Below are 576,716 nucleotides of genomic sequence, written 5' to 3'. Positions count from 1 at the left end.
AAAATTTTCCTCTGATAATCAGGTTGAATTTGTCTAAATATTTGTTTGCAAGCTGCTTGCATGCCCAGCTGAAAACCTTCTCGTAAAAGGCTCCTAATTAATTGCATGCAAGCAAATTGCACAGGAGAAGGAGTTTGAGTGGGGGAAGAAGGTAATGCTGAGGTGGATGTAACTCTTGGGCTTTTGACTGGAAGCAGGGAACACTTGACAATGGCTTCAACCCACTTGTGCGAGCTGATCCAGAGAAAATGAAGGCACTTTTTACTTTCGATGCAGTTCAATGATAGCAACCAAGACTCTGACAAAGAATTCTGTCCTTTGTCGCACTGGCTGCTTGCCAGATTGAAGACGACCTTTATTTCAGAGTACAGGTGGTGAATCACTTCCATGATGTAAGCAACTCCTAAGTCTTTAAGGTCCATGACAGATTGAACATAAGGAATGAACCATAGGAAGGTGCTATTGTGGACACGTATATCCTGACCAATGTCAGATTGGAGTATGCTAGCAAGGCTCTGCATATCTTCATACATATTAGGACAATAGTCTGGGCAAATTGCACTTTTCCACCCAGCTTCCTACAAAGTAATAAGAAAAAAAAAATTACAACCTCTCCTTTAAAAAATGCAATTACCATAATTAGTGAAACTAACCAAATCTTTTCATTTTTGCACACATGTAAAAATCTTAATTTTGACAATAAAATTTCTTGAATCCCAGAACATTATACATTTCCTGAAAGCAAAGGTCCTTTAGAATAAAAAGATGATAGTTGCAAATTTTTATGTTGCAATAATTGAGCGACCATTAAATGCAGATTTTTAGGAAACAAAAATATAATAAAATTAATTTTTAGAGCAAACACACACGCGATAATCTTTTTTTATGAAATATAAAAAAGGTGAGGTTGCATCAAGCAAATATTTACCAAACATGCCACAGCTTAACCACTTGCAGACCGCAATACGTATATATACACGTTGCAGGCTGCAAGTGGTTTACCGTCCCCACCCCGCCCCCCGGAGTGGCTTGGGCTTATCATTTCTGCCAGTTTGCCTGAGAAACAATCTGAACAGTGCAACCGGTTGCCTCCTATAGGCGATCAAAGAGTAGATTACTCTAGCCCCTTTAGGACTGAGCTCTTTCTGAGATTTGTTGTTTACAAGTAAAATCCAGTTTTTTTTGCTAGAAATTACTTAGAACCCCCAAAAACACACATTTTTTTACAACACTGTGGAGAATAAAATAAAATACTTTGTCACACCGTATTTGCGCAGCGGCCTTACATTGTGAAAGATGATTTTATGCTGAGTTAATTGATAGCCAACATCTCACGTTTCAAAATTGCGGTCCGCTGGTGGAATGGCGACAACTTTTACCCTTAAAATCTCCATAGCGGACGTTTAAAAAATTCTACAGGTTGCATGTTTTGAGTTACAGAGGAGGTCTAGGGGCTAAAACGATTGCTCTCACTCTCAACCGATCGCGGCGGGCGGTGGTTTGAACACAGTTTTCATATGCAGGCGCTTCTCACGTATGCGATTGCTTCTGCGCACAAGCTCATTGTAATGGGGCATGTTTAAATTTTTCTTCATCTTATTTTACCTTTTATTTTTACACTGTTCTTTTAAGAAAAATTAAATAAAAACGTGTCACATTTATTCCCATTACAAGGAATGTAAACATCCCTTGTAATAGAAAAAAAAAAAAAAGCATCACAGGACTTCTTGCATATGATATCGAACAGACCTCAGATCTCATATTTACACTAAAATGCAATAATAATAACAAACAGGCCACAAGAAAAATGTCCCTTTAAGAGCTATGGGTGGAAGTGACGTTTTGACGTCACTTCCGCCCTGCAATATGGAGACAGGTGGGGGCCATCTTCCCCTTACTCGTCTCTAATGTCAGGCTAGGGAAAGGATCCGATCACCTCCGCCACTGCCAAAAGCTCCAGTAAGTGGCGGAGGCACCGGAGTGTCTCCCGCTGCCGATAAAAGTGACCTTGTGGCGAACCCGCCGCAAAGACACTGTTATCTTGAAGTGGACCACCTGCTGAAGAAGAGGATAGGGTTATGGCGGGTAGATGCTGCCAGAACAACGATATTCCTCGTTAAAGTACCGACCTATAACTATGGTGGGCGGTCCAGAAATGGCTAGGATTGCCTCTATGGCCTTGGAGAACCAGAGCGACTTCATGGCATTACTTCCTGTCCAGGCTGTAAGTACTTTTTTTAATCATGTTTGGTTTTAAAAAAAAAAAGGTAAAGAGATTTGGGGGAGTTGACCCTAGATCTATCCACAAGAGGACCTGTCATCCTTATTCCTATTACAAGGGATGTTTATATTCCTTGTAATAGGAATAAAAGTGAAAAAAAATAAAAATAAAAATAAATAATAAAAAAAAAAAACACACACACACAAATTCATTTTTAAAAGCGCACCCAACCCTGCGTGCTTGTGCGCAAAACCAATTGCATAGCAAGTAAACTGTTCACACCACAACGCATGGTATCGCCACGAACATTACAGCGAGAACAATAATTCTACCACTAGACCGCCTCTGTAACTTTAACCACTTAATGACCAGTGCACGCCGATGTACGTCCTATTTTTGAAGAGGGATATCTCGGTAACGGCACCATAGGCGGGCGGAAGTGACGTCAAAACGTCACTTCCGCCCATACCTCTTAAAAAGGTATATATTTTTTCAATGTCTTTTTTTTTTTTAAATGACTTTTTTTTTTATTGCATTTAAAGCGGGGTTCCACCCTAAAGTGGAACTTCGGCTCATCGGAACCCTCCCCCCCTCCGGTGTCACAATTGGCACCTTTCAGGGGGGAGGGGGGTGGCAGATACCTGTCAAAGACAGGTATTTACACCCACTTCCGGGCATAGACTCCCACGGGAGTCTATGCCTCTTCCTGTCCCTGTGCACTGTCTGCTGGGACACACGAGTTCCAGAGACAGCGCGGACAATTCCTATTGCGCTGCGTGACTCGCGCATGCGCAGTAGGGAACCGGGAAGTGAAGCCGCAGCGCTTCACTTCCTGATTCCCTCACCTAGAATGGTGGCAGTAGCAGCCAAGAGCCGAGCGATCGATCGACCTCGGCTGCCGACATTTATTAAAAGTCAGAAGCTGCAGTATTTGTAGCTGCTGGCTTTTAATATTTTTTTTCACAGTGAAATCCCTCTTTAAGTCCAAATATGAGATCGAGGACTTTTTGACCCCAGATCTCATATTTAAGAGGACCTGTCATGCTTTTTTCTATTACAAGGGATGTTTACATTCCTTGTAATAGGAACAAAAGTGATCCATTTTTTTTTTTTTTTTTTTTTTAAAGTGTAAAAATAAATCAAATTTTAAACCTGCAACCTGTAGAATTTTTTAAATGTCGCTTATGGAGATTTTTGAGGGTAAAAGTTTGACACCATTCCACGAGCGGGAGCAATTTTGAAGCATGACATGTTGGGTATCAATTTACTCGGCGTAACATTATCTTTCACAATATAAAAAAAATTGGGCTAATTTGACTTTGTCTTATTTTTTTTATTCAAAAAAGTGAATTTTTTTCCAAAAAAAAGTGCGTTTGCAAGACCGCTGCTCAGACACGGTGTGAAAAAAAGTATTGCCACGACCGCCATTTTATTCTCTAGGGTGTTAGGAAACAAAATTAATTATATATATATATATATATATATATATATATATATATATATATAATGTTTGGGGGTTCTAAGTAATTTTCTAGCAAAAAAAAGTCCTTAAGTGGTTAAACAGGTAACCTGTAAAGGCATTTAAAACGTTGCCTATGGAGATTTTGGAGTACCATAGTTTGTCACTATGCCACGAACGTGCAAAATTTTTAAGCATTAAACCTTAGGGACCTTTTTATTCGGCATAACATCTGGGGTATATATTGCATTTTTTTTTTTATTTCATTAACCTCTTACCGACCAGCCACCACAGTTGTACTGTGGCAACATAACTCAGCTGCGTGAATTTACATTGTGTTGCGTCACTCCCTCTGGTGGCCACACGTGCACCCGCAGCTCGATGACCGCTGGGCTCCCACAATCGCTCGTAACACAACGAGAACCGGAATCTGTGTGTAAACACACAGATTCCAGTTCTGAGGGGAGAATTGACAGCTCATCTGTTCATAAAAAGTATGAACAGCGATCTATCACCTCCCCTAGTCAGTCCCCTCTCCCCTTCAGTTAAAACACACACTAGGGAACACAATCCCTTAATAACCCCCTAGTTTAACACCTTTACTGCCAGTGACATTTTTATAGCATTGATTGCTTTATTAATGCCAATTGTCCGATAAATGGGGGGGGGATGTCAATTTTGTTTGGGTGCAACGTTGCACGACCGCGCCATTGTCAGTTAAAGCAGTGCCGAATTTCAAAAAGTGCTCTGGTCAAGAAATCTTTTGGGGTTAAAATGTATTTTTCCCCACATGACATGAAAAATTGCAATGACAGCCATTTTATCCCCTAAGGTCGCTGCTAAAAATATTATTGTGTGGTTACAATTGTGTGTGCCTGTGATATTGCAAGTTTCCCAAAAATCACCATAGGTGACACTGCCCAGTTTTTTTATTTACAGCTCATTATTTAGAGTCAACTAGTAATTAAATTATTACTCTCACCGATATGTCATGTTTGTGGTGCAACGGGGATTATGGCAATGGTTTTAAATACATCATCCCCCCCCCCCCCCATTAAAATTTTACTTGGGAAAAAAAAAAAAAAAAGAAGGATTTTACAGTTGAGCCGTTATAAAAATCCTGTTTTCTTTTCTTACATCAGGGGACACAGAGCCATAGTACTTACTATGTGGGATGTCCCATAGCAATGGCAACTGAAGGGAGGGAGACAACAAAAAAGCAGGGAAAAAAGGAGGCCAGAAGACTCATACTGCAGCACACTACGCCCAAAGGCAATATCCTCATGACCTTTAATATCGATTTGATAAAATCTGATAAACGTAAAATCTGAAGAAAAAAAAAAAAAAGAAAAAAAAAGAAGACCAAGTCGCGGCCTTACAGATCTGAGCCATAGAGGCCCGATGATGCACCACCCAAGAGGCACTAAATCGCCCTGGAAGAGTGCTCTAACATGAGGAGGAAGAATTTTCTTCTTTAAGCCGAAGCGTGAACAAATCAGTTGACAAACCCATTTGGAAAATAGTGGATTTTGATACTGCCTGTCCACATTTTGGACCCTCTGGCAGTACAAACAAAACATCTGTTTTCCGAACCTGAGCGGTCGCCTTTAAATAGACTCTGATCGCTCTTACTACATCAAGAGAAAGTAATGCCTTCTCTTCCCTAGATTGAGGCTCTGGGGAGAAAGGAAGAATAATATCGTGGTTTAAATGAAAACCTGTTACCACTTTTGGTAGGAATTCAGGATGAGGACATAAAACCACCTCATCCTTATACAAGATCAAATACAAGACAGAGCCACTAGTTCCGATACTCTTCTAGCAGAAGAAATGACAACCGGAAAGATTATCTTTCTTGTCAAAAGAACCAAGGGAATTTCTCGCAAAGGCTCAAATGGCTGATTCTGCAAAGCCGATAAAACCAAAATTTAAATCCCAAGGAATTAGAGGTGCCCTGATAGGGGGATTAATCTGTGTTACCCCCTGAATAAGCTATGCACCAAGAGCGGGAAGCAAGAGGCTATTGAGGGGGGGGGGGGGGGGGGGGGAACACTGACAAGGCCGGGATCTGGATAGGATATGATGGAGCTCCATTACACATCCCATTTGCAGGAAATCATGGATCCTGCCTATGACATACTTCCTGGGGTGCCAACCCCTGGTTCTACACCAACAAACATATGCCTTCCAGACTCTATAGTAAAGGATTCTGGAAGCCGGCTTCCTGGCATTAATCAAAGTAGACACTACCGAAGGAGATCACCCACGATCCTTTATAAAGTGGGATTCAACAGTCACACCTGTTAATTTTTTCGTCCGTAAGGTAGGATGGAATACCAGACCTTGTGTGAGAAGGTCTGGCTATAATGGCAGAGTCCGAAGGACTCCTACTGCCATCTTTATGATCTCGGTAAATCAAGATCTGCTGGGGCCACCAGAATCGCCTTCTTCCGTTCCTGCTTGATCCTGCAGAGAAGGCGCGGAAGTAGCAGAACTGGAGGAAATGCATAGATCACTAAAAAAAACTGATCCCATGGGAAGACTAATACGTCTGTTCCGCCTACTAGAGGATCCCTTGTTGACACAAAGTTGTCGAATTTGTTGTTGATTCTGGGCGCAAATAGGTCCACGTCTGGAATACCACTCTCTGACATATCACTAGGAAGATGTCGGGGTGAAGAGACCGATAGGCAAGGAATGTTGTGTTCTGCCCAAGCTAGAACATGATTCACCTCTTTTTGGGCTGCACGACTTCTCGTGCCCCCTTGGTGATTGATGTAAGCCACAGCCGTGGCCTTATCAGACTGAATCCTGACAGGACAGTTCCATAGTCTGACTGTCCAAGATTCTAGGGCCAGACGTACTGCCCGTATCACCAAAATGTTGATATCTCCCCTGGACAGAATCTTCTTCCAGGGCTGCTCCCCAGATTAGAAGGCTGGCATCTGTTACCACTTCCCAGGATACAGGTAGAAAAGATTTTTCCTTTTGCTGGATAACAACCATTTATAGAAATCTTCTTCCATAGGATAAAGTTTGGAGAATTTCTTAGGAGGATAATATAATATGTTTATCCGGATGTTTCCATTCAGAATACATAAGCTTTTTTAGCCATGCATGAATAGGAAAAACATCCCCAGATAGGGGAGGTTCTAATGATCCCAAATTAGAGGTGGGTTCCTCAAGAGCCTGCGCTGCAGGCAGTAAAAAGGTTGAACGAACCAATTTAGTAAGGGAGTGCACAAGCAACCTGTCTTGTGATGCTACCCCTTCTATATTTGGATCCTCGTAAGAGGATAAATAAGTATCTTCCAAATCTTTGGGAATATCTACCTGATCCCCCAGCCTCCTGCACCTCAATAAGAGGGTCCTGAGCACTAGATGTGAATCTGCTATGTTTGGCCCCACTATGGAGAGATATAGCATCAATCTTCTTTCCAATTACAAATGGTAGAAGAAAAAAACTCTTGTGCAATATATACAGGGACTGAAGTGTCACGTGCAGCTGCAACAATAGTTTTTTCTGACGGCTCAATCTGACCAGCCACATCCCTCTCAGAGGATGAAATTCTTTTGGAAATGGATTTAGTTTGTTGTAAAACCACTGACCCTTTAGAACTCTTAGAGAAGCTCCTGGTCCCATTACCATTCATAGCCTGAAGCACAAAGCAAAGGCACTACCAGAAAAAGAATGTACACTGCTAGGCTATAGTCCAGCGCTATAAGCTGCTATTAATACCTAGCCTGGTAAAGTCTAATTTGTCAAAGGGAATGCCTGTGTCACCAACCTGAAACAAGCCATCCTCCTGCTCTGTCCCTCCACAGCCAGCAGCAGCTACACACACAGTGCTTTAACAACTTCCTCCACGTGTGGCCGGCGCCTGATGCAGTTAGCCATGCCCCCGCACTAATTAGGCCCCCGCCCTTTCTTTCAAAAGAAAGTGTCTTCCCACGCGAGCGGCTCCTTGCGAACAGCCGATACAGCGGCAGGGGTTAAATCCACCGACAAGCGGTCTGTTTTGTTTTTAAAGACTGCTTTTGGCGTATAGGTCCCCCGAAGGGGAAAAAAAATATTGGGGGCGCAGGAGGAGAACCAGACCCCCCTTCTTACCAGAGGATCTGCTTGTGGCCGGAGAAGAGGGGAAATGAAGGCTTCTGATACAGCGCTGTGCTCAATACAGCCTCCAGTGGTGACACATAGGCATGACAATATTATAACTTAAAGGAGAAATTCTTAAGAAAATCTCCACTTACCTTTCCTCGCTGCAGGGTTATCTGAGATAAACCCAATCTTCACCCTTCACGGTGAGCTCCAAAACCTTCAGGAACAGGGGAGCCTAGAGGTTACACTCAATCCTGGAGTTGCAACAGCACCCTGCCAGTAAAAAAACTTTATGGCCTTAGTACTAAAAAGTACTGGATCCCAGGATCCAGCTCTATAAAAAGAGAAGCATTCACAAGCAAAACCTTGCTTCTTCGGACACGAGGCCCGGGTACCATTCCTATAGCCCATGAAAGGACATCACAACGGATCCAGTCAGCATGGCTAGCCCCACCAGCGAAGCTTCCAGTGGAGCTCAGCACATCTTTACTTGTGACCAACACCTTAGACACTGGCGAAACTGAGGACTCCCAGTAGTGGGAGGGGTTATATAGGGAGTACATTTCTTGCTTTAAGGCGTGCCAGTGTCCATCACCCATCAGTGGCCCTATAACCCACATAGTAGGTACTATGGCTCTGTGTCCCCTGATGTAAGAAAATACACCATGGTTAATTCCAGTTCCAATGTTTATGTGTGAAATCAAGGCATGGATTTGCCTCAGTTTCACATCGTTCTCCCCTAAAGCCGGTGGTTTTTGTCCCAAGCTACCAGTAAGAGTGAGAAAGCCCGGGAACAAAGGAGAAAGAGGGCAGCACCACAATGCTGGCTCTGTTAAAATGATCGGAAGATAGGGAGCCGCCGCATTACTTTCGCCTTCAAGCAGGGAGCCAGTTGAACAAAAAACAAACACATGGCATAAAATAAACATAAAACATTTCCCAAGATCATATAAGATCTTAGGGGAAGACGTTCAATTAAGGTTATTGTGTATGGCTCATACTTGCTCTTTGTGCATCATCAATATGACAATGCTGCAATTTCCCCTAAAAGCATTGTTCCCTTCCCGGGGGGGGGGGGATCTGAACGGCTGGGGCTACTTCACCACTGCTTTCAGGAAAGCCAGAAAATGTGATACAAAACAGGTAAGTAAAGCAAAAAATATCTACAAAATATAATGTTACATCAGCATGCATCTTTTTAATAATTTTAACAAAACGGGGGAAAGGTCCGCTTTAAGAGTTTTACCTTTTTTACTTTTTCAGTATTAAAACTGTACACGGCTTGGCTACATGTCACAAAGTCATCATCATCTGGATCAGGTTCACACTTTGTCGTCCTAACAGAAAAGCATGACAAGAATTTCAATGTAACAGAAAAGCATGAAAAACGTATTCATAGACCCCGGGAATAGGCTTATATTTTTATGTGACTGGACACTGGCAAAGCTTTTGAACCACAGCTGCTGGGCGCCTACCCATAACACTATCACAATCTGAGTCCTCAGTTTTGTAGCAAGCAATTTAGCGCAACCAAGGCATAGAGGCCAGGGTGTCCTTTACAGTACTCTAAGATATGGAATTTACAGTGCCTTGAAAAAGTATTCATACCCCTTGAAATTTTCCACATTTTGTCATTTTACAACCAAAACCTAAATTAAATTAGTTTTACTGGGATTTTATGTGATAGACCAACACAAAGTGGCACATGGTTGTGAAGTGGAAGGAAAATGATAAATGGTTTTCATTTTTTTTTACAAAAAAAAAAAAAAAAAAAAAATCTAAAAAAACGTGTGGTGTGCATTTGTCAATACTTTGTAGAACAACCTTTTGCTGCAATTACAGCAAGTCTTTTTGAGTATGTCCCTACCAGCTTTGCACATCTAGATTGTAAAATAGCTCAAGCTCTGTCAGATTGGATGGAGCGCGTCTGAACAGCAATTTTCAAGTCTTGCCACAGATTCTCAATTCGATTTAGGCTTGGACTTTGACTGGGCTATTCTAACACATGAATATGCTCTGGTCCAAACCATTCTATTGTAGCTCTACCTATTTGTTTAGGGTCATTGTTCACCTGGAATGTGAACCTCCTCCCCCCCAGTCTCTAACAGACTCACAGGTTTTCTAAGATTGTCCTGTATTTGGCTCCATCCCTCTTCCCATCAACTGACCGGCTTCCTTGTCCCTGCTGAAGAAAAGCATCCCTACAACATGATGCTGCCACCACCATGTTTCAAGGAGAGTATGGTGTGTGTTCAAGGTGATATGCAGTGTTCGTTTTTCACCACATAGCGTTTTGCTTTTAGGGCCACAAAAGGTTCAATTTTGGTCTCATCTGACCAGAGCACCTTCTTCCACATTTGCTTCTCGCAAACAGGGTGTCTTATGGCTTTCTTTCAACAATGGCTTTGTTCAGTGCTCGACTAACAGATGTCCTGTGGACAGATTCTCCCACCTGAGCTGTGGATCTCTACAGCTCATTCAGAGTTACCATGGGCCTCTTAGCTGCTTCTCTGATTAATGCTCTCCTTGCCCGGCCTGTCAGTTTAGGCGGAGGGCAATGCCTTGGTAGGTTTGCAGTTGTGCCATACTCTTTGCATTTTCAGATGATGGATTATACAATGCACCGTGAGATGTTCAAAGCTTGGGCTATTTTTTTATTTCATTTTTTTTTTATAACCTAACCCTGCTTTAAACTTCTCAACTTTATTCCTGACCTGTCTGGGGTGTTCCTTGACCTTTGTGATAAGGATTGTTCACTAAGGATCTCTAAAAAATCTCTGAGGGCTTCACAGAACAGCTGTATTTACACTGAGAATTAAATTACACACAGGTGGACCCTATTTACCAATTAGGTGACTTCTGAAGGCAACTCATAAAAAAAAGGGAAGAATCTGGGAGTTTAAATGAGACACCCGGGAATTAGGGGCCTCCATCCCTATCAGTTGCAAGGGGGGGGGGGGGGGTTGAGACTTTGAGGAGCATGAGTAGAAACAATTGATCAACAAAACTCAAGTTTAGTGGAAATACCCAGGACATAACATATATATGCACAAATGGTTGGTTAAATCATCTTAATAACCAATGGCCCAATGTTGGGTAATAACATGTAGAGGTAATAACATGGAGAAAAGTTGTATGAACATCTTGGGCCGGCTGGCTCCATACAGAATAAGGAGTTGACATTAAAATAGAGTAAATTACATCATATGTAAAAACGATGCATTATGGATAGTCTATTATCTTGACGCATTTCACCGATTATATTGCCTCATCAGGAGAAAATGCATGTGATCTGTAAAAAAGATGTTCACGTATAAGATCCCGTATAATCTACTCATAGCTCCCCTAATAGAAGATAGAAACAAAAGGGAGGGGCAAAAAGGTGACGTGGAAGGTGGAAGTTATCCATTCCCCTACTTACATGCTGGTACCACTATGTACATGTGGTGCTGAACTAGTGAAAACCATTGAGTGTCGCTCCTGGGAGCTGTATTCAGACACAATGGAGATCCCTGTCCCACCCACTCCCCATTGTTTTGGCACGGACTGTTATGAGCTCACACTTTTGTGAAGATTCACTGATCTCTATATCCTAGCCCACAATTTGCCTTTGACACATCCATGGCCACTCTTATGATTTTTTTTTTTTTTTTTTTTTTTTAGAACTAAACCCGCTTTAAAACTTCTCCACAAGTTTATCCCTGACCTGTCTGGTGTGTTCCCTGGCCTTCATGATGTTGTTTGTTCACTAAGGTTCTCCAACATACCTCTGAGGGCTTCACAGAACAGCTGTATTTAAAATGAGATTAAAATGACACACAGATGGACTACTTATTAGAAGACTTATGAATGAAATTGGTTCCACTAGATTTTAGTTAGAGTAAAGAGGGCTGAATACAAATGCACACCGCACTTTTCAAATATTTGTAAAAAACATTTAAAAAACATTTATCATTTTCCTTCCACTTGACAATTATGTGGCACTTTGTGTTAGTCTATCACATAAAATCCCAATAAAATACATTCACATTTTTGGTTGTAACATGGCAAAATGTGGAAGATTTCAAGGAGAGATTACAGATTTTTTATATATATATATACACACACGAATTTGTGTGGGAATGCAGCGTAAATTACTGACCAAAAATGCAGATTACACGCCTGCGTGCACAGGCATATTACAATAAATGGGCTGTATTTTAGGGGAAGAGGAAGAAGAAGAGGAAGAAGAAGAGGAAGAAGAAGAGGAAGAAGAAGAGGAAGAAGAAGAGGAAGAAGAAGAAACTCCTTTGCTGTCCCCTGAAAATAACTTTGTGTGTAACTCGCACCTGCAGTGCGAATTACGCAAATTTTACTTCCTTGAATTCTGTGACACATTCACAATGCCCCATGAACACGCACTGCTTGTGTCACACATTTCAAAGAGGTTGCTATCTGAACTATAAGAGGTACTGAAAGGAGTTTCAGGAAGCAGTCAGTACGGAAAGTCCCTGCACTTTTTTTCTGTGTGAATTTAATGCGAGTCCAGCCACACAACTGTATGGCTGAACTCGCATCTCACAGACATCGCATGTGATCGGCACTGCAGGTGCGAATTACATGTAATATCTGATAACACTGGTGTGAACCCAGGCTTAACCGCTCGCCGACCAGCCGCCGCAGTTTTACTGCTGCAGAATGGCACGGCTGGGTGAAGCGTTACCTTACGTCGCTTTGCCTTTTAGGGGTACGTGCTCGGAGCCGATAGAAGTGCCCGGCAGGCACGATGACTGCCAGGCTCCCGCAATCCCTCGTGACAGAGCGAGAATAGGGATCTTTCAGGGAAGAGGAGACCGATCATGTGTTCATACTATGTATGCACACTGATCTCTCTCTCTCTCCTCCTAGACAGTCCCATCCCCCACACTTAGAAACAAACATAAAGGAACACAGTTAACCCCTTGATTGCCCCCTAGTGATAACCTCTTCCCTACCAGTGACATTAACACAGTAAATCAGTGCATTTACCAAAAATATGTAGAAGAATACATATCAGCCTAAACTGTGAAAAAAAAAAATAGGATATTTATTATAGCAAAAAGAAAAGAGGTTTTCTTCCAAAATTGTTGCTCTTCTTTTGTCTATAGCACAAACAAATGGGATTTTTAAAACAGCTTACCTGTAAAAATCCTTTTCTTGGAGTACATCATAGGACACAGTCTCAAGTAATTACTGGGTGGGTTATAGGCCTACCTTCAGGTGTTGACACTGGTATAACCAATACAGGAAGTTGACTCCCCTATATAACCCCTCCTCCTTCCAGGAGCACTCAGTTTTTGTAGTCAAGCAATATAAGTAATATACTCTCACCCCATAAAATAGAGGGGTGGGAGCTCTGTGTCCTATGATGTACTCAAAGAAAAGGATTTTACAGGTAAGCTGCTTTAAAAATCCTATTTTCTTTATCGTACATCATAGGACACAGAGTCTCAAGTAATTACTTGGTGGGATGTCCCATAGCAATGCTACTTGGGGGGAGGGAGACACAACCCATAGGGTAACCCCCAGACCTGAGGACTTTTACTGCTACCTGCAGCACACTGCGCCCGAAGGAGATATCCGCATTCCATCTTACATGCACTTGATAAAATTATGTATGTACTGAAGGCCAAGTCGCGGCCTTGCAGATTTGAGACCCGGAGGCCTGGTGACGCACTGCCCAAGAAGCACCAACCGCTCTTGTAGAGTGCGCCTTAACTAGAAAAGGGGGAATCTTTCCCTTTAAATCATAATCCCAACCACGACACTACCTGCCTGGAGTTTGCATGTTCTCCCTGTGCCTGCGTGGGTTTCCTCTGGGTACTCCGGTTTCCTCCCACACTCCAAAGACATGCAGGTAGGTAAACTGGCTTCTGTCCAAAATTGGCCCTAGTATATGAATGGGGACCTTAGATTGTGGGCTTCTTGAGGGTAGGAGCCAATGTGAGTGTGTAATGTACAGGGATAGGGGTAGACTCAGGTTGAACTGGATGGACTGGTGTCTTTATTCAACCTTACTAACTATGAAACTATAAGTTTGAATTATAACTTGCCAAATGCACTTGGTGACAGTGGATTTTGACGCTGCCTGTCCCTTCTTAGGACCCTCTGGCAGAAGAAATAAGACATCAGTCTTACGAATCGGAGCAGTTTTCTTAAATACATTTTCACTGCTCTCACTACAAGACAATGTAGTGACCTTTCTTCCCTGGAAAAAGGTCTTGGGAAAAACCCTGGCAGGACAATATCTTCATTCAGATGAAAGCCTGAAACCACTTTTGGCAAAAACCTGGACGAGGGCGTAACACCACTCTGTCCTCATGAATAATCAAATATGACTCCTTACAAGAAAGAGCAGCCAATTCTGCTATATCCTCAGCAAGGAGGATTTCAAACGAAAATATCAGCTTCCCATTTAGAAGGACTAAGGGAACATGCTGCAATGGTTCGAATGGCTGTTTTTGTAACACTGACAAAACAAAATTTAAGTCCCAGGGTCTTAAGAGTGATTTAACTGGCGGATTAATTCGCAGCACTCCTTACACGAACCCCTGGACTAAAGAATGCATAGCAAGCAGTCTTTGAAATAAAAATTGATAAGGCTGAGACTTGGCCCTTAATAGTACTCAGGGCCAACTTCATCTCTACGCTTAATTGTAGAAAGGCAAGAATTCTGCCTATGATTTATCTCCGAGGGTAACAACCCTTGGACTCACACCAGAAAACAGAGCCTGTAAAGCTTATAATATATAGCTCTAGAAGCTGGCTTCCTAGCATTAATCAAAGTAGAGATAACTGACCTGGAAAGCCCACGTTTATTCAGAATGTGGGTCTCAATAGCCAAGCCGTTAAATTTAGCGTTCGTAAAGTAGGATGGAATATCGGCCCCTGAAATAGCAGGTCTGGCCTTAGTGGGAAGAGCACTGGGCCCTCCACTGCCATCCTTACGATCTCTGCGTACCGTGACCTTCTGGGCCATGCTGGTGCTACCAGTATTAATCGATTTTCTTTCCAGCTTGATCCTGCAAAGAACTTGAGGTAGCAACTGAATCGGAGAAAAGTGCATAGATCAGTAAAAACTGATCCCACGGGGTCGCCAACACATCTGTTCCGTATGCGAGTGGGTCCTCTGTCCTGGATGCAAAGTTCTCTTCTGTCCAAGTTAGAATCTGGTTCACCTCTCTCTGAGCTGAGAGAGACTCTTGGTGACCCCTTATGATTGATACATGCCACAGCCGTGGCATTGTCGGACTGGATCCTGGCAGGACAATTCTTTAACCTGGAGGTCCAGGTTTCTAGAGCCAGATACACTGCTGGACTCTCTAGAATGTCGATGGGCAAGGCTCCAACTCCCCAGCCTGAAAGGCTGGCATCTGTCGTTACTACCTTCCAGATAATTGATCTGAAGGACTTTCCCTTCAGCAGGTTCCAAGATAGTAACCACCAACTGAGGCTTTGGGACACTCATGGGGACAGCCACATTGGCAAGTCCAAAGCTTGAATCGTTTTGTTCCAAGCAGACAGAATACTGCTTTCAGTTTCGAATGGAATTGAGCATAGGGAACTGCTTCGAATGAAGCTACCATCTTCCCTAACAACCTCATGCAAAGGCGAAATGAAGGATTTCTCTACAACCTGATCATCCTCACCAGCTCCTGTATGGAGCTGATCCTTGCGGGAGGCAAGAACACCCCTTTTCTAGGCTGTGTCTATGATCAGGCCCAGATACTCCAGCCTTCTTAGTGGCTTTAAGGAGGATTTCTTTAGGTTGAGAATCCAACCCAAACCTTCCAGGTAACTGCTTGTGATGGCTACACCTTGCTTCAAGCAAGCCACTGACTGGTCTATTAATAGATCATCTAAGTAAGCCAAGACAGTTATGCCCTGTGCCCTTAACCTAGAGGTGGGGCTAATACCTTAGCGAATACCCGAGGTGCTGTAGCAAGCCCGAAGGGCAAGGCTATTAACTGAAAATGCTTCTGTTCTACTTTGAACCGCAGAAACCTCTGGTGAGGAGGAAATATATGGACAAGCAGCTATGCATCTCTGATGTCGATGGACACCAAACGTTTTTCTCCTTGCAGGATGGAAATGACTGACTTGATTAACTCCATGCAAATGGAGCAGATTTTCAGGAACTGATTTAGATTACGTAGATCTATACTTGGTCCGATATCCCCATTTGGCTTTGGCACCATAATTAGGTTTGAGTAAAACCTCCAACCTTGCTCTTGTTTGGGAATCTGTCTGATCACCCCTTGAGCCAATAATCGGTCTAATGCTTGCAACAGGGATTGCCTTTTCCCTGGATCCTTGGGAACGTTTGATCTCAGAAAACGAGATGGTGGAAACTCTCAAAGCTCTAGCTTGTATCCTAGAGACACTGTGGAGAGAGTCCATTTGTCCTGAATCTCCCTTTGCCAGACTTCTGAGTACATCAGCAGTCTTCCCCCCCACCTTGGTGAGGGGAGATGCCTCTTCATAAAGAGGTCTTGTATTCTGCTTTGCAGACTTGTAGCCCCAGGTCTTCCTTTATGCCTGTTCTGATGGCAGAGGCTGAACAGTTTAATTGAAAGACGCTTATATTTTCTTTTGACTGGCAAAAGAGTACTATTTCAGCTGGAAATTGTTTGAATGTATTTATCCAAACTATCGTCAAATAATCGTTCTCCCTTAAAGGGGAAACTAGTTAGAAGGTTCTTACAAGGCGTCTTAGCTGACCAACCCTTTAACCAAAGGGTCCTTCGCATATGTACAAGTACAAACGCAAGGCGTGATGCCTGGTGAATAGAATCCTTCATAGCGTCTACAGCAAAGCATAATGCTTTCGGTAGCTCGGCCAGTTCCTGTGCTTGTTGCGCAGGGAGCTCATCAGAGCATCTGTGAACTGGTCCTTTAAGGACTGACAGATGCCTATAGCTGCAATTGCAGGCTGAGCAACAGTACCTGCTAAGAAAGAAAAAAAAAAAAAAAAAAAAAGGACTTTAACAGACCTTCCAACTTCTTATCTGTTGGATCTTTAAGCATAAGCGCATTGTCCACTGGGTAAAAAAAATATACATCATATATATATATATATATATATATATATATATATATATATATATATATATATATATATATATATATTTATTTATTTATTTATTTATTTATTTTTCACATTGGAAATCGCAGCGTCAACTGCTGGAACTTTCCATCTTTTAGTGAATCTTTCTTCTATAGGATAGAGCTTTGCGAGTCTCTTTGGAAGGGAAAAAATGCTTATCCGGATGATCCCATTCGGTATAAATAAGCTTTTCTAGTAATGCGTGGATGGGAAACACATGCAAAGGCTGTAAAGGCTTCAAAGAACCCAAGGAAGAGACCGGCCCTTCAGCTAACTCTAACTCTGTTAGGGGTAGCATTCAAGTAGAGCGAACCATCTTTGCAAGCCTCTGTACTTCAGATTGTGAAGTAGGGATCCTTGGGAACTTCAAGTATTGTTTCCTCCGCAGAGAAATAATCACGTCTTTCCTCCCGATCATCTGAGGGCAATTCCCCATCCTGTCCCCATAATTCTCTTGGACCATCCAATGACTGTAAAGAGTCTAAGGTGGGGGAGGGGGGATCTAGGACGCTTCCTATACACTGGATGGAGGATGCGATTAAAGCTGTTAATCTTCCTTCTAAGCCTTGCAAGGCAGAGGAAAAAGCATCTTCAGTCACTTCTACAGGGGCTGAAGTGTGTGAAGCAGTTGCACCACCGCTAGCTTCCAATGACTCACCCTGGCTTGCCATGTCTGATCGCTCCGAAGAGGAAGACAGTATGGAGGCATAACTGGGATTCCCAGCGCCTGGGGGATGACACCTTAGGTACCTTTACGGTAGGTCTGGAAGACAGTGCAAAGCACAAGCAGAGGTACACACAAAATAACAGTTCTTTTGCTACTAAGTAACAATAGTTTTTCCTGTCTGGAAATGCCTGTTTACACCCTTACGAAAAGGGGCCCCTGGAAGACGTCAATTGTGACGAAACAGCATAGGGAGGAGCGACGTGCTGACGTCACCGCATACTGCGATGGACCTGGAAGACACGGGCAGCGTCTAATTGAGCCGGCCGGCTTGTTTATTTTGAACCTGAACGCGTATGAGAAAGAATATTTAAAGTACAATTCTTTATTTTTAATAAATTGTTATATGTATGAATTACACTATGGAGGCATTCTTGTTTTCCACATGGGGGAGAAACATTGCCTAGAATATCTCAGTGCAACCTGTGACGTCTCTGAGGGAGCCATACTCCAGATCCTGAAAGTGAACCCCTGCCTGTGAAAAGGTTTATACGCCTGTGTAGATCTCCTTAAAAAGAGATCATAAAATCTGGTAAGCGACAGTGTGAATAGAGGTGGAGGATCTCTCTCTTGGAACGGGTCATCACTTTTCAGGTGTACATTTGTTATGCGATGTCACGAGGAAAGGACTTTTAAAGATACAGGCACATTTAAAGGACTTTTTTTCATTTGTTTGATCGGATATTTGGGAATGTGTGTATATAGCCATTTCCTAAATTATAAATTATCTTGGAGAGTGTGTCGTTTCACTGATCGGCCACAAGCATATTTGCAAAAATAACTTTTTTCTTTTTGGTGTCATAAGTTATGTATGAAACATTCTTTCAGCGCAGCTAATAGGTTTTGGAATGGTACTATACACCTCTACAAGGTGGGAGCGGAAGGGGGGGGGGGGGGGGGGGTTCCGTCAGCAGATTTATAGTTTTTTTTTAAACCACAGAAGCATAGGGCAATTCCCAATGTTACTAGGTGGAAGTGCTGGGTTGTAATTAAACCATGCAGCTAAAGCAACTGCGTCAACCAGCCACCGCCCATATAGAAGTTTATACACATCTCTATTAGCAACTGCTGTATTTTTTACCAAATCCTACAAGATCTATTTAAGTAAGAACCCCCTCTGCCGCTGGGACCACACATGTTCTGAGACAGAGCTGCACTAAGATACATCATAGGTAGTGTAAGTTACTCCTTATAGAGGAGACATTTATAAGGCATATAAGGTATATTGAAGGAAAAAAGCAAAGCTTCTTCTCTTACCTTGTCCTCGCTGCAGGATACTGCCGATTTAACAGACAGCTCCAACTTTCACCCATCACGGCGGGCTGCGTTTAAACACGTTCAAACACTGGGGCCCTTTTAAAAGGGGTTCCGCTCCTTTGGGCCTTGTATAGCACCCCTCAGGACAACTTTAGGAAATGTAGCAAGACCAAAAAGAGTCCTGGTTCCTAGGGTCCAGCTCTCAAAGAGAAGCATTACAGGTAAAACCTCGTTCTTGCATCGAGGTCCAGGTACCATCCTATGGCCTCAATGGCGAGGATGGATCCGATTGTGGAGGTTTCTTTAAATCCAGCATGGATCCCTCCTGGAGCTCCGCAGAGCACATCTTCACTCGTGACCAACACCTTAGACACTGGCAAAAAAAAAACTGAGTGCTCCTGGAAGGAGGAGGGGTTATATAGGGGAGTCAACTTTCTGTACTGGTTATACCAGTGTCAACACCTGAAGGTAGGCCTATAACCCACCAAGTAATTACTTGAGACTGTGTCCTATGATGTACGATAAAGAAATAAAACCGCAATGGCGATCAAATACCACCAAAAAAAAAAAAATATATAGCATCGCACGATCACACAATTGTCAGTTAAAACGATGCAGTGCCGAATCGCAAAAAACGGCCTGGTCATTGAGCAGCCAAATCTTCCAGGGCTGAAGCAGTTAAAGACTGCATCAAGTAGAACTAAAGAAAGATGTTCTACCTCCAAAAGGACACTCAGCTAACACTGGCCTTATAGGATCAGCGTTAGAGCCACTATGGGAGGTAAATACTGTCCAATGTCCTTTGAAGGTATATACTGTATAACAACTTCTTAGAGGCAGGGAAACATACACAGAGGCCTAATCTATAATAAATAAAAAGAAAATGCACATGAAACTTCTAAACTCTTAGCCCTAGACCTGGACTGTACAAAGCGCTGCTGAAAATAAATAAATAAAAAGTTCCCCATTATAAAAAAAAAAAAAAAAAACTTACAAGCTGCCATTACCTACCTCCAACAGCTTTTCCTGATGTTTTCAATCTCGCTGTTGTAACTTGGGCTCCCTATGATGGTCTGAAATGCCTGGATGGGATCAATGAGCTGTCCCCATACTTTGGAACCCAATCGATCGAGGATGGTCATGAAGCAGTGAAGAGCGGGCCAAAAGGGGTTTGAGCTTTCATCTAAAATAATTATGACATAACTGTGAAGTTGTACAATACATTAAGCCATTAAAGAATGCAGAAAATTGGCAGTCAATACATCTTTTTGGGTTGAGGTCACAGTTTTTATAAAATTTTGAAAGGCAAGTAGACAAAAACTTGTCAAGTTGTTATGTAAAAATTAAACCTATTACTTTTACAAGAGATGACTGAAGGGTACCTTTAACCACCTCAAAACCACACTCACTCCTTTCCTGCCCAGACCATATTTCAGATTTCCACGCTGTCTCAAGCTGAAGGACAATTAGTCACGCAACGCTACACCCAAAATTAAAGTTTTTATTTTTAAACACTTCTCATCTGGCCTATAGCAGAATTGGGCAGTGGTTCAGTTATCCTGACTGAGCATCATTTGATGTCCAGTAGGATATCACACACCGTGGTGATCAGTGGTGCTGCTGTGTGTGTCAGTCTGACACACTGCAACTCCGATCAAGGTAAAGAGCCTCTGATGGAGGCTCTTTAACGTGTGATCAGCTGTGGCCAATCACAGCTGATCATGGTGTAAACAGGAAAAATTGTATTTTTGTACTCACCGTAAAATCCTTTTCTCTAAAGTTCATTGACGGACACAGCTCCATTAAATCTTGGCCGTGGGGTCATCACGCCACCTTCAGGAGAGGACTAGGCAGAACATGCAATACATGTGAAAACAGCAGAACTGTACAGTTCCGCCCAAGGGGTGGTGGTCCTTCTGGCTATAACCCCTTAGCCTGCTTCCTGCAGCTCAGTATGCCAACAAGCAGTATAAAACGTAAAATAGGAGGGGTGGGTGCTGTGTCTGTCAATGAACTTCAGAGAAAAGGATTTTACAGGGAGTACAAAAATCCTATTTTCTCTTTCGTTCATTGACAGACATGGCTCCATTAAGTCCCCGTAGGGACATCCCCAATCAGTATCAGAACGAGGGGCGGAAACAGCAAAACATAAAATTTCACCCACAACCAGAGGCACGACTCAACAGAGGAGTTTCCATCTGAGACAGCAGCACCAGAACCTGTGGCCAACGTATGCATCAAAAACGCCTCAAAATTTTTACTTTTCTTAAAAGAGAAGAAAAAGGTGTAAAGTGCTACCTTTACACAGCCGCCTGCAAAACTTTGCGGCCAAAACAAGCATCTGAAGATGCGCTCACATCAACTTTGTAGAACTTTGTGAAAGTGTGAACAGAAGTTCCCGCCTTACACACCTGGGAGACAGCCGCTTGATGATGTCGGAAAGCCCAGGAGCCCTTTTTTCGGACCAGCCACCAAAACTAACAGAGTCTGACATCCGGAAGGGAGCCATGGCAGACAGATATACCCTTAGGGCCTGGACTACGTCCAGGGGATAGAGGGCCACCTCCTTAGGATGCGTCATCCTAGGACACAGGGATGGTAACACAATGTTCTCATTGAGATGAAAAGCCAAAACCACCTTTGGAAGAAAAGAAGGTTGCGGATGCAACACCACCTTAGCCTTGTGGAAAACCAGATATGGTGACTTGCAAGACAAGGCCGCCAACTCAGAAACCCTCCTGGCAAATGTAATAGCCAATCAAAGCAACAAATAAGATCATATGCAACATCAATACTCTAAAATATTGCAGCAGCACTCAAAATCTGTCCATTAGAATATTATGAACATTCCATGCCGTATTTCAAACATATATATATAAATGCAGTCCCATAAAAGTCTCAGAATACACAGAGGGAAAAGTGGTTTTATGATTCTTGAAGCTGATCCTTATATTATGGATATGTTCCGTGATTCTTATTCTGAGTTTTCTCTTAGTGCGACCTATATAGAGCAAGCCACAAGGACATCTCAAAGCATAAACCACATGAGTGCTATTGCATGTGATAAATTGGTTTATTGTGAAGCTCTTATTATTTGCTGGAGAAAGAAAATACCAGAAAACGTCTAAAGGCACAGTGCACTTTTTATTCATTGCTCTTAAAAATTTTAAGTTTGGTATGCAGAACTGGATGTGTGGGGGGGTTTATTGTCAATAAAGTAAAATAGATTTACACTATGTGGATGCCCCTGTGTGTTTTGTACATGATGGGAACCCACCCCATGCTTGGCTGACATCTGGTGGAGACAGTCTGAAACAGGGAGAAAGTGGAAAAAGCAAAGATCCTTATATTCAAATGCTTGCATTTTAACAGGGTCTGGTGAGTGCATCCCCATTGGGGGAACTTTGTTACCTCACGTGGTGATATATGGTGGAAGCTTCAGACAAAAAGGCAGCAAGGATCCTTTCACACAAAACCACTTTTCCCTGTGTGTGTTCTGAGACTTTTATGGGACTGCATTTATATATATATGTTTGAAATACGGCACGGAATGTTCATAATATTCTAATGGACAGAATTTGAGCGCTTCTGCAATATTTTAGAGTATTGATGTTGTATATGATTCTCTTATTCATTGCTTTGATTGAAAGTTTTTAAAAAATAAATACAGTAGCTGCTTAGTGATTACTAGTACTTTTGACACTTGAGGTTACTTACATCCATAAGGCGCAGAGAGCTGCTACCTAGGAGGGCGCAGAAAAGGCACCAAACACTTTCGATGTAATAGCTACTAGAAAGACTACTTTCTAAGAAAGTCAATAAGGGAATTTCCCTGATGTTCTCAAACAGGGGTTTCTGAGGCGCCGATAGCACCAGGTTCAGATCCCATGGAGGTAGGGGTGGTCGCACCGAAGGGACTACATGCCAAACCCCTTGCACGAAAGGTGTTTACCAATGAGCGAGACGCCAGGGGTAATTGGAAAAAGACAGCCAAGGCTGATATCTGTCCCTTGATGGTGCTTAACACCAGTTTCTGATCCACTCCTCACTGTAAGAATAGCAGGGTCCTGGAAATGGAATAGGTGTGCAGACGCCACCCAATCTCCTCACACATGGAGATAGAAGCTTTCCACGTACGATGGTATATCTTCAGAGAAGAAGATTTGTGCCCTCAGCATAGTGGAAATCGAGTCCGACAGACCTCGGTTCCTTAGCACCTGGCTTTCAACAGCAATGCCGTTAAACCCAGCGGACCTTGTGACAGAAGGTCGTCTCGCATAGGCAACCACCAAGGAGCATCCACCACCAGGCGTACTAGGTCAGCGTACCAGGGACGCCTGGGGAAAATCTGGGGCGATCAGTATCACTGGAATCCCCTCGGCCTTCACTCTGAAGCAGACGTGGCAACAGTTTGAGCGGAGGGAAGGTGTAAATCAGCCGGTGCTGCTCCCATGGAGCCACCAAAGCATCTGGCGCGTCCGCCCAAGGGTCTCTTGTCCTGGACACGAACCTCCGCATCTTTCGATTGAGCAGAGAGGCCAAGAGATCCACATCTGGTGTACCCCACCGCAGGCAAAGAAGCCTGAACACCTCCGGGTGCGATGACCATTCTCCTGGGTCCAGCATCTGGCGACTTAAGTAGTCCGCCTGCCAGTTTTCTACTCCCAAGATGCATATGGCCGACATGACGCTCTGCCCACTGGAGGATGTGAGTGACCTCTCATGTTGCAGCCAAGCTCCTTGTTCCTACTTGATGGTTGACATATGCCACCACCGTGGCGTTGTCGGACTGGATCCTAATCGGACGCCCTAGTAGCCTCATTGACCATGTGGAGAGACATAGCCTGATCGCTCGAAGCTCGAGCGCGTTGATCTGTAACTGGAATTCCTCCCACGACCTGGGTCAACTGTATGCCCAGCACTCCACCCCAGCCAGTCAGGATGGTGTCTGTTGTGATCACTGTCTAGTGAAGAGGTAAGAACAATCTTCCAGACCGCAGGGCCGGAGACCTCAGCCACCAGAGAAGAGAGTCCCTGACTAACTGGCTCATCCGAATCTGCCGATTCAGGGATAACGGAGATTTGTCCCATTTGGACAGGGTTTACCTCTGCAAGACTCTGGTGTAAAATTAGGCGTACGGTACCACCTCGAAGGAGGCTACCATGAGGCCCAGAACTCGCATGCAGAAATGCAGCGACGACCACCTGCGGGTCATCAACAACTTTACCGCGTCTCGGAGAGTATGCAGTTTGTCTAAAGGAGAAACACTCTTGCTTCCACGGAGTCCAGCAGTAAGCAAAGGTACTCCAGGCGCTGATTCAGCACTAACGCCAACTTCTTTAGGTTCAGCACCCACCCAAACTCCTGTAGGGTTTGCATGGTGATTGCCACATCCTCCCTTAATTCTGAGGCGGAAGCTGCTCTCAGCAGAAGGTAGTCTAGGTAACCCGGGATTGCGATCCCATGTTGCCGCAAGAATTGGATGTACCCCTTTCTTTTTGGGGACTACAGATTGGAGTAGAATCCCTGAAACCTTTCCAGCTTTGGAACAGGTACTATCACCCCACATCTGAGCAGGTCCCTTACTGCCCCAAACAGGGCCTCCCGGCAAGTTAGGAGTAAAGGTATACTGGAGGGAAAAAAATCTGTTTGGTGGCCAAGAGAGGAACTCTATCTTGTAGCCCAACGAAATCAGTTTGCAGACGCATTGGTCAGACAGCAGAGAGGCCCACATGAGCTGCAAACTCTTTAAGGTGACCCCCCCCCCCCCCCCGAGTATTGGGCGGGGGCAAACCTTCATGCGGTAGTACTTTTGCTCGCAGGCTTGAGAGACCATGGATGCTTTTGTCCCTCAGCAGTCACCCTGTTGGACTGGGAGCACTTACCTGACATTCCGGGCAGACGAAAAAGCCTCCGAGCGTAAAAGGTGAGCCCTTGCCTGTGGCGTGGCTCCTTACCCTTCTTGGACTGTGGGAGCAACGTGCTCTTCCCACCTGGGACATTAATGTCATCCAGCAAAGCTCCAAATAGCCGCTCACCAAAGAAGGGCAAATCAGTCAGTTTTTTTTTTTTTTTTTTTTTTTTTTTTTTTAAGATGCCTGGTCCACAGACCAGCATTTCAGCCAGATCAGGCGCCGTAGCACCACTGCCGATACCGATGGTCGGGAGAGCAGGGGAAGTCTATCCAGGGCTGCATCACAGACATACTTTAGGCCATGCACCAGATGGTCTGCTAGTTCTACGCAGACTGGAGGAGACTGTTACTTCTCCAATTCACAGTGCAATATTTTTGCCCAGTCAGTAAGGGTAAGCGACACCAATGCCATGGACAATACCGGTCGTAGCGCTGACCCCACGACCATAAACATGCCACTGCCTTAGCTCTGTCGGTAGGGTCCTTAAATGCAGTAGCCCCTTCTACCGGAATTGTGGACAGAACCCTGGCAACAAACGATTCCAGGACTGCCGAGAAAGCGTCCAAGGGCACTGCACTATTTGCAGACGAGCCGGTTGCAATTGCAGGGAGATCTGGGGAAGAAACGTCAGCTTCTGACGCCATGCTGACCCACCCCGTCTACCACCCTTGGGGACTTAGGACAAGGTACTCAGTCCAACTCTCCTAGCTGCTAACAGACTGAGGGGCCCCACCGCTGGACTCACCACACTGACAGAGTGCTGCACCGTGCTGTTGCTGATTGCTGTCCTGTCAGTCACAAGTGTCCAGGAGTAAAAATCGTGCTGTTCTGAGGCACAGGAACCAGCACTGGGTAGAAAAACCGTGCTGAGGCTACAAGAAAATGGCCACGACCGTTCTTGTATAGGAAAAAAAAAACTCTAGGAAAAAAGCCGCCAGACTTTGAGAAAATGCCAACAGCCATGCTGTACCCAGAGACTAAAACAGTAGCACATGCCGAGCCCACAGACACCAGCAAAGAGACAGATGACAGCACATGGACACAGACAGCCAGCGCAGCCCCAAGCTAAGGGTCAGAGGCCCCCCCCCCCCCCAGGACCCCTGGCCCAGGTACATACACCGCACCACAGCCCAGCCATGGGGGGGGGGGAGGGGAGAGACACCGGGACAGGCAGAGAGAAAAGGGAGCAGGGGGATCCCCTAATCGACCTCCCAGGGAATGTCCAGGTGCTCTATCCTGCCGAGACAGGGAGAGCTGTACCGCCTGGACGAGCTACGAGCTGGAGGCATCCCATCACAGACCCACACCCGAGCAGTACAGGGTGGCTGCTGACCACAGCACACTGTGACAAAGATATCCGCAGTCCGGTCATATAGCAAATCGGCCGCCCCTGGAGCCTGAGAGGCATGTCGTGGCTGATCCAGCACGTAGCTAGGACCTGCTCACGCTCAATGGCCAGGCTGGGGAGACTACAAGGATCTATATTTATCTAGCCCGTCACCCAGCCGGCTGTTGATACCAGACCACCGGATCAATATCTTGCACAAAAAGCAGACACTTTGTATACCAGGCTTGTGGTTCCAGGGGCTTTTGTCCTTCGGGTCGTCCTGTTGGACTGGGAGCGTTTAACCAAAGTCTCGGACGGACGAAAAAAACCTCCTGAGCAGAAAATGAGGGCCCTTGCCTGTGGCGTGGCTCCTTAGCCTTCCTGGCCTGTGGGAGCAAGGTACTCTTCCCACCTGTGGCATTCTTAATAATGTCATCCAAAGAGCCGCTCACCAAGGGTAGATCCATCAAGGCTTTTTTGACGGGAAAAAAAGCCGACTAGAATTTTAGCCAAATCAGGCGCCTGAGCACCACTGCTGACACTGAACCCCTGGATAGCAGAGGAAGCGTATCCAGAGCCGCGTCCCAAGCGTACTTAAGACCGTGCACTAACTGGTCTGCTAGTTCCACGCAGACGGGAGTAGCCTGCTGCTTCTCCAATTCACAATGCAAAAGTTAGCCCATTCAGTAAATGTCTGCGACACAAGTGCTGTGGTCACTACTAGTTGTATTGCTGACCCCCCCCAACCGTAAATAAGGAATGGGCCACTGCCTCGGTTCCTGCCCATGGGGTCCTTAACCACAGGAGCCCCCTCTACCGGGATAGTGGTTACCTTATCTAGCCTGGATACTGGGGGGTCCACGACCGGAGGAGCCGACCATTATTGCAGAATGCTCTCCACAAGGGGGTAACGCACCGCCATGCATTTTGGGACCGAAAGGGTCCATTGCGGTCGCCCCCATTCCTGTATATGAACTTATTGAAATGAGTCAGGTGTTGGCTACAGGGACCACTACTGCAGCAGAAGGACCTGCTGTATCCTGATCTTCAGGGTATCCTGCACAGTTGTGATCAGTGCTCCAACTAGCGCTTCTCCTGCGCGGACCCGGACGGGGATTCATCCTCACTGTCCGATTGGTCCTGGTCAGCATTATCTGAAACGACAGCAGGGGCCACCAGTCTCAGCAGGGCCCGAGTCTGCATTAGAGGTTTCCCTGGAAGATGGGGGGGGTGCTTTCTACCACCTTGCGCCCGCACATGGCCTCCATCCTGGCAAGGAACATTTTCAGGACCCCCGACAAGGCGTCCAAAGGCACTGCACTGTTTGCAGACGAGCCGGTTGCAATTGCAGGGAGTCAAGGAGACCCACCCTGTCTGCCACCTGTTGGGGACTTAGGACAGGTGTATAGTCCCACTCCTAGCTGCTGCAGGCTGAGGGGCCCCAACCACAGGACTCGCCACCCTGACGGAGTTCTGCACCGTTCAGCTAGTCGTGCCTGTGTCAGCTCCCAGGTGTCTGAGAAGAAACCGTGCTGTTCTAAGCCCTCAGGGACCAGCTCTGGGCAAAAAACCCAGCTGGGCTACAAGAAAATGGCCGCCAAGCGTCCAATATAAAAAAGAAGGACATAATCACAGGGAATATGGCCACCGAACTACAGTAAAATGGTTCTTGATCATGCTTCTCCCTGAGTCATACCAAACAACTGTACACAGAGGAGGGACAGTGAGAAGAAGAAGAAGAAAAAAAAAAAAAAAAGACAGAAAATGGCAGCAGAACAGCACTATAGCGATCAGCATGAGCAGACCTCCAGACACCCAGCGGGGAGACAGACAGACACCCAGCACTGCCCCCCACCAAAGGTGAAAGCCCCCCAGGGGACCCCTATCTATATGGCACACACACCGCTCAGCAGCCCATGCAGCATCCCCCACAGGGGGGAGCGGAAAAGAGATATGGACAGGGAGAGATGAGGGAGGAGAGGGACCCCCGAATCAACCTCCCAGGGAATGCCCAGCTGCTGCTCAGCCCCACCGAGGCAGAGAGCTCTACTTAGCATTCCGGACGAGCTGGGGACATTCCATCATAGCTATGGTCTGCAAACGCTCGCTGGCCAGGCTGGGGAGACTACAAAGATAAGGGTATCCAGCCCGTCACCCAGCCGGCTGTTGATAGCAGATCACAGGGTCTTAATCTTGCGCAAAAGACAAACGTCTGCAAAAAAAATCCGGACCGATGAGCCCGCAGGGTCCCTAGGTCCATCTCCTTCACTAGACAGAAAAAAAACTGAGGCTTCAGGAAGTAGGCTGAGGGGTTGTTACTGCTGAAGGGACCGCCCCTGGGGGGGGGGGGGGGGTGGAACTAGAAAGTTCTGTTTTTTGTACATGTTCTGCCTAGTCCTTTCCTGAAGGTGGCATAACAACCCAATGGTCAAGAATAAAGGAGCTGTAAGAGAAACTAATATTACAGCTTAGGCAATGTTGTGGGAAGAGGGCGTGTTTGTATTGTGTAGGAAGAGGAAACACACAATGCATGCTGTTGAATGACTAGAGTAAAGGCAACGATTTAAATAGACTTTACTATGTTATATTAACAATTCCAAAATGCCAGTAATTTTATAGTCTACTATATCGTTTGGTTCAACATTACCTTGTTGTTTTTAAAAAAGTTTTGAAGTTGCTGCTGTTTTCTTTTCTAAGAAACTCAAGACGAGCTAACAATTAGGAATGCAAGTCTGAAGGCAGCAAGGGGGAGGAGTCAAGACGGGCAGTGAAGATTAGTGCAAAATAAAAATAAGGCACGGGCGCTGCGCTGAACAGGCAAGTGAACTAGCACTGCATTAGCTTAAAATGAAGCTAGTTAGCAAATAAAAAAAATTACCTTTACAACCCCTTTAAGGGGGATATGATCAACATGTATAAATACATAAGTGGTTCATATAGTGAACTTTGTGTTGAGTTATTCACTTTAAAAAGTGATACTAAAAAGTTATTTTCTTGGGTCCCTCTTTGGTGCCCCTGGCCATTCCCTCCTGTTAAGTGCCCCTACTGAGTACCCTGTGAATACAATGTGAGAAAAAAAATTCTGTTTACACTTTGGCATTATGGGGTACAGAGTGTTTATTAAGGAGGAAAAAAAAAATGTAATCTGTAGTATCAGGCTGCAATGTAACAAAATTAAAGAAAAAAAAAAAAAAAAAACACGGAAGGGGGCCCGACTTTATTAATGCACCGAGTTAAGTCCTGTATGCAATGATTAAGCACTTTGTGTGAAATGTGGTTGCTGAACAGTGTGGATCCCTTGTGTGTCTTTTTTTAACCTTTGAGTCTACAAAAAACCAACACATTTTTCTTCATTTCTGGATCTGCCACCTTTTCTCTTTGTTGCATGGATTTCCCAGGTTGCGGACCTTGGCAGGCTCCCAGTCTTGCCACAGCAGTATCAAGAAATCTTTAATTTGCAGGCAGCCTTGGAGTGGTGTACATTCTACTTCCCCGAATCCTGTATGGCCCACTGTAGCTGACTACAGGCACTGCATAAAGTGCTGGCATGAGTGCCCGCGCAGGACCCAGTGCTCAAAGCAACATTACAGCCCCAGTTCCACCAATCCTAAATCACTGCTTCTATTGTGGTATTAAAATACAGTGAAGGAATTGAAGATTTTTTTCAGAGAATCCATAGCTAAACCTATTAAAACAAGTTAAGGTAGGAATGTAATTAATCAGTCTTTTTAGTGAATTGGCTAGGTAAAAATCAGGCTAAAAAAGGTAGAAAGGGATAAAAATAGTGAGACGCAGCAGGCTCTATTGCACTACACCCTGCTGCCATTGTGTCTGGTTTTAGGCATTTGATAGTGAAGGAAAGGTATTTAGGCAGCTCTCAAAATAATGAGCAGTGGGAGGATTCCTTTTTTATAGCCCAAATAACAGAAAGGCAACACAAGAAGCTTGGTAAAAAGAACCCAACTTGGCCAATCCCCAGACAACGTCCCTTTATGACGAAATGCGTAGGGTGGGGCCAGTGACGCTGACATCATTACGCTTGTAGGAGATTGATGGACAGCAAAACAGCAGGAAGCCTGTGGAGATGCCGTGATCTCCAGCTTTGATAACATAACGCCTAAGTTATGCTCTGCTTGTAAGTGCATCCTTTTTTGCCTAAATAAATGTATTGTTTGATCAGTAGCCTGGTCATATGTATCCCCCGGAGCATAAAAGCTCACCGACCACCTCTGGAGCTGAGGTACGTCAAGGCCTGCCGAGCCGCAGCTGCGACCTGCACACGCTCAATGGCTGGACTGGGGAGACTACAAGGATAAGTGAACCAGCCTGTCACCCAGCCAGCTGTTGATAGAAGATCGCAGGATCATTCATCTTGCGCAAAAAGCCAAGCTTCTGCAAAAAAAAAAACAAAAAAAAAAAAACGGACCTATGGGCCCGCAGGGTTCCTAGGTGCATCTCCTTCACTAGGCAAAATAAAACTGAGGCTGCTAGGGCAGGCTGTGGGGATTGTAGCCTAGGGACCGCCCCCTGGGCAGAACTAAAAGTTCTGAAGTGTTGCATTACAACTTTGCCTAGTAATCTCCAGTGATAGGGCTGACAACCCATTTTGTTACAGAGAGGAGCTGTGTCAGTTGGTGAATATAAGAGAAACACCAGTTTCTGAAGCCATGCTGACCCTACCCTGTCTGCCACCCGAAGGGGACTTCGGACAGTGACAGTACCACACTCCTTGCTGCCGCTGACTGAGGGGTTCTAACCCGCCGGACTCACCGCCCTGAGGAGTTCTGCGCTGTTTTACAGCAGTGCCTGTAGATCCCTAGCGCTCAAAGATGCAGAGGGGCCAAAGCTGTGTCGGTGGCAGTCCATCAGCACAATTGGTGAACGATTGCTGAGCGATCTGAAACACATGTCCAGATTACACAGAAAGCCTCCCAGCACTCTGTGATGAGCAAACAGGAAGCTGAGGGCACAGGAGCTGCTGCTAGAGCACAAAAAACATGGTCCGGCTTCAAGAAAATGGCCGCCAGTGTCTGAATAGGGAATCACCGGGAAAATGGCCGCCTGAAGCCCAGAAGCATGCTGCCCCTTGCCCACACTGAAAATGGCCGCCAGCCAGCGCTATGAGAGGCAGAAAGAAAAACATGTGGCAGACACAGCGCTGCACCAACACAGGGGCAAACCTCACAGGCACCCTCCGGGATTAAAGCACACAGGACCCAGGCACCCAGCACAGCAAGAACCCGGGTGACAGGCCAGGAGACACACACCGCTCAGTACATGTACAGCCCCCCCCCCCCGCCTAGACAGGGAGAGCTGTACTTACTAGTGCTGAAGAGCTGGGAGACATTCCATTGTAGCCAACTCCTGATCAGTACAGGGAAGTCTACTGGCCTGGCATACTGCGACGCAGACATCAGTAGCACGGTCATATGTATGCCCAGGAGCATAAAAGCTCACGACCACCTCTGGAGCTGAGGCATGTCGTGGCCTGCCGAGCCGTAGCTGCAACCTGCACACGCTCGATGGCTGGACTAGGGAGACTACAAGGATAAGTGAACCATCCTGTCACCCAGCCGGGTGTTGATAGATCACAGGATCATTCATCTTGCGTCAAAAGGCAAGCTTCTGCATCAAAAAAAAAAAAAAAAAAAACCCCACACGGACCTATGGGCCCGCAGGGTTCCTAGGTGTATCTCCTTCACTAGGCAAAATAAAACTGAGGCTGCTAGGGCACACTGTGGGGATTGTAGCCTAGAGACCGCCCCCTGGACGTAACTAAAAGTTTTGAAGCGTTGTATTACAACTTGCCCAGTAATCTCCAGCGTAGGGCTAACAACCCATTTTGTTACAGAGAGGAGCTGTGTCGGGCGGTAAATATAAGAGAGAAAAAAAATGTTAGTTCTCAGAAAATAGAGGAGTGTTTATTCACAGCTACCCATAGAGAAGACAAGGTTCTGTCTGTGTCCGCGCTGCAGAAACTGAGCAGACATGGATGGGTCATCCTCCCACTCTACTCTTTTCAGCAGGGGATCTGTGAGCAGAGCTCCTGCTCACTGGAACACAATCTGCCTCACTTGAAAACACGGTAAACTGGCTTAACAATGATACATGGTAAAACTAACCTTCTGTTTGCTTTTCCATAACGTGAAGAATAGACTGCATAAAATCGTTCTGCTTGTTAGGCCCTAGCAAGAATGAAGCCATGGCCTGTTCTTCAAGTACTGTCAGCAACATGCAAATACCTATAGAGACAAAAAGGCAGAAAGTGATCAATGTGCTAAATTAAACACAAAACATTCTCAAACACTGCAAATCCACAAAAAGTGTATGATGTATACTCCTTGCCACTAAACACTAGGGGTGTTGAATATAATCGCATCACGCTTCAGACCATTTGTGATTCTGCATCAATACTTAACAGTCAGCTTAAATCGATCGCTAATGACGCCATCCAGTGCTCTGCCTCTCCCGGAGAAACACAGATGCAGAGCCGGCCTGGTGAATAAAGCCCCCTCCCTTTCCACCACAGTATGCAGTGAGATGGACACTGGAGCAGAAAGTCACCTGATGAGTTGACGGTCAGTAGAGTTAAGGGGGAGGAGCTTGATGAGACCCCAACATCAGGAAAGGCACCACTGGAGGCACTGGAAGGGGAGAAGAGAGGCAGAGACACACCAAGCATGGAGCAGGGAGAAATCGACACAGAGCAGGTGAGTGTCAGTGTCACAGATTACAACCCCCCCACCACCTTCGCTCTGCATGATCCCATCCCTCTGCCACTTCTATTTTGTGCATTTAGGACAGGAATGCATTTCAGGTCTTTTTGTTAAAATAATCTACTAAGCAGCCCAGAACTAGTTTGTGAGAATATCGGTCTATTCCACATTTTCACAGCTCTTACAGCAAATAAGCCCTGTTTTTCCTCTAGATGTAAAGAATGGCACACTTTGTTCTCTGTAATGAACTGAAAGTGAATACATTTCTAGCCCTCTTTTGGGATGGTTATGAGAGATTTACCCTCCCCAAATAGGATGTTGCGCTAAGAGCAAATAAAAATAAAATGTAATTTTTGGATAAAAACCATGGGCATTAAATCGCGATGCATCAAATTGTTGACAGGATAATCTTAATCGAATCCTGAGACAAGTGAAGATGCACACCCCTAGTAAAGACCCCCATTGCAGTTTTGTTTTATTAAACAACTCTCTATTTGAGAAGCATGACAAAATATACAATATGGCCTATGCAGGTACAACCACAAAAATAAACACTGAGGCTGCATTCACACCTGAGCGTAGCTTTTTCAAGCGTTTACCGCGATTCGCGACGTTTTTTTACCGCGATTCGCTGCGTTTTTTGCTGCGTTTTGTCGCGAATTTGTGCAGGGCAAAAGGTCACCAATGTTAAGCATTGAGCAGATACAGCGTCAAAACGCCCATAGAAACGCTCGTTGTCACGCTAAACGCTCGAATCGAGCGTTTCCATTAGTTTCTATGGGAATGAAAACGCCCAAATCAGCCCGATTCGCGCAACAAAAAAGGGTCCGGAACTTGTTTGAGCTTCAGGCGACTTGGAGTGGAGATGTGAACCATCTCCATTGAGAATAATGTATTTTTTCCCCTCCAGCGTTTTGTAGCTTCAGGCGTAGGGCTACAAAACGCTCAGGTGTGAATGGGGTCTGAAAGTAAAAAAAGTAAAAGTAAACAAAGAATACAGAGTGCATAGCATATAATGTACAAGTATGCAACCACATCTGTAGTTCTTAGGGTGAGTGGCACAAGTGAAAAAACACCCCAGGGGTTCACTGACTGGTGCAGTCTCAGAGCATAACCATAGGTGTATCATTGACAGAACCATGAGTAACACACACACACACACACACACACACACACACACACACACACACACACACCTCCTTACTGTGTTAAATAAAACTTACAGAAGTTATCTACACATCAGCACTATCCGCAACATCTCAGGTAGAAGCATTTTCCAGCCAATTGTCCCATATTTTGTTATGTTCGGCGGGGCACCCTCTGAGCACACAGCATTTTCTTATAAGGTATGGTAGAGTTAGCAGCAGCCATCCATTCACAGATAGTTGGAGGCGACCCTCTAAGCCCCTTTTTGGGAAATTAACATTCTGGCCATAAATAGGGACTCTTGTAGGAAGATGTGAAGGAATTTGTCAATACCAGGAAACATGCTCAATAGGCATTGCTTAGGGCATAATGCGAGAGGAGAGCCAATTTGGTCCTGCAGGAATTCAACTACGTGGTACCAGTAGCCCTGTATAACTGAGCAGTGCCAAATTAAATGATAGAAGGTATCGCTATATTCCCCACTTCTAGGACAGAGTACTGTCATTTGTGCGATATCTGGCTAAGTGGGAAGGGGTCAAGTAGGATCTGTGTAAATATGCAACAGTGTTAGGAGGGCACCCATTGGCTTTTCAATTGATATGCTAAGGTTACAGAAAAATCTGTATTAGAAGACAATTATAGAATGTAGGAGGTAAGACTCCGACCCCAATACTACATGTAGAAGGTACAGTTGTTCACGATTAGGAGTAGAGGTGCCGAATTGAGCGCCCAGCTGAACGTAGCGGAAGAACATTGAGTTAGGAAGCTCAAACTAATCCTAAGGTTTCTGAAATGTTTTATTACCACTACTACCTGTGAAATATATACAACTCCTTTGGATACCCACAACTAATGATCCGTTATAGACCGAAGTGCAGCGAGATGGGGGTTTTCCCACAAAAAGGTGTATAAGCATTCACAGAGGGAATATTAAGCCTATGCCATGACAGACCCCAGATCTTGCAATGATGGAATAACAGACTCCCACAACCACCCAGAACTAAGGGGGGGTCTCGTGTATATCGAAAGAGGAGTTGAAAGGGGTGCGTAATCCTGCGGGATTGAGAGGAGCACACCAAAGCAAGGTAGCGATAACCATCTTCTGGTGCTGCTAGATAATAGATATTTAAGTCCGAGTGTGCAGTTCCCCATAAATGTGTAGGGGTCTTCCAAGCGCCCCAGGTAAATGCGACAAGAATTACCCCATGCAAAAAAAAAAAAAAAAAAAAGAAGGAGGAGTTAAGGATGGAGCTAGAGACTTAAATATGTGCAATGGTAGCTAATCTGGGGCATGCCAGAGGATGTAGAGGAGGTTGGGCAAAAAGTAAAATTTTAATTAGATTAATATGACGCCCAAGGGGAGCCTAGCCCAGACCTGAGTGTTAGATTTCAAAACCGCTTCAAGGTTCTAGATTCAGTTAGACAATCTACCAGGGAAGGAGTGATTAATACTCAAAGATGTTTAATGGAGCCAACATGTACAAGTGGGGAGGTCAACTTGTGAAGCTGTCGGGACTTAAAAAATCTATGGGGAGGATCTGAGATTTGGTCCCATGCACACAGCATGTTTTACAGCCACTTTGAGGAGCGTCAGGGGTTTGTTTTTGCAGCTTAAAAACGCCCCTTCAACAGTACATAGCAGATAATATAGTGCCATTACTGGCTAAATTTAGGAGGAAGAGAAAAGTGTGGAACCGCCTGCCAATATCTGTGGCAGGTCGTTGTAACTTAATTAAAAGGATTTGGATGCCGCAGCTGCTTTATGTATTACATAATTCCCCAATCTGGTTGTATAAAATGTGGTTTCAAAGGATAGACACTGTTCAGGGAATCGATCTGGAAGGGAGCGGGTCGGCAAGAATACAATTGAGCACTTTGCAGCTACAAAAACAGGAAGGAGAAGTAGCGCTTCCGCACCCCTTTAGCTACTTTGTTGCGTCACAACTCCAAACATGGGATGGTGTAACCTAGAAGAGGGAGAGGCTGGGAGAAATATGCTCCTACAAAACACTCCACATGACTCATTAGTGGAAGCTCTGGAGGCAGGAGCCTTTCCACCAGGACTCCCCACCCCAAGTTTAAATGATGAGAGTGTGGGATACAGCGAAGGCTATATTAAAGTATAGAGGGCTCACCGAGTACACCCCCCTATGGGAGAACAGTAAACTGGGAGAACTTCAGAAGACGGGGGCAGTAAGAGAATGGGAGAGATGTGGAATAAAATCTATCGCTTTTTCGCTCTACCAAACAAATCTTTTTACAGGTACCGTATTTAATCGGCGTATAACATGCACCCCAAGTTTAGGAGGTAATTTTAAAAAAAGGGAAAAAACTTTTAGGAGGGAAGTTTAAGGAAAAAAAAAAAAAAAACTTGCATTTAAATGCCCATCAATGCAGCCTCTTGTCAGTGTCATTTGCAGCCTTGTCCATCATTGCACCCTTGTCAGTGTCATTTGCAGCCTTGACATGCAGCTTTGTCCATCATTTGCAGCCTTGTCAATTTAATTCTCAACTTTGCCTTTTAAAACGCCTTTGTCCCTTGAAAGCCGCCCGAGGCTCACAATCAGCGGAGGATCAGCATATAACACGCACCCGCGATTTCCCCCCGATTTTAGTGGGGGGGGGGGGGAGTGCGTGTTATATGCCGATAAATACGGTACTTACAGGTCAGGCACTCACTGGAGGAGCAGTTTAGAGGGAAGGACTCTAGAATGGAGCACAATTCCAGTTCTCCAAAAAATAATTCAATGCAGAACTAGGGAAAGGTTTAATCTCGAAAAAAAAAAAAAAAAAACACATATAAACAATGGGAGAATGGGAGGGACAGAAGCCCCTATGTATAAGAGGAAGTGGGAAAAAGATTTGGGAACCATTTCCGAAACACAGTGGAACAAAATTCTTGAACTTGCTTCACTGGTATCACTCTGCCCCTCTCACCGGATGTCACACCTGTTCCTACTATACAGAACCTATTATACCCCTCTCAAACTTTTTCAGTTTGGCTGGCAGTCGAATGCAAGCTGTCCCCAGTGCGGGGACATAGAGGGGGATATGATTCATATGTTCTGGAGATGCCCAAAGCGGTTTCGCTACTGGACGGAGGTGAAAAGAACCACTTACCGGGTTTTTGAAAACTCCACTAGGTTGGAGGTGAAGCATTCTTTCCTGGTATTAGTTGAAGGAGTGGGAAATTCAGGAGCAGACGACGGTTCGGAGATGCTTATTCCAAGCAAGGAAACGGATTGCCTTGAGATGGCAGTCAGTGTCCCCTCCGTCCAGTAGAGAATGGATAAATAGTATGAAAGTGGTAATCATTAAAGAGATTAATCGGTATATATAAAACAAGGGACTCTAAAGAAATAGGACAAGATGTGGAAACCTTGGTCGGAAGCAAGAGGGATTGACATGTAAACACATAGTGTGGAAAAGTATTTTTATGATGAAAAGTGATCTAACAGAAATTAAATCAAGGAGTAGAATGAAGAGGATGGACGAGTGAGAGGAATGGATGGGGATAAGTGGGAAGTGTGAAGTGTGCAAAACTTAGACTTAAAAAGGTATTTTAGATAGGACTACCCCCACAATACCAATCCCCTCCTAGGCCACCCAAGACATGAACGATTTATTTGTTTGTCATACATACACCCAATAGGGGTGGGGGGTTGAGGGTATGTCTGATTTTGATGTACTTTGTAAAAAAACATAAGAAATACCTTAATAAAGGAAAGGAAAAAAAATAAAAAATAAAAAGCCCCTTCATGTTATTCTTTTTTAAATTGTATTTTTTATTGAAAGTATAAAGATAACAAGATAACAGTACCTTACACTTATAAAATTGCGCAGGGAAACAATATTAACAGCATACATAACAAATCAAAAAGAGGGGAGGGGGGGGGGGGGGTAAGGAAGATCCAATACAATCAGTATGCCATCAAAATAACAGTCATTTACGGCACAGATCACTATAAACCATACGTATATATCCCAGGAGGTAGGGGGTAAGGAAAATTCTCTCCTGCAGGAGGTTATGGAACTGATATGTCAGCTAATTTAAAGGGGTTGTAAAGGTAAATGTTTTTTCACCTTAATGCATTAAGGTGAAAACACATCTGACAGTGCCAGTGCCACCAGCCCACCCATTTTACTTACCTCACCCCTCGAATGTCCCACGCTCGTCCCCCGACGTCCTTTCCACCGTTCAGCCTGGCCGCTGATTGGCTGGAGTGGATGGAAAGCAGTGCAGCCATTGGCTCACGCTGCTGTCAATCACATCCACTGACGCGGAGCGCCGGGGGCGGGCCGCATGATACAGCGAGCGGCTATAGCCGTCGGCTGTATCATGGGAGCGCGCCCGCAGATGCTTCTCACCATGCGAGGGAGCTCGCATGAACATGAGAAGCATCTGAGGGAGGAAGCCGAGACAGCCGCCGAGGGACCCCAGAAGAGCAGGTTCGGGGCCACTCTGTGCAAAACGAGCTGCACAGTGGAGGTAAGTATAACATGTTTGTTATTTTTAAAAGAAAAAAAAAATCACTTTACAATCCCTTTAAGCATTGAACTCTTCCTAAGGGGGCACAGAGTAAGAACCAGGATTAAGTTCAGAGTGATTCCACAGATCCCAAGTCCTAGAGAACTGTGGCATAGTGTCATGGACTATTGCCGTAAGCCGCTCCATACAGCCAATGTATTCTAGATTCTGCAAAACTTGGGAGAGAGCGGATGGAGGAAGGGAAATCTCAAACAGATCCTGGATGAAGGACTGTATTGTAAGCCAGAATGAGCGGATTAAGGGGCAGTCCCAGAAAATAGGGAAATGAGAGCCTGTGTCTCCCTGGCATCTCCAACACACCTTGGGGTCATATTTGTGCATAATTTCGGGCATTTTATACCAAAAGAGTAATATCTTATAGGCCGTTTCTTTCTGTTCCATGCAGCGTGATGACTTGGAGATGGCTGTCCATATTTTCTGCCACTTCGGGAGTAGTATGGGATGTTTCAGCACTTGAGTCCACTTCCGCATGCAAGAATGGGAAGAGTCAGTAATGGGCACTGAGTCGTGGAGTATTCTATATATGTCAGAGATTAAATGGGCCTGATACGGGCCTTGAGCACATAGAAGTTAAAATGGGGTTGGTTTGTCAAAACTTAGGGCGGGGGATTTAGAGGCAAAATAATGTCGGATTTGCAAATAGGAGTGGAAAAGCTGTTTGGGAATCTGGTGCTGCTTCTGTAACTCCGCAAAGGATAGAAGTCTCCTGGTAAGGGGGTTTACTATGTTGCAGAGTTGAAATATAGCAGCCTGGGACCACGGAAGCATTCTATCGTATGCCAGGCTGCCCGGGATATCTAGGTTAAAAAGTATGTTTATCAAAGGAGGGCATTGGGAGGCAAGAGAGAATAATCAAGCACTTCCTCCAGATATCCAAGGAGAACAGCATCGGGGCTAGACATATGCTGCTAAGTGAACCCATTTAGGTTTTAAGGTCTGGCCAAATCATGGTACAAATATGTGCAGGTCTAGTGATGCTAATCTCAATTTCTGCCCACACAGTAGGGACTTTCCTGGACGACCAGGTAAGAATTGGTTTAAGGTGTGTAGCGTAATAATATTTAATCAGATCTGGAGCTCCCAGACCCCCACGCCATCTCAGAGCCAGCATCACCGAACCTGCAACCCTATGGGCCCGATAGTGCCATATAAAATTGAGAAAAATCCTCTGAACAGCCTTCAGTTGGGACATTGGGATGGGAATTGGGAGAATGTCAAAAAGGTAAAAGGAGTCTAGGCATTACAGACATCTTCAGGACATTGATACGGCCCAGAAGCGAGAGGGGAAGTGAATCTCATTGCTTCAAAAATCTATCAATGTCATGAGTGGGGGGTAGTTAGCTTGGTATAGGGTCGAATAAGAAGGAGTTATATTAATCCACAGGTACTTAATCGAGTCTGTGCACCAGTGAAAGGAGTAGTTTTGCAGGATGGCAAGATCAGAAGACTGAAGGTGCACGGACAAGGCTTCCATTTTACTCGTGTTCATTTTATAACCAGATATTGAGCTAAAGTCTTTCAGCAGGGATAGGAGGTTTGGAAGTGAGATGTGGGGTTTAGTCGATGTCAGGAGGATGTCGTCTGCGAACAGGGACATTTTATATTCTCTGTGACTTAAACACACTTCTCCAATGTCTGGATGCGAGCGAATGGCCTCTGCCAGGGGTTCTAGGCAGAGAATAAAAAGAAGGGGCGATAGGGGGCAGCCTTGTCCGGTGCGCCATTGCTCAGGGGGAAGGAGGATGATAAATGAGACGTCAATTTAACCTGGGAAGAGGGGCGGGAGTACAGGGCCTCAAGGACTGCCACAAAAGGCCCGGTAAAACCATATTTAGAAAGAGTGGCGAACATACATGGCCAGCTGAGCCAGTTAGTCAAAGGCCTTTTGTGCGTCAAGACTTAGAATTAGAGCTGGGCGAGAAGTTTTGTGTAATAGATCAAGAAGGTCTATAGTGCGCCTTGTATTGTCTCCTGCATGTCAGGTTTGTACAAAACCCACCTGGTCTCTATGGATGAGTGTAGGAACTATACGAGTCAACCTGTTAGCCAAGATCTTCGTAAATATCTTATAGTCTGAGTTTAATAACGCTATGGGTCTGTAGTTGTCTGGTAGGGAGGGGTCCTTACCAGGTTTTGGAATGACCGAGATATGGGCATGAAGGAATTGGGAGTGTGGAATTGAACCTTGAAGTACAGACGTATAGAGTGAAATCATGTGGGGACTTAGGACAGGTAGGAATGTCTTGTAATAAGAATAAAAAGGTAGCTCGTCTGGGCCCAGAGCTTTGTGGTTGGGGAGCTGTGTAATTACCTCTTCAAGTTCATCGGCAAGATGGTCGAATTCAAGGCTGCAAGATAATCGGCCAGGAGCTTAGGCAATCTTAAGTGTTTAAAAGAGAGATCAAATTTCTCTTGTGTAAAGTCATAGTTTGGGTCTGTCTGCAAGTAGTGATACAAGTTATGATAGAAATCTCAGAAGATCTGCGACATAGTCAAGGGGCAATATGTAGGCGATCCATCGGGATGTCGTAGAAAGTCAGGAGAGGATTGGAAGGGGCGCGGTTTCAACCAGTTTACTAGTAGCTTGTGGGGTTTATTAGAATTCATAAAATTTCTGTTTGGACCATAGGAGAGATTTGTTTATTTTTCTCATGGCTAGGGACCTAAGCCGGTTTCGCAGCGAGACGACCGTCCGGAGCCTGTCCACCATGGGGGAGGCCAATAGCAATCCCTCTGCCGAACCTTCATGTTATTCTACGGGCATGCACACAGGCTTTTAGGAGCTGTAAGTGGCATAGGCATTTTCAAGCTGCAAAAAAAGCCCCAGGGCCACAGCGTTCTGAAGACCAGCATTACAGCTGTAATAACACATGATGCTGCTAAACACTGGATACAGCGTTAATCGGTTCTTTTTGGGCATGTCAAAATCAATGGTTTCCTATAAGAGCCATCTTAACTGATCTGACTTTTAGCCCATTGATTTGAAATTCGCATTGAACTCAGATCATGATCTGACCTGTGGCATGTTACAGGCTCTGAGAGCTTTGAATGGGAACCCTCACACCAAAAAAAAAAAAAAAAAAAAAAAATGGAAAAAAAAATAATGGATTTTTTGTCCTCCCTAAAATCCTTCTCTATAAATTCACCGACTGACACAGCTCCTCTCAGCCATTGGGTTGTTACGCCACCTTTTAGGAGAAGAAGACTAGGCATAACATGTTATGAAAAACACAGAACTTTTAGCTCCGCCCAAGGGGCTGTCCCTTAGGTAAAAACCCCCCAGCCTGCCATGCAGCCCACAGTACGTCAACAAGCAGTATAACGTAAAGATCAATAGGAGGGGCGTGTGCTGTGTCAGTCGGTGAATTACAGAGAAAAGGATTTTACGGTGAGTACAAAAAAAAAAAAAATCCCATTTTCTCTTATATTCACTGGCTGACACAGCTCCTCTCTTAGCCATTGGGACGTCCCCAAGAGTGCCAAAACGAGGGGTGGGAAACAGCATAAAAAAAAAAACCTTCATCCACCATGGCAAGTGGGAACTAGTATAACTTTACCCACAAAAACGACAGTGTGTGGGGGGGGGGGGGGGGGGGGGGGGAACAAACACAAAAAACAGAGTGCTCCTCAACAGAGAGGCACTACCCTCAAACCACACCAAAACTGCAGTAAGAAATGCAACAGGGCATTAACTTAAAAAAAAGGTACTGCGTTTTTACCCAAAAAACAGGGGAAAAAATAAAAATATAAATAAAAAAATAAAATAAAAAAAGGAAAAAAATTTTCATATGCAATTGCAACTATACAGCCGCCTGCAAAACTTTGCGGCCAAAACAGGCATCAGCCAATGCACTGACATCTACCTTGTAGAACTTGGTAAAAGTGAATAGATGACCAGGTTGCCGCTTTACACACTTGATGTCGGAAGGCCCAAGACGTTCCAATTGCCCTTGTGGAGTGGGCCATGACCGGAAAGGGGGGGGGGGGGGGGGGAGGGGGGACCTGCCCCTTCAAGGCGTGGGCTTGTACTACAATCTACCTGATCCACCTGGAAATGGTGGCCCACAAGACCGCCATGCCTTTCTTTGGACCAGCCACCGAAGCAAACAGGGAGTCTGACTTCCGGAAGGGAGCCGTGGCAGACAAATACACCCTCAGAGCCTGAACTACATCCAGGGAAAGGAGGGCTACCTCCTTAGAATGTGTCGACTTAGGACACAGAGATGGTAACACAATGGGGGTTATTTACTAAAGGAAAATCCACTTTGCACTGCAAATGCACTTGGAAGTGCAGTCGCTCTAAATCTAAGGGGTAGATCTGAAATGAGTGGAAGCTCTGCTGATTTTATCATCCAATCATGTGCAAGCTAAAATGCTATTTTTTATTTTCCTTGCATGTCCCCCTCGGATCTAAAGTGACTTTACTTCCAAGTGCACTTTCAGTGCAAAGGGGATTTTCCTTTAGTAAATAACCCCCAATGTCTTAATTGATGTGAAACGCTGAGACCACCTTCGGCAGAAAAGAAGGTTGCAGACGCAACACCACCTTATCCTTGTGGATAACCAGATAGGGCGACTTGCAGGACAAGGCCGACAATTCCAAAACCCTCCTGGCTGATGTAATGGCCACTAGAAAGACCACTTTCTGGGAAAGAGTCAGAGGGATCTCTCTGATATTTTCAAATAGCGTTTTTTGCAGCACCGATAACACCAGGTTCAGATCCCATGGGGGTAACGGTGGATGCACCAGAGAAACTATATATGCTGCACCCCTTGAACAAAAGTGCTCACTAGAGAGTGAGACGCCGGGGAGGGGGGGGGGGACAGCCAAAGCTGATATTTGTCCCTCATGGTGCTCAAAGCCAGTTTCTGGTCTACTCCTTGCTGAAGAAACAGCAGGACCCTGGATATAGCTTTCTCCTCACACATGGAGATGTAGGCCTTCCAGGTACGACGATATATATTCCGGGAAGATTTCCGTGCTCTCAGCACAGTTGGGATCACTGAGTCCGAAAGACCCCGGTTCCTCAACACCTGGCTCTCAATAGCCATGCTGTTAAAGCAAGATAGAGAATCAGACCTGGAGACAGAACGTCTTCTCGTAAAGCCAGTCGCCAGGGAGCGTCTACCCCCAGGCGAACTATGTCTGTGTACCAGGGACGCTGGGGCCAATCTGGGGCAACCAGGATTACTGGAATCCCCTCGGCCTCCACTCTGCGAAGCAGACATTTTAACAGTTTCAGTGGAGGAAAGGCATAGATCAGCTGGTATTGATCCCACGGAGCCACCAGCGCGTCTGACGCATCTTCCCACTGATCTCATCCTGAACACAAATCTTGGCACCTTCCAATTGAGATGGGAGGCCAGAAGATCCACGTCTGGCATACCCCACCGCAGGCACAGTAGCCTGAACACCTCCGGGTGCAACGCCCATTCTCCTGGGTCCAGTATCTGGTGACTTAGATAGTCTGCCTGCCAGTACTCCACTCCCAAGATGTAAATGGCCGACAAGGCCGGTACATGTCGCTCTGCCCACCGAAGTATGTGAACAACCTCCCGTGAGGCGGCCAAGCTTTTTGTTCCTCCTTGGTGACTGACGTATGCCACAGCCGTGGCCTTGTCTGACTGGATCCTGATCGACACCCTCGAAGTCCTATCGACCATGTGGAGAGGCATAGCCTGATCGCTCTCAGTTCGAGCAGATTGATCGGCAATTTGGAGTCCTCCGCCGACCAGAGGCCCTGAGTAGACTGAACTCCCATTACTCCACCCCAGCCGGATAGGCCGACATCCGTTGTGATCACCCTCCATTTCAGAGGCAGGAACGACTTCCCGGATGTAAGTACCAAGGACCTCAGCTACCAGATCAGGGAATCCCTGACTAACTGGCTCATCTGGATCTGTCGATCCAGGAACAACGGAGCTTTGTCCCATTTTGTCAAAATCTTTCTGTGTGGAACTGGGCATATGGTACTGCCTCGAAGGAGGCCACCATGAGTCCCAGGACTCGCATGCAGAAGCGTAGCGACGTCCACTTGTGGTTCATCAGCAGTTTTACCACGGCTTAGAGTCTGCAGCTTATCTGAATATAGACTAAAAGGAAGTTGGGACTTTAGATGAAGCACTAGTGGAGGTGAGTTACAATGTAAAATATTTATTAAATAGCATTGATCCAAAGACTTTAAACCATTATTCATTACATACATATATGTGTGTGTGATAGAGATTATATATATATATATATATATATATATATATATATATATATATATATATATATATATATATATATATATATATATATATATATATATATACACACATACATATACATATACATAGAGTGTAAGCAGGGCCTGGACATGATGAATAGACTAATACATGCATAACAATGCTAACAATGCTAACAATGCTTCCTATTGATGTATTATGCCTCCTCAGCTCCCATGGTGGGTTTGTATCCTCGGCCAGCCCTGCGCCACAGTCACCGCTCTGCATTTGCTGTTAGGGTTGGTGAGTGTGGCTGGTTAACCACCTATACATACATTAACATTTTTGATATTTCTAGAGTATGGTTCATTATATTTTTTTATATACATTCCATAGGAAGGTCTGTTGCATTCGCTGTTACTGATTACAATTTTTGGGTTCGATTATTCGATTTTTTTTTTATCCATTAAATCGACTAATTTCAATTATAAACGCACATACAGATCCAACTACTTTTACCTGATTTCCTTGCATTGCAACTCTGCATTAGTCAGCGGTAAATGTGGTATACACTATATACAAGCACCCAACACTGGTTAGTTTCCACAATCCATGACTTAACTTCACAGTTCGCACAAATATGTTTTAAATTCAAACTGTAGCACTGATGTAAATCATTTTATTTTACACAGTAGTGTGACAATCCCTCCACCTCTGGTCTAATCTCTCTGAACGTATGGCATGAACCTCTGTGCAAACAGGTGGTCATGCAAGCGGGTATCAAAAGGGTTAACACGGACCATAAACTTCTCTCACGTCTCCTTAGATCTCAGCAAGGACACCAGGGTCATGGGTAGAAAGAAAAGATCTAAGTGCTCTCCACTTAAGTATAAGATTACATTTTTGTGTTCAATCACAAACTACTTACATAAAGATGATAAAAACTTAGCATTTAAAGCCGACAATCGTGTTATTTCCGTAGGGCAGGAGCGGGTGATGTCATGCGTAGCTCCTCCCCCGTACGCGTTACGTTCAATCAGAATTTGTCACTGGACTTTTCCCCCCTTTCCCTTCATTAGCAGACAGAGGCACTTGAGGAAGGGGGAGGAGTCCAGTGACATCGATGTCGGTGACGTCACCGGATCTCCAACGGAACTCCCTGAAGACTCGGAAGCCGGTGGAGAGGGGAGTACCGATTAAAAAATAAATAATAATTTATTCGGAGGCGTTAATTTTTAATTTCCACAGCCCCAATTATATATATAATACACATTATATACACACACACACACACACACACACACACACACACACACACACACACACACACACCAGGCTACACGCCCTCAACATGAGGGGGGGGGGGTGCTTTGGCCCCTCCACCCCAAAGATCCCAGCCCCTGAATAAGCATTGTACCCCTATCTATTCACAGCCCCCTCCCCCTCCCAAAAAAAAAAAACAAAAAAAACTGTGAAGTTTAAATAAAAACCAAGAGATGATTTTCACAAGTCCTTTATTAAAAATCTTCAAAGTGTTGTCTTTCTCCAGTCATCTCCCTCCGATGGAGTGTTCTTCCTCCGGTCTTCTACCTCCGCTGCCATCTTCTCCCCAGTCGTCCTGTCGCTGTTCCAGCTCCATTCTCTGCCAGTGCTTATATAGCCATCCGGTGATGTCAACACAAGTTGTCCCTTGTGACATCAAAAGGGGCAGTGTCTCGTGGTGACATCACTGGATGGCCATGCCTCATGGCTATATAAGAACTGGCAGAGAATGAAGTGAGGCAGCAAAGACCTCACCGGAGGGAGAAGACCTGAGGAAGAACACACCAGAGCAAGAAGACACATGGAAGATTTCTTAATAAAAAGGACGTGTGAAAATGGTCTCTTTATTTATACTTCAGTGCCTCTTTTAGGGGGGCAGCAAGTACCTCATACTTATTCACATGGGGGGCGGCATCTGAGGGCCACAATTGTCGGCAAGAGGCGCTTGTCCCCATCGGGCAGGCATATTGGCGTACAGGTACATTCATTTTTATATGCTGCCCTGCCGGTCGGGACCCCCGCGAGTCAGGTCGCGGGTCCCGCGGACTCTATCGCCGCAGGGATACCCGCGATCGTCTCACGGGGCGGCGGAACGGGGAGATGCCTTTGTAAACAGCAGATCGCCGCCATTACTAGTAAAAAAAAAAAAAAAAAAAATTCATAAAAATGCCATAAAAACTATCCCCTATTTTGTAAACGCTATGACTTTTGCGCAAACCAATCAATCGCTTATTGCAATTTTTTTTCCAAAAATATGTAGAATACGTATTGGCCTAAACTGAGGGAATTTTTATATATATATATATATATATATATATATATATTTATTTATTATAACAAAAGGTAAAGAAAATAATGCTTTTTTTCCAAAATTGTCGCTCTATTTTTGTTTATAGTGCAAGTAAAAAAAAAAAACCCAGGGATGGTCAAATATCACCAAAAGAAATTTGTGGGAAAAAAACAAAAACACATCAATTTTGTTTGGGAGCCACGTCACACGACCGCGCAATTGTCAGTTAAAGCGACGCAGTGCCGAATCGCAAAAAGTGGTCTGGTCTTAAGCCAGCAAAATGGTCCGGTCTGAAAGTGGTTAAAAAGGAGAAAACCTACGAGAATTTGAAAAAATTCTTGAGGAGTCTCCCTTACCTTATCCAGCTGCAGGGTTTGAATAACAGACCCAATCTTCACCTCTCACGTTGGGCTCCGGAAAAAAAAACTTCAGAGACTGGGGCCCCCTTGAATAAGGGGATCCGCAGTTCTGAGCCCGTAAAGCACCCTGCCAGGAATATGGCTGAAAAAACTAAATACTGGGTCCCAGGGTCCAGCTCTCTAAAAAGAGAAGCGTTACAGGTAAAACCTTGTTTCTTCGGACACGAGGCCCGTTTACAATCCAATTCGGTCTGGAAAAGACACTTTGAATGGATCCGGTTGCATAGCTGGCCCCAGTAAGGATATTCCAGCGGAGCTCAGCACTGCACTTTTACTTGTGACCAACACCCAAGACACTGGCGAAAAAACTGGGAGGTACCTCCAGTAGGGGGGAGGGGTTATATGGGGGATTGAACTTCCTGTCTAGGGTGTGCCAGTGTCCAATCACCTAGCGATACCCTATAACCCATCAGTAATTACCGAGTCTGTGTCCCGTGATGTACGAGAAAAAAAGCATTTTAAAAAAGGAAAGACCAAATGCACTTTAAACCACTGCATTTTAAAAAGTACCCCCATAACCCAAGGCAAAAAAAAACAAACACACACACACACTTTAATCCTTAAGACCCCTTTCACACTGGGGCGTTTTTCGGGCGTTTTTCAGGCGCTTTAGCGTTAAAAAAAGCGCCTGTATACGAACTGATCCCCAGGGGCGATTTATTTTTTTACACTGTACTGTGCATGGTAGACGGTATCTTATTCTAGCCCTGTATATACCGCCCCCATACTCTGCTGGCCTGGTGTCTGAGGGATTATCTTTCATGGCCCAACACCCGGGCACCCCTGCCGTTTGGCTTGGGGACTTTAACCTTGCCCCTGACCCGAGTATAGACAGGCTGCATGGAGGTTCTACCCCTGCGGCCCAGATGGGATCTAGACTGAGTCGCACCCTCGGGGACTTTTCGCTGACTGATGTGTGGCGACATAGGTACCCCACGACCCGGGCCTTTACATGCTTCTCTGCCACACATTCCACTATGTCCCACATAGACTATGTTTTGGTGTCGGACATTCTCCTTCCCCAGCTGGAGGATGTGGGGTTTCATGCGAGATCTCTATCGGATCATGCTCCATGCTGGGCTACCTTTTTGGTGACCCAGCAGGTGGGACCCCGCGCCTGGCGCCTCAACCCCTTTTGGCTAAAGGCACTGGGGGAGCAGGATGATTTAGCGGATGAATGGCGTCGCTTTTTTGATTTGAACAAAGGGACAGCGTCGGGTGGCAGTGTGTGGGAGACCTTTAAGATATACGCGCGGTCCATTTTGATAAGGCGGATCAATAAATTAAAAGGCTCTTCCAAACTGCTAGTTGATCAGGCGGTGGAACAGTTGGATGCTGCTACCCGTACGTTTGTGGTAGACCCCACGGCAGAAGCTGCCTCGGCTCTCAGGCTCCAGACAAGGGTTTTGGACCAATTGCACTTTGAACAGGCCAGGCGCAAACATTTTTTCTCGCAACAGCGCATATTTGAGCAGGGTGAGAGGGCGGGTAAACTATTGGCGTTCCTCGCCCATCAGGACGCAAGGCCGCCGGTGGTGGTGTCCTTAATGGACGAGAGTGGGGCACTTATATCGGACCCAGGGGGTGGCCGAAATGTTCCGGTCATACTATGAGGACATTTATGCTTCCCGGGTAGAGGCCACCCCACGGGAGACTCAGATGTTCTTACAGGAGGTCCTATTCCCTCAGCTCTCTGCGACTCAGATTGCCGACTTAGAAGCCCCGATCACACTTGAAGACGTTGAGCTGGCACTCTCGTCCTTAACCGCATCCAAGGCCCCGGGACAAGACGGTTTACCACTGGATTTTTACAACGCATACTCCGAGGTGCTGGCCCCCGAGCTGCTAAATTTGTACACATACCTTTTTGAATCTGACACTCTACCGGAAACTTTACGTCAAGCTACGATAGTGGTTATCCCGAAACCGGGTAAAGACCCACACCGCCCTGATTCGTACCGCCCGATCTCACTGCTTCAGGCGGATGTCAAAATTTTGGCCAAAATATTAGCATCCCGATTGAATTCACATGTTTTGTCCCTTATCCACCCGGACCAGACGGGATTCATGCCCGGCAAAAACACGGCAATGAATATCCGCAGACTTCATATGAACCTGCAAGCTTCCCATGAAAATGTGGGCACTAGGGCTGTGGTAACGTTGGATGCGGCTAGGGCATTTGACTCGGTAGAGTGGGAGTATTTGTGGGAGTGCCTTCGGCGATTTGGGTTTGGACCTAACTTTTTGAAATGGGTTAAAATTCTATACTTTTCCCCGGAGGCACGGGTGGCGGTGAATGGGTGGCTGTCGGGTCTCCTTCCTCTGAGGCGGGGGACCAGGCAGGGATGCCCGCTGTCCCCGCTCCTCTATGCCCTGGCGGTGGAGCCGCTGGCTATATCCCTTAGATCCAATGTCCAAATCAGGGGCCTTAGAATAGGGACGTTAGTGGAAACAGTTAGCTTATACGCTGATGATATGCTCCTGTATCTTGAGGATGAGAGGCCATCGCTGGGGGCCGCGCTCTGTAACATCGAGGAATTTGGCAAACAAACATTCAGGCCTTACTATCAACTGGGCTAAGTCGCAGATCCTCCCTATTGATACGTCTACACCGATGCGTGACGCTGCCTCCCTCCTGCTGAGCAGAGTATCATCTGTTCAGTACTTGGGAACCCAGCTCACGAGGGAACCCTCCGACTATATAGCTCATAATATTGAACCCCTGATTTCATATTTGAAGTGCAAAACCCAATCCTGGGCAAGGCTCCCCCTTGGGGTGATGGGAAGGATTAACTTAGTTAAAATGATTCTACTATCCAAATTTCTATATAAATTCTGGCATTCCTCCGTTTTAATCCCACTCAAGTATTTTAAAACCATGGATACCATCCTTAATTCCTTCGTCTGGGGCTCTGGACGACACAAATTAGCCTGGAATACGTTGAAAAACCCTACTAACCTGGGGAGAGCCGCACTGCCTGACCTCCACGCTTATTACATTGCTGCCCAACTTTCCCATTTCTTTCACCTTCATAAAACAGATGCTCCCAGATATAGCGCTCTGATTTGCAGAGCGCCGCATAGCTATACCCACTCTCCCCTTCAGGTTCCGTTTCGGGGTAAAGGGACTAGTAGGCGTGTAGTGGGTTGCGCCCCATTGCTACTCCAGCACAGGCGGGTGTGGGAGATCGCCCTGAGGATGGTGGGGGCGGATTGGGTACATTCCCACACGCCCTTATGGCACAATCCCTGCCTGGGGGAGCTTCGGGGGTGGGTCTCTGGGCCGCCAGGGGGGTGGTGTACCTGTATCAGGTCGTCACCCTGCTGGGGGTGCGCAGCTTCCGGACACTGCAGGGGGAGTTCGGGATTCCTTCGCATATGGTATTTCAATATGCGCAGCTGTCTCACGCCCTCGGGGCCCAATACGGGGAGGGATTCCCTAATCCCCAGGAACTATCACTGGTAGGCATTATTGTTAGTGAGGAGCCCTCCAAACTGATTTCCACTTTATATGGTTCGCTTCGACGTCGCTCTGAGTCCAGAGTGGCTGAGGTAGCAAAACACAGGTGGGAAGAGGAACTGGGCCCGCTTGAGACTGAGGAGTGGGAGGAGGTATTGGAAAATGTTAAACAGGTCTCTCCCAAGATATCTGACAGGCTGACTCAATTGTACATTGTACATAAATCTTATCTTACTCCTGCGCGTATTTGCAGATATAGACCTACTCAAGATCCGGGGTGCCCGCGGTGTAGGGGTCTCCCATGCTCCTATCACTTGCTGTGGTCGTGCCCGAATGTTCAGACCTTCTGGCAGCAAATTATTCAATTCCTTCATGACCGTATGGGTTCCCCGCTACAGGTAGACCCTAAAACCTGCATCCTTGGCCTGATGCAAGTCCCCCTGACCGACCCTTCACATGCTGTTTTTGTACAGGAAACGTTATTTAGTGCTAGAAAGGCAATTGCCAGGCGGTGGATGCGGTCCGATGCCCCGACGTTTGGGGCTTGGGTAGCTGAGGTAAATTCAACGCTGCCCATGAAGAAGGTCATCTACACACATAGGGGATGCCCAAACAAATTTAATAGGATTTGGGATCGATGGCTTACTAACCCAGACACTTGTGTGGACTAGTCCCCCTGGGGAGGGCGGTGCGAGGAGAGATTTGTTCTCCTGGCCTGGGTTCAGGGGATTGGATGAGTTGCTCATTGATGTCCCAGTAGATATAGGGTATGGGCATGCTGGGACAATGGGGGAGCCTATTAACCTATTTGTGTTGAGTGGACTCAAGCTGTGCGGTCTGCCCAAAAGTTTGCACCAGGGATGGGTGGGTACTCGGGATATGTTCTTATGAGGTACTATTTTATCTACACCATACGTTTTACAGTGTATGTGCTCTTCTATACTGCTGCTGTTTTTACTGGATCTGACCTGTATTATTCTATATCAGTGTACTGTTTTTGCTGAATGTTGCCTTACTTTGTCGGATGTACCAAAGATGTTAATACTTTCTTGTCTACTGGCTTGTGTACCAATAAACTCGTTGTTTAAAAAAAAAAAAAAAAAAAAAAGCGCCTGTAAAGCGCTTGAAAGAAGCTGCAACTGCAATCCCAATGTAAAAGCCTGAGTGCTTTCACACCGAGATCCCTTTCACACTGGAGCGTTTTTCAGACGCTTTAGCTTTAAAAAAAAAAGCGCTTGTAAAGCGCCTGAAAGAAGCCGCAACTGCAATCCCAATGTAAAAGCCCGAGTGCTTTCACACTGAGGCGCTGCACTGGCAGGGCATCAAAAAAAAGTCCTGCAAGCAGCTTCTTTGCAGCGCTTTAGGAGCGGTGAATACACCGCTTTTTTTAACGCTAAAGCGCCTGAAAAACACCCCAGTGTGAAAGGGGTCTAAAGGGTTATTTTGAACAGCTGGCTCTATGTATTCTTCTAAGAGCTGCAAGGCTGATATAGAGTAGAGTGCTTTGAAGTGAAGGGTATCTGGTGATGCAAGTTTGTGCACAGGTTCCTGGTCAAAAAATGCACAGTGACTACTATTACAACTACGGCATTGCTAGATGTTGGTTGCACAGATGCCAATTTGTGTAAAAGCAATCTGTTATATTGTGATGGTACAACACAACAAACCAGTTCAAGGTACAATGCTCTCACTCACCCAGCCAGTAGTTCTTGAAATTAGATGTGTCGTACAAATGTGATGGCAGGAGGATCAGCTTTCCATCTTCAAGCTCAGTATACATATAAATGTCAGAGTTTTCAAACAGGCCAAGCTCAATGACCTTAAAAAGGCAGGTGAAAACGTCCTCCAAATCATAGTAATCATCCCGATCCACCTTTCCCTGTGCTCTGGCAGTCAAAATGGCCCAGCGGCGGATCTAAATAATAAGGTACAATGTCAACACCACTTCTGATCTCAAAGATGAACTTACCCAAGTGATTTAATGAAGGATATCTCGCAGCTAGTGGGAAACATGTTCAGACAACAAACACTCTTGAATGGGCAATCAAGGCCTTAATGAGATTTTAATCTAGGGCTGCAACTATCGATTATTTTCATAATCGATTAGTTGGCAGATTGTGTTGATTAATCAGTTAATAACCTTAAAAAAAAAAAAAAAAAAAAGAGAGAGAAGCGTGGTGTATAATTTATTTAATTTGTAAAGTTTAAAAAAAAAACAACAATTTATTCTTAAATATCTGTATGCAGTGGTAAAGATAAATAACCAACTATATGGTTAGTGAGCAAAATATGGAATCCATTCTGAGAATAACAGACAGAAGAGATATACTGTATATACTATTAAAGGGTGAATCTGGTAAATATCATCCAACTCAGAGATCAATTTTTTTTACTTAAAAACAAAGTCTCTTGTCTCTCCTTCAAAAAAGTTTGATTTTCTAATCGTTACTGTGGTTGAAAATTAAAGTCTATTTGACCACACCGACGGTAAAATTTCGAAATAGAAAACTTCTTAGTCAAAGGAATTTTCAGACAGTGTATGTGGTTTTCGTTCAGAAATTACATTCATTTTAAAAACAGAATGTTAAATACAAGTGAAAATTTTCAAACAAAATTCTTTCATTCAGCGAATGTACAAAGATGTTTCGCCTGAATATTCTCTTCTGAACATTTATCTGTGTGGCCAGTATACAGCTCGGTACACACCTATGCAGCTTCCTTTTGATGCGTTTCTGTAGTGCTATTTGCGCACGTGATTTTCTGCGATTTGTGTTTTTGCTTTTTATGGACAATTTGTTGTTGGGCAGATTAAAAAAATAGAATAAAAAAAAAAAAAAAAAAATATATACACAAATTGGTTCAATATACTTCAATTTTTCAGCAAAAAAAAGCACCGTTTTGCATAAAAAAAAAAAAAGTCCCTGACCCTTTCCAAATATGTAGAGGCTGAAAAAAAGCTGTACTGTACTGTAGTGCATTTCTGCAAAAAGCACCAAACACACAGACGTGAACCAGGTCCAAGATGTTTAGTAACATAATGGGTTAAAAAAATTAAAATAAAATAAAAACAGATAATCACTATTGTAAGGGGTTCATTTTTTTACTGTAGACTTGTGAAAGTAATATACAGTAGTGATTTGCTCTTTGTACTACAGAAAGGGCTCATTTTAGTTTTTTTTAACCCCATTATGTTACTGGCCGATTAATCGATTATGAAAATAATAGATTATGAAATTAATTGATTTGTTGTCGATTAATCGATTTGTTGTTTCAGCCCTATTTTAATCTATTGCAAAATAGCACATTTTGGAATGGGTTAAAGCGGAGTTCCACCCTAAAGTGGAACTTCCGCTCATTGGATTCCTCTCCCCCTTCGGTGCCACAATTGGCACCTTTCAGGGGGAGGGGGATGCAGATACCTGGATAATCCAGGTATCTGCACTCACTTCCAGGAATAGCTAGCCGCAGAAGCCCACCACCCCACCCGCAACCCACACAGTTACCAGAACACAACGGGGACCAGTAAAGACGCGCAGTGCGACTCGCGCACGCGCAGTAGGGAAACCAGGCAGTGAAGCCGCAACGCTTCACTTCCTGATTCTCTGACCGAGGATGGCGGCGGTGGCGGCAGCCGAGAGACGAGCGGTTGCTCGTCATCTGCTGCCGACATTGCAGGCACCCTGGACAGGTAAGTGTCCATTTATTAAAAGTCAGCAGCTGTAGTATTTGAAGCTGCTGACTTAATGCATCCAATGAATTAAAAAAAAAAAAAAAGGTGAAAACACATGCCAGTGACCCCCCCCAGGACCACTCTATGCAAAACAAGCTGCACAGTGGAAGTATGTTTGTTATTTTAAATAAAATAACGAGCCTTTACAGTCACTTTAAAAAGTGGTGTCAAACACAGCAGATGTATCATTGTTTAGAATGGGACCCATAGTTTCTGGTTCAATGTTCTGCTTTCTGATCTCAAGTAAAGTCTTGGTCTAGGCAGTGACAGAGGATATCCACCTTTCAACCTTCCACGGCTGAAAAAAAAAAAAATCACTGAACAGTGTTTATATATTTTTATTTTTTTTTGGAGTTCCCCACTGTCAGTGCTAGAAAGCTAGGAAATTCCTTGTCTGGCTTGATAGAAGCCTAAGCAAGTCAAGAGAAAGAGCTTATTTGTTCCAGACTACAGAATATTGTATTGGAAAAAATGAATGGAAAATGGGCAAAGAACAGCCTGGAAGGAAAACCACCACGAGGTCCAGAACTCTCAGAATCTCAGAGGGGTGTCTTTTTGATCTTAAAAGTAACAGTAAAGCTTCGGAATTTTGTGTTTTAAAAAATAAACATGTTATACTTACCTGCTCTGTGCAATGGTTTTGCACAGAGCAGCCCTGATCCTCCTCTTCCCGAATCTTTTTTCCCCAACTCAGCAATTTTGTTTTTGAATAAAAAAAAAAAAAAAATTCCGACATGTTGGCGTTCTATATTTCACTTGGATGTTACAAGTTGCACTGACTAAATATAGCTGGATAATTTAATCATTTGAGGCTACAAAGCAGCAAAATGATTTTAAAAAAGGAGCGGGGGGATCTTTCGTATACCTACTGCTGAAATATATAGAAAATTATAGGACAAATAATAGCACTAGCAGCTTAAAAGTCCAGGTGTGAAGCAGACACCCCACATAGCCCAAATCATCATTTGTGGGCCCCAAAGAACAGGCTCACCAGCCCAGGCGGGGACTGGGTGTCGGCACGGTTTGAATTCTAATTTTCAATATACAATTTTGATGGGAGTTCTGCTCCACATCATTCACTAAAATGCATTGTATTAGCGGTAAGTGTTTATTATACCTGATGAAGCTGCAATGTTAAAACACTGGAGTAGGAAACTCCTCATTACCATACCAGCATTATTTTGTTTATATTGGCTTTTTTCGTATAGCACATTAGTATTTACTGGTTTTTGTCGTGTGACTTGTGGTGCTTTCCCAGTTACAACCCATCATTTTGATTTTACAAAAGTTCCTAACTTAGAATTGGAACTGGAGATTTGAGAAGGACAAAAAGAATCTTTCCTAATTTCAGAACTTTTAGAAGTTCAAGTCTTCTTTTTCTGGGGGAGAAGAGTACTTTTAACCCCTTGATCCTCTGAGCCATGCCAAACAATGGGAGGTACCCATGGCGGAAACAGCATGTTTAAGTATTATATTTTTTTAAGATTATCTGTAATTACCCTTAATAAGTGTTACACTTATCTGTGTGATCTCTTTGCACATATTGAATACAACTGCAAAAACATAAACGATCACATGACTGACAAAACACTACCTCCGATCTCCTTGACACTTATTCAAGGCGTAGGGCCAAGCAAGTGTTTACCTTCAAAAGGCATGTCTTAAATGCTGGCCATAAGGTCTCCCCATATAAGTTTAACATCTTGCCCATGTGGACGGGGGAAAAAAAACTCATCCTAGAAATTTGACGTAGTGAATCCCCCCAAGCTGTTCTCATGGAAGTGCCAGACCACCAGTAAAGAGATCTAACTGAAGACAGCTAAATATATATCCCATGGTGAAGACTAAAAAGGATTCTGTGTGATGTACTGCATGACTTATGCCGTGTACACACGATCAAACTATCCAGCGGACTTAGTCTGGTCAACAAACCGCCGTAAAGTCCGCCGTACTTTCCGAACGAGCGGACCTGCCCACACATGGGACTTTTCTGGCGGACATATCCGCTATACTTTTGAAATGAACGGACTTGCCCACACACACGGAGGAAAGTCAGTTCATTTTGAGCGCGGCTCCAGGTAGTCGGGACTAGCGAAGGAAGTCAATGTTGCTGCCTTCGGTGGCGAGATTGACAAGTACCTGGTATGGACTCAAAGGGGAAACCCTATGCCGGAAAAACGGCGTGGGAGTCCCCCCCAGGTCCATATCAGACCCTTATCCGAGCACGCAGCCCGGCCAGTCTGGAAAGGGCGTGGGAAAGAGCGAGCCCCCCCCCTTCTGAGCCGTACCAGGCCGCATGCCCTCAACATGGGGGGGTGCTTTGGGGAAGGGGGGCCGCATGGCCCCCCCCCAAAGCACCTTGTCCCCATGTTGATGAGGATAAGGACCTCGTCCCGACAACCCTGGCCGTTGGTTGTCGGGGGCTGCAGGCGGGGAGGGGGTCATAGGAATCCGGGAGCCCCCTTTATTAAGGGGGCCCCTGGATACTGGCACCCCACCCTATGTGAATGAGTATGGGGTACAATGTACCCCTACCCATTCACCTGTGAAAAAATAAAAAAATAAAAAATAAAAAGTAAATAAAACACATGGAGGGTTAAAAATAAATAATTGCACAGCTCCGGGGGTCTTCTTCCGTCTTGGGGGGGGGGGGGGTCTTCTCGCCAGAGTCCTCCGCTATCTTCTGTTCTTTTGCTAGCTCTTTTACTAGCGGAGGAGCCCGGCTTTCTTAGTCACCAACGCCGTCCCGGGGTCTTCTTCCGACTTCGGGGGTCTTGTCCCCCTCTTCTGGTCTTCTTGCCGGGCCTCCGCTCCTTCTTCCAGCTTTTTTACTGGCGGTGGCCCCATCTTCTGTCGCCGCCGTCTTCGCCGCCTTCTGTTCTTCTCTTCTTGAGATGTTGACTCGTCGCTGTCTCTGGCTGTAATGACAGGGACGTGTTGCGTGGCGACTTATATAGGGACAATGGGCGGGGTCACCGGGTGATGTCCCCACCCATTATGATGTCACAGTCCAAGCATCCTCTGGGACTGTGACGACATGGGCGGGAAAATCACCCGGCGACGTCCCTATATAAGTCGCCGCACGCCAAGTCCCAAGACAGCGACGAGTCAACATCTCAAGAAGAGAAGGCGGCGAAGACAGCGGCAACAGAAGACCGGGCCACCACCAGTAAAAGAGCTGGAAGAAGGAGCGGAGGCCCGGCAAGAAGAACCGAAGAGGGGGACAAGACCCCCGAATAGGGGGACAAGACCCCCGGACAGCGGTGACGAAGAAGAAAGCCGGGCTCCTCTGCTAGTAAAAGAGCTAGCAAAAGAGCAGAAGATAGCGGAGGAGTCCGGCGAGAATAACCCCCCCCCCCCCCCCCAAGACGCATGGTACCCCCCCTTCCCCATAGCACCCCCCCCCCCATGTTGAGGGCACGCAGCCTGGGTCTGATATGGACCTGGGGGGGGGGGGGGGGGGTTTCGGTGTAGGGCTAAGTCCATACCAGGTGACGGGGCCAGAGACTTCTGTCCCGGCGACCTGGAGCTGCGCTCAAAATGAACGGACTTTTCTCAGTGCAGGAAAAGTCAGTTCATTTAAAAAGTACGGCGGACTAGCACACACACGGCCGTATTGTCCGCCGGACTGCGAGTTCGGCGGACAAATTTTGAGTCAAAACTACTTTCTAAGTCCGCCGGACTTTTGGGTAAAAAAAAAAAAAGTCTGCCGGAGCCCACACATGGGCAGATTGTCCAGCGGACTCGAGTCCGCCGGATAGTTTGAGCGTGTTTACGCGGCATTAGAAAGAAACTGTCCTATGCATATGCACATGAAAAATGTGAGAAACGAGGTAGGATTGTAGAAAACCATCACAGCTGGTAGCAGGTGAGGGTCAAATGGCCTTATGTGCCTAAATTCCCAGTAGGTAGACAGCAAAAACAAAAAAAAAGGAGTACCACAAGGCTGTTTTAAAGCAGCAGAAGCAGCAGGGAGATGCCTCCATTGACTCTATGATGAAAAGGAATGGCACGCCAACCCACAGCAATAACCTCTTCCAAATAAACTAAATAAAAAAAATGGTGGGAACACAGAATGTCATCAAGAGACTACTGTAAAGAAGAAAAAAAAAAAAAAAGGGGAGCAGAGAGTCTGTAAACCATCCTACACGGAATCAGGTTTCGGGGAGGGGGGCACTTTGAATATCCAGCAGGGTCCAGGCAAGGAATGTTGCTCAAGAAAGCTGCAATCAACAGACAAAACTCCGACAGCAACATAGAAAACAGCCTTGATTGAAGGAAAAACCGGTTCTAGCAAAATATTGGCCTCATCACAGCAGAGCTGAAAGAAATAAGTCCATCCTCCTAAGACACTAGCAAAAAACTGAGGCATGCTGGTAGTGAGAGGGGTTATCCCGAGCTAGCTTACATTGGTTTTATTAGCTAGTGTTCAATCCTCCTGTAGGCAGCAGCATAACCTGAAAGTTTAGGGTCTTATTTGTCCCTCAACAAATGGGAAATAAAATTCTCCTACAACAGGCTAGCTTGTGAGCACGTATGGGGATAATAAAGTAGTAATCCAGATCAGGATGGAAGTGTGGCATTGTAATGGAGACTACAGAATTGCAGTTGCTGACAACTCATCACCCTTATTTTACAATTGATGGGAGGGACATCTAAAGAACAACCCTGTAGTTTGAGTTTCCCTTTAGTCTGTTACCCAGCTGTGTGATTCAGCAATAACCTAAGTAACAAACATTGACCAATGAACCTATACTTGTGTGCAGCAATGTAGAGGAATTTAAGTCACTCACCGTCTCATTGGGATGTACTAGAAGTAGGTATACACCAGGAAGTTTTTCGAATACCTGGAATGTGTTGTTAACTTGTTCCATCTTGCACAAGGCCTCAACAGTAAGTTCACCTTAGAATGCAGGAAAGAAAAAAAAAAGCCAATCATAAATCCTGCTTTAGAGACAAACCTTGGACAGACATACAAAAATACCATTAAATATAAATAGAATATAAATGCACTCCACAAAGGGTAATATATATATCATTAGATCTGAACAGGTTTGCACTGAGAGTGAAAAGTAGAGGAAAACTGCCATTGAGGTGCCTCCAGAGCTTTAACCACTTCAGATCCGCGCTATTGCCAAATGACGGCATTAGCGCGGACCTACATTTCCGGGACTACGTCTATTGACGTAGTCCCGGTTACGAGGGGCGCGCGCGGCGCGCTCTGTGATCGGCGAGTCCGTGAGACTCGCCTGATCACCGATCCGTGTAAGGGGTCGATCCCGACCCCTTATCACGTGATCAGCTGTCAGCCAATGACAGCTGATCATGTGATAGAACGGAGCCGGTAATCGGCTATTATTCCTCCTCGCGCTGACAGCGCGAGGAGAGAAAAAAAAAGCCGATCACCAGCGGCCGTGATCGGGACATCAGTCCCGATCACGGCCATCAAGGCAAGGGACCACCTGCCACCTGCCTGTGCCCACCTGCCTCCCGCAGTGCCATCCTGAAATTAAATAAAAGCAAAAGTGCCCCCCGTCAGTGCCCCCCGTCAGTGCCCACAGTGCCACCCACAGTGCCACCCACAGTGCCACCCCACAGTGCCACCCCACAGTGCCACCCCACAGTGCCACCCAATCTGCTCAAAGGTGCTGCACCCCAGTGCCGCCCATCAGTGCCCAGCAGTGCCGCCCATCAGTGCCCAGCAGTGCCGCCCATCAGTGCCACCTATCAGTGCCCATCAGTCCCATCTATCTGTGGTACCTATCAGTGCCCATCCGTGCCACCCATCCGTGCCACTTATCCGTGCCCATCTTTGCCCATCAGTGCCCATCGGTGCCGCCTTATCTGTGCCTATTAGTGCCGCCTTAACTATGCCTATCAGTGCCCACCGGTGCAGCCTATCAGTGCCCACCAATGCAGCCCATCAGTGCCCACCAATGCAGCCCATCAGTGCCCACCAATGCAGCCCATCAGTGCCCACCAATGCAGCCCATCAGTGCCCACCAATGCAGCCTATCAGTGCCGCCTAATCAGCGCACTTCAATGAAGGAGAAAAATGACCCGTTTGCAAAATTTTATAACAAACTATTAAAACATGATTTTTTTTTTTTTTTTTTTGCATCTTTTTTTGTTTGTTTAGCAAAAAATAAAACTCCGAGCTGTAACTAAATACCACCAAAAGAAAGCTCTATTTGTGGGAAAAAAATGATAAAAATTTCATTTGGGTACAGTGTTGTATGCCCGCGTAATTGTCACTCAAAGTGCATCAGCGCTGAAAGCTGAAAATTGGTCTGGGACTGAGGGGGGTTTAAGTGCCCAGTAAGCAAGTGGTTAAGTATGCCCTAAGGATGAAACCTTCCCATGACAACAGCATCTCTCCAACTGCCCATAAGGCTTGCCTGATAGATAAAGTTTCTTCCCAGTCACGTTACTAACTTGAGCTTCTTCAATGATACAAATTTAAAAATGGGAATAAAAAGAAGAAATCATGCATCATGTGATCTGGTTTATAAAATGATTTGATGGTATGTATGGTATATACAGTATCTTAATGTGAAAACACTGAAGAAATGATACTTTGCTTCAATGTAAAGTAGTGAGTGTACAGCTTGTAAATTTGCCACCCCCCTCCAAATAACGCACACAGTCATAAATGTCTAAACCGCTGGCAACAAAAGTGAGTAGGGGGTGCACTGGATCGTCACCGATCCAAATGGTCAACATGTTCAGATCGGCACACCCCATGATCCGCGAAGAGCTCCGCTGCTTCAGCCTAGCTCTGGAGCGGCGGCCATCTTGGTACAGCCAGCAGCCGTTTACAATGTGATCACTCCGTTTACAAGTGAGCGGTCACTTGTAAACAAACCATGTTATGACGCCAGTTCCTCTCTCCCCTCTGTGTACTGATCTGTACAGTGGAGGGGAGAGATCGGATGGAAGCAGCGCTGTGAGCTGCATCTGTAGTGCCCACAGCGCTGCTCTGTGACAATTGCAGTCACATCCATCCATGCTCAGCCATCCGTCCATAATCTGCAATACCCTGCCAATACTCGGCGATACCCAGCCATACTCGGCCAATATTACAGTGGGGGAGAGGACGTGGAAATTACAGTGGGGACTATATGGTCGTGGAATTTTCTCAGGTTTTTGCAAATTCAATTATTTGCTGATCCGAAAAATGATCCGATCCGCAACTCTGATCTGAGGAACGATCTGATCCGATCCGTGAACTGTTTGATGCGTTGCACCCCTAAAAGTGAGTACACCCCTAAGTGAAAGTTACCAAATTGGGCTCAATTAGCCATTTTTCCTCCCCACTGTCACGTGACTCAGTGTTACAAGGTCTCAGGTGTGAATGGGGAGCAGGCGTGTTAAATTTGGTGTTAACGCTTTCACTCTCTCATACTGGTTACTGGAAGTTTAACATGGCACCTCATGGCAAAGAGCTCTCGGAGGATCTGAAAAAAAAAAAAAAAAAAAAAAAAGGAATTGTTGCTCTACATAAAGATGGCCTACCTAGGCTATAAGAAGCTTGCCAAGACACTGAAACTGAGCTGCAGCACTGTGGTCAAGACCATATAGTGGTTTAACAGGACAGGTTCCACGGAGAACAGGCCTCACCATGGTCGACACACGCTTAGTGTCATATCGAGAGATTGTCTTTGGGAAAGACGCATGAGTGCTGCCAAAATTGCTTCAGGAGGTTGGGGGGGGGGGGGGGGTAGTCATCCTGTCAGTGATCAGACCATACACTGCATCAAAGTGGTCTGCATGGCTGTCGCCCCAGAACAAAGCCTCTTCTAAAGATGAACTTATTTGGTTCAGATGGTGTCAAGCGTGTGTGGTGGCAACCAGGCGAGTACAAAAAGACAAGTGTGTCTTTCCTACAGTCAAGCATGGTGGTGGGAGTGTCATGGTCTGGCGCTGCATAAGTGCTGCTGGCACTCAGGAGCTACAGTTCCTTGAGTTCCTTGAGGGAACCATGAATGCCAACATGCTCTGTGACCTACTGAAGCAGAACATGATCCCCTTCTTTCGAAGGCTGGGCCGCAGGGCAGTATTTAAACATAACGACCCAAAACACACCTATAAGACAACCACTGCCTTGCTAAAGAAGCTGTGGGTAAAAGGTGATGGACCGGCCAAGTATGTCTCCAGTTATAAACCCCATTTAGCATCTATGAGGTATCCTCAAATGGGAGGATGAGTGGTGCAAGGTCTCCAACATCCACCAGCTCTGTGATGTCGTCATGGAAGAGGACTACAGTGGCAACCTGTGAAGCTCTGGTGAACTCCTTGCCAAAGAGGGTTAGTGCTGAAAAATGGTGGCCACACAAAATATTGAAACTTTGGCCCCAATTTGGATATTTTCACTTAGGGGTGTACTCACCTTTGTTACCAGCGGTTTAGACATTAAAGTGGAGGTCCACCCTAAAGTGGACCTTCCGCTCATCGGAACCCTCCCCCCCTCCGGCGCCACAATTGGCACCATTCAGGGGGGAGGGGGTGCAGGTACCTGTACAGTACAGGTATCTGCACCCACTTCCGGGATAGCTCTCTGTGGAAAGGGGCGTAGATTACGAAAGTCCCCCGCTGCCTGCTGGGAAACACACAGATCCCAGAGGCAGTGGGTCCATCCTTATTGCGCAGTGCGACTCGCACATGCGCAGTAGGGAACCAGGAAATGAAGCCGAAAGGCTCCACTTCCCGATTCCCATACCCAAGATGGCGGCGGCAGCACCCGAGAGACGATCGAGAGATCGGCTTCGGGTGCCGACATCGCGGGCGCGCTGGACAGGTAAGTGTCACTATCTTAAAAGTCAGCAGCTGCACTATTTGTAGCTGCTGGCTTTTGAGAAAAAAAAAAACACGGAGTCCCGGCGGACTCCCGCTTTAATGGCTGTATGTTGCGTTATTTTGAGGGGACAGAAAGTTTACACTGTAATATAAGCTGTACACTCACTACTTTACATTGTAGCAAAGTGTAATTTCTTCAGTGTTACATGAAAAGATAAAAATATTTGCAAAAATGTGAGGGGTGTACTCACTTTTGTGAGATACTGTATAAGGGTATTTATGTAGGATGATGATGCTTTTAACCTCTTGCTGACTGTACAACATATATGGCGGCAAGGCGGCTCAGCTGCACCAGATCACGTACCTAGTCCCTGATCCGACACTTAAGGATGGGGGGAGGTGCCACCACTGACCCAGCCATGCTGTGATTAAATGCAGCAAACGTCAATCACTGGGTGCCGGCCAATGGATTACCACCGACACCCTGCAATTGTCATGAATTTACACAGGACAAAGCCTTGCCTATCTAAACAAGGCAGAGCCCTGCCCTGTCAGCAGGTGAAGTAATAGATTTTCTTTCCCTACAAAGCAGAGAATAAAATCCATTACTTCCCCTACTAAAAGCATTGCACACATTACACCAAAACAATGGCTAGGCCACACATTTAATCCTTTGATTGTCCCTGATATTTAAACTTCTTTATACACATACATACACTTAATGGGATTTTTTTTACCGAAAACATGTAGCAGAATACATATTGGCCTAAATTTATCAAGAAATTAGATCATTTTTATTCGATTTTTTATAGCAGAATGCAAGTTTTTTTTTTTTAGTTTATAGCGCAAAAAAATAAAAACCAAACAAAAAATAAAACACACCACACACACCCCCATGCAGTGGTGATCAACTAACCCAAAAACAAAAAACAATTTTCATTTGTGGGAAAAAAATTTTTTGAGTACAGTGTCACAAGATCGTGCAATGGTCAGTTAAAGCAACACAGTGCCATATCACAAAAAATTGCCTGGTCCGAAAAGGGGAGGGGGGGGGGGGGTGAATCTTCTGGAAGTCAAGTGGTTAACAGAGTAGTTCTGCTTTCTGTATACTGTAAATAATTTAGAACAAGTCATGACACATCTTGGAATGGCTATGATTTATGTTCACTTGCGCAGACTTTAAGGCTGGGTTCACACTGAAGCGATGCGGGAACGCCGCGAATCCGCGGCGGGTTCCCGCATCGCATGCCTCCTGGCGGCAGTTCACACTGCCCTATGCGAACTGCTGGGAGTGTCAGTGAAACGTTAATGACACCCCCAGATCAGTTCGCATATCGCAGTGCGATCTGAAAACTCGGACAGGAATCGGATCGCATGGTGTGAACACCCATGCGATCCGATTCTGCTGCGGACCAAAAAAAGGGTCCTGTGCGAGTTTGGGGCGGGTGCGATGCTAATTCAGCCATACTATCTGTATGGCTGAACTCGCATCGCACAGAGATCGGATGTGATTTGCACTGCGGTGCGAATCACATCTGGTTCTCCTAGCCGCAGCAGTGTGAACCCAGCCTAAATCCTTTAAAGCTGATTAAACAGCAAGTGAACAGCTAAAATAGATGACGAGAACTGACAAGTTCTGACAGATTAGGCAGTCCCTATACAAGTCTCAGGCATATCAGTGGTCCCCAAACTACAAACCTCTCGGTGATATAGACTTCCCCCTGCAGTGAGAAGACCCTGAATGCAGAGCTCTGGCTGCTTACCCAGGGATCCAGTGTGCAGAGTGGAAACTGAAGCCAGGCACTATAATGCAGTGCAATCCAGGATAGGGAATTTTATGGTTTTCAATTAAAAAATTTCAAATAAAGCCACACAAATAAAAAAAAAAAAATAATAATAATAATAATAAGTGTGTCCAGAGACTAGCCCACAATGAACCAGCACATAAAAACACACGTGTATCTCCAATAACCAATAAAAGTTTGTACTCAACAATGGTCTAGTTTACACAGGTATTAGGGACTGTAAAATGCAAATTGGGCATTTCTTTATGCAGTGGAGGCCACCAGGTGCTGCATACAGACAGACATTCTAAGCCTACTTATATGGTCTACATTTGTAATGGCTCACCCGCACACCTGTCATATCAGGATGAGTGTCTGTGTCCATGCAGCCGAAGCGTTGCCTCAAGACTAGAGGTCGACCGATATGGGTTTTTCTCTGGCCGATGCCGATATTTAGAAATCATGGCGGCTGATAGCCGATATATGATGCCGATTTTTTTGGGCCGATGTGTTAGCCCGATTTTATTTTATTTAATTTATTTTTTTATTTTTTTTAATCCCCCTTGATCTAACACACCTTTCCCACTGGGCGTTTTTCAGGCGCTTTTGGGCTAAAAATAGCGCCTGTAAAGTGCCTGCAAAATGGCTCCCCTGCAGTCTGTGTGAAAGACAGAGTGCTTTCACACTGAAGCGATGCGCTGGCAGGATCTTAAAAAAAAGTCCTGCAAGCAGCACGTTTGGAGTGGTGTATACCGCTCCTCCACCACTCCTGCCCATTGATATGAATGGGCACCACTGCCGAAGCGCATGCAATGCGATTTGGCAGCAGTGCTTCATGGGCGCATTTAACCTCTTCCTTGGCCGCTAGCTGGGTTATATGTGCCCCACTAGCAGCCAAATAGCACCGCTAAAATGATGGTAAAGAGCCGCTAAAACTTGCGTTTTACCATCAACGCCTGCCCGCTCCAGTGTGAAAGCAGTCTTCATAAGTGATACAGAAAATTTCTTACATTTATTAAACAAAACAAACCTCCAATCAGTTTACTTGTATGTATGATTTAGATAAAAAAAAAAAACCTATATATTAAATAAAAACAGGTAGTCAAAACTTTTGGACAAAAAGAAGAAAAAAAAAAAAAAAATAAAATGGGCTAACTTTACTGTTTTTATTTTATTTTTTAAATAGTGTATTTTTTTCCCAAAAAAATGCATTTGAAAGACCTCTGTGCAAATGCCGTGTGACATAAAATATTGCAACAACCGCTATTTTATTCCCTAGGATCTCTGCTAAAAAAATATATATAATTTTTGGGGGGTCTAAGTGATTTTCTGGCAGAAAATACAGGATTTTTACTTGTAAGCAACAAGTGTCAGAAAAGATTTAGTCTTTAAATGGTTAAACTGAGAACTTCTACACATGGAGATGACTTCATTCATTCAAGTGTAAACATTGTATCATTTTGTTCTTTTCTTGGCAGCCTGCCCAGAGAGGAGGAAGACGTTGCTATGACGACTCAGGCAACTTACACTGACTTCTATTACAGAAGTCATTTCAAAGTCCCCCTGTAGTTCTAAATCGGCTTTCGGCCCATGCCGATTATTTAAAAAACGGCATATATCGGTCGACCTCTACTCAAGACCCCATACACACCATTCGATTTTCTGCAGATTTTTGTCTTCAGATTTACCAAAAGCCACGTAGTGCAAGGGCCTCCTTGATTACATACAAATTTAAACTCTTAAGGTTTGACATTGTATTATATGGTTTTGGTAAATCTGAAGACAAAAATCTGTAGAAAATCTAATGCAAAACCTGGCAGCTCCAACAACATAAACCAATAAGCATTTCACACTACATAAATGCAAATGAGGCCCAAAGCTGGAGGAAAAGCCAGGATTGGGGGGGGGGGGGGGAATAACCCAATCTTCACTCATTAAACTGTATATATTAAAAAGTTTAAATGAAAATCCTTTTACTTTGGAGGGAAATAGCACCTGCAATCCGCCCTAAAGAAGCTGCACCATTATGGGTAGTGCGGTGCTCTGGCAGGACGTCAAGGAAAAGTCCTGCCAGCAGCTTCTTTGGAGCGGTGAAGGAGTGGTGTGTTTACCGCTCCTCCACCACTGCTCCCCATCGAAATCAATGGGGCAGCGCTGTAATACTGCTGGCAAAACGCCGCTATTGCAGCGTATTGCCGGCGATTTTAACCCTTTCTCGGCCGCTAGCGGGGGTAAAAACGCCCCGCTAGCGGCCGAAATGCGCCAGAAAATCTGGCGGCCAAAAATAGCGGCTTTTTACCGCCCACGCTATGGGTGGTGTGGTGTGAAAGGGGTCTTAAGGGTAGTAGAATAATGGAAGGTGTTTCCCTGGGCTTAGAAGGCTGGAAGGTATGTGCCCAAGCACATCAACCTTATGACTTCCTTCACATCTGAATGCTGGCATGTGAGCTGTGAAAGTGCTCCATATACCCAGACTCCCTATACCCCTATACGCAAATGCATTAAAATTAAGCTTGGTAAACAAACACCAGAGTGCACCCATTTTGTAAATGACAGGTGTCCTATTTGATGTCTGAACCATAATACACTCCAAAACCATTGGGTATCTTTTGGTATTAATGAGGGATACATTAAGCAGAACCCTACTACTACTACTACTACTACTACTACTACTACTACAGGAGATTAAGTCTATAGCAGGAGCAGAACACTCACGTTGGTCTGCTACGACCAGTTCTGCTATGAAGAATACATATAGAACTGTAAACCTATTGAGTTAGGTATATGGATTAGATAATTTTTGATACTGCATCTTCAGTTAATACTCATATGAACCAAAGTCCTTAAAAAATAAAATAAAAAGTGATTTTATAGCCTTCTTCCAAGGTCATACAACCCTACCGGGTTACAAGCACAGGGAATCCCTCAGGCATGCCTGAATGCGAGGGACTGAATTTTCTGACATCTAAAGTTTCTGCAGCCAGAATTCCTAGCCCCTTCCGTGTTCACGGGAAAATAGGGACCAAAATAAAAGTGATATATGTATAAAATTAATATATCACACATATAAAGATCATAGACCATGTAGTGTATTTCTGAAGTGCAGCTAGATGGACCATCACAGAAATGACACGACATGAACTTCAGAGTCGTGAATTTCAGAAGTGCAACAAGGTATGGCTATATAATAAATATAAAATAGGAAAGACGCAAACAGTCTTCACTGTTGCGTATTCTGATGTGCAGCCAAATGTTAAAAAAATAAATAAATAAAAACACACACACACACACAGAAACTTCTAGTGTTGTGTATTTCTGAAGCGTGGCAAGAAAAGCAATATAAAAAGGGCAGAAGGACACAAACTTCAGTGCTGCGTATTGCTGATGCTCGACAAGGTAGTCGCATAACCAATATGAAAAACAGAAAAAAGGTACCAAGCTCAATGTTGTACCTTTCTGATTAGTAACACGGTGCGGTCATAACAGAAAAGACACTGACAAACTTCAATGCTGTGTGTTTCTAATTAGCAACAGGGTACAGTCGGTCAGCGATATTTCTGGCTCTCAGACTTTAAATGCTGTGCATTTTTGTTTAGCAACCGTGTATAGTCATATGACCAACAGAAATGTCACTAGCAAACTTAAAATGCTGTGCATTTCTGATTAGCAACAGGGTACAGTCCTAAGACCGACAGAAATGTCGCCAACAACTTTCAATATTTTGCATTTGTTAGCAACAGCGTACAGTCCCATAACAGAAAAGTCACTAGCAAGGTTTAAATGCTGTGCATTTTGATTAGAAACAGGATACCGTAATATAAAAATCTACAGAAATGCTGTGCATTTGTGATTAGCAACAGCGTATAGTCATAACCAACAGATGTCACTAGCTACTGCAATGCTATGCAGATCTGGTTAGAAACAGGGTACAGTCTTATAATCAACAGATATGTTGCCAATAACCTTAAACACTTGCCAACAGCCACACACGTCGGCGAATGGCAGCGGTGGGCAAATGGGCATACAGATATGTCCCTTTTAATTTGCGGGCTAGTGAGCACGCGCCCACCATGTACTACGGGTCTCGCGGACTCTATGTCCGCTGGTGTCCCGCGATCGTGTCAGAGCGGCAGAAAGGGGAGATGCCTATGTAAACAAGGCATTTCCCCGTTCTGCCTAGCAACATGATAGATCTACTGCTCCCTGTCACCGGGTGCAGTGATCTCTCATGTTTTACTTGAGCCCACCCTCCCTTCCTCCCCCCCACAAAATAGTGTCAACAGTATCCGCTGCAATGTCACAGTCACAATAAAAAAAAATTATATAATAATAATGCCATAAATCTATACATTTTGTAGACGCTTTAACTTTTGCGCAAACCAATCAATATACGCTTATTGGAATTTTTTTTTACCACAAATATGTAGAAGAATACATATCGGCCTAAACTGAGGGAAAAAAAAAAAATTATTATTATAGCAAAAAATAAAAGAAAAATAGAGTTTTTTTTTTTTTAATTGACGTTTTTTGTTTATAGCGCAAAAAATAAAAACCAGGTGATCAAATGCCACCAAAAGAAAGCTCTATTTGTGGGAAAAAAGGGATGTCAATCCTTCGGGGCTGAAGTGGTTAATGCTATGCATTTTCTGATTACCAACAAAAGTACAGTATCGCTTACTGTTTTGAATTTCTGGTTGATACAACCAGGTGACTGGAATGTAACAAGTTACACATCAAAGCTTTGTAGAACAAAAGCTTGGCTCCTGACCAACGGGTGTGATAAGATTGAAATCCTTGATTAACACTCTTCAAAAAAGGGAGCCACGGCTGAAAGTGGGCTATGTAAGATCAAAGGGCCAACCGTTGATGAAGATGATCCGGGTCACATAACGATGATCCATGGACAATACTGCCCCTAGAGGCCAATACAGCAGGACGGACAGAAATATATTAAAAGAACTGCCTCTTGGCAATATCTCACAGTACAGGAGGCTAATAGGGTGTGGTTATGAGGGGCTCTGAATGCAGTGTACAAGTGCACACAGAAGGGGGGGGGGGGGGATCACTTTTTCCTCTTTTGGCTCTCTTGCTTCTGAGCTTCCTGTCTCTCTGTTACCATAGAGACAGAGACGCGAGAGAGAAAGGGAGGGGGGGGGCGAGAGAGAGGGAGAATCCATAACCAGAAAAGACAAATAACTTCCACGCTGTGCATTTCTGATGTAGCATGATGCCAGAGTCATGGTATATTCAACTGCCCAAAGAAGGGCAAAATCTGCCACAGGCATAGCCTGGACTCTATATACTAAACCTTCAACCACTAGAGGGGAAGCAGGGTAGTTCCAAATAATGGAAGTCTAAGGCAGGGCTCGACAAACCCCGGTCGCCAGGTCGCATTTGCGCCTAGATTTCGTGTCCTGGCGACTGGGGCAACGCTGCTGGGGTATCCTGTCTCCATTTGGACCCCGAACTCCGCCGCGCAATTCCATCGGGCCGCGCCGGCCAGTAATTGAGGCCGCGGCTTTGCGGCCTACTAAAATCTTTCGGTAGTCTGGCGCCATCTTGTGGTGGATGTAGAAATTACACCCTATTCCAATAATGATAATTCCTAATGGAGTGAAGCTCCCTGACTGTTTTTCACTGCCCGCCCATTTCCTTCCCCTAATTAAAATAATTTTTTTTACTTTTTACAAAAAAAAATAATAATAATTAAATATTATATATATATATATATATATATATATATATATATATATATATATATATATATATATATATATATATATATATATATATATATATTATTTAATTATTATTATTTTTTTTTGTAAAAAGTAAAAAAAATTATTTTAATTAAGGGAAAAAAAAAAATATTATTTGTAATCCTCCCTGCTTGACCCCCTGTCTGATCAGGTTCACCTGTCAGTTTTTCAGGCGGACCTGATCTAACCCTTAGCGGGGATATGACGTTAAGAAGCGGGAACATGGCGGAAATAAAAGTCACATTCTTTTGTTAACCACTTCGTGCCCGCGCTATAGACAAAAGATGTCTACAGCACGGACACCAATTGCCGGGAGGGTGTCCCTGGACATCCTCCTGTTTACTTCCCCTCTGAACGCCGCCATGGGCGCACATCGGGGAAGTTCTGTGTTGGCCGTGTCCCTTGGATACAGCAAATCACAGATCATGCTAAATGGCCAATCACAGCGGCCATTTAGCACTCAAGCGGTGTGTCCAATGAGAGGTGATCTCATATGTGGGGGGCTGGAGGCTATCTTCCCCTCACTTGTCTCCATGTCAGGCCAGGGACAGGTCCAGATCGCCGTCACGGACCTGGCTCCTAACTTTTTTAGCTGGCTCCCAGATTCCAAACAAATTTGTCAACCCCTGGTCTAAGGCATGTGAACACCCCACAGTAGTAATAGCTGTTGGTCTACCACTGTCAAAGTATGAGTAGGTATAGTTAGCCAAACACACGTGTGAAAAAGAGTCCAAGCATCTAAGGTTTTAATGAGCACAGACCTAGGAGATCAATTAAGCCAGCCTCAAGAAGGTGGTCACAATCTTAGCCTGGAGGCAGACAGCAATCAGATACAGGTTAGTATATGTAGCTCTTGCATAGAGGTTTGCACCAGAACCTGTCAATTAAGGGTTTCAGGATAATTTAAGCTTCTAATTCCTCAAGGAGTGGGCTGTAGCCCAAACCACAAGAGGTCCCAATTAACTCTTACACACCTACAGATATAACTGCAGTGTAAGGAGGAATAGGTTGGAGCTTGATAAGATATTACACATACCAAGCAAACCTCATAAAAAGAATATGTTCACAAGGGTACCCCTTGCTGTGCCCCCCAACATGGGGAAAAACTAGGCGGCAGGCTTTTAAAAGCAAACAACCTCCAAATGAACCCTCTTGCTGCTACATGCCAGATTCATAGCAGCTGTCCTAATATATTCAGATTACCTGGTGTGCAATGCTATTACTCCTGGAATCACCAGGTACATGTAGACCACTTTGCATCCCTTCAATTAACCCTTTAGGAATGTGTAACTTGTTTAGTGGCAGAATTTGCCTATAAGAGACCATTTGTGTCCAACAGATCTCAACTCTCCACTAAATGTATACTTATTGATAGATTTATAGTGAGAGGCTGGCAACTAAATGGTGCAATAGCCACAGCATTCCTTAAGGCAGGGATATGCAATTAGCGGACCTCCAGCTGTTGCTAAACTACAAGTCCCATCATGCCTCTGCCTCTGACTGCCAGGCTTCTGGATCTAAGAGTCTTGCTATGCCTCATGGGAATTGTAGTTCTGCAACAGCTGGAGGTCCGCTAATTGCATATCCCTGCCCTAAGGTAAAAGGGAGCTGTGGATATTGATCTAGCTAAAGCGTCTGGGCTATTTGTTCCCAGACCCAAGGGCAAGGAAAGCAGCACCCTGTATTGAGGGAGGATGTTCATTTCCCAAGGCAAAAAGTGAAGTACTTACCACTGTCGTCTTTCCCTTTGCCACAGGGTTTGCTTTTCTCTCAAGGCCCCATGAGAAAAGGATAGCGGCCAAAAATCACCCCCTACCAAGTTGCTGTCCCAACCTGGGAGCTTCCATGTTAGGCTGGGGGCACTGCCCCAGTAGAATGCCCTCACACCTCATCTGGGACCCAAACTTTTTTTTCCCCAAAAGGAAGGGGGAGGGGAGGCCAGGGCCATTACTCTCTTTAGGGGGCGAGTTTCTCTGAGTCTACCACCTAAGGTGTGGCTAGATTAAATAGTAGCCAACATTCTTAAGAAAATCTCATTAATCCTGAGGCCTCTTGACCAGTCAGTTTGTTAATATACTATACCTATAACAAAATGGCTTGGTGTGAGATTTAGACACCTTTTCCCTGCAGTTACCACACTTTTTACTAGCACTAGATGTAGAAGGTGGTTTGCCAGACCCCCTGTGCTCCATTGGGGGAATCTGCAAGAGAAGAGGGAATAACCAACGGTCACTCTTCCAGCCCCCTGTATCATGGCTGCAGGCCCCCCATCCCCAGGAGGTGAGAGCATGGGGGTATTACCAGGGATTACATCTTAATCTGTCATCACCCCCCATAGAAGGTAAATGGCAGTTACCCGGCCTGCTCACTCTTGTCTGCAGCCACCTGTGCTGTCTTTCCATCCTCCTTCCATGAGGATGGCTCAGACAGACTTTCAGCTCCTTGCGAGTCTTGGTGAGAAAGGAAAGCTTTAGCCTCTGCAGCCATGCGGTTCCAGTGTCTCCTCCACGCTTTAGGCCCACTTCCTGGGTCGTGAGAATGAGGCTTGGAGCACGCCAAGTCCTCCCCTTGGTGTTGTACATCGTTTGGACCTCAGAAAAATGGCGCCCGTTGCACACACCGGGGAAGACAGGAGACCTGGGCTGCGTGCAATGGCGGGGGGATTGAATGTGCCCAGACCGCCTGCACAAATGCCATTGGGCATGAAAGGTTAGTACAACACCAGCATTCCTAAACCTGGCTCACAGGTGTACCAACTGACTCTCTCTGACCAGAAGACTAAAAAGAAACGTTTTTCTGTGGGAGAAACACAATCAATACTGAGGTACAAGGGCTAAGGTGGGGCCTTTTAAACAGCTGTGAACTGATTGTGTTTCCTGTAAGGAGGAGCCTTTCCATCTCATGCGTTGCCATCCTGGAAGGTGAGGTGAGAAAAAACAATTCTCGTTTTACTTTAAAGTATATCTGGAGCCTTACTTCGTAAAACAACCCAGTTTAACCACTTTCAGACCGGACCATTTTGCTGGTAAATGACCAGAGGTCTTTTTACACTTTGGCACTGCGCTGCTTTAACTGGTAATTGCGCGGTCATGCAATGTTGTACCCAAACAAAATTTGCGTCCTTTTCTTCCCACAAATAGAGCTTTCTTTTGATGGTATTTGATTGCCTCTGCGATTTTTATTTTTTGCGATATAAACGTAAAAAGACCGCAAATTTTGAAAAAAAATGATATTTTCTACTTTTTGTTATTAGAAAAATCCAATAAACTCAATTTTAGTCATACATTTAGGCCAAAATGTATTCAGCTACATGTCTTTGGTAAAAAAAAAGTCAATAATTGTATATTTATTGGTTTGCGCAAAAGTTGTCACATCTACAAACTAAGGTACGTTTTCTGCAATTTACGCAGCTTTTAGTTTACGACTGCCTATCTCATTTCTTGAGGTGCTAAAATGGCAGGGCAGTACAAAACCCCCCCAAATGACCCCATTTTGGAAAGTAGACCCCCTAAGGAAATTGATAAGAGGCATGTTGAGCCCATTGAATATTTTATTTTTTTGCCTCAAGCGATTGAATAATGACAAAAAAAAAAATTTTTTTTTTTTTTTACATAAAGTTGTCACTAAATGATATATTGCTCACACATGCTATGGGCGTATGTGAAATAACACCCCAAAATAAATTCTGCTGCTTCTCCTGAGTACGGGGATACCACATATGTGGGACTTTTTGGGAGCCTAGCCGCGTACGGGGCCCCGAAAACCAAGCACCGCCTTCAGGCTTTCTAAGGGCGTACATTTTTGAGTTCACTTCTCACTACCTATTACAGTTTTGAAGGCCATAAAATGCCAAGATGGCACAAAACCCCCACAAATGACCCCATTTTAGAAAGTAGACACCCCAAGCTATTTGCTGAGAGGCATGTTGAGTTCATGGAATATTTTATATTTTGCCACAAGTTGCGGGAAAATTACAAACTTTTTTTTTTTTTTTTTTTTTTCACAAAGTTGTCACTAAATGATATATTGCTCACACATGCCATGGGCATATGTGAAATGACACCCCAAAATAAATTCTGCTGCTTCTCCTGAGTACGGGGATACCACATATGTGGGACTTTTTGGGAGCCTAGCCGCGTACGGGGCCCCGAAAACCAAGCACCGCCTTCAGGCTTTCTAAGGGCGTAAATTTTTGAGTTCACTTCTCACTACCTATTACAGTTTTGAAGGCCATAAAATGCCAAGATGGCACAAAACCCCCACAAATGACCCCATTTTAGAAAGTAGACACCCCAAGCTATTTGCTGAGAGGCATGTTGAGTCCATGGAATATTTTATATTTTGCCACAAGTTGCGGGAAAATTACAAACTTTTTTTTTTTTTTTTTTTTTTCACAAAGTTGTCACTAAATGATATATTGCTCACGCATGCCATGGGCATATGTGAAATGACACCCCAAAATAAATTCTGCTGCTTCTCCTGAGTACGGGGATACCACATATGTGGGACTTTTTGGGAGCCTAGCCGCGTACGGGGCCCCGAAAACCAAGCACCGCCTTCAGGCTTTCTAAGGGCGTTACAGTTTTGAAGGCCATAAAATGCCAAGATGGCACAAACCCCCCCCAAATGACCCCATTTTGGAAAGTAGACACCCCTAAATTTAGGGGTACACTAGTGAGACTAGGTAATAAATGGCGGGTGCCCTGAAACTATAAAAAAATAACTAACCAACCAGCGTCACCTGTAACAGTTATATGGTGATCACTGGTGAAAGGGTTAACTAGGGGGCAATCAGGGGGCTTTATGCGGTAGTATATGGGGGTCCCTGGCGCTATAAAAAGCTGCGGCGAACCTAAATACCTACCTGCCTAACTAGCGTCACCTGTGACACTAATACAGCGATCAGAAAAACGATCGCTTATTAGGCTGGGTTCACACTGGAGCGATGCGGGAACGCCACGAATGCGCGGCGGGTTCCCGCATCGCATGCCTCCCGGCGGCAGTTCACACTGCCCTATGCGAACTGCTGGGAGTGTCAGTGAAATGTTACTGACACCCCCAGATCAGTTCGCATATCGCAGTGCGATCTGCAAACTCGGATCGCATGGTGTGAACACCCATGCGATCCGATTCTGCTGCGGGCCAAAAAAAGGGTCCCGTGCGAATTTGCGGCGGGTGTGGCGGGTGCGGCGGGTGCGGCGAATGGCTGAACTCGAATCGCACAGAGATCGGATGTGATTTGCACTGCAGTGCGGTGCGAATCACATCCGTTCTCATAAACCGCTGCAATGTGAACCCAGCCTTAGTGACACTGGCGACGGGGGGTGATCACGGGGTTAAACCTTTATTGGGGGGGTTAGGGGGGTACCTTAGAACTAAAGGGGGCTAACCCTAACTGCCCTAACAGTTATTAGTCACAAATGACACCCGCCGGGTGATCAGGGGGTTAAACCTTTATTAGGTAATAAATGGCGGGTGCCCTGAAACTATAAAAAATAACTAACCAACCAGCGTCACCTGTAACAGTTATATGGTGATCACTGGTGAAAGGGTTAACTAGGGGGCAATCAGGGGGCTTTATGCGGTAGTATATGGGGGTCCCTGGCGCTATAAAAAGCTGCGGCGAACCTAAATACCTACCTGCCTAACTAGCGTCACCTGTGACACTAATACGGCGATCAGAAAAATGATCGCTTATTAGGCTGGGTTCACACTGGAGCGATGCGGAAACGCCGCAAATCCGCGGCGGGTTCCCGCATCGCATGCCTCCCGGCGGCAGTTCACACTGCCCTATGCGAACTGCTGGGAGTGTCAGTGAAATGTTACTGACACCCCCAGATCAGTTCGCATATCGCAGTGCGATCTGCAAACTCGGATCGCATGGTGTGAACACCCATGCGATCCGATTCTGCTGCGGGCCAAAAAAAGGGTCCCGTGCGAATTTGCGGTGGGTGCGGCGGGTGTGGCGGGTGCGGCGAATGGCTGAACTCGAATCGCACAGAGATCGGATGTGATTTGCACTGCAGTGCGGTGCGAATCACATTCGTTCTCATAAACCGCTGCAATGTGAACCCAGCCTTAGTGACACTGGCGACGGGGGGTGATCACGGGGTTAAACCTTTATTGGGGGGGTTAGGGGGGTACATTAGAACTAAAGGGGGCTAACTCTAACTGCCCTAACAGTTATTACAGTCACAAATGACACCAATGCAAAAAAAAAAAAAAAAAAAAAAAAAAATGACATTGGTGTCACTGTGACTGGGGGGCAGGGGTAATTGGGGGGGTGATCGGGGGGTAAAGGGGGGGTGTGAGTGTGCCTGGCATGTTCTACTGTGTGTGTAGAGTGTTGGTGCAACTCACCGATCCGCTCTCCTCCGTGTCGGAACGAAAAATACCGACACGGAGGAGAGAATACATCACTTCCTCTCCTGTGTTTACATTACAGGAGAGGAAGTGATGTCACGGGGGATTCCTATTCGTCGGGAGCGATCGCGAGGGGGTGGCCATGAACGAATGGCCGTCCCCTCGTCCGGGATCGCTCCCGCACGAATACCGACCGCCGCAGGCACCGGGCGGGGGCCCGATCGGGCCCCCGACCCGCGGGAGGCAAGGGACGTACATGTACGCCAATATGCCTGCCCGTGCCATGCTATCGACGTACATCGTCGTGCGGCGGTCGGCAACTGGTTAAGTTTGAAAAGGCACAACATTGCCTTGAAAAAGTATTCATACCCCTGGCATTTTTCACATTTTGTCATGTTGCAACCAAAAACTTATTGGGATTTAATGTAATAGACCAACACAAAATGGCACATAATTGTAAAGTGGAAGGAAAAATGATAAATGGTTTTCCAAATAAAATTTGTGAAAAGTGTGGCATGCATTTGTATTCAAACCCCCCCCTGAACAAAACTTTGTAGAACCACCTTTCACGCTGCAAGTGAGAATGGCGTGTCCAGGGTGATGTACAGTGTTATTTTTCCACCACACATAGCATTTTGCTGTTAGGCAAAAAATTCCATTTTGGTCTCCTCTGACCAGAGCACCTTCTTTCACATTTGCTGTGTCCCCCACATGGCTTCTTGCAAACTGCAAACAGGACCTATGGCTTTCAAGGATGACTTTCTTCTTGCAACTCTTCCATTAAGGCCAGATTTGTGGAGTACACGACTAATAGTTGCCCTGTGGACAGATTCTCCCACCTGAGCTGTGGATCTCTGCAGCTCCTCCAGAATTACCATGGGCCTTTTAGCTGCTTCTCCAATTAATGCTATACTTGCCCAGCCTGCCGGTTTAGACAGACAGCCATGTCTTGTTAGGCCTGCAGTTGTGCCATACTCTTTCCATTTTCGAATGATGGATTGTACAGTGCTCCGTCAGATGTTCAACGTTTGGGATTTTTTTTTTTTTTTTTTTTAAATAACCTAATCCTGCTTTAAAATTCTCCCCAAATTTACCACCGGACCTGTCTGGGGTGTTCCTTGGCCTTCATGATGTTGTATGTTCACTAAGGTTCTCTAACAAACCTCTGAGGACTTCACAGAACAGCTGTGCAGTATTTATACTCTGATTAAAATTACAAAAGGACTCTATAGGTGGACTCCATTTACTAATTAGATGACTTCTGAAGGCAATTCGTTCCACTAGATTTTAGTTAGGGGTATCAGAGTAAAGGGGGCTGAACACAAATACACACCACACTTTTCAGATTTTTGTAAAAAAATTGGAAAACCATAAATTTTCCTTCCACTTCATAATTATGTGCCACTTTGTGTTGATCTATCACATAAAATCCCTATAAAATTTAGGTTTTTGGTTGTAACATGACAAAAATGTGGACAATTTTAAAGGTGTATAAATACTTTTTTCAAGGCGCTGTAACCACTTTGGCTCTCTCACCACGTCTGGTAGGTGTCTGTTTATCAATCTATAACTTTGTAATCAAGTATGATAGAGAAACGATACATATATTGTTTTTGGGGGGATAAACGGGCTCTCGTGACCCTAAAGTCCTCTGAGAATTTTTTAATTCATTTGCGTTTTGAAGAAAAAAACAAAATCTGCATACACAATTTTTCGAAGTTTGACCAGTAATCTTTCGAAGTACCATTACTGTGGGATAACATGCACTTTATTCTGCTGCTTATTCCATTTACTGCAACATTAAAATGAACATCTTTGTACCAAAAATTTAAAGTTATTTACAAAATATTTTTTTTTTTTCCCCTTGCATAGATTGAATTTTTCTCATAATGCATCAGTAATTTAAAGTTCTTACTGATGTAAAATAAAATAGATATCCTGAACCAAGTTTTCTCTTCTAAATCCTTTATAATCCTTACAAAACAACAATGTATATATCCGCATTATAAAAATTTTTTCCCCCAAACAAAATAATTTAAAATAGAAAAAGAGAACAAAAAACTGTTAAATAGTGCTAGGTTGAGATGAATGGGTTAAGTAGTAAAATAAGACACGTCCTGGTTAATTAACAGTTAACTCACTCCCTGTGCACACAAACCAGGGGCAGTGAATTAAGATTCAAGGATGTCCGGTAACAAAAAATAAAAGGTTTTTTTGGCATAGGTCCAAATCAAAAGTCTGTTCCATGAAAGATTGTATGTGTCTACGTTCCTTTTTTAACACAAGCCGCGCTCTGGCGCTTTTCTTCCCGTTTCCTCCACACACTCTGGTAATACTCTATAAAATGTAAAACGTCCCCAATAGTGTTCCCCCTACTACAAAAATTTACTGGGTGCACACAACACCTGGCTCCCAGTCAGTGTTGGGCACTCATCTTTCTACAGACACCAGGTCTCACAGGGGAGTGCACAGGAGGGAGCAGGGGAGATGAGAAAATACTGAAGTGCTGAACAGGAAGAGAAAATCTCTAACTGGATGTGCACTTTTCAAGAAAATAGCAAGCTGAAGACAGCAGATATACATGCGAAACTTATGTAAGGGGATTCATTGGAGGCTGTTCACTTCACTGGATATATATATATATATATATATATATATATATATATATATATATATATATATATATATATATATATATATATATATATATATATATATATATATATATGAGGGTACACACACACACACTATTCAAATTATTGTGCACTCTATTCTAAAGTGTTTATTCACATAAAAATAAACAGATCCTATTTCCTTGAAGCATGTTATACAGCACAGTGCTTGTGCTGTGTAATTTGGCTCCTTCTATCACCTTAAAAAAAAAAAAAAAAAAAAAAACCTGCCCGATCCTGCCTGGCTATGCTCTCCCCTCTCTAAACTGATCAGGGTTTATCATGGCTGCTGAGCCCCAACACCGTGGTCAGTTTACATGACTGTCATCCACAGCTCTGCTTTGTCCTCTGTTCTCTCACGTGACTCCTCTACGCTCTCTCTCTCTCCTCTCTACCCCAGCCGACGTCAACGGGAGCGCTTGGCCCCACCCACTGGAGCAAGTAAGCAGCAAGAGCCGCTCGGATATATATATAAAAAAATGCTAATCTGTACCTATATCAGGGAGCAGCTCCTGGCATCCACATGACTCTTTGGCTCTCTCCTCTGCCTGGCTGACAGCTCCAGTGGGCGGGCCAAGCACTCCTGATGAGGTCAGCCAGGGAGGAAGGGAAGAGAGGAGAGAGCAGAGGAGTCACGTGAGCCGCTCTGATATAGGTACAGTTTGGCATATTTTTTTATATAACATAGGCACACATATTGTTAAGTTAGAGGGGGAAAGGAGGTTTTTATAGTAATGGCCTAACAACCACTTTAATTACTTCAGCTTTTTTGGATGTATGAAGTACAGGATAAGCATAGCAGTAACAGCCATCACAAAAAGGAAAATTACCATAACCCCCACTGCACTGCACGCACCCACCCACAAATACAAACCCAGGGTGTGCACGTGCATGTAAACGGCAATCACACCACATATATTAGGCATTCCCGCAGATGGCGTGAGAGCTATAATGCTAGCACCAGAGACCACAGTTATCTCTAATCTGGTGAGTAGGGATAAGCCGAAGAACCCCCCGGTTCGGTTCGCATCCAGAACACGCAAACACCATTAAAGTCTATGGGACACGAACATAAATAATCAAAAGTGCTAATTTTAAAGGCTAATATGCAAGTTGTCATAAAAATAAAAAAAAGTGTTTGGGGACCTGGGTTCTGCCCTAGGGGACATGTATCAATGCAAAAAAAGTTTTTAAAAACGTCCGTTTTTTCGGAAACAGTGATTTTAATAATGCTTAAAGTGACAATAAAAATGTAATTCCTTTCAATTTTGTACCTGGGGGGGTGTCTATAGTATGCCTTCAAAGGGGCACATGTCTCCTGTGTTTAGAACAGTCTGACAGCAAAATGACATTTCTAAAAGAAAAAGAATAAAAGGACTTGTCAAAAACTTGTGTGCTTAACCTTTTTGACACTTTGTGAACTGGTAGGGGTACACCTGTACCCCAATACCAATTCACACAGTGGGGTGGGGCCAGGATTTGGGGGCCCCCTTGCTAAAGGGGGCTTCCAGATTCCGATAAGCCCTCCGCCCGCAGACCCCTATAACCACCGGGCAAAGGTTGTGGGGATGAAGCCCCTCTCCCCATCAACATGGGGACAAGGTGCTTTGGGGGGGGGGGGGGGGTTTCTACCCCAAAGCACCCTCCCAAAGTTGAGGGCATGTGGCCTGGTACGGTTCAAGGGGGGGGGGGCTGCTCTCGTCGTCCCCCCTGTCCTGCCAGGATGCGTGCTCGGATAAGGGTCTGGATCGAGGGGGACCCCCCCCCCTACAAATTTTATTTATTTAACATTTTGGTTTGGGGTTCCCCTGTAGGGAAAATCACATGCCGTTTTTATCAATGAACTTTTATGTGTATTGAACTTTTATGTGCATTTTTGGACTGACAATTCAGCCGCGAGTAGTTTTAAATGACTTTTTCCCTTTATAAATGTAATTTTGCTGTCAGACTGTTATAAACCCAACCCCCCCCCCCCCCCCCCGGTACGAAACTTAAAAGGAATATTACACTTTTATTGTTTCACTTTAAGCATTATTAAAATCACTGCTCCTGAAAAAAAATAGGATTTTTTGTACTCACCGTAAAATCCTTTTCTCTGTAATTCACCGACCGACAAAGCTCCTCTCCAACAAAATGGGTTGTCAGCCCTATCACTGGAGATACTAGGCAAAGTTGTAATACAACACTTCAGAACTTTTAGTTCCGCCCAGGGGGTGGTCCCTTGGCTACAACCCCCACAGCCTGCCCTAGCAGACTGAGTACGTCAACAAGCAGTATAACGTAAAGAGAATAAGGAGGGGCTGGTGCTGTGTCGGTAGGTGAATTACAGAGAAAAGGATTTTACGGCAAGTACAAAAATAAATAAATAAAAAAAATAAAAAAAAATCCTATTTTCTCTTATATTCACCAACCGACACAGCTCCTCTCTAACAAAATGGGACGTCCCCAAGCAGTGCCAAGCGAGGGGTGGGAAAAACAGCATAAAAACTTCATCCACCATGGCAAGTGGGAAGTAGTGAACTAAACCCACAAAAAAACAGCAGTGTGTAGAAAAAAACACCATATAACCAGGTATCCTCAACAGGAGTGATGCCCAAGACCACAACCAATTGCAGAAGTGATGCAACAGTGCATTAACATAACAGTACTGCATTTTTACCGAAAAACCAGGAAAAATATAAAAGGTTGTCTATTTAACCACTTTCAGACCGGACCATTTTGCTGGTAAATGAGCAGAGGTCTTTTTACAATTTGGCACTGCGCTGATTTAACTGGTAATTGCGCGGTCATGCAATGTTGTACCCAAACAAAATTTGCGTCCTTTTCTTCCCACAAATAGAGCTTTCTTTTGATGGTATTTGATTGCCTCTGCGATTTTTATTTTTTGCGATATAAATGGAAAAAGACCGCAAATTTTGAAAAAAAAATGATATTTTCTACTTTTTGTTATTAGAAAAATCCAATAAACTCAATTTTAGTCATACATTTAGGCCAAAATGTATTCAGCCACATGTCTTTGGTAAAAAAAAAAAAAAAAAAGTCAATAACTGTATATTTATTTGTTTGCGCAAAAGTTGTCACATCTACAAACTAAGGTACGTTTTCTGGAATTTACGCAGCTTTTAGTTTACGACTGCCTATCTCATTTCTTGAGGTGCTAAAATGGCAGGGCAGTACAAAACCCCCCCCAAATGACCCCATTTTGGAAAGTAGACCCCCTAAGGAAATTGATAAGTGGCATGTTGAGCCCATTGAATATTTAATTTTTTTGCCTCAAGCGATTGAATAATGACAAAAAATTTTTTTTTTTTTTTTTTTTTTTTTTTTTACACAAAGTTGTCACTAAATGATATATTGCTCACACATGCTATGGGCATATGTGAAATGACACCCCAAAATAAATTCTGCTGCTTCTCCTGAGTACGGGGATACCACATGTGTGGGATTTTTTGGGAGCCTAGCCGTGTACGGGGCCCCGAAAACCAAGCACCGCCTTCAGGTTTTCTAAGGGCGTAAATATTTGACTTCACTCCTCACTACCTATTACAGTTTTGAAGGCCATAAAATGCAAAGATGGCACAAAACCCCCACAAATGACCCCATTTTAGAAAGTAGACACCCCAAGCTATTTGCTGAGAGGCATGTTGAGTCCATGGAATATTTTATATTTTGCCACAAGTTGCGGGAAAATTACAAACTTTTTTTTTTTATTTATTTTTTTCACAAAGTTGTCACTAAATGATATATTGCTCACGCATGCCATGGGCATATGTGAAATGACACCCCAAAATAAATTCTGCTGCTTCTCCTGAGTACGGGGATACCACATATGTGGGACTTTTTGGGAGCCTAGCCGCGTACGGGGCCCCGAAAACCAAGCACCGCCTTCAGGCTTTCTAAGGGCGTTACAGTTTTGAAGGCCATAAAATGCCAAGATGGCACAAACGCCCCCCAAATGACCCCATTTTGGAAAGTAGACACCCCTAAATTTAGGGGTACACTAGTGAGACTAGGTAATAAATGGGGGGTGCCCGGAAACTATAAAAAAATAACTAACCAACCAGCGTCACCTGTAACCGTTATATGGTGATCACTGGTGAAAGGGTTAACTAGGGGGCAATCAGGGGGCTTTATGCGGTAGTATATGGGGGTCCCTGGCGCTATAAAAAGCTGCGGCGAACCTAAATACCTACCTGCCTAACTAGCGTCACCTGTGACACTAATACAGTGATCAGAAAAACGATCGCTTATTAGGCTGGGTTCACACTGGAGCGATGCAGGAACGTCACAAATCCGCGGCGGGTTCCCGCATCGCATGCCTCCCAGCGGCAGTTCACACTGCCCTATGCGAACTGCTGGGAGTGTCAGTGAAATGTTAATGACACCCCCAGATCAGTTTGCATATCGCAGTGCGATCTGCAAACTCGGATCGCATGGTGTGAACACCCATGCAAACCGATTCTGCTGCGGACCAAAAAAAGGGTCCCGTGCGAGTTTGCGGCGGGTGCGACACGAATTCAGCCATACTATCTGTATGGCTGAACTCGAATCGCACAGAGATCGGATGTGATTTGCACTGCAGTGCGGTGCGAATCACATCCGTTCTCATAAACCGCTGCAATGTGAACCCAGCCTTAGTGACACTGGCGACGGGGGGTGATCACGGGGTTAAACCTTTATTGGGGGGGTACCTTAGAACTAAAGGGGGCTAACCCTAACTGCCCTAACAGTTATTAGTCACAAATGACACCAATGCAAAAAAAAAAATGCAATTGGTGTCACTGGGGGGGCAGGGGTAATTGGGGGGGTGATCGGGGGTAAAGGGGGGGTGTGAGTGTGCCTGGCATGTTCTACTGTACGTGTGGTGTGTTGGTGCAACTCACCGATCCTCTCTCCTCGGTGCCGGAACGAAAAATACCGACACGGAGAGGAGAGATTACATCACTTCCTCTCCTGTGAGGAGAGGAAGTGATGTCGTGGAGCATTTCGGGAGCGATCGCGAGGGGGTGGCCATGAATGAATGGCTGCCCCCTCATTCCAGATCGCTCCCGAACGAATGCCGACCGCCGCAGGCACCGGGGGGGGGGCCCGATCGGGCCCCCCACCCGCGGGAAGGCAGGGACTTATATATACGCCCATATGCCTGCCTGTGCCATTCTGCCGACGTATATCGTCGTGCGGCGGTCGGCAAGTGGTTAATTGCAACTACACGACCGCCTGCAAAACTTTGCGGCCAAAACAGGCATCCGCCGATGCACTGACATCTACCTTGTAGAACTTTGTAAACATATGGACAGATGACCAGGTCGCCGCCTTACACACCTGAGCGACTGACGCTTGGTGTCGGAAGGCCCAAGACGTTCTGATTGCCCTCGTAGAGTGGGCCATGACCGGAAAGGGGGGCACCTGCCCCTTTAAGGCGTAAGCTTGTACTACAATCTGTCTGATCCACCTGGAAATGATGGCCGACGAGGCCGCCATGCCCTTCTTTGGACCAGCCACCAAAACAAAACAGTCCATTTTCCAAAAGGGAGCAGTAGCAGACAAAATACACCTTCAGGGCCCTAACCATGTCCAGAGCGTGAAGGGCCACCTCCTTGGGGTGCTTCGGCTTAGGACACAGTGCTGGTAATACAATGTGTCCTCATTGATATGAAAAGATGAGACCACCTTCAGTAGAAAAGATGGTTGCGGACGCAACACCACCTTATCCCTGTGGATGACCAGATAAGGCGATGTGATGGCCACTAGAAAGACCACTTTCTAGGAAAGAGTCAACAAGGGAATCTCCCTGATATTTTCAAACGGCGGTTTTCAAAGCGCCGACAACACCAGGTTCAAATCCCATGGGGGTAACGTGGGCGCACCGGAGGGACTACATGTCGTACCCCCTGAACGAAGGTACCCACTAAGGAGTGCGATGCCAGGCATCATTGGAAAAAAAAATAAATAAATAAATAAAAAAGACAGCCAAAAGCTGAGATTTGCCCCTTGATGGTGCTCAATGCCAATCTCTGGTCTACTCCTTTCTGGAGAAACAGTAGGATCCTTGCTATGGAAAACGAATGCGGATGCCATCCTTTCTCCTCACACATGGAGATGTAAGCCTTCCAGGTACGATGGTATATCTTCCTAGAAGATTTCAGTGCCCTCAACATAATTGGATTCACCAAGTCCAACAGACCCCGGTTCCTCAATACCTGGCTCTCAATAGCCATGCCGTTAAAGCCAGCGATGGTAAAGCAGGATGGAAAATTGGACCTCAAGGATAGGAGGTCCTCTCACAACGGCAGTCGCCAGGGAACGTCTGCCAACAGACGCACCAGATCTGCGTACCAGGGACGCTGAGGCCAATCTGGGGCAACCAGTATTACTGGAATCCCTGCGGCTTCCACTCTGCGAAGCAGACATGGCAACAGTTTCAGTGGAGGAAAGACGTAGATCAGCTGGTACTGATCCCACGGAGCCACCAGCGCATCTGACACGTCTGCCCACGGATCTCTTGTCCTGGACACAAATCTTGGCACCTTCCGATTGAGACGGGAGGCAAGTAGATCCACATCTGGTGTGCCCCACTTCAGGCACAGCAGCCTGAATGTCTCCGGATGCAATGCCCATTCTCCTGGGTCCAGCATCTGTCGACTCAGATAGTCCGCCTGCCAGTTTTCCACTCCCGGGATGTAAATGGCCGACAGGACCGGTACGTGTCGTTCTGCCCACCGAAGTATGTGCGCGACCTCCTGAGCAGCGGCTGAGCTTCTTGTTCCCCCTTGGCGATTTATGTATATCACAGCCGTGGCGTTGTCAGACTGTATCCTGATGGGACCCCCTTGAAGCCTCACCGACAATGTGTGGAGACACAGTCTGATCGCTCTCAATTCGAGCAGATTGATCGGCAACTCTGATTCTTTCGTCGACTGAACCCCCATCACTCCACCCCAGCCGGATAGACTGGCGTCCGTAGTGATCACCGTCCATTTCAGAGGAAGGAACGATTTTCCGGACTGAATCACCGGGGACCTCAAAAACCAGATCAGAAAGTCCCTGACTGGTTGGCTCACCTGGATCTGTCGATCTAGGGACAGCTGAGACTTGTCCCATTTTAACAAGATCTCCTTCTGCAGTATTCTGGTGTGGAACGGGCGTAGGGTACTGCCTGGAAGGAGGCCAACATGAGTCCCAGTACTCGCATGCAAAACCAGAGCGACGACCACTTGCGGTTCATCAGCAGTTTTAACGTGGATCTGAGAGTCTGAAATTTGTCTGAAGGGAGAAAAACTCTTGCTTCCCAACATTAAACCCAGGTACTCCAGATGCACCATCACCGATTTCTTCAGGTTCAGCCACCCAAATTCTTGCAGGGTCTGCATGGTGATCGCCATATCCTCCTCCAATTCTGAGGCAAAAGATGCTCTCAGGAGGAGATAGTCTAGGTAGCCCACGATCGATATCCCACGTTGTCTCAGCAACGCCAATACTGGAGCCAGTACCTTGATAAAGACTCAGGGGGCTGATGCCAGACCAAAAAGGGAAGAGCCACAAATTGGTAAAGGGCTTCCAAGACTGCAAAAACGCAGAAACTTTTGATGCCGAAGGTATATGGGTATGTGCAGGTACGCATCCTGGATGTCTAAGGATGCCAGGGAGTCCCCTTGATGGAGTGCAGCGACTGAGTGAACTGATTTCCATTCTGCACCTCTGCACTTTTACAAAGGGATTGAGGGCTTTCAGGTCCAAGATCGGACGTACCCCTTCCTTCTTGGGAACCACAAACAGATTTGAGTAGAATCCCTGGAAGTGTTCCGATTCCGGAACTGGTACAATCACCCCGCGATCCAGCAAGTCCCTCACCGCCCCCAGCAGGGCCTCCCGGCGAACCGGTATGCTGGAGGGTAAGAATCTGTTTTGCGGCCAAGAGAGCAACTATCTTGTAGCCTGTGGAAATCAGATCGCAGACCCATTGGTCAGATAACCGGGAGGACCACTGGGCTGCAAACTCCCGAAGTCGACCCCCCACCCGAGACATGGGTGGGGGCAAACCTTCATGCAGTAGCATTTTTGTTCACAGGCTTGCGGTTCCAGGGACGTTTTTGACCGTCCGTGGTCATCCTGTCGGGCTGGGGACATTTTGTCGAAGCACCGGGCAGACGAAAGCAGTTTGTGAGCGGAAAGAGAGGGCCCTTGCCTGCGGCGTGGCTGCTTAGCTTTCCTGGCCTGTGGGAGTAGTGTACTCTTACCACCAGTGGCATTTTTTAATAATGTCATCTAACGAGGCTCCAAAGAGCTGGTCGCCAAGGAAAGGAAGATCCATCAAGGCCTTCTTGGATGCCTGGTCAGCAGAGCAGCATTTTAGCCAAATCAGGCGCCTCAGCACCACAGCTGACACTGAAGCCCTGGATAACAGAGGGAGAGTATCCAGGGCCACATCAGACATACTTAAGGCCTTGCACTAGTTGGTCTGCTAGTTCCCACGCAGACAGGGGAGGCCTGTTGCTCTCCCAATTCACGGTGCAAAAGTTTTACCCACTCAGTCAGTGTCTGCGACATAAGTGCGGATGCCAGTACAGGTCGCACAGCTTACCCCACAACTGTAAACAAGGAATGAGCCACCACCTCAGCCTTCCTATCCCTGGGATCCTTGAATGCAGGAGTCCCCTCAACCGGGATCGTGGTTACTTTATTTAGCGTGGATACTGGGGGGTCCACGACCGGAGGAGCCGACCATTTCTTGAGAAGGCTTTCCACAAAAGGGTAACGCACAGCCATGCATTTGGGGACGGGCTATGGGCGACCCCATTCCTTGTAAATGAACTTGTCAAAATAAGTCAGATACGGGAACACCTTAGGTGAACGTGCTGGCTTGCGGGACCCAAAAGGGACCGGTACATCAGCAAAGGGATCTGCTGGCTCCTGAATCTTCAGGGTATCACACACAGCTGTGATACGTGCTCCAACAAGCGCTTTGTCGTGCACGGACCCGAACGGGAACTCATCCTCACTATCCAAATGGTCCTGGTCAGCGTCACCTGACAAGACAGAGCAGGGGTCACCGGCCTCAGCAGGACCCAAGTCTGCGTCAGAGCTCTCCCCAGAGGAGGGGGGGGGGGGGCAGTGGCAGCTTTTTAGCACCTTTCTTCCCACGTACTGCCTCTATCTTGGCAACAAACAAATTGAGGACCGCCGTAAGGGTGTCCATAGGGACCGTGCAGTCCGCAGGTGACCCGGTTGCAATTGCTTGGATTTCGGGGGAAGAAACACCAGTTTCTGAAGCCATGCTGACCCTACCCTGTCTGCCACCCGAAGGGGACTTAGGACAGTGACAGTCCCACCCTCCTGCTGCCGCTGACTGAGGGGTTCTAACCCGCTGGACTCACCGCCTTGAGCAGTTCCACTCTGTATTACAGCAGTGCCTGTAGATCCCCAGCGCTCCCAGATCCAGAGGTACCAAAGCCGCGTCGGTGGCAGGCCATCAGCATGATCGGTGAACGATCGGTGAGCGATCTGAAGCACGTGTCCAGATTCACAGGAAAAGCCTCCCAGCGCTCTGATGACAAAACAGGAAGCTGAAGGCACAGGGGCTGCTGCTAGAGCACAAAAATGCGGTCCGGCTACAAGAAAATGGCCGCCAGTGTTCTAAGAGAATGACTAGGAAAATGGCCGCTTGAAGCCCAAAAGCCTGTCTGACCCTTGCCCACACTTAAAATGGCCGTCAGCCAGCACCATGAGAGGCATAGAGAAAAACATGTGGCAGACACAGCGCCGCACCAAAACAGGGGCAAACCTCACAGGCATCCATCGGGACTAAGCTTCAGGACCCAGGCACCCCAGTACAGCTAACCCCCCGGTGAGAGCCCAGGGCACACGCACACACCGCTCAGTATCACAGCCGGAGGGAAGTCAGGGACAAGGGACAGGGGAGAGAAGAGAGGGGGGTGAGGGGGCCCCTGAATCGACCTCCCAGGGAATGCCCAGCTGCTCCACCCTGTCGAGACAGGGAGAGCTGTACTTGCCAGTCCTGAAGAGCTGGGAGACATTCCAAGGTAGTCAACTCCTGATCAGTACAGGGAAGACTACTGGCCCGGCATACTGTGACGCAGACATCAGTAGCCTGGTTATATGTATGCCCCGGAGCATAAAGCTCACCGACCACCTCTGGAGCTGAGGTACGTCGTGGCCTGCCGAGCCATAGCTGCGACCTGCACACGCTCGATGGCCGGACTGGGCAGACTACAAGGTTAAGTGAATCAGCCTGTCACCCAGCCGGCTGTTGATAGAAGATTACAGGATCATTCGTCTTGCGCAAAAAGCAAACCTTCTGCATCAAAAAACACAGACCTATGGGCCCACAGGGTTCCTAGGTGCATCTCCTTCACTAGGCAAAATAAAACTGAGTCTGCTAGGGCAGGCTGTGGGGGTTGTAGCCTAGGGACCGCCCCCTGGACAGAACTAAAAGTTCTGAAGTGTTGTATTACAACTTTGCCTAGTAAGCTCCAGTGATAAGGCTGACAACCAATTTTGTTACAGAGAAGAGCTGTGTCGGTCGGTGAATATAAGAGAAAAATGGCCGTTTTTAAACTTTCTTTTTTTTTTACATTGATACACGTCCCCTGGGGCAGGACCCAGGTCCCCAAACACTTTTTCCGACAATAACTTGCATACAAGCCTTTAAAATTAGCACTTTTGATTTTTCCCATAGACTTTTAAAGGGTGTTCCGCGGCTCTCGAATTTGCCGCAAAGATCCCAAATTGTTCACTATTCGGCAAACAGCCAATGTTCAACTCGAACATAAAGCCCATCCCTACTGGTGAGTAACTGATTAGGCTTTTAAAGTGTCGCCTAAGGAGATTTTTGGGTACCATAGTCTTTCAATATCACAGGCACGTGGCATTTTAAGACTTGGCATAACAACCCCATATTTTATTTCCTGAAAATATGCATTTGATAAAAGATACAAAATATCGTGCTTTTTGTCTTTTTTATTCTGTAAGGCCTCTGCACAAGCAGTTAACCCATGCAGTGCAGGCACAGTCCCAATGCATGGTATAAATAAAAGGATTTTCCCCGAGTTCAAGAAAACATAATATGTTCTGAAGGTTTTAAATAGTTTTATGGCCAAAAATGCAGTTTCACATAATTGCATAGTTTCCGATGCTGGAAAATAAATAACGACACTAGCCCATCCAGGTCAACCAACAAGATGTGCACAAATGAAAAAAATAAAAATAAATAATAAATTGGTCTAGAACTATTGGTGGTTAAACAAGTAAAAATATTTGGTCAGCTGGTCCATCTAGTTGGAGGACAAGGACTAATTATTATGCAAGCATGTTTGTTATTTTGAGAATGATTAATTTTTGCCTTACCCTTTTTCTTAGGCTAACAAGTATATCTAGTTGGTAGAATTTCTTTGTCTTCTGTCTGCCCAGATAAATTCCCAAATTCTCAAAGTTTATATTTTTTCTGAAATAATACTTACTAACACGTTTGTCAATCAGCAAATATGGAAACTTGAGGATCTCCAATAATGGTACCCGGACATTGCTCTCAAAACTGCAGTCACTGTAGCCATAAAGTTGTTTCTCTCCATCTTCTTCGATTAAGTAGAGTTCATCATCATCCTCAATCTCTTCCCGCATTGCGTTCTCCAACTGTGCAACAAGCCGTGAGGTTTCCAAGGTCCACAGAGACTGATAAAATAATCAAAAAGATATAGCAACAGCAGAAAATATACCTCAAACATTTGGCTTAAATCAGTCAGTAAGATTATTCCAACAATGCAAGTTCACTCTGGGTACAAACATTTTAAATATTCATAGATGCAGAGCCCAAAATCAGAAGGGCAGGGGTCCCAACCATCTCCTCTCAAATTGCACTCCACTGTGATAGATTCTTCCTGCCTCCTCCCGTAGTCCTCTACATTTTGACTGATCTTTACTGCCTCTTCATACACTGCCATACATGATCACCAATTCCTGTTGCTTCCTCTCCCAATCTGTTCTGACATTTTTGATCCCTACTGTCTCCTCTCCCCATTATGTTCTGCCATGATTGAATCACCATGCCTCTTCTCCCATCAATGATCCCACCCTGTCTCCTCTCACATCTTGTTCTGCCATCACCAATCCTCGCAGTCTCCTCCCCATTACATTTTGCCACCATTGATCCCTGCTACCTTCTCTCCTATGGAGGTTTTGCCGTCACTGATCCTTGCTTCCTCTCCCATGCTGCAAGCAGCTTCCGATTATTGTGGTCTCCTCTCGTCCCTGCTGTTACGGTTTTCCACTGCCTTCTTTGCTAGTCTGTTCTGCCAATTTGAAATCCAACTGCTTCCCCTACAATCCTTTTCCATCACTGGGGCCTGCTGCCTCCTCTCCCATCCTCATTTGTCATCACCAATCCCCACAGTCCCATCCTGTTCCTTAATCTCAAAGATCGTAGCTGCAAACCTCTCCCATCCAGTTTCATCACCTTGTTCTACCATCACCAATCCCCACTGCAACCTGCTCTGCCATTATATCCACAGACTCCACTTGAATCCCGTTTTGCATTCGTTAACCATCCTGCTGCTTCCCTCCCCCCCCCCCCCCCTTTCTGAACCCACTCCCTCCTCTGCTCTCCTGCTTTGCCATCACTGATCTCCACTCACTGCTCTCCTATCCTGGTTTTGCTGCCACTGATCCTTGTGACTCTCTCCTATCCTGTCCTGCTGTCACTGATGCCAACAACATACTCGCCTATCCATTCTTGCTGTCGCTGATCTCAGGTACCATTGCTTCCATTATTTTTTTTCTCTTCACGTATCCCCAGTACCCTCCTCTCCCATCCTGTTCTGACATCACCGATACCAACTACCTCCTACCCAATCCCGGTCCACTAAAATTCTAGCTGCCTTACCACCCCATTCATCCATCTTAAAGAGGATTCTCACTCCACTATAACCAAACCCCGCTGCCTCATCTCCCAGTCCAATCCACCACCAGATTCTTACTAGTCCTTTTATATCCTTATCTGCCATCACTGGTCCTACTCCTCAGCAACCATGCCCCACTGTCATCTGACTCTTCTACTGCCATAACTCATCTCTGTTGCCTCCTCTCCCATCAGGTTTTGCATCACAATCCTTGCTTCTTTCTCTACCATCCTGCATTGCCTTCACTAATCACCCCTGCTTCCTCTCCTTTCCTGCTGCAATCACAGATCCCCACTACCTACTCTCCTATTCTGACATTGTCAATACTTGCTGCCTCCCCTTTGGTCCACTTCTACAGATTCAAACTACCTTAGCCCAAACGTCACACACTTCTAGCTCTGATCGCTAACCTATGCAATATCTCACACCATTATAACCAATCCCTGCTGCATGCTACAATCTGCTCCAAAACTATTGAAACACTGGTCCCCTTACATCCCATTCTGTCATAACTGGTCCTCTTCCACTCCAATTATGCCCCACCGTTACCAATTTTTGCTGCCTACTCTTTCATATTGTTTTGCCATCCCTGCGGTCTCCTCTCCTTTTTAGTTCTAATTGCTAATCTCCACTGCCTCATCTACAAAAATTTGATTTGCAGTCACAGACCACAGTGCCTCCTCTTCCATCTTGTTTTCGATTACTAATGCCCACTGCCTCCTCTACTATTCTGTGTTGTGGTCACAGATTTTTCTCCCAACCCATCTCATGCCAAAGAACTATTTTGCCAGATCTGATCTTTGCTGCCTCCCTCCCCTATCCTGACCCACTAGTATATCCTTGCTACTTTGCCTCACATCCCATACTGAACTGTATTGGTCTTCTTATAGTCCATACTTTCATCATTGGTCCGTCTCCTTTCCAACTCTGCTCCACAGTCACCAATTTCTTCAGCTTCTCACCCATTCTACTCCACCATTACTGATCCTATACAAAGAGGTTCTGTATTCACTAAGCACACTGTCACCTCTTCTACCTTCTTATCCCTGCCTCTTCTGTCCTGTTCTACCATCACTCATCTCCACTGTCTTCTCTCCAGTCCTGCTGTACCATCACAAAACCTTTGCTGCTTCTTCTCCCTGTCCCACCACTGCAAATTACTGCTGCCTTCTCTTCTATCCAGTTGTCTCCTAATTTAAAATTTTCTGCACCCACTGATCCGTACTACCTACTCACCTAGATTACCTTGCTAATGCCTGCACAGCCTTCTCGCCAATGTTGGTCCTTTTTAATAGATTTGAGGCGTATTACCCCATGTCCCTTTCTCCCATATCTGATCACCGATAACTTGTGATAACTGAAATCTCATTCCACTACGTATAACCAATCCCTACTGCATTGATCTGAAATTCGCTCCAAAATGAATGATAGTTTCTGGTTCCCCTACAACCCATTGTCATTATGGTTCTGCTGTCACTCATCTCCGCTGCCTCCTCTCCAACCCTGGTTTGCATTTACTGATCACGTTGCCTCCTGTCCCATCTGGTTCTGGCCTTCATAATCCTTGCTGCCTCCTCTCACATCCTGAGATGCCATTATCGTTCCCTGTGCTCTCCTCCCCAATCCTGTTTTGCCATCAATGATCCCCATGGCTGCCAATGCTGATCTCCACTGCCTCCTCTCCATCCTGTTTTACCGTCACTGAACTTGGATGCCTTCTCTCTCAAGCTGGTCTGTCATCATCAATCTCCACTGCCTCCTGTTCCATCGTTGGTGATCATAGCCGACTTCTCTACCAGCCCATCAATGACCTCATCTGCCTACTCTCCAACCTGGTCTGCATTCACGGATCATACTGCCTCCTTTACCATCCCTTTCTGCCATCAAAAATCCCCATTGCCTCCACTCCAATCCTGCTCTACACAAACCGACCATGTCGTTTCCTCTCCCACCTGTTCTAACATCACCAATCCAAGCTCCCTCCTCTCTGATCCTCCTGCTCTGTTATCACCAATTTCTTTTACTTCCTCTGCCATCCTGTTTTGCCATCACTGATCTCTGCTGCCTCCACTCCAAACCTTTTCTACCATCAGATTTCCAATCCCAGTTCACTGTAAGATTCCAGCTGCCTTATCGCATGTGCCATTCTTCCATCCTTGAGCCCCACTACTTCATGTAATATCTCACTCCATTAAAATACCTTCTGCATCTTCTCACAATCCACTCCAAATACTGATACTTGGTAGTCCCCTTACATTCCATTTTCTTATCACTGCTCCTCCTTTCCAACTCCTCTCCACCTTCGCCAATGTCAGATCTCCTCTTTCACCTTGTTCCACCAACAGTAATCCCTGCTGCTTCCTCTCATCCCGTTCTGATTTTAACCCCTACTGTATTCTCTCCCATTCTGTTCTGAAATCACAAATCCCTGCTCCCTCCTGTTCTATTCCATTTTGCAATCACTGATCCCAGGTGCTTCCTATTACCCAGTTCTGCTCTGATCCATGCTGCTTCCTCTATTTTTGCTGACCTCTCTCTTATCCTGTTTTGCTACTTCTGATCCCTGCTGCCTTCTCTCCAATCACCATCACTGAACCCCCTTTTCAACCATGCTAGTCTGTTGTTATCGTCATTGTCAATCACCATTGCCTTCTGTCCATCAGATCACAGCCACCCCCCCCCCCCCCCCACTTTCCCAGCCTGTCCTCCGCACACACACACTGATCGTGCCACCATCTCTCTGATTTTGTCCTGCTGTTACTCATTCCTTTGCTTCCTCTCCCATCCCATTTTGCCATCACTAATCCTTGTTGTTCTCTCTTTTCGACCTGGTCGTGCCATCACCGATCCTTAATGACGCCTCTCCCATCTAGACATCACTGATATCTGCTTCTCCTCTCCAATCCTGGTGCACTGTACTAGATTCAAATTGCCTAACCTCAAAGTCCCCTTCTACCATCTCTGATCCCCACTGCCCCATGCAATAGGCTCACTCCACTTTAACCAAACCAAGGAGTTCCTATGCTGTCCTGCCATCACAGATCACCGGCAACCAAGATCATCCTGCCAATTCAGATCGCTATTGCCTCGTTTCCACTGAGCGTATCGGTTTGGGTTGGTTCAGCATGGTACACTCGAGTGTTTCCATTATGAAAATGGCCCATACAACCTAACCATTCATGGTCCCGCTTCAGATGTGCGACCATAGAAAAATGGTTCAGTACTGTTAGGGTGGAGCTATTGGTGTCACAATACATTCCACTGATTGGCGGACAGAAAAAAAATAAAATAAAAAAAATAAAAAGGCAATGCTCACGTCAAAGGCATTTTTTCAAAACCCCGTATGGCCCCGTCAGTCTGACTTGCAGTGGAAACGCTCCGTTCCGCTCAGTGGAAAATGAGGCATATGCAATCTCCCTGCCATTTCTGCCATTAAACAATTTGCACCATCTCTTTTCCCTTCCTGTTCTGACAACACCAATACCCGCTGCCACCTCTCCAATCCCAGTCAATTAACAGATTATCTGGCATACCTCCTTATCCTATCTCTGATTGCTTCAATCTCATTAAATATGTCAATACATTATAACTAATCCCTGCTGCATCCACTCCACCGCTACTTATTGGTCACTTTACATCCCATTCTGTCATTACTGGTCCACTTCCTCTCCAACTCTGCTCCACTGTCACAATTTCATCTCTCCCACCCTGCTCTGCCAACCTCCACCCCTTAAACCGTACTGCACTGCGACTTATTCACACCATTTCCTGTCTCGTCTCATCTTGCTATCGCTGATCTCAGTTACTTAATCTCCCATCCTGTTCTGGAGTCACTAACCATGCTTCCGCCTCTCCCATGTTCTACTATTATTGATCTCCCTGCCACCTCTCCCTTCGTAATTGACCCTTGCCAATTCACTCCTCTGCCATCACCGATCCCTGCTTTGCCGATTTTGACCACCAATGCCTCTTCTCCAATCCTGTTCTCCCATCACTGATCTCTGCTCTACAATCCCATTTGGTGTTGACCCTTGCCCCTCCTTCGATACTGTTCTTTCATCACTGATCCCTCCTCTCCTGATTTGCCATCAGTGATCCTCACTGCCTCTTCTCCCATCTGGTTCTGCTGTCATTGACTATCGCTGCTTCCTCTCACCCTGCCGTCACTGATCTCTGCTGCATCCTCTCTCATCCCATTTTCAGCTGTCCCATCTCCCATGACTGGTCGCCGCTGCCTCCTCTTCAATTCTTTTTTGCCACCATTGATCCTCACTGCTTCATCTCCCATCCTACTCCGTTGTCAACCCTAGACAATCTACACCGCACCCTGTTCTGCCGCCACTGATCCCTGCTGCCTCCACTCCCATCCTTTCTGCAGTCACTGATCCCTGCTGCCTACCCTATAATCCAGGTCCACTGCAATAGATTCTAGCCACCTTCCTTCAATATTTGATCCCTGCTACTTCACATAATATCACACTCAATTGTCTCCAATCTCTGCTGCATCAATTTCCAATCCACTCTAACCAAACTAGTATTAGTCCTCCTACATCCCCACTCTGTCAAATTCAATTCTGAAGTATCACCACTTCACAAACCATATTCTGACATGACAGGTGCCTACTGTTTCACTTGCATCCCGATCTGCCATCACAGATCTTCAATATCTCTTCTAAATCGTACTCGAGTGTCACAGATTCATGCTTTCACCTTTCTAAACACTTTTTTTTCCTCATCCTGCTTCATTACTCACACTGCTTCCACTCTTCCTATCCTGCTCCACCATCCCCTGTTCAATCCATCACTGAGCTCTACTTAACCATTCTTAAGCCTAGTACACACAATCGGATAAAAAAAAAAAAAAAAAAAAGGATTCTGAAACGATTGTACGTTAATATGATCGTTAGTACACCGCTCTCAAGAGCCAATCACGACAGTTCATGCGACATTACCCGAAGGGACGAACACAAAAATGTTTCCTCGCGCAATACCAGAACAATCTGCATTTTATCAGTACGGCATTCGGCCAAAAGACACCACGAATAACCAAGAACACACATGCTGTGATCGAAGGAACACATTACATCACGTTCGAAGTTGTATTTTGTCATATGAGATTTTTCGTAAATTAAGTAACCTTCATTTTCAAAATGAAACTAGCCTACAAAAATAAGAGATGATCATTCTTCTGATATTTTAATTGTGTGTATGAAGCTTTACTAGATCATTAACGATGCACCACTGATCTCTGCTTCCTTCTCTCTTTGCTCCTTATATTCCCAGCCAGGCAACAGATTCCATTGCCCCTTCAATGCCGGTGTGCTCAGGACACACGAATTCTGACACTATCAACTCCACCAACATCGTTTATACCCCCAGTGCTTAACATTTTTCCCAAGTTTGACTATATTTAGGTTGTGAACTGACTTTACAAAGAAAATTAACAAAAGCTTTCCCATTTATGGCATCCAAAAGTCAAGATGAGATTAGTCAACAGTTATCACACCTCGTGTCCCCTTCTCTACCCAAGCTATTTATGATCTGGGTCTCTTTTCCACAATCTTTATCAGTGGACATGGGATTCCATCTATCAATCCGATTCCTCCTGTGCCTGAATTGAGCATCTTTGCTAGTCTTCAGATAAAAGTGCAATATTGATGCCAAGTGGTAGAAGGCCCCATGTCAAAGATGTTACAATGACATTCGCCTACTTTGAATTATAGAAGCCCAATAACTAAAAATGGTATTTTCTTGAGGTCTCGACATTTTCTACCTTGTGAAGCTGTGGATTTTCATCTCTGGCTCTGTGGTATTCCACCACACACTCCATGCAGTAGGAGAGGTCCTCGTTGGCGCCAATAAAATCCCCATTTTGTAATTCCTTGGCAGCATAGCGCTCAAGCAGTTCTGCTGTGACAGAGCCCCCCGGTGTGCACCAGCGACAGGTGCTCATTATCCTGTCTGCGAAAGACATTGAAAAGTTTGTTGAGACCTATGAATCCTGCAACATTACCAAACGAAACAGTTAAAAACTGGCCTAAGGCAACATCTGGAAGCGGAAAGACAGGAAGCGCCAGAAAAATTCAACAGGGATACAGGCAAGAAACAAAACCAAAATTTTTTTATTTTTTTAGAAGAGTGGGGAAGGGTTAGAATTTCTGCCAAAGTCTGACTTCTTGCCCAGGTAAGGCTCATGCCTCAATTTCTTATGAACACAAGGAAGGAAACGCTCTCCCAAATGGAATTAGAAAAAAACCTGACAAACTCACTCTATGCGACTGTCATCAAGACTAAGAAAAAGCATTTTGGTTGGAGTCAGGGGTATGAGGCTGAAGTGCTAAATACACGGATGAAATACATACTAAGGAATGGGTTTATCTGCCTCAGGATTTGCATTTCTGTCCAGTCCTGAGATTTACACAGCTCTGCCACACAGCATAGCCTTGTTTGTCAGGGCGGGGGACCCAATTTGTTCTGGCTGCAGCTCATTCACAGACATGAGCAACATTGCCACCACCTCCGAGGCTCCATTCACATCTAGCAACTTGAGATCGCTGGCGGAATCACTGCGATTTTGTCCACCATTCCACATCACACTGAAATGCTGGCACTACAATCACGTCACAACTACACCACATCTAGGTGCCATTGAAAATGGATTGCACCCAAACAAGGATGCTGCGTTTTGCCAGCATTGCAGTGCAACTTGGGCTTGCAGCAATTTCAAATCTCTAGATGTGAATGGGGACTGAAAAGCAATGTGCAGTGGACCAATTTTCAGGAGGTAGTCCATGGACAGCTAAGAGATGATAAGTCTCCTCACCGCACGTTTTAACCATATGCAAAGCAACAACGTGCATTGCATGCAGTTGCACTGCAGCCCATTACTTAAAGAGATCACTCTTGGTGGCGTTATTGCCCAATGAATGGGACTTTTGGTCGAAATTTTGCTGCAACGTGAACCAGTATGGCCAACGGTAACTTGTGACTGGGTAATTTAGCACAGGAAGGCAAGATCGCAATGCAACTGCCTATTTTTATGGCCCCTTTAAACTGGATCTTAAAGATTCTGTCCTTCCCCTCAGCATGTGACAGCGAAAGGAGAAACAGCAAAATAACAACGCTCATCTCTCCGACCTCTCCTCTCATCAGCATGCTCCTGCTGTGACTTCTCCCTATCCTCATCTGAGCTCTGTTTAAGGGTCCATGCTCACTGTCTTATGCCCGATTGACACCTATGATACACGGTTTTGATCCATTGAAGTACAAAACTGAAAATGGAAAAACAAAAATAAATAAAATCATTACACCTACGAGAGTTTTGCCTGTAGAAGCAGCTCAATGTTATCCTAGAGGCCTATCTTTTAAAAAAAAAAAAAAAAAAAAAAAAGGAGGCTCTATAGGAGAGTTTATTTTTTCCTGCCAGAGAGCTGGCGTAAGCCCAGTGTGCATGGAGCCTTAGCCCAGGTTCACACTGCAGCAACTTTGAACCCGAATCCCAGAACAACTTTGGCACGACTTGTAAGCGACTTCTTTACCAGAAGTCAATACAAGTCGAATTCAGCTCAAAAGTAGCGCAGAAACCTTTTTTCCAAGTCGCACTGATTAGAACAGTTCCATTGCGCTGAATGGGGGTCCAACTTCAAGTTAGAGCGATTGTCGCAGTAGCGTCAACCGGGCATCATATTGGATTGCTGATCATCATGGCCGATTACATGGCTGGCATTCTTGGAATATATTGTAGGCTGGATTTATGATCAGAGCCACATTCAGGTGTGGCTTTTATATCATTCTGGAGTTCTACACCCCCAAGCGTGCAGTGACTTTTGCATAGCGGGAACAATCATTCCAGCTTGCGATTTTGGCTGCATGCAATTCCATGTGTTGCACGCAGGGCAGCTGGTTTGCTTCATGTGCAGCCCTATACATTTCGTGTCCCGAAAAAGTTCATGCTTTCTTTTTTGGGCAACAAGAACAGCGTATATTTTAGACCTTGCATCTTGCCACGATCGCAGCAGAACTGCATGACGTTTGCGATGATCGATCGTATTGTTAATTCAAAACACTGAAGAATTCTATTTCACAAATGTCAGATTCGGGGGATAGGGGGCCCTGACTATAGGAACTCCGGAGAAGAACGCCGATATGAGAACTCCATGGAAGGCGCCGGGCTGTCCTCTTCTTCTAAATACTGACGGCTGACATCGCAATCCTCCGGCTTCACTGAGCATGTCACCGGCCACCCCTCTATGACCTCCTGGAGGAATGGAAGCCGTCCAGATGTGTAGTCAGGGGAGGAGAAGGTTAGACAGCAGTCAGGACAGGCCTGTGTGGTGCAGACATGAGGAGATCACACATGGGGGATCCTATGAGGACACAGGCTGTAGAGGGGGGACAACCTCCCTCTTGACACTTCCTCTTCATTGCTGCCAGTCATGCAGACCCCTCTGACAACCCCCCCAGTCCGTGCCTTTCCTCAGACTCTCCGCAACACTTTCCCTGGTCCCTCCCCACAGCTCGGCACCTTCCTCTTCCTCTTCCCCTCACCTCCGTGGTGCTCTCAGCAGCTCTCCTCAGCTCTCCTCAGCCCTCCTCCGCCATGGCTAGCCCCCGGCCCTGCAGAGAATACAGACCCGCACACCGTTCAATCGTTCAATCGTTCAACAGTTCACACGAGCACCGCGGAGCTCCTCCCCCCGGAAGTGACCTAACAACGCTGCTCTGTTTATTTGCGGTACAATAATTTTTTTTTTAATTTCTGCCCCGCCTACATCGCGTGTCAGGGCTGAGGTGGAGGCCGCGCCCACCTAGCTGTCCTTTCAATCCCATAATCCCTGCTGTTCCAAACTAAGCGCGGCCATAAAATCCGCATACACTTTACGACCTGATCGTGGGGATGTGTGCTATCAAAATCATGGCAAATACGTGAAAATGAACACCATCAGCTATACATATTCTATAGATAATCTCTGTGATAAAAAAAGATTATTGCGATATCATGTGACAATTGCTTCAATGATATGCAAGGTTTAACCACTTCGGCTGCGGAAGGTTTACCCCCCTTCACGACCAGGCCATTTTTTTGCTATATGGCACTACGTTGCTTTAACTGACAGTTGCATGATCACCGTGTGAACCAAGAAGTGCTGGGAAATGGCATTCCTTGGTCGGTGGCTCTCCCTGTGGGGGGGGGGGGGGGGCCTGTGCTAATAATCGGCACATTGATTAACCGCACAGCCCTGATCAGATGTGCCATTCAGTGCCCGACAGCTGCCAGCTGTGCCCCTTCAATAAAGTCTCAGTGCCCAGCAGGAACACCTGTCCGTACCTCATCATCTGTGCCCATCAGCCCCGCCTATCAGTGCCCATCAGTGCTGCATATCAATGCTGCCTATCGGTGCCCATCAGTGTTGCAAATCAGTGCTGCATATCAGTGCTGCCTATCGGTGCCCATCAGTGCTGCATATCAGTGCTGCCTATCGGTGCCCATCAGTGTTGCATATCAGTGCCGTCTATCAGTGCCCATCAGTAGAGATGGCCTTGCGGTTCGCCCGGCGGTCGGTTCGCAGCAAATTTTGCGTGTTCGCGATTTGCCAAACCGGCAGACTTCTGGCGCTGTTCGCCTGGTGGACATATGCGTTTACATTGTGAAAGAACTTTGACCCATGATGACACATCCATCATGGGGTACAGGACAGCCAATTGAGACATTTCAGCACATGGACAATTGGACATTCCCCCACCTTATAAATAGACCTGATCTGGCGGCCATTTTACATTCTGTCTTTTGTCAGTGTAGGGAAAGGTTGCTGTGTGAAGCAGGGACAGACTGTAGTGACACAAATCGCTAGCTATTAGGTCCACAAAAGTCCTTTTAAGGACTGGTATAGGTGTAGTACGGTATATAGGGTTCAGTGCACTGCTGTGCTGGTGATTGCTGAGTGCACTGCTGACTGACTCTGCAGCTGTCTTTTGTCAGTGTAGGGACAGGACGCTGTGTGGAGCAGGGACAGTCAGTTTCATCACTAGCTATTACTATTAGGTCCACAAAGGTCCTTTTAAGGACTGGTATAGGTGTACAGTATATAGGGTGCTGGTGATTGCCGAGTGCACTGCTGCCCGATTCTGCAGCTGTCTTTTGTCAGTGTAGGGACTGAGGGACAGTCTGCAAATCACTAGCTACTAGGTCCACAAAGGTCCTTTTAAGGACTGGTATAGGTGTACAGTATATAGGGTTGTACACGTATAATATACTTTCTTCCAAATATAGAAAGAATATTATACTTGACTGCTGCCAGATTCTGCCAGATTTTTAATCTGGTAGATTGGCAACACTGGTGGCATATGAGCAGTGTACGACTTACCATTTGTCTTGACTGGCCTCAAGCCCATGGGCCCCCGCCCAATGGGGGGCCCCGCAGGCCCTGCTGAGATACATAGCCGAGTGTACTCGGTTTGGCTCCACTCACAGTCATGCCCAGTCCCACCCTATGATGGACATAATACAGGGACTGGGTGTGACTGTGAGCCGAGCCAAGTACACTCAGCTACTCTCGGCTCCGCTTGGGACTGCGAGAGGACCCGAGAGCCGCCGAGAGGACCCGAGAGCCGCTGAGAGCTGCCAAGAGCCGCCAAGAGGACCCGAGAGCCGCTGAGAGCTACCAAGAGCCACCAAGAGGACCCGAGAGCCACTGAGAGGACCCGAGAGCCGCCGAGATACACAGGACACTGTATCTCGGTGGCGCCATTTTTAAAATTCAAGACTGCAATGACAAGGCTGCAAATGACACTGGGGCAAGGCTGCAAATGACAAGGCTACACTGACAAGGCTGCAATGACACTGGACAAGGCTGCAGATGGATGGACAAGGCTGCAGATGGACATTGATAATTCTGCATTGATGGACATTTAAATGTAAGTTTTTTTCCTTAAACTTCCCTCCTAAAATTGGGGTGCGTGTTATACACCAATAAATCCGGTAATGTATAGAAGGTAGGGCCCGAAAGTGACTCAAGCCCAGGGGCCCCCACCACCCTAAGTCCTGCCCTGCATATGAGGTGTAGCGCTGGAAAAAGCCTCTGCTAAGCGCCTGAAAACTGCCTCCCATTCATTCAAGTATTTAGCGCTCTCAAAATGCCCTTCCTATTGGAATGAATGGGCAGCGCTTCTGATGCGTCTGAAAAGCGATTTGGAAACGCAGCAACACGGGAGTTTGTAACCCCTTCTTTGGGGTTAAAAGTGCCCCACTAGCAGCCAAAAAGCGCAGCTTAAACAGTGGTAAAGCGTTACTAAAACGAGCAAAGCTATACGGCGAACGCGGCCATGGCCACAGTGTGAAGGGGTCTTAAGGAGTTATTTCCACTATCTATTTAAGCAAAAGCCATTTTTCCTTCCAGAGCCAGTCAACTAGTCTCAGAGCCTTACCAGGCTCATCAACCCTCCTCAGACTCTTTCAAAGAAGATGACGTTGAGCATGACTGTATAGATCCTGAAGAAGATTATGTTAAACACAATTGTCACAATTCATTAAGCATGTGGTGAAGACGCTCTAAATGAACTGTTTGAACTCACCTTGTGCAAGGGTCCTCTATTTTGGCAAGGTCCAGTTTAGTTTCCAAAACCAGTACCTGGCCTCACAACTTCCTCAGGCCAACCAACCTTCTTCAGACTCCTCCAAAGAAGATGCAGATGAGGATGACCATTGTCCAGTTTTTGATCCCTCCTTTGTAAGGCTGGTGAGATGCCTCAGGATAGAAGGGACGTTGAAGTTGAAGTATTTCAAGTATCTCCAAAGACGGCTTTGCAATTTCCCTATGGTGACTGAGCAAAAAACATGTTTTCATAGCAGGATGTCAGTTGTGCACATGAAGGTGTCCAGCGTGTGGAGTCTGCTCTTTAGGTCAGTGTGTCCCTTATAGGAATGTCATATCTCCCAACCTTTTGAGACGAAATGAGGGACACCTATTAGCAAAAGTATGTAGGCATAGCACACACCCCCTGCTACTCCCCTTTAAAGGAGAATAAAAACAAATAAAATAAATAAATAAATAAAACAAACAAAAAAACTTAAACCCACAAGTGCTGTGGTGTTTTTTGTTTTGTTTTTTACCACTACTATTCCTTTATACTAGCTTTTTACATTTACAACTGCAGAAGTTTAGAATTTGCATGAAAAGTTCAGCACTGGGAAATACTTTTTGAAAGATAAATAGTGCATTTTATATGCAACTATATAAATAAGACCGAAATAAGGGACACATGAGGAGTAAAGAGAGACAGAGGGACTTTGTTCCAAATCACAACAGTCCCTCAAAATCAGGGACCGTTGGGAGCTATGAAATGGCCAGATACACGATTTTAACATTAGAAGATCATGTGTCCTTCAAGAAAGTACTCATTCACGTCATTGCTTGCTGAAGATAAAGCCTAAATTGACAATAAAGTTCTGTGATTGTGGCTTCCTGCCTCAAGGTAAATGTCTGAGTCATAGGAGACTGCACTGCAATGCCGCGTACACACAATCGGAAATTCAGCCAGCAAAAGACCGATGAGATCTTTTGGTTGGAAAATGCGACTGTGTGTATGCTCCATCAGACTACTGCTGGCCAAATTCCCACCAGCAAAAGATTGAGAGCATGTTCTCAATTTTTCGATCCGAAAAAGTTCAGATCGGAAATTCAGATCGTCTGTAGTAATTCCGATACGCAAACTTCCTACGCATGCTCGGAAACAATTCGACGCATGCTTGGAAGCATTGAATTTCATTTTCTCAGCTCGTTGTAGTGTTGTACGTGTAGAGATGGAATTTTTGCCATGTAAAGCTATGTAGTAAAGCAATGCTACTAAATTGGTATTTGACTCCCTCTAGTGGCATTGCAAGTGACTTAATTAGTCTGAAAGGACTCACTTACCACAGTGCCTCACCTACGTACACAGCTGTGTCAAGCGGGTTGAGGCAAATCATTGGGGGTGGAAGAGCAGAGTACAGGCCCATTCAATTACCAACAACTCCTTCAGGGGTAAGTGCTACATACGTCACAGCGTTCTTGATGGTCGAAAGTTCAGCAAACTTTTGTGTGACCCGTGTATGCAAGCCAAGCTTGAGCGAAATTCCTTCGGGAAAACCATCCAAGATTTTTCTGACGGAAAATCCGCTCGTGTATACGCAGCATAAGAGTCAGTTTCCACTGGAGGTTAGCCTCTGCAGTCCTGGCTGGTGGTACAGGAAAAACTGGAAAGCCAACACATCATCCGGAAGTCAGCAAAGATCTCCATGCAAGGATGCTTCCTGGCATTTGGGAATTGTATCACCCATACATGTCTTGGGGTGCTTTGAAATGGGTACGGCCTTGTTTGCTTGTGCCTTCAGGGACTCCTGACCATCTGACATGCCACATATGGCATGTAATTTTTTTGGGGGGCAAGCGGGTACCTGGTTTTGACCCAGCTCCCACTTCTGCTCATGGCATTGCTGTACCGAGCGGAAGTTCTCCTCTCTCCCTCCCTGAAATCTTCTGCACACGTCACATGTCCCAGAAGATTGCCCGGCCATTCAGAACGTGCAGTGCACACCTGGCTGTGAAGCCACAAGCTGTCACAGCCAGGTACCTACACCTGCAATGTCAGAATTGCGGAGAGGAGAAGGAGAAGAGCGAGGCTTCGGGCAGAAGCATCGCTGGACTGGTGAGTGTCTGTTTATTAACACATTTTGTAGCGGCTGACTTTTAATAAACACAGAAATGGGTGGAACTCTGCTTTAAGGCTATATTTAAAAGGCCACTCATCCTTCTCATCTTAGATCGTGCTACAAGCATTTCTTGCTCCAGCAACAGGGGATGATAATTCCAATCCCAGCAGATGAGGTTTTAGGACAGTTGTGCAGGGTCATCTGACTCCTGCACAGTCCTTCTGTAATTAGAAGCCCAACTAATCATGGTTCAAAGTATGCCTTTCTCTGCTATAGAACATATCGGTGGTAAAGTGTTGAATTGTCCTGGCGTTCCTCTTCACTTGCCAGCACCTTCATGCCTTATGATTATCGGGACCATGGTCTCTCCTGTGCTTGTATTGAGTGACTCAGTGGAGAAGACACCCTTTCCAGAGGTGTTTCTTGCACCAAAGTGGACATGCATCTAGGGCAGGGTTTCTCAACCAGGGTTCCGTTGAACACTTGGGTTCCTCTAGAGGTTGCTAGGGGTTCCCTGAGCAATGGTCAATTTCTGCCTCTCAGGTAAGTTCTCAAGGGCACCATTGATCTTTTTAGTTATCTGTAAGGGGGTAATTCTTCCCAATAATCACAAGTGTAAGAAGCATCCTTTGCATTGACCATCACATTAATGTATGATGAGTTGTAGATTTTCCATTTTTAGCAGGCGTTCCCCAGGACTGGAGAATTATTTCCAGGGTTCCTCTGTGTTGAAAAGGTTGAGAAAGGCTGATCTAGGGTAAGGTGGCCAGATTTTTTAAATGAAATCTGGGGACATATTTTTTTTTTTACTAGTAATGGCTAGGGCTGGGGAAAAAAACAATTTAAATCTTGAATCGAGTTGAGAGGTCAAATCGATTCAAAATTTCAGCAAATCGATTTTTTTTTTGATTTTTTTTCACCAGAACCAGAAAAAAAATCCGCGATTTAAAAAAAAAAAACTCGATTCACGATTCAAATCAAGGTTTTTTTTTTTCATGGACACCGCACCGATCCTGAGTTTAGGCGAGGCCGGATGCCATGGACTAGGCCGAAGCCACGGCCTTGCCTAAAACCTCCTGCCTGCAGCTCCTCATGTCCATCAAAATAAAAAAAAACCTTGAATCGAATCGTGAATCAAGGTTCTTTTTTTTAAATCGCAGATTTTGCTTGAGAAAATCACCCAGCTCTAGTAATGGCAGCAATTAGCGACTCTCTGCCCTTCACCGCCGCCGCCTGCCTCACAGCCTGTCAAGTCTTACTTCCCGGGCCCGGGCTACTACTGGGTGGGGAGCGGAGAAATATCACTCTGCCAGGGAAGGCAAGGAGATGGGCAGGTGGCTGGCCAGGACTGGAACCAAGGCAGAAGAACATGCAAGCAGGAGCTTAACGGGCATGCACCCGAAATGGAAGAAATATTCTCTCTGCTCTGACCAGCACATCAGAAAGGGGCACAGATAATGAAAAAAATACACCCTCACCCCCCCTGTAATTAAGATTTTTTTTTTAAATTCTGCACTGACTGTCTTTGAAATTGCCCCAGCCCCTGTTCTGGGACAGACTTTGTTCAGGGACAGTGTCCTCAATCCGGGAACTGTCCCCGGAAACCAGGGATGTCTGGTCACTCTAATCTAGGGTGACCAGACATTTCCAGAGACAGTCACAAGACTGAGGACACTGTCCCAGGACCAAGTCTGTCCCCAGTTTTTTCCTCGGCAGGCAGGGCCGGGACCAACATAAGGTGGGTTAGGCAGCAAGGATGGCGTGGTGGGGGGGGGGGGGGGAGTAGAGGATTGTGTATAGTTCTGTCAGGCTGCCATCTCCAGTAAAGACGTTGTGATCAGTAGGTAAGGACTGAAGAGGAGAGGCTCTGCTGGGCACTCTCTCTGTGCTGTCACCACACATGTGCTGTCCAGCAGAGCTAGGACAACAGGGTGACAAGGCTGCGGAAGTGGTGACACCTGGGAGGATGAGCATGCAGAGCAAAAAGTGCAGACAAGTGGAGGAGGCTGGGAACTGCACCTTGCAGGATCTGCTCTGACATTAATAGAGTAGTCCTTGGTTCTGCCCTCCGCACAGCTACTCTGGCATTGCAGCATCCAATAACTCCAGCCTATTCAGGTCTTCCATCTTGTCAGGTTGGTACTTTTTCCTCCAGACCTCTACAATGACTGACTCACCGAGGTGGCCATCTATATACAGTATTATTAATCAGTAAGATTGGAGCTAGTGCTGTAGAGGGACAGGGGAGACATTACCAGGAGGGTGAGGACTGGCATGGGACACTCTTCTTACGGGAAGGGGTTGGGGGTGATGCCAGGTATGGTTACACCTTAAGGGGGGTTGGGGGGTTGAGAATAATGCCAGGTATCTTCCTGTGACCCTACCCCCAACCTCTAATATTGCCTTTCTCTTGTTACCCTACCCAGACTTGTCACATTGCCCTTTTCGTGTCATACTACCCCTCTCCTGTCACCCTAGCCCCCTCCTGTCTCCCTGCCACCTATCTTTTTTTTAATCTCATGGACAAAATGTGAGAAATAACTTATATATCATACAACCATTCCATAAGCACATTCCGCTTGCACTGCATATATAATTTGAGGAAAATATGCTTATAAAATAATTTACCATTTGCCAATAAAAAAAATAATAAAAGTCTCAAAATTGCATTTTAAAAATCTGGTCACCTTACAAATATTCATGTCTCAGACACATAGTACAAAATCTTCTCAGTTGCTACATATATTGGATCAGAACCAACCAAGGTCCGATATTATTATTTCTGCCCCTGGTCAAAATGAAAGATTTGAGCATGCATACACTGAAGTAATTACGCTGAAATACCCAGTTCAGAGTATAATACTTTCTGTTTTAATATTTCCTCTTTCCAAGACATACCATTTCGTTAAGATTAAGATACGTCAGATAAGGCTGGTGCATGCAAACCACAAAACAACCACAAAATATATATATTCCATATTCCGACCGTGTGTATGCCCCATCGGCCTTTTTACGTCGAAAATTATGATGGACCTAGAAAGAGAACATGTTATTTATTTTTATGAAGAAACAAATTCCTATCGGAAAAAAACACTTGTCTGTATGCTGTTCCGATGTACCAAAAACAATGCATGCTCTGAAGCAGCTATTGGCTACTGGCTATTGAACTTCCATTTTCTAGTCCCGTCGTACGTGTTGTATGTCACTGCATTCTTGGCGGTTGGAATTTGGTGTGATCGTGTGTTCGCAAGACAGCTTCAGTGGAATTCCTTAGGAATTCCGTCAGAAAAACCTTCAGAGTTTATTCCGACGGGAAACTTGGTCGTGTGTATAGGGCATAAGAAGCGGCGAATGTACACAGACTTGTATCCGTTAACACTCGCCTACCTTCATTCCGATCAGCTAAAAGAGAGAGTAGAGTGGGCTTCATAGAGTAGAGGGGGCTATGTCCATGTCCACTCTGCATTGTGTCATTGTGGCCTGTGACCGGTTACCAAGTCACTTAAGTGGCTCTCGCTCTTCAAAAAGGTTGGGTAACCCTGCCCTTAGAGATGGTTCTTTTCAGTTGGTTCAATTTTCAATGGTTTTTATTTCAAGTTTTCCATAGTAAAATAGAAGTACAAAATAAGTAAAAAGTTTCGTAGTGGTATTTACAGCATCACAATCTATAACAAATATAAACTTTCTATAATATGGTACTGACATTTTGCCTCCTGAGATGTAATTTATGATATTATTGGCTACATTTGTGCTTTTCGAGTGGGGACTATGCCTAGGCTACATTTTTTTTTTATTAACTTTTGTCTTGACATTTATGGCTGGTGTCCTGCTTTAAAGTGGACCTCTACCATCCACCCAAGTCCCAACACCCCCCTTTTTTTTTAATTTTATCAATACTACCTGGTGGTAAGTTCTACTAATTTTAGATACTCACTCACCCAGGAAATCCAAGGCTCTCCAGCTCAGAGACTTATCTTTTCTTGCTTGGTCCCTCTCCACCACGTTTTCCCATGATGTCATAAAAGCAAAGGTCCAACATAGCGTAATATTGTCAAAAAATATTTTTTAATGAATAGGCGTAAAAAAAACCTCACATTTAGAAGAAATAAAAAACGGCATGTACATGAATGGGGAAACAGCGGTGTCTGCAGAGGAGTCCACCGAACGCGTTTCGACTACGGAGTCGTCATCTGGGGTCAGATAGTTCTATGTACGAGATCATCACCCCATCCCTCATTGGATATTAATGAACATCTTGCCTATGTGATGTGGTGGTGCAAGCTGAGGCCGTGGAGTATCCATACCTAGTGGGTGATTTCCATATATAAAGCCTATATGACTTGGGGGGCATACGCCTGACTAAGTCCAAGCCTTTCGGTAAGCCTCCCCCAGTTTCACGGTGGTGGTGGTGATGCATGTTTGAAGAGTACACAATTTTCTTTGGAAGTTGTCTCTTGGAAGGTTGATTCCTCTACAAATACAAAGCCTATATGACTTGGGGGGCATACGCCTGACTAAGTCCAAGCCTTTCGGTAAGCCTCCCCCAGTTTCACGGTGGTGGTGGTGATGCATGTTTGAAGAGTACACAATTTTCTTTGGAAGTTGTCTCTTGGAAGGTTGATTCCTCTACAAATCCACGGTTGGACTTTATTTTGGGACTTACTTAGCACTGGCACATTTTTTGTTAATTATCTATGATTGATTATTATATATAGTTAATATTATATTTTTTTCATTATATTATATATATTGTAATTTATAGGTTCATTATACCGCTTAAAAAGTGGTTTATGCTTTTTCACAATTAGGGAATATGGCCCCTCTTGGTTTAAGATTTATATGGTGATACGTATAATCTTTTAAAACAAATATTTCCTGTTTTTATGCTACAAACTTGGCACACCTATTTTTCTGCAGTTTCTCTCATTCTTTTTTGCAGGATCTTTCAAGCTCCATCAGGTTGGGTTGCATGGGGAGCATCAGTACACAGCCATTTTCAGCCATTTTCAGATCTCTTCGGAAATGTTCAATCAAGTTCAAGTCTGTCTCATAACCACTCCTTTGTTATCTTGGCTGTGTACTTAGGTTCGTTATCCTGTTGGAAGAAGAACCTTTGCCTTAGACCGAGTTCCAGAGGGATACGGAGCAGGATTTCATCAAGCATTTCTGCATTCATCTTTCTGCATTTCTGCATTCATCCTCGATCCTGACTAGTCTCCCAGTTCCTCCAACTGAAAAACATCCCCACAATACCATCCCCATGCTTCACTGTATGGATGGTATTGGCCAGGTGATGAACGATGCCTAGTTTCCTCCAGACATGACACTTGCCATTCAGGCCAAAGAGTTCAATCTTTGTTTCATCAGACCAGATAATTTTGTTTCTCATGGCCTGAGAGTCCTTCTGCTGCCTTTTGGCAAACTTTAGGTGCCTTTTACTGAGGAGTGGCTTCCGTCTGGCCACTCTACTATACAGGCCTGATTGGTGGAGTGCTTCTGAGTGGATGGTTGTTCTTCTGGAAGGTTCTCCTCTCTCCACAGGGAAAGTATGGAGCTCTGTCAGAGTGACCATCGGGTTCTTGGTCACCTCCTTGACTAAAGCCCTTCTCCCCTGATCGTTCAGTTCGTGCATGGGCGGCTCATTCTAGGAAGAGTCCTGGTGGTTCCAAACTTCTTCCATTTACGCCTAAGAAAATTAGAAAGGGGGAAGGATGGATGCATCTTCCCCTGATGAAGTGTCTTCACAGGAAACGTGTTGAGCTCTGATAGGATGCACCTTGCTATAGCCAATCATCATTGCATCTTTTTACTATACTTTTAATCACTCGTTTCCTAATACGGAGTTACCACTCCATACATTGGCAACTGGAATGTGCTGCTATTTCGTTTTCAAGGTTGCACACCTATGAACTACTTGGATTATGTATCTGTATTCTTATTTTATGTGTTCATGAACTGTACTTTAGCCTACTTGTATATATATATATAAATATATATATATATATATATATATATATATATGCAGTGGCTTTTAATGTATTCCATATTGAGTGCGATTTTATACCCTATTTATGCGAAATAAAACTCATTAAGTCACCATTAAGTTACTCTGTCCAATTTGCCGTTTGCCTCACACAAAGTCCCAACTTCCTTTCTTATTCTTCTATTTACAGATGATGGAGGCCACAGCGCTTATTGGGACCTTCAATGCTGCAGACATTTTTCTGTATCCTTCCCCAGATCTGTGCCTGGATATAATCCTGTCTCGGAGGTCTACAGACAATTTCTTGGAGGTCATATCTTGGTTTGTTATCTGACATGCACTGTTAATTGTGGGATCTCATATAGACAGGTGTGTGCCTTTCCAAATCATGTCCAATCAACTGAATTTACCTCAGGTGGACTCCAATCCTTTTGTACAAACATCTCAAGGATGATCAGTGGAAACATAATACACCTGAGCTCAATTTTGATTGTCATGGCAAAGGCTGTGAATTTGTACATGGGATCGTTTTTTATTTTTAATAAAGTTGCAAAGATTTCAAATAAACTTCTTTTACGTTGTCATTATGGGGTATTGTTTGATGGAAAATAATGAAGTTAATTAATTTTGGAATAAGACTATAACATAACAAAATGTGGAAAAAGTGAAGTGCTGTATATACTTTCCAGAGTCACTTTACATATCCTGGGAGTCACAGGGGACAGTGTGCATCATTTGCCAAAGGCGAGTGCATGGGGAGGGGGCAAACGCTATAAAACAAAAGAAAAACCCTATGGGTGGGGTGGAGAGGCGAGATTGTCCTTGAGAGGCTAAAGGTCCGCTTTAACCTCCCCAAGCTGTGTTTTGGGGGGGATGAAGCCGTGCAATTTCTCTCCTTCATGTCAGTCCTGATTTCTGCTGCGATTTCAGATACATCTGTGCAGGTTTCTGCATTTCCTTGTTTACATGTGATCAGCTGTGATTGGACACAGCTGATCACATGAAAAAAGAGCCTTGCCCTCGGCTCTTTACTGAGGTTGGGTCTGTGCCGTGTCCCTGGGACACAACGCAGCATCAATCGCCACTCTGCACGTCCCTGCGGGTGCGCGAACCCGGCGAGACTAGGACAAACGATAAAACCACCCCATCGCCATCATTATACAATACGGTGGGTGGGAGTTAGTTAGTAAACACAGCATGTCAGTGCTGCCGATGAATGCAAGAAGATCACTTCCTTTCTACTCCGGTTGATCAACTCAGTTTGACCAAAACTGAACTGCAGTAAATGGAGTCTAAATCGATTAGAAGGAAAGGTATGGCTTTTTAATTGTTTGCACATTCCGTTGTTTTTTTCAAATTGCATATTTGATAAAATAAACATAAATGTGTGTGTCCACCATTCATTTTTTTTTTTTTAGGCTTTTTTCCCTTTATTTTCACCTGGTGATCCTGCTAGTAAGTCTGGTATTTTTCAACGTACATGAACAGACCAAGCTGTCCAGCAAAAGTAACAGAGGGTTTAAAAAATATTTACTGCCAACATGGATGCTAACAATGGTCAGATTTTATTCATTTGTGTAAAACCTTTATTCCAAAAATAAAAATACTATTGCTGTAACACCTTATAAAGTTCAGCTTCAATTTGTTAGTCAAGTCCATCTAAATCTGCTAGCCTAACGCCGTGTACACATGACTGGACTTTCCGGCAGAGTAGGTCCAACAGAATCAGTCTGTCGGACAATCCAATCGTGTGTGGGCTAATCCGATCGTTTTTTGTAAAAAAAAAATCAGACGGACCTTCAAATCGGATTCAATTCCTATCGGGAAAACTGTTCATCTGTATGCTGGTCCGACGGACCAAATATGACGTAAGGGAAGCTATTGGCTACTGACTATTGAACTTCCTTTTTTTAGTCCAGTCTTACGTCATCACGTTCAAAACGAACGGGCTTAGTCCATTCGTGTGTGGCCAAGTCCGTTTGTTCAGAAAGTCAGTCGGAACTCTGCCGAAAGTCTGCCGGAAAGTCCAGTCGTGTGTACGCAGCCTAACACTCCCCTCACACTGACAATGCTGCTGTCCAAAGGTGTCTCTGTTGCTCCCCTAAGATAAGAAGTGTTTTACTGGCGAGATCACCAGGTGAAAAAAAGCCTGAAGAAAAACGAATGCAGCTACCGCATTTGAGGATTGGTAAACTGCAATATATTACATTTTCGTTTTGACTTTAAAGTAGGCAAATTTTTATTTTATTTTAGATAGCAAGGAAAAGTTACCCCAACACGAGTGGAATTTCCGTCTGAAAAATCTTGCATGGTTTTTCCGATGGAATTCCGCTCAAGCTTGGCTTGCATACACACGGTCACACAAAAGTTCTCTAAACTTTCGAACGTCAAGAATGCGGTGACGTACAACACTACGACGAGCTGAGAAAATGAAGTTCAATGCTTCAGAGCATGTGTCAAATTGTTTCCAAACATGCGTAGGAAGTTTGCATGTCGGAATTGGTACAGACCATCGGAATTTCCGAACGGAACATTTTCAGGCCAGAAAATTGAGAACCTGCTCTCAATCTTTTGCTGGCGGGAAGTCCGATGGAGCATACACACAGTCGGAATTTCCAACCAAAAGCTCACATTGGACTTTTACTGGTGAAATTTCTGATCGTGTGTATGAGGCATAAAGTTTTCTTTTGCCATCGCTGTCCCATTAAGGAGATTTACCTTCACTTCCTGTCCCATAGCCAAACAGGAGGTGAGAGGAATCCCTGCAAATTAAAGTAATTTCTTCGAGAAATAGTTTCCCCGTTGGAAGATTTCCCCTCTATTACGTTTCTGGGGACTTTCTTTTACTTTCCCTTTCAGTGATAAACAGGACAAATAGAGGGTGAATCTTTCTAATGGGAACACAGACCACAAAATAACTGTTAAATGTTCTATATTGCTTCTCCGCTCTATCCAAAGCTAAAAACAAAAAAAAAAAAAGTTTTGCCTTTTTAGTTCTACTTTAATACCACTTTAAGTGTAATGTGTTAAATCGAATTATCACTGTCGAAAACAATAAAACATCCTGTTTATGAAATACTTTGTCTGCATTGACACAATATTTGACTGGGCAGGAAGTTACATTATTTTGTATTCAATCTCTATTCTCACATGTGAGAAAAGATATTGCCAAAATATTCTCTGCTGGTAGGCAGTCAAGGACACCTAAACGACTGGAAGTTACAAAAGGTTGAGATAATGGGGGCTTGGAATAATAAGTGAAAGTACCATGTGTGTTCTCAAGCTCTACATTGACCCTGAAACTAGCCAATCAGAGCCTCAGAATGAATCTTGACACATACCGTGGGGAAAACGTACAAAGAAATGAAGGGTCTATAATTTTTATCATAGGTATATTTTAAATGATAGAGACAGAATTTCAACCAAAAATCCTGAAAAAATACATGATACAAATGTTATAAATGGAGTTGCAGTTTAGTGAGTAAAATAAATATTTGATCCTAAAGAAAAACATGACTTAGTACTTAGTGGAGAAACCCTTGTTGGCAAGCACAGAGGTGAAACATTTCTTGTAGTTGGTTACCAGGTTTGCACACATCTGAGGAGGGATTTTGGTCCATCCTTCTTTACAGATCTTCTCTAAATCCTTAAAAGGATAGCTCACCTTTACAAAAAACCTAATTCAGGTAAGGGATATTTGTAGATTAAAATAAACTGTGCCACTCTGACTAAAGACAAATAATACCCTTGCAAAAGGTGTATGCCATTTTCATACTGTACCTCCTGAAACTTGACTAAAATACCCCCAGGATGCTGCTAAGTACTCCCAGGACATTGCTAAGTGAAGCCTAGTCATCACTGTTCGCCTCCACCATCACAGGAGTGAGCTCTTTCTCTGATCGAAAACCCCCCCACATGCCCTTTCTGTGACTGAAACCCTCTTACATGCCATTTTTCTCTCCTAATGCAGTACCTCTGAGCTCAGAATTTGAGTGCTCTCTCCTTTGATGGTGGAGGTGAGCAGTGATGACTAGGCCTCACTTAGCAAGAGTGCAGAGTCGAGGGGTGAGCTACGTACAGTGCAGTGTTGAGGGATGCGCTAAAGTCAGGTGTGCAGGGTTAAGGGGTGCGTTACGTACAGCGTGCAGGGTTGAGGGGTGCACTACGTATGGAATGCAGGGTTGAGTGGTGCACTACCTGCAGAGGGCAGGGTTGAGAGGTGCATTACGTAAGTAATGCAGAGTTGAGGGCTGCATTATGTAAGGAATGTAGAGTTAAAGGGTGCTCTACATATGGAATGTAGGGTTTAAGGGTGTGCTACATATGGAATGTAGGGTTAAGGGGGGCACTACGTATGGAATGCAGGGTTGAGGGGTGCATTATGTAAGGAATGCAGGGTTGAGGGGTGCACTATGTATGGAATGCAGGGTTGAGGGGTGTGCTACTTGCAGAGTGCAGGGTTCAGCGGGGCACTATGTATTGAATGCTGGGTTGAGGGGTGCTTTTTGTAAAAAGTGCAGAGTTGAGGGGTGCGTTATGTAAGAAGTGCCGGGTTGAGGGGTGCGTTATGTAAGAATTGCAGGGTTGAGGGGTGCACTAAGTATGGAATGCAGAGTTGAGGGGTGTGTTACGTATGGAATGCAGGCTTGAGGGTTGTGCTACGTATGGAATGCAGGCTTGAGGGTTGTGCTACGTATGGAATGCAGGGTTGAGGGGTGCGCTACGTATGGAATGCAGAGTTGAGGGATGCATTACGAATGGAATGCAGGGTTGAGAGGTACATTATGTAAGGAATGTAGGGTTGAAGGGGGCGCTACGTATGGAATGTAGGGTTGAGGGGTGCGCTATGTATGAAATGCAGGGTTGAGGGGTGCGCTACCTGCAGAGTGGAGGGTTGAGATGTGCACTATGTAATGAATGCAGGGTTGAGGGGTATGCTATGTAAAAAGTGCAGGGTTGAGGGGTGCGTTATGCAAGAAGTGCAGGGTTGAGGGGGTGTGCTACGTATGAAATGCAGGGTTGGGGAGTGCATTGTCTAAGGAATGCAGGATTGAGGGGTGTGTTATGTAAGACGTGCAGGGTTGAGGGGTGTGTTATGTAAGACATGCAGGGTTGAGGGGTGCTCTATGTATGGAATGCAGGGTTGAGGGGTGCGATACATATGGAATGCAGGGTTGAGGGGTGTGTTAAGTAAGGAATGCAGATTTGAGGGGTGCGCTATGTGCAAAGTGCAGGGTTGAGAGGTGCGTTATATAAGGAATGCAGAGTTGAAGGGTGCGCTATGTGCAGGGTTGAGGGGCGCATTATGCAAGGAATGCAGGGTTGAAGGATGCGCTATGTGCAAAGTGCAGGGTTCAGGGGTGTGTTCTGTAAGGAAGTAAGAGTTGAAGGGTGTGCTATGTGCAAAGTACAGGGTTGAGGAGTGACCTTTGTATAGAGTGCAGGGTTGAGGGCTTTGTACATCCAAGTTCTCTATCCCCCCAAGTACAAAGCTCTCCCCCCAGATTCCAGTTCAGAGCTTACACCCAGAGCCCCTCCTCCCCCCTCCAGTGTAGAGCTTTTTTCCCGCCCCAAATCCTCTCCCAACATATAGAAAATGTTTGTGCAACTACAGAAGAGTAGCTAAACTTACAGGACATCTGTGCAGGCTGCTGGCTTCACAAGGAGCTTCTGCCTGTGTACATTCCCCCCTCGGCTCTCACTTCTCTGCTCTCTTATAGAGAAGGGTAGAGCAGTGAGGGTTCTGCACGGCCGCCGACAGAGGAGCACTGTCACTTGTAAATACAGAAGCAGCTTGGCAACTCGTTTTTAGATTCCTCCATAAATTATTTATACAATTAAGGTCTGGAGACTGGTTAGGTCACTCCAAGACCTAAATGTGCTTCATCTTGAGCCACTCCTTTGTTGCCTTGGCAGTATGTTTTGGGTCATTGTCATGCTGGAATACCCACCCACAACCCATCTTCAGTGTTCTGGCTGAGGGAAGAAGGTTCTCCGTGTACTTCGTTCTTATTCTTGGAGTATCCCATCACTTCCCTCATCCCTATCCAAGTTCTCCAAAAAAAAAAAGAAGCCCCATCTCCTAGGCCGGTTTTTGGAGAGAACGTGCATGAGCTTGTTGAGTGTCTGGCTGCAGGGCTGAAGCTGGGAAGACCCGGACAAGTAATTCCTGGTACTCTAACGGGAGTAGCGCTACATTCCCATTGTTCTTTCCATAAATATTTTCAGGAGATCGCCTTTTATTATGACCCAGAGAAGCAGAGAGGATGCTAACAGTTCACCATCTTTATATTCTATACAATATGAGCACATTTTGTTTTTGCCTTTTTATCTTCCCTCCCATGTAACCTCTTGTGGTATTTGTACAGGTATTGAAATCACTCTCTTGCCACATCCGTAAATATAACTTAAAGCAAAAAAAAAAAAAAAGGATAAACTACTAGGTCGGACTTTAGAGGAAAATTGGACCAAATTATTTATATAAAATCCATATTTTATTTAAAAACAAGAAAATATAAAAAATGCACATAGAAAAATGCCAATTATAAACATGTATACACTCATCTCAAAGGGTTAGTAAAAAAATATAAACGCAGTGCAAATGCTAAGAATAAAATGACTAAAACAGCGCTAAAAAAAAAAAATCAGAGATTAGTCCAATCATGCAAATCCTCAATAATGTCCCATTTACCTTAAAATCGTAATTGGATGTATAATGAAGTGATATACAGTTCATATGAAGAGTTGGTAAAGACTGGCAAATTCAGGGTTAATACTGAAGGGTGCACCTGTCACCAGATATGCAATTCATCACGTGCGGCACACTCCCCCTGGGGGGCAAACTCAAAGCATTACTCTCTGGATAATCGCAAAATAAAGCATGGAGACATGTATGCATGGGGGAGTTTGCTTTGAATATTAATATTAAATATATTAAAAATGAACGAAATGGCGTTTTTGGTGCTCAGGTGCAGTTTAGTTTCACTTTAATACAAAACTATTGGAAGTTTTGTGAGGTCTCTCCCCCACCTTGCTTTTAATGAACAGGTCGCATGTCTGAGAAAAATAGAAACTATTCAGTAATTTGTGTTGTTGGCTTCGGCCTAGTACACTTTTACAGTCTTTTTTCCATTCCTGCAGGCTGAACTAAAAACAAAAACAACCCCCCCCCCCCCCCCCCCAAAAAAGTCAGGATTGCCGTACTAAGACCGGCCACACATGGAGTGAATTTCTTCCTGCAACCACGGCTTGCAAAAAAGAAATTTGCCAGACTCGCCCAGTAATGCAGACAGTGCTGACAGGGGAAACCCTCCTGTTGGGCCATTGACTTCTTCTGGTGGGGGGAAGCCACCCCCAGCAGGAGACAGTGATTATTGCTAGCAGCTATATCAACCGCTAGCAATAATCGCAGGTAAAAACCTGGCATGCTGGTTGTACCCAAGCTGATAAAAATCGATCAATTTGGTACATTCAGCCACGAACCGTGTATGGCCTGCCTAAATGTTGTTCATGAGGCAATCTCTCCTGCTGTGCTCTTGTGTTTTGCCAGTGGGAAATATTTGTGAAAAATAAAAAAAAGGTGTGTTGTCTCTTTAAAGAAATCTAAAGTGCACAATAATTATAGTGTTCAAATATGGATCAATAAATATGTGCCCAACAAGTGTCCGTTTCTTCGGCGATTCCAAAGTGCATAGATCAGCAAAAAAAATCTTATTAACCCATTCAATTTTTTTTAATTCATAAAAGGTAGTGGTGAAGTGAAAGAATTTATTTAATCAGCAAAAAATTGTGACTCTTCACACTTGCTTCCCCCTGCAGGGGTAAAAGGCCTCTGTCAGGGCTGGCTTAGCCCTTCCTTCTCTGGGCTGGCTGCTCAGCTGTCAGCTGATTGCCAGCTCTCATCTCTCACCAGTTACCAGCTGTTCCTGATCCTACCTATCTGACCTGCCTACTTAAGGCTGTCCAGCTCACTTCATCTCAGCCTTTGCCTTGGTCACAACACAAGAAACCATCTCCTGCAGTTCTGTTTAAAGACCGGCTTGCTGACATCCCTTCTGGCTCCTTACCCTGCTTGCTGTTCCTCCACTTGGATCCCTGACTTCTGGCCTGGCTGATTACCCGATCTGGTTACTAAACTCTGGCTTGGCTGACTACTCGATCCGGTTACTGGACTCTGGCTATGCTTTGACCACGCTTACTCTATTTACCTTTTTATTTTTTATTAATAAACAAGTGTGATTAATTGTACTTCTGTCTCGGTCTGGATCATGGTTTCTGACAGCCTCACAATGAAGTCAGCTCTTTATCCTTCGTTCCCTCTGCTCCATCCATGATTGTTTAAGTAATGTGGTGATTCTGTAAGCTCCTCCCTATGCGTTTTGTCATGCAGACATCAGTGAAATGCATAGGGCAGAACTTACAGCGTCACTACCGGTTTGCTGAGTTCCTGGTCTGTGGAGCAAAAGGCGTCCCAGACGATCTTGTTCAAATCGTGTATCATTGGCACTACTGACAGTGCTTTTTATAACTTTTATGCAATACATCTTTTATTTACCGATGAGGATCCCCTTTTTTTCTTAACCATCTATGTGTGAGTTTAAACGAATGATCATGGACGGTGCAGAGGGAAAGAAGGATAAAGAGCTGACTTCATCGTGAGGCCTTTCACCCCCGCAGGGGCACATCCTTTTGGTGAGTGTGGACCCGAGGGGAAAGCACAGTCACCATTTTTTGCCGATTAAATAAATTCCTTCACCACTACCTTATTAATTAAAAAATGTAATGGATTCATATGAATTTGTTTTGCTGACCTATGCACTTTGGAATCACTGAAGAAATGAAGACTTGGTGGACCCATATTTGAACACTAATTATTGTGTTTGCACATTTGCACTTAGATGTCTTAAAGAGAGACAACACACCTCCCCCGCCCCCCCCAAATATTTTGATGTTCATTCACAATTTTGTCAGTGGTAAAAAAAAACTTTACAGCGCCAATCTTACCCATCTACCAATTTCTCATATTCTTTTAATGAATGAATATATATATATATATATATATATATATATATATGGATATAAACCCTGTCTTATATCCAGTGAAGTGAATAGCCTCAGATCATACACAGACAAAACAAATCTCCTCCCTACATACATTTTACATGTATATCTGCTGTCTTCAGCTTGCTATATTCTTTAATGAGTGCACATTGTGTTGAATTTTTTCTCCCTGTTCCAGGGATGTTGAGTCTGGGCATACACTGTGTGACAGCTGATTGGAGCAAAGGCACACACCCCCCTCCACATAGGCAGAGGAATGAAGATACTTGCAGAGCTGTGCTGTGAATAGACCAGCTCTCTGCTTATCTATAAGTTACCTCCCTAACAAATTTGCAGCTGCTTGGAATACCTGAACTTGGTTGTAAACCTCAGAAATATGAACAAAGAATAACCCTCTATAGTGTGTACTTGTCTCAATTAAGAGCACTAACTGACACTTACTTGTTGCTTCGTTCCTCTGCCATCAGCCCAAGTCACTTCTGACAAGTTTTTGTGACAAGAGAAAAAAAATAATTGACAGGGGAGGGACCTCCAGCTGATTGACACACTCAGCTCTGTTCCTGTGTGCTCTGTGGAGGGGGTGTGCCCCTTCTCTTCAATCAGCTGTCAGAGCTCTGCAGAGCAACTTCAGCTCCCCACCCCCTTTTTCTGATCTCTCAGAAAAGATTTAAAATGCAGCACTTTGAATGGCTGTAAAGCAGAAAGTGCTGTAGCTAAACAGGTACAACGCAGGGAGGAGGCTTTGTTTCATCTCTGTGTAATCACCTGAGGCCAATCACTTCACTGGGTAAAGGTTTACATCCATTTTAACAGCCCTTGTGCCCAAACCTGCGGCCCCAGACAGTATTAAGCATTTTGGTGCCTACTCAAGCAAAGGAAAAAATATTATATTGCGCAAATCTGAGTAATTAGTTTGGCTTATTACATTAAGGAGCGGCGTGCTGATGTCACCGCTATTCTACGCTGATCCCGGAAGCAACGGGCAGCGATTTAGAAGCCGGCCGACTGAAAGTTTTTATTGAAGCGCATTCTGATACACATACTATGCAAGTGCAATCTTTTATTAAATTTATTGGCAATATTATGCTATAGTGGCTCTTTTCTTCTGCTTATATGGTACGAAATGAGCGGTATAATTATTTGAGTGGAGCGCCCTGAAGGATACATCCTCCATGTGGTTTATATCCTCCATGCAGTCTAATATTTATTCGAGTGGCAAGGCACTTGGCAAGCTGTTTGGCGATTTTTAATCTCTTATATGGGATCAAAGGAGCTGGTAAGAGGCAGTAATTTTGGTGGTGGAAGAATCTTTTCCTTTCTTCTTTTGGGGACACTTTTTTCACTGGTGAAGTGTGTCCTATCACGTTGAAGATCAGGAGGAATCATAAAAATCTTTTTGGAGATGGACTATTGTTCACTAAATGTTTGATTCATGCTACCGTATATACTCGAGTATAGGCCGACCCGAATATAAGCCGAGGCCCCCAATTTACCCCAAAAAAACTGGGAAACTTATTGACTCGTGTATAAGCCGAGGGTGAGACATGCCTGTCCATCCCTGTGTGTCCGTCCATCCCTGTGTGTGTGTCCGTCCATCCCTGTGTGTGTGTCCGTCCATCCATCCCTGTGTGTGTGTCCGTCCATCCATCCCTGTGTGTGTGTCCGTCCATCCATCCCTGTGTGTGTGTCCGTCCATCCATCCCTGTGTGTGTGTCCGTCCATCCATCCCTGTGTGTGTGTCCGTCCATCCATCCCTGTGTGTGTGTCCGTCCATCCATCCCTGTGTGTGTGTCCGTCCATCCATCCCTGTGTGTGTGTCCGTCCATCCATCCCTGTGTGTGTGTCCGTCCATCCATCCCTGTGTGTCCGTCCATCCATCCCTGTGTGTGTGTCCATCCATCCCTGTGTGTGTGTCCATCCATCCCTGTATGTGTGTCCGTGCAGCCTTGTGTGTCCAGCCTACCTGTGTCCCGAGCCTCCGTCGTCCCGTGCCTCCTCCGTCCCGTGCCTCCTCCGTCCCGTGCCTTCGTCGTCCCGTGCCTCCGTCCTTCTGCCATGCTTCGTCGGCGCCTCGGCGGCCATTCCTCTGTTCAAAAGCCGCGCTTCCGTCTGTGATAGGCGGAACACTCAATTTCCCAGCAGTCTGTGTTCCGCCCATCACGGAACTCATCCTCTCATCCTCGTCCGTAGTATGAGGATGAGCGGATGTCCGTGATAGGCGGACCACTGACTGCTGGGAAATTGAGTGGTCCGCCTATCACAGACGGAGGCGCGGCTTTTGAATACTAGAATGTCCGCCGTCTGTCTGCTCGACACACTGATCGGGCAGGCAGACGGCGATGACTCGAGTATAAGCCGAGGGGGGCACTTTCAGCCTCAAAAAAGAGGCTGAAAATCTCGGCTTATACTCGAGTATATACGGTATTTAAGGGGTGAAATCAATTCACTTTATAATTAATTTTGCACTATCTGTACCTCACATGATGATGTATTGTCATTTATGGATTAATTTCTTTTGCACTCATATATAATTAACCTGTATAGGTTGAAGTCTACAGCGCAGCTTTTTTGGAAAAGTGTTTGTATTATTGTGGGTATCTCACATTCTAGCTGCAGCTTTGTATACATTTAAAAATTCTTTTTAAGTGTTTAAATTTTCATTTAGCATTGTATGATCATTTATTTGAGACAGCGCTGTATTATACACCTTTTTTAATTACATTAAGACCCATGGAAAGTAAAAATCTTCCCTTGCAGTGGGGTTGCCATGGCATGTTCGTTTAGGTCTAGGGAACAGCAAAAGCCGTTTTACTTTCCAGAGTCTCCTTTCCTACAGAAGCCAGCTATCCCCTTTGCTCCAGTAGTGGACTGTTCCTAAATTCTCAAGTCCACGTCTTGATGATATCAGAGGTCCTACAACCTTTGGATCATAGGGTAGAAGAGGCTATGATGACTTATCTAGCATTGCGCAGGGAGCCTGCGAGAATGGAGGATCGGCTAAGTAAAGCTGCACACAGCCGACAGCTTGCTATGGTGGCAGACACAGAAGAGCCAACAGGGTACTCCAGAAGAGACAGTTCAAGGCTCCACTGCACAGAGCACAATACGTTTATGATTTTTACAACAGCTTTCATTTAAATTTAAAGGAAAGTTTAATAATCTGATTCAACGTGTTATAAAATAAGCATTTGCTAGCCATCCATAAGAACATTAAATTCTTTATTTAAAGCTTTACAGCAAGATTGTATAAAATAACATGTTTTATCAAACCACTTTTCAATACATACAACTGTGGAAAGAGTATATACACAAATGTACATGTCACTTCATATATATTTTAAAAAAAAATGGCACAACAACTCTACCTGAACTTTTTTTTTTTTTACGTTTTGGATAAAGGGGAGGAGGTTTAGAACCTCGGTTAGGTTTTTAACTGCTCTCTGTGGCCGTACCAGGGAGATGTCCTCCAACTACCTCCTAAGTCCATGTACAATATGGACTACACCAGGAAGACTCCAGGTTTGTGTCCTGTTGGAAATGCATCCCCCCATTTCCCCTATAGGTTATCACCAGTAGAAAGAGAGGGGAATCTCCCAAATTAACCAGTTGCCAACAGCCCTATAGCAGTAAAACACGGTGGCCACGCTGTGCAGGGTGACAAATGTACAGATGTGAATGTCTTTAGTCTGGCCACATTTCTACTTAAAGGGGTGTCTGTCATAGAATAAATACAGTACGTTTTCACATTAAAAAAATAAATGTAATTGGACATTGTACATGGCTTCCTTCTCTCGCCCTCCAAATTTATGAATTTTATTAACTGCCATGTTACAGATGCACTTCTCCCTAGGGCATTCATAAGACTTAGTCCTCAACGCAAAATTGTTGGCTTAAATGGTATTTGTCATCTCCGACATATTCCTCAAATATATCTTTGATTAGGAATTCATCCTTCTTTTCTGGCAGCTACAAAGAAAGCACAGGTAAAAGTTTAAACATTAGATTCCTCAATTTTGTGACCCACCCATTCCTCTATATTAATGCATATCAGCCTTTAAAATGTATGTATCGTCAAAGCTTTTTTTTTTTTTTTTTAGTTTATAGAGTAGGTTACAATATGGAAAAGACGCATATGGGAGAGATGAAAGGAGCTGTGCCCCCCGAAAACGAATAACATGGGAGAGCTTTCCCCAGGAGGGGTGGGGGCGGCCTACAAGCCATCCAAATTCTTCTACGGCTCCTACCATTTCTGGTTCTAAGAACATTTATTCCACTTTTGAGCGGTAAATATACTATTATGGCTCATTTAATGTGACGTATGACAACATGCTTTTTTAAATTCTGAATACATGTAATATTTTTTAGATCCCCCTGAAGAGAACATACATAGGTCGAAACAAGTCGGGGCTGTTTCGACCTGTAATGTAATGATGTGCACAAATGTGTTTATTGAATTGTGGAACGTGCATTGTATTATTGGACCAGATGCTATACTGTATACATAGTATCTAACTATACCACAGAGCTTTCTTTTGATGGTATTTGATTGCCTCTGAGATTTTTATTTTTTACAATATAAATGGAAAAAGACTGAAAATTTAAAAAAAAAAAAAAAAAAAAAAAAAGATATTTTCTACTTTTTGTTATAAGAAAAATCGAATAAACTCAATTTTAGTCATACATTTAGGCCAAAATGTATTCAGCCACATGTCTTTAGTAAAAAAAGTCGATAAGCGTATATTTATTGGTTTGCGCAAAAGTTATAGAGTCTACAAACTAGAGTACATTTTCTGGAATTTACACAGCTTTTAATTTATGACTGCCTCAGATCTCATTTCTTGAGGTGCTAAAATGGCAGGGCAGTACAACCCCCCCCCCCCCCCAAATGACCCTATTTTGGAAAGTAGACACCCCAAGGAAATTGCTGAGAGGCATGTATATATTATATATTCTGCTAATTATATATTCAGAATATATTCTAAAATATATTCTGCTGCTTCTCCTGAGTACGGGGATACAATCCTGAAGGCGGTGCTTAGTTTTCGGGGTCCCGTACGCGGCTAGGCTCCCAAAAAGTCCCCCACATGTGGTATCCCCGTACTCAGGAGAAGCAGCAGAATTTATTTTGGGGTATAATTTCACATATGCCCATAGCATGTGTGAGCAATATATTATTTAGTGACAACTTTGTGCAAAAAAAAAAAAAAAGTTTGTAATATTCCCGCAACTTGTGGCAAAATATAAAATAATTTCATGTACTCAACATGCCTCTCAGTAAATAGCTTGGGTGTCTACTTTCCAAAATGGGGTCATTTGGGGGGGTTTTGTGTTATTTTGGCATTTTATGGCCTTCGAAACTGTGATAGGTAGTGAGGAGTGAAAGCAAAAATTTGCACCCTTAGAAACCCTGAAGGCAGTGATTGGTTTCGGGGTGCCGTACGCGGCTAGACTCCCAAAAAGTCCCACACATGTGGTGTCCCCGTACTCAGGAGAAGCAGCAGAATATATTTTATAATATATTCTGAATATATAATTAGCAGAATATATAATATATACATGCCTCTCAGCAATTTCCTTGGGGTGTCTACTTTCCAAAATGGGGTCATTTGGGAGGGGGGGGGGGGGGGGTTGTACTGCCCTGCCATTTTAGCACCTCAAGAAATGAGATAGGCAGTCATAAATTAAAAGCTGTGTAAATTCCAGGAAATTTACTCTAGTTTGTAGACGCTATAACTTTTGCACAAACCAATAAATATACGCTTATTGACATTTTTTTTTTTACTAAAGACATGTGGCTGAATACATTTTGGCCTAAATGTATGACTAAAATTGAGTTTATTCGATTTTTCTTATAACAAAAAGTAGAAAATATCCTTTATTTTTTTTTTTTTTTTTTATTTTCAGTCTTTTTTCATTTATATCGTAAAAAATAAAAATCACAGAGGTAATCAAATACCATGAAAAGAAAGCTCTATTTGTGGGAAGAAAAGGACACAAATTTAGCTTGGGTACAACATTGCATGGCCGCGCAATTACCAGTTAAAGCAGTGCAGTGCCAAATTGTAAAAAGACCTCTGGTCCTTAGGCTGACAATTGGTCCGGGGCTTAAGTGGTTAACCACCTATTCTGGAGAAGCAGCAGGAAGTGAGGGTAAATCTCTACAAAGTTAATGGGAATTCCACCCCCAACAACTGTCACTGGAAGATTTCCTGTCACCTTTTTTGCAGTGACAACTGTAAATTTAGAGATTTAGCTTGCCTTCAGACCAACTTTGAAGACAAACTGTAAGCAGCCCTTTATGAATAATTCATACAAGTAGGAGGAAGGGAAGGTGAGAGGAATCAAGTCACTCAGCTGTACATGAAAAGCCAAGTTATGGCTGATGTCTAAGCAAAACAACCAACTTGTACAGGCAGTGAAAAAGTACTTCACATGGGAATTGCAGATTTTTTATTTTTTTTTTAAACATATTTGAATAGGCAAACATTAGATCTTTGATTAAACATTACCTACAGCTAAAGGCTATATAATGTACTTGAAACAAAGGGCACAAACAATTGACAGTTTGTTCATTCTCATTATCTCAATTACCAAAAAATATCTTAAAGGTATAAATTCCACTTTTATAAGAAAAACAATATATAATAATAATTACACCTCTTTTTACAGGTAAAAAAAAAAGTACATTTTTTTTTTTTTACACTAGAGCCTGTAAAGCATTCGACTCATGATCAGCAGACCAATGTGAGAATCCTGCAGACTCTCGGTACACTGTCTGCCCATACATCTGCTTCAAGCAGGCAGTTACTTATTTGCAGGAAGGATCAATGAACTAGGAGGATGCTCATCAGCACTCTCAGTTCATTGAGAGCTACAAGCCATTGGCCACGGATACCAACGGTAATGGTAGGTAATTCATTCACTGAACTCTGTAAAAGAATGACATAGCCATGTGGGCAGAGCCCACATAGCCACACTATTGTTGAAAAGTGACAGCGGGTGTGGAGAGAGGATACCCGCCCACTGTCAAAGGGAGGGGGTATTGGGGGGAAGAGGATGCAGGAGCTGGAATGGATCGTGTCACATGTTCAAAAGGTGAACTTGGCATTTAAATTGTATAGTCCAGGACATGGGATCTGTAGTTATAGACCATAGGGTGTCACCAGTCCCTAAACAATAAACTGAGGAATGGGCAATATAATATCAAACAATGGACAAACTGGTCCACAAAAAAAATAAAGTCAGCGGACCAGAAACTCTCAGAAATGACAGCTTAAATTGATTGTAAAGGGTCGTTTTTTTAAATAACAAACATATCATATTTACCTCCACTGTTTTGCACAGTGTGGCCCCAAACATCCTCTTCCGGGGTCCCCCGGCAGCTCCCGCGGTCCCTCCCTACATCAGATAACCCACTAGGAGAAGCACTCTCCTGAAGGGTTTACCTTGTGGGCATGCTCCCGAGTCCAGCATTTGCATCCACAGACACGAATGTCAGACTCGACCCTGGCCCCAATCAAGAGTCGGGACCCCGTGGAGAGAGTGACAGCGTGTCCCCGTTGAGGAGATGAAGGGGCTCAGGTAAGTAAAACGGGGGGGGGCGCTTCAATCAACCTAATGCATAGGATGCATTAAGGTGAAAAAAAACACGAGAGTTTACAACCCCTTTAAAGTACCTTACGCCCGACATTCTAGGCAGAGACCTGGAGAGCCACCTGCTACAGAAGAATCGAACAAAAGACCAGGTGCTGGCTTTGCAGACCTGCAAAACAGATGGTTGGTTCTCAGAAGCCCATAAAACATCAACATCAACAGAACTGGTGAGTGCTCCCACAGGGAAGAGGGGGAAGGGGGAGAAACCGCTCTTTGTAAGACTAATCCCAGGAAATTAGCTGCCCAAGTCACCTAGCTATGGTGGAAGAGGAAGCAGGATGAAACATTCTTGGGACCTTCAGGGAGTAAAAAAATGGAATCTGTTTTCGGAAGGAACATGTTGCTGGTAAACCCAAATTGCTCCGACCACATACAGACAAATAAGTGAAATATCCCTGGTGCGTTTCAAAGGGAGCATAAATTCCTCATTGAGATGAAAGGAAGATGCCACCTTGGGAAGAAAGGAGGGTCTGAATCTCATGACCATTTTCTCTTTAGATAAAATATAAGAAAGGGTCCTTTACAAAAAAAGAGTTGCCAGCTTGGAGACACGTCTGCACCTCATGGGGCACAGCACAGGAAACATTTGAACAATTAGACGAATGTGAGCTAGGGCAGTGTGTAGAAATCAGACAAGGCAGAAGCAGCATAGCTAATGGTACGATTAGCTCAAAAAAAACTGGCTGCTTGAGTAGCAGAAGTGTGTCAAGCAGATAAAAGTGATCAGGGCAGGCAGTAAGGGCAAACCGAAGATCATTCCATGCGTCTCTTGCAAATGAGGGCAGATGCAGTAAAGTTTTAAATTGCAGGAAAAAGCACAGAGTGTGCAACAGTCGAAACCTAGCAGGGGGCATCAATGCACAGTTCCTCAGTGTTATCGCCGTCTGTGTTGGCCCCAACAGAAAGCAGGTAACTTAAAGACGCTGTTTGGTCCCAGTAACAGGGTGGCTCCTGCCCTGCTCAAAAAATTAGTCTTCAGGGACAGAGGTTTTAACTCTTCCCCTGCTGTAACTACTAAAAAAAAAAAGAAAGAAAAAAGGAAGCAACTCCTGACTAGCTTTAATATTAAACATTATAGTCTTTTGTGATCACCAAAGGCATTCAGTATTGGTGAAGCTGTGCTGTAAAAATGTAACTGGAATGTTCATGGTACATGTACTAACCATAGGTGGCACTCAAGACACTGTACACGTTGCGATAAAAGAACATATGTCCCCAACGTTTGTAAACTATACAAGAAGTGCCAAATTCTACTTACATCGAATGTATCCTGGGAAGATGCCAGCATCATCCTGGCTTCCAGCTTTGGCAGAACCTCCTGGTACAAATGATCTACAATTTCTAAGTAAATAAAAAATAAAGAAATATAAAAATAGATATAAAAAAAAGCGCTTTAGGTTGGATTAAAATAGCTATAAAAACAGACTGTACGATATTGCACACTTAATTGCTAGACATAAGGCTACTTTCACGCTGCAGATGCCCGAGCGTTGCCACCACTATTTGGGAAGGCGTTAAAAGCACCTGTGATCCGTCGCTTCCAAAGTGCCTGAGGCAGAGGCGGTTGTGTGAGCAGTAGAGATTTTATATATATATATATATATATATATATATATATATATATATATATATATATATACCGTATATACTCGAGTATAAGCCGAGATTTTCAGCCTCTTTTTTGAGGCTGAAAGTGCCCCCCTCGGCTTATACTCGAGTCATCGCTGTCTGCCCGCTCGATCAGCGTGTCGAGCAGACAGACAGCGGGCATTCTATAATTCAAAAGCCGCGCCTCCGGCTCCGCCTTCGCCTGTGATAGGCGGAACACTGAATTTCCCAGCAGCCTGTGTTCCGCCTATCACGGACATCGTATCATCCTCGTACTACGGACGAGGATGATACGATGTCCGTGATAGGCGGAACACAGGCTGCTGGGAAATTCAGTGTTCCGCCTATCACAGGCGAAGGCGGCGGCGCAGCTTTTGAATTTTACAATGGCCGCCGAGGCGCCGACGAAGAGGGCACGGGACGGAGGCAAGGCAAGGCACGGCACGGGACGGGACGGGACGGAGGCAAGGCACGGCGGCAAGGCACGGCACGGGACGGAGGCAAGGAGGCAAGGCACGGGACGGAGGCTCGGGACAAAGGCTCGGGACACAGGTAGGCTGGACACACACACACACACACACACACACACACACAGGGATGGATGGATACACACACACACAGGGATGGATGGATGGATGGAGACACACACACACAGGGATGGATGGATGGAGACACACACACACACAGGGATGGATGGATGGATGGATGGAGACACACACACACACAGGGATGGATGGATGGATGGATGGAGACACACACACACAGGGATGGATGGATGGATGGACACACACACACACAGGGATGGATGGACGGACACACAGGGATGGACGGACACACAGGGATGGACGGACACACAGGGATGGACGGACACACACACAGGGATGGACAGGCATGTCTCAGTTGGCTTATACACGAGTCAATAAGTTTGCCAGTTTTTTTGGGGGTAAATTGGGGGCCTCGGCTTATATTCGGGTCGGCCTATACTCGAGTATATACGGTATATTGTAATGGAAATTTGTAGGTTCTGTATATAATTGTATTCTATTTTATATGTATTGCACGATGCCCTCACTGTGCACACGGCACTAACAATGTTTTCAGTACATGATTACAATTAGCCTGCCTATGTTATGCCCCTTGTTACCATAAACTTACAATTGTAATATTAATGTGATACCTACGTAATCATGTGTATAAAAGCCTTCAAATGCGTCATAATAAAGGAGAACGGTTATTTGGAAAGATGCTGAGCGTATCTTTTGTGTCTGTTCCCTACTGCAGTAGTTATTAATTTGGAACCACTAATCAATATGAGGATAGGAGTTGCCTATCATCAAAATATCCATTTCAGGTGGCGAAGCCAGCCCAGCAGGGGTTATCAGGTGACCCTGAGTATCCGAAACGAGGAGCTTGAGACGATCCGGGAATTTCTGATAATCAGTCGGGTGAGTTAAGCCTTTTGCTTACATTTGAGTTATCAGACTTCCTTGATCGGTAAGGCATTTTCGGGACAAAGGGTACCTATTTTACTCCCCTTAAATCGAACTGTATTGATTAGTGGTTATATGTTATGTTGTCACTGTCTACTGTCCATCAAAGTGTTATAGAGAAAGGGAAGAATAGTGCTGTTCACAGGTATATGTAGTACATCTGCTAGATAAAGTAGTTTAGAGGCAAAAGGGTATAGGCACACGTAGAGAAGACTGGCCAGTCATTATGGGCATTAAATTAAGTAAGGGAATGACGGGTAAGAGACCCTCAAAAATGCCCAGCGCAAGAGGAGTGCTATATATGAACCGAAGGTGCGGTTCCGCCTATACTGAGCCCCTAGATTAATGGTTAAAGTGGACAGGGATCCACAATGGGTAACTGGGTTACCACCAAAGTCCACAGGGACAAAGAATCATGCAGAGTATACAGCTAGAGAAACAGCTATTTATGTGAGCAGGATGGATCAAGAGTGACATTAACACTAGACAGAAAGGGACTTTTTGATGTTAAGTTGTGGGCTGAATTTGGGGTCAGGCACTACAAAACTAGTAAAGTCAAGAAACAGTAATGAGAGTTAAAACAGAATGCTTTATATGTTGTCAGAGAGGGAAGATGGGATGAGCACTATAGCTGCCCGTCTGATCATAGAAGGTACAGTATGTGAAGTATGGAATTACAATACATTGGATGCAAAGGATATCAGAACAAAATAAAGAAAGCAGAAATTTAAGCAAGAAAGTATTAAAAAGCGTTAAAAGAAAGTGAGAGAATGATAGGCATGTGTTGTGTACAAATGGGAATAATGTAAGCGATTTTAGAGATATATTTGAGTATGTTTGTGAATGCTGGAACCTTAAGTTCGCTCGCTTGTGTCATGTACGCAGATGTGACCCCCCTCCTTTGTGCTCTCCTCAAAGAATGTAGCTGGGATGAGAGTTGGTGATAAGCTGGGAGGACACCATGCCAATTTCAGCTTTTTAGACAAAACATTTATAACAAAATGTGCCGGGTTAACGAATCTAATGATAAACAATGTGATCACAATTATTTTTTAATCTGTTTTCCAAACATGGTAAAATGAAGGTTACAAATTAACCGTGTCTTACACAATTTGAATATCCTGTGATAGTGGAAACAGTGCATAAAAAAAAAAAAAAAAAGAGAGAAATTGAGTAAAATTAAGTAATATGTCCCCCTTTAAGGACATTTATCTGTGCATATATATTAGTGTGTGATATTGAAATTATCATATGAGTGTTAATTTCTAATATGAGTTTAACAATTTTATTAATAAATATAGATATATTGAAACTGGTTTAGACAACCTTTGGTTGGAAATGAAATCCAGGTTATTGGGGAAATTGGTAAAAAATTGAATTAGTTTAGATTAAGCTAACAATTTTGTAATTTTACATTTATTGAGTGGAAAGAAAAAAAAAAAAGAGATTAAGATGAGGTTGTTAATTTGAATACAGCTGCCATAATGTTTAACAAAGCCAAGATGAATGGGATACATAAGGAAGTTTTTCTACAGAAATGAAATCTTAAAGTCTGATAATAACTTGATGTGCGGTCCATGATGTGAGAGTAATAAATAAAATGTAAATATAACAGACCCATCACATCAAGTCCACACACCCTGTTAGGATAGCTGCTGCCTGCAGCCAGTTGGTTTATAGTTTTGATGTGGCAGAGCACTTTGTTTTTATGTATTTTTATTTTTGAAATCCAAAGCAGAATGTATTGCTTGTGAAATGATGCGTCCCTTTACCTTGTAAGTGCAGTGGGTATAAGTAGAAGAATATTTTGGATTTATGGACATCTCTGCAGCACTGCAGGGTATTCTTATCATTTATTATAATATTGCCAGGAAAAAGTTGTCTTTTTGAAACATGAAACTGGAGTTCTTACACAAACAGCATGATAGAAAACAAGCCATTGTTATATTTATGCAAGCTGGACCCAGTAATGAAGGGTTCACCCCGATAGATCAGAGCTGTAGCTTTATGCAAAGTTGCTATTAGACAAAGTTACAGATATTATTTTGGTTGAATATTTAATTTTTATTGGTCCGACATTCTGCACAGCAAATATATAGCTAACTAAATGTTTGTCTAATGAAAGGTTCAAAATATGAATTTGTTTTGTGTGTTTATGTACAAATCTAGCAATGAAAAATGTGTACATTTGAATCCAGCCACCTTATTGCCTCTATTGGAGGAGGCTGGAGACAAAGAAAAAGCACATGTGTTAAATTGATGACGTGGGAATCAGCTGCTGTGAGCTCAGTGCAGGACACACTCCCTGAAGATCCGAGTATTTACTTTTTTGTAGTGTTATTCCTGGTTTTATACCGAGGATGAAGTTTATCACCCAGAAGGATTCCCTGTATTCGGAGTCATTGGATCCTTTTTCCCCATCTCAAGAAGCAGAGCTCCATGTTTTAGAAAAGCCTGTGAGCTATAAAAAGAGTATATATTTATATAGATAGTCAAGATATAGAGAGCTTTTGGTTCCATTTGAAGGGCCAGAAGTTTGTTTTTACTTCGGCGGGTAAACCAATCAAGCATGCCAAGTTAATTTGATTGGCTGTTTTCAGCCTTCCAGGTTCTTACTGAGGTAGCCATACTAACAGTAAAACTCACATATGGAAGCAGACCAGGCGACTCTAAGGATGCTGCATTTACAGCCCCGGACACTTGCTGGGTCTGTGCAACTCACAGATTCCACCCTAGTTCTGGCCCAGTATAGCTGGGATTAATAATTCAACTTTAAGGACCTCAGAACGAGAAGCACAAGTGGTCCACAGAGGGCAACTTCTTACGAAACAAGACTTTGGAAAAGGTGATCATTTATGTCTACCAGACACTCTTTTCCCTTCAGCTTGACACGTGGACCGTGTCATCAGTCACAAGTAGTTATGGCTGCCTTAGTAAATGAGCGTGGGATAGAGCCAGGGTTCTCCACAGTTGTTTTTATAACATACCACTTCTTGTTTTACCTGTTACCAAAGGTGTTACCAAAAGCTGAACATCCCTTCCAGAGATAACAAAAAGATATATCCAAATGCCCAAGTCAGGATGTTATGAGTATGTATTTTGGTTGTATGGACATGTTTTATGGATGTCCAGTGGCAAATGCTACTGCAAAGGCCATAGTAAAAAAGTGTTATCAGAAGTAGTTTTTAAGTACAGAGTGCAGAATCTACAGAGAATAACAGAGGAAATCATTTTTATAGGAGAGTCCTTACTAGAAGTTTTGAGGTTTTATTTTTTACACCCCCTACTGTCTACAATGTAGTGGACAAAGTAGAGTAAGAAACTAGAAAACTTTTGCCTGAATGTTTTATTATATTTTATCAAGCCCGTAGGGGGATGTTGGACTCTTTCCCTATGGGATTTGGTTTGGGAGTGTGTTACTCACTTGCTTATATTTTGTCTCAGCAGCTGAAGTCCTCCATTCGGATCTCACAGAGAACGTTGCTGATCTTTTAAGGTTTTTGACAAACTTATTTATGTGTTTTCTCCCCAATTCCAGATCCTAAAAGTTTGGAAGGATCTAAAACTAAAGCCAGTTGACTTGTGGATTGTTAAGAGACATTTATATATATATAAGGAAATGTTTGGAGACTCAATACAGCATCTATTTTATGTACAGTTTTGCAAAACTTGAAGGAAAAGTCACCTGGATCCACACCAGACACTGTAATATGACTAAATGAAAGAAATCTCTGTGTTTGATTTGTTTCCCTCTTGCGATAACAGTCTAGGGTATTTTTTTGTACCTCTTCCATTTTATGTAGAATTGTCTGTGTTTACATATGCTGATAAGTCAGTATACCAGCAATTAAGCTAGAAGGCCATTCTGGCCACAGGAGTGTACAGCCAGTACTCTGTAAATATGTCTTATCAATCATTTGTTTTTCACAGTGAAAAGTCGTTTTGTAATGAAAAAAGCTGCTCAGCTATTATTTTCTCCACAATGGAGTTTTTGCCTCTTTGGCCAGGACTACCTCCACCTAAGCGTGTGGAGGTTCCAGGTTAAAGGTGATAGCAGGTATGGTTAGTGATCAAAATATTGATCAAAAGAGAGGAGACTGTAATGGAAATTTGTAGGTTCTGTATATAATTGTATTCTATTTTATATGTATTGCACGATGCCCTCACTGTGCACACGGCACTAACAATGTTTTCAGTACATGTTTTGCATTCTTTCAAGTCCTGATTAGAATTAGCCTGCCTATGTAATGCCCCTTTTTACCATAAACGTACAATTGTAATATTAATGTGATACCTACGTAATCATGTGTATAAAAGCCTTCAAATGCGTCATAATAAAGGAGAACGGTTATTTGGAAAGATGCTGAGCGTATCTTTTGTGTCTGTTCCCTACTGCAGTAGTTATTAATTTGGAACCACTAATCAATATGAGGATAGGAGTTGCCTATCATCAAAATATCCATTTCAATATATATATATATATATATATATATATATATATACATATATACATATACATATATATACACAAAATTATATTATATTATATATTATACACACACACACACACACACACATATATATATATATACATAGCTCGGAAACTGCCCCAAAAGATGAGTTTTCTAATGTCCTGCAAGCGCACCACCCGAGTGTGAAAGCACTTGGGCTTTCACACTGGGGCTGCAGGTGAGGCAGTTTTCAGGTGCCATTTGTAGCACTAAAATGCCTGAAAACTGCCTAAGTGTAAAACGGGTCAAGACAAACCCTTGGTAGTCAAAGGGTTCAAAGAGGATGCACAGCCATTTTGGATTTGTCAGATATGCACATAAATGAAATTGGCTTAGTCACGTGAGTTTCAGAGCCTTTTCCCAATTATAACTCCCTTGAGTACCAGAGCATTTTCTTCCATTATAACCCTCTCGAATCTCAGAGACTTTTCCTACCTATAACCCTTGAGTCCCAAAACATTTACCTCCCTATAACCCCCTTGAATCCCAGAGCCTTTTCCTGACTATAAACCCCTCAAGTCCCAAAGCATTTTCCTCTCTACGTTTGAATTCCAGAACCTTTTTTCCCTATAAACCCATTGAGTCCCAGAGCCTTTTTCATCCCTATATAACCCCACTGATTCCCAAAGCACAAAAAAAAAAAATTTGGAGAATAATACTTGGCTTTTACTTTCTTTGACAGTTTGGGAGTAGGCAGTTACATTTAAAAAAACACAATATAAAATTGACAAGGGACACCAACATAGTTGTATCTTTGATCTTAAAAACTATAGGATAATGGTGTTATGGTAACTTGCCCAATTAAAAAAAAATTTAATAAAAAAAAGCATAATAATTTTGATATCACTAGAAAAAAAAAGCATTTGAAAATGTGTTTGCAGTAACTCCTTCAGTATCACCAGCAAAGAAGCTTCATTATTATCCCATTAAAGAAGAAGAAGAGAATTGTGCGCTGCATTTCGAGATTTCATAATTTGCCACGTCGCGAATGTTAAGTCTCCATTACGAACACTAGTTTACAAGACCAACTGCTTTTGGTTCATCCTTGCTTCCGAGCGTGTTTGTACTTTGGACTTTTGACCGACAGACTTGTGTACACACGCTCGGAAAATCTGACAACAGACATTTGTCCATGGAAAATTTGAAAAACTGCTATGCAACATTTGTTAGTGGAAAATCCGACAATTGTCCAATGGAGCATACATACGGTCGGATTTTCCAGCAACTGCCTGTCATCACACATTGAAAAAATAAAATAAAAAAAAGTAATAAAGAAAAATATATATATTTAAAAGCGCCCCATCCCCCTTATGCTTGTGTGCAGAAGCGACCGCAAATTTAAACAGTGTTCAAACAAATGAGGCATCAACATGATCGTTAGATGGAGAGCAATAATTATAGCGCTAGAACTCCTCTAGCTCTAAACTGGTAACCTGTAGACATTTTTAAAGCACTGTAGTTTGTCCCCATTCCACGGGTGTGTGCAATTTCAAAGCATAACATGGGAGGGGGGCTGTGTAATGTCAAGGGGTCAAGAAGAGTGGGGACTGGGTAATGTAAAGGGGGCCAGACTATGATCTTCATCTATTAGCAGGTGAATGCCTCCCTCCATGCATTCATATACATTGAATATTAAGTGCAAAAAGGGTTGCTGACTCCTGCTTTAGGAAGGCATATGAGACCGACCATGTGCAAGCAAATGTATACTCAGTGAAAATGGGGTACCTTTAAAATTCAGACTCTGCCAGTCAGGAACATGCCGGGCCTTCAGCTTGTAAACCTTTTGCTGCAAGATGCCTGGAGGAATATTTCTGAAACAGTAAACAACTTTAATGAGTAAGTGGAAAAATCAATACATCAATTGAATTTAAACTTGTCAATATCCTAAAATGGAACTAAAGAAGCATATGTTCGCTTTCCCCGCAAAGTGACATACACAAGCTTCCTTGCTACATCTTTGTCTGGTCTTTTTCTGGGTTTGGTATAATTGTCCATCTTGCTTGGCTAGCCTGAGATGACATTACTCCCGTGCATATACACAATAGTGAATTCATCCCAGCACATAGAACACAAGAAGCTGTCTTTTCTGCAATGAAAGCTTTTCTGCCTGTAAAAGTTTTTGCTTGAAGTTTTACTTTACATTCACTGAAGAGTTTACAGCATAACAATACAGACACCTGTTGGTACCTCCACATAGTTTTAAAGCCTTATTCCAGCCAAAAATCTTTAATTTAATTCTCCTTTAAGAGGACTTAAAGCAATTATAAAGTCTTGCTTTAAAAAAAATAAAAAAAATAAAAATAAATAATTATACTTACCTGCCCTGTTGCAGTGATTTTGCACAGAGCAGCCTGGATCCTCCTCTTTTCGGGTCTCTCTTTGCTGCTCCTGGCCTCTGCCTCCAGACGAGTGCCCCCATAGACCAGCAGCTTGCTATGGGGGCACCCCAGCCGAGTCAGAGCACCATATATCCAATCAGACAAGGGGCCCCGACCCGGCCACCTCTTTTCCCCCATTAGCTAACTGATTTTGAATGATGGCCATGGGAGCCAATGGCGCTGCCCCAGCCAATCAAGAGGAGAGTCCCGGACGGCGGAGGGAACCGTGGACAATGCTGGATAAAGAAGGGGCTCAGGGTAATTATTAGGGGGTGCTGGGGGGCCTGCTACACACAAAAGTTTTTTTTTATCTTAATGCATTAAGATAAATAATATTTTGCCTTAACAACTCCTTTAAGAGGCTACAACATAAAGAAGACAGCTACTGATACCTTCACATACCTTTAAAGCCCAAACCTTGACAAAAATCTTATTTGTTTTTCGATAGTGGTTAGTGTGCAAGAGGTTACAACATACAAAACGCAACATTTGCCATTCAGGCCAACTTTTCCACCTTTTTGCAACTCTGGCTCCTGTACCAAAATTGTAGAAGTTTGCTCAGAGTTATACAGGTTTCAGACTTTGGAGAGGGAAATGTAAGAATTCAGGTATTTTGTCAAGTTTACTTTAAAGCGTTATTAAACCCAAAAACAAAAATTGATAATATATATATATATATATATATTACATTTTTTTTTAAACAAATAAAAAATACAAAAGACGGGACTTGTACTCCGATGTAATCCTTTTTACTGATACTTTAGAAAAATGTACAAATCTACAAGAAAGCCACTGTAAAGTTGCAAGCAACACCGCTCTTCATTAGGCTCATCTGGCTGTGTGTAACGTGCTATACTACCTTTATCCCAAACAAATGGTGTACCCACAGACATGCAACCCATATTATCCAATCAATTACAACCAAAGTTAACTTAACCCCATACAACTACATGAAAAACAAATCAAGAAAACGTGATCAACGAAAGTCTAACTATAAGTTAACAGAGAATAGGAGAGGCATTATATATATATATCTCCCGTATAGAACATTATTATATCTCAAACTGTGAACACCTAACATCCCACTCCTAAGTCACTGTCGGCAATAAGATGTAAATAATTTTCAATATTGCTACATCAAGACATATGATCATCTTCAAAGAAATTTCCCCATTTCAAATCCCGTGTCATTTCCATGTCGTTAACTTTGGTTGTAATTGATTGGATAATTGGGTTGCATGTCTGTGGGGCACACCCTTTGTTTGGGATAAAGGTACGAGTTTTAGTATAGCATGTTACACAGAGCCAGATAAGCTTGATGAAGAGCGGTGTCGCTCGCAGCGGTACAGTGGTTTGCTTGTAGATTTGTACATTTTTATAAAGCATCAGTAAAAAGGATTACATTGAATACGAGTCCAGTCTTGTCTTCAATCTATTATCGGAGGAGGATTGGGAGTCGGTAAACCATTATTTGAATATACACACACATGCACACTAGGGATGCAGCAAAATTTCGGCCGACGAAACATATCGCCCGAAAATGCCCTTTTTGGCATCCGCCCCCGCCCCTGGTGCTGCCCATCATGGGGGTGTCCTATAGCGCAGGAGAGCCACCTCCACCGCCTGTTTGATCACAGCGCCAGGAACATCACAGCTTTAATTTCAATAGCCCTGTGTTCCCGGCCGCGCCGTCACACACAGCCCCTCCCCCTTGTCCGGGCACTTTGATAGACAGATCACCCGCAGGATTGGACGGATGATCTGTCTATCAAAGTGCTCGGAGGGGGAGGGGCTGTGTGTTACGGCGCGGCCGGGAACACACAGCTATTGAAATGAAAGCTGTGATGTTCCCGGCGCTGTGATCAAACAGGCGGCAGAGGTGGCTCTCTTCCCTTCACAGGCTGGCTGCAATGGGGGACACCTCCTGTACCACGTCCCCAGTCTCTGACCATCTCCTGTACCACGTCCCCAGTCTCTGACCATCTCCTGTACCACGTCCCCAGTCTCTGACCATCTCCTGTACCACGTCTCCAGTCTCTGACCATCTCCTATTTAAATTTTTTTTTTTTTTAAATATGTTTAGGTATTGGTGCTGTTTCGGTATCGGTTTTCGGCCTAGTGTATTTTTCATTTTCGGTATCGGTTTCAGCACCAAAAAAACCATTCGGTGCACCCCTAATACACACACATATACACATAAATACACACACACACACACACACACACACACACACACACACAGATAGATAGATGGCGATATCAAACATACACACAAAACTTAAGCTGCCATCCCTTCTAAGAATTAGTAAGCTGCAATATAATAAAAACATTTTCGCTTTTGGGTTTACTACCACTTTAAAGAAAACTTTCCTGAGAGAAAAAGTCTGCTAATGCTAGTAGCATGGGTATTCATCAATAGGGATGAGCACAGGCATGTTTGCATGGACCACGCCAGAAAGTCGGCACAGCGCTGCGCTAATCACAGGCAGTGAGACATTGCCCCGATGTGCTGCTGCAGAGATTGGGAAATGTCTCACTGCCTGCGATTAGCGCAGCGCTGCGCCGACTTCCTGGCGGGCTCAGCACGTGGTCAATGCAAACACGCCTGAGCTCATCCCCATTCATCAATATTTCAGTATCTTAGAAATATGTAATTCTAAGTCAGTAAGCTGTATTGTGCATATACACTCTCAAACAGGGGAGTAGATGAGCAAAAATTATGTTTTTCTCACTTAAATTATTTTTTTGTATAAGTAAGGGAAAAAAGCATGCAGAAACACTTGCTGGCAAAGCTTTCAACTCACAAATAGGCACTTGTTAAAAGGCTAAAGTCCACTTAAAAAAATAAATAAAAATGAACTGGAAAAAAATAGGTGTTTTGACTTGAGCAAGCTTGAACACCTTCAGGGACCTTTAGAAGCAACAAGGCATACCACATCCATATAAATGGAGGGTAATCTCCTCAGGATGTTTCTAAGCAAGAACAAGGTCTTGGTTAAATTGAAAGGAAGAAAATCATCATGGGAAGAAGAGACTGGTATCAAAGGCAAACACCTTCCAAACCATTGAGGATTTCCTTTATTCTAGCCCCAAACCTGTGCCCCACCATGCCAGGGCAAACCAGATTCTGCTGGTCAAGCATATGGGGCAACCCCGAGACTCTTGCTCCATGCCACCAGAAAAATGAGTTGCAACATTCAAGAGTGAAATCGGGCATATGGAACTGCCATGAAGGAGGAGAACATCAGGCCAAGGATTGGCATGCAAAAATGGAGGGAGGGTGGGTTGGCTCCCAGAATGCATGAGTGAACATGGGAGAGGAGAAAAACCTTTGATAAGCCCATATCTAAATTCAGGCCCAGTTACTCCAAGTGATGAGATGGCTCTAAGACTGATTCCTGGAGCTTTAGGATCCACCTGAATCAATGCAGATTCTGCATGGTTCATTGCACATTGACCGAAATGCCTATATTGACTGACTGTTCCCTCAGAAAAAGGTCATCCAGCGATCCCACAATGGGAATGCCCTGAGAGCAAAGCAAAGTGAGAACAAGAGCTGGCTCCATGGTGAAGACCTGAAGTGCAGTGCACATATCAAAAGGGGAAGACAACATATTGGTAATGTTGCATGCCCACAGCAAAAGCAGGTAGTGCCAAGATGATATGTGTACAGAGGCCAGAATGTCTTCTGGACAGAGGGAAACAATGAATGACCCAGCAGTTCCAATATTGAACTCTTGAACCTGAAGGTGTTCAGAAACTTTAGATACAGTATGAGGTAGATACCCCCTTTTGCTTTGAGAACGGTGAACAGGTTTAAATAGAAACCTTAAACATCTAAATTTTCCTGGACATTGGCTTGAGAAAGAAGCTGTGTCAGAGTAACATGAAGGTCCGCCAAAGTTTGTGGGGACATTTTTGACAACCCCTGGGATACACTTTTATGGATACAAATGGCTGAATTGTCTGGGGACAAGATGGAAGCAAAAAGGTAAACACATTTAGGGCCTCCAGGTCCTTGCCTTGGACCTGGAGGCCTAAAAGAAAATAAATTAACTTTTTTTCAGCCTCGGGAGTAGATGATTCCAAGTAGAGATTTTTGTTTTCATTTTCTGGGGCAAAATGAAGACAGGCCACAGACTCTTAATGAAATTCCTGCACTGACGATCCACAAATCAATGTTTGAGCCAAAAAAAAAAAAAAACTTCAGATAAGCACAGAAAAGAGGACCCAAATATTTGGATTATAATATCCACTAACTATTGTGTAGATAAGAGTAGGGTCACAGGCATAAGCTCCAGTTGCCAAAGGACAGAAGGATCCATCAGGATAGATCCAGGATCATGGGAAATAATTTTGGACTGGACAGCTAAAGTCTGGTAGATGGACATGGTTTAAATGGCAGATTGCTGCAAGGGAGAATGAAGCTTTAGAAAGGCCAATCACTATACAGGCCCAGATGCAATTGTGAACACGCTGGAAAAGTCTTAACAGGTTCAGGGCTCTTAGAGAATCCAAGCTAGTTATTATAGGTGTAGCAGATGCAGGCAGCTCCAAATCTAATCCGACTGACAATAATAACCAATGGCCATTAACCTTATGTGTCATGGTTATGCAATAGAGTGCGTCTGCTTACCTGTCTGCATGTGTTCATTTCTAGAGACCAGCCGAGCTTCACCTGACTGCTTTTATTTCCTTCCTCTGGCATGGCTCCACCCTAGCTCCTATCAGACAACTCTATATTAACCTGTGCACTGCTAGCTTATCCTGCTGATCAACCTTTGTGTATTAGCTTCCTGTTTCCTGCCATGTGCTCTGCTACTGTTTTCCGTTACCGACTTGGCGTGTTTTGACTATCCCCGCTTGCCTGTGACCCTGACCTTTTGGCGTGTACCCGACTATTCTTGTCTGCCTGTGGCCCCGACCTTGGCTTTGTCCCTCACTATCCCTATCCTCCTGTTGCCTACTGTGGGTGTGAGCTGGGGGACCCTGGGGGTTCGCGACCTGGAGCCAGTTGCAGCCAAGTCCATCCTCACCACTCGAGGCTCTGGTGAACACCTGCTGGCTCTTAGACTCCGCGCCCTGGGGAATCTTACGCTCTAACCCCAGTGGGATCTGTCCCCCGTCTGCAGCAGTCAGCCGTAGGGTCCACAACCTTGCGGTGCACCCCTAACCCTACGGTGTGCATCTGTCACCTGGGCTCTAGGTGACCTGACATTATGGTTTGGAGTAATTTTTGCAGACTAAAACTCCTTCGTGTAACCAGTCCTCAAAGCAGAATAAAGTCCAAATCATCCTCATCCTCTGCTTACTGAGCAGAAGCAACCGCAGCTTCAGGGAAAACAAAGATATACTTTAAAAAGAACATATTGGGTTATGCTTGCATCCGGAGGCAGCTATCATTTCCAAAAAGACTCAGGGTCAGAAATCTCCTCCCTGGTAAATGCTCAGGAGTGAGCCACTCCTCAAGGAGGTGAGGAAGACTGCAATGAGGAGGTCACCCTCATCAGGGGACAAATGTTAGGATTGTTGGTGTCAGGCCCATGCGAGCTGCCAGAGGTTCAAAATTGGGAGAGCACACTGGATTGCTTGCCACATGATCTGACATACCACTAATGTGTAAAGTGTAGATCCCATGAAGGGTACTCACAGACCACTACAGGAGCAAGGAGGGTCATGTGGTTGTCTGTGTCAAGCAGTGAACCCCAGAGGAAACGTGCTCATGTTCAATGGTGCTGCTTCCAGGGAAGGTAGGATGGCAGTCAGAAAGCAGGCACAACCCAGAAGTAGTGCACATGAAAAGTGAAGTGGTACAGCCAGTGCCCACACAGGCTGAGAGGGCTTCCGGAGGGTATCATTTAAAATGGGTCACGCAGCCTTAGGCAAAACGGCTACTGGGCACCGTGTGTATGTAATGTGCCCCAGTGTCTGACATTGTAAAGTCGCGGCCACAATTCCAATATTAAGCTTTGTAGGGATGCAACCTGGCAAGGCCTTCATTACTGCAATAGTTGACTGGAATGTGCTCCATGGACCCCCGTTTGTGCACAGGATTAGGGAGGGTGTCCCAACAGGCAGGATCCAGGGGAATATTCTCGATGGCAATATCCCCTAAGGGGTTTTTAGGGAGATGGCTTCCCTAGAGGTGTGGGATCAGTCTTGAATCTGTAGAGCACACTGCTGCTACACGTTGCCTATGTAAGCACCGAATGCAGGGTGTATTATTGCCCAAAGAAAACATTACAGACCAGCCCTTCTTTCTGGCAGGGACCAGGTATGTTTGTCTGGGCAAAGCTGAGTAACAGCTAATTTGAGGCTGCAACAATGAGCCCCGGTGGCTGTGCAGCAACCAAAGAATCTTGATATCAGAAAAAAATATCTTGATAAAATATAAAACAGAAAATAGGAAATGGTTTGCATCTCAGAGAGCAGTGTTCAGTCTCCTGAAGCAGTAGCATAACTCAAAGTACCAAAAATACTCATCCTGTGCCCCCAAAATGTATAAGGAATTTTTTCTACCAGTTAGAGAAAATTATGATTTTTGATTCCTCTGGATCAATTGCAGCATTAGAATTTTTTTTTTCCAAGTTAATGTACAAGGTTTTTTTTTTTAAAAGAGAAGTATGGGGATTTTTTTCCTTTTTTTGGTAATCATACTTGGGTGGATGTAGCATCAGTCCCTCTGCACCTCTGAGACTGAGAACCGAGCAAACACTGACAATCGCTCAGTACTCAGATCTCCCCGAGCAGAGAGCTGGTGACTATCAGTCAGCTCACTGGAGCACTCACTTGAGCGCTGGGCTGTAAAGGGTCCGGGGTGGCTGGCTCAGGCTCTCAGCGGCTTGCTGAGAGACTAAGCCAGGTGTCAGTCCAGGCATGTGGGCAGATTCTGACCATATGGTCGCGATCTTTACCGAGCCTGGACCGGCTCTGTGACGCCAGCTGTCTGCTGAAGACCGCTCACAGGAGTGCAGAATGAACTGCATTACTGTGATCCACAGGAGACGTACAGCCAAACGAGCTGTGGCTGTACTTCTCCTTTAACCCAACTATGTAACTTGTACAGACAGGGGCTTATGCTGCATAGTAAATTAAGTGTTCCAACGACAAGACAAGAGTTTTTCTTGTCTCACATCAATCATATATTTGCCCATAAGTTATGCTTTAAAAATCCTTTCAAAATGAAGAGTACACAACTAGAAGTTACTTACCCAATGGCTTTAGCCATTTCCAGCCAATTCACTTGTCCTTTACGTAGTTCGGCCTCATGCAACCTACAAAGTAATCACAAAAAAAAAAAATAGTGTAAATTTATCCCTACAACTCAAAAAAGTAAAACTCCTAGATGTAATAACACTGTCAATACAGAGCATGCAGAACTATGTGTACTTACCATTTCAATGTACATTTATTAGGGGGAAAAAAGGGGGGGGGGGCCCGAAGAGGAAAAGGTGTCATTGCTGGCCTCCTGAAAAAGCTAGTGTCCAATATTTTGGCATCACAAACAAAGCATGTATCAAATGCAAGTAGGAGGAAGGTCACAATTTGTCAGAAAATCACAAACCATTCCCCCCCCCCCCCCCCCCGCATGTGCCTCGGGGTTTTGTCATGTGCTTACAAAATAAGTGTACACAGGACTACAGACTTTCTCTAGGAATGAATGGAGATCACAGTGTGCACGAATAGGAAGAGGAAAGTTTGACCAGTAGATTTTTTTTTTAAATTGGAGGCTGTGAAGTTCTCAGTGTAACAGACAGACAGGTTTTGGGCTTGGAGGCCATACTGGGAGAAGACAACAGAGTCTAAGACATGTAATAAGAGTGGCATCTCTTTGGGTTTTCTGTCATGCGACACCTTTCCTAGCAAATCGCATACCTCAAAACCATGCCAGGTGGAATGGCTACATCCATATTGGGAAAAAAGGTTAGATCCATCCATTGCAACCCATGCAAGGGACCAGTATTCAAAAGGCTGAGAACTCTTCAATTGCTAAAATTACAGAAATGACGCGGTGTACCTTATGAAAAACTTAAATCAGATTTCCACCCAAAAATGAGACTTGTGCTTTAAGTACGGTTGACCCCCTGACATTCCACATTTGGCATGTCATTTTATTAGGGGAGGAGCAGGTACCCTATTTTTACAGGCACCCAGCTCCCACTTCATCCCTGACGCCAGAAGGAAAATCACTTCTCCCCCCTCCCTCAATGCAATCTTCTGGGACACATCAAAGGTCTCAGAAGATTCGCAGTGTGTGCCTGGCTGTGAAGACATAGTTAGAATGCCAGCATGGTGAGAGGAGCGAAGATTCCTGCAACTGCATCGCTGGGTCGTGGTGCAGGTTAGTGTCTGATTATTAAAAGTCAACAGCTACACTTTTTGAAGCTGCTGACTTTTAAATGGGTGGAACTCCGCTTTAAATCAACACCTTAAAAAAAATTCCCTAGTCAAGAAGCTACATATAAAAAAAGGCATTGTACACCTTCCTAAGTGCACCAATCATGTAGTTTCACTTCATTTTTATTGCCCTGTACAAAACGGCGTATAGAAGAGTAAATCTTCACATTCCCGTATCAGCAGTTTCTGTCTGTGTAGAACCTCGAGATATTTGCCATTGCACTGCACGGGTTAATGCATGACATCTGTCTGTAGTGTGAACAACATGTGAAGAATCTATATATGCCACAATCCCTGGGTCTTTTAATCTAGCACTGGGGGAGGTGAGAGCTATACAACAATCAGATCTGATGCAAACACATGCAGACAGAACATTTACAGACACACAGGGAGCTCACCACACCATGCAGCTGGAAGTTTTTTTTCCAAACACATTAGCGCTGCCACATTTGTGCTGGGACACGGCATGCATTGGATGCTGTGTGACCCAGAACAATAAGTTGTCTTGTCACTCTGGGGCAAGCTAGCTAAAGCAATACATGGACATAGGAAAAATCGATCAGCCATGACACTACAAATTGCAGCCATAAACATGTGAGCCTGTCATTACAAAGAAAGGCACGCAAACAGCACAGGGAATAGAACTACACTAATAACTAGTTAAAGCAACAAAAATATTTGTACAATGCCTTTACGTTCCTAACTAACCCTTTGTTAAGTCCGGCATTTAAACCAAAACATAGCGATTTGGCTTATGGAGTTGTGAGTCCTGTGCACTTTATTTATCGAAGCATCAAAGGAGAAATTTAAAACTTAGGTGCAAGCCCTGCTCCTAGTTATTGGCTGCCTTTTGTTTGAAAGAGGACACACTGAATGACTGGCAACCAAAAATCAGTTGACCCTACCTGCCTTTTGTTTAGAAGGCATAGGGCCTCCATTAGTGTAACAATACAGTGGAGTAGCCCACAGCAACTGATTAATTCATCTTCTACTGATCTAACATTGGCTTCTATGGTCTAGTTAAAGTGGAAGTAAACCCCCCTATCGTTTTCAGTCAAGGAAGCTGCCATCTTGGCCTGTAATAATTAAACTGCTATAATGCTGTACACGTGATCAGTTATGACAGCAGCTATTGGATGGTTTGAAAGTTTGGTTGAGAGCACAACCACTGTGAAAGTTATCATTTCCGGCATGCTGGGAATGTGCTTTTTTTTTAAACTGGGTTTACTCCTGCTTTAATTATACACTGCTATAACACTGCATGTCTTAAGGCGGCTGCCTTTTATTGTATACAATGCTGGTTTATAACTGAATTAATGTACAGCAAGTGCAAAATACTTTATATTAAACAATCCTTTTACACTATCTGGCATCGCTTGCATTTTATGACCAATCTGATCGTGGGGTAGATGGAGCTTGGTTTGAGTATCCTGCTTTTGCCCTGTTTGATCTGAGTACACATCTGTAGCTGATGACCCCCGCAAAGATTGCTACATCAAGCCTGTTTGACCCTTCGCAAAAAAAGGGCCCAGGTGGCGGTGTACGCACAAGGTGGAGGGTTTTTTGGCTTCAACTACCCATCAAGGATTTGTGTTTTTCTACAATTGGACGTTAATATGAGCAATTTCATATTTAGCGCATCATTGTTTTCTATATTCTGTTTATTGTGATTTCACTTTTATGGCACATCTGGAAAATGTATACTGTAATAGTGGTAATTCATTTTTATTTATTTTTTACACGTGCGTTATTGTCTTCCTTTATATAAAAAATAAATAACGTTTGGGGGTTCTTAGTAATTTTCTAGTGAAAAATACAGATTTTTACTTGTAAACAAAACAAAAAAAAAGTGTTAGAAGGTCTTCAAGTAGTTAAAACATTAAAGAGTAACTCAACTTTTGTTGAGTAAAAAAACATTCCTGTTTCCTGATCGCAAAGCATTATAACAACCTTTGTTGCAGATTTCTACCCTTTCTTATTCTAAATAAATCCTTGTACATTTGTCTGTGCCTCTGTGCTTAGTGAGTCTAATGCGAGTGGTTTCATAATTATCAGTCTGCTGTGGCAGCTCCAGAGCACTAATGAGGAAAGCGGTTGGGCTTGCATCTCTTTAGACACGTTCCTATTGGAAAAATCTCACAAAAAATTACATTTTTGTTGCAGGGGATGCCTGAAATCTGACTTGTATCTTAGGCAGACTTCTGGGAAAATTGGTGAGAAAATCACACAAGCAGGAAATTAGGTTTCTGGGGTGTGGACAGTAACCATTCCATGTAGCCAGATTGCATTGCATTTATAGAAAATTACAGTGGCTGCAAATTGTAATAACATTCAATTACAATATGACTTGTTTCGCAATTGTACACACTATATTTTTTTCCTTTTCCATTTTTTTCCTCTGCGAAAGTTGAGTTACTCTTTAAGGCTAAAAACAGTTTTAAATAATGAATACACTTCATTATTGTCATACTTACCATTTGATAATGTCTATATTGGCTTGTAAGCCAAAAAATCGCTCACAAGAGCGAATACCATTGTTCATCCGCACTAGAAGAATATCATTCCTATAATAAAAAGAAGAAGAAAAGAAAAGCACAGCCATGTATTATTTTATAGCCTGTATAATTCCCCAAAAAAATGCAAATCCTCTATAAAGCATTACCCTTTAAAACAGGCACAGTGCAAAGTGAACTAGCTCATGCTCAATCAGCTGATGGATTGCGTAGGTTTATACTACTGCCATCCATTTTTCACTTTGATTATGCAATACAACTTGGATGCAATTTGGTTGTGGTTTGTATAATCTGGAGCCAAAATTTCACTGGAATCGCACAAAAAAAATAGGATTTTTATAACAGCTTACCTGTAAAATCCTTTTCTTTGAAGTACATCATGGGACACGGAGCCAAAGTAGTTACTATGTGGGTTACAGTACACCTTCAGGTAATGGACACTGGCATGCATTAAGACAAAAAGTGCACTCCCTATATAACCCATCCCACTACTGGGAGTTCCTTAGTTTTGTAGCAAAGCAATACATGTGTATACCAAATAAGGGAGGGACCTCTGTGTCCTGTAATGTACTTCAAAAGAAAAGTATTTTACAGGTAAGCTGTTATAAAAATCCTATTTTCTTATCGTACGTCACGGGACACAGAGCCATAATAGTTACTATGTGGGATGTTCCATAGCAATGCCAACTGAAAGGAGGGAGACACAACAAAGTAGGGCACTAAGAGAGCAGAGAACTCAAACTGCAGCCTGCAGTACACTGTGACCGAAGGTGATATTCTCATGACCTTTACATCTACCTGATAGAATCTGGTAAATGTATGGACTGAAGACCAAGTTGCAGCCTTGCATATCTGAGCCATGGAGCCTTGGTGATGCACTGCCCAAAAAGCACCAACAGCCCTGATGGAGTGTGCTTTAACATGAAAAGGAGGCATTTTTCCTCTTTAAACCATAAGCTAGAACAATCGCTTGACTAATCCATATAAAAATAGTAGATTTTGGTGCTGCCTGTCCTCTTTTAGGACCATCTGACAACACAAACAAAACCTCTGTTTTACGCATCTGAGTGGTCACTTTCAAATAGACCTTGACCGCTCTCACCACATCAAGAGAATGTAGCAACCATTCTTTCACAGAAGGAGGTTCTGGGAAAAAAATGAAGGCAGAACAATATCCTGGTTCAAATGAAAACCGTACACTACCTTCAGTAGGAAATTAGGATGAGGCCGCAATACAACCTCATTCTAATGAATAATCAAATCTAGCTCTTTACAAAAAAAAGAGCAGCCAACTCTGATACTCTTCTAGCAGAAGATATGGCAACCAAGACAATTATTTTCTTTGTCAAGAGGACCAAGAGAATATCTTGTATTGGATCAAAAGGCTGTTTCTGTAATGCCAACAGGACACAATTCAAGTCCCAAGGGTTCAGGGGTGACCCAACTGGAGGATTAATCCATTTTACCCCTTGAATAAAGTTATGAACCAGAGAGCGTGAAACAAGTGGATGTTGAAAAAAAAAAACACCGATAAGGCCAACACACGGCCCTTGATAGAACTCAAGGCAAGCTTCATTTCTAATCCCATCTGTAGGAATTCAAGGATCATACCTATGACATATTTCCTGGGGTGCCAACCCCTGGATTCACACCAGGAGACATATGCCTTCCAGACTCTATAGTATACGACTCTGGAGGCCAGCTTCCAAGCATTAACCAAAGTAGAAACTACTAAAGCTGACAACCCAGGGGGCGTGGCCAGCGGCAGACATGTAGACAGCACGTTTTGTGAGCTCCTCCAGCACCGAATCATCCTTTACAGCATCCGATTATGCTAGCACTGTCCCAGCCCCGCAGACGCTGCCAGAACACCCGCTGCTTTCCCGGGGAGCCGTTAAAATGGGTCGGAACGGCCCGGCGAGTCAGAAATCCGCCGCAGAGCGGGCGGCCATGCAGGCGGGGAACAAGGCCAAAGATGGCGCCGGCGCATCCTACTCTATGGGTAGATCGTCCAAAAGCAAGCCGCAATCGAAAAATGATTCCGGACCCTCGGCTGGTACACAAGCGTCCTCCGGTAATCCTGGTAAGCCTAAACCCCCGACGACCATTAGAGAGCACTTTGCGGACTCCCCACTCAGTCAGCATACCCCTCCACCGGTGTCGCCGCATGCGGAGGAGGCCGTGGAGCCATGGGAGGAGGACGAGGCATGGGAGAAGGACAGTGACCCTGGAGATCCCATACCACGGGCGGACCGGGGGATGGAGGCGGAGGGGGCGATGGAGGGTGAGGAAGAGCTTACTTTGAAGCATGTTATGGAGGCTATCCATCAATGCCAGACCACACTGACCGCACAGATTGAAACAGTCAGACTGGATTTATCCATTGTTAAGCATGACATGCAGAAGATTCGCTCTAGGATTTCTACTGCAGAGCAAAGAATCAGTGATATGGAGGACAATATGCAACCTATGTCTGCTACTATCCGCACACATCAACAGGAGCTTAAAGAGCATGCCACTAAGTTGGGGGACCTTGAGGACCGAATGCGCAGGAACAATCTGCGTTTTGTGGGATTCCCAGAAGGCGCAGAGGGCAAGGACACAGAGCAGTTCCTGGAGCAATGGCTGAGTACCTTACTGGGACGGGAAGCCCTATCACCCTTGTTTGCGATTGAACGGGCCCATAGGGTGCCCATGCGCCCTATGCCCCCTGGAGCCCCTCCGCGCCCCATTTTGGCCAAGCTGCTCCACTTTCGAGATAAAGAATGCATTATGTGTACTGCCCGGAACCTACAAGATATACAATATAATGGAAAGAGGATCTCCATTTTCCCGGATTTTTCTGCTACCACCCAAAGGCAAAGAGCAGCTTTCCTCCATGTTAAGAAGTGCCTTCGGGAGAAACATCTTCCCTACAGTATGATGTATCCGGCCAAGCTACGAGTAGTTAATGAAGGCAGAGTGCAATTTTTTCTTTCACCCACCGAGGCTTCGGAATGGTTGGATGGACTGTAATAATCCCATTTTTCTATGGCTTCATATGACCGTCGCGGAGATTGACTTTACAAATTATTATGGCTGGAATCCCTGATTATGGGTGAGGACGAACGTTATATGAGGTATTTTCATGTTATTTTTGGGTTATCCTACCCGGGAACCGTGGTTATTGCTGTACTACCCTTATGTTCAGCTGGCGGACCTAGACTTGGCGCCTACACTCAACCTGGGATGTGCACCTCTTTATTTGGTTACTTCATCAAGTGCCTTATATGTGCCATGTTTTGCCGGGGGATGCACAAGATTCCCCTTTACTGACCTGACAAGGTTTTTTCTTTACTGACTGAAGCTGGGAGCTACGTCTGGTCACTCCCTGGACTGAACTGTTTTCCTTTTTGTTTTTTTGGGATGAAGCTCGTTATAGTTGGGGTTAATGAGCAGGGAGGGGGGAGGGGAGAACCTAGATGGTTGGGGTGGGGTTGTTTGTTTTTGTTCTTTTTTTCTTGCATAAGTGATGCACGCACGAACTGGCAACGAAAGTACTGGTGGGAGGCTCAATTCTTATATTCTATGCATAATGTATGTAATATGTTGGTAGGTGGGGGGAGATGGGAACTAGGCTTCTTCTGGCCTGTCCTCTCTCCCCTTCTCTGTGGTATGGATCCTGCATCACATCGATGAGTTTTAACTGTATTACTTGGAATGTCAGGGGACTAAACTCAAAGATTAAGAGGTCACTAGTCTTTGATTACTTAAAACGTACTAAGGCGCAAATACTTTTGCTCCAAGAAACTCACCTGGTGGGATCGAGGGTCACGGCCCTAAAAAAGAGATATATTGCACATGCTTTTCATGCTACTTACTCGACCTACTCTAGAGGGGTATCTATACTTATACTACGATCCTTACCTGTCCAGATACTGGAAGTTAGGACTGACCCACAGGGATGCTATGTCGTGGTTATATTGCAATACCTGGGAGTGTTATATACTTTAGTAAATCTGTATATGCCGCCACCGTTTGATTTACAAAGATTGAGGGCCTGTATGGCGGTGGTGCTTCCTATGTTACGAGGTCACCTTCTTATAGGAGGAGATTTTAACCAGGTCATGAATGCTGATCGGGATAGGCTACGTTGCACTAGACCATCGACCGCAGTGTTGAGTGACTGGGCCGCGTCCTATGACCTCAAGGAGGTATGGCGTTGGAAGCACCCGGAGGCGCGGGAGTTCTATTGTGCATCGGCATCCTATAGATCGCTTTCTAGACTAGACATGTTCTTTCTCTCTGGGGCTGCGCTGCCCGGAGTAGAGGAAATTTCCTATTTACCCAGGGCAATATCGGACCACTCACCTCTGCAATTGACTATGAGAGCGGGTAGTGCCCTGGGTGACCGAGTGTGGAGGATGAGCTCGTATTGGCTGCAGGAGCCCATGGTAACATCTACTTGTAGGGACACAGTGACACACTTTTGGCAGGAAAACAGGGAGGAGGTCCCCGAACTGATAACTTGGGATGCTTTTAAAGCAGTTTCTAGAGGAGCAAATAAGAAGGGGGTACTTGATCTTAGGAGGGCGAATGGGGATTGTCTACGAAAGCTGGCCTCTCAGTTACAGGAGGCAGAGGATTCTTATGTCAGGGATCCCTCTCCCCTCTATTATCAGAAATTGCAGAGTATTAGTAGGGAATATGAACTTGCACTTCTTTCAAAGACCCAAAAGAAAACCTTATACCAACGTCAGCGGATTTTTGAGATGGGCGATAGGAGCGGGAAATTGTTGGCGTTTTTAGCCGCACCGCTCTCTGACCCTATTTTCATCCCTTGTGTCTATGATACCTCAAATACACTTAGGGATACTCAGGATGAGATTATGGAGATTTTTCACAGTTTTTACACGAACTTGTATCGCTCCCAGGCCCACTATACCATTCCCGAACTATATGAATATGTTGATATGATTGACTTCCCGGTGTTGCCCGTAGAACAGAAGATGTCTCTGGAATCACCCATTTCCACCGAGGAGATAACGCTCACCATTAAAAGTTTTGCCAAACACAAAACCCCGGGCCCAGATGGATTCCCCATTGAATGGTATTTAGAATATCAGGATATCCTAGTCCCTAGACTGAGAAAACTTTTTTCAACCATTTTTGCACAAGGCTGCTTACCTCCATCCATGAAAGAAGCACTTATTGTATTAATCCCCAAACCCAATAAAGACCCACAATACTGTGAATCATACAGGCCCATCTCCTTAATTAATACAGACTTAAAAATTTTATCTAAAATTCTAGCAACCCGATTAAATGCTATCATTAGCACCCTCGTTAGCCCAGATGAAACCGGCTTTATCCCTGGAAGATCCACCTATAGTAATATTCGCAGATTATACACCAATCTACAAACCCCCAATTCATTGACAGTCCCCAGAGCAATTGTGTCTCTGGACGCCCACAAAGCATTTGATTCCGTGGAATGGCCTTATCTCATATATATTATGGAGAAATTCGGTTTCGGACATAATGTCATCACCTGGATTAAGATATTGTATGACCAGCCCATGGCCCGCCTTAGGCTTAATGGTATTATTTCTAAACCCTTTAAAATCCATAGGGGAACCCGACAGGGTTGCCCCTTATCACCCCCTCTGTATGCCCTGGCAGTGGAACCTCTGGCGAGGTTGTTGAGGAGTTCCACGGAACTACAGGGCATGTGGATTGGGCCATTGGAGGAGCGTATATCACTATATGCTGATGATATGCTGCTTTATTTGTCAAACCCCAAATGTACGATTCCCAAACTGCTGCAGTTGATTACTGCTTTTGGCGCATATTCAGGGCTGAAGATTCATTGGACTAAATCCACTGTATTCCCCTTGGACTCTGATTCCCCTGCTCACTTACCGCAGAACTGTCCTCTACAGATTGCCACATCGTTTAAATACTTGGGGGTGGTGGTTCGGCTACCAATTTCAACATACATCCCGGATAATCTTCTTCCTTGTATAGCTTCCCTTAAGGTTGAACTTAACAACTGGGTTGACTTGCCCCTTACATTGATGGGGAGAGCTAATTTATTTAAAATGGTGTTTTTCCCCAAATTATTATACGTCCTGGCAAACTGCCCGGTATATGTGCCCAGGACGATTTTTCAAGAGATTGACTCTCTGGTGTCTACATTTTTATGGTCTCCTAAAAACCCACGGATTGCACTGACTACTCTACAATTACCTGTACATAAAGGGGGACTGGCAATACCAAATCTGAGACTGTACTACTACGCCTCACAATTGGTATATGTACATTGGTGGCTATTTCCGCAATTGAATAATGCTGCTACCGCGGCGGAGGCAGCATTGCTCTCCTCCTATGAAGCGCTGTCGAATGTGATCTTTAGGGGAGCAGTTTTTGAGAAGAGGGGTACAGATATGATTAAAGTCTCTCTCAAAATCTTTAAAGTATGTCAGACACTGGTGCCTGAAGCCCACCCTACGATTTCACCTAATCAGCCCATATGGAATAATCCTATCTTTCCACACTTTAGAGATCTCCCTGCCGCTGGCAGTTGGGCTGAAAAGGGTTTAAAATATGTCCACCAAATGTACGAGGAGGGGGGATTTAAAACATTTCCAACGTTACGACAGGAGCTAGGTATACCTGAGTCCTGGAGGTTTAGGTATTTACAATTGAGGCATGCATCCGAGTCCCAATTAGGACTCCGGGATGTTGTCTTTCAGAACTCTACTTTGGAAGGGGCGCTTGCCCAACCGGAACATGTTAAACTTATTACAAAATACTGAATGAACCTAAAATTACTAGATTACAAATTCTGAAACAACAATGGACGAGGGATATACCTGGGCTGTCAGACGATAATTGGGAGGAACTTCTGGATACTTATTTTAGCACTGCTATTTCTGCCAGAGATAAAATGATTCAGATACGTATATTTCATAGGATATACTATACCCCTCTACGCCTTTTCCGTATGCGGAAAATACCTACCCCAATGTGTCATAAGTGTGGTAAAGAAGAGGGTAACCTGTTACATATGTTATGGGAATGTGAACAGATAAGACCATTTTGGTCTCAGGTGACCCACTTTGTGGCGATTACTTTTGACCTCCCCAATATATGTAGTCCTAAATGGTGTCTCCTCTCGGTTTTTGAGGATATAGACATTAGTAACTGTCGGAAACAATTCTTGCGTTTTCTACTATATTATGCTAGGAAGACTGTCCTATTACATTGGACGCAAACCACACTGGTCTCTTTGAACAGATGGAAAGCTTTGATTAATCAGGACATACCAATATATAAAATAACATACGAGACAAGGGGTAGGCCAGGAAAATTTCTCAAAATATGGGGAGACTGGGTGGATAAGATAGAAACGTGTGGATCTGCTGAATCATGACCTGCCATGATATGAGAACGTTGCCATGGGATTATTGTGACCTCGGAGGAATGGTTTGATGTTTTGACCTCATGGCCACCTGGCTGTCTTACTTATGCGTGCATCTGTTATTTGCGGGTTTGTTTATTGTTACTTGGGGGGTGGGGGGAATAAAAGCAAAACCAGTACACACTTTCTGTATAACTGAAGCACAGGGAAATTACTGCTGTAAGATTTGCTACTGTTTACAATGTCTTGTTTGTACTACACAAAGATGTATGCTGTCTATTTTATTTTACCTGTCTGTGCCAATTATTACTAATAAAAAAAGAAGTTTAAAAAAAAAAAAAAAAAAAAAAGCGGACAACCCATGGTCTTTCAGAATGTGGGTCTCAATAGCCAAACCGTTAAAATTTAGCATTTGTAAGGTAGAGGATGAAATAACGAACCATGCAAGAGAAGGTCTGGCCACAGTGGTAGGGGGTCCAAAAGGTCCCCTACCGCCATCTTTATGATCCTGGCAAACCAAGATCTCCTGGGCCACAAAAATCCCCTCCTTTCATTCTTGCTTGATCCTGCGAAGAAGGCGCAGAAGAAGCGGAACAGGGGGGAACGCATAGATCAGAGAAAATTGATTCCATGGAAAAAAACCAAGGTATCTGTTCCGAATGCCATCGGATCCCTTGTCCTTGACACAAAGTTGACGATCTTGTTGTTTAACCTGGACGCAAACAGATCCACGTCCAGGACTCCCCATTTTTTACATATGGACAGAAAGATGTTGGGGTGAAGGGACTATTCTCCCAGGAACAATTGTTGACGACTCAAGTAGTGCCAATTCTCTATCCCTGGAATGAAAATTGCTGATAAGGAATGTTGTTTTCTGTCCGAGAAAGAATATGATTCAACTCTTTGGGCTGCACGACTTCTCTTGCCCTCTTGGTGATTAAAGCGGGAGTCCACCGGGACTCCGCGTTTTTTTTTTTTTTTTTTAAAAGCCAGCAGCTACAAATACTGCAGCTGCTGACTTTTAAATAGTGACACTTACCTGTCCAGCGCGCCCGCGATGTCGGCACCCGAAGCCGATCGCTCGCTCGGCTGCCGGGTCCCGCCGCCATCTTGGGTATGGGAATCAGGAAATGGAGCCTTTCGGCTTCATTTCCCGGTTCCCTACTGCGCATGCGCGAGCCGCGCGGCGCAATCCGGACGGTCCCCGCTGCCTCTGGGAGCTGTGTGTTTCCCAGCAGGCAGCGGGGCACTTGCTGAAGGGGGCGGGCGCTTGCGGAACGGGGGCGTAACCTACGCTCGTTCCGCAGAGAGCTAGCCCGGAAGTGGGTGCAGTTACCTGGATTATCCAGGTAACTGCACCCCCCTCCCCCCTGAAAGGTGCCGATTGTGGCGCCGGAGGGGGGGGGGATTCCGATGAGCGGAGGTCCATTTTAGGGTGGACCTCCGCTTTAATACAAGACACTGCTTTGGCATAGTGGGATTAGATACTGACAGGATAATTCCGTAGTCTGAGAGTCCAGGCCTCTAGGGCCAGGCGTACTGCCGAATCTCTAGAATATTGATGGGCAAGGTCATCTCCCATTTGGACCATTTCCCTTGGACAGACGCTTCTTCCAGGACTGCTCTCCAGCCCAAAAGGCTGGCATCTGTTACCACCTTCCCGGGTAACTGGTAACCAATTGAGGCTCTGACGCACTTCGGGGGATAAACACATTGGGAAATCCAGAGCTTGCACCTTCTTGTTACAAGTTGACAGGATACCATTTTACAGCAGTCTTGAATGAAACTGCATATAAGCAACGGCCTCGAAAGAAGCCACCATCTTTACCAATAACTTCATGCAAAGTCAAATAGAAGAATTCTTCTTTGTTTTGACCAATTGAATCAGTTCCTTTATGGAACTGACCCTTTCCAGGGGCAAAAACACCTTATTCTGAACTGTATCAATGATCAGCCCCAAGTACTGCAATCTCCTTGAAGGTTTTAAAGGAGGATTTCTCTAGGTTGAGAATCCAACCTAGGAATTCCAGGTAGCCAACTGCGATAACCAAACATTGGTTTAAGTGGGCTACCGACTGATCTATCTTGAGTAGATCGTCCAAGTAGGCCAATATCGTTATACCTTGAGCCCATAGCCTGGCTAAAGAAGGAGCCAGGACCTTTGTAAACACTCAAGGTGCAGTAGCTAGACCAAACGGCAGAGCTACAAACTGAAAATGAAGATTTTCTACCTTGAAGCGTAGAAAATTCTGGTGATCTGGGAAACGCGGCACATGGTGATAAGCATCCTTCATGTCAATTGATGCCAGAAATTCTCCCCCTTGTAGGATGGAGATTATTGATCGGATTGACTCCATGCAAAAAGAATGGGTATTCAAAAACCGGCTTAGATCTTTGAGATCTCAAATGGAACTGACATCCCAGTTTGGTTTTGGGACTGTGAAAAGGTTTGAATAAAACCCTAATCCTTGCTCTTCCAAGGGGGCCACCGATATCCCTCTTTGAGACAAGAGATGATCCAAAGCTAGAAAGAGAGACTTCTTTTTCACTGGATCTCTGGAAACGCTTGACCTGAGAAAACAAGGAGACAGGAACTCTCGGAACTCTAGTTTGTAACCTAGAGATATTGAGGAAGCCACCCATCTGTCTTAAAATTGTTCCTGCCAGATCCTTGAAAACTGTAGAAGCCTTCCCCCCACTCGAGCAAGTGGGAGTGCCCCTTCATAAGGAGGCATTAGTATTTTGTTTTGTGGGTTTCTCTTTTGACCCTGGGAATGACCCTGAGGTTTACCTCTTGCGCTTGGGACTTTTCCCATTAGAAATTCTTTGGATATACTTATCCAGATTTTCTCCAAATAACCGATCACTATGAAATGGGAAACTGGCCAAGAGCTTTTTGCATGGCGCTTTGGCTGACCAATTTTTCGACCATAGGATTCTACGCACATGTACCAGCCCTAGCATGAGCCGTGAGGCCTGGAGAATAGAATATTTCATAGCGTCTACTGTAAAACACAACGCTTCTGATATCCCGGCCAAATTTTGGGCCTGCTGATCAGGAATAACCTTGAGTACCTCCATAAAACTGGTCCTTTAAGGCCTGAGATGCTCAGATCGCTGCCAGCGCAGGCTGAACCTGTGAGCAAAATATAGTTCTTTTAAAAAGGAATTCCAACTTATCCTTTAGCATATTTATCTGGGTGCCCCCACTCAAAATACATAAGCTTTTTTTAATTAGGAAAATAGGAAAAAGCATGAACCGATTGAGGAGGCTTTAGTAAACACAAACCAGAAGTGGGCTCATCGACCGACTGTGCTGGTGGCAGTAAAAATGTGGAGCGGACCAATTCAGTGAGAGATTGTACCAACAACCTTTCCTTCGAACCTGATCTTTCCGTATTAGGTTCTTCGGAAGAGACATCAGCCTCTTCCTGGTCACAAGAGAAATTCATCATCTCTTGCCCCTTGTTCCTCAGCATGAGGAACCTTAGCAAATGAACAGGGACTTGTTATGCTTAGTCCCACTCTGGGATGTGATTAAGCATCAATTTTTGCTCCAAACTAAAATGTTGAAGAAAAAAACCTCCTTAGTAATATACACAGGGGCTGCAGTGTTAAGAACAGCTGCAACACTTGCCCCTCATGATGACTCACTCTGACCAGCCATATTACTCTCAAGGAGAGGATGCCAGCTTTACTGAGATGGTTCTAGGCTTCCGTGCGACTCTAGACGTCCTCCCTAGAGCTCCTTTTGAGGTGTTTTTACCCCCCCCTTCTGACCATAGCCCCATGCGCAAAGCAGAGGTACTACCAGAAGGAATGCATTCACTTGCTTGAGCAATAGTCCGCCTCCGTTTCTGCTATTAATGCCCAGCCTGACGCAGCAGTAAATGTGTCAAAAATGACGGTCATCAAACCTTTAATATACCACAAAAAAAAACACTCCTTCCTGCACTGGGCGTTGGAGGACGCCAACTCCGCACTAAGCCCCACCCCCCATCGCCTATGGCCCTTTCCCAATTTTTTTTTTAAAAAGAGCTCAGATCCTATGGGATCCACAGGGAGGGAAGAAGGAATGGTGGGGGGGGTCTGGAAGCCACTGAGCGGCGTACCGTTTTTTGTTTTTTTTATATCTTGTAGTGCTCAGCGCTCTTTCCCCGAGAAGAGGGGAAGGAAAACAGCACAGTGGGTGTCTGGTGGGGAGAGGGAACCTCCCCAGACTTACCGGAGGTCTTGCTGCTGGCTGGAGGAAAAGAAACCTGCTGCTTCCTGGACACAATGTGGGCTCTCTGAGAAGCATGAGACGGTAAGTGCTCAATATAGCTCACAGTGGTGACACATAGGCATGACACCACCTGCTAAATTTAAAGGAGACCTTCATAAGAAAATTTTAAAAATTTCAAGAAAAAAAAAGCCACTTACCTTTCCCCGTCGCAGGGTTTTCTGAAGTAAACCAACAGACCCAATCTTTACCCTTCATGGTGGGTTCCATTAAACCTTCAGGAGCTGGGGATCCTCGAGGAAACCCAAAATCCTGGACCTGCAATAGCACTACCGCCAGTAAAAACTCTATGACCTTAATACCAAAAAGTACTGGATCCTGGGGTCCAGCTCTCTAAAGAGAAGCGTTACAGGCAAGACCTTGTTTCTTTGGATATGAAGCCCGGGTACCATTCAATTCGGCCAAAAAGACACTTTGAATGGATCTGGCTGCATGGCTAGCCCCAGCAAGTATTGCTCCAGGGGAGCTCAGAACAGCACATCTTCACTCGTAACCAACACCTTAGACCAGTGATGGCGAACCTTGGCACTCCAGATGTTTTGGAACTACATTTCCCATGATGCTCAACTACACTGCAGAGTGCATGAGCACCATGGGAAATGTAGTTTCAAAACATCTGGGGTGCCAAGGTTCGTTATCACTGCCTTAGACACTGGCAAAAAAAAAAAAAAAACGAGGAACTCCCAGCAGTGGGAGGGATTATATAGGGAGTACACTTTTTGTCTTAGGGCGTGCCAGTGTCCATCACCTAAGGTGGCCTATAACCGCATAGTAACTACTATGGCTGTGTCCCATGATGTACGATAGGAAAGTAGTGCAGGGCCCTTTTCCAACATTGTGCCGTGTTGATGTGAACAGGCATAATTGAAAACAATGTGCCTCCCATTTTCATGCGATTCTGTGCAACTCAAACTGCTTCTGAAATTCAATGGTGTGAACCAGGCCTAAAGAGATCAGCTTGATGTAAATATTAGCAGTGTGAATATTTCTATCGGTAGGTGTATTCTGATCAGTGCCACATCCCTGATACGTCAACTTGATAAATGTACATACCCCCTATTGGGATTTTTTCAGGCACTCTTGTAACACAGCATACATGTAAATAAAAAAGTATTAATACAAAATCAGAAAGTTTAACCACTTAAGGACCGGGCCTATTTTTCAAACTTGTTGTTTCCGCGTTAAAATCTATAGAAAATGACTTAGAACCCCCAAACATTATAGGATTTTTTTTTCTAACACCCTAGAGAAAAAAATGGCGGTAGTTGCAATATTTTTTGTCACACTGTATTTGTGCAGTGGTCTTACAAGTGCACTTTTTTTGGGGAAAAATACACTTTTTTGAATTAAAAAATAAAACAGTAAAGTTAGCCCAATTATTTTTTTTTTTTATATTGTGAAAGATGATGTCATGCCGAGTAAATTGATACCCAACATGTCAACTTCAAAGTTGCGCCCGCTTGTGGAATGGCGACAAACTTATCCTTAAAAATCTCCATATGCGATGTTTAAAAAATGAAGAGGTCTAGGGCTAGAATTATTGCTCTTGTTCCAACGATTGCGGCGATACCTCACGTGTGGCTTGAACACCGCTTTCCAGGTACCAGGTATTTCTCTTCCTTCTGATGGTGAAGGAGGATTATGAGCTGCTAGAAGGTCTGATGCTAACGTGAACCCACTTGCCCTGCCTGGGCAAGATCTGTCACATATCTGGTTAATTTAGACTTTGTATACAATGAAAAATACTTAAAAGTAGAGGTCACCTTTCATTAAAAAAAAACATATCAATGTCATCCACAGATCACAAACATAGGCAGCTGAAATGAGTCTTGACTTTGCCTGTAAAAGCTAATTTAGGTATCTTTCCACCCTTTGAACAAATTTATTGGTTAGCAAGGCCATATATCACCTGACAGGACCAATAAGGAGGCTTAGACAGACAGTGGTGGTGCCATTTAAAATATAACCTGCTTACCACTTGGATTTACAATGTGTCCAGTTCCTGGTCTTCACCTTTCTCTCTATCTTGGCCCAGGGAATTCCGGCGAACAGCATCTCCTTAGGGACTGTTTGAGGCTCCATTCTGGAGACATTCTCCCCCTTCTTTTTCAGTGAACGCCGAATAAACTTCTTCACAGCCTTAAGAAGCAGGTTTACCTCTTCGACACTCCACTTTCCCCCAGTGAACTCTACAAAGTAGAAACTATATTACTAAAGAATCCTACAACCCCTTGGCTCCATCAGTGAAAACCAGCACTACAGAATTCATTTAGATAAAATCATGTGATCAAATACCAAGGCATAGGTTGGTCATCTTAGGATAGGAGGGAAGAATCAGATTTATTCTATGTCAGAAGTTGGCTTTTACAAATGTGTCACAATATACAGCAAAAAGATAACTGCACCTTCAGTCAAATGTCTATGAATAGTCTCTCAAAGTCTGCCTGAGATGAACATGTTAAGATAAAATAAAATTGCCAATTAACAGGTGATTTTTTTATGGAGCATTCCTGAGTTTTCCCTTACCCAGCAGTCACTGCTTTCCACGTAATTGTTTGTTAGATAAAGTTGTAATGGATGTGGGAATGTCATGATAAAATGTCTATTCCAATATTTATAAGTACATGCTTTATATATCCATCATATATCAGCTTCTGTATATCAACCTTAAAGCGGGAGTCCACCGTGACTCAGCGTTTTTTTTTTTTTTTTTAAAAGCCAGCAGCTACAAATACTGCAGCTGCTGACTTTTAAATAGTGACACTTACCTGTCCAGCGAGCCTGCGATGTCGGCACCCGAAGCCGATCGCTCGCTCGGCTGCCGGGTCCCGCCGCCATCTTGGGTATGGGAATCAGGAAATGGAGCCTTTCGGCTTCATTTCCCGGTTCCCTACTGCGCATGCGCGAGCCGCGCGGCGCAATCCGGACGGTCCCCGCTGCCTCTGGGAGCTGTGTGTTTCCCAGCAGGCAGCGGGGCACTTGCTGAAGGGGGCGGGCGCTTGCGGAACGTACGCCCCGTTCCGCAGAGAGCTAGCCCGGAAGTGGGTGCAGTTCCCTGGATTATCCAGGTAACTGCACCCCCCTCCCCCCTGAAAGGTGCCGATTGTGGCGCCGGAGGGGGGGGGATTCCGATGAGCGGAGGTCCATTTTAGGGTGGACCTCCGCTTTAAAACATATTCGGATATTTGCAAAGCTTATCCCTCCCTTGCTGCTGTGGAACTGAAGAGTTAACAGGAGGACAGTTAATAGAAGGATCGCACCTCTTCTGAGAATACACTCAAAAGTTAACACCAACGTTTCAGAAGAAGCAAGAACTCTGCAAGAACAAAGCTACTTCCTCATATGGGCAACCAAGCTAAAGCCAATACTTTGTCACTATATGTATTTATATATCTGTGGTTGTTTTGTGGTTTCCGTATACCAGCCTTATCTGACGTGACTTAAAGCAAAGGTTGACACAAAAATTGAACCTCCGCCTTTCGGAACACTCCCCCCTCCGCAACGAGCGCATGCGCAGTAGGGAACCAGGAAGTTAAGCCGCAAGGCTTCATTTCCTGATTCCCTTACCGAAGATGGCAGCGGCAGCATCCAAGGACCGAGGGACGGTTCGGCCTTGGGTGTCGACATCGCAGGACCCTGGGACAGGCGAGTGTTCTTATTTTAAAAGTAAAAAAAATTAAAAATAAAATTTGTGGGACTCCGGCTTTAATCTTAACAAAATGGTATTTAAGTTTTGAAAAGAGGAAATATTAAAAATGGAAAGTAATTTGACTCTGAACTAAGTGTCAGCGTGAGTTGCTTGAAGAGTGCACGCTTTATATTCAATAATTTGATCAGGGGCAGATATAAAAATACCAGACCTTGGTTCAGGTTCTGTGAGGAGTCCTCAAGGGTGCCACAGCAACAGCCTGATCTGAGCGATCCATTGTTAGCTCCTGTGCTACAGGAGGGAGAGCGCGCTGTTATCTCCGTTGTATAGAGGAGGCAGAGAGCTCAGCCCACACCTTCCTCTGTCCTACCAACTGATGATGTCATCGGCTGCTAAGGACTTGGCAGAAAGAGTACAGAGGAGCAGAGAGCAGGGGAGGTGCACGGAGAGTTCCCCGTCTCCTCTCTGTACTCTTTCTGGCAGTTGGTAGCACGGGGGCTGGTGGCCAGCTCAGCTTTCGGTTGGCAGGCAAGAGTACAGGGAGCAACAAAGAGCTGGGGTGGAGTGGTAGAGAGCAAAACCCACACCACCTCATGGTTCTCTCCTCTTCTGTTGCAGTCACTACTGTAGGGGCAGAATTTGTGCTAGGAGGAGGAATTTGTACCAGATGCAGTACAGTAACGGGTGCAAAATTGTGCGTTTTCCTGCTCTGCACAACAATGTGCCATCTTTTGCGGATGCTGATGGGTGCCATAGTTCCTAAAGACGCCCCCATGCATCTAGCAAATGCATGTATATTTGAGTCTGCTAAAAATGCATGGTACCTTAGTACCATGTGTTTTGGTGCTGTGCAATCTTAAAAATCATGCTGGCACCCCTTTTGCGTTTCACATGCATAGAGCAGCTCATACAAAAAAAAATGATGTGAGGGAAGGCACAAAAAAGGATGCGACTCCTGGTGTGAACGAGCCCTCAGTCTGGTGTGCAATTCTAAAGGGTGGCTGAAAAAATGTTGAAAAACACCACTCAATCCACACAAGAGGGTGGAAGCATCCCCCCCCTCAAGCCAGGACATTGTATTCTGACAGTGGATCTTGCTGCTGTCAAAATACACTGATCAGCTGCTGCAGCCAATGATTGTAAAACATTTTCCAACCTGGCTGTTTAAAAGAAGTCTTTCCAATGATCCATTTCTGTCAAACAGGGAGGGTCACACACTGATCGAAATTTGACCAGTATCTGCTAAACTGGCTGAATTTGACCAGTATCTGCTAAACTGGCTGAATTTCTGGGTGGCCATTCCTGCAGAGTGCATGTGATGGCGACATCACCGGCTGCATGTACAGTAAATGTCTCCTAAACAGTGCAAGTTTAGGAGATATTTACATTACCAAAAGGCAAGCCTTATTATAGGTTTACCTATAGGTAAAAGTCATGCATGGGAGTTTACTCCCAGTTTAAAAAAAAGTGCATAGTACAACCACTTTTCTTTAGTATTGGATACAGTACGGAAGTGTTAAAAACCCTGTTGGTTTAATTTTTGCTGTTTATGCCCCACTGTGGAGATTTTTCTTCCCATCTTGAGGACACAACAGGCGGTGAAAGGATATTTCTCCAAGGAGAAGGGAATTCCCTTTTGGGTCCTAAACAGTTTCCCTAGTGGAATAGTTACCTTTATTAATTTGGAGATTGTCCACGCTAGTCCTAAAGTTAAATGTGAAGCCCAAACTTTTTTTTGTTTTGGTCTTTTGGAAAGAGGGTAGAAGAGTTAGAACACCTGTCAACTTATTACTCTCTGTGGGAGATTTACTAAAACTGGTGCACACAGAATCTGGTGCCACTGAGCACAGTAACCAATCAGCTTCCAGGTTTTATTGTCAAAGCTTAATTGACCAAGTTGAAGTTAGAAACCTATTGGTTACTATGCGCAGCTGCACCAGATTCAGTTTGCTTCAGTTTTAGAAAATCTCCCCTTCTGTGTCCCTGCTAGGTAGTATATGTCCTGCTGACCACTGTCACTGGGTGATGGGAAATCCAATATTTTACATCTGTCACCAGAACAAGAGGTGAGAGAAAATATCACAATTGGGACATCTGTTTGTTCCAGTACTGTGCAAAATGTTGGACAGGTGTGAAAAATGCTGCAAATTAAGAATGCTTTCAGAAATAGAAGCGTTAATGGTTTATTTTTATCAATTAACAACATGGAAAGTAAATGAACAGAAAAGAATCCAAATCAAATCAATATTTGGCGTAACCACCCTTTTCCTTCAAAGCATCAATTCTTCTAGGTACACTTGCAGTTTTTGAAGGAACTCTGCAGGTAGGTTGTTTCAAACATCTTGGAGAACTAACCACCAATCTTCTGTGAATGTAGGCCGCCTCAAACCCCATCCGTCTCTTAATTTAATCCCAGACAGACTCAATGTTGAGATCAGAGCTCTGTGGGGGCCAAACATCACTTCCAGGACTCCTTGTTCTTTATACTGAATATAGTTCTTAATGACATTGGTTATATGTTTTGGGTTATTGTCCTGCCGCAGAATATATTTGGGGCCAATCACATGCCACCCTGATGGTATGGCATGATGGATAAGTATCTGCTTGTATTTCTCAGCCTTGAGGACACCATTGGATTCTGACCAAATCTCCAACTGCTGCCATTTTTCTGCACCCCAGTTCCTATGTTTTCATGCATAGTTGAGTCGCTTAGCCATGTTTACACATCCGAGGCTTGCTTTTTTGGCCGCAATTCTACCAAGATGACAATTTCTGGCCAGACGTCTCCGGACAGTAGATGGGTATACCTGGGTGCTGAGAAATACAGGCAAATACTTATCCATCATACCATACCATTAGGGAGGTGTGTGATTGATCCAAAATGTATTCTGCAGCAGGACAATGGCCCAAACATACAGCCTAAGCCATTGAGAACTTTCCTCAGCGTAAAGAACAAGTGATGGTTTGGCCCAAATAGAGCCCCGATCTCAACAAAATGCAGTAGTAATGGCGTAATAAGTGTTGTGTGTTTATAAATATTACATTTTTGTGGTTTTCCAAATACAGAAACTAATAGGAACATTCAGGGTAACTTCCTGCTGATCTCAATGCCACGCCTCTGAAGAGACTGAAGTATCTCTAGGAAAATAGATAAGAACAGCAGCGTGCAATCTGAGTGTAATATATTAACAGATTTATTATGGAGAAAAGACAAAATTATTATTATACAGGATTTATAAAGCGCCAGTTTGCACAGCGCTTTACAACATGAGGGCAGACAGTACAGTTACAATACAATTCTATACAGGAGGAATCATTACACCTTACAACCTAGGAGGGAGGGTCAAGTGATACAAAAGGTAATAGCTGTGGGGGATGATCTGATGGAGGAAGTAAAAGTACAGTTGTTAGGTGGGGGCCGGATAGGCTTCTCTGAAGAGGAGAGTTTTCAGGGAGTGTCTAAAGGCAAGCAGAGTAAAAAAATAGTCTGACAGATTGGGATAAGGAGTTCCATAGGTTTGGAGAGGCTCAGGAAAAGTCCTGGAGATGAGCATGGGAGGGGGTGATGAGGGAACTAGAGAGCAGGAGGTCTTGGGAGAAACAAAGGGAACAAGTAGGCTGGTGTTTTGAGACTAGGTTAGTGATGTAGCCAGGGGCCGAGTTGTGGATGGCTTTGTAAGTTATTAGCATTTTGAATTTAATTTGTTGGGTGAGTGGAAGCCAGTGAAGGGATTGACAGAGAGGGGTAGCAGACACTGAGCGGTTGGTAAGGTGGATGAGCCTGGCAGCAGGATTCATGATGGACCTGAGGGGGTGGGGGGTAGCCTGTGTAAAGACATCAGGCTGCATGACAGCTTGGATGAGGAAGTGGAAATAAACAAGATGGTGGAGGGCTTCTTGCGGGATGGGTCTGCTCCGCATCCCACAAGAAGCCCTGCACCATCCTATTGGTTTCCACTTCCTCATCTAAGCGGTCATCCAGCCTGATGTACAGACTTTCCAAGCTGCACGTTTTAGGAAGAGAGAGGCTCCCCAGCCCAGATGTATGAGCTGCCTGCTTTCGGATTATGTACAAAAAAAGCCATTTATTCTTCCATACACCCAGTATTTCTATTCTGGTCTGAGGTTCCCTGTTGTGCGACTGTCCACCAGAAACTCTTACTATGTGATGAACCCGATTTTAACTGTCACAATGCGAGTTGCCATTTGTCTTTTTACCATAATAAATCTGTTAATGTACTACACTCAGTTTGTGCCCTGCTGTTATCTGCTCAACATGGAGTCTGTCTGGGATGACATGAAGAGACAGAAGCATTTGAGGCAGCTTACATCCACAGAAGATCTGTGATTAGTTCTCCAAGATGTCTGGAACAACCTACCTGCTGAATTCCTTCAAAAACTGTGCGCACGTGTACCTAGAAGAATCAATTAGCCAAAGGGTAGTCACACAAAATATTGATTTGATTTAGATTGTTTTTCCGTTCACTTTGCATTTTGTAAATTGATAAAAATTAACAAATAAAAAATATATATATATTATATTTGTAATAGTTACTTTGGTTGAAAAAAAAAAAAAAAAGTCCATCTAGTTTAACCAATAAAAAAGGGGGGAAAAAAATAAAAAATACAATCCTATAGCCATAGTTGATCCAGAGGAAAGTAAAATATCCAGCAAAGCATGATCCAATATGTTCCACCAGTGGAAAAATTCCTTCCTGATCCCCCAAGAGGCAATCCGATATTCCCTGGATCAACTTTACATGTTAGTATCCAGTTATATTACCGTATATACTCGAGTATAAGCCGAGATTTTCAGCCTCTTTTTTGAGGCTGAAAGTGCCCCCCCTCGGCTTATACTCGAGTCATCGCTGTCTGTCTGCCCGATCAGCGTGTCGAGCAGACAGACAGCGGCCATTCTAGGATTCAAAGGCCGCGCCTCCGTCTCCGCCTTCGCCTGTGATAGGCGGAACACTGAATTTCCCAGCAGTCTGTGTTCCGCCTATCACGGACGTCCTCTCATCCTCGTCCGTAGTATGAGGATGAGCGGACGTCCATGATAGGCGGACCACTGACTGCTGGGAAATTGAGTGTTCCGCCTATCACGGACATCCGATAGGCGGAACACTCAATTTCCCAGCAGTCAGTGGGAAATTGAGTGTTCCGCCTATCACCGACGGAGGCGCGGCTTTTGAATCCTAGAATGGCCACCGACGAAGAGCTGCGGGACGGGCCGGGACGCAGGCCGGGACGGGACGCAGGCCGGGACGGGACGCAGGCCGGGACGGGACGCAGGCCGGGACGGGACGCAGGCCGGGACGGGACGCAGGCCGGGACGGGACACAGGCCGGGACGGACACAGGCCGGGACGGACACAGGCTGGACGGACACAGGCAGGCTGGACACAGGTAGGCTGCACGGACACACACACACACACACACACACACACACACGGATGCATGCACACACAGGGATGGATGGACACACACGGATGCATGGACACACACACACACACACACACACACACACACACACACACACGGATGCATGCACACACACAGGGATGGATGGACACACACACACACGGATGCATGGACACACACACACACACACGGATGCATGGACACACACACACACGGATGCATGGACACACACAGGGATGGACGACACACAGGGATGGACAGGCATGTCTCACCCTCGGCTTATACACGAGTCAATAATTTTTTCCAGTTTTTTGGGGGTAAATTGGGGACCTCGGCTTATATTCGGGTCGGCCTATACTCGAGTATATACGGTATGTACATTTAAGAAAGAATTTAGGCCTTTTTAAAGCAATCTACTGAGTTTGGCAGAACCAGCTCTTAAGGGAGTCTATTCCACAACCCTTAGTGTAAAGACACCTTTCCGTATTTGGAGATTAAAGCTCTTTTCCTCTAGACGTGTGCCCCCTTGTCCTCTGTGATGAGCTTAAAAGCGGTTGTATACCCCCCCCCCCCCCCCCAAATAATTTTTTTCTCTACACCTGTAAGGCAAAAGGCATATTGAGCTAGTATACACTGCATACTAGCTCATTATGAAATACTTACCTTAGAACGAGGCGTCGGTAACTCACCTGGTCCACGCCGAGGTAGCCAACATGTTACCTCGGCGTGTCTTCACAGCGCTGGAGCCGCAATGTCGTCACTCATGCACACGCGCGGGAGACTTCTTTCCGGCATCTGCTGGGCTTTCAGCCGAGAATCCCCTGTGCGCATGCATTGCTGAAGTCAGGGGCTGCGAGGGGAATATATCTTAAACCGTACAGGTTTAGGAGATATTCTTTTTACCTACAGGTAAGCCTTATTATAGGCTTACCTGTAGGTTAAAGTTATAAAATTAACTATACAACTACTTTAAAGTGAATCATTTTTGAAAGTATTCTTACTTCACAACATTTCTTCACACTAGTATAAAGCTAGGTTCACACTACTGCGGGTGCAAGAATGCATGTAAATCGCACACGTTCCTGCACCCACAGCCAAAGCATACTGCCGTTTAGCAGTTGCACATTTAATCGCTTCACGCTATAGCCAAAAGACGGCTGCAGCACGGACGCTATCTGCCAGGAGGCCGTCCCTGGACATCCTCCCTTTAAGCTCCCCTCTGTGTGCCGCCGCGGGCGCGCATTGGGGAAGTTCTGTGCTGGCTGTGTCCCCCGGACACAGCCAGTCACAGATCGCTATAAACGGCCAATCACAGCGGCCGTTTACAGCGTGATCGGCGTGTCCAATTAGAGATGATCTCATAAGTAAACATATGAGATCATCTCTCATTGTCGGCTTTCCCTCCTCACACAGACAGCGTGTGAGGAGGGAAGAGATGAACCGCTGCAGAGATGCAGCTGTTAGTGAAAAAAAATAAAATGAAAAGTGCCCATCTGTCCCCAGTGCCACGTTTCATCAGTGCCACGTGTCAGTGCCACCTGTCAGTGTCACGCGCCATCTGTTATCAGTGTCACGTGTCATCAATGCCAGGTATCAGTGTCACGTGTCATCAATGCCAGGTATCAGTGTCACGTGTCATCAATGCCACCTGTATCAGTGCCACGTATTAGTGCCACCTGTCATCAGTGCCACGTATTAGTGCCACCTGTCATCAGTGCCACGTATTAGTGCCACCTGTCATCAGTGCCACGTATTAGTGCCACCTGTCATCAGTGTCACGTATTAGTGCCACCTGTCATCAGTGCCACGTATTAGTGCCACCTGTCACCAGTGACACGTATTAGTGCCATTAGTCCAATGTGAGATGATCTCATATGTAAACATATGAGATCATCTCGCAGAGCCGCTGTCTGTGTGAGGAGGGAGAGATGAACGGCTGCAGTGGCCATAAGTGTGAAAAAAATTAAAAAAGTGCCATCCGCCCCAGTGCCATCCTCCCCCAGTAGCATGCTCCCCCAGTGGCATGCTCCCCCAGTGGCATGCTCCCCCAGTGCCATCCTGCCCCCAGTGCCATCCTGCCCCCCAGTGCCATCCTGCCCCCCAGTGCCACCTGTTAGTGCCATCTGTCCCCAGTGCCACCTGTTGTCAGTGCCATTTGTCCCCAGTGCCACCTGTCGTCAGTGCCACGTATAAGTTCCATCTGTCATCAGTGCCACATAGTGCCATCTGTCATCAGTGCCACATATTAATGCCATCTGTCATCAGTGCCACGTATCAGTGCCATTTGTCATCAGTGCCACCTGTCAGTGTCACGTGCCATCTGTTGTCAGTGTCACATGTCATCAATGCCACTTATCAGTGCCATCTGTCATCAGTGTCACGCGTCATCGGTGCCACGTATTAGTGCCATCTGTCATCAGTGCCACGTATTAGTGCCATCTGTCATCAGTGCCACGTATTAGTGCCATCTGTCATCAGTGCCACGTATTAGTGCCATCTGTCATCAGTGCCACGTATTAGTGCCATCTGTCATCAGTGCCACGTATTAGTGCCATCTGTCATCAGTGCCACGTATCAGTGCCACGTATTAGTGCCATCTGTCATCAGTGCCACGTGTAAGTGTCATCATTGCCACGTATCAGTGCCATCTGTCATCAGTGTCACGTGTCATTGTCCTGGTGCTCCAGGGCCTTCAAAAGTGTAATAGGTAGTCAACAAGTTAGATGTGTAATTTATGCTCCTAGAACATGTGATGGCACTCCCTGCATGTTGGGCCTCTCTATGTGGCCAGGCTGTGGAAAAGTCCCGCATGTGGTACCATAATACTCAGGAGGAGTAGCAGAATTTATTTTGGGACATTATTTGTGGTATACACATGCCACATGAGAGAAATAACCTATTACAATGACAATTTTGTGGAAAAAATGAAAATAAAAAATCTTCATTTTGCAAAGAATTGTGGGAAAAAATTACAACATCAAAAAGATCACCATTCCCTCTTACTAAATACCTTGGAATGTCTACTTTCAAAAAAGGGGTCATTTGGGGAGTATTTATGTATACTTTCCTGGCTTATTCAGGACGCAAGAAATGAGGGGAATAGATTCATGTCTTTTTTATTTATTTTTACTAGTAATGGTGGCGATCTGTGATTTTTATTAGATTGCGGCGGACAGATCGGACACTTAGGAGGAGATCAAGGGGTTAACTGTGTTCCCTATGGGCGTTCCAACTGTGGGGGGGGGGGGAACTGTAGGGGAGGAGAAAGTATAAAACACACGATCTGTCTCCTCTCCTCTGAGAGAACCGGGATTTGTGTGTTTACACACAGGTCCCGGTTCTCGCTCTGCCTCGAGTGACCGCGGGTGCCTGGTGGTCATCGCGTCCGCTGGGTACGCGCATCGGCTCTGGGGAAAATAAGTGACGTACAGCTACAGCGATTTGCGCAGCCATGCCAACCTGCCGCGTGTCGGCTGGTTGGCTAGCGGTTAAAAATAACAGCTTTGGAGTCTCATATAAATGTTGTATGGATGAGCCTCCTTTAAAGCAGGTTACCATTTTAGCTACAGAAATCATACAATAAAAGAGACCATTGTATATTTATGAACAAAGCTTACCATGCCTGAGCTGCGAGGCTTTTAACTGAGTATGTGTATTGTTTCGGCCAACTAATTTTGCAACAGCAGTCCAATTATTCCCGTATTCGGATATCCCTTTCTGCAGTTTTTCCACGTCTTCTTTTGTAAAACTGGAAAAAAACACAGCAGTGGCTAATAGGGCAAATTAGGCAAGATAGCAGCTTCCTTGGCTGTAAAGAATTGAAAGGTTTAGTTCTGCCTTAACCCCTTCCCGTCCCGCCTAAGTGCCGGTACATACTGATGCGAATTTGATGCGTTACAAAAAGCCTAGATTCGCATGTCATTCAAAAAGACATTGTGTGCAATGACGGTTAGTCACATCTGTGCTTTATGATTGCTATGCGAATATCATGCGGCAGCAGTGCGATTTTCCTCTCCATAGACATCAATGGAAACCGACATGAAATTGCATCTCGTGTTCGGATGTGTGCAAATACTTAATTTTCTGTGCAGATTTTTACATAATTACAATCGCACTGTCTTTAGCACAAATTGCAACACAAAATCGCACTGAAAACCAGCAAAAATCTGCATAAGAATTGCACACATTCACATTGCATAAGTGTGAACCCAGACGAAGGGTAAAATAAATGTTAATGCCAGAGCACAACTTTGCCATGTGTTAGTAAAACTGTACATAGTCATATTATCACAACTACTTTGTGCATCCAGGTGGATTATACCTTGTTTTTTCCAGGACAAATTTGAGCTCTAATTTGGTGCTAAATGATAACAGAAATCTCCTGATTTATTATTACCATAAGGAAAAGATGATTAAATAAAAAAAAAAAATAAGTCTTTCGCTATATAGTACTACCATAACCTACTACCAAAAAACCACCCAAAATTGTTTTGCTTTCAAAGATGGCAGCGATACAACAACTAACATGCACCTATGTGGTATGTACCCATAGTACAGCCCAGAACCAATGTGCGCATTTCATTTTTTTAATCCTACCTAAAACACACCGAGACTAGCCATCACCTTTGACCCTTAAACACTAACTTAGATCAAACCTTGTCTTGTCTTAGGTATTTTTTTCTTTTTTCAAAGATTTGTTAATTTTTCTCTGCAAGGATGGAGAGAGCGAGAAAGTGAGAGAGAGAGTGAGAGAGAGAGAGATACAATGCATCTCTCCCTTTCATTCAGAGAGAGATAAAAACAAAAAACTGTAAAAAAACAAACAAAAAAAAAACTAAAAAACAAAGTGACCACCATTCAGAGGCAATCAGATCCTTAATACGGGACCCAGGGCTCCGGGTGAGACCCCAGTCTCTGTGCTGGGTGCTTGCTTTCAGCACAAAGACATATGCAGGCAAAAAAAAAACAGGGGTTGAGTTTATTCTGCTCATTCTCTCTCCCCCCTTTATTTAATCACTTTTATTGCTACCACAAGAAATGCAAACATCTTTTGTGATGTAAACAAAGCACGGCAGGTCCTCTTCATGGAGATGTATGTGCTCTATAAGACCTCAAATCTCTCTCTCCTGTACAATTAAAAGGCTGCTGATCTAGCTGACACATTCTAATTGCTTCGGCTGAAGAGTCCGCCATATAGGCTACCGCGGAGGACAAGGTAGTGGAAGAATAGAATATCTCCTGCTTGGCTGAATCTGCTAACACGTGAGCCTTTAGCGGGTTAACCCAATATTCCAGATTTCTAGCTACGCGTGTCTTAGCCATTGCTGGTTTTAAACTGTTCATGATCGATTGCCAAGATCTATTGAGCAAAAAGATCCATTCGCTTATCTATCGGATCCCCATGTCATGGACCTAGAGACCTGGGAGAAGGCAGCATTGAGCTTGGGGACATTATTCCATATTGCAGAGGAGTCTTCCTCAAAAGGAAATAGTCTCTTGTGGGCTCTTGAAAAAAATAAAATAAAAAATGTCTTCGTTTCTTGCCATTCTTTCTTTATGGAATCTGAAATGACAGAATGTACTGGAAATGTCCGCCCTTTAGGCTCACTTAGACCTGCATACATACGGTCATGCAGTGTTGGCTCCCTTTTTTCTTTGCTTAAGCCAAGGGTAACACGTAAGGCTCTAAGAAGTCCATCAACCTCTTCAAGGGATAGTTTAAATTTGGAGGGTGCCATTTCCGCACCCTCACCCTCCTCCTCCTCCGAACAGTCATTGGAAGGAGTGGGGGACTGTCCCCTAGTGGTAGGATCTTGTGGTAGTGTCTCCAACACTGGGACAGTAGAACCCTGGGAAGACTAAGATGTGGAGGGCTGGCTAGCAACCGGATTGACCAACGAGTCATGGAATGACTGAATCGTGGCATAGTGTTACTTTTTTACTGAGGCAAGCAAGTCATCAGAGACAAAAGCAGATTCCTCCTTGACCAAGGAAGCAATGCAAGTGCTGCATAATGCTTTCTTCTAATATTCCCCCATCTTAGCCTTGCATGAGGGGCATCTCTTTTTGTGCTTGAATCAGAGCTTTTGGCCTAAGAGAGGAAAACGAAACAGGAAAAAACCAGGGGGCCTTTTCTGAGACCCAGTCTCTTCCAGTGGACCACCCAAAGGTGAACTAAGAGGGGTAGAAACAACAATCTCAAGTGCCCAGACAGGCCCCTAGCACCAGGGAAAAAAAAAAAAGGAAGACCCGGAACCCCAAGTAAAGGATCGGGCAGATTTAAGAAACTGCCCCCTACCTGAGACTTGCTGATGCCTGTGACTGTCCCCACTGCTGTAGATTGCACTGCATCCTCCATAGCTGGCGTGCAGCGCTTCAACCGTGGGTTCATACGCCACTCTGGACTTCCATAGTGCCACAGCACCGGACCGGAAGCAAAATTGGCTGCCAGCACAAGCCCTGCATCCTCCCCCTGTGCCCAGCCATCAGAAATTAGGCCAGGCGTCGACACGCTCTTAGGAAATGTCACTTCCGGCGTGGCCGAAACTCTTCCCGGCCACCGAAAAATGGCGGCGGCGCATACACAGCCGCCGCTTTGCAAAACCAGAGTTGGCCAGCCAGATCTACTGTGGCTCTCCACAAGCACTTAAGAGGAAGAGGAGCCGGAGAAGACCTCTGCAGAAGCCCCGGTAAGACGGGAGGGCTAGGGTCTTGAAAAGGAAAAATAAAAAAAAAAGGGGGGGGGGAACTGTAAGGAACCTGTCTCTCAGGAGCACCCAAAAGATCTGGAGGAAGGAGGTGTTTCCTGTGGTCCGGTGGGAGGAGTCACGATCTCTCAGACGCTGTCCTGAAAGACGCTTTGGGAAAATTTCAAGGGGTATGAATAATTTTTCAAGGCACTGTGCGTACTAGGGCCAATTTAGACAGGAGCCAATGAATCTACCAGCATATCTTCGGAGTGTTTTTTTTGTTGAGGGAGGAAGAATAATAGGAAAGGGGCATGCAAGTTTTTTCCCCTGGGAGTGCATAGTAGTGAAAGCATTTAAATAAGTGTGCATATGAAAACTTTTAGGTGTTTAGATTACCTGTTCACCCAACAAACACTGCGGTTCCTTCTGCTGGCTCGTATGTCCTGTAAAGGAAGTCGAGACTGCTGCAGGGAAGAGCAAGTATTCTACACACCTAGAATGGTGTAAGGTGGCAGCTTTTCACTGGCTGCCTCTTCTATTACAGGCCGAGAAGAAAAGGATGGCTGCACACCAAAGGAAAAAGGATCCAATATTTTTTATTTTATTTTTAATAAAAAGGACAGATGAAAGCCAACAAGACAGTGTCACAGAACACAGAAGGTGATGCATTTCACACTGACCACAGCACTTCTACAAACCCTCGTCTGGAGAGGCACAAGAACCCACAAAGAAAGATCTTACTTTGCTCTGTGGACATCTAAACACACATTTGGGGAATTCACAATAGCAGTAAGGAGATAAGAGTTCTATAGCCACTAAAGATACAATGCCCAATTCCAATGCACACATTCCTGGTTAGAAATGGCTGTGTATGTAAGCAGGTGCTGCAGCGACCATTGGCTGGAACTGAGGATAGTCAAAGCAGAAGAAAGTCACCATCACACCATGAATCTTCAATATGGGTCCAAAGTTTTGTTCAGAGATCACAACGTTCCAGCGCCTCACAGGAACACTTCATCAAGCATATCTCATGCCTGATGAAAGGGTCCTACGAGGCTCTGAAACATTGTTCTTGCTGTAACAATGTGAATAAAACTTTGGATCCACATTGGAGAACCACAGTGAGCTGGTGAAGTTTTTCTGCTACACCCACTAGAAACATGCACTTCTTCCAATGTCCTCTGTTGAGATGTTCTCAGTAAACTTAATTTAATGTCCAATGATGGACCAAGCAATTAACATTCTTTATAATTAATTCAGTCAATATAATAATGCGTGCTTGTTAATTAATGCAATAACTTACCGTCCCTTATTTCCAGACAAATCATATAACTTTGATCCTCGATTCTGAACTTCTCTTACAGGACGGGCTAGTCCTATTGCTGGGGAAGAAAATATATTAAGTCATCAAATGGTGAAAATGGTTATGGTCTAGAAATCTATACTCCAGTTGGATATCTGTCCAATTAAAGCCTTACCCCGGACATTTTATAAAAAATTTTTTTAACATTATGGATAGCCAGGGAAAGAGTTTGTGACTCCACTAGGAGAACTTCACTTACTCCCTGCCTCTGGCACATGAGGACCAGAGATCAGTGGAGCGCTGGTCATTGGGGGGGGGGGGGGGAATAAAAGTCTTTTTAAAGCATATTTTATTTGGGCTGTAGGTGCATAGAATCAGTTTAAAAGAGAAGTATGGACTTTTTAAATAATAAACCTTTATCCTCACCTAGATGGATGTATCAATCCGATGCTGCATCTGTACAATAAAAAAGATAGCAGGACCATTCAGAAAGTGTTGTGCGACTCGCACATGCGCAGTAGGAAAACCAGCTGTGAAGCTGCAAGGCTCCACTTCCTATTTCCCTTACTACAGATGACACCACCTGCGCCCGAAGCAGACTGACAAATCGGCTAGGGGTGCTGACACAATGGGATCCCCTGGACAGGTAGGTGTCCTTATAAAAAAAAGTCAACAGCTACAGTATTTATAGCTGCTAACTTTTTAATTTTTATTTTTTTTAACAGACTGGAACAACCGTTTTGATTTTAGACCAACTTTAACCACTTCAGCCTCGGAATATTTGGCTGCTCAATGACCAGGCCATGTTTTGTCGTGCGACCTTGTACCCAAACATAATTGGAGTCCCTTTTTCCCCACAAATAGAGCTTTCTTTTGTACTTTTTGCAATAATAAATATCTCCAATGCTTTTCTTTTTTTTTTTTTTTTTTTTAAAGCAATTTTTTTCCTTAGTTTTGGCCAATATATATTCTTCTACATATTTTTGGTAATTGTGTATTGATTGTTTTGTGCAAAAAAGTTATAGCGTCTACAAAATAGGGGAAAGATTTATAGCATTTTTATTATTATTATTTCTTTACTAGTAATGGCTGTGATCAGCAATTTTTTTTTATCGGGACTGCGACATTATGGCAGACAGATCAGACACTTTTTACACATTTTTGGAACCACAGGCATTTATACAGCGATCAGTGCTATAAATATGCACGATTACTGTGTAAATGTCACTGGCAGAGAAGGGGTTAACACTAGGGGGGGGGATCAAGGGGTTAATTGTGTGTCCTAAGGAGTGATTCTAACTGTGGGGTGATGGGACTGCCTGGGTGAGGAGACTGATCATTGTTCATACTGATCACTCTCCTCACCCCTGACAGCACAGAGATCTCTCTGTTTATAATGATCTCCGTTCTGACTCTGTGTGGAGCGATCATGGGTGCCCAGTCATCGTGACTGCTGGACACTCGCATCAGCTCCAGCGCTGCGCCCCCTAGTGGTCAAAAGGCGAACCGACGTAAGGCGTAAGACAACTGTGGCGACTGGTCAGGAAGGGGTTAAAGCAGAACTTCATGTAAAAATGAAAAACTAAATTTGCAGGCTTCCCATAATTTGTGTATATTACAAACTGTGTAAGCTTAAGATTATCAATACTATCCTGCCATTTCCCTGCTTGTTCCCTTATTTCTAGTGCCAAGCAGACAGACGCTATTCAAATGACTATCCCCCTGGCATTGTCGGTGCCCGGCAGCTGCACTGCTAAATTATGCACTGAACATTTCTGGGCACAGAGTTGCTTTGTTTCGTGTGCCAAGTGCTGTTAGCATCCAAAAGCATTGGTGACGTGAAGGAAGTTTCCTCCAGTGTGCAGGTGTCGTCACTGTCACAATCCACTCTGACATTGCTCAGTCTTAGACCTCATGCACACTGAGCGTTTTTAAATGCTGCTCTTAGGGGCATCTGGCTTTTTTTATTCTGCCGCTTCTAAACGCCCCTGCATTTAAGCCTGTGTGTCCATGAACATACAGCCGTTTAGAAGCCGGGGCAGCTATGTTTTGGCAGAAAACACACTTGACGCATGTAAACATGTCTAAATGCATGTCAAAATTATTCTGGCCAATTAAATGAACGCCCAAGCACATGACACGCCTTAACGTTTCAAGCATTTATTTCTACCAAAATGCTGCTGCCAGGAGGAAAGGCCTCTATGAGAGATAGCAAAATGTTTAGTGTGCAATATTATAATATATACTCTATATATATATATATATATATATATATAAAATTTACACACATTTTACCTTGCCTTTCCAGCTACTATGCAAGGTGCACAGTAATCACGCCTATAGCTCACACAATCATCAGATGGAAACATATATTATACATAGATTACCGATTCGTTGGCGAAAGTGGAATTTTTTCTTTAACTTTTCGATCGTGCGCTTCTCGTCTGGAAACCTATAACTGTGAAAGAGCACCTCGCCTGACTGCAACCCTGCTAACTTCATGAAGGCTTCTACATTTGTCTTGATCAGTTCATCTTCTGTCCTGGAAAATCGTCCAGTTTCAAACATGATTCCTAAAGGAGAAGATACACATTACCACTAATCTCTTTAAAGAGACGCTGCCATGAGACCTAAGTTTGTTAAAGAGGTGAGAGCAACAACATCCTTTTCATTAATCTATCCATAATGGCTTTTCATAAATCGTTATTTACTTAGTTTTTTTCCCTTGTAACATACCCCCATAAGCTCCCCCCCCCCATCTTCATTTGATTGAAATGAGCAGTACACATTATTGAAGTCATGTGCATTGCTCTATGTACACTACAAATCCCATAATCCCTAGCTGAGAGTGAGAGGATGGCTACGTTCTTACATAAAGTGGGACCATGAATTAAATGTAGCCACCTTCTAAACAGGAAGTTGGATTGTAGCAGCAAACAAAAAATAAAATTTTTGGAGGAGGCCAAGACCAAAAGAAGGGACTTTTTTTGTTAAAAATTACAAAATATTATATATACACACACACACACACACACACACACACACACACAGTATCTCACAAGTGAGTACACCCCCTCACATTTAAGTAAATATTTTATTATATCTTTTCATGTGACAACACTGAAGAAATTACACTTGTAAAGTAGTGAGTGTAAAGCTTGTATAACAGTGTAAATGTTCTGTCCCCTGAAAATAACTCAACACACAACCATTAATGTCTAAACCACTGGAAACAAAAGTGAGTAAAAATGAAAGTGAAAATAAGTGAAAATGTCCAAATTGGGTCCAAGGTGTCAATATTTTGTGTGGCTACCATTGTTTTCCAGCACTGCCTTAACCCTCTTGGACATGGAGTTCACCAGAGCTTTACATGTTGCCACTGGAGTCCTCTACCACTCCTACATGATGACATCACAGAGCTGGTGGATGTTAGAGACCTTGCATTCCTCCACCTTACGTTTGAGTATACCCCACAGATGCTCAATAAGGTTTAGGTCTGGAGACATGCTTGGCCAGTCTGTCACCTTTACCCTCAGCTTCTTTAGCAAGGCAGTGGTCATCCTGGAGGTGCATCTGGGGTCATGTTGAAATACTGCCCTGCGGCCCAGTCTCTGAAGGGAGGGGATCATGCTCTGCTTCAGTATGTCACAGTACATGTTGGCATTCATGGTTCCCTCAATAAACTGTAGCTCCCCAGTGCCCGCAGCACTCATGCATCCCCAGACCATGACACTCCCACCACCATCCTTGACTGTAGGCAAGACACACTCTTTGTACTCCTCCCCTGGTTGCCGCCACACATGCTCGACACCATCTAAACCAAATAAGTTTATCTTGGTCTAATCAGACCACAGGACATGGTTCCAGTAATCCATGTCCTTAGTCTGCTTGTCTTCAGCAAATTGTTTGCAGGCTTTCTTGAACATCATCTTTAGAACAGGCTTTCCGGGACAACAGTCATGCAGCTCAATTTGATGCGGTGTAATATCGTAGCATTGACAGGCTGACCCCCCAAACCTTCAACTTCTGCAGCAATGCTGGCAGCACTCATACGTCTATTTCCCAGAGACAACCTCTGACGCCGAGCACGTGCACTTAACTTCTTTGGTCGCCCTTGCCTGGCCTGTTATGAGTGGAGCCCGTCACTTGTCCTGTTAAACTGCTGTATAGTCTTGGCCACCGTGCTGCACCTCAGTTTCAGGGTCTTGGCAATCTTCTTATAGCCTAGGCCATCTTGTTGTAGAGCAACAATTATTTTTTTCAGATTCTCAGAGTTCTTTGCCATGAGGTGCCATGTTCAACTTCCAGTGATCAGGATGAGAGAGCGAGAGCGATAACACCAAATTTTAAAATCATAATGGCAACAGAAACTACCCAAATGCAAAGAAAAACTCACAAATAACTTCAGGTGAAATACAGGGCTCTGAAAACATGTGGTGTGGCTGTTTCAAGATGCACAATAAGGAGGCACTTGAAGAAAGATGGGCTGTATGGTCGAATCGCCAGAAGAAAGCTATTACTACGCAAATGCCAAAAAAGTATGCCGCTTACAATGCGCTAAACAGCACAGAGACAAGCCTCAAACTGTCTGGCACAAAATCATTTGGATTGATGAGACCAAAATTTAGCTTTTTGGACACAACCATAAACACTACATTTGGAGAGGCGCCAACGCCTATGATGAAAGGTACACCATTCCTACTGTGAAACACAGCGGTGGACTGCTTATGTTTTGAGGATGTGCGCGCTACAAACGGCACAGGAAATGTGGTCAAAATTGTTGGCAAGATGAATGCAGTGTGTTATCAAAAAATACTGGCGGAAAATTTACATTCTTCAGCCAGGAAGCTGTGTGTGGGACGTACTTAGACATTCCGACATGACAATGATCCAAAACACAAGACCAAGTTGACCTGTCATTGTCTACAGCAGAATAAAGTGAAGGTTCTGGAGTGGCCATCTAAGTCCCCTGACCTCAATATCATTGAGCCACACTGGGGAGATCTCAAACCTGTAGTTCATGCAAGACAGCCCAAGAATTTACAGGAACTAGAGGCTTTTTGCCAAGAGGAATGGGTAGCTTTACCATCTGAGAACATAAAGAGCCTCATCCACAAATATCACAAAAGACTTCAAGCTGTCATTGGTGTTAAAGGGGGCAATACACAATATTAAGAACTGGGGTATGTAAACTTTTGATCACAGTCATTTGGGTAGTTTCTGTTGCCAATATGATTAAAAAAAAAAAAAAAAAAAAAAAAGTAAACAGTTGATTGATAATAAATGGCGTCGGCCAAACACTGACCATGAGTGAAAGAAAAGTTTGTTTTATCAATTATATTCTCTGGAAAAAAAAAAAAAAAAAAGATATATATATATATTTTTTTTTTATATTATACACACACACACACACACACACACACACACACACACACACACACACACACACACAGTGAGGGATAAGAGTATTTGAGCCCCTGCTGATTTTGTACGTTTGCCCACTAACAAAGAAATAATAAAAAAAATCCATAAAAACACATTTCACAAAAAGTTAAAGAATGGATTTGCATTTTAATGAGTGAAATAAGTATTTGACCCCTTCGCAAAAAACATGACTTGTTTGCAATCACAGAGGTCAGATGTTTCTTGTAGTTGGCCACCAGGTTTGCACATATCTCAGGAGGGATATTGTCCCACTCCTCTTTGCAGATCCTCTCCAAGTCAATAAGGTTCTGAGGCCGACTTTGGTAACTCGAACCCTCAGCTTCCACTACACATTTTCTATGGGATTCGGGTCTGGAGACTGGCTAGGCCACTCGAGGAGCTTAAGGTGCTTCTTCTTGAGCCACTCCTTTACTGCCTTGGTCAAGTATTTTGGGTCACTGGCATGCTGGAAGTCCCAATCCATGACCCATTTTCAATGCCCTGGCTGAGAGAAGGAGATTCTCACCCAAGATTTGATGGTGCATGACTCCGTCCATTGTCTCTTAGATGTGGTGAAGTTGTCCTGGTCCCCTTAGCAGAAAAATCAACCCCAAAGTATAATGTTGCTTCTGTGGACAGGTGTCTTTAATACAGATAGCAAGCTGAGATTAGGAGTACTCCTTTTAAGAGAGTGCTCCTAAACCCAGCTCCTTACCTGTATAAAAGACACCTGGGAGCCAGAAATCTTACCGATTGATAGGGGATCAAATACTTTTTCTGGATATGTTTTTATTTTTCTGGATATGTTATTCTCACTGTTAAAATAAACTTACCATTAAAATGATATAGACTGATCATTTCTTTGTCAGTGGGCAAACATACAAAATCAGCAGGGGAGGACCCAGGCCCTACTAGACTCGTGGCAACAGGGCCTGCATTCATGGTTTGGCAGGTGTAACCTGATCAAGATGTGCATTCTGCCAAAATTCCTATACTTACCGCAAGCACTCCCAATCTCAATCCCCTCACAGTTCTTTAAAAAGGTACACACGCAACTTAATACCTTTATTTGGGCAAACAAGAAACCACGCTTACCCCATGCCCTCTTCTCCCTCCCTAAGTTAAATAGGAGCCTGGCGGTTCCTGATGTGAGGATATACTATCAGGCTGCCCATTTTGCCAGGGTCATTGATTGGTGCCGTCACCAGAAATCTAAATTATGGACACGTCTGGAACAAGCCCAAACACAAGTCCTGTTAGAAAGCGCAATTTGGTGCCGTGAACACCTGCCACCAAATCTGAAGAAGCACCCAACTAAAGGTACAACAATCCCTGTTGGCTCACAAGTATGTTTTACACACTTACTGTCCATGATTGAATCACCACTATTTCCCATCATAGGAAACTCTCAATTCCCTCCTGGGATGGATCCCCAAGTCAGAGATAGGCTTTACACAGCTAACCGCACAAGGGCACAACACTTTTTGACAAATGGATCTTGGGTCTCGATAGAAATGCTTACGGGTACCACAGGTCCATTTAGGCTGCCATTCTGGACCGCTCTCCAATTGAGACACTTCCTCATCTCTATACCTAACCCACAACATTTTAATAGGCCATTAACAACATTTGAAGAACTCTGTACGACAGAGGACACCCTTCCGAAGGTACTGTCAATGTATAGCCTCTTGATCTCTCCAGCGGAGGACATGACGTTGAACTTTATCAGTAAGTGGGAAAAAGACCTGAACTGCACTTTTACATCAGCCCAGGTTCAACGCATAATTATGTTCACCTTAAAATCATCCATCTGTACCAAAGTACAGGAAACAAATTACAAGCTCCTAACAAGGTGGTATCTCACCCCCACATGCTTTACATATCTAATACCCAGAGACGTCGGAAATCTGCTGGAGATGTCTGAGACAGAGGCACGATACTGCATATGTTTTGGTCCTGCCCTAAGCTTACTTCTTTCTGGGCTAAAATTGGAGAAATCATTCAGAAATTTACAGAGTACAATGTCCCAAATGACCCGAACTTTTTCCTACTACACGTTTCTACCATGTCGGCAAAATTATACAAGAAATCGATTGTGCGTCACCTCTTAAATGCTGCCAAAGCATGTATTCCACTCCGCTGGAAAAGCCAAACACCGCCAACAGTGGCAAGCTGGATTCAGAGAGTGGAAGATATCAGTAAGCTAGAAGACCTGGTGCTCTCTGCGAGACACCAACAGAAAAAATATGACAAGACATGGGCAATGTGTAAACAATTCATCCTCTCCCCAGAGGGCACTGCCCTTAGAGCTTCCTAGTGGGACACACACCCAAGTACACTTAAACCCCTGGGCCGTCTTGAGTCAACCAGGGCCCTAACCTGTCCCACCCTAATAATTTACCCCTGCTCTCCCTCCTCATCCCACCCCCCTCCCCACTTTCCACTTTGTCCTCCCCCTTCGTATTTTTCTTTTTTCTCTTTGCTTTCCGTGGTTAATGCAAGCGCACAAATAGTTCACTGGCTGAGGCTAGAGATGGAAAGGGGAAGGCAAAATGTGTAATGTATAAGCAGATGAAAGGACCCTAGGGCTCCTTAACTTATCCCTTTAGACAGATAGAGATAAATACGTAACATTCATAGCAATGTATACTTCATCATTTTATTTAATTTCAGCCTAACAAAATGCAATCCCTGTAATGAAATGGTACGATCAAATGAGCATATGTAACCTGCTATTCTTTCTTTTCACAATGTTGTTTATTATAGTGACTTTGTGTGCTTGTATTGTATTATCTTTGTCCACGTTGGGCGTTAATAAAAAACATTTATACTTGGGGGGGGGGGGGGGGGGGGGAAACAGCAGGGGATCAAATACATAGAGAGGGGAAAAAAGTATGTAGGTACAGTGCTCTGAAAAAGTATTTCCCCCTTCCTAATTGTTTTTTTTTTTTTTTGCATATTTCTCACACTTAAATGATTCAGATCAAACAAATTTTAATATTACACAAAGATAACACGAGTAAATCCAAGATGCAATTTTTAAATTATTATTTCATTTATTAAAGGGAAAAAAGCTGTTCAAACCTGCCTGTGAAAAAGGAATTTCCTCCTCCCATGCTGAACCATGAATGAACTGATTAACCCCTTGCCAACCAGCCGCCGTGATTTTACTGCAGCAGGTCGGTACGATCCCATGAGCCATCGTAGCTATACGTCGGCTCGAGGGATCGGGATAGCAGGCTGTTCTATGAGGAGAGGCGTGATAGATCGCAAGTTCCTATTAACTAGGAACCTCTAGGTCAGTCTCCTCCCCCTACCGTTAGAAGCGCAAACAGTGAACAGTTAACCACTTGCCGCCCGCCCTATAGACAATTGACGGTGGCAAAGTGGTTTCATAATCCTGATCGGACGTCATATGACATGATCAGGATTATGAGCCGCTGCGCGCCCCCGGGGGCGCGCATCGCGGCGATCGTTGTTGCGGGGTGTCAGTCTGACACCCGGCAACTACGATCTCATTAAAGAGTCTCCGACGGAGACTCTTTACCACGTGATCAGCCGTGTCCAATCACGGCTGATCACAGTGTAAATAGGAAGAGCCGGTGATCGGCTTTTCCTCACTCGCGTCTGTCAGACGCAAGTAGAGGAGAGCCGATCGGCTGCTCCTCTGACAGGGGGGGGTCTGCGCTGATCGATTATCAGCACCCCCCCCCCCCCCCCGAGGATGCCCACACTGGACCACCAGGGACGCCACCAGACCACCAGGGATGCCCAGCAAAAGGTAATCCTCCCTAGACCACCAGGGATGCCAGTCAGCACAATGGATGCCAATCAGTGCCCATAATGGATGCCAATCAGTGCCCACAATGGGCATCACTGATTGGCATGCATTGTTGTTTGGCACTCATTGGCATCCATTAGTACAGTATAACACCAATGCCGCCTATGAGTGCCCACCTGTGCCGCCTATGAGTGCCCACCCGTGCCGCCTATGAGTGCCCACCCGTGCCGCCTATCCATGCCCATCTGTGCCGCCCATCCATGCCCATCTGTGCCGCCCATCCATGCCCATCTGTGCCGCCCATCCATGCCCATCTGTGCCGCCCATCCATGCCCATCTGTGCCGCCCATCCATGCCCATCCGTGCCGCCCATCCATGCCCATCCGTGCCAGCTATCAGTGCCAATTTGTGCCCCCTATCAGTGTCCATCCGTGTCGCCTATCAGTGCCACATATCAGTGTCCATCAATTCCACCTCATCAGTGCCACTTCATTGGTGCCACATCATTGGTGCCCATCAGTGCCGCCTTATCAGTGCCCATCAGTGAAGGAGAAAACGTACTTATTTACAAAGTTTTGAAACTGAAACAAAAAAAACTTTTTTTTTTTCAAAATTTTCGGTATTTTTTTATTTGTAGCGCAAAAAATAAAAACCGTAGAGGTGATCAAATACCACCAAAAGAAATCTCTATTTGTGGGAAAAAAATTATAAAAATTTCATTTGGGTACAGTGTAGCATGACTGCGCAATTGTCATTCAAAGTGCGACAGCGCTGAAAGCTCAAAATTGGTCTGGGCAGGAAGGTGTTTAAGTGCCCTGTATTGAAGTGGTTAAACCCTTGATCGCCCCCTAGTGTTAACCCCTTCCCTGCCAGTGACATTTTTACAGTAAATCAGTGCATTTTTATAGCACTGATCGCTGTATAAATGCCAATGGTTCCAAAAATGTTTCAGAAGTGTCCAATGTGTTTGCCATAATGTCGCAGCCCTGATGGAAAAAAAAAAAAACAAAAAAAAAAAAATATTATATATTATAATAATAATAATAATAATAATAATAATAATTCGCAGATCGCCGCCATTACTAGTAAAAAAATAAAAATGCTATAAATCTATCCCCTATTTTGTAGACGTTATAACATTTGCGCAACCCAATCAATATATGCTTATTGCGATTTTTTTTTAACCAAAAATATGTAGAAGAGAACATATCGGCCTAAACTGAGAAAAAAATTTGCTTTAAAAAAAAAAAAAAAAAAAGAAAAAAAAGGGATATTTATTACTGCAAAAAGTACAAAATAATGGCGTTTTTTCAAAAATTTTCTCTATTCTTTTGTTTACAGCGCAAAAAAAAAAAAAAAAAAAAACTGTAAAGGCGATCAAATACCACCAAAAGAAAGCTCTATTTGTGGGAAAAAAAGGATGTCAATTTTGTTTGGGTGCAACGTTGCACAACTGTGCAATTGTCAGTTAAAGCGAAGCAGTGCCGAATCGCAAAAAATGGCCCGTCATTCAGCAGCCAAATCTTCCGGGGCTGAAGTGGTTAAAGCGGAAGTAAAGCCATCCATAAAACTGTTTCCTTTCCGACACATGCCAGAAATGTAACAATCCCATTGGTTGTGCTCTCAACCAAACTGTCAAATCGTCCAGTGGCTGGTGTCATAACTGATCACATGTGCAGCTTCATGGCAGTTGTAGATTAAAACAGAGGCAAAAGATGGCAGCTTCTTTGGCTGAAAACAATGGGGGGGGAGGGGGAGGAGTTACTTACACTTTAACCACAATTTTTTGGAAATCCGTGTTAAATTTCACTTGCCACACCCAGCCCCCATTACTGCCAGACCTGTTGAATCAAGAAATCACATAAATAGAAGCTGTCTGGCAAAGTGAAGCACGCTAACAGATCACAAAAAGCCACACATCATGCCACTATTAAAAAAAAAAAAAAAAAATCAAGAACAGATTAGAAACAAAGTAATGTACTTGTATTGGTCTAGGGAGGGTTTCAAAGCCATTTCTAAGGCTTTGGAACTCCAGTGAACCATGGGGAGAGCCATTATCCACAAATGGAGATAACTTGGAACAGTAGGGAACCTTCCCAGGAGTGGCCGGCCTACAAAAATTACTCAAAGAGCATGACAACGACTCATCTAGGAGGTCATAAAAGAACCCAGAACATCTAAAGTACTGCAGGCCTCACTTGCCTCAGGTAAGATCAGGGTTCATGATTCAACAAAAAAGAGACTGGGCAAAAATGACATCCATGGGAGAGTTCCAAGGCCAAAGCCACTGCTGACTAAAAAGAACGCAAAGGCTCATCTCACATTTACCAAAAACATTTTGATTATCCTCAAGACTTGTAGGAAAATATTCTGTGGAATAATGAGACAAAAAGTTAACTTTTGGAAGGTGTGAGTCCCATTACATCTAGCATAAAACTAATACAGCATTTCACAACAAGAACATCATACAAAGTTAGACATGGTGGTGGTAGAATGGCCTGGGGCTGCTTTGCAGCTTCAGGACCTGGGCGACTTACCAGAATTGATGGAACCATGAAATCTGAGCTGTAACAGAAAATTCTAAATGAGAATGTCCGGCCATCAGTTCGCAACCTCAAGCTCAAGTGCACTTGGGTTATGCAGCAGGACAATGTTCCGAAAAACACAACCTCCCAATGGTTCAAAAAAAGCAAAATCTAGGTTTTGGAGTGGCCTAGTCAAACCCAGACTTAAATCCAATTGAGATGCTGTATCATGGCCTTACACAGGACATTCATGCTGGAAAACCCTCCAATGTGGCTGAATTAAAGCAATTCTGCAAAAGGAGAGTGGGCCAAAATTGCTCCACCGCAATGTGAAAGACTCATTGTAAGTTATCACACACAATTGATTGCAGCTGCCACCAAGGGTGGCACAACCCGTTATTAGGTTTAGGGGGCAATTACTTTTTCACATAAATCCAGCATGTTTGGACAGTTTTTTTGCCTTATTAAACCATAATTTAAAACTGCATTTTGTATTTATTTGGGTTATCTTTGTGTAATAATACAATTTGTTTGATGATCGGAGTCATTTAAGTGTGCAAAATATGCAAAAAAATATATAAAAGTCAGAAAGGGGGAAAATACTTCAATTGGTAATAATTCAGTTAGTTAACCGACTTATGTACAACACTAAACAGTTAGTCAATTAGTTATCACTCACACTGTTTAGGAGAAAAGTCAAGTAGAAAATTCATGATGACATCACTTTATATCAAAAGAAAACAACTTTAGCCGAGTAGAGGAGACGTCACATTCTGCCCTCTCACTCTTCACAGACTACAGTTCCCATCGTGCCACGTGAATGCAGTGTATGTGGGTTGGTACACGGAGCCTGTGTACTCACCCACTTGTACATTAAATCACACCCTCAAATTCTCCAGCCTCACCCTCAGACAAAAGGGCCACATAAATAATACTTATCTTCATGCTGTAGGGTTGCCAGTCTCAGAACATTGGCAGCTGTTTATTCACTTGTGCCTCATGACTTATTCTCTCTCAGCGTCCCTGCGCCCCCCCCCCCCCCCCCCAATGAAAAGGAGAAAAACTCCAGGGAATGCCAACTTATTTCACTCACACAGTGACAAGCAGAGTTGGAGCTGACAAGTTCCCTCAAGCTGTTTAACCCCGTGTATGCTGGGCAACCACACAGGCAGGGGGTAGAGATCTCACTAGTGGACACTAAGAGGGCAATGACAGGCCAGACATCAGTGATCGCCATTAACTCTGCTGATCATCTGAGCGGCTGTAAAGATTTCACTCCATAGCTGCTGGGCAGTGAGTTGAGCCTGTGGCTAATAGGTAACCCCTCAATTGTCAGACAGAAAAGGGTCCTTTCACATGGTCGCTCCGCCCTGCGGACTCCACTTTGCTCAGCGGGGATCAATCTGCTGAACCCCGTCAAGCAGACCAGGTCCGTCTCTGCTCACTGTGCTGAGACAGACCTGTCAGAATCCCGCTCTCCTCTATGGGGAGATTGGACGAAAACGGACCATCCGTCTGGATCGCACGGACAGGATCGGATAGCAGCGGACATGTCAGCGCTGACATCCACCGCTCCATAGGAGTGAATGGAGGCTCCAATCAGGTCCACCTGACAGGCGGATCTGGTCAGGAAAGCCCGTGTGAAAGGGGCGTAAATTAGTTGATGCTTTTAGTATTACAAGGTAAAATGTCAGCTACCACGTTTTATTGCCAAAGCTTAAATGAACAAGCCGAGATTAGAAGCTGACCGGCTATGATGCACGGCTGTACCAGACTCTGAGTGCTTTAGATTTAGTAAATCTCCCTCACAAAGACAGTTCCAGGAGCATGTCTATATTAAGCGGAACTGACCTGCAAAGCAGCTACCCCACCCCCCTTACAAGTGTGGTCGTGATTTCATAGGGAGTAATAAAATTAGTTTCTCGCTACAGAAACAAAATAGAGGGAAAGAAAAATGAAGGCTGGGGCATGATCTAGATTGGGGGAAATTTCCTTAATGCCTGGGCATATCTTTTAATGCATCAAAGACTCAGTTTATTAACCACTTAATCTCCGAAAGGCTTACCCCCCTTCATGACCAGGCAATTTTTAGTGATATGGCACCGTGTTACTTTAACCAGTTCCGGATCGCCCACTTACTGCGGCAGGGCGGCCCGGCTATGCAAAACAACATACCTGTTCGTTGTGGCTTCTTCTGGGGTGCGTGCGCTTGCCCCCAGCGGCCTGCTCCCGATGTGATTGGACACAGCAGAAGCCAATCAGCCTGTCCGGTGGACACAATGTCCGCCGGGACCTGCGGATCATTGAAAGGAGAGTCAGAACGGCGGTCTGCCAATGTAAATAGGACAGACCGCCATTCTGTCAGAGAGGAAGATGGAGATCTTGTGTTTCTGCTAAGCAGGAACACAGATGTCTTCCTCCAGTTAAGCCACCCCCCACAGTTAGAAAGCACTCCCTAGGAGCACACTTAACCCTTTGATCACCCCTGATGTTAACCCTTTCCCGTGCCAGTGTCAATACAGTGAGTGCATTTTTTTTTTTTTTAGCACTGATCACTGTATTAGTGTCACTGATCCCCAGTGTCATTTAGTGTCCGATTTGACAGCTAAAATCCTGCAAAAAATTACTAGTAAATATAAAAAATGCCATAAAAATCTCACAGTTTGCAGATTCAATAACTTTTGCAATTTGTTTTACCAAAAACAGAGCAGAATACATATTGGCCTGAATTGATAAAGAAATTAGATTTTTGAATTTTTTTTTTTATTGGATATGTTTTATAGCGCAAAGTAAAAAAATATTGTTTAAAAAAAAAAAAAATCAGAAAAGCAGAGGTGATCAAATACCACCAAAAGAAAGCTCTATTTGTGGGGGGGGGGGGGGGACGACATACATTTTGTTTGGATACAGCGTTGTATGGACGTGTAATTACCAGTTAACTGCAATAAATGCTCTGGTCAGGAAGGGGGTGGAACCTTCCGGGGCTGAAATGGTTAACTGACAATTGCGCGGTCATGCGATCCTGTACCATAAAATTTGTCCTTTTTTTTTCTACAAATAGACCTTTCTTTTGGTGACATTTCATCATCTCTGCTGTTTTTATTTATTGCGCCATAAATAATTTTTATATTTTTACTTTCTGCTATAAAACACAACCAATAAAACCTTAAAAAAAATAAAATAAATAAAATCATCAATTTAGTCCAATATATAGTCTCCATTTTTGGCAAAAGAAAAAAAAATCGTAATAAAAATGTATATTGATTGGTTTGCGCAAAAGTTATAGCGCCTATAAACTATGGGATATTTTAATCTTTTACTAGTAATGGCAGCGATTAGCAACTTACAGCGGGACTGCGGTATTGCGGCAGACAAATCGGACGCATGACACTTTTTGGGGATCAGTGTCTAAAAACAGACACGGTCACGGTACTGACACTGGCAGGGAAGGGGTTGACACCAGGGGCAAAGGGTTAAATGTATTCCTAGGGAGTTAAACTGTGGGGGAGCTGCTTTCATTGGGGGAAGGTAAAGAGCCATGGTTCTGCCTGACTCCCGAACGATCGGCGGGTCCCTTTGGACATCATGTCCGCTGGATCCGCTAATTGGCTGCCGCTGTGTCCAATCACAGCAGGAGTGGATCACCGGCAGCACGCCCCCCAGACCCAGAAGTGTCAGATCATTTACTAGGTACGTGTCTGGCACAGAGCGGCCACCCTGCTGCGGTATATGTGCACGGGATGGTCTGCAAGCAGTTAAAGAATATGTCACCCTGACTTTTCATATTCCTGATATGTGCCTGCTGTTACCATATACTTGTATGAGAAAGTATCCTGTTCTCTCTGTATTGCTTCCCTTGTGTGAAATCCCTGGTGTTCCTCCAAGTCCCTTTGCTTTACTATTAAAAACTGACTACACTAAGCAGAACACACCATGGTCAGTTCTCTAGCTGCTCTCCTCCAATGATCAAACTTGTCCTGACACCACCACCAACCGACCTTGGGAAGATCGGTGTACTGCTGTTTCTTCTCTCCCCAGCTTTTATGCAGCTGAAAACACAGGGAATGTGATCACTCTTTTATATCAATACACAAATGTCTTACCTTTCATTTCCATTTTAAACTTAATGGGTTGTTTTACAAGGTGATTGTTTATATTGCCCTGTTTCCGCACTAACATACCTTTTGCTTTGGCTTCTTTGATTCTGTGCAGTTCATAGATAATTAAGTCTTCGACAGTCCTCACTGCCCTAGATCTTATCTTGGGGAAATACTCCTCCAGTAGAGCAAGGTCTCTTTCAGGTATGGTACAGAGGATTTCATTGGCCGAATGTATACGTCGTTTAGGCCTTTGAAAACAAAAAAAAACAAAAAAAAGTGTTGCTACAACAAAAGGTTGCTAAAGCTGTGATTAAAACTGAAGTCATTGTTCGACAACGGGTAGACAGGCCAGCAAAGAATTCAAGAGCTGGAAGGTCCAAATTAGGAGTCAGCAGGCAGTCTAAAAAGAGAAAACTTTTTCCAGACACTCACAGAAAAGACAGTTTTGTAATTAAAGTGATAATAAACCCCAAAAAATTACTAGCCTCAGGCAATATGCAGAGATGAAGCAAATCCACCTACATAAGTTGTACCTGTTTATCTGCAGCCCAACCTCCTCAAGAGCCAAAACAAGAAGCAGAGAAGTTTAAAATGATAGTGTTTTATTCCTGCGCTACCACTTGTGATCTATCAAATGTCAGGGGCTGCTGCTACTACCGGAATGGATCACACCGTATCCACTTAATATGAAACTAAAGATATGTTGGTATTGCGCTGCCCCTATATTAAATAACCCTTCGAGGGTATAATGCCTAGTTACACAAATCAATAGTGTAACATAAATATAATATAATATAATATATACATACACACACACACACACACACACACACACTGAATAATATCAAAAAGTGCAAAGTGCTACATTAAATAAAATAAACACACCACAGAGGTGATAGAATCCAAATAAATGAAAATATTGTTTGATAAATGATAAATGATAATGTGCAGAGAAAATGAAAAAAAAATAAAAATAAAAAAATAAAAAGTCAATTGAAAACCTCCACGGAAACACAACTGGAAACACAACTGCTTCAATTCAGTGCAAAGCAAAAAACAGTGAATTGATCATAAAGTGCCAGGTGCGTCTTATAAATGTGCAAGTAAACACTCTCCACAGGTGATATAAGTGAACCACCCTAATAATAAACAAATGATATACAAGAAAATAAGAAAGAGTATACCTAGACCAAAAAGAGGGTACCCTCTCCTGATCACATGGAAATAAACTTTAGAATTAAACAAAAAATATATATAGTAGTAAATGCACTACAGAGCCGGCTGTAACATACGTTATATCAGAATGAATCCGGCCTCTGTAGATTAAATATACATATTGAAATCCATCAAAAAGTAAAAAAATAAAAAGATATAAATATTCAAGTCCATAAATAAACAACGGTCTCCTTTAAGTGCAAGTGCTTTGTGCAAACTTGTGCAAATTCAACTGAGGTGTGGATCTCCCAGTGGTTAATCCCGCTGTGATCACACTTTAGTGGGCAGTGGCCCCTTAGCTATAGCAAGGAGGGATTTGCATAAAGGTATATAAATTTCTTTATATGTCTTCTCTCCTAGTAAATTCGGGTCACCTTCTCCTTTGAATTTTAGTCTGATTGCTCCATAGGACCCAATATATTAATAGAGAGGGAATACCATAGTGTAGTATTTCACAAATAGCATTTATTAAAAAATTTCATACACAGGGTACTCACACATTAATAGATAGAAAAAAGCATTTTTCTAGTAATCAGCAGAAAGTGCATCCACAGTCAGCTTCCTTCCCGTCCCTAAGCGTGACATCACACCACGTGACTTCATCAGGGGATGCTGGGAAGGCATGCTAAATCAGTATTTATAGTCATTTCATCCTTATTCCAGGCGCCATTTTCTTGGTGGTTTACAATACATGTGTATATGGCCGCCATTTTTTCGGAGCCCTAGTAGCGGAGCCTACTATGCACATACACTGTGCATCATTCTACCTCGGTTGTACTCACTCCATAATCCCATGAGGCCACTATAGTGTCATAGGAAGTGGCCATGTTTACTATCATAGGGGCGAGTAATATGCTAATGTGTCTCCCGAACGGGCGCCGCAATTTTGTGGGTTATAATAGAATACATAGGGGCTAATAATATGCTAATGCAGTGCTCGACAAAACCCGGTCGCCAGGTCGCATTGGCGACTAGAATCAGCGACCTTGCGCCTGGGGCAGCATAGCTGGGGTTATCCCGTCTCCGTGGACCCCCCGCGCGCGATCGCGTCGGGCCGCGCCGCAGGTGGCCGGTAATTGAGCCCCCGGCTTTGAGGCCTTCTGTGATCCGATGGTTCCTTCTGGAATCTGGCGCCCTCTTGTGGTGGCTGTTGGAATTACAACCAACAATGCTAATGGGATTGCCTGCCAGTCTTTCTCCATCCCTTTACTTAGAATCCCTAAACAAAAAAAACAAAAAAATATATATATATATATATATATATATATATATATATATATATATATATATATATATATATATATATATATATATATTTATATTATTATATATATATTTTTTTTATTATTTATTATATATATATATATATATATATATATATATATATATATTATATATATATATTTTTTTTTATTATTTATTCTAACACCCTAGAGAGTAAAATGGTGGTCTTGCAATACTGTCTGTCACACCGTATTTGCACAGCGGACTTACAAGCGCACTTTTTTTTGGGGAAAAATTTTTTATTTAATAAAAAAAAAAAGACAACAGTAAAGTTAGCCCAATTTTTTTTTTTTATATTGTGAAAGATAATGTTACGCCGAGTAAATCGATACCCAACATGTCACGCTTCAAAATTGCGCCCGCTCATGGAATGGCGACAAACTTTTACCCTTTAAAATCTCCATAGGCGACGTTTAAAAAATTCTATAGGTTGCACGTTTTGAGTTACAGAGGAGGTCTGGGGCTAGAATTATTGCTCTTACTCTACCGTTCGCAGCGATACCTCACATGTGTGGTTTGAACACCGCTTTCATATATGCGTTCGCTTCTGCACGCAAGCTTGGCGAGACAGGGCGCATTTAAAACATTTTTTTTTCTTATTTTAACTTTTATTTTTAGTTTTTTCACTGTTCTTTAAAAAAAAAAAAAAAAAAATGTGTGTCACTTTTATTCCTATTACAAGGAATGTAAAAATCCCTTGTAATAGAAAAAAGCATGACAGGTCCTCTTATATATGAGATCTGGGGTCAGAGAGACCTCACATCTCATATTTACACTAAAATGCAATTTAAAAATGTCCCTCTAAGAGCTATGGGCAATGACTTGGAGACAGGTGGGGGGCTGGGGGCTATCTTCCCCTCACTCGTCTCCATGTCAGGCCAGGGACAGGTCCAGATCGCCGTCACGGACCTGGCTCCTAACTTTTTTAGCTGGCTCCTAGATTCCAAGCAAATTTGTCAACCCCTGTGCTAATGTGTCGCCCGAACGGGAGGTGCCATTTTGTGGGTTATAATAGAATACATAGGGGCTAATAATATGCCAATGTGTCGCCCGAACGGGAGGCGCCATTTTGTGGGTTATAATAAAATACATAAGTTAAACGGCTGGTTAATATCCTATGCAGAAAAAGAGTAATTAAAACGTATATTTTATTATAGGAAAAGATAAAAATCGGGTGGAAGGACGCCAACTGAGATGCACATTACCTTAAATCACAACAAAAAAGCATCAAAATGTGTATATATTTTATATATATATATATATATATATATATATATATATATATATATATATATATATATATATATATATATACACACACACACACACACACACACACACACACGCACACACGCTAATAAAAAGAAAATTGAAAAAAAAAAATTTGAAAAAAATAATAAAAAATATAATAAAAACTCTATAAAAATCTTTATTAAAAAAGGAGTAAAAAATAAAAAAAATATAAAAATCACCTAATTAGAATTATTGGTATAAAAAAAAAAAAGGGGGGGGGGAGGGTCGGAAATAAGGTTGGTGGAGATTTGTCAAAAAATTATATATCCACCATTAATCTAAATTTATTATTTGGGGTAATTCTTTCAGAAAAAAGGTATCCAGGTATCTACTATCACTCTAGAAATCATTAAGGAAACAGTTCAGATCGAATTCTATATTCATACCTCTAGGTGCAAAAGTGTCTTAAGTGAAGATCCACCTGGACTCTACTTGGCTCAATGTCCTCACCTTGTGACCACCTCGCCAATGTTTAATATATGGCTCTATTCCCCAAAATTTCAAATCCGAGGGGTCTTTATCATGATGTAGAAGAAAGTGCTTGGACACGCTAATCATATCCCTTAAGGATATTTTGAAAGTGCTCTTTTTTAAATAATTCATCTTTATTGAGAAAAATTTTCGGTACAAAATAACAATATGTCCCACATTTCACAGAGATCATCATTTCATACATATATAATACAATGGCGAGGGCGTACCCATACTCACGCCGGGTTTGCCCTACACCCCAATCCCTCCCCAACCCCCCCCCCCCCCCCTCCCTCTTCGAGCACACGCTGCTAATACCAACCCTTCCTATAATGGTTGGCTGATTGGGGTGTAATAAGCACTTATTGGGACACAAGGCAATGAACCGGGGAAGCCGGAGATAGAAATCCGACGCCCCCAGCCCATCAGGCATACACTAACCCACCCTCTCAGTGGGCTCCCCTACGGGATATCCCATGTCGATCAGCCAAGGATTCCATATTGCTCCAAATTTTTTAAGATTGTTTTGTTTAATATACGTTGCTCTCTCACACCAAATGGTGGCGTTAATTGTGTTGACCCATTGTTCGATTGCTGGGGGATGTTTGGCTTGCCAATTTATGGCTATCAGCCGTCTGGCCTGGTACAGACATCTCAGGACAGGTAACTTGGAAAGTGCTCTTTAATACGCACGCTACGTGGTCTTTTGGTCCGTCCTACATACTGTAGACCACAGCTGCACTCTAAAACGTATACTGCTCCTTCTGTATTGCAGCAAATAAAATTATTTATTTCATATGTGTTGCCCGTGCTAGTCGATTTGAATTCAAATTTCTTTTCATTAGGACGTTTTGTTCTTTTACATGCATAACATCTTTTGCAAGGAAAAAAGCCTTTCCTAGAAAAAAAGGTGAAAGGTTTCTTGGGGGGATCTGGTATACTCTTCACTATTTTGTCTCGGAGTGTCGGTGCTCTCTTATATATAAATCTTGGATTCCTTGGTAAAATTGTCACTCAGGTATCCATCAGCTAATAGTATATTCCAATTCCTTCTAATAATCTTTTCAATTTTCCTATGTTGTATATTAAAATCGAAAATTAATGGGAATTCTTTCATATTCGCTTCTTGTTTATTCTTCTCCTTATCTCGGATCAAAACTCCACGGTCCATTTCTTTCACTTCTTCTATCTTTTTCTCAATCAGATCTTTACCGTACCCCTTTGTGATGAACCTTTGTCCAATTGTTTCTGCTTGACTCAAAAATGTTTCGATATTAGAACAGTTCCGTCTAAGTCGCATAAATTGTCCTTTGGGTATATTAAAAATCCAATTCTTATGGTGCCAGCTCTCTACTGGGAGGTAACTATTTCTATCAACATTTTTAAAGTGCTTTGTGTTTTCAATCTTGATCCTTCTTGTAGAATTTCTAGGTCTAGAAATGTTACTTTTTCTTTGCTTATCTCCCATGTCAATTTTATGTTTTTTCTATTCTGATTACATTTTTCCAAAAATAAAGTAAGCTTATCTTGGTCTCCTTTCCAAAATATACAGATATCGTCTATATATCTTTTGCATATTATTAGTTCTGAAGGTTTATCGCTGAACACCATTTCTTTTTCCCAATTTGCCAAAAAGAGGCCTGCTACATTCGGAGCAAATTATTTATTTAATATAGGGGCAGCGCAATACCAACATATCTTTAGTTTCATAAGAAGCAGAGCAGGCAGCCTATCACAGAGGGAGGCACTTTGACCATGGTGATCAGGGTGGAAACAGTTTAGAAACTTTAAACAGTTAAGAGGGGAGCAGATTACACATTACACAGTCCCTATTCTAGAGCCCAGAATATTAATTTAACAAACACTTTAACCACTTACAGACTGCCGGCCGTCATTATACAGCGGTACTTTGAAGTGGGATATCGTTATGGCAGTAGCTAGCTGCCATAACCCTGGTTATTCACTTCTTCACCGGGTGGTCCACTTTCAGATAAAAGTGGTCACTGCGGCGGATTAATCTGTGGCAGGAGGGTACTCCCTCCCAGTGGACTCCACCGCTTACCGAAGCACCCGGCAGTGGCGGAGGCGATCGCATTCTTTTCCGTGTTAGGTGTGGAGCTGAGTGAGGGGGGGGGAAGATGACCCCCTGCTCGGCTCCATACAATTGCAGGGCGGAAGCTACATCAAAACGTCACTTCCGCCCATTGCTCTTAAAAAAAAAAAAAAAAAAAAAAAAAAGGGACCCATTTTTTCCCCAAACAATATATAGTTTTTTTTAAAAGAACAGTGTAAGAATAAAAAAAAAAACAAGTTGCTGCATACATTTTTAACACGCTCCGTACCGCCAAGCTCAGGTGCAGTGGTGAACGCATATGTGAGCAGCTCCGTATAGGAAAACGTGTGTTTGAAAGTGTTCAAACCACATGCTAGTCATCTCCGATCCAAAAAAAAAATATATATATATATATATAACACTTTTAAACAAGTCTGAAAAATAGGCCCTAAAGTGGTTAAATGATTAGTTCACCTTTTTGTAAAAACGCATTCAACTCAAAAACACAGGACTATACAAAAAAAAAAAAATGGACTTGGTGTCCCACCCATTTTCCTCATTAATATACACCAAATTACTTATAAAGTGGTTTACTTTTAATATTATATTAATTTATTAAGTATATACAAACTGCCCAGGCAAAAATCTGGTACTGCGATATGAGAGCTAAGCTCTCTGAGTGGACAGGCAATTTTCTGGGACCTGTGACGTGTCCCAGAAGATATCAGAGAGGGAGGGGCCGCCTAGGTGGCCAGAAGGAGGAAGTGGGACAGGAAGTCCCTCTCAAAACTAGGAACCCACCCTCCCCCCCAAAAAATTACATGCCAAATGTGGCTTGTAAGGGGGCAAGCAATGCTTAAAGCGGAAGATCCACTTTTGGGTAGAATTCTGCTTTAAAGAGCAATATTTTTGTACATATAGGTAAGCCTATAATAAGGCACTATGTATGTGAAGCATACTAGCTCATTATGCCTTTGTCTTGCAGCTTTTGTTTTTTCTTTCTGGAGGTTTACAACCTCTTTAACCTTATGGCATCTGAAAGAGAACTGGCAAGAAACGGCATTTATGTTTTTCCAAGACAATTTTTATGTTGAACGTAGCTGGATTCCTCTATAGTCTAGAGGAGGCAGAATATATCCCCGTTTACGTAATTCATATCACTTCCCTCACACAGATATTATAGCAGAGTGTCTTTAAACTGATGCGTGGAATACTACGAGTCCAGAGGAGGTTTTAAAGGCATGTACACAGTGCCTTGCGAAAATATTCGGCCCCCTTGAACTTTTCAACCTTTTGCCACATTTTAGGCTTCAAACATAAAGATATAAAATTTTTATTTTTTGTGAAGAATCACCAACAAGTGGAACGAAATCTATTGGATTTTTGAAACTTTTTTAACTAATAAAAAAAATGAAAAGTGGGGCGTGCAAAATTATTCGGCCCCCTTGCGTTAATACTTTGTAGAGCCACCTTTTGCTGCGATTACAGCTGCAAGTCGCTTGGGGTATGTCTCTATCAGTTTTGCACATCGAGAGACTGAAATTCTTGCCCATTCTTCCTTGCAAAACAGCTCGAGCTCAGTGAGGTTGGATGGAGAGCGTTTGTGCACAGCAGTTTTCAGCTCTTTCCACAGATTCTCGATTGGATTCAGGTCTGGACTTTGACTTGGCTATTCTAACACCTGGATACGTTAATTTGTGAACCATTCCTTTGTAGATTTTGCTGTATGTTTGGGATCATTGTCTTGTTGGAAGATAAATCTCCGTCCCAGTTTTAGGTCTTTTGCAGACTCCAACAGGTTTTCATCCAGAATGGTCCTGCATTTGGCTGCATCCATCTTCCCCTCAATTTTAACCATCTTCCCTGTCCCTGCTGAAGAAAAGCAGGCCCAAACCATGATGCTGCCACCACCATGTTTGACAGTGGGGATGGTGTGTTGAGGGTGATGAGCTGTGTTGCTTTTACGCCAAACATATCGTTTTGCATTGTGGGCAAAAAGTTTGATTTTGGTTTCATCTGACGAGAGCACCTCCTTCCACATGTTTGGTGTGTCTCCCAGGTGGCTTGTGGCAAACTTTAGACGAGACTTTTTATGGATATCTTTGAGAAATGGCTTTCTTCTTGCCACTCTTCCATAAAGGCCAGATTTGTGCAGTGTACGACTGATTGCTGTCCTATGGACAGACTCTCCCACCTCAGCTGTAGTTCTCTGCAGTTCATCCAGAGTGATCATGGGCCTCTTGGCTGCAGCTCTGATCAGTCTTCTCCTTGCCTGAGCTGAAAGTTTAGAGGGACGGCCAGGTCTTGGTAGATTTGCAGTGGTCTGATACTCCTTCCATTTCAAAATGATCCCTTGCACAGTGCTCCTTGGGATGTTTAAAGCTTGGGAAATCTTTTTGTATCCAAATCCGGCTTTAAACTTCTCCACAACAGTATTACGGACCTGCCTGGTGTGTTTCTTGGCCTTCATGATGCTCTCTGCGCTATAAACAGAACCCTGAGACTATCACAGAGCAGGTGCATTTATACAGAGACTTGATTACACACAGGTGGATTCTATTTATCACCATCAGTCATTTAGGACAACATTGGATCATTCAGAGATCCTCGCTGAACTTCTGGAGTGAGTTTGCTGCACTGAAAGTAAAGGGGCCGAATAATTTTGTACGCACCACTTTTCAGTTTTTGATTTGCTAAAAAAGTTTAAATTATCCAATAGATTTCGTTCCACTTCACAATTGTGTCCCACTTGTTGGTGATTCTTCACAAAAAATAAAAATGTTATATCTTTATGTTTGAAGCCTGAAATGTGGCAAAAGGTTGAAAAGTTCAAGGGGGCCGAATACTTTCCCAAGGCACTGTTGATTTAGTGTAACTCACAATGCAATGTACTCCCTCCCTTGCAAGAGTAACCACTTAACAGGTGTAGCAACAATATCCATTCACCTTTTCAGTGGTGTATGATGTCACACCCATGGACCTTTAGCTTCAGCATACTGTAGCAGCATAGTCAAATATATAATGACCCATATGCAGTGAAGAAGATAAGGCATTAGCAGTATGCAGGATATTATATGTTGAAGTAAAGCATGTTGCAAGTATCTAGGAAACTCTTTAGGCAAACAATATACATCCAGATTTTTACTCTCAGTGCCTGCAGATACTTATGCACAGTGCCACATATGTGGCAATATAGGCATATAAAGTCTTGTGCATTGTGACAAAACGCATTCAAAAATGCTTAGAAGCCCGAGAGGCAGCCAAAATTACCGGTGAAACCGGTCAGGCTCCAGCCCTGCTGCCTACCTCCACTCTTTGAGGATATACCAAGTATGCATCTACCTGAACCTACATGATAAATACTGCTTGTCTATCAACGACTGTTTTGTGTATTACTATTTGCTGGTACTGAGAGAGCTAAAGAAGTTGGATGTTAACCATCTGCTTAACAAACTCTTAAGACATTTTTGAATGCATTTGGTCACAATGCAAAATACTTTAACGTGGAACGATTATTGACAAATTTTGTTTAGGTCTTTTTGCTTGATTCATATATTGTAGTACCAAATTTTTGTCTGGGTAGTTTATCTATACTTGCGAAGTCAATATACCCTATTTATCAGCGTATAACACACACTTTTTCCCCCTTAATTCAGGGGAAAATCATGGGTGCGTGTTTTACTCTGATCCCCCACCGATTGTGAGCCTGTGGGCGGCTTTCGGCCTCTCTCGGTAGCACTCGAAAGCTGCCGAGAACGACCGAAGGCGGCTGAAAGCAGGACACCCGACACTGTATCTCTGGGGTGCTATTTTTAAATGGCAAAGCTGAAAAAGACACTGACAATGCTAAAAATGACCCTGACAAGGCTGCAGATGGACACCGATAAGGCTGCATCGATGGGCATTTAAATGTAATTTTTTTTCCCCTTAAACTTCCCTCCTAAACTTATACGCCGATAAATACGGTAATATAAAAGTATGCACATTTCGATTTTAAAGTAATTTGGCACTGGGACAGCAGGACGTTTTTTCGGATAGTCCTGTGTTTTAAAAGGTGAATGTGTACTAAAAGGTGAATGTGTACCATTTGTGCATTTTAATATACACAGTAGAATAACGATACCTATTTCAATGCAGTTGGGAGTCGTCATGCATCCATCTATATAGATTCCACTCCACCCCCCCCCCCCCCCCCCCCAATTTTACTTGTTCACCAGTATATACAGTTTGCGATTAATACAAAGGGAGGGTTGAGCCCATATCCATATCACAGTTTTTTTGTAGTATTGTATTGTTGTGGAGAGCTCCCTTATCAATTTAGAAGGAATACAGACCCTGCAGTTGTGTTGCTCTGTTGTGTTTTTATATACTCCATATGATTGAGTGGAGCAGTTGGGGAGCAAAAGAAAATGCTGAATGCTGTGGAGAAGGGGGCTGTAAAGGTAAAAGGTTTTTTACCTTAATGCATTCTCTACATTAGGTTAGAAAAACCTTTTACATGCAGCTCCCCTCCGAAGCCCCCCCTAAATACTCACCGAGTCTGAATTCAGCCCAGCGGTACGCACGTTTTCAGCTCCTCCTCTCCCAGCTCTCACAGGCTTGGCCGAGAGCAGCGTGTGCCATTGGCCCCTGCTGATGTCAGTCAAAACCTGTGAGCAGAACGTGGGGGGCAGGACCAAGCTAGAACGAGTGTGCCTATAAGAAGCAGCTTCCTATGGTGGACACTCAGCAGGGGGAGGGGAGCTCTGGGCAGGGGGCCCCTAGAAGAGGAGGATTGGGGCTGCTCTGTGCAAAGCCAATATACAGAGCAGGCGAGTATAACATGTTTTAATGAAAGAAAAAAAAAAAAAAAAAAAAAAAGGGGGAGCTTTAGGATCAGCTGCCCCTTGTTAATATGCCTGCAAAAAATTTAGAACATAAATCTCTTACCTCCAGACACTGGTTTCCGCATCAAGAGAAGTTTCCATCTGATTTCTGTCCGATTCCTCCAACTCTGCAGTCACATCTTGATCCTGGTTTCCTTCTGAAGGCTCGAGCTTTATAGACTTCCTGCGCTTTTCTGGAACACCCGCATTTTCAGCGTCTTCCTCGCCATTTGTTGCCTCTGTGATGTTCTCAGATGTCTCCTCTGCAGTTGCATCTAAATATTTGCCACTCTTCTTTTTAGATCGCTCAGCCACCACAACATCTTCCCCATTTGGTTCTGGACTGGTATATCTTTTGAAAGGTTTACATATACTACTTTCTGTCTGACTATCAACCTCCTTAGTCCTATGCTTTTTCTTCTTCTTTCGCTCAGAACTCTCTAAATCTGTATTTTCATTAAATGACAAGTCTTCTGTCACAGTCACTTTATCAGAATTTCTGACATTTGGGCTTAGGCAGCCATCTGTTCTGGACTCCCTTTCATCACTGAATGTACTATCTTCTCCAGTAGCTCTATGCCTCTTTTTCTTTTTTCTTGCAGATTCACTATAGAGGGCTTCTTCAGAGACAGGCACTTCATCGGTATGACCGTCATACAAGCTGGGTTGGCCAGTATGATCCGTCTCTTCCACAGACACTTCCTTGTTCTTCTGCCGAGGTTTCTTAGAGGCAACCCGACACGGATTGCTTAGTTCAACAGTTTGTTGGATGCCATCTTTCACATTTTCTTTTTCCAAAATGTCATATTGGTGTCTTTTTTTCTTTTTTCTTCCCGAGTTTTCCACATTATTGTCTTCATTTACAGTGACAAGGGGGGATGTTTCCAAAACTTCTTCCTTCAGGCTTCTGGTCTCTGAGGGCCTGTGCTTCTTTTTCTTTTTTCTTACAGATTCACTATGAAGGACTTCCTCAGAAACAGCCACTTCATCGGAATAACCAGGACTATCATACAAGCTTGGTTGGCCAGTATGACCCGTCTCCTCCACAGATACTTTATTTCCCTTTTGCCTAGATTTCTTAGAGACAACTTGAAACGGACTGTTCAGTTCAACTGTTTGTTGGATGCCATGACTAAAATTCTCTTCTTCCAAAAATGTATATTTGTGTTTTTTTTTCTTTTTTCTTACAGGATTTTCCACATCAATATCTAAATTTATAGCGACTTCTGAGGATGTTTGTTGTACGTCCTCTAAAACTTCTTCCTTCAGGCTTCCGGTATCTGAGGGTCTATGTCGCTTTTTTTTTTTTCTTACAGAGTCTCTATGGAGGACTTCTCCAGAAACAGCCACTTCATCGGACATACCGTGACTATCATACAAGCTTGGTTGGCCAGTATGATCTGTCTCCTCTACAGCCTCGTCCACAGGCACTTCTATATGTTTCTTTTTCTTTCTCTTTTTAGGAGACTTCCAAGTGTCGGAATTATAGTCCTGGTTTGACAACACCTGCTCTGAAGTATCCTCTTGCCCTTTAAATTTGGAAGATATGCTGCGGCTGCAAGATGGTGAGAGGTTATCCAAGGAGCTAACGTCCATTAATGTCTCGTCATCTGTACTCCTATGTTTACTTTTCTTCTTCTTCTTCTTCTTCTTCTTCATCTTCTTCTCCTCCTCCTCCTCCTCCTCCTCCTTTTCCTCAGACCCCTCTAACTCAGGGTGTTCGGAATAAAAGACATCTTCTGAGAGTGATAGATCTGGAATTATTAGTAAGAAATTTACTGTTCAGTTCAGGTTTTTGAAAACCCAAAACAATGCATCTTATGACTCTTTACACTGCTGGTGTCAAACCAGGGTTTAAATGCATGTACAGGAGATTTCTAAAACTCTTATGAATGCACATAACATGGCATACAGCACAGGTGTACCTGAGGGCAAAACATGGCTAAACGCATGTAGACACAATTAACCACCTTAATACAGGGCCCTTTCACCCCCTTCCTGCCCAGGCCATTTTTCAGCACTGTCAAATTTTGAATGACTATTGGGTGGTCATCCAACACTGTACCCATATGAATTTTTAATCATTTTATTTTTCACACAAAATAGAGCTTTCTTTTTGTGGTATTTAATTACTGCATTTTTAATTTAATTTTTTGGGGAAAAAGAGGGAAAATTTTGGAAAAAAATAAAGTTTTAGTTACTGTCAGTCAATTTTGTAAATAAGTATTTTTTCTCCTTCACTGATGGGCACTGATGAGTGAATTTAAAGTAAAAGGGCATCCTGTGAAAGATAATGTAAATTCTACTTTTCTGCATCTAACAATCACTATCTGCATACTGCTGCTTCTTTGTTTTTTGCACATTTCCATTACAAATACAGCAAATATTACCTGTTTTGTTTTTCTTTTTTTTAACATGATGATCTGCAGTCAAATAGCCGGACATTTTTTAGAAAGGTGTGTCTTCATGAAGTTTCTCCCAATCCTATGTATACGAGGACTGTATGGACACTCTATTAGAAAATAAAAAGAAATACATATATCATTTTATCTGTAGACAAGCATTTGTGCCTACAATTTGAATATTGCTCACATGAGCAAAGCAAAATCCAAGACACAACGTAAATGTACAATTAAAGCCAAAAACTGGGGGCTCGCTCATCCCATATGAACGTTCACTTGCAGTGTGTTGGGCACCCTAAGAAACAAATAGCATCAGCACATCTGTGTATTGTGGTATGCTAGAGAGCAGGCATGGTTTTAATGTTTATACTTACAGTATATTTGCACTAGTGTGCAATTTAACATCTCACAAGTGGAACTTCCACTTATCCTGGGGTGCCGACATCAAGGGCTCCCTGTCCATCAATTTCAACACACAGAACTCTGCTGTCAGGGGTGATGAAAGTGATCTGTTGTTCATACAAACTATGAACAACGATTGGTCTCTTCACCCAGTCGGTCCCCTCCCCCCCAGTTAGTATCACTCCCCAGGGAACACAGTTAATCCCTTGATTGCCCCTAGTGTTAACCCCTTCCCTGCCAGTGACATTTACACAGTAATCAGTGCATTTTTATAGCACTGATCGCTGAATAAATGCCAATGATCCCAAAAATGTGTCAAAAGCGTACGATCTGTCCGCCATAATGTCGCAGTCATGATAAAAAAAATAAAAACAGTAAAAAAAAAAAAATGATCCCTGATCCCTGCCATTACTAGCAAAAAGAAAAATAATAAAAATGCCATAACTATTCCCCCTATTTTGTAGATGCTATAACTTTTGTGCAAACCAATGGTTAAAGAGACCCAGTTCCATATCGCAAACAATGGCCTGGTCATTGAGCAGCCAAATCTTCCAGGGCTGAAGTGGTTAAGTATGCAAAGCGGCATTAAACCAATAACCAAAAATGTAATATATTGCAGCGTACCAATCATTAGATGTGGTGGCTGCATTCATTTGCTTTGGCTCCTCCCCTTTATCAAAAGCTTGAAAATACACTGACATTAAAACAGTTTTTAAGGGTGAAGTTTTTTTTTTTTTAACTTCATGCATTTACTCTATGCACGAAGGTAAGAAACCTTCTGTGTGCTGCTCCCCTCAAAGCCCCCAATACTTACCTGAGCCCCATCCGATCTAGCCATGTGCAGGAGAGCCTCAGCTGTCCCGAGGACTCCCTCTCCTCATCGGCTGACACAGCAGCAGGAGCCATTGGCTCCCACCGCTGCCAATCACAGCCAGTGAGCCAATAAAGAGAGAGAGAGCAGGGGCAACGCCAAGCCACGGCTCTATGTGTCTTATTGGCACATAGAGCAGGGCTCAGGAGTGAGCATGCACCAATGCCCCCATAAGCAAGTGGCTTGCTATCGGGGGGAACTGGTCGGGAGCCAGGAGTGCCGGTGGGGACCTAAGAAGAGGAGGATCAGAGCTGCTCTGTGCAAAACCGCAGCACAGAGCAAGTAAGTAGAACGTGTTTTTTTTTTAAATGCCAGACCTTTAATACCACTTGAAACTTGAGCCAAAAAAAGGCTTCACAAGCATATCAGTAATGCTAGGGAGTTCCTATGGGTTCACAAAGCGGTCCCCCCGCTGTCAAAGATCACATGCTTGATAATGTCAGTAATAGAGATGTTGTCTGGGGGACAGGCAGAAAGCCAGACAACATCTCTGACAAAGTGTAGGGTGGGGCCTACGACAGTGATGTCATCACGCACGCGATCTTTGAGTGACTGTTGGGGCCGCTTTGTGAAGTTCATAGAAATGCCATAGGGATACAGATATGCCTGTGAAGCTTTTTTGGCTCAAGGTTAATGCAAGTGTACTCCCAAGCTTTTAAGAAATCTTTACACTATACAGTTTAACACTATGAGAGTGCTCTTTATATCATATTTTTGAGCAACTCCAGTATTATATCTCGTACAGCGGGGCATACAGTAATAGAGAGATCAATATCTTCTGGTTAAGAAGCTGTAATATTCTCTGGCTGGGGCAAACCATCCACCTTTGGAGGGATATCACGTAGCTGTCTCTCAGCACAAGGTGTTCTTTACTACAAGTTGAAGATTTTTTTTCATTTTTCATTTGTGGACTATATATGTGGTTTTCCACTAATCTATTGGACTCTCTGATGGAAAGGTTTTTTTGCATGTTAATTTTGTCATTTCTTTGGATGTATTGTGATTTATTAGCGCTGAACCTTACCCATTTATGTATACATCTGAGCTCTTAGTGCTGGTTGCTTCTTTTCACATTTTAGGTTTGATCCAAGCGCAGTGTTTTTTGTTTTTTTTATTATTATAAAAGGTTATTATAATGTATAGCTAATCCCAGGTGGCAGCATGTTATCAAGGATGCACATGCTGCAAGATTCAGCGCATGCGCAGATCACAACTGTACGCACATGGAGGGGAATTTCTGTGCCGAAGGCCACTACAGTTCCCATATACCAAACACTGACAACATTTGCACGTATGAGCAGCAGGTCGCTGCCGGTTCCAAATACATAGTAGAGATCAGTGGCGAATGTGCACAAGCTACGGATATTTGAAAATGTCAGCATAGAAGAGGGGCGGGGGGTGAAGGAGTTGGATTCTGTGGTGGAGTTTTACTGTAAGAATCCATTCACCTTTTCTTGGGCAGAATCGTTGAAATTCTACCTGCGATCTCAAATCGCAATACACATGTTCAAAGTGCCATTAATTTTTTTAATGGCACCTAAAACAGCGGTTTTGCTGCAATTATCACACAAATCATATGGCAACATACGAAGCTTGTTGCCCAAAAGAAGCTTATGCTCCTGTTTGGGTGACCAGCTTTACGAAATTGCTGCGATAATCGCAGCAAAACACCACCGCATTTTAGGTTTCATTTAAAGCAGAACTCCAGGCAAAATCCCCCCATGTCCTTGTTCCTGATCTCCTACCATCACCATGTCACCCATATTCTTCTGAGCTTTGTAGTTCCTCTGCATTAGGCTGCTGAACTAAAAAAAACATTATTGCCTGCTGACTTCTAGTTTGCAAGACTGCTGGCTGCTAGTCCTCCTGTAACCTCAGCCAACGGTCTGACATGCCCCCTTGTAGTTCTCTGTAAAGCAAGCAGGCAGGAAGCAGACATGTAGTGGGTGGAGGGGGGTCTCTCAGCCCCCCAGTCTGTGCCACCCATGGGAGGTCCCCTTCTCCTCCCCCCTCCTCTGCTCCTGCCAGAAATCCACCCCACCACTGTCCCCCAGCCTGCTTTCTAAATGCAGAGTGCGGATTATCAGAAATTACTTGTATGACACAGTGGGGGATCTCCTGCTATGTCAGGTATTGTATATGAGAACACTGATCACTGATGTCCCACCGGTATTATGATTGACAGCCCACTGTTCCTATACCAACGAGGCATCAGCAATCGGTGTTTTCATATACAATATCTGACAGAACGGGAGATCCCCGCTATGTCATACAAGTAATTTCCGATAAAAATCCAGCTCTACACTGGTGGAACAGACATGGTGTTCCCAGACATGCAGCACTGGTGGTCCCCTGACATGCGGCACTGGTGGTCCCATGACATGCGGCACTGGTGGTCCCATGACATGCGGCACTGGTGGTCCCATGACATGCGGCACTGGTGGTCCCATGACATGCGGCACTGGTGGTCCCATGACATGCGGCACTGGTGGTCCCATGACGTGTGGCACTGGTGGTCCCATGACATGTGGCACTGGTGGTCCCATGGTGGACTTTGAAATGTGGCACTGGTGGTCCCCAACATGGGGGTCTTTGACATGCGGGACTGGTGGTGCCTGACAGTCCCTGACATGCGGCATTAGTGGTCCCATGGTGGATCCTGACATGCGGTACTGGTGGTGCCTTACAAATTGCACTGGTTTGCATTTATAAGGTTGTAACCTATCATACATGTGTTACTGGGCAGCATGGCTGCAGAATGAGGGGCGTGATTTATGTTGACCTGGGAGAGTCTACATTTACATGTGCAAGCCTTGTGTATCTCTCACATTCTCTCCAATCCCAAGGATTTATGGGAAATGTAGGCCGATTACAGTTTAGAGAGAGAAGAGGATATGATGTAATCACCATTCTAACACCTCCTCCTTGCCAGAATACAGGCTGCATTTTGCGAATCACAGAGCTGACTTCCTGAAAATTCAGACAGACCTCTCTCTTAAACGGTAAGAAATTTCGCTGGATTATTTTTTGTGCTATAAATTTAAAAAAAAAAAAAAAAAAATACATTTTATTTGTTTCTGTTAGAAAATTTGGCAAATTGGTTAATTTTTCTTCATAAATTTTGGTCAAAAGTTATACCACTACATATCTTTGGTAAAAATAACCTCAAACAATGTAAATTATTTGGTCTGAGTGCCGGTTCACACTTGTTCAACGTCAGACATCGCATGTGATTTGCACCTCAGTGCAGATCACATGCAATATCTATGCAATGCAAATTTAGCCATACAGATTGCATGGCTGAATTCATATCACATTCAGACCAAAATCATGCAGGACCCTTTTGTTGTTGGCACCAGAATCGGATCGCATGGGTGTTCACACCCACGTGATCGGATTCCTGTCCGAATTCACAGATCGCACTGTGATACGAGAACAGATTTGGGGGTGTCATTAACTTTCTATCGACATCCGCAGCGTTTCACAGGTCAGTGTGAACTGCCTTGCGAGTTCTATGCAATGCGGAAACCGGCACTGGCGTGAATCGGCACTGAGGGGTATAGAGCCTACAAGCTATGGTAACAATTAGGGTTGCACCGATACCACTTTTTTAAGACAGAGTACAAGTACCGATTTTATGTACTCACCGATACTTTTTTTTTTAATGTCAAGTGACATTATTCAAAGCACAATATAGACTAACGATATCTTCTTTATAATTATGAAGAACTGTAACTCAAGAGATTATGAAAGAATAAAACGTTTTTATTTGCTTGTCACAAACTTTTCATGGATGGACATTCATATGCAGCAATGAGGGCTGGCAGTTACAGGTGGCACCGATATGTGGCACTGACTGATGAGCACTGATGGCTGGCACCGATATGTGGCCTGCCACTGACTGATAGGCACTGATGGCTGGCATTTATGGGCACCGATATGTGGCACTGACTGATGGACACTCATATGTGAGAATGATGGCTGGCACTTACTGATGGACACTGACTGCTGGTACTTATGGAAATTGGGCACTGATAACAAGTGATGACAAGAGCCCATCTTGATACACCCTGCACTCAGCCTCAGTAAGCCTATTCAGAATGCAGCAGTGGACATCTTGTTACACCCAGCCCATATAGTTAGTGAACTATGTGGGCTGGGTGTAACCAGATGTCCGCTGCCGTCTTGTGACTGCAGGTTACTGAGGCCGAGTTCAGGGTGTAGCCGTGTACAGCCTCTGACGGAGACTTGGGCCATCACTTCTGTTAACGATTCTGACGGACCGGTCACCGATGTACATGGCTGCACCCGCCTGTGAGTGACCCACACCCCTGCCAGGCTTACACAGGCTGCAAGGCTAACCTTCAAAGCTCTGCTGTACTCTGACTGTGCCACACTCTGCTCCGCCTTCTCCCACCCACTGAATTTCGGTATGGGGTAAGGCATTGGGAGCATTTGCCCGAGTAAAAGTACTTAGGCAAATACTCGGTATAAGTGCAATCCTAGTACCAATCGCTGAAAATGTATCACACCTGAAGTACTGATGGCCTATCTCATTTCTTGAGACCCTAACATGCCAGAAAAGTACAAATACCCCCCAAATGACCCTTTTTTTAAAGTAGACATTCCAGGGTATTTAGTACGAGGCATGGTGAATTTTTTTTAAAGTGGAAGTTTAAAGTCCCATGACTCTATTGTACCCCTATGTAAGCCTATACTGTAAATAGCTCCTAAACTTGCACTGTTCAGGAGATATTCTCTGTATATGCATCATCGGCGCGCGGAAGGAACGGCCGCCTGTGCCGTTTCCTCAGAACACTGTGCCGTGACCGGCGGCTCCCCCACGCATTGCGCGGGAGTGACATCACACAGCTGTAGTCCGTGGACCCGTAGGAAAGACGGCTGAAGATGGATGCGGCCTCCAGTGGGAACAACAAGGGCTTTGTTTGCAGGTTTACCACAATGTGCTGTTTGCCCCCATTAGGGAGTTTCACCCTCTATTAGTCCGTTTATCATTTAAAGTGAAAAATAATCCAAAATTTGGGGTCGTCCTCGAGTAATAATAAAGGAGAAATCCTCCACTGGGGAGGCTAGTTCAGGGACTTCCTGTTCTGGCTATGTGACAGGAAGTGAAGGCAAATCACCTCAATGGGGCGCCAATTGCACGAAACTGTACCTTAATGCACCTACATGGATAAAGAAAGTTTTGTCTTTAGTTCCACATTATCCTGCTAGAAAGTTTAAATGCCAGACTCCGCTTTCTGCCTCCCACTGCTGGTCAGTGTGTGGAACTACAAATGACAGCTCGGTCTGCTACAAATGTCTGGACACCTATCTATGTCCAGAGCGCCGACCCTTACAGAACTTTCCTCGGCACAGAGCAGCGCCATCCCGATCCTCTGGTATCCTCTTCATACACTCACCTCTGCACCACACGTGTGTACACTCCGCCCCCCGGAAGTCATCATCACCACCCAGGTGACCGTTCACACGACGCTCTCCGGCACAACAAGCGGCGCTGCTAGGTCACTTCCGGGGGGAGGAGCTCCGCAGTGCTTGTAAGAGTGGAGGTTGTGCGGGGCTGTATTCTCGTGTCATGGGAAAGGCGCGGACTGAGAGGAGGGAGGAGGGAGGTGTCTGCATAACTGACAGCAATAAACAGTTAAACACAGCTCTCAACATTTTGAGCTGGGAATGAGGCACACCTATTAGCAAACGTATGTAGATATACGACACGCCTCCTGCCACAACCCCTTAAAGGAGAAGTAACCAACAAAAAAGTTAATTAAATCCCTAAGTGCTATTTTTTAGCACTACTTTTCCTTTATATTGGCTCTTAAAATGTACAAATGCAGCAATTTAGAAATTGGATGGATGGTTTAGCACTGGGAAACACTTTTTGAAAGATAACAAGTGCATTTTATATACAACTGTATGGATCTGACCAAAATGAGGGATGAATGAGGGGGAAAGAGGGACAGAGGGACATTGCACCAAATCAGGCACAGTCAGGAGCTATGAATGAAGAGGAAGTGTCATGAGGGAGGTTGTCCCCCCTCTCCAGCCTGTGTCCTCATAGGATCCCCCATGTGTGATCTCCTCATGTCTGCACCACACAGGCCTGTCCTGACTGCTGTCTAACCTTCTCCTCCCCTGACTACACATCTGGATGGCTTCCATCCCTCCAGGAGGTCATAGAGGGGTGGCCGGTGACATGCTCGGTGAAGCCGGATGGATCGCAATGACAGCCGTCAGTATTTAGAAGAAGAGAACAACCTGGCGCCTTCCATGGAGTTCTCATATCGGCGTTCTTCTCCGGAGTTCCTATAGTCAGGGCCCCCCATCCCCCGAATCTGACATTTGTGAAATAGAATTCTTCAGTGTATCGGATTAACAATAGGATTTGGGATCGATCACAAACGTCATGCAGTTCTGCTGCGATCACAGCAAGATGCAAGGTTTAAGATACACGCTACTCTTGTTGCCAAAAAAGGAGCATGAACTTTTTCAGGAGACGACACGTATAGGGCTGCCCATGAAGCAAACCTGCTGCCCTGCGTGCGACACATGGAATTGCGTGCAACCAAAATCACAAGCTGGAACTCTTGTGTGAATTCAGCCTTGAGGGGTGTAGAAGGCCATAAAAAAGCTACACATGAATGTGGCTCCGTGACCATAAATACACCCTAAAATATATTCCTAAAATGGCAGCTGTGTGATCAACAAAGGACGGGTTCACGCTGTTGCGACAATCGCTCCAACTTTGGAGCACAAGTTGTATCAGACGTTGCACCCCCATTCAGTGCAATGGAACTGTTCTGATCGACTTGAGTCACTCTGACTTAGAAAAAGATTCCTGCACTACGTTTGGTGTGACTTTGGTAAGACTTGGATTGACTTCTATTGAAGTCGTAGACAAGTCGTGCAGAAGTTGCACTGGATTCAGGTTCAAAGTTGCTACAGTGTGAACCCGGGCTATGGCTCCATGCACACTGGGCTTAACCGGGCCTATTTTTCAAACTTTTTGTTTACAAGTTAAAATCATTTTTTTTTCTAGAAAATTACTTGAAACCCCCAAACATATTATATATATATATATATATATATATATATATATATATATATATATATATGTGTGTTTTCTAAAACCCTAGAGAATAAAATGGCGGTCGTTGCAATACTTTCTGTCACACCGTATTTGCGCAGTGGTCATACAAGTGCACTTTTTTTTACAAATAAAACACTTTTTTGAACTAAAAAATAAGACACCAGTAAAGTTAGCCCAATTATTTTTTTATATATTGCGAAAGATAATATTACGCCAAGTAAATTGATACCCAACATGTCACGCTTCAAAATTGCGCCTGCTTGTGGAATGGTGACAAACTTTTATCCTTAAAAATCTCCATAGGCTACGTTTAAAAAATTCTACAGGTTGCATGTTTTGAGTTACAGAGGAGGTCTAGGGCTAGAATTATTGCTCTCGCTCTAATGGGGTGATACCTCACATGTGTGGTTTAATCACTTGCCACCCGCCATATAGCAAAATGACATGGTTGCAATATCCTGACCGGACGTCATATCACGTGGCTAGGATATCAAGCTGCTGCGTGCCCCCGGGGGCGCGCATCACGGTGATTGTTGTCTGATCAGTGTGTCATCTCCTACTGTGGCTAGAGGGGAGTGGACAGGCATGCTTTATGGTTACAGTAATACCTCAGATTGCGAGTAACGAGGTTAACGAGAGTTTTGCAATAAGAGCTATTACTCTTTTTAAATCCTGACTCGGTTTGCGGGGGGATTTTTTGTAGATTCCAGAGTTAAGTAAACCCAAAAGTGATATTTTCTTTATATATAGGTGGGGTCATCCCCTGGATTCTTAAAGCGGGATTCCACCCTAAAGTGTAACCTCCGCTGATCGGATCCCTCCCCCCCTCCGGTGTCACAATTGACACCTTTCAGGGGGGAGGGGGGTGGAGATACCTGTCAAAGACAGGTATTTTCACCCACTTCCGGGCATAGACTCCCGTGGGAGTCTACGCCATTTCCTGCCCTGCCGCGCTGTCTGCTGGGACACACACGGGTCCCAGTGACAGCGCAGAGATTTCCTATTGCGCGGCGCGGCTCGCGCATGCGCAGTAGGGAACCGGGAAGTGAAGCCGATTCGCTTCACTTCCTGATTCCCTCACCTAGAATGGTGACTACAGCAGCTGAGAGCCGAGCGATCGATCGGCCTCGGCTGCCGGCATCGCTGGAACCCGGGACAGGTGAGTGTCCATTTATTAAAAGTTAGCAGCTGTAGTATTTATAGCTGCTGGCTTTTAATATTTTTTTTTTTGGTGGAATCCCTCTTTAAATATATATTGGGTGCTCCAATAGTAAGATTTCCCAGCCACAATTCCCTTCTCAATCCCTATTAAGGATGAGCAGGGATTTGGTTCTAACTTGGGTTTGGACTGAACTCGGAAGGAAGCTGTCATTTCTGGTTTCTGGGTCACAGGACCAATCAGCACTGTCCAAACAGAGGGTCAGGGGTCATGCAGCCTCATAGGATAGTCAGAGTAGAATGAAAACTCTTCTTACAAGCTTTAACCAGACTCTGATAGAAGTCACAAGACTGATATATACTGCTGATGAGAAAAGGTATTTAGTAGAGCTGCGCAATTCTGGCCAAAATGAGAATCATAATTCTTTTGCTTAGAATGAAGATCACGATTCTTGCGGTGTAACATTATTTTTCACATTATACAACAAAAATTGGGCTAACTTTACTGCTCATTTTTTATTTATTTTTTTATTCATTAAAGTGCATTTATTCCAAAGAAATTGCATTTGAAAAAAAAAAAAAGGTCTCTGATAAAAATATATATATAATGTTGGGGGTTCTAAGTAATTTTCTAACAAAAAATACTGATTTTAACTTGTAAGCAACAAGTGCCAGAAAAAGGTTTAGTCTTTAAGTGGTTAAAATCCCCTCATTTACAGACTGAAGTTCATTTCTTTAAGAACCAAATGATACTCTTTATCTCTTTATCCCCGAACTTGTTTTTTTTTTTTTTTTACACTTTTTCTGAACTCTCTGCACTGAATCAAAAATATGCTGTGTAAGGCCTCTTTCACACGGACGGACCGTTCAGGCCCGCCTGTCAGTTTTTCAGGCGGACCTGAACAGACACTCCATAGAGGTCTATGGAGTGACGGATGTCAGCGGTGACATTCCGCTGATATCTGACCCGCTCCAATCCGAAAAAGTGTGATGGAGGAAAACCCTATTTTTCCATCCGTCTGCGGATCGGGTGAAAACGGACTCTACGATCCGTCCTCATCTGATCCCCCATAGAGGAGAGCGGCGCTCTGACCGGTCGGTCCCTGCACAGTGTGCTGAGATTGACCTGTCTGCTCAGCGAGAATCAACGGAGCGATCCCTGCTGAGAAAAGCAGAGCCCGTACACAGACACGTCCACGCGAAAAAGGGCTCTTAAGATCTTGAAGGGTGTAGAATCGTGCTCTCAATTCTTAAATGATTAATCGTGCAGCTGTAGTATTTATTAGTTTATATTTACTAAAATAATTGCATTTCCATGTTCTGTGGGAGACCAGATAAAGTGAATTCAGGGTCCTGGGTTTAGTAACTCTTCTGTTATAAAAATCTTGCCTGTCAGGGGCCATTGTAAATATGAGTTAAATACCACCTGATAGACATTTCAGTCAAATAAATGCATGCTGTGCCTAGTAAGAATGCAATCTGTCCTACTTTATTCCAGAGCACACCAACCAAACGCATTTGTGTCCATTGAAACAAAAAGATATAAGACAAAATTGGCTTGTCTGTGTGTTGGGACTGCGTTGGGCAACGTTACACTATAGGCCTGGTGTGAACAAACCCTAAAGTGAGTTTAAAAGCACATCCTAAAAAGATTCAGGATCCCCTGCTTTTCCAGGATCTCACAGGAAAGCTAATCCTGCATACACAAGACTGGACTTTGACAGCGAATCCGTCGGACAATTCGATCATGTGTGGGCTCCATTGGACCTATGCTGTCCAAAAATCTGACGGACTTTAGAAATGGAACATGTTTCAAATTTTTCCGCTGGACCCAGTACCTATGGAGAAATCCACTCGCCTGTGTGCTAGTCTGACTGACGAAAACCGACGCTAGGGCAGCTATTGGCTACTGGCTATGAACTTCCTTATTCTAGTCCGGCCGTACATCATCACGCTCAAATCCGTCAGACTTGGTGTGATTGTGTGTGGCAAAGTCCGTTCATTTGGGAAAGTCCATCTGAACTCTGCCGAAAGTCCGTCAGACCTAGTCTATCGGAAAGTCCGGTCGTGTGTATGCGGCATAAGGCCTGGTTCTCACTATTGCAGGTGGTTGCTGGAATCGCAGCGATACCCACAACCATCCGCAAAGGGTGCTGCTGTTTAAAAACTTCCTTCTTAATGACACCCCCATGCATCTCAAACCCCAGCGAGTGTGGGAACCACAAGGAAATTTTCCAGTCACTGCGTTTCCAAATGGTGCATGTACCTTTTTTTCGGCAGGCACGGCAGTCCTTTAAAATGAATGGTGGCTGCCATGCCCGCGCAAATGGGGGCCATAAACCCTGCAATAGTGTGACCCAGGCCTAACAGTGACACTACCAGCACCTGGGTGAAATGGTCATTTTTATTTAACTCTAACTTTAGTATGTGGACTGACTGTGGTCCACTTTGAGTCTCAGGTGTCTATAAAAATTGAGTATCAGTGTTGGGTGATCTGACCCTTACAATGGATGGCAAAACTGGCATTTGATACACAGTATCTGACATTGGGTGATCGAGTACACACAGGATAAAATCAACTGGATGAAAGCATTTTTGGAGGCGTTTCTATGGCTACTGATCATTTTTTACATTTTCTTTAGTTTCCACCTACAGTTTGGTTGTTTTGGACAACATAAAAATATTTAGACAGTTTACTGCACAAGAGACCTGATAGGAAAGGATGATTTAGATCTGACAGGTAACAATCATGATGCAGTTACATCTAGTCTGTACTATGTAGGGGTTAATTCTAACAAATAAAGCCTTGAATACATTTATTTTAGACCTGAATGGTTCATATTAAATAGTGAAAAGGTGAGGACATGATACATGACAATGAGACAGGAAAACTGGTGTTATGCTGCCATCAAGGGCCACATGGTATAATGGTGGCTTTTAACCACTTCAGCCTTGAAAGGATTTACCCTCTTCAGGACCAGGCCCTCTGTTACGATGCGGCACTGCGTCAATTTAACTGACAATTGCGCGGTCATGCAATGCTGTACCAAAACTAAATTGATGTATTTTTTCCCCCAAAAATAGAGCTTTCTTTTGGTGGTATTTGATCACCTCTGCTGTATTTATTTTTTGCACTATAAACAAAATGAGGGACAATTTTGAAAAAAAAAAACAGTATTTTTTACTTTTTGCTATAATATCCCCCAAAAAATCTATTTAGGCCAATATGTATTCTTGTACATATTTTTGGTAAAAAAAATCAATAAAAAAAAATCGCAAGATGCGTATGTTGATTGGTTTCCCCAAAAGTTATAGAGTCTACAAAATAGGGGATATATGTATGGCATTTTTATTATAATTTTTTTTTTACTAGTAATGGTGGTGATCAGCGATTTTTTTACTGGACTGCGACATTGCGGCGGACAGATTGGACACTTGACGCTTTTTTGGGAGCAGTGACATTTATACATCACTCAGAGCTAAAAATAGCCACTGATTACTGTATAAATGTCATTGGCAGGGAAGGGGTTAACACTAGGGGGGCGATCAAGGGGTTAAGTGTGTCCTAGGGAGGTGTTTCTAACTGTGGGGGGAGGGAATAGAGAGAGATCACTGTTCCAGATCACTAGGAACAGCAGATCTCTCTCTACTTCCCTGACAGAACGGGCATCTGTCTGTTTACATTGACAGATCCCTGCTCTGCCTTTCTGAGGAGCGATCGCAGGTGGCCAGCAGACATTGGCTATGACATCGCACCACGGGTGTGTGCACACCCCCATATCTCTTTAGGTGGCCTCCGTACAGATACGCCGATTCGCCCAGCAGTGCCAATCTGCCGACGTATAATGGCGGCTGGTCGGCAAGCAGATAACGTGTAACTAAACTCCCAAGTGAGGAATTGCTAAGCGGTAGAGTTTTATATTTGCATATTTACATAGTGGGTAAGGTTGAACAAAAACACCAGTCTATCCAGTTCAGTGTGTGTGTGTGTGTGTGTTTGTTTATGTCTCTACCATTTCTCATATTCCTATACATTGTGTTTGCTAAGAAACACATCTAAAGCATTTTTTTAATTCATCTACACTCCTCGCTGACACCGCCAACTGTGGAAGGGAGTTCCACATTCATACTGCTCTAACAGTGAGGAACCCCTTACGTAGTTTAAGATTAAACCTCTCGTCCAACTTCATTGTGTGATCGTGTGTCTTCTCAGAGACCTAAGATTAAATAGATACCATATAGATATTTGTATATTGTGATCATATTTCCTCCTAAAGTGGTTCTAAAGGCTCAAAGTTTTTTTACCTTCATGCAGTCTGTTTGAAGGTGAAAAACCTTTACTGTGCAGCAGCCCCTCCAATACTTACTTGACCCCCATCTCGATCCAGCAACGTGTACAAGAAATGAGACTCTCCGGGGACTCGCACTCCTCATTGGCTGAGACTGCAGTGGGAGCTTTTGTCAATCACAGCCAATGAGCCAATGTGGAGAGAGGGGGTGGGGCCAAGCTACTGCTCTGTTTGTGCATGGACACAGAGTTGTGGTTTGGGAACAAGCCAGCTTTGGGTGCCCCCAAGTTTAATGTTTATAGTTGCTCCTCATAACTGAGGTCCTCCAGTCCCCCCATCAGCCCTATCAGTTTTGTCACCCTTCTGTGAACTCTCTCCAGTTGCAGCACATCCTTCCTGAGGATTGCTGACCAGAACTGGATGACATTATCAAGATGTGGCCCAACCAGGGTTTTGTAAAGTGGTAAAATTATAGTTTTATACCCTTCTTAATGCATGCTAATAGTTTGCTAGGCTTTGCTTGCTGCAGCTTGGCATTGCATGCTATTGCTGAACCTGTGATCTACTAGGACCCTCAGATCCTTTTTCATCCTGGATTTGCCCAGAGGTTCTCCCCCTAGCGTGTAACTTGCATTCATAGTTTCAGCTCCCAAATGCATTGCAGAGGAGACAAAAGAAGAAGCCATCCACTGCCAAATTTGGCACCTATTGGGGGGAGGGTGGAGTGGGTACCTGGTTTTGAAGTACACCCCCCCCTTCTTCTTAATCAAGTTTGCGGGGCAGCACCCAATAGCCGATTCAAAAATTTACTTTGGTGAGGACACCGCTGGTTTCCTGGACAGGAAAATGCTCTAATAGTCAGTATTTGTAACTGTTTACTTAAATTTTTTTTCTGAAGGAGCCTGGAGCTCCTCTTTAACCACTTCAATAATGGGCACTTTCACCCCCTTCCTGCCCAGGCCAATTTTCATCTTTCAGTGCCGTTTTCACTTTGAATGACAATTGCGCGGTCATGCAATTCTGTACCCAAATTAAATTTGTATACATTTTCCAGGACAAATAGAGCTTTATTTTGGTGGCATTTAATCAACACTGGGTTTTTTACATTTTTTGCTAAAAAAAAATGAAAAAAAGACTGAAAATGTTGAAAAAAAAAAGTTTATTAGTTTCTGTTACAAAATGTTATAAATAAGTAATTTTTCTCTTTCACTGATGGGCACTGATGGGCTGTGCTAATGGGCACTGATGAGGCGGCATTGATGGGCACTGATTTCCATTCACTTCCTGTCCCATAGCCAAAACAGGAAGTAAGATTAAATCCCTGCAGATTAAGGAAATTCCTTGGGGACCCCCAGGTCACCAGAACTAGTGTCCCCATTGGAAAATTTCCCCTCTATTACTTTTCTGGGGACAACCCAAAATTTGTGAATTTCTTTTACTTTCACTTTCAATGATAATGATAAACGGGACAAAAAGAGAGTGAGGCTCTCCATAATGGGGTCACAGACAGCAATAAAAACTTGGCAGAGGCTCTAATCCCTCTGCACTCTATGCAAAATAAAAAATATGGGGGCCCCGGTGCAAGAAACCATGAAGGGCCCCCTGGCCTCCAACTGGGGCCCTTCCTACTGATCCCAGGCCCTTTACTCCCATTGTGGGACCTTTTATTATGGTCCCGCATCGGCCACCTTCCTGCCATCTTAGGGTCCCTCCACAGTGGCGGAACACCAGGGCCCAGTTGCAAGTGTGACCTTTGCATAGTTACATAATAGGTGAGGTTGAAAAAAGACACCAACCAAAAGTCCAACCTTTCCAAGCCTGTTAGTTACACCACTTGTGTCAGTAGTTTTTCACTTTTGTTGTTTTATTTAATTTTTTTTACCATTTTATTTATTTTTAGAACTGTATATTTTATTCTTTTTAAAAAAAAAAAATTTAGGACCCCATTGGGGTGCTTTGGTGAAAAATCAGGAGTCTAAACAGATATGGAAGGGACCGCTCTCCATTCTGACAGATACCCAGCAGCATCTGGCAGGAGGGGGAAACCGGGCATCACTGCAGGGGGGGGGGGGGGGGGCACACAGGGATCCGGGGCAGTAGGACAGGGATAGGGAGGTGTCGGGACAGCAACACCCAATGTGCAGCCAAAATACTGTAATATATATATATTTATTCCATCACACCACTGTTGGAGCTGTGATGGGGAAACTAGGACTCATATACAGTATGGTGGTCTTGCCCGCAGTCTTATGTTTTTACAACGTAGTAAGAGAAGATCATTATACAGAACAAGACTTCTCTGTGCAGTGTCTAATAAATTGAGCTACTGGCTTTTGATGTGAGCTGCATTTTCCGACTGTTTTCATTGAACACTTTTTTAGTTCCTGCCAATCCATTGATGCTTGTAGGACAGTAAGGAGCTGCACTTCCCTGGAATATACCTCTCTGCTGCCCCCTGCAGGTCTCTACATGTTATAAATGTAGCCACAATAAAGATGAGAGGTAAATAGGTAAAGAAAATATTGGGTGTATAAATAAAAATGACGTCTGCTGACATGTAAGAAAAGTCAGGACGACTGCTGTGTCCTTGACAATCTATACTTTTATTTATGCCGAATGGTACAGCTCCTGCTATTCTTCCGGCCTGCCATGGAACTTCGGCTCTCCTACATAGAAGCGCTAGTGTTGTTTCTCCATCCCTCCTTCCTCTTGTCCTTTCACAGGATATCACATCATATGGTGTTCCTAGAACAGCAAGAGCTAGGAATGCCTTAGTAAAGTCCTAGCAATGACCTGGCAATTTTCTAGCAACAAGGCAGGATGGGATAATGCCATCTCTGGGAGTTTTCACTCAGGCCTTGGGAGGCAGGTGAACGGCCTACACCTAAATCAAGGGTATTTATTCAACTTTAGTCAAAGCTGCACAATTGGTTTGTATCTACAGGTGCTCTTTATCTGCATAGGCAGTTTTTTTGCAAAGGTGAACTATTATTGTCAGAAAGAAGGGGGCAGAGAGTTGAAGTTGTAATCTGCAGAGCTCAGTGAGGACAGCTCTGATAGCTGATTGGAGGGAAGAGACACCCCCCCCCCCTTTCACACAGTGCACAGGAACACAGCTGAGGCTGTCAATTAGCTGGAAGTCCCTCCCCTGTCACCATTTTCCTCTTCTTGTCAGAAGTGATTCATGCTGATAGCAGAGGACTGAAGCAGCAGGCAGAAGTGACACTTAGGGGTTGATTTACTAAAACAGGAGCACACAGAATCTGGTGTAGCTGTGCATGATGGCCAATCAGCTTCTAACTTTGGCTTTGACTATAAGCCCTGGTTCACACTGATGCTACTTTTTGAAGTAGCATAATTTCAAAGTAGCAGGTCAGTGCGATTTCAGGTCCTAATTGAAAGACATCTGTGCGGCTTCATGCACAGATGTATATTGAAGTCACACCTGAAATCGGAAGAAGTAGTACAGGAAGTAGTCTTGGAAATCGTTGTGGCGCCGCAAATTCGGCTTTGCACCTATTTGAACGGTGTAATTGCCGGCAAAAGGCTTCAACTTGTCATGATAAATCGCTTCAATGTGAATGAGGGCTTAAACCTGAAAGCGGAAAGCGGATTGGTCTCTATGCAGAGCAGCACCAGATTTTTACTCTCCAATTTTAGTAAATCAACCCTTTAGCGCTCTGGATTGAGACAAGTACACACTATAGAATGATATGCTTTTCTCATATTTCATGTCTAGGGTTTACAATTGCTTTAACTTTCTTCCTCTTCAGTGATGAGCTCAGGTTTGTCCAGACTTGGATCCAAACCCACCTGTGCAAGCCCGCCAGAAAGCTGTCACCTGTAATTGGCCAATCATTTGCAACCAAGCCAGTCCCCACTCTGCAGACACAAGTACAGTGCCTTGAAAAGTATTCATACCCCTTGAAATTTTCCACAATTTGTCATGTTGCAACCAAAAACGTAAATGTATTTTGATGTGATAGACCAACACAAAGTGGCACATCATTGTGAAGTGAAAGGTAAATAATTTTTTTTTACAAATACATATATGAAAAGTGTGGTGTGCATTTGTATTCAGCCCCCCTGAGTCAATACTTTGTAGAACCACCTTTCTCTGCAATTACAGCTGCAAGTCTTTTTGGTGATGTCTCTACCAGCTTTGCACATCTCTAGAGTGACATTTTTGCCCATTCTTATTTGCAAAATAGCTCAAGCTCTGTCAGATTGGATGGAGAATGTCTGTGAACAGCCATTTTCAAGTCTTGCCACAGATTCTCATTTGGATTTAGGTCTGGACTTTGACTGGACCATTCTAACACATGAATAGGCGTTGATCTAAACCATTCCATTGTAGCTCTGGCTATATGTTTAGGACTGAACTGAACCTCCGCTCCAGTCTCAAGTCTTTTGCAGACTCTAAGGCCGCGTACACACGCGCGGACTGTTCGCCCAACTTTGTCCGTCCAACAGTTTCGGCAAACAGTCCGCTCAAACTTAGCATGGACGGACATGGCCACACACGACGGACGAACAGTTTGCTGAAACCGTGCGCGATGACGTGAACGGCACGTACGACGGGACGAAAAATACGACGTCCTATACACTGCATTATAGCTTTCGGCGTGAAAATCCTTTCTGAGCATGCGCGCAACTTTGTTTGACGAACAAGCCTACACACGGGCGGACTGTTCGCTCAAACAAGGTTTCAGCGGACAGTTTTTCGGAAATTCCGAAAAACCTTGTCCGTCCAACTGTCCGCTGAAACTGTCCGCTGAAAGCCCACACACGAGCGGACTGTCCGCCCAAACACTGTTCAGCGGACAAAGTTGGGCGAACAGTCCGCCCGTGTGTACGCGGCCTAACAGTTTTTTTTCTAAGATTGCCCTGTATTTGGCTCCATCCATGTTCCCATCAACTCCAAACAGCTTCCCTGTCTCTGCTGAAGAAAAGCATCCCCACAGCATGATGCTGCCACCACCATGTTTCATGGTGGGGATGGTGTATTCAGGGTGATTTGAAGTGTTCGTTTTCTACCATACATATCCTTTATGCACCCTATTAGATTGTAAGCTCTTCTGAGCAGGACCCTCTTAATCCTCTTGTATTTTATTGTATTGTAACTGTATTGTCTCCTTTTTATATTGTAAAGCGCTGCGTAAACTGCTGGCGCTATATAAATCCTGAATAATAATAATAATAATAATAATAATAATAATATGCCGCGCGTGGCGGCTCCCGTGCGCATGCACGGGAGTGACGTCATCGCGGCTTCGCCGAATGACAGCGGCGGAGCTGTGAGACCCACCAAGAAGATGGATGCGCCGGACTACAGGGGACAGCAGTGACATCGCTGGCTCCTGTGTCAGGTAAGTGACACATAATGGACTACAATGCGATGCAGGGAATGAAAGAGGTAGTAAACTCATCAGGGTTTACTTCCTCTTTAACACTGATGTGCTATGATGCGTATTGATGGGCATTGCAATGCATGTTAAATTGCATGGCATGATTTGTGTTTTAATGCGTTTTTGTATTATAAAGAAAGCCAGAAATGCACCTCAGGATTTTCCACACTATTTTATGTATTTTTTCATGGACTCTTACTGCCATTGGGGCCAAAAAATGAGCATTGTCACACCCAAAAAACATAATCTGTACCTTTTTTTCCACAGCGCAGTATATATTGTACATTCATATCAGTCCCTGTTCTCAAGAACCTTCCAATCTAAGGTCCCTAACTCACATTTATACACATAATAGGGCCAATTTAGACAGGAGCTAATTATCCTACCTGCACATCCCTGTAGTGTGGGTGGAAACCTGAGAACCAAGTGGAAACCAGGGTTGCCAACCGCCAGTAAATTTACTGACCGTTTGTAAAAATCTGTGTTTTTTTTACAACTGCCAGTAAATATCAGGGGCTGATAATTTCATGCTGTGTTGACCTTTTAAGTGTAAATCAAGCAAATTACTTTGTTATAGGTATTGTCAGTGTTTCCATAGCATGTTTATACTGTTCATCTACTGTGTTAGTTTCCAATAGGAGTTCTGTAATTTCTCCAGTTGCCAGTAAAAAAACCTGCTCCCCCAGTAAATTTTCCATGTTTTGTCAGTAAAAAAATGCTGCGAGAGGTTGACAACCCTGGCAGAAACTCACATATAGGCCTGTGCAGTCTATTTTCTTCAATGCAGATGGCGCTTAACTGCAGTGGCATTGCAGGAGGAGAGGAAGTCAAGAATAATGTGGTTCCTCTATGGCTTCTTGGGTAACTGAGGAAGCTGATTGGATGTTGCCACCCCATGTGACTTAAGCAGCTATTGGGTCAGGCAGAGCCTATTTAATGCCCTGGCTCCCATGCTTGGCGGGAATTTCATGTGTGAGCAGTGTAGGGATGGGTCATCTGTCTGACAGGGACAGTGATTAGCGGCAGGGAGAGGTTCCAGACGAGTAGGGAAAGGATAGGGACATGCTATCTCCCTGGAGACCTCCCTATTTAAGCACAGACCACCCAGGCCACATTCAAGACAGATACTGTTGGCACATCTAGACCTTCTCTGCTACACATTGCTGATATGACCGTGAGTGTTCCCAGACAGGTGCCTTCCCATGGATACATACAATCCAACCTGTGTAAGAACTTTGCCGCTTGTCTGGCCATCCTTTTAGTGGTCCCATATTGTACTTTTTCGGTTCCCAGATTTGTTGTTTTGTTTGGTTGTCTCAGCATACATGGCTCTTGCGGGCAGTTCTAACCCCCTGTCTTCTGATTGGGAGGGGACATCCGGGAGGTAACAGTGGATACTCTGTTTTTAACTTGTGGCGACTTGTCTTTCCTTGTTTTTCCAATGTCTTACAACTGGGTCCCAATTTATATTTAGACACCTCTGAGGAAGAGAACTAAAACCATATCTCGAAACATGTCAGTGGTCTACTTCCTAGTCATTTTGGGCTCCCTGTCAGTATTATAATATTGTGCGGTATTTCATTTGTAATTGCATTAGCTGCTATTTATAATTTCCCTGTTTTTTTTCAGGAAAAAATGCTAACCAACCCTCTTCATACTGCACATGTGCACAACGGTTCTATTCATTCCTAAGCTTAAAGGGGTTGCAAAGGTTTGTTTTTTATTTTCTAAATAGGTTCCTTTAAGCTAGTGCATTGTTGGTTCACTTACCTTTTCCTTCGATTTCCCGTCTAAATGTTTTTTTCTTTGTTTTCTTTCTTTTTCACTTCCTGTTCCTCCTCAGTAAGCTGTTCAGTAAGCTGTTCTGGCTGACTAAACACCGCTCGGATGATGGTGTGAAGTTTACTGAGGAGAAACAGGAAGTGAGAAATTCAGACAAAGAAAAAAAACATTTAGAAGGGAAAACGAAGGAAAAGGTAAGTGAACCAACAATGCACTAGCTTAAAGAAAATCTATTTACAAAATAAAAACGAAGCTTTACAATCCCTTTAAGCTAAACTTTGAGTAACTACTGGAGGTTGCCCTGAGTGGCACCACCCATAGAAATGAATAGGACTGCAGTGCACATGTGCAGTATGAAGAGCAGCCAGCCAGGAACCTGTAGCTTGGTTAGGGTCTAATCAAAACTGTAGCTTGGTTAGGGTCTAATTGTTCTAAATTTTTGACCTCAGCATCAGTCTGACTGGACTGCAGGGTGTTCTGTTGGCCATGGGGGGCACTGTCACTTTTGGCAGGCATGAAACACAGTCTAGTTGGGTGCATTAAGGTTACTTTCTTTCATATCCAGCCCAGTGGGAGTGTCGCTCTTGCTGTGCTTTCTGGGAGGGGGTACTTAAGGTGCGGATGTCACGTGTTTTGGTGTTCCAGTCCAGAAATATGTTCTGACTGCATGGTCTTGGTCCTCCTGACCAGCCCCCAGGACATCCATGTCCTAGGGTGCGGATCCACCCGACGTTACGTCTCGGGGCTGGCAAGCCCGAGGCGAGGAAACTGAAAGGAGGATTTAGAGGTGGTCTGGTGCCGTCTTGGTTAGTGGAGAGGCCCAGCAACTGTGAAGTTATTAAGGGGAGGACTCTTCGGGAGAAGGCCGCGCAAAGGTTGGCTTCTGAACAAGAGCCTGGACAAGCTGAAGGACCTAAGTGAATCCAATCTCATGCGAGAATACTGGTACCATACGAGTGCTCTACAAGCTTTCAAGTTTCCCTCACGTTTTCTATAGCAAAGTCTGTGGCAGAGACTTATTCCTGACTCAACACCCTGTTGGCTGCTAGACCTGGTGAGAGAAGGACTATCCAATTAGGGTGAGGATCCAGTTGTGAATGACTATTCTCTGGATTTATTCAAAGAGAGAGTGTTTCATACTGAATCTATCAACAAGAGTACCTGGACTTTTCACCTAAACCCCTCCGATCCTATGTTGAGAGACTGTGTTGTTAACTATTTTTCGCAAAATAAAAATCCCTTTAAGTGGATCTGTCGTCAATCTCTGCAGTTTTTGGGCCATCTACCTCGGGAAACCCCTAGACACATATGAGGTTAAGAAGGTAAGGGTGAACCTCGGGGGGCGTGGCTTAGCGATGGTGGTGTAATGTGAGCACTGACTTTCCCCTCCAGCGTCCTGCTTGAGAAGCCTATGGCAGCCTGCAGTTTGTGAAGCCTACAGATATATAGCCATTGATCTGCTGAGAAAAGCTATAACCCTCGTTATATCCCCCGCTGGGCGCTCCTGCTGTGTTTCACCGTGTCCATTGTGATCTCGCTGTACCTTTGGCGTCTGTGCTGTTTCTCTCCCCGCTGGCAGCTGATCTGGCTTGTGCTGCGGAGTGGTGCTGCGGGTGGACAGACGGACGGTTTGGCGGTGGGGGAGGCAGAGGAGGGGGCAGAGGAGAAGGAGACGGAGGAGTGGCTGTGAGAGAGAGTGGAGGTGGAATTGGACGCGAGTGTCGCGATGAGAAGCCAGCCCTGGGAGCAACAGGGCTGTTAGTGCTTCGTGCATCTGCCTAGATCCATCCCATCTATCGCTCCCTACCCATCCCATCCACTCTAAAGACATGAGCCCCTGGGAGAAACCGGAGAAAGCTGGGTGATTGATGGACTGCCCCCTGTAATAAAAAAAATGGATTTTGCAGATAAGGAGACACAGAAGTGTAAGAAGTACATGGAAGTATATGGAGAGGTGAGCCTATGTTAAATTGCTGGAGAGTGCTGAATCTTTATTATCTTATATACAGAATTAAGACTGTTAAAGAAGCTTATGGTGAGCTTTTGTTAAACTGTTGGAGAGTGCTGTATCTACACTATCTTATATACAAGACCAAGATTGATATATAGGGCACTGTTTTTTTTTTTTCTTGCCCTGTTTTTCCTCTACTCTCCTTACTATTGATAACTAAATTTGGAATTTGTCTCCTTACCGGGGATGCACAGCACAAGGAGAAGGAGAGAGGAAAAAGCTGTGCAAAAGGAGCTAGTCCAACAGGAGATTAAAGGTTTTTTTCCGCATACATGAGCAGCGACAGGTTATAACTATAATATACACTATAAATATACACTTACTTTGGGCTAAGGAGATAAGGATTGGGATAACTCTAATGGGTAATTAGAATAATAGAAATAAAAGGATACACCTTACAAATCTTTTTTTTTTTTTTTTGGGAAGGGGATGGGGAGAGGAAAGGGTTTTGCCCCTAAATAGTAGGGTAGAGTTTTTGGACTGGCCTGGGGGATATTAGCCAGACCTGAAACAGAATATGTGGCAAGGATATGGGAGAATTGCATGTATTGTGTGTTGTATAATATTAAATAGAGGGAGAGAGAATTGATGAGAAAAAATGGGATTACATTGTTGAGGTTGCCCGAAGGGATGTTAATATAAAGGGACTACCTGGAGGGGAGGTAGTGCTGTACTTGCTCTGTATTTGCTAGCCACCCGCCCATACCTTACACCTATGGGAAACTGAGAACCCTTAGGTAGGTGTGGGGGAAATTTGAAAGATATTCCCCATAGAGGGTCTTCTTCCTTTTTTCTTTTTTCCTTTTTTTTTCTCTCCCCTTTCTTCTGCATCTAGTCTGGACAAAATGGAGGGATTACGTGTAACATCACTTAACACTAGAGGACTTAATGTTCCAGAAAAACGTAAAATGCTATTAAATGATTTAAAACGCTCCAAAACCGATATTGGCATGGTACAAGAAACACATTTGAAGGAGGGAAAATTTCCCTTTCTCCAAAATAGAAACTTTCCAAATGTTTATCATGCCACAAATCAAGAGGCTAAAACTAAGGGAGTGGCTATTTTAATTTCTAATCGTATTACGTGGTCTCTGTTGGATAAATGTCAAGAACCAGGGGGAAGATATTTATTCCTTAAGGGACTTGGAAATGTTAAAGTGACTCTTGCTACAATTTACGCCAAACATACATCAAGATGGGTTTTTGAATAAAGCCTTATCAAAATTAATGGAATATAAGGAAGGACCACTTATTATAGGGGGGGACTTTAATGTCCCCCTAGATCCCAAACTAGATACCTCAAATGGGACATCTTCTGTCTCTGGAAGAATTAGGAAAAATATCCTTCGCAAACTATTTCAACGAACGTTATCGTTAGTACAGGACATATGTATTGGAAATATAACCTGGTCCAACCACGCGCCAGTTACGATCAATATCTCTCTGAAGGAGGCTACACATAAGATGGATTGGAACTGGAAATTAAATGAAAGCCTTTTGCAATGTCCTGAAATTCAAGAAGATGTGGTCAAAGAAATCGACTCGTATTTTAAAATTAATGATAATGGAGAGACTGAAATGGGGATAGTGTGGGAAGCCCATAAAGTAGTAATGAGAGGAATTCTAATAAAACATGGATCCCGAATAAAGAGAGTTAGAGAAGAGGAAACAGGTAGATTATTGGAAAGGATAAGGGAAATAGAGATACAACATAAGAGGTCAATGGAGAAGGATATAGGAATAGAATTAGCGCATCTAAGAAGACAACTATCTGATCTCCTTCGGTATAAGGCAAGGGCTATTTTACAACAAAAGAGGAGAGTAATATATGAATCAGGAGACAAATGTGGTCAAGTGTTAGCAAGGAAATTAAAAAAACAACGACTCCGTTCATATATACCCTATATCAAAACAAAAGGAAATCTTAAATCTTCAATACCGAAAGATATTGCAGAAGAATTTAGACAATATTATACTTCATTGTATAATCTTCCGGTGCCCTCCCATCCCTCTTCATCACTAGAAGAATATCTTGAATCTTCACATCTAGCGAGATTGCCATCTCCGGCGCGAAGAAAACTCGAGTTACCAATAACAACAGAAGAGGTAACTTCGGCAATAAAGATGTTGAGGCATGGAAGGGTACCTGGTCCAGACGGATTCACGCTGCAATATTTTTAAAGTTTTTATTTACAACTAGCCCCTTATATGGTTAAAACATTTAACATACAAGGACAAGCAGCGCCTACACCTGTAGAAGCATTGAAGGCACATATTGTACTTATTCCAAAAGAAGGAAAGGATCAGTCAATATGTAGTAGCTATCGTCCAATATCATTACTAAACACGGATTACAAAATATTAACGAAGATACTCACATCTCGCCTACAGCCGTTTATGACGCAGTTGTTTCATTTGGACCAAGTGGGGTTTATCCCCACACGTGAAGCTAGGGATAGTACAATTAAAGTTTTGAATTTAATTCAATATGCAAACCAAAGGAGGCTGCCGAGTATCTTTGTGAATACAGGCGCAGAAAAGGCCTTTGATAGGGTCGATTGGCCCTTTATGTTAGGAGTTTTAAAACAAATGGGCCTTGGGGACCGAATGTTGGAATGGATAGCAGGGATATATTCAAAGCCACAAGCTTTAGTGAAGGTTAATGGGATAAATTCTAAAAACTTCCCAATATCTAATGGGACGCGTCAGGGATGTCCCTTGTCGCCTTTTTTATTTGCGCTGTCACTGGAACCTTTGTTAAATAGAATTAGACAGAACCCCGATATTAAAGGTATCCCCTTAGCGGATCAGAAATATAAACTTTCAGCATACGCAGATGATTTATTATTTTCACTCTCTAGTCCACAAATATCATTACCCAATTTATTGGAGGAAATAGAGTGTTACAGAGCTCTGTCTAATTTTAAAATAAATTATAGTAAGTCAGAGGCGATGGGGATATCACTGGAGTGTTCCACCCAAAAAAATCTGGAGAACAATTTTAAGTTTAAATGGACAGCTACGGCGCTGAACTACCTAGGGATACAGATCCCACCTAACTTAACAGATGCATATGCATTAAATTTTCCACCCTTATTAAAGGAAATCAGTAAATCAGTATATTGTTGAATGAATGGAGTAAATCCTCACACTCCTGGTTTGGGAGAAGCAATATTTTGAAAATGAATATAGTCCCTAAGTTTATCTATCTGTTCCAGGCGTTACCGATCCGGATTCCACTGGCCTTTTTTAGTAAAATTCGAACAATTTTTATAAAGTTTATTTGGGCAAGTAAGCATCCTAGGATTAATAGGAAGCTGTTAACATTGCCTAAAGAGGCGGGTGGAATTGCGGCACCAGATTTATACAAATATTACCAAGCTTCTCAGCTTGGTAGAATTGTTGATTGGTGCCGTCATAGAGACAGTAAAAGGTGGGTCACTATGGAACAACAAGTAAGCTCCATCCCTTTAGATAGAGCCATGTGGTGCTGCGCAGCTGCACCTCCTATATTAAGAGCCCATCCTTTAATAGGACCTACGCTCCATATAGGAGCTAAAGCCGTGCGGATCCCCAGAATCTCAACAGCAAATTCTCCCTTATTTCCTATCCTGGGGAATCCAGACTTTCCGTCTGGCTTGGAGCCAGGAGTATTTAGGAATTTAAGAGAGAAGGGATGTTTTCAGGCATCGCATTTTTTTTTAGGTCTAAAAAATGGCCATCAATAGGAATGTTAATGCAATCAGGAGGACAATATGAACTACACCTTTGGCAGGCGTTACAGGTTAAACACTTCTTGGATACTCTTGGACCGATTGAGGATTTTGTTTGACCACTTACTAAGTTTGAAGGGTATTGTGAGGAGAAGGAGTCTCTTACCCATATTATTTCTAAGATATATGCCTTATTAATTTCACCTTCGGAGGATATTAATATAATGAGTTTAGATAAGTGGGAAAGGGATCTTAGACAAACTTTCACTCCGGCCCAACGGCAGAAAATAATACATTTAACTTTTAAATCATCCAGATGTATCAAGATACAGGAACTCAATTATAAAGTATTAATGCGTTGGTATTATACCCCATCACGAATGCATACATTCTTTTCAGAGTCATCGGACAGGTGTTGGAGGTGCGGTAAGGAGAGAGGCACTATTGCCCATATTTTTCTGGTATTGCCCAGTAATTAGACAGTTTTGGGAAGAAGTTCACAGAATTTCTCAACTATTTACTGAATATTATGTTATGGAAGATCCAGCCTTTTTTCTATTACAATGTACACATATCCCACTAAAGAGATACAAGAATTCAATGCTATGTCATCTGGTGAATGCAGCTAAAAGCTGCATCACCACTTGCTGGAAGGAAACAGGGGCACCTCGAATTTCGCAATGGTTAAACAAAGTAAGGAAAATTGGGATCATGGAGAAATTGATCCCTATGCCTCCGGAGGAAAGGGAATCTATATTGCAAGTCTGGGCTCCTTGGGAAATATTCTTACAGTCAGAGGAGGGGAAGAGGTTAATTGGAGAGGAACTTGAGGATTAGACTAATTGGTCGAGTGATGCGAACCTTACCCTTTGGGGGGTAGGGTCAATGTACCTCTCTTCTCTCCCTCTTCCCTGTCCTCTTTTTGTCCCCCCCCCTTTTTTTTTTCGTCTCTCCCTCTTTAAGGGAGAAGGGGAGGGAAGGGGATCGCTACGGGGAATTGATATTGTTTTGTTTATAAAATTGGCAGGAATACATTATGTTGTTTCTTTTTTGATGTTGTCTAATAGAACATGTGGTGGTTAGAAAGTGCTCTGTAAATGTAATTATTACTAATAACCTATGTTTTGTATCTCTGCAAAGAAATAAAGAATTTAAAAAGAAGAAGGTAAGGGTAAGCCCAATAAATTCAGCTACTCCTTTGGGAGTAAATGCTACACAAGGATCAGGGTAAGTATAGGATTAGGCTGCCTGTGCTTAGCATTTTGAAGGCATTTAAGGATAATACCACCAAAGGTGAAGTATATCTAAAGCCAAACATTTTGTTAATTTGGACTACATGATTTACTTTGAGTCACTAGACAGATTCACCATCATTTATTCCGGTAACCACTGTCACTGGGACTGCAAGTGAAGGAGCATACAATGGGGACATTTGTTTCAGTGACAACTAAGATGCATCTTCCATCATTTCCGGTTGTGTCTACAGGATAGGAAGTAAAAGGAGATACAGTAACTTGAAAAAGTATTTTTACAGATAAATATGTGAAAAGTGTGGCTTGCATTTGTATTCATCCCCCCTGAGTCAATACTTTGTAGAACCACCTGCATCGGCCCCATATGGATGCACTTGGAGATCTGTGCATTGGACATACAGGCGGCCCCCTAGTTACAAACATCCGACTTGCAAACTACTCCTACTTATAAACGGAGGGAGACAATAAGAAGTGAGAGGAAATCTACCCCCGGGAAGGGAAATTCACTCCTGTAAAAGTTATTATGGGAAAAAGGTGTCTCCCCTGAAGCTATCACCAATCCTTGTTTCCACAACAACCTAAAATTTTCAAAATCCAATTGTCATTGGGACAGAAAGTTCTGAACAAAGGCACAGACAGCAAAACAAATGTTACAGGGGTGTTAACCCTTCCCTATGTTATCCAAAAGCTTAAAAATCTTTTTTTTTTTTTAGCTTGTTTGTAACCTGGGGACTGCCTGTATATGGATGCATTTGGAGATCTGTGCATCGGACCCATATGGATGCACTTAGGGATCTGTGCCTCGGACCCATATGGATGCACTTGGAGATTTGTGCATTGGACCCATATGGAGGCACTTAGAGATCTGTGCATTGGACCCATATGGATGCATTTGGAGATCTGTGCATTGGACAATATATGGATGCATTTGGAAATCTGTGCATCGGACCCATATGGATGCACTTGGAGATCTGTGCATCGGACCCATATGGATGCACTTAGAGATCTGTGCACAGGACTCATATGGATGCACTTGGAGATCTGTGCATTGGACCCATATGGATGCATTTGGAGATCTGTGCATCGGACATATATGGATGCATTTGGAGATCTGTGTGTAGAACTGATGCCCGAAGGAGCGGCTGGTTTTAATTTACTGTTACCTTCTTCACCTCGTAGGCGTCTATGGGTTTCCTGAGGTAGATGGCCCAAGAACTGTAGAGACTGACGACAGATCCACTTAAAGGGATTTTTATTTGCCAAAGTAATCAACAAACAGTCTCTCAGTATAGGATCAGAGAGTTTAGGTGAAAAGTCCAGGTACTCTTATTGTCAAAGTCAATATGAAAAGAAATCTCTTACTTTGCATAAATCCAGAGAATAGCCATTCACAGCTGGATCCTCACCCTAATTGGATAGTCCTTCTCTCACCTGGCCTAGCAGCCAACAAGGTACTTAGATATAAGTCTATGCCACAGACTTTGCTATAGAACACGTGAGGGAAACTTGAAAACTTGTAGAACACTCATGTGATACCAGTATCTTGCAGCCGGTCCGGCGATACCGCATGAGATTGGATTCGCTTAGGTCCTTCAGCTTTTCCAGGCTCTTGTTGAGAAGCCAACCCTTACGCGGCCTTCTCCCGAAGAGTCCTCCCCTGGATAACTTCACAGTTGCTGGGCCTCTCCACTACCTGAGATGGCACCGGACCACCTCGGAATCCTTCTTTCAGTTCCCTCACCTAATACCTAGCCAGCCCTGAGACGCAACGTCGGGTGGATCCACACCGCAGGCCATGGAAGTCCTGGGGGCTGGTCAGGAAGACCAGGACCATACAGTCAGAACATGCTTCTGGACCAGAACCCTGAAAACACATGACATCCGCACCTTAAGTACCCTCTCCCAGAAGGCACAGCAAGAGTGACACTCCTACTGGGCTGGTTCCGAGAGAAAGTAACCTTAATGCACTCAACTAGACTGTGTATCCATGCCTGCCAAAAGTGACAGTGTCCCCTATGGCCAGGCAGAACACCTGACAGTCCAGTCAGACTGATGCCGAGGTCAAAATTTGGAGTAATCAAACACAAACCAAACTGCGATTTAAGGGTAACATTAAATAAAAAAAAAAACACATAGCGCGTGCTACATGTGCATCAGACATATATGGATGCATTTGTAGATCTGTGCGTCGGACTCATATGGAAGCATTTGGAGATCTGTGTGCAGCGGCCATAACCCTCGATAGTGCGGCCTTGACTTTTGGGCTTACCGGTTACCTCCGCTTGGCTTGTTCTTCCACATCTAGGGGTTCCCAGGGTTAGTACCCAACAACTTTGGACACTGACACCATAAAAGTCCTTTAGAAAGGTTTTTTTTTGCAGGGGTATCATCCAACAAACACAGTCTCGTATGGGAACAGAGGGCAAGGGTGAAATAAACTCAGGCACCTTAAACTGCTAATCACCAGAAAGTCTCTAATATGGCCCAGAGAGTAGCCACTCGCAGCTGGGCGCTTCAAGGCTGAACAAATCTCTAGCCAGAGATTATGGCAGTCAGCACTTTGATCCAGAATTTACAAAGTCTTTGACCTTGACTAAAGCTTCAACTGAAAATGAACAGGAACCCTTTCCTCAGTATCCGGAACGTTCTCTGTCTCCTTGGCAGTACTGGAAAAGCATTGATTTGTTAGTGTCCTTGACAACCCAGTAACCAGGCACTTCTTGGGATGCCAGCTTGTTGGCCCTCCTCCGAAGAGTCCTCCTCCGAAGAGTCCTCCTCCGAGCGCTTACACGGACTGCGATGCCCCTCCAAGTTGAGAGCACACCCGGACGCCTTGAATCCTCCTTCAGTTACTGCACCTCAGAACAACTGATTCCGAGCCTCGGGAACAGATGGATCCTTACCCCAGATCATGCGGGTCTAATGGGGCTAGTCACACTGACCATGTTGCAGGGCGGCACACGCTCCCGTGACCGGGACCCCTCGCGGGGCTACCCTGGTCCAGCTCCAGGAACAGGCAGCTATCGCTTCACGAACCAACCTTGAACACGTGACTTCAACATCTTAAATACCCTTCCCCAGACTCCTCAGCGGGACCAGAGTGACGCACCCACTGATTGGCTCCAGGGAATGCCAATACCTAAAACGTCCAACCAGGCATGGTTCTAGGCCTGTCATGTGCACCTAACTGTACACATGACCAGACAGAACTCTAATACAGCCCAGCCAAACTGATGCCAAAGTTAAACCTACATAATCAGCCCTCAGAACCCCTTTACTGTTCTGAGGAAAAAAACTAAATTTATACATGGCAGGCGCCTTGTATAAAGTGTGGCCGCTACATGTGCATCGGACCCATATGGATGCACTTGGAGATCTGTGCATCGGATCCATATGAAAGTATTTGGAGATCTGTGCATCGGATCCATATGGAAGTATTTGGAGATCTGTGCATCGGATCCATATGGAAGTATTTGGAGATCTGTGCATCGGATCCATAAGGATGCACGTGGAGATATGTGCAGTGGCTGCCTGTCATTGATTTCAACAAGTGTCCTGCAAGAGATACCTGTGTGTCCAATGTGGGAGTAGACTGCCCATCACACAGGCGTAAGGATTGGTATGTGAATGAGGCCTTATGCAGCTCTGTAATCATTATATCTGAACTCCAGGGGTGACAGATTTCGCACACCTACACTGGGCCAGCTTATGTAACACTCAGGAGTCATTTAAAAATCAATCACCTCTATTTTACTTCTCACATGACCTTAGTGCCTTTTGCCAAAACCTCCTGATTTTTACTGAAATATTGGAGGAATGAAAACTCAGTCTGGCACACCTTTAGAGGGGGCAGGACATGCTGATACATGTAGTTCCACCATGCAGAAGCTGCCTTTGAGCCATTCCATTCTTCTGTGCTGGATCTGTTTGCTGTGTCATCAGGAGTCCAGGCATGTTGTTCACCTAATACCTCCCCCTTCTGTACATACAGAAGGGGACGCTGTCCCAGTGCCAGCAATGTAAACAATACACACGTGAAGACATTTCCAGGCCTTCCTGTTAGCGTCCTGTCACCCTGGCAACGGAGCGATCCATGTGTTTGCAGGGGGGTGGAGGGACTTTCAGCTCGCTTCCCAGAGTCTGCTAACCACCTGAGATCATTCAGAAAGTGACAGCTTTTCTCCATTAATACTGGCAGCTGCGTGTAGGTGTCATGGAGAGAGGAAATACACTGAGGACACGAGGATCTCCCCCCACTAATGATGGCAGATGGAATAGTCTATGAAGTGTATGGAAGACTGTTGCCTGGAGGCAGAATATTGGGCAGAATATCCCATCATACCCGGACACATTGTACAGACAGGAGGACAGAGCTACCTCTGGACAATGAGCATGGACAATGAGAGGTTTGGGGTGGTCAGAGAGTCAATGAATAACAACCAGCTCCTCCAGAAGGTAAGGATCATCTTCTATTCTAATTTATTATATCTGTATATTACACATCATCATCTACTCTATATATAATGGGGGGGTTTGTATACTCAGCTTTTCTGTAATCGTGCAAAGAAATCATTGACATCCTTGCAGTGTGATCACACACACGCATGTAATGTTAACAACTAATTAATAGTTGAGGCGCTAGCTACAAAGTCATATAATAACATTGGTCTGTGTATGTGCAAATATGCAATTCTGTGCAATCAATAATAATATGATTGTATCAAATATTCCGCAATATAAGGCCTCATGTACACTGCTGCGGGTAATCTTATGTGTACATGTACACAGGGTAGTTTAATGTCGTTTTCAGGCAGTTGAGTTTAGAGGTCTTTTTTTGGAAAGCAAAAAAGATGAGCTCAGACGCTGAGTTTAGAGGCATGTCAATCGCCAAATGATTCTAAACGTGGTAACTCGCATTTAGCCGCGTTTTGTTTACAGGTGTTTATAATTTTTGGCTATTTTGAAATTTATTTTTTTTTTTTTTACTTTTCCAAATGCGGCATGTCAACGCAGCAAAACAGATGATTTAAACGTGGGTTACTATCTGCCAAGTTAAATCGTTCAGGAGAGGCTGTAAAAACGTCCCATGTACATTAAGCCTTATGCCCCGTACACACGATCGGACATTGATCGGACATTTCGACAACAAAATCCATGTATTTTTTCCGATGGATGTTGGCTCAAACTTATCTTGCATACATACGGTCACACAGAGTTGGTCAGCAATTGCGAACACCAAGAACACGGTGACGTACAAGACATACGATGAGCAGAGAAAAATTAAGTTCAATAGCCAGTGCGGCTCTTTCTGCGTGAAACTTTGTGCGTCGGAATTGTGTACACACGATCGGAATTTCCAACAATGGATTTTGTTGTCAGAAAATTTGACATCCAGATCTCAAATTTTGTGTGTCGTACATTCCGATGGAAAATGTCCGATAGAGCCCACACACAGTCGGAATTTCCAACAAAAAACTCCATTTGAACATTTTCCATCGGAAAATGCGACCGTGTGCATTAGTGTTCCAAAAATATATAAAAACCAAAGATACAATCAATTGAAAAAATATATAAAACAAAAAAATTATGTTATGAAATATGACAATGCTAATCTTATATTCCACGTCTTTCTTTATCACCACCAGTGGCGACCCTTCCGTTAGGGATGCCACCCCCCTTATCCATGCTGTTCATTTTCATGCAGGGCGCCGGATGCATGGATTTCAATGTGTGTGTGTGTGTGTGTGTGTGTGTGCGTGTGTGTGTATGTGGGTTTGTGTTTTCTTTTTTTTTTTTTTAAGCATGTGATTAGAGCCTCCAGCTCTAATTGGCTTAAAAAATTATGGGTTCGGGGCGCAGAGCAATGCACCCTGAGCCCACCCACTTGTGTGACATTAGCGAATTGATATTCGCTAATGTCTTCCTGCTTCTCCTCCCAGCCAATCAGAAAGTGGTGTCCTGAGACCTGATTGGCCGGGAGTCTTAGGCCTCCTGTTCTGCTGGAAGGAGAAGCAATGGACCTGGCAGCAACAGCCTCTTCAAAGAGCCCTACTGCGGATTCAGCAGTGTACCACCACCTCGTCTTCCTCCCCGCACCTCTACCACGGTATAAGGTAAGGCCATGGATCGCGTTGGGGGGGGGGCATTCGTGCAAGTGGATCGTCGCCTATCAAGAGCTGTTTGGAGCAGTCGATCAAGAACCGTGTGTGTGTGTGTGGGGGGGGGGGGGGGTGCTATGATCAGTGCAAGTGAGGGAGCCAGGTCTGTTTTCCTGCCTCTCCCAAAATATTGACCACCAGCCACCACTGATTGCCATGTTTGATGGTGACATTTGAATCCTTATATAACGGTGGTCCACTTGAATAATGTGCTCCACCACCTAATATAAGATTACTTTGAGCCACCAGGACCCTCTCCACTTAAAATATTATTCTTTTAGTTGATTATAGATTTGCCATTTCTTAGGTTCTTATCTTTAATTACAACACCTGATTGTTCTCAAAATGAAAGAACATTAACCCCGTGATCATGCAATAACATTTATTAAGAAGCAAATATAGTAAAATCTATATAAAATCCACTCATATTTTGGTGTGCCATGCAGCGGCACACACTTTGTACAGTCTGCTTATTAGACAATCCTCGCCGCCTCTCGTCTTCCTGAGCCGGACATGATGTCAGTGGAGGACTCAGAATTTCCGCAAGTAAACAGACCTTAATGCATTTCACTGGAAGGCATCGTCAGACAACTTCCAGATGATGCCTTCTGGTGAAATGCATTGAGGTCTGCTCACTCGTGGAAATTCAGAGTTTGTAGCTAGCGCCTCAACTGTTAATTATTTGATCACTGGTATTTACCCAAAATCAATGTCAAGAGCTGGCGAGTATTTATAGATTTAAATTAGTACATTAGGGGAGCCATTTATTTCTTTTTGCATGTAATGTTAAAGAGGCACCTGAAATCATGCTGATCTGCTACTTCAAAAACTAGCATCAATGTGAACCACGACTTATAGTCAAAGCTTAATTGAAAAAGCTAAAGTTAGAAGCTAATTGGCTACCATGCACAACTACACCAGATTCTGTGTGCTCCTGTTTTAGTAAATCAGCCCCTAAGTATCATTTCTGCCTGCTGCTTCATTCCTTTCCTATCAGCATGAATCACTTCTGACAAGTTTTCCTGACACCAAGAGAAAAATGGTGTCAGGGTGGAACCTCCAGCTGTTTGACAGCCTCAGTCCTGTTCCTCTGCTCTGTGTGAATGGGGGGGGGGGGGGGGTGTCCCTTCCCTGCAATCAACTCTTAGATCTCTTGCTAAGCTCTGCAGAGTGTAACTTCAGCTCTCCGCCCCCCTTTTTCCTGATAGATAAGTTGTGTAAATTCTGGACTTTGAACTAGAGAAGAGAACGCTGCTGATACACAGGTACAACATTTAAAGGTATAGTTTATCTTTGTCAAAAAAAACTGCCTATGCAGATAAGGGGCACCTGTAAATAAAAACCAACTGTGCATCTTTGACTAAAGGTGAAGAATTATTATTATTATTATATAGGATTTATATTGCGCCAACAGTCTGTGCAGCACTTTACAACATGAGGGCAGACAGTACAGTTACAATGCAACTCAATACAGGAGGAATCAGGGGGCCCCACTCATTGGAGCTTACAATTTACAAGAATTCCCTTGATTTAAGTGTAGGCCATTCACAAACCTCCCAAGGCCTGAGTGAAAACTCCGGGATCATCCCATTCAGCCTTGTTGCTAGGACATTGCCAGGACGTTGCTAGGACTTTACCAAGGCATTCCTAGCCCTTGCTGTTCTAGGAACACCATATATCCTGTGAAAGGACAAGAGGAAGGAGGGATGGAGAAACAACACTAGTGCTTCTATGTAGGAGAGCTGAAGTTCTCATATCCATGGCAGGCTCGAAGAATAGCGCAGCTTTACTATTTGTCACAAATAAAATTATAGATTGTAAAGGACACAGCAGTTATCCTGACATTTTTTACTTGTCAGCAGAGGCAATTTTTGTTTATACACTTATATTTTTGTTTTATACACAATATTTTTTTTTTTTTTTAACTCTTTGAGTTCTGCTTTACCTGCATACTCCTCATCTTTATTGTGGCTACATTTATAACATGTAGAGACCTGCAGGGGGCAGCAGAGAGGTATATTCCAGAGAAATGCGGCTCCTTACTGTTCTACAAGCATCAATGGATTGGCAGAAACGAGAAAATGTTCAATGAAAACAGTCGGAAAATGCAGCTCACATCAAAAGCCAGTAGCTCAATTCATTGGACACTGCACAGAGAAGTCTTGTTCTGTATATCGATCTTCTATTTCTATGTTGTAAAAACATAAGACCGGGGGCAAGACCATCATACTGTATATGAGGAACAGTCCTAGTTTCCCCATCACAGCCCCAACAGTGGTGTGATGGAATAAATATATATATATATATATATATATATATATATATATATATATATATATATTACAGTATTTTGGTTGATGGAAGTCAGCACAGTGTACTATATTTGAAGAACAGTCCCGGTTTCCCAATCACAGCTCCAACAGTGGTGTGATGGGGAAAAAAAAAAAAAAATGATATATATAAAAAAAAAAAAAAATAGTATCTCAGAAAAGTGAGTACATTCCTCACATTTTTGTAAATATTTATTGTATCTTTTCATGTGACAACACTGAAGAAATGACACTTTGCTACAATGTAAAGTAGTGAGTGTACAGCTTGTATAACAGTGTAAATTTGATGTCCCCTCAAAATAACTCAACACACAGCCATTAATGTCGAAACCACTGGTGACAAAAGTGAGTACACCCTTAAGTGAAAATGTCCAAATTGGGCTCAAAGTATAAATATTTTGTGTGACCACCATTACTTTCCAGCACTGCCTTAACCCTCGTGGGCATGGAGCTCACCAGAGCTTCAGAGGTTGCCACTTGAATCATCTTCCACTCCTCCATGATGACATCACAGAGCTGGTGGATGTTAGAGACCTTGCGCTCCTACACCTTTCGTTTGAGGATACCCCACATATGCTCAATAGGGTTTAGGTCTGAAGACATGCTTGGTCAGTCAATCAATTTTACCCTTAGCATCTTTAGCTAGGCAGTGGTCATCTTGGAGTTGTGTTTGGGGTCGTTATGTTGGTATACTGCCCTGCGGCCCAGCCTCCGTAGGGAGGGTATCATGCTCTGCTTCAGTATGTCACAGTTCATGTTGGCATTCATGGTTCCCTCGATGAACTGTAGCTTCCCAGTGCCGGCAGCACTCATGCAGCCTCAGACAATGACACCCCCACCACCATGCTTGTCTGTAGGCAAGACACACTTGTCTTTGTACTGCTCACCTGGTTGCCACCTAGGGTCGCCACCTTTTCTTCAAGCCAAACCCGAACATTTTAGTGGTGCACGGCCCTGCGCTTGCTTAACTCAACCCATTCACCTGAATGGGGCTGCATTATAACCGTGTTCAATGCACATGGCTACAGCACAATGGCAAGGGGTTTTAGGGATTTAAAACAGGTGATGAGGAGGCAACATAACTCTTCTTTACCACCTGTCAAATACCTTCAAAACACGATCCGCTATGGATCACTCTTCAGAGTGCTTTAGGACTCTGTTTACACTTGTGGTTGGGGGTAAAATTTAGAGGTTGAGCTGTGTTTTAACTGCTACCAACCATTCCCCTTAAGCTGAAAAGGCAGCAGAGGGGGATGTATACCCGCCGGCTGCCACAGCCAAAATGTTTTGCATCAAAGTGCGGCAAAACATGTCTGCACTGCTGGGATCAGTGAGCAGTATTGCCTGCCAAATGTGGACCATTCAAGTGAATGGGGGCTTCCCGCTTCCATGTGTAATGCATTAAATTGGGGGGCGATGCTGTGGGGTTTAAACAGGTGGCGAGGAGGTGATATAACGCCTCCTCCCTGCCTGCCAAATGCCATCTGAAGAACAATACAAATGTGGATTGCTCTTCAGAGGGCACCACATATGCAAATGAGCCATAAGGCTGTTCAGCCATTCCAGTATATTCTGTGGAATCAGCTGGCGGCCAGGGGAAGGAACAGGACTGTTTAACCCCTGGGCTCAAGCACTTACCTTCTATTGCTCTGCACTATTCCATGTTTATCAGGCACCAGCGGTCTAATGTTTGTGAAGCGGTTCAGACACCCCAAATGAAAGCCCAAACACACATGGGTGTATGATTATATATATATATATATAGCTAGCAGAGTGACAGGGCGGAGGGGGGCAGGCCGAGTGACATGAAGGGGGGAAGGCAGAGTGACATGGGGGGGCAGGTAGAGTGACATGAAGGGGGGCAGGCAGAGTGACATGGAGGGGGGCAGGCAGAGTGACATGGAGGGGGGCAGGCAGAGTGAAATGGAGGGGGACAGGCAGAGTGACATGGAGGGGGACAGGTAGAGTGACAGGGAGGGGACAGGTAGAGTGACAGGGAGGGGGACAGGCAGAGTGATATGGAGAGGGCAGGTAGAGTGACATGGAGGGGGACAGGCAGAGTGACACGGAGAGGGCAGGCAGAGTGACATGGAGAGGGCAGGCAGAGTGACACGGAGGGGGACAGGCAGAGTGACATGGAGAGGGCAGGTAGAGTGTCAAGGAGAGGGCAGGTAGAGTGACATGGAGAGGGACAGGCAGAGTGACATGGAGGGGGGCAGGCAGAGTGACATGGAGAGGACAGGCAGAGTGACACGGAGAGGGACATGCAGAGTGACACGGAGAGGGCAGGTAGAGTGACATGGAGAGGGCAGGTAGAGTGACATGGAGGGGGCAGGCAGAGTGACACGGAGAGGGACATGCAGAGTGACACGGAGGGGGACAGGCAGAGTGACATGGAGGGGGCAGGCAGAGTGACATGGAGGGAGACAGGCAGAGTGACATGGAGAGGGCAGGCAGAGTGACATGGAGGGGGACAGGCAGAGTGACATGGAGGGGGGCAGGCAGAGTGACATGGAGGGGGGCAGGCAGAGTGACATGCAGGGGGCAGGTAGAGTGACATGGAGGGGGCAGGCAGAGTGACATGGAGGGAGACAGGCAGAGTGACATGGAGGGGGACAGGCAGAGTGACATGGAGGGGGACAGGCAGAGTGACATGGAGGGGGACAGGCAGAGTGACATGGAGGGGGACAGGCAGAGTGACATGGAGGGGGACAGGCAGAGTGACATGGAGGGGGACAGGCAGAGTGACATGGAGGGGGAAGGCAGAGTGACATGGAGGACATGCGGAGGGGACACACTATTCTCGCTCATATACAGGACACTGTATTATACTGGCACCAGCCCTGACTCCCGATCATCACAACACAGAGGTGATAGCAAAGAATCCTAAGAATTCCCCCCTCTCCCCTCTCCCTCCCTCCTCAGATCTGTGTATTTCTTACCCAGCCCAGTAGTGTGGATGGAGCTGATTCTGCTGCTGTTCTCCTGCATGGTCTTTTCCCAGTCAGCTGGGAAAACGACATATTGTAATACTGCTCGGCCGATCATGCAGCTCATATCCCGATCCAGCGCGCTGTCCTCCAATCCTGCACTGACACCCGAACACTGACAGGGCACTGCTGACCAGACTCTTTCGTTCATAGCGGTCTCCTCCTCTGTAAAGTTGTCCGGGTTTGAGTGTCCTCAGTGCCTGCCGGGGCACCTCTTCTGACCTGTGCATTCTCTGACAAAGGCATGTGAGCTGCGGTTCCCGGCAATTACCTTCCCTGGCGGATACTATAGAAGTGGGGTCCACACTGACTAAATTGTCCAAACAGCTGTAGTAGCATAATAACCTGTAGTAATGCTCCTGCCCGGCCCTAGCTGAACAGATGGAGCTCTGAGCCACAGTGCGGTCTGGATCATGTGTCCGGGTTCCAGGCGGCAGGAGCCCCGGACACGTGATTCAAAATTACTCTAAACCCGTACTGTCCGGGTGAATCCCGGACAGGTGGCAACCCTATTGCCACCACACGCTTGACACCATCTGAACCAAATAAGTTTATCTTGTTCTCGTCAGACCACAGGACATGGTTACAGTAATCCATGTCTTTAGTCTGTTTGTCTTCAGGAAACTGTTTGCAGGCTTTCTTGTGCATCATCTTTAGAAGAGGAAGGCCAATTTGATGCAGTGTGTGGCATATGATTTGAGCACTGACAGGCTGATCCCCCACCCCTTCAACCTCTGCAGCAATGCTGGCAGCACTATTTCTCAAAGACAACCTCTGGATATGAGGTTGAGCATATGCACTCAACTTCTTTGGTGGACCATGATGAGGCCTGTTCTGAGTGGAACCTGTCCTGTTAAACCTCTGTATGGTCTTAGCCACCGTGCTGCAGCTCAGTTTCAGGGTCTTGGCAATCTTCTTATTGCCTAGGCCATCTTTATGTAGAGCAACAATTCTTTTTTTCAGATCCTCAGAGAGTTCTTTGCCATGAGGTGCCATGTTGAACTTCCAGTGACCAGTATGAGAGAGTGAGAGCGATAACACCAAATTTACCACACCTGCTCCCCATTCATACCTGAGACCTTGTAACATTAACGAGTCACATGAAACCGGGGAGGGAAAATGGCTAATTGGGCCCAGTTGGACATTTTCACTTAGAAGTGTACTCACTTTTGTTGCTAGCGGTTTAGATATTAATGGCTGTGTGTTGAGTTATTTTGAGGGGGACAGCAAATTTACACTGTTATACAAGCTGTACATATATATGTAGCAAGGTCCGGTCTCCTTCAGTCTAATGAGAACCTCCAGGACCAGAGACCTGACATCGTTCTATATATGGTGGGTTGTGAGGCATAGTGAGTGCAAAGCAGTTAAAGTCATTAGGCGTCAGACATTTCTTGAATGCAGAAGAGATTTTATTTCTCTTAACAAAAATTTGGGAGAGAGGATTAGGGGCAGAAAACTCTTAGGCAGTTGCAAGATTAATTGGCAGACTCCAAGCCTTTAACAGGAGGACAGCCATGCAGGGAAAGGCACCCAGCCAGACACCACATCTGCATGTGTAGAATTGCTGTCTCCTATGGCAACAGTCTTTAACAGTTCCTAACATAAGTTGTAACAGTTCCTTCACTTCCACTAAAATCACTTCTTGTAGTTCTTCAACCCATTGAGCTCCCAGTCTCTCTCACTAAACTAGATGATTCACTGCCACTGAATCCCTTGAGCTCCTCCAATCTTCACTGTAGTATCTTCCTCAAGAGTCACCCCCTCCTCTCTGCTCGCTCCCTGGCTTGACACACAAGGCTGCTCTGCAAGTGTCACCTACGCTGGCTGGGTCCCTGGCTTGATACCCACAGAAGTTTCCCCATTCTTCACTGTCCCCTTTTGGTGAGAATACTGCTCTGGTACTTGCTTCAGCTACTCACTGTGGCCCCTGGTAATAAGATGTCCCTTAGTGGTGACAGCTTACCCTCTACCTCCGACTATGGCCAGCAGAACCCTCACTTCTGGTTGGACTGCAAGCTGCAATCCCAACCCTGCGTTGCTCTCTTGCTTTTGGATAGGCCCTCAGAAAGCCTAGCAGCCAGATGTGTCAGGGATAGGCCCAATCTCCGGCCTAGCAGCCCGGGCAGAACAACACATGTCCACCCAGACAGCTGTCTAGGTGGCACAGAACACAGATCACCTGACTTCACCCAGATATATAGGCTCTCCCAGGAGGCCAAGGGATTTAAGCAAACCCCTGCCCATTGGCTGAATTACTTCATATACCCATAATCTGACCTTGCATTGCCCTTCTCGTATCTAATGCCACCAGGTACCCGGCCACCTAGTGGCAGAACAGAAAAGTGCAGCAATTGCAGACTTATGCCCCGTACACACAAGCGGATTTTCCATCTCAAAAAATGTGGATGTTTTTTCCGATTTTCCGCTTAAGCTTCGCTTGCATACACACAGTCACACAAAAGTTCTCTAAACTTTCGACCGTCGAGAATGCGGTGATATAAAACACTACGACGAGCTGAGAAAATTAAGTTCAATGCTTCCAAGCATGCACAGGAATTTTGCGCGTCGGAATTTGCGATCTGAACTTTTTTCGACCGAAAAAGAGAGAACCTGCTCTCAATCTTTTGCTGGCTGAAGTTCTGCAAGCAAAAGTCTGATGGAGCATACACACGGTTGGAATTTCTGACCAAAAGCTCACATCCGACATTTACTGGCAGATCGTGTGTATGGGGCTTTAGAGTGGAATCAATTGATCCCCAACAATTAGCCAAGGTAGCTTCACCTGACAGGTAAATTTAACAGCAACCCTGCCTAAACACCAGGGTGATAGAATATATATATATATATATATATATATATATATATATATATATATATATATATATACAGTGTTTTGGTTGATGGAAGTCGTCAGCACAGTTTCACCTCATTCATTAAGCTACGTGAAAAAAACAGGCTGCTGAGTCACAGTTTTACCACCTCTCCAAACCTACCTAATGTTTAAAATACAGCATAAGGAGCCTGTTCATATGCCACAGCTGCAGCATGCCAAGTTGACAAGCACTACCCTCTGTCAAACTCAGCCTTTCAAGTTAATGGAGCCGTATCTCGCTAATAAAAGGCTTGGCTCACACTTATGCATCATTAGCCCCAGGGCCATTGTGACCCAGCCCCATGCATACAGGGGGTCTGTGCGCCCCCCTGTATGCCTGGACAGGAGGGTGATAGGGGCGGCAGCCTGTAGAAGAACCAATCCATCCATGTAGTTGCTGAGTGCCCGCTTCTTCTCCTCTCCCTCCTGAAGACATTTAGCAGCTGCAGAAGAAAAATTAAGGGCATTGGTTCCGGCACATGCTGTCCTGCCACCTCCCTATCCCTGTCCTACTGCCCCAAAACCCCTATGACCCCCCCCCGTAGCGCTGGGGGGGGTGTTGGTTGCTGCAGGGGATCAGTCAGAATGGAGATCGGCCCCCTCCATGTCTTAATGATGATGAGTGAGTGATCTTTTTTTGCTTATTCCTTCATATCTGAGGCATAGTAAACTGTGCTCACTATGCCTCAATTTTATGCAGCTGAGGCTGCAGAGAAAGGGACTGATGAATCTGTCCTCAGTCGTTTTCTCTGTCTCAAAAGTAGGACATCAGGGGTCTGTTTAGACCCCTGATATTTCACCAAAGCCCCCCCCCCCCAATGGTGGTCCTAAAAAAAAATGTAAAAAAACAAATAAATACCATTGTTAAAAAATTCTAAATAATAAAATGGTAAAAAAAAAGATAAAACAACAAAAATAAAAAACTACTGACACAAGTGGTGGAACCAGGGTTTAAAAGGTCACACTTGCATCTTGTGGGGGGACCCCAAAACAGGAGGAACATAGCTGCTGTGAAACCCTAATAAAGGGTCCCACGATGGGAGTAAAGGGCCCCGGGATCAGTAGGAAGGGCCAGGAGGACCCCTCATGGTTTCTTGCATTGGGTCCCTGAAGGTTCTGGTTACGCCTCTGTCCTGATATAATTGCTTTTTAGAGCATGGACTATTGTAAACCTAGCCAATGTAAGGCTGTATGTTAACACCGTCCACTAAGCTATTGGATGGTCCACTGCTGGCTATGAGGGATAATCTCCAAGGGTTCATACTGACACACTCTGTAAAGAATTGCACTTTTTTGTCACTTCTTTTGCATGCAGTTTTTTTTAGACTTCATACATTGGCTGTTTTTTTTTTTTTTTACCCTTTCTTCTTTTTTTTCCACTGGTGCCATTTGTACAACCCCGCCCCCATCAGCTTTTTTTTTCTCTAAATTTTCATCATAATTTTTCTTGATTTCATACCAAATTGGTGACATTACTTGAGTTTTTTTTCCATGATACCCTTACCGAGGTCATTAAGCGCCGTTTTAGCCATTTCTTTTTGTTGAATTAGTTTGACTTGCTGTCCTGCCACCTCCCTATCCCTGTCCTACTGCCCCAAAACCCCTATGACCCCCCCCCCCTGAAGCGCTGGGGGGGGTGTTGGTTGCTGCAGGGATCAGTCAGAATGGAGATCGGCCCCCTCCATGTCTTAATGATGATGAGTGAGTGATCTTTTTTTGCTTATTCCTTCATATCTGAGGCATAGTAAACTGTGCTCACTATGGCTCAATTTATGCAGCTGAGGCTGCAGAGAAAGGGACTGATGAATCTGTCCTCAGTCGTTTTCTCTGTCTCAAAAGTAGGACATCAGGGCCCCCCCCCCCCCCCAATGGTGGTCCTAAAAAAAAAAATGTAAAAAAACAAATAAATACCATTGTTAAAAAATTCAAAATAATAAAATGGTAAAAAAAAAAAAGATAAAACAACAAAAATAAAAAACTACTGACACAAGTGGTGGAACCAGGGTTTAAAAGGTCACACTTGCATCTTGTGGGGGGACCCCAAAACAGGAGGAACATAGCTGCTGTGAAACCCTAACAAAGGGTCCCACGATGGAAGTAAATGGCCCCGGGATCAGTAGGAAGGGCCAGGAGGACCCCTGGTTTCTTGCATTGGGTCCCTGAAGGTTCTGGTTACGCCTCTCTGTCCTGATATAATTGCTTTTTAGAGCATGGACTATTGTAAACCTAGCCAATGTAATGCCGCATACACACGGGCGGACTGTATGGCCTACTTAGTCCGCCGAAACACATTTCAGTGGACAGTCCGCTCGTGTGTGGGCTTCAGCGGACTTTTTCAGCGTGCAGTACGGCGGACTAAGTATTTCAGAATGTTCGAAATACTGTCCGTCGTACTCGCATTTCGGCGGACAATCCGCCCGTGTGTATGCCAGTCCGCCGTACTTTTGAAATGAGCAGACTTTTCCCGCCTGGAGAAAAGTCCGCACATTTCGAGCGGGTATCCAGGTAGGCGGGGCCCGCGAAGGAGACGTCGCTGGCCCCGCCGCCTGGTATGGACTTAAAGGGGAACCCCAACGCCGAAAAAAATCGGCGTGGGGGTCCCCCCCAAGTCCACAACAGACCCTTGTCCGAGCACGCTACCCGGCCGGCCAGGAAAGGGGGGCGAGCAAGCGCCCCCCCCCTCCTAAACCGTACCAGGCCGCGTGCCCTCAACATGGGGGGGTGCCTTGGGGAAGGGGGGGCCGCGCGCCCCCCCCACCCCAAAGCACCTTGTCCCCGTGTTGATGAGGACAAGGGCCTCTTCCCGACAACCCTGGCCGTTGGTTGTCGGGGTCTGCGGGCGGGGGGCTTATCGGAATCCGGGAGCCCCTTTAATAAGGAGGCCCCTGGATACCGGCCCCCCACCCTATTTGAATGAGTATGGGGTACAATGTACCCCTACCCATTCACCTGTAAAATAAAAGTACCAAAAAAAACACAACACACGAGATAAAATACTTTATTGCACAGCTCCGGGGGCCTTCCGTCTTCGGGGGTCTTCTCGCCGGACTCCTCCGCTATCTTCTTGTAGCTCTTTTGCTAGCGGAGGAGTCCGGCTTTCTTCCTCGCCGCCGGCCTCTTCTCCCGACTTCGGGGGTCTTGTCCCCCTCTTCGGTTCTTCTGCCGGGCCACCGCGCCTTCTTATAGCTCTTTTACAGGCGGTGGCCCGGTCTTCTGTCACCGCCGTCGCCGCCGCCGCCGCCTTCCGTTCTTCTTCTTCTTCTTCTCCAGGAGATGTTGCCTCGGCGATCTCTCCGGCCGGAATGCCAGGGACGCACTGCGAGGCCACTTATATAGGGACAAGGGGCGGTGTCACATGGCTTTATGTCACATGGGTTGGTCACATGGGTTGATGTCACATGGGGACTATGACATCGTAAGGGGGCGGGGTCACCATGTGACACCAACCCATGTGACATAAAGCCATGTGACACCACCCCTTGTCCCTATATAAGTGGCCGCGCAGTGCGTCCCTGGCATTCCGACCGGAGAGATCGTTGAGGCAACATCTCCTGGAGAAGAAGAAGAAGAAGAACGGAAGGCGGCGGCGACAGATAGCGGATAGCGGATAGCGGAGGAGTCCGGCGAGAAGACCCCCGAAGACGGAAGACCCCCGGAGCTGTGCAATAAAGTATTTTATCTCGTGTGTTGTGTTTTTTTTGGTACTTTTATTTTACAGGTGAATGGGTAGGGGTACATTGTACCCCATACTCATTCACATAGGGTGGGGGGGCGGTATCCGGGGGCCCCCTTATTAAAGGGGGCTCCCGGATTCCGATAAGCCCCCCGCCCGCAGACCCCGACAACCAACGGCCAGGGTTGTCGGGAAGAGGCCCTTGTCCTCATCAACATGGGGACAAGGTGCTTTGGGGTGGGGGGGGCCGCGCGGCCCCCCCTTCCCCAAGGCACCCCCCCCATTTTGAGGGCATGTTGGGGTTCCCCTTTAAGTCCATACCAGGCGGCGGGGTCAGCGACGTCTCCTTCGCGGGCCCCGCCTACCTGGAGACGCGCTCGAAATGAGCGGACTTTCCTCCGCGTGTGTGGGCGAGTCCGTTCATTTCAAAAGTAGGGCGGATAGTATGGCGGACTTAGTACGCCATATTAGTCCGCTCAAAAAGTGGTGTGTGTGGTCAAGTCCGTTCATTCGAAAGTATGACGGACTGTCCGTCGGATTGTCTGACGGACTAAGTTGGCCAGACAGTCCGCCCGTGTGTACGCGGCTTAAGGCTGTATGTTAACACCGTCCACTAAGCTATTGGATGGTCCACTGCTGGCTATGAGGGATAGTCTCCAAGGGTTCATACTGACACACTCCCAAAGCCCGGTATAAATCCAAGGGTGATCGGAGATTCGCTGTCCAAGGGCCTCGGCTATGGAATGCTCTACCAATCAACATCCGCCTGGAAGAAAATCACCTGGCTTTTAGGAAAAAACTCAAGACCTTCCTCTTTTAGCAGATGATCAAAGCTCGCCACAGCGCCTAGAGGCGATTCAGTTCGCATTGTGCGCTATATAAGTATTTCATTCATTCATTCATTCACACTCTGTAAAGAATTGCACTTTTTTGTCACTTCTTTTGCATGCAGTTTTTTTTAGACTTCATACATTGGCTGTTTTTTTTTTTTACCCTTTCTTCTTTTTTTTCCACTGGTGCCATTTGTACAACCCCGCCCCCATCAGCTTTTTTTTTTTTCTAAATTTTCATCATCATTTTTCTTGATTTCATACCAAATTGGTGACATTACTTGAGTTTTTTTTCCATGATACTCTTACCGAGGTCATTAAGCGCCGTTTTAGCCATTTCTTTTTGTTGAATTCGTTTGACTTGTCCTGTGACATTTTTATGATCAAATATACTCTTCATGGTCTTGTAACGTTTGGCCTGTCACTCCCCTTGGATGTTACCTGTGGTGCTGCCAACTAGAGCCTTTCATATACGATATACTATATATACGATACTATACTTCAGTATGGTTAATATCCTGACTCTGTGAGATCAATGTACATGGTGCCTTCTACCTCCTCCATATCTCAATACTTTCTGACCCGTAACACGTATCCAGCCAACAAATTCAGACTGAAGTCAGCTGCGGTGTGTGGAGTTAATTAAGTGTCATGATTTTGTGCAGGGTGTTGTAACATTACATTGTACCACTTCTGGTCGCCCCCACACCATGCACACATGTGGTAATATGAGGGTTTAATGCAAAGTGTTGTGGTGAACAGCAGTGATGGATATACCCAATCATTTTTTTTGTGTAATCATATATCACTCTAAATATAACTTTGAGTATGGCAATGGTGTGTGTTTTACCCTTATAAACTCTGCTACAATATGTCCCTCTTTTCCATCTCAGATGTTTAGCAGAGCACACATGAAATACATTTTTTTTTTTAAATCGACTTTGTGGGGTAATATATTCACTACAGGATATAGCAACTTAAAGTGGTTGAAAACCTCAGACAGGAAATATGAACTAAGCATTTCCCTCTATAATATTCCTCTGCTATCAGTGTGAGTCACATCTGACAAGTTTTCCTGACACCAAGAGAAATATGGGGACAGGGGAGGGACCTCCAGCTGATTGACAGTTTCAGCTCAGTTCCTGTGTGCTGTGTGAAGGGGGCGTGTTTCTTCCCTCCAATCAGCTCTCAGATCTCTCCTCACTGAGCTCTGCAGAGTGTAACTTCAGCTCTCCGCCCCCTTTTTCCTGAACTATCAGACTAGTTTTATAAATTCTGGAATCTGAATTGCTGTAAAGAAGAGAAGATTGCAGATAAACAGGTACGGTATAACTTATGTAGGATGATTTGTTTCATCTCTGTGTATTGCAGGCCAGTCACTTCACTGGGCATATGTATGTAAGGGTTTACAACCACTCAGCCACCTCCAGCCCGCCGTATAGACAAATTACGGTGACGGGGTGGGTCTCTTGTTCTGGAAAGACGTCATATGATGTCATCCCACTCTCGCCGGGCTTATGCGACCGCTGGGGTTTGCGCACTTTAGCGGTGCACTGTGTCCCTGCATTCTCGATCTCAGTAAAGAGTTGATGATGCAGCTCTTTACCCATGTGATCAGCTGGGTCCAATCACAACCGATCACATGTAAACAAGGAAATTATGGTTATTGGCTTTCCTCTCTTCACACTGACACAGTCAGAGTTGGTCAGTGGCATTTCCTCACAGGGAAGACCTGCACAGATAATTGAGGCACTGGGAAAATCAAGTATGGAAAAGGATCTGAGGGTCCTAGTAGATCACGGACTCAGCAAAAGCATGCAATGCCAAGCTGCAGCAAGAAGGGCCTAGTGGACTATTAGCATGCATTAAGAAGAGTATAAAACTATACTTCTACCACTTCACAAAACGCTGATTCGACCACATCGGGAGTATTCCATCCAGTTCTGGTCACCAATCCTCAGGAAGGATGTGGTGGAACTGGGGAGAGTCCAGAGAAGGGGGAAACAAAGCTGATGGGGAGACTGGAGGACCACAGTTATGAGGAGCAACTATAATCCACTAAATATATTCTCTCTGGAGAGGAGACACTTAAAGTGATATTAAAGGCTTTCTTTTAAAAAAAAGGAAAAAAAAACAAACAAACATATTATACTTACCTGCTCTTTGCAGTAATTTTGCACAGAGCACCCCTGATCAACCTCTTCTCGGGTCCCTCGACGGCGCTCTTGTCACCTCCCTCCTGCCATGTGCCCCCACAGCAAATAGCTTGCAATATGGGCACCCAAGCAGATTTGTTCCCGTGCCATGGCTCTGCGTGTCTATTCACACACAGAGCTGCGGTTCAGCCCCGTCCCCTCTTTCTCCTCATTGACTCACTGACTGTGATTGGCCCATAGCTCCCGCTGCTGTCTCAGCCAATAAAGAGCGAGTCCCTAGAGAGCCGAGGCTATTGTGCACATCACTGGATTGAGATGAGGCTCACAGAAGCTTTTATACCTCATGCATAGAATGCATGAAAATAAAAAACCTTGAGCCTTTAGAACCACTTTAGGAGGAAATATTATCACAATATACAAATATCTGTATGGTATCTGTTCAATCTTAGGTCTCTAAGAATACACACGATCACACAATGAAGTTGGACAAGAGGTTTAACCTTAAAGTATAACTAAAGGTAAAACCTTCTTTTTAGTTTTGGATGGAGTGGAGATGGATTAGAACCCCTGTCAGTTTTTATTGCGGTATGTGCCCCCGCTAGGGAGATTCCCCCTCTCCAATTGTCCTGCTTACCATTATTATTGAAAGTGAAAGTAAAAGAAAATCCCAAATTTTGGTTTGTTCCCAAAAAAGTAATAGAGGGGAAATATTCCAATGCAATATTCCAATCCAATCTTTGCAATGGGGCGCAAAAAAATCTGACAGGGGTTATAACCCTCCCTTACTATATCCAAAATGAAAAAAAAGTTTTGCCTATAGTTCTACAAACCCCCTGTTAGAACAGCAAGGACATGGTACTCCCTTCCACAGTTTGGTGTCAGCGAGGAGTGTAGATGAAGTCAAATTTTTTTTTAGATGTGCTTCTTAGCAAACACAATGTATAGGGATGTGGGAAATGGTAGAGACATACACAAACACAACACACACACACACACACACACACACACACACACACACACACACACACACACACACACACACACACACACACACACACACACACAGAACTGGATAGACTGAAGTTTTTATTCAAACTTACCCACTATGTAACTATGTAAATATCCAAATCTTAAACTCTACCTTCTACCAATTCCTCACTTGGGACTTTAGTTATGCTATGAAGCCACCATTATACAATGTGGCCACTTGATGGCAGCATAACACCAGTTTTCTTGTCTCATTGTCATTTACCATTTACTCAACTTCTCATTATTTTATATGAACCATTCAGGTCTAGACAAAATGTATTAAAGGCTTTATTTTTTTTAGAATTAAAGCGGTTCTGCACCTAAAAAAAAAAATATTAAAAGCCAGCAACTACTAATATTGCAGCTGCTGACTTAATAAATTGACACTTACCTGTACCAGGGTCCAGCGATGTCGGCGGCAGATGACGAGCGATCGCTCATCCCTCTGCTGCCCCCGCCACCATCCTCTGTCAGGGAATCAGGAAGTGAAGCTTTGCGGCTTCACTGCCCGGTTCCCTACTGCGCATGCGCGAGTCGGGGGCGGCATCTGTGGCGGTCTGTTCCGGAAGTGGGTGCAGATACCTGTGTTATCAGATTAGCGTAACTTCCACTTTAGGGTGGAGAACCGCTTTAACCCCTACAGACTAGATGTAACTGCATCATGATTGTTACCTGTCAGATCTACATCATCCTTCCTATCAGGTCTCTTGTTCGGTAAACTGTTTAAATATTAATATAACAACCAAAATAGGTGGGAACTGAAGAAAATTAAAAAAAATTATCAGTAGTCATGGAAACGCCCCCCCAAAAATGCTTTTATCCAGTTGATTTTTTCCTGTGTGTATTTGATCACCCAATGTCAGATTCTGTGTATCAAGTGAGAGTTTTGCTATCTACAGTACCTTGAAAAAGTATTCATACCCCTTGAAATTTTCCACATTTTGTCATATTACAACCAAAAATGTAACTGTATTTTATTGGGATTTAATGTGATAGACCAACACAAAGTAGCACATAATTGTGAAGTGGTAGGAAAATGATAAATGGCTTTCAATTTTTTTTACAAATAAATATCTGAAAAGTGTGGTGTGTATTTGTATTCAGCCCGCTTTACTCTGATACCCCTGAGGCCGCGTACACACGCGGGGACTGTTCGCTCAACATTGTCCGCTGAACAGTGTTTCAGCGGACAGTCCGCTCGTGTGTGGGCTTTCAGCGGACAGTTTCAGCGAACAGTCTGCTGAACAAAGTTTTTCGAAATTTCCGAAAAACTGTCCGCTGAAACTTTGTTTCAGCGAACAGTCCCCTCGTGTGTAGGCTTGTTCGTCAAACTAAGTTCCGTGCATGCTCAGAAAGGATTTACACGCCGAAGGTTGCATTGCAGTGTATAGGACGTCGTTTTCTAGTCCCGTCGTACGTGCCGTTCACGTCATCGCGCACGGTTTCAGCGGACTGTTCGTTCATCGTGTGTGGGCAAGTCCGTCCATGCTAAGTTTGAGCGGACTGTCCGCTGAAACTGTTTGACAAACAAAGTTGAGCGAACAGTCCCCGCGTGTGTACGCGGCCTAACTAAAATCTAGTGGAACCAATTGCCTTCAGAAGTCACCTTTTTAGTAAATAGTGTCCACCTGTGTGTAATTTAATCTCAGTATAAGCACAGCTGTTTTGTGAAGCCCCCCAGGGTTTGTTAGAGAAGCTTAGTGAACAAACTGCATTATGAAGGCCAAGACAGGTCAGGGATAAAGTTGTAGAGAGTTTTAAAGCAGGGTTAGGTTATAAAAAAATATCCCAAGCTTTAAACATCTCACGGAGCATTGTTCAATCCATCATCTGAAAATGGAAAGAGTATGGCACAACTGCAAACTTACCAAGACATGGCTGCCCACCTCAACTGACAGATCGGGCAAGAAGAGCATTAATCAGAGAAGCAGCTAAGAGGTCCATGTCTGGAGGAGCTGCAGAGATCCACAGCTCAGGTGGGAGAATCTGTCCACAGGATAACTTTTAGTCGTGGACTCCACAAATCTGCCCTTTATGGAAGCTTGGCAAGAAGAAAGCCATTGTAGAAAGAAAGCCATAAGAATTCCCGTTTGCAGATTGTGAAAAGCCATGTAGGAGGCACATCAAACATGTGAAAGAAGGTGCTCTGGTCAGATGAGACCAAAATTTTAATTTTTGGCCTAAAAGCAAAACGCTATGTGTTGCAGAAGACTAACACTGCACATCACCCTGAACACACCATCCACACCGTGAAACTTGGTGGTGGCAGCATCTTGTGGAGATGCTTTTCTTCAGCAGGGACAGGGAAGCTGGTCAGAGTTGATGGTAAGATGGATGGAGTCACATACAGGGCAATCTTAGAAGAAAATGTGTTAGGCCGCGTACACACGCGCGGACTGTTTGCCCAACCTTGTTCGTCAAACAGTTTCGGCAAACAGTCCGCTCAAAATTTGCATGAGCGGACTTGCCCACACACGAGCGGACTGTTTGACGAACAAGGTTGGGCAAACAGTTCGCTCAACTTTTGAAATGAACGGACTCGCCCACGTAAGGCGGAGGCAAATCCGCCCATTTCGAGCGCGTGTACAGGTAGGCGGGGCCCGCGAAGGAGACGTCGCGGGCTCCGCCGCCTGGAATGGGCTTAAAGGGGAACCCCAACGCCGAAAAAAATCGGCGTGGGGGTTCCCCCAAAGTCCACACCAGACCCTTGTCCGAGCACGCTACCCGGCCGGCCAGGAAAGGGGGGCGAGCGAGCGCGCCCCCCCTCCTGAGCCGTACCAGGCCGCGTGCCCTCAACATGGGGGGGTGCCTTGGGGAAGGGGGGGCCGCGCGGCCCCCCCACCCCAAAGCACCTTGTCCCCATGTTGATGAGGACAAGGGCCTCTTCCCGACAACCCTGGCCGTTGGTTGTCGGGGTCTGCGGGCGGGGGGCTTATCGGAATCCGGGAGCCCCCTTTAAGAAGGGGGCCCCCGGATACCGGCCCCCCACCCTATGTGAATGAGTATGGGGTACAATGTACCCCTACCCATTCACCTGTGAAATAAAGTACAAAAAAAAACACAACACAGGGGAAAAAATATTTTATTGCACAGCTCCGGGGGTCTTCCGTCTTCGGGGGTCTTCTCGCCGGACTCCTCCGCTATCTGTGTGTAGCTCTTTTACTAGCGGAGGAGTCCGGCTTTCTTCCTCCCCGCCGCCGGCCTCTTCTCCCGACTTCGGGGGTCTTGTCCCCCTCTTCGGTTCTTCTGCCGGGCCACCGCGCCTTCTTGTAGCTCTTTTACAGGCGGTGGCCCGGTCTTCTGTCGCCGCTGTCGTCGTCGCCGCCGCCGCCGCCGCCGCCGCCGCCTTTCGTTCTTGTTCTTCTTCTTGTTCTTCTTCTTCTCCTGGAGATGTTGACTCGACGATCTCTCCGGCCGGAATGCCAGGGACACGCTCCGCTGCCACTTATATAGTGACAATGGGGCGGTGTCACATGGTATATGTCACATGGGTTGGTCACATGGGTTGATGTCACATGGGGACTATGACATCGTAAGGGGGCGGGGTCACCATGTGACCAACCCATGTGACATATACCATGTGACACCGCCCCATTGTCACTATATAAGTGACCGCACAGCGCGGCTCTGGCATTCCGGCCGGAGAGATCGTCGAGTCAACATCTCCAGGAGAAGAAGAAGAAGAACAAGAAGAAGAACAAGAACGGAAGGCGGCGGCGGCGGCGGCGACGACGACAGCGGCGACAGAAGACCGGGCCACCGCCTGTAAAAGAGCTACAAGAAGGCGCGGTGGCCCGGCAGAAGAACCGAAGAGGGGGACAAGACCCCCGAAGTCGGGAGAAGAGGCCGGCGGCGGGGAGGAAGAAAGCCGGACTCCTCCGCTAGTAAAAGAGCTACACACAGATAGCGGAGGAGTCCGGCGAGAAGACCCCCGAAGACGGAAGACCCCCGGAGCTGTGCAATAAAATATTTTTTCCCCTGTGTTGTGTTTTTTTTTGTACTTTATTTCACAGGTGAATGGGTAGGGGTACATTGTACCCCATACTCATTCACATAGGGTGGGGGGCCGGTATCCGGGGGCCCCCTTCTTAAAGGGGGCTCCCGGATTCCGATAAGCCCCCCGCCCGCAGACCCCGACAACCAACGGCCAGGGTTGTCGGGAAGAGGCCCTTGTCCTCATCAACATGGGGACAAGGTGCTTTGGGGTGGGGGGGCCGCGCGGCCCCCCCCTTCCCCAAGGCACCCCCCATGTTGAGGGCACGCGGCCTGGTACGGCTCAGGAGGGGGGGCGCGCTCGCTCGCCCCCCTTTCCTGGCCGGCCGGGTAGCGTGCTCGGACAAGGGTCTGGTGTGGACTTTGGGGGAACCCCCACGCCGATTTTTTTCGGCGTTGGGGTTCCCCTTTAAGCCCATTCCAGGCGGCGGAGCCCGCGACGTCTCCTTCGCGGGCCCCGCCTACCTGTACACGCGCTCGAAATGGGCGGACTTTCCGAGCGGGAACAGTCCGCTCATTTCGAAAGTACAGCGGACAAGCCCACACACGGGCGGACTGTTCGCTCAAACACAGTTTCAGCGGACAGTTTTTCGGAATTTCCGAAAGACTTTGTCCGTCCAACTGTCCGCTGAAACTGTCCGCTGAAAGCCCACACACGAGCGGACTGTCCGCCCAAACACTGTTCAGCGGACAAGGTTGGGCGAACAGTCCGCCCGTGTGTACGCGGCCTTAGAGTCTGCAAAAAACTTGAGACTAGGGCGGAGGTTCACATTGCAGCAGGACAACAACCCTAAACATACAACTGGAGCTACAATGGAATGGTTTAGATCAGGGATATGCAATCAGCGGACCTCCAGCTGTTGCAGAACTACAAGTCCCATGAGGCATAGCAAGACTCTGACAGCCACAAGCATGATACCCAGAGGCAGATGCATGATAGAAATTGTAGTTTTGCAACAGCTGGAAGTCAGCTAATTGCATATCCCTGGTTTAGATCAAAGCATATTCATGTGTTAGAATGGCCCATTCAAGGTCCAGACCTAAATTCAATTGAGAATCCGTGGCAAGACTTGAAAATTGCTGTTCACAGACGCTCTCCATCCAATCTGCCAGAACTTGAGCTATTTTACAAAGAAGAATGGACAAATATTTCACTCTCTAGATGTGCAAAGCTGGTAGAGACATCCCCAAAAAGACTTTTGTCTATTTTAGTTTAGTCTATTTTTATAGACACCTGAGACTTAAAGTGGACCACAGTCCGCATACTAAATTGTTAAAATTAAAAAAAAAAGACCCTTTCACCCAGGTGCCGGTAGTGTCACTGTTAGGCCTGGGTCACACTATTGCGGGTTTGCAGCCCGCGTTTCCATGGGCATGGCAGCCCCCATTCATTTTAAAGGACTTCCGTGCCTGCGTTTCCTTCAGAAAAAAAGGTACATGCACCATTTTGGAAAAACAGCGACTGGAAAATGTCCTTGCCTTCCTTGAGATGCATGGGGGTGTCATTGAGAATTACGTTTTTAAACAGCAGCACCCTTTGCAGGTGGTTACGGGTATCGCTGCGATTCCAGCACCCGCCATCACCTGCAATAGTGAGAACCGAGCCTTAGCCTTCCTGTGAGATCCTGGAAAAGCAGGGGATCCTGAATCTTCTTAGGATGTGATTTTGAACCCACTTTAGGGTTTGTTCACACCAGGCCTATAGCGTAGCGTTTCCCAACGCAGTCCCAATACACAGATGAGTTTGGTTGGTGTGCTCTGGAATAAAGTAGGACAGATTGCATTCTTACTAGGCACAGTGTGCATTTATTTGACTGAAATGTCTTTCAAGTGATATTTAACTCATATTTACAACGGCCCCTGACAGGCAAGGTTTTTATAACAGAAGAGTTACTAAACCCAGGACCCTGATTTCACTATATCTGGTCTCCCACAGAACATGGAAATGCAATTATTTTAATAACTATAAACTTCTAAATACCTTTTCTCATCAGCGTGGTTTCTATCAGTGTCTGGTTAAAGCTTGTAGGAGGAGTTTTCATTCTACTCTGACTGTCCTATGAGGCTGCATGACCCTCGGTTTGGACAGTGCTAATTGGTCCTGTGACTGGAAGTGACAGTTTCCTTCCGAGTTCAGTCCAAACCCAAGTTAGAACCAAATCCCTGCTCATCCTTAACAGGGAGGGAGAAGGGAATTGTGGCCGGGAGATCTTACTATTGGAGCACCCAATATATATTTAAGAATCCAAGGACAACCCCACCGATATATAAAGAAAATATCACTTTTGGGTGGACTTAACCTTTAATCACTTAAGGACCAAGCCTCTTTTTGACACTTAAAATCAGTTGGTTTTTTTTTTGCTAGAAAATTACTTAGAACCCCCCAACATTATATATATATATTTTTTTTTTCAGGCACCCTCGAGAATAAAACGGCGGTCGTTGCAATACTTTATGTCACATCGTATTTGCGCAGCGGTCTTACACGCGTTTTTTTGGGGGAAAAATACACTTTTTTGACTTAAAATATAAGAAAACAGTAAAATTTGTCCAATTTTTTTTATATTGTGAAAGATACTGTTATGCCAAGTAAATTGATACGCAAAATGTCACGCTTGCGCCTGCTTGTGGAATGGCGACAAACTTTGACCCTTAAAAATCTCGATAGGCGATGTTAAAAAATGTCTACAGGTTACATGTTTAGAGTTACAGTGGAAGTCTAGTGCTAGAATTATTGATCTCGCTTTAACGATCGTGGCGATACCTCATGTGTAGTTTGAACACCTTTTTCACATGCGGGTGCGACTTACGCACTAGCTCTTTTATTGTTTACTTTTTATTTTTACACTGTCCTTTAAAAAAAAAAATTGGGTCACTTTTATTTCTATTATAAGGAATGTAAAAAATGTAGAAAAAAAGCACGACAGGACCTCTTAAATGTAAGATCTGGGGTCAAAAAGACCTCAGATCTCATATTTACACAAAAATGCAATACATTTTTTTAAAAATATTTTTGCAAAAAAAAAAAATCCACTTTTTAAGACCATTGGGCATGGTTAAATTTCTTCTTCTTTTTTTTTTTTTTCTTGAGCTGCTGTTTGTTTCTTGCTCATTGTGCATTTTAGGTGTCCTTGGATGTGTTCACGGTGAATGGTAATGCCTATTGTGGTCAGATTTTAAACTGCTCCATTATTCCTCTAAACGCCTATATTATATAGATTCATTACACACAGAGTGATATATTTCAAGCATTTCTTTCTTTTCATTTTGATGATTACAGCTAGAGCTGCACAATTCTGGCTAAAATGAGAATCACAATTTTTTTGTTTAGAAGATAGATCACTATTCTCGCGGCGTAACATCATCTTTCACATTAAAACAAATAAAATTGGGCTAACTTTACTGTTTCATTTTTTCTTTTTATTCACTGTATGTATTCACTAAAGTGTATTTTTTCCCAAAAAATTGCATTTGAAAGTCCACTGGGCAAATACAGTGTGACATAAAATATTGCAGCAATTGACATTTTATTGCCTAGGGTCTCTGCTAAAATATATATAATGTTCGGGGGTTCCAAGTAATTTTTTAGCAAAAAATATATTGATTTTAACTTAAGAAAGAAGTGTCAGAGAAAGATTTAGACTTTAAGTGGTTAAAGTTCCTGCATTTACAGTTGTTAAAAACTTGGCAGACTGCCTGGATTTTTTCTTTACACACAGTTTAGCCCTTTGATCTAAGAAGGAAGAGTTAGTTACAGTGTTTCATGTTAAAAACTTGGCAGACTGCCCTGATGTTTTCTTTTGACAACTGAGTGAGCAGATAAGTCTCTCCACTTGTTATATGAAAGAATCTGCAAACTCTGCAATAGAGATCTCAGGGGGGTTGAATTGAGATCACAATTTTTTTAGGATTAATGATTGTGCAGCTCTACTTACAGCTAGTAAAAACCCACAATTCAGTATCTCAAAATATTAGAATATTACATAAGACCAATGAAAAAAAATGATTTTAATACAGAAATGTTGGCTTACTAAAAAGTATATCCATGTACAGTATAGTATGCACTCAATACTTGGTCGGGGGTCCTTTTGTATGAATTTCTGCATCAATGCGGCTTGGCATGAAGGCAATCAGCCTGTGACACTGCCAAGGTGTTATGGGAGCCCGGAATTCTTTAAAACGGCTTTCATCTCATCTGCATTGTTGGGTCTGGTGTCAATCATCTTCCTCACGGACTGTGGAAAATTTTACATTTAATTTGGAATTCGAGGTCCCAGAGTCTGGAGGAAGAGTGGAGTGGAGTGGCACAGAATCCAAGTTGCATGAGGTCCAGTGTGAAGTTTTTATAGTCCGTGATGATTTGGGGAACCATGTCATCTGCTGGTGTTGGTCCACTGTGTGTCCAAAGTCAGCGTAGCCCTCTACCAGGAAATTCTAGAGCACTTCATGCATCCCTCTGCTGACCAGCTTCCTGGAGATGCTGATTTAATTTTCCAGCAGAACTTGGCATCTGCCCACACTGCCAAAAGTACCAATATCTGGTTTAATGATTATGGTATCACTGTGCACTGACCTTAAGCCCATAGAGAATCTGTGGGGTATTCTCAAGAGGAAGATGAGAGACACCAGACTCAACAATGCAGACGAGCTGAAAGCAACCTGGGCTTCCATAACACCACAGCAGTGCCACAGGCTGATGACCTCCATGCCATGCTGCATTGATGCAGAAATGCATGCAAAAGAAGCTCCGACCAAGTATTGAGGGCATACTATACTGTACATGCACATACTTTTCAGTAAGACAACATTTCTGTATTAAAAATTATTTTTTTTATTGGTTTTATGCAATATTCACATTTTCAGAGATACAGAATTTTGGGTTTTCCCTAGCTGTAAGCCACAATCATCAAAATCAAAAAAAAAATACTTGAAATATATTACTGTGTGTAATACATCTATTTAAAATATGAGTTTCACTTTTTGAATTGAATTACTGTAAAAAATAACTTTTTGATAGTATTCTAATTTTATGAGATGCACCTGTATGTTTTGTCTTGTCATTTGTGGTTGAAGTTCTTTTTTAAGATCTCTGCCACAGTTATAGACCCACACATAGGTCAACAATCGTGCCAGTTTGGTCAGATGACAGTTAGATATTGGTCTTTGATTTCAGTTGAGGGAGGAACCTGGAGTCATCTCAAATAAAAACAGCAAAACATGAACACCCAATGCTGGAAGGGACTAAGGCCCTGGTGACCAACCTGCGGTCCGAGGGCCACATGCAGCTCTTTGGTATATGATATGCAGTGGTCGGGTCTCAGCAGTCTGTAGTGGGAACATTGATTAGGGTAATAGCATTGATCTCTACTACTCTCATGTAACATCGACCCAGTTTTGTATTGTCTTCTGCATGGCACTCTCGGACCCTCATTTCCTCTATTAGGCGTTGTTGCTATCTTTGTAAGGTGACCTTGAGTGTTCTGATTATTATTATTATTATTATTATTATTATTGTTATTAGTATGTCTATTATGGCTGCATTTTCTGACAGTCCTCTCAATTGCATTACATACAATGAACATTATGTGTGCCCTTTGGTGACATCAGGGGCCACATTTGAGGCCCCCTTTTGCCCATAAGTTGTCAATCACTGGTGTAAGGTGAGATTAAAAAAAAAATGTTAAGGATGCACTGACATATCGACTGAAAAAACAAGTGCCGATAGTGTCATGCTGCTTCCAATTGACTTCAATGCAAAAACGCCCCCCATTGACTTATATTCAGAATCGTGTCCCTTTGATTTTAATTCAAAATCGAGTCTCATTGACTTCAATGCAAAAACGCCCCTATTGACTTTTTTTTTTTTTGCAAATCTGTTTATTGGAATTTAGACAGTGAACAAGCAACCAAAAGCAAAACAAAACAGACAAAAACAAAAACACAGACATTGGTCACGATTAGTGTTACAGGCGTGACGTGTAAAGAGTTGCAATATAAGACAGTGCGTTACATACAAAACATGTCGGAGAATTCAAGGCATCTCACCGGCCACAGAGGGCCGTCTCCATGTGCAGTAGGACGACTCAGGACTAAACCACGCTACTCAGATATACAACCTTTCCACTAGTGCATATTCCTATTTATTAACAAACGAAAATGCGTTAAGTAGGCTGTGGGTCTGAGGCCGTGGAGGCATCCGCCAGCCAGCTGGACCAGACCTTGTTATATTTTTGCGGGCAACCTCTATTAACATAGCAGGCCTTGTATAGAGGCAGGCTTTCGTTCACCAATTTTTTCCACAGGGAGAGAGGGGGAGGAGTGGGCTTACGCCAGCTGAGCGCAATGGCCTTGCGGGCATAGAAGAGAAGTAGCCCAGCTAGGGTGCGCCGCGCCACAGTGGGAATTAGATGATCTAGCAGGCCCAGTATGCAGGTTTCTATAGAGAGTGGGAGCGATATGGAGGTGACCTGTGTAATGACCCCTAGTATCTCCTTCCAATAGTCAACAATGGCTGGGCAGGTCCAAAAAATATGAATGAAGTCCCCTGGTAATGTCCCACAACGCCAACATCCCGGGGGGGAGGCGGGGTTCATTTTGTGCAGTCTGTATGGGGTGAAATATGCTCGGTGGGCCATCTTAAACTGTATCAGCCGATCTCTCAGGGAGACCAGGGATCTGAAGGGGAAGTCCCACATGTCATCCCAATCATCGTTATCAAAGGTGGGAATGTCTCGCACCCACTTATCTCTAAGTTTTCCCAAAGTAGGGAGGGAGGTCATTATCAAATGGGAGTAAAGTGTTGAGGTGGGCTTAGTGTCACAGCTGGACTTGAGGAGGCCCTCCAGTGCGGATTGGACAACCTGGGGGGGAGAGCCGGAGAACTGGCACCTGAAGGCATGGGAGAGTTGTAGATACCTAAAAAAATAACTCTGCGGGACGTTGAAATCAGAAATCAACTTGGGGAGTGGAGCCAGCGATTGGTCAGAAATCACCTGGTCCACTGTTCTAATATTGAATTTAGTCCAAGCATGGGGTTCAGGCAGCTTGTAAAACTGCTCCAGGGTGGGGTTTCGCCACAAGGGGGCAGCTGGGGAAAGTGCATTGGTAGGGTATTTTTCAATTTTAAGTCCTACCCTCCATGCATGTAACGTGGTGCGCATGGAGGGGGTCAGTGGGTACGGGGCCTTCGGGCCACGATAGAGTAAAAATTTCAACGCCTCCAGCGACCCCAACACCGCCGCTTCAACCAAGGTGGCAGGGTTTGTCTTATCAGGAGTGAGCCACCAAGCTGCTGTAACCAGCTGGGTGGCTAGGAAATATTTGTACAGGTCAGGGCACGCCAGTCCTCCCTGGGAGGACGGACGCGTAATTGTTGACCATCCATACCTGGGGGACTGGCCTCCCCAGATGAAGGAGGCAAACAGACTATGCAGACGGGAGAAAAAGGATTTGGGAATCCAATGTGGAGATTGGCGGAGTAGGTAGATAAATTTAGGTAGGATTTTCATTTTTATCAGGTTTATCCGCCCTAGCAATGATAGGGGTAGTGACTCCCATGCCTTCAGACGCAGCCGTGTCTCATGAACCACTGGGGATAGATTTAGGGGTACGAAGTCCGAAGCCTGCCTCGAGACCACAACCCCAAGGTACCTGAAGGTCTCCACCCACTGTAGGGGTAAATCAGGGGGGGCAGTGTCGCGAGCCGCTGGGTCTATGGGGAACAGAAGCGACTTCGACCAGTTAACCCTAAGGCCCGTGATCGTGGAGAATGAGTCAAGAATTTGTAATGCCCCTCTGAGTGAGGAGTCTGCATCGTTAAGGAAGAGAAGGAGGTCGTCCGCATACAGGGCGACCCTCTCCTCCAGCCAGCCAACACGCAGGCCCCTGACATGCAGGGAGGTACGTAAGGCCTCCGCCAGTGGCTCCATTGCAATGGCGAATAGGGCCGGAGAAAGAGGGCAGCCCTGTCTCGTGCCCCTGGACAAAGGGAAGGACCGCGAAAGACTCCCCCCCAACTTAATGGCCGACGTGGGGTGCCTATAGAGCGCCTGAAGCCACTTAATAAATACCAAGGGGAACCCCATTTTGCGGAGGACCTCCCACAGAAAAGGCCACTCTACAGTGTCGAAGGCCTTCTCTATGTCTAGGGAGGCCACCACCCTGGACCCCCTATTGACTTTAATGCAAAATCATGTCCCATTGACTTCAATGCAAAAACGCAAGCCCCATTAACCATTTCCCGCCCGCCATATAGGAGAATGCCGCAAAGTGGTTAGGTTATCCTGACTGGGCGTCATATGACTTCCAGCAGGATAAGCCGCTCGTGCCAATCAGTGCCCATTAGAGATGCCAAGAAGTGCCTTCAGTAATACCTGTCAGTGCCTCCTCATCAGTGCTGCCTATCAGTGTTAGCTATCACTGCCCATCAGTGCCACCTATAAATGCCCATCAGTGCGGCTTATTAGTGCCACCTATGAGTGCCCAGGAGTGCTGCTTATAAGTGCCACCTATCAGTGCCCATCAGTGCTGCATATTAGTGCCTCATCATCAGTGCCACCTCATCAGTGCCCGTCAATGAAGGAGAAAACTTACTTATTTACAAAATCTTACAACAGAAACAAAAAAAGGTATTTTTTTTCAAAATTTTCGGTCTTTTTTTATTTGTTTAGCAAAAAATAGAAAAAAGCCAGTGGTAATCAAAAACCATGAAAAGAAAGCTCTATTTGTGGGGAAAAAAATTATAAAAATGTGTTTGGGTACAGTGTTGCATGACTGTGCAATTGTCATTCAAAATGCAACAGCGCTGAAAGCTGAAAATTGGCCTGGGCAGGAAGGGGGTATAAATGCCCTGTGTTGAAGTGGTTAATTAAATGGAAAATATTTTCTTTAAAACTGTCCGTTTCGGTTTTTGCATCCTAGATTTTAATTTCAGTGCATCACTAAAACCTATACTGAGAAAGTATAACATAAAAATACAAACAGATATTATAAATATTATACCAAAAAAATAAAAGAATAAAAATTTGATATACAGTGGTGTGAAAAAGTGTTTGCCCCCCTTCCTCATTTCCTGTTCCTTTGCATGTTTGTCACACTTAAGTGTTTCGGAACATCAAACCAATTTAAACAATAGTCAAGGACAACACAAGTAAACACAAAATGCAATTTGTAAATGAAGGTGTTTATTATTAAAGGTGAAAAAAAATCCAAACCATCATGGCCCTGTGTGAAAAAGTGATTGCCCCCTAAACCTAATAACTGGTTGGGCCACCCTTAGCAGCAACAACTGCAACCAAGCGTTTGCGATAACGTGCAATGAGGCTTTTACTGCGTCCTCGAGGAATTTTGGCCCACTCATCTTTGCAGAATTGTCCTAATTCAGTTACATTAGAGGGTTTTCGAGCATGAACGGCCTTTTTAAGGTCATACCACAACATCTCAATAGGATTCAGGTCAGGACTTTGGCTAGGCCACTCCAAAGTCTTCATTTTGTTTTTCTTCAGCCATTCGGTGGTGGACTTGCTGGTGTGTTTAGGATCATTGTCCTGCTGCAGAACCCAAGTTCGTTTCAGCTTGAGTACACGAATAGATGGTCGGACATTCTCCTTCAGGATCTCTTGGTAGACAGCAGAATTCATAGTTCCTTTTATCACGGCAAGTCTTCCAGGTCCTGAAGCAGCAAAACAGCCCCAGACCATCACACTACCACCACCATATTTTACTATTGGTATAATGTTCTTTTTCTGAAATGCAGTGTTCCTTCTACGCCAGATATACTTGGACACACACCTTCCAAAGAGTTCCACTTTTGTCTCATCGGTCCACAGAATTTTGTCCCAAAAGTCTTGGGGATCATCAAGATGTGTTGTGGAGAAATTGAGACGAGCTTTGATGTTCTTTTTGCTCAGCAGTGGTTTTCTCCTTGGAACTCTGCCATGCAGGCCATTTTTGCCCAGTCTTTTCCTGATGGTGGAGGCATGAACGCTGACCTTAACTGAGGCAAGTGAGGCCTGCAGTTCCTTGGACGTTGTTGTGGGGTCTTTTGTGACCTCTTGGATGAGTCGTCGCTGCGCTCTTGGGGTAATTTTGGGCGGCCGGCCACTCCTGGGAAGGTTCACCACTGTTCCATGTCTTCGCCATTTGTGGATAATGGCTCTCACTGTGGTTCGCTGGATTCCCAAAGCTTTGGAAATGGCTTTATAACCCTTTCCAGACTGATAGATCTCAATTACTTTCTTTCTCAATTGTTCCTGAATTTCTTTGTGTCTCGGCATGATGTGTAGCTTTTAAGGATCTTCTGGTGGACCTTACTGTGTCAAGCAGCTCCTATTTAAGTGATGCCTTGATTGTGAACAGGTGTGGCAATAATCAGGCCTGGGTGTGGCTAGAGAAATTGAACTCAGGTGTGGACAACCACAGTTATAGTATGTTTTAACAAGGGGGGCAATCACTTTTTCACACAGGGCCATGATGGTTTGGATTTTTTTTCACCTTTAATAATAAACACCTTCATTTACAAATTGCATTTTGTGTTTACTTGTGTTGTCCTTGACTATTGTTAAAAATTGGTTTGATGTTCCGAAACACTTAAGTGTGACAAACATGCAAAGGAACAGGAAATGAGGAAGGGGGCAAACACTTTTTCACACCACTGTATATAGTGTGTGTGTGCGTGTGTGTGTGTGCGTGTGTGTGTGTGTGTGTGTGTGTGTGTGTGTGTGTGTGTGTGTGTGTGTGTGTGTGTGTGTGTGTGTGTGTGTGTGTGTGTGTGTTTACCAAAAGTATTGGGACGCCTGCTTTTCTACACACTTTTTAATGGCTTCCCAGTCTTAGTCCGTAGGGTCCAATATTGAGCTGGCCCACCCTTTGGAACTATAACAGCTTCAACTCTTCTGGGAAGGCTGTCCACAAGGTTTAGGAGTGTCTATGGGAACGTTTGACCATTCTTCCAGGAGCGCATTTGTGAGGTCAGGCACTTGTGTGAACGAGAAGATGAGAAGACCTGGCTTGCAATCTCTACTCTAAGTCATCCCAAAGGTTTTCTATTGGGTTGAGTTCAGGACTCTGTACAGGCCAGTCAAGTTCCTCCACCCCAAACTTGCTCATCTATGTTTTTATAGACCTTGCTTTGTGCAATGGTGCATAGTCATGTTGGAACAGGAAGGGGCCGTCCCCAAACTGTTCCCACAAAGTTGGGAGCATGAAATTGTCCAAAATGTCTTGGTATGCTGATGTCTTAAGAGTTTCCTTCACTGAAACTAAGGAGCCAAGCCCAACCCGGAAAAACAACCCCCCGCCATAACACCCCTCCACCAAATGATTTAGACCACTGCACAAAGCATGGTCCATAAAGACATGGATGAGTGAGTTTGGGGTGGAGGAACTTGACTGGCCTGCACAGAGTCCTCCCTAACCCGATAGAACACCTTTGAGATGAATTAGGCAGGCGTCCCAATATTTTTAGTAGTATAGTGTATGTATGTATGTGTGTGTATATATATTGCCCTCATATTGTAAAGCGCTGTGCAAACTGTTGGCGCTATATAAATCCTGAATAATAATAATAATATTATATATATATATATATATATATATATATATATATATATATATATATATATATCTGAAAGGCTGCCATTGCTGGCATTCCTTCAGAAAATGACAGCTGTCTTCCTCCCTTGCTTATCCAGTCACTGCCATGTTTTCTGAGCCACTGACCCACAACAAATCTGCAGCTTAGGAGTCCTGATTTCACTGGCTACATGCTTGTTTCAAAATAGTCACTCAGAAAACAGTAAAGCTCTTGAATCAGTATGATAGCCAGGAGAAGAGAACTTCAGAAGGGTCAGCAATGGCAGCTGGCCCCAGTGCTGGAAAGGCAGATTGCTGATCATTTAGGCACCATGCTGCTCTCTATATCAGTCACTCTAATATGATTTCCATACAATAAATCTCATGTGTAACATTGGATCAGAGGGAAGGCCTCTGACTTGCCCATAGAAGATGACAGCTGATTGGATGCTATGAACAATAATGATCTCTTTAATCAAATCTGCCCTTGTGTATCCGCTCGTTCTGCGTCCAAGAATCCTGACACTCAATAATTCATTTCATTAACGAATAGGTTTTTGGCCCGTTCCATGTGATAATTATGAGAATGGGATCTCCGTTTTTTGAACAAGTCTCTAAATTTACAGTACTTACAGCTCAGCAGGAGCTCATTTATGATTTTTTATTCATAAATCATTTCCTAAAGCATTAAGACAGAATTCTTTAACTCAGAATCAGCAGCCATCAAAACCAATAGAGTTTCAGCTTAAAGTCTATTTCCACTTTTGCAGTCAAGTTTCAGAACCTCGCAACCCCCCCCCCCCCCCTTCGCCATTATACGTTTTTTATGGGTTTCCATTCACATAGCAGACCTAAAAAAATGTTTTATTAAAAATATTCTTATCTTCGTGGGTGTATCTTTGGAGCAGGTTTATAGGACTCCATAGGCAGCTTGTATTCATCAGAATAATTTGCAATGTGCAATTTGAGATTTAGGGAGAGGTTTATAATTTTTTTTTTAAAGTACATTAAAGTGTTACTAAACCGAGGACCCTGCATTTACTATATCTGGTCTCCCACAGTACACAGAACATGGAAATTTACTTATTTTAGTAAATATAAACTGCTAAATACCTTTTCTTATCAGCAGTATACAGCAGTCTTGTGACTTCTATAAGTGTCTGGCTGAGCACTGGTTAAGGCTTGTAGGAGGAGCTTTCATTCTGCTCTGAGAAGGTCCCCCCCCCCCTGACCCGCTGTCTAGACAGTTCTGATTGGCCCCGTGCTGATCACATGCCCCCTTCCAAAAAACAACAACTCTCTAGCAATACACACCAAACTGAGCATGTTCTGAGTGCCCCCTAGGCTCTGCATTATCAGCAGATGAATTGGGGACAGTAAAAGAAGGGGAAGATCAGAGAGGAGAGGAGCCTTTTTACACATTGCAGAAGTTTCACCCCTTAGATCCCACAGTGAGTATAACAAGCATGCTTTACTGCAAATATTGACTGATTTTACTGCTGTGGGTTTAGTAACATTTTAACCACTTAAAGTGGTGGTAAACCCTTTTAAACCCCCCCCCCCCCCCAAAAAAAAAACCTGCAAGACAAAGGCATAATGAGCTAGTATGCATAGCTCATAATGAATTGCTTACCTGAGATCGAAGCCCCCGCAGCGATCCTCGTTCACCGCTCCAGCGGCTGACATCTCTCCCGGGGGTTACTTCCAGGTATCGCGGCTTCTGCGCTGTAATTGGCCAGTGCTGCAATGACATCACTCCCACGGGAGCCGCCAGTAACAGCACAGTACAACTGAAGCAACGGCATGTACGTGCCATTGCTTCAGTTTGCTTAAGTGCGCATGTACTCGATGACGTCGGCACATGCAAATACAGGGATATCTCCTAAACCGTGCAGGTTTAGGAGATATCCAGTGTAGTTACAGGTAAGTCTAATAGGCTTGCCTGTAGTATAAATGGTTGTAAAGGGTTTACAACCACTTTAAGGACCGCCTCATGTACATTGACTGTGGCAGGGTGGCCCTTAAGTACAAAATCACATACCTGTACGTAACTCATGTTGTTGGCTCTGGGGTGCATGTCATGATGGCTGCCGGGACCCGCCGATCATTCATAGGAGAGACAGAACAGCAGTCTGTAAACAAGGCAGACCGCTGTTTTGTCACAGAGGGAGAGATCTTGTGTACTTGCTAATCAGGAACAGAGGTGTCTCTGTCCACCCCCCCACACAGTAAGAAAGTACACCCAGGGAACACAGTTAACCCTTTGATTGCCCCTGATGTTAACCCCTTCCCTGCCAGTGTCATTTATACTGTGACCGTAGCACTGATCACTGTATTGGTGTCACTGGTCCCAAAAAAGTGTCACTTAGTGTAAGATTTGTCCACCGCAATGTCGCAGTCCCACTAAAAATCACTGATCGCCGGCATTACTAGTAAAAACAATAAAAAAAGAAATAAAAAGTCCATACATCTATACCATAGTTTTGTAGACGCTATAACTTTTGCACAAACCAATCAATATACGCTTTTTCGTATTTTTTTTCTACCAAAAATATGCAGCAGAACACAAATTGGCCTAAATTGATGAACTAATTTGATTTTTTAAATTTTTTTATTGGATATGTTTTATAGCAGAAAGTAAATATAGTTTATTTTTTTTCAAAGTTGTCGTCCTTTTTTTTTTGTTTATAGCGCAAAAAATAAAAACCGCAGAGGTGACATACCACCAAAAGAAAGTTTTATTTGTGGGAAAAAAGGATATCAATTTTATTTGTGTAGAGCATCGTACGACGCTGTGGCGCAATGCGATTTTTTACATTTTTTTTTCTTATTGGATATTATAGCAGAAAGTAAATATAGTTTTTATTTTTTTATTTTTTATTTTTCAAAATTGTCGGTCTTTTTTTTGTTTTTTTAAAATTTTTTGGAACATAACTCCCCAGTCATTGTTCTAGGAGCTTCAGCAGAGTGCTACAATATTATTTTTTAGTTTTTGATTTAATAAAGATTGCTATTCAACTCCTAATAATCTCTGGATTGGTTTAACTATGCCACTTGCTGACCTTTTCTGGCACTTTTTGCTTACATGTTAAAATCAGTATTTTTTGCTAGAAAATTACTTATAACCCCCAAACATTCTATATTCTATTCTAGGGAATAAAATGGCAATCGTTGCATGTCACACAGTATTTGCGCAGTGGTTTTTCAAACGCAATTATTTTGGAAAAAATACATTTTAATGAATTAAAAAAAAAACACAATATATACCCCGATTTTTAATTTTTTTTGTATAACATGAAAGATGTTTAGGGCCGTCTTTAATTTTGATTGGGCCCTGGGCAAACATTTTCTTGGGGCTCCCCCTCCATTCTGAGACATACAAAAAATAGCAGGTAGACTCAAAATCAGTTTACTGCAGCAGATCACGCAGTGATTGCAATTGTTTTCCAGAGTTTACAGCCTATCCTTACTGCTCGCTGGCTGGTTGCTAGAGGTTACAACACATAATTTCTGCTTGCCGATTGGTTGCTAAAGGTTAATGCACATCATTACCACTTACTGATTGGCTGCTAGAGATTAAAGCAGATCACTACTGTTCGCTGATTGGTTGCTACAGGCTAATACACATTATTACCTCTCACTAAACAGTGGAGCAATCCTAAATAATTGAGCAAGTAAATGGGCACATTAATACACATACTACAGGAGAGTGTCAGAGAGTGCAGACATACTACAGGAGAGGTTCAGAGACTGCAGACATACTACAGGAGACAATCAGAGACTGTGGACATACTGCAGGAGACAATCAAAGACTGCGGACATACTGCAGGAGACAATCAGAGACTGCGGACATACGGCAGGAGACAATCAGAGACTGCGGACATACTGCAGGAGACAATCAGAGACTGGCGACATACTGCAGGCGACAGAGACTGGGGACATACTACAGGAGACAATCAGAGACTGCGAACATACTGCAGAAGACAGAGACTGCGAACATACTGCAGGAGACAATCAGAGACTGCGGACATATTGCAGGATACAATCAGAGACTGCGGACATACTGCAGGAGACAATCAAAGACTTCGGACATACTGCAGGAGACAATCAAAGACTGCGGACATACTGCAGGAGACAATAAGAGACTGCAGACATACTGCAGGAGACAATCAGAGACTGCGGACATACTGCAGGAGACAATCAGAGACTGCGGACATACTACAGGAGACAATCAGAGACTGCGGACATACAGCAGGAGACAATCAGAGACTGCGGACATACTACAGGAGACAATCAGAGACTGCAGACATACTGCAGGAGACAAGCAAAGACTGCGGACATACTGCAGGAGACAATCAGAGACTGCGGACATACTGCAGGAGACAATCAGAGACTGCGGACATACTACAGGAGACAATCAGAGACTGCGGACATACAGCAGGAGACAATCAGAGACTGCGGACATACTACAGGAGACAATCAGAGACTGCAGACATACTGCAGGAGACAAGCAAAGACTGCGGACATACTGCAGGAGACAATCAGAGACTGCGGACATACTGCAGGAGACAATCAAAGACTGCGGACATACTGCAGGAGACAATCAAAGACTGCGGACATACTGCAGGAGACAATCAGAGACTGCGGACATACTGCAGGAGACAATCAGAGACTGCGGACATACTGCAGGAGACAATCAGAGACTGCAGACATACTACAGGAGACAATCAGAGACTGCAGACATACTGCAGGAGACAGAGACTGGGGACATACTACAGGAGACAATCAGAGACTGCGAACATACTGCAGGAGACAATCAGAGACTGTGAACATACTGCAGGAGACAATCAGAGACTGGGGACATACTGCAGGAGACAATCAGAGACTGCAAACATATTGCAGGAGACAATCAGAGACTGCGAACATACTGCAGGAGACAATCAAAGACTGCGGACATACTGCAGGAGACAAGCAAAGACTGCAGACATACTGCAGGAGACAATCAGAGACTGCGGACATACTGCAGGAGACAATCAGAGACTGCGGACATACTGCAGGAGACAATCAAAGACTGCGGACATACTGCAGGAGACAATCAAAGACTGTGGACATACTGCAGGAGACAATCAAAGACTGCGGACATACTGCAGGAGACAATCAGAGACTGCGGACATACTGCAGGAGACAATCAGAGACTGCGGACATACTGCAGGAGACAATCAGAGACTGCGGACATACTGCAGGAGACAATCAGAGACTGCGGACATACTGCAGGAGACAATCAAAGACTGCGGACATACTGCAGGAGACAATCAAAGACTGCGGACATACTGCAGGAGACAATCAGAGACTGCGGACATACTGCAGGAGACAATCAGAGACTGCGGACATACTGCAGGAGACAATCAGAGACTGCAGACATACTACAGGAGACAATCAGAGACTGCAGACATACTGCAGGAGACAGAGACTGGGGACATACTACAGGAGACAATCAGAGACTGCGAACATACTGCAGGAGACAATCAGAGACTGTGAACATACTGCAGGAGACAATCAGAGACTGGGGACATACTGCAGGAGACAATCAGAGACTGCAAACATATTGCAGGAGACAATCAGAGACTGCGAACATACTGCAGGAGACAATCAAAGACTGCGGACATACTGCAGGAGACAATCAAAGACTGCGGACATACTGCAGGAGACAAGCAAAGACTGCAGACATACTGCAGGAGACAATCAGAGACTGCGGACATACTGCAGGAGACAATCAGAGACTGCGGACATACTGCAGGAGACAATCAAAGACTGCGGACATACTGCAGGAGACAATCAAAGACTGCGGACATACTGCAGGAGACAATCAAAGACTGCGGACATACTGCAGGAGACAATCAGAGACTGCGGACATACTACAGGAGACAATCAGAGACTGCAGACATACTGCAGGAGACAATCAGAGACTGCGGACATACTGCAGGAGACAATCAGAGACTGCGGACATACTGCAGGAGACAATCAGAGACTGCAGACATACTACAGGAGACAATCAGAGACTGGCGACATACTGCAGGAGACAGAGACTGGGGACATACTACAGGAGACAATCAGAGACTGCGAACATACTGCAGGAGACAATCAGAGACTGTGAACATACTGCAGGAGACAATCAGAGACTGGGGACATACTGCAGGAGACAATCAGAGACTGCAAACATATTGCAGGAGACAATCAGAGACTGCGAACATACTGCAGGAGACAATCAAAGACTGCGGACATACTGCAGGAGACAATCAAAGACTGCGGACATACTGCAGGAGACAAGCAAAGACTGCAGACATACTGCAGGAGACAATCAGAGACTGCGGACATACTGCAGGAGACAATCAGAGACTGCGGACATACTGCAGGAGACAATCAAAGACTGCGGACATACTGCAGGAGACAATCAAAGACTGCGGACATACTGCAGGAGACAATCAAAGACTGCGGACATACTGCAGGAGACAATCAGAGACTGCGGACATACTGCAGGAGACAATCAGAGACTGCGGACATACTGCAGGAGACAATCAAAGACTGCGGACATACTGCAGGAGACAATCAAAGACTGCGGACATACTGCAGGAGACAATCAAAGACTGCGGACATACTGCAGGAGACAATCAGAGACTGCGGACATACTGCAGGAGACAATCAGAGACTGCGGACATACTGCAGGAGACATCCAAAGACTGCGGACATACTGCAGGAGACAATCAAAGACTGCGGACATACTGCAGGAGACAATCAGAGACTGGGGACATACTGCAGGAGACAATCAAAGACTGCGGACATACTGCAGGAGACAAGCAAAGACTGCAGACATACTGCAGGAGACAATCAAAGACTGCGGACATACTGCAGGAGACAAGCAAAGACTGCAGACATACTGCAGGAGACAATCAGAGACTGCGGACATACTGCAGGAGACAATCAGAGACTGCGGACATACTGCAGGAGACAATCAAAGACTGCGGACATACTGCAGGAGACAATCAAAGACTGCGGACATACTGCAGGAGACAATCAAAGACTGCGGACATACTGCAGGAGACAATCAGAGACTGCGGACATACTGCAGGAGACAATCAGAGACTGCGGACATACTGCAGGAGACAATCAAAGACTGCGGACATACTGCAGGAGACAATCAAAGACTGCGGACATACTGCAGGAGACAATCAAAGACTGCGGACATACTGCAGGAGACAATCAGAGACTGCGGACATACTGCAGGAGACAATCAGAGACTGCGGACATACTGCAGGAGACATCCAAAGACTGCGGACATACTGCAGGAGACAATCAAAGACTGCGGACATACTGCAGGAGACAATCAGAGACTGGGGACATACTGCAGGAGACAATCAAAGACTGCGGACATACTGCAGGAGACAAGCAAAGACTGCAGACATACTGCAGGAGACAATCAGAGACTGCGGACATACTGCAGGAGACAAGCAAAGACTGCAGACATACTGCAGGAGACAATCAGAGACTGCGGACATACTGCAGGAGACAATCAGAGACTGCGGACATACTGCAGGAGACAATCAGAGACTGCGGACATACTGCAGGAGACAATCAAAGACTGCGGACATACTGCAGGAGACAATCAAAGACTGCGGACATACTGCAGGAGACAATCAGAGACTGCGGACATACTGCAGGAGACAATCAGAGACTGCGGACATACTGCAGGAGACATCCAAGGACTGCGGACATACTGCAGGAGACAATCAAAGACTGCGGACATACTGCAGGAGACAATCAGAGACTCCGGACATACTGCAGGAGACAATCAGAGACTGCGGACATACTGCAGGAGACATCCAAAGACTGCGGACATACTGCAGGAGACAATCAAAGACTGCGGACATACTGCAGGAGACAATCAGAGACTGCGGACATACTGCAGGAGACAATCAGAGACTGCGGACATACTGCAGGAGACAATCAAAGACTGCGGACATACTGCAGGAGACAATCAGAGACTGCGGACATACTGCAGGAGATAATCAGAGACTGCGGACATACTGCAGGAGACAATCAAAGACTGCGGACATACTGCAGGAGACAATCAGAGACTGCGGACATGCTACAGGTGAAGGTCAGAGAACTTTTAACAACGACAGTTGAATAACACAGCTCAGGGTTTAAGCAGTCAGGCATTTTATGGGTGCAAGGACATACCTGGGCAGCCAAACACACTACATACATTTAGAGGTATGTGGGCGGGGCTTCCATTCTCTGATCTCACTATAACAGCCAGCAGCTCCACTGATGCTTTGTAGGGGGGCCCCGTTACCCGTGAATTGGGGCCCCATGAAGGTTTTGCAGAGTGCACAGAGGACATGGGAGGCTGTATTCCCGCGCTAGCCAGCTGAGAGGGGGCGGGGCCGGGAGCTCCACTGACGCTCTGACCCCGCCCCCGTGCAGCCCGTATGCTCGGAACAGAGTGGCTGTAGTGAGAGCCAGTGATCGGAGTGGGAGCGTCAGTGGAGCTCCCGGCCCCGCCCCTCTATACTGGCTGGGGAATACAGAGGTCCGGGGGCGGGGCCGGGAGCTCCACTGATGCTCCCACTCCGATCACTGGCTCTCACTACAGCCGCTCTGTTCTGAGCATACAGGCTGCACGGGGGCGGGGTCAGAGCGTCAGTGGAGCTCCCGGCCCTGCCCCCTCTCAGCTGGCTAGCACGGGAATACAGCCTCCCGTCCCGTGTCCTCTGCGCACTCTGCAAAACCTTCATTGGGGCCCCAATTCGCGGGTAGCAATGCGGGCCCCCCTACAAACATTGGGCCCAGGGCAGGTGCCCCGTTTGCCCTGCGCTAAAGACGGCCCTGAAGATGTTATTCTGAGTAAATAGATACCCAACATGTTGTGCTTTGAAAATATACTCGCTCGTGGAAAAAATCAGGTTACCTGTTTAGAGTTACAGACAGGGCCGTCTTTAGCACAGGGCAAATGGGGCACCTGCCCTGGGCCCAATGTTTGTAGGGGGGCCCGCATTTCTACCCGCGAATTGGGGCCCCAATGAAGGTTTTTCAGAGTGCGCAGAGGACACGGGACGGGAGGCTGTATTCCCGTGCTAGCCAGCTGAGAGGGGGCAGGGCCGGGAGCTCCACTGACGCTCTGACCCCGCCCCCGTGCAGCCTGTATGCTCAGAACAGAGCGGCTGTAGTGAGAGCCAGTGATCGGAGTGGGAGCGTCAGTGGAGCTCCCGGCCCCGCCCCCGGACCTCTGTATTCCCCAGCCAGTATAGAGGGGGCGGGGCCGGGAGCTCCACTGACGCTCTCACTCCGATCACTGGCTCTTACTACAGCCGCTCTGTTCCGAGCATACAGGCTGCACGGGGGCGGGGTCAGAGCGTCAGTAGAGCTCCCGGCCCCGCCCCCTCTCAGCTGGCTAGCGCAGGAATACAGCCTCCCGTGTCCTCTGTGCACTCTGCAAAACCTTCATGGGGCCCCAATTCACGAGTAACGGGGCCCCCCTACAAAGCATCAGTGGAGCTCCCGGCTGTTATAGTGAGATCAGAGAATGGAAGCCCGCCCACATACCTCTAAATGTATGTAGTGTGTTTGGCTGCCCAGGTATGTCCTTGCACCCATAAAATGCCTGACTGCTTAAACCCTGAGCTGTGTTATTCAACTGTCGTTGTTTAAAGTTCTCTGACCATCACCTGTAGCATGTACGCAGTCTCTGATTGTCTCCTGCAGTATGTCCGCAGTCTCTGATTGTCTCCTGCAGTATGTCCGCAGTCTCTGATTGTCTCCTGCAGTATGTCCGCAGTCTCTGATCGTCTCCTGCCGTATGTCCGCAGTCTCTGATTGTCTCCTGCCGTATGTCCGCAGTCTCTGATTGTCTCCTGCAGTATGTCCGCAGTCTCTGATTGTCTCCTGTAGTATGTCCCCAGTCTCTGTCTCCTGCAGTATGTCGCCAGTCTCTGATTGTCTCCTGCAGTATCTCACCAGTCTCTGATTGTCTCCTGCAGTATGTCGCCAGTCTCTGATCGTCTCCTGCCATATGTCCGCAGTCTCTGATTGTCTCCTGCCGTATGTCCGCAGTCTCTGATTGCCTCCTGCAGTATGTCTGCAGTCTCTGATTGTCTCCTGCAGTATGTCCGCAATCTCTGATTGTCTCCTGTAGTATGTCTGCAGTCTCTGAACCTCTCCTGTAGTATGTCTGCACTCTCTGACACTCTCCTGTAGTATGTTTCGGCAAGCAGAAATTATGTGTTGTAACCTCTAGCAACCAGCCAGCGAGCAGTAAGGATAGGCTGTAACCTCTGGCAAACAATTGCAATCACTGCGTGATCTGCTGCAGTAAACAGATTTTGAGTCTACCTGCTATTTTTTGTATGTCTCAGAATGGAGGGGGGGCCCAAGAAAATGTTTGCCCAGGGCCCAATCAAAATTAAAGATGGCCCTGGTTACAGAGGAGGTTTGGCATTAGACTAATTGCTCTCGCCCTAATATGCACGGCAATACCTTACATGTGTGGTCTGAACACTGTTTATATATCCGTGCGCAACTTGCGTATGCGTCCGCTTCTGCGCGTGAGCACGGAGGGATGGGGACACTTTAAATTTTTAATTTTTTTTCTTATTTATTTATTTATTTATTTACACTGTCCTGTTTTTTTTTTTCTTTTATCACTTTTATTAGTATTACAAGAAATGTAAACATCCCTTGTAATATAAATAAGCATAACAGGCAGGGTGAATCAAAAAAAATCTGATTTAAATCGGATCTTTTTGATTTTTTTTAAATCAAATTTATTTTATCAAATATGCTTTTGGAGTAAAAATCTATCTAAAGATAGTTTTCTATTTAACATACATTAATAATTTTGTTTATTCAGCATGAAATGGAGCTTACTGTTACTGTATGTAGCACGAGGCTATATATTTTGCAATATTTAAATTTTGCACTGCAAAATTTGCACTACATTGATGCATTTACACAATGTCACAGTAATCATGAGATAATACAAAGTCCAGGAATATTCCTTTATCCCATTGTTTTGCAAATCTACACTACAAACTGTATGATTGAATCAGTTCTGATATCGTTGTTTTACTAACCTGACAGCTTATTATTCTAAATAGGAAACCTTCATTTTGTTTTCAAAAATTAAAGATTCTAACTACCAGCAAGACTAAGTCCTTACAGTTAAAGAGCACCTGTCATTTTAGGTCCATCATGGCAGAGCCTGTTTAAATTGACTTGATTTAAATCAAATCCACCCTGATGACAGGTCCTCTTTATGAAGAAATCTCTCCTTTACCTTTAAAAGCAAAAGATTTTTTTTTATCTTTTGCGTAAAAAAACAAAAATGTTTACTTCTTCCCTAGACCGGAAGTGACGTCGCTCCGGTAGTGACGTTGCTCCGGTCCTCCAAGGCCATAGAGGCAATCAGAGATGATCTAGTCTCTCAATGCCTCTGTAACCAGCTGGACGCACCGCTGGATTGTTTCTCGGGTCTGCTGGTGGAAACAGTAAGTGATCCAGTGGCTAATGAGCCACTCGGGTCACTTTCATGAGAAAGCCAGCTGAAAAAAATGATACTGTGGTTATGGCTGAAAGCTTTAGTCATAACACTGGTAAACCACTTGCAAACCACAACATACTGTACATATGTATGTATTGTGGTTGGAAAGTGGTTAAAAATAGAATTCCAGGTATGATATATTTTTTTACATAGTTACATTGTTCAAGGTTGGACCAATGTAACTACATTATCACTTTACATTACTATTACTACAAATACCACAAAATATGTGGCCAATTGCCGCTGGAAGCTGGAAATCCCTGAAGTAGACATCGCTACTCCAGGGATCTCCACTTGTTTCCGGGTCCCAATCTGAGTGTCTGGCACTATGTATTATGAACATAGGAGCTTGGCCGCTCAGCACTGGGGCCATGTATAGAATGCTTTGTGTTCTCTGTATGAATGCAAAGCATTCTCTGATTGGATGAGGTGGAGAGCGTGAGGTCACTGACCCACCTCTCTATGAGGAGAAAATGCGCTGCACTTTTGCAAACATGCGAGGGTGCCAATAATTGATAGTCGCAGTCTTGTGCATTGCACGCAGTGAGCGGCTCCATACCCCTGTATGGGTCACAGAAAGGGACAGGGAGTAAAATTCCCATTGCGGCATGCATACACCCCCGGCCGCTGCTTCTGCAGCTGAAGAGGGAACGGTTAAAGGTGGTAAAAATGCAGCTTAACCGCAGGGTTTTACTGCCTGTCAACTGATAGTGTGAACAAGTTCTTGAAGGGTTGAGACCAGGGGTGGCCCATCCATTAGGGGCACCCAGGCGCCGCCCCCTCTCTCCAGGCTACCCCCTATATGAAATGGATAGATTCATGCATAGCATGAATCTATCCATGGCCGCCGCTGCCACCCACTATTCATGCATCCGGCCCATTTCAGACTAATTCATTTTTTTTTCTTTTTTTTTTTCGAAGCACCTGATTAGAGCCAAGGAATGTGACTGGAGCCCACCCAGGTGTGTTAAAACAGTGAATGAATATTCGCTGTTGAAAAAGTGATCCTCAATCTGGCCAATCAGAAGCGGCTGTGAGAACCGTTTTCCAATTGTCCGAAAGGACAGGTGATCCTATTAGACGCCTAGCAGAAGGGAGGAGGATCATGCTAGGACACGCTGTGGCCACCCATAGGGCACACTGCCTGCTTGCCCATCTGCTACGTTGATGGGGTAAGTGCCGGGCTCACCCTGTCTGTCTGACCGTGCATGCGCGCGGGGGTCGTGGGTGCTGCTGACAGACTGGGGGGGGGGGGGTGGTTGTTTGCCGTGCGACACAAAAAAACACCAGCCGCCACTGGTTGAGACAAACCATTAAACGCTGACGGTGGTACTTAGTCAGGTTTTATTCATTCATATAAAACCTTTATCCCAAAAAGATAAAACCCTTGCTATATTAATAAAGTGATAGCTGCGGCTCTTAATTTGTGGGTGCATCAAAATCTACAAGTCAATCTAAGTAAGACTACTCTCTTCACAGGTTGGCAATAGGGTTGGTTTACTAAAACTAGTGCAAAATCAGGTGAAGCTGTGCATGGTAGCCAATCAGCTTCTGACTACAATAAAATCTGGAAGCTGATTGGTTTCTATGCAGAGCTGCACCAGATTTTGCACTCTCCCGTTTTTAGTAAATCAATCCCAATGACGTTGTCCAAAGGTATCAGTGTTATCTAACATTTATGAACACACCCACCTACCAGTGGTGGCCCATCCATTAGGGGAGCAGAGACGCCGCCACCCATCCATGCATTTGGCCCCCTAATCTACATGCCGGGCGCCGGACGCTTGGATTCCAATGGGTTTTCAATGGGTGATTAGAGCCAGCAGCTCTAATAGGCTTCAAAAAAGGGTGAGCTCAGGGCGCAGAGCACTGCGACCTGAGCCCACCCAGTTGCATGACAATATCGAAAGAAAATTTGCTATTGTCACACTGATTGTCCTCCCAGCCAACCAGGAAGCAGATCTTGAGACCCATTTCTTGATTGGTCAAAAGTAGAAGCAATCCTATTGGCCAGGGAGGAGGAGGAAGGAGACACATGGCCGACATGAGGAGACGCACGAGAAGCCACAGCACGGAGGGGAGCACTGCCCACTTGATGGGGTAAGTGTCAGTCCGGGGATGGATGTGGGTGCATTGTTTGCCGCCCCCCCACTACAAAAAGAAACCCACCATTGCCACGTACCTACATTTAAAGCCAGCCATAGATGATACCATTTTTTCCCTGCAACCCGTGGAAACTGTTGATGCCCCATCAACACTGACTCCTGCAGAGCTATTGTCTTCTCCCAACGGGAGGGGTGCATGGAGCCATCCCTGCCAGGAGAACACACCGTGATTATTGCTAGTGGCTATAGCCATTGACAATAATGGCATCCTAAAAATCCAATATGCTAGTTGTATCCAAGTCGATCGATCGATGGATGGACTCAGCCAGCCCATAATTGGTTTGAATCGCAGCTGGTTCCTGCTGAACCAGCTGAGATTCGAACCGTCTATGGCCGGCTTTACTCTCTGCAGTTTGTTTAATCTGATATCCCCGCACTTCTGCTTCACAGTATAGCAGAAAAGAGGTTCTGCTCTTGCCACCTTCTGGCTGCAGGTCTTACTTATGCAATAAATATATATATATTTTTTAACATGTTTATTTATTGATTTTTTTGTCCCCAAAAAATATTTTACAGGCACATATAAATGGTTACATGTCATGGATAAATCACATAAACAGTAGCTGAATAGGGCTTACTAGTAATGACCAAGTGTTTTAAATCCTGATTCGGAGGAAAATGTAACCTAAAGATATAACGGGTTAATATATGTGGACCACATAGTGCCCAGCTACAGTACATCCTAGTGCAATAAGCAGTAAAGGTGCAATCATTTTCCAATACATCCACACACATACACACACACACACACACACACACACATACACTGAACCACTGCAGGTGGAAACGCTATTCCATCCCCAATCCACCTCCCCCCACGAGCGCGCGCCCCCGACCAGGCTACAGGAGCACAGAGCTTACAATAGGGCTCTCAACAGCCTACAGACACTGCAGTCCCTTCAGAGGAGGGGGCAGAAGCCCCCTATTGCTGAGAGAGTGGGTATCATTCCAGAAGGAATCAGCTATGTCAAGCCAAGGTTGCCAGATCTTAGTAAACTTTTTGGGACAGGCCCTTCCATTATAAATGAGTTTAAAGATAGGTATAATCTTATTTATCATACGGTACAACATTTGAACACTTGGAGCAGATACCTTTTTCCATTGTAGCAAAATAAATTTCCTAGCATAAAACAATACTATGCGAGCTAGAGTTCGAGTATGGGTCTTGTGTAGGAAGTCGTTTAGCACACCCAACAGTCCATCTTGTGTAGGAAGTCGTTTAGCACACCCAACAGTCCGACTTCTGGAGTGTGAGCTACTGGTAAATGTAAGGTGTCTTCAAAAAAGAGAATAAGTCTTTCTAGAATGTTGACAAGGCTGGGCAGGACCAAAACATATGCATGTATCTGGCATCACTAGAGCCACACCTGAAACAGGAGGCAGCAGAAGCATAACCCATATGAGTGAGCCTGGCAAGAGTATAGTGCAACTGGTGTATACATTTAAACGGTACATATTGGTCATTAGACCCAATAAGATCCAAAAAGCAGACCTCCAAGGTCTCCTCCCACCCCTCCTTGGACAGCCCGGGAATTTCCACTTCCCATTTCTGCTGAGCAATCTGGAAGGGTCTAACCCCAGCAGCCTGCAGGCGTGAATAGATAGTCGTGACCAGTTTTTCAATGTCCGGGTATGACAGTAGCACCTCCATAGGTAATTTAGTGAGCTCCTGGGTCAGACCATTGAATTGTGCCCGGATGGCATGACGTACTAAAAGATATTTAGAAAAGAATGTTTTTCACTCCACACCGTGCCTTCAAGTCTTCGAAGGAAATTAATGCATTGTTAACTAAAATATGGGAGGCGTGGGTGACACCAAGTCGTGTCCACCACAAGGAATCTGGGTGACCCAGGAGCTCTAAGAAGTTAGGATTGTGCCATAAGGGGGCTTTGGGGGACACCCACAGAGTTTATGATCACCTTATTTCCTTCATGCCAGGCTAGCCAGCTAACTTCTAATGGAGAGCCACGGGAGCGTTTCAGTATAGATCTATGTAGTATGTCAATAAGTGAGGCCCCGGAGCCAGAAAGAGCAGTCAATAGAGCGGTGGAACAGGACGAGGAGGCCTCCAGGAACCAGTCATAAATGTATGCAAGCTGTGATGCTATAAAGTAGTGTCGTAGGTTGGGGCAGGCTAACCCCCCATCAAACTTAGCGACCTGAAGGGCGGCCCTAGCAATTCTTGGGTTTGACCCCTGCAAGAGAAAAAATTAGGTTTTGTTAAAAAGTTTTTTAAACAAAAAGACTGAGGATGCCCGGAAAATATAAAGAAATTTAGGTAAGTATATCATTTTAAAAATGTTCACACAATCAATTAAATTTAGTGGTAGGGAGGCCCAGGTACGTAATCTGGTCTCCATGTTATAATCGTGGTAATGTTAAGGGATTCAAAAATAGATACGTCTGCGTTAATATAAATCCCCAAATGTTTAAATATGGGTTGGATGGTCAATTTGGATTGAGATAGGTAGGTATAGTCAAGTTTGGGGCCACTCATGCAATATTTACATACAATATATCATATTTATTTAAAAAAAATATTTAAAAGAAAAAACTTATGTATGTGTGTATGTATATACAGTGTGTGTGTGTGTATATGTGTGTATATATGTATGTGTGTATATATGTATGTGTGTATATATATATATATATATATATATATATATATATATAACTATGTTAACTTTAAATCTGTACTAATAAAATAATCTCCAAGCACTAGACATGAAAAGCACAGTTCTACTCACAGTTAGTTAGCATTTAGATTGGGTTGGGATAGAATGGGGGGGCTCCCAAAAGCCGATCTCACAGTGCAACAAGAGGGATTAATTTCCTTAACCAACACGGCTGATCTGGTCTATCTCATTACCCTTCTCTTGTCAGTCCCGATGTTCGATGTGATTGAAGATTAGACCATTTAGGCTTTCTCCATTACTTTCTAGTGAAAGCGCCAGCAATGGAAGAGTCCTTCCTTAGCCGCTCTTCCCAGCAGCCAACGCTCGGCCGCCTGAGCCTATAATTCTGCTTCATTTAAACTTCATCAACTCTTCCAGCCAAGTGGAAGGATCTGAAATAGACTTTGTAAGCTGCCAGGCCGTCTTATCCCTTTGTTAGTTAATGTATTCCGTCTCCAGTCCTTTATTTTGCTCCTATCTTTTTTTTTTTTATCCTTCTCTCTTTTTTTTTTTTCACGTTCTTTTTTTCCCCTCATGCCCAAAATGAGATTACAGTATTTAAATATCTATGATAATCAATCAAGGGACTTTGGGCAGAGATTGAGGTTAATTTTTCCGAGCAGACCAAAGAGTCCTGAATCCTTCTGGGGATTTCGAGTTCAATTTGTGTTGCACGCTTGTTTCACTGACTTCTGCAGCTCATCCCTTCTTGAAATTGCTGTTTTTACAGGCCTTTTCTAACTGCCAATTCAACGCCTGCTGTTTTTTTCCCCACTCACCAGCTATGGTTCTCTTGAACCCCTTCATGATGCACACTTCTACAAGTATGGTTATATTGCAGCTTACTCGCTGCTTGACTGCGTCTTCTCCGTATTTGTAATGCTGCTTTAAAATCAGCCTTTGCTTTGTCCATGAAGGGTAAGCAACAGGTTCACTTTAAAGCCCAACTGTAGGCACACTTGCATTAAAGCTTAAAGCGGTAGTAAAGCTTCTAAAAACAAAAAAAAAACAAAGATGTTTCCCCCTGCAAGGTATAATCATAATGTGCATCACATACTAGCACGTTATGAAATACCTTAAAACAAAGCCCTCCAGGGCTTCCAACTTCACCCAGTCTTTCTTCCAGGTTCGCGGGCTCTGGCTTTCTGATTGGCTGGGCCCATGGTGACGTCACTCCTGTGCATGCGCGGGAGCCCCAAACGTGGCACAGAGCGACGTCCCTGGCTGCTGGTGACGTGATGGTGACATCACCGGCTGCTGCTCACTGGAATATCTATTTAATGGTGCACGTTTAGGAGATATTAATTTAACCTACAGGTACACTCTAATATAAGATTACCTGAAGGTAAAAATGGCATGCAAGAGTTTACTAATACTTTAGTAGTTTCTGGGAAACCGTTAATTGCTTGTTTAGGTCTAGGGGATATAGAAGAGAAGGCCCACTTCCCCGATCCTCTGCACTGATAGACTGTTCCCCGCAGCCTCTTCTCCCAGTTTAAGGTCCTGACGTCACCATAGCCCTGCATTGAATTGATGACGCCGTGGGACAATCCACCTCCAAAGCATGGGGAAGCCCCATCTTCCGGGAATCAAGGGATCAGGCCAGTTAAAGTGCAAAAACTCTCCCTAGACTAAACAAGTAGGTGTGAGCACGTCCCGACTTCAAGTGATAATTTTTACGTTTCCTGTGGAGTTAGGCTTTAAAGTGCATATAAACCCTAACAACAAACTTTTCCCTTTTGGTCTACTAAATATACCATGGAAAGTGTTTTGTTATTTCTTTTCAATAAGTGCAGAAAATACTTGCTGATCATGTTTGAAACTCAGGCGCGTGTGTGTGTGTGTGGGGGGGGGGGGGGGGGGAATTGGGGTTGGTTAGTTTAGCAAAAGTCAACTGGGAAGGGCTGACACCACTCTATCCACAATTAGCTGAGTGTTGTCAGGCTACAAGAGGACTTAGGGAGCTGAGTGCATTACTGGTAAATCATCTCGTATTTTTCTGTACTTGCAGGGTATTTAACCTCTTCCCGCACAGCCCCGGGATCCCATTAACTAGGTCTTTACACCTGGGGGCAATAAGGACTGCCTGATACCACATCCACTGTGATGGGCTGTCACAGCAGTCACATGATCAGAAGCCAATCCTGCCAGGCTATGTCCTACAAATCAGATTGTGTACATGCAACCTTGAGTGCAGCTCTTGCTGTACTTTCTGGCCACTTTGGATTTAAACACTACAGGTCTCATAGACTCTAGTGCTGTGGTCATATCTCTGCCCCCTTTGTTTCTGACCATATAAAGAACATGGATTCTGGCTCCATTTTTTGATTAGCTAGGGGAAGACGGGAACAGAGACATGACCGCAGTGGGAGCTGTACTAAACCCGGCATATAAACACATTGATTTGTAGGACGTAGAAGTATGCCTGCATGGTGGTAATTGGCTTCTGAGGAAAAAGAATATTTTGCTGCTGGAAACCTGTTAAACTAAGTTTGCCCCGATTTGAGCTTTAAAGCCCAACCTGGACTATTTTTTTACTTCTTTATGAGGAAATCGAACAATACACTCTTCATATTGGTGGCCACGGTACATAACATGTCGCCAAGGTGAATAAACAAGGTCTCCGGTATAAGAAGGACCGTAATAGCATACAAGACATTAAAGAGGTTTCAGAATAGTCAAAGAATTGTAGGTCTCGTTAGCTACTGAGATGTTAACTTGTTAGCTCCTATGGCTTGGATGCAATTGTTCTGAACCATGTTTTTAATACGGTGGGGAAGGGAGTGTAGAGGAATGTAAGTTTAGGGTAGGAGAAGAATGGGGGAAAGCAGGGGGCAACTTTGAAGGCGAGGATTGGTGCAAAATAGGAAGTTGAAGTGCTATAGTAGGGAGAGAAAGGGCAAGGGGAAGACCCGGAGGGAGGAGTAGGTTTTCAAGGTAGGATTTCAGCCCAGGACAGCATATAGGATAAGAACTTCCATTTTTCTGATTTACTCTGTTTAACCAGAAAGAGACTAAGTGGGCAGTTGGGTCTTTCCACCTCATAGGTGATACTCTCACATACCTGATATAAGACTGAAATTTCGAGGTCGGCCTCTCTTGTATCTCCAGCCCGGCCACACTGAAAGTGGAACAGAGGGTTCCCGGGGAAGAGGAGGAACACGAGTGCCTTCAGATGTTGATAGGAGAACTTGCAGCAGGAGATGTGGTGCCAAGGGGACTGGAGAACCAATGGATCAGGAACTTACGCTGTTGGTTCAGGATGTAACGCTTGTCAGAGTTCTCAGCAGACTTGAGGCAGGAACACTGAACGGTGCACAGAGCTGGTACAGCGGACAGCCAAACAGGCACATTAGCAGGACAGGAAGCCAAGATCAGAGACAGAAGTGCAGTCACAGGAATAGCGTCATCAACAAGAGGGCAGCAAGGTACCAAATCATGAGCAAAGTCGAAGTCGGGAACAAGCCAAGTCAGGAATTAACGACAGGTCAGAAGCAGAATCCAAGATCTGATCAGGAGCAAGCTGGGTCGGCAACACGGTAATCTTATAGGATAAATTCAGGACACAGGGAACAGCTAAAGATCAGTCAGCACAGAACATGGGCATGAGCATGCTTTAAATAGCCTGTCTGGTGCCAACAGAAATTGTGCATGTGCGTGCAACGCAAATTCTTGCGTGTAGATTCCTTGACAGATAAAAGCTTTGGCAGGTTTGAATATGTAAACGTTATATGAGTATAGGGGTAGGTGGCACTGCCCGCCACCTGAAGAGTGCTCCTCCGCAATTATAACCAACTTTCATCCTAAACAATTCATCTCAACAGCTATATCATAAGCGTGCAGCATGAGTTAATTGTATCCAAATCATTAATAAACAAAAATAAGTGCAACACATGTGATTTACCCATGCAGGGGTGCAGCGATCTGGTGAGTGGGGAACTGAAAGGGAGCACGGAAGTCTCCTAAATTGCTACATAGGCATGAGTCACTTTTGGACAAGCACAAAGTTACTTGAAACCCTGCTATTTTTTGCACTACTAAAAGACAGAACTTTTTTTTATATATATTTTTTTCACCGAAGAATTCCTTTTAAAAGAATGTGTTAATGCACTTATTTTGTTTATTAATGATTTGGATACAATTAACTCATGCTGCACGTTTATGATATAGCTGTTGAGATGAATTGTTTAGGATGAAATTTGATTATAATTGCTGATTGGGTGAGAACACTCATTATTACACTAAGCACATTCACTTTCACATTGTGGGCTGATACACCAGTTGGCAATTAGCACTATTATTAGGGCTTTATCTGTACAAACTTGCCTTAAACACAGGGTGAGAACATCCGTCATGATATTTATTTTATTTTGAGTTTAGCACTCCCTATTTATTATTTAAAGAGTGATTCACTGTGGAGGATTACCCTTCAGGTGACGGCAGTGTATTTTCACCTATTTTACATTCACCTGGAAAGAGTGACCTATTGCGGAGGAGCACTCTTCAGGTGATGGAGAGCGCCACCTACCCCTATACTCATATAACTTTTGCTATTGGTACTCCAGTTTGGGACCCTTGGGGGAGGCAAAGCACGGAATCTAATAAATATTATAGCTTTGAATATGTGTCTGTAAACAGATTTACGGTATGTTTTCATGGAGATGGAGCTTTTATGTAGGAGAAAGACTAAAGGGTCCTCTGATAGGGAAGAGTCCTCTGTGTGCGGTTGCGGCGTGGTCTCATTGACTTGAATGTGTCAAGTTTGGTGGCAGTACTCCTTGCTTGCTGCAGCCATGACGTATGTATGGCTCTAAGACGCTGCATCCATGTTTAGGTGGACAATCAGTAAGAGCAGCAAATCACGGCTCAACCGCCTACCTATTCTGCTCCCCTAGCCGACTGTGTTAATGAGACCTTATAAATCCTGTTGAAGATGACAAGTTGACATTTTGTATTTTGTGCTTTTTTTGCTTTTGGTTTAATCAGGTCTTGTTCTGTAATGTTTTTTTTTTTTTGCTTCCTAATACAGAACCAACTCTGTATCAGTTTACATAATTTATTTCCTGACTGCAGTGTTAATTAACTGTGCCCCTTTTCCTGTTGCTGGCAATTAGACAGTATTAAGTGGCACTAATGACGACTTGTCCTTGAATCTTAACTCTGAAGAAAGTCAGCCATGGAAAGAATTAGAGGTGAGCTATCAAGGGCCTTTTAGGCTCAGCAATTAAGTGACAGAGATTCGCTGTTTTTTTGCATTTTTGAAGCAGAACTCAAAGCAGAAAAATAGTCAATTTTAATTTCAATTTAAAAAAACTAGTAGTATAAGCACCCTTATTTTTCTTTATATTAGCTTCATGCTGTTCCTTACAAATCAACCAGTCAGGGTTCTATTACATTGCAAAGTGCATTAAGTCTACCTCAGTGGACATGCTTACAGGAAGGGAGAAGACAGGGATGGCTGCTGTTATTGTTTTACAAGTGGGCTGTAGCTGGATCCTTCCTCAATCTCCTGCTTGAAAGCCATTCCTGATATCCCAGTTTTGATGGTTGCTGGTAGGTGGAATTTCATGGTGACTTCTATCTCTGACACTTAATGCCACCAGAATTCCCAAATGGGGAAAGGGGATATGGACCACTGTGTGGATTTTCCAAGAATCAAGTGACCTGTGCCTAGGAGGAAAGAGAGGACAGGAAAGAAAGTACACCTGAATGTTCAAACCCAGGACTGGGTCTGAAAACCCACTCGCACTGGGTCAGCAGACCTATACCAGGCTTCCAGTCTAAAAAATAAATTCATACGTGAAACACATATACCGTAAGTGCATTTTAATTGCCAAGTATTTCTATTGAATCACTTTTGTGATTTCCACACATAACTTGGAGGGCAAAACCATTATATTGTATTACAACTTTCTGATTTCTCTGAAATATGACAGTTGACAGGTCCAATGTAATTGTTGGCTGAAATGCAGTAAAGATAGTTCTGCGTACTTCAACCTTATTGTTAAATAAATCATTTGCCTCCCTTGATGTTCAGTATGCTTACTTAGCTGTCAATGTTCTCAAATCAGTTTGGTGGTTAGAAAACAACGCTGTTTGTACGCCTACCACTGTAGTTTATATAAAATGTTTAATCCGAACCAGAGTTTATATATATATATATAAATTTATCTATATCTATATCTATATATAGATATATATACACGCACATGAATATTAATGCATCCCACAAAGCGCAGTCCATAAAGACATGGATGATGGAGTTTGGGGTGGAGGAACTTGACTGGCCTGCACAGAGTCCTGACCTCAATCCGGTAGAACACCTTTGGGATGAATTAGAGCAGAGACTGCAAGCCAGGCCTTCTCGTCCAACATCAGTGCCTAGCCTCACAAATGCGCTTCTGAAAGAATGGTCAAACATTCCCATAGACACACATGTAACCCTTGTGGACAGCCTTTCCAGAAGAGTTGAAGCTGTTATAGCTGCAAAGGGTGGGCCAACGCAATACTGAACCCTATGGACTGAGACTGGGATGCCATTAAAGGTCATGTGCATATAAGGGCAAGCTTCCCAATACTTATGGTAATATAGTGTGTGTGTGTGTATAGATATATGTGTGTATATATATATATATATATATACACATACAGTTGTGCTCATAAGTTTACATACCCTGGCAGAATTTATGATTTCTTGGCCATTTTTCAGAGAATATGATGATAACACAAAAACATTTATTTCACTTGTGGTTAGTGTTTAGCTAAAGCCATTTATTATCAATCAACTGTGTTTACTCTTTCTTTAAATCTTAATGGCAACAGAAACTACCCCAATGACCCTGATCAAAAGTTTACATACCCTGGTGATTTTGGCCTGATAACATGCACACAAGTTGACAAAAATGGGCTTGAATGGCTATTAAATGTAACCATCCTCACCTGTGATCTGTAAATAGTGTGTGTATAAAAGGTCAATGAGTTTTTGGACTCCTGACAGACCCGAGAAAACCTTTTCACTGACGTTTCTGGATTTTGAGTCACAGGGAAAGCAAAAGAATTGTCAAAGAATCTGCGGGAAAAGGTAGTTGAACTGTATAAAACAGGAAAGGGATATAAAAAGAGCTCCAAGGAATTGAGAATGCCAATCAACAGTGTACAAACTCTAATCAAGAAGTGGAAAATGAGGGGTTCTGTTGAAATCAAACCACGGTCAAGTAGACCAACTAAAATTTCAGCCACAACTGCCAGGAAAATTGTTTGGGATGCAAAGAAAAACCCACAAATAACTTTAGGTGAAATACAGGACTCTCTGAAAACATGTGGTGTGGCTGTTTCAAGATGCACAATAAGGAGGCACTTGAAGAAAGATGGGCTGCATGGTTGAGTTGCTAGAAGTAAGCCATTACTAAGCAAATGCCACAAAGTATCCCACTTATAATACACCAAACAGCACAGAGACAGGCCTTCTGGCACAAAGTAATTTGGAGCTTTTTGGCCACAACCATAAACGCTACATTTGGAGAGGAGTCAACAAGGCCTATGATGAAAGATACACCATTCCTGCTGTGAAACACAGACGCGGATCTCTGATGTTTTGGGGATGTGTGAGCTACAAAGGCACAGGAAATTTGGTCAAAATTGATGGCAAGATTAATGCAGTATGTTATTAAAAAATACTGGAGGAACATTTTGCATTCATCAGCCAGGAAGCTGTGCATGGGACATACTTGGACATTCCACCATGACAATGATCCAAAACACAAGGCCAAGTCGACCTGTCATTGGCTACAACAGAATAAAGTGAAGGTTCCTAAGTGGCCATCTCAGCCTCCTAACCTCAGTATTGTTGAGATCTCAAACATACAGTTCATGCAAGACAGCCCAATAATTTACAGGAACTGGAGGCTTTTTGTCAAGAGGAATGGGCAGCTTTACCATCTGTGAAGATAAAGAGCCTCATCCACAAATACCACAAAAGAGCTATCATTGATGTTAAAGGGGACAATACACGGTATTAAGAACTGGGGTATGTAAACTTTTGATCAGGCTCATTTGGGTAGTTTCTAATGCCATTATGATTTAAAAAGAGTAAACGCAGTTGATTGATAAGAGGGCTGCAAGGGATAGAATACTTTGGGGTTCATTTTAAAAGATTCATTTAGAGTAACTCTATGATCCCAAAACAAAAGAGAAAAGTAGGCTACCTAGAAAAGTCTTGTCTATCCCAACGCATGTGGCACCTATATCTGTTGCTTTGAAGAAAAAGCACTGGTAAAGAAGAGTCTGAGGCTGACACTAATCTGTTGGCCTCTCCATGCTACTACACAAGTGCACATGTTATTAATAACTTAGGGCTGACAGAAGCAACCATAGTGCTTCTTTTTATTAAATTTGTTGGTATAAAGAGATAGAAAACAGATATTGGAAATCTAACTGCATTCCATCAATTAAAGAATGGATTAATACAATTCAGGAGCTTTACAACATGGAGGAATTGGTAGCAACAGCTAATGGATCCATAGAGAAATTTAATAAAATATGGTTACCATGGGTTATATTCAGAAATTCACTAGACTTCGCTCAGGATACAGTCAATTAGATAAGTCTGGACCCTTCTTTAAATCTTCATTTATGAATTTACACTAAATCGCTTATTATCTTTATTATTTTATTATTTTAACTCAGATCTTTCTTTTTTCCTAATTTTTTGTTCTTTTTTAATTCTATATCTTAAATGGTTCATATTAATATACTTTCATATTATTAATATTCATATTAATATACTTTGATTACTAAATGTTAACTTGGCTTTAAATTCATATAACAATGTTGTTTATGTTCAATACGATGTATACGTGTTGTAAAACGTTTGCGGTGGTATGTGAAATACAAAACCTCATGTATGCTTAATATGTTTCAAAAAAATAAATAAAAATGTATTGTACCCAGAAAACAGAGCCATTTGGGCATACCCCAGCCCAACAGGTACATAACACACAGAAAACAAAACAACAACAATCCTATTTCTGTGTGCACTTCTGTCTTGCCAGGAACATCTCTTGGAATGCCAACCCTTGCTCTGCTACAACCAAGATCACCCCCTAACTAAGTTATGGGAGGGGCAGCTGGAATCAGAAGTGTGTGTGTGTGTGTGTGTGTGTGTATGTGTGTGTGTTTGGGGGGGTGGTCCCGTCCAAAAAGCAAACCATGTTTAGTGCTAGGGATATTTTTCTAGTGAGGCATTGGTAGATGGTGAATTAGGCCAGATGTCCCAGACTTTAGAGAATTTCTTGGGGTAACCTTTAAACTAATATGTGAATTTATAAAAAGGTATAGCCGTATTAGCTTGATGCTTTCAAAAGTTCAATGTAGGTGCTGAAAGAGACTTACACTTTAGAATGATAGCTTTCTTGGCATAGTATAAAAGCAGACCTAGTAGTTTTCTGAAGGCCCTACTATGAGCCAAGGGGTTCACCAGGCCCAGGATGGAGATATCAATGCTCTAGGGAACTGGAATGGTGGTTAACATAAATATAAAATGTGTAACTTTGCCCCATAATGCCTGAACCAAAGGATAGTTCCAAAAAAAATGGCTAAAATCAGCCAGATCAGCTGTGCAACCGTTGAGGAGTTAAAGAGGAACTGCACCTTTTAAAAAAAATATGCAGCTGCAGCCCCCCCACCCCCACCAGAACACTACAGTCATGACCCTTCTGTCGGACCGGCTGCCACACGGGGTCGAATGTCGGCCGGTTTCTATTGAACTGCCTGGTGCATTAAATATAGCATGGGAATATAATTGTTCTCTTCGTTCTTCTCAAGACCTTCTGCTCTAAAGGCTCCCTCATCACCTCCTCCCATGCTTGCCTCCAGGACTACTCTATTCGCTTTTAGACTATCCCTCAAAACCCTCCTCTTCAGAGAAGCCTATCCTACCCATACCCAACAACTGTATTTTCATTTTCTCCATCTGATCATCCCACACAGCTATTACCTTTTGTTCCACTTGATGCTCCCTTCTAGATTGTAAGCTCTAACGAGCAGGGCCCTCTGATCCCTCCTATATTGATTTGTAGGGTAACTGTACTGTCTGCCCCCATGTTGTAAAGCGCTGCACAAACTGTTGGCGCAATATAAATCCTGTATAATAATAATAATAATCCTCACCATCAAGCTCTGGAACTTCCTCCCCCCACTGTGAAGGTAACCTATCCATACCTTCATTAATGGAGGGTAATAAGGCTTTGTAGACTGTCCTGCACACTTGGCAACTATGTGCGGAATTTACCACAGGCATGTATCTCCATTTTACTTGTCAGTTGAACCATCATTCAATTCATGCGGGGAACAGCTTTCACCGAAAATAATATTAATCAAACTATCAAAGCATCCGTTTTGTTGAGGAACCATCAAGAGAGCAGAACAACAAAAGGAAAATAAAATAAAAGATTCCCTGTGAGGCCGATGTCAGAGTAGTGTTTGCGCTGCTGACAGTAGCATTTTGCAGGCAGATGCAGCAACCTGACAAAGTGTTTTTCAAAGCCTGCCTGTAAAGCACACGTTTTTACCTCACACATTACTGACAAAGCTCACTTTATCCTTACAAATGACAAGGATTAGAAAGTGCTTCCTTTTAAACTGTGAAATTACCTGACAATCTTTTCTGAACGCATTAGCAGATGAATTTTTTCTTCAATGGGTGATTGCAACTTCGGACCCTTCATTTTAGTAATTTAGTGTACCCCTTCACCTGTTGTCCCAGCTGCCCCATCTCCCCATTTAGTCATTACAGTTTCTATGACTTCAGCAAATAAAAAATATAAGCATATCCACAGACATAAGACATCAGTGAGAAGAAATGAACAGTTGTACATTCTGTATTCACTTGGCCCCCATTCACACTTGTACAACTTAAATTGTTACATAGTTAGTCAGGTTGAAAAAAGACACAAGTTCATCCAGTTCAACCACAAAAAAAAAAATAATAATAATAATATCATACAATCCCATATGCCCAATTCTATACTCACAGTTGATCCAGAGGAAGGAAAAAAACCCGAGCAGAGCATGCTCCAATTTGCTAAATCAGGGGAAAAAATTCCTTCCTGATCCCCCGAGAGGCAATCGAATTTTCCCCGGATCAACTTTACCTATAAATGTTAGTACCCAGTTATATTATGTACACTTAGGAAATAATCCAGGCCCTTCTTAAAGCAATCTACTGAGCTAGCCAGAACCACCTCTGCAGGGAGTCTATTCCACATTTTCACAGCTCTTACTGTGAAGAAACCTTTCCGTATTTGGAGATGAAATCTCTTTTCCTCTAGATGTAAAGAGTACCCCCTTGTCCTCTTTGTTGACTGTAAAGTGAATAACTCGACACCAAGTTCACTATATGGACCCCTTATATATTTGTACATGTTGATCATATCTCCCCCTTAATCTCCTCTTATCAAGAGTGAATAAATTCAGTTCCTCTAATCTTTCCTCATAGCTGAGCTCCTCCATGCCTCTTATCAGTTTGGTTGCCCTTCTCTGCACTTTCTCCAGCTCCCCAATATCCCTTTTGAAAACTGGTGCCCAAAACTGAACTGCATATTCCAGATGAGGTCTTACTAATGATTTGAACAGGGGAAAAATGATATCTCTCTCTCTCTGGAGTCCATACCTCTCTTAATACAGGAAAAGAATTTGCTCGCTTTGGAAACCGCAGCTTGGCATTGCATGCTATTATTGAGCTTATGATCTACCAAAACCACCAGATCCTTCTCCACTATGGATTCCCCTAGTTGTACTCCCCCTAGCATGTATGATGCATGCATATTCTTAGCCCCCAAGTGCATAACTTTACATTTCTCAACATTAAACCTCATCTGCCACATAGTCGCCCAATTTGACAGTGAATTGAGGTAGGCTTGTAAATTGGAGACATCCTGTAAGGACATTATTCCACTGCATAGCTTGGTGTAATCTGCAAAGACGGAAATGTTACTTGATCCCAGACCCAATATCATTTATAAAGATATTAAAAAGTAAGGGTCCCAACACTGAACCTTGGGGTACACCACTGATAACCTTAGACCATTCAGAGTAAGAATCATTAACTACTACTCTCTGAATTCTGTCTTTTAGCCAGTTTCCTATCCATTTACAAACTGATATTTCCAAACCTGTAGACTTTACCTTACACATGAGCCGTGTGTGCGGAACTGTATTGAATGCTTTTGCAAAGTCCAAGTATACCACATCCACCGCCACCCCTCTGTCCAAGGTTTTACTTACCACCTCATAAAAAGAAATCAGGTTTGTCTGACAACTTGTCATGTGATTTGACAGATCAAAGTCGCATGACAAGTTGCACCACATTTCTAACTATGTAACTGTTTAAGTTGGTGAAACTCTAACTTTGAAAAGATTTTTGCACTATTTTTGGTGATTTCATGGGTGATTTGCCTTGACAACTGTGCATGAAATCGCACAGATGTCAGCAAGTCACACATGAAATCACACTGACCGACGGCTTTGAGATCGTGCTGAAGTAGTGTGATTTCAAAGCCACATTCAGTGTGAACCGGGGCTTAAAGGTTGAAGGGATGAGGGTCCAAAATGGAATCAATATGTGGTCAGCAGAGGTGGCCATTAAATTTATGTGCTTCCAAATGGATTCTTCAGGAAAGTAAACCAGTATACACTGGACAGAAAGAATAAATACAGATCCCATTCATTAAAGTGCACCTTTTCCTGATAAAGAGCTGTGAATCTTGTTGATGGTGTGTTTAACCTCTTCTTATGACCAATATACCTTTCTGAAGAATCCATATGGAAGCACCTCTGTTGACCAGGCATTGGTTCCATTTTGGGGTCTTATTCCTTCTACCATTGGTCAGCAGAACTTGATCGCCATCTAGCACAGTGCAGGAATCCAGAAAACCTAGACTAGCATCGCGTATGACCACCCATATTCTGTTTAGAGACATATTCTCCACAGGTGCTGATTTAGGTTGCTTGACCTTACGATGGGAATCAAGCAAACTTATGAATGTGAGTATAAACTTTTTGGCCTGGTGAGACTTCACCCTAAATGGCAGGAAGATGTTCCAGTCATGAATGAGGAAAACTGGGAGTAAATATGGAAATACTTCTTCCTCCAGCTGGTGGCTGTCAGTTAAAATGATTGCATAGCATTTACCTCACACCCCAGTGGTTCAATAGAATTTACTCAGGGGCCTACCCTCATTATTATATATATCGTGGTATATATAATATGTAATATATTATATATAGTGGTATGTATGTAAGTGGTGTGTGTATGTGTATATATATATATATATATATACAGTGCCTTGCGAAAGTATTCGGCCCCCTTGAACTTTTCAACCTTTTGCCACATTTCAGGCTTCAAACATAAAGATATAAAATTTTAATTTTTTGTGAAGAATCACCAACAAGTGGGACACAATTGTGAAGTGGAACGAAATCTATTGGATATTTTAAACTTTTTTAGCAAATAAAAAACTGAAAAGTGGTGCGTGCAAAATTATTCGGCCCCTTTACTTTCAGTGCAGCAAACTCACTCCAGAAGTTCAGCGAGGATCTCTGAATGATCCAATGTTGTCCTAAATGACTGATGGTGATAAATAGAATCCACCTGTGTGTAATCAAGTCTCTGAATAAATGCACCTGCTCTGTGATAGTCTCAGGGTTCTGTTAAAAGCGCAGAGAGCATCATGAAGACCAAGGAACACACCAGGCAGGTCCGTAATACTGTTGTGGAGAAGTTTAAAGCCGGATTTGGATACAAAAAGATTTCCCAAGCTTTAAACATCCCAAGGAGCACTGTGCAAGCGATCATTTTGAAATGGAAGGAGTATCAGACCACTGCAAATCTACCAAGACCTGGCCGTCCCTCTAAACTTTCAGCTCAGACAAGGAGAAGACTGATCAGAGATGCAGCAAAGAGGCCCATGATCACTCTGGATGAACTGCAGAGAACTACAGCTGAGGTGGGAGAGTCTGTCCATAGGACAACAATCAGTCGTACACTGCACAAATCTGGCCTTTATGGAAGAGTGGCAAGAAGAAAGCCATTTCTCAAAGATATCCATAAAAAGTCTTGTCTAAAGTTTGCCACAAGCCACCCGGGACACACACCAAACATGTGGAAGAAGGTGCTCTGGTCAGATGAAACCAAAATCGAACTTTTTGCCCACAATGCAAAACGATATGTTTGGCGTAAAAGCAACACAGCTCATCACCCTCAACACACCATCCCCACTGTCAAACATGGTGGTGGCAGCATTATGGTTTGTGCCTGCTTTTCTTCAGCAGGGACAGGGAAGATGGTTAAAATTGAGGGGAAGATGGATGCAGCCAAATACAGGACCATTCTGGATGAAAGCCTGTTGGAGTCTGCAAAAGAACTGAAACTGGGACGGAGATTTATCTTCCAACAAGACAATGATCCCAAACATACAGCAAAATCTACAAAGGAATGGTTCACAAATAAACGTATCCAGGTGTTAGAATGGCCAAGTCAAAGGCCAGACCTGAATCCAATCGAGAATCTGTGGAAAGAGCTGAAAACTGCTGTTCACAAACGCTCTCCATCCAACCTCACTGAGCTCGAGCTGTTTTGCAAGGAAGAATGGGCAAGAATTTCAGTCTCTCGATGTGCAATACTGATAGAGACATACCCCAAGCGACTTGCAGCTGTAATCGCAGCAAAAGGTGGCTCTACAAAGTATTAACGCAAGGGGGCCGAATAATTTTGCACGCCCCACTTTTCATTTTTTTATTAGTTAAAAAAGTTTCAAAAATCCAATAGATTTCGTTCCACTTCACAATTGTGTCCCACTTGTTGGTGATTCTTCACAAAAAATAAAAATTTTATATCTTTATGTTTGAAGCCTGAAATGTGGCAAAAGGTTGAAAAGTTCAAGGGGGCCGAATACTTTCGCAAGGCACTGTGTATATATATATATATATATATATATATATATATATACATACATATATATATATATATATATATATATATACATACATATATATATATATATATATATATATATATATATATATATATATATATATATATATATATATATATATATATATATATATATATATATATATATATATATATATATACATACACACACACACACACACACCACTTACATACATATTCCACTTACAACAGTGCAAAAGTTGATATCAAAATCATATATAAACAAAACACATAAAATAATATGATTGTATATTGCAAAAACGTCCCAATAAAGGTGTTCTTGTGTTCCAATCCTCTGAAAGGTACAAAGTGCTTCAAAAATTCCACTCTGTGTTTGATACACTCAACTTCTGTGTCCCCACTCACCAGATAAATTAGACCCCTAGCTTTTCAGTCTAAGGCCGCGTACACACGGGCGGATTGTCTGCCCAACTAAGTTCGTCAGACAATCCGACAGACAGTCCGTCCAAATTTTGAATGAACGGACTTGACCACACACGATGAACAGACAGTCCGCTGAAAACTTGCTCGATGACGTGTACAGCACGTACGACGGGACTAGAAAAACAACGTCCAATACACTGCAATGCAACCTTCGGCCGTGTAAATCCTTTCTGAGCATGCGCCATACTTAGTCCGTCCAACTTGCCTACACACGAGCGGACTGTCCGCTGAAACCAAGTTTGGACGGACAAAACCAAGTTTGGACGGACAAAATTACGGAAAGACTAAGTTGGGCAGACAATCCGCCCGTGTGTACGCGGCCTAAGGGTCAAACAAGAGATCTAGCAGTGACTGATGGCTTGAACAAGCCCACAGGAGATCTCCCCCCAGCGTGGTTGTTTAACGTTGATATTCACCAAAATGGAAGGAAAGGGAGCTAATAGTGAAGTTCTATAAAATAGGTGTTTATTGCGCAAAGAAGATTTCTACTTACAAAACACTGAAGTAAAATGGGTATGTATGCAAATACAGGAATACAATTCAGAAATGCCTCATCCAACGTGCGTGCCACTGAAACTGTAAGTGAAGTCGTATGGACTCGGCACCGGAAATTATGTCAACGCATTTAGTCCTCCCAAAAGACGTCATCAAGGACCTCTATTGTATTTGTATTGTATTTTCAGACATAAACTGTTCTGATTAAATGGAAATCATATGCTCTGGTATCGTACAAGACATTTTTTTGTGTTTGCCCCTTTGGACGAAAGCTGTGAAAGACCATTAAAAGAGAAGTATGTGTGTTTTTTTTATTTTTTATTCATACTTACCTAGGTGGAGGCAGCATCGGTCTGATACTGTATCTGTCCCCCAGCGCCTCCACACTGAAAACCGAGTGATCGCACACCGCTGATCGCTCGGTTCTCACAGCTCCCTAAGCAAAGAGCTGGTGACTGTCAGTTACAGCTCTCTGCTCTGCCCCCTCCTCGCTCACTGGAGCACTGAGCTGTGGAGGGGGCAGGAGTGGCAAGCTCAGGCTCTCAGCGGCTCGCTGAGAGGCTGAGCTGAGTGTAGGTCCAGGGATCTAGACAGTAGTCATGATGACTTGGAGCCTGGACCAACTCTGTGACGTCAGCAGAGAGCGGAATTCAGCGTGCTCTCTCCTGAAAATGGGTCACTGGAGTGCAGAACGAAGTGCACTCCTGTGATCCACAGCAGAAGTACAACCAAAAAAGCTTTGGCTGTACTTCTCCTTTAACTTATCCTTTTATACATAAGGTATTCAATGGATGAACACTGCAACAAACAGCTGGAACTTTTTATGTGTTTTTTTTTTTGGGCATTTGGGGGGGGTTACACGTTTTTCTGTTCAGATCCTATTGGAAAGATTTCCCAATACTTTCCTTCTCACCAGGACCAGGACCAGGAATGAGTGGAGTGGTTGTCACCTGCCGCTACAATACCTTTGGCCCCAATAGTGCACTTTTGACTTTTAGCCCACCAAATGGAAGCTTGTGATCTGTGAAGGCCACAGATCCACCTCACTACCCAATACTGCTTTATAGCAGCTTTACCTCAGATTTGGAGAAACTATCTAGCAAATACTGCAGGAAAAAAAAAGCAAAAAATGAAATACGGCGGGTTACTTATTTATAGCTCTTGGTTGCCGCTCGAGTCGGCTGATAGATTTTTCCTGTTTTCTAAAGAAAATGAGTACAAAAGCCAGTACATTTATTTTTGTCAGTCACAGCTTTCTCATCTGCTCTGTTTAACATGCCAGCCCCGAAAATTATCTCTGGTGTTGTCAGGAAAATGGAAGGAGATGATATGAGGAGCTAGTGTTCATTTGTCGAGGACAATCCCTCATAAAGTATGGGAGCGAGAAGATGAAACCATTTATCAGTACAACGAGTAGTCATCATTTGTGGGGACAGGCTTGTTTTGCATCATGAGAACAAAAAAAAAAAAAATATATATATATATATATATATATATATGTATATACACATGGATTTTATTTTCTTGTGGGAACCCATGGAAACTGTAGATATAATCAAACCAGAAAAGCCGTCGGTGATTTGTTTGTCACTGAAAGTTATTTTCTGCTTTGGTTTTGGGTAGTCAATTTATACCGTGGTATTGAGGAATGGGCAAAACAGGGCTTGTTTTCGAAGGTTTTTTTTTTTTTTTTTTAATGAGATCATTCGCGTTAGACAGCAGTGTGTCTGTGTGTTGGTTATATATTGAGTACATTCTTAAAGCTGAACTCCGTGCAAACCACTAAATACGCAGATGAAATACTGAAGATGGGGAAAAATTTGTATTTCTGTCCATTCAGTTCTGACACTAAACCAAATCTACCATGCTATACAACCCTGTCTGGCAGATGAGGCGTGATTTTTCTTTTTAAATACATTTATATGTATGATTGTCAAGATACAGACAACAGTATGAGATAGTATACATGTATGAAAAATACACAAGTAACGATAAAGACCGTGATTACCAATAACACACAGTTATAAATGGACATGGCAGGAGCCTAGACTGATGATATGTAAGGCCATAGACTGGACATAGACTGATGATAGGTATGTAACATATGGTCTGCTATATGCATGTCTGGAGGAAATATTGATCGTGGGTGACATAGTCTACTTCAAGGAGAAGACTTATACACACGATCGGAATTTTGGTTGGAAAAAGCTCTGATGGTTTTCCTGACGGAATTTCTGACGGGATTTCGCTCAAGCTGTCTAGCATTCACACGGTCACACCAAATTCCGACCGTCAAGACCACGGTGATGTACAACATGTACAACGGAACTAGAAAAAGCAAGTTCAATAGCTAGTAGCCAATACTTTCCGTCTCGTAGTTGAATCTGAGCATGCGTGAGTTTTTGCATGTCGGAATTGCATACACACGATCGGAATTTTCGTCTGAAAAATTGAGAACCTGCTTTCAATCTTTTGCTGGCGGCCAGCAAAATTCTGATGGAGCATAGACACGGTTGCATTTTCCAATGTCTTTTACTGACCGAAATTTCGACCGTGTGTAGGCGGCATAAGGGAAGGGTCAAAGAGCCCCCATGATAGGAGAGTAGAGGAGAGTATACGAGAGGAAAAATGCAGTTGTGAATTAGTGAATGAGTTAGGTAGATGAAAAAGAAAAGGTGAAAAATTGGAGAAAAGTAGAGACCAAAGTAAGTCTCATTGTTTAGAGGGAATTGTAGGGGAAGGGGGAATAAGAGAACACTGAGGCTGCCTGAGGAATAACCTAACATAGGCATTGAGAGGGAGATATGATTGCTGATGCTCATGATGCTCATGCACTCTGCAGTTTAGTTGAGCATCATGGGAAATGTAGTTCCAAAACATCTGGGGTGCCAAGGTTCACCATCACTGCTCTAGGGTCTCTGCTAAAAATATATATATATATTGTTTGGGGGTTCTAAGTAATTTTCTAGCAAAATATACTGATTTTAACTTGTAAGCAACAAGTGTCCGAAAAAGGTTTAGTCTTAAAGTGGTTAAACTGACCTCATTTACAGACTAAAGTTCATCCCTTTGATCTAAAATAACCAAATGATACAATGATTCTCTTTTATCTCAGATTTATCTGTCAGATTGGGGGGGGGGGTGTTTCTGTTCTCCTATCAATGTAAAGGGTTGATTAGTTCTCCAGCAAGTTCCAGCAGTCTTGGAAATTAGTAAAAACTATCTAAGAGTACTTGATATTGTACAAATTGTCATGTTGATCTTCAAGAGACAAGGTCCTCAATTAGCATGTTCTCATTCATGTTTTAAAACCATAAGCTCATAGAAGGAGGATAAGAGTATTGCCATAGATGCAGTCACTGGACTTATAATAAGTGATAATTTTTTTTCTTTTTTAGTGTTGAATAGCATGGTTTAGAATCTGACCGTTTTTGTTGTCTGTCTGTGTCCCCAAAGGGAAGATTTATCTTTTCTATTTGTTCTGGTGTCCCAGATTGTTCCCCAGAACCTGCATTGAGAGGAATATTCCAAGTAGGACAACATTTTTGGTGACAATTGTTGAAGAGATTTCTGCTTACTTCCTGTTGTGTATCCAAGACAGGAAATTAGAGAGGAAATTTCCAAGGAGTATTAGAAAGGAAAAAATAAAAAACCTATCCCTTTCACACTCTGTTTCCAAATAGATACATTATAAGACAGTGTTCTTCAGACTTGTGAACAATCCATTTCTACCATCAATGGTAACAAACTTTTCTACCATCTCAAATACACAGTTGTTTTGAACCAGATCTTTGCCATATAATAAATTAAATTGAATCAGTATAACAAAGTTAGTTTAAGCTATATAACAAAAAACTGATATTAAACATCAGTTTGAAAACTGTGAGAAACATAAAACTTTTTTGTATGTATGTTATTTTTTAAGCTATGTTCATGGTGATGGGCAAATCAGAATATACAATCTCCCCACTTCTTTAATAGGAATCAGCTAGTACATGACCACCATTCAAAAAATGATAAAATAGACCCTTGTGCTTAGTAAACAGTAAAGCCGCGTACACAGGGGCGGATTGTATGGCCTACTTAGTCCGTCATACAATCCGACGGACAGTCCGTCCTACTTTCGAATGAACGGACTTGACCATACACAGATGCACAAACAGTCCGTCGAAAGCTTGCGCGATGACGTGTACAGCACGTACGACGGGACTAGAAATAGGAAGTCGAATACACAGCAATGCAACCTTTCGCCGTGTAAATCCTTTCTGAGCATGCGCCATTCTTAGTCCGTCGAACTAGCCTACTGACGAGCGGATTGTCCGCTGAAACCAAAGTATGACGGACAGTATTTCGAAAAATCCGAAATACTTAGTACGCCAGACTGCACTCTGAAAAAGTCCGCTGAAGCCCACACACGAGCGGACTGTCCGCTGAAATGTGTTTAGACGGACTAAGTAGGCCATACAGTCCGCCCGTGTGTACGCGGCCTAAGTCTAATGTCGCGTACACACGACCGGACTTTCCGGCAGCCTAGGTCCGATGGAATCAGTCCGTCGGACAATCCGATTGTGTGTGGGCTAATCCGATCGTTTTTCACATAAAACATTAGACGGACCTAGAAATAGAACATGTTTCAAATCTGTCCGACGGACTCAATGCCTATCAGGAAATATGAAGGGAAGCTATTGGCTACTGGCTATTGAACTTCCTTTTTCAGTCCCGTCTTACGTTATCACGTTCAAAATGAATGGACTTTCGAACGGACTTAGTCCGTTTGTGTGTGGAAAAGTCAGTTTGGAAGGTCCATTGGAACTCTGATGAAAGTCCGTCGGGAAGACTGACCTAGTCTGCCGGAAAGTCCGGTCATGTGTACGCGACATAAGAGTGCTTTCACTTTAAATCAAAATTATGTGTAATTCATAAATTCAAATTAAACATACATGATTCGGTGTTTCTAATTTATAAAGATTGAATATAACATAATCCATTCAAAAACACAGTTATCCAAAGTGACAAAATTGATTAGTTGTAAAATTCATAAACATAAAATCCACAATGAATCATACGTATATAAAGTGCTCCGTGCTCCTACGTGTCCGTATAAAAAAAAGTGCTCCAGTGCTATAAATGCTCAAAAGTGGAAGCCCCGCTTATCTGCCTCCTCCCCCCTCTGATGCCACATTTGCACCTTTCGGGTGGGGGGGGGGGGATAAGCAAATACCTGTTTCTGACAGGTACCCATTCCTACTTATGAGACATCTCGCCACAGTACCAAGCAATTTGTTGCAATGGTTTTGAAAAGTATTCCATGCACTTCAGTCCAGGTGTTTTAGTCAGCAGTGCCTTAGATCTCATACTGCAGATATACAGCTATGAGTCTACAGGTACAAGAGAGCCTAGGCACACTCACATACCAGGAAGTACACTACTTTTTTCATGAGGAATACAAGACAAAGGCTCATTTTTGTCAGGATATTGCTTAGGCACAATTCAGAGTTCCCTGCAATCTGCCAGTGCCACCATTTGCACTCCATACACTCCTGAAGTATAACCTGAGGCCCTTTGGTATGTGATGTGCAGCCCTCGGACCTCAGCAATTTGTAGTAAGAGCATTGATCTCTACTAGCCTCATGTAACATGTTCATACCTCCCAACTTTTTGAGATGGGAACGAAGGATACCTATTAGCAAAAGTATGTAGACACAACTCTTGCCACACCCCCTTAAAGGAGAATTATCTAAAAAAAAAAAAATATTAGTTAAACCCACAAGTTTCTTTTTTTACCACTAATATTACTTTATATTGGCTTTTAAAATTTACAAATGCAGCAATTTAGAAAATGGATGAAAGGATTAGTTCTGGAAAACACTTTGAAAGATTAAAAAAACTGTATAGATCGGATCAAAATGAGGGACAAATGAGGAGGAAAGAGGGACTTTGCTCCAAATCAGGGACAGTCCTTCGAAATCAGGGACAGTTGGCAGCTATGCATGTTCCCAGTTTCATATTATCTGCAGCATATTTCCAGCAAAAAATGTAGCATGTCCACACGCTCTGACCCTCATTTCCTCTATCAGGTTTCTTACCGTCCTCAAGCACTACATATATTGAACATTATGTGTGGCCCTTTGGTGATGTCAGGAGGCACATTTAAATTCCCCTTTAGCTCATAAGTTGACAACGACAATCCTGGCCTACTTACAATTGGCTTGAAAGGGTCTGCCTGCAGATAAATAAATGCATGAAAAAAGTAACAACAGGTATTTAGCTAGAGATGTTTTCACACTTGGAAGGTTTTCAATCTCAATGTCCTTCAGTCATTGACTCCCTTCTGCTCAGCCAGATCTCTTTCACTAGTCCCTCTCTAAAGAAACATGAACGTCTAAAACCTAAAGAGTCAGGACAACACAGGGGACATTGAATGTCACATACATCTCAATGTTCTGCTTGAATTAGGACTGGAGGAGAGAAAAGGAGCAAACACGGGTTCACATCCTTGGAAGGTCTGTTGTCTTCTGATGAAGTGTTGTGTTTCTCATGCAATTCCGTAATCTGGGCAGCAGCAGGAGGGACAATCGTAGAATAAAGCTTTACAAAAGCGCTAATTAAGGCCATTCTTTCTTGCCCCCTGACTGCTAATGAGACAGGAGGGTTAATTAAATTGTTGCTGTTGAGGTTATCCTTTTGTGTTTTCCCCACTTGTTATTATTAATGTTGTCTTTTGATCACCATCTGAAGCACTTATACAAGGAGGTACAGGGCTTTTCCTCGTATTTTATTTCCTCGTATTCTAGGCCCATTAACCATGTGCCTTGAATTTAAGGACAAATTGAAAAAAGGAGGAGTTATTATTGTATTATTACTTTTATGATTATTGCTATTACTGTTTAGTACATATTAATTGATTATTAATTATTATTATTAATAGTGCAGATTTATATATATTTTTTTAGCACCCACAAGTACCGAACTCTCCATAAAAAAAAAAATCTAAAACCACATACTTTAAAGTACAACTAAAGTCAAAAGTTTTTTTGGGGTAGAATGGAGAGGGATTAGAATACCTCTCAGGTTTTTATTGCACCCTTTGCTCCCGTTGTGGAGATCCACACTTTCTCTCTCTCTCTCTATTTGTCCTGTTTACTGTAAATTTTGAGCTGTTCCCAGAGCAGTATTAGAGGAAAAGCGGCTGCGTTTGATGGCACAGTGGCTGCGTTTGATGGCACAGTGGCTTTGTTTGATGGCACAGTGGCTGCATTTGATGGGCACAGTGGCTGTGTTTGATGGCACAGTGGCTGCATTTAATGGCACAGTGGCTGCATTTGATGGGCACAGTGGCTACGTTTACTGGCACAGTGGCTGCGTTTCATGGGCACAGGGGCTGTGATTGCTGGCACAGTGGCTGCGATTGATGGCACAGTGGCTTAGTTTGATGGCACAGTGGCTGCATTTGATGGCACAGTGGCTGCATTTGATGGGCACAGTGGCTGCGTTTGATGGCACAGTGGCTGCGTTTAATGGCACAGTGGCTGCATTTGATGGGCACAGTGGCTGCGTTTAATGGCACAGTGCCTGCGTTTGATGGCACAGTGGCTGCGTTTGATGGGCACAGTGGCTACGTTTAATGGCACAGTGGCTGCGTTTGATGGGCACAGTGGCTGCGTTTAATGGCACAGTGGCTGCGTTTGATGGGCACAATGGCTGCGATTGATGGGCACAATGGCTGCGATTGATGGGCACAATGGCTGCGATTGATGGGCAAAGTGGTTGCATTTGATGGGCACAGTGGGTGTGTTTGATGGGCACAGTGGCTGTGTTTGATGGGCACAGTGGCTGCGTTTAATGGCACTGTGGGTGCGTTTGATGGGTACAGTGGCAGCGATTGATGGGACAGTGGCTGCAATTGATGACACAGTGGCTGTGATTGATGGTACAGTGAGGCTGCAATTGATTTTTTTTTGTTTTTGGTTTTGGTTTTGTTTTTTTTTTGTTTTTTTCAGTTTGTTTGCACCCCCCCCCCCCCCCAAAAAAACAATTTCCAGCACCAGCCGCCACTGCCGCTAGTATAGCTATCACTATGCTTCCGGCACCCCAACACCCCACCTACAGGTGTCCTACATAGCAGCCGTAAAATTTACAACTGCACTGCCCACCCCTCCTTTCCCCTTGCCCAAAAACAGAACAATTTACATTTTATGAACCTATGCAAATTAAATGCTTGAATACTAATTTCACTCTGGGCATAGTCATGTTAAATTATCCTTTGTAGCTTTGAGAAGCAGTCCTGCCTCAGGTGGTATGACTTCATGCAGCTGATAGGTTACTCTCTGCAAAGGTGTGCAATATCTCCATAATAAGAGCCAGTATTATGTTTTACACCTCATTATTCTTAATTTTATTTAAATTGTATATTTATTAATGCTGATAGAGCAGAAGTTATGCATTCATCCTCCTGTCAATCCCTACTGGGGCTTAATCATAGGGCAGGATGACAAGAGTGATGGAACTATATATATATATATATATATATATATATATATAGATATATATATTCAATATTGAGTGCAGCTGTAACAGCTTCAACTCTTCTGGGAAGGCTGTCCACAAGGTTTAGGAGGGTGTCTATGGGAATGTTTGACCATTCTTCCAGAAGCGCATTTGTGAGGTCAGGTACTGATGTTGGACGAGAAGGCTTGGCTCACAGTCACAAAAAGCCCTATTTGCACCTTAAATTACTCAACAAACAAGAATCATAGGTGCAAATCAATCACAAGATCTCTAATTAATCCCAAAGGTGTTCTATCAGGTTGAGGTCAGGGCTCTGTGCAGGCCAGTCAAGTTCCTACACCCCAAACTTGCTCATCCATGTCTTTATGGATCTTGTTTGTGCACTGGTGCACAGCCTTGATGGAAGAGGAAGGAACCATCCCCAAACTGTTCCCACAAAGTTGGGAGCATGAAATGGCCAAGCGCAATCCCTGAAAAACAACCCCACCCTATAATCCCCCCACCACCAAATGATTTGGATCTGTGCACAAAGGTCCATAAAGACAAGGATGAGGGAGTTTGAGGTGGAGGAATTGACTGGCCTGCACAGAGTCCTTTCCTCGACCCCAATAAAACACCTTTCGGATGAATTAGAGAGGACACTGCAAGTTAGTGCCTGACCTCACAAATGCGCTTCTGGAAGAATTGTCAAACATTCCCATAGACACACTCCTAAACTTAGTGGACGGCCTTCCTAGAAGAGTTGAAATTGTTATAGCTGCAAAGGGTGGGCCAACCCAATCTTGAACCCTATGGACTAAGACTGGGGTGCCATTAAAGTTTATGTGTGTAAAGGTAGGCATCCCGATACATTTGGTAATACAGTATAGTTTATCTTTTCCTTGTCCTCTTGTACTAAGATTTGCTGAATTGTATGCAGAGGTCTTAGGAGCAAGTTCATCTTTTTTTCTTCGAAATTTTGATTGATTTTAAAACCTAAAAATCAATCAGCATTAAATTCTAAAGCGGAACTATGGCCATTGATTTAACAGCTTCCCACAAGAGTTTCATTCAAGGCATACCATGGATGATAACTGTCACAGTTGCTTGTGCTCTCAACTAAACTGTCAAGCCATCAAATGACTGATGTCATAACTGATCGATCACATGTGCATCGCCATGATAATTTCATATCTAACAGAGACTAAGATGGCAGCTTCCTGGGCTGTGAAGGATAGGAGAGCTTAGTTCCACTTTAAGTTCACTCAGCTTATATTTTTCCTTCCCTGGTTTACACCCCTCACCTTAAAAACATGCTAATGATATTTTTAAGCTTTTCTGTTTTATTTACAGTATATACCTTATTTTAGAGCTAGTGATGTCATCACTAGACTTATGTGCTTCGATATACAGTGACAACAGATCATGGCTGAGAGGAGCTGTACAGCTTCCTGAAAACAGCAGACTGCTCTTGGTGTCCCAGATGTGATGCTAAGCCTCCATAATTCAAAAACTGAAATACAGTGAATGAAATGGGTGGGCTATGACAGTAAGACCGGGTAGGGAAAGAGCTAGATAATGCTGGACGTCCTGCAACTAGGTTATGAGGTGGTTATGAGCTGATTTGCTGCAGCTTCTGAAGCACATTGTGATCAGATAATATCAGCATAAGCAATTTCAGGAGATTAGCCTGTACAGCTGGACAAGACTGAAGGTCAGGCGGGAGTTCAACTTTAAACTTCTGATTTTGAAATGAATGGACTTTCCCAAATGAAAGCCACATTCACTGTTAGAATATTGTTTAATGAAGAAAAAGATTTCCATCCCACACCTTCAAATTTCCATGTCGTTGTAGTCGAAAAACGAGCATTGATTTGACCCCACTAACTGTTAGAAAACCGAATTAATGTTCTTAAAACAAAAAAAAATTTAAATAAATTCTACTAGTGTCTGGCCCACTTTCTAATTGAGCCACCTGATAAGGGGTTAGATTTATTGTGCACAGTATTGGTATAAGTGCTGGAAGCTTCTTGGATGCAGTAATATGACTTTACTTTCATGGAGAAATATATTAAATGTCTTACAGCATGGAGAAACATGAACAGGAAGCAGAAATATACAAGTACATGCATTGAGATAGACAATACATCCTGTTAGATCATAGAAAACATGAACTATACACTATAATACTACAGCGCCACCTGCTGCATAGATGGGTATAATGCATACATTCTTGCCAGTTTTATTAACAACTTTACATTACATGCTGTTGTTCTTTTCAACACCCCTTCTCAACAGCATTAGCTTTGTCAAATTGTATTCAACCCCTCCTGGAAATTACTGACGTTCCTTTAATAAAGGCTTAGGGAGTGTATCAGCAGTCATCTTCTCTGACGGGCAGTATTGAATGTGAATAACACCTTGCTCTTGATTGTCACTCAGTAGGTGATACTTGACGTCGATGTGTTTGGTCTTAGGATTGACGCTTTCTGATTGTGTAAGCTTTATACAACCCTGGTTGTCTTCAAAAATGGGAAATGGTTTTGACACGTCTATCCCAATGTCCACAAAAAGTTGATTTATCCATATTGCTTCTTGACATGTGTGACATGTGTGTGCTGCTGCAATGTACTCTGCTGAAACTTTCCTGCATAGTATGCCCATTGCTGCGGCTATGTCTGGTCTTGTCACAGTGGCAACATATAGCAGCTTACCAATTGCTCTGCGATATGTCATTGTTGGGTAGCAAGTCTTCCGCTTCATTGCTCTTTAGATAGTCTGGTTCCATAGGAGTTTTCACTTCCTTTGCATCTTGCATATGGAATTGTTCCAAGAGTTTAGAGATTTTCTGAGTTGAGATGATAACTTTCATCATGTTCTCTCTCTACTTGGATTCCCAGAAGTTCTTTGACTTCAGAGTTTTCATTCAGCTTTGAGAACTATCTGTTTGTAACCCCCTTCTTGTTCAAAACAAGTTATAATGTCATCAACATAGATAGGGATGTACAGTATATTCATCTGTCTCATTAATTCCTGTAGTAGAGACAGGGATCTGCTTTACTTCTTAAGAATCCCTCTTTAATAAGTACTTTGTTCACTTTCTCATTCCACATCCTTGCAGATTGTTTAAAACCATAGATGCTCTTCTGAAGTTTACACACAAGATTGTCTCCTTGCTCAAACCCTGGTGGTAGAAACAAAAAAACCTCTATGGGAATTTAAATTGGGTTGCCAGCACTTATTAATGAATAAAAAAGATTTTATTTAGAATTGTATTTATTTAGCAAAAAGACACTAAAAACAAGTAACCTATGACATAACACATAAAAAATTGGATGTATACTAGAAGTATATGACATATACAGTGGTGTGAAAAAGTGTTTGCCCCCTTCCTCATTTCCTGTTCCTTTGCATGTTTGTCACACTTAAGTGTTTCGGAACATCAAACCAATTTAAACAATAGTCAAGGACAACACAAGTAAACACAAAATGCAATTTGTAAATGAAGGTGTTTATTATTAAAGGTGAAAAAAAATCCAAACCATCATGGCCCTGTGTGAAAAAGTGATTGCCCCCTAAACCTAATAACTGGTTGGGCCACCCTTAGCAGCAACAACTGCAACCAAGCGTTTGCGATAACGTGCAATGAGGCTTTTACAGCGTCCTGGAGGAATTTTGGCCCACTCATCTTTGCAGAATTGTCCTAATTCAGTTACATTAGAGGGTTTTCGAGCATGAACGGCCTTTTTAAGGTCATACCACAACATCTCAATAGGATTCAGGTCAGGACTTTGGCTAGGCCACTCCAAAGTCTTCATTTTGTTTTTCTTCAGCCATTCGGTGGTGGACTTGCTGGTGTGTTTAGGATCATTGTCCTGCTGCAGAACCCAAGTTCGTTTCAGCTTGAGTACACGAACAGATGGTCGGACATTCTCCTTCAGGATCTCTTGGTAGACAGCAGAATTCATAGTTCCTTTTATCACGGCAAGTCTTCCAGGTCCTGAAGCAGCAAAACAGCCCCAGACCATCACACTACCACCACCATATTTTACTGTTGGTATAATGTTCTTTTTATGAAATGCAGTGTTCCTTCTACGCCAGATATACTTTGACACACACCTTCCAAAGAGTTCCACTTTTGTCTCATCGGTCCACAGAATGTTGTCCCAAAAGTCTTGGGGATCATCAAGATGTGTTGTGGAGAAATTGAGACGAGCTTTGATGTTCTTTTTGCTCAGCAGTGGTTTTCTCCTTGGAACTCTGCCATGCAGGCCATTTTTGCCCAGTCTTTTCCTGATGGTGGAGGCATGAACGCTGACCTTAACTGAGGCAAGTGAGGCCTGCAGTTCCTTGGACGTTGTTGTGGGGTCTTTTGTGACCTCTTGGATGAGTCGTCGCTGCGCTCTTGGGGTAATTTTGGGCGGCCGGCCACTCCTGGGAAGGTTCACCACTGTTCCATGTATTCGCCATTTGTGGATAATGGCTCTCACTGTGGTTCGCTGGATTCCCAAAGCTTTGGAAATGGCTTTATAACCCTTTCCAGACTGATAGATCTCAATTACTTTCTTTCTCAATTGTTCCTGAATTTCTTTGGGTCTCGGCATGATGTGTAGCTTTTAAGGATCTTCTGGTGGACCTTACTGTGTCAAGCAGCTCCTATTTAAGTGATGCCTTGATTGTGAACAGGTGTGGCAATAATCAGGCCTGGGTGTGGCTACAGAAATTGAACTCAGGTGTGGACAACCACATTTATAGTATGTTTTAACAAGGGGGGCAATCACTTTTTCACACAGGGCCATGATGGTTTGGATTTTTTTTCACCTTTAATAATAAACACCTTCATTTACAAATCGCATTTTGTGTTTACTTGTGTTGTCCTTGACTATTGTTTAAATTGGTTTGATGTTCCGAAACACTTAAGTGTGACAAACATGCAAAGGAACAGGAAATGAGGAAGGGGGCAAACACTTTTTCACACCACTGTATACATGGAACAGTAGATGACCAGCTCTGTACAATAAAGATAACCCAACGTTTCGAGGTATATATGAACACTTGACCTCTTCTTCAGGGGTAATTTATGGTAAAATCATGTAGATCTGTAGTAAGAGAAAAAAAAAGGCACATATATGAATATCTATAAGTATAAAACAGTTTCAGTAAATGACCATGTGTACATTCCAATGTGATACACTAACATAATCATATTTCACACGGCAGCCAGTACATATGTATATAAACTACTAACCACAGTAAACTTCTTATAACATCCAGGGAGAAGATCGATCTGCCACAGCTCCACAGAGGTCAGAGGGCCCAAGAAATAAAAAGAAGTTTGAATATGTGGCCAAAAGTGGGGGTTATTGGGGAAAAAAAAGTACACCCCACCCATAGACCCCACATTCCCCTCAGTTACTCCGGGGTCCCGGCCATCACATGTTATAACAAAGGGCACACCACACGGACACGCCATGCTCCAATTGACCATCTTAGATAATTAAATTAAAAATACATAGAAAAATATATCATATAATTGCCTCCCCAGTACAAGGGCATCTGCATCAGTATTAAAGTGATATCCAAAGAATATATAATTGCACACAAACTGAGATGAAAAAACCTACCCTCACTGCTGATGCAAGGTCACAAGATCTGATCACAGGTGTGGACCCATCTACCGAGACTAGGCTTGGAGGATCCATCCACAGGGGCAACAGCCACCGATGTCACCACACTTAAAGTGGTTGTAAACCCTTACAAACCACTTTGACCTACAGGTAAGCCTAGATTAAGGCTTACCTGTAGGTCCAAGAAATATCTCCCAAACCTATACAGTTTAGGAGATATTTGCCCGAAGACGGGCACCGCTGTCTACGGTGCATGCGCCATAGACAGCGGCACGCAGGCGCACTGAGCGTGGCATCGTCGATGACGAAGATGCCGCGCAATGCCGCGCGTCTCGGCTCCCGTGCGCATGCGCGGGAGTGACGTCATTACGGCTTCGCCGAATGACAGCGGCGGAGCTACGTGACCGCACCGAGAAGATGGATGTGCCGGACTACAGGAGACAGCGGTGACTTCGCTGGCTCCTGTGTCAGGTAAGTGACACATAATGGGCTACTATGCGATGCATAGTAGTCCATTATGCTTTGCCTTTGCAGGGAATGAAAGAGGAAGTAAACTCATCAGGGTTTACTTCCTCTTTAAAAAGTGTGGCGTAACCAAGGTCTGAAAATATCAGATATAGACAGGCAAATTAAAAGCTCCGTCCTTATAACCAAACAGAGCACTAATAGCCATAACATTTGTGTATCCGTATAGCTTACCAAGCCGGTCTCTGTGTATACCAAACCTGTGATCAGCTGCAGGCAGGAATTAAGTTAATTGAGCTCAGCCGTGTTTCATATATATAAAAAATCATTGGAGCAAGGCGTCCATCAGTGGATGACGCGTGACGCCCCCCCCCCCCCCGCACTCGCACGCCATCCAATGATGATAGATGTTGGCAATCTCAAGCCGAGATGCCGGGAGAGAGTGCCTGCATTACGACGCTCCGCACAGAGTGGAACCTCAAGGCGCATGCGTGGAGTCAGATCGCGTCATTCTCCCGCGATGCAGATCCGGCGTGTCTGCTCGCATGGAAACCATGCGGACAGACTGCCGGGACAAAGGAAGGTCGGGCACGCCCATAGGGCGGGCACCGGCCTCCTGTGCGCCGAGTGACACCATAGATGAAAAATAGAGACCCGGGAAATAAGGAAAGTAAGAGAAATAAGGTATAAATTGCAAAAGTATCATTGAAAGTGCATTGTGTCCCCCACCTCAGAAGACCTCTGACTACACCGCAGCTGGGAAGGATCGATCATAAGTTCCACTGGATGAAATTTACAAACCTATACGGTTTAGGAGATATTTCTTGGACCTACAGGTAAGCCTTAATCTAGGCTTACCTGTAGGTCAAAGTGGTTTGTAAGGGTTTACAACCACATTAATGTCTTCATATAGGAAAGCAGTTTTGACATCTAGGTGTTTCACTTGTATGCCCTTCCCGGCTGCAACGTTAAGAAGTGCTCTGATGGTGGAATGTTTTATAAGGGGAGTCAATGTTTCATCGTAATAGTTACCACAGTTCTTAGAGTAACCCTTGGCAACCTGTCTGGCTTTGTATTTGTGGATATTCCCTTCTGTGTCTGGCTTTATTTTGAAAGTCCACTTACTTCCTATAGTTTTGTTGTTAGGAGGGAGTTCTGTGAGTGTCCAGGTTTTATTTCCTTGAAGTGACTAATTCTTCTCGTGCTGCCTTTCTCAATTTATTGGCTTCACATTTTGGCAGTTTTTTTATGTCTTCCCAGGATGTTGGTTCGAGGTATACTGTGTGTTTGGACTGTGTATGACAGCTTGCAGGGTGGTATCCCCTTTGTAGTCCAAGTGGATCTTCTGAATTCAGACTGTTCAGCAGGATTTGGTGGGGAACTTGATATAGGCAATTTGAGTTCCACCTCTTGTTCTGACTCCTGCACAGGTTCGCTTTGGTCAACCTTTTCTTCTGGTTTGTTGGGCATATTCATTTCACAGCTTTCAGGGATCAGTGTTTGATGATGGGCTCTCATCAAAATAAACACTACGGCTTATTGTCACTTTGTCAGTCTTTGGGTGTAGGATTCTGTAACCCTTATGCCGCGTACACACGATCAAACAATCCGGTGGAAAAGTCCGGCAAACTCAAGTCCGCCAAACAATCCCCCCGTGTGTAGCCTCCGGCATACTTTTTTGACCCGACAGTACGGCGGACTTAGAATTTCGGTTTGCACAACAATCTGCACGCCGTACTCGCATTTCGGCGGACAATCTGGCCGTGTGTATGCCAGTCCGCCGTACTTTTGAAATGAGCAGACTTTTCCCGCCCGGAGAAAAGTCCGCTCATTTCGAGTGGGTCTCCAGGTAGGCGGGGCCCGCAAAGGAGACGTCGCTGGCCCCGCCGCCTGGTATGGATTTAAAGGGGTACCCCAACGCTGAAAAAAATCGGCGTGGGGGTCCCCCCCAAGTCCACAACAGACCCTTGTCCGAGCACGCTACCCGGCAGGCCAGGAAAGGGGGGCGAGTGAGCGCCCCCCCTCCTTAGCCGTACCAGGCCGCGTGCCCTCAACATGGGGGGTGCCTTGGGGAAGGGGGGGCCGCGCGGCCCCCCCACCCCAAAGCACCTTGTCCCCATGTTGATGAGGACAAGGGCCTCTTCCCGACAACCCTGGCCGTTGGTTGTCGGGGTCTGCGGGCGGGGGGCTTATCGGAATCCGGGAGCCCCCTTTAATAAGGGGGCCCCCGGATACCGGCCCCCCACCCTATGTGAATGAGTATGGGGTACAATGTACCCCTACCCATTCACCTGTAAAATAAAAGTACAAAAAAAAACACAACACACGAGATAAAATACTTTATTGCACAGCTCCGGGGGTCTTCCGTCTTCGGGGGTCTTCTCGCCGGACTCCTCTGCTATCTACTTGTAGCTCTTTTGCTAGCGGAGGAGTCCGGCTTTCTTCCTCGCCGCCGGCCTCTTCTCCCGACTTCGGGGGTCTTGTCCCCCTCTTCGGTTCTTCTGCCGGGCCACCGCGCCTTCTTATAGCTCTTTTACAGGCGGTGGCCCAGTCTTCTGTCGCCGCTGCCGCCTTCTGTTCTTCTTCTTCTTCTCCTTCTTCTCCTGGAGATGTTGACTCGACGCTCTCTCCGGCCATAATGCCAGGGATACGCTGCGCGGCCACTTATATAGGGACAAGGGGCGGTGTCACATGGCTTTATGTCACATGGGTTGGTCACATGGGTTGATGTCACATGGGGACTGTGACATCGTAAGGGGGCGGGGTCACCATGTGACACCAACCCATGTGACATAAAGCCATGTGACACCGCCCCTTGTCCCTATATAAGTGGCCGCGCAGCGCATCCCTGGCATTGTGGCCGGAGAGAGCGTCGAGTCAACATCTCCAGGAGAAGAAGGAGAAGAAGAAGAAGAAGAAGAACGGAAGGCGGCAGCGGGCGACAGAAGACCGGGCCACCGCCTGTAAAAGAGCTATAAGAAGGCGCGGTGGCCCGGCAGAAGAACCGAAGAGGGGGACAAGACCCCCGAAGTCGGGAGAAGAGGCCGGCGGCGAGGAAGAAAGCCGGACTCCTCCGCTAGCAAAAGAGCTACAAGAAGATAGCGGAGGAGTCCGGCGAGAAGACCCCCGAAGACGGAAGACCCCCGGAGCTGTGCAATAAAGTATTTTATCTCGTGTGTTGTGTTTTTTTTTTTGTACTTTTATTTTACAGGTGAATGGGTAGGGGTACATTGTACCCCATACTCGTTCACATAGGGTGGGGGGGCTCCCGGATTCCGATAAGCCCCCCGCCCGCAGACCCCGACAACCAACGGCCAGGGTTGTCGGGAAGAGGCCCTTGTCCTCATCAACATGGGGACAAGGTGCTTTGGGGTGGGGGGGCCGCGCGGCCCCCCCTTCCCCAAGGCACCCCCCCATGTTGAGGGCACGCGGCCTGATACGGCTCAGGAGGGGGGGCGCTCGCTCGCCCCCCTTTCCTGGCCGGCCGGGTAGCGTGCTCGGACAAGGGTCTGTTGTGGACTTAGGGGGGACCCCCACGCCGATTTTTTTCGGCGTTGGGGGTTCCCCTTTAAGTTTATACCAGGCGGCGGGGCCAGCGACGTCTCCTTCGCGGGCCCCGCCTACCTGGAGACGCGCTCGAAATGAGCGGACTTTCCTCCGCGTGTGTGGGCGAGTCCGTTCATTTCGAAAGTACAGCGGACTTAGTACGCCGTATTAGTCCGCTGAAAAAGTGCCGTGTGTGGGCAAGTAGCCCGTTTGAAAATTCCGACGGACAGTTTGGCGGACGTCCGCCAGACTAAGTACGTCGGACAGACGGCTACGTGTGTACGCGGCTTTAGTTTGCTCACTGTAGCCTACTAGAATGCCATCTATGGCTCTGTTCTCCTGCTTGGATCACATTTCACTTAGAATATAGGCATATGCTTTACATCCAAACACTCTGATGATGCCATTAAGAGTATTCCATTCAAAATATGGCTTTGATCCATGCCATATTTTGAATGGAGTACTCTTAATGGCTCTTGAGGGTAGTGTGTTCTGTAGGTAGGTTGCAGTTATAACTGCTTCTCCCCAGTACTTGTGGGGTAGGTTGGCATCCCGACAACATGCATCTGGCCATTTCTACAGTGCAATTTTTCCTTTCTGCTATACCATTGTGTTCAGGAGTTTATGGTGTGGTTGTCTGGTGTATTATTGCTTGTCTTTTAAGATATGATGCCAATTCTTTGCTTATGTATTCTCTGCAATTGTCAGTGCATAGCATTCCTGGTTTGCGTTGGCATTTGTTACTAGACATGGCAACAGACTTTTATGCCGTGTACACGCAATCGGAATTATGGCCAGTAAAAGACCGATGAGAGCTTTTCATCGGAAAATGCGACCATGTGTATGCTTCATCGGAATTTAGCTGTCCTTATTTCTGCCAACCAAAAATGTATAGCCTGCTCAGATTCAACTACAAGACAGAAGCTATTGGCTACTGGCTATTGAACTTCATTTTTCTAGTCCCGTCGTACGTGTTGTACGTCACCGCGTTCTAAACGATCAGAATTTGGTGTGACTGTGTGTAGGCAAGACTGCTTGAGTGGAATTCTGTCGAGAAAACCATCAGAGCTCCTTCAGACAAGAATTCCGATCGTGTGTACGCGGCATTAAAGTTTCTCTGATGTTTCATTCTTGTGTCTCATCAGATAAGTAGTTGTGTACCTGGAATAATCATCAATGGAGGTTAGTAGATATCTATTCATGCCTGATGTGGAAGTTTTCCTCGGACTGCATACGTCACTGTGCATGACCTGCAGGGGGTGGGTAGTTTTTCTTTGAGATGCCTATGGAGGGGGGGCACGTGTGGCTTTTGCTTCAATAAAGCATTTCATGAGCACTGTGCAAGGCGCTATTGTTAAACCTTTTGATAAACATCTTTTTTATAATGTCCTGTATAGCTTCTGGACTTCTGTGTCCCAGCTGCCTGTGCCATAAGTGAATACATTTGCTGTGTAGGTCATTAGAGACTATATTGGCTTGCTTGTCTGTGGTGATGAGCCTGTAAAGGTGATCATCCAGTCCTTTTGCGAGGAATCGCTTATTATTGTAAATTGTGCATTCATCACTAGTGATGGACGAACTTCCGACGGGACGTTTCGCGAACGCGAAACGCGAACGGACACAAACGTTCGCGAAAACGACCGTTCGCCGCGGGCTCCATTGACTTCAATGGGAGGCGAATTTCGCAAACCTTTAGGTCGAATTTGCGGCCACGGGGTAATTATTAGGGGGTAGCACGTAGTCCCACCACCTGGACAATAGCATAATACATGTATGAGGTGAATTTGGGATCGATAACTACAAGCATTTTTTTTTTATTTGGGAAATTGTTCTGACAATTCAGGACTATGGAGCTAATGAAGGCAATGGAGGAGAGGGAAGGTCAGGGACCAGGGTAGGCAAACAAGAGGGTGCAGGAGATACAGAGCACTGACAGCAGCACCGTAATACAGAGCACTGACATCAGCACCGTGACATACAGCGCTGACAGCAGCTCCGTGACATACAGCGCTGACAGCAGCTCCGTGACATACAGCGCTGACAGCAGCTCCGTGACATACAGCGCTGACAGCAGCTCCGTGACATACAGCGCTGACAGCAGCTCCGTGACATACAGCGCTGACAGCAGCACCGTGACATACAGCGCTGACAGCAGCTCCGTGACATACAGCGCTGACAGCAGCTCCGTGACATACAGCGCTGACAGCAGCTCCGTGACATACAGCACTGACAGCAGCTCCGTGACATACAGCGCTGACAGCAGCTCCGTGACATACAGCGCTGACAGCAGCACCGTGACATACAGCGCTGACAGCAGCTCCGTGACATACAGCGCTGACAGCAGCTCCGTGACATACAGCGCTGACAGCAGCTCCGTGACATACAGCGCTGACAGCAGCTCCGTGACATACAGCGCTGACAGCAGCTCCGTGACATACAGCGCTGACAGCAGCTCCGTGACATACAGCGCTGACAGCAGCTCCGTGACATACAGCGCTGACAGCAGCTCCGTGACATACAGCGCTGACAGCAGCTCCGTGACATACAGCGCTGACAGCAGCTCCGTGACATACAGCGCTGACAGCAGCACCGTAAGCAGCCCCAGGAGGAAGTCAGCACAGCACAGGGATGGTGTGATCCCCTCATAATAAGAACCCCCAGGAGGAAGTCAGCACAGCACAGGGATGGTGGGAGCCCCTCATAATAAGAACACCCAGGAGGAAGTCAGCACAGCACAGGGATGGTGGGAACCCCTCATAATAAGCAGCCCCAGTAGAAATATGACACCGCTCAACCTCTTCAAAGAGGAGGGTAGGGGCATATAGTACGGTGTGCTTTTTTGGGTCAGGGAAGTGAGCCAAATGAATTAAGAAGGTCTGTGTGCTTGATTCCAAAAATTGTTTATAGACATATACATGGTCTACTGATCACATGTGTTGAATTCCTCCGAGATCCATGCCTCATTCATTTTTAGAAATGTGAGGTAGTTAACACTGTGGTGAGCTAGGCGAGTACGCTTATCGGTCACAATCCCCCCTGCTGCGCTGAACGTCCTTTCGGACAGGACACTGGATGAGGGGCAAGCCAACAGTTCGATTGCAAATTGGGCAAGCTCTGGCCAGAGGTCAAGCCTGCCCACCCAGTAGTCTAGGGGTTCATCACTCCTCAGAGCGTCCACATCGGCCGTTAACCCAATGTAGTCGGACACCTGACGGTCTAGGCGTTCCCTGATGCTGGATCCGGATGACACCTGTCGATGGGTCGGCTGAAAGAATGACCTCATATCCGAAGTCACCAACACATCTTCAAACCGGCCTCTTCTTGCAGGCGCTGTTGGATTGGTACCCGCAAATCCTTCTCTGGGAGTGGGAATTGCTCCTCTGCCAGCGCACGCAAAAGCAGAATGCAGCATTTCTCGAAGCAAGGCCTGGAAGTGCTGCATTCTGACAGCCCTCTGCGACGGCGGTAACATTTCCGCCATTTTGTGTTTGTACCGGGGGTCTAAGTACGTTGCCACCCAGTACTGGTCCTTGACCCTCATGCTTTTTATACGGGGGTCCCTATTAAAACACTGGAGCATGAAGGCCCCCATTTGCACTAAAGTGGAAGCGGTGTGGTGGCCTGGCTCCTGCTCATCATCCAGGATAATGTCGTCCTCTTCATTCTCCTCTCCCCATCCTCGCACAACAGGGATCCCAGAAAGGTTTAAAGCATGCTCTTCTTGCTCCTGCTCATCCGCCCCGGCACCATCCTCCTCTGACTCCTCATCAGACTCCTGTTGTTGACTTGTCTCAGATAGAGTAGCCCCCCCTGGGAATTCATCCAGCATTGCGACTTCCTCATCTTCCCGCTCCTGCTCCTCCACAGCCTGATCAATGACACGACGCAATGCACGCTCCAGAAAGAAGGCATAAGGTACCATGTCACTGATGGCGCCATGGCTGCGACTGACCAGTTTGGTGATCTCCTCAAATGGCCGCAGAAGTCTGCATGTGTCGCGCATGAGCAGCCACTGGCGCGGTGAAAAAAAACCCAGCTCCCCAGAACCGTTTCTTTCGCAGAGTTCATACAGGTAGACGTTAACTGCACGTTTCTGCTGGAGCAGCCTATCAAGCATATAGAAGGTTGAGTTCCATCGCGTCGGGCAATCGCAAATAAGACGTCTGACCGGCAGATGGTGTCGCCGCTGAATGTCAGCAAGGCGAGCCATGGCCGTGTAAGATCTTCTGAAATGGGCCGAGATTTTCCTTGCCTGCCGCAAGATGTCCTGGACCCCAGGGTATTTGACAAGGAATCGCTGCACGACCAAGTTTAAGACGTGTGCCATGCACGGCACGTGCGTGATTTTGCCCTGTTTCAATGCGCTAAGCAGATTGGCACCGTTGTCACACACCACTTTACCAACTGTCAAATTGAGCGGTGTTAGCCACTCATCTGCCTGTGAACGCAAAGCTGAAAGGAGTGCCGGGCCAGTGTGGCTCTTTGCTTCCAGGCACAACAGACGCAGCACGGCATGGCAACGTCTCACCTGGCATGTGGAATAGGTTCTGGGGAGCTTGGGCGGTGCAGTGGAAGAGACGCTAGCAGCGGAAAAGGAGGAGGCAGCTGAGGAGGAGAGGGAGGAGGATGGAGTAGGAGGAGGAGAAGAAGAGTCAGGCCTGCATGCAATCCGTGGCGGTAAAACCAAATCTACACGGGTGCCACGGGTTACATGCTTGACGGCCGTCAGAAGGTTCACCCAGTGGGCAGTAAAACTGATATACCTTCCCTGCCCGTGTTTGCTAGACCACGTGTCTGTGGTCAGATGTATCTTGGCACCGACACTGTGTGCCAGAGATACATTCACTTGCCGCTGAACATGGCCATATAGCTCTGGGATGCCCTTCTCTGAGAAATACTTCCTTCCTGGGACCTTCCATTGTGGTGTTCCAATGGCCACAAATTTGCGAAAGGCCTCCGAGTCCACCAGTTTATATGGCAGTAGTTGGCGGGCTATGAGTTCTGACAAGCCAGCCGCCAACCGTTGGGCAAGAGGGTTATCCGGCGTCATCATTTTTTTACGCTCAAACATTAGGCCCACGGAAGCCTGCCTTTTTGCAGAAAAATGTGAGCTTGGCGTGATGGAAGGTGGAGTGGAGGACAATTGTGAGGAGAGAGGAGAAGGAGAAGTAGAAGACGAGGCTGGACGGTGAGAGCCTGCAGTGTGGCTTTGTGTGTTCCGTTGCTCCCACTGGGCTCGGTGATGGCTGCTCATGTGCCTTCTTAAGGCGGTCGTCCCTAGGTGAGTATTGGGCTTACCGCGACTAACGCGTTGACTGCAAAGATTGCAGATGGCAACGCTATTGTCAGCAGCGGACACGTTAAAAAAAGCCCACACTGCGGAGCCATGTGCCGGTGTCCTGGGAGCGCCAGATGTGACCGTACATGGTCGATGACTCGCTCCTGATACATTTGCAGTCTGCTTTGTCCCTGCTGTGCAATGTAAGTCATTGCTGCTTCTCCTCCCTATCTGCTGGTCCATATCTCCCTCTGAACTCCCCTCCTCTTCCTCTCTTGTGGGCACCCACGTGACATCACTAGACACGTCATCATCAACGTCACCTTCCCCACCGCTATAAGTAGAGTAGGCAGCAACACCGGGGACCAACCTCCTCCTTGGGCTGATCTGGGTACTGGCGTCAGACTGCTGAGTAGCGCTTGTTGCTACCTCCTCTTCCTGATCCAATACCAAGAGTGGCTGCGCATCAGAAATGTCCTCTTGATATGGATCGGAAAATAATTCCAGTGACTCAAGCGGAAGGTATGTGGTGGTGGTGGTGGTGGTCGTGTTGTTGGTGGTAGTGTCTTTGGGGGTGCACATAGCAGAGAGTGAAGAAGAGGGTGCAGATCGAGAGGATGAGGAGGGTGCAGAAGAGTAAGGCTGAGCGAGCCACTCAACCAAGTCTGGTGCATCCTTTAAAGTAATTGAACGCACCTTCTGCAACTTCCCACTTTGGCTCAAGCCTGTTGCTCCTGCCCTACCCCTACCACCCCTGCGGAAGGGCCTGCCTCTTCCTCTGCATGTCATTTTTTAAATGACCCTGTGACAAAACTCTTAGTCCCTATACCGCTGAAGGACTGCTGCAGTATAGGTGAGCGGTCAGCAGTGGTGCACGTCAACCCTATCTATTGTGGACCTATAGCGGTCCTTACAGAACAGCAGACTGTACCGCACTCAAGCCTATGTACCGTAGCACCCTATACCAAGTTACCAGTCCTTATAAGAACTTTTGTGGACCAAGCAGGTTGTGTATTAGTGTTTAGCAGACTGTACGTCAGTCCCTATACCGCTGAAGGACTGCTGCAGTATAGGGCAGCGGTCAGCAGTGGTGCACGTCAACCCTATCTATTGTGGACCGATAGCGGTCCTTACAGAACAGCAGACTGTACCGCACTCAAGCCTATGTACCGTAGCACCCTATACCAAGTTACCAGTCCTTATAAGAACTTTTGTGGACCAAGCAGGTTGTGTATTAGTGTTTAGCAGACTGTACGTCAGTCCCTATACCGCTGAAGGACTGCTGCAGTATAGGGCAGCGGTCAGCAGTGGTGCACGTCAACCCTATCTATTGTGGACCGATAGCGGTCCTTACAGAACAGCAGACTGTACCGCACTCAAGCCTATGTACCGTAGCACCCTATACCAAGTTACCAGTCCTTATAAGAACTTTTGTGGAACAAGCAGGTTGTGTGTTAGTGATTAGCAGACTGTACGTCAGTCCCTATACCGCTGAAGGACTGCTGCAGTATAGGTGAGCGGTCAGCAGTGGTGCACGTCAACCCTATCTATTGTGGACCGATAGCGGTCCTTACAGAACAGCAGACTGTACCGCACTCAAGCCTATGTACCGTAGCACCCTATACCAAGTTACCAGTCCTTATAAGAACTTTTGTGGACCAAGCAGGTTGTGTATTAGTGTTTAGCAGACTGTACGTCAGTCCCTATACCGCTGAAGGACTGCTGCAGTATAGGGCAGCGGTCAGCAGTGGTGCACGTCAACCCTATCTATTGTGGACCGATAGCGGTCCTTACAGAACAGCAGACTGTACCGCACTCAAGCCTATGTACCGTAGCACCCTATACCAAGTTACCAGTCCTTATAAGAACTTTTGTGGAACAAGCAGGTTGTGTGTTAGTGATTAGCAGACTGTACGTCAGTCCCTATACCGCTGAAGGACTGCTGCAGTATAGGTGAGCGGTCAGCAGTGGTGCACGTCAACCCTATCTATTGTGGACCGATAGCGGTCCTTACAGAACAGCAGACTGTACCGCACTCAAGCCTATGTACCGTAGCACCCTATACCAAGTTACCAGTCCTTATAAGAACTTTTGTGGACCAAGCAGGTTGTGTATTAGTGTTTAGCAGACTGTACGTCAGTCCCTATACCGCTGAAGGACTGCTGCAGTATAGGGCAGCGGTCAGCAGTGGTGCACGTCAACCCTATCTATTGTGGACCGATAGCGGTCCTTACAGAACAGCAGACTGTACCGCACTCAAGCCTATGTACCGTAGCACCCTATACCAAGTTACCAGTCCTTATAAGAACTTTTGTGGACCAAGCAGGTTGTGTATTAGTGTTTAGCAGACTGTACGTCAGTCCCTATACCGCTGAAGGACTGCTGCAGTATAGGGCAGCGGTCAGCAGTGGTGCACGTCAACCCTATCTATTGTGGACCGATAGCGGTCCTTACAGAACAGCAGACTGTACCGCACTCAAGCCTATGTACCGTAGCACCCTATACCAAGTTACCAGTCCTTATAAGAACTTTTGTGGAACAAGCAGGTTGTGTGTTAGTGATTAGCAGACTGTACGTCAGTCCCTATACCGCTGAAGGACTGCTGCAGTATAGGTGAGCGGTCAGCAGTGGTGCACGTCAACCCTATCTATTGTGGACCGATAGCGGTCCTTACAGAACAGCAGACTGTACCGCACTCAAGCCTATGTACCGTAGCACCCTATACCAAGTTACCAGTCCTTATAAGAACTTTTGTGGACCAAGCAGGTTGTGTATTAGTGTTTAGCAGACTGTACGTCAGTCCCTATACCGCTGAAGGACTGCTGCAGTATAGGGCAGCGGTCAGCAGTGGTGCACATCAACCCTATCTATTGTGGACCGATAGCGGTCCTTACAGAACAGCAGACTGTACCGCACTCAAGCCTATGTACCGTAGCACCCTATACCAAGTTACCAGTCCTTATAAGAACTTTTGTGGACCAAGCAGGTTGTGTGTTAGTGTTTAGCAGACTGTACGTCAGTCCCTATACCGCTGAAGGACTGCTGCAGTATAGGGCAGCGGTCAGCAGTGGTGCACGTCAACCCTATCTATTGTGGACCGATAGCGGTCCTTACAGAACAGCAGACTGTACCGCACTCAAGCCTATGTACCGTAGCACCCTATACCAAGTTACCAGTCCTTATAAGAACTTTTGTGGAACAAGCAGGTTGTGTGTTAGTGATTAGCAGACTGTACGTCAGTCCCTATACCGCTGAAGGACTGCTGCAGTATAGGTGAGCGGTCAGCAGTGGTGCACGTCAACCCTATCTATTGTGGACCGATAGCGGTCCTTACAGAACAGCAGACTGTACCGCACTCAAGCCTATGTACCGTAGCACCCTATACCAAGTTACCAGTCCTTATAAGAACTTTTGTGGACCAAGCAGGTTGTGTATTAGTGTTTAGCAGACTGTACGTCAGTCCCTATACCGCTGAAGGACTGCTGCAGTATAGGGCAGCGGTCAGCAGTGGTGCACGTCAACCCTATCTATTGTGGACCGATAGCGGTCCTTACAGAACAGCAGACTGTACCGCACTCAAGCCTATGTACCGTAGCACCCTATACCAAGTTACCAGTCCTTATAAGAACTTTTGTGGACCAAGCAGGTTGTGTATTAGTGTTTAGCAGACTGTACGTCAGTCCCTATACCGCTGAAGGACTGCTGCAGTATAGGGCAGCGGTCAGCAGTGGTGCACGTCAACCCTATCTATTGTGGACCGATAGCGGTCCTTACAGAACAGCAGACTGTACCGCACTCAAGCCTATGTACCGTAGCACCCTATACCAAGTTACCAGTCCTTATAAGAACTTTTGTGGACCAAGCAGGTTGTGTATTAGTGTTTAGCAGACTGTACGTCAGTCCCTATACCGCTGAAGGACTGCTGCAGTATAGGGCAGCGGTCAGCAGTGGTGCACGTCAACCCTATCTATTGTGGACCGATAGCGGTCCTTACAGAACAGCAGACTGTACCGCACTCAAGCCTATGTACCGTAGCACCCTATACCAAGTTACCAGTCCTTATAAGAACTTTTGTGGAACAAGCAGGTTGTGTGTTAGTGATTAGCAGACTGTACGTCAGTCCCTATACCGCTGAAGGACTGCTGCAGTATAGGTGAGCGGTCAGCAGTGGTGCACGTCAACCCTATCTATTGTGGACCGATAGCGGTCCTTACAGAACAGCAGACTGTACCGCACTCAAGCCTATGTACCGTAGCACCCTATACCAAGTTACCAGTCCTTATAAGAACTTTTGTGGACCAAGCAGGTTGTGTATTAGTGTTTAGCAGACTGTACGTCAGTCCCTATACCGCTGAAGGACTGCTGCAGTATAGGGCAGCGGTCAGCAGTGGTGCACGTCAACCCTATCTATTGTGGACCGATAGCGGTCCTTACAGAACAGCAGACTGTACCGCACTCAAGCCTATGTACCGTAGCACCCTATACCAAGTTACCAGTCCTTATAAGAACTTTTGTGGAACAAGCAGGTTGTGTGTTAGTGATTAGCAGACTGTACGTCAGTCCCTATACCGCTGAAGGACTGCTGCAGTATAGGTGAGCGGTCAGCAGTGGTGCACGTCAACCCTATCTATTGTGGACCGATAGCGGTCCTTACAGAACAGCAGACTGTACCGCACTCAAGCCTATGTACCGTAGCACCCTATACCAAGTTACCAGTCCTTATAAGAACTTTTGTGGACCAAGCAGGTTGTGTATTAGTGTTTAGCAGACTGTACGTCAGTCCCTATACCGCTGAAGGACTGCTGCAGTATAGGGCAGCGGTCAGCAGTGGTGCACGTCAACCCTATCTATTGTGGACCGATAGCGGTCCTTACAGAACAGCAGACTGTACCGCACTCAAGCCTATGTACCGTAGCACCCTATACCAAGTTACCAGTCCTTATAAGAACTTTTGTGGACCAAGCAGGTTGTGTGTTAGTGTTTAGCAGACTGTACGTCAGTCCCTATACCGCTGAAGGACTGCTGCAGTATAGGGCAGCGGTCAGCAGTGGTGCACGTCAACCCTATCTATTGTGGACCGATAGCGGTCCTTACAGAACAGCAGACTGTACCGCACTCAAGCCTATGTACCGTAGCACCCTATACCAAGTTACCAGTCCTTATAAGAACTTTTGTGGAACAAGCAGGTTGTGTGTTAGTGATTAGCAGACTGTACGTCAGTCCCTATACCGCTGAAGGACTGCTGCAGTATAGGTGAGCGGTCAGCAGTGGTGCACGTCAACCCTATCTATTGTGGACCGATAGCGGTCCTTACAGAACAGCAGACTGTACCGCACTCAAGCCTATGTACCGTAGCACCCTATACCAAGTTACCAGTCCTTATAAGAACTTTTGTGGACCAAGCAGGTTGTGTATTAGTGTTTAGCAGACTGTACGTCAGTCCCTATACCGCTGAAGGACTGCTGCAGTATAGGGCAGCGGTCAGCAGTGGTGCACGTCAACCCTATCTATTGTGGACCGATAGCGGTCCTTACAGAACAGCAGACTGTACCGCACTCAAGCCTATGTACCGTAGCACCCTATACCAAGTTACCAGTCCTTATAAGAACTTTTGTGGACCAAGCAGGTTGTGTATTAGTGTTTAGCAGACTGTACGTCAGTCCCTATACCGCTGAAGGACTGCTGCAGTATAGGGCAGCGGTCAGCAGTGGTGCACGTCAACCCTATCTATTGTGGACCGATAGCGGTCCTTACAGAACAGCAGACTGTACCGCACTCAAGCCTATGTACCGTAGCACCCTATACCAAGTTACCAGTCCTTATAAGAACTTTTGTGGAACAAGCAGGTTGTGTGTTAGTGATTAGCAGACTGTACGTCAGTCCCTATACCGCTGAAGGACTGCTGCAGTATAGGGCAGCGGTCAGCAGTGGTGCACGTCAACCCTATCTATTGTGGACCGATAGCGGTCCTTACAGAACAGCAGACTGTACCGCACTCAAGCCTATGTACCGTAGCACCCTATACCAAGTTACCAGTCCTTATAAGAACTTTTGTGGAACAAGTGAGTTGTGAATGTTTAGCAGACTGCAGCAGAAGGGCAGCAGTCAAGTATAATATCCTTTCTATATTTGGAAGAAAGAATATTATACATGTACAAGCCTATTACTGTACCACTGATACCAGTCCTGAAAAGAACCTTTGTGGAACTAATAATAACAGCAAGTCTTTAAAATTACCCTCACTGCCTGACAACACTGCTTCCTTCCTGTCCCTATACAAATTGGCAAAAAAAGAGAACGATTAGTGGTTACTGGAACAGCTCTTTTGTGGACCTTGATAGTAACAGCTAATGATGATGATGATGATGATGATGATGAAAGACTAATCTGGCTGTCCCTGTAGCATACACCGTCCTTTCCCTTTCTCTAAACTAACAAAAGACACTCAGGCTGCTGCAAGAATCAGCAGCACAGCAAACCTATCAACACCTAACACCTATACCAGTCCTGAAAAGAACTTTTGTGTACCAAATAGCTAGTGGTTTATCTCTCCCTACTCCACACAGGAACCTGTCCCTATCTTAACAGAAGAAAGAATGTAAAATGGCCACCGGATCGGGTGTATTTATAGGTTAGGGGGAATGTACAAGTGTCCATGTGCTGTCATGTCTCAATTGGCTGTCCTGTATCACATGATAAACGTGTCACCAAAGGTTAAAGTTCTTGTATACATTAAACACGTAAGTCCGCCGCGGCGAACGACGGAAAAAGGCGTTCGAACGTGCGGACCGCGAATGTCGGAAATTCGCCGCGAAACGACCGCCGGGCGAACCGTTCGGCCATCACTATTCATCACCCTGGAACTTAACTGTGAGACTGACTGCCTTTTAGTTCTGGAACATACAGCACTTTCTTTACAAGGATACTCTGTTTGCCACCTTGTGATGTGATGCAGTTCAGGAAGCCCTGGCCTTTACCTTCTGAAGTGAAGCTTTTTCCTTTTGCTAGGAAAACTCTTTCTTTTGCACTGTAATCAATATTGTAAAGAAGGTCTCATCGCTAGTCATGTGGCTTGTCGCCCCCCCAGTCTATGCACCAGCCACGTGGCTTGCCACTTTGTGTTACTTTAAAGGTGCCACTCCATGATGTTTCTGCAGTTTCCTTTGTGAGTGCTTTGACTCTTTTGTGAACAGCTCTATCTTTTGCTGTTCAGCTTTCCAGTCCTTTTTTAAGTGACCGGTCTTCTTACAGCAAAAAAAGACCCTACTTTCTTTGTTGTGCTTTATGCCTTTGTACGTCTTAAGAGCTTTGTCATAATGGTGCATATTTTTTTTCCATCTGTCATCTTCATCGATTCATTTCCCTTTGACATATTCCAGTGTCAGCTCCTGCTCGAGTCTGGTTTCTAAAGCATTAATGAGAGCAGTATATGTCTCTGGAAGGCTGCAGAGGAGCAGGGCAACAATATGATCATCTTTGATGTCCTCTCTGATGGTGTATAGCTGCTCTATGATCTCTTGCATAGCATTCACGTGGTCACACATTTGCTGGCCATCTTGTAGTCTCATCTTGTACAACTTTCTTAGCAAAAACAGTTTTCTGCTCATGCAGCTTTTGTAATGAAGTTCACATACCTTTGTCCATTTTCTCTGTTCTTATGTAGATAAGCTGGTCATCTTCCACTAGTAAGCTTCTAATTGGTTTTGCCTGTCTGTCCTTCCTATCCCAGTCCTCCATCTCTCCGTCTGTGGGTCTGTCTGTATTCAACATTTGCCACAAGTCTTCCTTGGTGAGAAACAATTCCGGTTTAAACTTCCACAGCTGTTAATTGGCATTATTCAGCTTTGCAATTACAAACTTCACATCTGAACCACTTGTCATGTTTCAGTAGCTTGTATACAGTATTCACTGACTTTCTGAACCCACTGAGTATTCTTTTCAGTGCCTCTGGGTGCTGCTGGGTTTGCTGGGTGCCTGGGACCCATAACTTATTGTGCAGAGTATTGGAATGAGCGCTGGAAGCTTCTTGGATGCAGTAATATGGCTTTGCTTTCATGGAGAAATATATTACATGTCTTACAGCATGGAGAAACATGAACAGGAAGCTGGAATATACAAGTACATGCACCGAGATAGGCAATACATCCTCTTATAACATAGAAAACATGAACTATACACTTTAATACTACAGCGCCACCTGCTGCATAGATAGGTATAATGCATATAGTCTTGTCAGTTTATTAACAACTTTACATTATATGCTGTTGTTCTTTTCCAACAAGACTTTGGTCTGATGACTGCATGAGCTATTGAGGGCTGTAAACAATTTACTTTTCACCTCAAAGGTGCAAATAGAAAGTGTGAAAACACATGAAGGAGCCTTAGGCTTCAACTGCTGGCTCAAAAGGAGCATGTAAAATGTTAATATACAATATTTCTGTTTTACCTGACTAAAAATATATTCTTTTTTAGTCTTAACAATAGTAACTAAGAAAAAAAAAGACATTATTTAAAAAAATAAATAAATAAATAAATAAATATATATATATATATATATATATATATATATATGTATGTTTCCTTAACAAAAAATCCAATATGAGCAGATTGCACCTACAGCAATGAATAATCACATTTTCAATTACTTTTCTTGTATTATATGTTTTTGATTCCTGTATGCGTTTTTTTTTTTCTTTGTGTACTACTGTCCTTTGTTTGCCTCCTTTTCCCATGAAGAGTGTTTATTGCAGACTTATAATAGGTTTTTGTTGCTGTAAGCTTCTACAAATCACATACACTACTAACAAAAGGATGATAAGAGAGATATGAAACTCATCTTGCCGTATTGTTTTGTAGACTCCGATGGTGTAATACTAATGCCTTTACGCCTCCGAGGCTTGCGTTTGGATGATGTTGCTAGCTTCTACCTGATGCTTGATGGTATTTAGAGATCCCAGGTCGTGGCGGACTATTAAACTGCAATATTTATTTCATAACGTGTCACCACCAAGCCCCTGAATGTCGGGAACAAAATAAATATGATGTTCTGTCAACAGAGTAGACCTGGCCTAGTGTCAAGGCTTGGTAAATCATAAGCTTTTTTACTCTACGGTTCTAACCCATGACCATTGTCTTTGAACAATGATAACTTTACGTAGATTGTGATGCTGATACACAGCCAGCACTTGGAATTAAGACAGTGGGAAGGTTCTAATTAGTTTACTCCAGCCAGCTCAGGCCTGAAATAAACTGAAATTAGGTCAGGAAAATTGATATCCCTGTTCGCTGACCTTGTTTTTTTTTATATTTATTTTTACAACTTGGTGTGGTACCTTATTCAGTAATTTTATTTTAACATACTAAAGTGTTTGTTTCTATTAGTTGCTTTAAAATATAGTATTCTGGTTTACTTTACACCTGTCAAGGAATTATTCTTAAGCCGCGTACACACGGGCAGACTGTATGGCCAACTTAGTCCGTCAGACAATCCGACGGACAGTCCGTCCTACTTTCGAATGAACGGACTTGACCACACACGGATGCACAAACAGTCCATCGAAAGTTTGCACGATGACGTGTACAGCACGTACGACGGGACTAGAAATAGGAAGTCCAATACACAGCAATGCAACCTTTCGCCGTGTAAATCCTTTCTGAGCATGCGCCATACTTAGTCCGTCGAACTAGCCTACTCACGAGCGGATTGTCCGCTGAAACCAAAGTACGACGGACAATATTACGGAAATTCCGAAATACTTAGTCCGCCAGACTGCACGCTGAAAAAGTCCGCTGAAGCCCACACACAAACGGACTGTCCGCTGAAATGTGTTTCGACGGACTAAGTTGGCCAGACAGTCCGCCCGTGTGTACGCGGCTTTAGACTACCCACAGAGAAGATCATCATGGATCACCTGATCCAGCCCTTAATGAAGAACAATTGTATGTCTGTGGATGCACTGCAGCCTAGGTAGGCAACCCCTGGATGACTGATATTCAGGGAATAAAATCAGTTGTTTGAAATTGATCTTATTTCATTATTACCAGAGTCAGATGTTTTTGCATAGACATGCACATTTGATCAAAATAATCATGCATGCTTCCAGTCAGATCATTTTATAACAAAAAAATGTTGCCAATGGGATCTTCTGATTGCCATTTTTATTTCTTTGTCTAGACGTAAAGTGACTTTGCCACAAATTTTTTTTTAAATCTTGCCTACCCCATCCAGTCTCCCACAGTGACTCATCAAGTGATGGGATAAGACAGGAGGGAGCGGGCAAGCATAGATACTAGAAGAATGTGCTGGACTTGTGTCGTTCCAAATGGGTGAGGGATTCAGGTGTAACTACAGGCAGCTGCTGTAGCTTTGGTCAATAACATATTCACTTTAATTCTTTCTATGACCATAAAATGTTACACAATTTGGTCATTTAACTGGATCAGATATTTGTCTATCTCATATTTTGGTGTTTGATAGCCGGTGATCAGTTCATCCAAGTCTAAAGTGTGGAAGCTTTTGGGGTAGCATAACTGGAAAGTGATGGCAAGCTATGGTTAAAAAAATGCTATGGCAGCTAAATAACCAGAATTTGGTGTCTTGTCTTTCTGACTCAGGTGTTCCTACTACACCCCGGGGCATTTTATGAAATCAGTGGGCCTGTGTGCCAGATCATAGGTTGGATCATGCTTAGTGTGCTGTGATGAAGAGCGGGCATAGTTTTCATTGTGGCAGGGTTGTTGTTATTCTAATAAAAAGACTTGAGACACCATTGGTTGGCTGAAGAAATTAGAGCAGTAATGAGGCTTGCAAAGCGGACTGCGGTGAATGGTGGGTGTTAACAGTGGGAGGGGCCTAAAGAGGAGTGTTTAAATAAAACAAAAGCCTTTCGGAACCCATAAAATATTATTATGCCGCGTACACTTGGCCGGAATTTCCGATGGAACAGTCCGATGGGAGATTTTCATTGGATTTTCCGACCGTGCGTATGCCCATCTGTCTTTTTCTATCTGCATTTCCGACAGTCTTTAGATTGAGAGCCTGTTCTTAATTTTTCCAACGGAAAACCTTTCTATTGGATTTTTCGATCGTGTATATGCATTTCCGACACGCAAAATTCCGACGCATGCTCGGAAACAATTCGACGCATGCTCGGAAGCATTAAACTTCCCTTTTATAATGTCGTTGAACGTGTTTTATGTGGCGGTGTTATTGACCATCGGAATTTGGTGTGACCATGTATAGGCATGACAGTTTGAGCGAAATTCCGTCGGAAATTCCGACAATAAAACCACCAGAGCATTAGATTGGTGTGTCAAAAGTAAGAATCTCGCAGACCTGTAGAAACCTCGGCACAATCATTCTTTTAAAAGTGAAAAAAATATGCCGTTACCTATGATTTCTGGAAATGGACAGAGAGCTAATACTTTATCTTAGCCTACCTTTTAGAAGAACTCCATTAAAATAGTTATAAACTGCTTAACAACCAGCAACTGTTGAGACAATAGACATTTTGGTCAGATGTCTGTAATGTACGATATAGTCTTTTAAGCTGGCCGTAGACATTAGATTCCTCCATCCACACCAATCAGGTGGATGGAATGGAATCCCTCCTGCCATGACATTGCCTGGCCACATTACAATGCACCCCCAAGTTCAGTCTGTCCCCCAGTACACTATTCTCCCCACATTAGTCTGTCCACCAGCACAATATCACCCTCAGGTCAATATGTCCACTAGTACAATATCCTCCTCCAGATCAAACTGCCCCCCAGTAAAATTTCCCCACATCAGGTCAGTCTGTCCCCCAGTAAAATAATCCCCCTCAAATTGGTCTGTCCACAAGTACAATGCCCCCCCCCCAGTCATTGTCTGCCCAGTACAATCCCCCCCATCGCTAACTAAGTGTTACAGCTCACCCTCCCAGAGGTCAGTCTGTGCCCAGTACATCACCCCCCCCCCCAGTTAACTCTGTACCCAGTACAATCTCCCTCCCCCAATTAACTATGTGACCAGTTCAGTCTGCCACCCCCAGTTAATTCTGTGCCCAGTACAAGCCCCCCCCCAAGTAGTTAACTAAATATTCAGTACAAGTAACCCCCCCCCCCCCTCCAGTTAATTCTGTACCTAGTACAATCCCCCTCCCTGTTGCTGAGTATGTATGTTAATGGGAAGTGCTTGAAAGTGCACTTGGAAGTAAAGTCGCTGTAGTTTCCGGGGACATGCAAGGAAAATAAGAAACAGGATTTTAGCTTGCACATGATTGGATGATAAAATCAGCAGAGCCTCCACTCATTTCAGATCTACCCCTTAGATTTAGAGCGACTGCACTTCCAATTGCACTTTCAAGTGCACTTGCAGTGCAAAGTGGATTTTCCTTTCGTAAATAACCCCCATTGCCATATAGTAAAACATATGCAATTTGCTGCAAGAAAACAGACAGGTGTGAATGGGTCCCTAATGTTAAGGAAGTGGCTATATGCTCCATATTGTCCATGTTTGGGGGGCATGGGCCTCTGGCCACCTGGTGTATGTAAAGGCCACCACAGCCATTAGAGGGTGGTCACGTGTGCAGATGGTCTCAAAGCATCAGTACTGGCTGCCAGGACCCTAAAAACATATGGTTGTTCATGTTTAGGTTGGACAGAAGCAGAGATGGGCACAGTAGACACTTCCAGTGCCAACTTACGAGAGGAAAAACAAGTCCAAGTCCTTCCCCGCCACACTTGGCCATTAGGCCAAAGAGGCTGTAGAAAACAAATCTGTAGCCTGAAGTCATCTGATGCCATTGATTATCACCCAACTTTCTGGTGTGACAAAGAGGGACACCCTTTGGCGCAAACTATGTAGAGAAAAGACACACCAAAAATATTTTTGATGGGCTGACACATTAATAAAGCTTAAAAGGAAGCAGAAATAAAGAGCAGCTGCCCATCCTATCTGATGGAGATGACAAACAGAATGATTATTTATTTTTTCTGTACCGCACCTCCATAATAGTTTTGTAAGTTTTGTGTTGCCTATAATCTGCTCCGATTACAACTATCATATATACAGAACTTACTGAAAGATGGACTTGGAAGATACCATTAGATTTTTATAAATATGTCCCACTGTCAGACAAAACTGCATTTAGATATCATTGTCGCCTCACATGGCCAATTTTTTTTTTAATCAAGGATGACCTGCTTTTTTTAATGAGATGCAATGCAGGTAATTAAAGATCATTTTGCTAGAAGCCACTTCATTCCTCAAGTCGGAAAAGGTCCCGCTTGTGCTCAAACTAATATTTAATAACACCAGATAAGTTTTAGGATTTTTTTTATTATAATGGAAAAAAATAAAGTTAATGAAAATACCTCCTTGAGAATAAAGTAAGGCTTAAGTACTTCAAGTTTTCTTTTTTTTCATACTTACAATCTTTTCCTTAAAATACGTACTTTTGCAATTATGTATTAATCTAGCAGTCATAGTGAGAATATCTCTTTAGCTATAGCAGAGCCATATTGGTGCCCTCAGCCTAGGGCTTTGTGGATCAGCCAAGTGGTTAGAAGTTGGATATGAACAAGATCATTCCTACATTATGTTCAACCCAAAGCAACCACTGAAAGGCCCACTTCACTTCTGCCAAAGGTAGTGAGCATTAAAGTGTATGTAAACCATAACTTTGAACTTCTCTTACTTTTTCTTTTTTTTTTTTTTTGATCAGTTTTACATAATGTTGACAGCTCTTTTTTTATGTAAGTGCAAAATATACATAATTGGAAATGTGTCCCTGTGCTGTATGGCTCAAACAATACGTGTGCAGTAAACCAAGCAATAACATAATACATTACCCAACTTCCTCCCTAACGTGCTCCCCAATACCACTTTTTGCAATAGTGAATGAATTAGACATTTTAATTTTTTATTATAATAGTGTCATTTATGGGGATAGATTTTTTTTTATGATGTGCTGTGGTTTATGCGGGAAATGCATTGAGGGTTCATGCGGGGCACACTTTTTTATAGTCGAATGTCATTTAATAATATTTATTTTGCAATGTCACCTTTAGTACACCTCTGTATTGCATTTTAGGCATTTTAATAATCACATATAATATCGATATAATCAATTAACTGTAAAAGCTGGAACCAATCAGGGCGTGACAGTGGATATGTAACCCTTAAGTAATATGGCGGCTTCCTGAAGACATCATCTGACAAAACGCAGAGTGGCAGGATGTCCGGATGTCACTTTCGGCAACTAGAATGCAAGCCAGCTACAAGAGTGAGCAGAGCAGCTGCGTTTTCTTCCTGATACTGTTAGCGGCTGATTATATTCAGTGCCTGTCTGGCACAATTTAATGTGTTTTATTTCTATGCACTTTAATTAAATACTGCACTGTGAGTTTTCTCCTACTGGTCTGTGTTGGCTTTATGGTGTTGTTGAGAGGAACTGTGGAAGGAGACTAGGACCCCATGTGCACATGACAGTGGAAGCAGTGAAGCAGGAGTGTTATTTATGTATATAAAATGCATACTGTGACCTACTTACTGCATAAGAGGTCTTGGCTATCCAATGATTGAGCACTTTTCACTTTAGGCCGTTTATGGATTTATTTGTTGCAGTCATATATTGGTGAAGTGTTGCCAAGGAGAAGGGAAGGGACACTTATAATATTAGCCCTGCCCAGATCCATATTGTCAGGAAGGGCTAGCCAGTACCCAAGATGGCCTGTGACCTCAGCCCCTGTCAGAAAACCTCTGGTGCATCTGCACGCACCTGTGCGCGCAGGTGCACGCACGTGCGCATTGTCAGGAAGGGCATGCCAGTACTCAAGATGAGAATCCAAAACAGCCCGTTTTCCTCAGTCAGATTGCCCCCACTGCGCCTGTGTGCGTCTTTGCGCACACACGCGCGCATGTGCATGCACCCTGTGACAGCTTTTGATGCCCAACAGGCTACTTAAACTCTGCCAGTGCACAGACTCAGTGCTGTATGCTCTACAGCGTTCCCGTGTGTTCCTGTTGCCTATATCTGATACTTGTTCCTGTTACCCAACCCGGACTGCCTCTGACGATTCCTGCTATCTGCCAACACCTGACCCGCCTTGTTTGACCACCGCATCTGCCTGCTCCTTCTGCTACCTCGCTACCAGCCCATCACCGACCCGGCTTGTATCCTGACTACTCTTCTGCCTCCACACCTGCTCCTGACATGTCCGCCAGTGTATGACCCGACCTGCCTGTACCTACCCTCTCTTCTGCCTGGAGAATCCTGCTGAACTGTCATTCCTCCTGCAGCTGCTTCTGATTCCATGGTCTGCAACCCATCAGGCACTCGTGCGACTCTGCACTCCTGTGCCTCCTGTCTGCTCTACCATTGGGCCTCGAGTCAGAGGTGGAAGAGAGGCTGTCCGCTGCATATCAGGCTCTTCCGTCAGGTACGTGACACCTATGCAATACACAACACCTCCCCCTGATATTATTGGGAAAAGAGAAAAGGGTCGTCCTAACACGCATTATGACCCTGGTGCCCAAAATGCAGTTCTTTGTGTCCTTGGATACAAAACCACCTGTTGGGCACCTGGGTGCTTATGGTGCGCTGGCAGCTGCCCTATTGAAATATCTGACAGCAGTTCCTGATGTACTGGCTGCATCCTAGCACCAATAGAGTTTGCTTACCAGCTCACAGTGCTATCTACTCCTACAATTTTTTAAAGTGGATTCCTCCAGTGACTGGGACATCAAGTGTTGCTGTCAACTATTAGTAAAGGCCAACACATGGCTCACATGGAGGTGTGGCATAGATTGTAGATGTACAGAAGCTGGCCTCAGGCAGGCCATAGATGGTGCAAATTTATTTTTGCAGGAAAGAAATTTGCACGGTTCCCCCATAAACACAGACAGTGCTGACAGGGGAATACCTCCTGCCAAGCAATTGTCCCTGCTGGGAGAAGACAGTTATTATTATTAGCGGATATAGCAGCCTCCGGTGATAATCACAAGTGAATTTGGCAGGCTGGTTGTACCCAATCGATCAACTTGGTACATTCAGCCTTTTTCAGTCACGGCTCGCATATCGCCTGGTTCCTGCTGAACTGGCCAAGATTTGAACCATCTGTGGCCAGCTTCAACAAGAACTGGCCAAATTTCAATTCATCTAAGGCCATTCCCACTTAACAGAAGTCAATCCTATGACTGACTTCTGTTCAACAAGACTGCTGGATGACTTTCATTCAATCAGCAGCTGCAGCCAATCAGCCGCAGCACTAATCAGTTCTGACAGTGGAGGAGTCCCCGCTGTCAGAATACAGTAACAAGGAGGATTCTTCCATCCACATTCCTTTGTATTTTTTTCCAGCCCTCTGGCTGATCAAAAAAAAATGAATCATGTATAGCCTTTGAACAGTTGTTTGCATTTATACCATTTCTCAAACACAATCCGCCATAGAGAACCACTTTCCAACAAGTAGAAATTTCATTTTAAACAATATCTTCTGTTTCTGTCCTATGTTTTTTTTTTTTGTGCCAAGAATGTTTTGACTCTTGCATGATAGAATTTTTTTTACCCTTCATTGATTCTTCTTGTATGGCCACCTTAAGCTCCATTGGGGGCTGTGGCTGGTGTGAATGGTTAAATGTTCTCTAATCTGTGGTGTTTTATGACAAAAGGATAATAATCCTCTTAGTGATATTTATTGCATAATGCTCTAAATAGATATGCAAATACTAATTAGCTTATAGACAGGTGCAAGGCCCAGTTGAATCAAGCAGAATACATTATACTAGACATTCGGTGTTGTATTGTATCCTATTTAGTGGATCTTCCTCTGGAGATCTTTGAACATAACCAAGATTGTGGCAAGCAGCACCTCAAGGCCTGGTAGATGTTCGTAAACCATCAATGTCATAGCACTGCACCCTATTACATTGTTTTTTTTTTATTGTTAATTGGGTGATTCTAACCCTGTTTGTGTGCATTGGGAGGTTTTACATGGCTCTTTTTAAGGGCTATACAAACAAGGATTAAAAAAACCTGCCCTAAAGCTAATGTCAGAAAAGTGCATGGACCCTAATGGCTCAAAACACACAAGTGCACTTTAAGGAATCAAAATGATGTTGCAGCTCCATTTATTTACTTTCACTGATCTCCCTGGCAGGTCAGCCTGTTGGTTGGTCCTCTGCATCAATCATGTATGGACTTGTTGCATAAAGCTTAAGGATCAACCAAAAAAGCCTTCACTTTATTACACTGGGCAACAGATGAGTGACAGCTTCAACGCTCTCTACACTCACAGTAGTTCCTATTATTGGTTATTCCAACAAAATACAACTAAAGAGAGCTCATCTAATGTCTAAAGAGATTAGTACATGCCATTTGTCCAAGGCTTGTCGGGGGTTAAAGTGATGGACCTGAAGGAAAACTTCATCCGGCCACTTTAGTGTTGCCCTATGAAACCGGTGCTGGAGGTGTTCTCTGTATTGGCTAAAAATAATAGGGTTGATTTAGTAACGACAAATATACTGTGCACTTTGCGAGTACAGTTTCACAAATTTTTCCCAGAGCTTAGTAAATGTAGTGAAGCTCTGCTGATTTCTATCATCCAATCATGTTGAAATTAAAAAAATATATATTTTCCTTCACCTGATTGAGTATTCTTTACAAAGCGAAACTTAACCACATTCACTAAGCTCTGGGGAAAATAAGTGCAAGTAAATCAACCCCAATGTCACAGATTGCGACCAATTCCCAGAGCAAGATCTTCTACAAGGCTACTTAGGCAGAACCTTAATGGTCATGCCCCTGTAGTAAACCAGGGGGATAGCACAGTTGTTCAAAGCTTTAAATTCACCAAGGTAGAATTAAGTTGTAGGCAGTTGGTGTCTGATGGAGCAGCCTGTGCCAGTACAGGCAGTCTCCGAGTTACAAACATTCGACTTTCATATGACTCTTAATTATGAATGGAGGCAGAGTGACATCACTGTCGTCTGCTTGAGCTCCGCACTGGTCCTGGAAACCACAGGGGGCCATCTTTCTCCCTTTGGTATGCTGCCATCTACTGTCCGGCGGACCTGTCAGCAAATCCCACTTCACTGCATGGCCAGAAGCATCCGAAAATTGTGGAACTGGTGAGATATTATAATAATCCCGGCTATGTCTGTTGCATTGGCACTGTCTGAAGCCATTATCCTGTGCCCACTACTATTGGAAGTATGCCCTAGTTTCCACCTATAACATATTGTAATGTTTATAGTTGGTCAGTAAGATTTTTAATTTTTTTTATTTATGCTGCTTGGTCCTGAATGTAACTACCCTTCTGGGTCTCTTTTAGCCAGTGCCTCCAATGAAGCTTTATCACCAATCCTTGTTTCTACGACAACCCAAAATTTTCAAAATCAAATTGTCACAGGGACAGAAAGCGAGATGAAATCTTCTGACCAGGGGCACAGACAGCAATATAAACACTAGAAAATGCATTTCCTGGAGAAAATGCGTGGGAATGCTGAATAGCATCAAAACTGCCCCATCAGAATTGCTCCATCAAAACTGCCCCATCATATTCCTCTAATCTGAGATGCTCCAGCCCCCCCCCCCCCACTGCCCATCACTGTGTATAAGAAGCTTTGGTAACCATGGAAACAAAACAGACAACAAAAGCCTGGATGCCCGAAATTTTATGAAATTTTATGAACTGATCACTAAAGTTAAACAGCTTTTTCACAAAAACTGTAAAGATATCAAACTGAAAAGACATAGCCAGATAGCTGAATATTTTGTGACCATTTTAAAGTTTGTTTGACGTCTGTAGGTGAAAGTATGAAGGAGCTGAAACTTTTGGTAGCGGAGGAAGATTTTAAGGATTTTAAGCATGCTCTCATTAACTTCAATGTTAAAAAAAATGTTAAAAAGCTTAATATTTTAAAAAGTATAAATAGTAGGAAAAAAGTTGAAGACGTTTCATCATCAGCTGAAAGAGCTGAACATTTTAAAAGTTTAATGGCTTTAATAGCTGAAAGTATGCAGAAGTTACGCAGAGCCAAAAAACACACTCCCACTAAAAACTAATAACAATAGTGGGACTGCTGAAGCTTTCCCACTAATAAATAAAAAAACAAATAACAATAGTGGGACTGCTGAAGCAGGGTTGGTTCCCTATCGTATCCAAAACTTAAAAATCATCTTTTGGCTGGAGTTACACTTAAAAAATGTACCCGTTCCAACTTGAATACAAATTCACCTTAAGAACACACCTACAGAATCTTGTTCATAACCTGGGAACTGCCTGTATCAACAGTTCCAATGGAATGGCTTCTGTGTATTGATTGACGTTCTTCTCAATGTCAATGAAACTGTTAACTGTCAATCAGTTAAACTGTTAAACTGTTATCCCACCTAGAACCCCTTCCTGTCTCTGTAATCTCTCTGCCAACCACCCTCTAATGTCCATAGTGACCTTTGTGGGTCAAATATCTGACAGAGCTGCTTTAGCTTCTATTTGTCATAATAATCTTTACTTTTCAGTGCAATTTCTTTGAAAATTGATTGATACCCAACTAGTTATCGAATGGTCAAGATCGTAAATGTGATATGGTGCATAGTGTGACCACAGCTATCAGTGTACAGTGCCTTGAAAAGGTATTCATACCCTTGAGATTTTCCACATTTTGTCATGTTACTACCAAAAACTTAAATGTATTTTATGGGGATTTTATGTGATAGACCAACACAAAGTGGCACATAATTGTGAAGTGGAAGGAAAATGATAAATGGTTTTATACATCTTTTACAAATAAATATGTGAAAAGTGTGGCGTGCATTTGTATTCAGCCCCCCTAAGTCAATACTTTGTAGAACCACCTTTAGCTGCAATTACAGCTGCAAGTCTTTTTGGGGATGTCTCTACCAGCTCTGACCATCTAGAGAGTGACGTGTTTGCCCTTTCTTATTTGCAAAATAGCTCAAGCTCTGTCAGATTGTCTGGGCCATTCTAACACATGAATATGCTTTGATCTAAACCATTCCATTGTAGCTCTGGCTGTATGTTTAGGGTTGTTGTCCTACTGGAAGGTGAACCTTTGCCCCAGTCTCAAGTCTTTTGCAGATTCTAACAGATTTTCTTCTAAGATTTTCCTGTATTTGGCTCCATCCATCTTCCCACCAACTCTGGCCAGTTTCCTTGTTCCTGCTGAAGAAAAGCATCCCCACAACATGATGCTGCCACTACCATGTTTCATGGTGTGGATGGTGTGTTCAGGGTGTTGTGCAGTGTTAGTTTTGCTTTTAGGCCAAAAAGTTACATTTTGGTCTCATCTGACCAGACACCTTCTTCCATATGTTTGCTGTGTCCCCCACATGGCTTCTCGCAAACTGCCAATGAGACTTCTTATGGCTTTCTTTCAGCAATGTCTTTCTTCTTGGCACTCTTCCATAAAGGCCAGATTTGTGGAGTACACAACTAATAGCTGTGCTGTGGACAGATTCTCCCACCTGAGCTGTGGATCTCTGTAGCTCCTCCAGAGTTACCATAAGTCTCTTGGCTGCTTCTCTAAATAATGCTCTCCTTGCCCGTCTTAGTGTAGGTGGATGGCCATGTCTTGGTAGGTTTGCAGTTGTGCCATACTCTTTCCATTTTTGGATGATGGATTGAACAATGCTCTGTGAGATGGTCAAAGCTTGGGATATTTTTTATAACCTAACCCTGCTTTAAACTTCTCCACAACTTTATCCCTGACTTGTCTGGTGTGTTTCTTGGCTTTCATGATACTGTTTGTTCTATAAGGTTCTTTAAAGCGGAGGGCCGTTTAAAAAATAAAATAAAAAAAAAGTCAGCAGCTGCAAACACTGCAGCTGCTGACTTAATCATCCCACTTACCTGTCCAGGGCGCCCGCGATGTCAGCCGCCCGAGGCCGACCCGTCCCTCGGCTCTCGGGTCCCGGCGCCGCCATTCCTTGTAAGGGAAACAGGCAGTGGAGCCTTACGGCTTCACTGCCCGTTTCCTACTGCGCATGCGCGAGTCACGCATCGCTTTGTGAATGGGACGCGCTGTGTTCTGGAACACACAGTTCCCAGAACACAGCGCGACCCATTACCCAGAAGACGCTGCACGGAGGAGAGAAGAAAGAATATCTCCGCGGAGGAGGAAGAGGCAGATTAGGATTATGTGCCTAGCACATTTTTTCATTTTTTTTTTTTTTTAGATTTTTTTGTAATTTTTAATATTTTTTTTTTTTTCAGGGTGGCCCTCCACTTTAACAAACCTCATAGAGCTTCACAGAATTTACACATAAATTGAACACAGGTGAACACTATTTACTAATGAAATAGATTTTAGTTAGGAGTATCAGAGTAAAGGGGACTGGATACAAATGCATGTCACACTTTTCAGATATTTATTTGTAAAAAAATTTGAAAACCATTTATAATTTTCCTCTCACTTCACAATTATATGCCACTTTTTTTTGGTCTATCACATAAAATCCCAACAAAATATATTTATGTTTTTGGTTGTAACATGACAAAATGTGGAAAATTTTAAGAGGTATGAATACTTTTTCAAGGCACTGAATACTTAAATGACCAGTTCTTTTAAACCTTTCCCATATGACATACAGAAATCCATGTTTGCTGCAAAACGATTACGTCTTTTATGTTTGTCCATAAGGATGCAATCTTGAAGATTCAACTTTGCAACCGTTTTTCATGCATCTAAGGTTTTCTGTTTATCAGGCACCTTTAATGCAACCATAAGGTTTAGATTACTATCCAATCCTGCAGATACTGGTGAGATCAGACAGTCGTCAAAATATTTATGGAGCTCTACAGACCACAACAGACGTCATTGGCACTTGGAGGAGAGGTTTGTAAGATGGTTTGAAAAATAATATCCTTCAGGGGTTTCTGTAGCATGCATAAGAATACAATTTTGTATAAATGGGCAAGACATTTTACAGCGGTTCTAGAACTTCCCAACAATTATCATGCCATCACATGTCTGTGAAAAGCTGAGGGCTTTATTTTGACTTCCATTATTTCATTCTGAGAAAAAAAAGAAACTTTTCGTAACTAGAAGTCTCTATTGTCTACCTTAAATTGATGAATGTTCTTTTTGTTTCAGTTTTATTGTTCTTATCTTTGGCTTCTAGTGTTCTTTTCCCCCTTTTTTTCTCTTGTATATAGCAGTGCGTGGTCATAAATTATGATGCTAATAAGTAGGTTACGAGGAAGGACTGGCTTGCCAAACAGCGTCTCCTCTGCTGAAGAATGAATAAAATAATATACGTGTAAGTTTATGCGAATTAAGAGGTATAATAAATTATCAGGGTTTATCTTGCAAACCAATTTAGCCGAGTGCAGCTGTTTTATGAGTTCGGGAAGGAATAACCTACGATTCCACGAGACGAGAGGTGGGGTCTTTTCCCCCCAATTACCCATGGGAGGAGGGTATCTTCTATGCGATGATCCAGCAAGCTCAGCCTAAATGAAGGCAGCAGACAAACAGTAACCCATGACCAGATGCAAATCACCTGGCTCTTTGGAGCTAACAATAGACTTTGCTTTATTGTTCTGGCATTTAAGAACCGGCAAGATTACAAATTAGGCCACCTGGGGAATCAGTTGTATTTCTGGAACGCTGAGCACAGGCCCTTTTAGAAAAAAAAGCTTTTTTTTTTTTTTTTACTGCTTCTGCTAACAAGTCTTGACCTAACACATTATTAATGCTGTTAGCGATGAGGCCTAAATGGACCTTTTCAGCTATCAGATTGTTTTGCTTTTTTAAAATGGACTTTGGATAGCTTCCATTTTCTATATTTGTTTGACTTACTGGCCTTTAGAGATGCTGTTTTTATTCCGAACAATGCATATCGATGTAGAGGATTTGGGGCTTGTGAACTTGCACCAAGTCTTGTGGTAACCCTGGATTTTAGCAGTAGTTTCAAGACCTGTGTGGGTCCTTTTTCTAGGCAGCCAGGCTTCTTTTAACATGGCAGTGGAAACACATTATCAAGTACACTAGATGCAAATGTTGGCGTTATAAGTTTTCTTTTTCTGATTGATACTTCACAAGATTTTGTTTTTAATGGCTTCCATGTTCATTTAAGTTTAATTTCTTGTCTCCATGTGCCCAACTATAGTGTCTTTGACACACCTGTTTACCTTATACTTTCACATTAATTTCTTGACTAGAAACATTAAAGTTTATGTCTGGACAAAATTTTAAAAAACATATTCAGTACATCTAAAAAAAAGTGCACATCTCTCCAGGTTTTACCCCTTCTAAATTGCTGCAAGTATAAAAAAATACCTGTTGTCCAATGTGTACCTGTTGAAGTCAACTGTGCACCTAACTTCCTCTTTGGGCTCACAACACAGTACCTTTGCACTGTGTTTGAGCGACACAAATAGTATTTAGGAGTGATTGCGCAAATAAAATTGGAGCCTTGTTCAATCCATTGTTACAATATGCTACTTGTGTACAGTAGGTCACATCACAGGAAGTCATTTGTTCCATCTGTTTGGCAATCTGTTTCTATTCCAAGCAATTATTCGCTAGAAGATGCAGTAGCGTGGTTAAGCTGCCAAAAAGTACTCTTGTGCTTCTGCACTTCGTAGACAAAATTATTTTCAGGGTCCTTTCACGCAAGTGATCCCATCAGGTTCATGCATTCCTATGGATTGGTGGGTTAGTTTGGGATGATCGATTCAAGGGCAGTCGGGCAGGGCTCGAGTCCTGCAGGAGAACACATGGGAATGTCGTTCCTGTACTTTTTCTACAGCAGGAACGACGTTCCCTTTGCACTGTGGCTGCGGGGGGCCGACCCTGCCCTCGCTCCTCCTCTTGTGTAAAACATGATGTCCCTGTCAGTGACGGAGTGTAGCGTGTGTAGTACTGCAGCAAGGGTTGATAGATCATTGGGCACTCACCAAGCTCATGCTGTTCACCGTTAGATTGTTGGGCTCGGGCTGACTGACATGGTTCTACACCGCTAGGCAGCATTAAACACAGCAAGAGCGCTGTAGTCCCACCCACTACTCTCTAGTGGTGGACAGGACCAGTGGTGCCGCTCCCACTGTGTTCAATGCTGCCTGGTGGTATAGAACCGTGTCGGTCAGGCCGAGCCAGACAATCTGGCAGTGAACAGCGTGAGCTTGGCGAGTGCCCAATGATCTATTAACCATTGCTGCAGTACTACACATGCTACACTCTGCCACTGAGAAGGACAACATGTGTTTAGATTTTTGCGAATTCCCATTGTCTTGCAGCGCTTCCCACCTTGGGCTTGGGGGAGGCTGCAATGATGGGCGCGGAGAGGATGCATTGATGGGCACAGTAAGGCTGCAATGATGGGCACAGTAAGGCTGCCTTGATGGGCACAGTAAGGCTGCATTGATGGGCACAGTAAGGCTGTAATGATGGGCACAGGTGAGGCTGCATTGATGGGCACAGGTGAGGCACAGGTGAGGCTGAATTGATGGGCACAGTAAGGCTGCATTGATGGGCACAGTAAGGCTGCATTGATGGGCATGGTGAGGCTGTAATTATGTGCACAGTGAGGCTGAATTGATGGGCACAGTAAGGCTGCATTGATGGGCACAGTAAGGCTGCAATGATGGGCACAGTTGAGACTGCATTGATGGGCAGAGGTGAGGCTGCATTGATGGGCACAGGTGAGGCTAAATCGATGAGCACAGTGAGGCTGAATCGATGGGCACAGTAAGGCTGCATTGATGGGCACAGTAAGGCTGCATTGATGGGCACAGTGAGGCTGCATTGATGGACACAGGTGAGGCTGCATTGGTGGGCATGGTGAGGCTGCAATTATGGGCACAGTGATGCTGAATTGATGGGCACAGTAAGGCTGCATTGATGGGCACAGTAAGGCTGCAATGATGGGCACAGGTGAGGCTGCATTGATGGGCACGGTGAGGCTGCAATTATGGGCACAGTGAGGCTGAATTTATGGGCACAGTGAGGCTGAATTTATGGGCACAGTGAGGCTGCAATGATGGGCACAGCAAAGCTGCAATGATGGGCACAGTGGGTCTGCATTGAACCATTATCACACATTTTTTTTGTTGGTATAGCACGCAGGTTAAATTATTTTGTTGTTAGATCTGTTCTATATTTATTTTTTTGATGCATGTGAATTTTGGAGGTGTTCTCGTAAACTGTCACTTTACAATAAATGTTGCACTTTATTTGTTAAAAAAGGAGTGCGTATATTACACACACTTTTTTTATTTTTGAGGTTGGGTGGGGAATCTTGGGTGAGTTCCCACACTTTTTTCCCAGGACTTGACCCCTGCAGTTAGGTGTAAATGAACAGCAGATTTTGTTTACTCCCAGATGCTCTTAGAGCAGAGTGGGTTCTGTCCATGTCCACTCTGCAGGAACTGAGCAAACCTGTCCTCTGCCCTATTCTGCTCCAATCAGGATGGATCTGTAAGCACAGACTCTGTGCTAATTCTCTTCCATTTGGGAGGACCGATTCAAGGGCAATGGCGTGTAAACGGACAGCAGATTCTGTTTACTCCCAGATGCACGTAGAGCAGAGTGGGGTCTGTCCATGTCCACTCTGCAGGAACTGAGCGGACACGGACCTGTCATCTGTCCAACTCTGCTCCGATCAGGAAGGTTCCCTGCTGATCGGAATGCAAAACGCCCATGTGAAAGAACCCTTAAGTAACATTGGTGATTTTATTAGTTTTTTTGTTTTGGCTATAATATTGTTTGCATATAATAGCTATGAGTAGCGACTGCTTGCTAAATGAATGCAGAAATTAATTCCGTATAGTGCTACTACAGGTAGCATGTAATAGTGACCAAATGCAACAATTTTGTGTGGAAGCAAGATTAATCACTTGTGGGAGGTGTCGGTGACACAAGCTATTTGTATTCGGGGGGTTTATGGATGGTCCTCTTTAAAGTGGAACTTAACTGTATCGGACCACCGCAAACTGATAATGCTACTTCATTCCATTTTAATATACAACACAAACTCACACATCTGTCCATCCATGTTTCCATGATTTATTCTGTTGAGAAATCACTTTGAAAAACACCCCCCCCCCCCCCAAGCATTTCTAGCTGCAAACATCTTAAGTGAGGGCAGATTACTCATGTAGCTTTCTGGAATCCATCTGCCCTTACTGTGATGACTCCCTAGAAAAGGCCAGGCGTGCAGGCAGAAGGGGCGTGATTAGCTGAGCATGCCCCTCCTCCACATGAGAAAAAAAAAGTGCCCATCAAAAAATCCTGGGATGTATGACATCAATTCGACCTAGGCCAGGAAGCAACTAAAGAAATGTAAAAAAAAAAAAAAAAATGAAAACAAATATAACATACCTTCCTATTTATTTACTAAGGCTAGCATTGAGAGAGTAAACAATAGCAAAGAGGAGCATTTGTAGCCTAAAGCTAGCCATAGATAGCATAAATCATGTAGGCACTTACACTTTGGGAAAGAAAGTATTTCTCATGAATCTCTTTTAGCAGAGGGGTTCATGGGAGATGGGGATTTTAATGTGCCCAGCTAGTGGTAATTACTCAAAAATAGTCCATATAAAATCAATACATTTTATTTATACAAAACCTTAAAATCAAGAGAGGTACAGATCTTCTGGAAGGCATATTATGTTTTACACATTGACATTCATACACAATTCCACATAGGGATAAATCCAAGAAGGTTTATGGAGCTGGGTCGACGGGTTTTGCCCAAAGATGAGAGCTTCTTCCGGATCCACTTTTCAAATATTTTTAAAAGCTATTATCTTATAGAAGACAAGAAACAATTTGATGGGTGTAAAAAGCACATACTCTCTATAATTGAAAGTGTGCTGAAATGCACAAAAAATATACTGCAAGGGTCAGAAAAAACAGGGGGGTGACCAGCAAATGGAAGCTATACAATAAATGGGTGGTCAGAGTAAAAAGCAAGCCAAAAAAAGGGGGAAAAAAGTAAGTAAAATTTTAGCGCCCTTTCTGGGGAGAGTCCTCAGCATAGGTTGGAAGCCAACTACAATCATAAAGACCAGCCAAACCAAAACCTAAAAACGAGATCTAACATGGGCAGAAAATATGGCCGGATAGAACCCTCCAGCATGGGCTCCCAGATGTAATGGACTGACAGTGGATCAGAGTCAAGGGAAAGCAAGAAGAAGAGAAGTACATAAGTATATTTAATTCAGTGAACCAAACCTAGGTGGTTATGTAGTTTTTAACACGTCTAACCAAGGTGACAACACTGCTCTTCCAAAGATACAGTACAGAGGGTGAGCGTTGTCACCCCGTTACAGGAAGTGTGTTACTGATGGGATCACCAGGTGAAAATAAAGGAAAAAAAGAAAACAAATGCAGCAGGCACATTAGAGGACTGCTAAACATATATTACATTTTTATTCTTGGGTTTAGAGACACTCTGAGATAATCCTCGCATATATACCTAAAAATGTACTATTAAAAATAAAAATTTCTCCAAGGCTGCAATATTCCCTCGTCTTCTGGAATGTGATGCTTTCAAATCCTTTTTTGCAATTAATTTCACTTTATATGCCTGCTATGGCAAAGGCGACGTTGAAATTTAAATATTTATCATCGCCAAGTTAACCGCAGCAAGCGTCCGTACCTGACTGTCACCTCCTGGTTTATCATTGTGTGTTTTTTCTCCTCTTTTCCACTTTTTTTTTGTCTTTCTCTTCAATATATTGCTGCAGCTGCTTTTGTCTCCTCTCCTCCCAACTCGCCTTGATATATTAGTTTCACAGCAGAAATGGGGTTTATAAATCATTATAATGCTAGTGCTAGATACACAGTACTTAGTGCAGGGAGAGATCTATTGTAAGTAACAGCCCCAGCAGGGAGGAAAACTCCAGGCACAGAGCAAGGCATGGCGACAGGTTACTGATAGTGTTTGTTTTTTATATGTCTCTACACGTGCCATCAGGAGCAAAGCCTTGGGGAGCACTTCATATTGCCTCTCTGTAATATTTCATACCTTCCCCTGCAAGGCCAAGGCACACAGCTTACAAGGGAGAGAGCCCGGGAGGAGAAAAGGGGGGGGGGAAGAGAGCCGTAGAAAACGCAGCAGCCCGTGAAATCATGGCTCCATATTGCCAGAATTCTGTATTATATAGCTCGACTAAATCCAGAAGATTCCTCGTATTTTATTACAAGAGTCGTAGCGATGATAAATGGCTGCACCAGTACGGGGACTTTGGGCTTTTTTTTAGTTTATAGTGTTTAAAGTTAACGCGTAATTTCTTAAAGCGCACCAGCCACAAAGTGTACCCATTTTATGTGCTGTTTAATTTTTTTTTTTTTTTAAGGAATTTAATTGGAGACATTTGACATCAAAAATGTAGCCATTTTTGAGCTGAAAGTATGCTTAGAGACCAGAGCCTATTCGTTTATTAGGGAACCAGTAGCCATTGTTTGAGCTGTGATCTGTACAAATTGAGAATGCAGCCTAAAGAGGTTGGTGATGCATGCAAGATACAAATCCTGAGCAGTCATTCTTATGAACCACCTCAATACCGTTCTATAGTGGAAAAAAAGGTACACTGTTTACAAACAGAGCTTTGTGTACAGCTTCACAGGCAACATGTACAGAGCCAGCCACAAAGGCCCTGTACCCTGTGATCACTGTGAACCAATCACAGCAGTCACAAAATGTTAGCAAACCTTCCTTTTCCTATACTGCAGGTTGTTTCTCTGCCAGTTTATAATTGTATGTTACATAGCTCTCACTGACCACCAACAAAAGGAGGGCACACTGAGCATCAAGGGGCTACACTGAGAAGTAATGGGGCATATTGACCATAATGGGGGTACACTGATCACCAATGTCATGGACAAAAAACACCACTGACCACAGTTATGCAGCACTCAGTCACCACTAATCACCAACATCTCAGGGAGCACACACCAATGACCACCAACATTTAAATGTGTCACACGCTACCAACTGACAACATAAGGGGGCATTACATCGTGACCACTAAAATCTAAGAAGCTGTATGCAAAACATAGTCCTGGCCCCTGCACTCTGACTGCTGCACTCTATACATCAAAATAAATGATTAAATGCAGTGCTCTCTCTCTCTCTCTCTCTCTCTCTCTCTCTCTCTCTCTCTCTCTCTCTCTCTTACTCAAAAAGCTCTAGTTGCACCTTAAATTACTCACCAAACAAGAATCATAGGTGTGAATCAATCACAAGATCTCTAATTAATCCTAAAGGTGTTCTATCGGGTTGAGGTCAGGCCAGTCAAGTTCCTCCACCCCAAACTCGCTCATCCATGTCTTTATGGACCTTGTTTGTGCACTGGTGCACAGTCATGTTGGAACAGAACGGGGCCACCCTCAAACTGTTCCTACAAAGTTTGGCGCCTGAAATTGTCCAAAATGTCTTGGTATGCTGATGCATTAAGAGTTCCCTTCACTGGAACTAAGGGGCCAAGCCCAACCCCTAAAAACAACCCCACACAATAATCTCCCCTCCACCAAATGATTTGGACTAGTGCACAAACCAAGGTCCGTAAAGACATGGATGAGCGAGTTTGGGGTGGAGGAACTTCACTGGCCTGGACACCTTTGGTATGAATTAGAGCAGAGAATGCGAGCAAGGCTTTTTTGTCCAACATCAGTGTCTGACCTCACAAATTTGCTTCTTGAAGAATGGTCAAACATTCTCATAGACACACTCCTAAATCTTCTGGACAGCCTTCCCAGAAGAGTTGAAGCTGTTATAGCTGCAAAGAGTGGGCCAACTCAATATTAAACCCTAGGGACTAAGAATGGGATGCCATTAAAGTTAATGTGCATGTAAAGGCAGGCGTCCCAATACTTTCAATGAATGTGTAATGAAGGTGAACATATAAAAAAAGAATTATTTTTAAATAAAGTCCCAAACTTAAGTACTCTTTAAAAATACGCTTCATGCATGCACCAAAACCACACTTCACTGTGCCCTTCTCCAGCTTCTCCACATGCTCATGGTATTGCTCTCACCTTATATACTGGGTCTCTTAAAGAGGAGGTCAGGCCTGGGTGAAAAAAATTAAAAGTCAGCAGCTACAAATACTGTAGCTGCTGACTTTTAATATTAGGGCACTTACCTGTCCAGGGTGCCGTGATGTCGGCATGCCAGACGATTTTCAGATCGACTCCTGGGTGGTGCCGCCGCCATTCCTGGTAAGGGAACCAGGTAGTGAAGACTTTCGGCTTCACTCCTGGTTCCCTACTGCACTGCGCTCTCTAATTGGCCCAGTGGCTGAGGAAGGGGGGGGGAGAACTTCCAGGGGATCGGGCTGTGGCCCATCTCCAGATGTGGGGAAGGGGACCTGTAAAAAAACAGGTCCCTCGTTCCCCCCTCCCCCCTGAAATGTGCCAAATGTGGCAACGGAGGGGGGGGGGAGCATATAAGTTAGAGTTATTCTTTTGGGTGGAACTCCACTTTAGGTTATAGGAGGTCAATACAGCATGTATCACCTCTTAGTAGCTGCTTCATTCCTCTCCTGCTTGCACCGTTTTCCAGCCCGATCTGAATCTCCCCCTCATTGGGAGCAGAAATAGGTATACCATAGTGCTCTTAATTTAAACATTTAGTGCTCCATAAGAAACTTTAAAAACACTCACATTATTCAGTAGGTAATGTACTCTCATCTCAGGTAAATCATACACCCTGATCTGGCCGCTGATAGATAACAGCCAGCAAACACAGTGTCCTCTTTTTTCTTTGTACAGGCCCAACCAGCACAATGTCATCAGTAGTCCACCTGATGTGTTGCGTCCCTATACATATTCTAAACAAAACAAAACAATTTAGGGGGTATTATTATAAGGCCTTAAGGAAAGCGATAGTCAGAATATCAGTTTGCTCTATCTGTCCTCAAGTAAAATGATATAAAATGAATTTGGATGCAGTGTTGCATGATCTAGTAATTGTAAGTCAAACTATTACAACACTGAAAAATGGCCTGGCAATGAAGGGGTATACAAAGGCTGGTAGTACATTGAGTGGCTGTTTGACATTTTTTTTGTGTTTGATTTGTGAAGTTATTAGTCACTGAGGACTGAATATTAAATAATTAAAGTGCAACTAAAGGCAAAACTTTTTTTTCCATTTTGGATAGAATAAAGGAGGGCTATAAACCCTGACAGATCTTTTTTCGCTATCTGTGTCCCATTGCGGAAATTTTCTTCACTTCCTGTCCCATAGCTAAACAGAAAGTGACAGGAAATCCCTGCTAATTAAGGAAATTCCTTGGGGACCCCCAGGTCACCAGAACTACTGTCCCCATTGGAAGATTTCCCCTCTATTACTTTTATTTTACTTTCAATGATAATGGTAAACCGGACAAATAGAGAGGGGGCATCTCAGTAACGGGGGCACAAACAGCAATAAAAACAGACAGATGTTCTAATCCATTTCTGCTCTATCCAAAACTTAAAAAAATAAAGTTTTTCCCTTTAGTTGTACTTTAAATAAATAATACAAAAGAGGTTTGTAGGCCCTTCTGTGTATTCTTGATTGTATGTAGGAGGCCTACATATTTATAAATGCCATAACTGTCCAACTGTAAGCAGTTAGATTGGGCAAATGCTCTCTTATACTTGTGGACACATTTAAGGCTGGGCAATAATGTATAGATTTCTCCCCATCTTTGCAAAGGTACCTGCCATTACCTTGGCTCAATAATGACATTGACACATGCTACTTCCTGCCCGCTTCCAAAGGAGAGTGAGGAATTGGCACCCGCTAGTAAGGGAGGTTTTCCAACATAATAAAATGAACCCTTCATATAGCTTGAGGCACTTGTCATTGTCCTTCAGAACATTGACTGATATTCACAAGTGACGCCCAAAATAGCAATTGTGGCTTGCCTTAATCAAACCCTTAATGGCCAGGTTAAATATTTATCAGGCCTTAATTATATCAAGGTAGCCATATTGGGCCTTAATTATAAATCTCTCCATTCTTAGGCCACTCATAGCAGCCAGATTTAGCCGTACATTGGAAAATGATGTACATTTAATTTTATTGGGAACTTTGAATTGTCCTTGACAGTACTTCTCTCAGCTTTTTAAATTGGTTCATAGTCATCTAATATAAGAGAATGCAATTTGCTAACAGGTGCTCCAAATGCCCTTAGACAAATTTTTAGCCTTTTGGATTCAGCGTGCTCTGAAACTCTGAAAATGATCGGTGGCGAAAAACCTCTAGTTCCTAGTTCTTCTCGTGACTAGCGTAGTTCAGAGGCAACCCCCACCCCCCAAAACACTAGCATACCCCAAAGCTCCACTCCCACTTGCCCAAAATAAAACACTTAAATTGAGAAATGGAGTTAAATAACCGTAAGGCCTTTTATAAGACAAAAATACTAATAAATAACCAAAATAACAATGAATAACCGATAAAAAACAGATTTAACATTACAGTTGTAATTTGTCTGTAAGTCCTTGAAACACCATAAACCAACCCATTTATGTCTGTGGCAACATTTTGCTAATGATATATATGCCCCTAGCCAAAAGACAACATCTCGTTGACATTTCTGTGTATTTGTTGCTATTATAAATAATTGAAACACGTGGCACTAAACCAAGTTACACCACTAAATATTATACTACAAAGTGCATCAAATATAGATCAAAAAAAAATTTATACATAAAGAAAAAAAGAAAAAATGTAAAAAATTATTAATAGTAAATAAACATTAAATAAAAATAAATAACCCAGCGAATAAGTGATAGTTCACACTATACATATCATATGATGTTTGATATGATGATTAAGTCAAGTGAATGACAAAACATGTCGGGAGGTGGCTACTAGGTAACTGAGAGTGAGAGGAACCATCGGACGGTTCACGTCTATCTTCACCAAGGTGCTGGTGAGGCCAAGGAGCGGTGAGAGATTTAAAGAGTGTGTCTCGCATACCCTGGGTCCGCTAAAAATCACCAATGCTTTGGCAATCAGCTGTGTTAAAGTGTGCTGTGGCTTGACTTATTTGGCCTGGTTACAAGTTTTTAAATGTGAGTGTAACTTAAGAGGATCTTCTTATGTGTGATTAAAAGTTTTTTTACGGTATCACGCTATGGGAGCATTTCCTTTTTTCTATTTCATGAGAGCACTGTCTATGAAAGTGTCAATTGGGTCAGCTTTTCTCCCGCTGAAGTGAAGGATTGTATGCCTGTCATCCACATCCCTGCAAAAAGGGTTTGGAAAGCGCTTTTCTGCCAAACACGTTGAGTGTGAGGTTGATTTAGTCGGTGAGTTAATTCACATAAGGGGGAGAGGAATCACATTTCACAGCGGTGTGGTGAAGGAAGGGCGGTTTGAGAGAAAAAAACACTGATCAATATTGCTTGTTAAAGTGAAATATGTTTTGGAGACTCACGGACTTTTGCAACATTATATGAACACTGAATATGCTTTGCAATACTCCCTGAGGAGTGTTTAAATGTATAATGTGAACTATCACTTATTCACTGGGTTATTTATTTTTATTTAATGTTTATTTACTATGAATAATTTTTTAATTTTTTTTTTATTTTATTTACGTATACAATTTTTTTTTAGCTATATTTGATGCACTTTGTAGTATAATATTTAGTGGTGTAATAGTCACTTGGTTTAGCGCCACGTCTTTCAATTATTTATAATAGGAACAAATACACAGAAATTACACATTATTTTAAGTGGCTGCTTAGTGGGGAAGGGTTCTTTTGGTGGAAGCGCAGTGGTAAATACACAGGTGAAAGGGCATTAGTGAGTGTATTATTGATTTGTCTCGTTGACATTACCTGTTCACTATTATTGGACCACAACCAACCATCAGACACCATACCAGCAGATGGGTCCCCACTTTTATCCCCAACAACAGATTTTAAACCCTCTCCTACCACTGACCCTGTCACCAGAAGACCCACCCAAAACCCCTCTTAACCTGTCACAAAGGAGGGAGTGAGGGACATTTCTCTGATGGCTTCCAGACTCCGACTGTTACAGCTCAACCCCTCACTGCAGTCTAATCTTCTGCGCTCCTCCCCCTCCCTGCCAGTCACGCGAGTACCCCTCCTTTCATATATCTTCAAAACCTTAACTCTAAGCTGCTTGGTTCCCCCCTGTCATGCTGGCCCTACTCTTATCAATACTTCATCGTTCGGGGCCTTTCTTTCTGGCATCATGTTCTTTGTCTTCCGGCTGTAGTACCTCCCTGTTGCCTTTGAAAGGTCTCCACATTTTTTAGATTGTGTTCAGTGGGGTCATGAGAGAACATTGAAATACTTTATAGTTTTAAATGGAGCAGGAAAGGGTAAGTACAGCCTTTCTCAACCTTTTTAACATGGAAGAACCCTTAAAAAAAACTTTCCTGGCTTGACAAACTCCTACTGATAACTACAGCTCCCAGTACATTAGCGTGTTGGTCACTTGGAAGAATGATCCTTACATTTGTGTTCATTGGGAATAACCTCCTTACAGATATCAAAAAGATCATAGGTGCCAGTGGATGCTTGTGAGCCAGGAATTGCCCATTACTCAAGGAACTCCAGGCAACCTCTGGAGGCACTCTAGGGTCCCATCGAACCCTGGTTGAGAAATGCTTGGTTAGAAGGTTTGTCAGGATTTTATTGCTTTTATTGCTCCCTCTTGTGGATTAGGTGACCAAACACTGAGATTGAAATGGACCCTTTTATGAAATGATCCAACCATAATTGTTTTTTTTAGCTATTATTATATCCCCTGTCAAGTTTATATAGCTATCTATGTCCACATTGGTGAGATTATACTCACTTTCTGTGTGATCAGCTAATCTGCAACATGGACACAGGCAGCAACAAAAATGCATGTGCGCTAACGTGCATTGCCTTATGGCACTTCATTCATTTGAATAGGATAAATATCAATACTAATGGACAAACCAAAATGTATAGGTCACTGAGTGGCTGCCGACATGAAATGGTGTCCCCACGCAATAACAAATAAAAACAATATATAAATGTGACGCTTACTCAATATAAACAGTATAAAGTGCAACAGCCTCCAAAGTGACAATGCAATAATATTGAATAATAAATGCAGAGTATGTAAATGCTGGTAATACAAAAAACGTGATCAGTCCAAAAAAAAAGTATGGATAATAAAGTGCTTGTGCATAAATATGATATTCAAATTTGACACCAGTGCAAAATTCAGTTCATATAGTGATCAGCTTCCACCAATCAGCTTGCACCAATGATGAGCACCAGCCTCTCACCTCAAATGAAGACCCCTATAGGTCTAGTAGCGCTTCTGTTGTTGAATATCTCAAATATCCAGGCTCTTTTTCTTGGAGCATCCAGCCAGATCGAATATATTTTGTAAAGGAAACTCCACTGCAAATGTTATCTTCCTTAATATACTCCACTCTCCTCTATTAAAGGCTCACATGGGATATAAAGAGATCTCCATAGTGCAGTATTCCAATAAAATTATTGATTATAGCAGCAAATTTACATATAAAAACAAGACAATCAGCTTCACATAAATCAGAGACTTCTGGTCACGGCTGCATCTTGAAGTGATGTCACCTGGCTCCGCCTGATACGTTGCGTCACAGATCACGTGAGTTTATCAAGGGTTTACCCTTGATTTTTAACCCTCAATAAAGTCACTGGATCGGTGGAGCAACGCATCAGGAGGGGCCGGGTAACGTCACTTCCGGTCGTGGCCAAAACCGGAAGTCTCTGATTCATGTGAAGCTGATTGTCTTGTTTTTTGTTTTGTTTTTTGGACTGTTCGTGTTTTTGTATTAACACTTTATTTTGCGTTTGGCAATGTTTTTTGGATCTACCAACATTTATATATTCTGCAAATTTATTATTCAATATTATTGCATTGTCATTTTGAAAGCTGTTAAATTTTATACTGTTTATATTGAGTAAGCGCCACATTTTTATATATTTTTTTTTTATTCATTTGAATAGGCTGCCTAACGCGCCATAAAGGACCAAAAATGTATCAGTGTGCAGGGGAGGTGCAATGAATGGCATGGCATTGAATCAACACCGTGAGCACGCCCTGAGCTATGATGTAGACTGTTATGAGCTGATTATTCACAAATAGAACAAGTTGGAACATATCATCCATTTTATCAATTTTCATCCAGAAACATGTCACCAATTTTTAACAGCAGATCTTTGTTGCTTGCATCGGTCAAACGTCCTCCCTGTCCACCTAGCTTTTACTTCTGAACCCCTGTTAATCTATTAACAGGAGCCAGGTAAATGAATAGTCAGGGCAGTCAGCATGGCAGCCAGCCAACATTAATTCTCTGGTACGTTCATTTTGCAGCCGGTGCTGCCAGCGCGGACCTGAAATAAAGTCTACACAAGCTCTTGAACCAACTTGACCCAAAAGGTCCTCCAGAGATTACTCATTTCAGACACTGCAGCGCGGTGCCTGAACAGAGAACCTCTATTAAAGAGCTTGTGATGCGGCTTCCTCAGCATAGCGAGGGCAGAGCAGGGCCTGTAATATCCATTATGTCAGCTACACTGGGAATCTGGCCTTGTTACTTTATTGAGAGGTAAAACTCCGCAGAATTACATATGCACCTGCTGGAACCCTGGAGGATTATACCACAACCAACACAGCAAAATACAACCATTCGAATCTAACACATGCCAATCATTATACGGCAAAATAAATGTAAGGAGCTAGACCATCCCTGTAATCTGGGGGAAGGAGGATATAGATTTATTCCTGAACAGACCTGATTTCATGTAGAACTCTTAGCAACATAAATATCTTCTTCTATTTCGATCACTTATTTAATTTATAGAGAAACCGGGTATTTTTATGTGCTTCTCACATTATTACAAGATTGCTGTACCATATTTCCATTGCCATCTCATTACTTGTTTGTTTATTTTTTTATCCCTCTACTGGTTTATAGTTGTCTGCATTTTGCTGCAGCCTCTCAGCTTCCCTTTTAACAAAGTTCAGAGATATAATCTCTACAACATAGAGAGGGCATTGTTTTTAATTAGTCAGATCTGACTGGTAGGTACACTACATTACCAAAAGTATTGTGTCTTTACACGCACATGAACTTTAATGGCATCCCAGTCTTAGTCTGTAGGGTTGAATATTGAGTTGGCCCACCCTTTGAGGCTATAACAGCTTCAACTCTTCTAGGAAGGCTGTCCACAAGGTTTAGGAGTGTGTCTATGGGAAAGTTTGACCATTCTTCCAGAAGTGCATTTGTGAGGTCAGGCACTGATGTTGGATGAGAAGACTTGGCTCGCAGTCTCCGTTCTAATTCATCCCAAAGGTGTGCTATTGGGTTGAGGTCAGGACTCTCTTCAGACCAGTCAAGTTCCTCCACCCCAAACTTGCTCATCCATGTCTTTGTGGACCTTGCTTTGTGCATTGGTGTGCAGTCATGTTGGAACAGGAAGGGGCCATCCTCAAACTGTTGGGAGCATGAAATTGTCTTGGTATGCTGATACCTTAAGAGTTCCCTGAAAAACAACCCCACACCATAATCTCCCCCTCCACCAAATGATTTGAGTGCAAAAAGCAAGGTCCATGAAGACATGGATGAGCGAGCTTGGGGTGGAGGAGCTTGACTGCCCTTCACAAAGTCTTGACCTCAACCCAATAGAAGACCTTTGGGATGAATTAGAGCGGAGATTGTGAGCCAGGCCTTTTCATATAACATCAGTGCCTGACCTCTCAAATGCGCTTCTGGAAGAATGGTCAAACATTCCCATAGACACACTCCTAAACCTTGTGGACAGCCTTCCCTGAAGAGTTGAAGCTGTTATAGCTGCAAAGGGTGGGCCAACCCAATATTGAACCCTACAGACTTAGCCCTTGTACACACGGTCAGAGAATCCGTCGGAACGTGTCCTATCGGACCGTGTTGTCGGATAATCCGACTGTATGTGGTATGCATCGGACTGATTCCGTCGGAATATCCGTCGGACCCAGTTTTCCAACTTGTTGGAAATATTTCCCGACCAACTGGGCCGATCGGACATACTCCGATCATGTGTAGAGAATTTTGATCGGACCAAGTGCCACGCATGCTCAGATCAAATTCCTACATCAAAGCTATTGGCTACTAGCCTGAATGTAGTCCCATCATAACGAAATTACGTCATCACGTTCTGAAAGATCGGATTTTTAGACAACTAAGTCCGACCGTGTGTATGCAACAGTTTCGGACACAATCCGTCAGACTAAATCTGACGGACAAAATCCGACGGATTTGGTTGGCAGAATCTCCGACCGTGTGTACAGGGGCTAAGACTGGGATGCCATTAAAGTTCATGTGTGTGAAAGGCCAGTGTCCCAATACTTTTGGTAATATAGTGTATTTAAAGTGGAGTTACACCCATCTTTAAAAGTTGCTTTCACCTACGTGGTCACCTGCAGTGCATTGCTAAATGGATAATCATTATTTTTATATTCTCTCTCGACAGCTTCAGAGGGCACTGCTCCAAATCAGTGAACATAGCTTTATATTGTCATATGCTCATAATTCCGAGCCCTTAAGAAAACTGGCAACTCTAGATATTTGGGGTTTGGACCTTGCAGGCTGCCAAGATAAGATTTATGCTACTTGCAGACTATGAGCAGCTTTAGGATCTCGTTCACAGCAGTGGTTGTGCGTTATAATGTGCATAGCACCTGCCCGGTAGTGTGCATTGTGAAGGGGCTGTGCAGTTTAATAGTGCATCACACTCTTTACTTGTTAACTTTATTGAAACGTCACAGAATGACATTTCGTTCAACTCTGTGCACGATGCTGTGACATATACAGAGGTGCATCACGTTGTGTAAAAATGCACACACACTGCTCATACAAAACAATTGTTTTCTACAGGCCATTGCATTGAGCCTGCATTGATCAATGGTGTGAAGGAGCCCTAAAAGAAAAATATTCCTATGTGATGTGCTGCACTTCTAAGAACAGGCTATGCTCTGTGTGTTCTAATAGCGGATCAAGGAACCCGCTTTGCTGCCATTGATGCGACTGGCAGTGCCGACATCTCTGCCGATTCCTCTGCAGACCAGCCTGGGAGCCGCTGTCTTTGTGAAAACGTCCATTTCTCTATTCTGCTTTCCATCCTCTTGATTTACAAGACCCCAGATACGCCATGCTGTATAGTCATGAACAGCCTGTCTACGCTAACTTCCCAGACACAAGGTGAATGGAGGAACAAAGGCTGAATATTTGTATATGTTTATAAGTGTATAAGTATGGAACATAACATTACATACAGAACAATCAAAGACCGGTTTGTATGGAAGAATATATCAAAATACAATGTCAGCTACAGCCTACAAATTTAAGGGAGTCTGAAGTCTGTGAAATGTTTTAGACACACATTTAATTTAAAGGCTAAGTCCACATTTTGGGGGGAAAAAATGCACCCATATTCTTAAAAAAAAAATGCACCCATATTCATAAAAAAAAAAATGCACCCATATTCATAAAAAAAAAAAAAAAAAAATGCACCCATATTCATAAAAAAATAAAATAAAACCGTGTATTTATTATTTTTACATAGGAGCCGGGTAACATCCAGTGATTCATGACAGGGACAAAGCATGGAAAGCATTCAGCTGAAAAGTAGATGGCAAGTGGAAAACATGGATAGCAATTAGTGAATGGCAGGTGCAAAACATGGAAAGCATTCAGCAGATCAGTGGATGGCAGGTTCAAAACATTGAAAGCAAGTCTGGAAGACATGGTATTGACAACTAGGCAGAAGCGAGAGATATATGTAAAAGCATGGACCCCTTGGAACCTTTTTATTAACTCAGAGTAGGGAAGGACCCTCATTGATGTGAATCCTATTAGTTGAGGAATGCAATTAATGCAGTCTGGTTCTGTAAATGAGTATTACTCTACTGGCTTCTGTGGGCAATGGGGAGGAGGAAAATGTATTTGGTCCCTCCCCCCTCCCTATTCTTTCCCTATTATTTTTTTTCCTTATTGCCCCCCCCCCCCCCCCTCCAACCCTTCTAATGGTTGAAGACCTTTTTTCCTTTTCTTCTGAAATAAAAAAAGGGAAGGAAAAGAACAAATCATGGAAAGCAATTAGTGGATGGCAGGTGCAAAACATGGAAACCATTCAGTAGATCAGTGGATGGCAAGTAGAAAGCATGGAAAGCAATTAGTGGATGGCAGGTGCAAAAAAACATTCAGTAGATCAGTGAATGGCGGGTACGAAAAATGGAAAACATTCAGTAGATCAGTGGATGGCGGGTGCAAAACATAGAAAACATTCAGTAGATCAGTGGATGGCGGGTGCGAAACATGGAAAACATTCAGTAGATCAGTGGATGGCGGGTGCGAAACATGGAAAACATTCAGTAGATCAGTGGATGGCGGGTGCGAAACATAGAAAACATTCAGTAGATCAGTGGATGGCGGGTGCAAAACATAGAAAACATTCAGTAGATCAGTGGATGGCAGTTGCAAAACATGGAAAGCAATTATTGCAGGCATCACTAAATGGAAGACTGCGATCTGGATCCGGACCGTGTCACTGTCCCATCCGGACCCCCGTGATTGCTCGGTGCGTCTGAGTGGACACACAGAGCTTTGGCTTGGGTGCCCCCATAGCAAGCTGCTTGCTGTGGGGGCACTTGGCGGGAGGGAGGGGCAAGAAGCACGGGTGGGAGAGACCCAAGTATAGGAGGATATGGGCTGTTCCATGCAAAACCATTACACAGAGCAGGTAAATATAATATGTTTGTTATTTTTAAACAAAACAAGACTTTAAGCCCATTTCACACTATCGGACCAATCGGGTCTGCCTGTCTGTTTTTTAGGTGGACCTGATCGAGCCACCCATTGTCCTCTGCGGGGAGGTGGATGTCAGTGGACATGTGCCCGCTGATATCTGATCCGACAAAATCCGCTGAGAACAGCAGGTTGGATCAGATGGGATTGGATGAAAACTGACAGGCTGTACGTTTTCTTCCGATCTCCCCATAGAGGAGAACGGTACTCTGACAGGTCTGTCTGAGCACAGTGAGCAGAGACAGACCTGTCATGCGCCTGCTTAGTGGGATTAGCGGAGCGATCCTTACTGAGCAAAGTGAAGTCTGTTAAAACGGACATTGCGTAATTTTCTGCACAAGATTGTGGCGATCTTTCCCCGGAAGTGGGAGCAGATACCTGGATTTGACAGGTATCCCCTCCCCCCTGAAAAGTACCAAATGTGACACCGGAACTCTGTGTTAAATCATAAAATGATTTTTAAAACATTTGGGATTAGAATGCAAAAACAGCCCTGGCAATGAAAGTAACAAGGTTGAGAAACACAGCTGTTGGTCTGTCATAAAATCCAGCAAGCTACTGACTTTCTGTAGTGAGCTGACAACTCTACCTTTGCTGCACTGAAATCCCAACCAGTGTTGTCAACCATGTCAACCCAGATCTCCCTTGGACTATTAAACATCTCTCCCTTTTCTCATCTGCATAACATAAAGAGGAAATGTTCTGTAGCCCAAGATAATAGGAATACCAGAGCACTATGGGTTATCTAAGGCCTCATGTACACTGCTGCTGATAAACGGACATTCAGAGCCGGTTGGCTGCTTTTTTCAGCTGCCCCTGAACTCATCCAATGTTATCTTAGGTGTACATGTACACGGGTTCAATGTCATTTTTAGGCAGTTGCGTTTAGAGGCTTTTGTTTGAAGGCAAAAAAATGAGTTCAGAAGCCGATGTTTCAGATGCAAATGTTTAGCTGCGTTTTTGTTTAGAATTGTTTTTTAAAGGTGCCCTATTTTCTTTACATTACAAAACGTAAAAAATGATGGCAAAAAAAACACTAAAAATTGTTTTAAAAAAGTCTAATTGCTTGCAATGCTTCATAGACCATTTATATATCCCTAATGAGCCCATGATCTAATCCAATACAACACTAGCATTGCTTTACATACAAATATCCTACAGACATGCGCTGCACAATCAATGGATGAGTCCAGTAGCTACGAACTCTGGTCCTCGCACGCAATTTCCTGCATTTTCCAGCCTCATCAACAGCAACATCAGGAACATTTCCTCACATATGCTCAGTATGGGATCCATAGTAAAAGCACTGAAATTGAGGTAGATACAAGTACACTGCTGCTCTCTCTGCTGCTGCTACTCACTCTGCTCTCACGGAATGGCTGAAATAGTTAAATAATAATAATAGCTGGGTATATAAGCAGGGACAGGAGCCTAAAAAACAGGTGTATCTGCTTTGTAATGAGGCGCACACCACTTGCAGTATGCTTTAACTCCCCCAATATCGTTCTGTTAACAATCCGCACAGCTGAAAAGTGACCTTACTAAGGATGTGAAAAGGGAGACTAGAGCTCCATCTGCAGGCCAGAAAGGTTAAAGCATGTCTATGCCCTGCACAGATGTGAGCTAACCCCATTTAAAAAAATTGTCAAACTTGTGTACATTTGCTAAGGGCCATTACAGGACATGTAAACCCTAACAATGATCTTCTCTTATCTCCAGATCTGATCTGTACATGGCAATTCAAAGGTCATTGCAGAGACTTATGCCCTGTACACACGATAGGATTTTCCGATGGAAAATGTGTGATAGGACCTTGTTGTCAGAAATTCCGACCATGTGTATGCTCCATCACACATTTTCCATAAGAATTTCCGTCACACAAAATTTGAAATCTGGTTCTCAAATTTTCTGACAACAAAATCTGTTGTCGGAAATTCTGATCATGTGTGCACAATTCCGACGCACAAAGTGCCACGCATGCTCGGAATTAAGCAGAAGAGCAGCACTGGCTATTGAACTTCATTTTTATCGGCTCGTCGTATGTTTTGTACGTCAACGCGTTCTTGGCGTTCGTAATTTCCGACCAACTTTGGGTGACCGTGTGTATACAAGACAAGTTTGAGCCAACATCCGTCGGAAAAAATCCCATGGATTTTGTTGTCGGAAAATCCTATCGTGTGTGTACAGGGCATAACTTGCTTCTACTCTGTAGATACCGAGGTATGCCGGTACAGAATTGCCAAGTGGGGAAGTTCTGCCTGCTTTAATCAAATTATAATTCTGGGGGCATTATGTACACAAACCGCATACACAAGGTGCCCATTGTAGCCATAGCAACCAGGGCATACCTGTAGAATCTGGCAGTCATCTAAAGTCATATTATGTTGCTGTTATATATGTTTTATCCTTTTTTTTTATATAAAAGTGACATTTTCCTTTAAATAACAGAACATATGTTTTCAAATTCGGAGCACATGCAAACTTTGTTAAAAATAAAACTCACATTCCAGTAACCCGCGAGCCACTGGAGATTTGCGCATCTCAGAAAAACATTTTCGAACCCAGTAAAGTTTACGGCTGGAAAAACGGCACTTCCCAGTGCCTGAGCATCGTGGCGGCGGCATCAAACCGCCTTTATTATCAGGATTCATAAACCGCCCTTGTGTGTCACATCATTTTTAAACGATGCGCGGTGAGGACCCGGACACTCTCAGCTTCTTTGCTCACTGGAGGAAAAAATACACAAAAAATGAAAAAAATAAATAAAAAATGAAAATGAAAAGCTTCCATTACTTCCCTCATTTGTAGTTTTCAGGCATTTGCAGGGCTTATCGAGACACATGCTCCCAATTAGCTGCTCCTCTTAATTTAAATGCCTCATAAATTATCTCCTGTGCATGCGGATTATCACTTCATAATGCGAGATAGCATTTAAATAAATAGCTGCGATGTAGAAAATTACGGAGGTTTAGAGATGGAGGCAGCTCAGTAATGAAGGGAAATATCATCGCAGCTGAGCCGGGGAAAGGGGCAGCACGGTGGGGGTAGATGGGGGAGGGGTGGGTTTGGCAAATATTTTTTACATTCCAAAAATGTATAAAAATGTCTTAAAGGGAAAATTATATTATTTTTTACAATTTAGATATCAGAATTTGATCAGTTTAAGATTTCCACTATTTCGACCCCAAAGTCGTGCGATTTACAGTGCGACTTTGCAATGTGAGTTTTGTTGTGATTTGACGCGGCTTTCCAAACGACTCTGTGTGACTTTGATGTTCTGCGATTTAGTCATAGTGATGTAATTCCTTATCCTGCTTAGTCATTTCCCCTTACTATTTTTTTGTCACGTGTTGGATAGTGCTTAAAAAACACGTTGGCTGTGTAATATGTTGGGTCAGCTGTCATTATGGCTGCTTGTAGCAGCATTAATAGATGAAGAAGAAGAGGATAGGTGGAGGAGAAGGCATAGGTTTTGGATCCACCCCGTTATCGCCCAAAGGGAAGGGGGATGCCGGATTGTCTCCGATCACCTCTATGGTCTAGAACAGCGGTTCTCAACCCCGTCTTCAAGTATGCCCAACAGTGGTTCTCAACCCTGTCCTCAAGTACCCCCAACAGGCCATGTTCGCAGGTGCTTTAAATCAGAGTCAATGGTTTGGTATTTTGGACAGCTATTTTATCTAATGCCGCGTACACAACAGCGTACTTTTCGACAGCAAAGGTCAGACGGAACAAATCCGTTAGACAGTACGATCGTGTGTGGGCTCCATCGGACCTTTGCTGTCCAAAAATCTGACGGACTTTAGAAATAGAACATGTTTCAAATTTTTCCACCGGAACTCCACCAGACCCAGTTCCTATGGAGAAATCCGCTCGTCTGTATACTAGTCCGACGGACGAAAACCGATGCTAGGGCAGCTATTGCCTACCGGCTATGAACTTCCTTATTTTAGTCCGGTCATACGTCATCACGTTCGAATCCATTGGACTTTGGTGTGATTGTGTGTGGCCAAGTTCGTTCGTTTGGAAAGTCCCTCGGAACTCCACCGAAAGTCCATTGGTAAGACTGTCGGACCTTGTCTGCTGGAAAGTCCGGTCGTGTGTACCCGGCTTTAGAGAAATTCCCAAAACATGGCCTGTTGGGGGTACGTGAGCACAGGGTTGAGAACCACTGGTCTGGGAGATCGGAAGCAATGAGCATTTCCGGTTAGGGCAGATGTAAACGCTGTCACGCAATTCTGCCCACAATTCCACCAACGCTTTCAAATAGCTGAAAAACACAAAAATTACTTCTTAATGGCACCCCAATTGCTTGCACAGCGATTTTGCTTCAACTGTCGTGTGATAAATTGCACTGCAATCGCGGCAATGCGCAAAACACTGTCATCCAAAAGCAGCTAATTTTCCTTTCTGAGCATCAAGCGGTGCAATTGCAAAGCGATTTTACCACGCGACAATCGTGACGCGATTGGGGTGCCATTAGGAAGTAATGGCATCACTAACACGTCCTGCATTTTGCAGCAATTTGAAATCATGGGGGAAATCGCTGCAATTGTCTCCATTAAAAGGACCCATCATGCTTAATTTATATCACAGGGGATGTTTACATTTTTTGTAATAAAAGTAAAATTATAAAAAAATAAAAATTAAGGGACAACGAAAATGTTAAAAAATATATATATATTGTAGTTTACTGCTGTTCTACAAGTGTGCACAGTTTTAAAGCATGACATGTTAGGTATCTGTATACTCAGCGTAACATCATCTTTAATACCTTACCAATGGGGTTATATATTGTGTTTTTTTTTGCATTAAAATTCATTTTCCAAAAAAATTGTGATGAAAAAAAGCTGTGCAAATACTGTATGACATTAAAAATTGCAAGGACCACCATTTTATTCTCTAGGGTCTCTGCTAAATATATATATATATATATATATATATATATATATATATATATATATATAATGTTTGGGGGTTTTTCTACCAAAAAAAAAATACAGATTTTTACATGTAAGAGAGACGTATCAGAATAGGCCTGCTCTTAAAGTGGTTGAGCAGAGTGGTCAGATGCCTTTCAAACTGTACAGTAATGCCATGTACTCATGACCGGTTTTCCTGACGGAATAAACTCTGAAGGTTTTTCCGACGGAATTCCACTGAAACGGTCTTGCGTACACACGATCACACCAAAGTCCGACCGTCAAGAACGCAGTGACGTACAACAAGTACAACGGGATTAGAAAAAGGAAGTTCAATAGCCCTGCCAGAGAGGGCTGTGCTGTGCGGCAGAGCTGGGTAAATCTCAGGACTGGATGGACAGAAATAAAAATCTGTTGGCAGGTAAAACCATTCCCTTCTATTATATTTGTGTATTTAATGGTTTGCCTGGAGTTCCTTCATAGCACACCTCGATACAAAGTCCTTTTCTTCCTCTAGTTTGGAGTTTGGCCTACTTCTTATTAAAGCAGGACTCACTACATAACGTTATTGTATAGTCTGCATTAATGACACTGTCAGATGGTTCGGCCTCCTCTCAGGGGAGGATGGCAACACAGATGTGACATGTGGAACTGGGCTAAATATTATGAATTGTTTCCAAACTGCAAACTCAACCCAGTTAATGTCACCCCTACATAGAGGTGTCAAAGGGCAGGAGAAAACAAGCTTGTAAAACCGCGGGACCCGCCCCTGCAACTGACAGTGACAGATACGCCGCGCCTTTAGTCAGTCATTAGGAACCTGAATGGGGAGTGGGCGTTGGAGGAGACATAAGGTTAATGGCACCGAGGTTATTGTGACGAAAGGGGCTCCGGATGAAAGACGTATTGATTTTCTGCTTTATCCGTCAAAAGATTTTTCTAACACTACTAATATGTACTATGTACTAGGAATATGCAATACATCCACCTACTAGTAATATGAACGATTAATATGTATTAGTAATATGTAATCCTAATATGTACTTCAAATATGTGCTTGTAATACAGTATGCAATACTACCACCTACTAGTAATATGTACTACTAATATATCATAGCAATATTCAATACTACCACCTACTAGTAATATGTACTACTAATATATCATAGCAATATTCAATACTACCACCTAATAGTAATATGTACTACTAATATGTCCTAGAAATATTCAATACTACCCTTACTAGTAATATGTAATACTAATATATCATAGCAATATTTAATACTACCCCTACTAGTAATATGTACTACTAATATGTTCTAGAAATATTCAATACTGCCCCCTACTAGTAATACCGTATGTACTACTAATCAATATTCAATACTACTACAGTGTATCCGTAAAGTATTCACAGCACTTCATTTTTTCCACGTTTTGTTATATTACAGCCTTATTCCAAAATTGAATAAATTCATTATTTTCCTGAAAATTCTACAAACAATACCCCATAATGACAACATGAAAGAAGTTTGTTTGAAATCTTTGCAAATGTATTCAAAATAGAAAACAAAAAAGATCACATATACATATGTATTCACAGCCTTTGCTCAATACCTTGTTGAAGCACCTTTGGCACCAATTACAGCCTCAAGTCTTTTTGAGTATGATACTACAAGCTTGGCACACCTATTTTTAGGCAGTTTCTCCCATTCTTCTTTGCAGGACTTCTCAAGCTCCATCAGGTTGGATGGGGAGCGTCGGTGCACAGCCATTTTCACATTTCTCCAGAGATGTTCAATCGGGTTCAAGTCTGGGCTCTGGCTGGTCCACTCAAGGACATTCACAGAGTTGTCCCATAGCAACTCCTTTGTTATCTTGGCTGTGTGTTTAGGGTCATTGTCCTGTTGGAAGATGAACCTTCTCCCCAGTCTGAGGGACAGCACTCTTGAGCAGATTTTCATCAAGGATGTCTCTGTACATTGCTGCGTTCTTCTTTCCCTCGATCCTGACTAGTCTCCCAGATCCTGCCACTGAAAAACATCCCCACAGCATGATGCTGCCACTGCAACCACCATGCTTCACTGTAGGGATGGTATGGACCAGGTGATGAGCATTGCCTGGTTTCTTCCAGACATGACGCTTGCCAGTCAGGCCCAGGAGTTCAATCTTTGTTTCATCAGACCAGAGAAATTAGTTTTTTTATGGTCTGAGAGTGCTTCGGGTGCCTTTTGGCAAACTCCAGGCAGGCTGTCATGTGCCTTTTACTGAGGAGTGGCTTCCGGCTGGCCACTCTGTTATACAGGCCTGACTTACAGATGATGGAGGCCACTGTGCTCAATAGGACTTTCACTGATATGTACTGATAATATGTACTACTACTATATGTACTAGTAAAATAAAATTCTACTATGTACTGCTAACATGTACTAGTAATATGCAATACAAGTACAGTATCTCACAAAAGTGAGTACACCCCTCACATTTTTTTATTTTTTTATTCTATCTTTTCATGTGACAACAGTGAAGAAATGACACTTTGCTACCATGTAAAGTAGTGAGTGTACAGCTTGTATAACAGTGTAAGTTTGCTGTCCCCTTAAAATAACTCAACACACAGCCATTAATGTCTAAACCGCTGGCAACAAAAGTGAGTACACCCCTAAGTGAAAATGTCCAAATTGGGCCCAAAGTGTCAATATTTAAGGATGGCCACCATTATTTTTCAGCACTGCCTTAACCCTCTTGGGCATGGAGTTCACCAGAGCTTCACAGATTGCCACTGGAGTCCTCTTCCACTGGTGGATTTTAGAGACCTTGCGCTCCTCAACCTTTCGTTTGAGGATGCCCCACAGATGCTCAATAGGGATGGATAGGCATTTATGGATTTTAAAGAGATTGTAAACCTTGAAAAAAATAAAATAAAAACCCTGCAAGACAAAGGCATAATGAGCTAGTATGCATCACATACTAGCTCATTATGAAATACTTACCTTAGAACAATGCCCTGAACTGCTGCCAGCCCTCCCAGTACAGTGCAGGCATCTTCCATTGGAGTTACTTCTGGGTTCGTGGCTCTGGCGCTGTGATTGGCCGGAGCCGCGATGAAGTCACTCCTGTGTGGGAGCCGCCACTCACGGCACGACTCCTGAAGAAACGGCACCAAAGGCCCATTTCTTCTGTGCGCATGTGCCGATGACGTCAGCAGCAGAGCATATACTGAACATCTTTAAACTGTGCAAGTTTAGGAGATATTCAAGGTACCTAGGTAGAAGTGGTGTAACAGGGTTTACAACCACTTTAAGGGGAACCCCACACCAAAAAAAATTAAAAAACGGTGTGATCCCCCCCAAAATCCATACCAGACCCTTTACCAAGCATGCAGTCTGGCAGGCCAGGAAAGGGGACCCCCAGATCCTGCCCCCCCCATGTGAATGAGTATGGGGTACATAGTATTCACCGTAAAAAGTGGGTAAAGACACAAAATAGGTTTTTGATTAGTCCTTTCTTAAAAAATCTAAAATCAAAAACAATGTCCCCCAATGTAGATCCATCGTCATTCACAACCCCTGCCTTACCGCCAGACCTGAAAAAGAAAAAAGAAACCTTCAGTCTCGTCAAACACTTTCGCCATCTGCCTGCTCCTCCGTTTGACATTCCTTAGCGAGGAAGTAATAGGTTTTTCTTTTTCCATGCAAAGTAAAAGCATAATGGGCTGGTATGCATCGCATACCAGCCCAATATGTTGCACTTACCTGGAAATGATGTCCACTGGTGGCTGCATCCATCTTCACCCCTCTGCCTTCCAGAGCTCTGTGACTGGCCGGAGTCGTGTGACATCACTCCCGCATGTGCGTGGGAGCCACCAGTCACGACACGGGCCCTTTAGAAATGGCATATGCCGATGACGTCAGTGTAAGAGTTTATGGTAAATATCTCCTAAACTGTGCATGTTTAGGAGATATTTCCAGTACCTACAGGTAAGCCACATTATAGGCTTACCTGTAGATAAAAGTGGTGTAACTACTTACAACCACTTTAAATAGCTAAGGGGCGGGGCTACGCGTTCTTGTGACATCAACCGAGACATGCTGGGTAGTTGACGTCACAAGGGAACGAGGTCAACAGATGACATTATCTGGTGACTCCACCCCCTTAGTTATTCGAGAAATGTCAGATGGAAGACCAGGCAACCTTTGACGAGTCCGGAGGTTTGTTTTTATAGTCTATAATAAAGGACTTGTCAAAAACGAGTGTTGTGTCTTTAGTCACTTTTTTGGTGAATAGGTAGGAGTACAGTGTACCCATATTCATTCACATATGGGGGGGGGGGGGGGCGGGATCTAAGGGCCCTCTTGTTAAAACACCATCCTATAACTGGCCTTTGCAGCTAGGAGCACATGGAAGGGCGATGCAGTCCAAACAAAACCAAAGAACATTACAAGCTCAACTTACGGACCAGCCTACAAACAACCAAATTATTCTGTCTAACAGTATGCATTAAAAACAGGGGTTTAGTTTGCACATATTTGCAAATACATACATAAGCTGGAAAGCCACTTCACAGCACCCCCGTTATTATCTGCAGTCCTAAGTCTAAATTTCGAGAACCTCCATAGTAGAAGGTGGGATCTGTGGCCATTTATTTGTACTCTTGGAATACTGGTGAGGGGAAGCACTGGACACCTGAACACCTTTGCTGCCATTATGCTATATGCTGGGTGTCCAGTGCGCCCCTGTGCCTTTTAGGCTCCATCCACAACTAGATGTTCTGGATCGTGGGCGGAATCGGCATGGTTCTGCGTGATTTCAGAATCGCAGCAAAATACTGAACGGGTTTGCAATACCGTTATTTCCTAATGGCACCCCAAACGCAGTGCGATTTTGCCGCAATTGTCGAGCAACAAATTGTTGTACAGTCGCAGCAAAAAGAGGAGGAGCTCCGGCCCCAGTCACCCAAAAAAATTAAAGTCAGGAGCTACAAATACTGTAGCTGCTGACTTTTACTACTGAGGCACTGACCTGTACAGGGATCCAGCATTGTCCTCACCCAAGCCGATTCTTGAATTGGCTCTCGGGTGCTGGCACGGCCGTCTTGGTAAGGGATATCGGCAGTGAAGCCTTGTGGCTTCACAGCCAGTTTCCTACTGGGCATGCGGTGCTTTCTCAATTGGCCAACTGTGACGAGGGCCGAACTTCCCGGCAGAGTTTGTCATGGCACAGAAAGCTCTGCTGCCCATGGACGCATATCTGTGGTGTGTTTCATTAAAGCCCATCTTCCTTGCTGCCGCACATATGCGTTATGTGGGTGGTCAGAGGTTAAATGCTAAGAGTCTGGTTCCATTCACACTTCACGATTTGGAATCTTGTGCCAATCGATGCACGTTTGGGGGTTATTATCCTTCAATGGCCCCCAAATGCCTTGTGATGCTCCGCAATTGTGGCACGCCTTTAAAAATTGCATGAAGCTGGTTGCCAAAAAACAGAGGCAGGAATTTTTTTGGGTGACAAATGCCCATTCAAGTGAAGGGGCTTCCCTATATGACACGCAAAATGGCATGCAAATCGCTCAACCAAAATCATGAATGGGAACATTTGTTCCCGCTATGCAAAAGTGTAAATGCAGCCTAAAAAGCATGGTCATTAGAGAACTATAGTACAATGTCTGGGGTTGGGTAGCACAGGGTCATTTAGCAAGAGGTTACAGTGCCACCCAGAAGACCTGTTTAAAGCCTGCTGCGTATTGGGGCTCCCAGTGTCAGGACAAGTTCATCTAGAGCCCAGGGCGAGCATACTAAATTGCACTCCCCAACATGTATGAGCATTATGTGTCAACAAACATCCCCTCCCCATAAAAATAGAGAACTAATTTGCATGCTTACCCCCTAAGCATAAATCCCCCCTCCTCCCAGTACAAATCTGCCTCCTACTGAAATCCCCCCTTCCAGCACAAATCTTTGCCCCTCCCCCCAGCTAAATTCCTCTCTCCCAGTATGCCCCCAGCACAATCCCTCCCCCCTAAAAAAAAAATCTCCCTCTTAGCACAAACTCCTCAAATGTCCTCTCCGAGCACAATTCCTCTCCCTCCCTCCAAATTTTCACCAGCACAAATTCCCCTCCACTGATTCCCCGTCTTAGAACAAATCTTCCCCCCCACCCCCCAAGTTCCTTTCCTAGCACAAATACCCCCCAATCATCCATGAAAGCACAAATCCCCCCCCCCAAAAAATAATTCCCCTCCTAGCACACATCCCTTCTCCCCTCTACCATATCACCTTTTCTAGCACAAAACCCCCAAATCCCCCACCTAGCTTTGTTCCCCTCTCCCAACACAGATCCCCCAAATATCACTCCTAGCACACCTCTCCATATTTCCCCTCCTATATTCATTCTTACCCTCTGCCGCTCCCCCAATTTCCTCCTCCTAACACAAATCTCCCCCCCATCTACTTCTGGTTTCCCTCCACCTTACATGACACCACGGTGCCCAGGGCAGCCGCCCCTCCTGCCCCCCCCCCCCACCCCACGGCCTTGGGGGCTTCTTTATTGATCGCTGTAGCAAAGGTTTCCCTGCGAGAGAGATATCCGTTCCCTGTTTCATCTGTAATTTCACTTTTTTTTTCTTTTGCCCACCTTAGTAAATACAAATCCCCACCTGTCTGCACTCAGATCTTTTTAGGATTTCATTGGGTTCCACTCACCTTTCTCTATTAACACCTCTACTTTCTTTTCGCTTGTCTCATTCTTAAAACTTTCCTTTGCAGCTCCCTTGTAAAAGGATTGGCAGGAGCCCTCTTTTTAAGCTGCATTTTTATAAGTCAATATGGCAGCTCCAAATTATTTAAAGCTTCTTAGAGGGGATTAGATTTGATTTCTTCAGGGAATGGCAGAGGTGTGTCGTGGCTCCCCGGGGCTTTGCGTTTCATCGAATCTACATCCGTCTCAGCGCCGAGTAAAACTATAATTGACTCCAGGTTATTAGGAGGTGCTTAGTGAACGTCAGGCTTGCAGGCCCACCGGTGTGGTTTGGATGATCGCGGACAGGTGTCTCACAAAGCACAACAAATGGCACTTTTAATTGTCACCTGTACTGGCTGGATCAGCTCTGTCAGCGAAAGGGGATGATTTTGTAGATACCCAGGCGGCGAGCCTGTCATGTATGTCACCCTGCTATTTAATCCCTGCGACTTCACATTATGATCTTCACAAGTTCTCCCTTCCTGCAGCGTGGACCGAAATCATTATTATTATCTGCTAATTATATAGCACTGACCTAATCTGTAGTGCTGTACGGTCAGAGCGATTTAATCAGGCATGTCAGGCCTCGTACACTGAACCTTGTAATCCAATTGAACAAAAAATTCATACAAATATTTAAAAGCAACCTTTCTTATAGATTCCTGGTCTAGAAAAGATTTTCTTATTTAGTCCATATAATTACCTGAAATCTATTTTGATCTTGAGTTGGCACACCAGCTGAAATTGGAAAAGAAGCTTGCAGTGAGTAGGTGTACTATGTACACAGATGGATGGGAGAAGTACAGTACTTAGGTAGGGTACAGGAGAGAGACAGAGAGAGCTGAGTCTAGGTTCACATCTATGTGTTTTTTTAGTGCATTTTGAAGTTTGGAGAAACGTACTACGGTCCATTTAACATGGTTTCCTATGGTACACCTTCACATCTATGCGTTTTTCAGCTGGTGCATTTTTGAAATGGGTCTGAGACTTTTTGTTCAGCAGCAGATTGCGTTTTGTGTGTGGAATGCCGCGTACACAGGACCGGACTTTCCGGCTGACTAGGTCCGACAGTCTTCCAGACGGACTTTTGATGGAGTTCGGACTGACCTTCCGAACGAACAGACTTGGCCACACACGAACAGAAGTCCGTTCGAAAGTCTGTTTGTTTTGAACATGATGACGTAAGATGGGCCTAAACGAGGAAGTTCAATTGTCAGTAGCCAATAGCTTCACTTGCGCCATTCTTACAGTAAAGAACCATCTACGCAATCGAAGTTTAATTTTAGTTAAAGTTTAGTTTTTCTTCTAATCTTAATGAGTGGCCATGTGTCTTATTAAACTCCCTTCCACGGAAAAGTTTTATCCCTACAGTATTTGTAAATTGAAATCATATCCACTCTCAAGCATCTCTTCTCCAGAGAGAATAAGTTCAGTGCTTGTAACATTTCTTCATCAACTAATATCCTCCAGACCCTTTATTAGCTTTGTTGCCCTTCTCTGTACTCGCTTCATTTACAGTACATCCTTCCTGAGGACTGGTGCCCAGAACTGGACAGTATACTCCAGATGAGGCTGGACCAGAGTCTTGTAAAGTAGAAGAATTATCGTTTTATCTCTGGAGTTGATCCCCTTTTTAATGCATGCCAATATTCTGTTTGCTTTGTTAGCATCAGCTTGGCATTGCAAGCCATTGCTAGGACCCCCAGGTCCTTTTCCATCCTAGATTCCCCCAGAGGTTCTCACCCCAGTGAGTAGTTTGTATTCATATTTTTGCGACCCAAATTTTACATTTTATTTTACATTAAACCTCATTTGCCATGTAGTTGCCCACCCCATTAATTTGTTCAGATCTTCTTGTAAGGTTTCCACATCCTGCGGAGAAGTTATTGCCCTGCTTAGCTTAGTATCGTATGCAAATACAGAGATTGAACCATTTACCCTATCCTCCAGGTCATTTATGAATGAATTCAATAGGATTGGTCTCAGCACAGAACCCTCCAAGAGTTTACATACTATTCATGTTAGGTTAACTGGTCTGTAATTCCCAGGGATGTATTTTGGCCCTTATTTAAATATTGGTGCTACATTGGCTTTTCTCCAATCAGTTGGTATCATTCCAGTCAGTAGACTGCCAGTAAAAATTGAGAGTGGACTGGCCAGGCTGCATTCCCGCTCCTCACTGCAGAAGCAGTTGGCATCGTTGCAAGATAACGTTCCTCTGCCACGATTTGTAAGTGCCTCTGGTTGGCTGTTTCTACCTACTGGGCTTAATTGTACATTGTGCAACTTTCTTAATACACTGTTTCCATTCACCTCAGCCCCTGTGTTTTCTCTGCTGCTGGTGTCTTGCTGAAAAAGGTCCCCGGTGGATAATGTCCCCCCTGTACTGCGCAGGTGCGGTGCTTGCGCAGTACAAACGACTACGGAGCCGCCGAAAGTCTCAGAAGATTAACAGCTGATCGTCAGCTCTACACGGTGCCTGCGCACTACATTCTGCCCTGAGTCCAGGTTCCATCCAAGTGGACATAGAGTCAGAATATAAATATGCCGAGAGCAGCGAGGTCATGCCCGAAGCGTGGCGAGCAAAGCTTGGCGAGCGAAGCGTGGCGAGCAAAGCAAGCCCGCGAGGGGCCCTGTTACAGCCGCCGTGTACAGCTGACTCACAGCTGTTCAGCTTCGGCTATTTTCGGTGGCTCTGTTGTGGTTCGTACTGTGCAAGCGCTGCGCCTGCTCAGTACAGGGGGGACATTATCCGCCGGGGGGACCTTTCTCGGCAGAACACTGGCACGCCATGCTTCACCATATCCACATGCACCTCCGTAGTTCATTGACATTTCCTGCAGCTTGGTAACTGTCTGCTTGTATGGCGGTATGGGCAGAAAGCCATAGGCAGTGTCTGCAGGAGCCTGGCCTTGCACCTGCGATCCCCTGATCAATGGTGCAATGCTCTGCAGGCTCTTGTGTCAAAGAAAACAATAAATGATAATGAACAATAAAAAAAAAAATGTACCTGAAAAATCATGCACATCTATAATTTTTTTTTTATAAAGGTGAACTAAAGTTGACCGTACATGGATGAAAATTTGGCAGGTTCAGCAGGAACTAGCTGAATTTCGATTCATGTATGGCTGTTGCCATTCATAAGAAGCTGATCTAGCAATGGATGGATTCATAGACAGTCCAAAACACTTGGGGCAAATTTAGATCCATCTATGGCCAGCTTAAGTATTTTACTCGTGTTCTATTGCACAGTCTGTCAATAGCTGTCACTGAGTATGTGTACATATGACAGTTACTGGAACAATTCATTATGAGAAGTAGGGTGCATTCACACTTGGCTACAAGCAAGAGTTCCCAGGCACACTTACATCATCACCTCTGCCAACCAGACCTCAGCAATCCCTGCTTCCGAGCTCAGTGATTTATGGAGTCCTGTGCTCAGTGATCTATGGAGAGTTCTATGCTCAGCGATCTACGGAGAGTCCTGTGCTCAGTGATCTATGGCGAATTCTATGGTCGTGATTTCTGGAGAGTTCTATGCTCCATAATCTCTGGAGTATACTATGTTTAGTAATCTATGTAGAGTGCTATGCTTGGTGATCTATGGAGAGTTCTATGCTTAGTGATCTATGGAGAGTTCTATGTTCAGCAATCTATGGAGAGTTCTATGCTCAGTAATCTCTGGAGTGTGCTATGCTCAGTGACCTATGGAAAGTTATATGCTCAGTGATCTATGGAGAGTCCTGTGCTCAGTGATCTATGGAGAGTTCTATGCTCAGTAATCTCTGGAGTGTGCTATGCTCAGTGATCTATGGAGAGTCCTGTGCTTAGTGATCTATGGAGAGTTCTATGCTCAGTGATCTGTGGAACGTGCTATGCTCAGTGATCTATGGAGAGTTCTATGCTCAGTGATCAATGGAGAGTCCTGTGCTCAGTGATCTATTGAGAGTTTTATGCTCAGTAATCTCTGGAGCGTGCTATGCTCAGTGATCTATGGAGAGTTCTATGTTCAGTGATCTATGGAGAGTTCTATGCTCAGCGATCTATGAAGAGTTCTATGCTCAGCGATCTATGGAGAGTTCTATGCTCAGCGATCTATGGAGAGTTCTATGCTCAGCGATCTATGGAGAGCTCTATGCTCATGTAGCGCCGGCGCCTGATGAGCATACGCTATATGTTTTTGAAAATTAATATTCCTAAAACTACAGTTGGGTTTTGGGGCTAATTTTGCTAAATTATGGTTTCAGTACCAGTCTAGCTGGATTGCACTGAGTTCTCCTTGGCTGTGGGTGTCGCTGTCACTGCGGGTAAGTATGAGAACGCAGTTTAGCTGGGCGTGTTGAGTGCCATTCTTTTCTTGGAACCAGCCCAGTGAGTGTTTTCCTGCTGTGCATTCTGGGAGGTGGTATTTAAGGTACTGCGATCACGTTCAGAAGATATTTTCTGTCTGTTTGGTCCTGGTCCTTCTGACCAGCCCTCATGGCCCTCCTGGCATGGGGTGTGGATCCATGCAATTCCAAGCCTCGATAGCCTCCATAGCCAGAGGCGAAGCAACTGCAGGGACAGGCTTGAATGCATGTGAGGCCCTAATGGTCCAAGGGTGGTCTGGTGCCATCTCATCTAAGGAGAGCCCCAGCAACTGGAGAAGCATCCAGGGGAGGACTCTTCGGGAGAAGGCCATGCGCAAGGCTGGTTTCTCTGAAGGAGCCTGGAGGCTCCGTTGAAGGACACTTTATGGATCCACATTCATACGGTATCGCAGAGATACTGGTACCATATTATAGTTCTCAAAATTTTGTCTACGTCCCTCAGTTATATCCAAGTCTGTGGCAGAGACTTTTCCTCAAGTGTTCTATATCCAAGTCTGTGGCAGAGACTTTTCCTCAAGTGTTCTATACCCAAGTCTGTGGCAGAGACTATGCTTTACTTAACGCCCTACCGGCTGCTAGGCCTAGTGAGAGGAGGTCTATCCGGAGGTTGTGAGAATCCAGCTGTGAAATGGTAATTCTCTGGATTTCTTCTATAAGAGACTTTCTATTTTTGTAGTCCAAAAGTACCTGAACTTTCCTCTTAACCCTCTACCCTCTATATAAGAGACTGTGTTATCTTCTAAATAAATAACCCAAAAGAAGATCCAGTGTCAGTTTCTGCATTTCTTTGGGTCATCTACCACGGGAACCCTTAGAGGGAGGCGAGGTCAAGAAGGTAACGGTAAGCCCAATAAAACCAGCAGCTCCATCGGGGGTCAGTGCTACACTCAGTAATCTCTGGAGCCTGCTATGCTCAGTGATCTATGGAGAGTTCTATGTTCGTGGAAAGTTCTATGTTCAGTGATCTATGGAGAGTTCTGTGCTCGTGATCTATGGAGAGTTTTGTACTCAGAAGTGCTTTGCACTCACACGGAAAGGGAACTGTGCTGGACCACAAGCCACCTCTTCCAAGTGGGTCTAGGCACTATACAACTATATATTAACTGTTCTTAGGCACAGTTCTGAGCACTCATGCTACACATATGAACCAGAGCTAGGGGTGAACTCTGTCCAGGCTCAGTTAAAACTACCAGTGTGAGTGCACCCTAAGAAATAGATTTTGAATTACCCAGTAAAGCAACTTGCATAGCCTGTAAGGCTCAATGATATAGAAGAAATGTTGCTACAATTCTAACAGAACTAAGCCTCCTGAAGTAATTTAATTTTTTTTATACTTCCTCGTGCTATTTAAAAGTGCTTCTGAACTGCAACCACTTGTCACATAATTCTGCCTGCATTTTTAGGGGCCTGATTTAGGGCAATTGAGATGACAGTGATAATGTTGGGATTTTGCTAGTGGGCCAGCCAAGTTGGGCCCACCTAGCGGTGATCCTTCTGTTGGCTTAAAGTGATACTAAACCCTCATTTTTTATTTCAAAAGAGAAGGTACACAAATACCTATTATGTTTTGTCCTCTTTATCTAAATGTCCTCTGTCCTCCTATTACTGCCGATTTGAAGGCTGCTGTCTCTGACTCTCCATTTGTAGGTGTCTCTTTAGCTAGCCATGTGGTAAGAGACAGGCATGCATGTATTACACCCACTCCCTGTGCTGAACTGTGTGCATCCATAGACAAACACAGAGCACCAGCAAGCCACACCCCTGCTCCCTCCTTCCTTCAATTTCACTGATGGCAGCAAAAATCTATCACTCCACTGCCCTGTGTCTGTTGAGGATTCGAGAAGTTTGGGGATCGATGCAGATCAATTCTGCTCCCCGCAGCAGTGACAAAAACATCAGGTAAGTGTTTGGGAATGGGGGGGAGTAACAAAAAAGGAGTAGGGTGTTTATTTACCTTATTGCTGTGAATGTGTTAGGGCTCATTCATATGTGAGAAAGCCCTTGCCGTCATTTTGAATGGGCTCAAATTGCACCGGATTGCACAAAAGACATACATGCAACAATTTTGGAACAGCAGTGCAACCGGATCGCATGTACCATGCGTTTCAGTGGTGGCAAACACACTGCGTTTGCAACTTGCATTTGTGCTATCCTTAAGATTGTACTGACACATGCTGCAGATCACAAGGGCAGTGCAATCTGAATGCGGTGCGAAAAATACATAGCTTTTCCCGAACCGTATTAGTGTGAACCTAGCCTTAATTATAGCTCAACTGCCTGCTTTTACTGCCACCTGGCCATCCACGTCAATGAGTCATTAGGGTAAAAAAGGGTAGCCCTGGTTGCATGTGAGCCGCCTAACCAGAGCCAGTGAGCTTGTCTTTCCCTTTACTGCTTCGTATCAATAAGCAGTCCCATTGCCTCTTGGATGTTTGAACAACCATACTGTGCCTTTTGTGTCGGATTAAACACAAAATGTACCTAATGCATTAGAGCGTTATGTTCCTTTAAGAAAAAAAATCCGGCAAAGTTTTAAGCCTGAACTTATCAGAGCAATCCCATTTATATGTACAAAGAGATGATCCATCTATGGTACAGTGAAATTTTCTCTAGAAAACAAATCAAGCAAACAGATTCATCCAATACCCACCTGGCAGTAAATTGGTAAACTCTCCGTCTTGAGTTACTACCCTCTCCTTACCCCGCCTGCTCGTCCCTGTCTGTTTGTATCTCATTGTATTCCAGGAGTAATCAAACTTCAGCCTAAGTGGAGTATAAATCTCCCCATCTCATAAGCTGCACAGCAAGATCATGTAAATGCAAATGAGGCCTTGAATTCAAGCTGTCGTCGGAGGAGGAGGAATGGCCGCGTCCCTAGCCATATAGCGTGCCTCTATATGGAAAGCTCAGGATGCGGAAAGTCAAAGGTATCGAGAGGCTGCTTTTTGATCAGTCACTGGGGCAACCTTTGAGCTGCTGCCCAAAAGCAACCACCCAAATTTCATCTTTCACTAGAGCAGAACTCCGTTGGAAAAAGTGGTATCTTTGTAAGTGTTTCTTTTATTATTTATTCTGCTAGGACTCCCCAGAATAAACCAGCTAATGCTTCCTTTTTGCTCATCCAGTAACTTCAAACCATGGCAAGTGATCCCTCTCTTTACCACCTGCATGGATCATAAGGCTTCTCGTCCTGTCTCCCAGTGTGGTTGGCCCAGTGGCGCAGGTGGTGCCTGGGAATACGCGTCATTCAATGGTAACACACCATGTATAAGTTATAATGTATAACATATTTATTTCTACTTGAATCAGGGCATATCATACCAACATCATTCCTGGGTAACATAATAACAATAAGCTTCATTCCAGGGCACTTCCTAACCAAAGCATGCCCAGATTTTCTTTGGGAGGATGGGCACGCTATGGAACCCAAAATAAAGTAAAATGCTACCGAAATAACTACTACTGGCTGCCATTTTTTTTTTAAATCCAAACCTGTGCTGGTCAAAATGCAAAGCTAACAATTGTTGACCTCCTTTTGGGAATACAAGTTGCTTGTTGAATTCCCTGATCTCGAACAAGCATGCAACAAGAAAAGCCACAAGTACCAATCTACATACTTCTTCCAGGTTGGTATATTACAAATACTTCAAACCACTGCATCATTATAACTGCCATGGATATAGCAAGTATAAAACGGCAATCTACTATTAATCTCCGAAAGGGACGAAATGCAACTGAGGCGTTCTCTACAGGTGGAGAACAGAAGCTAAAGTCAGCTTTTACCCATCTCATTAACATTTATGTAACAGGGAGTTGGTGTCTGTGTGTACGGCCACCATTTTGTTGAAGTCTACAAGTTTATAAAATTTATTAAAGCACCTATTGCATCATTTCAAAGATGGAGCCCAATTGGTTGCTTTGGGCAACAGGTCCATTTGACTCGGGATTGCTTTACTATTCTAAATGGAGCAGATATTACTGAAGAAGAGGTGAAGCATTTGTCTAGCTTTTAGGGGTCTATTTATGCGACTTTCACTGAACATTCTCTGGGGAGAATCTTCCAGTTCCATATGTTATAAATGATAGTGATTAATTCTTCACCAAAGAAAGTTTTTGTTAAAAGTCACATTCGCTGCTATATACTGTACATAGACCTATCATTGTCATTATCACTACCCACAGAATAACCTGTAGTTGACTGCCCCCTCTATTAGAGATACATGGAACAACTGGAGGTAAGTGTGTAGGCAGATGTAGTCTTTTTTCTACATGGCAGGTGGTGCTCTTCCACAGCGGCCCTGTTGCTAGAAAGTCAGGAGGAACAAGTAGTTTCCTGGGTCACTGGGGAAACTATCCTATAGGATGCTGCCTTCCCGTGTGACTCAAGCAGCCATCTTAGGTCAGGCAGAGCCTATTTAGGGCCCCGGCTCCTGGGGTTTTGCATGCTTTGGAGAGTGGACAGAGTAAGGACAGGTACCCCATCTGTGAGGGACAGTGACAGCGCTAGGGAAAGTTGTTAGATAGTATTGAGGTTAGTGACAGTTCATTTAATCTAACCAATATATTACAGGAACTCTTGTGGTCCTAATAGATAACCATCAACATAAATATAAATGATTTAATGTGAGTGCACTGTATGATGTTATGATTTGAATAAATTCACAGTGCACTCACATTAAATCAGGGGATCCCCTGATGAAGTCATGTGACTGTGATGTAACGCGTAGGGTGTGAGTGGAGGCATACCGGAAGTGACGTGATTGTGGAACGAGCTCGGAGCTTGTGGATATACGCTGTTACCCGTTTTTTTAATGTGAATGTACTGTATAATGTTATGATTTTAATAAATTAATTCTAAGTTACTACACTACAAGAAAGCTCTTCTTCCTTTAATTTTACGCATTTGGGAGGACATTAGAGGGAACCCCCTGGGAGAAAACAGAGTCACAACATATGTGAGCGCAAATCATCAGAAACAACTATAGAGGACCCCAAGAGGTGACTACACACCAGTATACAGTCCAAGGAAACATAGGCTATGCTGATTTAATACTTACCTGAGGTGAGAGGCTAGAGAGCATGGAGGTGATGTAGGAGCAAGATTGTCACCTATATTATGAATAATCACCACTAAGGGTGTGGTGATATTGTGCACTACCTCACAAAAAGGACTTTTTTTTATAAGGACTTGTATCGATGGGCATGCACTATGATGTTGTTTAGATTTGTGTGTGTCCAGCCTTGTGACACAAGTTATTACCGTATTTATCGGTGTATAACACGCGCCGGTGTATAACACGCACCCCAAGTTTAGGAGGGAATTTTAAGGATAAAAACTTTTAGGAGGGAAGTTTAAGGGAAAAAAAAACTTACAATTAAATGCCCATCAATGTAGCCTTATCAGTGTCCATCTGCAGCCTTGTCCATCATTGCAGCCTTATCAGTGTCATCTGCAGCCTTGTCCATCATTGCAGCCTTGTCAGTGTCATCTGCAGCCTTGTCCATCATTGCAGCCTTGTCAGTGTCATCTGCAGCCTTGTCCACCATTGCAGCCTTGTCATGCAGCCTTATGCAGCCTTGTCCACCATTGCAGCCTTGTCATGCAGCCTTATGCAGCCTTGTTCACCATTGCAGCCTTGTCATGCAGCCTTATGCAGCCTTGTCCACCATTGCAGCCTTGTCATGCAGCCTTATGCAGCCTTGTCCACCATTGCAGCCTTATGCAGCCTTGTCCACCATTGCAGCCTTGTCCTTGCCTCTTTTTTATTTTTTTTAAATGCCGCCACCGAGATACAGAGCCGAATGTGTATCTCGGCGGTGCGCGCTAGTTCTCGGCGGCCTCCGGCCGCCTTCGGCTCTTCTCGGCAGCTTTCGGCTGCCTTCGGCCAAAGCCGCCTTGAAGAGCTGAAGGTGGCTGAAAGCCACCCAGAGGTTCAGAACTGCAGGGGATCGCCGTATAACACGCATCCGCGATTTCCCCCGGCTTTTAAGGGGAAAAAAGTAGGGGGGCAATAAATATGGTATTTATGCACTAGGATCACTTTTATTACATGTTTTGGATCATTATTTATCTTGCATGTTTATACGCCTATTTTCTATTGCTGCTTTAACAGTGTGAAGAGTGTGGCGATCTCTGGATGACTAGGGGCATCACAGAGTGATTGCTTTTAGCCTTGAGGTTACACCCAGTAACGTTCAATTGGTTTATGCACTGAAGTCACTTTATATTTATTTTGATGGTTATCTATTAGGAGTGACTAGCTAGGTTTACGTCACATATTGGTTAGATTGAGTTATCTGTCAGCACCTCACTACTTTCTAACAATATATTTATGAATAGTCAAGGATAAGCCATTTAAGTGAAGGTGGCAGGCTTGCTATACATTTTTTTTACCCTACACACAGAGTTGTAGCGTGAAATTAACACATAACAAATAGCGCTAGGGAAAGGTTTCTGGTGAGGAGAGTAAGCATAGGGCCTCTGCTCTTCTGGACATTGTCCCGATTGGGAGCAGAGGGGCAGCCAGCTTTTGGTCTCCTCTCAACAGACACTGTCATTTCAGCTTGAATCCACTCTTGTCACACTACTGAAATGTGAGTGTGCCCGGCTGGGTGGCCTTCCCATCGGGTTGTTGTGAACTGTTGCTGCATTTCTTCAATACAAGTTTTATTGCATCCGCTTGTGTAAATTTTTGTCTCTGCGCCACGCTGCACCCCACCTAAAAGTGTACTGTGGAGAGATGGAGGTAGATGGATCATGCTCCCACAATTCAGTGCAAGGTGCATGAATGGTCAATCACCAGGCACCAATGTTGCCATGTGGTTGTGCAAAAAGCACCCATAGTCTTGTGAAAGGCCCCAATAAATTAACTTGTAGCTTACATAGGCCATCTTCTTTTTGCTGCAGTGGTCCAACAGGGAAGCAAATAGAAGATGAGTAGAAGCCATGGGGGACAAACACGGGTTCCCTTTAAAGTCTATGGGGAGCCAAACAGATGTCATCCCTCACAAGTAACTTAAGCACAAAAGGTTTAACATGATCCAAACTCTTATACACTACCTAATTAAATACACATTGTTACTGAAGTTTGTCCTCACTTTCATGTCAGATGGAATTGGTGGGCTTCAGCAGCTCAGTAACTTTTTGAAAAGTTAAAGATCTGAGTTGACATAGCTACACAATGACATGAAAAGGTGCCAACTTAATGGAACAACAAACCCGCTCCATGTTTTAAACATCTGGGAGGTGATCACACGCTACACCCTGGGAATGGCCAAAAATCCCTTAACAATTAAAGGGACAGGGAAAGAATACACTCTGTACTGGTATTTAAAAGCACAGAGCAAAAAAAAAAGAATGATAAATCTCCAAAGCAAACGAACATGGTAACAAGGGAAGACAATGATGAGGTTCCTTTTCTTATTTAGTCTTCAAATGAACTGCCTTTGTTTGCTGGGGTTGCTGTCTGTAGGATTAAGGGAGATCAGTTGGTTGGCTGTGTTTGCTGATCATCTCCATGGTGAAGTCTTCAGGGGATTGGCATTGTCCCACAGCCATACGGGATAGACGGAGATGTGCCCTCGCCTACGTCACATTTCTTTCATGTCGATGGTTTGCAAGGTTCAGTGGCCAAATTGATGGAGATTTGCAGGCTGTGGATCCGAGGATGAATTAATAATGGATTGGATAAGTTTAATGAGTGAACCTCCAAAGAATTTCCTATGTTAACCTTTGATGTTACTCACCATTGAGTGAGACTCGCTCTAAATGAGTGTGACTTTGGAAATCTGTATGCGGCAATCCCTAGACTCCATTCTGCTTATGGTCTGATGAGTCCTTCTGGCTTGATTCATAATTCATAAAAGATATTCTGATCTTATAGAAATTCCCAATATCCAGTCCAGCTGATCTTATAGAATTCTATAGGTGATGAATAAGCTATGATAACGTAGTAACATCATTCCCACCAAAATTCCTTAAGAATGTTCACCAAGCGTAAAAAAAGTATATATTGGTTCTATGTTTAATAATGCATAAATATTTATTTATTTATTTATTTATTGGTAAATTTAAAGCTAGCTGTGGGTATACAACTAAATATAAAGCTGAAATCCCTATATGGAATCTGTTTGCCTAACTCAGGGTTTGTATTTCTCTCCATCCAGTCCTGAAATGTACACAGCCCTGCCAAATAGGACATCTGGACTAGTGAGCCCACTTTCCTCAACTGGGTTTAAAAGGTTCACAAGACACTCCCACAATACACTTACTTCCTTGGATGATGATCTTTCACTGCCCATTCTAGCTAATGTAGCGGTCTGGGCATTTGAAAATGGCGCTTTTCTGCACCCTTCTTCCTTCCAGGATGCCGTACTCAGAGATATTCTTATTGGTAAGCGCGGTCCTGTGACGGCACTGACCAATGACTACTCACCATTGCAAGGATTATGATGCTACACTAGCTGATGTGGATGACAGAAGACAATCTTTAAAGGAGATAAGGGGGTGGAGACGAGGGGTGTGAGGAGGGTATAGTGAATTAGTTCACTTTTTCAAATTTTGTGAAAAAGTGAACTAATCCTTTAAGACAGGGGTGTCCAAACTTTTTTAAAAGAGGGCCAGATTTGATGAAGTGAACATGCACGAGGGCCGACCATTGAACCATGAAAATTCTGTCTGCGTGTTCGTTCAAGCACTAATACACTGCCCAGCAAGAATTCTCTTGCCTCTGCTCTTTAGGGGTACCATTAATTCTTAATGGTACCCCACACATTGGAAAACGTGGAGTTCTTTTGGTGCAGTTCAATAAAAAATAAATTAAAAAAAGATTGGGGACTTCTTTCCCTGCATTTTTGTAAGTAGGGAAGTCCATTGAAATGAATGGGCTTCCCTACACGCAGTACGCAGCCACACAGATGTGAACCAAGGGCTTGTTCACATGTCAGGTTGGAGGGGCAGTAAAACTACATGGTTAAGCTGTTTTTACCACCCCCAACTTCTCCCCCTTTAGCTGCAGAGGGAACAGTTGGGGGTGTACACATGATATGGCTGCAGCTGGAGGTATACCCAGGGTGAATGGGCCTGCACTGCAACTACCCCGCAACTGTGTGCATTGCACAGTTGCGGTATAGTGATGCTGCATTTACGGGCTTAAGACAGGTGGTGAGGAGGCAACATAATGCCTCTTTACCGCCTTTCAAATGCCTCTGAAAAGAGATCTGTGCATGGATTGCTTTGCAGAGGAGCAGCAGTCCTGGCTGCTATCACACACAAGCCCTACAAAAGCAGTTCTGATAGTACAGGAATGGGGGGGGGGGGGGGTCTGGATTAAAAGTAACATACACACAGACAGACACACAGACACATACAGACAGACAGACACATGCAGACAGACACATGCAGACAGACACATGCAGACAGACACATGCAGACAGACAGACACACACAGACAGACAGACACACACACACAGACACACACACACACAGACAGACACACACAAACACAGACAGACAGACACACACACACACAGACAGACACACACACACACACAGACAGACACACACAGACAGACACACACACACAGACAGACACACACACACACACACAGACAGACACACACAGACATACACACACAGACATACACACACAGACATACACATACACATACATACAGACACACATACATGAATAAAGCACTTTTAAAATGAATGTAACTTCTAGCACAGGTACTGCACTGTAGGGGGAAGCAGAGAGCACAGCACACTTCCCTGCATTTTACTTTCACTTTTGGGGTTGAGGAGCTTCTCACAGTGCTGATGTAAGGCTCAGCAGGGGATCGCACATCTGACAGCGTGATTGGCCCGCAGGCCGGACATTGGACATGCCTGCTTTAAGAAATAAATCAGGGACTGGCCGAATTTCGATCCATGCACGGGCACCTTGGTTGTACAAAAGTCTACTGGGTAAAGGTAAAGGGGCAACGGGATTTTTCTTGGCACCAATAGGACATTACACCAATTAGGAGATTAAAAACATATAATTTGTATTTTTATAAATAACATAACAAAAGGATTTTTGGATAAAAAGAAACATATATATATATATATATATAAGAAATCCCTCTTATTTGGCTGTACTATGACCACACAAGTGATGCCAACTGGTACCAGAAAATATGTGAATACATGATGAAGATGTCATGTCCACCTTCATCATCGTGAAGGTGGACTTGAATGCCCGCTTCTTCAAGAGTATAACGAGGGAATGAAAGTCTACAACAGAAACAAAATATACAAAATAATACTAATAACAGATGATTATTGTAAATTGCTCAAAAGAGTAGCAGAAGGTTCTAAAGGTCTACAGTTACTGGAGGTGGTAGCTAACCCCAATTAGCTGCCACCTCCAGCAATTGCATACCGCCCAACTTTTTGCGGTAGGAAAGAGGGACACCTATTAGCAAAGGTATGTAGGCATAGGAACCACTCCCTGCCATACCTCCTTAACAGACAATTACACAAAAAATGATTCTTTAAACCCAGAAGGGCATTTTTTTTTAAACCCCTACTATTCCTTTATATTGGCTTTTGAAAATGACCAATGCAGAAAATTAGAAATTGGATGAAAGGTTTAGCACTGGGAAACCCCTTTTTTAAAAAAAAATAGTGCATTTTATATACAACTATATCGATCGAACCAAAATGAGGGACAAATGAGGAGGAAAGAGGGACAGAGGGACTTCCAGATCAGGGACAGTCCCTCCAAATCAGGGACAGTTGGGAGCTATGCAACTGCCTAGTCGAATCCCATTACTTGCACTATTTTCATTTAAAACATAAATGTAATTACTTTTAATGAATACATAACTGCATTGATTGGTATTTTATATATCTACCTGGATTAGATAGTAACCTGGGGGAATACTGTACACTATACCATACATTAAGAGGTCATTTTATAGGAAAAGCCTATAAGAGATCCACTCTCTTCTTCAGGTCATATCTGTACTAATAGATAGAGATTTCACAAAAATGCCAAGACATATTCTACAGTTAAAGTGTATCTGATGCAAAAACAAAACATTTCATGTTTTGCCATTTACCAGTCCTTAGATGTGGTGGCTGCATTCCCTTTCTTTTTACAGGTTTTCCCCCATTTTCACCTGGTGAGTGCTATCCTAGAGTGACACTGCTTACTCACTGTACTGTATCTAATGGGGAGCAGCATTGTTTCCTTTTGCCACTCACTCCTTTTTTTTTTTTACTACAAAACACATCCTGCTCTCCCTTATCTCTATAACATAGGGGAAGTTGTTCTGTAGTTCAGAGGACTGGGAAGGCTGGGAAGATTGTTTGAGATTTTGGGTCAGTACTGTACACAGGTGACAGAGTGACAAGGACACTGTGCTTTCAGAAAATGTTCTTAGTCTAAAAAAAAAAGAAGAAAACAGGCACCACATCTAAGGACTGGCAAGCTTTTATGTTTTTGTTGTTGGGCTGACATACACTTTAAGAAGTAATGTGTTAGGACCCATTCACACCAGTGTGTGCACATTATGATATATAACACTCACTGTGTATGTTGTGTAGAGGTGGTGCAGTACATTGCTACAATGTATCACACTGTTTACCCTTTTTTTGTGCTTGATAAACTGTTGCAAAAATATTGTGTAACATAAACCAAAATGTTGTTCTACAGTTTCTCTGATTTCAGAAAATATACACTACATTAACAAAAGTATTGGGGCGCCTGCCTTTACTCGCACATGAACTTTTTGGCATCCCAGTCTTATGCCCCATACAAACGATCGGACATTCCGACAACAAAATCCATGGATTTTATCTGACGGATGTTGGCTCAAACTTGTCTTGCATACACACGGTCACACAAAGTTGTCGGAATTTCCGAACGTCAAGAAGGCGGTGACGTACGATGAGCCAAGAAAATTGAAGTTCAATAGCCAGTGCTGCTCTTCTGCTTGATTCCGAGCATGCGTGGCACTTTGTGCGTCGGAATTGTGTACACAAGATCGGAATTTGCGCGAACGGATTTTGTTGTCGGAAAATTTGAGAACCAGATCTCAAAATTTGTGTGATGGAAATTCCGATAGAAACTGTCCGATGGAGCCTACACAAGGTCGGAATTTCCGACAACAAGCTCTGATCGCATATTTTACGCCGGAAAGTCCGACCGTGTGTACGGGGTATTAGTCTGTAGGGTTCAGTGTTAAGTTGGCCCACCCTTTGCGGCTATAACAACTTTAACTCTTCTGGGAAGGCTTATGCCCCGTACACACGAGAGGACTTAAGTCCGACAGACTTCCAAAGGAGTTCCGTCGGAGTTCTGCTGGAATTCCGACGGAGTTCTGACAGACTTTTCGGCTGAACGGACTTGGCCACACACAATCACACTAAACTCCGACGGATTCGAACGTGATGACGTACGACTGGACTCGAATAAGGAAGTTCATAGCCAGTAGCCAATAGCTGCCCTAGCGTCGGTTTTAGTCCGTCGGAGTAGCATACACACGAGCGGAGTTTTCGAAGGGGACCGGGTCCGGCGGAGTTCCTTCGGGAAAATTTGAAGCATGTTCCATATTCTAAAGTCCGTCAGACTTTGGTGAATCAAAAGTCCGTTGCAGCCCACACACGATCGGATAGTCTGACGGACTCGGTCCTTCGGACTTTGGATGTTGAAAAGTCCGCTCGTGTGTACGCGGCATTAGGAGTGTGTCTATGGGAATGTTTGACCATTCTTGCAGAAGCACATTTGTGAGGTCAAGCACTGATGTTGGACGAGAAGGCCTGGCTCACATTCTCTGTTCTAATTCATCCCAAAGATGTTCTATTGGGTTGAGGTCAGGACTGTGCAGGGCAGTCAAGTTCCTCCACCCCAAACTCGCTCATTTATGTCTTTATGGACCTTGCTTTGTGCACTGGTGCACAGCCATGTTGGAACAGGAAGGGGCCATCCCCAAATTGTTCCCATAAATTTGGGAGTATGAAATTGTCCAAAATGTCTTGGTATGCTGACACCTTAGATGTTCCCTTTACTGGAACTAAGGGGCCAAGCCCAACCCCAAGCCCTGAAACACAACCCCACACCATATAATTTGGACCAGTGCACAAAGCAAGGTCCATGAAGACAGCTTGAAGCTTTAAGTGAGCTTGGAGGGGGGGGGGGGGGGGTAGGAACTTGACTGGCCTGCACAGAGTCCTGACCTCAACCTGATACAACACCTTTGGGATGAATTTGAATTACGGTACTCATCTGGCCTAAAATTATTTTTGTGTGCAAAAAATGCTAAATCAGCTCTGACACAGTTCAGTTCAGCCTAGAGAGGGGATTGTACATATGATTTACTACCAGAACAGAAAGAGAGGGAGGGCCTACAATTTATAAAAATGTCAGTAAAACAGAAGTAGAAGGGGAATCTCTCAATGGGGCCCCTTTCCTAATAACAACTTCATACCTCCCTGCCACACCCCACTTAAAGGAGAATAAACCAAAAAAAGGTTAATTAAAGTGGATGTAAACCCATTTTTTTTTTTTTATGTCATAATGTAGAGAAAAACTTTGTCAAATCCCCCCCCCCCTGCTGTTAGTGACAGGTGATTTACATATCTCATGCACTAGCCTAAGAAACATGTATTATTTTTTAATTCCCTCCCACTCCTTTCTTCTGCTGCTCTGCAAGGATTGGCTGATCCACACCTTAGCATGATTGGGAATGCTGAAGTCATGTGGGGACTTTTCTGGGCTTTGGCTGGATGTTAGAGATCATAGCAGAAGTTCAGTGTAAAGCCGCGTACACACGGGCGGACTGTCTGGCCAACTTAGTCCGTCAGACAATCCCACGGACAGTCCGTCATACTTTCGAATGAACGGACTTGACCACACACACCACTTTTTGAGCGGACTAATACGGCGTACTAAGTCCGCCATACTATCCGCCCTACTTTTGAAATGAACGGACTCGCCCACACACGCCATGTGACACCGCCCCTTGTCCCTATATAAGTGGCCGCGCAGTGCGTCCCTGGCATTCCGGCCAGAGAGATCGTCGAGGCAACATCTCCTGGAGAAGAAGAAGAAGAAGAAGAAGAACGGAAGGCGGCGGCGGCAACAGAAGACCGGGCCACCGCCTGTAAAAGAGCTATAAGAAGGCGCGGTGGCCCGGCAGAAGAACCGAAGAGGGGGACAAGACCCCCAAAGTCAGGAGAAGAGGCCGGCGGCGAGGAAGAAAGCCGGACTCCTCCGCTAGCAAAAGAGCTACAAGAAGATAGCGTCCGGCGAGAAGACCCCCGAAGACGGAAGACCCCCGGAGCTGTGCAATAAAGTATTTTATCTCGTGTGTTGTGTTTTTTTTGGTACTTTTATTTTACAGGTGAATGGGTAGGGGTACATTGTACCCCATACTCATTCACATAGGGTGGGGGGCCGGTATCCGGGGGCCCCCTTATTAAAGGGGGCTCCCGGATTCCGATAAGCCCCCCGCCCGCAGACCCCGACAACCAACGGCCAGGGTTGTCGGGAAGAGGCCCTTGTCCTCATCAACATGGGGACAAGGTGCTTTGGGGTGGGGGGGCTGCGCGGCCCCCCCTTCCCCAAGGCACCCCCCATGTTGAGGGCACGCGGCCTGGTACGGCTCAGGAGGGGGGGCGCTCGCTCGCCCCCCTTTCCTGGCCGGCCGGGTAGCGTGCTCGGACAAGGGTCTGTTGTGGACTTGGGGGGGGACCCCACGCCGATTTTTTTCGGCGTTGGGGTTCCCCTTTAAGTCCATACCAGGCGGCGGGGCCAGCGACGTCTCCTTCGCGGGCCCCACCTACCTGGATACTCGCTCGAAATGAGCGGACTTTTCTCCGGGTGGGAAAAGTCCGCTCATTTCAAAAGTACGGCGGACTGGCATACACACGGGCGGATTGTCCGCCGAAATGCGAGTACGACGGACAGTATTTCGAACATTCCGAAATACTTAGTGCGCCGTACAGCACGCTGAAAAAGTCAGCTGAAGCCCACACACGAGCGGACTGTCCGCTGAAATGTGTTTCGGCGGACTAAGTAGGCCATACAGTCCGCCCGTGTGTACGCGGCATAAGAAATACACAGGAGAAAATGCATGTTGATAAGGGGAGTGTAGAGGTGGGCGGGGAGTCTACTGACATCATGACTCAACCCACTGAGCCCTGGAAAACAGACCCACCCACAAAATCTGGGTCTCATAGCAAACAGATAAGTATACATGCAGGAGGCATGTATATCCTTCTAGATAACCAATATTGCCGTAGTTTAGAAAGGATGAGAGTGGCTTTATATCCACTTTAAATCCACAAGGACTTTTTTTTACCACTACTATTCCTTTATACTGGCTTTTAAAATGTACAAATGCAGCAATTTAGAATTTGGATGAAAGGTTTAGCACTGGAAAACACTTTTTGAAAGATAAAAAGTGCATTTTATATATAGCTATATGGATCTGACAAAAATGAGGGACAAATGAGGGGGGAAGAGGGACAGAGGGGCATGGCTCGAAATCAGGGACAGTCCCTCGAAATCTGGGACAGTTGGGAGCTGTGCAACTTCCTGGTGGGACTTCCTGACTTTTTATTACACCTTTGGAAAGTGAGGTGAAATATTCTCAATGGTGACAAAGACAGCAATGAAAACCCAGGGGGGTTCTAACCCCTCTTCATTAGAAACCAGATTCCATAATTGACCAGCCTCTTACTTCACGTGCCCATTGAGGATGGTGCGGAATGGCCCACGCAATAGAAGTGGAGAGTGAATTTTGTAAAATGATCGATTCTGATGTAAAATGGCACGAATGGCTCTGTAGAGGGAATCTATTAAGATGACTGTCCATTCTCACATCTCAAGCTCCCGTCCTCTGCTGGAAGCGGCTGTCTCCCAGAAGCCATGTTAGTTCTAAGCTAAGACTGTCGCAGTGTAAGTTGCCGCACACGTACGCTCTAATCCTCCAGCCCTGGATGAAATCCTCGCCCGTGACAAGCTGTCGCCCATAGTGACAGGTCTCCTGTAAGCTATCCATCAGTCCTCACTGTGATCCTTCCATTAGATCTTGTGATACCTTACCCTGAACACGATCAGTTTAAAGTGTGCAGCATGGAACATCGCAACTTCTGATCTACAGGCTTATTCCATCCAGGTCAGTCTCTCTAAAGCCGCGTACACACGATCGCATTTTCCGACGGGAAATGTGTGATGACAGGCTGTTGGTGGAAAATCCGACCGTGTGTACGCTCCATCGGACAATTGTTGTCAGATTTTCATGGACAAATGTTGGATCGCAGGTTTTAACATTTTCCGCAGACAAATGCTTGTTGTCGGATTTTCCGAGCGTGTGTACACAAGTCCGTCGGACAAAATTCCAAAGTACAAACACGCATGCTCGGAAGCAAGGACGAGCCAGAAGCGGTCAGTCTTGTAAACTAGCATTCGTAATGGAGAATTAACATTCGTGACATGGCAAACTATGAAATCTCAAAATGCAGAGCACATTCTCTTCTTCAATGGGATAATAATGAAGCTGCTTTGCTGGTGATACTGATGGAGTTATTGCAAACTAATTTTTAAAGGCTTTTTTTTTCTAGTGATATCAAGAAAAATATTATTATGTTTTTTTTTTGTTTTTTGTTTTTTTGGGCACCATCATTATCCCATAGTTTTTAAGTTCAAAGATAGAACTATGCTTGTCAATTTTACATTGTATTTTTTAAAATGTAACCAAATGTATCCAAAACTGTCATTTGAAGTAAAACACACAGCCAAGTAATATTCTACACAATTTTTTTTATTGTGCATTAAAAAAAGAAAACAAATAAAATTAGACATGCTATCTGCCAATAGGACTTAAAGGGGTTGTAAAGGTACATGTTTTTTCACTTTAATGCATTCTATGCATTAAGGTAAAAAAAAATACAACGATTAGCGGCCCCTCAGCCCCCCGTTTACTAATCTGAGCCCTCGAAAGTCCAGCGTTGTGAACGCGTGGGCTTCTCAACCGTGCTTCTCTGCTCTTCGCGGCTTATTCATTGGAGGATTGATAGCAGCACAGCCATTGGCTCCTGCTGCTGCCAATCAATTTAATGACGCGGCGTGTCGGGGGGGGCAGGGCCGAGTGATATAGTCGGCAGCTATAGCTGCCGACTATATCATGGAAGCGCGCCTGCAAGCTAACCCCCTTGGGAGAGCGCTTCCCATAACAGGGGTTAGCTGATACGGGGAGGAGCGGAGACAGCCGCCGAGGGACCCCAGAACATGAGGATTGGCCCACTCTGTGCAAAACAAGCAGTGGTGATAAGTATGACATGTTTGTTATTTTTTTTTTTTTTTTATAAAAGGAACCTTTACAACCCCCTTTAACCAAAAAGTACATTCTATGCATTAAAAAATATAGAAAATATACCAAATCAAATCATTATTCAACCAAAAAATAATGTCAGTAAAAATAATGTCAATAAAGCAATAACTCGAAGGCCAATAACAAATAACAGGTTATCTCCACCGATTCTGCAATGTCTGGTTGGCGAACGGTCGTTCAGAAATGAACTGAAAAGCACGAAATGAAAAGAAAAGCGCAAATGAACACTCACCAAACTTCTACTAACACAAAATTAGCAGAAGGAGCACAAAGGGTGGCGCTAAAGAGCTGAAAAAACACGTAGTACATCACTATGTTCGTGATTGGTGGGCAACAATTGTGTACCGTGTGTATGCAAGACAAGTTTGAGACAAAATTCCACGGTTTTGTTGACCAACAATCCGATCGTGTGTACGAGGCTTAAAGCTGGCTATAACCAATTTTTTTATGAACATTCATTCATACGAATATTCATATGAACATTTGTACAAAAAAAAGAAGTCTTTGTACAGTTGATGACTGAATAAGTGTCATTTGAAAATACTTCAAAAACAAAAACCACATTCACTGTAAGCCCTTGTACACACGGTCGGACATTCCGATGGAAAATGTCCGATCGGACTGTATTGTTGGATAATCCGACCATGTGTGGGCTACATCAGACTGTTTCCGTCGGAATATCCGACTGACAACATGATCCGAGCGGACTTTGTCCGATCGTTTGTAGAGAATTCTGATCGGACAAAGTGCCACGCATGCTCAGATCAAATTCCTAGACCAAAGCTATTGGCTACTAGCCTGAATGTAGTCCTGTCGTAACTAAATAACGTCATCACGTTGCGAACGATCAGATTTTCCGACAACTTTGTCCGACCGTGTGTATGCAACACCAGTTTCGGACAAAATCCGACGGATTTTGTTGTCAGAATGTCCGACCGTGTGTACAAGGGCTAAGAGATGTATTCGTTTGGGAAAAATGTCCATCCTGTTGCTTTGAATTTACTCGTCGCTGCAGTCCAAAGCGAACGTTGACTTGACCACGCTAATGATTAAAAAATCGTACTAACTCTCTTAAAATAGAAAATTTTGAACAATATTCTACTAGTGTATGGTTAGTTTGAGACGGGGCACAAGCATGAAGCCACACAACAGGCATCTTCATAAGGAGATCACCGGTAGCAGCCCCATCCCTCTCATGACAGATGTACTTTAACCACTTAAAGTGATTGTGAAGTCTTGTTTTTTTTAAAGCAGGGCAGCCCAATCCTCTTCATCTTGGACCCCTAGCTGGAGCTCCTGGCTCCTTCTATCTCCTGATTGGCTAACCGAGTTTGATTGACAGCAGGCGGAGCCAATGGCGCCGCTGCTGTGTCTCAGCCATTCAGGATTGAGAGTCTCGGATGACCAAGGCATTCGTGGACATTGCTGGATAGAGAGGGGGCTCTGGTAAGTATTAGGGGGGCTACTACACACAGAAGTTTTTTTTTTTCTTAATGCATATAATGCAATAAGATAAAAAATCTTCTGATTTTACAACCACTTTAACCTCCAAACGGTTTTATCCCCTTCATGACCAGATCATTTTTTGCTATTCAGCAGTTCGCTTTTTTAACTGGCAATTGCACGGTCATGCAACACTGTCCGCAAATTACATTTATATAATACAGCTTTCTTTTAGTGGTATTTGATCACCACTGGCTTTTTTATTTTTTTTATTATATGAATGAAAAAAGATGGACAATTTAGATAAAAAAATGATATTTTCTACTTTCTGTTGTAAAACACATCCAATAAAAAACGAATTTCTTCAAAAAATTTAGGCCAAAATATATTCTGCTACATGTCTTTGGTAAAAAAAGATAAAAATCCCAATAAGTGTATATTAATCGTTTTGTTTGAAAGATCTAGCATCTACAAACTATGGTATACGGTATACATATAAAATAAAGAAATATGTGCCGTGCTAATCTACCTGTTCTGCTATCACAGCAGTAAAAAAGAATGCATAAAGTGTCAATAGTGCTATATGATACTCAACTGTGCAAAATCTAATTCAAAATCTAATTCATAACATAGCTGAAAAATGATAAAAAATACTATACAGTAATGATATATCCTTGTGATATATAAAACCATTCAAGATCTCACACATCAAAATAATAAAAAAATTAATTGTTAAAACCAAGTTCATTACAATAAATCCTGAATAAAGTGACAAAAAAGTGAAAAATAAAGTGCTATAGTGCATACAAACTGTGATGTTCTGACCATATATCACATGGGTCAAAAAAAGGCTTGATAGTGTTATAGATATCGTTTTATAACTATTATACAAAAAAAAGGCCCATTCCAGGGTACTCACTTGGGTCTGGTGCGTCAGAGCACCGCTCTATTCAAAGCTTTAACCACTTCCCGACCGGTGCACGCCGGTGTATGTCGGCAGAATGTCATGGACAGGCAAATGGGCGTACCTGTACGTCCCTTTAAATTTGCCGCTGTGCCATTGCGTTCCTCCGTGAGTCGGATTACGGGTCCCGCGGACTCGATCGCCGCGGGGATACTCACGATTGTCAAATGGGGAGATGCAAATGTAAACAAGCATCTCCCCTTCTGCCTAGTGACAGTGTCACTGATCTCTGCTCCCTATCATTGGGAGCAGAGATCAGTGACGTGTCACACACAGCCACGCCCCCTACAGTTAGGAACATGCCCCAGGACACACAACCCCTACACTGCCACCTAGGGGTTAACCCATTCACTGCCAGTGTCATTTACACAGGAATCAGTGCATTTGTATAGCACTGATTGCAATATAAATGACAATGGTCCCAAAAATGTCCAATGTGTCTGCCATAATGTCACAGTCATGATAAAAATCACAGATCGCCGCCATTACTAGTAAAAAAAAAATTATTAATTAAAAGGCCATAAAATGATCCCCTATTTAGTAAACGCTATAACTTTTGCGCAAACCAATCAATAAACGCTTATTGTGATTTTTTTTTTTACCAAAAATATGTAGAAGAATACGTATTGACCTAAACTAAAGAAAAAAAAAGTTTTTTTATATATTTTTTGGGGGATATTTATTATAGCAAAATGTAGAAAATAATGCGTTTTTTTCAAAATTGTCGCTCTTTTTTTGTTTATAGTGCAAAAAATAAAAACCGAAGGGGTGATCAAATACCACTAAAAGAAAGCTCTATTTGTGGGAAAAAAAGGATGCCAATTTTGTTTTGGACCCACATCGCATGACCATGCAATTGTCAGTTAAAGTGACGCAGTGCCGAATTGCAAAAAAGGGGCTTGGTCCTTTAACTGGAAAATGATCTGGGGCTTAAGTGATTAAACTATGGGTGAAAAAAAATTACATATATGATTCAGTCTGTTTCTAGCGTTAACACAGCAGTTTTAACATTACCTGTTGATCCTGCAAGTAGATTGTTTTTTTTTTACTATTTCCTCTAGGCTGGGTTCGCACATATGCAAAATGAATGCGGGTTCCCCCACATCCAATTCGCATGCCTCACACAGTTCCAGGATGGCTGCAGGCCAGATTGGTCCTGTGTGTGATTGGGTCCAGTTCAGGTGCAAATTCAGGCAAAAATTTGGACCTGAATTGCACCTGAACCGGTGAACAGACAACGGACCCCAGGCACAAACCCACGGCCGCACATATGTGAATGCGGCCTTAGAGCCCCTTCACGCGACATACATTGCAGTTCTTTTTTTCTGCATCAAAAAAGCATGGAAAGTAGGTTATATCGGTTCCAATGGTATCATTCACACCAGCGCAGTGCGTTCCCGTGCTTTTCTTTTCCAGAAAAAAAAGTTCAACACGCTGCTTTTTTCCTCCACAGAACTTTACTGGAATGCACTAAAAAGCATAAAAAAAGCTCTGGACCCCAGTACAGAGAAAAAAGTATCTGGAATGCATCTGGAAATGCATCAAAACGCACTGGAATGCATCAAAAAAGCATTAAAAATGTGCATGCAGAAACGTATCCTGAACGGATCTGGAGGACGTTTATGTGCTATGAACTGGTCATTAATGAGTAACTAAATCCATTGATTAACCTCTTCCCACCCGCGCTATAGCCAAAAATCGTCTGCAGCACGGGCCTAAATTGCCCGGAGGGCATCCATGTACGTCCTCCCATACATGAGCTGCCTGTGCGCCTTCTCTGGGGCTTGGCTGATCACAGATCGGAGTAAGGGGCCGATTCTCTCAATGCAATAGTGACTTTTTTTTACTTCTTTATTACATATTTCTATATTTCCCAGAATAACCTACAACACCATTAAGAATTTATTGAAACTACAGAACCAGAGGATCAGCATGAAAACCCAGAAATGAGAATTTTTCAAAAGGGGGTCAGCACTGGTGTTCTGAATATTAGACTGGTTTCTTTTAATTATTCTGATCCTATGCATCTATACACTTTGAACATACAGTGGGGAATGTAGTGAGAGCTGCCAGCTGTCAATAGACTTGATTGGAATGATCTATTTGATGTACAGCTATGAGTAGAAAATAGCGAGCATTGTATCGTGCATGTCCCAGCTCAAGTGCATCCTCCCCAGTATAATGTAGTGCGTCTCATGGAGTTACTTGGCTGGAATATAGAACAGCTTGACAGCTGTCTCCCTCCGTACACGGCTTCATTAGACCTCGTTAAGATGTCATCCTTGTGCCTCGTACCGCTGCTTCTCCGCTCTAATTAAAACTAGCTCTTGCTACCTTTTCCAGCCTATGCTTATTTTCTCCAGGTGCCTCCTGAAAATTATACCCCTTTTTTTACGACCCAGGATATGAATAAATGGCGGCCTACTTAGGGTTTTGTTTATAGAACCTGTTAGAGAAATATAGCAGATATTCCTAGCAAACAGTGATTTTTATGCAAATTATATTGGCTGATTATTGCCAGTCTGGGACGGTGGGGTTTATTTAAACATCACAATATTCCGTTAACATAAAACAGCCTCCCACTGGAAGATGCCTAGGGTACCATTGGGGATGCGGCTGAATTTTCTTTTGCTAGCACACAATGAAAGTGCTGATCCTTAAAGTGAACCTGTGAGGAAAGAGATGTGAAGGCTGTCATGATTGACCTCCTGAATATGGTAGTCACTTGGCCACCACTGTTTTTAATATTTTGAGTTGATGGCCCAAAATAAGCTTGGAGCACATGAAGTCAGAGTTAAGTCAGAGCTCTTGGTTTGCATGCTTGTTCCAGGTCTGTGGCTCAGAAAGTATTGAGGTTATTAGATCAACATTGCAGCCAGGCAACAAGTATTTTAAGAAGGAAATGTCAGCCTACATCAGTTGTTCTCAACCATATTGCCCTAGAGCAGTGACAGTCAACTTTCTCCATACAAGGTGCCTCAAGTGTGGCCTTCAACATCACTAAAGGTCAACACATAAAATTCATTGAATATTCTCAGAGACAACAGACACACAACAGGATATAGTCAAAGACGATGGGCATGATTTAAGAGATGGTCTGAGACTGTGGACATGATACAGAAGATGGTCAGAGACTGTAGACCTAATGCAGGAAATGCTCAGGGACTTTAGACCTAATGCAGGAGATGGTAAGAGACTAGTAAGATGATACAAGAGTTGATCAGCGATTACAGACATGATACAGGAGAGCTCAGAGACTGCAGACATAATACAGGAGATGGTAAGAGACTGGTGAGGTGATACAAGAGTTGGTCAGAGACTGCAGACATGATACAAGAGATGGTTAGAGACTGCAGACCTGATACAAGAGATGGTCGAACACTGCAAGGATAATACAGGAGATAGTCAGTGGCTACAGACATGATACAGGAGATGGTCAGAGACGGCAGACATGATACAGGAGATGTGGCTGCAGACATCCTACAAGAGATGGTCGGAGACTGTGAACATGCCATAGTTGTTGAAGACTGAAGACATGCTTCAGGAAACAGCCATAGACTGGAGACATTTTGTATGGGACAGCTAGAACACTCTGCTATACCAGGTCAATAGGGAAACACAGATTAGTGCTTGCAGGGACTGCACAAAGTGTCAAAGGCCTGCAGGTTGCGCACCAGGGCCCCAGAGGAATCCTTTGCTAAACACAATTCATTGGAGTCAGTGGAAAAAATGCCCCATACTTTGCGGTCAGTGGGACAAATGTAAGTATGCAAAATAGATCATACCTGGAGTTCAGCTTTAGAAAAAAAACATGATTTTGCTAGCACATGATTGGATGAAGTCAGCACAGCTTCAGCTTATACATTAAAGTGGATGTAAACCCACTCTCATTCTTTCTAAACTACGGCAATATTGGTTATCTAGAAGGATATACATGCCTCCTGCATGTATACTTAACTGTCAAATGTCTCCCCCCTGTCTGCTATGAGACTCGAAAAACTGCAGATTTTGTGGGTGGGTCTGTTTTCCAGGGCTCAGTGGGTGGAGTCATGATGTCAGTAGTCTCCCCGCCCACCTCTACACTCCCCTTATCAACATGCATTTTCTCCTGTGTATTTCTTACACTAATCTTCTGCTATGATTACTAACATCCAGTCAAAACCCAGAAAAGTCCCCACATGACTTTAGCACAGAAGAAAGGAGTGGGAGGGAATTAAAAAATAATGCATGTCTCTTAGGCTAGTGCACGAGATATGTAAATCACCTGTCACTCACAGCAAGGGGGAGGATTTGACAAAGTTTTTCTCTGTCAAGATTTACCTCACTAAACAATAAAAGAGATGGATTAACTCTTTGTGGCAAGACTGGGCTAAAATGATAGGAAATCGTATACTCTACATTATGACATCAACAAAAAAATATATATATTTTTCTGGTTTACATCCATTTTAAGCAGAGGGAATTTTCTTTTTGCAAAATTTATTTTTACTTAGCTTAGTGAATGATGTGAAGTTGTGCTGACTTCAATCAACCCATCACGTGTGAGCAAAACTCTTGTTTTTGTAATTTTCCTTGCTAAATATAGCGCCGCATTACAGCCGAAGCCCACAATGGCCCAGTCTGAAAGTAGCCTTACACTTTTGTTTTAGAGGTTAGATACCTGGTAAGGAGATGTTTCCATCTTGAGCAAAACTGTAAGAAGTTTTTGTTAGAAATTTAATTTTCTTGATGATTGAGAACAGTAGCGATATTTTATATATCATTAAAAGGGTATTTATTTAAAAAGTAAGCCACATATGAAAATGTTCTCTTTCCTAGGCATTAGGGTACTGGCAGGTCTATTTCTGGTTCTCTCCCATTAATTTGTGCTGGGTATTTATGGGACTAGATGGGCTGAACAACTTTGGCTATAGCTAAGGCCAGGATTAGCCAAAACGTGTTACTAGGGGGACACTCTTCTTTTACCTGAGGTATACAAATAAAGGTTTTTACTAGTAGATGGAGTGAGACCTCCTGGATATTGGTGTATACATGAGAATATGGATAAAATACATTATATACTAATATATGTTGTCAAATATAGATACAAACATAGAGGCAGTGAATGGAAACAATATGCTAATAATACACAAGAATAGCTGTCCAATGCATCCTACGTGTAGGCACAAGCTCCATTCTAGTATAACCTATAGAAACACATGTCCAACTCTTCACTCTTTTAGGTACTTGGATGTGACACATTACAAAATATCAACTTTATTATTTAACATGTTTTCTAGCAGTAATTATACTGATTGGCTAAAGGTCTGTACACAGTATACAGTACTGGTTCTGAACAATGGATATTTGCACTTTAACAGGTTCTTCTGAAAGATTCACAGAGTATTGCTTCCTCTAACATTGGCAGTCTATAAAATGTATCATCATGCTTTTAACAAATGAATAAATAAAAAACTTCATAAAAAGGATGGGTATTGAATGGGCATTAAATAATGGGTATTGGTAATGTAAGAACCATTGGCAGAACCATGTCAATAACTAACTTGAGATGAGGCGACTATTACCAGGGAGTACTCAGTAAGCACTGGCTTTACTAAAAGGGTGGATACTTTAATATGGATAAACTGTATTTCAAATTCCAAATCTTTTTGTTTTTCTTTTAGCTTGGGTAGGTTAAAGCTGAATTGCAGGTATGGATTTTATTGCATAGTTACATTGATTCAGCTTACCGCCCTTGATCCCATTAGGGGGCTGTAATTAAAACTCTTGTTCCTGTGGTGGCAGGACAAGTGAAGAGGAAAATGGTTACAGTATCTCACAAAAGTGAGTACACTCCTCACATTTCTGTAAATATTTTATTCTATCTTTTCTTGTGACAACACTGAAGAAATGACACTTTGCTACAATGTAAAGTAGTGAGTGTACAGCTTGCATAACAGTGTAAATTTACTGTCCCCTCAAAATAACTCAACACACAGCCATTAATGTCTAAACCACTGGCAACAAAAGTGAGTACACCCCTCAGTAAAAATGTCCAAATTGGGCCCAAAGTGTCAATATTTTGTGTGGCCACCATTCTTTTCCAGCACTGCCTTAACCCTCTTGGGCATGGAGTTCACCAGAGTGTCACAGTTTGCCAATGGAGTCCTCTTCCACTCCTCCATGACGACATCACAGAGCTGTTGGATGTTAGAGACCTTGCAAACCTCCACCTTTCATTTGAGGATGCCCCACAGATGCTCAATAGGGTCTAGGTCTGGAGACATACTTAGCCAATTCATCTCCTTTACCCTCAGCTTCTTTAACAAGGCAGTTGTCGTCTTGAAGGTGTGTTTGGGGTCCTTATCATCACAGTACATGTTGGCATTCATGATTCCCTCAATGAACTGTAGCTCCCCAGTGCTGGCAGCACTCATGTAGCACCAGACGATTAACACTTCCACCACATGCTTGACTGTATGCAAAACACACTTGCCTTTGTGCTCCTGACCTCACGCTTAACACCATCTGAGAAAAATAAGTTTATCTTGGTCTCATCAGACCACAGGACATGGTTCCAGTAATCCATGTCCTTAGTTTGCTTGTCTTTAGCAAACTGTTTGCAGGCTTTCTTTTGCATCATCTTAAGAAGAGGCTTCCTTCTGAGATGACAGCCATTCAGATCAATGTGATGCAGTGTGCGGCGTATGGTCTGAGCACTGACAGGCTGACCCCCCCCCCCCCCACCCCTTCAACCTTTGCAGCAATGCTGGCAGCACTCATATGTCTATTTCCCAAAGACAACCTCTTGATATGATGCTGAGAACAGGCACTCAACTTCTTTGGTCTATCATGGTGAGGCCTGTTCTGAGTGGAACCTGTCCTGTTAAACCGCTGTATGGTCTTAGCCACCGCGCTGCAGCTCAGTTTCAGGGTCTTGGCAATCTTCTTATAGCCTAGGCCATCTTTATGTAGAGTAACAATTCTTTTTTTCAGATCCTCAGAGTTCTTTGCCAAGGGGTGCCATTTTGAACTTCCAGTGACCAGTATGAGAGAGCGAGAGCAATAACACCAAATTTAACACCCCTGCTCCACATTCACACCTGAGACCTTGTAACACTAATGAGTCACATGACATCGGGGAGGGAAAATGGCTAACTGGGCCGATTTGGACATTTTCACTTAGGTTTGTACTCACTTTTGTTGCCAGTGGTTTATACATTAATGGTTGTGTGTTGAGGGGACAGCAAATTGACACTGTTATACAAGCTGTATACTCACTACTTTAGATTGTAGCAAAGTGTCATTTCTTTAGTGTTGTCGCATGAAAAGATATCATGAAATAGTTACAAAAATGTGAGGGGTGTACTTACTTTTGCAAGATACTGTATAATACCCTGATACAGAATCTGACCATTCCCCTTTTTACTGTTAGTCTGGTCTCATTATAAATGCCTGTTGGTTGCAAGATTGGACTGGCCTTGGAATTCTACACCAAATTCATCCACCATCAGTTGATTTAGGTCTACTCTCTGTGGGTAGTTTTAGGACTTCTTTTGGAAAATAAAGATCTACACAATTACACAGCCACATAATAACTGTCTCTAATCATAGTATCCCATGAGCTAACACTTTAGTATTCAGCATGCATGACTCAAGAAACATCTATTTAATTTTTTTTTCAAATATGCCATAATATATCCATAGGAAGGAAAACTCTTTCGTACCCGAGGGAAATCTATCAGGAAAGGCAAATTTAATTAAAGGATTTTGTCTCTGAGGACTCTGGGTAATTTCCATTACCAGCAGATAACTGTTAAACAAACCTCGGTGCATGTTAGACTAGTATATATCACGATACGTCTGTATCAGTGCGTAACTTCTTACCACGGACGTCTTGCTTTGTTCTCCCTCGCTGATTTTCCTGAATGAATAAAAAATAATTATTTCCCCAGGAACACCGATAAATTTGGTAGCCCACGCAAAGGAAATGGCATGCAAACAAGTTTAAACAGAACATTGTAATAAACAACAAAAATGGATTTTGAAAATAATTTTTGGATTATTTAGCTAGTGTATACAGTAGGTGGATATCTGCAGCTGTACTGGAACAAACTTCTTGGCAGATGGAGAAGGATGGAGAAGGACAACCTAGGTGTCCTTCTCCATATTGGCTGGGGCCAAGACTGTAATGAGTATTGATGATGTTAAGGGGGTATGGGTTTCTGTGCAGTGTTGTTGGGCTTTTGGAGCCTTCCTGAGATACAGAGGGCTTTGTAGAGAAGAGTGTGATGTTACCATGAATGACTTTACCAAACTGTGGAAGCTGGGTCTTAAAAATGGCTACTGACCAGTATTGCCTGTGGTCATCCTGCAGCTGATTCATGCTCCAATAATAACTTACCTTGCCTTTTTCTATGCTTTGTATCTGTGTGGAGTTGGCCATTTTTGTAAAGGTAGGGCTTTGCTTCTTCATGTCAGAACTGTCCCCTGATGTCTGGAGATCTGTTAACTGGTAGGGAGATGATCAAGCGAGTTTTAGAAGTCATAGTTGTACAGAATGAATGAAAATAATTGTAATTCTGTCCAGCGAGACTGGAGATGCAGGTGTCCTTGCCAGACAGCATAGCCAGGTCCCTCATCTGGTTTTTCTACAGTATGAATGGTGAGGTCCTTACACTTTTCACCCTGCTACTTCTTGCTTTAGCAAATTACAACTGTTAGATCTCTAAGTTCAGTAGTGCCTATAACTAACAGAAATTCAATGCAAAGCAAATTTCTGTACTTATACTAGCTGCATGTAATGAGGGGGGAACGGAGTGTTCGATGATGGCTGCGGACCGGTGGTGTACCCTTGCTGTCTATTCTGGGTTGCAAACCCCCTGGGGATCTTTAGTCTGCGCCAGGTTTTGAGCCAGGTCACTAACCCTTGCCTGTGTGGTAACACTTTACCCAAAGGCATGCTCACCAATGCACGGGACCAGGTTGGAGTCAAACTTTAAAGTGGAAGTAAACCCTTCTATTGTTTTTAGCCAAGGGAACTGCCATCTTGACCCCTGTTTACAGTGGTTGTAAACCCTTACAAACCACTTTGACCTACAGGTAAGCCTAGATTAAGGCTTACCTGTTGGTCCAAGAAATATCTCCTAAACCTATACGGTTTAGGAGATATTTACCTGAAGACAGCCACCGCTGTCTACGGCGCATGCAGGCTCACTGGGTAAGCCACAGATTGCGGCGATATGCCGCGACTGTCGGCTTCCGTGCACATGTGCGGGAGTGACGTCACCGCTGCTCCGGTGAATCACAGCGTTGGAGCAGCGAGACCCACCAAAAAAATGGACACTCAGAACTACAGGGGACAGAGGTGACTTTGCTGGCTCCTGTGTCAGGTAAGTGACACATAATGGACTACTATGCGATGCATAGTAGTCCATTATGCTTTACCTTTGCAGGGAATCAAAGAGGAAGTAAACTCATCAGGGTTTACTTCCTCTTTAATCTTTACTGTAATTGCCATGATGCTGCACATGTGATCATTTATGACACCAGCCATTGGATGTTTTGACAGTTTGGTTAAGAGGACAACCAATGGGACAGTTACCCTCCCTCTACCCAAAGTAAAAACATTTTTGTAAAAATACGCTTGAAAGAAACATAGGTTTTACTTTTCTTGATTTTTTGTGTCTTAATAGGCAGAACTTGGAAAGACAAAGAAAATGTGCTACTCTTTACCAGGATTGGACTTTACCTATGGACAGAGTAGTTTTCTGAAAGAAGGAGGCGTGGCTACAGGTACGTCGGTGTGATTTTGCGCCTAACAAATATAATGCAATTACAAACTGTTTTCATCATCAGTCACTTCAGCTTCTGCAGCTGATTTATCATTTGTGGGCAAGAGCAATTTTCACCAATAACGTTATTATTACTTATTATATCAAAAGTAATGCAGTGAATCCGGAAAGTATTCACAGCGATTGACTTTTTCCACATTTTGTTATGTTACAGCCTTATTCCAAAATTTAGTAAATTCATTATTTTCCTCAAAATTCTACAAACAATACCCCTTAATGACAACGTCAAAGTAGTTTGTTTAAAATCTTGGCAAATTTATTAAAAATAAAAACAAAAATCCCATCTACATAGGTATTCACAACCTTTGCTCAATACTTTGTTGAAGCACCATTGGCACCAATTACAGCCTCAAGTTTTTTTGAGTATGATGCTACAAGTCTGGCACACCTATTTTCTATCAATTTCTCCCATTCTTCTTTGCAGGACCTCTCAAACTCCATCAGGATGGATGGAAAGCGTCGGTGCACAGCCATTTTCAGATCTCTCCAGAGATGTTCAATTGGGTTAAAGTCTGGGCCGTGGCTGGGCCACTTAACCAGTTGCCGACCGCCGCACGCCGATGTACGTCGGCAGAATGGCACGGGCAGGCATAAGGACTTACATGTACGTCCCTTGCCTCCCGCGGGTCGGGGGCCCGATCGGGCCCCCGCCCGGTGCCTGCGGCGGTCGGTTTTCGTCCGGGAGCGATCCGGGACGAGGGGGCGGCCATTCATTCATGGCCACCCCCTCGCGATCGCTCCCGACGAATAGAAATCCCCGGTGACATCACTTCCTCTCCTGTAATGTAAACACAGGAGAGGAAGTGATGTATTCTCTCCTCCGTGTCGGTATTTTTCGTTCCGACACGGAGGAGAGCGGATCGGTGAGTTGCACCAACACTCTACACACACAGTAGAACATGCCAGGCACACTCACACCCCCCCTTTACCCCCCGATCACCCCCCCAATTACCCCTGCCCCCCAGTCACAGTGACACCAATGTCATTTTTTTTTTTTTTTTTTTTTTTTTTGCATTGGTGTCATTTGTGACTGTAATAACTGTTAGGGCAGTTAGAGTTAGCCCCCTTTAGTTCTAATGTACCTCCCTAACCCCCCCAATAAAGGTTTAACCCCGTGATCACCCCCCGTCGCCAGTGTCACTAAGGCTGGGTTCACATTGCAGCGGTTTATGAGAACGAATGTGATTCGCACCGCACTGCAGTGCAAATCACATCCGATCTCTGTGCGATTCGAGTTCAGCCATTCGCCGCACCCGCCGCAAATTCACACGGGACCCTTTTTTTGGCCCGCAGCAGAATCGGATCGCATGGGTGTTCACACCATGCGATCCGAGTTTGCAGATCGCACTGCGATATGCGAACTGATCTGGGGGTGTCAGTAACATTTCACTGACACTCCCAGCAGTTCGCATAGGGCAGTGTGAACTGCCGCCGGGAGGCATGTGATGCGGGAACCCGCCGCGGATTCGCGGCGTTTCCGCATCGCTCCAGTGTGAACCCAGCCTAATAAGCGATCATTTTTCTGATCGCCGTATTAGTGTCACAGGTGACGCTAGTTAGGCAGGTAGGTATTTAGGTTCGCCGCAGCTTTTTATAGCGCCAGGGACCCCCATATACTACCGCATAAAGCCCCCTGATTGCCCCCTAGTTAACCCTTTCACCAGTGATCACCATATAACTGTTACAGGTGACGCTGGTTGGTTAGTTATTTTTTTATAGTTTCAGGGCACCCGCCATTTATTACCTAATAAAGGTTTAACCCCCTGATCACCCGGCGGGTGTCATTTGTGACTAATAACTGTTAGGGCAGTTAGGGTTAGCCCCCTTTAGTTCTAAGGTACCCCCCTAACCCCCCCAATAAAGGTTTAACCCCGTGATCACCCCCCGTCGCCAGTGTCACTAAGGCTGGGTTCACATTGCAGCGGTTTATGAGAACGGATGTGATTCGCACCGCACTACAGTGCAAATCACATCCGATCTCTGTGCGATTCGAGTTCAGCCATTCGCCGCACCCGCCGCACCCGCCGCAAATTCGCACGGGACCCTTTTTTTGGCCCGCAGCAGAATCGGATCGCATGGGTGTTCACACCATGCGATCCGAGTTTGCAGATCGCACTGCGATATGCGAACTGATCTGGGGGTGTCAGTAACATTTCACTGACACTCCCAGCAGTTCGCATAGGGCAGTGTGAACTGCCGCCGGGAGGCATGCGATGCGGAAACCCGCCGCGCATTCGTGGCGTTCCCGCATCGCTCCAGTGTGAACCCAGCCTAATAAGCGATCGTTTTTCTGATCGCTGTATTAGTGTCACAGGTGATGCTAGTTAGGCAGGTAGGTATTTAGGTTCGCTGCAGCTTTTTATAGCGCCAGGGACCCCCATATACTACCGCATAAAGCCCCCTGATTGCCCCCTAGTTAACCCTTTCACCAGTGATCACCATATAACTGTTACAGGTGACGCTGGTTGGTTAGTTATTTTTTTATAGTTTCAGGGCACCCGCCATTTATTACCTAGTCTCACTAGTGTACCCCTAAATTTAGGGGTGTCTACTTTCCAAAATGGGGTCATTTGGGGGGGGTTTGTGCCATCTTGGCATTTTATGGCCTTCAAAACTGTAACGCCCTTAGAAAGCCTGAAGGCGGTGCTTGGTTTTCGGGGCCCCGTACGCGGCTAGGCTCCCAAAAAGTCCCACATATGTGGTATCCCCGTACTCAGGAGAAGCAGCAGAATTTATTTTGGGGTGTCATTTCACATATGCCCATGGCATGCGTGAGCAATATATCATTTAGTGACAACTTTGTGAAAAAAAAAAAAAAAAAAAAAAAGTTTGTAATTTTCCCGCAACTTGTGGCAAAATATAAAATATTCCATGGACTCAACATGCCTCTCAGCAAATAGCTTGGGGTGTCTACTTTCTAAAATGGGGTCATTTGTGGGGGTTTTGTGCCATCTTGGCATTTTATGGCCTTCAAAATTGTAATAGGTAGTGAGAAGTGAACTCAAAAATTTACGCCCTTAGAAAGCCTGAAGGCGGTGCTTGGTTTTCGGGGCCCCGTACGCGGCTAGGCTCCCAAAAAGTCCCACATATGTGGTATCCCCGTACTCAGGAGAAGCAGCAGAATTTATTTTGGGGTGTCATTTCACATATGCCCATGGCATGCATGAGCAATATATCATTTAGTGACAACTTTGTTAAAAAAATAAAATAAAATAAAAAGTTTGTAATTTTCCCGCAACTTGTGGCAAAATATAAAATATTCCATGAACTCAACATGCCTCTCAGCAAATAGCTTGGGGTGTCTACTTTCTAAAATGGGGTCATTTGTGGGGGTTTTGTGCCATCTTGGCATTTTATGGCCTTCAAAACTGTAATAGGTAGTGAGAAGTGAACTCAAAAATTTACGCCCTTAGAAAGCCTGAAGGCGGTGCTTGGTTTTCGGGGCCCCGTACGCGGCTAGGCTCCCAAAAAGTCCCACATATGTGGTATCCCCGTACTCAGGAGAAGCAGCAGAATTTATTTTGGGGTGTCATTTCACATATGCCCATGGCATGCATGAGCAATATATCATTTAGTGACAACTTTGTTAAAAAAATAAAATAAAAAAAAAAGTTTGTAATTTTCCCGCAACTTGTGGCAAAATATAAAATATTCCATGGACTCAACATGCCTCTCAGCAAATAGCTTGGGGTGTCTACTTTCTAAAATGGGGTCATTTGTGGGGGTTTTGTGCCATCTTGGCATTTTATGGCCTTCAAAACTGTAATAGGTAGTGAGAAGTGAACTCAAAAATTTACGCCCTTAGAAAGCCTGAAGGCGGTGCTTGGTTTTCGGGGCCCCGTACGCGGCTAGGCTCCCAAAAAGTCCCACATATGTGGTATCCCCGTACTCAGGAGAAGCAGCAGAATTTATTTTGGGGTGTCATTTCACATATGCCCATGGCATGCATGAGCAATATATCATTTAGTGACAACTTTGTTAAAAAAATAAAATAAAATAAAAAGTTTGTAATTTTCCCGCAACTTGTGGCAAAATATAAAATATTCCATGAACTCAACATGCCTCTCAGCAAATAGCTTGGGGTGTCTACTTTCTAAAATGGGGTCATTTGTGGGGGTTTTGTGCCATCTTGGCATTTTATGGCCTTCAAAACTGTAATAGGTAGTGAGAAGTGAACTCAAAAATTTACGCCCTTAGAAAGCCTGAAGGTGGTGCTTGGTTTTCGGGGCCCCGTACGCGGCTAGGCTCCCAAAAAGTCCCACATATGTGGTATCCCCGTACTCAGGAGAAGCAGCAGAATTTATTTTGGGGTGTCATTTCACATACGCCCATAGCATGTGTGAGCAATATATCATTTAGTGACAACTTTGTGTAAAAAAAAAAAAAAAAATTTTTTTTTTGTCATTATTCAATCGCTTGAGGCAAAAAAATAAAATATTCAATGGGCTCAACATGCCTCTTATCAATTTCCTTAGGGGGTCTACTTTCCAAAATGGGGTCATTTGGGGGGGTTTTGTACTGCCCTGCCATTTTAGCACCTCAAGAAATGAGATAGGCAGTCGTAAACTAAAAGCTGCGTAAATTCCAGAAAACGTACCTTAGTTTGTAGATGTGACAACTTTTGCGCAAACCAATAAATATACAATTATTGACTTTTTTTTTACCAAAGACATGTGGCTGAATACATTTTGGCCTAAATGTATGACTAAAATTGAGTTTATTGGATTTTTCTAATAACAAAAAGTAGAAAATATCATTTTTTTTCAAAATTTGCGGTCTTTTTACGTTTATATCGCAAAAAATAAAAATCGCAGAGGCAATCAAATACCATCAAAAGAAAGCTCTATTTGTGGGAAGAAAAGGACGCAAATTTTGTTTGGGTACAACATTGCATGACCGCGCAATTACCAGTTAAAGCAGCGCAGTGCCAAAGTGTAAAAAGACCTCTGGTCATTTACCAGCAAAATGGTCCGGTCTGAAAGTGGTTAAGGACATTCACAGAGTTGTCCCATAGCCACTCCTTTGTTATCTTGGCTTTGTGCTTAATGTTGTTGTCCTGTGGGAAGATGTACATTATCCAGAGCACTCTGGAGCAGGTTTTCATCAAGGATGTCTCTGTACATTGCTGCAATCATCTTTCCCTCGATCCTGATTAGTCTCCCAGTTCCTGCCGCTAAAAAACATCCCTGCAGCATGATGCTGCCACCACCATACTTCACTGTAGGGATGGTAATGGCCAGGTTATGAGCAGTGCCTGGTTTCTTCCAGACATGGCACTTGCCATTTAGGCCAAAGAGTTCAATCTTTGTTTCATCAGACCAGAAAATTTTGTTTCTCATGGTCTGAGAGTCGTTTAGGGGCCTTTTGGCAAAGTCAAGGCTTGGCTGTCATGCCTTTTACTGAGAAGTGGCTTCTGTCTGGCCACTCTACCATACAGGCCTGATTGGTGGAGTCCTGCAGAGATGGTTGTTCTTCTGGAAGGTTCTCCTCTCTCCACATAGAAACACTAGCTGGTTCTTGGTCATCTCCCCGACTAAGGCCCTTCTCCCCCGATTGCTCAGTTTGGCCCACTCTAGGAAGAGTCCTGGTGGATCCAAAATCCTTCCCTTTACAGATGATGGAGGCCACTCATTGCTCATTGGGACCTTCAACGCTGCAGATATTTTTCTGTACCCTTTCCCAGATCTGTGCGATACAATCCTGTTTTTGGATGTTTACAGACAATTCCTTAGACTTCATGGCTTGGTTTGTGCTCTAAAATGCCCTGTTAACTGTGGGACCTTATATAGACAGGTGTGTGCCTTAACAAATCATGTCCAATCAACTAAATTTACCCCAGGTGGACTAGAAACATCTCAAGGATGGTCAGTGGAAACAGGATGCACCTGAGCTCAATTTTGAGTGTCATGGTAAAGGCTGTGAATACTTATGTAAATGTGATTTTTTTATTTTTTTATTTTTAATAAATTTGCAAAGATTTCAAACAAATGTCTTTCATGTTGACATTATGGGGTATTGTTTGTAGGATTTTGAGAAAAATAATGAATTTATTCCATTACGGAATAAGGCTGTAACATAAAATGTGGAAAAAGTTAAGCGCTGTGAATACTTTCTGGATACACTGTATATACTGTATATTAGCACAGAAAAAAAGAGAACAAATAGAAAACAAACTTTACAGATTGCCACTATAATCCCAATAGGAAAGACAATGGTGCTATGCTCTGCAGTATATGTCTCAAACCTTTTTCACGATATATACTGTATATTGTTTTTTTTTTTTTTCAGGATAAATAAGGCTTTTTATGTTTCAACATTTTTTTTTCTATACAATCTGCAGGCAAGAAAAAAAAACAATAAAATAAAGATATGCATTTATAATTTGACCAGTGATAGTTTTTAAATAACTAGAGTTACTGTAGATAAAAAGTGCAAAGTAAGTTCTATAATTTGTCCCATTTATAAAAACACAAAAATTATGTTTGTGGGGCTAAACATAGAAAAGTTATTTTCATTTTTTTGTCACAGAAATTAATAAGCAAGACAAATGCAATAAAAGATTTACGTATGCATGGGTTGCTTGTAGTAATCACAAACTGAACTTTTTCTACACTGTTGCAGACATTTTGTAGCTTATCCAAGATTCATCAGTTCTTTTATAAACTTTTTATTATTTTGGGTAAATAAGGTATACATGTCTTCATAACAGATGAGGTGATACCAAATGTACTGTTAATAATACACATACTGTAGATTACAGATGTGATCTGGGGGTTGTTTATCTCTCGTAAGGCCCCTTTCACGATGGGGCGGGAGGTGCGTCGGCAGTAAAGCACCGCTATTTTCGGCGGCGCTTTCCCGTCGGATTTGCAGCGCTATTCGGTCGCTAGCGGGGGTTTTTACCCCCCGCTAGCGGCTGAGAAAGGGTTAAAAAAACACCGCAAGGCGCCTCAACAGAGGCGCTTTGCTTGTGGTATAGCCGCGGTGCCTCATTGATTTCAGTGGGAAGGAGTGGTGCGCTAGCAGGGCGGTAAAAAAAGTCCTGCTAGCGCACCACTCCAGTGTGAAAGCCCTTGGGGCTTTCACATTGGAGACACAGCAGCGGCTGTTTCAGGACGGTTTGCAGGCACTATATTTAGCGCAATAGCGCCTGCAAAACGTCCCAGTGAAAGGGGTCTAATAAATGCATTTGTCAAGTCTATGACAGTCAGCACTTTAGTTTAAGGCTGCATTCACACCTATGCAATTTTAGTGCTTTTTGCATTTTGCTGATTTGCACTGCAGTCCATTTACCATGGGTACCTATGGAACATGTTCTGTAGTGCAAATCTGCAAAATACATGAAGCACTAAAAATGCATAGGTGTGAATCCAGCCTAAGGGCATGGCTGTCGGGAGCTTGTAAATGCTCCTGCCCCTTGACAGCTGCTGTCTCATTGCAGCAATCTGGTTTTGGCTATGATTTATCCCTGTCTATCTTTCCACTTGAAAGATAATTAAAGTGGAACTTCAGTCATTTTTTCAACTTTCCATCTATTAAATCTTCTGCCCTTGTTGTTTTAACTTTAGATAGTAATTTCTTTTTTCTGCCAGTAAATACCTTATACAGCCCACTTCCTGTTTCTTGTCTGGTAAAAAGCCTAGGCTTATGACATCATTCACAGCTCTCTCTCACTCACTCTCATTGCCAGGAAGGGTGGGGGGATGAGTCATAAAAGGGTCAATGAGAGCTGCAGAGCTGGAGGTGTACCTCTGTGTGTCTGTGTAAATCCAGGAAGTGAACAGGCAGCAGCTTCAGCTGCCCACAGTTAAAATGGATGCAGCTGGACTCAGTAAAGGGAGATTTCTGCATCATATTTGGCAAATACAGAATCACAGTATACAGTGGATATAAAAAGTATACACATCCCTGTTTAAAATGTCAGGTTTCTGTGATGTAAAAAAATTAGACAAAGATAAATCATTTCAGAACTGTTTCCACCTTTTTAATGTGACCTATAAACTGTACAACTCAGATGAAAAACGAACTGAAAATTACCCCTTTTTAGAAAGTAGACACCCCAAGGAATTTGCTGAGAGGCATGTTGAGCCCATTGAATATTTTTTTTTTGTCACAAGTGATTGAAAAATGACAACTAAAGAAATAAGAAACAGATAGCACAACCCCCCCCCCCCCCAAATGACCCTGTTTTGGAAAGTAGGCACCCCAAGCTATTTTCTGAGAGGCATGTTGAGTCCAGTCCATGGAATATTTTATATTTTGCCAGTTTCGGGAAAATTACAAAACACTAAATGATATCTTGCTCAAACATGTCATGGTCATATGTGGAATTACAGCCCAAAATACATTCTGCTGCTTCTTCTGACTACGGGGATACCACATGAGTGGGAGTTTTTGGCAGTCTAGCCATGTACAGGACCCCGAAAACCAATCACTGCCTTCAGGATTTCTAATGCCGCGTACACACGGGCGGACTGTATGGCGTACTTAGTCCGTCGAAACACATTTCAGCGGACAGTCCGCTCGTGTGTGGGCTTCAGCGGATTTTTTCAGCGTGCAGTCTGGCGTACTAAGTATTTCGGATTTTTCTAAATTCTGTCCGTCGTACTTTGGTTTCAGCGGACAATCCGCTCGTCAGTAGGCTAGTTCGACGGACTAAGAATGGCGCATGCTCAGAAAGGATTTACACTGCGGAAGGGTGCTTTGCTGTGTATTGGACTTCCTATTTCTAGTCCCGTCGTACGTGCTGTACACGTCATCGCGCAAGCTTTCGACGGACTGTTTGTGCATCCGTGTGTGGTCAAGTCCGTTCAGTCGAAAGTATGACGGACTGTCCGTCGGATTGTATGACGGACTAAGTACGCCATACAGTCCACCCGTGTGTACGCGGCATTAGGGCGTGAATTTTTGATTTCATTCCTCACTACCTATCACAGTTTCGGAGGTCATGAAATGGCAAGATAGCACAACCCCCCCAAATGACCCCATTTTGGAAATTAGACACCCTAAACTATTTGCTGAGAGGCATGCTGAGTATTTTGCAGATCTCATTTTTTTCACAAAGTTTTGAAATTTGAAAAAAGAAAAAAAAAATCCTTTTCTTTTTTCATTTTCCAAAACAAATGTGATAAATATTCACCTCTTAGAAAATACCTTGGGGTGTCTACTTTTATTTGTGGGGGGTTTGTTCTATCTTGACATTTTCAGGGCCTCCGAAACTGTGATAGGTAGTGAGGAGTAAAATTTTACGCCTTTAGAAAGCCTGAAGGCAGTGATTGGTTTTCGGGGTGCTGTGCGCAGTTAGGCTCCCAAAAAGTCCCACACATGTGATATCCTCATACTTCAGAGAAGCAGCAGAATGTATTTTGTGTTGTAATTTCTTTTTAAAATAATTTATTGAGAATGATACAATACAAGCTCTAGTTTGTATAGGGCTATCAAACTTGTATAAATGAACTTCTCAGTTAGGGTCCTTTCACACGGGGCGGATCAGTTCTGATCCGCCCCGTGGATGTCCGTTTGCTCAGCGGGGATCACTCCGCCGATCCCCGCTGAGCAGGGAGATGACAGCTCCGTCTCTGCATACTGCGCAGGGACGGACCTGTCACAGCGCCGCTCTCCCCTATGGGAGATCGGATGACGACGGACCGCAGTGCCCGTCGTCATCCGATCCGATCCGCAGACGGATGGAAAAATAGCTTTTTCCTCCGTCACACTTTTTCGGATCGGAGCGGGTCGGATGTCAGCGGACATGTCACCGCTGACATCCGACGCTCCATAGAGCTCTATGGAGCACCCGTTCAGGTCCGCCTGAAAAACTGACAGGCGGGCCTGAACGGGTCGTCAGTGTGAAAGGGGCCTTATTAATTTGGAATAACAATAGTTATGCCAAAGTGAAAAAGTTTAAAAAAAAAAGCCCTGCTACTTCCTTCTCCTGTAGTCTACTGTGAGTATGAGCTGTGAGACCCTGGGGGCCGTGACCTGGAGCCAGATTGCAGCACAGTCCATCCTCACCACTGGAGCCTCTGGTGAACACCTGCTGGCTCTTAGACTCCGCGCCCTGGGGAATCTATTCTCTAGCTCCCACTGGGATCGGTGTTAGTGATCCAGTAGACCTGCTTTCTGAACCTCCCAGGGTTCAATCCGCAGCAGTCAGTCCTAGGGTCCACTACCTCAGTGGTGCACTCCTGACTCCTACGGAGTGCATCTGTCACCTGGTCTCAGGTAACCTGACAGTTTGATCAGCCATGGACCCGGCTGACGTGCTGCTTCCTGCAGATGATCCATTACAGGGCTTAGTCTGCAGACTTGAGACCCAGGAATTGCATCAGACCCAGTGGATGCGATTCCTTCAGGATTTGGCCTCCCGTTTTGAAGAGGTTCAACAACCTCAACCACGATCTGCTGATGCACCTATCGCACCAGTCGCAGCCACACATTCATTACAACTGCCAGCTCCGGGCCGCTTCTCTGGGGACTCCAAGGCCTGCAGGGGGTTCCTTAGCCAGTGCACAATTCATTTTGAACTCCAGCCCCAAAACATCCTGTCCAATTGGGCGAAGGTAGCCTATATTATATCCCTCCTGTCCGGTGAGGCACTAGCTTGGGCTGCTCCTCTGTGGGAACTGAATGATCCAGTGGTTTCTAGCCTGTCTAATTTATTGAAACTTTTTCGGAATATCTTCGAGGAACCAGGTCGTGTCTCCTCAGCGGCTAGCGCTCTTTTACGTCTCCGTCAAGAGTCCTCTTCTGTGGGACAGTATGCTTTTCAGTTCTGTATCCTCACAGCTGAATAGAGCTGGAATAATGAGGCCCTGGTTGAAACCTTTTTACATGGCCTCTCTGATAGAGTGAAGGACGAATTAGCAGAAAGAGCCCTCCTTGCTGATCTGGATGGTGTCATCACCTTGTGTAACCAGATCGTTATTCTCTTTCAGGAGAGGCCCCGGAAAAAGATGCCTCCCCGTTCTTTAGACAGCCTGAGCTCCCTGTCCCTTCTGTTCGATCCAAGGAGCACCTGCTGAGGAACCTATGCAGCTGGGCCGGACCAAGTTATCTCCCGATGAACGCAGAACTCTGAGCCTGTACCTCTACTGTGGGGTAAAAGGTCATTTTCGTGACACTTGTTCTCTTCATCCGGAAAAACATTCGGGGCTAATACATCTGGAAAGTGGAGTATTAGACCCTGAAATATCACCTTCACCTTCTCGTCTTCTCGTCTTCTCCTTTCTGTAGTCTTTCATGTCAGCGCTTCCTCTCGTTCAGTCTCGGCACATCTGGATTCCAGAGCCGCTGGCAATTTCATGGATTACCACGCCATTGGTGGTCTTGACGATTGATGGCACTGTTCTCCCAGGGGGCCCTATCCGTTTCCAGACCCTCCCTGTTAAGATGTCGGTAGGACACTCCACCAGTGGAGTGGATATCCTTCCTTGTCTTACTTAAGGCTTCATATCCTATCATATTATGTCTTCCTTGGTTACGGCTCCATTCTCTACACATTGGCTGGACTGCTGGACAGATCCTGGCTTGGGGTTCCTCCTGTTCCTCTTGCTGCCTCTTCAAGGTTACCTCAAAAGAGAAACTTTCTGTTGCCACCATCCCAGTATCTTCTGCTCTTCCCGCTGTATATAGCGATTTCTGGGATGTGTCCTTCAATATTCAGACTGATGCACTCTCTAGATCATGTGGCGCTCTGGATGATGAGCCCACCTATAAACCTGAGCCGATCATTCACCTCAGTTTGCATAACCATTTACCTTTGTCTGTCCCTAAACTCCCTTGGACGCACAGCCAGACTAACTTGTCCACAAGATCCACAGTCGTTACGCCCTGTGATGTGATTGAGATAGTCACTACACCTGTCGATACTATTTAGTCGGCCTCTGCACCAGTTATGCGAGTCCAGCCCATGATCTGTCAGCTTCCTGCTTGTTCTTATTCAGGACCTTCTGTAACCTGGTCTCACCCTACTATTACTATGTCTAGGGATGAGCCGAACACCCCCCGGTTCGGTTCGCACCAGAACTTGCGAACGACCCCCGCGTTCGGTACGAACGTTAGAACCCCATTGAAGTCTATGGGACTCGAACGTTCGAATTGGAAAGTGCTAATTTTAATGGCTAATATGCAAGATAGTGTCCTAAAAAGGGTTTGGGGACCTGCCTCCTGCTTCAGGGGACATGGGTCACTGCAAAAAAAAGTTTTAAAAACGTCCGTTTTGGCGGGAGCACTGATTTTAATGACGATTAAAGTGAAAAAAAAAAGTGAAATATTCCTTTAAATATGGTGCCTGGGGGGTGTCTGTAGTATGCCTGTGAAGTGCCACGTGTTTCCCGTGTTTAGAACAGTCCCTGCACAAAATGACATTAAACGGAAATAACACCATTTAAAACTGCTTGCGGTTTTAATGTTATATCTGGTTCCTGCAATATGGTTGAAAATCATTGAGAAACATGGCATGGGTAGCCCTCCCTGCCCATTACCAGCCTATTTGGGTCTTGTACGCATATTAAGGGGAACCCCGTACCCATATTAAAAAAAGGAAATGCGTGTGGCCCCCAGGCCCTATATACTCAGAACAGCAGTATACAGGCGGTGCAAACAAGACAGGGACTGTGTAGGTTTGTTGTGTTAAGTTGAATCTGTTTGTCATTTTCAACCGGTACATTTTTAAAGTGTAGCTCCAGTCAAAAAAACTATCTTTAAGCTTTTTGGAAAACATAGGGAAGGGTTATCACCCCTGTATAATTTGTTTTGTCGTCCATCTTTTTTCATCTCACTTGCTGCTGTCTCCTTGCGTTTGCAAGTAGGAGATGTTTGTAAGTTGGATGTTTGAAAGTAGGGGCCTGCCCTATATTATAGCGGTATGTACTGGGTACAGAGCACGCAGACAGCACGCACTATCTCCTAACACTACTGACTGCAAGCTCTATTATTAACCACTTGTTAGCCCAATGTTTGCATAAAGTGAAAGATGAAGTTACGCTGAGTAAATAGATATCAAACATGTCACTCTTCAAAATTGCACATGCCCGTGGAATGGCGCCAAACGTCGCTACTTAAAAAATCCCCATAGGCGACACTTTAATTTTTTTTTTACTGGTTACATGTTTTGAGTTGCAGAGGAGGTCTAGGACTAGAATTATTGCTCTCGCTCTAACATTCTCGGCGATACCTCACATGTGTGGCACATGCGAGCACATGGGGACATGGGCGCTTTAATTTTTATTTTATTTTTTTATTGTTCATTTTACTTTATTTATTTTAGTTTGACATTTTTTTCCCCAAAAATATATATTTGATCACTTTTATTCCTATTACAAGAAATTTAAACATCCCTTGTAATAGGAATATGGGGTGACAGGTCCTCTTTACAGTGAAATCTGGGGGGTCAATATGACCCCACATCTCACCTCTAGGCTGGGAAGCCTGAAATAAAAAATAAAAAAAAGATTCTGGCTTTGATCGTACTGGCGAGTTGGTAGAAGCACCGGAGGGCGGTGAGGGGTGGGGGGCGTCTATGGCTGGGTATTTCAGGGTATCACCGAGTATGGCTGGGTATCTCTGAGTATGGCTGGGTATGGCAATTTATGGCAGGGTATTACAGAGTATTGGCGGGGTATTGGCGGGGTACTACAGAGTAATAGCAGGGTACTGCAGAGTATTGGGGGGTACTACAGAGTAATGGCAGGGTACTGCAGAGTATTGGGGGTACTGCAGAGTAATGAGGGTTACTGCAGAGTAATGGGGGGTACTGCAGAGTAATGGCGGGTACTGCAGAGTATTGGGGGGTACTGAAGAGTAATGGGGGTTACTGCAGAGTAATGGGGGGTACTGCAGAGTAATGGCAGGGTACTGCAGAGTATGCACTGGTATTGCAGAGTATTGGCAGGGAATTGAGGGGTTAAATTCGGTGAGCAGCGATGTGGGCACTGCAGATGCAGCCCACATCGCTGCTGACACCGATCTCTTTCCCCTCCGCTGTACCGATCGGTACAGAGAGGGGAGGGAGGAACAGGCGTCATAACATGACGCCGGTTTGTTTCCAAGTGATCACTCCGTCATTTGACGGAGCAATCACGTGGTAAACGGCCGCTATGAGCGGCCGTTTACCGTGATCCGTGATGCGACCCGGCGGTCACAGATGCTCTCGAGTGCGCACACCTCGGGGCACGCGAGAGCAGAATTCTGGGAGGCCGTTAATTAACGGCCTCTCAGAGTTAAACAACCCCCCTGAAGCCGTTAATCGGCAATGGGCAGTTGTTAAGTGGTTAAAGCTAGATCACTAGCTATATAGGTGAGGTGAATATAGTGGTGTATACTGCAGTCAGGGCACAGACAACAACCACTACACAGCAGCAAGATAGGAAATCAGCCAAAAACGATTGGTGTGTACTGTGTTGAAGGTACACAGAACACCCACTGCTTCAGATGCTAAGTAACACACTACACGAGGCCGCCTCAAAGGCGGACTTATATAGTGTGGGGCGTGCACTACACAGCCTGAGCTATGATTGGCCACAGGCAGGATGCCTGTGGCCAATCATGGCTCTCCTCGCTGCCGGCGCTGCGATTGGCCAAGCATGCGGGGTCACAGTGCATGCTTGGCCAATCATCGGGCAGCAATACACTGCGCCAACGCAGTGCATTATGGTCCGCGCGCGCGTCACTCGAATTTTGACGCGAACGGCCAAAACGTTCGGAATTCGCCGAACGCACGAACAGCCAATGTTCGAGTCGAACGTACGTTCGACTCGAACACGAAGCTCATCCCTAACTATGTCCATTCAAACCTGTCTAAGAGGCTCAATCCATCCTTCGGATAGACTGCCCCATTCGGCCAGGTGGGATTTTCAACCTTTTTTTTGCAGGACTCTCTGCATTCTGCTTGTGTTTCAGCTAGCCAGCTTGACTCCTGTGACACATCACCTTCTAACCAACCTGGTCTCAGGGATCCACTGACCTCTGCCCAGTCTGATGATCCTGTGCTGGATGTCCAGCTCATCTTTAAGGGTCTGGGGGACCCTGCTCAGACTAATGATGGTCTTCTCATGCCCTTACCCATTCCCAAGAAGCCTTTAGTCCTCAATAAGTAATCTCACCCTCGCCCTACCTCGGTTTCGGTCTCTGAGGATAATCTAAAGTATGAGGTTAGTCAAGTTCTGGATTCCCGGCACCGTAGAGGCATTCTTCAGTACCTCGTACATTGGAAAGGGTTTGGTCCTGAGGAGAGGTCTTGGATCACTGCATCTGAGATCTTTGCACCTCGTCTGTTGAGGTTTCATCTGGAGTTTACCTTTAAGCCTGGGCCCAGGCGGGGGAGGAGGAGGCCTCGTAAGAGGTGGGGTACTGTCATGACTATGCGGTAATCTTTCTCTATCAGCTTACCTCTCCTCATGTGTTTAGACTAAGAGGCCAGCCACTCTCACCTGGCTGTTTTTATAACCTCTTCTCTAAGAATGGCTCCACCCCAGGCTCTATCAGGGGTGGAGCACTGCAAGCCAGTGGTGCTGATCAACCATTGTGTGTGTTTGGCTGCTTGCCGTGTGCTCTATGTTTGTCTCTGTTACCGACCTTGGCATGTTCTCGACTATTCCTGTCTGCTCGTGACCTTGACCTATTGGCATGTCCCCAACTATCCCTGTTTGCCTGTGACCCTGAACCTTTGGTTTGTCCTCTGTTGTTCCTGTCTGCTAGTCGCCCTGACCTCTGCCTTATCCCTTACTATCCTTATTGTTCCAGCCTGCTGCTTTCTTCTCCTGTAGTCTACCGTGAGCGAGAGCTGTGAGACCCTGGGGGCCACGACTTGGAGCCAGACTGCAGCTTAGTCCATCCTCACCACTGGAGGCTCTGGTGAACACCTGCTGGCTCTTAGACTCCGTGCCCTGGGGAATCTATTCTCTAGCTTCTACTGGGATATGTGTTAGTGATCCAGTAGACCTGCTTCCTGAACCTCCCAGGGTTCAATCCGCAGGAGTCAGTCCTAGGGTCCACTACCTTAGCGGTGCACTCCTGACTCTTACGGAGTGCATCTGTCACCTGGTCTCAAAACGGCGATCTGAATACTTTGACGTACAAAGGGGGGATTGGAGGTCTTTTAGACCCCCGATCCCTCCATAAAGAGTACCTGTCACCACCTATTACTGCCACAAGGGATGTTTACATTCCTTGTGACAGCAATAAAAGTAAAAGTGATCAAATGTTTTCTTTTTTTTTTAAAAAAATAGTTATTAATTTTAAAATAAATAAGAAAAAAAAATGTTAAAGCGCCCCTGTCGCCGCGAGCTTGTGCAGCAAAGAAAACGCATACAGAAGTCGCGCCCGCATATGTAAACGGTGTTCAAATCACACATGTGAGGTATCGCCGCGATCATCAGAGCAAGAGCAATAATTCTTGCACTAGACCTCCTCTGTAACCTGGTAACCAAATTTTTTTTTAAAGCGTCGCCTATTGAGATTTTTAGGTACTGTAGTTTGTCGTCATTCCACGAGTGCGTACAATTATAAAGCATGACATGTTTGGTATCTATTTACTCAGCGTAACATCATATTTCACATTATACAAACAAATTGGGCTAATTTTACTGTTTCGTTTTTTTTAAATTCATGAAAGTGTCCCTTTTCCCAAAAAGTTGCATTTAAAACACCGCTGCACAAATACCGCGTGACATAAAATATTGCAACAATCGCCATTTTATTCTCTATATTCTCTGCTAAAAAAACAAATAAATAAATAAATAAATAAATATATATATATATATATATATATATATATATATATATATATAATGTTTGGGGGTTCCAAGTAATTTTCTAGCAAAAAATACAGATTTTAACTTGTAAATACCAAATGTCAAAAATAGGCTTAGTCATGAAAGGGTTAATCATAAATGATATGAAGGATGGGATAAACAGCTCAATCTCAGTATTTGCAGACGATACTAAGCTAAGCAGGGCAATAGCTTCTCTGCCGGACGTGGAAACCTTGCAAGAAGATCTGAACAAATGGGGTGGGCAACTACATGGCAAATGAGTTTAATGTAGAAAAATGTAAAATAATGCATTTACAGTAGGTGCCGCCGATATTGTGTTTCCAGCGTGATCCTGTCGCGCTGGTTCCCGGCGACAGGCTTCTCTAACCAGTGCAATCCCGTTGCGCTGGTTCTCGCGCTGGCTGAAATAGGAAAATGTCATTTTCTTATAGTAGCGAGCGAGAGCAGCGATAATGTTGCCTCACTAATGAAAGCTGCATGCCTTCGGGGGCATACCAGGCCCTTAGGTCCGGTAGAGATTTTAAGGGGAATCCCCTACGCCAAAAAAACGGAGTGGGGGTCCCTCAAAATCCATACCAGACCCCTATCCGAGCACGCAGCCCGGCCGGTCAGGAAAGGGGGTGGGAGCGAGCGCCCCCCCTCCTGAGCCGTACCAGGCCCGCGTGCCCTCAACATGAGGGGGGTGGGTGCTTTGGGGGAAGGGGGCTCCCCCACCCCAAAGCAACTTGTCCCCATGTCCATGTGAGATCTTGCATAGAGCCCCAGACTGAGGAAGATTGACGGTTTTGTGTTTCTTCCATTTGCGATTGATTGCTTCAGTAGACAGATTTCTTTTATACATGTCTTTTATACAGGTAACAAGCTGAGATTAGGAGCACTCCCTTTAAGCCTAGATTCACATTGGTCCCATATGGCATCTGATTTGACATGTCAAATCACATGCCTAATCAGTGGCTATTGCTGGCAATAGCACCGTCCAAACAGATTCCCAAAAGCAGTTCCTGCATTACTTTTGGCGACTACGGGTGCAATTTCAATAGACATCTGCCCAGGAACCCGCTCAGATGTTTGTCACATTCCCCCCAAAATTGGACTGCATTGCCGGGTGGAAAAAGTTTGAGTTCAGCTGAACTCACACAATTTCTAACCCACAGCAATGTGAGCCTAGGCTAAAGCCTTGTACACACGGTCAGATTATTGGACAAATTTTTGCAAGTTTTTTGTTGGATGCTAGTCTCAAATCAAAAGTAAAGAAGGTACTAACCATTAGAAAATTTTCAGACGACAAAATTCAACATCAGAAGTGATCTAATGTGTTGAATTGTTTTGTAGGCGTTCTTTCATTTCTGAGCAGTCTTGCTCTTCAGATTCTTTTGGCAGAAAACCGTACTAATGAAAAGAAAATCGGACCTTGTGGTCACATCAGAAAAAAAATTGGGAGCCTGCACATCCAGTTGTCTGCCGAAAATTCATAATCGACTGTCAAAAGCAGCATACTAACGATCAGAAAATCAGCAGATAGGTCATCAGACTAAATTTAACTTCAGATTTTCTGACCGTGTGTACGGGCCTTTAACCACTACCCCACCGGTGCACGCCGATGTACGGTGGCAGAATGGCACGGACAGGCAAATGGGCGTACCTGTACGTCCCTTTAAATTTGCCGCCATGCCATCGCGTGTGTACCGCCCGGGACCTCTTTGAGTCAGACTCGATCGCCGCGGGGATACCCGCTATCGCCTCACAGAGAGGAAGAATGGGGAGATGCTAATGTAAACAAGCATCTCCCCATTCTGCCTAGTGACAGTGTCACTGATCTCTGTTCCCTATCGTCGGGAGCAGAGATTAGTGACGTGTCACACACAGCCACTCCCCCCCCCACAGTTAGAAACACGCCCCAGGACACACTTAACCCCTAGACTGCCCCCTAGTGGTTAACTCCTTCACTGCCAGTGTCATTTATACAGGAATCAGTGCATATGTATAGCACTGATTGCTTTATAAATGACAATAAATGACAATGACAATGGTCCTAATGTGTCAAAAATGTGTCCGCTATAATGTCACAGTCACGAGAAAAATCGATGATTGCCGCCATTACGAGTAAAAAAAAAAAAGATTAATAAAAATGCCATAAAACTATCCCCTATTTTGTAATCGCTGTAACTTTTGCGCAAACCAATCAATAAAAGCTTATTGCGATTTTTTTTTTTTTATACCAAAAATTTGTATCAGCCTAAACTGAGGAAAAAAAAAATTTTTATACATTTTTGGGGATATTTATTATAGTAAAATGTAAAAAATAATGCGTTTTTTTCAAAATTGTCACTCTTTTTTTGTTTATAGCGCAAGAAATAAAAACCCGCAGGGGTGATCAAATACCACCAAAAGAAAGCTCTATTTGTGGAAAAAAAGGACGTCAATTTTGTTTGGGAGCCACATCGCCACGACCGCGCAATTGTCAGTTAAATCTACACAGTGCCGAATTGCAAAAAGTGGTCTGGTCTTTGGCAAGCCAAATGGTCCGGGGCTTAAGTGGTTAAGAGAGTGCTCCTAATCTCAGCTTGTTACCTGTATAGAAGACACCTGGGTGACAGAAATCTTGCTGATTGATAGGGGATCAAATGCTTATTTCACTCATTAAAATGCAAATCAATTTATAACTTTTTTGAAATGCGTTTTTCTGGATATATTTGTTGTTCTGTCTCTCACTGGTAAAATAAACCTACCATTAAAATTATTATTCTACATGGTTTATATAGTGCTAACAGTTTGCGCAGCACTTTACAACATGAGGGCAAACATTGCAGTTACAATACAATACAGGAGGAATTAGCCCTTGTACACGCGGTCGGAGAATCTGTCGGAATGAGTCTTATCGGACCGTGTCGTCAGATAATCCGACTGTGTGTGGTATGCATCGGACTGATTCCGTCCGAATCTCCGTCCGACCCAATTTTCCAACATGTTGGAAATATTTCCCGACCAACTGGGCTGGACGGACCTAATCCGATCATGTGTAGAGCATTTTCATCGGACCAAGTGCCACGCATGCTCAGATCAACTTCCTACATCAAAGCTATTGGCTACTAGCCTGAATGTAGTCCCATCGTAACGAAATTACGTCATCACGTTCTGAAAGATCGGATTTTTCGCCAACTTGGCCCGACCGTGTATATGCAACAGTTTCGGACACAATCCGTCGGACTAAATCCGACGGGCAAAATCCAACGGATTTGGTTGGCAAAATCTCCGACCGTGTGTACTTAGAGGGCCCTGCTCATTACAGTTTACAAGCTTAAAATTATAGACTGATCATTTCCTTTTCAGTGGGCAAACGTGCAAAATCAGCTGGGGTTCAAATACTTCACTGTACATAGTTTGATGAGGTTGGTATGGAGCAGTGGTGGCTGGTGCTCAAAATTTTTTGGCGGGGCGCAAACAAACTGAAAAAATACTGAAACACCCCCCCCCATCAATTGCAGCCTCACTGTGCCCATAAAATGCAGCCACTGTGCCCATCATATGCAGCCACGTGTGCCCGTCAAATGCAGCCACTTGTGCCCATCAAATGCAGCCATTGTGCCCATCAAATACAGCCACTTGTGCCCATCAAATGCAGCCACTTGTGCCCGTCAAAAGCAGCCACTTGTGCCCATCAAACGCAGCCACTTGTGCCTATCATATGCAGCCATGGTGCCCATCATATGCAGCCATTTGTGCCCATCATATGCAGCCACTGTGCCCATCAAATGAAGCCACTTGTGCCCACCATATGCAGCCACTTGTGTCCATAAATTGCCGCCACTGTGCCCATCAATTGCGCATACTCTGCCCCATCAAACGCAGCCACTGTGTGATATCAAATGCTGCCAGTGTGCCCCCCACCGGCCCGCCGTCTGCACTTACCTGTTTCGATGGGACAGCTTATCGATGTCTTCTGCCGTCCTCTCTTCCAGGCCTCTGCTATGATTGGACGCCTGGCGTCCAATCACAGCGCCTGTCGTTTCAGCCAATCAGGTGACGGTTAACAGATTCGAGCACCTGATTGGCGGAGAGGCGATTTAGTGTTAGGAAAGCGAATATTAATTTGCTTTTCTAGCACATTCTAGCTTTTCGTTTGTAGGTCACCTTTTTTGATGCCTATTAGAGCCTATGGCTCTAATCAGGTGCTTCAAAACCACCCCCGCCGCTGTAATTCAGGTGCCCTGCCCTTGAAAAAGGGTCCGGGTGCCTGAATAGGGGGTGGCAGTGGCGGCCATAGATAGATTCATGCTATGCATGAATCTATCTATTGGTGCTAGAGGGGGTGGCAGGAGAGAGGGGGGCGGCGCCTTATGGACGCACCGCAACTGGTATGGAGGAACCCGAGTGACCCCCACAGAGCCTTAATCAAATTAAAAACCTTTGGGACGGTTTGGAAATCCAATTGTGGGCCAAGTCTTTTTATGCAACATCAGTACCTGATCTCTTAAATGTAATTTTGAAGACAGACATTGGAGGCTGACATGTGCCTGGTTTACAATCAAGATGTTTGACCTGCAACAGTATGGCAGCTCCCAACATTAAAGCTGTATAAAAAACACAAAACCAAAAAAGTAATATGTTACAACTTAGAAATTATTAAATGTGATAGCTGCATTGGTTTTCTTCTCTAGGCTTTTTCCTTCTGTTTTCCCCAGGTGATCTGGCCAGTAACACACTTCCCATATTAGAGTGCTTCCACTGCGGGAGGAAAGTCTAATGCCGTGTACACACGAGCGGAATGTCCAACAGAAAAAGTCAGATGGGAGCTTTTCATTGTATATTCCCACCGTGTGTATGCCCCCTCAGACTTTTTACGTCGAAAATCCTGACAAACCTAGAAAGAGAACATGTTCTAACTTTTTCCAACGGAACCAATTCCTATCGGGAAAACCGCTAGTCTGTATGCTGTTCCGACGGACCAAAAATTACGCATGCTCTGAAGCAAGTACGAGACGGAAGCTATTGGCTACTGACTATTGAACTTTATTTTTCTAGTCCCGATGTATGTGTTGTACATCACCGCGTCTTCATTTTTCTAGTCCTGTTGTACGTGTTGTACGTCACTGAGTCTTGATGGTCGGAATTTGGTGTGAAGGCAAGACAGTTTCAGCGGAATTCAGTTGGAATTCTGTCTGAAAAACCTTCAGAGTTTATCCCGACTTGAAAACCGGTCATGTGTACAGGGCATCAGATGTACCAGTAAATTTAGCTACACTAACAAATAGAAGCCAAATTCCAGCTAATACTTTATAAGCAGTTACAGCAAACAGTTTTTTCCTTTTTGGATAAAGGTTTTACATTAAAGCGGAGATCCACCCTAAAGTGGACCTTCCGCTCATCGGAACCCTCCCCCCCTCCGGTGCCACAATCGGCACCTTTCAGGGGGGAGGGGGGTGCAGTTACCTGGATAATCCAGGTAACTGCACCCACTTCCGGGATAGCTCTCTGCGGAAAGGAGCGTAACTTACGCCCCTTTCCGCAAGTGCCCGCCCCTTCCCGCAAGTGCCCCGCTGCCTGCTGGGAAACACACAGATCCCAGAGGCAGCGGGGAGCGTCCTTATTGCGCAGCGCGATTCGCGCAGTAGGGAACCGGGAAATGAAGCCGAAAGGCTCCATTTCCTGATTCCCATACCCAAGATGGCGGCGGCAGGACCCGACAGGCGACCTAGAGATCGGCTTCGGGTGCCGACATCGCGGGCGCGCTGGACAGGTAAGTGTCACTATTTTAAAAGTCAGCAGCTGCAGTATTTGTAGCTGCTGGCTTTAAAAAAAAAAAAAAAACGCGGAGTCCCGGTGGACTCCCGCTTTAATAAATAAAAGCTGATCATTGCAAGCATCCCTGCCAGTGGTAAATGGTTTGTCTCATCTTTGTAACGGATACATTCTGCTGGAGAGCTTGTTCTTTTGCTTAAAAAATAAAACAAATGCAGCCATCAAAGTTAAGAATTGGTAAGCTGATAATGTTATGGCTGGAATTTTCATGCCCTTGGTTTCCACATGCTTGTCTACCTGCTTTGATATGGTAGCACTAATGTCCCGGACCCTAGATACAGCTCTAAATGGCGCTTAAAGCATTCCCATAACATGAATTACAATACTGGTATTCTGAGTTGATATCTGATGTGAACTACATGTACTTTTAATGTTTAGTTGTACAAATTTGTGATATCTCAATAAACCTTTGCCTGATTTAAAAAAAAAAAATGGTAAGCTGCAATATAATAAATGTTTGCTTTAGGATTTAATTAACTACCCCGTTTCCCCCGAAAATAAGACCTAGCGTGATTGTCGGTGATGGCTGCAATATAAGCCCTACCCCCCAAATAAACCCTATCCTGAAAATAAGACCTACAAAGACTTTAACTAGGGCTTATTTTGGGGGTAGGGCTTATATTGCAGCCATCACAGACAATCACGCTAGGTCTTATTTTCGGGGAATAGGGTAGTAAGGCACATACAAAATGTCTTGTTTTGCACTGGAAGACATGACTGGCGTTTGTCTTTAATTCATTCTGTTTTGTGTTTCCTTTTTGTCTGTAATCAGCAATAGGCCACTGGCAGACAGTGGAAGCCAAAGCCCGGCAAAGAAAATTAGAAAGTAACTTTGTAGCCCTCAATCGCGAGGCTGTAAAATCTGGTCTAGTGACATCTGCTGAACATCAAACTTTCCGCAATACTCACAAGATCTGGCTCCCTGTGAATGAAGGACGGGTCAAAGATCACAACCTCCGCATACCACCCGGCATGACCTTTGGTATCTCCACCAGGTATGTACTGGAGTGGAACGCAAACTTTTTGGAAAAAAACAAAGCTCTTTCATTTTCTTTTTTGTTTTTTTCTTTAAGCTGTCACGGCCGTAGTAGAAATGCCTGTCATGCCAGAATTAAGTGGAGAAGGACCCTTGTTCAGCTGTCTCTTTGCAGATGTGTCCGCTATTGAGTCACCGCTAGAGTTCTCCAAACTGGAGCTGATTGCAAAGCTATAGATCTGACTCAGCAAGGGGGTGTGTTGATTTTCTGCATAGAGATCATAGGCTGTTGGCAGGTGATAGGCTTTTCTGCTCAGGCTGTAGCTTCATTCTCAAGAAAACAAACTGGAAAACTTTGCACAACTTTAGTTTTAACATTAATTAAATACATTACGGTAATCTGATTTAAACTACAGTTCAACTTAAGTGAAAGTTCTTATTTTATCACAAGTTCAATGTGTGTACCAATGCATTAGTAGTCCACTGATTCTTTTATTTGTTGTTTAGTACTGCTCTTTAATAAACAGGGTGAAATAATGTTGTGAAAAAGAAAAATGCATAAATGTGAAATAAGGCAATTTTTTTAGTTTTAGATACAGCGAGGAAGGTATAGAGCTTTTGCTATCTGTGTCCACGCTGGAAAGATTTACTCTTTGTACAGTGCCTTGAAAAAGTATTCATATCCCTTGAAATTTTCCACATTTTTTCCTGTTAAAATCAAAACGTAAATACATTTTATTGCGATTTTGCACAAAGTGGCACATAATTGTGAAGTGGAAGGAAAATGATACATGATTGTCAAGATTTTTTACAAATAAATATCTGAAAAGTGTGGCGTGCATTTGTATTCAGCCCCCCTGAAGTATTCAGTATATACTTTGTAGGACCACCTTTCCTTGCAATTACAGCTGCAAGTCTATTTGGGGGATGCCTCTACCAGCTTTGCACATATAGAAAGTGAGAGTTTTGCCCATTCTTCTTTGAAAAATAGCTCAAGCTCTGTCAGATTGGATGGAGAGCAGCAATTTTGCCACAGATTCTCAATTGTATTTAGGTCTGAACTTTGACTGGGCCATTCTAACACATGAAAATGCTTTGATCTAAACCATTTCATTGTAGCTCTGGCTGTATGTTTAGGGTCGTTGTCCTGCTGGAAGGCGAACCTCTGCCCCAGTCTCAAGTCTTTTGCAGATGCTAACAGGTTTTCTTCTAAGATTGCCCTGTATTTGGCTCCATCCATCTTCCCATCAACTCTGACCAGCTTCCCTGTCCCTGCTGAAAAAAAGTGTCCCCGCAACATGATGCTGCCACAACCATGTTTCACAGCGGGGTGACATGCAGTGTTAGTTTTCCACCACACATAGCGTTTTGCTTTTAGGCCAAAAAGTACAATTTTGGTCTCATCTGACCAGAGCACCTTCTTCCACAGGTTTGCTGTGTCCCCCACATAGCTTCTCGCAAACTGCAAACACAACAAGAAAAGCATCACCGCAACATGATGTTGCCACCACCATGTTTCACGGTGGGGGTGAAATGTTCAGGTTGATGTGCAGTGTTAGTTTTCTACCACACGTACCATTTTGCTTTTAGGTCAAAAAGTTAAATTTTGGTCTCATCTGACCAGAGCACCTTCTTGCACATGTTTGCTGTGTCCCCCACATGGCTTCTCACGAACTTCAAATGGGACTTCTTATGGCTTTCTTTCAACAATGGCTTTCTTCTTGCCACTCTTCCATAAAGGCCAGATTTGTGGCGTCCATGACTAATAGTTCTCCTGTGGACAGATTCTCCCACCTGAGCTGTGGATCTCTGCAGCTCCTTCAGTTACCATGGGCATCTTGGCTGCTTCTCTGATTAATGCTCTCCTTGCCCACAGTGTTGCCAACCGCCAGTATTTTTACTAAGTAAATGCCAATGACAGGAAAAGGTTGCCAAAAAAAAAATATGGCTGTGACGCTCGGCACGGAAATGCGCATGCGCAGCTCTGGTTTGGAGACGGCAGAGACCATCCAAATGCCTGCTAGAGTGTGTTTGGGTGGGTCTGATGGAGGCAGTGCCTGAGCATGTCATGTGAAGTTATGGTGCAAGGGAGCCAAGTCAAGCGGCCAGAGCCTTGTGTGCGGGTCTACGGGATGGAAACAAGGCAAGCCAGGAACTGGACTGTCAGTGCTGTTTGAACTGGAGTGGACTGAAGTGACCTCCTAGCATGGAGAGACACACTGTGACTCAAGAAGGGGACGTTTCGTGTCGCTGAGGTGTCATCGTCATTTGTGCTGCTGCACACTGCTGTCTGTGTCACTGTGAGAGTCAATTTCATGTGTGTGGGGGCATTCTAATTTCTTGCCCTCCTGAGTCCTGTCCCTGAGCTACTTACTTACTATATTGAAAATAAAATAAGAAATATGTTTTTTGCCTTAATATCTACCTTAAACCGCATTGTTAATTGTATTATTATTCTAATTTGTAGCCTAAATACTGAAATTAACACTTAAAACTGTAACTTTTGGAAATACCTGCAAAAACTTGGCTGTGCCAGTGAATTTTGGGTGCCGTGTCAGTAAAATTAATTTACTGGTAGGTTGGCAACACTGCTTACCCGGCCTGTCAGTTTAGGTGGACGACCATGTCTTGGTAGGTTTGCAGTTGTGCCATACTCTTTCCATTTTCGGATTGAACAGTGTTCTGTGAGATGTTCAAAGCTTGGGATATTTTTTGTAAACCTAACCCTGCTTTAAACATCTCCACAACTTTATCCCTGACCTGTCTGGTGTGTTCCTTGGCCTTCATGAAGCTGCTTGTTTACTAAGGTTCTCTAACAAACGTCTGAGGGCTTCACAGTACAGCTGTATTTATACTGAGATTAAATTACATACAGATGGACTCTATTTACTAATTAGGTGACTTCTGAAGGCAATTGGTTCCACTAGATTTTAGTTAGGGGAATCAGAGTAATGGGGGGGGGGGGGGTGAATACAAATGCACGCCACACTTTTCACATATTTATTTGTAAAAAAAAAATTGAAAACGATTTATCATTTTCCTTCCACTTCACAATTATGTGCCACTTTGTGTTGATCTATCACATAAAATCCCAATAAGATACATTTGCGTTTTTGATTGTAACATGACAAAATGTGGAAAATTTCGAAGGGGTATGAATACTTATTCAAGGCACTGTTTTTGCCCTCATGTCATATAGTCAGCAAGTGAAAGGAACTTCAAAATTGTACAGAAACTGGAAGTGAAGGAAATCTTCCAATGGGGACACTTGTTTCTATGACAGCTACCAAAACCCAACTGTACATGTTAACATTTCTCTCATTCAGCCCCACAGGCTGAATAAGAGAAATCACTTGGTTCCCCCATGCGCACTCATTCATACAGTCCAATGAAAGCACCAAACAAATGTGTGTATGTCTCTTCTGCTCACAGGCTATCATAGATCTCTAGTTCTACTTGAATTTTTTATTTTATTTTTTCGTTCATCCCACTGGCTTTTAAAGTTATAGGCAGGAGTACAGGATTTTGCCTCTTTGAAATGTATAGTGCAATGGGTGACAAACATTGGAGATATTGACGGGTAGCAGTGGGATATGGTCCTAGAACTGATCCCTGATGTTTCTATCTCAGCGTCTCACAGGCTATCATAGTTATTTATTTTACATAGAGCCTACCGGATGCCTGAGAAACTATATGACTGGGGTCAGAGAGACTCCCCCCTATCCCCAAAGTGTAAAACACAGCAAGGCACTTTTATACATATGATCTTCAGATGCCCAAAACTCAATAGCTATTGGAGGGCATACAGTGTGTTTCCTGCTTAGCTCAGGTACCTATGCCTTTTAACTCCTTTAGTGTGTCTATTAGGTGCAATAGATGTGGAAATGTACCAGAAGGGAATGTACCTGTAAAATATGATTACTAGACTACTGTACCTGGCTGGAAAACTCGTAGCCCCATATTGGATGGCATCTACAGTGCCTACTGTGAAACAATGGATAGGCTATGTCAATTTCCTTCTCTTAAGGGAGCAGCTGGCCTATCGGCATAGGAATGCTGCGTCAAAATTTGATCTTATCTGGCAGCCTTGGCTGGATGAACCTAGCCTTGCCCCACCGCAGTTAGTGATGGATAGGTTATTGCGACTCTGACCCACCAAGTGTCATACATAGGGAATGGAAAAGGGAGAAGAGAGGTTATTATAAGTTTTGGTTTTGTTCTGTTGTGCACTTGGTCTCTTTAAATTCGATAGTTTAAAAAAAAAGGGTTCTCTACTGATGTAATGGATGCTGTACCAAGTGCTAGGTTTCTACTAGTTATTTTGCTGAAGCACTTTGTATTTTATATGCTGCGACTTGCTGACGTTTAATCCGTATGTGTGACGGATAGTATTCACCATTTGATATGTCTATATACCCTGAAAGTGGTTGTAAACCCTTACAAACCACTTTGACCTACACGTAAGCCTAGATTAAGGCTTACCTGTAGGTCCAAGAAATATCTCCTAAACCTACACGGTTTAGGAGCTATTTGCCGAAAGACAGGCACCACTGTCTACAGCGCATGCGCCGTAGACAGCGGCGCGCAGGCGTACAGCGTGCCGCAGTTAACGGCGATATGCCGCGAGTGGCGGCTCCCGTGCACATGCGCCGGAGTGACGTCATCCCGGCTCCGACGAATGACAGCACCGGAGCAGCGAGACCCACCAAGAAGATGGAGGCTCCGGACTACAGGGGACATCGGTGACATCTCTGGCTCCTGTGTCAGGTAAGAGACACATAATGGATTACTATGCGATGCATAGTAGCCCATTATGCTTTACCTTTGCAGGGAATCAAAGAGGAAGTAAACCCATCAGGGTTTACTTCCTCTTGAATGACTGTATAGTCACTTTATGTAACAACCAATAAAAAAGTTTTGATTTATAAAAAAAAAAAGTTATAGGCAGGCAATTCATCTTTCTCAGTGTGAATCCTGTTTACCTTTCTCTGTCTTTTCCAAGATTGGCAACACTGCAAAGTTAATACACCCTTATGTGTGTGTTTTTTTTTACTTTCCCGCTGCTCCAAATACATCTGATTCCTATGTGGCCTCTTAAAAGGTTTCTGGTGCCCAGAAAAGCTCCCACCAGGGTCCTGCTCTGAAAAGTGCTTTGCAACCATGTTGTTCAGTTGTACACCCCCAAATTATGTACTCTCAGCAACTTTTTATATCTGCTTGTTGGGTTACACTGGCCCAGACATCTCACATTAACACCTTTAAAGCAAAGCATGGCACTTTAGCTAAGAGCACACAGAGGAGGTCTGTTATCATCAAAGGTAAAGAAAGATTGGCCAGGATGGTAACAGCCCTAAATTGACCTTATTATCTATTTTATTATAATTGAAGCAACACATATCCAGGTGTGAACCGAGAGCATGCAGCCAAAATGTCTTTGAAACCCAAGAAACTATTTAGCAAATAGAACAAAACAACAAGACTTTCTTTTACTTTTCTGACCAATGGGAAATGTGTATTTATGACATTTTTAAAGAGTAAGTAAAACCTCTGTAAACCCTTAAAAAAAAAGACAACCTGCAAGACAAAGGCATAATGAGCTAGTATGCATATCATACTAGCTAATTATGTATTACTTACCTCAGATTGAAGCCCCCCAAGCCATCCTCTTCTGCCCCTCCGGCCGCTAACATGTCGTCCCGGAGTTACTTCAGGATATCACGGCTCCGGCTTTGTGATTGGCCGGATGTCAGAAACCGTGAATCAGGCTGAGACAGTTAAATCACACTTGTTTATTAATAAAAATAAAAAGGTAAATAGAAAAAGTGTAGTCAAGCATAGCCCAGTCCAGTAACCAGATCGGGTAGTCAGCCAGGCCAAAAGTAATGAATCCAAGTAGAGCAACAGCAAGCAGGATAAGGAGCCAGAAGGGATGTCAGCGAGAAAGTCTTTAAACAAACTGCAGGAGATGGTTTCTAGTGATGTGACCAAGGCGAAGGCAGAGGTGAAGTGAGCTGGAAGGCTTTAAGTAGGCAGGTCAGACGAGCATCATCAGGAACAGCTGGTAACTGTGGAGAGAGAAGAGAACTGGCAATTAGCTGACAGCTGAGCGGCCAGCCCAGAGAAGGAAGGGCTAAGCCAGCCCTGACACCGGAGGCGCAATAACGTCACTCCCGCACATGCGCGTGGGAGATGCCAGTAACAGCATGCAGACTGATGCAGCAGCACATAGGTGCCATCGGCACATGCAGGGGACAGGGGATATCTCCTAGACTGTGCAGGTTTAGAAGATATCCTGGTTAGTTACAGGTAAGCCTTAATATAGGCTTACCTGTAGCATAAAGTTTAAAAAAAGGGTCTACAACCACTTTAAAGCTGAACTCCAGCTTCTCATACACTTTACTTAGTTTGTTTGGGCCAGTTATATCCCTCCCTAACATGTGAGGCCCTGGTTGTGCTGTATAAACTGTACCGATACCTTCCTGTCTCATACCCGAAACACAGTAGAGTCTATCTCACTGGCACTCAGCCATTCAGAGACAGCGATGTATTGTGGCAATGATTACAAAGCTTTGTGTGTTTAGCCAGAGATTGTGACATTATCAGCACACCTCTCTGCCAATCAGAGGAAGCTCTGTGTTTATTGCTAGAATGCATTGCTTTCTCTGAATGGCTGAGCGCCGATCAGATAGACTCTACTGTGTTCCAGGTATGAGTCAGGAAGGGTGAAAACCCTTCCTTTATACCACAAGATACTGCCTAAAGTGGCAATCTTTTTTGTGCTGTAAGGGTTAACATCAGTGACTGCGAGTTTGAAAGATTTGCATCACACTCCTTGTGCTCCCTTCTGCCATTCTAAAAACTTTTACTATTATTTTCCCACACTGCAACGCATTGGGGAGATGAAGACTTCCCCTTAATTTGTTTTTGGTGGTATGAAGGGTGTCGTTACCCTTGGTGGTCAATGAAATGAAGAATGCCCCTTGCATTGGTGTCAGTGAGAGTAATGCCGCGTACACACGATCGAACTATCCGGCAGACTTAGTCTGTAGGACAAACCGCAGGACTTTGCATCGGAGGTCTGCCGGATTTTCCGAATGAGCAGACCTGCCCACACGTGACCGGACTTTTCCGGCGGACTAGGTCCGGCGGGCAATCAGCCAGACTATGGCGGGAGCCGGACTTTTGAAATGAACGGACTTACCCACACACGGAAAAAAGTCTGTTCATTTTGAACGCGGCTCCAGGTAGACGGGACTAGCGAAGGAAGTCAGTGTCGCCTCCTCCATCGGTGAGATTGACACATTGAGAGCCCCGTCACCTGGTATGGACTTAAAGGGGAAGCCCTCCGCTGAAAAAACGGCGTGGGGGTCCCACAATGTCCATATCAGACCTTATCCGAGCACGCAGCCCGACCGGTCAGGAAAGGGGGTGGGGACAAGCGAGCGCCCCCCCCTCCTGAGCCATACCAGGCCACGTTCCCTCAACATGGGGGGTGCTTTGGTGTTTTTATTAGACAGCTCCGGTGGTCTTCCGTCTTGGGGGGTCTTGTCGTCGGACTCCTCCGCTATCTTCTGCTCTTTTGCTAGCTCTTTTACTAGCGGAGGAGCCCGGCTTTCGTCTTCGTCGCCGCCGTCCAGGGGGGGTCTTCTTCCGACTTCGGGGTCTTGTCCTCCTCTTCGGTTCTTCTTGCTCGGCCTCCGCTTTCTTCTTCCAGCTCTTTTACTATCCGTGGCCTGGTCTTCTGTCGCTGTTGCCGCCTTCTTGCCTTATTGCCTTCTTCTCTTCTTCTTCTTTTCTTCTTTCTTGTGATGTTGACACAACGCTGTCTCTGGCCTCAATGGCAGGGACACGTTGTGTGGCGACTTATATAGGGACAATGGGCGGGGTCACCAGGTGATGTCACATGGTGACCCCACCCCCTTATGATGTCACAGTCCCGAAGGATGCTGGGAGGGGTGCTGAAGATTGGCCCTTACATTGGTAGTCAGGGGAATAAAGACTGCCCCTTACTTGACTGGTCATGGGATGCAGAGTCCTCCTTACCATGGTGGTTGGAGGGGTGAAGACTGTTCCTTACCTTAGTGATCACAGTGGGATAATGACTGCCCCTTATCATGGTGGTCAATAGGAGGAACTGCATATGCCTTCTACATTTGTATCATTGGGAAAATGAGAAGGAATGCTCTGTGTCCTGGATTGCCAGATTCGGTCAAATAAAGTAAATCAAGAAAAATGATGCAGGCGCTATCTGGTGGTGTATCATTGCGGTCATTAGCTAGTAAAAGATAGCCATTTTCAGTACTTCTGTTTGGGATAACCAGCCATGATTCATGACTCTGCAGGTCTAGAGCCACAAAAAAAATAAACATGCCTTCCATGATACCTTTGGAGTGTCCCTTGTTATACTCTCTGTAACATGTGCTGTGTAATGTAGATAAGTTGGTGGGTACATACACAGAGATGAATTTACTAAAGACAAATAGACTGTGAGCCTTGCAACTGCAGTTGCCTCAGAGCTTAGTAAATGAGCTGAAGGTCTGTTGACTTCCATCATGCAATCAAGTGCAAGAAAAAAATATTTTTTTCCTTGCATGTGATTGGGGGTTCTTTGCAAAGTCTCATTAACTGTTATTATTATTATACAGGATTTATATAGCGCAAACAGTTTGCGCAGCGCTTTACAACATGAGGTCAGACAGTACACTTACAATACAAATCAATACAGGAAGCATCATAGGGCCCTCCTTGTTATAGCTTACAATCTAGAAGCGAAGGTCAAGTGGAAACAAAAGGGGGATGAGCTGTTGGGGATGAGCTGATGGCGAAAATGAAAATACAGTTGTTAGATGTAGGTAGGGTAGGCTTCTCTGAAGAGAGGGGTTTTCAGGGATCATCTAAAAGCTAACAGAGTAGGAGATAAGTGGACAGATTGGGGTAAGGCATTCCATAGGATTGGAGAGGCTTTGCAAAAGTCCTGGAGGAGAGCATGGGAGGAGGCGAAGAGGGAGAGAGCAGGAGGTCTTGAGAGGAACAAACAGAACAAGTAGGTTGGTATTTAGAGACTAGGCTAGTAATGTAGCTGGGGGTAGAGTTGTGGATGGCTTTGTAAGTAGTTGTTAGTATTTTGAATTTAATTCATTGAGCGGAAGCCAGTGAAGGGATTGACAGAGAGGGGTAGCAGACACAGAGTGATTGGTAAGGTGGATGAGTCTGGCAGCAGCATTCATGATGAATTGAAGAGATGATAGACTATGAAGAGGTAAGCCAATGAGAAGGGAGTTGCAGTAGTCGAGGCGAGAGATGATCAGGGAGTGAATTAAGAGCTTTGTTGTGTCATTGGTTAGAAAGAGGAGTATTTTGGAGATGTTGCGGGGTTGAGGTGGCAAGATTTGGACAGTAATTCGACGTGGTGCTTAAATGAGAGTTAGAGTCCAGGACTACACCTAGAACCTTGGCATGCGGGGATGGGCTTATAGTTGTGCCAATGATTTTGACAGAGAGATCAAGGGAAGGGGCATATGGAGGAGGAAAAATTATAAGTTTGGGTTTGAACAGATTGAGTTTGAGGAAGGGATGTGACATCCAGGTTGATATATCTCATAGTAAATTAGTGATACGTGAGGAGAGAGAGGGAGTGAGCTGAGGGGTAGAGAAATAGATTTGGGTGTCGTCAGCGTAGAGGTGGTTTTGGAAGCCATGGAAAGCTGACCCAGGGAGGAGCTGTAGATTGAAAATAGGAGAGGTCCAAGAACAGAACCTTGGGGGACCACAACAGAGAAAGGAAGAGGAGAGGAGGAAGTAGAGTTGTAAGAAACGCTAAAGGTGCAGTTGGATAGAGAACCAGCAAAGAGTACAGTCACGGAGACCAAAGGCATGGAGTTTTTTGAGGAGGAGGGGGTGGTCAACCGTATTAAAGGCAGTAGAGAAGTCTAGGAGTAGGAGTACAGAATAGTGTCGATTCGTTTACTAATATCGAAAGCAAAAGGCAAATCCACTTTGCACTACAAGTGCAAAGTGCACTTGAAATTGCACTGAAAGTGCACTTGGAAGTAAAGTCTCTGTAGATCCGAGGGGGACATGCAAGGAAAATAAAAAAACAGCATTTTAGCTTGCACATGATTGGATAATAAAATCAGCAGAGCTTCCCCTCATTTTAGATCTACCCCTCAGAATTACAGCGACTGTACTTCCAAGTGCACTTTCAGTGCAATTTCAAGTGCACTTTGCACTTGTAGTGCAAAGTGGATTCGCCTTTCGTAAATAACCCCCTTTGTTTGCCTTTAGTAAACCCACCCCTATAGTTTGTAGTGTATCAGGCAAATATTAGCTGTTCGTGCACTGCAAGAGAAGTGTGGAGCATTTTTTTAAAATTATTTAAACGAATCCTCATTTTAAAGAGCTTGTGTTTTTAATGAGGTTGTGATATACCGAATACACAGTTTTGAAGAGTAGCCCAGGATGGCAAGATCTCTGAAATGAGACATGTGCAACGATGTGCTTTGCACTCATCTCTCTCTCTGACTTGATCCAGAAATCTACAGCTGCAAATTTTGGGCACTCTTCTTACATGCTGGTCTGTGATTAGTGACCATCAAGAATGAGATGTGGACCACATAAATGTGTATGGGGCTTCCCCAACAACTGGCCAGCTGTAAAGTTACTGACTGAGTGCCATGGTCCCAATTTTGCAAATAAAGATCTTTGGCCAATTGCTGCAGAAGCCCTAGAGATGTGTATGTATTTAACAACTAGTTCTGCTTAAATGTAAAATACTTGTAGAGTCAAAAGCGTGATGGCATCCATTATTTGTAAATGAAGATCTGTGGAGGTAAATTTAAAGGAGAATTAGGGCCAAAGCTCTTTTGGCCCTGCCTTTCTGCACTCTTGTGAGGCATATTAAGCCAACAGCGTGCTAAAGTTCACGGTCTGCTGACATCACTCAGCCCGTCCAGGCTCTGGAGAGAACTTGACTTTATTATCGGGATCCATACCGCTCAGCCTTTCAACACACTGCTCAGAGCCTGAGCCAGCTGCTCCTGCCCCCTCCACAGCCTGGCACTCCAGTGAGTGCTGGAGGAGCAGAGCAGAGAGCTGGTGACTAACAGTCACCAGCTCTCTGCTCACTGAAGATCGAGAACTGAGCAATGAGCTGTCTTTTATCGCTTGGTTCTCAGTTTTAGAGACAACGGGGTACAGATGCAGCATTGGATGCACCTAGGTGGGTATGCATGTTTGTTTTTAAAATTTGCGCACTTCTCTTTTAAAGCAGGTGACTGCACATTCTTGGTCAAAACACAGTTCTTGCAATTCTTTAACTTGCGATTTTACCCAACAAATTTCATTATAATGCCAGCAGTGAGTAGGTAGTATATAGTATATGAGTCAATGAAGTACAAGTTTCTTACATCAACATTAATGCAGAGTATTATCTTGACTGTAATCCAATGACAGCATTGCTACTGCAACCTTCGCAACATCTCATCAATAGCTATTTCAGACACGATACAGTTAAACCACTAGAAATCCATTAGAAATAGTTCGCGGACAGCAAAATGCCTCGCGATTACAGGATAAGACGCAGCACTGTGTGTATTTTACCTGATAGCAAATGGGCTTTGCATATGCAAATTTAATGGATTTTAAAATGGTATTTAATGACAATTTTCATAGCCAACATTAACATTAATTGCAGCCAAATGAAAATGTTACATTACTTTGCTGTTAGATGCAAACAGACTGGCCATAAAGGTTTATCATTATCAGGCTTGCGCCTCTGCGATGTGACAGCCCGGTGCGGCAAATTGCAGCCAAAGAGGCATTTTATGGATCAAAAGCATTCCCAGAGTAGAGCCAAATCAGCATCAATTTTGCTTTATTTGTTAGTAAATGGAGGTTAAATGGCTGCAAGAAATATCTGGCCAAGCTCCACTTTTAGTGCTAAGTGTCATTTTTCTGAGAAAAAGAAACATGGAACACACTTGAAATCGGCGGTCAACTGGCTATGGAAAAATGCTGTTGTAAATGAGTTAATGGGGAATTAGGCTCTTAAAGTAATGAATGAAAATGCCTCTAAAAGAAATATATGAGGCTCAGGAAATATTAAATCAAGTATGGTTTATCCAGGCTTTATTCCATTACAGGCTTGCAAATAGTATGCAGTTGAAAGGTTTTTTTTTTTTTTTTTTTTTACCCTTTCTTTATCCTTTGGCTTTCTATATTTTTTTTCACAGACTTTCCCAACTTTAGGAGAGTGTTAAACCACTAAACTCCCCCCCCCCCCCAGCTGTTGATTGTCACTGGTGATTGTTCATCTCGAAATCTGATGAATTAGCTGTTTTGCCATTACTGCACTCCATTGTTACCATAGATCTGCAACTTTTCTCAGGGGGTCGCAGTGAGGGTATGGAAATGGATGTGGTTTTTCAACACTATGAAACACCTATGCATTTTGGTTTCAGAAGTCAAGTCTAGTGGTTGCATGACAGACCTTCTTCCTCAAGACTCTAAACTGTGTTTGAAAAACATATACATTACATCTATTGTGGCTTTTATTTTAACTTCCATAATGCATTAATGAATTAATAGGCTGACCGATAGTGATTTTATGCCTTCAGAATATTTCTTGCCACCATGAGGAAATAGGTCAAAGCACTCCAGCTCTACAGCTGTATTGTTTTCCCTACAGTTTGGTGCCACCATGTCTTCTGGTGCCATCTTAGGAAGGATGTTCCGACTACCATGAGTCCTCTATATTCTTTTTTGTCATCTTCTTCAATCTCAATGCTGCTTTAGACTGGTGGTCTAGTGGTGCCCACGAGCCAGTGGCCAAATCAAAGTAGGTAGCTGGGGAAACAGGAGTATAATCGGTCTACATACATCAGTGATCACGCCAAGCCTTCCAGTGTTTTGCATTTTAGACAGCTGCGGTTGGTGCTCCAAATTTTTTGGTGGGGGGGGGGGGGGGGGGTGGCGCAAACAAACTGAAAAATAGTGAAATAACAAAAACATCAATAGCAGCTTCACTGTGTCATCAAACGCAGCCACTGTGCGCATCAAACACTGCAACTATGCCAATAAAACACTGCCACTGTGAACATCAAATGCTGCCACTGTGCCCATCAAACATTGCCACTGTGCCCTTCAAATGCTGCCACTGTGCCATCAAATACTGCCACTCTGCCCATCAAAGGCTTCCACTGTGCAGATCCAATGCAACCAGTGTGCCATCCAATGCTGACAGCGTGCCCCCCCCGCCCACTCGCCGTTTGTCCAGCACGTACCCTGTCTCAGTGGGGCAGCTGGTGATGGCGGTGAGCAGTGTCCTCCGAACAGTGTCCTCCGTTAGTCTCCTCCCGTCCTCTCCCGTCAGGCATCCAATCACGGTGTCTGTTGTTTCAGCCAATCAGGTGACGGGTAACAGACCTGAGTACCTGATTGGTGGAGAGGCGGTTCAGTGTTAGGACAGCAAATATTAATTCACTGTTCTAACACACCTAGGTGAACTACGAGCTCTAAGCAAGGCTACAAGCTGCTGATCGAACAAGATTTTCCAACAAGACTGTTCGACAGAAGCTGATCTAACAATCAGCATCTACACACTATCAGATTTTTTGCTGGTTTTTGTCTTCAGATTTACCAAATCCATGTAGTGCAAGGGCCTGCCTGATTGCATACCAATTAAAACTCCTAAGGTTTGACCTGATATTATATGGTTTTGGTAAATCTGAAGGAAAAATCTGCAGAAAATCTGATAGTGTGTATGGGGCTTAAGGCAAAAGGGGGTTAGAAGTCACAGAAAGTCTGATATTTGCTGGCCTTTCAACTACCTTCCATCATACATTGTCTCCCAGAGTGTGGTGTGAGCTGAACATCGGTCCCCCAAGCTCCATCTTCAGATATGACCAGTGTCAAGGCATTTGTCTTTCAACCAGCTAAAATAAGCAGAGAGCCCTAGGTTCTCAAGCAAAGGTATGTTTCTCAGGACATAACTTAATAACTACCCGCCGACCAGCCGCCGCAGTTGCACTGTGGCTGGTTGGCACGGCTGTGTGAATCGTCATCATTGTATGTCTGCTGCTTTAAGAAGCTATAGTCTGACAGGAGGAGAGAGAGATCTGGTGTTCCTAGTGATCAGGAACAGTGATCTTTCTCCTTCTCTAGTCAGTCCCATTCCCCCCCCCCCACAGTTAGAAACACCTCCCTAGGGAACACTTAACCCCTTGATCGCCCCCTAGTGTTAACCTAGAGCCTGCACGATTTTGACAAAAATGAGAATCACAATTTTTTTGCTTAGAATAAAGATCACGATTCTCATGATTCTCGCGGCATAGCATCGTTGTTCACAGTATACAAAAAAATTGGGCTAACTTTACAGTTTTGTTTTTTTTTTTATTCATTAAAGTGTATTTTTTCCAAAAAAACATTGCGTTTGAAGGACCGCTGCATAAATACAGTGTGACATAAAATATTTCAACAACCACCATTTTATTTTTTAGGGTCTTGCTAAAAAATATATATATATATATATATATATATATATATATATATATATATATATATATAAATACACTTCAGGTGTTGTACACAGTATCTAATACAGTGTGTACAGTTTATAATACACTTCAGGCGGTGTACACAGTATCTAATACAGGGTGTACAGTTTCTAATACACTTCTGCTGGTGTACACTGTATCTAATACAGTGTGTACAGTTTCTAATACACTTCAGGCGGTGTACACAGTATCTAATACAGTGCATACAGTTTCTACTACACTTCTGGTGGTGTAAACAGTACATAATACAGTGCAGCCATAGTACAGTTTGTAATACAGTGTACACAGTATCTAATACAGTGTGTACAGTTTCTGATACACTTCTGGTGGTGTACACAGTACAATACAGTGCAGCCGTTGTACAGTTTCTACTACTTTTCTGGTGGTGTACACAGTATCTAATACAGTGTGTACAGTTTCTAATACACTTCAGGCAGTGTACACAGTATCTAATACAGCGTAGTGTGGTGTTGCAAAAAAAAAATAAAAAATACATCATGCCCGGAAGGCCACCAAGGAGAGGCAGATGCTCACAGGCCACAAAAAAAAAAGGGAAAGCAGCCTCTGTCTCTACAGTCAACAGTGGTGGTCGTGGACATGGTGCATCCTCTGTTGGTGGCCATGGGGCAGGCTTGTCCCTTTTTTCTGCTGCTGGCCATGCTATTGAGCTACAACATGCAGAAGAGTTGGTGGAGTGGATAACGAAGCAGTCCTCATCCTCTGTCACCCACAGTAGTTTGCCTTCCAGTGCAGCTGCCAAAGCGACCTATTCCAGGCTCTTGAAGGCTCTTTGTCCACAGTCACACCTTCCATAGCCCCACCATCGTGCACGGAGTAACCCCAGAATTATTCGACCACAGTTTCGGGTACATGCTACTGGAGGATGTGCAGCGATTTGAAGGCTCTGATGTTGGTTCCCAGGTTGAAGAAGGAAGTGACGTGAGCCTAGAGAGAGGGGTGCCACAGAAGGACAAGAAACTGGCAGTCATGTTCCCCCAACTGCAGCATACTGCCAAGCTTGCTCCAGTGATGAGGGAGGGGGTGATGAGGTCACTGACTGTACTTGGGTGCCTGAGCGCAGAGAGGAGGAGGAGGAGGCACGACTCCGAGGCAAGATGTCCTCTAGGGCAGCCACCCAATTGCATCACACTGCACACACTGCACACTGCATCACACTGGGCACCACATGCTTGACCAGACATATAATGACCTGCCATGCAGTCAACAGCACTTGAAAGACCCACATCAAAGAAAAAGGCGGACTTCTCCTTGCTCTAATCTGGGATCTCCAACCCTACTATACCTCCAGTCCTCTCAAAAACCGGCACTGAGAGGAATGAAGGTATAGCAATAGGTGTCCCAGGTACTTGCAACCAATCTGCTAGCAGTACACCACCAATTGATTTTAGCAGGCAAATTTCCCTATCCCAGTTGCTGAACTGTAAAAAGAAAGTTGGTCCCAGCCATCCACATGTTCAGCATCTAAATGCTAACTTGGCCAAATAGCTAGCACTGCAACTGCTGCCTTTTCATCTGGTAGACTCTGCCCCCATTGTGAATTTGTGGAATGTGCTGTACCTCAGTGGCAGCTTTCAAAATGCCATTTCTTTTCACTGAAGGCCATTCCAGCTCTCTACCGGAATTTGAAAGGCAATGATTTGGCCTAGTTGGGCAGGCTTGTCAGCAGTAAGGTTCATATTATGGCTGACTCATGGTCCAGCAGGCATGGGCAGGAACGTTATCTTTCCTTCACGGCACACTGGGTAACTGCTGGCAGCTGGGAGGGATGCAGGGCAGGGCTCAGTGTTGTTGGAGCTTGTTCTGCCACCATGCCTCCAAAATGCTAGTGGTTATTTTGCCACAGCTCTCTCCTCCGCCCCCTCCTCTACTTCCTCTATGGCCTCTTCTGCAGATTTGTCCTCTGAACCAGCAGTGCTCCGTAAGTGTTCAAGAGGCTATGCAAGCAGTGAGGCTAAAAGATGCCATGCCTTGCTTGAGTTTGTCTGCCTAGGGGACAGGAGCCAAACTGGGGCAGAAATTCTGTCAGCTCTGCAGAGGCAGGCTCGAGGTGGTTGATGCCACTCCAGCTTCAGCCAGAAATTGTTATATGTGACAATGGCACTAACCTTCTCTACTCCCCCCGACAGGGACACTTGACCTATGTTCCATGTTCAGCACACATCCTGAATTTGGTGGTGCAGTGGTTCTTGAGCAGGTACACAGGCTTACAAGATCTCCTGAGGCAGGCCAGAAAAGTCTGTGGTAAATTCTGTCGGTCATACAATGCCAGTGCTCGGCTGGCTGACATTCAAAGGAAATGCAACCTGCCCACCAACCGCCTCATTTGTGACATGCCCATCAGTTGGAGCTCAAAGTTGGCAATGCTGCAGCAGCTGTGCACACAGCAGAGGGCCATCTGTGAGTACCTGTGCGAGTATGGCACAAGGACAGGGTCAGGGGAGCTTGGCTTCTTTTTACCACGCCAGTGGCTACTGATCAAGTATGCATGCACTGTCCTGTAACCATTTGAGGAGGCCACAAGGATGGTGAGCAGCGACCATGCATGCATCAGTGACACTGTCCCTCTAGTCTTCCTGCTGGAGCACAGGCTTCGTGGAATTATGGACAGGGCATCTAAGGCAGAACAGCGGGAGGAAGAGGAGGACTTACTTTTTTTTTAATGCCCCCTTTATCCAGATAGCATTCCTGCAGGCCCACCAAACACACAGGCAGAAGAGGAGGAGAAAGATTGTGTCAGCGTGGATGTTGAGGATAGCACTCTTCAAGGGATGGTTTTCTGTCCCCAGAAACCCAAGGAGTTGTACATGGCTGGGAGGAGGTAGTTACGGATAATGTGATCCTTAGTGACCCAGAGGACTCAGAATCGAATGCCTCTGCAAACTTACACTACATGGCCTCCCTGATTCTGCAAAGCCTGCAAAAGGATCCTAGGATTTGTGGTATCAAGGAGAAGTATCATTACTGGCTGGCAACCCTTCTTGATCCACATTACAAGGGTAAAGTTTCAGAACTCATCCTGCCTTCGCAGAGGGAGCAGAGGATGAAACATCTTCAGGAGGAGATTTGTGTAATGCATTTCCAGACCCTGGGAGGTTACCATTTTCTGGTGCTAGACAGTGGGTAGCAGTGATCATAACATGATTTCCTTTGATGTTAGCGCTAAACAAGAAATACATACGGGTAAGATAAAAACACTTAACTTCAAGAGAGCAAATTTTCCAAGGATGAGGGCTACTCTCCAGAACTTAGACTGGGAGAGAATATTCGCTTCAATGGGCACAGAACAGAAATGGGAATTCTTCAAAAAGACTGTTTGGGACCTCACTGCAAAGTATATTCCCATGGGCAATAAGTTTAAAAGGCTAAAAACAAAACCTATGTGGCTCACGGCCAAAGTTAAAAAAGCTATAAACTGTAAGAGAAGAGCTTTTAAAAAATATAAAAATGAAGGATCACTAGTGTCATTTAAATGTTACAAAGAAATTAACAGAATATGTAAAAAGGAAATCAAGGATGCAAAAATTCTAAACGAACGACAGATTGCAAAGGATAGTAGGACAAACCCCAAAAAATTCTTCAAATATATTAATAGTAAAAAGGTCAAGTCTGAGCATGTAGGCCCTTTACAAAATTATCTAGAGTTGGTGACTGGGGACAAAGAGAAGGCTAATTTATTAAACACTTTCTTCAGTTCTGTGTACACAAAAGAGCATGGGGGAGCGCATGTCCATAATAGGGGTGATAGTGACACAACCCCAAATGATCCACAATGGCTCAAAAGTGATATGGTCCAGAAATATTTAGACAGACTAAGGGCCGGTTCACACTGCGGGCGATGCGAGGCGACACGACTCGCCTCGCCGCTATCTTACAAGTCGCCCCCGTTCTGTACAATGGAACCGTTCTGAGAGGAGCGACTCGAGTCGCTCCGACTCAAAAAAAAGGTTCCTGTACTACTTTCGGGCAACCTCGGGGCGACCTTGCATTGACTTCTATACAGAAGTCATCTGCAAGTTGCCGCTGAGGTCGCGGCAGGTCGCGGCGAGGCAAGACGGTGTCGCCTCGCATCGCCTGCAGTGTGAACCGGCCCTAAAGGTGGATAAAGCACCTGGCCCTGATGGCATCCACCCACGGATCCTAAAAGAATTGAGCTCTGTAATTTCAGAGCCATTGTATCTAATTTTTAGGGACTCGCTAATGACGGGAATAGTCCCACTGGATTGGCGCAGGGCGAACGTGGTGCCTATATTTAAAAAGGGATCAAAGTCTTTACCAAGTAACTATAGACCTGTTAGCCTAACTTCTATAGCTGGGAAGATACTGGAGCGTTTAATAAAAGACCACATTGACGAGTTCTTGCTGAACAAAAACACTTTAAGCAACAGACAACATGGATTCATGAAAGACAGAAGTTGTCAGACAAATTTGATTTCTTTTTATGAGGAGGTAAGTAAAACCTTGGACAGAGGGGTGGCGGTGGACGTGGTATACTTGGATTTTGCAAAAGCATTCGATACAGTTCCCCACACACGGCTCATGTGTAAGGTAAAGTCTACAGGTTTGGAAATATCAGTTTGTAAATGGATTGAAAATTGGCTAAAAGACAGAATTCAGAGAGTAGTGGTTAATGATTCTTACTCTGAATGGTCTAAGGTTATCAGTGGTGTACCCCAAGGTTCAGTGCTGGGACCCTTACTTTTTAACATCTTTATAAATGATATTGGGTCTGGGATCAAAAGTAACATTTCTGTCTTTGCAGATGACACCAAGATATGCAGTGGAATAACGTCCTTACAGGATGTCTCCAATTTACAAGCCGACCTCAATACACTGTCTAATTGGGCGACTATGTGGCAGATGAGGTTTAATGTTGAGAAATGTAAAGTTATGCACTTGGGGGCTAAGAATATGCATGCATCATACATGCTAGGGGGAGTACAACTGGGGGAATCCATAGTGGAGAAGGATCTGGGGGTTTTGGTAGACCATAAGCTCAATAAAAACATGCAATGCCAAGCTGCTGTTTCCAAAGCGAGCAAAGTCCTTTCTTGTATTAAGAGAGGTATGGACTCCAGAGAGAGAGATATAATTTTGCCCCTGTTCAAATCATTAGTAAGACCTCACCTGGAATATGCCGTTCAGTTTTGGGCACCAGTTCTCAAAAAGGATATCGAGGAACTGGAGAAAGTGCAGAGAAGGGCAACCAAACTGATAAGAGGCATGGAGGAGCTCAGCTATGAGGAGAGATTAGAGGAACTAAATTTATTCACTCTTGAGAAGAGGAGAATAAGGGGGGATATGATCAACATGTTCAAATACATTAGGGGTCCATATAGTGAACTTGGTGTTGAGTTGTTCTCTGTACGGTCAACCCAGAGGACACGGGGGCACTCTTTACGTCTAGAGGAAAGAGATTTCATCTTCAAGTACGGAAAGGTTTCTTCACAGTTAGAGCTGTGAAAATGTGGAATAGACTCCCTCCAGAGGTGGTTCTGGCCAGCTCAGTAGATTGCTTTAAGAAAGGCCTGGATACTTTCCTGATGGTACATAATATAACTAGGTACTAACATAGGTAAAGTTGATCCAGGGAAAATCCGATCGCCTCTTGGGGGATCAGGAAGGAATTTTTTTCCCCTGCTGTAGCAAATTGGAGCATGCTCTGCTGGGGTTTTTTTTCGCCTTCCTCTGGATCAATTGTGGGCATAAAATTGGGTATTTGGATTGTACGATTATTTTTTATTTTATTTATTTGTTTTTAAGGTTGAACTGGATGGACTTGTGTCTTTTTTCAACCTGACTAACTATGTAACTATGTAACAACATGTTGCTGAGGCTTTGTTCAGTCAGAGGAAGAGCTGTGGAGAAGATGGCCAGCTGACCGATGCCTTTAAACAATTTTTCAGTCCTCAGTGCCAAGATCTAATTGGTTCAAGCAACCATCGCCAGCGTCTACATTATATGGTGCAGGAATATCTAGGGGCAAGAGCAGACTTGGAGACCTTTCCAACAGAGCATCCACTGGCTTACTGGGTCTTGAGGATGGACCACTGGCCAGAACTTGCTCAATATGCAACTGAACTATTGGCCTGTCCTGCATCCAGCATGCTTTCTGAACACACATTCAGTGCTGCTGGGGGGTTTGTAATGGATCAAAGAGTGCGCCTGTCCATAGACTCCGTTGATAGGCTTACATTCATTAAAATGAATCGGTCTTGGATCAGCAGCTATCAAGCACCTGATTCTGATGTAACTGATTTAATTTGTTATGGATCTGGGATCCCTTGAAGACTGTCTATTCTGACTATCCTATTCCTCCTCAATCTTGATGATACTAGCTTCCAACAATATTTTTTGGTTTCGGGCACCACCACTACCCAAGGCCCAATTTTTCTGCCCCTGTTTAACAGGAGCATGTACTTACAATTTTTGATATAATATTTCACAGCAGGGCCCATTCCTGCACCCAACAAGAGTAACTGTGAGGGCTTACAGTGTTCTGGCGCCACCAAAACCAAAGGCCCAATTTGCTGCCCCTGTTGGTATTTTTATCTATATTGCCGGGATCCGAAAAAATACATTATAGCCCGAAGCTGTTTTAAACTACATTTTTACCTTTAGAAATGTAATTTTGCTGTGGTACTGTTATTAACATGGGGAAGATGCACTACTTTACATGCATACTAAGGACACCCCCAGACACGATATATACTGTATAAAGGAATATTTCATTTTTATTATTTCACTTTAAGCATTATTAAAATCACTGCTCCTGGTAAAAAAGGCTGTTTTTAAAACTTTTTTTGCATTGATACATGTCCCCTGGGGCGGGACCTGGGTCCCCAAACACTTTTTATGACAATAACTTGCATATAAGCCTTTAAAATGAGCACTTTTGATTTTTCACATTTGCGTCACATAGACTTTAACAGTCTTTGTGTGTTCGCACTAAATTTTTGCCTGTTCGCATGTTCTGCTGCGAACCAAACCGGGGGGGGTGTTCGGCTCATCTCTACTGACCAATTGATACCTAAATAGTTGTGAGATTCTGTGGTGCTACCAGCCTAATATTTTCAGTTAAGCTGGCTGCCTGTGCAAAATTCTGCATTCAGGAAAATGGAGCTTATATAAAGTGTTGCAGAACAAAGCTCATGTATACAGTAGGTAGGAAACCAATGCATAGGAAAAGCCTTATTTTAAGACCTTTTTGAGCAGCTTTTGATATAGGGCTCAGAAAGGAATTATTAAATATTTTTTTTTTATCAGAATTAATCTAATTTCCTGACAGACTCTATGGAAGCCTACATGTGGGTTAATCCCACCCGCTCATACCTCAAAGGACCCCTCTTCCACAAATCTTTGCTCCTCGCCAGAGGCCATGTTCCTTTTTGTCCTCCTCCTAGGACCAAGATGAATTCTTACCTTTTCATTACATTTTTTCTGTAATGCAGGCCTGGCGGTGTGCATGACGATACGTTGGTGGTTAGCGGTGATCCTCTCTGAAGTCCAGCAATCCTAGCTATTAGCAGGTGGACATGGGCGATATGATGCAATGCCATGAAGCGCTTACTAGCCTGGCCATTGGCAGGCAAGCGGCAATATGGCCAAATGTCCCAGCTATTAGCAGGAGGCCTTGTTAACACCCTGGTCATGTGGTGAGTTCAGCAGCAGCTCCCTGGTCCCAGGTCTGGTGGGGATCATGCCGTGGTGGTGGTGATGTATTGGCTTTCTTATTAAATATGGCAACCGTGTCTCTATGTTGTTTGTCCCCTTGTTCCTTCCAGGCTCTGTTTTCTGCTATGGCTGGAACACTTCTGCGCCACTTCAGGAAGTTGCTAGGTCTGCCTCAAATGAAACCAAGGCTTGGTTCGCACATGCGTAGTTCCAACAATGCACCTGTGCGACTGCCACCAGGTGGCGACATTCCCGGCACAGGCGTGCTGACATCAGCAGTGACGGCTATTTTAAATAGCTGTCAGTTTCTTCATTACTGGGGTTATACTGCAAACCTGAACGGCAGTTTTCCCCAGGAATCCTTTAGTATAGTGCTGGTGAGTCATTGCAGGCTGATGCTTTGCAGGCTTGGTGGTTCATGGCTGGGGGATATTGCAGGGGTCTAGTCCATCCCTATTAATATCTTGCAGCCTTATCCTTTCCTGCTCTGCTATGGATGTGTCAACGCTCTCCTGTGGCCAACCCTTACGCAGCAGGTATGATTGCTGTCTCCTCTGCTTGTATTGTCTAGGTCAACTTATTTTAAAAGTTTTCAACTCTTTCTTTCCCACTCAGCCCTGCTAGGTCTGAACACTGTCCTCTTCAAACTCCAGATGTCATAGATCTAACTCCAGATTGAGGCACCACAGACAGGAGTCTAAAACCACCTCTGGGTGACACTCTCACTGCCACTCCAGCTGCTCTGAGAGGAAAGCCTGCTGGGGGTGCGGGGTCCAGGTCCCCGAAGGCAAGTGCGGATGGAGACCAACGAGTGGAAGCACTGGTCAGAAAGATCTGTGAGTCCCAGAATAAGGTGGATTCTGATTGTACCCAAATCCCTGCTGGCGACACCATGTCAGTCACTATTAGGGATGATCTTGAGGCTCCAGGCCCTTCACAGCTGAACTATTCCTCAGTTGAAGCCTCGGACAGTGAGGTGGAGGTAGATGACCCTAGTGCAGGTTTTTAATTTTCCCTAGTACCCCAGCTGGTCAAAGCCGTCAAGAAAGCTTTGAGAGGGGGAGGCACCCTCTAAACAGAGGAAATATTTTAAACACCTCAAAAAAGAGCACCCTAATTTTCCTTTTTGTGTGAACTCTGCAAAATAATTACTGATGAATGGGGTAGTAGTGAAAGGAAAAATTCTCTACTAACGAAGGTATCAAAGATGTACCCATTTAAAAGCGAGGATGTGAAACATCTGGAGTCGGCTTCTCTCATTGACGCAGCTCTAATGAGATTCCTGATTCACGCTCCCACTGGAGGATACTGTGTCCTTTTAGGGATGGCCTGAAAGGAAAATGAATACCGACCTCAAACGGATCTATATTACAGCAGGGATGTCCTGCAAGCCAGCTTTAGCTCTTGCAGCTATTTTCAAAGCGATGGAAGTCTGGACAGACGATGTAGATGCTTCTCTGAGGAGCATCACGGAAGAAGTGGCCAGGAGCTCACTTGTTCATGAGCTAAGGTTGGTGGCGGCTTTTCTGGGTGAGGCTTCCCTAGACATAATTCCCCTGGTGGCTTGGATCATGTTGTCGTCTGTCACGGGCCTGGACGTTCAGCAACCCACCCATTCTCCTATTCATACTCACATCCTTGCCTCTCTCAGAATAGAAAAAGCAAGTTCTCCTGTCCTACGCAGAGTCTCTGGTGACTCAGGGCGCTGCAATTCCAGTTCCAGCCAACGAGAGGTTTCAAGGGGTCTACTCACCCCTCTTCATGGTGTTGAAGAAAAATGGCTCCTGGAGGCCAGTTATAGACCTAACCCACTTGAATTCTTTTATCAAGAAGGAGAAGTTCAAGATGGAGACATTGCTTACGATCCGTCATGCAATACAACCAGGCGATTGGCTCGTGTCTGTAGAACTGATGGATGCTAACTTCCATGTCCCAATAGCATCAGAATTCCAGAAATACGGGTACGGACCACAGCAGACTTCTAGAACCGATAATGCGCACACGCGTGCGCAACGAACCCCGTGCACACGCAGGAGCGCGCCCCTAACCCCAGTTCGTGCCAGACGGGCTATTTAAAGGGTGCTCTGCTCACAAACAGTGCTGACTGGTCTTCAGCTTGTCCTGATCTTTTGTACTCTGCCTGAAACCTACTTGATACCCGTTATTGACCCCAGCCTGCCCTGACTCTGCCTTTGGACTCTGATACCTGTGACTTCTGGCTTCTGATACCGGTTTGATCTGACTCTGCTCCTGCCTGATGCCTTATACCTCATTGCCCGCCAGTTACCGAACCCGGCTATCCTCACAACTCTGCTTCCGTCTCCTGTCCTCAGGAAGTTCTGACAAGACACGAAACCTGAACTTGCACATTGGTTGGAGTGCCACTTTAACATCAGCTGATCCACTGAATCTCATCCCAGACTTCTGCCTGTTGTTCTGCCTGAGCTGTTTACCCTACAGCCTCAACTGCAAGTTCTGCAAACAACACACCCAGGTACTAGTGTTCCTCCTAACCCTAGCTACCATCTGTTCCACATTCAGTGGGGCTTGGGTTGGAGATACAAGGGAGGCCGACCTCGTCATATCAGACTCCTACCAGGTATGTGACACAATGTCGTCCTCTCATCTCCGAGTCTCTCAATGCCTAAAGATCATCGGCACCATGGTGGCAACAACACCCATGGTAAAGTGGGCTCAGTGCAAAAAGCAATGGAACCCAGGGCTTCGGTATCACTCTATCCAAATAACCTTATCCATGCGGGAGAGCCTTCCTTGGTGGTTACAACAGAGGAACCTCCTCAATTGTCACTCCATCGCACCTGTGCCTTGGGTCACCATCACAACAGATGACAGTAACAGGGGCTGGGGTGCTCTCTGCCTGACAGAGGTAGCCCAAGGCATATGGAGTTTTCCCTCCCATAAATTTGGTTTATGTATCTAGTCTGTTGATGGTGACAATTAAACCTTTTTTCTTTTTTCCAGTACTCTTCCCACTCGGGTATGTATGGCTAGTTATTTCCTACCATGGAGTCTGTCGGGAAAATGGAAAATTTTTATCAAATACTTACCATCATTTTTCTTTCCTGATGGACTCCATGGCAGCAGGAGTTCCCTCCCAGTGGCTGGAGTAGGCTAAATTATGTAACACTGCCTCTGGGAGAGGGGTCCAATGAGGTATGAGGGGTCTGGATTAATCCACACGTAGGCTGCCAGTCTATCAGAAAAGGAAAATTACTTTAAGTATTTGATAGAATTTTTCCATTTTGTGGTGTCCACATTCAATGCGTTTCTATATTTATCCAACAATTTTTTAGTGAGGACACTTGGCCAATATATTGTAAAGAAAACTCCTTTAAAATTCTCAAAATTGATCTGGATTTCAGAGTCTTTGCAGTTATAATTGGTCAGTAACTTCATTGCCAATGACAATTAAATATATATATATATATATATATATATATATATATATATATATATATAAATAAGAGTATTTTATATCAATTGAAATGGGGAAAAAAATGAAGTAAAAGCCAATAAAAGTCAACTGAAAGTGGAAAACCCCTTTAAGCTTTTAATTCCAGGAGACCAAGCTTGATCATTATCCCAGATTGGGATGATAGATAGCCAGATACACTCAGTGATCTGTGGCAGAACTGCAAGGAATTATACAGCTTCCAATTAATTTACATTGTCATTAATAAGTAGATGCTAACATTTCCACCGGATAAACCTGATAGCCATTATAGTAATAATATGAAAGCTAATCCCCGTAAATTTACTGTGCTCAGAATACAAAGCAGTGCATCCGTATTTTATAGATTTTATCTTTTCACTTAGGTGGCCATGAGCAGCTCTTGTCTTGTTCTTGCTCCTATGTCCCAAATCAACATTTCTTTCTTCACAATAAAAGAAGAATCTTCACAATAATTGACACAGATTTTTAGTGTTGACTGTTCACCCCTGTGCTAAATATTGCTACTTATGCTTTTAAGGAAATCTCCACTTTTGTTTAAATAAAAATGATTGAATGCACATAATTGCTACACCAATCATTTTGTAATTTAATGCAATTAAAAATTACCTTTTCTGGGTAATATATATATATATGGGTTTTTCCCAGCATCGGACAGTATAACAATAGCCAATTTTGCGGGTAGCATATTTTGATGCATATTCCCTGTAACAAAAAACTTTTTATGATACCATTTACTGTTCAATCTGCTATCCAATCTAAGTTGTCTCGTATTATGTAAACCGGAGCTCATGTTTTAAACTTTTGTATTGTGTAACCCATGTCCAAATTGTTTTGTCAATAAAATCTATTTTTATAAAAAATCTCTCTTTTTGACTTACTTTTGCTGCTAAAAAACCCCAATGGGGAAACTTGAATGTGTTTTTTGCAACAAAAAAAGCATACACTATATTGCCAAAAGTATTGCGACGTCTGCCTTTACACGCACATGAACTTTAATGGCATCCCAGTCCATAGGGTTCAATATTGCGTTGGCCCACCCTTTGCAGCTATAACAGCTTCAACTTCCTCCACCCCAAACTCGCTCATCCATGTCTTTATGGACCTTGCTTTGTGCACTGGTGATCAGTCATGTTGGAACAGGAAGGGGCCATCCCCAAACTGTTCCCACAAAATTGGTGGCATGAAATTGTCCAAAATGTCTTGGTATTCTGATGCCTTACAAGTTCCCTTCACTGGAACTAAGGGGCCAAGCCCAACCCCTGAAAAACAACCCACAATGTAATGCAACCTCCACCAAATGATTTGGACCACTGCACAAAGCATGGTCCATAAAGACATGGATGAGTGAGTTTGGGGTGGAGGAACTTGACTGGCCTGCACAGAGTCCTGACCTCAATCCGATAGAACACCTTAGGAACAAATTTGCTTCTGGAAGAATGGTCAAACATTCCCATAGACACACTCCTAAACCTTGTGGACAGCCTTCCCAGAAGCGTAAAAGCTGTTATAGCTGCAAAAGTGGGCCAACTCAATATTGAACCTTAAGGACTTAGACTGGAATGCCATTAACGTTCATTCCTGTGTGTAAAGGCAGGAGTCCCAATACTTTTGCCAATATAGTGTAGTACAAATTCAAATATCACTTGGAACTTGGAACTGAGAATGTTGTGTACTCTGTCTGTTTTCATCAGCCTTTCTCAAAATTTTTAAGATGAACCCTTGAAATAACTTTTAGGTTTCCTGGTAATAATAATTATATCTACGTCTTACAGTAAATTATCACAATCAGAAAGTTGTTAATATAAGAATTAGAATTGTGGCATAGTTTGCACATTTGAAGCTCTAGGCTGCTCTATATGAAAAAAAATTCTTTATAGTAATAATAATTCTATGAAATAATAATAATAATAATAATAATAATAATAATGATGCCCAGAAAAGAAACACAGACAGTGAAAATTGTAGTGTTTCCTCATATTAGTATAGTTGACTATTTTTCAGTGGAAAAGTGACCCCTTCCTTTGGAGATCAGTAAAGTGCCCCCTTACATTGGAGGTCAGCGAATTCCCCCCTTTACATTGAAGGTCAGAAAATTCCCCCTTAAATTGGAAGTTAGGGAATTCTATTGACCTCCTTTATGTCTTGTGAGTGTTTTGTGTATACCTTGCCATTAAAAACAGCTTTTAATACTGCACTTAAGTGGCGCTTCCTTTGTTCTCTCCCCCTTTTTTTCTGTGAACAGAGCCAGCTCTCTGAGGACAGCAGCCGCCCTAATCACCCCACCATTATTTGTATTCTTGGACTACTATTATTGTGCTTATGGACTAATGACCTCCCCTCTAATGCCATGTACACACGGTCGGACTTACCGGCAGAAAAAGTCTGATGGAATCTGGGGGAAAGGGGCACTGTGATGTGTAATGGGGCACTGTGATAAGGAGCCCTGTGATGTGTAATGGGGCACCTTGATGTGTAATGGAGCACTGTAATGTGTGATGAGCACTGTGATAAAGGGCACTGTGATGTATAATGGGGCACTATAATGTGTAAAGGGGCACTATGACATGACGGGGGCTGCAATGTAATGGGGCACTATGATATGTAAAGGAGCACAGTGATGTGAAGGGGGCTGCAATGTAATAGGGCGCTGTGACATGAAGAGGGACTGGGGACTCTGTGGGACAGCTGTAAAGGTGGTCTGTGATGTAAAGGGGGAGCTGCGATGTTAAGAGGAGTTGTGATGTGAAGGGGGGAGTAATGGCACTGATGTGATGTGCAAACATTGGATTCAGACCTCTGCCAGAAGAACATTTTACCAACTGGACCTCCATAAATTTTAATTCAGGACCCCTGCTATAGACAATTCCTATTTTATTTGAATCTTTTCTATTATTGATGAATTAGCCTTGTTACCCCTCAAGGAGTTTTGTTTGTAATATTGTATGGCTGCTAACTTTCAGTCAGTTAACCTCTTTCTTTCGCTGACTATTTCCTTCTTTGTTCTTCTCTCTATTTGTTTCTGTCCTACTCTTCCTCGTCTCTCTGTCTCTCCAAGTCTCTACCTTCCTCTCGTTCTGTCTTTCTTTGCTTTCATTTCATTTCACTGTCCAAAGCTGGCCATAGATGGGTCAAACTTTGAATGAATAAGCTTAGAAAAAGATTATTCTAAGAAACTTGATTTGTTTTTCTAATCATTAGTGGGGTCAAATTGGCAGTCATTTTTAACTGCAGTGGTGAGAAAATTTGAAGGAACAGGATGGAAAATTTTTCTTGAACAAACACATTTCTAACAGTGTATGTGGTTTTCAGTAAGGTCCATTCATTCCAAGAATCAAATGGTAAAAGCAAACTAAATCTTTTAAATGACATTAGAATGTTCTGAGAATTTTTGTACAAATTTTCCTAAGATTTTTAATTTTAAATTCTATCCATCTATGGGCAGCTTAACCACGTCCCACGTGCCCAAGGTCATATGGCGTTGTCGGGTTTGAGCAGTGATATCTGAATGATGCCTGCAGTTACAGCCAGCGATTCACCATAAGAATGATCATAGCGACTTGAACGTTCTTATAGGCGGCGGGAGGGGAAACGCATACGTAAGTCACGCCCACATGTGTAAACAATGTTCAAACCACTCATGTGAGGTATCGCCGCGAACAACGTTAGAGCGAGAGCATGTTAGGTATCTATTTAGTCGATATAATATCATCTTTCACATTATGCAAACAAATTGGTCTAACTTTACTATTTATTTATTTTTTTTATGCATAAACTGTTTTTTCCCCAAAAAACACATTTGAAAAATTGCTGCGCAAATAGCGTGCAAGACAAAATAATTTAATGACCGCCATTTTATTCTCTAGGGTCTCTGCTAAAAAAAATATATGTAATGTTTGGGGGTTCTGTGTAATTTTCTAGCACAAAAATTATGATTTTTGCATGTAGGAAAGAAATATCCAAATTAGCCTGGTAGGCAAGTGGTTATTCTTCCTTTCTTTCTATATTGATCCTTCCCTCTCTCTCTCTTTTTCTTTATCCTCTTCCTCTCCTCTCTTTCCCAATCTCTTACCTTCCTCTCTTTCTATATGTATCCTTTAATCTCGCTCTTTCGTTCTATGCCTCTCTTATTGCTCTTTCTCTCTCCTTCCCGGTCCTCTTCTCCTCTGTTCCCCAGTCTCTTATCTTCCTCTCTTTCTTTATGTATCCTCTCTCCCTCGTTCCGTCTATGCTTCTCTTATTGTCTCTTCCTCTCTCCTTTTCTGTCCTCTTTTTCTCCTTTGCTCCCCAGTTTCTTATTGTTCTCTCTTTCTATATGTATTGCTCCCTCTCTCTCATTCTTTCTATGCCTCTTATTGTCTCTTCCTCTCCCCTTCTGTCCTCTTCCTCTCCTTTCTTTCCCAGTCTCTTTTCTTACTCTCTTTCTATATGTACCGCTCTCTCTCTTGTTCCTTCTATGCCTCGCTTACTGTCTCTTCCTCTCCCATTCTCTGTCCTCTTCCTCTCCTCTGTTCCCCAATCTCTTATCTTCCTGTCTTTCTATATGTATCCTTTAATCTTTCTCTTTCCTTCTATGCTGCACTTATTGCTCTTTCTCTCTCCTTCTCTGTCCTCTTCTCCTCTGTTCCCCAATCTCTTATATTCCTTCTTTCTTTATGTATCCTCTCTCTCTCATTCCTTCTATGCCTCTATTTTTGTTTCTTCCTCTCTCCTTCTCTGTCCTCTTCTTCTCCTCTGTTCCTCAGTCTCTTATATTCCTATCTTTCTATATGTATCCCACTCTCTCTCTCGTTCCTTCTATGCCTCTCTTTTTGTCTTTTCCTCTGTCCTCTACTGTCCTCTTCTTCTCCTCTGTTCCTCATCTTCCTTTCTTTCTATATTTATCCCTCTCTCTCTTCTTCTTTTTATGCCTTTCTTATTGTCTCTTCCTCTCCCCTTCTGTCCTTTTCCTCTCCTCTCTTTCCTAGTCTCTTCTCTTTCCCCTCGTTTGGTCTTTTTGCTCCCTTCTTTCTATATCTGTCGCTCTTTTCCCACTCTTCTCTTTTATTCTCTTCTCCTTCCTCCTTCCAGAGCACGATGACTTGTCTTCTCCCAGCTGCTTTGTTGTAAGAGTCATAAAAAGGACATTTTTCATTCCTAGTTCCCCCTCCTCTCCTGCACACAATCAGACATAGATTTATACTCTTCGTGATGCCAGTGGCATTCGGAACTGGGGAGGGGTCATGGGAGGCGCTGATGGGACAATAATGGATACGTTGAGGGATTCCCTTGGGCTTTGTTCAAATGGGTACCCTATCCATCAGCCACTAGAACCAATGCCAAGGTCAGCACTAACGAGCCTATGCCAGTGTCCCAGATTCCCCCATGGGGAAACCTCCAATCAGCATTCTGCAGTTCTTGCTCTGGTGTATGATCCTTACAAGGGCTAGCAAGTATTAAAAAAATACAACATTGCATGCAATCACAGCCTTTCTTGCCATGATAATAACCCTCTAACCCTTTGTTAGACACCCCTAAACTCTCCTGAAAATTCACCATGCTGTTAGTTTAGTTATTTAATTACACCCTCCCTGTAGATTCCAAACTTACATGGCCTCGGGCTATTTCTTGCAGACCGCACATCATCGATAAATCCTTTTTAAATTCACATAATGATCGGAGTATACTGACGGGCTCTGGAATATTTTATTATTCCTAAAGATTTTTTTAACACTGTATACTTTATGCATCAGTTAAGAACGGAAAATAGGGTTTTAAAGTATGCATTTGTAAAATAAAAAAACAGGACTATTTCTGGAAGCTTAAACAGATGGTTGGATGGCACTGAGAAGGAGAGTGAAACACTGAATTAAAGTAGGTTTGTTACAGCAAAAGCATATATAAAAAATACAATTAGATGCCAAATCATTCACAGTACTTTTTTTTAGCTTTATTTGAATATAGGATATGATTAATATAAATAATTATAGCAACATGTGGTAATGTGTTTTTTCTATTATTTGAGCTGTAATTTTTAATTATCTGTGCAGATAGGAGCAGGGATGTTTATTTAAGCACAACTCCAGCCAGAAATAACAGTAAGTAAAGTAAAAATGGATGGTTTATTAAAGCTAAAATAAAAAAACTGGTTTTGCTGCAATGTTTACCTTCAATCCAGAGACTTATTCTCCACCATTTTTTTTTGAGTCTGATAGGCAGCATCATTTAACCCACTTCTTCTGAGCCCAAGTCACCCGCTCTAGCTTGTCACTGGACAAACTTAGGTGAAGCAGCACAGTAATCAGCTCATCTCTCTGTCACTCTGCTTTCTAAACCTACTGTATCAGCATGCTTTTTGTCTGCACATAAACTGATTGGCTCCTTGTACTGCTTCTTCCTCTGATACAGCAATTCTGCTGTACAGGAGTTTCAGAAGGAAGATATCAGGTACAATTCAGGTACTTACACTGCTTGCAGTTAAAAAACACAGTAAATGATACATTATTGATTACAGAGCACCACTGATTTGTTTTTTTATATATGCCAAGAGTGAGCTTTAAATATATATACAGCACATGCTGTAATTCTTGCCTAGTAATGCAGCACAGCAACTAAGATTTATAATTCCATTTAGTTTAGTGTAGTCATGTAGCGGGAGACTTTCACTAGAAACAAAACATTCCGTATGCAGAGTTATTATTTAGTGTGATTGACAGTGCTGAGTGCACTGCCTGTAACATAGATAAGCCACTAAAGGGGGACTTTGTGAATTATGATAAAGGGAGTTCCTCTCCCCTGCACCCACTGTCACGTTCAAAATTGTCACGGCTGTGATGGGCATGACATTCATTCATTCACAGATTGCTGAAAAAAACTACAAATCCTGTCTGCCACTGTGGCAGATGGCTTGTAGTTCTCAATGAATGGCTTGCATGCTGATGAGCACCCTTATAGTTCATTGACACTTCCTCCAGCTTACTAAGGCAGCCCATAGATCAGTGGTCTCCAAACTGTGGCCCGGGGGCCAGATGCGGCTCTCTACTTGCTTTTATCTGGCCCTTGGGACTCAATTTCATCCACTGATACTAACATTGGGGCATATCCCCTCCCACTGACACTGACGGCAGGACCCAATTCCTCTCAATTACACCAACAATGGGGCAAATTTCCTCCCAATGACACCAACGATGGAACGCAATTCCTCCCAAGAAAACCAAGGATGGGGCTCAATTCCTCCCAATGACACCAACGATGCGGGACAATTCCTCACAATGACACCAGCAATGGGACATAGTTTCTCTCAATGATACCAATGATAAGACACAATTCCTCCCAATTATACCAATCATGGGGCAAAATTCCTCCCAATGACACCAACGATTGAGCACAATTTCTCCCAACGACACCAAAGAAGGGGCACAATTCCTCCCAATGACACCAACAATGGGGCCCAATGACATCAGTGATGGGGGACAATTCCTCACAATGACACCAGCGATGGGGGACAATTCCTCACAATGACACCAACAATGGGGCCCAAAGACATCAGTGACGGGGCCCAATTCCTCTCAATCATACCAATGATGGGGCACTATTCCTCCCACTGACACCAACGATGAGGCACTATTCCTCCCACTGACACCAATGATGAGACACAATTCCTCTCAATTATACTAATGATGGGGCAAAATTCCTCCCAACGATGGGGATCAATTCCTCCCAATGACACCAACGATGGGGGACAATTCCTCACAAAGACACCAACAATGGGGCCCAATGACATCAGTGATGAGGCACAATTCTTCTCAATTATGCCAACGATGGGGCACAATTCCTCCCAATGACACCAACGATGGGGCACAATTCCTCCCAATGACACCAACGATGGGGCACAATTCCTCCCAATGACACCAACGATGGGGCACAATTTCTCTCAATGACACCAACGATGGGGCACAATTTCTCTCAATGACACCAACAATAGGGCCCAATGACACCAATTATGAGGCACAATTTCTCCCATTGCAACAAACAACGGGGCATTATTTTTTCCCAGTGATGTCGGGACCTTTTCACTGACCATTGTCCGCCCTCGTAAAGCCTGAAGGACAGTAAACTGGCCCTTTGTTTAGAAAGTTTGGAGATCCCTGCCATAGATGATTCTTTATTTTTATTTTTTTCATTCAACCAGCAGTTGTTGTACAGAAGTTGATCGGTAGATTGAATTCTGTACAACCACCCTGTCCATACATGCATCAAAATTTGGCTGGTTCCTGTTTCGATCTACACTATATTACCAAAAGTATTGGGTTACCTGCCTTTACATGCACATGCACTGTAATATGAATTCCAATCTTAGTCCGTAGGGTTCAATATTAAGTTGGCCCACCCTTTGCAGCTATAACAGCTTAAACTCTTCTGGCTTCTCTTCACTCTTCATCCTTCTCGCTCTAACATTTGAGCGAAACGCGTCTACCTCTTTGTCCCCTGCTCCATCTGTCAACCACTTGTCATATGAAGCTTCAATAAAAGGATTTTTGGAAGTGCACCCGTCTGGAATCATTTCCTTATGTTACACAGCATGCGAGCTGGGCTAGCACCTGACTAGTGTGTGTGTGTGTGTGTGTGTGTGTGGGGGGGGGGGATTAAGCAGAGACTCACTCACCTGTAGCGGCTTTTCTTGTTTCATTGAAGATTGTCTGGGCCTTTATTCAGTTACTATTTATGTTTTTGAAATAACATGTTGGTTCCCTTGATGTACACCAAGCTAGGAATGCACATCAAGATAGTAAGGCTGTTTCTTCAATCAGTGAGCTTAAAAAGTGAGTGTTATAGAGCATTGTTTCCTCATTATATGCAATATTCTACTGATTGATGTTTATTTTATCAATTTGTAGTTTCACCTGGCTTGTTCCAATAAATCTAAGATCAAAGAAATATGGTATCTGAAGTTTATAGAGCAAGAATGTTTAGCTCTCTGTCTTAGTGACAGAACAGTGAAATTTTTTAAGCTGATGAGTGAAATTTTTACTAACCTCTGAGGTGAAGATAAGCTGACTTTAGAAGACTGTACAGCCCGGGGCTACACAATGTCCATACAGTCAGACGCCTTCGATTAAACAGGCCTTTAGCGGGTGAAGCAAGCAGCCAGGCTACATAGAGATGCGCTCTGTCACACAGCATCCCCACACTCTACACTACAGCAATCTCTAAACAGCTTCTCCACCGTAGCCATGTCTCGCAGTCAAGCATTGTGACAGTGGGGTCACTTTGGACACAGGGTGAATAAAAGAAACCCCCGATATGGTCTGTGATAGCCATATTCAAGGCTGTATATACATTGTATATAGATTGGATGTATACTGTATATGGGGGTTAAGTATCATTGCTGTGAGGAATTAAGTTGTTTTGCATTTCTATTGTTCATTTAAGTCTGTCCTTGTGTGTATTGTAAAGTGCCAGACAGACTGGCTGCCAACCCTTTGTGAAAAGATGTGTATTGGGTGGGATCGTTTGAAGCCTAGCAGACGTCAGGATGAGGTGTTGAGTCTTGGGATGTGTGGGTGGAGCTGGGCCCTTGTTCATGTTAAAGCATGTGCCTTGAATTGTGTATAAAGTTACAATGTTTCTCATTAATAAAGTCATTCCTACTACAGAAGAGACAGAGTGCGTCTCGTCTTTTTGCCAGAGGGGTCGGCTCCTATAGGAAAGGGTTGTTTAGCTGTGGATATTGGTAGCGAGTGGATGTGTGTCTAGGAGAGGGAACATCGTAAACGGCGTTAACCCCCTTTATATTAGGGGTGCCGTTACAAGCATCTTCTTACAAAACATGATCTGTCACAAATGCAGCAGCAACCGCTCCATTCGAAACTGAAGCAGCAAGGGCCAGGGCCGCATTCGCAGTCCAAGAGTTTGCAGAAGAGAAGAGAAAAGGCTCACCTTATTGTAGAAAAGGTGAGGCAGGATCGAGAGAGAGTAGGAGAGCGTACGCATGGAGAAAGAGCGAGAAAAAGAGAGAATGCGCATGGAGCAAGAGAGAAAGAAAGAGAGAATACGCATGGAGAAAAAGAGAGAAGGACAAAAAGTACACCTGGAAGCTGAATTAGCTCAGCAAGAGGCATCTCTGAAAATGCAGCAGGCTATACTAGAAGCTAACCTGGAGAGGCTGGCAGTGGAACGAGACACTGCTGCCGCCATTAAAGAAGCAGAAGCATTAGAAGCAGCTGCCTACGGTGAGTCAAGAGCAGGTAGCAGCATACTGGGTCCAGAGGAGGACCACCAAGATCCCATGGAGCGCAGTTCAGATTATGTCTACCAGCACTCTAACCCAAGCAGTACTCCACAGCAAGAAATCAAATATGATGTCAGTGAGTCACATCAAGCAAAGCAGCAGGAGACTGACCTTGAACTCCAGGGCTACAAGCAAGAAAAATCTGGCCAAGATCCAGGTTATCTAGCTAAAACAAAACCTACTCAGCAATGTACTCAGCCTTCATACAAGGATCAAACACCTGCTTTCACTCCAAGGGAATATGAAACAAGCTGGTACAAGCCGCCAACCTTACTCAAGTATGACCCCAGCCCGCCTAAAGAAGCAACTTCTACCAGGTGTATAGTGTCTATACACCACACCACGATACTCCAGCAGCCTACCCCAATGCTAATCAGGCCACTATAGACCTTGCCAGGTTCCTTGCAAAATGTGAGTTAGTTACCCAAAGACTTGTCAAATTCAGTGATCATGTCCTACATTACAGATCTTCTTTCCAGAGTACCATCAAAGGTCTAGATCTATCCTGCAGGGAACAGATAGATCTCCTCGTCAAATGGCTTGGCAATGATTCTGCTGAACATGCCAAGAGAATCAGAGACATTAATATAAACCATCCTGAAATAGGCCTTACAAACATCTGGAACAGGCTGGATAGATGTTATGGCTCACCAGAGTCTATAGAGGCGTACATTATTTAAAAGGATAGAGAACTTCCCAAAAATACCTAGCATGAGTTACCAGAGACTCAAATAATTCAGTGACCTTTGTATGGAGTTACAAGACGCTAAAGCAGAAGGAGGCTTACCTGGCCTTTCTTTTCTTGACTAGAGGTATTAACTTCTTAGCACAAAAACTTCCTTATGTGTTGCACAAAAGATGGATCACTCATAGCTGTAACTACAAATGAAAACATAATGTACCTTTTCCAACCTTTAGAGAGTTTTATGGACTTTGTAGACATGCAAGCAGGAAAGAAAGCTTAATTTTTCTGTCTTATGTTACTTCATCTGGCCCTAAGCAACACAGGGCTCCAGTAGCAGTGCACAAAACTAACATCTCTTCCCACAGATCTGCAGAGTCTCAGCCAGAGTATCTAGACAGTGACCCTGCTAAGTTCTGCCCTCTGCATAAGATGACACATCCTCTTCTGAAATGCAGAACCTTTAGAGAAAAGACCATGAGGGACCGCAAGGCCTTCCTCAAAGAGAACAATATCTGTTACAAGTGCTGCTCTTCATCAACACATTTCTCCAAGAACTGTATGGTCAGTGTTAAGTGTACAGAGTGTGGCAGCACAAATAACACAGCTCTGCACCCAGGGCCAGCTCCAAGAACCTCCCCACCTGCCCATAGTGACAACGAGCATGGCGGGGAGGCCACAGATTCTAGTAGAGACGCAATAGCAATCACTTCACAGTGCACTGAAGTCTGCAAAGCAGTTACAGGTGGCATATCCTGTTCCAAAATGTGTCTAGTAAGAGTTTACTCAAAAGGACACAGAGACAAAGTGGTCAAGCTTTGTGCCATCATGGATGATCAGAGTAACAAGTCACTAGCTAGATCTGTGTTTTTTTACATTCTAAACATTAAGGGCCTCAGCAGTCCTTACTCCCTTAAGACCTGTGCAGGTACAGTGGAGACGATGGGGAGAAGGACTGATGGCTTACAAATAGAATCTATGTATAGTAAGACATGTCTACCCTTACCAACCATAATAGAGTGCAATTAGATCCCAGACAACAGATCTGAGATCCCCACACCAGATGCAGCAGTTCACCAGACTCACCTGAATCACATAGCACATCTCATACCAGAACTAGATGATCAGGCTCATATAATCTTGCTCCTAGGGAGAGATATCTTGTAAGCCCACAAAGCAAGAAAGCAGATCAACTCTCCCTATGCCCAAAAACTGGATCTTGGGTGGGTCATTATAGGTGATGTTTGGCTGGGAGGTGCACACAAACCAACATCTGCCAATAACATACTCACTAGTACACTAGAGAATGGCAGTCCTTCTCTTTTCCAGCCCTGTCAAAATCACATCCTCATAAAGGAGCCACCCCACAGATACCCTTCCTTTCACAAGTTCCGTCTGTGACAGCAATAACTATGACAGTGACCAAGACGACTTAGGATGCACAGTGGTCAGGAGATTGAAGGGGGACAATCAGGTAGCAATGTCCATTGAGGATAGGCTTTTCCTGGAAGTTATGGAAAAGAGCATAGAGAAAGGTGAGTCTAATAGCTAGGTTGCACCTCTTTCCTTCAGGCCACAAAGACAATGTTTACCTAACACCAAGGAGCAAATATATAAATGCTTCACTTTCCTAAGACACAATCTTCACTGAAAAACAGAGATGAGAGAACACTTCTTTTCCTTCATGATGAAAATATTGAAGAATAGTCATGCAGAGATAGCCCTAAACCTCACAGGAATGCTGGTACCTACCTATATTTGGAGTCTATCACCCTAAGGAGCCAGAACAATGGCAGTTTGTGCCTACAGACTGCGATTCTGCAGACTTAGGCACTAGATCTGTTGCAGCCAGTCGCCTTGAAAGTACTTCATGGTTCACAGGTCCCACCTTTCTGCACAGTCCAGACTACAACACTAATGATCTTGCCACATTTGATTTAATAGATGTAGACATGGATCAGGAAATCCGCCCTCAGGTTTATACCTGTCAAAAACCATGACATCAGCCCGAGACAGAAGTACAGTTAAATCACACTTGTTTAATAATAAAAGTAAAAAGAACAAAGCTAGTCAAAACATAGCTAAAGTTCAGTAACCGGAACGGATAGTCAGCCAAGCCAGAAGTCGAGGATCAACGTAGTGGAACAGCAAGCAGGATCTGGAGCCAGAAGGCATGTCAGCAAAAGCAAGTCTTGAACAGGATCGCAGGAGATAGTTTCCGTGATGTTGACCAAGGCGATGATAGAGAACCTCTTGGCTGGACGGCTTAAGTAGGCAGGACTGACGAGAAGGATATCATCAACAGCTGAGTAACTGTGGAGAGATAGGAGCTAGAAATTACCCGACGGTTAAACGGTCAACTCAGAGAAGGAAGGGCTGAACCCAGCCCTGACACTACCTCAGTTACAACAACTTTTCTCATCCAGTTGGTTGTCCAGTTCAACCTGGAAGTCCCTTGTTCGAGCTATCGCTTGCCTTATCCACATAGCTCAGTCCTACAAAAGTGATCCGCTATCTTATGACAACTGCAGAGGTTGGCACCACTGCAAAAAGGTCTACTCAGTAGCTGACCTAGAACAATGTAAAAAAGAGGATAATCTCTGCTGTACAGAGAGAAGTCTTTGCCAAAGAAATTAACTCTATTGCCAACCAGAAACCTGTTCCAAAAGACAGTGTTTTAAAGAAGCTTGACCCAATCCTTCATGTAAATGGACGGTTGAGAATAGTAGGCTGTTTAAAAGAAGGCAACTTAGAATTTTCTGAGAAACATACTTTAGTGATTCCAGGTCACCATCATATTGCCTACTTACTCATTCAACATTACCGTGACTAAACAAAACACCAGGGCCAACTGTTTCCTGAAGGAGCTTTACGAGCTGCTGGACTGTGGATAGTTTGAGCTAAGAGATGTGTAAGCAGCTTCCTTTTCAAGTGGGTCATCTGCTGTAAACTTTGTGGAATGTTACAGACACAAAAGATGGCTAATTTACCATCTGACAGACTTAGCATGGATCCGCCATTCACTAATGTTGGACTTGAGGTTTTTGGTCCCTGGTCTGTCGCCACCCGTTACACCAAAGGGGGACATTCAAACCGTAAACACTAGGCGATCTTAGTCACCTGCATGTCTATCCGAGCTGTCCATATTAAAGTGATTGAATCAATAGACAATTCAAGTTTCATTAATGCTCTTAGAGGTTTCATTGCAATCAGAGGCCCAGTGAAGCTCATTCGCTCTAACAGAGGTCCTAATTTTGTAGGAGCAGTAAAGGAACTGCAAATTCCCTCCAACTTGGACACTCCCAGTGTAGAAAGATACTTGATTAAGCAAGGCTGCACATGGACTTTCAACCCACCTCACTCTTCTCACATGGGAGGTGTTTGGGAAAGGCATAGCCCACAGAATTCTGGACTCCATCTTTTTGCAAGTGGGAGCTGCAAGGCTTACCCATGAGTGCCTAGTGACCTTTATGGCAGAGGCCACAGCCATCAGTAATGGCAGACCCTTGACATCAATTTCAAGTGACTCTGAGGATCCATACCTTCTGGAGACGGCGGAGGAAACAATATATCTCTACTCTTCAACCAAGGAGAAAGTTGCACATTGAAAAACCTAATATTAACTCTGCTGATGTTGTGTTCATGAGAGATTGCCAGATAGAAAGGAATGAGTGGCCTTTAGGTCTGGTCATCAGAGTACTGCCAAGTGAGGACAAGCATGTCTGTAAAGTTGAAGTCAAGATCTTCCAGCAGAATGAGGCCAAAATATTCCTAAGACCAGTGGCAGAACTTGTTCGGTTCCTTTCTGCAGAAGACTCTGTTATGATATCACATGACATCAGACGGGGAGTGTTCTGCGTTTATTCAGTTACTGTGTTTATGTGTGGCACCAGCTACTGTTCCCTTTCTGGTATAGCTTTAGCTGCTTGTTTTAGTTACATATTGTAATTTCTTAGAATGTGTTAATAAAGTTGTTAGGAACTAGGGCATTCTGGGAGATTCTCTAGAGGAAGTGAGTCAGCCACCATTTTAGGAATGCACAACAAGGCAATATGGCTGTTTCTTCAATCTTTCACCATCACCCCTCAGCGAGTTTAAAAAGTGAGTTCTTGTTATCTCATTCTGTGTTATAAAGCATTGTCTCCCCATTATATGAAATATTGTACTGATTAGTGTTTATTTTATCAATTTGTATTTTCACCTGGCTTGTTCCAATAAATCTAAGATCAAATAAATATGGTATCTGAAATTTATAGAGCAAGAAGGTTTAGCTCTCTGTCCTAGCAACAGAACACTGATATGGGAAATCCGAGCCAGATTTTCCATTGTGCTTTGCTCGGATGTCTCTGAGAGCAGACTGGTCCTGAGTTGATTAATGACTTTTGTTAGGTTGATATATAATTTTTCTCAGTAACCGTAGATGAATAAGCGCTAACACGCAAAACATGTCAACCTGTACTGTGTCACTGTATGTAATTCTGCCTGGCATTTTATTAAATGGGTTAAGTGGAGGGTAGAGTGGTTCTTTATCTGAAAGACATAAACAAATTTGGTGTAGTGTGTATGGTAAATTCTTAAAAGTTTGCGTGGAGCTTCTCTTAAAGTTTATTTCCACTTTTGTAGTTAAATTAGAGAAAACCCCACATCATATCTAAAAAAAAGATTTTAAAATATGTCTTACCTTTTAGTTGTTTCTGAGGAAAAGGTGTTATGGCTGATTCTGAGAATTTCTGGAGAGTCTAATGCCCCATACACACGGTCGGAAATTCAGACGGAAAAAGTCAGATCGGATTATGTTGTCGGAAAATGTGATCGTGTGTGGGCTCTATCGGACTTTTTCTGTTGGAATTTCTGATGGAACCAGTTTGAGACCTGGATCTAAAATTTTCCGACAACAAAATCCGACCAGACTTTTTCTGATCGTGTGTAGAGAAATCAGACGCACAAAGTGCCACGCATGCTCAGAAAAGATTTGGAGACGAAAGCTATTGGCTACTTGCTTCTATGTAGTGCCCTCGTACATTTTGTACGTCACCTCGTTCCAAATGATCGGATTTTCCGACAACTTTGTGCGACCATGTGTATGCAAGACAAGTTTCGGCCAAAGATTTTGAGGTCGGAATGTCTGACCGTGTGTATGGGGCATTACAGTGTCTTTGTCTCCACAAAGATGAGCTTTCCTTCATTACATACAATGCAGGAGGGCAGTTTTTACAGTTTTTACTTTGCTAGGACAAGCAGTGTTCAAATCTAGTATATAGCTAATAATGAAGAACTGCGAACACAGTACAGACATGGTTAATCATGTTAAACATTACTCCACAGCTCCCTCCTAAACATCACAAAGCATGGAGACCATGTATTGATTTTTAAGCAAGTAAAATGGTAACCAGACATTTTTAAACAGTTTATTATGTTATGCTATTTTGGCTGAAGCCATCTTTTACCCATCTCATGCATATTTATGCAACAAGTAGTCAATGTCTGTGTACAGACAGTCACCATTTTGTTGACGTCTACTAGAGCCTGACAAGCCTATCCTGTCTGTTTTGCACCAGCCTATTCACATGCTCATCCAACTGACACAGGTTTGTGGTAGGGGCATTTAGGTGGTACTAGTTTCATTGTTTTGGGCTACAAATATAAAGTAGGTGTTATCCCAATTTGGCTTCCAAAGTGGAAAGGAACTTTAAACTAAAAGGGCCAATGAATGGTGCTTTTTAGGTAAAATGTGAAAGCTGTGAAGGAACCAGATCAAAGTGTGTTTGATTATTATTAAATAACAGTCTGTAAGTAAACCAGTGGAACTGTTAATGAATTATAAGCAGACTTGTATACTTAGACCATAAACATTGGTTTGGTGATCTTTTCTCCAGACTTTTCCACCTTACCAACCATTCTATAACAAGCCCATCAGTGGCTTCCAGTTGTCAAATTAATAAAATTCTAAATACTAACAACATTATACAAAGCCATTTACATCTGCCCCAAGCTACATCACCACCCTCATCTCAAAATATCACCCAAACCATTCTCACCGTTCCCTAGATCTTCTGCTCTCTAGCTCCCTCACACCTTCTTCTGTGCTCTCCCCCAGGACTTCTCTAGAGCCATTCCCATCCTCTGGAACATCCTATTCCAATTTGTACAGCTATTTTCTACCCTGTCCGCCTTCAGGCGATCCTTGAAACTTCATCTATTCAGGGAAGTCTATCCCCTGCTAACAATGAACTTTTACTTTCTCCATCAACTCATTCACACAGTTATTACCTTTTGTATCACTTGACCCTTTCTTGTAGATTGTAAGCTCTTACAAGCAGGGGCCCTCCTAACCCTTTCGCATTGATTTTTTTTGTAATTGTACAGTCTTCCTTTATATTGTAAAGTTCTATACAAACTGTTGGCACTATATAACTCCTGCATAATATTGTATAATATTAAGTTGCATTACCAATTCTGGCACTGAGAACCGCTATCCAGTTACAGAATTGCTATGAGTCCTCCAATCTTCTATCCAGCTATACATTGAGTGATGAGGAGCAGCAACAGCTCAAAACTGGAACAAGATCCAGTCTACAGAGCTCATTCACTGTCTGTCAGCCATTTTGGAGGAGGACTAACTCTGAGTTAAATCTGTAAGTACCAATATCCCACTTCTATTGGTCCAGAACTATCACAGAACACTCCAACCTCCTCCACTAAATAATATTATCTTTATTGTCTTTACAGTCCCAGATTCAGGGTCAGTGAATTTACAATTCAAGAGACCTTACATGACCATACATGAGCCAGTTTTTTTTTTATTCAACCAATTCAACCAGCGGGTTGAAGGAAAAAATTTACTCGATTTCCCCATCCACATATTCAGTTGTGCACCATTGCCTTCTTAGCAGCATCACCAGGTAGGCAGGTGCAGTTTAGTGCAGTTTAGCCTTCCTGCAATGGTGGTGCTGGTGGGGGCGGCCACCATGCAGAGAGGGCGGAGGACAAGGGAGAACCAGATTCCTCCGAGGCCTCCATAGGTCTCATCAGGGAAGTAGCTGTCCAATTGGATGCTGCTACCCGGGTTTACTTGGTGGCCATCTTTGAGTTGGCCAGTGCTTTTAAAAACCACTGCTCACTTAGAGTTGGCGTGTATTTAAGATAGTGGGTGGGACAGGGACAGATCTCCCGCTGGCTGGGGACAGTCAGAGTAACATAGGGTTAGGTTCTTGTGGAGGAGGGACAGAGCAGAAACTATCAGTAGCCTTCCTGTTTTGTGGTCCAGTTGCTGGACTGCCTTCCAGCTGCCTTCCCTTCCTAATACTGTCAGGAGTCTCCAGTGTACATCCTACTCCCTGTCTGGTTCATTGTAAATGTTCCGGTGCAGTGTGGACGTGTCTGCAGGGTTTGCTGTTCACTCAACATGATTACATCAATATAATTTGCTGCATTGACCAATCTGCCTGTGAGTTCTTTTTCCCTGTGGACAATGAGCCTGGGCCCATAGCTCCCAATGGTCCCGGATTTGGAGGGACTGTCCCTGATTTGGAGCAATGTCCCTCTGTCCCTCATTCCTCCTCATTTGTCCCTCATATTGGTCTAATCCATATAGTTGTCTATAAAATGCACTTTCTATCTATCAAACAGAATTTCCCAGTGCTAAACCTTCCATCTGATTTCTAAATTGCTGCATTTGTAAATTCCAAAAGTCAATATAAAAAAATAGTAGTGGTAAAAAAAGCACTTGTGTGTTTAACCAATCTTGTTTTTTTATACAATTCTCCTTTAATTGGGTGTGGCAAGGCGTGTGTTCGATGCCTGCATACTTTTTCTGATAGGTGTCCCTCATTCCCATCTTAAAATGTTGGGAGGTATGTGGGCCACACCTACAATAAGGTATTATTTTATACCTGAACTCCAAGCAAATGGTGAAATACATATAAGCTGTTTTGCCTGCAAAATAATTTTATTTTTGTCCATCCTTTCCTAACAATACAGCCCCATCTAAGCCCTTGTACACACGGTCGGACATTCCGATGGACAATGTCCGATAGGACCGTGTTGTCGGATAATCCGACAGTGTGTGGGCTCCATCGGACTGTTTCCGTCTGAGTATCTGACGGACCAAGTTTTCCAGCTTGGCTATAAAATTTTACAACAGCAACGGACTTTGTCCGATCATGTGTAGAGAATTCCGATCGGACAAAGTGCCACGCATGCTCAGATCAAATTCCTAGACCAAAGCTATTGGCTACACCCTGTGACTAGACAGGGAAAGGGGAAGCAGCACAGTACAAATGTATATTCAACCAAATATACATACACTATATTGTCAAAAGTATTGGGACACCTGCCTTTACATGTACGTAAACCTTTAAGCGCATCCCAGTCTTAGTCCATACAGTTCAATATTGAGTTGGCCCACCCTTTGCAGCTATAACAGTTTCAAGTTTCAAGGTTTAGGAGTGTGCCTATGGGAATGTTTGACCATTCTTCCAGAAACGTGTTTGTGAGGTCAGGCACTGATGTACACAAGAAGGCCTGACTCACAGTCTCTACTCTAATTCATTACAAAGATGTTTTATCAGGTTGAGGTCAGAACTCTGTGCAGGCCAGTCATGTCCCTCCACCCCAAACTCGCTCATCCATTTCTTTATGGACCTTGCTTTGTGCACTGGTCCAAATTATTTAGTGGAGGGGGGGCTATGGTGTGGGGTTGTTTTTCAGGGGTTGGGCCTGACCCCTTTGTTCCAGTGAAGGGAACACTTAAAGCGGGAGTTCCGCCGTTTTTTTTTTTTTTAAGTCAGCAGCTACAAATACTGCAGCTGCTGACTTTTAAAATAAGGACACTTACCCGCCCAGCTCGCTCGCAATGTCGGCACCCGAAGCCAATGTCTCGATCGTCTCTCGGGTGCTGCCGCCGCCATCTTGGGTGTGGAATCAGGAGGTGGAGCCTTGCGGCTTCATTTCCCGGTTCTCTACTGTGCATGCGCGAGTCGCGCTGCACAATTAGGATGGTCCCCGCTGTCTCTGGGATCTGTGTGTTTCCCAGCAGACAACGGGGGACCCGCAGGAAGTCGCGTAAATATCTGCAGATTCTGCGGATATCTATGCCGGAAGTGGGTGCAGATACCTGTACTGTACAGGTATCAGCACCCCCCTCCCCCCTGAAAGGTGCCAATTGTGGCGCTGGAGGGGGGGAGGTTTCCAATGAGCGGAAGTTCCACTTTAGGGTAGAGCTCCGCTTTAAGGCGTCCGCATACCTAGACATTTTGGACAATTTCACACTCTCAACTTTGTGGGAACAGTTTGGGGATTGGCCCCTTCCTGTTCCAACATGACTGTGCACCAGTGCACAAAGCAAGGTCCATAAAGGTATGAATGAGTGAGTTTGGGGTGGAGGAACTTGACTGGTCTGCACAGAAAAGACCTCAACCCGATAGAATGCCTTTGGAATGAATTAGAGTGCAGACTGCGAGCCAGGCCTTCGTGTCCAACATCAGTGCCTGACCTCACAAATGGGCTTCTGGAAGAATGGTCAAACATTCCCATAGCCACACTCCTAAATAAGGATGAGCTTCGGCGTATTGGCACACCCCATTTGCAAAGCCCGCCAGGAAGTCAGCACTGCGCTGTGCTAATCACAGGCAGTGAGACGTTTCTCAATCTCTGCAGCCGCGCATCAGGACAATGTCTCACTGCCTGTGATTAGCGCAGCGCAGTGCCGACTTCCTGGCGGGCTCTGCACGTGGGGTGTGCCAGCACGCTCATCCTTACTCCTAAACCTTATGGACAGCCTTCCCAGAAGAGTTGGAGCTGTTATAGCTGCAAAGGGTGGGCCAACTTAAAATTGAACCCTATGGACTAAGACTGAGATGCCATTAAAGTTCATGGCGTGTAAAGGCTGGCGTCCTAATACTTTTGGCAATATAGTGTATTTATGCCAAGTGGCCCAGAAATAATTGCAAATTGATGTCAGCAAACTAGAATGTTTGCAATTGTTTTGTATGCTACCTTACACCCAGCGCTGATCCATCGTTTTAAGAAAATATACGATGTGGTCTTTTTGGCATATGGTGATATCAGAAGGACACCCCAAGTGTCTCAGCCAGCAATTTGATTCAGCCAGTGGATAGCCAGAAAGCGTGACAAATGTTTATTTGGATCTACAGATAGCTGGTCAGATTGGGGGATCTTTTACCACCTGTGGACACCTTCAGGCGAATGGACGAGCAGTTCAGGGATTGGTTAGGGTGATTTGCCACCATGGCACTTTTTAGTGTGCAAAGGTCACTTACATTGATGGCTTTGTCCCCAACTCTGCCATGGCCGTCAATGAGAACACTATTTTCTGATTGCAGGCCTCCATCCACGTCGCCTTATAGTGGGCTGCGTGAATGCTTAATTGAAGACACCATGGGTAAAACCAAGATGAATTGCAAATGACCTTTTTACACAAACTTAGAATTAAACACGTCTCCCTTCACTGCCATTAAGCTTCTTTAATGCATAAACCTTTAACAATTAAAACAGAAAAAAACAAAAAAAACACAGAGCGTCAGGCAGCCCCAACGAAAACCCAGTGGCCCTTTTTGCTAATTAGCTGCTGAAGTCGCCTTGAATACGGATAAGTCTTGTGCCTACTTCCTGCAAATCAGTCTTTGTTGGAATAGACAGATCCTCTGGCCAAGGGGGAACAATTAAGGGATGGGACAGGCTATGCAGGTGGATGAAGCTGTCTCTACCTGAAGCTGTAATAATCTTTCTATGGATTTCCTGCTGTGATAAACAGAGACATGACCGTTAGCAGGTGTCTTCCTTTGTTATGCAGCTGATTGGAGCTGGGGAAGCAGGAACTGTAAATCCTGGGAATAGTCAAGTAAAAGGGTAAAGGTTCTTAGCAATAAACTGGATACGCTTCACACTATAGACCTGCCAGCACACCATAAGTCCCAGTTGTCTGGTCATCAAGGCCACATTACTGCATAGCCAAAATAGGCTGTGACCTAGGGTGGCAGTACAGCCAGGAGCAGCATACAGCCACCCACATGTCATGTTTTTGAACATGTTACTGTTATAATGGAAGATTCCAGACTGCATACTTGCCTGCTAGTACAATCCAACTGGATCCTCATTATTGTTGTCCTTGCAAAGTCTGTTCATTGCTTCTGGAATAGTATGCTGTGCAGCCTACACACGGTTCACCCATTGTGTGACTATACCTAGAACCAATCTGTGCACAGAGTAGGGTAACAGTTTGCTCTACTCCTTTAGTTGTTAATTCTAGATGAACTGACACAGAGTGAGCAAACTCTTCCAGGTTGTCCACCACAGACCAGAGGTACCTAATAGTGAGCCAGATGACCAGAGTAGAAAGGAAGGGGGCAGCACCGGACACTTGGCCTAGGGCATGGATGCCCAACCTGTCACCCTCCAGCTGTTGTGGAACTACAAATCCCATAATGCACAGCCTGGCCTTAGAACTTAGGTCAGCTGGCTTACAAAGGCCAATTAGAGGGCTTTTTCATAAATCAATCACCACACTATAAAAGTGTGTGGGGTGCAAGCCACTGACAGTTATAAGCACGACTCCCAAAGGCAGAGGCATGAAGTGACTTGTAGGTCCGCAACAGCTGGTGGGCAACAGGTTGAGCACCCATGGCCTAGGGGGTCAGGAAGTATAAGTCTGGATCTGTTAATTGTTGGTTGGCTGGGACCTTAAAGTAGATGTGTACTCAATCACTAAACCAAAAGTTAGTTTTCAATCTTTTTAAAAATGCACAATTTATTAATAGAATACCTGGTGATCTTGCTATGAAGGTCCTTCTGCCAGCACTCTCTTTTGAGGGGTGACAAATGTTTCCCTGTTGCGCACCTGGACTATGCACCCATGGTGGACAATGGGGATGAGATTCGAGTTTGCTGCTACCGTGGCACCAGCAAATTCACGATATAGTAACCATAATGCACAGCCTGGCCTTAGAACTTAGGTCAGCTGGCTTACAAAGGCCAATTAGAGGGCTTTTTCATAAATCAATCACCACACTATAAAAGTGTGTGGGGTGCAAGCCACTGACAGTTATAAGCACGACTCCCAAAGGCATAGGCATGAAGTGACTTGTAGGTCTGCAACAGCTGGTGGTCAACAGGTTGAGCACCCATGGCCTAGGGGTCAGGAAGTATAAGTCTGGATCTGTTAATTGTTGGTTGGCTGGAACCTTAAAGCAGATGTGTACTCGATCACTAAAACAAAAAGTTTGTTTTCAATCTTTTTAAAAATGCACAATTTATTAATAGAATATCTGGTGATCTTGCTATGAAGGTCCTTCTGCCAGCACTCTTTTGAGGGGTGACAAATGTTTCCCTGTTGCGCTCCTGGACTATGCACCCATGGTGGACAATGGGGATGAGATTCGAATTTTCTGCTACCTTGGCACCAGCAAATTCATGTGGGAATTCTTTATAGTAACCATAATGCACAGCCTGGCCTTAGAACTTAGGTCACCTGGCTTACAAAGGCCAATTAGAGGGCTTTTTCATAAATCAATCACCACACTATAAAAGTGTGTGTTCCCAGCAGCCATATTGATAATCTGCTTTAGCTGTGATAGGAAAAACATAGGGATCACTGCTAGGAGGATTAGTGTAGGGCTTGTAGGCACTGGCAGGTCTGCAGTAAATCCTTACTGAATGTCACGTAGGTGGCTGTGTACTGTGGAGAACCTAGAGTTGGGGGGGAGGGAAGGTCTTTAACCTTTTTTTTCATCCTTTCCTACATCTTAAAGTGGTTGTAAACTTCAATGATAATTTCTACCTATAGGTAAGCCTATAATAAGGTTTACGTTTAGGTACTGTAAATATCTCCTAAATGTGCACCATTTAGGAGATATTTACTGTATATACAGCTGATGACGTCATCAGCACACGCACTCAGAAGGAATGGCCACCCATGCTGTTTCTTCAGAGCCCTGTGCCGTGACTGGCAGCTCCCGCGCGCATACACGGGAGTGATGTCACGTGGCTCTGGCCACTCACACAGCCGGAGTCCACGGACCTGGAAGGAAGACAGGTAAAGGTGTATGCGGACTCCGGCGGTGACAACGGTGGAGGGCTTCATTTGCAGGTACGTTTCACATAATGTGCTAGTATGGGATGTATACTAGCACATTATGCCTTTACTTTGCAGGTCAGAAAAAAAAGGCAGCGCTTTACTTCCACTTTAATGCTGCTGATGTCCTGCTAGTTAAAAAATGTATTTACTTGATTGACCTATGTCTTTTTTGATCTTTTGTGGGTCAACTCTAATTGATGTCTGCAGCGACCCTGGGTACCTACCCCCCTCCTCCTTCTCACCTTACTTTATCTTTCTCTCCTGTCTTGCTTTCTGCTCTTTTGATGGGTTTTTTAGCCCTCTTTAGCTGCCTTTTGATGTCCAGGACTACCTACTGAGGGGTCATTGTCACACATGTCCTAGCTTTTATGGCAATTAGTGGGTTTTCCCCAAACTACATATATGCCTGTTTAAGTTAGATGTGTCTGAGAAGGAGGCCTCCCCTTCTTCGCCTATGCTGTTATGTCCATTCATGGTTTTTTATGTTGCCATTCGCAGCCCCTGTGCGGATGGACTAGGTGCATTTGTATTACTGACTACCTTTGATATATTTACAATAAAAATACATAAAAAATGGTGATGGAGGAAATAAGTTAATGTGAGACTTCCATGTTCTGGAGTAAGGAGGCTGTTTTTAGCAGTTCTTCAATATGTGTTATTCAGTATGGCACTATTCTCCCACATAACCCCAGAAGCCCAGAGGTTCTCCTCATTCCATAATCACATAGGGCGCAGAGGAGGAAGCGAAGGGTGTGCTGCTGCCCTTTTCCTGCAGTCCCTGGAGAAAGACTCACAGGAAAAGGCCAAGGAGCTTCTTCTCATGCCATAATCATATACAGTGGCTCGAAAACCTATTCATACCCCTTGAAATTTTCCATATTTTGTCATGTTACGACCAATAACATAAATGTATTTTATTGAAATTTTATGTGATAGACCAACACAAAGTGGTACATAATTGTGAAGTGGAAGGGAAATGATAAATGGTTTTAATTTTGTTTTTTACAAATAAATATCTGAAAAGTGTGGCGTCTATTTATATTCAGCCCACTTTACTCTGATACCCCTAATTAAAATCTAGTGGAACCAATTGGCTTCAGAAGTCACCTAATTAGTAAATAGAGTCCACCTGTGTGTAATTTATTCACAGTATAAATGCAGCTGTTCTGTGAAGCCCTCATAGGTTTGTTAGAGAACTGTAGTGAACAAACAGCATCATGAAGTCCACGGAACACACCACACAGGTCAGGGATAAAGTTGTGGAGAAGTTTAAAGCAGGGTTAGGGTATAAAAAAAAAATCACAAGCTTTGAACATCTCATGGAACACTGTTCAATCCATCATTCGAAAATGGAAAGCGTATGGCACAACTGCAAACCTACCAATGCATGGCCGTCCACCTAAACTGACAGGCCGGGCAAGGAGAGCATTAATCAGAGAAGCAGCCAAGAGGCCCACGGTAACTCAGGAGGAGCTGCAGAGATTCACAGCTCAGGTGGAAGAATCTGTCCACAGGACAACTATTAGTCGTGCACTCCACAAATCTGCCCTTTATGCAAGAGTGGCAAGAAGAAAGCCATTGTTGAAAGAAAGCCATAAGAAGTCCAGTTTGCAGTTTTTCGAGAAGCCATGTGGGGGACACAGCAAACGTGTGGAAGAAGGTGGTCAGATGAGACCAAAATTGAAATTTTTGGCCAAAAAGCAAAATGGTACGTGTAGCAGAACACTAACACTGCACATCACCCTGAACACACCATCCCCATCGTGAAAATGGTGGTGGCAGCATCATGTTGTGGGGATGCTTTTCTTCAGCAGGGACAGGGAAGCTGGTCAGTTGATGGGAAGATGAATGGAGCCAAATACAGGGCAATCTTAGAAGAAAACCCGTTAAAGTCTCCAAAAGACTTGAGACTGGGGCAGAGGTCCTCCTTCCAGCAAGACATCAACCCTAAACATACAGCCAGAGCTACAATGGAATGGTTTGGATCAAAGCATATTTATGTGTTAGAATGGTCCAGTCAAAGTCCAGACCTAAATCCAATTGAGAATCTGTGGCAAGACTTGAAAATTGCTGTTTACAGACACTCTCCATTCAATCTAACAGAGCTTGAGCTATTTTGCATAAAATAATGGGCAAACATTTTACTCTCTAGACATGTATAGCAGGTAGGGACATACCCAAAAAGACGTATGGCACAACTGCAAACCTACCAACGCATGGCCGTCCACCTAAACTGACAGGCCGGGCAAGGAGAGCATTAATCAGAGAAGCAGCCAAGAGGCCCATGGTAACTCAGGAGGAGCTGCTAACAGATTCATGTTCGGCCATGCGTTGGTAGGTTTGCAGTTGTGCCATACGTCTTTTTGGGTATGTCCCTACCAGCTATACATGTCTAGAGAGTGAAATGTTTCCCCATTATTTTATACAAAATAGCTCAAGCTCTGTTAGATTGAATCTGTTAGTTGTAATTGCAGCGAAAGGTGGTTCTACAAAGTATTGACTCGGAAGGGTTGAATACAAGTGCACACCACACTTTTCCGATATTTATTTGTAAAAAATGTTGAAAAACATTTATTATTTTCATTCCACTTTACAATTATGTGCCACTCTGTATCAGTTTATCGCATAGAATCCCAATAAATACATTTTACATTTTTGGTTGTGACATGACAAAATGTGGAAAATTTCAAGGGGTATGAAATCTTTTTCAAGGCACTGTAGGAGGTGGATGAGGCAAAAGAGATGAAGGAGGAATAGAAGGACAGGTAGAGGGAGGAAGAGGAAGGAGAAGTAGAAAATGAGGAAGGAAAAGAGGAGTAGAGGATGGTGGAGATGGAAGGGGCTTGGGGAGAGGTGATAAAGACCACTGCCACCACAGTTTACAGTTTCCATGAAGGGGTATACTTGGTCAGCAACAATGTTTAGGTAGGTGAGGTCAGGTAACAGCCACATGAATGGCAGGGCCCAAGGTTTCCCAGCAGAACTTTGCCCAAAGCATCACACTGCCTCCGCTAGCCTACCTTCTTCCCATACTGCATCCTATTGCCATCTCTTTCCCACACCCAGCCATCCACGTAATGTAAAAGAAAATGTGAATCAACACACCAGGTCACCTTTTTCCATTGCTCCATGATCCAATTCTGATGCTCACATGTCCATGTAGGAGCTTTTGGCTATGGTCAAGGGTCAGCTGGTCTGAGGTATGCAGCCCCATATACCACAAAAAGACACTCTCCCTGCTGTATGTTATTTTTTAAATATTTATTTTGCTTTGTTAAATGTCTCTCATGACAATGTCCAGCTCCAATTGTTGACAATAGCTTGTCTATTTGCCTTGAAGTTCTCATTACTCAGTATCAAAATGTGCCCCCTCTTCCCTACTTCTCCCCATAGACTTCATTGGTGCTAAGTTCAGGTTTCCCAGATTTTTAACAGGATTTTTCAAACCCCCCTAAGAAGCAAACCGGGCAGATTCACACATCCCTAGTGGAGACTAAAAGTGGCCATGCATTACACCGGCATGGTCCACTATTGTCACGATCAGAAAGCTGATCCTGAGCAATGATCTGCTACCAAAACAATTGTTTATGATACACGCTGCTTTAGATTATTAAACTTTAGGAAACAAAATATGTTCTCTTGTTAGTAATTAAAGTTATTTAAACAGATTTGATTATATATGTGTATGCACAGAGAGGTACAAATTGGTTTTACACACCCCTGCTGATTGCAGAGCTACGAGTCTGACACATCAGGGGGTATGTCAAACCTCTGCAGAGAGACTGCTGCTTCCATATAGAGAGCGTGGGTCCTTCTCTACAGTATGTTGGCAAGGGACAGGCTTTTTTAATCTCAGGTTGTGGCAGCTTTATAAAGAAAACAAACCATTTTCTCAGAAAATGATTGCAGGAACTCCCCTTTCAGAGTCACCCCTTGTCTCCGCCCTCTACCCACCCCTGAGTACTGTCCCTTGGTTCCAGCCCCCTATCCACCTCTCGGCACCACCCCAGAATACAGAACTAAGTAACATTTGCCATGCTAAGTTTTTTGTTTGGAATTTGTCAATGATAACAAGAAAAGCAGTAAATCAGATCCCCTGCAGGCAGCAATAGACTCCCTCAATTACAAAAATAATCCCCCCAGCAACAATACACTACATGCAATATACCCCCCCCCCCCCCTTCCCTGTAACAACAAATCTCCCCGCAGCATCAATAAACCCTCCAGCAGCCAGTAACAATTGGCCCCTCCCTAAACAGAAGATCTCTCCTAGCAACAACTGACCCCCCCAGCAACAATAGATCTCCCACACCAGCAATAATAGACCCACTGCAAAAATAGGTCCTCTCCCACAACAATGGATCCCCCAGCAGCCAGTATCAACAGACCCTGCAGCACACCCCAACACCCCTTGCCATTACATACATTCAGTCCTGGAGGTGCCGGGACTGTGTTCTCCCACATTCCCGCTGAAAAAAAGCCCTGGCTTTAACCCTTTTCCCAACCTATACCTTCACCCAAATCTAACATTAAACTTCAAACTGATCCCTAAACCAGAGTCATAATATTATCAATGATAATAATTACAATGAAAATTACTATATACTAGAATCATAGTTACATAGTTAGGTTGAAAATAGACAACAATATTATTATGACAAAAATTTCATGCACCTGAACAAATCTAATAAACAACAACAGTTTTGTAGCTGGTATGCAATGCAACTAAATATCTGCACTAAATAGAGCAAAGTGAGTGGAGGATGTATCTGATCTCCAGAGATTGGGGCGTTATGAGGGACTTTGCTCTTGCTCAGTTGGTATATGCTCAGGACAGACTAATACATTTTAAATTCCTACGTAGGATTAATTATTTATTTAAGGCTGGCAAACATGTATCCATAGGTTTCTGTGGAATGCTGGCATTGCTGGCACTCCCCAGCTATCTTTGAACACACAGTATAGTCTGGTATTGCCAAGTGGGGCAGAGTTTCGCTGTCCCCTCAAAAAAAAAAAATTGCTGTTCCCTCAAAATAACACAACAAACAGCTATTAATGTCTAAACTGCTGGCAACAAAAGTGAATACACCACTAAGTGAAAATATACAAATTGGGCAAAATTAGACATTTTCCCTCCCTTGAGTCATGTGACGCATTAGTGTTACAAGATCTCAGGTGTGAATGTGGAGCAGGTGTTATCGCTCTCACGCTCTCATACTGGTCACTGGAAGTTCAACATGGCACCTCATGGCAAAAAACTCTCTTATGCCGCGTACACACGGGCGGACTGTATGGCCTACTTAGTCCGTCAAAACACATTTCAGCGGACAGTCCGTTCGTGTGTGGGCTTCAGCGGACTTTTTCAGCGTGCAGTCTGGCGTACTAAGTATTTCGGATTTTTCGAAATTCTGTCCGTCATACTTTGGTTTCAGCGCACAATCCGCTCGTCAGTAGGCTAGTTCGATGGACTAAGAATGGCGCATGCTCAGAAAGGATTTACATGGCGGAAAGGTGCATTGCTGTGTATTGGACTTCCTATTTCTAGTCCCGTCGTACGTGCTGTACACGTCATCGCGCAAGCTTTCGACGGACTGTTTGTGCATCCGTGTGTGGTCAAGTCCGTTCATTCGAAAGTATGACGGACTGTCCGTCGGATTGTATGACGGACTAAGTAGGCCATACAGTCCGCCCGTGTGTATGCGGCTTTAGGGTCTAAAACAAAGAATTGTTGCTCTACATAAAGATGGTCTAGGCTATAAGAAGATTGCCAAGACCCTGAAACTGAGCTGCAGCCCAATGGCCAAGACCACACAGAGGTTTAACAGGACAGGTTCCGCTAAGAACAGGCCACAGTCGACCAAAGAAGTTGAGTGCACATACTCAGTGTCATATCCAGAGGTTGTCTTTGTAAAATAGACCTATGAGTGCTGCCAGCATTGCTGCAGAGGTTGAAGGGGTGGGGGGTCAGCCTGTCAGTGCTCAGGCCAAACGCCACACACTGCATCGAATTGGTCTGCATGGCTGTCGTCCCAGAAGGAAACCTCTTCTAAAGATGATGCACAAGAAAGTCCACAAACAATTTGCTGAAGACCACAGGATTACTGAAACCATGTCCTGTGGTCTGATGAGACCAAGATACACTTACAGAGCAACCTTTTCCCTACACTATCTCACTCCTTATACTTGTGGGATTTCTCTTGAAAATTATGGGTTCTTAAATCCTCACTCAGACCAGCAGCCCCATTGTTCAATAACCCAGAATTTCTGACAGGGCTACAACCTCGGCAGTTTCAGTGGTGGATAGAGAAAGTTCTTTACCACTCTGGACATTATCTTGATCATGGAGGTATACTACATCCTGTTTTTTCCTCCAGAAACTGAAGATCCCTCCAAGACCTTCTGTTTGCATCAAATCTTGCATTTCTTAACCACTTGCCGACCAGCGCACGCCGATGTACGTCGACAGAATGGCACGGGCAGGCAAATGGGCGTACATGTACGTCCCTTTAAATTTGCCGCCCTGCCATCGGGAGCGCGCCACCGGCGGCGCGCTCCTGCGCTGGTCGGGACCCCCGTGAGTCCGGTCGCGGGACCCGCAGACCCGATCGCCGCGGGCATACCCACGATCGTCTCACGGAGCGGCCAAATGAAGAAATGCCGTTGTAAACAGCATTTCTCCATTCTGCCTAGCAACTAGTGACACTGATCTCTGCTCCATGTGATTGGAGCAGAGATGAGTGTTCACTAAATGAAAGCCCAACCCCCCCACAGTTAGTAACACACCCCTAGGAACACTTAACCCCTACACTGCCACCCACTGGTTAACCCCTTCACTGCCAGTGTCATTTACACAGGAATCACTGCATTTATATAGCAGTGATTACTGTATAAATGACAATGGTCCCAAAAATGTGTCAAAAATGTCCGATGGGTCCCCCACAATGTCGCAGTCACAATAAAAATCGCTGATCGCCGCCATTACTAGTAAAAAAAAAAAAATAATAAAAAATTATTAATAAAAATGCTATAAAACTATCCCTATTTTGTAAACGCTATAACTTTTGCGCAAACCAATCAATAATCGCTTATTGCGATTTTTTTACCAAAAATATGTAGAAGAATACGTATCGGCCTAAACTGAGGGAAAAAAAATTTTTTTTATATATTTTTGAGGGATATTTATTATAACAAAAAGTAAAAAATAATGCGTTTTTTTCAAAATTGTCGCTCTATTTTTGTTTATAGCGCAAAAAATAAAAACCGCAGGGGTGATCAAATACCATCAAAAGAAAGCTCTATTTGTGGGGAAAAAAGGACGTCAATTTTGTTTGGGAGCCACGTCGCACGACCGCGCGATTTTCAGTTAAATCGACGCAGTGCCGAATCGCAAAAAGTGGTCTGGTCTTTGACCAGCAAATTGGTCCGGTCTGAAAGTGGTTAAACACTGTGAAAAAAAAAAAGAGACAGAGGGTATCACTAACTGTTTTTTATAAACTGAAGGCAGTGCATATGGGTGACATATAAGTGTTTTACCAGCTATTCCATGATCCCCTCTTCTAAACTTCTTCATAGACAAGTTTGGGAAGCATATACTTGAGCTCAGAGATCAGTGAGGAGGACTGGAATTTATGGGCCTCTAGAATACACAGAGTAGTGCTAAAAATCCTTATAGAGACTAACTACAAAGTCGTCTCCCATTGGTATCTGGTACCTCAACACTGTTTCCCCAGGACCCCCCCTAACTGTTTTAGAGGATGCTGGCAAATGTTCCATATTTGGTGGACTTGCCTAAAATCCCATTGCTACTGGACAAGAAGAGATGCCCTAATATATATATATATATATATATATATATATATATATATACAGTGCCTTATATATAGTATATATAGTATATTCGGCCCCCTTGAACTTTTCAACCTTTTGCCACATTTCAGGCTTCAAACATAAAGATATAAAAATTGTATTTTTTGTGAAGAATCACCAACAAGTGGGACACAATTGTGAAGTGGAACAAAATCTATTGGATTTTTGAAACTTTTTTAACTAATAAAAAAATGAAAAGTGGGGCGTGCAAAATTATTCGGCCCCCTTGCGTTAATATTTTGTAGAGCCACCTTTTGCTGCGATTACAGCTGCAAGTCGCTTGGGGTCTGTCTCTATCAGTTTTGCACATCGAGAGACTGAAATTCTTGCCCACTCTTCCTTGCAAAACAGCTCGAGCTCAGTGAGGTTGGATGGAGAGCGTTTGTGAACAGCAGTTTTCAGCTCTTTCCACAGATTCTCAATTGTATTCAGGTCTGGACTTTGACTTGGCCATTCTAACACCTGGATACGTTTATTTGTGAACCATTCCTTTGTAGATTTTGCTGTATGTTTGGGATCATTGTCTTGTTGGAAGATAAATCTCCGTCCCAGTTTCAGGTCTTTTGCAGACTCCAACAGGTTTTCATCCAGAATGGTCCTGTATTTGGCCTCACCCATCTTCCCCTCAATTTTAACCATCTTCCCTGTCCCTGCTGAAGAAAAGCAGGCCCAAACCATGATGCTGCCACCACCATGTTTGACAGTGGGGATGGTGTGTTGAGGGTGATGAGCTATGTTGCTTTTATGCCAAACATATCGTTTTGCTTTGATTTTGGTTTCACCTGACCAGAGCACCTTCTTCCACATGTTTGGTGTGTCTCCCAGGTGGCTTGTGGCAAACTTTAGACGAGACTTTTTATGGATATCTTTGAGAAATGGCTTTCTTCTTGCCACTCTTCCATAAAGGCCAGATTTGTGCAGTGTACAACTGATTGTTGTCCTATGGACAGACTCTCCCACCTCAGCTGTAGTTCTCTGCAGTTTATCCAGAGTGATCATGGGCCTCTTGGCTGCATCTCTGATCAGTCTTCTCCTTGTCTGAGCTGAAAGTTTAGAGGGACGGCTAGGTCTTGGTAGATTTGCAGTGGTCTGATACTCCTTCCATTTCAAAATGATCGCTTGCACAGTGCTCCTTGGGATGTTTAAAGCTTGGGAAATCTTTTTGTATCCAAATCCGGCTTTAAACTTCTCCACAACAGTATTACGGACCTGCCTTGTGTGTTCCTTGGTCTTCACGATGCTCTCTGCGCTTTCAACAGAACCCTGAGACTATCACAGAGCAGGTGCATTTATACAGAGACTTGATTACACACAGGTGAATTCTATTTATCACCATCAGTCATTTAGGACAACATTGGATCATTCAGAGATCCTCGCTGAACTTCTGGAGTGAGTTTACTGCACTGAAAGTAAAGGGGCCGAATCATTTTACACGTACCACTTTTCAGTTTTTTATTTGCTAAAAAAGTTTAAAATATCCAATAGATTTCGTTCCACTTCACAATTGTGTCCCACTTGTTGGTGATTCTTCACAAAAAATTTAAATTTTATATCTTTATGTTTGAAGCCTGAAATGTGGCAAAAGTTTGAAAAGTCACTGTATATATATATATATATATATATATATGTATATATATATATATATATATATATACATGGTTAATATTCCTAAAAATATCTGCATCGCCCTCTTCTCTTAATTGAACCAATTGCTGATGTCCTAAAACACTCTTAGACACTCATTTATTACATCTCTTTTGGTCATAAATATATCTATTGCAAAGGCTTTGAAGTCTTCTGTGCCTGATAATACCACAACAAGAATAAAATGTCTTGGGTCATGTTTAATTAAAAATTGGTAAGCATGCTAAATGACCAACAAAAGAGGGGTTGAGAGAATCTAGGACCCATGGATACACTACAGTATATACAGTGGGAAGTTGGAGCAAGTCTTAGGTCGGGAAGCACACTTTCTCTTCCTTCGCATTGTCATTTCTTTTCCTCACTTCTTCCTTTACTGTTACCTTGGAAGCTTATACTTCTCCCCAATATTTTTCAAGGATGGAAGGTTGACATAGCTCAGACCTCATTTTAAACATTGCATCTAGTGGGATGAGTCTATTGTGCTACAATTACTAAGTTTTATGCTGATTATTCTTCTTTTATAACTTTACATTGGGTTAAGACTCTGACCTAGCCTTCTGGAATCCTGATATAGCTAAAGGTCTTCCTATTCACTCCTACTATATACATTCAGATTGTACTCTTAATGCATGTGTTGAATTCTGTTTAAGAAAAGACTGCAGAAATTTCTGTATGTATGACCTCTTACTGAATATTCAATAAAAAACCCCTGAAACATAAAAATAGTACATTTTTTTAGGGGTCTATACATCAGGCTAAAAAATGGGCAAACTACACGAAAAGAGGGACAAATCGATTTGATTCCAAATGAGAGAGCCCTTTGAAATTAAGGGACAGTTAGGACTAATGCCTGTAGATAGGCTTCTCTTCGGGCTACAGTGGATCCAGATTACCACAAGTTCACTACATTGCCAAGACTTATACCATGGCAAAATTTAAACAATGCAAAAAACGTCAAGCAGTTCAAACCTTCACAGCTTTGCCGAAATGATATGCAGTGTTAATGCTATTTAAGAAAAATATGAAAACCCCAAAACGTTACCTCATAGTTTCTGAATTCTGGCCTGCGGTGTCACAAGGACCACTGTAATCAAACTAGAAAGGGGATGTGCAGGGAATTTGTACAGAAAAAACATATTCACTTGGGCTCGGCACGTCAAACTACAGTTTTAATTATGTAACTTTGCAAGGTCTGCCAGCAGATTCAACACCGGTGACCACACGTCTCTACACCCTGTGTCAGAATCCTTCGGGGAGAAGGATGTATCAAATCACCCCCCTCCACCAATGCACCTTCGCACGCATAGAGAGCTATTTTAATGCTATTTTAACAAAACAGCTGTCTGGATTGGAATGCTTATCAAGAGCTAAATAGGGGGCTGCTGTATGAGCCGAATCACGTTGAAAAGGCCTCAGTGCTGTCATTGATTTCCTTGCAAGAAAAAAAAATTGCCTCTGGCTACTGAACTGAATTAGTAGTCACTGATGACCAATTATTTTTGCCCACAGTGAACGGGGAGGCATACTAAAAATCCAGTTTGTCAGACCCAAGGCTTGCTACTCAAACACCTTTCAAGGATAGTGTAGCTATCCTCCCTCTGAAGCCTCTGATGGCTCCCTGCCTCTGCGTAACTTTCTGTTTTTCTCAGAAAGTTTTAATGAGCTGGCGGATATGATGATGACCTGCCATAAATGGCGCCCTTCTATTCTCGGCGGGGCTTTATTTGGCAAGGAGGCGAGTAACACACAAATCCGAAGTGTCAGCTTTCATACAAGCGCGCGCACACACTCGTAAGGAAGGTGTCAGTTTAATGCTTTCTCGGATTATAATTTTCCACTTTATGGTGGCCCTCTGGTGCTTGAGCTGCGTAGCATGCTCCAGATGGATTGTGTCGATGATCTGGCTTTTATGTTTCGAGAAACAGCTTAACCCTTACGCGACAGTGAGGTGGAGAATTGCAATGCATTGCGAGCTTGTTCGCAGGACTGGCAGACATAGAGTTAAGGCAGACAGTAGTAAAATACCGGTAGGACATATATAAGAGCCAGAAATATCTTTGTTTTTCTGTTTGGACAGGTATAGCATAGGTGACAAACCTGGCTATTAGTGTTTGCAAAGCACATAAACAGTGTTAATAAACTGCTACAGTTTGCAAAGGTCTAGTGCAGTGCAGGTGTTTGCACATGTAGCACCCATGTAGCACCTACAGCACATCACTATGCATTGAGATGCATTTGAATATTAAAATGGTTTTATATATAGGATGGACACCTCCTGGTCTGGCTGTTTTTGGCTGGAATAGACAACCAAGCTGGACCGTCTCATGTTACTCGTGTCTTCAGACAAACCCCCCGCTGATTGTTCTGCAGGGTATACAATCAATTGGACAGTTTTAAAAATATTGTCCGCTTTCTATCATTCTCCCATAGATAAGATGGCTCTGGAGTTTCTCCCTGCTCTTCTCTCCTCCCTGTCTCTCTATTTCCAAGCCAAACCAAGCGTACAGATTTCTAGATCAATGTCCTGACATTCTTTCTCTGTCAAATATCACTTAATGTTTAAACATCCTATTAGTGCTATGCACACCTTCAGGGAATCAGTTACAATTTGGGGAATATGCCATTTTGGTAGATCAGGGTATGGCTAGAGCTTCTGTTGACTTTTTTTGCCATCAGGGTCCCTAATGGGAAGTTTTCTCTGGCCATTCTGTTATGGTAGGAAGTAATGGTAACCCATGCTAACAGGGACTTAGACAAATCAAAAACATTTTATTACTAGCATGAGAAAGCATTAAAATGAATTGCAATATTTTTATTGGTGTCTGCTTTTCTGTCTCTGTGCCTGCACCACTCATTTCATGCATGGGCATCACAGGGACTGAGTTGGGGGATTCTTTGGTTGAAGTTGGGCTCAAGGTTGGGCTCAAGGGGCTTGATGTCTCAAGAGTAGGCAAAGCCATTGACTACAGTCAGCCCTCGTCCCTAAAATAAGGCCTTAACTTCTGTTCTCCTCAACACTTAACCTAGCACATAACCAGATCTTGGTCACCATAGCAACCAAGGAAAAACGCTCTGGTGACTTGGTGCTGGTGTTGCACGAGACAGACTGAGCTAAGTTTCTATCAGATTGTGAGATAGGAGAACTTTGCTCAGTCTGTCTCATGCAACACCAACTCAATGGGCAGGCCCATGTTGTGAAGGGAAGTGTTGGAGCCCAAGTGCAGAGAAAAGGAAAAAAGAGAAATTATGGTGGCTGCTTCCAATGAGGGGTTTTGATTGAGGACAGTCTGTACACTGGGGTGCTCAACACTCTGAAGAACTGCCTTACCTCCAGGAGAAATGCACCCTCATTCCCTCAGAGCTAGATGGCCACCATTCTCCTCAAGTTTAAGTTGGTAAGAGCAGTCCAGGCCAGTGGTAGAGGATTGGAATGAGGTTTGTGCTAAAGACTGATTCAAAGGCCTACACAGAGCGACAGTCTTACATAGAGTAACCTGGAGCAGAGATTAAGGTTCTTCTTGGGAAGATCAAAAGATTATTATATTTTACTAGAGAGCTTAAACTATATTCTAGGAGTTGACCGATATCGTTTTTTCAGGGCCGATACATACTTTTTTGGCTGCACTTAAGGCCTATAGCCAATATCAGATGCCGATATTCTGTAGATTTAACTTTTTTTTTTACACTATCCTTTTACATTTTTTTAAATTTTTATCAATTTTATTGCTGGCACAAGGCATGTAAACATCCTTGAGACAGTAATAGGCAGTGACAGGTAAGCTTTATGGAGGGCCTAATGTACACAGGATGCTCAGGCACCCTCTTCTGAACGTTTTTCTTAACAGCCTGAAACTGGCATTTAAAAACATCCATTTAGACGCGTTTACATGCCATGTTTAATTGCGTTTAGCTGCGTTTTGCCCCGTTCACGTCAAGGAGTGTTTATTTAAGATAACATCATTAGACCCTCAAATAAAATAGGGTACCTTTAAAAACTCTTTTAAACAAAAACACGTCTATATCGGTACCATGTTTAAGTGCATTTATCTGCTTTTAGGCACATCTGGCATCTGAAATGTCGGAAACATCGGCGTCTGAACCCATTTTTTTGCCTTCAAAGAAAAGCCTCTAAACGCAACTGCGTAAAATTGACATTAAACGACCCTGTGTACATGTACACATAAGCTAACATTGGATGAGTTCAGGGGCAGCTGAAAAAAAGAGTCCAGCTGCCTCTGAATGTCTGTTTACCAACAGCAGTGTACATAAGGCCTAAGACCCCAAACCTCTCCACTGCACTTAAAAGTATTCAAAACTCTAATATCAGCCTTTTTGAATACTTTCTATTTTTCAGGATGAGCGTAATCCGGAGGTGATGTCATGGCATCGCTTAGATCCGAGACCCAAACAAAGCAAATGTCTTTCTCCCGCTACTCGTGATAACAGCCGACCGGCTGCTTAGCTGCATTGGTTGTTATTACAAGAAAGCTGACTGTCCCCTCCAAAGAATGGTACCGGGATGATGCCTGCAACTGCCCGGCACCACAACTTGAAGCAATATCGGTAATAGCGGTAAGTTTGTTACCGATTCTTCAAAAAAGTGAATATTGGCCCCACCAATAATCGGTCGACCCCTACTATATTCCTATTGTTAATACTTAGGTTCACCTACACATCAAACAATCCAGAGGCGAAAGGGCAACTATTGGAACAGGGTGTACTAATAAGACTACATTTTTGGAAATTGTCTGGGTAAACATTGTTTGGAATTGCCTATGGACTAGATGCAGCCATTGTCTGTTTGTAGTTCTGTTCATAGGTCTATTGCTCTCTGTAGTGGACATTTGTCTCATAGATTGGCAAAGAACAATCATCTCCTTTTCCCCTTTCTTGGGGTTAGTGCTAGTCACAATCAAATTAGACTGATTGTACATTCATCTCTAGATATTGATAGGGTGAGAGCCTAAATGCATGTGCGTGTATAGCCAACATATTTTTTATTTTAGTTTTGAAAAGAGCAGGGAGAGTAAAAACCCTTGCCAATTCAATTTATGTCCTATTGGGAACAGTTCCCTTAATTTCTTGTTCCAGAGATGCAACAGGAAGTAGAAGAAAATATCTACAAGATAAGATGAATTGTCTTCTTAGACAGCTTTCCCTTGAGCAGCTGTCCATGTTGGAAAATTTCCACTCTTATTTAATATAAAATTTTGGGTGTTCCATACATTTTTGGCCATGGTCACCAAGACAATCTAAGGGGTGTATCTTTCTAGTAGAGACACCGATGGCAATAAAAACCTGAATGAGATTCTAATCCTTTAAATGTTTCCTTGCTATATTTTATGGTGGCAATATTAGCATTTTTGCAAATACATCTGTATAAAATATATTCACAGGTGCTTAGTGGATAGCACTTCTGCCTTGCAGTACTGGGGTCCCTAGTATGAATCCTAATCAGGATACTATTTTCATGGAGTTTGCCTGTGCTTAATTGGGTTTGCTCCCACATTCCAAAGAAATGCTGATAGGTTAAATGGCCCATATCCAAATGGGCCCTAGTATGTGTGTGTGTGTGTGTGTGTGTGTGTGTGTGTGTGTGTGTGTGTGTATGTACACTATATTGCCAAAAGTATTGGGACTGCCTTTACAAATACATGAACTTTAATCGTATCCCAGTCTTAGTCCGTAGGGTTTAATATTGATTTGGCCCACCCTTTGTGGCTATAACAGCTTCAACTCTTCTGGGAAGGCTGTCCACAAGGTTTAGGAGTGTGTCTATGGGAATGTTTGACCCGCATTTGTGAGGTCAGGCACTGATGTTGGACGAGAAAACCTGGCTCACAGTCTCCGCTCAAATTCATCAGGTTCAGGTCAGGAATCTGTGCAGGCCAGTGAAATTCCTCCACCCCAAACTTGTTCATCCACACTATATTGCCAAAAGTATTGGATCACCCCTCCAAATCATTTGGTGGAGAGGGGATTATGGTGTGGGGTTGTTTTTCAGGTGTTGGGCTTGGCCCCTTAGTTCCAGTGAAGTGAACTCTTAAGGTGTCAGCATACCAAGACATTTTGGATAATTTCATGCTCCCAACTTTGATTGGGGATGGCGCCTTCCTGTTCCAACATGACTGCGCACCAGTGCACAAACCAAGGTCCATAAAGACATGGATGAGCGAGTTGGGATTGGAGGAACTTGACTGGCCTGCACAGTGTCCTGACCTTAACAGATAGAACACCTTATGGATGAATTAGAGTGGAGACTGCGAACCATGCCTTCTTATCCAACATGAGCGCCTGACCTCACAAATACGCTTCTGGAAGAATGGTCAAACATTCCCATAGACACACTATAAACCTTGTGGACAGCCTTCCCAGAACAGTTGAAACTGTTATAGGTGCAAAGGGTGGGTCAACTCAATATTGAACCCTACGGACTAAGGCTGTCCAGCCATACATGGTCAAATTTCTAAATAATTTTCTTTTGAGAATCAGAAATGTTGTGTGTTTTGTGATCCGATAGTGCCACCATTGATTTCGAAATTCGACCAAGCTTTCAATTTCACCTCATGTTGCTGCAGAAAAGAATATTTGTGGGCAGGAATTTTCTTTTCTTGCGCATTTCTTTTTCAGTTACATTTTTTGCACGATTCTCCAATCATTGATTAGAAAATCATTCATCTTTTAAAAAATGTCAAACATGCCGATTACTCAAATTTGATGGCCGCACGAAAATTGAATGTTGCTGCAGCCCACTAATGGTGTGAAATTTGAACAAAAAATCTTAGATAAGATTTTCAAGAGAAAATTCTTCCGAAATTTGCCAAAGACTGGCATGACATTTAATTTCATGTGTGTGTAAAGGCAGGCGTCCCAAGACTTTTGGTAAGATAGTGTATTTGAGATAGGGAGTTTAGATTGTATGCACCTTGAGGACAGGAACTGATATAAATGTACAGTATGTAAAATGCTACATAAATTGTCAGCGCTATATAAATACCGATGTTAATATAAATATACCGGGGATATTTTGTATGCCTAGAATACTTTTGAGATGAAGACTAGAGAGGCCCATAAAAGTTTTCTTTGGGGGCCCATGACATTAAGTTACTGATTCAGCAGTAATGGACACAGCGAATGATTCACATACTGTATATGGTGCTACACAAATTACACAGATTCACATATTTATGGCTAAATCTGAAACAATTCACTTAGCAATCCTAAAGGAGGTAGCCCTTTCACACATATATGTATGTAGTAACACATTTGTACACTTATCTCTATATTTATGATTTTTTACACCTGTATGTTTGTTTCATTCATTATACAAAGTGAGGGTAAAACATACAGTTTACACATTTTCCATGGTGCAGATTCGGTAATAATAAGGGATGCACCGATACCATTTTTTGAGTACAAGTACCAATATTTTTTTTTTTTTTTAGTACTCGCCGATACCAATTACCGATACCTACCGCAACTTTTTGTTTTCAGCTGTCAGCAATGGTAGAAAGCATTGAAACGTTTTTTACAAATGAAATAAATAGATTTTTTTTTAATTTTGCGCTTTTTCAATGTGAAATGTGTAAATATATGTTAATATATATGCGCAAAAATATTCACTAACAAAGCAAATTAAAAAAATGTTTTAATTGTTTATCGTTTATAAAATAGACGTGAACAAAAAAAAGCAGGAAAATAATAATTAAATGGAGGAGAATAGGGAGTTAATTGAGGCTCATTAGAGTAAATTAAGGGTTAATAAGGGGTTAAACAGAGGAACATCTGTTCATCTCTTTGATCTGCAGATGAAAAAATGGAAAGATACAAAAAGAAACAATGTTTCTTTTTTTTAGCAGTGCTGAGCAATGTTGTTAATAAACATTTCCGGCTGCTTTTTCTTTATTTTCACAGCTCTAATTACCGGGCTTCTTTAATACTTTAGCTGTCAAGAGGGGAGACCCACTGACAGCTCAAAGAACAGAGCCTGAAAGTATCGGTTTTCTTCAGGTATCGATGTATACCTAAAATAATGTAGGATACATTCATTTCTGAACACTTGGATACACCTTTGTCCTGAGTGGCTTTTCACAAGAGTCATCAGAAGGTATATGGACTGATCGCTTTATATTGAGATATATATATATATATATATATATATATATGGACTTTCATTTAACCTATTTATATACTGGATATATTGATGCACTTTGCACTGAGTTTTTTTTCTTATTTACTGATAGCTATGGTTTACTTGTTGATTCTTTATATAGAATAACATTTCTGAGCACTAACCATTGATTTTAGGGGAAATTTAGTAAAAAAAAAAAAAAAAACATGCGTGAGCAGGCAGCATTTTTTAATGTAGAAGAGATCGGTTATGGGGGTTATTTACGAAAGGCAAATCCACTTTGCACTTCAAGTGCACTTGGAAGTGCAGTCGCTCTAAATTTAAGGGGTAAATCTGAAATGAGGGGAAGCTCTGCTGATTTTATCATCCAATGATGTGCAAGCTAAAAAAAAAAAATTTTCCTTGCATGTCCCCCTCGCATCTACAGCAACTTTACTTCCAAATGCACTTTCAGTGCACTTTCAATTGCACTTGCAGAGCAAAGTGGATTTTCCTTTAGTAAATAACCCCCTATGTGTTTTCTGCATTGAATTTACCTACCTGCCTGTCTGCTTACGCAAGTTCACAAGTACAAGTTCAGTAAAGCCAAGATGAATGAACTTCCGCACATGCATGGGAGTGAAGTCATCTCCGCCCAGCCAATCAAAGCAACTGGTAATTTACACCCTGAAGCCAGCCGCCTGAAGGTGTCCAATAAGTTTCATATCCCTGGAGGTGTACATGGAACATGAGTGGGCATTGCTGGAAGATTGGTCAAAGCAGTGGAGACTGCAGTTCAATGTCTCTAAATGTAAAATAATGCACCTAAGCAAAAGGCATCCCTTGAGACAGTACAATATTGGGGGTACAGTGTTGGCCAGCACTACAGGAGGAAAAAGATTTGGGTGTACTTATTTCAGATGATTGCAAAATGAGCAAAATGTGTGACCAGGCAGTGGGAAAAGCTAATAGAATTCTAGGATGCATAACTAGTGGTGGCTGGCAAACAACCACGGTTGGTCGGTTGGGGGGGTGGTGTAGAGGGGTCTCACGGTCGGTCGGTCATCCAGCCCTGCACTTACTAAGTCTAGGTTCTGGGCAGGCATTGCTCCTATGGGCAGCAGGCTGGCATCTCCTTCTCGTCTGCATCACCGCAGCTTCCTTCCTCCTCCTCCTAGGCATCCAATAGGATCGCCTGTCCTTTCAGCCAATCAGGTGACGGGTCCTGTTTAGCCGGGAGGAGGATTGATTGGCCAGCTTCCTGATTGGCCGGGAGGAGGATCAGTGTGAGAATAGCGTATATCCATTCGCTATTCTCACACAACTGGGTGGGCTGGGAGCACAGTGCCAGCAGAGGCAGTAAGCCAGTCAACAGTAAGTGGATTTAAACACACTTGAAACAAATGTAGCTCTATACTCAGACAAAAAAAGATAAAGATAAAAATAAAAAACAAAAACACGTATAAATATTTTGTTTAAAATGGGGCAGATGTGATGGACCAGCTGGTCTTTTTTCTGCTGTAAAGCCCCGTACACACGATCGGAAATCCCATCAGCAAAAGTCCGATGAAAGCTTTTGGTCGGAAATTCCGACCATGTGTATGCTCCATCGGACTTTTGCTGGAGGGAATTCCTGCTAGCAAAAGATTGAGAGCAGGTTCTCTATTTTTCAGAAGGAAAAAGTTCTGTAGCAAATCCAACATGCAAAATTCCTGTGCATGCTTGGAAACAATTAGACGCATGCTCGGTAGCATTGAACTTCATTTTCTTGGCTCGTCGTAGTGTTGTACGTCACCGCGTTCTTGGCGGTCGAAAGTTCAGAGAACTTTTGTGTAACTGTGTGTATGCAAGCCAAGCTTGAGCGGAATTCCGTTGGAAAAACCATCCAAAAACTCTGTCTGTACGTGGCATTACTCTTCTATATATCTGTTAAAGTGAAAGTAAACTTTCATCTCTTGCTTTTACCTATAGGTAAGCCTATAATAAGGCTTACCTATAAGTAGTGTAAATATCTCTTAAACGGGCATCGTTTAGGAGATATTTAGTGTGCATGCAGCCAGTGACATCACTGGCGAATGAGCTCTGAAGGAACGGCCACCCGTGTTGTTTCTTCTGAGTCTTGTGCCATAATCCAGTGGCTCCCATGCGTATGCGTGGGAGTGACGTCTGGCCAGTTACAGAGCTGGAGTTCACAAACCCAGAAGCAAGATGGGTGAAGATCAGATTGCCTGCAGTGATGACATCTCAGTGCTGGAAAAGCTTAGTTTTAAGGTAAGTTTAACATAATGTGCTAGTATGCCTTTAACTTGCAGGTACAAAAAAAAAATGTCCTACGGTTTAAAACCACTTTAATAAAATGTGATCTATTAATGGAGGACAGGTGGGTGAATAAAAGGTCCACGTCCTTTATTCATAGATCACATTCTATTCATAGAGGGGTGCAGAGGACAACTTCATTTGTGTTTCCCCACTCCAAAATAAAATTTTTTTAAATTTGGCTGGAGGTGGACTTCAAGACTGGCGGGCCAAGGGCTGAACCAATAAATTAACAGAGAATGGGCTACCAGCTTCCAGGTTTGCGCATACATGATATAAAGAGGAACTCTAACTGCATACGTTTTGCCATTCAGCGGTATTAACTTGCATCATCTGTATTGCTCATCTTTGTACAACTTAATTTGTACAGCTCTGAAGGAGATTATGTCGCTTAATAATTCTTACAATAATTGCATTAATAGTAATAATAGGCCTGGGTGTAAAGTGTTTCTGGAAATGATTTTGCGATGTTGGCAGCTATGCATGAAGACAGCAGCTGATACCCAATGACAGACAGCTGGTTAGCGGCCCCTGTCTCCTGAACAGAAGCTCTGAGACGCTAACCATTACAGCCGGCATTGCGGGTAACGGGCATTCATTGAAAAAGATGTCTCATCTGATCTGCCGAAAAGCCTCTGGGGTGAGCCTACGTATGAAGGAACCAAAGCCCCCTCTTTCGTCTGCGTCATTAAAACAACACAGCTATAGATTAGGTTGCTTCTGTTGCATGTGGAGTGCAATAATTAAGTAATAAAAGTCACCACAGGGGTGAAGACAACAGCTCTGCGATTTACATTTGCTCCATTGCTTTCCAGCTATAGCAGAAATGGCTATTACAATACAAGAGCCTGAGCTGATCCACTCAACACGCAGCGAGAGCAAGCAGCATGAGAGCGTATTACAGACCGCCATCCAAACTATAAGTAGATAATCCGCAATAATAACCCCATTGTTGGTCACAGGAGGCTGTAATGACCACACAGGACACGAGAAGACGTGTTAAAATCAACACAATTATGTGTGCAAGTTCCAGTTATTTGTGTGGATTTTAGATTAGTACAAATTAGGAGTCACCTGTATTCCTAAAGGGTAACTCAAGTCAAACAGCTGAAAACATAGTGGATGTACTTATACTGTATGTGACTTGTTTTACCTTATAAAATATTTTCAGTTCTGTGCAGCTATTTTTGTGATTCACACACCCCTGACATTTGTTAAGGCCATGTGGACAGGGTCTACTGTGCCCCTGAACATGGAGGTATACTTTGCGCAGAGCATGCTCAACATACTTGGGACCAGGCAGAGATTGCAGTCGTGTGAAAAATCGATTGTTAAGGCAGTTCCCCAACTTAGAGATGAGCCTGTGTGTAGTGTTACAGTGCAGAGTTCCTCTGACAGGTGGTTTGTCCCATGCACTGTACTTTAATGTGCATTAGGAGGGACGTGGTGAGCCTGTGCCCACTCCTCCAGTCCAGCTCCCTCACTGCCCGTAACAGAATCAGGACCCGCCGAGCAGACCTCCTGCGTGCTCATGAACTCCTTTACCCCCCGTACGATGAGACTAGGCCTTAGATCTCGGTAATGCTAGTCTGCTCATGGAGACCATGGGAAAGGGACTGCTAGGGAGGGACCCAGAGCACTTCCCCCTCTCTACCAGAGGACCTGCCACCTAACCAGGTACCACGCTTATCGACTGGTTGCTCTTAGCTTGTTTTTCCCTTCAGTTAACCATGGCAGCTGCCTCCTTTTCCTCACCCTGCCAAGTTGACCTCTTGTAGTTGTGAGACTCATACCTCATAGTGCGTTAGAGACCCAGGTTCTTTAGAATATGCCAGAACTCAACATAGGCAAAGTCCACTGTGGCGATTTCCTAGATTCTCGTGTCTTCTTCTCCAGCAGCAGCTCTTTGGAACTCAAGGCTTGGCCATCCAACACCCAACCTCTCGTGTCTGGACCCCTGTCCCTTTTCAAAGACACAAGAGACATTAACCCCTTCCCATTGGTTAGGGCAGCCATGCTAGCTAGCTCACAGTAGGCAACCTGGCTACAGCCAGATGACATGATTATAGTTTTGTACACAGGCGTTTCCCCTGGCTACATACCTGCCTACATTTTTCCCACTTTACATTTTGGTGCCTTAGGGCTCGTTTATGCTAGATTTGTTCCAAACATGAATCACTCCTCAGAGAGCATTTGACAGGAGGGGAGATTGCCTCCGCAACACCTGCTTTAAAGTCCAACTCCGGTACAAAAAATATTTTTCTCATGCAGTGGGGATGTACCCGCACTGCATGGGTTAACTGTTTTTTTTTCCTATGGGAGAGGAGAGCGGAGATATACTTACCTGAACCTTCAATCCTTCCCACGCAAGACCAGTCTGGGGCTCCCCCACTGTTAAACAATGGGGGAGCGCCGTTTTATGGAGGATCGAAGGATTGGGTGAGTATATGCTTTCTGCCCACTCCTAGAAAAAATGAGCAGTTGACATGTGCACAGTGGGTACAGCCCCACTGCATAGGAACAAAAAAGTTTTTGCCCGGAGTTGGGCTTTAATCTCTTGAACCCCAAACTAGTGCCCTATTGGTTACAAGGTGCTAGCAGAGTGTCCCTATTCAACTGAATAGGTCACATTCAGCAGGCGTTAGTGCCCGTTGAAAGAGACAGAGGATATAATTCCTGCTGCAATTGCATAGCAAGGCTCCCCAGTATGTGTACACCCCTAGCTAAAGGGGGTAGGGTCGGGGGGGGGGTAAAAGCATTGTGTCAACAAGCCCCAAAATAGCTTAAAGCCTACACCAAGTCAAAACTTTTTCTGGTTTTGAATAGAGTGAAATGAGTCTCTGGTTGGTTTTACAGCTATCCAGGCCTTTGCTAGACAGATTTCAGCCAACTTTCCAGTGATAACGATTTTACCAGACAGGAACACAAAAATCATTATGGTAAATAGGGGAAGGCTTGGACCCCTGTGATTTCTCTAATAGAGCCCTCAATAACAGAAAAATCCAACAGAGGTTCTAACCTATCCCCACCCTATAAAAAAATCAGTTGGCTGGAGGTACACTTTAAAACGATAAGGCTGTGTAGCCCAGCCTGATTGGAGCTAGTAGTCTTAGCCTGATTTCTAGTGGGCAGGGGTTTATGGGAGTCTAAAAATTAGCCTGTGTTTTGCCCATGCATGATACCCAGCACTGTACTGTGAGTGGAGAGAGTCACATGCTCCCCACATCAGGTACTATACATCAATCCAGCAAGTAAAAGAAAGACAGGAGTGAAGAGAAGGAGAGTATATCGGTAGGAAAGGGGACAATTAATGTGTCTTACATAATAACACAGCTACAAAATGTTAGTACCCCATGCAAGCACATAGTTTTAAAGGACAGAGTCACACTTTTTACAAAACCCTCCAAGCCTCCCTCGCTAGCCCAATAAATATATAAACCTGTTCCCCTTCCCATAAGTGCTTCCTTACCTCCTTCAGCACCGGTCATCTTGAAAGCAGGGCGCAGCATGGTGTGTCAACGAGTAGAGAAAACACAGAGCCGAGCCCGAGGTGAATGAGAACAATGTATTTAAAAAAGTCCTAACAATGTACAAGGCTAGGTGGGTAGGCACAGCTACTTACGAAACAGTAGCAGAGGAGCGTTGTCTTGAGATGATGCTAATAGCTTCTGCAGCAAGAAGTGGGAATGCGGCCTGGCCGGTCCACACCCAAGTGGGAAGCTTCTTGAGAAGAGATCATGTAGTCTTTACACTTTCCCTACTCCTTTGAAACCTCTCTCTGTCTCTATGCACTGTCCCTGACAGACGGACAACCTGTCCCTAAACTAACCACTCACACAATTCAGGGGACTAGGCTGTTAAAGTGGTTGTAAACCTCAGTCATGGAATCTGAGCAATGCACATATATTTGTAGTGTTTACTTATCTCTCTCCAATGCTCTAAATGTAATTTTTCTCTGGTGCTTCGTTATCAGCATGTGTCACTTCTAAGAAATTTTCCCAACACATGAGATGAATTTGTGTCCGGGAGGAGGGAGAGCTGAGAATGGAGCTTGTTCTATTCAGAACACAGTTCTTCTGCTGTATGAAGGGGGGTGTGTTCCTTTCCTCCAATCAGCTCACACTGCAACTGCAGTCTCACCGCCCCTTCCTCTGTGCTCATCTACCCTGTTGAAGGAGTGTAGAGAGGAGAAGACTGACTACAGATAAACAAGTAAAACCTAGGTAGGAGGATTTGTTTCAACTCTGTGTATCATCCTAGGCTGTCCACTTCATTGGATATATGTGAGGGTTTACAACCACTTTAAATATTTATTCTTTAACCACTTGGGGACCGCCGTATTGCCAATGTACGTCAACACAATGGCACGGGCAGGCACAATCACGTAAATGTACGTGAATGCCTTCTAGCGGGTGGGGGGTCCGATCGGACCCCCTCCCGCTAGATACGGCGGTCCCTTTCGGTGCCGGAGCGATCGGTGCCATCCCCTCTCGATCGCTCCTGGCCAGTGACGAACTTCCTCCCCTGTGAAAATGTAAACACAGGAGGAGGAAGTGATGTCACACTCCTCGTGGCGGTCTTTTTGAACCGGACAGCGAGGAGTGAAGACCTTCAAGTAAGTGCACCAACAGTCCACTGACACATAGGTACACACAGGCACACATTTCACCCCAGTCACCCCCCGATCACCCCCCCGATCGGCCCCCCGCCCCCCCCCAGTCACAGTGTCACTAATGCAGTGTTCATTTATTTATTGATCACTACATTTAGTGTCAGTTGTGACTGTAAAAAGTGTCAGGGCAGCTAGTGTTAGGCCCCTTTAGGTCCAGGGTAGCCCCCTACCCCCCCCTAATAAAGGTTTAACCCCTTGATTGCCCTCCCAGTTAACCCTTTCACCCTCTTTTACCAGTGTCACTAAGCGATCGTTTTTCTGATCGCTGCAATAGTGTCACTGGTCCCGCTAGGAAGCTAGTTTTTTTTTTAGGTTCAACGCCAGGTTTTTATACCGTTAGGTACCCCGATATATAACATAATAAAGGTTTTAACCCTTTGATTGCCCCTAGAGTTAACCCTTTCACCAGCGATCGCTGCATAAGTGTCACTGGTGACGCTGGTTAGCCAGTTAGTTATTTAGTTATTTAGGTTCCTCGTCAGCTTTTTATAAAGCTTCAGGTACCCCCATATAAATGGAAAATAGAGGAACGCCGCGCTTGACAGAGAAAGTTAAACAAAAACCTGAAAAGAAAAGCAGCAACCCAAATGTTATACTACATTTGGCATAAAAGAAAAAAAAAAAAAAAAAAAAAAAAAAAGAGTGGGCTGCGCTACAGAAAATAAATGAACTAAAAAAATATACCCATGTGAAAACTCACAAAAAAGTTTGAACTTAGTGGTATGTTTGTCGCAAACTAAAAGAAAAATTGGAATGCGACAAAAACAAAAATCTACAGATTTTGAGATTTCTAAAGATAGAAAATGCTATGTCAATAAAAATAGCAAATACTTCATAGTGTAGTTATACAAAGAGTACACTTAATAGAAGTGAATAATCAAATGAATGTGAACAAATGCAAGCAAAACTCTGCTAACAAAGCCCAAACATAAATAGAACAAATATATTGCACCTAATGGTATCTGAAGATTAAAATTAGGTATCAGAAAATATGTGTAACAAAACTAAAGAACACCTTAAGTGATATTCATAATATAGAGTGAACCTGCAAAAAAGATCAAATAATATAACAAAAAAAATTCTCTTATTTTAGAACAATCGTGAAACAATGTAACAACCAATAATCCGTTAACTTATAACATTAGTGAAACGTGAATATGGGGATTGTTTAAGAATACAATGAGAATGGAGCAATGTTCAAAAAGTCCATATACAGTCTCTGTTTGTAAGGTTTCCCACAGTGAAGTAGTGACAGTAGAACTATCCAACACGAACGTGACTTGTGCTCAGCCTCCACCAATGATATTAATGCCGCTTACCAGAAACAGATGGTTCCTTATTACAGAGAACCATGTAGAGCAGTTGACTGATTCCCCCAGTCCAGGGTCTACACGAATGAAATATAAGGGACTTCGGAGCCCGCTCGTCTCTCGATACAATCCCGTTCGTGGGTTTACATAAAAGGCAATGAGACTCACAATAGTGTAAAACCCAAATATAACTTTTAATCGAACGAAAAAGACAAATGCGCACTTACAGAAATGAAGATTAAAACGATCGTTACAGCAAAACCGAGACCGGCCTTGCCTTTTATGTAAACCCACGAACGGGATTGTATCGAGAGACGAGCGGGCTCCGAAGTCCCTTATATTTCATTCGTGTAGACCCTGGACTGGGGGAATCAGTCAACTGCTCTACATGGTTCTCTGTAATAAGGAACCATCTGTTTCTGGTAAGCGGCATTAATATCATTGGTGGAGGCTGAGCACAAGTCACGTTCGTGTTGGATAGTTCTACTGTCACTACTTCACTGTGGGAAACCTTACAAACAGAGACTGTATATGGACTTTTTGAACATTGCTCCATTCTCATTGTATTCTTAAACAATCCCCATATTCACGTTTCACTAATGTTATAAGTTAACGGATTATTGGTTGTTACATTGTTTCACGATTGTTCTAAAATAAGAGAATTTTTTTTGTTATATTATTTGATCTTTTTTGCAGGTTCACTCTATATTATGAATATCACTTAAGGTGTTCTTTAGTTTTGTTACACATATTTTCTGATACCTAATTTTAATCTTCAGATACCATTAGGTGCAATATATTTGTTCTATTTATGTTTGGGCTTTGTTAGCAGAGTTTTGCTTGCATTTGTTCACATTCATTTGATTATTCACTTCTATTAAGTGTACTCTTTGTATAACTACACTATGAAGTATTTGCTATTTTTATTGACATAGCATTTTCTATCTTTAGAAATCTCAAAATCTGTAGATTTTTGTTTTTGTCGCATTCCAATTTTTCTTTTAGTTTGCGACAAACATACCACTAAGTTCAAACTTTTTTGTGAGTTTTCACATGGGTATATTTTTTTAGTTCATTTATTTTCTGTAGCGCAGCCCACTCTTTTTTTTTTTTTTTTTCTTTTACCCCCATATAAATACCCAATAAAGGTTTTAACCCCTGATCACCCGGCGGGTGATATAAATTTGGTTTTAGGGTCAGAAAGGGTCTGCGTCGCCCCAGGCAGTGCTAGGTTAGTGCCAGCACCGCTAACACACACGCGCAAAGCATACACCTCCCTTAGTGGTATAGTATCCGAACAGATCAATATCTGATCTGATCAGATCTATACTAGCGTGCCCAGCAATTTAGGGTTCTAAAAAAACGCATTGTTAGCGGGATCAGCCCAGATACCTGCTAGCACCTGCGTTTTGCCCCTCTGCCCAGCCCAGCCCAGCCCACCCAAGTGCAGTATCGATCGATCACTGTCACTTACAAAACACAACACACATAACTGCAGCGTTCGCAGAGTCAGGCCTGATCCCTGCGATCGCTAACAGTTTTTTTTGGTAGCGTTTTATACAGTCGCTGACAGGCTAGGTGCTTTTTTACCTGTGAGTCTCACTACTGTACCCCTAAATTTAGAGCCCAAAATGGCAAAGCGAAGGTACACTAGTGAAGAGGCCTACACGTTTCTGAGCATGACAGATAGTGAAGAGGAAGACACTGATCTGTCAGATTCAGGCTCAGAATACGAACCTGTAGAGGACAGCGCCTCCATGTCAGATAGCTCTGACGACGAAGAAGAGGTCCCTGCTATTGTCAGGCGTACCCGACCCCGATTTTCTGATGTTGTTGAGGTGCAGGAACCGCAAGTCCCTCGTATGGAGTATAGAGCCAGTACTAGCGCCGCTCATCCTTTTGGTGAACTGGCAAGCACCAGCGGCCTAGTACACCCTGGACGTACATCCAGCACTGCAGTATCACGTGGTGACGTGGCGAGTCCCATAAGTGCAGTTCAAGCTGGCGAGGTGGCAAGCACAAGTAGTGTCCCGCTGCCACCAAGAAGAAGACAAAGACAGGCCCGTCGTACCCATAGTGCCCTTCCTGCAGAATTCGCCAATCCTGATTGGGTGCCCACCACTTCTGCAGAACCCGTACTTCCCCCATTCACTGCCCAACCCGGTATTCAGGTGGATACAGATGATTTTACGCCACTCGATTTTTATTCTCTGTATCTCACGGAAGATCTCTATAGATCTATTGTGGACCAAACCAATTTATATGCTGGTCAACGCATCGCCGCTAATCCCCAGTTGCCGTCTCTTGCCAGAGATTGGAAACCAGTTACGGTTTCCGAATTTAAGACGTTTTTGGGCCTTTCCCTCAACATGGGCACACACAAATTTATGCGGATGCGGGCTTATTGGTCCACGCATCCGGCTGACCACATGCCCGTGTTCTCTAACTCCATGTCCAGGAAACGATACGAGCAGATCTTGCGGTTCTTGCACTTCAGTGACAATGAACTTTGTCGTCCACGTGGAGACCCTGAATACGATTGGCTCTACAAAATTCGGCCCCTCATAAACCACTTCAACCAACGTTTTGCAGACTTGTTTACTCCCCAAAAAGTTGTCTGCGTTGATGAGTCCCTGGTTAAGTTTACTGGTCGCTTGTCATTCAAACAGTACATTCCCAACAAGCGTACCAGATACGGGGTCAAGCTCTATAAGTGCTGTGACAGGGCCACAGGCTATGCATGGAGCTTTATGGTTTATGAGGGTAAAGATAGTTACGTAGAGCCGGAGAACTGCCCTGATTACATAGGAAGCGCTGGCAAGATAGTGTGGAAATTGGTGTCACCCTTATTCGGAAAGGGGTACCACTTGTACGTGGACAACTATTACACCAGCGTGCCACTGTTTAGTCATTTATTTGATAATCAGATTGGAGCATGTGGCACCGTGCGACCTAATCGCCGGGGCTTTCCCCAGCGGCTTGTAGATTCCCATCTTAGGCTGGGGGAGAGAGCCTGCTATCGGTGTAATAATTTGCTCGCTATGAAGTGGAGGGATAATAAGAATGTTTTCGTTCTTACCTCCCTTCATGCAGACACGACGGTCCAAATTTCTACGGCGACTGGTATTGTGGAGAAACCCCTCTGTGTCCACGAATATAACAAAAATATGGGAGGGGTGGACCTCAATGACCAGATGTTGGCGCCGTATCTAACTTCCCGTAAGACCAGACGCTGGTACAAAAAAGTGTCTGCTTACTTATTTCAATTGGCTTTGCTGAATGCTTTTGTGCTATACAAAACTCCAGGCGGAACATTAACCTTTCTTTTCTTCCAAAGAGAGGTTGTCACAGAGCTTCTGTTTCCAGACGGTTCTGTACCTCACCATTCCCAACCAAATGCAGTAAGCCGGCTGCATGAGAGGCATTATTCTTATGTCCTCCCGAGTACCCCTACCCAACGAGCCCCCCAAAAAAGATGTCGTGTCTGTAGCAAGCGCGGATATAGGCGTGACACCCGTTCTTATTGTCCACGCTGTCCTGGCAATCCTGGTCTTTGTCAGGGTGAGTGTTTTGAACGCTACCACACACTAGTGAAGTATTAGCGTAGGGTACAGCATTTCACAGGCTAGGCACACTTACACAGGGTCTCCCAAGATGCCATCGCATTTTGAGAGACCCGAACCGTTACAGTTTACAGTTCAAAAAAAAGTGTATAAAAAAAAAAAAAAAAATAAAAAAGTAAAATAAAAAAACCAAAAAAAATATAAAATATAAAAACCAAAAATAGTTGTCGTTTTATTGTTCTCTCTTTCTCTCTCTCTCTCTCTCTCTCTTCTCTCAAATTTTTTATACTTTACTGTTTACTGTGTTATTGTTAACCATTTTTCATGTTTTCAGGTACGCCATTCAGCTGCAGCGTGGATTTATTTATCTTGACAGCAACAGCGTTTGCTCCCACGATACATAAAGCCGCGACTCCAGTGCTGTAGGAGGTGATTTCACCACCACAGTTAAAAAAGAGCATATATGCCGAAGCATGGGGGCATAAGGGGTGGAGGAGCGATTTTGCTCCTAATGCCGCGTACATACGGTCAAAATTCCGACGGAGGGCTTGCCCGTGGAAAGGTTTGAACGTATGTACGCAGCATAACTTTTTTGCGGGAGGATGCCCCCATGCTTCGGCATATATATATTTTAGGCACAGGTTGTGTTAAAAAATGTTTTATTTTTTACTGTTTTTTTTGGCAATTGCTTTGCAGGTATGGTATGGTAAGGTTTTACTGGGATGTTACTTTGTTTTAACGTTAACCATAATTTGCTTAGCAGGTACGCCATTCAGCTGCAGCGCGGATTTATTTATCTTGACAGCAACAGCGTTTGCTCCCACGATACATAAAGCCGTGACTCCAGTGCTGTAGGCGTTGATTTCACCACCACAGTTAAAAAAGAGCATATATGCCGAAGCATGGGGGCATAAGGGGTGGAGGAGTGATTTTGCTCCTAATGCCGTGTACATACGGTCAAAATTCCGACAGGGGGCTTGCCCATGGAAAAGTTTGAACGTATGTACGCGGCATAACTTTTTTGCGGGAGGATGCCCCCATGCTTCGGCATATATAAATGGTGCATGTATGTCCATCATTAGAAGTGGGTGGATGAAGGGAGGTATCTAATGGTGGGCATACCCACCGATCAATCTCTTTTTTTTCGTTCAGACAACATGACTCTCAGTAAATAGCTTGGGGTGTCTACTTTCCAAAATGGGGTAATTTGGGGGGGTTTTGTGCTATTTTGGCATTTTATGGCCTTTGCACCCTTAGAAATCCTGAAGGTGGTGATTGGTTTTCGGGGTGCCGTACGCGACTAGACTCCCAAAAAGTCCCACACATGTGGTATCCCCATACTCGGGAGAAGTAGCTGAATATATTTTGGGGTGCAATTCCACATATAACCATGGCATGTGTGAGCAATATATCATTTAGTGACAACTTTTTGTACATTTTTTTTTTTTTTTTTTTTTAGTCATTATTCAATCCCTTAGGACAAAAAAAATAAATATTCAATGGGCTCAACATACCCATCAGCAGTTTCCTTGGGGTGTCTACTTTCCAAAATGGGGTCATTTGGGGGGGTTTTGTGCCATCTTGGCATTTTATGGCCGTCAAAACTGTGATAGGTAGTGAGGAGTAAAATAAAAAAATTATGCCCTTAGAAATCCTGAAGGCGGTGCTTGGATTTTGGGGTCCCGTACGCGGCTAGGCTCCCAAAAAGTCCCACACATGTGGTATCCCTGTACTCAGGAGAAGCAGCAGAATGTATTTTGGGGTGTCATTTCACATATGCCCATAGCATGTGTGAGCAATATATCATTTAGTGACAACTTTGTGCAAAAAAAAAAAAAGTTTGTAATATTCCCGCAACTTGTGGCAAAATATAAAATATTCCATGGACTCAACATGCCTCTCAGTAAATAGCTTGGGGTGTCTACTTTCCAAAATGGGGTCATTTTGGGGGGTTTTGTGCTATTTTGGCTTTTTATGGCCTTCGAAACTGTGATAGGTAGTGAGGGGTGAAATCAAAAATTTGCACCCTTAGAAATCCTGAAGGTGGTGATTGGTTTTCGGGATGCCGTGCGCGACTATACTCCCAAAAAGTCCCACACATGTGGTATCCCCGTACTCGGGAGAAGTAGCGAAATATATTTTGGGGTGCAATTCCACATATAACCATGGCATGTGTGAGCAATATATCATTTAGTGACAACTTTTTGTACATTTTTTTTTTTTTTTTTTTTTAGTCATTATTCAATCCCTTAGGACAAAAAAAATAAATATTCAATGGGCTCAACATACCCATCAGCAGTTTCCTTGGGGTGTCTACTTTCCAAAATGGGGTCATTTGGGGGGGTTTTGTGCCATCTTGGCATTTTATGGCCGTCAAAACTGTGATAGGTAGTGATAGGTAGTGAGGAGTAAAATAAAAAAATTATGCCCTTAGAAATCCTGAAGGCGGTGCTTGGATTTCGGGGTCCCGTACGCGGCTAGGCTCCCAAAAAGTCCCACACATGTGGTATCCCTGTACTCAGGAGAAGCAGCAGAATGTATTTTGGGGTGTCATTTCACATATGCCCATAGCATGTGTGAGCAATATATCATTTAGTGACAACTTTGTGCAAAAAAAAAAAAGTTTGTAATATTCCCGCAACTTGTGGCAAAATATAAAATATTCCATGGACTCAACATGCCTCTCAGTAAATAGCTTGGGGTGTCTACTTTCCAAAATGGGGTCATTTTGGGGGGTTTTGTGCTATTTTGGCTTTTTATGGCCTTCGAAACTGTGATAGGTAGTGAGGGGTGAAATCAAAAATTTGCACCCTTAGAAATCCTGAAGGTGGTGATTGGTTTTCGGGATGCCGTGCGCAACTATACTCCCAAAAAGTCCCACACATGTGGTATCCCCGTACTCGGGAGAAGTAGCGGAATATATTTTGGGGTGCAATTCCACATATAACCATGGCATGTGTGAGCAATATATCATTTAGTGACAACTTTTTGTACATTTTTTTTTTTTTTTTTTTTTTAGTCATTATTCAATCCCTTAAGACAAAAAAAAAAAATATTCAATGGGCTCAACATACCCATCAGCAGTTTCCTTGGGGTGTCTACTTTCCAAAATGGGGTCATTTGGGGGGGTTTTGTGCCATCTTGGCATTTTATGGCCGTCAAAACTGTGATAGGTAGTGATAGGTAGTGAGGAGTAAAATAAAAAAATTATGCCCTTAGAAATCCTGAAGGCGGTGCTTGGATTTCGGGGTCCCGTACGCGGCTAGGCTCCCAAAAAGTCCCACACATGTGGTATCCCTGTACTCAGGAGAAGCAGCAGAATCTATTTTGGGGTGTCATTTCACATATGCCCATAGCATGTGTGAGAAATATATCATTTAGTGACAACTTTGTGCAAAAAAAAAAAGTTTGTAATATTCCCGCAACTTGTGGCAAAATATAAAATATTCCATGGACTCAACATGCCTCTCAGTAAATAGCTTGGGGTGTCTACTTTCCAAAATGGGGTCATTTTGGGGGGTTTTGTGCTATTTTGGCTTTTTATGGCCTTCGAAACTGTGATAGGTAGTGAGGGGTGAAATCAAAAATTTGCACCCTTAGAAATCCTGAAGGTGGTGATTGGTTTTCGGGATGCCGTGCGCGACTAGACTCCCAAAAAGTCCCACACATGTGGTATCTCCGTACTCGGGAGAAGTAGCGGAATATATTTTGGGGTGCAATTCCACATATAACCATGGCATGTGTGAGCAATATATCATTTAGTGACAACTTTTTGTACTTTTTTTTTTTTTTTTTTTTTTAGTCATTATTCAATCCCTTAGGACAAAAAAAATAAATATTCAATGGGCTCAACATACCCATCAGCAGTTTCCTTGGGGTGTCTACTTTCCAAAATGGGGTCATTTGGGGGGGGGTTTGTACTGCCCTGCCATTTTAGCACCTCAAGAAATGAGATAGGCAGTCATAAATTAAAAGCTGTGTAAATTCCAGAAAATGTACTCTAGTTTGTAGACGCTATAACTTTTGCGCAAACCAAAAAATATACGCTTATTGACATTTTTTTTACTAAAGACATGTGGCTGAATAAATTTTGCCCTCAATGTATGACTAAAATTTAGTTTATTCGATTTTTCTTATAACAAAAAGAAGAAAATATCATTTTTTTTCAAAATTTTCGCTCTTTTTCCATTTATATCGCAAAAAATAAAAATCGCAGAGGTAATCAAATACCATCAAAAGAAAGCTCTATTTGTGGGAAGAAAAGGACGCAAATTTCGTTTGGGTGCAATATTGCATGACCGCGCAATTACCAGTTAAAGCAGCGCAGTGCGAAATTGCAAAAACACCTCTGGTCCTTAAGGTATTTATTGGTCCGGAGCTGAAGTGGTTAAATAAGCTCTGCCCTCCCCCAAGATGGCCGTGGAGATCACAGGGGGCACCAGCATCCAATTGGACAGTTGTTCCCCTGGTGACAACAGAAAATCATAGACGAAACAACTTTCTCACGACTTCCCTCCCATCCTGTATTGCTGCTTTGGTGGAGCACCAGATACAGTAGGGAGTATGGACTGTACCTGCCAACATCCTCCCTCACTGCCTGCAGCCCAGCCAAAAAATTCCAGTACTGGGCTACCTGTGCACTAATATCCCATAGACTTATATGTACTGTACCGTTGGACCCGCAACATGTGTTCAGACTTTTAATATGTATCGGATGTATCTGGGCTGCAGACACAAAACTTTGAATGTTTACAGGGGCTAGAGAGAGGGGCTTGGTGTTTTTTGTCAAAAATCTTAACTTGGCCTTTTGAACAGGTAAGTCTCTAACCCTTCCTCAATGTTGGGTCTGGATGCCACGTACAAGAATTACTGCAAGCTAATACTAATAAAGGTTCAGGTGCTTATGGTTACATTTAAGAACACATTTAATTATTTTGTTAAATATCTTACTGTATTGAATCATGCTTTTAAATCTGCCGGGAGTTCAGCTTTGATTGCTTTCCTTTTAGGCCATCGACACCCATATGTGAATTAATTGAACACAAATACCAAAATCTTTGGCTTGAGCAGCAGCGTCAGGCGAGCGAGGCCCTCCGAAAAATGTCCAAGGAGAAGGTAGGTGACATAAAAGACACACAGGCTCATGGAAAGGCAACCTTTTAGTGTTCTCTGTTCCCTGATGTGGGGATTTCCTTTACACTTCCTGTCCCTTTGAACCCACAGGAAGAAATCCCTGGCAAAAAAAAACTTGGGGGCTGTTCTCCATTCCCCAACAAATAAAAAGCACTTTTATACTTTTCCGTGTTGGAAAGATTCTGCTCATTTCCTGCCCCAGTGACCACACAGGAAAAATGTCCCCAATGGGATCACAGAAATCAATTAAGACCAGACCATTGAAAAAACAAGTTGTCTATTGTTAAATACACTGACTCAGCTGTAATATAAAATGTGTGAATCTTTAGGAGTTTTATTGATTTTTAATAGCTCCAAAAAAGTGATTTTCATCTAAAACATAATAGTTATTAAATGCACTGTACATTCAGTTAGGGATTATCCGAGGAAGGTATTCTGTATGACCAGTTGTAGCCAAAGATGGCAATCAGAAAATCCACCCTCCACAGAGTATGCCATGTTGTAGAATGATCTGTTGACCCCAATCACCATTTACTTATCGGTTTTACATTGCAACTATTGCCCATTATGTCTGTGAAGTCATTGCCAGCATTCAAGACTGATGATGGGAAGTGCTGAGCCCTGAAACGCATTGGCTTCTTGACTACTTGTCATGAAAAATAAATTCTTACCGGACTCATTTAGGTCTTGTGGTCCTCTCATCCTTTTTAACGCAGTTCAAGTTTGAATGATCATGATAAAAACATGTGCAATAATTTTGGCAGAAAGTCCACATAAAAACATTCCTCGTGGCAAAAAGTGTATTTTATCCAATAATATACACTTTATATTATTATTGATCTCCCTAGATATATATAGTCCTATTTTTTATATGAGTGTTATTGTCTGGATGAGGTAACAAATTCCCCCTGGATAGATTAAAAGTGTGTGTTGATGGGGTTTTGTTCGCATCAGATGGGTTTTGTATTGCCATAAAAGTTAAAACACAGGCCCTTAAAGGACAAGTTCACCTTTCTGAACATGTTACCCATATTTAGGCCCCTTTCACAGGGGCGCCCCCATGGAACGGAATCCACTTGCTCAGCAGGGGATTGCTCCGTTGATCCCCGCTGGGCAGGCAGATGACAAGTCCGTCTCTGCTTACTGTGCAGAGCAGAGACGGGCACAGTCCTGCTCTCCTCTATGGAGAAATCGGGTGAAAACGGACCGCCTGTCCATTTTCATCCGATCGTATCTGATCCACCAGACGGATGGAAAATAGGACCACCATTTGTCTGGATTTTGCAGACAGCGTCGGATCGGATAGCGGCGGATGTCAGTGGACATATCACCACTGACATACCCCGCTCCATAGAGGAGACTGGAGTGTCCGATCAGGTCTGCCTGAAAAACTGACAGGCGGACCTGATCACCCGTAGGGTGTAACCTGTAACATGTTCAGCATCTGCCTACTCTTCCCATGATTCCATCCCCCCCCGGTGACAGCAGGCTGGGGATCTTCTCCCTGCACCTGCTGTCACAATTCAAAGAGAGCATGGCCCTGTGAATCAGTGAACTACAAATACCATCAGCCTTTGCAACCAATGGCTTGTACTTCTCAATGAACTCCTTGCTTTTTTTTAAATATGCCATTAAGGTTGTTCTAAACTGAAAAAGTTTTTTACCGTAATGCATTTCCTGTATTAAGGTAAAAAACGCTCCACTACCTGTTCAACCCCCCATCCTGTCCCTAAACACTTACCTGACTCCTCTCACCGATCCAGCGCCTCTCCTCTCTTCCTTGATTCACTTCCAGTGCTGGCAAGGGACACCCAAAAAGGAAGTAAGTGACTGTTCTGTGCAATACACAAAGCAGCTAAGTATTTTTCATCCTTTTTATTTAAACAAACAAAAAAATTGTCTTTAAAAAAAAATGAACTTTATGGATCTTAATGTTGCAAAGAATACTTTTGCTCATAGCAACCAGTTAGTAGACACATAAAAGGCAATAGATGATTGGTTACTAGGGGCAATGAAAGCTGGTCCTTCAACTTTTAATGTTTCCATGTAGGTGGTTTCAATAAAAATGTTTAACGGGCATTTAAAAGAAGCGAGAGTTAATATTTAAATGGTGTTTAAGGGCAGCCAATGGCTGGATTATGCGTTAATGGCATCAGGATGAGCAGCGTTAATGTAGTAATAATCAATTCCTGTGCGGTTTATTGCCGCTGAATGTGATGCTTTACAGCTTAAGTGCAGGACTATGCGATTTGTTTAATTAGCAGCTATTTTACAGCTGGCAGGGCAGGAGATTAGTTATAAGCATCGGAAAACATGAAGTATCATTTATAGATCATAGTTAAATGGTAAAATAGAGGTTAGGTGGTGGAGAGGAGAATTCTGAGGTCAACTGGTAAAGTCAACCTATACATCAATGTTAACATAAAGCTGGGATGAAAACTAAAGCTGATGCCCTGTACACACGATCGGAATTTTGGTTGGAAAAAGCTCTGATGGTTATTCCGACGGGATTTTGCTCAAGCTGTCTTGCATACACACGGTCACACCAATTTCTGACCGTCAAGAACGTGGTGGCGTACAACACATACGACAGGACTAGAAAAAGGAAGTTCAGTAGCCAGTAGCTAATAGCTTTCGTCTTGTAGTTGAATCTGAGCATGCGTGAGTTTTTGTGCGTCAGAATTGCATACATATGATCGGAATTTCCGATAGAAACTTTTTCCGTCTGAAAAATTGAGAACCTGCTCTCATTCTTTTGCTGGCGGAAATTTGCCCAGCAAAATTCAGATGGAGCATACACATGGTCACATTTTCCAACGAAAAGCTCTCATCGGTCTTTTGCTGGCCGAAATTCCCAACCGTGGGTACGCGACATAAGAGAAGGGCTGCAACACCTTTCCTTGGGAAAATACAACTATAGATTCCCTTCATGACCATTTAGGTGATTAGAGGTAAGTTAGTTGAATATGTGATCTTTGCTGAACAGCCATTTAGGCCTTAGTGACAAGTTCACTTGATTGCCCCTGCTGATATTTCTTTGCGTTTCCCGCACCCAGTCTTTCCCATACTCAGTACTTAAACATATGGGGGAGCATGAGACTATTGCCTTTCCTCCCACAATACAGCACTCGGAGTCTGGATGACCAATCACTATATGTGGGTGGATCATTAGACTTGTGTAAGCTCCGAGCAGTTTGATCTGCTTACACACAGACCTTTTATTTGGTTGCAGCTACTGAATAGAGTGGTGGGAGAGCTTGAGAAAAGTAAGTGCTAGGAGGAGGATATGGGCTGTTAAGTGAAACTTGAACATTGCCTCACTTTTTAGGGTCAGTCTACCCAAACAGTTTTTTGACTTTGGTTGGGCTGAATCACACCCTGGCCTCCTATAGTCCTAAGGAACAACAATGCTTTGCCACCGCATACATATTGCATACCACTCCTCCTGTGGCATTAGTCAAAAGATGAAAGTTAATGCAAAATCAAACAAGCAAAGTAAGACCCACTTGTGGGCAGCGTCTACTCGCCCTGCAGAAGGAGACTACACCAGGTTGTGAGGTTGGGGCCAAACCGCCCCACTGAGCATGCTCACTGGTGCCTGAGACCATGCGGAGCCACCATCATGTGGAGATCAGCATTAAGGCAGCATCCAACACTCAAAAGTGAGCCATGCACCTAGCACAGATACACATCAAACGTAAGGATCTTTGCTGTGAGACACTTTTTCCATGACATTGTACACTTTGGGGTTAATTTACTAAAGGCAAATAGACTGCACTTTGTGGCGTGCAGTTGCTCCAGAGCTTAGTAAATGAGCGGAAGGTCTACTGACTTCCATCATCCAATCAAGTGTAAGCAAAATGCTGTTTTTTAAAATTTCCTTGCATGTGATTGGGTATCCTTTGCAAAATGAAGATTTACCTCATTTACTAAGCTCTGGAGCAACTGCTTTGCAAAGTGCACAGTCTATTTACCTTTACTAAATCAACCCCTTTATTAGTTCAACAGCACGGCACACATGAAACAGAGTCAAGCCTTAACTATTTAATGTAGGCTGCCCAGCTTATACCTCACCTAAAGGAAAGTCAATTTAGCTGAAGTCCATTATTTGCAGAGTTCTGGATCCAGAGAGAACCCCAGCAGCCTGGCCCATAAGGGGGCTATGTGCTCCAGCAGGACTACATGGTACAGCAGTCCTTCCTTTGTGATACCATCAGGAAGGGGGCCTAGACCCTGAGCTTTCCCCCTATATTTATGTGGCTTACAACAGAAAAAATACATACAATGGTACCCCTTAAGAACCTGCTAACACACTCATAATGACCACAAAGAGAAATCCACTGCAGATACGTTATGGAAGGAATCAAATAATGATTTAGCCCATATACATCAAACTGATACAAAAGTTTTCGACACAATAACCCATTTTGTTGTCCATAGAGATGGGTTGCCAATCAGACATTAAGAAACTGTTTGGTGGCCAAAATATGCCATCTCTATCTGTTTAAAAAAAAATATGTGTGCTGGTGTTCCTGTAAGCAAGTACTTGTGCGAATTGGGCTAATTCCAAACAGGGTGGCACATTGATGTAGTGGGTAGCACTCTCACCTAGTAGTAAAAATGGTCACTGGTTCAAATCCCAACCACAACACTACCCGCCTGGAGTTTGCATGTTCTCCCTGTGCCTGTGTGGATTTCCTCCGGGTACTCTGGTTTCCTCCCACACTCCAAAGACATGCTGGTAGGTTAATAGGCTTCTGTATAAATTGGCCCTAGTACATGAATGAGAGTTAGGGACCTTAGATTGTAAGCTGCTTGAGGGTAGGGACCAATGTGAATGTATATGTAAAGCTTTGCGTAAATTAACAGCGCTATATAAGTGCCTTAAATAATAATAATTATAACTTTACCTTTTATACATGCAGATCAAGATGAGTAAGGTGCAGGATACCCGGACCACAATGCTCAGAAGGTACCAGCCAGAACCTGACCCTGCCCCTCTATGGCAACTGCCACGTTTTCAAAAGGTTTGTAGCAGAATGAAACTTATTTCTTAGGTTGTGTTAATGCTTCTAACCTGAATTTGGGAATTATATAGGGTTTGATATTGGGGATGAACCAAACATCCCCCGTTTCAGTTCGCAGCAGAACATGCGAACAAGCAAAAGATTTGTGAGAAACATGCGAACACCGCTAAAGTGGGACATGAACGTGAAAAACCAAAAGTGCTCATTTTAAAGGCTTATATGCAAGTTATTGCCATAAAAAGTGTTTGGGGTCGGCTTCCTGCCCCAGGGGACATGTATCAATGCAAAAAAAAGTTTTAAAAAGTCAGTTTTTTCAGGAGCAGTGATTTTAATAATGCTTAAAGTGAAGCAATAAAAATAAAATATTCCTTAAATATTGTGCCTGCCGGGTCTCCTTAGTCTGCCTGTAAAGTAGTGCATCTTTCCCATGTTCATAACAGTACCACAGCAAAATGACATTTCTGAAGGAAGATGACAATTGCGCGACGTGGCTCCCAAACAAAATTGACGTCCTTTTTTTCCCACAAATAGAGATTTCTTTTGGTGGTATTTGATCACCCCTGCGGTTTTTATTTTTAATAAACAAAAAAGGAGCATCAATTTTGAAAAAAAAAACGCATTCTTTTTTACATTTTGCTATAATAAATATCCCCCAAAAATATAAAAAAAAAAATTTTCCTCAGTTTAGGCCAATACATATTCTTCTACATATTTTTGGTAGAAAAAAATCACAATAAGCGTTTTGTTGGCACAAAAGTTATAGCGTTTACAAAATAGGGGATAGTTTTATGGCATTTTTATTAATCTTTTTTTTTTTTTACTAATAATGGCAGCGATCTGCGATTTTTATCGTGACTGCGACATTATGGCAGACAAGTCAGACATTTTTGACACATTTTTGGGACCATTGTCATTTATACAGCAATCAGTGCTGTACAGATACACTGATTCCTGTGTAAATGACACTGGCGGTGAAGGGGTTAACCACTAGGGGGCAGGGTAAGGGTTAAGTGTGTCCTGGGGCGTGTTTCTAACTGTGGGGGGTCGTGGCTACATTTGACACATTACTCATCTCTGCTCCCAACCACAGGGAGCAGAGATCAGTGACACTCACTAGGCAGAACATGTTTACATGTTCTGCCTACATTAGCATCTCCCCATTCTTCCTCCCCGTGAGACGCTCACGGGTATCCCCGTGGCAATCAAGTCCCCGGGACCCACGACCCAACTCACAGAGGTCCCGGCCTTTAAAGGGACGTGCCTGTATACCCATTTGCCTGTCTTTGCCATTCTGCCAACGTACATCAACGTGCGCCGGTCGGGAACTGGTTAAAACTGCTTGCGGTTGTATTGTCAAATCCTGGCAATATAGATAAAAATCATTGAAAAAAATAAAAATAGTGTGAGTTCCCCCCCCCCCCACCCCCAGTCTATTACCAGGCCCTTTGGGTCTAGTGTGAATATTACAGGGAACACCATGCCAAAATAAAAAAAAATGGCTTGGGGGCCACCCAAAATCCATACCAGATTCTTATCGAAGCACGCAACCGCAACCTGGCAGGCCACAGGAAAAGGGGGGGGACAAGAGAGCGCCCCCCCGTCTGAACATGGAGAGGGTGCTTTGGTGCCATGTTGATGGGGACAAAGGCCTCTTCCCTACAACTCTTGCCTGGTGGTTGTGGTGGTCTGCAGGCAAGGGACTTATCAGAATCTGGAAGCCCCCTTTGAGGGGAGCCCCAGATCCCGGCTCCCCCCCCCCATGTGAATGAGTATCGGGTACATTGTACCCCTATCCATTCACCAAAAAAGTAAAAATGACAGGAGAACGTTTTTGACAATTCCTTTATTTTAAAAAAAAGTGTCCCACGATGTCTATCAATCTTCATTCACAGCGTCTGACGGGTTCAGAGAAAAAAAACACAACAGAAAAACTCAGCCTCCATGGGAAGCGTCCCCGCGGCTGCCATGTTTTTGCTTTGACAGCAGTTATATAGCTGAGGACGGGGCCACTCAGCGATGTAACTGGGTGACCCTGCCCCTTCTAACATCATGTGATGTCACGTGACATCAGAGGGGGGAGGTCACCTGTTTATCTCACATTGCATTGACGGTCTTACAGTGCATTATGGGGCATTCTGCGGGCGCTTGAATTTCCAACTAAATAATTTTTTTAATTTGGCAAACGGGCTAAACACCCGAAGTTCTAGTCGAACTTGAGTTTAACTCAAACATCAGGCTCATCCCTATTTGATATATGTTACAAGGAATGCCTTAAAAGGGACCAGTAAGGTATGGACTTGTTTAAGAGCGAAACTCCTCTCATGAGTTGTTATAACATTGGAGCATACCATTTAAGGGATAGATGTGTGTGTTGGTACTTACTAGTATTCCTTCCCTATCATAGCAGAAATGTCTGTGCAGTGTAAGGCTGAAAGGTCCCTCATACAGACTGACCTGTGTCCTGCCTGAGCTCAGGGCTGATAACTGACACTCTTTCTGGGCTGCTCCAGGGGTGTAAAGCTGTCAATTGACAAAGTCTTTTGTTTTCTTTCATTTAACCCTGACAGAATATTTGGCACATGACAGTTTTAAAGGTCTTTTAACAGAACCAAATTTAAGCAGGTAGCCTGCAGGACTGCCTTACAGTCTGACACTTAGTTTAATATTTTGAAACTGACAAAACGCAAGTACAAGTGAAAATTTCAAAAAATGGAATGCAGTGTAATACAATTCAAGAGTAGAGATTCAGAATATTAAAGATACACATTGGGGGAGATTTAGTATAACTGGAGCACTCAAGAATTTGGTGCAGTTCTGCATGGTAGACAATCAGGATCTAACTTCAGCTTGTTCAATAAGACTTTGACTATAGAACCTGGAAGCTGATTGTTTACTACCCAGAGCCGCACCAGATTTTGCACACTCTAGTTTTAGTAAATCTCCCCCATTGCAGACTGGTCCTATTCAATTTTCCTGCCACTGGTTTTATGAGTAAAGCCGCGTACACACGGGCGGACTGTATGGCCTACTTAGTCCGTCATACAATCCGACGGACAGTCCGTCCTACTTTCGAATGAACGGACTTGACCACACACGGATGCACAAACAGTCCGTCGAAAGCTTACGCGATGACGTGTACAGGACGTACGACAGGACTAGAAATAGGAAGTCCAATACACAGCAATGCAACCTTTCGCCGTGTAAATCCTTTCTGAGCATGCGCCATTCTTAGTCCGTCGAACTAGCCTACTGACGAGCGGATTGTCCGCTGAAACCAAAGTATGACGGACAGTATTTCGAAAAATCCGAAATACTTAGTATGCCAGACTGCACGCTGAAAAAGTCCGCTGAAGCCCACACACGAGCGGACTGTCCGCTGAAATGTGTTTCGACGGACTAAATAGGCCATACAGTCCGCCCGTGTGTACGCGGCCTAAGAGAAAAGTACTGTAAAATTAGCAGGTAAAAGTACTGTATAGTCATGCTTTTGTGCTGCACCAGGTTCAGGCTGGGGAACTGTCACATGGCTATCATAAAGCCGGATTAAACCCCTGACACATCATTATTCTTTCCCATAATATTCTCTTACTTTAATGACAGTAACTGTGCGTTGCCATGGGCCAGTCAACACCGTCTGCCATCCCTGATCCCAACGCAGCTTTCCACCAGCAGTGGAAATATAGGTGGGGTATTACAGAAGGCCTTGTATGTGTTGTAGGGAATTATTGTGTTTCATTACAGTAGGCTTAAAGAAGATCCTCCTGGTTTGCTATCTATGCTGGGAGCTGACAAAGTCGACAGTAGCTCTGACAGGCCAGTGATAAAGCAGGTCTCCTCTCCTGTGCTCTTTTCCCACCTTGACTTGTTCCATTAACATATGTCAGTAATCATTTATAAGCCCCTGAGATGCCACCACTGCTGTGTGTTCTGCTTGGAACAGAGGAGGCCAGCGTGTAACAGATTGAGGAAGTCAGGGGAGATGTCAGTGCGAGTGATGTTCGCCTCAACTCTATACATCTGTACATCACTGAGAGGAGGCCAGTCAGTCTTTTGAACGCTGTTCGTGGTGCGAGGAGGAGAAGCAAAAGGGGAATTTGTTTGCCCAGAACTACTAAGTGCCTCTTACTATCAAAGAAAGGTCATAAGAGGCAGCCAGATTCTGTGCCTCCCATTGACAAGGAAGCTGAGAGCTGCCTGCTTTAATGAAGTATGCTTGGAGTAACAGCAGCCAGGCTAAAAGATAAGTTCACTTTTAGGCCCTTATCCTTTTGGGCTTCCCTTCTCTGTGCTGAGCATTTTTCTAATAACCAGGGCTATATGTGGTTGTGGGGGGAACGGGACGTGTGAGATAGCTGTTGGGTAAGCGGTTAATGATGGACCTTTTCTTTATGCTTCTCATTAACTTGTTGGGCGCCAAGTTCTAGGCCACATGGACGGACTACTTTGGGCTATGCCAGGCAGTGTCCAGGGTCACTTATACTAGCACAGGGGTAACACCTCATCAATGCCCAGGACCAGGCAGGGACATGGTCTTGTGGAAAATCAAACGTTAACGCAGTCCTCCAACTTAGAGATGAGCCACTTGTTTGTAGTGTTGCAAGCGGAGTACCCCCAGAAGATGTTGTCCCTTGTCCTACACATTTGTACAGGAGCATGTGTTGCATTAGAAGGGGCATGCAGAGCCTATGCCCACTCCGCCAGTCAGCGTACTTCTGTTACCTCACTCCCAATAACACTAACCCCTATGTGCTAGTTCTTTTACTAAATTTTATTGAGATTTTTCATTTAAAAAAACTAAAGAGGTAAAAGTGGTACATAAAGAAACGGAAACATGAAGTAACAATACACCTTGTACAAATATTGCTCAGCAAATGTAAAGTAAGAACAGCAATGGTCTGATAGTGTGAAATGACATAAGTAAAGCAGGACTCATTAAATACCTATTTGTAAATGCAGGTTGAGCATCTGTAACAGAAGGTGTTTTGTTCACAAAAGTTGCTTATAAGGACTACATCTAGGCAATCTAATCAATATCAGGCCCATATCCCAATGCTTCTATAACTCAAATGAAAAATATGAACAAGGGGCCTGGCACAAAAAAAAAAAGAAGAATAATCTACCATGCCCTGCGATGTTTATCCAGAGCCTACAGGAGCTAAACAAAGAGGTGTGGAAGTAGGTAAAGAAAAGCAACAAGAAAAAAATGAAGAGAAATAGAGGGAAGAGAAATGGAGAAGAGAGGGAATCAGGCACCCCGGGGGCTTTAAGCTGTATCAAGTGGAACTTTCACAGTTCTAGGAATTGGGAGGTCTTTTGAGAAGGCAGGATGTAGTCTATCCATGGTTGCCAAATCCATTGAAATTTGTTGTACTTGTCTTCAAGGATCGCTGTCAACTTTTCGTTAATGAGCGTGCTGTAAACTCAGAACTGGTGTTTCCCATGACCATGCTATAGTTTGCTTTGTCGTCATAAAAATGTGGGTAATTAGGGTTCATTCCCGACAGGTAACATCTGCTATAGGTTTATGTAAAAGTGCTTCCCATGCGTCTTTTCGCCCTATGTGCTGTTTCAGAGAAACACCAGGACCCCACATGCACCCCTTGAGTAACTTCAGACCAGGCCTTCAGCAGTTGTGACAACTTTACTGAACTTTGGCAGAACATGTATAACATGCAGTAACGTATTTTCCTAACTGAATTTAACTGTGGCTGCCCCCATTTACTTGCACAGGTCTCTTAGCCCTTGTACACACGGTCAGAGAATCCATCGGAATGTGTCCTATCAGACCATTTTGTCGGATAATCCGACTGTGTGTGGTATGCATCGGACTGTTTCCGTCGGAATATCCGTCGGACCCAATTTTCCAAACTGGTCTGATCATGTGTAGAGAATTCTGATCGGACAAAGTGCCACGCATGCTCAGATCAAATTCCTACATCAAAGCTATTGGCTACTAGGCTGAACGTAGTCCCATCGTAACAAAATTACGTCATCACGTTCTGAAAGATCGGATTTTCCAACAACTTTGTCCGACCGTGTGTATGCAACAGTTTCGGACACAATCCGTCAGACAAAATCCGTCGGACAAAATCCGACGGATTTGGTTGTTAAAATGTCCGACCGTGTGTACAAGGGCCTAGAGGAAAGTCCAAGTTTAGTGGTGCTCCAAGAGCAGAGAGAAGTTCATTTTTCAGGTATCTTCTGACGAATCAGCGTTCTATAGCGGACCAAAGTTCCCAGCAAGTCCTTAGCGTAGGTTCCCCAGACATTTCCCCAAGTTTTCACATATGTGCAGAAGATGCACTGGCTGGTTTGCAATTTTAAAGATTACATTTTGCAGTGACAGGAAGGTTGTACAATGGTGATTACTGGAGCCCTGCAGTTTCAGTAAGCTTGTACTATTAGTAAAATGCTCAGCTTAGGGAGAGGGATTGGTATGGTAGATATGATTACTAAAAGTACCCGTAGGTGTCAAATTGCGATCAGTTGTACAAGCACACTTTTAACCTGTTGACTTCTTAAGTGTTCCTTGGTTATAATTAGTGATTTTAGCAGCTACTTATTTTAAACATCTTTGCTCACTAGTGGAAGAGAACCAATGATACGATTTCCTTTTTTGACCTGAGCGTGGCCAAAATATACAGTATATAATTTGAATGTATACTTTACCAATGCCCTTTGCTTCCTTGATGTTATTTTCATCGATATTGTGCTATTGGCATAACATAAATAAATGAAAATGGCCCTGGTGGAAGAATCTTGCCTTTGTAGCTTTCAGCCAGAGGTTTTGCCCTCTTCTGCTCTGATATAATTTATTATTGCACCATCTCCCATCACCAGCACCAACTGGCAATGTAAGTTTTCCTGCAGTTTCTGATCTCACTGTGTGCTTAGATAGAACAAATACGACAGCACTTAGAAGCAGTAACATTGGTTAGTATGACAGGGGATGTGCAAAGATGGTAGTTCTATGGCAAGAAGGCACCATACAGTATAGCCTCTTTGAAGGATTAGTGGCCCCACATTTATTTTCTTGCGCTCAGTTAACTGAAAGTATAGCTTCACTTCAGCAGTAAAAGAAAAACCATATTGTGCTTACTTACTTCAGTACTTACTTCAGGAAGTAATGCAGAGTCCATGCTGGCCTTTTCTCACCCACAACAGCTCTTAGCCCCTGTACACACAGTCGGAGATTTCGACAACCAAATCCATCGGATTTTGTCCGTCGGATTTTTCCCGTCGGATCTTGTCCGAAACTGTTGCATACACACGGTCGGACAAAGTTGTAGAAAAATCTGATCTTTCAGAACGTGATGACGTAATTTCATTACGATGGGACTACATTCAGGCTAGTAGCCAATAGCTTTGATGTAGGAATTTGATCTGAGCATGCGTGGCACTTGGTCCGATCAAAATTCTCTACACATGATCGGAGTATGTCCGATCGGACCAGTTTGTCTGGAAATATTTCCAACAAGTTGGAAAATTGGGTCCGACGGATATTCCGACGGAATCAGTCCGATGCATACCACACACAGTCGGATTATCTGACAACACGGTCCGATAGGACACATTCCGACGGATTCTCCGACCGTGTGTACAAGGGCTTAGACTGATGCCCTCCAAGTGCTTTTTACACAGTTGTCTGTCAGTTCCCCATCCACAGAATTATCAACCTCATTGCACAAGCTTTCTATATGAGGTTTCCCATCCTAGCACTCTCTTCCTCACCTGTCGGGGTATGGACCTGGTTCTCTAAAGGTATGCTGTGGTATCTGGCACCAAGCTGTCAATAGCAGGATCTTTTATGTGCTGAAAGTTGCGAGATGGGGCCTGCATGGATCGGACCTGTTTTTCCAGCACATCCCACAGATGCTCCATTGGATTAGGATATGGAGAATTTGGAATTTGTGGCTGAGTTCCTCGGTCCAATCTTGAACCATTTTTGCAGTGTGGCAGGGTGCATTATCCAGCTGAAAGAGGCCACTGCCATCATGAATACTGTTTTCATGAAGGGGTGAACTTGGTCAGCAACAATGTTTAGTTAGGTGGTACGTGTCAAATTAACATCCACATGAATGGCAGGACCTAAGCTTTCCCAGCAAAACATTGCCCAAAGTATCTAACTGCCTCCACTTCCCATACTGCATCCTGGTCCAATATTTTCCCCAGTTAAGTGATACACACACCATCCACATGATGTAAAAGAAAATGTGATTCATCAGACCAGGCCACCTTCTTTCATTGCTCAGTGGTCCACTTCTGATTCTCATGCGGCCATTGTGCCAGCATGGGTATCCTGACAGGTCTGCAGCTGTGTAGCCCCATACACAACAAACTGTGATGCCCATTTTTTCTGCTTTCAGCACATTTCAGGGACAACATATTCACTTGCTGCCTAATACAGTATATCCCACTGACTTTCATAAGCCATTGTTATGAGATGCAGTGCATCCGGAATGTATGAACAGCGATTCACTTTTTTCACATTTTGTTATCTTACAGCCTTATTCCAAAATGGATTAAATTCATTATTTTACTCAAAATTCTACAAACAATACCTCATAATGACAACATGAAAGAAGTTTGTTTGAAATCTTTGCAAATGTATTAAAAAAAAAAAAAGGAAAAAAAAATCACATGTACATAAGTATTTACATCCTTTGTTCAATACTTTGTTGAAGCACCTTTGGCACCAATTACAGCCTCAAGTCTTTTTGAGTATGATGCTTCAAGCTTGGCACACCTATTTTTTGGCAGCTCCGTTAGGTTGGATGGGGAGCATCAGTGCACAGCCATTTTCAGATCTCTCCAGAGATGTTCAATCGGGGTTCAAGTGTTGGCTCTGGCTGGGCCACTCAAGGACATTCACACAGTTGTCCTGTAGTCACTCCTTTGTTATTTTGGCTTTGTGCTTGGGGTTGTAGTTAGAGGTCGACCGAAATATCTGCCGGCCGATATATCGGCCGATATTTGCCGTTTTTTAAATAATCGGCATCGGCCGATTGTGCCGATAAAAAGCCGATTTAGAACTACAGCGGGACTTTGAAATGACTTCTGTATAGAAGTCAGTGTGAGTTGCCTGAGTCGTCATAGCAACACTTTCCTCCTCTCTGGGCAGACTGCCAAGAAAAGAACTAAATGATACAATGTTTACACTTGAATGAATGAAGTCATCTCTGTGTGTAGAAGTTCTCAGTTTAACCATTTAAAGACTAAATCTTTTCTGACACTTGTTGCTTACAAGTAAAAATCCTGTATTTTCTGCCAGAAAATCACTTAGACCCCCATAAATTATATATATTTTTTTAGCAGAGATCCTAGGGAATAAAATAGCGGTTGTTGCAATATTTTATGTCACACGGCATTTGCACAGAGGTCTTTCAAATGCATTTTTTTGGGAAAAAAATACACTATTTAAAAATAAAATAAAAACAGTAAAGTTAGCCCATTTTTTTTTTTTCGTCCAAAAGTTTTGACTACCTGTTTTTATTTAATACATAGGTTTTTTTTTTTTTTTTTTTTAATCTAAATCATACATACAAGTAAACTGATTGAAGGTTTGTTTTGTTTAATAAATGTTTAAATGTAAGAAATTTTCTGTATCACTTATGAAGGCTGCTTTCACACTGGAGCGTTGATGGTAAAACGCAAGTTTTAGCGGCTCTTTACCATCATTTTAGCGGTGCTATTTGGCTGCTAGTGGGGCACATATAAACCCAGCTAGCGGCCAAGGAACAGGTTAAATGCGCCCATGAAGCACTGCTGCCAAATCGCATTGCATGCGCTTCGGCAGTGGTGCCCATTCATATCAATGGGCAGGAGTGGTGGAGGAGCGGTATACAACACTCCAAACGTGCTGCTTGCAGGATTTTTTTTTAAGATCCTGCCAGTGCATCGCCTCAGTGTGAAAGCACTCTGTCTTTCACACAGACTGCAGGGGAGCCATTTTGCAGGCACTTTACAGGCGCTATTTTTAGCCCAAAAGCGCCTGAAAAACGCCCCAATGGGAAAGGTGTGTTAGATCAAGGGGGATTAAAAAAATAATAATAATAAATAAAAAAGGAAAAAAATAAATAAAATAAAATCGGCCTAACATATCGGCCCAAAAAAATCGGCATCATATATCGGCTATCGGCCGCCATGATTTCTAAATATCGGCATCGGCATCGGCCAGAGAAAAACCCATATCGGTTGACCTCTAGTTGTAGTCCACTTGAAATATGAACCTTGGTCCCAGTCTGAGGTCCAGAGCGCTCTGTGGCAGGTTTTCATCAAAGATGTCTCTGCACATTGCTGCATTCATCTTTCCATACAGGCCTGACTAGTGGAGTGCTGCAGAGATGGTTGTTCTTCTGAAAGATTCTCCTTTCTCCACAGAGAAACGCTGGAGCTCTGTCAGAGTGACCATTGGGTTATTGGTCACCTCTCTGACTAAGGCCCTTCTCCCCCAATCGCTCAGTTTGGCTGGGCAACCTGCTCTAGGAAGAGTCCTGGTGGTTCCAAACGTCTATTTATGGAGGATGGAGACCACTGTGCTCATTGGGACCTCCAATGCTGAAGAAATGTTTCTGTACCCTTCCCCAGATCTGTACCTCATTACAATACTGTCTTTGGATTTCATGGCTTGGTTTGTGCTCTGATATGCATTGTTAACTGTGGGACCTTATATAGACAGGTGTACGACTTTCCAAATTATGTCCAATCAACTGCATTTACCACAGGTGGACTCCAATCAAGTTGTAGAAACATCTCAAGGATGATCAGTGGAAATAGGATCACCTGAGCTCAATTTTGAGCGCCATGGCAAAGACTGTGAATATGGGGAATTTTAATAAATTTGCAAAGATTTCAAACAAACTTCTTTCACATTGTCATTATATGGTATTGTTTGTAGAATTTTGAGGAAAATAATGAGTTTGATCCATTTCGGAATACGGCTGTAAGGTAACAAAATGTGGAAAAAGTGAAACGCTGTGAATACTTTCCCGATGCACTGTAATCAATGCTATTCACTTAACCTGTCAGTCGTCATAAAGTTATGGCTGATCTGTGGATTTCAAAAGACATCAAAATAAAGTGAAAATGCAAAAAAGTCATATCTCCAAACTTACTACATTTGCATGCATAAATTGAAGGAGCTAATGTATTCTTGCAAGCGCACTTATCCTTTAAGGGCCCCCCTGGAATCATCCGTTTCCTGCGAGCTGCACTTTACAGACAGGTAGCTTCTGCCAATATAAAAAAAGTGAATTTCAGTTGTGTGGAAACTTCTTATCTGTCAGATGCAGTAAGAAAGAGTGGACAGACGGCTCCCGTCTAATAAGGACAGGTAAGGTATAGACAGTACTGTGCGCCTGGTACAGGATGTCTGCTGCTTCTCTATGTGTCACTATGCGCACAACCCTGACAGTGCATATGAAGACACAGGAGACTATTAACAAACCTGTAAACACAATCCTACCCTGCTGTGTCACTCTCTTCTGCTGACAATCCACTAAGTTTAGGCAGACCCTGAAATATGATGTTTCATGGTGAAATCTTGACATAAAGATCTCGTAAAAGGTATTCAGATGTTGGCAGCTTCTCACCACACTACCTTTAAAAAAAACAACTCCCAAGCAAATATGCAAAAAACACTGTCAGTTCACTTATATATTCCACGAGAAGTCATCTACCTTGGGGGCTGTTTATAAAGGGTCGGTGGGCTATATACCCCAATTTGGTAAACTTTTGTTTTTTTATGACTTTTTTTTTTTTAATCTGTTAATAAAAACAGCTTCCTTGGTTTGGTACCCATGCAGAATTTATAGGTTAGTTTCTTGGCCAATTGTTTTCCAAATATTATAATGAGGCATGCATGGACTGTAAGAGCAAAATGCTAGTATGGCACAATGACAAGGGGAAAATAATTATTTGATCCCCTGCAGATTTTGTAGATTTGCCCACTCACAAAGAGATAAAGGGGCTTTCATTTTTATCGTAAGTGTATTTTAAATGATAGAGACAGAATATCAACCAAAAATCCAGAAAAAAACATGGTACAAATGTTATAAATTGAGTTGCAGTTCAGTAAGTAAAATAAGTATTTGATCCCCTACCAACCAACAATAGTTCTGGCTTCCACAGTCTAGCTACAGTATGTGCTTGTGTGGTACACAGATTAGTCCTGTCAGATGGTGCTTCTAATGACAACTTGTTATGTGTATAACAGACACCTGTCCTCAGAATCTCTTTCATTCAAAATCACCATCATGGGTGAGACCAAAGAGTTGTCTAAGGACATCAGCGACAAGAGTGTAGACCTGCACATGGCTGGAATGGGCTACAAGACCATCAACAAGAAGCTTGGTGAGGAGACAACTGTTCATGTGATTATTCACAAATGGAAGAAATACAATAACTATCAATCTCCCTCGGTCTGGAGCTCCATGCAAAGTTTCGCCTCATGGGGTAAGGATGATCATGGGAAAAGTGAAAGATCAGCCCAGAACTACACGGGAGGAGCTTGTGAATGATCTCAAGGGAGTTAGGACCACAGTCACCAAACAAACTATTGGTAACACAATATGCCACCATGGATTGAAATCCTGCAGCACCCGCAAGTTTCCCCTCCTCAAAAAGGCACATGTTCAGGCCCCTATGAAGTTTGCCAATGAACATCTAAATGATTCAGAGAAGGATTGGGAGAAATGCTGTGGTCAGATGTGACCAAAATTGAGCTGTTTGGCATTAACTCGACCCACTGTGTTTGGAGGAAGAAAAATGCTGACTATGACCCTAAGAACACCATCCCTAAAGTCAAGCATGGAGGTGGAAACACTATTTGGGGCCGTTTCTCTGCTAAAGGTACAGGCTGACTTTGCCGCATTGAGGGTCCAATGGACAGTGCCATGTATTGTAAAATCTTGGATGAGAACTTTCTTCCCTCAGCCAGAACACCGATGATGGGTCATAGATGGGACTTCCCGCATGACAATGACCTAAAACATACTGCCAAGTAGAGCTGCATGATTCTGGCTAAAATGAGAATCACAATTTTTTTGCTTAGAAGATAGATCACGATTCTCTCACGATTCTCGTAGCGTAACATCAATCTTCAAATTAAAACAAAAAAAATTGTGCTAACTTTACTGTTTCGTTTTTTTTTTTTTTTTTTATTGAAGTGTATTTTTTCCCAAAAAATTGCAATTGAAAGACCGCTGGGCAAATACAGTGTGACATAAAATTTTGCAGCAATTACCATTTTATTCCCTAGGGTCTCTGCTAAAATATTTTATATATATATATATATATATATACATATATATATATATATATATATATATATATATATATATATAGAATGTTTGGGGGTTCCAAGTAATTTTCTAGCAAAAAATATTGATTTTAACTTAAGAAAGAAGATTTAGACTTTAAGTGGTTAAACTTAAACTTAAATTTACAGTTGTTGAAAGCTTGGCAGACTGCCCAGATTATTTGTTTACACAAGAAGTTCTATCCCTTTGATCTAAGAAGTAAGCCTTAGTTACAATGTTTCAAGTTCTAAACTTGGCAGACTGCCCGGGATGCTTTCTGTTGACAGTGAGCAGATAATCTCTCCACTTGTTTATATGAAAGAATCGACTACTCTCAGCAGGAGAGATTGTCAGGGGGGGTGAATCGAGATCGCAATTTTTTAACGATTAACCACTTGCCGACCGCCTAACGCCGATGTACGTCGGCAGAATGGCACGGGCAGGCATAAGCACGTACATGTACGTGATTTGCCTCCCGCGGGTCGGGGGCCCGATCGGGCCCCCGCCCGGTGCCTGCGGCGGTCGGTTTTCGTTCGGGAGCGATCCCGGACGAGGGGACGGCCATTCATTCATGGCCACCCCCTCGCGATCGCTCCCGACGAATAGAAATCCCCGGTGACATCACTTCCTCTCCTGTAATGTAAACACAGGAGAGGAAGTGATGTATTCTCTCCTCCGTGTCGGTATTTTTCGTTCCGACACGGAGGAGAGCGGATCAGTGAGTTGCACCAACACATCCCACACACAGTAGAACATGCCAGGCACACTCACACCCCCCCTTTACCCCCCGATCACCCCCCCAATTACCCCTGCCCCCCAGTCACAGTGACACCAATGTCATTTTTTTTTTTTTTTTTTTTTTTTTTGCATTGGTGTCATTTGTGACTGTAATAACTGTTAGGGCAGTTAGAGTTAGCCCCCTTTAGTTCTAATGTACCCCCCTAACCCCCCCAATAAAGGTTTAACCCCGTGATCACCCCCCGTCGCCAGTGTCACTAAGGCTGGGTTCACATTGCAGCGGTTTATGAGAACGAATGTGATTCGCACCGCACTGCAGTGCAAATCACATCCGATCTCTGTGCGATTCGAGTTCAGCCATTCGCCGCACCCGCCGCACCCGCCACACCCGCCGCACCCGCCGCAAATTCGCACGGGACCCTTTTTTTGGCCCGCAGCAGAATCGGATCGCATGGGTGTTCACACCATGCGATCCGAGTTTGCAGATCGCACTGCGATATGCGAACTGATCTGGGGGTGTCAGTAACATTTCACTGACACTCCCAGCAGTTCGCATAGGGCAGTGTGAACTGCCGCCGGGAGGCATGCGATGCGGGAACCCGCCGCGGATTCGCGGCGTTTCCGCATCGCTCCAGTGTGAACCCAGCCTAATAAGCGATCATTTTTCTGATCGCCGTATTAGTGTCCCAGGTGACGCTAGTTAGGCAGGTAGGTATTTAGGTTCGCCGCAGCTTTTTATAGCGCCAGGGACCCCCATATACTACCGCATAAAGCCCCCTGATTGCCCCCTAGTTAACCCTTTCACCAGTGATCACCATATAACTGTTACAGGTGACGCTGGTTGGTTAGTTATTTTTTTATAGTTTCAGGGCACCCGCCATTTATTACCTAATAAAGGTTTAACCCCCTGATCACCCGGCGGGTGTCATTTGTGACTAATAACTGTTAGGGCAGTTAGGGTTAGCCCCCTTTAGTTCTAAGGTACCCCCCTAACCCCCCCAATAAAGGTTTAACCCCGTGATCACCCCCCGTCGCCAGTGTCACTAAGGCTGGGTTCAGATTGCAGCGGTTTGAGAACGGATGTGATTCGCACTGCAGTGCAAATCACATCCGATCTCTGTGCGATTCGAGTTCAGCCATTCGCCGCACCCGCCACACCCGCCGCACCCGCCGCAAATTCGCACGGGACCCTTTTTTTGGCCCGCAGCAGAATCGGATCGCATGGGTGTTCACACCATGCGATCCGAGTTTGCAGATCGCACTGCGATATGCGAACTGATCTGGGGGTGTCAGTAACATTTCACTGACACTCCCAGCAGTTCGCATAGGGCAGTGTGAACTGCCGCCGGGAGGCATGCGATGCGGGAACCCGCCGCGCATTCGTGGCGTTCCCGCATCGCTCCAGTGTGAACCCAGCCTAATAAGCGATCGTTTTTCTGATCGCTGTATTAGTGTCACAGGTGACGCTAGTTAGGCAAGTAGGTATTTAGGTTCGCCGCAGCTTTTTATAGCGCCAGGGACCCCCATATACTACCGCATAAAGCCCCCTGATTGCCCCCTAGTTAACCCTTTCACCAGTGATCACCATATAACTGTTACAGGTGACGCTGGTTGGTTAGTTATTTTTTTATAGTTTCAGGGCACCCGCCATTTATTACCTAGTCTCACTAGTGTACCCCTAAATTTAGGGGTGTCTACTTTCCAAAATGGGGTCATTTGGGGGGGGTTTGTGCCATCTTGGCATTTTATGGCCTTCAAAACTGTAACGCCCTTAGAAAGCCTGAAGGCGGTGCTTGGTTTTCGGGGCCCCGTACGCGGCTAGGCTCCCAAAAAGTCCCACATATGTGGTATCCCCGTACTCAGGAGAAGCAGCAGAATTTATTTTGGGGTGTCATTTCACATATGCCCATGGCATGCGTGAGCAATATATCATTTAGTGACAACTTTGTGAAAAAAAAAAAAAAAAAAAAAAAGTTTGTAATTTTCCCGCAACTTGTGGCAAAATATAAAATATTCCATGGACTCAACATGCCTCTCAGCAAATAGCTTGGGGTGTCTACTTTCTAAAATGGGGTCATTTGTGGGGGTTTTGTGCCATCTTGGCATTTTATGGCCTTCAAAACTGTAATAGGTAGTGAGGAGTGAAGTCAAATATTTACGCCCTTAGAAAGCCTGAAGGCGGTGCTTGGTTTTCGGGGCCCCGTACGCGGCTAGGCTCCCAAAAAGTCCCACATATGTGGTATCCCCGTACTCAGGAGAAGCAGCAGAATTTATTTTGGGGTGTCATTTCACATATGCCCATGGCATGTGTGAGCAATATATCATTTAGTGACAACTTTGTGAAAAAAAAAAAAAAAAAAAAAAAGTTTGTAATTTTCCCGCAACTTGTGGCAAAATATAAAATATTCCATGAACTCAACATGCCTCTCAGCAAATAGCTTGGGGTGTCTACTTTCTAAAATGGGGTCATTTGTGGGGGTTTTGTGCCATCTTGGCATTTTATGGCCTTCAAAACTGTAATAGGTAGTGAGAAGTGAACTCAAAAATTTACGCCCTTAGAAAGCCTGAAGGCGGTGCTTGGTTTTCGGGGCCCCGTACGCGGCTAGGCTCCCAAAAAGTCCCACATATGTGGTATCCCCGTACTCAGGAGAAGCAGCAGAATTTATTTTGGGGTGTCATTTCACATACGCCCATAGCATGTGTGAGCAATATATCATTTAGTGACAACTTTGTGTAAAAAAAAAAAAAAAATTTTTTTTTTGTCATTATTCAATCGCTTGAGGCAAAAAAATAAAATATTCAATGGGCTCAACATGCCTCTTATCAATTTCCTTAGGGGGTCTACTTTCCAAAATGGGGTCATTTGGGGGGGTTTTGTACTGCCCTGCCATTTTAGCACCTCAAGAAATGAGATAGGCAGTCGTAAACTAAAAGCTGCGTAAATTCCAGAAAACGTACCTTAGTTTGTAGATGTGACAACTTTTGCGCAAACCAATAAATATACAATTATTGACTTTTTTTTTACCAAAGACATGTGGCTGAATACATTTTGGCCTAAATGTATGACTAAAATTGAGTTTATTGGATTTTTCTAATAACAAAAAGTAGAAAATATCATTTTTTTTCAAAATTTGCGGTCTTTTTACGTTTATATCGCAAAAAATAAAAATCGCAGAGGCAATCAAATACCATCAAAAGAAAGCTCTATTTGTGGGAAGAAAAGGACGCAAATTTTGTTTGGGTACAACATTGCATGACCGCGCAATTACCAGTTAAAGCAGCGCAGTGCCAAAGTGTAAAAAGACCTCTGGTCATTTACCAGCAAAATGGTCCGGTCTGAAAGTGGTTAATCGTGCAGCTCTACTGCCAAGGCAACAAAGGAGTGGCTCAAGAAGAAGCACATTAAGGTCATGGAGTGGCCTAGCCAGTCGCCAGACTTTAATCCTATAGAATATTTATGGAGGGAGCTGAAACTTTGTGTTGCCAAGCGACAACCAAGAAACCTTAAGGATTTAGAGAAGATCTGTAAAGAAGAATGGACCAAAATCGCTCCTGAGATGTGTGCAATCCTGGTAACCAACTACAAGAAACATCTTACCTCTGTACTTGCCAACAAGGGTTTCTCCACCAAGTACTAAGTCATGTTTTCCTTAGGGATGAAATACTTATTTTACTCACTGCAAATGTGGAAGAAGGTGGCTGGTGTGTACTGTATCCCAAAGGGTCGCATAAGGAAATGGCACACAAATTTCATTACATTGTTTTTTATTGGGGTCCCATTTTTTCAGTTCTGGTACTGTCATTTTGTTGGTGTATGGGACACATGAGAAAACAACAATAACTCAGACTCGAAGAGATGACATTGCGGTTTAAAGCTGCAATAAGTTTTGTGATATTGATGTCATGTGATCAAAACCGTTAATCACAGCAACATCTCATCATCTGCTATCATCACAACCAGGTACACCAGGGAAGCCATGCAGGACACTCCACAGAAAACAAGAGGCTGTAGACAAACTCTTTTTCCTATGCAAGTTAAAATATTGAGTATTATTTTATTTTTTTTGGATAGGGAGGGGGAAGGATCAGAACCCCTTTTGGGTTTTTACAGCCATCGGAGCTCTGATAGGGAGATTTGTCTCCTTTTACCATACAAGTAGTCAACATACTGTAAATATGCAAATATGCAGTGCAAAAAACTGACACAACCTCAAACCTGTATGTGTGTGTAAATCAGAGAAGCCTTTTTATTGACAGAGCTCAATAGCTTAAGATGAAATTTAAGCAAATGAATTAGTCAAAGCAGTGACTCCTCCCCTCACTTCAGACATTTCTGTCTGAGGTTTCAATCAAACAGTGTCTGACAGCAGATAACTTTTCTGCTGACAACTAACTGCTTTATTTAAAAATCCCAAAGTGATTTGGGAATCCTGTGTCATGAATGTAAAAGGGGGCATGACGTGATGTTCCTATGCCTCTTGTCTAATCACAGGACATGTATTCTTTAACCAGCTCACTACCAGCACTTCGCTCCCTAACATTTACCATCATGCAACAATGAATTATGTATTATTTTTTGAGACAGTTAAAGCTTTATTTTTGGGCTATTTAAATTGCTTGCAAACCCTCTCATACACCCAGTGAAGTGAATAGCCTCAGATGGTACACACAGATGAAACAAATCTTCCTGCATTAGTTGTACTTCTTTATCTGCAGTCTTCTCATTTCTCCATCCTTTCAAAGTGCAGAATTCAGATAAAATCATTCTGCATCTGTCAGTAGCTCAGAGGAGGGGGCAGGGAGCTGCAGTTAGAGCTCTTGTACAGTGTGTGAGAGCTGATTGGAGAAAAGGGACACACCCCCCTTCACTCACGGCACAGGAACAATGCAAAGGTGTGTTGTGAGCTGAGCTCCCTACCCAGTCATCATTTTATCTCTGGTGTGAGGACAACTTTTCAGAAGTGACTCATACTGAGGAACGAAGTGAAATTACACTCTTTGGAGAGAGATAAGTAAACACTACATATATATGTGCTTTGTTCAGATTACAACTAAGTTAATAACCACCAGGTTTCTATTTTTTACTAGAAAAAGGAAAAAAAAAACACAACATTAGAAAAATGTAATTACAGTGGAACCTTGGATTACAAGCATAATCTGTTCCAGGAGAATGCTTGTAATCCAAAGCACTTGCATATGAAAGTGAGTTTCCCCATAGTCAATGGAAACGAAGATAATTCATTCTGCATTGACTTCTATTACATGCAATACCGCATGTGGCCAGAGGTAGGGTGGGGGTGCCGGACAGCCTCGGAAATACTCGGGGACAACTCGGCTGAACTCGGAAACGCTCGGAAACACTGGGGAATGGAGTATTTCCGAGTCATTCCGAGGATTTCCAAATGGCTTCAACCCGTTCCGAGTGTCCCTGGCGCCCCCGCACCTCTGGCCAAATGTGGTACTGCACCGAGCTTGAATTCTGCTCATTTTGCAAACTGAGTCAAAAAAAAAAAGAAAAAAAGTTGCTTGTCTTTCAAAACGCTTGTTAACCGCGTTACTCATAAACCAAGGTTCCACTGTACTTACTTTCTGTTTTTGAAACAGTAAATAAAAATGCACCCCAAGAAATCCCAGGGTGATCTGATTTTTTACCAGGCTTTTGGAAATAAATACATTTGCTGGTGTTCAGGGAGTTAAAACATGAATCTTGTCATTACTCCACTAGATGCAATAAATGTAGAGAAGGAGGTGACTAGTTTATTGTACAGGTCACATACAGTGGAAGGATAGAGATGTTGGGTTCAGATATGTGCAGGTCAGGAACGTCTGCATAATCACGCATTTTACCAAATTTGCACAGAAACACTCTGCTCTTTAGCAGACATGCAGGGGTGCCATTAATTCTTAATGGATGGCACCCCCAGCTAATGGCAAATACATGCAGAACTGCATGGTGCTGAAGCAGCAATTTTTTTTTTTAAAGGGAAAAAAAAGACTTCTTGCCCTACGTTTCTTGTGGGTACAGCAGCCCTTTCATATGAACGGTGACGCGCACACACATATCTGGACTTAGACCTAATGTACAATGTGCAGGATAAGGAAAGTGAGGAATTAATATACAGGTCAGATCTGAGACAGAATGAGGCTGACATATACTGCAAGGGGGTGAATGACATTAGAAGGGTGGATTTTAATACTGTTGGCACTGTTACTGGATTGCACTAGTGCTGGCTGGTGGTAAGGAGGTCAGGAGGCTTTCTTTCCTCTCACACACCAATCAGGCTTCTTGATTCTTGATCACCAGCCAGTATGGGCTTGTTCACACTTGACCACATTTCTAACGCTCCTATAGCGGTAGTATGGGTATCAGACGATTGTTTTACAAGCGTTAAGTTTAAAATGCTCCCCAAATGCCCTATGGGCAGTTTTGAAGTGTTTGATGAGCGTTAGGGCATGTTAAAACCGCTCCACAAGCACCTATTCCATTACAAGAAATAAACAAATCTTGACGCCCCGCAACTTCCTGCCAGAGCATTTGCGAAGCATTACCATAGACTTGAATGGGAGGCGTTGAAAGGCTTCAAACGCCTCCTGACTCAACATGAGGCTCCTATTTTGAAGCGTCACGGCACTAACGTTTCATGTTTTCATAGTGTGAACAGCACTGTGCCGTCCATTTTATCATTTGCATAGGTGTTTAAAGCGGGAGTCCGCCGGGAGTCCGCGTTTTTTTTTTTTTTTAAAAGCCAGCAGCTACAAATACTGCAGCTGCTGACTTTTAAAATAGTGACACTTACCTGTCCAGCGCGCCCGCGATGTCGGCACCCGTAGCCGATCTCTCGATCGTCTCTCGGTGCTGCCGCCGCCATCTTGGGTATGGGAATCAGGAAGTGGAGCCTTTCGGCTTCATTTCCCGGTTCCCTACTGCGCATGCGCGAGTCGCGCTGCGCAATAAGGATGGACCCGCTGCCTCTGGGATCTTTGTGTTTCCCAGCAGGCAGCGGGGGACTTTCGGAAAGGGGCGTAATCTACGCCCCTTTCCGCAGAGAGCCATCCCGGAAGTGGGTGCAGATACCTGTACTGTACAGGTACCTGCACCCCCCTCCCCCCTGAAAGGTGCCAATGGTGGCGCCGGAGGGGGGGAGGATTCCAATGAGCGGAAGGTCCACTTTAGGGTGGACCTCCGCTTTAAGGGGCGTTTTTAATGCCGCTCAAACGCCTGCTTTTAATTCCAGTGTGAACTGAAGGTAAAGGTGACACGGCTGCTAACGGCAGTCTTTGTTTACTTTCTATGATGCTGTCACAGCAATCATGTGGTATAGAACTACTCTCATTGGCTCTGTACCTTTTTCCTGTAATCCACTGTGTAAAAACAAAGCACAATCAAAAGACCTAAGAATGCGCAGGTGGGCACAGGAGCGCATTTCTCCGAGGTCTTACCTGTACATTCTCCCAGAATAACAGGAGAGTGAACTGGCTGTATATGTACAGTGGCCAGTCTGCAAGAGGTTAAAAAGAATACAAGATGTTTTCTGAATTGAGGGGATGCATGGTGAGGGACTGTCAGTTTTAAATCTGGAACTTCAGTGGTGATGTAATCTTCAGAGGATGCATCTAAATAACTTTTTCAAGAAAGAAGCAGCATCCACCAGTGGGGCACACATCCACAGAACTACCTTCCTGGTTGCTAGTTAATACCCCAATAAAGTTTTTGCCCACACTTCAGCTTTAAAGATTGCAGCAATCCTATAAGCAACATTGCTAACAATGAGAAGTTCACATTTTTTTGTAAGATGCTGCAGAAAAGAGCCAGTGCTATAATAAGGTAATACACAGGGCCGTCTTTAAGGCAGGGCCAAAGGGGCAGCTGCCCTGGGCCCTGTCATTGTTGTGGGGCCCAAAGCAGCTCACCTCATACTTGCCAACTATCCCAGTTTACATTCCCTTGTCCCTTGAAGTTTTAGTCCTGTGCTGCTACTAATGCTGCCCAGCTCTGCCCTATTGTTGTGTACAGATGACTCACCTGCAGACCTGTGTTTACATGTAAATACTGGCATTCATATGTAAATAGCAGTGACATGCATATGTAAATAGCTGAGGCCAACTGCATTTATATGTAAATAAAGGCAGCATTCATAGGTATATTATGCCCCCCTGCAGTGAGGAGAAGATGTGCTGTAACCTATAGCAACCAGTGAGCAGTATTACTGTACAGCAATCTCTAGCAGCCAATCAACAAGCAGAAATGTGCTTGCTGTAACCTCTAGCAACTAATCAGTGAGCCTTCTGGAGTGCTGTAACCTCTAGCAACCAGTCAGTAAGCAGTAATGATATACTGTAACCTCTGGCAACCAATCTCAATCGCTGCCTGATCCGATACAGTAAACTGATTTTTTAGCTACTAGCTGCTATTTATTGTATGTCTCAGAGACGGTGGAGAGTGAAATTGCATGGGGGGGAGGGGGCCCTAAGAAAATTTTTGCCCAGGGTCCAATCAATATTAAAGACGGCCCTGGTAATACAGCAATACATTTAAACATCTCTCCCTGATTTAATATGTCCCCAATGACACAGATATACAGCATGTCTATATGGATATACAGTGCCTTTAAAAAGTATTCATACCCCTTGAAAGTTTCCACATTTTGTCATGTTACAACCAAAAACGTAAATGTATTTTACTGGGATTTTATGTGATAGACCAAGACGAAGTGGCACATAATTGTGAAGTGGAAGGAAAATGATAACTGGTTTTAATTTTTTTTTTACAAATAAATATCTGAAAAGTGTTGCATGCATTTGTATTCAGCCCCCTTTACTCTGATACCCCTAACTAAAATCTAGTGTAATCAATTGTCTTCAGAAGTCACCTAATTAGTAAATAGAGTCCATCTGTGTGTAATTTAATCTCAGTATAAATACAGCTGTTCTGTGAAGCCCACTGATGTTTGTTAGAGAACCTTAGTGAACAAATAGCATCATGATGGCCACAGAACACGCCAGACAGGTCAGGGATAAAGTCGTGTAGAGGTTTAAAGCAGGGTTAGGTTATAAAATATCCCAAGCTTTGAACATTTCACAGAGCACTGATCAATCCATCATCCGAAAATAGAAAGAGTATGGCACAACTGCAAACCTACCAAGACATGGCCGTCCATCTAAACCGAAAGGCTGGACAAGGAGAGCATTAATCAGAGAAGCAGGGCCCATGGTAACTCTGGAGGAGCTGCAGAGATCCACAGTTCAGGTGGGAGAATCTGTCCACAGGACAACTATTATTTGTGCACTCCACAAATCTGGCCTTTATGGAAGAGTGGCGAGAAGAAAGCCATTGTTGAAAGAAAGCCATAAGAAGTCCCATTTGCAGTTTGCAAGAAGCCATGTGGGGAACACAGCAAACATGTGGAAGAAGGTGCTCTGGTGAGTTAAGACCAAAATTAAACACTGCACATCACCCTGAACACACCATCCCCACCGTGAAACATGGTGGTGGCAGCATCATGTTTTGGGAATGCTTTTCTTCAGCAGGGACAAGGAAGCTGGTCAGAGTTGATGGGAAGATGGATGGAACCAAATACAGGACAATCTTTGCAGAAAGCCTCTTAGCCCTTGTACACACGGTCGGAAATTCTGACGGAAAATGTCTGATCGGACCGTGCTGTCGGATAATCCGGCCGCGTGTGGGCTCCATCTGACTTTTTCCGTTGGAATGTCCGATCCAACAAAGTTTGAGAGCTGGATATAACATTTTCTGACAACATGATCCAATCTGACTTTTTCCGATTGTTTGTAGAGAATTCCAATCGGACAAAGTGCCACGCATGCTCAGATCAAATTACGAGACCAAAGCTATTGGCTATTAGCCTGAACGTAGTCCCGTCATAACGAACGAACGTCATCACGTTCCGAACGATCGGATTTTCCGTCAACTTTGTCCGACCATGTGTATGCAACACCAGTTTCTGACAAAATCCGTCAAAAAAAATCTGACGGATTTTGTTGTCAGAATGTCCAACTGTGTGTACAAGGGCTTACAGTCTGAAAAAGACTTGACTGTGGCGGAGATTCACCTTCCAGCAGGACAACAACCCTAAACATACAGCCAGAGCTACAATAGAATGGTTTAGATTAAACCATATTCATGTGTTAGAATGGCCCAGTCAAAGTTCAGATCTAAATCCAGTTGAGAATCTGTGCCAAGATGTGAAAATTGCTGTTCACAGACGCCCTCTGTCCAATCTGACAGAGCTTGAGCTATTTTGCAAAGAAGAATGGGCAAAAATGTCACTCTTTTAGATGAGCAAAGCTGGTAGAGACATCCCCACAAAGGCTTGCAGCTGTAATTGCAGTGAAAGGTGGTTCTACAAAGTATTGACTCAGAGGGGCTCAATACAAATGCACACCACACTTTTCATATATTTGTAAACAATTTGGAAAACAATTTATTTTTTTCCTTCCACTTCACAATTATTACACTTTGTGTTGGTCTATCACATAAAACCCTAATAAAATACATTTACATTTTTGGTTGTAACATGACAAAATGTGAAAAATTTCAAGGGGTATGAATACTTTTTTAAGGCACTGTATACAGCACACATGTGTACATTACTAACTATTTTCCTATGATATTTTTAATGAACAAGACTCTCAGGTGTAGATCAGTTTGAATTCATTGAATATCTGAATAATTTTATTTATATAAAATCAGAAATATAGAAATCAAATTTCCTAAAATCATTGCTAGCTATAGATTTAAACAGGGGAAAAATATTTAAAAAGAAATATATATACACACACGCACACATATAGATCGCAGACTTGTCACAGCACCCGCTGACACATTGCGCTCCTCTCCATTCCGTCTCTTTTTCCCAGGTTCTTCTAAAGCCATCAGCGCACAAAAAGGAGGCAGAAGGGGGGGAGACACCTCACCTGGGCCCCCAGTGCACGCCTCCAATTAAATCAAAATTGTTTGTTTTTAATGGCCCTTTTACACTGACAAGTGGGCTATCATTCCGCTAGCGCTAGCTGTCAGGGAGCTGGAGAAAATCCTTGGTTGATAATGCCCATTGCTTCCAATTAGGAGGAGAAGTGCTCCTAGTGAACATCCTATTCCCCAGCCTCCCCCAAGGCCCCAGCGTCTCTCTCTCTCACTCTCTCTGCATTCTCTTTTCTTCACTTCTTCTTCTCCTTCTTCTCCCCGCTGCAAATTACTGACACCAAACGGCCGGCGTATTGATGGCGGATGCGCTCAGTCCGAGCCTGTCGGGTATAATGAGGTGACGAAAGTTTTTCCACTCTTTGCTAAATTCTTTCTTGTTTGACAGCTGCTCAGGAAGCTGCATGTTGACCTCATAAAACATTTAGCAATTCTCATTATACCCTGTCAAGCATCACAGTGACGGCTTCACAAAATCATTTGCATCTAAATGTGTATGTGTCATGGGTATCGGAATAGGTGGGTGCTTGTTACCCTTAACTCTACACAGCGTGCGCCAGAATGGGGGGGGGGGTGTGAGCTCAGCTTGCATTGGCATGAATGCTGTTCATTCACTGAATCATCTCAGCTTAGGCCATCTTTAGACCTGCTGCGCAAACAACATGACACAGTTAAGGATTGCTTGCACAGTCTGGCATAATACAATTTGAAGGCCAATTCCACCCAAAACTAATATCTGTGGTTTCTGTGGCTGCATGGAAGTTGAATCACATGCTGCCTTTATAAATGTCTTAAGGGTTTCCTTAAGACAAAGAGGTCTACCCACTTTGGTCCAACAACTGTGACTGTTAAAAAAAACAAATTGTGGTGTTATCTACTGACAGTAGACCCCTTGTGTAAATGCTGTCAGTGGTAATTTACATTCTTTGCACTCCTAAAAGTGACCTTTATTGCAAGATTAAAATACATTTACTCACAGACTTGACTACGCAAACTCACTTTATATAGGATTACCCCAATATCAACTTGTGCGATTCCAACTTATCCAAAACACGGCGGCAAGGCTGATAACAGGGAAAAAACCCTGGGAATCAATCTCCCCTTCCCTGAGGAACCTACATTGGCTAACTGTAAAGAATCGGATCACATTCAAGACCCTCTGCCTCACCCACAAATGCGTGCATAAAGACGCTCCTCAATACCTAATTGAGAAAATAAATCATTACACACCAAACCACTGTCTACGATCATCTAACAAAAATCTCCTCCTCGTTCCCAAAGCACGGTACAAATCGAAGGGGGATCGGAGATTCGCTGTCCAAGGACCTTGGCTATGGAACGCTCTACCAACCAACATCCGCCTGGAAGAAAAGGCCTTTAGGAAAAAAAAACTCAAGACCTTCCTCTTCTAGTTGATGACAACTAAGCTCTTCACTGCGCCTTGTGCGCTTTACAAATATTTTCATTCATTCATTCACAGACACAATATCAGACTAAGCTCATCAAAATATCAGAGTTAGTCGGTCCACTCCACGTGCTCCTGGGCTTGGAAGGACATCCCCTGGATCCTCACTGGCTGGGTAATACAGGAGCCAGAGGGTTTGGCTCTAAAGAAGAAGGTACTACCCTTGAAAGATGTAAGCTAGGATCCAGGTGGTGTCCTCCCAAGCACAGTATCTCACCGAGTGGACTGACTATCGCTGATATTTTTATGAGCTTAATCTGATATTGTGTCTGTGAGTAAATGTATTTTAATCTTGCAATAAAGGTCACTTTTAGGAGTCTTGCCTGATTTGGCATCTGACAAATACATTATCCACACAGTATGAATGTCATGAGATTTTAATAACCTGCAGGCAAAGATGAAGACTCCCGTTCTGTCAGTGAGGTCATAGGAGACGGGACAGACCAGGAGTCTCCTGGCCCAACAGTCTAACTACGCAGTACAGTAAGTAGGCAGTTCGGACTGGGCAGGCAAACTCTCGGGTTCACCTAGCAAGCAACAACATACTTGCATCACTGCTTGCTTTTAAATGGACTACAATAGAGAGTATTCAAGGATATTCAAGGATGGGGGGAAAAGGGGCATATCAGCCAGTATATTTGTGACCAGGATATAGTGATTGAGGGCCTTTCATGATATAAAGAATGCTGGATTTCTCACTGGAAAGAGGACTATGTACAATAAAGTCAACATTTTTTTTTTAATAAGGTATGAAAGCACCTGTATTTGTATATAAAAACATTTTTTTTCCCTGGAGTTCTGTTTTAAGCGTAAGCCTCGGCCCCTTCCTGGTACCAAATCCCAACCTCCATTATTCAACTGTCGGATATCAGAGCCTCTACTGATCACAGAGCTTTTTTGATGGGATAGTTAAATAATAGGAGGTGGAGATTAGTCCAATACAGAGACAGGGCTTATTGTTAATTAGAAATGAAGTTGAGACTTGTTAGAGAACTTTGGGCTAGGATTCCGGGTCTTCCCCAAGCAGAAGGGAAGCTTTTTTTGAAGATGAACACAGTTTTTGTAGGTACCGCAAGTTATCTGTATCTGAAATGCTGGATCAAATGCTGTAGTGGAAATTACAGTTTCACATTTTCAGACCAGATCCAATGTACATCTAAAAGAGGTTGTGCCTAGTTTGTAAGTCAAAGTGTAATCTATTTAGTGACCATTAGACTCGTTAATTAGCAATGTTTACAAGCCTTTAAAGGCTAGGATGAATTAGAGTGTTAACTCCACTGGTGCAAGGGCTGATTCTATTATATTCACAGTATGCCATGGAATATGTTGGAACTATGTACTGTACATAAATAACAAGTTATTTTTTCCCCTTCATCATTATAAAGATGTAAAATAATAACAATCCTCTTATTCTTTGATTTCAGGTTGGACCTCACCTGGACACTTTTCCAAGTGAGAAGGCACGGCAAAGAGCCTTTAGTGCTCACCATTCTGATGCCATCGCACGTCGAGGGCTCCACGGCCAAGGCATATATAATATCAGCTGAGGATTGTTAAAGCTATTATATACCTTAAATTAACTGTTACGGGTCTAATAAAACAGAATGTGTGTATCAAAATTTGTGGGTTTTTTTTGTAGAGCTTTTCTCTAAAATCAATATAAACCAGGACTGGCTTCCCTAATGGTAATAAGCATCAAAAGGTATTAGAGTTTTGGTGGGTACTGATAGATTTAATCACCTTTAAAGCTGTTTATATCTCTTTTATTTAATTTTAAAGTGTGACATGTTAGGTATCATTTACGCGGCATACCGTCATCTTTCACACTATACAAACAATTGGGCTAACTTTAGTGTTTTTTTATTTTTTGTTCATGAAATAGTTGTTTTCCAAAAAAAATATATATATATACCTAATGTTTGGGGGTTCTGAGTAATTTTCTAGCAAAAAAATTATGATTTTTCCTTGTAGGAGAGAAGTGTGAGAAATGGCCAGGGTGGCAAGTGGTTGATTACCATAAGTAAGTAATATCAAAATAATTATTATATATTGGTTTTAAGGTAATTTACTATATTTTCAAAAACTGTACTCAAGGAGGTGACTTAATGGACAATTTACTGAACTTTGGAGTTATAACTTCAAACCAGTAATTTCACAGTAAATAGATAAATAATAAATTATTATGTTATAACATATAGCATAATAATATATAATTTTAGCTTGTTTAAAACAGTACCTTTTTAGCAGCAGCAGATTCTCATTCTCCCTCTTAACTGTGTGAGAAAAACATGGGATTATGGGTAAATCTTATACTCATGTTTTTTCCTTCAAATTAAAAGGGCTAGGCTGGAAGGGAACATTTGTCTTTTAGACCCATTCCCCCTTCTATGACACTGCAGTGAGAGGACAGCCTCCACTGCAGCATTTTTATTGGACAGCTTGGAACAATGGTACTTTACCATTGGTCCAAGGCTCCAAGCTGTCCATTGAGCTTAGTGCCTCTGACAAGAAGCTTGTGCCAGCTTGTATTTAAACTGGCCGCTTTGTATGCAGTTTCTGACAGGCTGTGCAAGGAGCCCCGTGTCCCCAGAGCCATAGGTGGCAGGAGCCCCAAATTTTGAGCAGTGGTGGGGTAGGACTTCAGCTACCTACTCCCTCAGTGAGCCCAAGTCGCCGAGCTACGAACCCCAAAGCTCAATCGTGTTTTTTTTCTTAGTGAATGGCAGGTGAGGCTCTGCCTCCCCTGACTGTACATCCCTGAACTGAAGTCTCCAAGACCTCAAAAGACCAAGTCAGTGACTTAGCCCAACAAGATATACCTACAAACGACATATCCAATCCAAGCACTTCAAAGGGACAAAACAAATGACCTGGTTGTTTTTACTTAACTTGTTTTCTACTCTTTGTTCCATAGTTTGGCCAATTCTGTCTCCTGTCCATTCATTTTCTTTTACAAAGTCTTTATTGGTGGAAAAGGAAATTCAACAGATTAGTGCAATAGTGTGATGGTCACATCAAACATAAGATGGAGAGGAAGATCCCAACAAAGGGATGTTATATACATGGTACAATATTCATCAGTACAATAGAAAACAGCAGCAGTACGTTGTGATGAAGATAATTTAATGCCCCAGAGTATATTGTATGGTAGGCAAAGGCTTGGAAACCCCATAGATTAACTGCACATTGATTATGGATAATGCCGCGTACACACGGGCGGACTGTATGGCGTACTTAGTCCGTCGAAACACATTTCAGCGGACAATCCGCTCGTGTGTGGGCTTCAGCGGACTTTTTCAGCGTGCAGTCCGGCGTACTAAGAATTTCAGATTTTTCTAAATTCTGTCCGTCGTACTTTGGTTTCAGCGGACAATCCGCTCGTCAGTATGCTAGTTCGACGGACTAAAAATGGCGCATGCCCAGAAAGGATTTACACAGCGGAAGGGTGCTTTGCTGTGTCTTGGACTTCCTATTTCTAGTCCCATCGTACGTGCTGTACACGTCATCGCGCAAGCTTTCGACGGACTGTTTGTGCATCCGTGTGTGGTCAAGTCCGTTCAGTCGAAAGTACGACGGACTGTCCGTCGGATTCTATGACGAACTAAGTACGCCATACAGTCCGCTCGTGTGTACGCGGCATTAGAGAGAAAATTGGTTTTTATTTTTATTTTTTTTCATCACTGTAACCATCTTCACTGGACCGACTACAGAAAAAGAAAGGCAATGGTTAGACTATAGAAGACAAGGGGGGATATAAGAGAGAAAAAAAGAGAAGGAGGAGAGAAAGGACGGAAGAGTCTGTTGTCGGGGGGGGGGGGGGGGGGGTAGAAAGAAAGAAGTAGGCTGTTGAACCTGGAGGATTAGTTATATGATATCCATGGTTGCCAGACCCTGAGAAATTGATTGTGAGTATCAGAGGTGAGGGCCGCGACTGCTTCAAAGCTGAGTATTGGGGTTTTTCATGCCCTCGCAATGGTCAACTTAGTTGCATTAAAAATGTGCATGGCCAATTGGTGTTCTGGGCATGCACGATTTCAGGGATAGGTTTACACAGAAGGGCTTCATAGGGGTCTCTTTTAAGGTTGGAATGGAGCATGTTACGAAGAAAGGTGTAGACCCTGACCCATAGTCTACATACTTTGGGACAAGTCCACCAAATGTGAGCCATGGTACCTTCCTGTGAACAACCCTGGTAACAGTGAGGGAAATAGGAAGGAAAAAAAACAAGCTAGTCTAACTGGTATAAAACACCATCTATAAAACACTTTGTATGCATTTTCCAGAATGAGAACATTCCTAGACCTCTTCGTAAGGGCTATTGTCATGATCTGTTAGTCTTCTGGGTCCAACTGTTTACCCAAGTCTCTCTCCCATTGGAGATGATACGATCTCACTGGGGGTTTCCTAGAGGAAATGATTGAGGAGTAAAGTAAAGATATTAATCCCGGGGAATGAGGTTTAGCCCTGCAGATGCTTTCGAAGGGGGTCAAGGTGTATGGGGTAGGTCAGGCCTTTGTGAGTTTTTGGAGGAAGTGTTTAATTTGAAGGCAACTATAATGTCGCCGAAGGGGGATATCATGGGAAGACCTGAGAACATCGAATGATATTATTCTTTTAGGAGTGAACAGAGAATGAACGCCAGTGAATCAATTATCCGTCCACCACGAGAATTGTTTAGGATTCTCACAACTGAGGGGAAATAAAGGGCAGTGAGTAAGACGCAGTAATGGTAAGTGGGGGGGATAGTAGTTCTGCCGAGAATTTAACAGAGTCCCATAGGCGAAGAGATTGTGTCATACAAGGCCCAAATCTGTCTGGGCGTTTTGTGAGGGAGAGCCAGGGTACAGAAGAAATGAGAATAGGGTGAGATTCGACCAGATCAATAGTGGCCCATAGCGGCATTTGATATGTGTTATGAGGGTGAGATAGTGGGGTTATGTTCGCTTCCATGTAGTATGCCTGAAGATTGGGGACCGAAAGAACTCTGTTGATCCGCAGAGTCTGCTTATTGATTCGGGGTCGTGTGGAACCCCCCAGACGAATTTCCTTAGCTTGTGTTGATGAATTCGTAATATATAGGAGGCGATTGGGAATGGTAATATTCAAAAGAGATACAACAGTTTTGGGAGGTAGGTCATATGAACCACAGAGATCCTGCGGAACCAGGTTAGCGGGAGGTGGGAACAGGAGGATAGCATGTCAGTGAGATACCTGAAGAGAGGAGGGAAATTGGCCTGGCACAATCCATCATATTTAGGAGTGAGATGTATACCCAGATAGGGCAATGAGGGGAGCCATTTTGTCCATTGATTTTCAATGAAGCTGAGGCTGCAGAAAAAGGGACTGGGAAAACTCTCAGTCCCTTTCTCTGTCTCAAAGGGGAGATGTCAGGGGCCTGTTTAGACCCTCGATATCTCACCAAAAAAAAAAAAAAAAACAACTGACACAGTCCACTGTCACAAGACATTAAAAAAAATATCCTTATTAGGTATCGGTGAGTACTTGAAAAAAAGTATTGGTACTTATACTCAGTCTTAAAAAAGTGATATCAGTGCAACCCTGGTCTTTTTCATGTGGATCTGTTGTCTGAAATTAGATGTTAAATTGTGTTGCACTCCTTTTCTAAATCCATCATGCCGTACATTCATAAAAATTCATTTTTATTGTAAAGGTATGGCTTACTAGGGCTGTTGAAAGTGCTCTTTACTAGATTATTCTATGTTTTTGGCCCAGTTCTGTGCTGCTGCCTATGTTTATTTTGTAGAAACTAAAGAAAACTTGACTATATTTTTTTTATAATTTTTAATTATTTTTCATGTTCCTATCCAAGTTTAACTTGTTGTAATGGTGTATATAACCAAAAGTATTATACTTTTGGTTATATTACAGTGGCCACTTCAAAAGGTCACTTCCAGCTGGAGTAATTGTTATGGTTGACATACTCCATTGTTGCATTCTTGTAAACAGCTTTTACTTGAAAAAAGAAAATTATAATTTTTTTTGAAAGTTTTTTTGTTGAATTTCAGCCAATGTTTTAATTTAATTGGCACTGCGTGTCATGCCTTTTTGATTTAATTAAAAAAAAATTATAATTAACCAGTTCCCGACCAGCGCACGCCGATGTACGTCGGCAGAATGGCACGGGCAGGCATATTGGCGTACAGGTACATCCAATCTTTAATGCCGCCCTGCCATCGCGAGCGCGCCGCCGCCAGCGCACTTGCGTGCTGGTCGGGACCCCGCTGAGTCCGGTCACGGGTCCCGCGGACTCGATCGCTGCGGGCATACCTGCGATCGTCTCACGGAGCGGCTGAATGGAGAGATGCCATTGTAAACAGCATCTCCCCGTTCTGCCTTGCAACTAGTGACGCTGATCTCTGCTCCATGTGATTGGAGCAGAGATCAGTGTTCACTAAATGAAAGCCCAGCCCCCAACAGTTAGTAACACACCCCTAGGAACACTTAACCCCTACACTGCCACCCACTGGTTAACCCCTTCACTGCCAGTGTCATTTACACAGGAATCACTGCATTTATATAGCAGTGATTGCTGTATAAATAAATTACAATGGTCCCAAAAATGTGTCAAAAAATGTCCGATGTGTCCCCCATAATGTCGCAGTCACAATAAAAATTGCTGATCGCCGCCATTACTAGTAAAAAAAAAATTATTAATAAAAATGCCATAAAACTATCCCCTATTTTGTAAACGCTATAACTTTTGCGCAAACCAATCAATAATCGCTTATTGCGATTTTTTTTACCAAAAATATGTAGAAGAATACGTATCGGCCTAAACTGAGGGAAAAAATGTTTTTTTATATACTTTTAAGGGATATTTATTATAACAAAAAGTAAAAAATAATGCATTTTTTAAAAAATTGTCGCTTTATTTTTGTTTATAGCGCAAAAAATAAAAACTGCAGGGGTGATCAAATACCACCAAAAGAAAGCTCTATTTGTGGGAAAAAAAGGACGTAAATTTTGTTTGGGAGCCACGTCGCACGACCGCACAATTGTCAATTAAAGCGACGCAGTGCCAAATCGCAAAAAGTGGTCTGGTCTTTGGCCAGCAAAATGGTCCGGGGCTGAAGTGGTTAATAAGTAAAAAATAAAAAAATACTTTTATACTTGGGATGTATAATGCCACATTTTTGTGTGTCCACTGCTGGTGGAATAGTGATAACTTTCTGTGGGTGGAATTAGGCTCTCGGTGCCCCTTTCTAAGGGTTTGAATAGGCCTCTCTTTCTGATACCACACATAGCCAAAAGGGTGGTGTAAATATCGCACTTTTTTTAGTTCCTGTCTTGTTTGTGAATTGGACAGCGCACAGTTTTTTTAAATATCTACAGACAATTTTTATTTTTTTCGTTGTTTTCCACAAAATCTTTTTTTTTTCTTTTTATTGAATTGGACTTAATTTACCCCATGCAATAATTTATGCAAATTAGTAACATGATGCCCTTACTGCATGTGGTAAAGCTTAGTGAATTGACCCTCAACTCACAAAGTCCATGCTTCTCTACATGGCCTACCCAACCCCATCATGCAGGAAGAAAGCATATACTTGAAGGTGTGTCTCAGTAAGTGAATGTTAGAATGAGAACCTTGTTCCTGCATAATTTGACATGTTTTTCCTTCACATACAAAAAATATATTACTAGAAGAATATTAGTACAGAGTCACCTAGCTGACCCAAATGATGTCCTCTTTAGCTGATCGTTTTAATATTTTCATTGTTTAACCACTTCACCTTAGGTGAACATCATATAATGTCCTGGGGTTTAGGTGGTTAAATCTGAATGATTCCTGCAGCTGCATTCAGATGTCTTCTTTTTCTGCCGCTGATTCCCTGTCATGTAAAAACAATCATAGCGGCTGCCCTGTGGCCGGTGAGCCGGAGAATGAATCGGCCAGCGGCCACCATTCGCCATAGAGAATACCCCCGACCAGATGGTCCCCAGCAGTCTCTATGACCTCCGGAGGCTGGGTGCAACGTTATGACGTCACATCCGACCTCGGCAGATGTAAACACTGTTGTTTCCTCGGCTGGGAAGCCAAGATGTTTTTTTTTTATTTTTTATTTCAGACTTTCCAGACTAGAGTCAAGATCTGGGGACTTATAGACCCCAGATGTCTCCATAAAGAGGACCTATCACAGTGATGGCGAACCTTGGCACCCCAGATGTTTTGGAACTGCATTTCCCATGATGCTCAACTGCACTGCAGAGTGCATGAGCATCATGGGAAATGTAGTTGCAAAACATCTGGGGTTCCAAGGTTCGCCATCACTGACCTATCATGCCCTATTCATATTACAAGGGAAGTTTACAAGTGATCAAAAAAATAAAAATAAAGGGAGAGTGTCAACATAAAAAAATAATAGTAAAATAAACAATAAAAAAAAATTAAAGCGTCCCCATCTGCTAGCACGCAGAAGCAAACGCATATATATGTTGCGCCCGCATATGTAAACACCATTTAAACCACAAATGTGATGTATTGCTGTGAACATTAGAGCATTAGAGTGAGAGCAATAATTCTAGCCCAAGATCTCCTCTGTAAAAACCTCTCTAAACAGGTAAGTTGTAAAAAAAAATGTAAAGCGCCGCCTATGGAAATTTTTAAGTACCAACGTTTGGTGCCATTCCGCCAGTGTGCACAATTTTAAAGCGGGACATGTTAGGTATCTATTTACTCGGCAAAACATCATCTTTCACACTATACAAAAAAAATCCTGCTAACTTTATTTTTTTATTTTTTTTGACTCATGAATAAAAAAATGTGTTTGAAAAATTGCTGCGCAAAAAGCATGCGACATAAAAAGTTGCAATGACCACCATTTCATTCCCTAGGGTCTCTGTTAAAACATATATAATGTTTAGGGGTTCTGAGTAATTTTCTAGCAAAAAATTATGATTTTTACATGTAGGAGAGGAGTGCCAGAATAGGCCCAGTAGGGAAGTGGTTACAACATTTTGTACTCTACACTGGCTGTGGAAGAAAGGAGCTTTGTGTTCCTGAGCAGAGAAAGTGTTAATGATTTATCAGTAAAAAAATATTCTCTTTTTTTACGTTAAAAATGAGAAGTTTCAACAGCCATATAAAGTATTAATGGTGACTGAGCAGTTGCCTTTATTATACTAAAACAAACAGAGATGCCTGACATCAAAATAAAGATTTACTTTTGCCACAAGCTGAACAGTCAAGATCTGCACCATCGCTCAAAAGAGGCGCAACTTCTCCTGCAAAGTTGGGATTTGCTAAATCAGGGTTGCGTTATCAAGCGCTTCCTCTCTTGAGCCTGAGGGGCCCCGGAATGCACTGTAAAGTGGCACATTGCAGTCATTGGGAATGCTTAGGGGATTTCATTTAGCAATCTGAAGACATCTATATAAAGACAGGAATCGGGCGGGTAACAAAGTCCTTGGGCTCTGTTTACGACCGTCTCCCGGGCTGCAAAACTGGGGCAAAACCAAAGCTCAACACAGCAATCTGTATATCTGACGACAAAGATTCCCACTGCGAGCAATTGGTGATCATTTTGTTCCGTTACAGTCCCCGGAGACCGAGGCAGCTCTGTGGAACAATACGTTTTGTGTTGGCTGCATGTGTAAAGGGTTAATACGGCACATAAGTTACTTTGACATTCTCCTTTTATTAAAGCCTAAGCATGTCTGTTTTACATTTTCTGTCTGTAAAAGCATAATGTTAACCTAAAGCTATGCCAAGAGTTGCTTGAATGGTAAATAAGGTGTGATGAGAGAGAGGGTTGAAATGTCTATACTGAAGACAATGCTTAAGATTTTGGTTACATGTTCTTAACTGAAGATCAGTCAGCTGAGCTCTGTTCCTCACCTTCAGCAGAGATCACATGACCAGACCAGACCCCCTGACTTTTGGTCACAGGGCCAGGACAGGACAAAAAACCAAGTAATGTTTTCTTCTGGAAGGAATGCATGCATCCATTCTAGTAGTCTATCTCCATCCTAACAAAACCAATAACAAGGCTTTTCACTAACATTTCAGTTAAAGTCCACTTATTATTAATATTATAGGGGATTTAACTAGCGTCAACAGGTTTACGCAGCACTTTACAATATAAAAGGGAGACAGTACAGTTACAATATAATAAAATGAACCCTCTTGTATTTTATTTTTTTGGTTTAAGAGGGCCCTGCTCATAAGAGCTTACAATCTAATAGGGTGGGGAAAGCGGTACAGAAAGTTGTAACTGTGGTGGATGAGTTGATGGAAGTGATAAAAGATTAGTTGGAGGCATGATAGGCTTCCCTGAAAAGATAAGTTTTTAGAGATCACCTAAAGGCAGTCACAGTAGGAGATAGCTGGACAGATTGAGGTTGAGAGTTCCAGAGGATGGGAGAGGCTCTGGAGAAGTCCTGGGGGTGAGCATGGGAGGAGGACACAGGGGAGCTTGAGAGCAGGAAGTCTTGAGAGGAGTGGAGAGGACGGTTTGGGTGATATTTGGAGACAAGATTGGTGATGTAGCTTGGGGCAGAGTTGTGAATGGCTTTGTGTGTTGTAGTTAGTATTTTGAATTTAATTTGCTGGGTGATAGGAAGCCAGTGTAGGGATTGTCGGAGAGGGGTGGCAGAAACTGAGTGGTTGGTAGTGTAGATGAGTCTGGCAGCAGTATTCATGATAGACTGAAAAGGGGATAGCCTATGGAGAGGTAGACCTATAAGAAGGGAGTTGCAATAGTCAAGGCGAGAGATAATGAAAGAGTGAATGAATAGCTTTGCAGTTTCTTTAGTTAAAATGGAGCGAATTTTAGAGCTGTTACGGGAGTGAAGTCTACAAGCTTTTGCCTATGTTTGGATTTGAGCCTGAAAGGACAGTTTAGAGTCTAGGATTACACCTAGTACTCTGGTGTGAGGGGAGGAATTGATGGTTGCGTTATTGACCTTGATGGAAAGTCATGGAGGGGGCACAGGCAGGGGGGAATATTATCAGCTTGGTTTTCGAAAGATTTTGTTTAAGGACTTTAATCAAATGTATTAACCACTTACATAACTGTTTAATTTTCAATGCTCCTCTGCCCTCCCCTCCCCTCATATTTAATAGGGTAAACCATACAAAAAAGAGACAAAATGTGTACAGGGCAAAATGGCTTGTTATAACCTCCACTGAGTGGTATCAGTAGTTATGCAGAGGTCAGCTCACAGCAGTCTCTTGAGCTTCCAATCAGATTCTTATACCACCTCCACATAATAGGTAAAAGGGTCTATGAAAACAGCTTTGCTCACACTCTTCCCCCTGCTGTGCTCAGACAGCCATAGACACACACCAGAGGCATAACTAGAGCCTTCAGGGCCATGGTGCAAGAAACCATGAAGGGCCCCCCCTGAACCCCTTCCCTCCAGGCCTAGGGCCTTCCCACTGATCCCGGGACCCTTAACTCCTCATTATTACAGCCCTGCAACAAAACCCTTTCACATATTCTGCATCTACGTCTTGGGATCCCCCCAGAATGCCAGGGCCCGGTTGCAAATGTGACCTCGGTAGTTCCGCCACCGGTGTCAGTAGTTTTTTTATTTTTGTTATTTTTCTTTTATTACAATTGTTTAACATTGTATTTTATTTTTATTTTTTTACAATTTTGTTTTTTTACTATTTTATTTAGGAGCACCATTGGGGGCTTTAGTGGAATATCAGGGGTCTAAAAATAAAGCTGAATTGTGAACAGTCCAAGAGAGGAAAATTCCACCCTACAGGAACTAATCACCATCCACCATGTCATACAGGAAAGATGTAACCAGGATCTCGTCACCTTCACCCAATAAGACTGACCCTTACCGTCAGTGTATGGGTTATGCACATGTAATAACAATAGGTAAGGGCTTGAATAGTGGTTCCTCCAAAGCAACACAATGAGGAAAACTTCCTCTCAACATGGGGCAGAACCAAACACTTCTATGCATTGCTCGGTAATCATAAAAATATAAAATAGACACCGTTCATTGCCCAAGCATCTTGAATGACTTCAGCATTTATTAGCCCAAAGGAACTGCAGATCTATTAGAAGTAATAAAAAAAAACACTCACATTCTGTAGGATTAGGTATGCAAGATAAGAAGCAACCAGCGCTTCTAACCAACGAGGTAGCCACTATAATGTTATTCGTTCGCGTCCCGTGTCACACGTTGTTGCTTTGGAGGAACCACTACTCAAGCCATTACCTATTGTTATTACATTTGCATAACCCATGCACTAATGGTAAGGGTTAGTCTTATTGGGTGAAGGTGATGGGATACAGTTACATCTTTCCATGGTTGATGGTGATTAGTTCCTGTTTGGTGGAATTTTCCTCTCTTGAACTGTTCACAATTCAGCTTTATTTTTATCAATTTTCACCCACTTGGATGAATTGTTTTAGAATATTGATTTTATTGTCTTATATCATTTGTTTTTGAGCGCCACATTTTCAACCCATGTGTTAGAATGGCCCAGGCAAAGTCCAGACCTAAATCCAATTGAGAATCTGTGGCAAGATTTGAAAATTGCTGTTCACAGATGCTCTCTATCCAGTCTGAGTTAGAGCTATTTTGCAAAGAAGAATGGGCAAAAATGTCACTCTCTAGATGTGCAAAGCTGGTAGAGACATCCCCAAAAAGACTTGCAGCTGTAATTGCAGCGAAAGGTGGTTCTACAAAGTATTGACTTGGGGGGGGGGGCTGAATACAAATGCACCCCACACTTTTCACATATTTCTAAGTAAAAAAAATTGAAAACCATTATCATTTTCCTTCCACTTCACAATTATGTGGCATTTAGTGTTGCACTAACACATAAAATACCAATAAAATATATTTGTTTTTGGTTGTAGATGAGAAAATATGGAAAATTTCAAGGGGTATAAATACTTTTTTAAGGCACTGTAGAGTAACTGCAGCTTGCAGTTTTCTAAACAGGTGCAAAGTTAAAAACAATGGATGGCTAAAAATCATACATACACTACAGAATAATGGAAGCTGCACAGACATGGACTCTTCATCGATGTCTCTGTGACCCAATCAGGGTGACATGGCTGTAAAGCATAGTCTCTATAAGACTCTAAAACAACAGAGAGTCAAGCCGAGAAACACTTCTTCAGTTAGACAGTACAGAACACAGCTACCTGTGATAATCCTGTGTATCTCACAATGAAGACAAGGGTAGCACTAGTAACATAGGTGAACAGTTGGAAGGATCCAAGAATGAAGCCCCAGCCCAAAGGAACTGCAGATCTCTAGTAGAAATCAGGGAGGAGCTCCCTATGGTAGGTGGATGTTTTGGAGAGACTGTGTGCTATTAGGCTCTGGGCCTGCTGCCTACACACCGGTTCTGACAGTGGAGGGCCTCTTACCTGGCTGCAGATCATTCAACCAGATATGCTGCCTCAGCAAGTGTGGCCTCTGTGAGCTGCCGAAGGAGGGCAGTAGAGAAACGTTTCTTCCCTGGGCATGTCGGAGGAAAGGAATTAAAGGGGTCTGCATCTGAGTATAGTGAGTAAATAGGTGCACCACTATGTGTGGTTCACCCCTTTGTGTGTGTGGTCCTCATATATCACCATATAGAGAAATTGTCAAGGTCCACGAAATATGCTGGTTGCCCGACTTATACGTTCAAGAAAGCTAGACAGTGAGTATGTAGTTCCACTACTAGTGGATATACTGTACATACTGTACTTGCTGGTTAGCTTTAGCATCTCTTTTGTTAAAGTAATAGCTTCTTTTTTAAATAGCTTTCAGTTTCTGGCCATAAATTAAGCTCCTAACTCCTTCAACCTCATTGTGGGGGCTCTTTTGTGAACTCATTGGCGTTTTCCATGCTTAGGACCACACAGCTAAACTCCTCTGGGTTCCAGTGCCAAATATGGACCACAACCACACATGTTCCCAACGTATAGTATATCTGAAGCCAAAAGTTTTTTTTATAAGTTAGGACTGTCAGATTATTTTTTGTGTTGTCTCCCTTCGTGGAGATTTCCCTTCACTGCTTGTCCTGGAAACAAAACTGGAAGTGAAATTAAATCTCTCTGAAGTAAAGCAGACACTTGTCACCAGTACATGTGTCCCCATTAGATGATTTCTTGTCGCCTCTTGTTTCAGTGACAACTGTGAATTGTTTGATTTTCCATGACTCTGACCCACTGACAATGATCAATAGGAGAAATAGTGAAGGTAAACCTCCTTAGTTGGGTATAGACAGTAGTACCTGACAGGGGTTTTAACACTTCCCCACAGTATCAAAAAAAGTGTAGGCTTTAGCTTTACTAACACTTGCCATTAAAGAGCAACAATGATACTAGTAGCGTTTTGAGAGGTAAAAAGACAAAAGGAAAGCATTCTTTATTGGTCACAGTTGGGTCTTAATGTGTTACTAAACCCAGGAGCCTGCATTCATTATATCTGGTCTCCCACAGTACACAGAACATGGAAATGCAAATATTTTAGTAAATATAAACTGCTAAATACCTTTTCTCATCAGCAGTGTATAACAGTGGTGTGACTTCTATCAGTGTCTGTCTGAGCACTGGTTAAAGCTTGGAGGAGGGGTTTTCATTCTCCTCTGACTGTCCTATGAAGCTGCATGACCCCTGATCCTCTGTCTGGACAGTGCTGATTGGCCCTGTGCTGATCACATGCACCCTCCCAAAAAAAACCTCTCCAGCAATACACACCAAACTGAGCATGTGCAGAGTGACTCCAAGGGCTCTGTTCTATCATGAGATGGATTGGGGACAGTGGAAGAAGTGGAGGATCAGAGAAGACAGGATCAAACAGCATTTTTACAGAATGTGCAGGATTAACCCCTTAGCGAGTATAACAAACATGCTATACTGCATATACAGACTGATTTTACTGTTGTGGGTTTAGTAACACTTTAAGGATCCATGGCTTTACTGCTGCTGAAACCCCCCATTTGCAGAATCCTATACCTACAGTTGATCCAGAGTAAGGCAAAAACCTGCTATGAAGCATGGTCAAAATTGCTCCACCAGGAAATCCTTCCAGTTCCCCCAAAAGGCAAACAGATATTCTTGAATCAACACTCTCTGGTTATCAGTATGAATTCCTCCTTACCAGAGAATTACTTTTTTTTTCTTGATTAATTGGGTTCTTTAAGGATAAAAGGCTGAACCCAATAGTGGGAATACACATGTTTTTATTTCTACAAAGTTACTAGGTAACCTTCTTTGATAAAGTACCTTGTGCGTTTGGTACTGAGAGCAAGACCTCACTACATCTTCGGACGTCATGGCAAGGCAGAAACAAATGATTCAGGGTGAAAAGAGTTCCGTTTACGTTAACCTGTAGGAGATAGGTTACACATTCTCAAGATGATACATGAGTCCATCAGGAACGCTGCTTTGATCCCATCAGCTACTCCTTTATGATTGAGAAATGGTATGTCCAAATGGGGGTACGTATGCTGTTCATGAACTAATACTTCCTACCTGAGGCTAAAGCTAAAGTCCATTTAAAAGTATAAATCAAACATTAAAGTGTCACTAAACCCACATCATACAAAAAACTATCAATAAATGGTGTATTACATTCTGTTCATACTCACTCAGTCACTAAGGAAGGCCCGGAGCTATGAGGAACGAATGAAGCATAGGGCTGGCATGACAGGGTGGAAGGGGAGTCAGACAGCATTAAGTTAATGTGTTCAAAGGAGAGGTGTGAGGTGATTGGTTGAGGAGACGGGTTGATGGGAAGGAGCGTAGGAGTTTAGACTGCAGGAAGGGGTGGGACAGTAACAGTTGGAGTTGGAAAGCCATCGAATAAATGTCCCGCCCTCTCTCCCTGATATAGGGTATGTAGGCAAGAAAAGTATGTAGGTATTGTGATGGCGGTTGGGACCCTTTGGATAGGGATAAAATCTGTGAGTGACATACAGGTGGGGAACCATTGGTTGGTATGATGTCCTCTGTTTGGGTGTGGTCCAATAATAGGGACCAGGTAGTGGTAGACCTTTAAGGTCTGTGGGCAAGTGTCAATGTCCCCAGGCAGTGTTTTGCGGCTGGGGATATCTATGTTTTGTTGTAATGTTATTGTTATTGGTTACATAAGGAAATTATTCCATACGGCCGCACTTCCAAAAATCCTTTTATTGAAGCTTCATATGACAAGTGGTTGACAGATGGAGCAGGGGACAAAGAGGTAGATGCGTTTCGTGCAGATGTTAACGCTTAGTCATTACCAGGCTGTTTTATTGTTATTTGTTATTTTGTTTAATAAAAGGCCTGACGGTGTTGAGCATTTTGCTGGTGTTAAAGGGGGGTGGAGTTTTTAGAGCAGTCATGTAGGAGTTTTGGTGATGACCTCTGAGTTACCTTGTCATGAGATTCGTTTTTTGTATTCTGCAAAAAATCTGGTTGATCCTGGTGTTCTCTATCTCCCACTTCTGCCCATGTCCCCAAGTCAGCTAGGGATTTTGTAGAGCAGTGTTGGCAGCTCTGCACATGCTCGGTTTTCAGTGAATTTCTATGTGGAACATTTCCTCCCTACTGAGCAGCCCATGTGACTATAGAGTCACAAATGTGGGAGTATACACAGTGGTAAATGACAGCCCACACCCTCCATCCTCCTCCATGCCAACTAACCAGCTAAACACAATGGGGATGGGCTATTACATGTAGAATAATGGAGGCATCACCTCCCTGTTATTCTAAGACACAGGCTGGAAGGGCGTGACACAGCCTGTGACTGTCAGAAGTCCGCCCACACTATGTTATTGCCAAAAAATAATAAAGATTTGATTTCAAATATATATTTGTGTGACAATTTAAAACAAAATTATTGATATTAGTTATGTATTTTACCAGCAGCAGAGGACTAGAAGCTCCTCCTACTTATGTTTCCCTGCAGACATGCTGGGAAAGAGCTGGGTCATGAGACAGCTGTAAATCGATTAGGAAAAAGGTACGTGGATGTTTTTTTTTCATTAAAATAATTACAGTGCCATCATCCACAGAAATAGAAGGGGGAATGTCAAACAAACAGTGTGTGTTTAGTGTCACTTTAAAGTAAGGAAAGATTACTAAACCTTAATTACCTTAATTTCTCTGCTTTTCATTTACACAACAAGCTTAATAGTTGCTTAATATTTTTAGCTAGAAAATGAGTTGCTAAGCCATCTGAATGCGCAGGCCAGGTATTATGCTAGACCAAAGCTATATGCTCTATGCAATAGCAGTTTACTGAGAAATTTTATGTGATCGCTTAGGCTGGCCATAGATGATTCGTTTTTCTTTTTTCAGGTAAAAAACAACAAAAAAAAACACTCCCCCATTCACACAAACAAGGTGGATGCAGGAAACCCAACAACCCCCCATCCCACCCCACTCGGAATTTGTATTCTGACAGCAGGACTTTCCTCTGCTAAAATTCACAGATCAGCTGCTGCACCAGATTGGCTGCAACCACTGATCAACTTAAGTTTTCCAACATTCCCGTTCGACAGGAGTCGAGCTAGCGATGGAGCCGTTACATATGGATCAAAATTCATCTGGTCCCTGCTGAATTCATATGTGGCCAGCAGGGCAGGACTTAGGGTAGTGGGGGCCCCTGGGCTTGAGTCACTTTCGGGCCCTACCTTCTATACATTACCGTATTTATCGGCATATAACACGCGCTGGTGTATAACACGCACCTCGAGTTTAGGAGGGAATTTTAAGGAAAAAAACTTTTAGGAGGGAAGTTTAAGGAAAAAAATTACATTTAAATGCCCATCAATGCAGCCTTGTCAGTGTCATTTGCAGCCTTGTCATTTCAGTCTTGAAGTTTAAAAATGGAGGACTCTGTATCTCGGCGGCTCTCGGGACCTCTTGGCATCTCTCGCCGGCTCTCGGGTCCTCTTGGGTCCTCTCGTCGGCTCTCAGCGACTCTCAGGTCTTCTCAATGTCGCTCGGGTCCTCTCAATGGCTCTCATCGGCTCTCGGGTCCTCTCAATGGCTCTCATCGGCTCTCGGGTCCTCTCAATGGCTCTCATCGGCTCTTGGGTCCTCTCAATGGCTCTCATTGGCTCTCGGGTCCTCTTGGTGGCTCTTGGGTCCTCTCGTCGGCTCTCAGCGGCTCTCGGGTCCTCTCGTCGGCTCTCAGTGGCTCTCGGGTCCTCTCAATGGCTCTCATCGGTTCTCGGGTCCTCTCAATGGCTCTCGGGTCCTCTCAATGGCTCTCATCGGCTCTCGGGTCCTCTCAATGGCTCTCAGGTCCTCTCAATGGCTCTAATTGGCTCTCGGGTCCTCTCGGTGGCTCTCATCGGCTCTCGGGTCCTCTCAATGGCTCTCATTGGCTCTCGGGTCCTCTCGGCAGCTCTCTGAGTGGAGCCAAGAGTAGCCGAGTGTACTCGGCTCTGCTCACAGTTATGCCCAGTCCCTGTGTAATGTCCATCATAGGGCGCGGGACTGGGCGTGACTGTGAGCGGAGCTGAGCCGAGTATGCTCAGCTATGTATCTCGGCAGGACCCGCGGGGCCCCCTATTGGATGGGGCCCATGGGCTTGAGCCCAGTCAAGCCCAATGGTAAGTCCGGCCCTGGTGGCCAGCATAACAGTGGATCTCTAGGTAACCTTACAAGAATGTAAAATAAATTCCTACTAGGTCACAATGTAGAAGTATCATTTTTCAGAAAAACTATACCTTATCATTAGCAGTCCTAAAGCTCCAGTCAAGTGACTTTGCCTAGGCTGAGATGATGGCGTCGGTGGTGTATTTAGGTTTTGTGCTGCCCTAGGCCTGACTAAACTCAAGCACCCCCTAATTTAAATTTGACTCGCCCCTTCCTGCCAAGGCCACACCTCTTTCTGTTTAAGACCCGCCCTGTCATCTGCAAATCACTGCGTGTTCATGATAGCTCCACAGACAGTGTTGATGGGGGAATCAAGCAATAATCTAATTGTCTTATCTATGGCCTGCTTAAGGGTTCCTTCACACCAGATGCAGTGGGACTGTGTTTTGTGGTTATTCCCATGCAGCCCCACAGCACCTCCAACACAAGACAAGGAAAATGACGGCCTGCGCTACAGTGGTGTGCCTTGAAAAAAGTACTGTGTGTAGTACTTTTTTCCAGCTCAGCACGGGTCACCGCATGGCAGCCGACAGAACTCTATAAATGTGACAATTCAATAAAGTTTGTTTGCAAAAAAAAATAAAAAATAACTCTGTATGATCACTGAAACATCTCAAACTGATGTCAGAACAAATGTCAGTGCTAAGTGATAACAAAGGCACTTCTAGTTAGGGTTGCCACCTGTCCAGGATTCACCCGGACAGTTCGGATTTGGACTCATGTGTTCAGGTTTCAAACTACCTGAAACCCAGACACATTATTTAGACTTGACTATGGCTTCCCAGCAGGATTGCTGGCAGCACTTGTCTAAGCTGAAATTGTCTGTTACACTCTTTCACACTGCCCAAAGCCAGCACTAACACCCCCCAAACACACAGACGGGAGAGAAGGATCAATCTACACCTCTCCTAAGCCCCCCACCCCTACCCCTCTGTGTCTGCCCACACTCCAATCCCTGGTGCTGTGCCTCAGAAAAGGGAAAGTGGGGGGCTGGAAATTTGAAGTCCAGCAGCCTCAGATACAATTGGATGAGAGGGGCTGACTGCCAAGGGTTGAGTGAGCTCACCATTTTTTATTTTATTTATTTATTTATTTAAGGAACTTATATAAATTTACGCAGCATTTTACATATACATTGTACATTCACATCAGTTCCTGCCCTCAAGGAACTTACAACCTAAGGTCCATCCATCCCTGTCTGTGACTGAAGTCTCCCCCCTCTCTCTCCTGCATCTGAATGAGTACACTAAGGTAAATCAGGGTTCTCAGAGCACCCCTTACATCAGAGTTCCCCTTTACACCAGAGGCCACAGTGTTTCCCCTTATATCACAGTCTTCACTGTACATCAGAGTTCTTAGTGCCTCCCCTTAACCACTTGCCGACCGCCTCACGCCGATGTACGTCGGCAGAATGGCACAGGCAGGCATAATCACATACATGTACGTGATTTGCCTCCCGCGGGTCGGGGGCCCGATCGGGCCCCCGCCCGGTGCCTGCGGCGGTCGGTTTTCGTTCGGGAGCGATCCCGGACGAGGGGACGGCCATTCATTCATGGCCACCCCCTCGCGATCGCTCCCGACGAATGGAAATCCCCGGTGACATCACTTCCTCTCCTGTAATGTAAACACAGGAGAGGAAGTGATGTATTCTCTCCTCCGTGTCGGTATTTTTCATTCCGACACGGAGGAGAGCGGATCAGTGAGTTGCACCAACACATCCCACACACAGTAGAACATGCCAGGCACACTCACACCCCCCCCTTTACCCCCCGATCACCCCCCCAATTACCCCTGCCCCCCAGTCACAGTGACACCAATGTCATTTTTTTTTTTTTTTTTTTTTTTTTTGCATTGGTGTCATTTGTGACTGTAATAACTGTTAGGGCAGTTAGGGTTAGCCCCCTTTAGTTCTAATGTACCCCCCTAACCCCCCCAATAAAGGTTTAACCCCGTGATCACCCCCCGTCGCCAGTGTCACTAAGGCTGGGTTCACATTGCAGCGGTTTATGAGAACGAATGTGATTCGCACCGCACTGCAGTGCAAATCACATCCGATCTCTGTGCGATTCGAGTTCAGCCATTCGCCGCACCCGCCGCACCCGCCACACCCGCCGCACCCGCCGCAAATTCGCACGGGACCCTTTTTTTGGCCCGCAGCAGAATCGGATCGCATGGGTGTTCACACCATGCGATCCGAGTTTGCAGATCGCACTGCGATATGCGAACTGATCTGGGGGTGTCAGTAACATTTCACTGACACTCCCAGCAGTTCGCATAGGGCAGTGTGAACTGCCGCCGGGAGGCATGCGATGCGGGAACCCGCCGCGGATTCGCGGCGTTTCCGCATCGCTCCAGTGTGAACCCAGCCTAATAAGCGATCATTTTTCTGATCGCCGTATTAGTGTCACAGGTGACGCTAGTTAGGCAGGTAGGTATTTAGGTTCGCCGCAGCTTTTTATAGCGCTAGGGACCCCCATATACTACCGCATAAAGCCCCCT

General features: G+C 43.8%; 3 protein-coding genes across 7 annotated transcripts in view; 1 reads left to right on the top strand and 2 right to left on the bottom strand.

Annotated features, from left to right (window-relative positions):
* The window catches only part of SETX (senataxin), a 251,608-nt gene extending 152,654 nt beyond the window's left edge, over window positions 1–98,954 (bottom strand). Inside the window, 12 exon segments of the mRNA XM_077486163.1 lie at window positions 1–6; window positions 8–40; window positions 42–266; window positions 268–317; window positions 320–578; window positions 9,029–9,119; window positions 19,899–20,070; window positions 32,253–32,372; window positions 52,658–52,877; window positions 59,486–59,595; window positions 91,544–91,754; window positions 98,751–98,954. The exon segment at window positions 1–6 is cut by the window's left edge and continues 144 nt beyond it. Coding sequence (XP_077342289.1) covers window positions 1–6; window positions 8–40; window positions 42–266; window positions 268–317; window positions 320–578; window positions 9,029–9,119; window positions 19,899–20,070; window positions 32,253–32,372; window positions 52,658–52,877; window positions 59,486–59,595; window positions 91,544–91,754; window positions 98,751–98,951 — 1,698 coding nt within the window. The 5' untranslated portion in view covers window positions 98,952–98,954.
* Window positions 98,955–124,905: 25,951 nt separating this feature from the next.
* TTF1 (transcription termination factor 1) lies at window positions 124,906–215,244 on the bottom strand. Of its 4 annotated transcripts, none has more exons than XM_077477757.1 (13): window positions 215,112–215,243; window positions 208,404–208,525; window positions 206,078–207,767; window positions 194,914–195,080; window positions 181,390–181,575; window positions 179,003–179,081; window positions 174,628–174,758; window positions 163,917–164,130; window positions 150,219–150,308; window positions 146,559–146,621; window positions 138,695–138,780; window positions 130,619–130,701; window positions 124,906–125,673 (listed from the first exon to the last, which is right to left on the bottom strand). In XM_077477757.1, exons 2-13 carry the CDS (start codon window positions 208,456–208,458, stop codon window positions 125,572–125,574), a joined length of 2,946 nt encoding a protein of 981 aa, XP_077333883.1. In that variant the 5' UTR covers window positions 208,459–208,525; window positions 215,112–215,243; the 3' UTR covers window positions 124,906–125,571. The 4 variants fall into 4 exon arrangements, with proteins under 4 accessions (XP_077333883.1, XP_077333874.1, XP_077333893.1 ...); XM_077477748.1 differs by lacking the exon at window positions 215,112–215,243 and adding an exon at window positions 215,049–215,069 and having other exon boundaries at window positions 206,078–207,769; window positions 208,403–208,525; XM_077477767.1 differs by lacking the exon at window positions 181,390–181,575 and having other exon boundaries at window positions 206,078–207,769; window positions 208,403–208,525; window positions 215,112–215,244.
* Window positions 215,245–240,559: 25,315 nt separating this feature from the next.
* On the top strand, window positions 240,560–557,258 carry CFAP77 (cilia and flagella associated protein 77). 2 transcript variants are annotated; one of them, XM_077477731.1, is made up of 6 exons: window positions 240,560–240,865; window positions 416,086–416,185; window positions 439,591–439,813; window positions 524,046–524,151; window positions 529,095–529,196; window positions 557,064–557,258. In XM_077477731.1, exons 1-6 carry the CDS (start codon window positions 240,692–240,694, stop codon window positions 557,184–557,186), a joined length of 828 nt encoding a protein of 275 aa, XP_077333857.1. In that variant the 5' UTR covers window positions 240,560–240,691; the 3' UTR covers window positions 557,187–557,258. The 2 variants fall into 2 exon arrangements, with proteins under 2 accessions (XP_077333857.1, XP_077333866.1); XM_077477740.1 differs by lacking the exon at window positions 240,560–240,865 and adding an exon at window positions 396,434–396,592.
* The last annotated feature ends 19,458 nt before the right edge of the window (window positions 557,259–576,716 follow it).

The sequence above is a fragment of the Lithobates pipiens genome, unplaced genomic scaffold (genome assembly GCF_037356315.1).
Source record: "Lithobates pipiens isolate NorthernLeopardFrog02 unplaced genomic scaffold, aLitPip1_a1.2 Scaffold_1, whole genome shotgun sequence".
Lineage (NCBI taxonomy): Eukaryota > Metazoa > Chordata > Amphibia > Anura > Ranidae > Lithobates > Lithobates pipiens.
The sequence above is the reverse complement of the archived record's forward strand: the minus strand, read 5'-3'. Positions and strand labels throughout refer to the sequence as shown.

Excerpts from the sequence above, each read along its gene's own strand:
- CFAP77 (XM_077477731.1), top strand. The coding sequence starts at position 240,692 with ATGAAGTGTATGGAAGACTGTTGCCTGGAGGCAGAATATTGGGCAGAA. Across the intron at positions 416,186-439,590 it reads AGAAGGAGGCGTGGCTACAG|CAATAGGCCACTGGCAGACA; the intron begins GTACGTCGGTGT and ends GTCTGTAATCAG. Across the intron at positions 524,152-529,094 it reads GAAAAATGTCCAAGGAGAAG|ATCAAGATGAGTAAGGTGCA; the intron begins GTAGGTGACATA and ends TTATACATGCAG.
- TTF1 (XM_077477748.1), bottom strand. The coding sequence starts at position 208,458 with ATGTCCGGCTATTTGACTGCAGATCATCATGTTAAAAAAAAGAAAAAC. Across the intron at positions 179,082-181,389 it reads CCACTTTCGCCAACGAATCG|CAATAGGACTAGCCCGTCCT; the intron begins GTAATCTATGTA and ends TTTCTTCCCCAG. Across the intron at positions 164,131-174,627 it reads AGCCTCGCAGCTCAGGCATG|AGTTCACTGGGGGAAAGTGG; the intron begins GTAAGCTTTGTT and ends TCTACTTTGTAG.